This window comes from Dendrobates tinctorius, unplaced genomic scaffold, assembly GCF_039654945.1.
Source record: "Dendrobates tinctorius isolate UK_male_01 unplaced genomic scaffold, ASM3965494v1 ptg000314l, whole genome shotgun sequence".
Classification (NCBI taxonomy): Eukaryota; Metazoa; Chordata; class Amphibia; order Anura; family Dendrobatidae; genus Dendrobates; species Dendrobates tinctorius.
Window position 1 is genome coordinate 1,765,837 of NW_027361981.1, and position 576,716 is coordinate 2,342,552.

Here is a 576,716-nt window from a genome sequence, read left to right on the forward strand (position 1 = left end):
CAACGTGGGACTAGGAGCAGTACTGTCGCAGGTACAGAAAGGGAAAGAAAGAGTGATCTCCTACGCCAGCAGGAAGCTGCACCCGACTGAAAGGAACCCTGATAACTACACTTCTTTCAAGCTGGAGTTCCTTGCCATAGTCTGGGCTGTCACCGAAAGGTTCAAACATTACCTAGCCTCAGCCAAGTTCACTATCTTCACGGACAACAACCCGTTGACGCATTTGGACACTGCAAAACTAGGTGCACTGGAACAGCGACGGATGGCTCGGCTATCAAACTATGATTTTACCATCAAGTACGGGCAGGGCACAAGAATGCCAATGCTGACGCGCTATCCAGAATGCCTAACCTACCAGATGCCGGAGAAGACCCTGAGGCTCTTGAAGGGATAGAGCTACCTCCCTTCCACCGGCCACTTGCGGCCCAGCGTGCTCAAGGAGTGAGAAACAGACGGTCTGGCTTGAAGGAGGTCACCCTGAACCCATTGCCCCATCATGATTGGGCAGAAACGCAAGGTAGTGACCCTGCAGTCCGCCTGGTGAAGGAACTGCTGACACGAGCTGACTCACGTCCAGAGTCGGATGCTCCTGAAGAAACTCAGCAGTTGTGGAAGGAGAGAGGCCGGCTGTTCATTTATGAAGGGAAGCTGTGTCGGAGGAGTATCAATGCCCGCACTCATGAGCTGGTTTGGCAGGTGATAGTTCCAAAGAGAGAGGCATCAATGGTCCTGGAAGCATACCACAATGGAGCTGGACACTTCGGATGGAAGAAGTTGGAAGTATTGCTCCGAGAGAGGTTCTACTGGGCTGGTATGAGGAAAGCCACTGAGAGGTGGTGCCGGGAGTGTGGACAATGTAACCTGCACAGAAAGGATCGGGACAGCCAGAGAGCTCCGCTACAGCCAATCATCACCAAACAGCCCCTTGAGTTGGTAGCCTTGGACCATGTGAAGCTGGTTCCAAGCCGGTCAGGCTACATCTATGCTCTTACCATTGTTGACCACTACTCAAGATTCCTGGTAGTTGTGCCTGTCAAAGATCAGACTGCCAGGACAGCAGCCAGAGCATTCCAGCAGCACTTCTGTAGACCACATGGGTACCCGGAGAAAGTGCTTACAGATCAAGGTCCAGCTTTCGAGGCAGAGGTGTTCCACGAATTCTGTAACCTGTATGGTTGTAAGAAGATCCGGCAACGCCGTATCACCCACAGACCAATGGTATGTGCGAGAAGATGAACCAGGTAGTGATGGATCTCCTGAAGACTTTGCCCTTGGAGGAGAGGAATCTGTGGCCAGAGAAGTTGCCCGATCTGGTAGACCTCTACAACCATATTCCCGTGAACTCTACCAACTGTACCCCAGCCTATTTAATGAGAGCAAGACCTGGTAAGCTGCCTATTGACTTAGACATGGGAGTCCTGACACCTGAAGTGGCGTCCCCAGATGCTGATTGGGACACGGAGAGGCAGCAACAGTACAGAAGAGTTCAAGAATGTGTGGAGAAGAGTTTGGCTCAGGGAAGACAAAAGCAGGAGAAGCTTTACAATAAAAATGCACCTGCCGTTCCTTTGTCGCCGGGGGAGCAAGTCTTGAAAAGGAAGAGAAGATTGCACAAATTGGATGATGAATGGCAAGCTGAACCTTATACCGTTCTGCCCTCGAACTTTGATAATACTAAGGTATGCCTTGTTAGTAAAGATGGAGGAGAGACCTCAGCAGCGGTATCGAGAGATCATTTGAAGTTATGCCCTGACCAGTTAAAAGAAAGAAGAGAAGAACCAGATAACATCCAGCCCATAGTGGAAGAAGAGAAAGCCAGCACAGTGCTTGGGGAATTCCCTGTGAATTGGACTAAAGTGAACGATGCTATAGTGGTGCCAGTGTTGCTGTTTCCCCAATTGGTAGCACAGGAAGATGTGACTCAAGAGAATCAGGAAAATAGGGTAGCAGATGCCACACCAGCAGTGGAGCCAGAGAACCCTCGCCCTGCCAGTGGTGAATCTGTTGTGCCCCTGGTGAGTCTAAGAGTTCATAATCAGTCTAGTATCCCTGTGTTACATTACCCACTTCACCAGTCTTATGCAGGTCTACCCGCACCACACAAGGTATACCACCCCTTAGATATCGCTTATAGTAAAATAAATGTAAATGTTGAAATTGTGTATGTAAATATGTAACTGTTCTTAAGCTTTGTGCCTACAGGTAACCTGTAAGAGTTTCCTTTGAACTTTCCAGTTTTGTTTTATGGACACTGAACCACAGGACTTGTGTGTGGTCAAAAACTTTTACCATTTGCCCAGGAATGGACCATGGACATTGATGCTTGGACTTATCATCATAGGACCATTTTTGAAGCACTTGGTTTTTGTACATTGTTCATTTTTAAATCTTGTACAATTGGTATTATTGTAACTGTTTATATGTTCATGTTTTTGTTCAGCCCAGGAGTGCTGACTTGCACTGGGGGGGAATGTGGCGCCCCCAGGAGTATGGCCGCTACAGTGGCTTTGCCCTCCTCCAGGGGAGGGTAATGCCAGGCTTGGAGGCAATGATGGGTCTCTCTCGCAGTCAATCCATACATGCAACACAGTTCCACTCCAGGCCAGCAGGGGGAACTCTGAACCAGGATTAAGGGGAGGAGTGATCTCTGAGGGCCAAGAGGAAGGAGTGGTCAGTTAGTCTGTGGAGGGTGAAGTGTGGAGACGTGTAGAGAGAAGCCTTGGAGCATGGCTTGGAGCATGGGTCTAGTAGTTTGAGCAACCAGTACCGTATATACTCATGTATAAGCCAAGTTTTTCAGCACTTTTTTTGCTGAAAATTCCCCCCTTGGCTTATATACTTATATACATGCTTTTCTCATGGGGCCACGCATACAAGGATAGGGATGAGGAACCTTGTCTGCAAGGATAGGGATGAGGAGTCATGCATACAAGGATAGGGATGAGGAGTCATGCATACAAGGATAGGGATAAGGAGCCATGTATACAACAATGGAAATAAGGGGCCATGCACACAAGGATGGGAATATGGAGCCATGCAGACAAGGATGGGGATAAGGAGCCATGCAGGCAAGGATTGGAATAAGGAGCCATGTGTGGTGCCCCCAGGAGTATGGCCGCCACAGTGGCTTTGCCTTCCTCCAGGGGAGGGTAATGCCAGGCTTGGAGGTAATGATGGGTCTCTCTCGCAGTCAATCCATACATGCAACACAGTTCCACTCCAGGCCAGCAGGGGGAACTCTGAACCAGGATTAAGGGGAGGAGTGCTCTCTGAGGGCCAAGAGGAAGGAGTGGTCAGTTAGTCTGCGGAGGGTGAAGTGTGGAGACGTGTAGAGAGAAGCTGGAGGTTGAGCTAGGAAAGGAGAGCTCCCTCACAGTGAGTGCATGAACTGGAGCCTGGTCTCCACGGTTGTACGAATACTAACGGTCCTACAACAGATACCAGAGGAGTAGGAGGCTGTAAAAGCCCTACTCCCATGTAAGACTTGAGGCACAACAGCAGCTTGGATAGTGAGCCAGGACTCTAGAGCGAGGAGTCTGCCGTACAAGTAAGGTTCTTGGGAACATCTGACAGGAGGAACTTCAGTGTAACTCTGTACTTGGAGTACTTCATTCAAATAGGCGCTAGGAAGGAGACTGAATAGCCCGTCTGCTGAGAGAGAATCCCTGAGTGAGTTGCTTCCAGGCTAGCCTGCTCCGTTACCATCTGTAATCAGGACTCTGGACTGCAGATATCAAGTAAAGGTACAGAAATTGCACCCCGCTCTGTCTTGTCTGCTTCCTACCCTTACGGCACTGCTACATCCCCGTGCCAACCACTTCTACACTGCCCTGGGACTATAGCTTCACCTGTGGGGAGCTTTTACACCCTTGCTGCACCCTACCATCAGTCCCAGCGGATCTGCATGCAGCGTCGGCTTAACACCTCCCTTGCCGAGCACCACAGGTGGTGTCACGAACTATTCCATTCCATTAACTACATTCCCCCATTACTTGGGCACCCAGGGCCATGGACCTGGTCACCACTGCTGTGACACATTCCCCTGACACCGGCCTGGTACCGAGTACCCCACAGCCCTGGGGGGGCGACCCACATGCAGACAAGGATGGGAATAAGGAGCCATGCATACAAGGATGGGGATGAGGAACCACGCATACCAGGATAGTGATGATGGGACAATGCATACCTGGCTTATACTCAAGAAAGTTTTCACAGTTTTTCGTGGCAAAATTAGGTTCCTCGGCTTATACTCGAGTCGGCTTATATATGAATATATACGGTACTCTTTTTTGGCCAAGATGTATGTAACGTGGGGGTCACTGGAAAGGCAGCGGTATATAAAGTTTGACTAATCCTTTGATAAATTGTCGGTACCATTGTGGCATGAATTAGCCAATGAATGATTACTTCAGTGTTTTAAAAAGCCACATGATAGGCCCTGTTCCTTTGTCACAATAGTCACAATGGTGAAGACAAAGGAGCTGTCTGATTATATCATAACTGCTATTATTAGAAAACACAAGACTTCCAAAGGGTATAGGACATCTCCAAAGACTTTGGTATCTCATGTTTAAACAGTGTGCAATGCTATTAAGAAGTTTGCCAGCCATGGAACCGTCAAGAGCCTTCCTGGACTGGGGGAAAGAGGACAATTGACAAGATATGTCTTCGAAGGTTGGTGCAAATGGTGGAAAAAAACAACATTTCAATCATCCAAAGAACTGATGGCCAACCTGGAACAGTCTGGGGTCATGGTTTAAACAAGTACCATTCGCCGCACACTAAACCAATCAGTGCTTTATGAGCGAAGGCTAAGGGAGAAATCAATGCTGAGGAAAAGTTATAAAAAGGAACGACGGATCTTTGCCAAAGAGTACCTTGATAGACCACAATCCTTCTTGGAAATTTTCTGTAAACAGATGAAACAAAAATAGAGCTTTTTGGCAATGTAAATCAACAGTTTGTTTACAGATGGTGCAATAAAGCTTATAAGGAAAAGAACACCCAACTAACACTTAAGCATGGTGGAGGCCTTGACCATATCATAGGACTCATGAAATCAGAGAATTATCAAGAGATTTTAGAATGAATTGTCCTACCCAATATAAGAAAATTTGGTTTGAGTCAAAGATCATGGGTCCTCCCGCAAGACATTGAAACAAAGCACACATCCAAAAGTACACTGGAATGGTTGAAAAATAAATAATGGACTGCTTTAAAATGGCCATCAATGAGTCCTGACTAGTGTTGAGCATTCCGATACCGCAAATATTGGGTATCGGACGATATTCGCGGTATCGGAATTCCGATACTTTTTGCATATCGAATAATGGAATCGGAAGTTCCCATAATGCTATGAGCCAGTTTGATTTGATTCAGCCAATGAGGAATCCTCAGAAGTGTGGGCACATCCTGTTAGGCATGTAGGCATGCTAACTAATGGCATGGCTGTGGCTGTGATTGGCTGCTGAAATGATGTCATGATGCACTATAAAAGCCGCCGCCGCCATTTAGGGTTCACTCTGCTGTGAATTCAGTTAGGGACAGGCTACATTGTGCTTTACCCAGGCTACATTATCAATCACTGTAGCTTTCTTTTGCCTTGCAGCGCTGTTCACAGCTGTCTGCAAGGTCTGTGTGAGTGCAGCTCATGCTCTAGTGTGTCCTGTGCAGCCACCTCTGGTTGTAGGCCACTCAGTGTGCGTCACTGCCTCATACATATTTATTTTTGTTTTATTGCTGCTCATTTTTCATTAATTCTCCTATTAGTGTGCATCCATCCATATCCATCTACATTGGTTGCAAACACTATAGGAGTAGACAGCGGAGCCTTTCTGCAGCCTTTCAGTCCTAGTGCCCAGTTCTCTGCACTGTTCACGGCTGTCTGTGAGGTCTCTGTGTGTTAGTGCAGCTCACGTTGTAGTGTGTTCTGCAGCCACCTCTGGTTGTAGTCCGCTCAGCGTGCGTCACTGCCTCATACATAGTCCTTTTCTTGCTTTATTGCAGCTCATTTTTCCTGATTTTTTTCTCCTATTAGTGTGCTTCCATCCGTATCCATCTACATTGGTTGGTTGCAAACACTATATAGGAGTAGATAGAGGAACCTTTTCTCTGGCTTGTGCCCTGCAGCCGCAGCCAGATTAGTATTAGCCTATTTTTTTGGAGCCTCATCTATTGCATTGTAGGTTACCTTCCTGCATTGTAATAGCTGCAAAAAGTTTGTGATACTATCACTTTCACATCTTTGGTCACATCCTTTTTGTTTTTTTGAAAAAAAACATGTAAATAAAGTTCACCAAACACTCCACTTGACAGTTGTGTAGGCCACATTAGCTCATATCAAAGTGTAGTCCACACACTTTATAAAATTAGTGTTTCTTATACCTGTTAGCAGCTGTTCAGGAATAAGCACACTAAGCCCCCCCTTTGTACTTTTCTGCCTATCTTTATCAGTCTACCAAGATGAAGAAGGCAGGGAGTAAAGGGGGTTTTACACATAGCGATATCGCTAGCGATATCGCTATAACGTCACCGATTTTGTGACGTTATAGCAATATCGCTAGCGATATCGCTATGTGTGATACTTACTTCCGACCGGCTCTCCCGCTGTCCATCGCTTATCGCGCGAGAATTTCTCGTTGGGCGCTTCCTGCTGGCGCCATCGAGCGACGCGTGGAGGCGGACGGGAGGACGTCAGGATCGCTGTGTGTGAAAGGTGAGTATCGTGCGCTGCGTCGCTGCTGCATTGCTGTGAGGTCTGCCTGTGTGACAGCTCACTAGCGATCATTTAGCAATGCACCAGCGATCCTGACCGGGTCGGATCACTGGTTGGATCGCTGGTGCATCGCTAAATGTAAAGGGGCCTTAAGGCACGTGGTCGTGGGCGTGGAGTTTCAGCAGGGAAAGGATGTGGGGATTCTGTGCCTGCTGCGGGCACCAGTGACACAGCATCCTCCAGTTTTACCAGGCAACAGTCCTTTATGCGCAGCTTTGTAGGACCTCGCCGTACCCCACTGCTGTGGGACGAACAAATTGAAGCCGTTGTCAGATGGATGACAGTTAACGCATTGACTTCAATTACTTCCACATCCTCTCAGGGCCAGAGCACTGAAGAGCAACCATCTGTCTCTTCACCATCTGCCAAATTGCCCAGGCAGTCAGAGAGCCCTGTACAGGAGCCATCTCTACTTCTGTTTTCTGAATCTCTTGGCTTGGAAACAGGGGGTCAGCCAAGCAGCATTCTAGAATATGAAGAAGAGGGACTATGCAGTGATGCGCAACTGCTTTGTCCCTCTGAATCTGAAGAGGCGGGTGGGCCAGTGCCTATGGTCAGCACACCTCAGTACGCATCAGATGATGAGACTCAGGTGCCACTTTCTGGTGCGTTGTGTGCTGGCGAGACTACCCAGGAGAAGCAGGTGTTTGAAGAGGGGAGTGTAGATGATGAGGTCCTTGACCCATCATGGCGTGAGGAACAGGAAGGTGGTGGGAGCAGCTCTCAGGAAGAGATTCACCGAATGGCCAAAACAGGAGGGAGAGGGAGGGGGCAGACTTGGTTGCCTGTAGCCTCCACTTCGGCACCCGTTAGGAGCATTCCTCTAACAAAAGCCAAAACGGGCGCTCCCAGGACTTGCAGTGCGTGGTCCTTTTTTGACACAGTTGCAGATGACATTTGCTTTGTCAAATGCAAGCTGTGTAATCAAAGTCAAAAGAGGGAAAAGTGTCAGCAACCTGAATACCACAAATATGTGGAAACATGTGCGGACCAAGCACATGGTGGAGTTACAAAGACACACTGAAGACGTAGGCACCACCTACCATCTCTTCAGCTCGTGTTGTAGCCTCTTCCTCCAGCTCACACACAGCTGGTTCGGCTTCCTCACAGGATTGCCATGGAATAACCTCTGGTACTGTTGTCCAGAGACCCAGTGACATTCCACCCACAGCACCACGTTCCCTGTCATCCTCACACTCCCAGGCCACTCTACAGCCATCGGTAGCACAGGGAACTACTGGCCCTTGAAATGCTCTCATTCAGGCTGGTGGAGACTGACACCTTCCGTAACTTCATGGCATTGGCAGTCCCACAATACACCGTGCCCAGCCGCTTTTATTTCAGCAGGCAAGCCGTCCCTGCCCTGGAAAAGCATGTGGAGGGAAAAATTAAACATGCGCTACTAAACGCCGTCAGTAGCAAGGTCCACCTGACCACCGATGCGTGGACCAGTAACCATGGACAGGGACGATACCTTTCCCTCACTGCCCATTGGGTCAATGTTGTGGAGCCGGGTACAGATCTTGAGAGTGGCGCTGTACGTGTTCTGCCAACTCCAAGGATTGCAGGAATCCAGTCTGTACAGTATGTTGGAGCGGTTGTGTGAGCAGCAGGCAGCAGTAATGGAGTACCAGCTGCATCAGGTGCAAACAAGTCGCACTGTGCGCCGGTCACACTTCAGCACCACTGAGTGGGCCTCTATGAAGGACATCTGCCACGTTTTGCGTGCCTTCAATGATTCCACGCAGATGGCGAGTGCAGATGATGCACTAGTCAGCATGACTGTCCCTTCTTATCTGCCTGCTTCAAAAAACACTGCAAGCACTAAGGGTGGAGGTTTTGGAAGAGGTGGAGGAAGAGGAGTCACAAATGCCATCTGCTTCTGGACAGTATGCGCAACGTGGTTCCTCAAAAAGGCCTAGGCAGGGGACACTTTGTGAGGAGGATGAGGAGGAGTCAATGGAGGAGGAAGACATCTCTCCAGAGGAGGGAGGTACACAATGCTCTAGTAGTCAGTATGTAGAGCAAGGGTGGGGTGATGCAGAGCAGGCAGAGATGACGCCTCAAGCAGGGGACAGCGTTTCTTGGACAGTTGGAAGTCTGCAGCACATGGTTGATTTCATGCTGCAGTGCCTGAGAAACGACCACCGCATCGCCCACATTCTCAACACGGCTGATTATTGGGTGTACACCCTCCTAGATCCTCGCTACCGGGACAACTTACAAAGCCTCATAACACCGTTGAACCGGGAGCGTAAAATGCGGGAGTACCAAGACACACTGGTGCATTTCATCATGTTCTCCATTCCACCCGAGAGCAGTGCTGCTAGTGCTTTACAAAACAGCTCTGTGCGTCGAGGCAGTGGAGGAAGCTCTGCACAAAGAGGGAGCAGAGGCAGCGCCTCAGCACAAGGCAAGACCAGTATGGCCCAAATGTGGCAAAGTTTTGTGCACCCGCCACAAATGTCTACACCATCACAGACGACTCCAGTCAGCAGGAGGCAACGTTTCCGTCAGATGGTGACAGACTACATGTCTTGCCCTCTCAGTGTACTCCAAGACGGCTCTTCCCCCTTCAAGTTTTGGGTCTCCAAGCTGGATACATGGCCAGAGCTTAGCCAGTATGCATTGGAGGTGCTGGCTTGCCCTGCTGCTAATGTATTATCGGAACGTGTCTTTAGTGCCGCAGGTGGTGTACTAACAGACCGTCGCACGCGACTATCCTCCGATAACGTTGACCGGCTTACTTTTCTGAAAATGAACAAGGCCTGGATCTCGCTGGAATTTGCCAGTCCTCTTCCAGAATAAATAAATGGTTGGCAACAGTATCCAGGTCTCCTGTTGTGTTCATGTTTCTACCACCTGAACTGTAATCCCTTGGCTCCAACACCGCCAGTTGTTGCTCAGAAGTGCCGTCTGCACAGAGAAAAACACTAGCTCCTGTGTTAGTGGGGTTCAGTAACGCCAGCTGCTCCCCTGCTGTGTGTCCGGCAAAGTCTCCTGCTGCCTCCACATTCAAATTACATCAGATATAAAACTTGCTCCAATTAGGCCTCAGCCTAAACCTTGATTGAACCTGGGCTCCAACAATGCCAGTTGTTGCTCAGAAGTGCCGTCTGCACAGAGAAAAGCACATGCTCCAGTGTTAGTGGGGTTCAGTAACGCCAGCTGCTCCCCTGCTGTGTGTCCGGCAAAGTCTCCTGCTGCCTCCACATTCAAACTACATCAGATATAAAACTTGCTCCAATTAGGCCTCAGCCTAAACCTTGATTGAACCTGGGCTCCAACACCGCCAGTTGCTGCTCAGACGTGCCATCTGCACAGAGTAAAACACATGCTCCAGTGTTAGTGGGGTTCAGTAACGCCAGCTGCTCCCCTGCTGTGTGTCCGGCAAAGTCTCCTGCTGCCTCCACATTCAAACTACATCAGATATAAAACTTGCTCCAATTAGGCCTCAGCCTAAACCCTGATTGAACCTGGGCTCCAACACCGCCAGTTGCTGCTCAGAAGTGCCGTCTGCACAGTCGACATATGCTCCAGTGTTATTGGGGTTCAGAAATGTCATCTGATCCCCAGCTGTGTGTCCGGCAATTTCTCCTGCTCTGTCCACACTCACTCAACTACAGATTTTAAACTTGCTCCAATTAGGCCTCTGTCTCCAGTCTGTTTGCAGCACCGCCAGCTGTTTCCCGGCATTGTCTTTGGCACAGGTGCTCCCTCCTGCCCAGCCTGGTTCCAGCACGCCTGCTGTTTCCGGGTAGTATCAATGTCACTTTGCCACCAATACATTGTCCTGTCGTGTTGTGGTCGGGTTAGCCAAGTCTATGGTGCCTGCAGTTAATGGGCTTCCTATGTGGGCTACGGGATCTGGCAACAAAGGCTGGTTCCGTAGTGCCAATAGGACAAGCACCCCCTGTAGGACTGTGTGTTTCGGTAACTGCGGCCGGCTCGCGGCCTTGCAACTTTGTTTTTCATGGGTACCTTCTGCTACCCATCCGGGTTCCAGTACTGTCAGCTGGTTCTCGGCAATGCCTTTGGCTTAGGTGCCTCCTTCTCGGTATCCGAGTTCCAGCAACGTCTGCTGGTCCTTGGTAGTGCTTTCTAGCACAGGTACCTCCTGCTTAGTAACCGGGTTCCAGCACCGTCAGCTGGTCCTCGGTAGTGCCATTGGCTCTTGTTCCTTCTGCTGCTTCTCCGGGTTCCAGTACAGTCAGCTGGTTCTCGGCAGTGTCTTTGGCACGGGTACTCCCTCCTGCCCAGCCTGGTTCCAGCACGCCTGCTGTTTCCGGATAGTGTCAACGTCACTTTGCCAACAATACGTTGTCATGTCGTGTTGCGGTCGGGTTAGCCGAGTCTATGGTGCCTGCAGTTTATGGGCTTCCTATGTGGGCTGCGGGATCTGGCAGCAAAGGCTGGTTCCGTAGTGCCAATAGGACAAGCACCCCCTGTAGGACTGTGGGTTTCGGTAACTGCGGCCGGCTCGCGGCCTTGCAACTTTGTTTTTCATGGGTACCTTCTGTGTTGTGAGTTCATTTTCCCCTTCGTCACTGAGGTCTGGTGAACTCCCTATTCTGGTGAAGGAAGGTAATGAGCCTGATTATCAGGCACCTGAACCTGATGAGGATGACTGGCTGAGTGGAGTCACGGACTGGATATAAGGCTGCCGACGCCCTTCTGCCCTGCGGGTGATTTCTCTGTGGACTTCTAGGACACCAGTCTGATTCCTGCTCCTCTAAGCTAAGTTTTTCTGCTTTGCCTGTTTGCATTAGTGTTTTGTTTTTGTTTTCCTTGCTTTTCTGGATTCTGCCATTCCCTGCTGGGGTGAGCTGAATCTCCTTTTGCCTGTAGCTCTGTCTTCAGAATATTCCTGAGTACTGACATAGTTTTTTTGAAGCCTAGCGTCTTCAGGGCCTTTTTCACTGTCAGTCTGTTGGCTCTTATTTTCATAGGGTTTTTCACGGATTGCAGACAGCAGCCTTCCTGTCCTTTTCTATCTAGCTAGATTGGGCCCCGTCTTTGCTCAGTCTATCTTTCTGCCTGTGTTAGTGTTTTCATCTTGCTTCACCGTCATTATATGTTGGGGACTGCCTATTGCTTTGGGGTTTGCTCTGGGGCAGTTTAGTTTTCCCCTTTCTTTCTTTAGGCCTAGCTATTTCTCCGGCTGTGATCGAGGGGTCTAGGGCATCGTAGGAACCCCCCACGGCTACTGCTAGTTGTGTTGATAGGTTCAGGGGTCTGCAATCCGATAGCCACCAACTTCTCTGGTTTTCTGGACTTAGCTAGCATTTCTGTTTTTGCCTCCTACGGTGACTCAATCATAACACTTCTGCTACCCATCCAGATTCCAGCACCGTCAGCTGGTTCTCGGCAGTGCCTTTGGCTTAGGTGCCTCCTTCTCGGTATCCGAGTTCCAGCAACGTCTGCTGGTCCTTGGTAGTGCTTTCTAGCACAGGTACCTCCTGCTTAGTAACCGGGTTCCAGCACCATCAGCTGGTCCTCGGTAGTGCCATTGGCTCTTGTTCCTTCTGCTGCCCCTCCAGGTTCCAGCACCGTCAGCTGGTCCTCGCTAGTTCCATTGACTCTTGTAGCTTCTGCTACCCATCCGGGTTCCAGCACCATCAGCTGGTTCTCGGCAGTGCCTTTGGCTTAGGTGCCTCCTTCTCGGTATCCGAGTTCCAGCAACGTCTGCTGGTCCTTGGTAGTGCTTTCTAGCACAGGTACCTCCTGCTTAGTAAGCGGGTTCCAGCACCGTCAGCTGGTCCTCGGTAGTGCCATTGGCTCTTGTTCCTTCTGCTGCCCCTCCGGGTTCCAGCACCGTCAGCTGGTCCTCGCTAGTTCCATTGGCTCTTGCAGCTTCTGCTACCAATCCGGGTTCCAGCACCGTCAGCTGGTTCTCTGCAGTGCCTTTGGCTTAGGTGCCTTCTTCTTGGTATCCGAGTTCCAGCAATGACTGCTGGTCCTTGGTAGTGCTTTCTTGCACAGGTACCTCCTGCTTAGTAACCATGTTCCAGCACCATCAGCTGGTCCTCGGTAGTTCCATTGACTCTTGTAGCTTCTGCTGCCCCTCTGGGTTCCAGCACCGTCAGCTGGTCCTCGCTAGTTCCATTGACTTTTGTAGCTTCTGCTACCCATCTGGGTTCCAGCACCGTCAGCTGGACCTCGCTAGTTCCATTGACTCTTGCAGCTTCTGCTACCCATCCGGTTTCCAGCACTGTCAGCTGGTTCTCAGCAGTGCCTTTGGCTTAGGTGCCTTCTTCTTGGTATCCGAGTTCCAGCAACGTCTGCTGGTCCTTGGTAGTGCTTTCTAGCACAGGTACCTCCTGCTTAGTAACCGGGTTCCAGTACCATCAGTTGGTCCTCGGTAGTGCCATTGGCTCTTGTTCCTTCTGCTACCCATCCGGGTTCCAGTACCATCAGCTCGTTCTCGGCAGTGCCTTTGGCTTAGGTGCCTCCTTCTCGATATCCGAGTTCCAGCAACGTCTGCTGGTCTTTGGTAGTGCTTTCTAGCACAGGTACCTCCTGCTTAGTAACCATGTTCCAGCACCGTCAGCTGGTCCTCGGTAGTGCTATTGGCTCTTGTTCCTTCTGCTGCCCCTCCGGGTTCCAGCACAGTCAGCTAGTCCTCGCTAGTTCCATTGGCTCTTGCAGCTTCTGCTACCCATCCGAGTTCCAGCAACGTCAGCTGGTTCTTGGCAGTGCCTTTGGCTTAGGTGCCTCCTTCTCGGTATCCGAGTTCCAGCAACGTCTGCTGGTCCTTGGTAGTGCTTTCTAGCACAGGTACCTCCTGCTTAGTAACCGGGTTCCAGTACCACCAGCTGGTCCTCGGTAGTGCCATTGGCTCTTGTTCCTTCTGCTACCCATCCGGGTTCCAGTACCGTCAACTGGTTCTCGGCAGTTCCTCAGCCTTCTTGTACCTTCTGCTACATTTCCAAGTTCAAGCTTTTGGAAATGGTTTTTGGCTATCCCTCTGGATCTCCCTGATGACGACCCTTAAGACGACGACCCTGAAGACCACCCCGAAGAAGACGACGACCACGAAAACGATGACCCTGAAGATGACGACCCAGAAGACAACCCCGAAGAAGACCAAAAAGATGACCCTGAAGAAGATGACCAAGAGGACAAAGAACATGAAGACAACCACCAAGATACAGAACAACAAGAGACAGAAGACCATGAAGCAGAAGACCAAGAAGCAGAAGAACATTAAGCATAAGACTAAAAATCAGAGCAAAAGATTATCTAAATTATAAGCAGAAGAAGACTAAGCAGTGTATGGGGGTGAGTCCGTTCCTCCTCGTGGTGCCCCTGGAAAATGCCTGCTGCTGCAGGCCAACCTGAACGTGGACAAATCCTGTTGTAAGTCTTTTGTGACAGGCAGAACGGAAGGAGTAATCTTCAAACTTTTATAGATAACTACAGGAATGACTGTCACAAATAAGAATATGATGAAGAAGAAGAATAGGAAGAAGATGAAGAAGTAGAATATGAAGAAGAATAATAGTTGAATAAGAAGAATATGAAGAATGTAAAAAAAAAAAATAGGAAGAAGATGAAGAAGAAGAAGAAGATGAATAAGGTGAAGAAGAAGTTGATGAAAAAGATTCTGCTGCTGCTGCTGCTGAGGATCATGAAGGAGAAAGTGTGGGAGAAGTAAAAAAGAAGGTGAAGAGCATGGAAGTAGTGAAACACACATATCTGACAAAATATAGAAAAGGTTAACATAGTCAATATCTTTGTAACTCCGAACATCTTTAAAAAAAATTTTTATTCCTGCTATTCCATTTGATTGGGCTAAACCTCTATGCCTTTAATGTCTCCTCCACCTCCCCCAATACATTCTACATTATTATTAGTTGTTTTTCTTCATGTAGAATTAACCTACAAGGAAAGAAAGGGTTTATTTTAATGCCGATATTTCTGTCCCATTGACTTGCATTGGTTTCCGGTATCGGAATCGGCGATATCCGATATTTTTTGGGTATCGGTCCTATCCAGTCCGATCCGATATTTCCTGATATCGGATTGTATCGCTCAACACTAGTCCTGACCTCAATGCCATTGAAAATCTTTGGGGTGAGCTTAAATCTGCCATTGGGAAAAAGAACCCTGCAAATATTCAAGAGCTTGAACAAACTGCAAAGGAAGAGTGGGAGAAAATACCAGTTGAGAAGTGCAAGAAGCTGTTTTTCAACTTACATGTTGCAATTTCAATGTTTTTTGTTGCATTTTTTGGATCACTAATTAAAAAATCCTAAGGATATAACTATGGTACATTCCATTTATTTCTGGAGATATTGTACAGTCTGTGAAAAAATTGAAAGGGGACCAATAATGGTGACGAGCACTGTAAGTGGCTCAGTGAAAAAGATATTGACATTTTGGATCCATGGCCAGGAAACTCCCCAGATCTCAATCCAATTGTGGTCCTGTGATCAAATCTCAAAAGGAGGGTGGACAAACACAGAAGAAATTATGATGAACTCCAAACACTGATTAGACAAGAATGGATTTTCATCAGTCAGGATTTGGCCAAGAAGCTGATATCCAGACATTCAGAAAAATAAGGATTAACACTGTAGACATTGAGTTTTTCCATAAGCTTGATATCTTTATCAATAAAAGTTTGAAAACTTGAAAAATGCATATAATACTTCAGTATACAATATTCAAATAACCACATTAGGGATAAGAGGACTAGAACTCTAGCACCAAGTATTGCATACAGCAATCCTAAAAGTCAGCATTGACCCTTTAACGTAGCTCGCTACATGACTTAGGATAAAATACCAAACCAGACAATCCATTTGCAGACATGTCTTTCACCACGCTTGCCCCTCATCATTGCAAAGCAAAAGCTCTGATTTGTCTAAGTTAGAGGTCTCTGACAGGGCTTGAAAAATAACCTTTCTCCTTGTGATGATGAATAGCATTAGAGTTCGAGTCCATCTATTTTTCATTTACTGCCCCCGTATAAATGACTATTTTCTTCTTTAAATTACATTCCTTCGCTAAAAAAAATGGCTATTAGAACAATTAATTCAAATATAAACTCATGATAGAAATGCTGAGAATCACTGATATGGCTTGACTTTATATGAGAAAATTTAAGTTTTCAAACTCTGGAAATTATATGTCATAAGTCAATGTTAGGCAAAATCTCTATAGATCAGTATCTGGTCTTCCCAAATTAGGTTAACTGGCGGGTTAGGGTTATAGTTAAATTGTAACGTCCCCATAGTTCCTTGACTGAGAAGTGCAAAAAAGAACCAGGAATGAAGAGGGACTACCGTGTCGCTGCCCTGTGTCACCTGCAACAAAGGTGCAGCACCTTCTAGAGACCGAAGAGGAAAGAGAGGGGACAGCCATTGGCCCAGATGTTACAACCACAAACAAGCAGATCGGCAGTCGTTTAATCGCCTTTGTGAAGAATATTGGAGATATAATTTCATGCCAATCATTTGTATCCTATTTGGCCTAGGATTATAAAAGCCCCTTTCCTTTGTCCATAAGGGACTCATCAATAAGTCCTACAGTCTCCAAGCCTTAGGAGAAAGCTGACAGCTAGTTCAGCAGGGGGCTGAAGCCTCCAAAGGCTGTGAGTGACATATCTCACACCTTTAGTCAGCTCAGAGCAGGACAAAGGCTTGCTTGAAAAATAGAGTCATGGTGAAGCTGCCAAAGAATATTATAGAAACATAATTCTATAAGAAGTTATGGAGATATTATATGTCCTAGCCGTACATCGTGTATATTTCCGAGATCTCCAAAACATGGTCAACGCATTCCAGAAGCTTGATCTGTTCTAACACTCCAGGGAGGGGAGATATGTAGAATGGCTAAAAGAAACCAGATAGCCAAGATGTCTTTAGTCTCAATGCAGAGCTGGGGCCCAGCTTGATCTGAAGGTGCCAAAAAGCGTAGAACCGTCCATTAAAGAGTTATGACATCTTAGGTTTTGGAGTTTTAAGCTGTTAGATGCAAGGGGAGGTCACCACTGACTTCTACACTGACTTATTATTAGGTCACTATAAAATCTCTTGGAAGAAATAGATAATTCTTGAAAAAAATTTAAAAAAAGGTTTTTTTTTAGCGTAACACTTTCTGGGGAAAAAACAGAAGGAAGAAAACTGTCTCTCTCATAACACCTTGTGCCAAATCTCAGGCATATATGGTCAATCTTACCTTTTCATCCCAGACTGTCTTTGTGCTAATCCGGACTCTCATACGCCCATTTTTATAAAATAGGTTGTTTTTTGTATACTTTCATTATATACCATTAAAAGTAAATTTTTTAAAGGGGTTTCTTTTTCTTTTGATTTTTTTTTTGTCACAGTAAGACCCCACAAAATTGTCCTGTGAGTCAGTGTCTAACCCTAAAATAGCGTGGTAACACAATGGGTTATCAGCACCTATAGGTAGTGTGATGCAGTGACCCCTGTGACAACTAAGGAGCGCTGTATGGGTTGCCAAGGACATGCATGCAGGCGTTCCCTTTATTGTAATGGGGAAATGGTGAGTGGCAGCATTATAAATGGCCGATATGTATCACAGGGGCGGGTGCCCTGTGATGGAAGGCGGAATGTGCTTTGATCAGCAGATGTACTGCTGATGGTTTCTGCTGTTACATTGGGAAGGCTTCCAGGTGACTTGGTGAAATGGGTGGGACCAGTCACCTACAACCCCACCCAGAGGCATGTGTCTGAATGCCCAAAGTAAAACCTGTGTGTGTGGTTGTGTGGAATAGGACCTGTAGTGAGGTCATGACTATATGATCCACACCTCATCTGTGGGTGTGGTTACGGACCATATAATGTGACCATTAGAGTTGAGCGAAACAGGTCGAAAAAATTCAAAAGTCGCCGACTCGTTTCATGAAACCCGACCCTAGGATGAGGTCGGCCACGAGGTCGGCGACTTACACGCCAAAGTCGCGTTTCAAAAGTTTGTTTTGCGCTCTTTTTCAGCCAATCAGGATCCACGGACACTGTGGGCAACGTGATGACATAGGCACGGGTCACCACCATCTTTCAGAAGGGCATGCAAGTGATTGGCTTGCTTTGGTGGGCGTCACAGGGGGTATAAAAGGGCGTGCACGCCGACCGCCATCTTACTTCTGCCGATCTTAGTATAGGGAGAGGTTGCTGCTGATTCTGTAGGGAGAGCGTTAGGCAGGGAAGAAGACAAAAAAACTGCTTCTGCTGCTAGCGATTTGGCCTGCACAACACACCAGTCACTGTGTGTGCAGTGCAAGGGGAGGCTATATAGTGGTGTATCAGTGGTGTTGGTTGTTGGGCTGCCTTCTAAGGCTTCCTGACATTCCTGCATTGCTGTTTACCCACTGCTCCGCAAACTGCTTTTTTAAAAGCAATCCAATCTCCCTTATCCTCTAGTCACTTTTGTCACAGCTGTGCCATCGAGCCTGTCACATAGCGCTCAGATATTCATTGGGCCTCACACAATCCAAAAGTGTCCAGTGTCCAAAAGTGTGTGCAGAGATTCAAAATCTCTCTTATCCTCTAGTCACTTTGGTCACAGCTGTGCCATCGAGCCTGTCACAGAGCGCTCAGATATCAGTGGGCCTCACACAATCCAAAAGTGTCCATCCAGTGTCCAAAAGTGTGTGCAGAGATTCAAAATCTCCCTTATCCTCTAGTCACTTTGGTCACAGCTGTGCCATCGAGCCTGTCACATAGCGCTCAGATATCAGTGGGCCTCACACAATCCAAAAGTGTCCATCCAGTGTCCAAAAGTGTGTGCAGAGATTCAAAATCTCCCTTATCCTCTAGTCACTTTGGTCACAGCTGTGCCATCGAGCCTGTCACATAGCGCTCAGATATCAGTGGGCCTCACACAATCCAAAAGTGTCCATCCAGTGTCCAAAAGTGTGTGCAGAGATTCAAAATCTCCCTTATCCTCTAGTCACTTTGGTCACAGCTGTGCCATCGAGCCTGTCACATAGCGCTCAGATATCAGTGGGCCTCACACAATCCAAAAGTGTCCAGTGTCCAAAAGTGTGTGCAGAGATTCAAAATCTCCCTTATCCTCTAGTCACTTTGGTCACAGCTGTGCCATCGAGCCTGTCACATAGCGCTCAGATATCAGTGGGCCTCACACAATCCAAAAGTGTCCATCCAGTGTCCAAAAGTGTGTGCAGAGATTCAAAATCTCCCTTATCCTCTAGTCACTTTGGTCACAGCTGTGCCATCGAGCCTGTCACAGAGCGCTCAGATATCAGTGGGCCTCACACAATCCAAAAGTGTCCATCCAGTGTCCAAAAGTGTGTGCAGAGATTCAAAATCTCCCTTATCCTCTAGTCACTTTGGTCACAGCTGTGCCATCGAGCCTGTCACATAGCGCTCAGATATCAGTGGGCCTCACACAATCCAAAAGTGTCCATCCAGTGTCCAAAAGTGTGTGCAGAGATTCAAAATCTCCCTTATCCTCTAGTCACTTTGGTCACAGCTGTGCCATCGAGCCTGTCACATAGCGCTCAGATATCAGTGGGCCTCACACAATCCAAAAGTGTCCATCCAGTGTCCAAAAGTGTGTGCAGAGATTCAAAATCTCCCTTATCCTCTAGTCACTTTGGTCACAGCTGTGCCATCGAGCCTGTCACATAGCGCTCAGATATCAGTGGGCCTCACACAATCCAAAAGTGTCCAGTGTCCAAAAGTGTGTGCAGAGATTCAAAATCTCCCTTATCCTCTAGTCACTTTGGTCACAGCTGTGCCATCGAGCCTGTCACATAGCGCTCAGATATCAGTGGGCCTCACACAATCCAAAAGTGTCCAGTGTCCACAAGTGTCTGCAGAAATTCAAAATCTCCCCTGTCCTATAGACACCTTGTACCTTGTTTTACATTACTATATAGTTTGTTGGATTTTGTCTACATTTCTACCAAAAATGAGGAAGGCTGGTGGAAGAGGCCGTGGAATTGGGCGGGGGTTGGCAGCTGGTAATGATGGTGTTGGTGGTGGATCTGATGGTAGTGGCAAGAGCAAAATAGGACCGAATGCAGGAGGTGCTGACCCTGCGTCATCGTCTGGCTACATAAGGCCTCGAACGCTTAGTTTTCTAGGAGTTGGCAAACCGCTTTTAAAGCCAGAGCATCAGGAAAAAGTTTTGTCTTACATTGCTGACTCAGCCTCCAGCTCTATCGCCTCCTCTTCTTCAGTTGTAAAAAGTAAAAGCACTGAGTCGTCATTGGAGGCTCATGTTCATGAACCACACCTTTCCTTGTGTCCTTCACCCCAACCAAGATTGAAGGATGACGCAGGCCATACTACTGATTACTCCATGGAGCTGTTTTCACATACCATGCCTGGATTATCAAGTGAAATGGTGAATTACCCAGGCCAAGATGAATCTGACATGGAGTGCACTGATGCACAGCCGCTGATGGATGATTCTGCCTGTACATTCACTCAGAGCACTACATTGTCCTCGCAGTGTACAGAGCCAGATTCTGACCCTGATGAGACTCAGGTGCCCCTTCCCGCACACTATACCACCATACACGGTGACACAGAGGAAGGTGCACATGACATAGAAGAGGAGGTGATGGATGACCCAGTTGTTGACCCAGATTGGCATCCATTGGGGGAAGAGGGTGCTGCTTCCAATAGCTCAGATGAGGAGCATCCACAGCAGACATCGACATCGCAACAGCTGTTATCTGGCAGGCCCGGAGCACTCCAAAGACAGGTTCCAAACATCAAAAGAGTTGCTGGACAGCTTGTCCAGAGGGTCAAAAGATCACAGCGTGCTAGGCCGCAAAATGTCTGCCAAAGTAGGAAGAGTGCAGTGTGGCACTTTTTTGAACAAAATCCTCATGATCAGGCCAAGGTTATCTGTAAGAAGTGCGCAAAGACCTTTAGCCGAGGGAAAAATCTGAAAAATTTGAATACCAGTTGCATGCTTAGACATTTAACCAGCATGCACTTGCAAGCGTGGACACAACACCAAACCTCAAGTGCCACATGTGCAACTGATCACAACGAAGGTAGTCAGCAACGCTACATTGTTTCCCCCACTGTAAGCCCACCGGTTAGCACAGCAGCAAATGTTGAGGTGTCGTTGCAAGACCACAGCAGTCAGGGAATCCCACTGTTATATCTACGAAAGACTGATTCTAGGCCATCAGAAAGAACACCAACTCCATCACCATCATCAACCCTCTCTCAGTCCGCCCTGTCCACCGCTACTTCCACCATATGCAGCTCTCAAGTCCAGCTCACCCTCCCAGACACTATGAGTAGGTAAAGAAAGTACTCAGTCTCTCATCCGCGTACACTGGGTTTGAACGCCCACATTGCCAAACTAATCTCGTTTGAGATGATGCCCTTTCGGTTGGTGGAAAGCACAGCTTTCCGCGAACTCATGGCCTATGCAGTACCACGCTATGACCTACCCAGTCGCCACTTCTTCTCTCGCAAAGCCATCCCAGCCCTCCACCATCATGTGAAAGACCGCATTGTCCATGCACTCAAGCAGTCAGTGAGCGGAAAGGTGCACCTCACAACTGATGCATGGTCCAGTCGGCATGGCCAGGGCCGTTACGTGTCCATCACTGCGCACTGGGTTAATGTGGTGGATGCAGGGTCCACAGGGGACAGCGGTGGTGGGACAGTGCTGCCTAGCCCACGGTATAGGAAACAGTTGGCTGTAGGCGTTCGACCCTCCTCCTCCAGAAGCGAAAGCTCGTTCACAGAGCGCAGTTGTACGAGCACTCCATCTGCAGCTGCCACTGTTGCACACGATGTGTCCCCCTATCGAGCAGCTAGTGGAAAGCGTCGGCAGGCTGTGTTGCAGATGATGTGTTTGGGAGACAGACACACCGCCGAGGTGCTGGCCGAGTACTTGAAGCGACAAACTGAGTCATGGCTGGGCAGTGTACATCTTGAGGCAGGCAAGGTAGTTAGTGATAACGGCCGTAATTTTGTGGCAGCCATAGCCCTTTCAAAACTCAGCCACATACCTTGCTTGGCTCACACCTTGAACCTGGTGGTGCAGTGCTTCCTCAAAAATTATCCGGAGTTAACAGCCATGCTCCAGAAGGTGCGAAGACTGTGCGCGCACATCCGCCGGTCGCCTGTACACTCCGTTCGTATGCAGAAGCTGCAGCGATTGCTCCACCTTCCCAACCACCGCCTCATTATCGACATTGCAACAAGGTGGAACTCCACCCTGCACATGGTGGAGCGGCTGTGCGAGCAGAGGCAGGCCATAATGCATTTGTGGGAGGATACATGGCCAGGCACTTTGAGAGCAGACATGGAGTTGACAGGTGTGCAGTGGTCGAAGCTGAAAGACCTTTGTAAAGTCCTTCAGTGTTTTGAGGAATGCACACGGCTGGTAAGCGCAGACGACGCCATCCTAAGCATGAGCATCCCACTTATGCGTCTGCTCATGCAAACTTTGACGCACCTTAAGGAGCAGGCGTCTGCAGCCAATGTTGATGAGGAGGAAGAGGAGGAGGGAATCCTTGATGACATTCAGCCATTGTCTGCTCAGGGACCTCTCCTGGACGAGGTGGAGGAAGAAGAGGAGGAGGAGGATGATGATGGGGATGATTACTTAGGGGAGGAGGATGCATCTCGTGGGGCAAGTGAAAATGTTGGCGTGGCAAGGTCTGGTACAGGGTTTGTGCGTGACTGGAGGGATGTGGATTTGCCAGAAAGTGCTCCTCCACCCAGCACTCGCAGTGCATCATTGACACCGGGAACATTGGCCCACATGTCAGATTATGCCTTGCGGATCCTAAAAAGGGACCCCCGCATTGCCAAAATGATGAACGATGACGACTACTGGTTGGCCAGCATCCTGGATCCACGCTATAAAGGCAAATTACAAAACATCATGCCACAGGAGAACCTTGACCTAATATTGGCTAATAAACAAGCAACTCTGGTAAATCGGTTGCTTGAGGCATTCCCAGCACACAGCAGCGGTGATGGTTCTCACACGATCCGTACGGGCCTGGGGCAGCTTGGCAGAGGTGTTCGTGGTGCACACAGCAGAAGTGGCGTTGGAGACAGGGGTTTCATGACAATGTTGTGGACTGATTTTTCAAATACCGCTCACACAACTGGTAATACTGCATCGATGGAAAGTGACAGGAGACAGCAGTTGTCAACTATGGTTACAAACTACTTTTCCTCCCATATCGATGTTCTCCCACACAGGTCATTCCCCTTTGACTATTGGGCCGCTAAACTGGACACCTGGCCTGAATTGGCACAATATGCCTTACAGGAGCTCGCTTGCCCAGCTGCAAGTGTGCTATCGGAAAGAGTCTTCAGTGCAGCTGGATCAATCCTGACAGAAAAAAGGACCCGTCTGTCAACCCAAAATGTGGATGATCTAACCTTCATTAAAATGAACCACGCATGGGTTTCCAAGGATTTTGTCCCACCTTCCCCTGATGACACATAGGGTGACAGAAAAATGGCTTGCTTTGGTCCACCTCTTCCTGGTACTTCACCTATTTCGCCTTTTGCATCAGCTGAATGTCCAACATCAACATATGCCACTTTCTAAAACTCCCTAACTGTGCTGCCTCCCCCCCATGGCCGGGGTCACCACCTAGCGCACGACACCGTGCGAGTGCCGTTGCCCTGGACAGGTGGGTAGGCCGACTCTTGGGCGCGGGCACTGGCACAGGGTCCCTCATAGTGCAATCAAGTGTCTCTGACGGTGGTGGTGCACACCCGCCGTCAGACACACCGCTGTACTATGAGGGGCCCAGTGCCAGTACCGACCCCCACGAGTGGGCCCCCCTTGCTTGGGCAGGGCCCCAGCATTTGCAATCTTTTCCTCTCCCTGCTCCTACGCTGTGTAATCTGGGCCGTCAAATCCATACTGTGCCTGACACCGTCTGAGCCTGCCTCCTGATGTATAGACATATATTTTGAATGTGTACGCTATCCATACATGTTATCTGGGGATACGGTACCCTTTCTAACCTTTGTGCAATCACGTGCAATCCATACTGGGCCTAACACCGTCTGAGCCTGCCTCCTGAGACATATATTTTGAATGTGTACGCTATCCATACATGTTATCTGGGGATACGGTACCCTTTCTAACCTTTGTGCAATCACGTGCAATCCATACTGGGCCTAACACCGTCTGAGCCTGCCTCCTGAGACATATATTTTGAATGTGTACGCTATCCATACATGTCATCTGGGGATACGGTACCCTTTCTAACCTTTGTGCAATCACGTGCAATCCATACTGGGCCTAACACCGTCTGAGCCTGCCTCCTGAGACATATATTTTGAATGTGTACGCTATCCATACATGTTATCTGGGGATACGGTACCCTTTCTAACCTTTGTGCAATCACGTGCAATCCATACTGGGCCTAACACCGTCTGAGCCTGCCTCCTGAGACATATATTTTGAATGTGTACGCTATCCATACATGTTATCTAGGGATACGGTACCCTTTCTAACCTTTGTGCAATCACGTGCAATCCATACTGGGCCTAACACCGTCTGAGCCTGCCTCCTGAGACATATATTTTGAATGTGTACGCTATCCATACATGTTATCTGGGGATACGGTACCCTTTCTAACCTTTGTGCAATCACGTGCAATCCATACTGGGCCTAACACCGTCTGAGCCTGCCTCCTGAGACATATATTTTGAATGTGTACGCTATCCATACATGTTATCTGGGGATACGGTACCCTTTCTAACCTTTGTGCAATCACGTGCAATCCATACTGGGCCTAACACCGTCTGAGCCTGCCTCCTGAGACATATATTTTGAATGTGTACGCTATCCATACATGTTATCTGGGGATACGGTACCCTTTCTAACCTTTGTGCAATCACGTGCAATCCATACTGGGCCTGACACCGTCTGAGCCTGCCTCCTGAGACATATATTTTGAATGTGTACGCTATCCATACATGTTATCTGGGGATACGGTACCCTTTCTAACCTTTGTGCAATCACGTGCAATCCATACTGGGCCTGACACCGTCTGAGCCTGCCTCCTGAGACATATATTTTGAATGTGTACGCTATCCATACATGTTATCTGGGGATACGGTACCCTTTCTAACCTTTGTGCAATCACGTGCAATCCATACTGGGCCTGACACCGTCTGAGCCTGCCTCCTGAGACATATATTTTGAATGTGTATGCTATCCATACATGTTATCCGGGGATACGGTACCCTTTCTAACCTTTGTGCAATCACGTGTAATCCATACTGGGCGTGAGAACGGCTGGCGAGCTGTTAAGCAAGCTACAGCACCTGTGGTTTGCACACGTAAGTTTTTCATTTTTTCAGGAATGACGGTTAGGCCTAATTCCGGAACTGCGGTTGACCTGCACTTACTGGGAAATCATTGTTCGCGGGTAATAATTGTAATCAGTGATCCCCATCACTAACGTTGTTCAGCGGGTTATCTGCACCTGTAAGCGACAAACGCTGGCCTTTTCAGTGTAGCGCACATGCAGCCATGGACATGTAAGAGCATGACACACCAGTTATTGGCCAATCTCATGTGCCAGAGCCTCACGTGTCCCTCTAGTAAGCCAGACTCGGACCGCGGGGCATGACGGAGTCTCGTTCGTTAACGGAATTAAGCTTGCAATGTGTGCATCTGTTCTGTAGCTGGCATGGTTGAGGTTTCCCAGGTGGAGTCGAATTTAACCGTAGGCTCCACTCCTGGTGGTGCCCTTCTGGACATTCCTTTAAGGTTCAGCTTTGCAACCATACTGCCCACGTAAAACAAACACTTTGCCTTCATGAACGCTGTTTGGAGGGTCATGACTCGTGGGAATAACGCCACCCAATCAGTTAACCTGCTAGAGAGATCCTTCGTTGCTCCCAAGCATGACATCACACTCCCTAGGAAGAAGGTAATGCCACTGTGGCGACCGTACTCCTGGGGGCGACACAAGTGCACTGATGCCCAGCCACTGCTCGATGAATCTGCTGGTACATTGACCCAGACCACTACATTCCCCTCGCACGCTACGCGACCTGAATCTGACCCTGATGAAACTCAGGTTACCCTTCCCATATACAGTTCCATCTTACACGGTGACAAAGAGGAAGCTGCAGATGAAAGTGCAGGTTCGGCCCACCCGCCATCAGACACACCACCGTACTATCAGGGGCCCTGTGCCAGTGCCGTCGCCAACGAGTGGGCCCCCCCTGCTTGCCCAGGATCACAGCACTTGCAAAGTTGAAATACTGTGCAGTGAGATGGAAGATGGGGACGACGAGGAGTCCAGACAAGTACAGGGATTCCCTAGTGAGGAGACTTATTTGACTGTTTTCAATGTTGGGACAGCAATTTTTGGGGAGCACTATACTCTGGAGAATGATAGATGGGGCCCACCATACACTGGAACATTCCAAAGGTGAACATCAGACACTGGAGCAGCATTTACAGGGCCCATTATACACTAGAGCATTAGAAATGGGGCCCATTATGTTTGGAGCATTATTTGGGCCCAAAAGACAGTGGAGCTTCATCCATGGGGACCAACATATACTGTAGCATTATGTGGAGCTCATCATATACTGTTTCAAACATTATATGGGACCAATGATTCTGTATGGAGAAATAGATGGGCCTCGTCATGAGATGTAAAAAGTGAGGTATTTTTCATTGTACTATACCGCTATTTCTCTGCCGTATCGGAGCATGATGAGTTGTGGTATGTGTTAAAGGGGCGCTCTTTCGCCCAGGGCACATGAAAACCTGCAGCCAGCCCTCCCCCCCACAACTTTAGCCAAATAACCCCCATTTTTCAGTGCGTAACTTGTATTATGAAGTTAATTAAGGTTGACAAGCTTAAGTAAGAAGAATTGATGCTTTTGGCATTCAAATGGGCACTGTAGGTGTGTTTCCTGTCCTCCTCTCACTGCCGACTTTTATTCCCCATTGACTTACATTGGGTTTCGTGTTTCGGGACGACCCCGACTTTTCCCTATAATCGGACGATCTTGCTCGACCCGACTTTTGGAAGTCGGGTTTCACGAAACAAAACGCGACCCTAAAAAAACAAAAGTCGCTCAACTCTAGTGACCATGATGGGTCACATGGGCAGAGTGTGTGTACCTGAATGGTGCAGACTGCAAGGTCCTCTAAGGTCTGTGTTGGGAGATCCTGGGAGGAGGATCGGATCACTGGAGCACGTGGTGAGACTTTGGACCTGGTGAGGGCGGTGTGTTGGGAGACCCTGGGAATAGGGTCAGATCCCTGAATAGCACCCAGTGATGCCTGTGTGTGTTGGATGGTCCCAGGAGGGGACGGACGTCCTGAATAGCACCTGGACAGGCCACGTGTGTGAGCAGAGTCTGTGACAGCCTGCGTTTGGGGAAACTATTGCCCGGCTGTGGGTCTGGAACTGTAAGGTGGCCTAGTGAGTAAGGCATTGTGATCCCAGTGTAGCCGCTTCCCTGAGAGAGTACTGACAGGAGTCAGCATGCGGAGCAGGAGCTCCTAAGAGATAACCCCGAACGGGGGGGAAATAACTGTGAGGCAATAGAACCTGTCTGCTGGACATAGCACAGCCTGTGTGACCACAGGTCTGAGAGAGTGGAACCCTATTATGAACATTCATTTTGTCTGATGTAAGACTGTTACCTTTTCTTCATGCTTCCATGGTTTATGCTGTGTAAAAATAAACCATATGGACTGGTTATGTGAAAAAACCCGTGCCGGACCCTATTAATCCGCTGCCAAGTGAGTGTCCCCCAACACTAACAATAAGGGTGTGTGCACACGTTGCAGATTCTGCTGCGGAATTTTCCGCACAGATTTGTCTAAATCCGCAGTTAAATCCGCAGGTCAAAAGACCTGCGGTTTATCTGCGGATTTATTGCGGATTAGCCTGCGGTTTTCCCCTGCGGTTTGACACCTGTCATGGAGCAGGTGCCAAACCGCTGCGGAATCCGCACAAAGAATTGACATGGTGCAGATTTAAATCCGCAGCAAATTCGCGCAGAAAATTCCTCACCGTGGACACTGCGTTTTTCAATTTGCATTGACTTAAATGGTACTGTACACCGCTGCAGAAACTGCTGTGGATCCGCAGGGCCAAGTCCGCTGCGGATCCACAGCAGAATCCGCAATGTGTGCACACACCCTCAGTGCTATCTTACATATGGTGGAGAATGCTAAGGGCACCTTTGTAGCCCTGTTGCTAGGGGCAACAGACGAGGTCTACAAATTCGGTTGCTTGGGGCAATGGTCCAGGAAGCACATGTGAGGTGTTTTGCTGTGGATCAGTGGGTCCATGATTTTTTTTTTCTCTCTTTCTTCCAATCTTACTGTGGCTCAGTGGGGTCACAAAGTTTTGTTTCTTTTACTCAAATCGGCTTGCGGTGGCTCGGTGGGGTTACGAAGGTGACAAGCGGCTGGCTGTAACTCAGCGGGGTTACGAAGCTTGCTGTGGATCGGCGGGTCCACAAAGACGGCACAGCGGAAGCATGCACGGACTTGTGGCAGCGGGAGCTGCAGTTGCAAGTTGCAGCAAGAGGTTCTGCAGCAGGAGCTGCAGTGACACCAGCAGCTTCTTGTGAGCGGCAGCCGGAGGTGCTGGTGATTTGTGGCTACAGCAGGAGCCGTGGCAGTGCCAGCAGGAGCTGGTGTGGTGTCGTAAGAGGTTATCAGAATGTTAAACCTCTTAAAGGGCCAGTACAAGCCCGAAAGACATAAACTGGACTGTGTGAACTCGGTCCTGAGAGTGCCGTGGGGAAGTCCAGGGAGTGTACCCCTGAGAGGGGTGGGGTCCCAAAAGGGAGTAGTTGCCCAAAAAGGGGTGGAGTCCCATAAGGGGGCAGTATCCCAAAAGGGAGTAGTTGCCCAAAAAGGAGTGGAGTCCTGGGGAATGGGGGCAGAGCATCCCAAAGTTAAAGGGGTGGCGCAGACCGATGGTTGCCAGGGGCAAGGGTACTATGTGTGTCCAGTCTGCTATATAAACTACCCACCTGGCAAGAGGCTACGTGGGTTTGCCCTACAGATGAATGAGAAGGAAATGTGCTGACTGGTCGATTCTGGGAGCTCAGTGACTCTAGTGAGGGTGGCAGTGGCGGATCTTAATAGGGGCGGATGGGGCGGTCGCCCCGGGCCCAAGGTTTTTTGGGGGCCCAGGGGCAGGGGCGGGCTGGGCCGGGTGTCAGAAAGGCAAATGCCCCCCGGGCCGCTCCCCCAGCACCTGTACAGTGCCGGCCGTGCCCTGTGCTGTGACGCCGCCGGCAGCAGACAGCCGCCCGCGTCACATTCTATGAGGCCGGGGCCGGGAGCTGTGCACGGCCGTCACCTTGACGGCTGCTCAGCTCCGGCTCCCTCCGGCTGTACTTCCGGGTCAGATGTCGGGCGTGCGCGATGACGTCATCGTGCACGCGCCGACATGTCCCGGAGGATGCTGAAAGCAGAGGCGCTGCTGGGGAGCGAGCCGGCTGTGAGGTAAGTATGGGGAACTTTATTTATTTTTTTTTATTTATAAAATGAATTAAATGGGGGAGGGGGTGAGTGGGTGCTGTACACAATGAAGGGGGGGTGACTGGGGGCTGTATATGATGAAGGGGGTGAGTGGGGCTACACAGGATGAAGGGGGTTGAGTGGGGTTGTACAGGATGAAGGGGGGTAACTGGGGTTGTACAGGATGAAGGGGGGTGACTGGGGTTGTACAGGATGAAGGGGGGATGAGTGGGGGCTTCACAGGATGAAGGGGAGTGAGTGGGGCTACACAGGATGAAGGGGGTTGAGTGGGGTTGTACAGGATGAAGGGGGGTGACTGGGGTAGTACAGGATGAAGGGGGGTGACTGGGGTTGTACAGGATGAAGGGGGGATGAGTGGGGGCTTCACAGGATGAAGGGGGGATGAGTGGGGGCTTCACATGATGAAGGGCGGTGAGTGGGGCTGCACATGATGAAGGGGGGTGAGTGGGGCTGCATATGATGAAGGGGGGGTGAGTGGGGCTGAACATGATGAAGTGGGGGATAAGGGGGACTGCACATGATGAATTGGGGGTAAGGGGGACTGCACATGATGAATTGGGGGTAAGGGGGACTGCACATGATGAATTGGGGGTAAGGGGGACTGCACATGATGAATTGGGGGTAAGGGGCACTGCACATGATGAATTGGGGGTAAGGGGCACTGCACATGATGTGGGGGTAAAATTAACTGCACATGATGATGGGGAGTGGGGCTGCACATGAAGTTGGGGGGGAAGGGGACTGCACATGATGAAATGGAAGGGGGGATAAGGGGCTGCAAATGATGAAGCGGCACTGCAGATGAAGTGAGTGGGTGATAGGGGACTGCAATGGATGAAGTAAGGGGACTTCAAATTAAAGTGGGGACATTAAAGTGGATCCCCTATGGCCAGGATCACGTTGGGCGATTTTGTGCGTATTGGCCGTAGGCCTACAGCTTATGTGCAACGTCTTTTTAGGCCATGTCCACACGTGGTGGAATGGTGGCGGGTTTTCCGTATGGACCCGCAGCAAACCAAGTGCTGCGGTCCGTACGGCTGTCAATTCCCGCACGGGGACCGCAGCGCTCAGGTGGGAAGGGGGGTACAGGGGCCCAGGTTTTATGAACAGCCCCGGGCCCATAGTCCACTTAATCCGCCATTGGAGGGTGGCACCCCCGGGATTTGTAATACCCAATAGGAAGGTCGGGGTCACTTGCGTTCATGGGAGCACTAAGGACTATCCAGTGGCCAGGGTGGTCCTTGAGATGGTCTGGGACATTACGGGACAGGTTGTCGCTATAGTCCTGAATTTATCTTGTCTGGTAATCATAGGCCAGGACTCTAATGGTGGTGACTCCCATTCAGACAGTGACGACAGTTAAAAGGAGTGCAGTAAGGCTGACTCAGGTCTAAGTGGCAAGACTTTGTCCCGTCGCCGGAGGGGTAAAGGCCGGAAAGGGGCTGAACAAACTGCACCCTGTGAGAAGCTAGAGAAAAAGGAGATCTCCAATTTGACCACTATCACCTGACAACTAGAGGGTCAAATTGACAAACTGACCAAGGACATGTGCACGTGGAAAAAGCGAGCTGACAGTTTGTACCAGGTAGAAGTGCCCATATGAAACTTGGAGAGAGAGCGCGAAGAGATCTATCAACAGCTGGTGAAGGAGTGTTTGAAGGTGGCGAGTATGGAAGTCTCCAACTCCATGCAGTTGGAGTGGGTGCACCACCTGGAGTCCGAGTTTCCAGCAGTCAAAGCCCTGAGACTAACGGCTGAGCACAGAGTGGAGGAGCTGGAGGAGGAAGTCTCTGAGCTCAGAGGTCACCTGTCAACATGGCAAAATGTGAATAAGAAAAAACACAAAAATTGAGCCTGGTTTGAGTTGATACACATGCAGCATATAAATGCATGTTGACATTGGCCATAAAACATAAAACCTACAAAAGAAAGTGAGCAAAAACCCTGCTGTAACTAAATAAGTAAAAGCAAAAGTGCATCTAAATAATACAGAGTTTTTAGTAATACTGTTTTTGATCAAAAGTATGAGAAATGAAAGCCATCCCACCACGACACTGTAACTCTGTTCGGGATAGTCCTACACTGTCTAATATTAAAAACCTTGCCTTGTGTGCTTTTACTTATTTAGTTACAGCAGGGTTTTTGCTCACTTTGTCTTGAGGGAAGTATAAACCAAGAGCAATCTGTCCATGGAGAGAGTGAGGCTTCACTCTTCAAGTACGTGATGGAGGTACCCAAAGATGTGCAAGAAGCATGTGCCAGTGAGGATGTGCATGAGACCTTTAAAAAGGCAGTAAAAGCCTATAGTGTGAACTGGGCCCCTGAGAGTCAGCAGTTGGTCGTACTGTCAACCAGGGAAGACACAGCGAAGGCTGGGTGAGATTATTAAATAAAGGGGGCCAGGATGAGGGACTTTATTACTGTTTGGGGGCCAGAATGAGGAACATGCTATATTAGTTTATGGTGACAAGTGGGGAACATAATTTCTTTAGGGTCCAATTAGGGACATTATTACTACTGTAATATAATTTACTTTTTAGGAAATGATTTTCCATGGAGGGAACAAAAGGGGATCTTGTTACTGTGCAGGGCGTTACTACGTTGCTTTTCCTCTTCATCTGACATAGTGTAGAAGTCAGGGAAAAAGTAAGGAAAATGCTCTGGAAGCGATCAGCTATTGATGACTGTGTTATTTTTTGTAGAGACGAGTCCTGGCTGGAAGAAGTGACGGCGGTCTGTGCTGGTTGAAGAAAAGCAAAGATGAAGGACTTCAACTACAGACGTCACTGGTGAGTCAGTGTATTACATGGACACACATACACTATACACTATATACTGTGTACAGAGCTCCTTTGTATAATGTTACTGGTGATCACTGTATTACCTGCACACTATATGTTATATACAGAGGTACTGTGTATAATGTCACTGGTGATCCCTGTATTACCTGTACACTGACACTATATATAGAGTTCCTGTGTATAATGTCACCAGTGATTACTGTATTACCTGTACACTGACACTATATATAGCGAGCTCCTGTGTATAATGTCATTGGTGATCACTGTATTACCTGTACACTATATGCTATATACAGAGGTCCTGTGTATAATGTCACTGGTGATCACTGTATTACCTGTACACTGACACTATATACAGAGCTCCTGTGTGTAATGTGACTGGTATTACATGTACACTGACACTATATATAGAGTTCCTGTGTATAATGTCAGCAGTGATTACTGCACTACCTGTTCACTGACACTATATATAGAGCTCCTGTGTATAATGTCACTGGTGATCACTGTATTACCTGTACACTGACACTATATACAGATCTCCTGTGTATAATGTCACTGGTATTACCTGTACACTGACACTATGTAGAGAGTTCCTGTGTATAATGTCAGCAGTGATTACTGCATTACCTGTATACTGACACTATATACAGAGCTCCTGTGTAGAATGTCACTGGTGATCACTGTATTACCTGTACGCTGACACTTTATACAGAGGTACTGTGTATAATGTCACTGGTGGTAATAAGTGTTGTTAGTATTGTGGTTTGTATTCATAATCAGTATTGTAGTATTCGGTCACTATGTGGTGGTAATTTGTGGTCTGGTCACAGTGTGGCAGTATTTCTCCTTGTATGTGGTATTATTTGGTCCCTATATGTTGGTAATATGTCATATTATTCGGTCCCTATGTGGTGGTAATATGTTGTCTGGTCATGGTGTGGCGGTATTTGTCCCTTGTATGTAGTATTATTCGGTCTCCATGTGGTCTGATCATGGTGTTTTGGTATTTCTTCCTGTATGTGGTGGTATTGGTCTTGGTATAGTGGATTTGTTGTGTATGGCGGTCATTTGTTCTCTCTGATATTATTTAGGAGATTCTTTATTTCAACTAGATATTAAATACTGTGTACACAGCGGCAGAGATGCACTTAAGGTACTGTCACACTTAGCGATATGACGCAGTCAGGATTGCTGGTACATTGCTAAGTGGTCGCTAGTGAGCTGCCACACAGGCAGATCTCACCAGCGACATCGCTGGGGACGGGGGTCGCTACTTACCTGTCACACCAGGCGATCCTGCGTCCTCCCGCCCGTGTCCATGCGTCGCTCGTCGTCACAGCAGGAAGCGCCGCAGCAAGCTGACGACGAGAAACGGTCCTGAACGTTCTCGCGCGATCAGCGATAACCAGCGGGGGAGCCGGTCGGAGGTAAGTATCACACACAGCGATATCGCTAGCAATATCGCTATAACGTCACTAGTTATAGCGATATTGCTAGCGATATCGCTTAGTGTGACAGGCCCTTTACAGGGGGTTTCCTGTGGAAAAAAGTAATCATCTCTCCACAGGATAAATGATAACGTATTGATTGGTGGGGGTCTGACTACTTGGACCCATTCAGCAAAATGTGGAACTTTTTATCCCCATTAGACTGGAGTGGCATGTCCGACTTGACCACTGATCCATTCTTTCCCTCAGTGGCTCCACTTGTTTTTTTGTAGATGCTCCAAAGAGAATGAATGGAGCTTCAGTCAGATATCCCACCTGCCGCTGCATTTTAAAATGAGGATAAGTGTCCTATCAACGATAAAACTTTTTCATTCTTCCGATCGGTGCAGTTTCTAATGGTCGGACCTAAGCGATCACCTATCCTGTGGAACCCATGGATCGGTGATAACTTGTTCTAACCAAAGAACCCCATTAATGTAAACTACTGTAATTATACATCCTATTTGTGGTGGCGCACAGTAGGTGTACAGCAGTCGCCTGTATTTTACAGCCAATGCTCCACTATAATGGGGATAACGACTGACAGATATTTGTGTATAGCTGTAGGGTAGGCCCCTAGAGTCCATTCCCCTGGTGGGCCCCAGACACCCCAGTCCGACCCTGCTGACGGATATGCATCTTCAATGTCTCAGCGCAAAACAGATGATTATACTGAATAATGGGAAAGCTGCTCGACGTCTGGAGCTTGCGAGGGAAGCTAAAAATTGTCTGGGCTTGGTGGAAGACGTAATTCCGGTACCCAGACATCTGGTGGGGAAAGTCGCTGGAAGACTTGGAAAGGTGATGCAGGAGATATTGAATAGATCCGGTGTGAAGAGATTGAGGATCCCACCTGCTGGTGAAATCCAAGTAGCTGATGAAGATGACATGGTTCCAGTCATTGTTGTTGGCTCCGTGGAAAGCCTTAGGAAGATCCGAGTGCCACTGGAATATCGGGTAGCCTACCTGCAGGAGATAGAGCAGTTAAGGTTGGACCGACTGCAGTGCTGTCACAGCTCACCTGGATACCCCTCCCTTATGACATTTGCACACCCTCATTAGATGCTTCAATACAAAAGATAGTCAGGGTGTAACCAATGTAGCCATTTACATTTGTTATTTCCTGAAACAACTGGAAGTTAGAGTCTAAAAAAGTCCCTGTGACCAGAGGGAAGATTGCGAGATTTCCATTATTTTATTCAGATTGTGATATGTATAAAAATAATTCCTAATTAAAAAATATATACATATTTAACATAAAAACTTGATTTTAACAATACGTCATATTCTGATGACAAATTCTCTTTAAAAAATATATGTGAAGATCCCAGACCCTGAATGCAAGATCTATAACAGGACCCCCTAATCGATGCCATTTCCAATACCGGTATTGTTTTTTGTGGCTGAAGGCTGCCCTTAGTGACAAAGACATGGCAGGAGAACAAAGGATGTGGCTTCATGGCCACTGGGACATGGTAAGGTGCTGATTGCTCATCTCTGTAGTCTCTTTTTCCTTTCAGTACTTAGTAATGTACAGTATCTCAGACTTGAATTCAATGCACCGGTTGAAGACAAACAAGCAGCTATCAGATAACTACTGATTACATCAAATAAAGAGCAAACTAGGAGAAGATCACACAGATGAGACTTTGTAATGATAGCAAAAGAAATGCGCAAAGCTAGATTTGCATCATAAACAGCCCTGTGATATCATAAAAGTCACTTTTACCTATTTATATGGCTGTCACCGCAGAGCCAATAAAAATACCACAGCAGAAACCATAAAAAGGAGCCATAAACATGTCACAAATGTGCGCAATCACCTGTCATAAAGACAATGCAAAGCATTCAGGAACCGCAGCGAGGATCAGTCAGTGTGAGGCTATTGTAGGGTTAATAGGTAAAGTCTGGGCACATGATCAGGTCTCATGATCTGCAATGATATATTTTTTGCCATACTATATTTGATAACACTGTATATATTATAAATCATTTTTAAAAGTGATCAATTAGCCTCGTGGGTATAAATGACGGCATGACACAGAATATCTGGAAACCGGAAATGTTATCCTGAGCATTATCATTATGCAGGACCATATGGTTTCATGGCTCCAGATGTCCACAAGAGGAGCAGAAGCTCATAATAACAAAATGATGGAGCACTTCAAATCAAGCTGCCCGATCCTTACTGCATCCACCCAGGGAGAGTGGTGAGATCTCCATACTCATTTCTGGTCTGTAGCGTTTAACCAACTTCAATATATCATGTATATAGAGCTTTAGCCTTGAAAGCTCAGGGGTGCAGAGGTTTCAGCTGCAGGAGGGAGCCCAATATTAGGAAGGTAACAGTATCAGAAGACATACAGTGCCTACAAGTAGTGTTGAGCATTCCGATACCGCAAGTATCGGGTATCGGCCGATACTTGCTGTATCGGAATTCCGATACCGACATCCGATATTTTTTCAATATCGGGCATCGGCATCGGAAGTTCAAAGTTGATTGATTTGACAGCCGAAATGACGTCATCATGATGCGCGGTGTGTGCGCATCATGATGCGCCGTCATTTCGGGCCTTCCGGGGGTCTCTGCCGGCCTGCCGGGGGGCTGTGCCGGCCTGCCGGGGGGCTGTGTGGACTGCCCGGGGTCTGTACCGGCCTGCCGGGGGGCTGTGCCGATGTCCGGGGGTCTGGGCAAGCATCGTCCGATGGGACTACAAGTCCCATCTGGCGATGCCTGCTACCATGACAGTGATTGACACATTAGCCAATGATGGGACAGTAGTAGTCCCATCATCCGGCTAATGTGTTAAATGTTTAAAAAAAAAAAAAAATACTACATACATACATACTACATGCATGCTACATACATACTACATACATACTACATACATACTACATACATGCATGCTACATACATACTACATGCATGCTACATACATACTACATACATACATACTACATGCATGCTACATACATACTACATGCTACATATATACTACATACATACTACATACATACTACATGCATGCTACATACATACTACATGCATGCTACATGCATGCTACATACATGCATCATACATACTACATACATACTACATACATGCATCATACATACTACATGCTACATACATACTACATACATGCATCATACATACTACATGCTACATACATACTACATATATGCATCATACATACTACATGCTACATGCATGCTACATACATACTGCATGCTACATACATACTACATACATGCTACATACATACTACATGCATGCTACATACATACTACATACATACTACATGCATGCTACATACATACTACATGCATGCTACATACATACTACATGCATGCTACATACATACTACATGCATGCTACATGCATGCTACATACATACTACATATATACTACATGCATGCTACATACATACTACATACATACTACATGCATGCTACATACATACTACATACATACTACATGCATGCTACATATATACTACATACATACTATATATACTACATGCATGCTACATACATACTACATGCTACATACATACTACATACATACTACATATATACTACATACATACATACTACATGCATACTACATACATGCTACATACTACATACATACTACATGCTACATATACACTACATACATACTACATATATACTACATGCATGCTACATACATACTACATGCTACATACATACTACATACAATACATACATACTACATACAATACATACATAGACATACAGTACATATAACATAGAGTAACATACTTACCAATACTTGTCACATTGTTCCCCGAAGCCATTGTCGTCTACGGAATAAATATTAACATAACAAACCACAAAAATACTCACCCATGATCCGAAGCAGTCCACGAGTGTGTCCCACGACGATCTTGGGTAGAGAACTGCAGCATCAGCTGATGCTGCCGCTCTCTACGGGCTGCAGGAATCCAATGACGGAAGGTAGGTATCCTTCCGCACTGTATTCCTCCGCCACTTAAAAAAAAAAAAGTCCCTAGTCTCACTTTATGCCATTGCTGCGTGGGAATTTCCCACGCAGCAATGGCATAAAGTGAGACTAGGGACTTTTTTTTTTTTAAGTGGCGGAGGAATACAGAGCGGAAGGATACCTACCTTCCGTCATTGGATTCCTGCAGCCCGTAGAGAGCGGCAGCATCAGCTGATGCTGCAGTTCTCTACCCAAGATCGTCGTGGGACACACTCGTGGACTGCTTCGGATCATGGGTGAGTATTTTTGTGGTTTGTTATGTTAATATTTATTCCGTAGACGACAATGGCTTTGGGGAACAATGTGACAAGTATTGGTAAGTATTTTACTCTATGTTATATGTACTGTATGTCTATGTATGTATTGTATGTAGTATGTATGTAGCATGTAGTATGTATGTAGCATGCATGTAGTATATATGTAGTAAGTATGTAGTATATATGTAGCATGTAGTATGTATATAGCATGCATGTAGTATGTAGCATGTATGTAGTATGCATGTAGTATATATGTAGTATGTATGTAGTATATATGTAGCATGTAGTATGTATGTAGCATGCATGTAGTATGTAGCATGTATGTAGTATGCATGTAGTATATATGTAGTATGTATGTTGCATGCATGTAGTATATATGTAGTATGTAGTATGTATGTAGCATGTAGTATGTATGTAGCATGCATGTAGTATATATGTAGTATGTATGTAGTATATGTGTAGTATGTAGCATGTATGTAGTATGCATGTAGTATATATGTAGTATGTATGTTGCATGCATGTAGTATATATGTAGTATGTATGTTGCATGCATGTGTATATATGTAGTATGTATGTTGCATGCATGTAGTATATATGTAGTATGTATGTTGCATGCATGTAGTATATATGTAGTATGTATGTTGCATGCATGTAGTATGAATGTAGCATGTATGTAGCATGCATGTAGTATGCATTTTGCATGTAGTATATATGTAGTATGTATGTTACATGTAGTATATATGTAGTATGCATGTAGCATGTAATTTTTTTTTTTTTTTACATTCAACACATTAGCCGGATGATGGGACTACGACTGTCCCATCATTGGCTAATGTGTCAATCACTGTCATGGTAGCAGGCATCGCCCGATGGGACTTGTAGTCCCATCGGACGATGCCTGCACAGACCCCCGAAGCCTGCACAGACCACCGGCAGGCCGGCACAGCCCCCCGGCAGGCCGGCACAGCCCCCCGGAGCCTGCACAGACCACCGGCAGGCCGTCACAGCCCCCCGGCAGGCCGGCACAGACCACCGGAGCCTGCACAGACCCCCTGGCAGGCCGGCACAGCCCCCCGAAAGGCCCGTACAGACCCCAGAGAGGCTGTACAAGGCAAAAATAGGGTTTTTCTTATTCCGATACCGGAAGTCCCATAGACTTGAATGGGACTTCCGGTATCGGAATCGGCGATACCGATACTTTTTTTTTTTTTTTTTAAGATCGGCCGATCCATTCCGATCCGATACTTTGAAGTATCGGACGGTATCGCTCAACTCTACCTACAAGTAGTATTCAACCCCCTGCAGATTTAGCAGGTTTGATAAGATGCAAATAAGTTAGAGCCTTCAAACTTCACACAAGAGCAGGATTTAGTAACAGATGCATAAATCTTACAAACCAAAAAGTTATGTTGCTCAGTTAAATTTTAATACATTTTAAACATACAAGTGTGGGTCAATTATTATTCAACCCTTAGGTTTAATATTTTGTGGAATAACCCTTGTTTGCAATTACAGCTAATAATCGTCTTTTATAAGACCTGATCAGGCCGGCACAGGTCTCTGGAGTTATCTTGGCCCACTCCTCCATGCAGATCTTCTCCAAGTTATCTAGGTTCTTTGGGTGTCTCATGTGGACTTTAATCTTGAGCTCCTTCCACAAGTTTTCAATTGGGTTAAGGTCAGGAGACTGACTAGGCCACTCCAACACCTTGATTTTTTGCCTCTTGAACCAGGCCTTGGTTTTCTTGGCTGTGTGCTTTGGGTCGTTGTCTTGTTGAAAGATGAAATGATGACCAATCTTAAGATCCTTGATGGAGGAGCGGAAGTTCTTGGCCAAAATCTCCAGGTAGGCCGTGCTATCCATCTTCCCATGGATGCGGACCAGATGGCCAGTCCCCTTGGCTGAGAAACAGCCCCACAGCATGATGCTGCCACCACCATGCTTGACTGTAGGGATGGTATTCTTGGGGTCGTATGCAGTGCCATCCAGTCTCCAAACGTCACGTGTGTGGTTGGCACCAAAGATCTCGATCTTGGTCTCATCAGACCAGAGAACCTTGAACCAGTCTGTCTCAGAGTCCTCCAAGTGATCATGAGCAAACTGTAGATGAGCCTTGACATGACGCTTTGAAAGTAAAGGTACCTTACGGGCTCGTCTGGAACGGAGACCATTGCGGTGGAGTACGTTACTTATGGTATTGACTGAAACCAATGTCCCCACTGCCATGAGATCTTCCCGAAGCTCCTTCCTTGTTGTCCTTGGGTTAGCCTTGACTCTTCGGACAAGCCTGGCCTCGGCACGGGAGGAAACTTTCAAAGGCTGTCCAGGCCGTGGAAGGCTAACAGTAGTTCCATAAGCCTTCCACTTCCGGATGATGCTCCCAACAGTGGAGACAGGTAGGCCCAAGAATTAAAACCAGAAGGATGTATACAGACTGTGCCCTGCTACCTGCCACCATCGCACTCTAACAAGCATCTCTATTCTTCTGACAGGTATGTCCATCCACCCAGCTCTCCTGCTCTCCTGCTGTCTGTCTATGAAGGGCACACAGTGCATCACCCAGCTTTGCACATAGACTTGCCTCTGCACCTAGCATTCACATGGTATGTCCATCCACCCAGCTCTCCTGCTCTCCTGCTGTCTGTCTATGAAGGGCACACAGTGCATCACCCAGCTTTGCACATAGACTTGCCACTGCACCTAGCATTCACATGGTATGTCCATCCACCCAGCTCTCCTGATCTCCTGCTGTCTGTCTATGAAGGGCACACAGTGCATCACCCAGCTTTGCACATAGACTTGCCTCTGCACCTAGCATTCACATGGTATGTCCATCCACCCAGCTCTCCTGCTGTCTGTCTATGAAGGGCACACAGTGCATCACCCAGCTTTGCACATAGACTTGCCTCTGCACCTAGCATTCACATGGTATGTCCATCCACCCAGCTCTCCTGCTCTCCTGCTGTCTGTCTATGAAGGGCACACAGTGCATCACCCAGCTTTGCACATAGACTTGCCACTGCACCTAGCATTCACATGGTATGTCCATCCACCCAGCTCTCCTGCTCACCTGCTGTCTGTCTATGAAGGGCACACAGTGCATCACCCAGCTTTGCACATAGACTTGCCTCTGCACCTAGCATTCACATGGTATGCCATTCAGCTAACCCCAGCTTACCCCAGAGTTATTTATGACCTTGTTTACTCTGGCTTGATCATATACGTCTGGTCCACTCTTAATTGTCTGGCCAAGATGAGCAGAGACCACTCCTCTCTGCTTCACACCTGACTGCACTTAGTTGTACATATATTGCAGAGCACAAGTCTGCATAAAGACTTCAGTCTGCAGTGTGATTTCCTATAAGTGTGTTCTAGAAGTGTGAAGATTAATTTAAGAATTAAAACCAGAAGGATGTATACAGACTGTGCCCTGCTACCATCGCACTCTAACAAGCATCTCTATTCTTCCGACAGGTATGTCCATCCACCCAGCTCTCCTGCTGTCTGTCTATGAAGGGCACACAGTGCATCACCCAGCTTTGCACATAGACTTGCCTCTGCACCTAGCATTCACATGGTATGTCCATCCACCCAGCTCTCCTGCTCACCTGCTGTCTGTCTATGAAGGGCACACAGTGCATCACCCAGCTTTGCACATAGACTTGCCTCTGCACCTAGCATTCACATGGTATGCCATTCAGCTAACCCCAGCTTACCCCAGAGTTATTTATGACCTTGTTTACTCTGGCTTGATCATATACATCTGGTCCACTCTTAATTGTCTGGCCAAGATGAGCAGAGACCACTCCTCTCTGCTTCACACCTGACTGCACTTAGTTGTACATATATTGCAGAGCACAAGTCTGCATAAAGACTTCAGTCTGCAGTGTGATTTCCTATAAGTGTGTTCTAGAAGTGTGAAGATTAATTTAAGAATTAAAACCAGAATTGGAACTGAAGGTAACTGTACAGTCACTGTAAACAATGTTTCTGTTTGCTTTCATTTTCACCCCAATAATCCTTCACTTTCTGCTAATTCCCCTAATCCCTACTCCTAGTAAGGAACTGTTCATCTCTTCTTCAATCCTCCCCATCCACCTCACCTCCGCCTCAAAACTGTTCCTTAGCATACAATCCTCTGTCTCCAAACACAGACAGCCCCCTCATGCCCTCTCCTGCTCCCACCTGCTAACACTTTCTCTGCTCCTTCTCACTGCTGGTGATATCTCTCCAAATCCTGGTCCTCCTCACCACATTCCCACAGTCATTTCTACCTCCCATCCACGCTCTATCACAACCTTGCGTAACCTCTCCAACCTTATACCCTTTCACCCAGCCCCCGCTTTCCCAGTCCCACTAACAGGAGCTCTGTGGAACGCTCGCTCTGTCTGCAACAAGCTTTCCTACATCCATGATCTTTTTGTCACTACCAAACTTTCCTTCCTCGCCATCACCGAAACCTGGCTCACCCCTTCTGACACAGCCTCTCCTGCTGCACTTTCGTATGGCGGCTTCCACCTTTCTCACACCCCCCGCCCCAGCAGCAAACATGGCGGAGGAGTTGGTTTTCTCCTGTCAGATACCTGCTCCTTCACCCCAATCCCTCTGCCACCCTCTGTTACCCTCCCTTCCTTTGAGGTGCACTCTGTGCGCATCTACTCCCCCTCCAACTGGCTGTCATCTACCGCCCCCCAGGGCCAGCCACCACCTTCTTTGACCACTTCACCACCTGGTTACTTCATTTCCTTTCCGCGGACATCCCTACTATCATCATGGGCGACTTCAACATCCCCATTGACACTTCCCTCTCAGCTGCCACTAAACTAAAATCTCTCACTTCCTCCTTCGGCCTCACTCAATGGTCTTCTACCTCCACCCATAAAGATGGCCACACACTGGACCTCATCTTCACCCGCCTCTGCTCCCTATCTAATCTCTCTAACTCACCTCTCCCTCTCTCTGACCACAACCTGCTCACATTCTCTTCCCTCTTCACTCCATGTCTACAATCCCCACCCCACAAACTTTCACACCCTCGCAGGAATCTTAAACACCTTGACCTACACTCATTCTCTGAATCCCTCCTCCCTCTCACAGATATAAGTTCCTTACACAATGCAGATGACGCTGCTGCTCTATATAACACCACAATAGCTGTAGCTTTGGAATCCGCTGCCCCACTTACACATACCAAAACTCGCAAAATCAACAGACAGCCCTGGCACACCAGCCTGACCAAAGAGCTGAGGCGAGCTTCCAGGGCTGCTGAGCGCAGATGGAAAAGATCCCACTCCAACGAGCACTTCATTGCATTCAAACAGTCCCTCACTACTTTCAAGACCACACTCGCCACAGCTAAACAAACCTACTTCTCATCTCTCATATCCTCCCTGTCTCACAACCCTAAACAGTTATTCAACACCTTCAATTCTCTCCTCCGCCCCCCCAGCACCTCCTCCCTCCCCACTCATCTCAGCTGAAGACTTTGCCTCATTTTTCAAGCAGAAAATTGATAACATCAGGGACAGTTTTGGTCAACAACCCCCAGAGCCCTTCCTCCTGACTCCCCAGCCCTCCACCTTCAAAACCAACTTCTCCACCATTACAGAAGATCGACTCTCCACTCTACTCTCAAGATCACATCTCACCACCTGTGCACTCGACCCAATCCCATCCCACTTCATACCAAACCTCACCACAGTCTTCATCCCAACCCTAACCCATCTCTTCAACCTATCACTAACAACTGGTGTTTTCCCCTCAAGCTTTAAACATGCCTCCATCACACCTATCCTCAAAAAGCCCTCTCTTGACCCATCCTCTGTATCTAGCTATCGCCCTATATCACTTCTCCCCTACGCCTCCAAGCTACTGGAACAACACGTCTACCTTGAACTGTCCTCCCATCTCTCTTCTTGCTCCCTCTTCGACCGCTTACAATCTGGCTTCCGGTCACACCACTCCACTGAAACTGCCCTTACTTTGGTCACCAATGACCTCTTAACCGCCAAGAGCAAGCGACACTACTCTGTCCTCCTCCTCCTGGACCTGTCGGCTGCCTTTGACACAGTGGACCATTCCCTATTATCACAGACCCTCTCATCCCTCGGCATCACAGACTTGGCCCTATCCTGGATCTCATCATACCTAACAGACCGGACATTCAGCGTCTCACACACCACCTCCTCACCTCGCCCCCTATCTGTCGGAGTCCCACAAGGTTCAGTCCTTGGGCCCCTGCTGTTCTCTATTTACACCTTTGGCCTGGGACAGCTCATAGAATCTCATGGCTTTCAGTATCATCTTTACGCTGATGACACACAGATCTACATCTCTGGACCAGATATCACCTCCCTACTAACCAGAATCCCTCAATGTCTGTCCACTATTTCATCCTTCTTCTCCGCTAGATTTCTGAAACTCAACATGGACAAAACAGAATTCATCATCTTTCCCCCAGCTCACGTGACCCCCCCTACGAACCTATCAATTACAGTAAATGACTGCCCACTCTCCCCAGTCCCACAAGCTCGCTGCCTCGGAGTAATCCTTGACGCTGATCTCTCCTTCAAACCACATATCCAAGCCCTTTCCACTTCCTGCCGACTTCAACTCAAAAATATTTCACGAATCCATTCATTCCTCACCCAAGAATCTGCAAAAACCCTAGTCCATGCCCTCATCATCTCTCGCCTTGACTACTGCAACCTCATGCTCTGTGGCCTCCCCTCAAACACTCTCGCACCCCTCCAATCTATTCTAAACTCTGCTGCCCGACTAATCCACCTGTCCCCCCGCTATTCCCCAGCTTCTCCCCTCTGTCAATCCCTTCACTGGCTCCTAATTGCCCAGAGACTCCATTACAAAACCCTAACCATGACATACAAAGCCATCCACAACCTGTCTCCTCCATACATCTGTGACCTCGTCTCCCGGTACTTTCCCGCACGCAACCTCCGATCCTCACAAGATCTCCTTCTCTACTCCCCTCTTATCTCCTCTTCCCACAATCGCATACAAGATTTCTCTCGCGCATCACCCCTACTCTGGAACTCTCTACCACAACATATCAGACTCTCACCTACCATCGAAACCTTCAAAAAGAGCCTGAAGACCCACCTCTTCCGACAAGCCTACAACCTGCAGTAACCACCGGTCGACCAAACCGCTGCACGACCAGCTCTACCCTCGCCTACTGTATTATCACCCATCCCTTGAAGATTGTGAGCCCTCGCGGGCAGGGTCCTCTCTCCTCCTGTACCAGTTATGACTTGTATTGTTTATGATTATTGTACTTGTTTTTATGTATACTCCTCCTTACATGTAAAGCGCCATGGAATAAATGGCGCTATAACAATAAATAATAATAATAATAATAACTCCTTGGAAAGGGTTTTGTACCCCTTGCCAGCCTTGTGACCCTCCACGATCTTGTCTCTGATGGCCTTGGAATGCTCCTTTGTCTTTCCCATGTTGACCATGTATGAGTGCTGTTCACAAGTTTGGGGAGGGTCTTAAATAGTCAAAAAAGGCTGGAAAAAGAGAATTAATCCAAACATGTGAAGCTCATTGTTCTTTGTGCCTGAAATACTTCTTAATACTTTAGGGGAACCAAACAGAATTCTGGTGGTTTGAGGGGTTGAATAATAAATGACCCTCTGAATAAACTTTTCACAATTTAAAAAAAAATTAAACAAATAAATAACATTCTTTTTTGCTGCAGTGCATTTCACACTTCCAGGCTGATCTACAGTCCAAATGTCACAATGCCAAGTTAATTCAGAATGTGTAAACCTGCTAAATCTGCAGGGGGTTGAATACTACTTGTAGGCACTGTACATACAAGGTGGGAGCTTTATTACAGATTTTGCATCGGGGTCCATGAGTTTCCCATGTCTGATATCTCTTTTAGGACTTCAAGGATTGTGAGTGCATTGGTGACAGCGATGTGTATAACGCAAAAGCTTAACATGGATACAGTATGTTCTTTATAGCTCCCAGGTAGGCCCTAACAATCTTTCTGGGTTTTTGGGGAGCTCAGTGTGCCCTTGGGCTACACAATTACTCTCAATAATTCTATTGACTAAGGGTTGCCCCACACATTAGATAGCTGTTGGCCAAATAACTGTTTGGCTGACAATGTCCCCCGACTCTCCCATACACAGGAATCTCTGTTCTGCCGAGCTCCTGTATTCTCTATGATAGAGCCACTCGCAGACTCCTCTTGCAGCGGCCTATCTCTGCTCTGAACAAGAGGACTGGCCGTTTGGAATTCCAATGTGGAGATACTTCTGTCCCCCGACAAGGAGAATCAGGAGGCCCCCAGACACATTAGACTGTTGGCAGAACCTGACAATATTGGCAGATTTGCCCAACTTTAGTAGTTTAAAGTATACAGGAGCCTTAAGATTCTGCAAAATATTGCAGTAACCCCCCTAATTATATTTAAACCTAGACATACAGTATATATATAAAAAAAATTCTGAAATCTTGCAATTTTCATACTGGCCACTAGGTCTTATGCTGGACTCACACTTCCCTGATCTGTACAGATGTCTTTTCATCAGGCTCATTATCCCCACAGACAAGATTACAGTACAATGAAAATTAACACCACAGCAGTATTATCCACCATTTACAATTGGTGATTTCACAGTTCACTTTCTCAATGAACTTTGACCAGAATAAATCAAGCTCATAAGTGTTTTAGATGTGTTGTCTATTAAAAAGAAGCTTCTAATGTCTTATAAAAGCTTATAATGTCCATGTGTCCAACTGTAAGTAGGAGTATTACATTGCTTATGTGAAATTTGCACGTTTTTATTTTTTTAAGATCGTTTATGATATCAAAAATAAAAAAAAAACTCTTGAAGCACCACTCCAGCATTATTTTTAATTCAGAGCTGGACTGGTGTCACTGATCTAAGTTCTCTGTACCTAGAAACCTAGTAATATACTCCTCAGCCTCCATCTTTATTTATTCTTGGCACTGCTCTGGTTATCTTCTGCAGGTTGTGACTTGCCAGATTGCTACAGTGTTTTCTGCGTGTACTGGAGGTCACTACTTGGCGAACTGGAGGTCACTCTCATAGAATTACATTGACAGCTTGTGATCGTAACCTCTGACATCCAGTCAGTCAGAAGTTGTAGTCCCAAGATGGAGGATTGGGACAGAAGTGGTGCTGGGAAGAGAAGACAGCGGTTGTTAACTGTAATACTAGAGTCTGCTATGAATGGGCACCGAGGAGGATAGCAGGCCCAAGCTAAGCCACAGAAAACCAGAGAGGTTGGTAACTAAGCGGATGCAGACCCCTGATCCTAACCACACAACTAGCAGTAGCCGTGGAGCGTGCCTACGATGATCCTAGACACCTCAGCACAGCCGGAGAGCTAACCAAGCCTAAAGCAAGAAAGGGGAAATTTAAACTGCCCCGGAGCAGACCCCAAAGGAATAGATATCCCCCAAACATATATTGTCGGTGAGATAAGATGAAAACACAAACGCTGGCAGAAAAATAGACTGAGCAAACGATGGGGCCCACACTGCCTAGACAGGACAGGAAAGGAAAGACACTGTCTGCAATCACGCAAAAAAACATGCAAAAAGTCCAACACGTCTGATGCACAAAAACACTGCAGTCGCACGACTTCGTCCCCACTATATCAGCACTCTGGTATATTCTGAAAGCAAAGCAAAAAGAGACCAATATAACAGGGGACAAAACAAACTGGCACATGCAGTAACATATGGGCGGTGATTCAGCACAGCCCCAGCCGAAGCTGGCTGACCCACACAAAGCAGAGATAAACAAAACCAGATCACATGCAAACAGAATAACAAATGAACCACTTAGCTGAACATGCAGGGAAAGAGCAGGAGACATCAGACCTCAGCAGGAACAGGAAGAAAATCACCAGCAGGGAAAGAGGGAGTAAGCTGTCTTAAATCCCAATCAGAAACCCCAGATCTCCAATCGTCTTCCTCATTATCAGGTGGCAAGCCTCTGTCAATCAGATCAGCTCCACTACCTCCAGTAACCACCAGAGGGAGACCAGAAAGAGAACTCGCAACCCCTCTGTCAATCTGACCAGCTCCACTACCTTCAGTAATCACCAGAGGGAAGCCAGAGAGAGAATTCACAACAAGAGTTGGTGAACTTACATTAGTGGCATCACTCCAGCGCTGAAATAAATAAAACCAGCGGTGGCGGGGGGCTTTGGTCCAGCAGATACTTTTCATGGGTAAGCACTTGGGGCATATTTTGTGTGTTACTTCATTTATGCCAGCTCCATTTTGGATAAATGTGTACATATTTATAATGGCATGATATCTATCATTGTATCCCCATGATTGTATACATACTTTTTGGTACTCTAGCACTTTATATGAATTTATAGTAAGTGACCTCAGCCATCACTATCTGATCCTTTTGTTTATCTACCTTGTGTATTGTTTTCAATTTAGGTATATATGTTTAATAAATTTTATATTTTTTATACACTATCGACTACATACTCCTTTGTGATTTTACTGGTTTTCAGGCTATAGTTTGGAGTCTCCTTTAGGGAACCTTATATGACTGAATATGGCTGCTGGTCGAATTGGCATCCCTTATACTGTTTTGCCTTGGTTGGTCTGTATTTATACATCGGGGGCTTATCTACAGCATTACAGAATGCTGTAGATAAGCCCCTGATGGCAGTGGCTGCATCTTATAGTCGAAAAAAAAGGTGACAGATTCCCTTTAAAGGACTGTTTATCAATAATGCCCAGTCCTAATGCCTCAGCTTAGCGGGCATCAATCTCACTAATGGTCTCGTAATTGTGGTCTTTTCTTTAAGCGCCTCAAAATGTCACACTGGCCGTAATAGTCCACTAGGCCGCAAGTCCTGAATCGGTGAGTTACTCGGTACACAGTACACTCGTCACACTGACCATCTTCATTCCCTAAAGCACGGCTCCGGCCACACTCTGTACATTACATCCACGCTGCAAGTAATGGCTCACACAAATGTCACTCTCCACAGCCTGGTTGTACACAAATGTCCCTCTCCACAACCTGGTTGTCTCTGTTGGTCCTGCTTGGCTTACCTGATTCAGATCTCTCAGTTCTGGTCTCTTGTCAAATGGATTTCATCACTCGATCCTTTTCCTGAAGCTGGATACACGCTCCTCCACTCATGGCTGGTTACTCGCAATTGCGGCTGTAAGAGAACTCCACTGTGCTGCACGTCCATCCTGCTACAGGTTCAGGTGCCAACTCCTTCCCTTCCTTTCTTTCCCAGGATTTTTATAATTATTAACTGTGCGACGGCTGTCACTTGACCCTGTGTCTTTTCCAATCTCCTCCCTGAGGGAACATGCACTTCACTCTTGGGTTCCTACAAATACAACTTTTTTTGCTTACACTTTCTCTTTTGTCTTTGACCAGCAGATGGCGGTGTTCACTTACAGACACTCGGCTTAAGCACTATTATGTGTGCCTCTTCACATCATCATTCCCTTACACTGGCCAGGGGCTGTGTCACGTGATGTGCCCATCACCGCTCCTGTGAGGTAATCGCAGGACACTAATCAGTTGCCATGATGTCTGCTGTAGATCCCTGTGTTGTCTTGACGGTTCTCCTGCGAATACCTGCTTCTGGCTGATGTTCATAGGAGACCGTGATTTTTGCTATATACAGCAATACTGTGGTATTATTGTACTTAGCACAAACAATCAGATGATCACAAGTTCAAGTCCCCTGAAAGGACTAATACAGTGAAAAGTAAAAGTTTTTTAAAAAAATGTAAAAAAAGTTCGAAACATCCCCTTTTGCCCCATTGAGAATAAAGAAATAAAAAATAATGCACACATGTGGTATCATTACGTCCGTAAAAGTCTGATCTATAAAAATATAAAATGAATTAACCTGATCGATAAATGCATGGTAAAAACATGTGAAATAAAAAAACAAAAAAACTATTGTGGAATGGTGCTTTTTTTTTTTTTTTCGAAATTTTGCAGTGCTTGGAATTTTTTTCCCGCATTCCAGTGCATCACATGATAAAATGAATGGTCTCATTCAAAAGTACATCTCGTCCCGCAAACTACAAGCCCTCACGCCAAAGGAAAATTAAAAAAAAGTTATAGCACTTGGAAGAAGAATGAAATGCAAAAACGGAAAATAGCCATGTCGGGAAAGGGTTAAACAATATCTTTTTCTGAAAACACATTTCCCGCTAAAGAGGAACTAAATTGTCAATTACAGACTTGTGACTTATTAAAAAATATATTTTGCTCTTAGAAATATGCAACCATTCGAGACAGATTTGTGGAGCAGGTTTAGTGAGTAACGACATGAAATACTTGAATTTTCTTTCATAAAACAAATAGTTTATTGCTGTTTACAATACTAAAGTAGTTTCTAAGTGCAATTATCAATAGCCACAAGTAGAGGGCACTAGTCCCCACAGACATTCCGGCTGAGCAGACATTTATTTTTAGAGCACCATTGATCCCATAGTCCTGCATATATGAAGGAGTTACGTACAAAATGCATATATAAATTAAAGTGAACAAACTAACATTTCAGATGTAATATAGGGCAGAGGACCCTGCGCGCTGTCTTACAGTTTACAGGATAATGGGGAAAGAGACAGTAGGTTGGGAGGTTGTAGCAGCTCCAGTAGTAGTAAGCTCGCAGCAGGCTGTAAGCTTTTCTGAAGAGATGAGTTTTCAGGTTGCATCTGAAGGTTCTAGATGTGGAAGACGTGTTGAGGTACTAAATTCCAGAGGATTGAGGAAGCACATGGAAAATCTTGGAGTCAATTGGGTGAGGAAAGCATGAACAGGGAGGAGAAAAAGGGGTCTTTTGAGGATGTTAGGTGTTAGTAGTTTAAACTGTATTCACCGGGGAATTGGAAACCAGTGAAGAAATTGGCAAAGGGCAGAGGCGTAGGAGTAGTGAGGGGAGAGGTGGATTAATCAGACAGTGGAGTTAAGAACTGACTGGAGTGTTAGTATATAGGCCACAAAGGAAGATATTACAGTTGTCAAGGTGAGCGACTATGAGGGCATGCACTAACGTTTTAGTAGTCAGGGTTGAGGAAGTGAAAAATTCTCAAAATATTTTTGAGTCGGAGGCGGCATGAGGTTGTAAAAGCTTGGATGTGCGTTTTGAAGGACAGGGCAGAATCAAGGGTAAGGGTACCGTTACACTTAGCGATGCACCAGTGATCCCGACAACGATATGGATCGCTGGTGCATCGCTAAGTGGTCGCTAGTGAGCTGCCACACAGGCAGATCTCACCAGTGACATAGCAGGGGTCAGGGGTCGCTACTTACCTGTCAGGCGCGGCGACCCTGACGTCCTCCAGCCCGCGTCCACGCGTCGCTCGTCGGCGCCACAGGAAGCCCAGCAGGAAGCGCCCGACGAGAAATGGTCCAGGACGTTCTCGCGCGACCAGCGATGAGCAGCGGGGGAGCCGGTCGGAGGTAAGTATCACACATAGCGATATCGATAGCAATATCGCTGCTATGTCACAAAATCGGTGACGTTACAGCGATATCGCTATGTGTAAAGGGGGCTTTACTCTGAGGCAGCGGATTCAAGCTTTTAAGACAGGCGAAAGCCTGATGTCATTTACTTTGATGGATAAGTCTGATAGGGACCTTTAATGAGATGGAGGAAAGATGATGAGTTTGGTTTTGTCTATATAGAGTTTTAGAAAGCATGATGAGAAGAAGGTTGGTATGGTTCATAATCACTTTGGGATACTGCACAGCAGAGAGTTGACATATTGGCTATAAAGGTAGTTTGGTGTGTCATCAATATACAGGTAGTACTGGAAGTCATGAGACTCTGAGTTTTTCCAGGCCAAAAGAAATAAATCGAGAAAAGTAGCGGTCCTTGTTCAGAGCCTTGAGGGGCACCAACAGAGAGAGGGCAGGTGAGGAAGTAGTTTGGGAATGGGATGTGCTAAATGTGCGGGAAGTAAGGTATGAGGAGATCAAGGCAAGGAGAAGGCAAGGTCTATAATACCAAGGGAAGAGAGGATCTGTAGCAGGAGAAGGTGGTCAACTGTGTTGAAAGCAGAGGACAGGTCTAGAAGAAGTGCAGAGTATTGTCAGTTAGTTTTGGTGCTTAGTAAGTTGTTAATAATTTTGGTTAGGGAAGTTTCAGTGGAGTAGTGGGGACATAACTAGATTATAGGTTGTCAAAGAGTGAGTTGGATGAAAGGTGTGAGGAACACTCAATGTGGATGTGTTTGTTCAAGGAGATTTGAAACCAAAGGTAGAGATATGGTGCAAAAGCTGGAATTAGAGGTTGGGTCAATAGATGTTTTTTTTTCTTCAGAATAAACATGATTGTTGTGTGCTTGAAAGCAGAAGGGAAGAAACGAGAAGTGAAATGAAAGGTTAAAAAGATGGTTTAGGGCTGGTATAGGGTCAAGCGCACAAGTGGTGAAGTGTGGTTCGGAGAGAAGATGAGTACGATTTTCTTCAATGAATGTCAGAAAGGCATTGTTCTCTTATGCAGCGAGATTGTGGGGGTTGAACAATAAAGCTTTGTCTAATTTGGTCAATCCTCTTTTTGAAATGTGTGGCAAAGTCTTCTGTAGAAATGATTGGAGGTCAGAGGTGCTGTAAGGTGGTGGACAAGAGAGAAGATGTGTACAGTTGATGCCTAACTGAGTACTTGTAAGTGAACACTGCCATCTGCTGGTCAAAGGCGAAAGTGAATGTAAAGAAATAATTATAGTAGTAGAAATCCCAAGACTGGAAGTGCATGTTACCGAGGAAGAGATTGAAGACGACGCTGGGTCAGGTGACACCTATGTCACAGTTACCAATTATTAAAGGTCTGGCCAGGTCAAGAAGGCAGAAGTTGGTGCCAGAACCTGGACCAGGAGGTGGGCTTGCAGTCACTATCTCCACAGAATGGTCCAAGAGTGTTCAGATGCCGGAGAAGACCTGAGTTTTGAGGAATATCTGTGACCTGCGTAAGTTGAAGACCCTAAGCATTGCCAGCAGAAGACCATAAGCAACGCTAGTAGAAGTCCATGACCAGATCTGAACCAGGTCCGGGAGATAATCTGGCTGTAGCAGAGGACCATTCCTGTGGGCACGTACTTACAGCGTAAACGTACGGTACAGGGTGTTGGCTGGGGCTATGCTTCAGGGAACAGAGATGGCCAGTACGACGCGCACACTGTATACCCAGTGACTCGCATAACTGGGACTTGCCGCCGTTAATCTCTGCTAGGGCCAGTGAAAGGATCAGAGGTGCTTACGAAGACTATGACACAGGTGGGCCTAGTACTGAGAATGGCGCCTGTTAAGCTGATACATAAAGGCTAATCATTACTCATCGACCAACGTTTAATTTTCTAGAGCAAAAAGACAATGTGCATAAATAGGACGTTCAAAATCTAAGACAAAACAAAAAAATGGTGGCTCAATGGTTAGCACTGCAGCCTTGCAGTGCTGGGGTCCTGGGTTCAAATCCCACCAAGGACAACATCTGCAAGGAGTTTGTATGTTATCCCCGTGTCTGTGTGGATTTCCTCTGGGTACCTCCAGTTTCCTCCCACATTCCAAAGACATACTGATAGGGAATTTAGATTGTGAGCCCCATTGGGGACAGTGCCAATAATGTCTGTAAAGCACTTTGGAATTAATGGCGCTATATAAATGAGTAAAGTAAATAAACATATACCCTGCTGTAAGTAAAAGCAATAGTGCATATAAATAACATTGAGTACTTAGTAAACACCATTTTTTATTTAAAAAAAAAGTGTAAAAGCCATTCCATCATCGTCAAGGTGTGCTCAAATTTGGGATGGTCCTAACCTCTAGTATTAAAGCCTTATCGTGCGTCTCATAGTGTTGTGAATTAACACTGGGCCGGGCTGGGTCCCAAACATGGACACTCAGCAAATGGGAAGCTATTTAAATGTAATGTCCAGCTCAAAGGAAGGGAGACCACACCTTTGCCTGCACTAAATGCAGAAACTAAACCGAAAAAAATGAACCGGAGTACAAGTTGGTGTGCGTGCAAAATAGGAACATGTTCACATTGGCCATTAAACAGACAAAACCTAAGACAGACACAAAATGAACATATACCCTGCTGTAAGTAAATTAGTAAAAGCAATAGTGCATAAAAATAACATTGGGTGCTTAGGAAATAAGGGATGGAGTTGTGCCTCCCTTCCTTTGAGCTGGACATTACATGTATATACTGTAGCTTCCCATTTGCTCTGTTTCCCTGTTCGTGACCCGGTTCTGCTCAGTCCTTATTCACACACACATCACTATGACACATGGTAAGGTTTTAATACTAGAGCTTAGGACCATCCCTAATTTGAGCATACCTGGACACTAGTGGGATGGCATTTACGCTCTCTTTTTAAATAAAAAACGGTGTTTACTAAGTAACCTATTTACACCTCTAGCAAAAATTAAGAGACCACTGCACAGTTTTATAAAAATCAGCTTCTCTCCATGTCTGGCAGCCATTCCATTACAGTGTCAGTTGAATTCCAACCAGAGGACACCTCATTCTACTTCATGTGCTGCTGATTAGGTGATCTCACCTAAACCAAATCTTACATAGTTACATAGTAGTTTTGAAGGCTGAAGGAAGACCTTATGTCCATCTAGTTCAGCCTATTTTTAGTGCAGCTGTTCTGCATTGTTGATCCTGGGGAAGGCAAAAAACCCACAGAGTAGAAGCCAATTTTCTCCATAGGGAAAAAAGTTCCTTCCCCTAAGCTGGGTCAACCATCTACCTATAATATTAGTATAGAAGGTTGCGAATAACATGTTACTCACAAGAAAAGCATCCATTCCTTTCTTACATTCATTCAGTGAGTTGGCCATCACCACTTCCTCAGGAAGAGAATTCCAGAGCCTCACTGCTCTTACCGTGAAGAACCCTCTTCTATGCTGGTGCAGAAATGGTCTTTCCTCCAAAAGAACAGAATGCCCCCTTGTTCTTGTCACAGTCCTTGGTACAAACAGTTCATTGGAGAGATCTCTGTATTGCCCTCTGATATACTTGTACATATATATTAAGTCTCCCCTAAGTCTTCTCTTTTCTAGAGTAAATAGACCTAATTTTGATAACCTTTCTGGGTATTGTAGAGAACCAACTCCATTTATCATTTTAGTAGCCCGCCTTTGAACCCTTTCAAGTTCAGTAATGCCTTTCTTGAGCAGCGGCGTCCAAAATTGCACACAATACTCCAAGTGTGGTCTGACGAGTGATTTGTACAGAGGGAGAATTATGCCTTCATCTCGTGTCCCCAGACCTCTTCTAATGCATCCCATGACCCTATTTGCTTTGGTGGCAGCTGCCTGACACTGGGCACTCCAACTTAGCTTCTAATAAGATGCCTAAGTCTTTTTCCATGTCTGATTTCCCCAGCAGTTTCCCATTTAGTAAGTAATTGTAGCATCTGTTTCTCCTTCCCATGTGCATAACCTTACACTTATCTGTGTTAAACCTCATTTGCCATTTTTCAGCCCAATTCTCCAATTTACTCAAATCTGTCTGTAGTTGCAAACTGTCCTCCTTTGTGTTAACTACCTTACATAGTTTTGTATAATCTGCAAATACTGATATTTTACTGTGTAAGCCATCCACTAGATCATTAATAAATATATTAAATAGTAGGGGGCCCAATACAGAACCCTGTGATACCCCACTAGTAACCCTGGCCCAATCTGAGTATGCCCCATTAATAACCACTCTTTGTTTTCTATCACTAAGCCAGCTACCTACCCATCTACACACATTTTCCCCTAGCCCAAGCTTTCTCATCTTACTTACCAATCTTTTGTGTGGGACAGTGTCAAATGCTTTAGAGAAGTCGAGATAAATGACATCCAATGATTCTCCTTGGTCCATTTGAGAGCTTACATCCTCATAGAAGCTGATCAGGTTAGTTTGACAGGAGCGATCCTTCATAAATCCTTGTTGATATGGAGTTAAACATTTATTAACATTGAGATATTCCATAATGGTATCCCTTAGAAACCCTTCAAAAATTTTACCCACAACAGATGTTAAGCTTACCGGCCTATAGTCTCCTGGTTCCCTTTTACACCCCTTTTTGAATATTGGTACCACATTTGCTTGCCACCAATCAAAAGGAACAGACCCTGTTTCTATTGAGTCTTTAAATATAAGGAATAGAGGCCTGTCTATCACATTACTTAACTCCCTTAATACCCGAGGGTGAATGCCATCAGGGCCTGGTGATTTGTCAATTTTAATCTTACTAGGGCGGTTCTGCACTTCCTTATTTAACAAAGGAATGTATTAAAAAACCATGCTGTGGTGTTCACAATCCTTGTGAAATAAGACAAGCTGGATGGCAAAACAAGTGCTAGTAATATCCCAAAAGTAATAGGAATGAAAAATTAACTTTTATCCATGCCAAAGGAGTTGAAAGGAAAATTCTTGAGTGAGGAAAAGAAGGGCTCAATTCTGGCTTTACTAGCAGAGGGATACAATGAGCGTCATGTTGCCTCCATCCTTAATATTTCTAAGATGGTAGTCCATTACAACAAGGTCAAGCAGCAGACATTGGGGACAACAAAGCTACAGACTGGCAGAGGGCGAAAACGACTCCACTGACCAGGATGATGGTCATATTTTTCAAATGTCACTCAGCAACCACAGGATGACATCAAGTCACCTACAAAAGGAACGGCAAATGGCAGCTAGGGTGAAGTGCACAGCAAGAACAGTTCGTAACAGGCTCCAGAGGCAGGGCTCAAATCATACAAAACTAGAAAAAAGCTTTTCATTTATGAGAAGCAAAGGAGAGCCAGGCTGAAGTTTGCCGAAGACCATAAGGATTGGATCATAGAGGACTGCAGTAAGGTAATCTTCTCTGATGAGTCTAATTTTTAGCTTTGCACAACACCTGGTCATCTAAGGGTCCCATTACATTTAGCGATGCACCAGAGATCCCGACAATGATACGACCTGGTCAGGATTGCTGGTGCATCGCTAAATGGTCGCTAGTGAACTGCCAAACAGGCAAATCTCACCAGGACATTAGGAACATACAATGGCTGAGATGGTCGATTTCCCAATCAGAAACTCCACATAAAGTGCCGCATAGGAGAGACCGGTGGATAGAAATCTAAAATTAAAAATAAACAAAAATTCAGAAAAAACATCTACACGCATAACATTAACAGTGTAGTCCGTCATAAAAGTAAGCAACATAGCAAACTAAGAAAAAAATGGGAAAATCCAGCAACCGCAAAAGTCATAACACATCATCACATTTATTAGTAGATTTAAAACATGAAAAGGAAAAATGTAAAAAACAATGGTCGACGCGTTTCAAGCTACACAAGTTCTTAATCATGATTAATCACTGTAAGTAAAAGACGCTCCTCTGCCAAAATACAATTGCAAGACACTAGAATGTCCTTAAGACTAATTTTGGCACTTCAAACACAATAATACACATAGGGGTAAAAAGAATTCACTAATTATCCCCAAAAGAAGCGAACCAGCAAACCATATATATAAAAAATATTATTTTATTGAATATCAAAAATATAGCTTTTCTACCTTGTCATTTAATGTGTTACAGGTTTATTTTAGCCTATGTTGTATTGGCGCTTTATGACAGCGGGGTTAGATTATTTCTCCCCGACTATGTCGATATGACAGCTTTATATGGTACCGGCACTGTGTCTCATCTCTGTAATTATATAAGGTTTTTTTTACCCTGAATTTTTATACATAGAGTGAGACTTATGATTGTACACTATATGCCTTAGTGGCGCCTTATAACGGCAAGGTTAGATTGCTTCCTTTTTAGGATTGTTATAATATCCGTTTTTTGTCTTATTCCATTAATTGTGCAGGGATATTATGATTATTTATAGAAGGATTATTTGTCCGTGTTTATGGTCTGTGCATTTTTCCCCGTTGGGGTATGCTATGAGTAAGGTATTATGTAGTCTGCAATTTTTATAAAAATTGGAATATTTTTGATATTCAATAAAATAATATTTTTTATATATATGGTTTGCTGGTTCGCTTCTTTTGGGGATAATTAGTGAATTCTTTTTACCCCTATGTGTATCAAAATACAATTGCGCATGATTGTGTGCATAACTGCTAGCCCAGGCCTCACTGCCTCCAAAAGAAGGTAAAAAGTAGAGATTCTCACCCGACAGTAGTGATAAAACCTGTCTGGCTGTGTAGAGAACCATACAGTTGGTGGAAATGTCCTTTAGTGAGCGGTCGCCTCAAAAGCGGATGTACCCACATTCGTCTCCGCCTCCTTGGATCAAGAATTACTGGGTAAGGCTCCCCAAAACGTTGAGACAAGACCCAATGTAAAAGAACCCAGTCAATTGTCTTTAGCCTGTCACACATGTTTTTCACAAACCAGCAGTAGTAAGACACCAGCAGGGCCTCTATTTGAAAGACTGGAGGAGGGAACTTCTTGATTAGGCCTTCTTGATTAGGTTTTTATTCATTTCAGACCATTTAGGCAGTTAATTTAATGGGGCGGTACATAGGGAAAATCAGTTATAAATGTAAAGCCATACAGATGTCATACGGATAAATGGCTGAGAGAAAATTGCATCATCACATTGCAAATGCATTACACACGGATTACCATATGGAGAACACTCGTGCGACTCTCGACAGTGAGAATCGGAACGATTTTTGTCTGACTCCAGCCTTACTCTGACATACTGTTATACTGTTTATTAACTACTTTGAATGATTTTTTTCTAATAAATATTCTTGTTTTAATTTTATTAAATTTAATTTGGTTTCTGGTTACTCCAATTTTTCTTATGTGTATGCTATCTAGAGTACTCCACCGCTTGATGTTGCGGTATTACTATCTCATGGGGGGACATTAGTCTCTAGTCCTATACCTAAATGAGGATCATGTGCTTTTGGGATATATTTTCATTGCAAATGCAATTGAGTGCAGGGAGGGAGTGATGGCTGGGATGCAGGTGGGGTGAATGGTGTCAGTGACTGACACTGCTCCCCTGTGTGCCTATGTCCTGGCCGTCACTGTGCTGAAAGCCTGCAGCCTGAGGAAGGCGACAGGAGGCCTCAGGCATTTAGCATTGTCAGGACTTGTTTTACAAAGTGCGCCCCCCTTGGGAAGCCAGGAGGTAGCACTCTAGGCAGGTGCCTACCCCTCATCCCGGCCCTGCAAGTGAGATATTTCTTAAATTGCATTTGTTCAAAAATATGTTCTGGATTTTTTTAACCCCTTTCTGACCTTGGACGTACTAATCTGTCCATGTGCCCTGGGTCTTAAAATAACCATGGATGGAATAGTACGTCATACGCGATCAGCCGTGATCGCGGCCGGGTGTTGCCGATTCCCACAGCTGACACCCGGCACTAAGTGCCAGGAGCAGTCACGGACCATTCCCGGCATTTTAACCCCCAGCATATGGAGATCAAACATGATCGCAGCGTTCCGGGAGCTGGCAGAGGGATTGTCAGCTCTGACAGCCCCTCTGCCTTTGTATCGGAGACCCCGCGGCATGACGCGGGGTCTCGATCACTCCCATGGTAATCCGATGTCATGACATCTGGGTTACCAGAGCTCAGAGACTTCCTGTTATGCGCAGTGCATGCAAGGAAATCTCTGAGGTTAGTGAGAAATTACATGCAGCGCTGACAGCTTACTGTATATGGCATGCAGATCTGCATGCCATATAAGCGATCAGCCTGCACAAAATGAGTGTTCCATAGTGAGACTAAGTGTAAAACATAGAATGAAATTTAAAAAAACTTAAAATAATTGTACAAATATAAAAAAATAATAATAATAATAATAAAAATCAATATTTATTCTATCATTAAAACAATATTTGAATAAAAACAATCTAAACTATAAAAGTACACATATTTAGTATCGCCACGTCTGGAACGACCCGACCTATAAAACTGTCCCACTAGTTAACCCCTCTAGTGAACACACCATTAAAAAAACAAGGCAAAAAACAATGCTTTATCATCATACCGCCAAACAAAAAGTGGAATAACACACGATCAAAAAGACGGATAAAAATAAACATGGTACCGCTGAAAACGTCATCTTGTCCCGCAAAAAAACAAGCCACCATACAGCTCCATCACCACAAAAATAAAAAAGTTATAGCTCTCAGAATAAAGCGATGCAACAATAGTTATTTTTTCTATAAAATAGTTTTTATTGTACAAAAGTGCCAAAGCATAAAAAAGATATAAATGAGGTATCGCTGTCATCGTACTAACCCGAAGAATAAAACTGCTATATCAATTTTACCACACGCGCAACAGTATAAATGCCCAAACATGGTACCAATAAAAACATCAATTCTTCCCCTGCAAAAAGCAAGACCTCACATGACTATGTGGGCCAAAATATGGAAAAATTATAGTTCTCAAAATGTGGTGATACAGAAACTATTTTTTGCAATAAAAAGCATTTTTTAGTGTGTGACAGCTGCCAAACATAAAACCCACTATCAAAACCCGCTATAAATAGTAAATCAAACCCCCCTTTATCACCCCCTTATTTAGAGAAAAATAATAAAATAAAAAATGTATTTATTTCCATTTTCTCATTAGGGTTAGGGCTGGGGTTAGGGTTAGGGTTGGGGCTAAAGTTAGGGTTAGGTTTGGGGCTAAAGTTAGGGATAGGGTTGGGGATAATGTTAGGGTTAGGGTTGGGGCTAAAGTTAGATTTAGGGTTGGGGCTATAGGGTTAGGGTTGGGATTAGGGTTATGGTTGGGATTAGGGTTAGGGGTGTGTTAGGGTTATGGTTACTGTTGGGATTAGGGTTAGGGGTGTGTTGGGGTTAGGGCTGGAGTTAGAATTGGTTGGTTTCCACTGTTTAGGCACATCAGGGGCTCTCCAAACACAACTGATCTCAATTCCAGCCAATTCTGCATTGAAAAAGTCAAACAGTGCTCCTTCCCTTCTGAGCTCTGCCTTGCGCCAAAGACTGGTTTACCCCCACATATGGGGTATCAGCATACTCAGGACAAATTGCGCAACAACTTTTGGGGTCCAATTTCTCCTGTTACCCTTGGGAAAATAAAAAGTTGGGGACAAAAAGATCATTTTTGTGAGAAAAATAAGATTTTTTATTTTTACGGCTCTACATTATAAACTTCCGTGAAGTACTTGGGGGTTCAAAGTGCTCAAAACACATCTAGATAAGTTCCTTAGGGGGGTTTACTTTACCAAATGGTGTCACTTGTGGGGGGTTTCCACTGTTTAGGCACATCAGGGGCTCTCCAAACGTGACATGGTGTCCGATCTCAATTCCAGACAATTTTAAATTGAAAAGTCAAATGGTGCTCCTTCCCTGCCATGTGCTCAAACAGTGGTTTACCTGCATATATGGGGTATCAGCGTACTCAGGACAAATTGTACCAAAACTTTTGCGGTCCAATTTCTCCTGTTAGGCTAGTTTCACACTAACGTTTATTCGACGCAGCGCACGGCGCCGCTAAGCCCCGCTCCCTGCCAGCTCCCTACCCGCCCCATCCGGTCATCGCTGCCTACTATCGCACATGGACGCTTGCGATCTGCGAACCCTATCTTTAGCATAGGGTGCGCAGATCGTGCCCTGGCCGTGCGCTAGTAGGATTTTGGCGTGCGCTGGGCACTTTTGAAGGTGCGCCGTGCGCGCCGAAATGCAACATGCTGCGTTTGGCGTGCATGGGTGCACCTTCACAACTGTGCAGCGCACGCCAAAATCCTACTAGCGCACGGCCAGCGCACGATCTGCGCACCCTATGCTAAAGATAGGGTGCACAGATCGCAAGCGTCCATGTGCGATAGTAGGTGGCGATGACCGGATGAGGCGGGCAGGGAGCCGGCAGGAGGCGGGGCTTAGCGGCGCCATGCGCTGCGTCGAATAAACACTAGTGTGAAACTAGCCTTACCAGTGGAAAAGCAAAACTTCACATGCCACAAATGCAAGCTTGTGTCCCTGTTGGAGGAAAAGTTGCAAAATCTCGAAGAGAGGTTAGCTACGTTGAAGATCATTAAGGAAGGTGAAGAGTTCTTAGACAGAGCAGAATTATCTCTTCATGTTACAGAAAGAGAAGAAATTCGAAGTGCACCTGAAGAAACAGAGGAATGGAGACATGTGACCCAAGAAGCAGGAGGATCAGGAGGCAGTCAGCACCCATACTTCTCAGGAACCAGTACCAGGCTCTCACGCAGGAAAACGATGAAGAAATACATCAGGATAAGACTTTGCCCACAAACAGCAACCTTGTATGCCTTCAGAGTCCTCCTGGATGGAGAAAGAAAAATGTTGTGAAGAAGAAACGGAGAGTGGTGGTCATGGGGAATTCCCTGTTGAGAGGAACAGAGGCCGCTATCTGCAGACCGGATATAACTTCAAGAGAAATATGCTGTCTTCCAGGTGCAAAAATTAAAGATGTGTCTGACAGGATATCAGGACTCTTCAGACCTACAGATGACTACCCATTCCTGCTACTACATGTGGGGACAAATGACACCGCAAGAAACGACCTGGAAACCATCTGCAGAGACTTTGAAGACTTAAGCAAGAAAGTGAAAGAACTGGGAGCGCAGGTGGTCTTCTCTTCCATCTTCACAGTGGATGGCCATGGAACAAGGAGGTGGAATAAGATTCTGCAGGTGAACAACTGGCTACGTCGATGGTGCCGTCAGCAACAATTTGGATTTATGGATCACGGAGTGAATTACCTTTACGATGGACTACTTGCTAGAGATGGGGTGCACCTTACAAAGACTGGAAAACATGTATTTGGAAGTCGCCTTGCTACACTTGTAAGGAGAGCTTTAAACTAGAACAACATGGGAAGGCAAGCAAAAGACCAGAAAAAGCCATACACCTGACAAATGCTATTGAGAACTCTGCTATTAGAAGTGGAAAGGAAGAACAAAGACAAAAGAATCTAATTAATAAAAATATTGGAGAAAGAGAAACCAATCACAAACTAAAATGTTTCTATACTAATGCACAAAGCATGGGCAACAAACAAGGAGAATTGGAACTACTAACACAGGAAAAGAAATATGATGTCATTGGAATCACTGAAACTTGGTGGGACGATACACATGATTGGAATACAAGACTAGAAGGATACAACTTATTTGCAAGAAACAGACTTGATAAACGAGGAGGGGGTGTCGCATTGTATGTTAGAAACGCGTATATCTGCACAGAGATTGAAGCTTCAGAGACTGGGAGTTCTGTGGAAACTGTCTGGGTAAGAATACAAGGACAGAACAATGGAAAGGACACCATTCTAGGCATTTACTAATGGCCGCCTGTGCAAGCTGAAGATATGGATGAACTCTTTATGCATCAAATGGCCAAGTTCTCCAAAAAATATGACATAGTTGTCAAGGGAGATTTCAACTGTCCAGACATTTGTTGGGAATCTCTCTCAGGCAAAACTAACAGGTCAAGGAAATTCTTATCCTCTCTTGCTGACAACTTTATCTTCCAAAAGGTAGGGGAGAAAACAAGGGGAACTGCTACCTTGGATCTAATCCTTATAAACAGGGAGGAAATGGTTGAGGAGGTAAAAGTGGCTGGGACCCTAGGAGGTAGCGACCATGCTATTTTAGAATTTTGGATAACTAGAGGAGGAAGACCTGTGAAGACTCAGACGTCAAGGTTAGATTTCAGAAAGGCAGATTTTAAGGGATTCAGAAAGAGAATTGGAGGGATCCAATGGCTGGATATCTTTAAAGACAAAAATGTCCAGGAAGGATGGGAAATCTTGAAAAATGAAATTCTCAAAGCACAATTGTTAACAATTCCAAAAGAGGGAAGAATAGGAAGCATTTAAGGAAGCCAGGATGGATGAACACAGAACTTAAGCACATGCTAAAAAGGAAGAAAAAAAAATTATAAAATGGAAAGAGTGAGGCATATCTAAAGAAGAATATAATGCTGTCTGCAGAACCTGCAGGGCACAAATCAGATTATCTAAAGCTGACAATGAATTGAGGCTTGCAAGAGATGTCAAAAGCAATACAAAAGGATTTTGGGGATATGTGGATATGTCAAAAGTAAAAGAAAAGTCAAAGATGCTATAGGATTTTTACAGGATGAAAATGATGAAATGGTAAGTCAGGATGTTGAGAAGGCTGAACTTTTAAATTCCTATTTTGCATCTGTTTTCTCTCAGAAAGGAAATGTAACAACAACTGTTCTTCACTGTCTTATTAAGGGAATAGAAGAATCCAGGATATCTGTAAACAGAAAGATAGTGAGGCAACACTTAGCTAACCTAAATGAATTCAAGTCTCCAGGTCCAGATGAATTACACCCCAGAGTACTGAAGGAGATAGCAGAAGAAATTTTTGAACCCCTCTCCATAATCTTTCAAAATTCTTGGAGAACAGGAGAAGTCCCAGAAGACTGGAGAAGAGCAAATGTTGTTCCTATCTTCAAAAAGGGGAAGAAGGTGGAACCAGGCAACTATAGGCCGGTGAGTCTGACTTCTATACCAGGAAAGATCTTTGAACAAATTATTAAACAACATGTATGTCAGTACCTGGATAAGAATGAAGTGATTAAACAGAGTCAGCATGGGTTTGTAACTAATAAGTCATGTCAGACTAACTTAATTTCCTTCTATGACGTAATCACGGATTGGGTGGATCAAGGAAATGCTGTAGATATAGTATATCTTGACTTCAGCAAAGCATTTGACAAAGTATCTCATACAATCCTTATTGAAAAAATGACTAAGTATGGAATGGACAAGGCAACTGTTAGGTGGATTCATAACTGGCTTAGTGATCGGACCCAAAGAGTGGTCGTAAATGGTTGCACATCCAGTTGGAAGAATGTCTCAAGTGGGGTACCACAGGGCTCTGTCCTGGGCCCTGTATTGTTCAACATCTTTATCAACGATTTAGATTAAGGAATTGAGGGTAAACTGATTAAATTTGCTGATGACACAAAGCTAGGAGGGATAGCTAATACTAGAGAAGAGAGAGAGAGGATTCAAAAAGATATAAATAAACTGGAGAAGTGGGCAGCAACTAACAGAATGGTTTTTAACAGGGAAAAAAGCAAAGTACTACATCTGGGCAATAAAAATGAAAAAAGCATATACAGAATGGGAGGAATAGGGCTAAGCAACAGCACATGTGAAAAAGACTTGGGTATACTAATAGATCACAGACTGAATATGAGTCAACAGTGCGATGCAGCAGCAAAAAAAGGCAAATGCAATTCTAGGATGTATTAACAGAAGCATACAGTCTAGATCACGTGAAGTCATTATTTCCCTCTACTCCTCTTTGGTCAGACCTCATCTGGAATATTGTGTCCAGTTTTGGGCACCACATTTTAAAAAAGACATCAACAAACTGGAGCAAGTTCAGAAAAGAGCAACCAGAATGGTGAACGGTCTGCAAACCCTGTCTTATGAGGAAAGGTTGCAGGATTTGGGAATGTTTAGCTTGCAAAAGAGAAGACTGAGAGGAGACTTAATAGCTGTCTACAAATATCTAATGGGCTGTCACATTGTAGAAGGATCAACTTTATTCTCATTTGCACAAGGAAAGACTAGAAGCAATGGGATGAAACTGAAAGGGAGGAGACACAGATTAGATATTAGAAAAAACTTTTTGACAGAGTGATCAATGAGTGGAACAAGCTGCCATGAGAAGTGGGGAGTTCTCCTTCAATGGAAGTCTTCAAACAGAGGCTGGACAGACATCTGACTGGGATGATTTAGCGAATCCTGCTTTAAGCAGGGGGTTGGACCAGATGGCCCAGGAGGTCCCTTCCAACTCTACGATTCTATGATTCTATGATACCCATGGTAAAATAAAACAAATTGGATCTGAAGTAAATTTTTTGTGAAAAAAATTAAATGTTCAATTTTTTAAACATTCCTGTGAAGCACCTGAAGGGTTAATAAACTTCTTGAATGTGGTTTTGAGCACCTTCAGGGGTGCAGTTTTCAGAATGGTGTCGCTTCAAATGTGATGTGGTCCCTAAAAATAATGGTGTTGTAAAAATGAGAAATCGCTGGTCAACTTTTAACCCTTATAACTTCCTAACAAAAAAAAAATTTTGGTTCCAAAATTTTGCTGATGTAAAGTAGACATGTGGGAAATGTTATTTACTAACTACTTTGTGTGACATATTTCTCTGTTTTAAGGGCATGAAAATTCAAAGTTGGAAAATTGCGAAATTTTCAAAATTTTCGCCAAATTTCCATTTTTTCACAAAGAAACGCAAGTCATATAAAGAAATTTTACCACTATCATGAAGTACAATATGTCTCGAGAAAACATTGTCAGAATCACCGGAATCCATGGAAGCGTTCCAGAGTTATTACCTCATAAAGGGACAGTGGTCAGAATTGTAAAAATGGGCCTAGTCATTAACATGCAAACCACCTTTGGGGGTAAAGGGGTTAATCCATAAAGCAATGAAGACAATACTGACATATTTTGAAGCAATGTAAGTATATCGCAGAAGGCAACAGTCGAAACGATCTAGTCGGATGATGGCTGGGAGTAGGCATATTGCAGTGATCCCCGTTCCCAGCTCTTACACCTGAGAATCTTCACAGGGCGCAGTGCATGGGGTGTGAGGTTTCACAAGTCTGCTGTCACATACAGTTTTAGACCAGACAACCCTTTTAATAACTAATACACTGACAAAACACTAATGAGCAATAGCCCTCGTTTTTATGTATAATTAACCCCTTCACCCCCAAGGCTGGTTTGCATGTTCATGACTGGGCCAATTTTTACAATTCTGACCACTGTCCCTTTATGAGGTCATAACTCTGGAACGCTTCCATGGATCCCGGTGATTCTGACTTTGTTTTCTCATGACATATTGTACTTCATGATAGTGGTAAAATTTCATTCAAATAACTTGCGTTTATTTGTGAGAAAAATGGAAATTTGGTGAAAATTTTGAAAATTTCGCAATTTTCCAACTTTGAATTTTTATGCCCTTAAATCACAGAGATACGGCACACAAAAAACTTGATAACTAACATTTCCCACATGTTTACTTTACATCAGCACAATTTTGGAACCAAAATTTTTTTTGTTAGGAAGTTATAAGGGTTAAAAATTGACCAGCGATTTCTCATTTTTGCAACACCATTATATTTTTATGGACCACATCACATTTGAAGCCACTTTGAGGGATCTATATGATAGAAAATACCCAAAAGTGACACCATTCTAAAAACTGCACCCCTTAAGGTGCTCAAAACCACATTCAAGAAGTTTATTAACCCTTTAGGTGCGTCACAGGAATTTTTTTTGAATATTTAAAAAAAAATGAACATCTAACTTTTTTTCACAAAAAAATACTTCAGGTTCAATTTTTTGTATTTTACCAAGGGTAACAGGAGAAATTGGACTGCAAAAGTTATTGTGCAATTTTTCCTGAGTACGCTGATACCTGACATGTGTGGGGGAACCACTGTTTCGGCGCATGGCAGAGCTCAGAATGGAAGGAGCGCCGTTTGACTTTTTCAATGCAAAATTGGCTGGAATTCAGATCGGACGCTATGTCACGTTTGGAGAGTCCCTGATATACCTAAACAGTGGAAACCCCCAACAAGTGACCCCATTTCGGAAACTAGACCCCCCAAGGAAATTATCTAGATATGTGGTGAGAACTTTGAACCCACAAGGGCTTCACAGAAGTTTATACCGTACAGCGGTACAATTAAAAAATCATATTTTTTCCACAAAAATGATCTTTTCACCCCCAATTTTTATTTTCCCAAGGGTAACAGGACCCTAACAGTTATTGTGCAATTTGTCCTGAGTACGCTGATACCCCATATGTGGGGGTAAACCACTATTTGGGTGCATGGCAGAGCTCGGAAGGGAAGCAGCGCCATTTGACGTTTTTGGCTGGAATTGAGATCGGACACCATGTCGCGATTGGAAAACCCCTGATGTACCAAAACAGTGGAAACCCCCCACAAATGACACCATTTTGGAAACTAGATCCCCTAAGGAACTTATCTAGATGTGTGGTGAGAACTTTGAACCCCCAAGGGCTTCACAGAAGTTTATAACATACAGCCGTACAATTAAAAAATCATATTTTTTCCACAAACATGATCCTTTAGTCACCATTTTTTTTATTTTCCCAAGGGTATCAGGAGAAATTGGACCCCAAAAGTTGTTGTCCAATTTGTCCTGAGTATGCTGATACCACATGTGTGGGAGAAAACTACTGTATGGGCACACGTCGGGGCTCGGAAGGGAAGTAGTGACGTTTTGGAATGCAGACTTTGATGGAATGGTCTGCGGGTGTCATGTTGCCTTTGGAGAGCCCCTAATGTACCTAAACAGTGGAAACCCCCCCAAATGACCCCATTTTGGAAACTAGACCCCCTAAGGAACTTATCTAGATGTGCGGTGAGCACTTTGAACCCCCAAGGGCTTCACAGAAGTTTATAATGCCAGGGCATGAAAATAAAAAAAATCGCACTTTTTCCACAAACATGATCTATTGGTCCCCAATTTTTTCATTTTCCCAAGGGTAACAGGAGAAATTGGACCCCAAAAGTTGTTGTCCAATTTGTCCTGAGTACACTGATACCCCATATGTGGGAGAAAACTATTGTATGGGCACACGTCGGGGCTCGGAAGGGAAATAGTGACGTTTTGGAATGCAGACTTTGATGGAATGGTCTACGGGTGTCATGTGCGTTTGAAGAGCTCCTGATGTACCTAAACTATTGAAACTCCCCACAAATGACCCCATTTTGGACACTAGACCCCCCACAGAACTTATCTAGATGTGTGGTGAGCACTTTGAACCCCCAAGTGCTTCACAGAAGTTTATAACGCTCGGACGTGAAAATAAAAAAAATCATTTTTTTTCCACAAAAATGATATTTTTGCCCCCAATTTTTTATTTTCCTAAGGGTAAAAGGTGAAATTAGACCCCAAAAGTTGTTTTGCAATTTGTCCTGAGTAGGCTGATACCCTACATGTGGGGGTAAAACAATGTTTGGGCGCATGGCAGAGCTTGGAAGGGAAGGAGCACCATTTGACTTTTTCAACTCAGAATTGGCTGGAATTGAGATCAGACGCCATGTTGCATTTTGAGAGCCCCTGATGTGCCCAAACAGTGGAAACCCCCAATTCTAACTCCAACCCGAACCCCAACACACCCCTAACCCTAATCTCAGCCCTAACCCTAGCCCTAACCCTAACCCGGGACCTAACTCTAGCCCTAACCCTAATGGGAAAATGGAAATACATACATTTTTGTTATTTTATTATTTTTCCCTAACTAAGGGGGTGATAACGGGGGGGTTTGTTTTACTATTTTTGGCGGTTTTTATGTTTGGCAGCTGTCGCACGCTAAAAGATGCTTTTTATTGTAAAAAATAGTTTTTGCATCACCACATATTGAGAGCTATAATTTTTCCATATTTTGACCCACCGAGTCATGTGAGGTCTTATTTTTTGAGGGACGAGTTTTTATTGGTACCATTTTCAGGCACGTGACATTTTTTGATCACTTTTTATTCTGATTTTTGGGACGCAGAATGAACAAAAACCAGCGTTTCATGAATTTCTTTTGGGGGGGTGCGTTTACACTGTTCCGCGTGCGGTAAAATTGATAAAGTGGTTTTATTCTTCGGGTCATTACGGTTACAGCAATACCTCATTTAGGTCATTTTTTTATGTTTTGGTGGTTTTATGCAAAAATAATTATTTTTGCATCGCTTTATTCTGCGAGCTATAACTTTTTTATTTTTTCGCTGATGAGCTGCCATACAGCATTGATTTTTGCGGGACAAGATGACGCTTTCAGCGGTACCATGGATATTTATATGCGTCTTTTTGATCGCGCATTATTACACTTTTTGTTTGGCGGTATGATAATAAATCATTATTTTTTGCTTCGTTTTTTATTTTTTAAGGGGTTCGCTAAAGTGGTTAACTAATGGGACAGTTTTATAGGGCGGGTCGTTACGGACGCGGCGATACCTAATATGTGTACTTTTATTGTTTTGGGTTTTTTTTATTTCTAAAAAATGGATTTATTGGGGGAACATTTTTTTTTTTTCTAATTTATTTGGTGATTTTTAAAAAATTATTTTAACCCCTTACCTACAATTGACGTAATATTCCGTCCATGTGACCATGGACCTAATTACCATGGACGGAATATTACGTCATCGCGATCAGCGGCGCCCACGTGGTGAGCGCCGCTGATCACGGCCGAGTGTCAGCTAATTATCATAGCTGACACCCGGCACAATGTGTCAGGGGCGGTCACGGACCGCCCCCCGACACGTTAACCCCTTGCACACCGCGATCAAACACGATCGCGGTGTACCAGGGGTTAAAAGGAAGCATCGGCAGGGAGGGGGCTCCCTCCGTGCTTCCCTGAGCCCCCCACGGCAGCGCAATGTGCAGCGCTGCTGCGGGGGACTCTTTCCCTGCAGGTCCCCGGATCCAATATGGCGACGGGGACCTCCGGGGGCCTGCAGGAAGCTGGCTTCCTCAGTGCCTGCAAAGCGCAGGCATGAGGAAGCCTGTGCAGTGCCTGTGACAGATCGCTGATCTGTCACAGTGATCTGTGATGTGACAGATCAGCGATCTGTCACAGGACAGTTATATCCCCCCTGGGACATTGTAATAAAGTAAAAAAAAAATTAAAAAAAAGTGTAAAAATAATTAAAAAAAATCGCTAAATAAATTAAAAAAAAAAAAAAAAAATATTCCCCGAAAAATTCATTTTTTGCAAATAAAAAAAACAAAAAAACAATAAAAGTACACATATTTGGTATCACCGCGTCCGTAACGACCCTCCCTATAAAACTGTCCCAATAGTTAACCCCTTAAGCGAACCCCTTAAAAAATAAAAATAAAAAACGAAGCAAAAAATAATGATTTATTATCCTACCGCCGAACAAAAAGTGCAATAACGTGCGATAAAAAGACGCATATAAATATCCATGGTACCGCTGAAAACGCCATCTTGTCCCGCAAAAAATGAGCCACCATACAGCATCATCAGCGAAAAAATAAAAAAGTTATAGCTCGCAGAATAAAGTGATGCAAAAATAATTATTTTTTATATAAAATTGTTTTCATTGCATAAAAGCGCCAAAACATAAAAAAAACGACCTAAATGAGGTATCCCTGTAACCGTACTGACCCGAAGAATAAAACTGCCTTATAAATTTTACCGCACCCGGAACGGCGTAAACGCACCACCCAAAAGAAATTCATGAAACGCTGGTTTTTGTTCATTCTGCGTCCCAAAAAACGAAATAAAAAGCGATCAAAAAAGTCACATGCCCAAACATGATACCAATAAAAGCGTCAACTCGTCCCGCAAAAAATAAGACCTCACATGACTCGGTGGGTCAAAATATGGAAAAATTATAGCTCTCAATATGTGGCGATGCAAAAACTATTTTTACAATAAAAAGCGTCTTTTAGCGTGCGACAGCTGCCAAACATAAAAACCGCCATAAATAGTAAATCAAACCCCCTGTTATCACCCCCTTAGTTAGGGAAAAATAATAAAATTAAAAAAATGTATTTATTTCCATTTTCCCATTAGGGTTAGGGCTAGGCCTAGGGTTAGGCCTAGGGTTAGGGTTAGGGCTAGGGTTAGGGCTAGGGTTAGAATTGGGGGTTTCCACTATTTGCGCACATGAGGTGCTCTCCAAACGCAACATGGCGTCTGATCTCAATTCCAGCCAATTCTGCGTTGAAAAAGTCAAATGGTGCTCCTTCCCTTCCAAGCTCTGCCATGGACCCAAACAGTGTTTTACCCCCTCATATGGGGTATCAGCCTACTCAGGACAATTTGCAAAACTACTTTTGGGGTCCTATTTCTCCTGTTGCCCTTAGGAAAATAAAAATTTTGGGGCAAAAATATCATTTTTGTGGAAAAAAAATGTTTTGTTATTTTCACGCCCGGGCGTTATAAACTTCTGTGAAGCCCTTGTGGGTTCAAAGTTCTCACCACATATCTAGATAAGTTCCTTAGGAGGTCTAGTTTCAAAAATGGGGTCACTTGTGGGGGGTTTCCACTGTTTAGGTACATCAGGGGCTCTCCAAACGCGACATGGCCTCCGATCAGAACTCCAGCCAATTTTGCATTGAAAAAGTCAAACGGCGCTCCTTCCCTTCTGAGCTCTGCCATGCGCCGAAACAGTGGTTCCCCCCCACATATCAGGTATCAGCGTACTCAAGACAAATTGCACAATAATTTTTGCAGTCCAATTTCTCCTGTTACACTTGGTAAAATAAAAAAAATTGAACCTGAAGTAATTTTTTTTGTGAAAAAAAGTTAAATGTTAATTTTTTTTAAATATTCAAAAAATTCCTGTGACGCACCTGAAGGGTTAATAAACTCCTTGAATGTGGTTTTAAGCACCTTAAGGGGTGCAGTTTTTAGAATGGTGTCACTTTTGGGTATTTTCTATCATATAGACCCCTCAAAGTGGCTTCAAATGTGATGTGGTCCGTAAAAATAAAATGGTGTTGCAAAAATGAGAGATCGCTGGTCAACTTTTAACCCTTATATCTTACTAACAAATAAAAATTTTGGTTCCAAAATTGTGCTGATGTAAAGTAAACATGTGGCAAATGTTACTTATTAACTTTTTTGTGTGCCATATCTCTGTGGTTTAAGGGCATAAAAATTCAAAGTTGGAAAATTGCGGAATTTTCAAAATTTTCGCCAAATTTCCGTTTTTCTCACAAATAAACGCAAGTTATATGAATGAAATTTTACCACTAACATGAAGTACAATATGTCACGAGAAAACAATGTCAGAATCACCGGGATCCATGGAAGCGTTTCAGAGTTATTACCTCATAAAGGGACAGTGGTCAGAATTGTAAAAATTGGCCCGGTAGTTAACGTGCAAACCACCCTTGGTAGTGAAGGGGTTAACACTTTTTTTTATTTTTTTTTAACTTTATTACATAGTCCCAGGTGGGACATCACTGTCCTGTGACAGATCGCTGATCTGTCACATCACAGATCACTGTGACAGATCAGCGATCTGTCACAGGCACTACTGCAGACTTCCTCATGCCTGCGCTTTGCAGGCACTGAGGAAGCCAGCTCCCTGCAGGCCCCCGAAGCCCCCTGTCGCCATCTTTGATTCGGGGGCCTGTAGGGAAAGAGCCCCCCGCAGCAGCGCTGCACATTGCGCTGCTATGGGGGGCTCAGGGAAGCACGGAGGGAGCCCCCTCCCTGCCGATGCTTCCCTTTAACCCCCGGTACACCGCGATCATGTTTGAACAGAACATGTGCTGAGCTGTATAGTTTTACTAATACTACAGCTCTTCTGCTGAGCAGAGCTGTCACTCAAGAAGGAGTGCCCACCCTGCCAGAAACCAGAAAGTTAAGGAGACTGCAGATCTGTGCGTAGCTTAAGGCTATGTGCACACGGTGCGGATTCTGCTGTGGAATTTTCCGTGCAGATTTTGCTAAATCTGCAGGTAAAATGACCTATGTTTTACCTGCAGTTTTAGTGCAGTTTTTGTGCGGATTTCCCCTGCAGTTTTCACCTGCAGATTTCTATAATGGAGCAGGTGGAGAACTGCAGCAAAACCGCACAAAAGAAGCGACATGTTGCTATTCCGCACCAAATCTGCGCAGAAAAATCTGTAGCATGTGCCCAGCGTTTTTTGTTTTACATAGCCTTAAATGGTACTGTACATCAGTTCTGCAGGGCCAAATCTGCTGCAGATCTGCACAGAATCTGCACCGTGTGCACAGGGCCTTAGAGACAACTTGAGAACACCCCTTAGGCTATGTGCACACGGTGCGGATTCTGCTGTGGAATTTTCCGCGCAGATTTTGCTAAATCTGCAGGTAAAATGACCTATGTTTTACCTGCAGTTTTAGTGCAGATTTAGTGCAGATTTTTAGCGCAGATTAGTGCAGTTTTTGTGCGGATTTCCCCTGCAGTTTCCACCTGCAGATTTGTATAATGGAGCAGGTGGAAAACTGCAGCAAAACCGCACAAAAGAAGCGACATGCTGCTTCTTTTATTCTGCACCAAATCTGCGCAGAAAAATCTGCAGCATGTGCACAGCCTTTTTTGTTTTACATAGCCTTAAATGGTACTGTACATCACGTGCAGTTCTGCAGGGCCAAATCTGCTGCAGAACTGCACAGAATCTGCATCGTGTGCACAGGGCCTTAAACTGGTAAGCGCCATGACAAATGTATTCCAGTCTCAAGCATGTATGGCTGAAAAGGAAATTACCCTTGATGACACTACTTTAACATTTTTACTTTACTATTGACACAATTTGGGCACACTTTGTTGCATTTCAAGCCAAAACTATTTCCAAGAAAGCCATGCCCTTCTACCATTAGACACATCCCTAGCAACTGAGGTACACACATAATAAATGATACAAGGCACATAAGTTAGTTTTTTAATGCAATTGTACCAGAATTCTAGTACCTTTAGCTTAATAAAGCTCACCAAATTTTTCCAAGATGTGAGGGTAATAATGTTTTTTTTTTTCCACAGGGCTTGCTTACTTTTAGGTTGAGTTCACACGTGGTGGTTTTTTCGCGTTTCCGCGGCGGTTTTAACCGCGTGATTTTGCCGCGAAAACACGAAAAATAAGCATCCCATGCATTCCTATGGGATTCCACAATGCTGTGCTAATGCTGCGGTTTTTACCACGGCGGAATCGCTTCATGGTAAAAAACACAGCATGCTCATTAATTTTGTGGAATCGCGGCGATCCCGCACCCATAGGAATGCATTGTTCTGCTTGCTTTCCGCATGTGGCTGTGCACACCATGCGAAAAGTAAGCAGAACATTTGCGGATGGTACCCACTGTCTGGAGGAGAGGAGACTGTCCTCCGGGCTTTGGGTACCATATCCCTGTAAAAAATAGAATTTAAAATAAAAAAATATTGTTATTCTCACCTTCTGATGTCCCGCGCAGCCTTCTCGCCTCTCTCCACGCTCCCGGTCCCAGTAAGCCTTTGCGAGCGATGACGCCCATTCTCGCGGGTTCGCGAAGTCTCGCAGTCATTCGCGCGACGTCATCGCGAATTACGATCCCGTGAGTCGCAGTAATTGTTGCAAAGGATTACTGGGACCGGGAGCGTGGAGAGAGGCGGGAAGGCTGCGCGGGACGTCGGAAGGTGAGAATAACAATTTTTTTTTTATTATTATTATTTTTTACATTCTTTTACTATAGATGCCGCATAGGCAGCCTCAATAGTAAAAAGTTGGTCACACTCGTCAAACACTATGTTTGACGAGTGTGACCAACCTGTCAATCAGTTCTCCAAGCGATGCTACAGATCGCTTGGAAAACGCTAGCAATTCTGCAAGCTAATTACGCTTGCAAAATGCTAGTTTTTCAACGGGAAAATCGCGGGAATTTAAAATGCAATTTTCCCGCGGAATGGAATTCCAGAATTCTCGCGGTAATTTCCGCAAGAGTTCCGCTACGTGTGAACCCAGCCTTATGGATGAAATTTTGAATGTGTTCATATGATGGATATAGTTTATTTTTAATGCTCTGTTATATTTGGACATTGTGTCAGAACTGATAGGATGTTTGAGGAAATGTACCACACCTGTGTTTGTGCTTCTTTCACACAAAATTGTTAAATACTGCACCTGTTTAATCTCAAGGTAAAAAAAAACAACTGAAGATGGTGATGAAATATCTGGTAGTAGCCGTGTGCATAAATCAAGTAATAAAGATAAAAAAAGAATAAAATTGCTTTGATAAAAAAAAAAGCCTTTATTGATAAATTCACTGGTCAACAGCATTTTTGGTGCCAAAGATATTTCATCGAATTTAGGGTATTTTTGGGGTGCTGATTCTGAATATGTCATCAGTTTTGCCAGATTGGCTCAAGTTTTTGAGATTTTTGGTATCTTATTTATAGCACTTGTTGGTAAATGCGACGCATCATCTCATTAATTTCTTTGGATTAGTACTTGAACTGGGCAGTTCTCAATATAGTTTTGTGTTAATTAGTGTTCTAAAAGTTTGTTCATAGCTTGATTTTTGCACTAACTTTATGTTGTTGTCTGTTTTCCAGTGAAAAGCATGAACTCATCAAGAAGAAGTTGTCTTAACGATCCAGACTCATTCTGTTACATTTGTGGTGAATACACACTGCCAAAACATAGAAGAAACATAACAGACTTCGTAAAAAAAGTGTATTTTGCCTATTTTGGGGTTATGCTTGGGGACCAAGACAAGTTTTGGGCACCACACATAGTGTGCAAAGCATGTATCGAATTATTACGAAAATGGAGCAAAGGACAAAGAAAAAGCTTCAAATTTGGTGTTCCAATGGTGTGGAGAGAGCCAAAAAATCATCATGATGACTGTTATTTATGGTAAACACAGGTACAGGCACATCTTCACAATGAGGGACAGGCCTTCTTGCAGATTCCATGTTACTCCCATTTTCGTTTCTTATGCTTATTGAATCCTTGCACTTGCACTGCACAGAAATAACAGTCATCATGATGATTTTTTGGCTCTCTCCACACCATTGGAACACCAAATTTGAAGCTTTTTCTTTGTCCTTTGCTCCATTTTCGTAATAATTCGATACATGCTTTGCACACTATGTGTGGTGCCCAAAACTTGTCTTGGTCCCCAAGCATAACCCCAAAATAGGCAAAATACACTTTTTTTACGAAGTCTGTTATGTTTCTTCTATGTTTTGGCAGTGTATATTCACCACAAATGTAACAGAATGAGTCTGGATCGTTAAGACAACTTCTTCATGATGAGTTCATGCTTTTCACTGGAAAACAGACAACAACATAAAGTTAGTGCAAAAATCAAGCTATGAACAAACTTTTAGAACACTAATTAACACAAAACTATATTGAGAACTGCTCAGTTCAAGTACTAATCCAAAGAAATTAATGAGATGATGCGTCGCATTTACCAACAAGTGCTATAAATAAGATACCAAAAATCTCAAAAACTTGAGCCAATCTGGCAAAACTGATGACATATTCAGAATCAGCACCCCAAAAATACCCCAAATTCATTAAAATATTTTGGACACCAGAAAAAAAATTTTTTTTCGTTGACCTGTGTTATATTTGGCCAAACAACATACAATTATCTAATATATAAAGCTGAATGTGTGTGTGTGTATGTTTGTATGTATGTATGTGTGTTTGTCCGGGATTGGAATCTGCACCGTCTCAGCTACAGCCACAAAATTTTGCACAGTCACACGTCTGGACCCGAAGAGCGTCATAGGCTATGTTGTGAGGTGAAATTTTAACCCCTCGCGTTCCAATTCACCAAACAATTTTGCCCCTAGGTACATAATGGGGAAAAAGTGTATGTATGTGTGTATGTCCGGGACTGGCATCTGCACCGTCGCAGCTACAGCCACAAAATTTTGCACAGTCACACGTCTGGACCCCGAGAGCGTCATAGGCTATATTGTGAAGCGAAATTTTAACCCTGCGCGTTTCAAGTCACCAAACAATTTGGCCTATTATCATTTCTATGGTGTTATCGTCCTTCTGTAAGGCTGGAAATAACACAATTTATTACCGTGCCAACACAGACCACCCTCTGACACAGACTGCAGGGCGAGCCCAGTATCACACAGGATAGGATTAGATACACGGCTCATCAGTCAGTATCACATAGGGTAGGATTAGATACACGGCTCATCAGTCAGTATCACACAGGATAGGATTAGATACACAGCTCAGCAGTCAGTATCACACAGGAGAGGATTAGACACATGGCTCAGCAGTCAGTAACACACATGATAGGATTAGGTACATGGCTCAGCAGTCAGTATCACACAGGATAGGGTTAGATACACTGCTCAGCAGTCAGTATCACACAGGATAGGATTAGATACACGGCTCAGCAGTCAGTATCACACAAGATAGGATTAGATACACAGCTCAGTAGTCAGTATCACACAGGAGAGGATTACATACATGGCTCAGCAATCAGTATCACACAGGATAGGATTAGATACACAGCTCAGCAGTCAATATCACACAGGATAGGATTAGATGCACAGCTCAGCAGACAGTATCACACAGAATAGGATTAGATATACGGCTCTGCAGTCAGTATCACACAGGATAGGAATACACGGCTGAGCAGTCAGTATCACACAGGATAGGAGTAGATACATGGCTGAGCAGTCAGTAACACATGATAGGATTAGGTACACGGCTCAGCAGTCAGTATCACACAGGATAGGGTTAGATACACTGCTCAGCAGTCAGTATCACACAGGATAGGATTAGATACACGGCTGAGCAGTCAGTAACACACGATAGGATTAGATACACAGCTCAGCAGAAAGTATCGCACAGGAGAGGATTAGGTACACAGCTCAACAGACATTATCACACAGGATAGGGTTAGATACACAGCTCAGAAACAGGATGTGCCAAAGGAGAGGACATTTTCATTCAAAGAATTCCACTCATTCCATCTGATTTGTTTTTTTATTTTAAACGCCTCCAGTTTCCAGTTCGACTGCTATTTGCAATGTCCATTAACAATGCTCAGGGACAGTCCTTGAAAGTAGTAGGGATCGATTTGCAATCTCCATGCTTTTCTCATGGTCAACTTTACGGGGTCTGTACAAGAATTGGAACTGCCAAAAATCTGTTCATCTTTGCACCGAAAGGAAAAACCAAAAATCTTGAATGAGTTGAAAATAAATTAATATCAATACTTGGGTAATCGTTTAGTTAATTTGTGTTGCAAATCTGTAGTATTGAATATATGATGTGAAATGTTTTTATGTGCAATATAATCATTATAATTTGTTATAACTAATCACAGTTGGTTACTATGCGAAGGCAACGCCGGGCTCTTCAGCTAGTGAGTTATAAAATTAGTGCTAGAGGCGATAGACTGCTGTAATGTACAGAGTAAATATACCAATATATGGGATAAATCCAGACAATATATACTCAAATAATAATCATCTCTATACCACATAGACAGGTCGCTGATAAACTAAGCCCATGTTAAAGATCAATGTCATAGCAGCAAAAACAGATATAAAGTGCAAAAATAGTGCAAAATACTACCGCAACGAATAAAAACCGTTGTGATGATAAAAATGAATGGTGCAAAGAGTATGAATGAATTACAAAATATAAATTTGCAAAATTTGCAAACATTGCAAAAAAATGTGCAGATAAACACAATAGTGGTATTGGAGATGCACAAAATGTTTATCAATGGCAAAAATGCAAAATATGTACTAAGAGATACATTGAATGTGCAAACAAATACCACAATGGTAAAATGTGCACCGCTAAGAAAAATGCACTGAAAAATATATAAAATGTGTAAACATATATCACAATGGTGAAATGTGCTCTGCTAAGAGAACATGGGCCAATTAATAAAGCCACAAGACACAATAATGTAAAATCGGGCTGAATACCTGCAGATCTGAGACAAGTGGGAGAAGCGGTATGCCTGCTTAACGCGCCCCGATGCGCGTTTCGGAAAGCTCTTTCGTCAGGGGAGCTTTCCGAAACATGCGTTGGGGCGCGTTCAACAGGCAGTATTTTGCACTATTTTTGCACTTTATATCTGTTTTTGCTGCTATGACATTGATCTTTAACATGGGCTTAGTTTATCAGTGAGTGGCCTGTCTATGTGGTATAGAGATGATTATTATTTGAGTATATATTGTCTGGATTTATCCCATATATTGGTATATTTATTCAGTACATTACCAGTACATCTGTCTATGTGGTATAGAGATGATTATTATTTGAGTATATATTGTCTGGATTTATCCCATATATTGGTATATTTACTCAGTACATTACAGCGGTCAATTGCCCCTAGCACTAATTTTATAACTCATAATTGTATGTTGTTTGGCCAAATATAATTTATCAATAAAGGCTTTTTTTATCAAAGCAATTTTATTCTTTTTTTATCTTTATTACTTGATTTATCCACACAGCTATTACCAGGTATTTCATCGCCATCTTCAGTTGTTTTTTTCTACCTTGTACTGGACGGTCTGCCATCCATTTTCATTGGGAGGGGGCACATTGCTTTTTACGTGCTCATTACATTGATTTATTAAGTATATTTGACATCCTTTATTGTGTTTCCCCTTCCTTCCCCCCCCTCTGCTCAATCTCAAGTTCAGCAGAAACTATGATCCTACAATCTCAATTAGTTACCTGCCCCTGGTCCAGAGAGCTCTACAGTTATATAGGATGGCACTTACATATGGATCATGGAGACTTGGTTATTTAGACTTTATTTCTGCTGCTGTCCTTCATATGATTGTTGCGCCCCTGAGGGTTCAGTCGCAACAGAGGTACTGCACCTCCTCCTGAGGTGTGGTACCCCACTATTCAGGTAAGGTGGAGACACCTGACCACACTCCAACACTCGCATCCCACACGCACACCAGTAGTGTAGCAGAGCAACCTTGCTGGCTCCCTGCTTGGAACACGAGAGTGCTGGGATGAGGGTGGAGCTTAGACTGCACAAGAGAGGGGGAGAATATTGGGAAAAGGTCAGTCTGTGAGAGAAGATCCCCTGAGAGGGATGTAGTGAAGGAAGTGCTTCAGCAGACTCCTGTGACCTGGAGCTGCTGGCACAGGAAAGAGCCATAGAAAGCCTGATTCTTCAGAGGGAAGATAGTTTAGTACGGAACGTATGGCGAAGAGGAGAACTAAGGACTAGGGTCAGAGCAGAGCCCTTCCTCAAGTTTGATGCGCATGGCCAGGGTCCGGTCCCCGAGGTTGTATGGATACTGATGTTCCTGCAGCAGAAACCGGAGGAATAGAAGTCATCACCACTTTATTCCCATCTAAGACTCGGGGGCACAACAGCAACGTGGGTGAGCCGGGACATGATAGCAAGGAGTCCCCGAAGCAGGCTACAGCTATCTGCCGTACATGTAGAGTTCTAAGTAACATCAAGAAGGAGGAACTTGAGTTTAACACGCAAATACAAGTACTTCAGATTAGGTGCTAGTGTGGAGACGTTCAGAGAAGGCACATGTTGGAGGAGTGCTGGAAATGTGTACTTTACCTTGCCTGGGAGTTGGCTGAGCCCCTGACCTGGAGTACACGGCACCGAAGCAGGCATCTGTGTGCAGTGGCGTATCTAGGGGGGGCAGCCGGGGCAGTTGCCCCGGGCGCAGCCAGCAGGGGGGCGCAGTCGGGCCGCCTAATGCAGCGGTCCGCAGTGTCCTCCCTGGCGGCTGCGTTCTGCCGCACCCCGCCTGAGAGTCGGCGGTTCTCTGTGTCAGCTGTCAAGCTGACAGCCGGCGCAGAGAAGGAGGCCGTGCCGGCTCCCAGGGAGCAGTTGTACTGGCGTCTATACAGACGCCTGTACAATTGAAGCTCTGACCGCCGGGCCAGAGCGACGTCAGCAGCGTGATCATGTCATGTGATCACGCTGCTGACGTCACTCCCCGGCGCCCAAAGCAAACGCTGGTGGTAAGTGTGCTCCACTGTGGAGCTGAAGAACCACCGAAGATGGGAGATGAGGGGGAGTTAATGAGTGGAGATGATGGGGATTTGTAGAGGGGATGGCGGTTAATGTGTGGGGGTATTTAGAGTGGGGATGGGGGTTAATGAGTGGGGATGCCATGGGGTTAATGTGTGGGGGTATTTAGAGTGGGGATGGGGGTTAATGAGTGGGGATGCCATGGGGTTAATGTGTGGGGGTATTTAGAGTGGGGATGGGGGTTAATGTGTGGGGGGATTTGGAGTGGGGATGGGGGTTATTTAATGTGATGGGGGTTATTGAGTGGGGATTGGGTTAATGTGTGCGGGGGTTAATGAGTGGGGATTGGGTTAATGTGTGCGGGGGTTAATGAATGGGGATGGGGATTAATGTGTGGGGGCGTTAATGAGTGGGGATGGGGGTTAATGTGTGTGGGGGTTAATGAATCGGGATGGGGTTAATGTGTGGGGGTATTTGGAGTGCAGATGGTTATTTAATGTGTGGGGGGATTTGGAGTGGTGATGGGGTTAATGAGTGGGGATTGGGTTAATGTGTGCGGGGGTTAATGAATGGGGATGGGGGTTAATGTATGGGGGCGTTAATGAGTGGGGTTGGGGTTAATGTGTGGGGGTATTTGGAGTGCTGATGGGGGTTAATGAGTGGGGATTGAGTTAATGTGTGGGGGGATTTGGAATGGGGATGCGGGTACTTAATGTATGTGGGGGATTGGGGATGGGGGGATTTAATGTGTGGGGAGATTTGAGGACACAAAATAAAGAGTATGTATGAGGAAACAGTATGGGGGATTGGTGCAGACAGTATGGGGAGCGAATGGGTTAATGTAAGTGGACACAGTATGGGGAGTCGGGGATATGTGTGAGCAGACAGTATAGAGAGTGAGGGGGTAAATATATGAGGAGACAGTATGGTGAACAGGTGGGATGTTAGAGGAGACAGTATGAGGAGGGAGGGGAATAGTGTGAGGGGACAGTATATTGCAGACATTTTTATTTAGGAGCATTATAATGACACTTCTATCTTTAAGGGCGTCGTGTGGAGATTTGCTGCAGAAGACCGGAGAAGATGGAAGTCTACAGAGACGGCTGTGGATGAGAAAACTCATCATGGGGTCTAGAAGAAAAGGAGACTGACTGCAGAGACGACGTCATCTATAAGGTACTTGGATGTAAATGTTATTTGTGATACTGACTAATTCTCATGTTTTTATTTGTTAGGAACATTAAAGGGGTTGTCCAGGTTTGTATGGAGTCTGCAGTCATTCTATGTGACTGCAGACGTCTGAATTCTCACAGTGCTCACTGAACGCTGTTAGGATTCTCTCATGCCGGTAATTTACATACATACGGTCACATGCTGACTAGACATGTGTGGCCTCACTCAATGAAAGTGAACGGAGCGAGGCCGGGCACGTCTAGTCGGAATGTGGCCAGAAGTATATAAATCACATACTTGTGCTGACATGACTGTACATCGGCAAGGGAGAATCCTAAATGTGTGCAGGTGCATTCATTGTGAGAATTCAGAAGCTGCAATGTCAGGATTCAGCGCTGCAGGTTCCAGTAGTCATCACATGGACACTTCACTCATGTGCAATTTTCATACTTGACAACGAGCTTCTCTTCCTGCTTCTCTCAGTTTTTTACTGAACATTGAGAGCATTAGGAGGAGCAGCTCGTGGGTACATGGCTAAGTGTGCAAGTCGCATATGTACTTGGGGGGGGGGGGGGGCGCCGAACCGAATTCTTGCCCCGGGTGCCAGAGAGCCTAGATACGCCTCTGTCTGTGTGCACCAGACTGTGAATAAAGCCTTGGAACTACATGCCTTTGTGTCCTCCACTTATTCTTGCGCCTTACACCCGGCTCTGCTACATCTACTTCTTTACACCATCTCCCCATTTACCAACCTCATCTACTCTGCCCTGGGACTACAGCTCCACCTGTGGGGAGCTTCAACATCATTGCTGCACCACACCATCTGTCCCAGAGAAGCAACCCTGCAGCGCTGGTCAAACTGACCAGAAACCACAGGTGGCGTCACGAATCATCTCAACAACTTTATCCTCATCACTCTACCCCTTTTACATTGACCGCCTGAGGCCACGGACCGGGTCACTTCCACTGTGACATCTCCCATTGAAGTCAACGGGCCCGGCACTGAGTACCCCACGGCCTTTGGGGGTGAGTCATGAACATTTTGTGCTAATCTCTGTCCAGATCTGAGCTCTTTTCTGGTTCTGCTTCTGTGTCAGCCTTAAAGTTGGCCATCGATATTAGGCATACTTAGCAAAGAGCTACCTTTCACTAATCTCCCATACACAAAACGATCAGCTCAGCTGAGTTTCCGTATGTTCTCTACGAGTCATCTGACACTGGCTTATTGGATTGGTCCAGCATCTAAAATGCATTTTCGAAATACCAACTTTTGAAATTATCTTTATTACACAACACCCTACACTTCTTCCTGTCTAGCTAATTTCTAAATATGTATTTTTACTGCACTTACTGTGATGTTTCGTTTGAGAGGCGCTTCAAACATGATGTCGCAGGAAGCTGGTGCTGCACTCACTCCCCACAGCACCCATCGCCCCTCCTAGAACATAACATCAAAGGGGGCAGTGCTGCAGTTACCAGTTTCTTGCATCACCGCCCTATGAAGATGTCCTGTCAACCACCCCTATAACTCCACAATGATTAAGAGGATAGGGTGATTGAATTCTAAGCAACGTATTTATGTCAGGAAACAGAAAAGAGGTCCCAAAAGGGAGTCAAACACTGTCAGGACTTGTGTCTTTACTCTTCTCCATTATTAGTTATGTGATAAAACACTCCGGGATCGCCTTTGCTGGGGTCAAAGGTCACGTGCGTTCAGCATGAAACTCAGGCGCAGAGCTGGGATTCATGTATAACTGACCCTGGGTCAGGTTTATTAACGGTGAAAGCAATGCAAAAGGAAATAAAACATAAAACAAATCCTTGCCTGTCCGGCACTAACTAAACAATGGACAACCTAACTACCAACTGGCGGGCTTCTCCCGTCCAGCCAAACTACAGTTGCAGTGGGCACTGCTTCCACTCACGTGTGTCTCTCACACAGACAGGCTCTCTGTGTTCCCAGGCTGAGACCCTCACACAACCACCTGGCATCCTTTTATATCCACCTCCCATTATTCATTAGCAAGCAGGTGCGATACTGACCAGACTAGGCCACATAGGAAAGGAATCTGGGCGAGATATACCTGCCCTCATCCACTATTCCCACATGATTCTCACATATCCCCCCCCTCTGCTCAGACCTCTCCGGTCGAGCAATGACACCCGCCAAACAGTGCACTCGGGACAGGGCATCTGCATTTCCCATCTGTACCCCTGGGCGGTGCTCCACCGTAAAAGTGTAGGCCTGCAGTGCAAGGAACCACCGGGTCACCCGGCTATTCCGTTCCTTGTTCAAGTGCATCCACTTGAGAGGGGCATGGTCCGTGATCAGCCTGAACTTTCGGCCCACCAGGTAATATTTGAGGGCCTCTAGAGCCCACTTAATGGCGAGGCACTCTTTTTCTACGACTGCATACCTTTGCTCGTGTTTATTCAGCTTCCTGCTGAGATAGAGGACTGGGTGTTCCACTCCGTCCCTCACTTGTGAGAGTACTGCCCCGATACCGGTATCAGAGGCATCCGTTTGTACCACAAACTCGCTGCGGAAGTCTGGAGTCACCAGTACGGGTTGAGAGCAAAGTGCCCGTTTTAGGCTATGGAAGGCTTCTTCAGCCGCTAAACTCCATTTAATCATGACGGAGTCTTTCCCTTTTGTAAGATCTGTCAGGGGGGTAGCGATGGCTGCAAAATTGGGTATGAACCGGCGATAATAGCCGGCGATCCCCAGGAAGGCTTGCACCTGCTTCTTGTTGACAGGTTGTGGCCAGTCCTGAACCGCCTGAATCTTTTCAACCTGGGGTTTAACAACACCCCTCCCAATTACATACCCCAAATACCGGGCTTCTTCTAGCCCGATGTGACATTTCTTGGGGTTCGCGGTTAGACCTGCCTCCCACAGGTCGTCAATCACAGCTTGTACTTTCTGGAGATGAGTCTCCCAGTCCAAGCTGTAAATGACAATGTCGTCCAAATAGGCTGAAGCGTACTGCCTATGTGGCCTCAGGACTCAATCCATCAGTCTCTGGAAGGTCGCCGGTGCTCCGTGCAGTCCAAACGGCATATACACATACTGAAATAGACCTTCTGGGGTAGCAAATGCCGTCTTTTCTCTGGCAGCCTCCGCCAGAGGGATCTGACAATACCCCTTTGTTAGGTCTAGGGTCGTAATATACCGGTCTTTTCCTAACCGATCTATTAACTCGCCGACCCGGGGCATAGGGTAGGCATCAAATTTTGAGACCGCATTCAGTTTCCTGAAGTCATTGCAGAACCGGATGGTGCCGTCCGGTTTAGGAATTAGCACAATCGGCCTGGAAAAAGCACTATGCGATTCCTCAATGACACCTAACTCTAACATTGCCTTCACTTCTCGGGAAACGGCTTCACGGCGCGCTTCCGGGATTCGGTAGGGCTTTACGTGAACTGTGACACCAGGTTCTGTTACGATGTCATGTTTCATTAGCGTAGTCTGCCCTGGTTTTTCTGAGAAAAACTTTTGGTTGTGAAGTAGAAACTGCCTGACCTCAGTCTTTTGCCGCTCCGAGAGAGTCTCTGCAACCCGTACCTCCGGTACGGTATGCGAGCAGATGGGACGGGCCAGCTCGCTGACAAGGCAGACCGATCCTTCCAGGGCTTTATCAGATTTACATGATAAATCTGTTCAGGTTTCCGTTTACCTGCCTGGTATACTTTGTAGTTTACTTCACCAACTCTTTCCTTGACCTCAAAGGGGCCCTGCCACTTTGCCAGGAACTTACTGTCCACCGTGGGGACCAGGATCAACACCCTATCTCCGGGTGCAAACGTACGGATCTTGGCGCCCCTATCATAGATTCTTTTTTGGGCTCCTTGAGCCTGTATCATGTGTTCTTTGACGATAGGCATAACAGCCGCAATACGGTCCTGCATTTGTGTGACGTGATCTATCACTGTTTTAAACGGAGTGACCTGACCCTCCCAGGTTTCTTTTGCAACGTCTAACAGTCCGCGAGGACGTCGGGCGTACAATAACTCGAAAGGCGAGAATCCCGTGGAAGACTGGGGTACTTCCCTGATGGCAAAAAGCAAATACGGAAGTAAATAGTCCCAGTTCTTCCCATCCTTGTCTATCGCCTTTCTCAGCATCTGCTTCAGAGTTTTATTGAACCGTTCGACCAACCCGTCTGTTTGAGGGTGATACACGGATGTGCGTAACGGTTCAATTTGTAACAATCGGCAGAGCTCCTTCATTACCCTGGGCATAAAGGGGGTCCCCTGGTTGGTGAGTATCTGTTTTGGTATACCGACCCGACTAAACACATGCACCAGTTCCTTGGCAATCGTCTTGGTGGCCGTGTTACGCAAAGGGATGGCCTCCGGGTAACGAGTGGCATAATCCAAGATGACCAGGATATGTTGGTGTCCACGTGCAGACCGTGGAAGGGGCCCAACTAAATCCATCCCAATCCTCTCAAATGGGACTTCAATAATAGGTAGGGGTACCAAAGGGCTACAGAACCGGGGCTTAGGTGCAGAGGCTTGGCAGTCAGGACAAGACTCACAATATACACGGATATCGTGATGCATGCCTGGCCAAACAAAACAGTGTAATATCCTTTCGGTGGTTTTCTGGACTCCCAGGTGACCTCCCATCACATGTCCGTGGGCCAGGTCCAGCACCTGCCGCCGGTAGGGTTTTGGCACGACTAATAGTTGCACCGTATCTTCCCCCTTTTTCTCTATCTGATAGAGTAAATCATTCTCCAGAACCATGTAAGGATATGCCAGCCTAGAGCCAGGTTCTACGGGTACCCCATTTATCACTTTTACATTTGTCCTAGCCTGAGAAAGGGTAGGATCCTTTATTTGCTCGCTTTGGAAGTCAACTTTCTGAACTTCTAAATCCGGCAAACGGGGAGGTGGACGGCTGTCGGCCTCCTCCTCTTCCCCGGTCTCCTCCGTATCACCCGCCATGACTGAAAACGGGAACTGCAGGTCATTTCCCGCAGACTCTTCCCCCGAGTCTTCCGGGGAGACCTCTTCCAGGGGTTTGGGACCCCCACGCGCCCTGGGAGAAGAATCATGTACACGATTACCCAAGGGCATCAACTGATTCTCCCACAATTGCCAGAAGTGGGGAAAATCCCGGCCCAGGATAACATCATGACGAGTCCCACTTTATGTTGCACAGACCCATAGGAAGTAGTAATGCATATGACCGTGGTGAGGTACGAACAGGTGTCTCCATGCACACACGTTACAGAAAATTTGTCTGATGGTCCAGTCGGGGCTGACACCAGACTGGCCTTCACCAGAGTCACCACACTTCCCGAGTCTAACAATGCCACCACATTTTTGCCATCAACAGTTAAATCACACAAGTGTTTTTCCGCATCCTTTTGACCGGCATTCACACTCACTACCCGTGCAACCATAGACATGCGGTTTTTGGAGTCTGTGACGTCGCACTGCATGGGTTCAGTAGTGACCAGACAGTTCACAGCAATATGTCCCATCTCTTGGCAGCGGAAACACCTAACGGGCCCCTTGCTTAGACCATAGTTCGTTACTCTCGGCCTCACAGTGCGGGCAGTCCCGTTTTCCTCCCCCACTGTCTTAGGGATTTTTCCATCTCCCCTACTCCCTGGAACAGTCTTACTGGTTCCACGTGGAGATGATGAAGAACGAGGTGGGGTAGTGTCGTCTCGGAGTCCTTCCGCCACGGAGTAACGTTCAACCAGATCCACCAGTTGATCTGCCGTCGTAGGATTTCCATGGCTTACCCACTTCCTCAGGGCTGGCGGTAGAGCTCTCAGGTACTTGTCCATGACGACTCTCTGGATTATCTCTGGCGCTGTCAGCACCTCGGGTTGTAGCCACTTCTTCGTCACGTGGATCAGGTCGAACATCTGTGACTGCGGTGGTTTATCCGGCTGATAAGTCCATTGATGCACTCTCTGTGCACGGACAGCGGTCGTCACTCCCAGCCGGGCCAAGATCTCGGCTTTCAGTTTGTCAAAGTCCTGCGCAGCTTCAGGCTCTAAGTCATAATAAGCCTTTTGGGCCTCACCGGAAAGAAACGGGGCAATCAGGCCGGCCCATCTTGCCGTCGGCCATTTTTCTCGTACCGCCGTCCGTTCAAACGTGGTCAGGTATGCCTCGACGTCATCTTCGGTCGTCATCTTCTGCCAGTACCGACACGTGAATCACTCTCGACTCGGCTTCCAGGTTAACCTCATGTAGGCTTGCCAGGTGCTGCGCCACCTGCTGGAGGAGCGAACGATCGGTAGCTGTCATGTCCACCAACTCCTTCAGCTGGGCCATCATCACCCGATTAGCTTCTTGCTGGACGGCGGTGGACTGTACCAGCGCTTTCACCACGTCCTCCATGCTCATGCTTGCAACGAGATGCCCGCGTTCTCCACCACAATGTGATAAAACACTCCGGGATCGCCTTTGCTGGGGTCAAAGGTCACGTGTGTTCAGCATGAAACTCAGGCGCAGAGCTGGGATTCGTGTATAACTGACCCTGGGTCAGGTTTATTAACGGTGAAAGCAATGCAAAAGGAAATAAAACATAAAACAAATCCTTGCCTGTCCGGCACTAACTAAACAATGGACAACCTAACTACCAACTGGCGGGCTTCTCCCGTCCAGCCAAACCACAGTTGCAGTGGGCACTGCTTCCACTCACGTGTGTCTCTCACACAGACAGGCTCTCTGTGTTCCCAGGCTGAGACCCTCACACAACCACCTGGCATCCTTTTATATCCACCTCCCATTATTCATTAGCAAGCAGGTGCGATACTGACCAGACTAGGCCACATAGGAAAGGAATCTGGGCGAGATATACCTGCCCTCATCCACTATTCCCACATGATTCTCACAGTTATCTCTATTTAAAAACTGTATATACTCCTGGACTGGTGCTGCTCCTGCAATTTTGGCGCTATGATTCCCAGTGGTAGCGATATCACTTGACTGCCACAGCCACTAATCTGTTTTAGGCTGAGTGCAGACGGAGTTTTGAGCCCTGCCGATTTTTCCGTGCAGAATGGAAGAAAACCGCAGGTCAAATGACCTGCATTTTTCCTGCGGATTTCTTCCATTTTTCACGCGGTTTTCATGCGGTTTTTGTGCGGTTTTCCATTGCGGTCTTCCCCCTGCGGATTTGGTAACAGGGGAGATAGAAAACCGCACAAAAGAAGTAACATGCTGCGGATCTTGTACCGCAGGAAAACCGCGCGGAAAAATCCGCAGCGTCTGCACAGCGTTTTTTTTTTTCATTCATTTTAAAGGTACTGTACATCACAATGCGGATATGCAACGTTTCTGCGCGGTAAAATCCGCTGCGGAAACGCTGCAAATCTGCATCGTGTGCACATGGCCTTAGCCTTTCAATACGCAGTTAGAGTGGATTTCCGCTTTGGTGGAATATTTAAGAGAAATATTCAGAAAAGGGTCAAAAACAAGTTAGGTCTGCCTGGCATTTTTTTTAAACCCACAAAAAAGTGATTAAACCATTTCAATGAGCCAGTTTCCTTCTGCTTGTTCTCACCCACAAAGCTCTACCTAGTGCAGCACTCCCCTATATCTCCTTTCTGTTTATCGGCCTACCTGCTCGTTACGCTCTGCAAACGACTTTCGACTAACCTCTACACTAATCCGCACCTCCCACTCCTGGCTCCAAGACTTCTCCCACATTGCGCCAATCCTCTGGAATGCTCTACCCCAAGAAATTAGGACTATTCACAACTTTCAGAGTTTTAGGCGCTCCCTCAAAACATATCTGTTCAGAGGGGCCTATCGGCTTATCACATTCCCTAATCAAAGTCATTTTGTGCGTGTGTGTGTGTGTGTGTGTGTGTGTGTGTGTGTGTGTAGCCCATTCACTATCTGATAATAACCCTCCATCAAACTCCACCACTCAACACCACAAAAACTGGCTGGTGACTACCTTTTGCAGCCTTCACCTATCCCCCACTGCCTCAAGATGGCTGGACCATCATTGTAAATAAGCCCCTGTACTTTGTGTCTCCCCCACCTCATTGTAGATTGTAAGCTCTCATGAGCAGGGTCGTCTTATTTTGCTTTAATTATTATATTATCTTTAGCGTTGTTATTTATGACTGCTGTGTATGAACTGTTAAACTGTAAAGCGCTGCGGAATATGTTGGTTCTATGTAAATAAAATTTAAAGCAATAGGTGTAATATAAAATATAACCTTTAATCCATCAATTAAAAGTACTAATCATGTGTCACCCCTGTGAAAATAAAAAACAGCATACAGCTGCTTATCAAGCATATGGGCCTTCACTTAGAAAAAGAAAAAAGGCCAAACCTGAATAAGAGAATATAGATGGTCACCCAGAGGTTTGTTACATAGGTGAACAAAAACATCTAAAGGGTACAGCAATCAAGATCAGTTTACTCATAAATGCGATAACCCATTTGCACATATATTTAACAGTTGCCAAAAAGGTCTCTAAGGACCAAAAATAGACAGTCAGGTGAGAATAATAGTAAGAAGGAACAATCTCACCGGATAGACAGATGAGTCAGGAGTCCGGGAAGATCCTCAGTTCAATCCAACTGGAGGATACAATAAGGGAAGACAATGCCCTGTCACATGCCTAAAAACTGATATCAGTTAATCCCCCGACTCCTGCCCTAATAAGGGCAGTCCACAGCAGACCCTAGTAACACATGCCCTGCACTTTCCCTGAGGCGATGTCCCGACGCGTTTCATCCAAGTACAATCTTCCGGGGACTAAACTTGTAAAGTGCCATAGTGCTAATGATGAGAGGAAACCTTCCACTCTCTATGCTGTCCGCGGGTAGTGGAGGAAGGAGGGCATATTTATAGATGACCTCATGTGCAGTCACATCTAAATGGTAACACCTGTTACAACATTTGATTACCTCATATGTCGCATCCATAGATCCCTGACAAGCGCCATTAATGAAAGCGCGATGAAACGCGTCGGGACATCGCTTGTGTGAGGACTTGTTTTTTTGCAAAGTGAACTGTAGATTTTATTTTAGTTATTTTGCGTTAAATACTTTTGAGTGTTATTTATTGTATATTTTTTTTTTTAAGATGGGAGGTGACCAAAAATCAGCAATTCTAGAGATTTACATATGAGTCAAATAATTTCATATCTTAAAAGATTGGCTTTTATGGCTGATGGTATACCAGATTTGCTTATTTTTTAAATGGGCAAATGGGGATGATTTAGACTTATTTTCTTTTAACCATATCTAACATTATTAAGAATCTATAACTAGGCTGTGAGTGTGGGCTCTTTAGACACTATTTCTATGACTGTCTATATCAGCCAGTACTCACACGAAGTGATTTAATCAGGTAGCTTGACTCGACTGCAGGAGACATATGTGAAGATTCCAGGTTTATTTTCAAGCTGTATTCTTGAATTTATGTACAATTACAGTATGCCAAAAAGACTGTTCTGAACCAGAGGTTTATATTGTTAATCCTCACACAAATATGAATAACAAACACAAGCACAGGAGGAAGGAGGGAGGGGTTATGGACATCAGAACTGGGCTACAGCCTACAGGGAGGAAGAGAGGACAAACTTCTAAAAGGCAAACTGTTTGCCTAGCAATGTAACAACCACAATACAATGGTGATACAATACTGTGTGATTCCCAAGTTGTGGGACATGACAAACAAATTTTAAGTCCACCTAAGGAACCTGTAATTACTTGTACAATACAACTTTCCTTTTAGTAATTTTGAACATGTAAAAGATAAAAAGTATATATATTTTTGCCTAAAATACAAAGGAAATGTGTCATCTTTAACTTTAGGCCTTTTCGAGATCATTTCATATTCAACTTGCTTATCTTCACTATTACAGTAGTTTTGACCAGGGGTGCCCAAAGTTTTACATGCCACTATAATATATATCCGCATAGAAGAAAGGCCGCACTCTTCGAGATGAGAAGATTTTCACAGGTTTATTGACATATAAATTACATGTCAGGCCGGGGGAGTGACATATCAAATGCAGAAAAGGCTGACAATGGCAGTTTCACGCTATTCAAGCGCTTCAACGGGTCCTGTTGATGCACTTGAATAGCGCAAAACGGCCGTTGTCAGCCTTTTCTGCACTTGATATGTCACTCCCCCGGCCTGACATGTAATTTATATGTCAATAAACCTGTGAAAATCTTCTCATCTCGAAGAGTGCGGCCTTTCTTCTATGTGGATTCCTAAGATTATCTTTTTCCAGGTCCAGCACCCGGGATTCCCAGTGGTTGGTTCTCTGAATACCGCGCTACATAAGAAACCATACGGTAACAGCGATGCCGTCCACGTTTTTTTCTTGTTTATACTATAATATATATATTTGCAGCAACTTGAGGCAAGTATGAGCATTGTTGGGGAATAGTAGGCCTGCACTAATAGATCTTTCACATCAAATTAATTTCATAGCCTTAGAACGTGACCTACTACATTATACAGGATCTAACATTTTTCAAGAACTTTTCTTTAGTTTTAATGTTCCTTAAAAACCACATTGGAATCAAATGGGAACTCTAATATTCACATGTCAATCGCACATTTATAATAGTTCCTGTCTGTGCTGCCAAGTTCCGCTTCATGAGTCAACACAGCAAATATAATTTAATGTACAGCATGAAATAACAGATCGCTCAGTGAACGTTATCAGTGGTACTCAGTCTGCAATTGTGCACTATTACTCTTAAAATGGATTAGGTATAATTTATTTATAGATCACCACTGCAGCCTGTGGTGCTTTTCTATGTCCATATATCCAGGTCATGCCTATGGAACACAGGTCTTTGTATCCTACGAGATGGTGAATTTTGGATTTCCTCCCTAGATCACGTGTACCCGATTTGCATGTTTGTAGACATGCGCCAAACAGCCGCGTTCTCTCACTACTTCAATAGAATTGAATTAAGAGAAACATAATGAGTTTACTGAGCATTGGACTGCAATTGTGGAAATCACATGCATGCAGTCATGTGACCGCCCACTTGGATCGGGAATACTGGGGAATCATGACCGTGTGCGCACCATTCACTGTCAAGATTTGTCTGTGTGCAGTCAGAAAGAGGAACTGCAGACTTTTGTACATGCCCAGATGACCCTTTTAAACATTTAGCACATGGTACAATGTACATGTTTATCCTCACCTGGTGAGGTGTATCCTCTAAGCCTCAGGTCCAGGTGGGCAAGTGGCAAGTATGTTCCGAGCTTATAATATAGATGGTTAGAGCAGGAGGACCTAAGAATAGCTGTAAGGGATGTATATGAGTATGCACGGTATGGGCCAATCATGGCTACCTTGGCACGCCATTAGCTGTGGTAATGAACGCCCTCCCCTTAGTGAATACAAGGGGGGTTCGCATGATAACGCGGATCCCATAACTATTAATTTGATGGTGTTCAGATGGTTTGTTAAGCTCTGGTTTACAAAGAGTTAATGTTTCAGTAAGCTGTGATATTTCATGAGCAGGTTCCCTGTTGTCAAGCAGATTTTGCTTCCCGCTCTTTTTTTTAACCTGTTTTGGCTGACAGAGTATGAGCAGGAAGAACTTGTTATATAATCAGGTGTGTGAGACCGTTACCTCAGTTTACCTCAAGAAGATTTCAAGATAAGCAGAATGGACATGGATTCACTACTTCAGCAGTTACTTATGAGGGCAGAAGAAGAAGGCGGCATCCAGTGGTTAAGGAGCTGCCTAGAGTCAGGTCCCGCTACTGAACCGGCCCCCGTTCCGGTGGGTTTACTGGCTCCATTGTCAGGATCCTCAACTCCTCCACACTCTTTCGGAGCGGTTTCCATCCCGGTGTCGTCAGGTCGCAGCTCCGGGAGGAATCGGAGAGCCCGGGTTACATATTCCCCTCCGCCGCAGGCATCCAGGTCGGCTGACCGCGCACAGGATATGCGCGATATGAGTCAGGAGAAGTCACACAGAAACACGGGCAGCAAAACGCGAGAACTCCAGCGAAACCGGTCCACGTCATCAGACACAGCCGCTGGCACGTCAGTGAGGCGACGGGGAGGGGCACCCGGGGAAACAGCGGTGAATTTGAAGTTACCAGAGACATCTAGCTGCAGCAGCCATAAGAGCTGCAGCAGCCCAGGGAACCCCAGTACAAGCCAGGCATCGTTCAGCAGTGGTCTGTGCAAATGAAGACAGCGAGGCTGTTGCTGCTGCTTTATCATGGAGTACATATCATCCCCTGAGGAAGAAGTTTTTAACTTTGAAACGCGTAGGGAAATAAATGTATTAACCACACAGCTTGTGAGGAGTGATGGTCTGGTAGCGCACGTTTAATCCATAAAAATTCCCTGCTTGAATCTGAAGCTTTATCATGGAGAGCAGTCTCATCAGCAATGGATACCGAAGTATGCCAGGAATCATCTCCTCAGCAGCATTCGCCTGCCGTGACAGGCTTTAGTGCCGAAGCTTCCTTGGACCCGGTCGACACACAGGATAAAAGGGGTGAGATTTTTAATGTCCCTTTATCTACCCCATTGTATGCTAATTTGAAGTGTTTAGTTAAAGAAGTGTTGAGTGAATGTATGTCTACAGGAACAGCCCCAGTGTTACGCCCTCATGAGGTTGCAGCCAGCAGCAGAGTAGTTGTAAAACCAGAGCTGCCAGAAGTCCTGTTAAAAGAATCTTTGTCATGTGAGATGTCCCCACTTGGTTTCCATATTAATATGTCAGTAAAAGAACGGGGAATACATTGATATTTTCTCCCTTTTACCGTCAATTAAAGAGCAATATCACAGATATGAAAGAAAACATGAACTGGAAGAAAAGAAACGGGTGGTTATTCAGAGGTCATTTAATAATTGGCTTCAAGCATTTGCTATCTATGCTGCTGTAATGGGTGAAAAACACCCTTCGTTATGTTCGGGTCTGTTTCAGCATTTAGATTCAATTTTGGATGCACATCGGAACTTTGGGGGCATGTCATGGTTACAATATGACGAAGCATTTCGTCAAAAATTAGCCATGCACCCTAACCTATCATGGGGTAAAAAAGACCTGGGTTTATGGCTAACTTTGATGTTGCCCCAGAAGTTCCCATCATATAAGCAGAATATGGCTACACCTAGTAAAAAAGGGGTGTGTTTTGCATTCAACGAATCAAGCTGTAAATGGGCTGCAAACTGTCGTTTTCGCCATGAATGCTCGTTTTGCGGGGGTACACATGCAATGTTTAGATGCTTCAAACGTCAGTCACAAAATGGTCAACAAGGACCCAATAAAGATGCACTTTCAAAGAGCGCTGACTCCAGTGAAGTTACAAAATATGGTCCCATGGTTAGAAATGTACCCAAACACGGACTGCTGAAAAATGGTTTCTGTAACGGATTTTTTGTTCCAACATTTTCAGGTACTGGTTGCAAATAATGGAACAATTTGCGATCAGCGTTAGATTATCCAATGATAGTCGAGGAAAAAATATTAAAAGAGATTGAAGCAGGTAGAGTAGAGGGCCCATTTGACTCTGCTCCGTTTGTTAATTTCAGGGTCTCTCCATTGGGCTTAGTTCCTAAAAAAGAGGTAGGTTCGTTTAGACTGATTCATCACTTATCGTATCCCATAGGAAGTTCCCTAAACGATGAAGTGGATACGGAAATTTGTTCAGTGAAGTACACACTTCGTTTGATGTTGCAGTGGAGTTTCTGCAAAGTTTTGGTCACAAGTCATTGCTAGCAAAATCTGACATAAAAGCTGCGTTCAGGTTGTTACCAGTTGATCCGAGAGGTTTCAAGTCCCTTGGATTTTGTTTTAATGATACATTTTTTTTTTTGGATAAATGTCTCCCTATGGGGTTTTCATTATCTTGTTATTATTTTGAGATGTTTTCAACTTTTCTTCAATGGGTAGTGGAGTTCAAATCAAAAGGCGGCGGAGTAGTGCATTATCTTGATGATTTCTTGTTTATTGGTCCCAGAGATTCTGACGTTTGTTTTGCTTTGATGGATAAGTTTGTTAAAGTTTGTGAGCATTTTGGAATACCTATTGCAGAAGAAAAAACCGTGTCTCCTTGTACTTCTTTGGAATTTTTGGGTATTGTGATAGATTCTGAATCTATGACATGCTCTCTCGCTGCTGAAAAGATTGACAAAATTTGCTATATGATTAATCTGTTTTTGTCGAAGGAAAAAGTTTTATTCAAAAATTTGCAGTCGTTATTAGGTTCCTTGAACTTTGCCTTAAAAATCATACCCATGGGTAGGGTTTTTTCGAGAACGCTATACGATGCCACAGCAGGTAACCTTGCGCCTAATTCACACCTGAGATTAGGTAGTGAGCTTAAGGAGAATTTAAAAACTTGGTTGTCATTCCTATCTAAATTTAATGGCAAGACAATGTGGCAGACCCCGTTTGTATTTGCCAAAGATTTGGATTTGTATATTCTTACGGCGAATCAGAAGGTTTTGGTTTATCTTTTAAATTGCACTGGTCGGCAAACAGATGGCCTAGTTTTTGGTCTTACAGTAATATTATTAAGAAGGGAGCAATTTTAGACCTTTTCGCCATATATGTAGCCATTCTTTTGTGGGGACCTAGCCTTTGCAATAAGCGTATATTATTTTGTTCTAACAACCAGGGTTTGGTTTTTATATTAAATACATTTTCGGATAAAAACAGATGGGCTACCCAGATTCTTAGGCCGTTAGTTCTTGCCTGTATGGACTGTAATATCTGGTTAAAAGCGTCATTTTCAAATGAGTTAATTAATGATTGTGCTAAACTTATTTGTCACCGCCAGTGGTCAAAGTTTTTGGAGCATGTTCCCGGAGCCGACAAAGAAGGAACGATTTGCCCAGAGAATATATTGGACATAGTACAGGTCTAATTCAATATTTTATTGGAAAGTCCTTGGCTGAAAAAAACTTGGTCCGAGTATTCGGGCGCTTGGAATGTATGGATAAGATTTTGTACAGCAAACGGTTACTCATATAACGAAGCTAAGGAAGAAACAGCTCTGAAATTGCAGAGCATTTGGTTTTGAATGGTCTGTCTTATTCAGCTTTAGCAAAACACATTGCTGGGGTTTCATTTTTCCTTAAAACTTTGGGCAAGAAACCATAGAATGACAATTTTTTAATGAAACAATTTTTAAAAGGATTCAGAAGGGCTAATTTTAAACAGGATGATCGTCGTCCCATATCAGTTCGCTTGCTAAAAGACATTTGTTTGTCTCTCCCATCGGTTTGTGACAATTTTGAAGAAAGTTGTTTGTTTTCAGCAACATTTACATTAGCATTTTTTGCAGCTCTTCGTGTCAGGGAAATAGTTTCTCAGTCAAAAAATTCACCTTCTGGCCTGTTAATGGAGGATATAAAGGTATTTGAATCCTCTGTCGTCTTATTTATAAAAAGGTTAAAAACGGATCAGTTAGGAAGAGGAGCTTCAGTTAGTTTATCTGCAATCTCGGATTCAGTCATTTGTCCAGTCTCGAATGTGAAGAGATGGCTTAGCAGGAGACCAAGTTTAGAAGGTCCATTTTTCATTCACCGCAATAGTACACCGGTGACTTTTTCAATTTAATTTTATTTTAAAAAAATGTCTGGTCCAATTGGGTTTAAAAAATGTTAAAATCTCGTCGCACTCTTTTCGTATTGGAGCAGCAACGGAAGCGGCTAGGTTGGGTTTTCAAGACAATAATATAATGAAAATTGGAAAGTGGGAATCGAAAAGGTTCAAATTGTATGTTCGGCCAAATTTATATGAATGCTAACATCTTATTCATATTGTAGGTCCGCTAATTGTGTGGATCTTCGGACACTCGTATATTTATTGGGCCAAAAAAAGGGCGACGATGCGGTGCTATACAGAGAATCTCTCATTTAATACTTCTTCCCTCCACATTTTTTGGTTTAGCTGAAGAGGAAAGTTATGGAAGAATTTGGTTGGATTTATGCAACAGCTGTCAAAGAGTCATCCGTATCCTGATTTAATAATTTAGCATTTAGGGGGGTAACGTTTAAGGTAAAGTTAACACTCTCGATTTATTAGCCTTCATGAGGAAGGATTTGAGTTTACTAAAAATGGAATTTTTTAAATCATTTTTTGTATTTTCAGAAATTGTCCCTAGATTGTTATGGGCAGAACACAATATGTTGTTTTTTGAAAAAATAAGAAAAAGGGTTAACAGGAGTATGCAGAGGTTTATGGTTTTGATTGATGGATTTTCTTACAGGCACGTCGACTTGGAAGATCCCCGGGATGTACAGAAGGGACCTTGTGCACCTTTCTGATGTTGGCCTGGACATCTTTAACTTGGATTTCCAGGACATCATCGAAAAATGGCTGTGGCGTTTTGGGGGCCATGCATTAATATGCACGGCGTGTGGATAATCTCCCTGTTTTAGGGAGGATTAGGTCATGAGAGTAATAATTTTATTCAGTGATGGAGATATTTAATGGTTTTTAATGGTTATGATGAAATAAAATTGGTTGTTGAGTAACCTAAAATAAACGCCACGGCCATTTTATGTCAAACTTAGAACTCGGTGTCATGTGTCCTTTTTTCTTATATATGAGAGTGGGGCCTGTCTTATCATGAATGCCCTCCCCTTAGTGAATACAAGGGGGGGGGGTCGCATAATAAAGCAGATCCCATAACTATTAATTTGATGGTGTTCAGTTGGTTTGTTAAGCTCTGGATTACAAAGAGTTAATGTTTCAGTAAGATATTTCATGAGCAGGTTCCCTGTTGTCAGGCAGATTTGGCTTCCCGCTCTTTTTTTTAACCTGTTTTGATTGGCTGACAGAGTATGAGCAGGAAGAACTTGTTATATAATCAGCTGTGTGAGACAGTTACCTCAGTTTTACCTCAAGAAGATTTCAAGATCCCTCCCTCCCGCCCTGTTAAAAGTATTTCACTGTATTGTCGTGTCGTTTATTTGTGAGATAATCTCCCTGTTTTAGGGAGGATTGGGTCATAAGAGTAATAATTTTATTCAGTGATGGAGACATTTAATGGTTTTCAACCCCTTAAGCCCCAAGGGTGGTTTGCACGTTCATGACCGGGCCAATTTTTACAATTCTGACCACTGTCCCTTTATGAGGTAATAACTCTGGAACGCTTCCATGGATCCCGGTGATTCTGTGATCCCGGTGATTACATCGGCACAATTTTGGAACCAAATTTTTTTTTTGTTAGGAAGTTATAAGGGTTACAAATTGACCAGCGATTTCTCATTTTTGCAACACCATTTTATTTTTACGGACCACATCACATTTGAAGCCACTTTGCGGGGTCTATATGATAGAAAATACCCAAAAGTGACACCATTCTAAAAACTGCACCCCTTAAGGTGCTCAAAACCACATTCAAGAAGTTTATTAACCCTTTAGGTGCATCACAGGAATTTTTTGAATATTTAAAAAAAAAAATGAACATTTAAACTTTTTTCACAAAAAAAATACTTCAGGTTCAATTTTTTTTATTTTACCAAGGGTAACAGGAGAAATTGGACTGCAAAATTTATTGTGCAATTTGTCCTGAGTACGCTGATACCTGATATATGGGGGGGAACCACTGTTTCGGCGCATGGCTCAGCTCAGAAGGGAAGGAGCGCCGTTTGACTTTTTCAATGCAAAATTGGCTGGAATTCAGATTGGACGCCATGTCACGTTTGGAGAGCCCCTGATGTACCTAAATAGTGGAAATCCCCCACAAATGACACCATTTTGGAAACTAGACCCCCCAAGGAACTTATCTAGATATGTGGTGAGAACTTTGAACTCCCAGGGGCTTCACAGAAGTTTATAACATACAGCCGTACAATTAAAAAATCATATTTTTTCCACAAAAATGATATTTTCACCCTCAATTCTTATTTTTCCAAGGGTAACAGGACCCTAAAAGTTATCGTGCAATTTGTTCTGAGTACGCTGATACCCCATATGTGGGGGTAAACCACTATTTGGGCGCATGGCAGAGCTCGGAAGGGAAGCAGCGCCATTTGACGTTTTTTGGCTGGAATTGAGATCGGACATCATGTCGCGTTTGGAGAGCCCCTGGTGTACCAAAACAGTGGAAACCCCCCACAAATGACACTATTTTGGAAACTAGACCCCCCCAAGGAACTTATCTAGATGTGTGGTGAGCACTTTGACCCCTCCAGTGCTTCACAGAAGTTTATAACGCCCGGGCGTGAAAACAAAAAAATCGTATTTTTTCCACAAACATGATCTTTTAGTCACCGATTTTTTTATTTTCCCAAGGATAACAGGAGAAATTGGACCCCAAAAGTTGTCCAATTTGTCCTGAGTACGCTGATACCCCACATGTGGGAGAAAACTACTGTATGGGCACACGTCGGGTCTCGGAAGGGAAGTAGTGACGTTTTGGAATGCAGACTTTGATGGAATGGTCTGCGGGTGTCATGTTGCTTTTGGAGAGCCCCTGATGTACCTAAACAGTGGAAACCCCCACCGAGTCATGTGAGGTCTTATTTTTTGTGGGACTAGTTGACGTTTTTATTGGTACCATTTTCGGGCACGTGACATTTTTTGATCGCTTTTTATTCCGATTTTTGGGACGCAGAATGAACAAAAACCAGCATTTCATGAATTTCTTTTGGGGGGGGTGCGTTTACACTGTTCCGCGTGCGATAAAATTGATAAAACGGCTTTATTCTTCAGGTCAGTACGATTACAGCGATACCTCATTTATGTCTCTTTTTATGTTTTGTCGGTTTTATGCAATGAAAACTATTTTATATAAAAAATAATTATTTTTGCATCGCTTTATTCTGCGAGCTATAACTTTATTTTTTCGCTGATGATGCTGTATGGTGGCTCGTTTTTTGCGGGACAAGATGACGTTTTCAGCGGTACCATGGATATTTATATGCGTCTTTTTGATCGCGCGTTATTGCACTTTTTGTTCGGCGGTATGATATATCATTATTGTTTGCTTCGTTTTTTATTTTTATTTTTTAAGGGGTTCGCTAAAGGGGTTAACTAATGGAACAGTTTTATAGGGCATGTCGTTACGGACGCGGCGATACCAAATATGTGTACTTTTATTGTTTTTTTTTTATTTCCAAAAAAGGAATTTATTGGGGGAATATTTTTTTTTTTTCTAATTTATTTGGCGATTTTTTAAAAATTATTTTAACACTTTTTTTTTAAACTTTATTACATTGTCCCAGGTGGGACATCACTGTCCTGTGACAGATCGCTGATCTGTCACATCACAGATCACTGTGACAGATCAGCGATCTGTCACAGGCAGTGCAGCAGGCTTCCTCGTGCCTGCGCATTGCAGGCACTAAGGAAGCCGGCTCCCTGCAGGCCCCCGTCGCCATCTTGGATTCGGGGGCCTGCAGTGAAGGAGCCCCCTGCAGCAGCGCTGCACATTGCACTGCCGTGGGGGGCTCAGGGAAGCACGGAGGGAGCCCCCTCCTTGCCGATGCTTCCCTTTAACCCCCGGTACGCCGCGATCGTGTTTCATCGCGGTGTGCAAGGGGTTAACGTGTTGGGGGCGGTCAGTGACCGCCCCTGACACATTGTGCCGGGTGTCAGCTGTGATAATCAGCTGACACCCGGCCGCGATCAGCGGCGCTCACCATGTGGGTGCCGCTGATCGCTATGACATACTATCCCGTCCTTGGGAATTAAGTCCTAGGGTACATGGACGGGATAGTACGTCATATGGGATTAAGGGGTTAATGGTTATGATGAAATAAAATTGATTGAGTAACTCAAAATAAACGCCACGGCCATTTTATGCCAAGCTTAGAACTCGGTGTCCTTTTTTCTTATGTATGGGAGTGGGGACTGTGTTATCATGCCACTTCTAACTATTCTGATATTTTCGAAATGAGCACAGTCGTCACCTCTTTCAGCGTACAGGAGCATGTAGGCTTCTCCCAGCACTTACATCCACAATGATGGACCCTGGCATCGGTGCCCGCATTGTCATTACTAGACAAAATAGGGCGCACTAACTGTGCCAACAGAAATGTATAGGTAAGGGTTAATAGGTGCCGCAACAGTGGGATAAACTATCAGAAAAGAGAAAAAGACACTACTGCAACAAGCGCACACTAAACCAATTAGAAAGAAATATTTATTGATACAAAAGAGTTACATGTTAAAAACGTAATAAAAATATGGTGAGCAACCCACAATACATAGCAGTAGAATATGGCACATACAACATATGAAACCTGATATAATAACCCATGTGTAATCCATGTGCGATCCTACCCCACTGCACAATATCACAGCCACCACCCTATAGCTAGGCTCATGGAGACCAGGGCCCTAATCTTGCACAATAACCGCATAAAGATGCATGTAGCCCCACAATCTGCCCAGGTTAGGCATATAGGCCATAATAAGCCACACAGCAAAAGATGGCCAAAATAACCAACCCAATGCTCATATATGCCACATCAGACGGTCTCCAAAATGCTATGGGAAAATAAGGCTGCAATTAGAAGATATATGAAGTGGGTACTACACCCAGGACCATACCCCACGCGTATCGCCACAACCCGTGCGGCTTCGTCAGGGGAAGTAACTGACCAAGGTCCCAGCGCTTTAAATACCTTACCAAGGTCCCGGTGGATACGCACGTGCAACATAGCAAACACTTCCATCTGGCAATCCCAATCAGTGAAAGGAGAGACCGGCGTCCCGATCACATGAAAAAACATACTTTTTGGGACAACTGATTTGGTCTATTTTGCTCCATTGAGTATGGATATATTGTAACTTTGACAGCTGTTTGTGGGCTCTCCTTCCTTGCCGTTGTTCTGTGTTTTTGGGGGTTCTGTGGGGTATACTAATTCATCAGCATTACTGAATCATTAGGTTAACCTACATGTTCTGGGCTTATTGATCCCCATGGATCATTATGTCCCCTTGATTCATTGGGATCTGTGGGCCTGGTCGGCACATTTCATATCTGGGCTCATGGGGACCTTTGGGTAGGTTTTTGGTTTCTCCTTCGGTCCTGGATTGGATATTATGGGGTTATTGTAACCCTTGTGGTATAGGGTTGTAGATTTGTTTGATCGATTTAGTTATCTTGGCCTCTTCATGCATATATGCGCATATAATTATGTACATATATGTGTATATATATTTTTTTTTCTCACCATATACTCCTTCCTTCTTCTTATTCCTTGACATTTGTACATGTGCCTATGATTTTGGGCTCATGTCAGGATTAAAATATAAATAAAAATAAAAACATCTATATGGATACGATGCTATTGAGTGATGTATGATATGTTTTACTATCATCATTGATTTTTTGAGTCCCTTTAATTGGGGCAGATCCATTCCATTCAATAGATCGTTAATTAGTATATGCCAGCCAACTACCTAATCACCATATCATGAAGTGGTGTCCATGATTTATATATAAAAAGGCCTTTTCCTTCTATCCTTTAATAACCAGGAGATTAGGCTCTGGATATGGTTGGGCCGTTATTTTCTTTCCCTTTTTGGATTTATTGGTTTTGCATCTTGATGATTTTCACCATACCATTATACAGCTTATAATTCTCTATTTTGTCTTTTTATGTTTGTAGTCCTCTCCTTGTGTGTCTGTCTACGTGGTGTTGTTATGTCTGTCCTTTATGTATTGCGCTCCCGGGAGCATTGCGCGCTTTATATTATTATTGCCACACACCCTTGTAGGCGAGACTAAATGGGCTGATTGCCTTATGCGCCGTTGTGGATGGACATGGATAGTGCAGCATGCCAATGTGTGGCGGCTGCGCTCCATGAGAGAGCTCCATGCGTTCCACTGGACGCATGCGTGGTGGAGCTTTTTGCTTCGGGGACAGAGCTGTTTATACAGCACACAGCGCATGCGTGGCGGCCATGTTTTTTCATGTGACCGGGACGCCGGTCTCTCCTTTCACTGATTGGGATTGCCAGATGGAAGTGTTTGCTATGTTGCACGTGCGTATCCACCGGGACCTTGGTAAGGTATTTAAAGCGCTGGGACCTTGGTCAGTTACTTCCCCTGACGAAGCCGCACGGGTTGTGGCGATACGCGTGGGGTATGGTCCTGGGTATAGTACCCACTTCATATATCTTCTAATTGCAGCCTTATTTTCCCATAGCGTTTTGGAGACCGTCTGATGTGGCATATATGAGCATTGGGTTGGTTATTTTGGCCATCTTTTGCTGTGTGGCTTATTATGGCCTATATGCCTAACCTGGGCAGATTGTGGGGCTACATGCATCTTTATGCGGTTATTGTGCAAGATTAGGGCCCTGGTCTCCATGAGCCTAGCTATAGGGTGGTGGCTGTGATATTGTGCAGTGGGGTAGGATCGCACATGGATTACACATGGGTTATTATATCAGGTGTTGTATGTGCCATATTCTACTGCTATGTATTGTGGGTTGCTCACCATATTTTTATTATGTTTTTAACATGTAACTCTTGTATCAATAAATATTTCTTTCTAATTGGTTTAGTGTGCGCTTGTTGCAGTAGTGTCTTTTTCTCCTCTTTTCGCATTGTCATTACTGCACATCTCTTAATTAACCCAGTGCTCACCACCCCCCACAAATCGCTTGGCTTGGCTATGAATACCACAATGCTTTGTAAATTGTTTCACTTCTTTCCCTACCTTCATGTTATCTGCAAAGGTTTATGTTTTCCCACACAAGTGCAGAACAATCTTGTACTCCGCTCTATTACTGGAGTATTTGTCATGCTGCGGTGTAAATCTCTTCGCTTGTCACACAGGCTGGCGCAGAGTCCACAATACACATTTCTTCCTTCTTCAAAGGACTGGAAAATTACCAGACCTTTAAACACACTTTGTTTTTATAGAGCTACGAAATGAGCTGAAGTAGTTTCATGGCTTTCATTGTCAATTACTCCAAGGTGGACTACATTTTCAAATTAAAGCAATTAATTTAAGGAATATTAACACTTGACAGTTTTGTAAAAAAAAAAAAATTACCCAAATTTTTACCGCATGAAAAAACCTCAAACTTGGTTATGCTTCAGCATGCCATTCTATGTGTTGGGAGACTCCTCTGGGCATAATTGCTGAAATTTCACTGTTCTGAATGAGATAATATGTTGTAAATGGGTCCATTTGGGCGATGCTTGTAAACGTTACGTCCCCAATGCCATATTAAGTGGGGAAATAGTAGGGCACTCGAGTTGTGTTCATCAGACAGCAAACTGATTTAGAAATAACCAATATGCTTGTGCACAGTTACAATTTTTCCAAGTGGACAGGCGCGATGCTTTGAAGCACAGATTTTGATAGAATGATTTGCAGGTAAAACGTCGCATGTGCAGAGATGTTAAGGTGCCAAAACAGTATAAACCCCTGGAAACTGACCCACCTTTTTAAAACTATGCCCCTCAAGGTATTTATCTTCTGGTGTGGTGAGCAAGTTCAAAAGTTGAATTCACAGGTGCTTCACAGAATTTTATAACATTGAGCCATGAAAAGTAAAAAATTACATTTTTTCCACAAAAATGTTGCTTTAGTCCAAATTTTCTCAAGGGAAACAGGTGAAAATGTACCCCCAAATTTGTTGCACAATTTCTTCTGAGTACACTTATGCTCCATATGTGGTGGAAAACTACTGTATTGGCATACTTCAGAGCTCAAAAAGAAGAGAGCGATGGTCTGGAGGGCTGACATAATGGAATGGTTTGCAGGCCCCTTGTCTCATTTGCAAGCCTTTGAAGTGCCAAAACGGTACAAACTTTCCACAAATTACCTTGTTTGGGAATTTATATAGGGGTTATTCAGATATGATTTAATTGGGGATTTGCCTGGTATGTGAATTTTTAATGTGGTGCCAAATTGTGTAGAGTACATCAGGGTGGCATATGCAAGTTCTGTAGAGTACATTAAAGGGATTCTGTCACTCCAATTTAGCCCTATAAGATGCGGCCACCACCATCAGGGGCTTATCTACAGCTTTCTGTAATGGTGTAGATAAGCCCCTGATGAAACCTGAAAGATAAGAAAAACACGTTAGATTATACTCACCAGGGGGCGGAGTCGGGTGAGGTGGGTGTCGCGCTCCGGCGCCTCCCATCTTCATACGATGATGTCCTCCTCCTTGATTCTCCCTCAGCTCCTGCGCAGGTGTACTTTACATGTGAGTCACAAGTTTTGTCACAAAGACTCAAGAGAAGGTACTGTCATGACAGTAGACTCGCCTTAAAGGAAAAAAGTAGTTATCTGTATCCAAAGTAGGAAAAAACGCTAAAAATGTATAAAAATGATATTTTTGAGGGGCTAAAGTGGTTTGCTCTCAAGCAAAGTTGACAAGTTTGGGATCAAATCGATCATCTCGAAGAGACGAAGGTTTTGACATATTGGGCTTACAACAGGCAGCGACAGTTCAGGATTCTACATTTTTGGACAATTTGATGGAAAACGTGAGTTTTCTTGTAAATCAAAAACATGACATGTTATCGACACAAACTTTGTGACTTAGGGATTTGACAACCTACGGATTTGTATGATAAGTCAATGCTGTCGCAGAGTCGATTCCCGTGGATCTACGTTTTGAGATTTCACCATATTTGGGATCGAGAAATGGCCTTTTGGTGGCCGTACCTTGATGTGGGTGGACCATTGGTTTTGGAGAAAATCTGGTTGAAGCAAGATAGGAAAAGCCCATTCATTTTTTTAGGAATGTCGTAGATATTTACTAGTTTCTGCCCCTTCTTTGGGTTGTAAAAATCATCAGAATGTGACAATCTTGGTATCATTTTAAAGGTTTCAAAGAGTTCTACTTTAATCCATACAATCTTATTGTTTTTGGATGCTTAGTATTTTAGATACAATTTTTTTAGTTTAATAAAAATTGGCTGATAAGAGAAACTGACGAAACTTAAATCGCATTTTTGGAAAAACACCACATCTGAGTCAAGAGTTTTGTCACAAAGACTCAAGAGAAGGTGTACTGTCTTATGACAGTAGACTCGCCTTTAGGGAAAAAAGTCATTATTTGGGTCCCAAATAGGAAAATAGCTAAAAACGTGTAAAAAAAATGCTTTTTTTGAGGGGCTAAAGTGGTTTGCTCTCAAGCAAAGTTGACAAGTTTGGTATCAATTCGATCATCTCAAAGAGACGAACATTTTGACATATTGGGCTTACAACAGGCAGTGATGATTCAGGATTCAACATTTTTGGACAATTTGATGGAAAACGTGAGTTTTCTCAAATCAAAAACATGTTGTGTTATCGACACGAAAATTTTGTGATTTATCATGCAAATCAGTACGTTGTCAAAGGCTGACGTCAGTGTGGTTGCAGAGTTTATTCCCGTGGATTTACGCTTTGAAATTTCACCATATTTGGAACCGAGAAGTGGCCTTTTTGGTGGTAATACAGTGATCACCAATGACATTATACATAGGAGCTCTGTACATAGTGTCAGCATATAGGTAATACAGTGATTACCAGTGATATTATACACAAGAGCACTGTATATAGTATATTGTGCAAAGGTGATAGTGATTAACAGTGACATTATAAAGCAGTAGCATATTGTATAGAGTATATGGTATATAGAATGCCATATATAGATTCTAAGGACCTGTCCACTGACACTATATACAGAGCTCCTGTGTAAAATATCACTGATGATCACTGTATTAACTGTACACTATATACGCCTCCAGAGGAAGTGACCACATGAAACGTGCATTCATCAGTATTGTAGTATTTGGTCAATATGGGGTGGTGATATGTAGTCCGGTTACGGTGTGATAGCATTTCTCCCTTGTATGTGGTATTATTCTGTCACTATCTGGTGATAATGTGTTCTGGTCATGGTGTGGTGGTATTTGTTACTGGTGTGTGGTATTATTCTGTCACTATGTGGTGATAATATGTGGTCCAGTCATGGTGTGGTGATAATATGTGGTCCAGTCATGGTGTGGTGATAATATGTGGTCCAGTCATGGTGTGGTGATAATATGTGGTCCAGTCATGGTGTGGTGATAATATGTGGTCCAGTCATGGTGTGGTGATAATATGTGGTCCAGTCATGGTGTGGTGATAATATGTGGTCCAGTCATGGTGTGGTGGTATTTGTTCCTCGTGTGGTATTATTCTGTCCCTATGTGGTGATGTGTGGTCTGGCCACGGCGTGATGGTATTTGCTCCTTGTATGGGATATTATTGATCATTTAAAAAAAAAAAAAAAATGTATTAGACACATTCCCTTAAAGAAAAATAAATAAAAACATACCCAATACTCGAGTGTTTTAAAAAAATGTTTCATAGGTTAAGATAGAGTAGGGCCCTGCCAAAAAAAGTCTACCTTGTCTTGGTAGCGTGCTTCTTTTGAAACTTCAGTGGGATGTTTTTTTTCAAAAGCGCTTTTTTCTCAAGTAATTCTCTACAAAGTCTAGTTGGGCAGATTTCACTCTTAGGGCAGGTGCAGACATTTGTAGATTCAGCTGAGTGAATCAGGCAGATTATGCAAATGACCCTGATAACTTTATGCTGACATTTGGATCAGTGTTTGATCAGATTCTCTCGGATGAGAAAAAAAAAATCTGCATGCATTGTGTCAGTGCACGGAAATTGGACTGCACTCAAATGTCATCAAAGTACAGACTGATGTTTCCCACATACTCATTGACTTACATGGCCGAGTGCGATCTGAATATCGGATCATACTAGGGCATTCAGAGATTGCATGTCCCAATAGACTAATTGGTCCAAGTGCAATCCAATATTTTGTCCGATTGAACTCGGATCAAAAATACACTTGTCTGCACCTGCCTTTAAACTGGCCACACACACTAAAAGTCTGCTGGCTGACCGATGCATCAGCTGATCATCCTGCTGACAGCCATCTTACCTGTATACAGGGGCACTTGCTCGGCTGATGCGTTATGTGGCAGCTTTCTCGTGGAGAATACAGGAGCGTTGAGCCAATCAAGAGGTCCTGTATATGTCCTCCAGGACAACATCCGAAAATCAGACACGCATGATTAACATTCACGCCGACCATCAGCCTGCCTAATACATATTAGCTTGTCAGTTCAGCCGACATTAGTCTCATGTGTATAGGGGACCTTTTGGCTGTGTGGGAAAATGTGGATGGTCCATCAACCCTGACACCATGAATCAAGGACAAGAGCACTGACTTCAATCTGTGCTCATCACTTCCGGCAGACTATATACAAGTCTGATCATAAACCCCCCCCATTCATTGCAGCTGCCTTGACACGCGCACACACACTGAGCTGCGCCATGTTCTGTTGCAGCTAAAGCATGGGCAGCACGGCGGCTCAGTGGATAGCACTGCAGCCTTGCAGCACTGAGGTCCTGGGTTCAAATCCCACCAAGGACAACATCTGCAAGGAGTTTGTATGTTCTCCCCGTGTTTACGTGGGTTTCCTCCAGGCACTCCGGTTTCCAAAGACATACTGATAGGGAATTTAGATTGTGAGCCCCATCGGGGACAGCGATGATAATGTGCGCAAACTGTAAAGTGCTGCGGAACATGTTGTATATACATGTTGTATATATATTAAAAAAAAAAAAAAAAAAAAAGCAAGAACCACGTTCCAACGCAGTTTTAGGCAATGCTTTATTTTCTACACTCTTAAAATACAAAGCAAATATAGAAACACAAACTCACAAACGACGTAAGGGCTGTTTCACACACAAATACCAGTATCAGAGAGGGAGCGAGATAAAACTCCTAACAGTCAACTCTTTAGGAAGAAGAGTAAAGGCATGCCATGGGATTCCGCCCCATTTTATTTTTTGTGCATTTTGTTCAAGACTTAAGCTGGCTTCAAGTTTAGGCATAAAAATATATTTCTCTTCAGTAGTGTTCATGAAATGGTTTCAGGATAAACTAAATCTGTAACCAAACTCAGGCATCACAATCCTAGCGCTTACAGTGCACAGTATGGTCGCACGTTCAGTGGAGATCAATTGGGAAAAGAAAATAATGCCAGACTATAGTTTCCAAGGAGATCTTGATGTGTTCAACACCAGTCTAGAAGGTGTAATACATGGGTGACTATACCTATAAAGCAGAGTAAACCCTGTGCCTACAGGCGATGGGCACCTTTTAAAGGATAATCAAGATTTCAATATATTGAACAGTATACAAATCTAAATAGTGGGTATTTCTTTTACTTGGTGCGGTCTATTTGATGGGTGGCAGAAATCTGTGCCTGCTGGTAATGACAGTTCCAGCCTGCTTGCGGTGTGGTGTACTTACTTATGTTGGGCGAGCATGCTCAGGTGTCAACAATATCTTAGGCGTGCTCGAATACTATGTTCAAGTCCCCGCGCCTGCATGTATCGCGGCTGTTCAACAGCTGCAACACACGCAGGGATTTCCTGTTTGTTGGGCAATGCCTGCATGTGTTGCAGCTGTCAAACAGCCACGATACATGCAGGCGCGGGGGGGACTCAAGCATAGTAATCGAGCACCCTGAAGACACTATTAATACACAAGCATGCTCAGGTAACACCTTATCCCAGCACGCTAGCTCATTACCAGTAGTAATCTATCAAATGTTGTAGGATGCAAAAATGCAGTAAAAATATCAGAACATAAGTTGGACAGTTACTATCTCAGATTCTGGGGTTATGACGTATCCCTGTGTGTTATTGATAACCCTTGTACAAAACCAACTAAAACTTGCCTATTAACAGGCTCCATACAGATTTTCAGCATTATTTTTCTTTTAACTGAAGAGCATAGATTGACCTGCAATACTTAAAAATAAACCGCGCGCAAGAAAACATACTACGGCCTGGACAATGAGTGATTTGCCCTAATCCATCATAATAAAAACAACGTTATACTTTCTTCTCTCCATAAAAACTTAAATGTTGATATGTTATCCAGTGTTCACAAAACTACTGTTCCTGCTTTACTATGTAATGCCGTTACGAGAACTATTAAATATGCTCAAAGTCACTCAACCCTTGAGGGACCTAAAAACTACAAAGCGTTATGCCTCATTGACATGTTTTGGTTTTTTTCGTGTACAAGGACTGTTTTCCATCAGTGTGCTGGACAGTTTTTCATCCGTTTTTACCATAAAAGTATGGAATAAAAATTCAAGTTTCTCCAACCTTTTAAACAGTAAACAACTGACAGCACTCCGATGACACAGAGAAGGCAACCAAGTGCACTCCGTTTTTCTTCTTTCATGCTAATTTAGAAAGTTTAGTTCACAAACAAAAAACACACTTTTCCTATTTGTTTTGGAAACAGTCAATCTGACAGCAGCATAAAATAGGACAAGAGAGCCAGATTACAGGGATGTGTCATTTATTAGGCTGTGTGCCGTAATTTCAATACCATCAGTGTGTTATGAGGAGATTATCACTGCAGGACTAGGTCTCATGTGGACAGCAGTCCAGCTAAACTGTAACCCCGCCCCTACCACATTACTGGCTGCTTGCTGGCAATATACACAGAAAGCTGCCAATCGTGGGTGTAGGGGGGCTATGCACAGCTCCACATTCTGAGCACTGATACATCTACAACAGATAAAACAGGGATTCTATCAAAACTTCACCAAGCAACATAGTATGTGACACATCTCTGGAATCACATTCTTGCCCTATATTATGCTGCTCTCAGATTACATTGAAAAACCTGCTGACAGATTATCTTCAATGCTCGGCCAATAATAGTGTTCATATGCATAGGGGTGTCAACAGAAGTGGCAAACAAGCACTCAGCTCTCACAAGTGCAGGCCCCCTCTATCTAACCAGGATGTGTCATGGGGAAGCTAGTGCTCTATGACAATATAATTACCATATTACAGGTTATAAAACATGGGCCTGTGCAGCCGCGTGCCGCAGCAGCACAAACATTCAAAGAGCTAATTGTGGAGCATAAATAAATAAAAGGACCTTTAATATATTGTAAATTCAATGCAACATTATGGCACAGTTCTGATGGGTTACTATAAACACCACACAATAAAATGCTGCATTTAACTTAAATATTGTTCTAAAAGCCTTTAAACAGGCTGGAAACAAAAAAAACAAAAAAAACAACAACACTGAAACCATATATTCACTAGCACAAAGTCAAATGGTCCCGGTCCCACCCTCAATCCCCTCCCCCCTCAAAAAAAAAAAAAAAAAAAAAAAAAAGAAAGGAAAAAAAAATTCACCAATAACACACCCATAGAATACAAGCATGCACATAAGAAACATGATATAAAAACTAAATAATCCAGTTTCCAGAGTTCCCAGGACGTGACTGCTGGCAGCTCAGCAGCTAAAGGTTCAACTCTACAATTTATAAAAATGTATGCTGCACATAGAAACTATCGTATTTCGGTGAGCTGGCCACATACCTACAAATGTCAGCAATTCCTGAGTTGTATGCTTTATAGTAAATGCTGATAAATGTCTGGTACTGATAAAGTCATTCCATATGCAAAAATTTCAGATGGCACAATATTGCCTTAATCGAAAAAAAATCAATGCCTGTTGTATTCCCCTGCATTCAGTTACAGGTGCTATGTCAGCAGATGCCAGACCCATTTCTTCCAAATTCATGCCTTACAGTGAATTTCCATTTTTCACCAATATTTTTTTTTACATCCAACAGTTCTGTCCGGATTAATTTCTTCTTATATCGGTACTGTTGGGATAGACTACAGCGCTTCCTTTTTCTTCAAATATTTCACACAGAAATAGAGTACAGCTATGTGCCCATGTAGCGATTCTCATGCAGAATAAACCTGAGCGGAATCGCACACCCTGCTCCCGGGAAAACGCATGCGGTTTTTGACGCGCTTTAAGCGCTTGTCAAGCGTTTTGACGTGCGTTTTCCTAAGCGTTTTTGCCCATACAATTGATGGTACGCGGAATCGCGAGCGATTCTGCAAAATTAATGAACATGCTGCATTTTTTACCGCTAAGCGATTCCGCACATTGGCACAACATGTGCGTTTTCTATTAAAAAGTGCATGGAATGCTTTTTTTTTTTTTTTTTTTTTTGAGCGCTTCCGCGGCAGAATCGCACGTTTAAAAATGCCGCGGAAACGCTTAAAAAATGCTACATGGGCACACAGCCTTAAAATTAGGGATGAGCGAGTAGTGAAATACTCGGACTCGCTGTACTCGTAGCTCCTAATACTCGGGTACTCGTAACGAGTAGCGAGTCCAATGTAAGTCAATGGGAAATGCGAGTAATGGGCTGGGACTGTGCAGGAGCTGTGCGGGGGGGACTGTGCAGGAGGGACTGTGCGGGGGGGACTGTGCAGGAGGGACTGTGCGGGGGGGGACTGTGCAGGAGGGACTGTGCGGGGGGGGACTGTGCAGGAGGGACTGTGCGGGGGGGGACTGTGCAGGAGGGACTGTGCGGGGGGGACTGTGCGGGGGGGGGACTGTGCAGGAGGGACTGTGCGGGGGGGACTGTGCAGGAGGGACTGTGCGGGGGGGACTGTGCAGGAGGGACTGTGCGGGGGGGACTGTGCGGAGGGGACTGTGCAGGAGGGACTGTGCGGGGGGGACTGTGCAGGAGGGACTGTGCGGGGGGGACTGTGCAGGGGGAGCTGTGCGGGGGGAGCTGCGGGGGGGGGACTGTGCAGGAGCTGTGCGGGGGGGGACTGTGCAGGAGCTGTGCGGGGGGGGACTGTGCAGGAGCTGTGCGGGGGGGGACTGTGCAGGAGCTGTGCGGGGGGGGACTGTGCAGGAGCTGTGCGGGGGGGGACTGTGCAGGAGCTGTGCGGGGGGGGGACTGTGCAGGAGCTGTGCGGGGGGGGACTGTGCAGGAGCTGTGCGGGGGGGGACTGTGCAGGAGCTGTGCGGGGGGGGACTGTGCAGGAGCTGTGCGGGGGGGGACTGTGCAGGAGCTGTGCGGGGGGGGACTGTGCAGGAGCTGTGCGGGGGGGACTGTGCAGGAGCTGTGCGGGGGGGGACTGTGCAGGAGCTGTGCGGGGGGGGACTGTGCAGGAGCTGTGCGGGGGGGGACTGTGCAGGAGCTGTGCGGGGGGGGGACTGTGCAGGAGCTGTGCGGGGGGGGACTGTGCAGGAGCTGTGCGGGGGGGGACTGTGCAGGAGCTGTGCGGGGGGGACTGTGCAGGAGCTGTGCGGGGGGGGACTGTGCAGGAGCTGTGCGGGGGGGACTGTGCAGGAGCTGTGCGGGGGGGACTGTGCAGGAGCTGTGCGGGGGGACTGTGCAGGAGCTGTGCGGGGGGACTGTGCAGCAGCTGTGCGGGGGGACTGTGCAGCAGCTGTGCGGGGGGACTGTGCAGGAGCTGTGCGGGGGGACTGTGCAGGAGCTGTGCGGGGGGACTGTGCAGGAGCTGTGCGGGCTGTGCCAAATATTGCGAGGCGAGTAGTGAAATTTACTCGCCAGGAATCGAGCACCTCATCCCTAGTTAAAATATAAAATTATGTCTGCTACCCTCTGGGAATGCTTACATGGTTACTGCATACTCCTTTATTATTGAGCTTTATGCAGAACTAGTATGCTATAAACTCCCAAGCTCCCTCTAGTGGTCACAGCAAGCAGTCAAAAAATTATCAATTGCCATTATATTCTATAGCTTTTCTGGTACAAAGATGTATTAAGAAATCAATCACCAGTATTTTGGACCCATTTAGATAAAACATTGTGTTGAAGATAGAATTCATTTAAAAAAAACACCCGTTAGCTCTTTGGAAGATGGGAAATAAATTTCTGTATTTTAATTTAAAAAAGGACCTTATGAGTCTTGACCATTGGGTCGTATATTATAAAATTGATGAACACTGCAGGAATGTAGTAGAATAAATGCAACTTTGCCTATTGTGTGTTGAGTCTGCTTGACTTCAGTCTGACGATTAACTGTGGCTGCATATCAAGAGAGATGTAGTTCATCTGCTAAAATGCTCTTAGGGGCATACTGCCACCGATATCACATGGCTTTCACAGTACCCCGTGAGCATGTCCTTTTCTGCTCTCATTTGCAATGCTCACCACTTTAACTACAGAGGTGTCCATTTCTGAACCACTGCGAGCAATGCAGAACAGGACCGGAATCTTCGTATAAGCTCCTTAACAGCCAATATTGCATTTTTTGCACACAAGAAGAAATATTGTAAGGGGCCATGGGTTCCCCACTAGCCTAAAGCCCTAAGGCACTGCCCTGATGCCCAAATTACCAGTCTAACCTATAAGGAAATTATCCAACTTGTCTATGAAGCCCATAAAATGTCATTGGCACTAACATCTGCAATATTACAAGACCGCTCTTCTCAAACCCAAGAGGTGACTAGTTTACAAATTTCGGCGGATGCCATATATTCTTAGTTGGTCCCTAGAACGTCCAGTATATCTTTATAAATTAAGAACCTTCCAAATAGCTATATATTCTCTCTCTACATATATTTCTTAAATATGGAATATTTACTCTGTAGACTATAGCTGCTCATGTACTTTTACAGACAAACATCTGCATCAATATTATTTCATGTACTACATGATACAGACATACTTATATATTTATATCTCTAGTGCACAAAGGACTAAAATTATATATAAAAACAAAAACCTTCATACCAGATATGTTGCCTATGTATACACTGTTAAAAACCTAAGCAACCAAACCACATAATATAAAAACTATATGGTTAAAGCATTAAAAACTCAAGAAGAAATGTCTGAACGAATGCATCTTAAAAACAGACTTGCAGAAAAACAAAATTCACATATATAAAATATTCTTCTAGGGATATATTTTTCGCTTTTTTTTCTTCATAAATATTTTAGAGTTCCTTCAGTCCCCTGCCCGCCGCTTCCTTGAGATGACAGTTTTAGTAGGTCTGATAGAGGTCTTGTAATGGAACCTGAAAGGCTGCAGCAGGAAAAGCTTGAGGTATATAACCAGCATATCCCCCGTATACCGCTGCGGCGGCAGCGGCATTCTTTTGTAGTGTGGCTAATGTGGCTGTGGTGGGGGCTGCGATGGGGACGTAGCTTGCGCCATAAATGCCTGCAGCTGGAATCCTTTGCACGTTTGGAGCCATGGTATACACTGGAGTTATGGGACGGCCCTATAACAAAGATAACAGAAGAATGTATAAAACATTTCTAATATGTAAAAAAAAGGAAATAATACATTAAATTCTGATATCCTGCCCCCAAACCAGAGGCCCATGGCAATGGTAACCCAATTTGTGCCATCAGGAAAGATCTTTGATTATTTGCACCTCTTCATTTTTCTAGTTTTTATTACAGGTAATCTTTTGCCCCAGTGTCCTCAGGACAGGAATCAGTCTAGTCTTAAAGGGGTTGTTCGGCTTTAAAAAGGTACAAGTTTGCGAGCTCAGAGGTTTCACTAGTTCCAGCATAAGGAGTGGTGTGTGAGTGTCCGCAAATATGTGATTTGCATACATGAGGTCACGTGGCGACTAGATGGGCGCAGCCTCACTCAATACAAGTGCACTGAGCAAGGCTACAGAAGTCTAGTCGGAATGTGGCCGGGAGTATGCAAATTGTATAGTCGTGGCCACATGATCGCCCACTCCTGGTGCCGGTACCAGAGAATCCTCACAGCGTGCAGTGCTCACACTGAGCATTCACAAGTCTGAAGTCACACAGTGACAATTAAATGAATTAGGTACAGTTATGGCCAAAAGTATTGACACCCCTGCAATTCTGTCAGATACTCAGTTTCTTCCTGAGAATGATTGCAATCACAAATTCTTTGGTATTATTATCTTCATTTAATTTGTCTTAAATGAAAAAACACAAAAGAGAATGAAGCAAAACATTGATCATTTCACAAAAAACTCCGAAAATGGGCCAGACAAAAGTATTGGCACCCTCAGTCTAATACTTGGTTGCACAACCCTTAGCCAAAATAACTGCAACCAACCGCTTCCGGTAACCATCAATGAGTTTCTTACAATGCTCTGCTGGAATTTTAGACCATTCTTCTTTGGCAAACTGCTCCAGGTCCCTGATATTTGAAGGGTGCCTTCTCCAAACTGCCATTTTTAGATCTCTCCACAGGTGTTCTATGGGATTCAGGTCTGGACTCATTGCTGGCCACCTTAGAAATTTCCAGTGCTTTCTCTCAAACCATTTTCTAGTGCTTTTGAATTTTGGGTCATTGTCCTGCTGGAAAACCCATGACCTCTGAGGGAGACCCAGCTTTCTCACACTGGGCCCTACATTATGCTGCAAAATTTGTTGGTAGTCTTCAGACTTTATAATGCCATGCACACGGTCAAGCAGTCCAGTGCCAGAGGCAGCAAAGCAACCCCAAAACATCAGGGAACCTCCGTTATGTTTAACTGTAGGGACCGTGTTTTTTTCTTTGAATGCCTCTTTTTTTCTCCTGTAAACTCTATGTTGATGCCTTTGCCCAAAAAGCTCTACTTTTGTCTCATCTTACCAGAGAACATTCTTCCAAAACGTTTTAGGCTTTTTCAGGTAAGTTTTGGCAAACTCCAGCCTGGCTTTTTTATGTCTCGGGGTAAGAAGTTGGGTCTTCCTGGGTCTCCTACCATACAGTCCCTTTTCATTCAGACGCCGACGGATAGTACGGGTTGACACTGTTGTACCCTCGGACTGCAGGGCAGCGTGAACTTGTTTGGATGTTAGTCGAGGTTCTTTATCCAACATCCGCACAATCTTGCGTTGAAATCTCTTGTCAATTTTTCTTTTCCGTCCACATCTAGGGAGGTTAGCCACAGTGCCATGTGCTTTAAACTTCTTGATGACACTGCGCACGGTAGACACAGGAACATTCAGGTCATTGGAGATGGACTTGTAGCCTTGAGATTGCTCATGCTTCCTCACAATTTGGTTTCTCAAATCCTCAGACAGTTCTTTGGTCTTCTTTCTTTTCTCCATGCTCAATGTGGTACACACAAGGACACAGGACAGAGGTTGAGTCAACTTTAATCCATGTCAACTGGCTGCAAGTGTGATTTAGTTATTGCCAACACCTGTTAGGTGCCACAGGTAAGTTACAGGTGCTGTTAATTACACAAATTAGAGAAGCATCACATGATGTTTCGAACAGTGCCAATACTTTTGTCCACCCTCTTTTTTATGTTTGGTGTGGAATTATATCCAATTTGGCTTTAGGACAATTCTTTTTGTGTTTTTTCATTTAAGACAAATTAAATGAAGATAATAATACCAAAGAATTTGTGTTTGCAATCATTTTCAGGAAGAAACTGAGTATTATCTGACAGAATTGCAGGGGTGTCAATACTTTTGGCCACAACTGTACATCTTATTCTATCGCAATCTTCATCAAGAGACATGCACCCTTTAATGAACTGGGCACATTTTTCAGCCCTTGTGCACCACTGCAAGAAAGGTTCTCCTGTCAGAGACTAGTGTACACCTCTGTCATCATTTACAACCATTTTAGTGATGAAAATTATGCCGAATTTGTCAGCAGCACTTGCCCATGCCCCTCCTGGCAAAGCTACACCAATTTTTCAAAAAAAAAAAAAAATTAGCGTTGCTGGATGGGCCCGGCATTAAATACCAAAAGTTGCAACATTTTTATGCAACAAGTAGTTTTACGCCAAAATTCTTAAAAAAAAAAAAAAAGTGTGTGTGAATATTCATAGTAAAACTAAAGAAATGAACACTTGATTTGGATTCATCTCAGAGCAACTTATGGCATAGATATCACCCATCAATTGTCTGATAAGGTGTAATGTGGGGGGATGGGGCAGAGAACCTTTTCTTTTTATGATCCATCAGACTGGAATCCAAACCAATTTTATTACCCATCAGTGATGAAAGAGTGTGTTCGGATAAGGTGTTATCGGAGCATGTTCGGGTGCTAAGAGTATCTTCGACGTGTTCGAAAAATATGTTAAGAGTCTCCACGGCTGCATGTCTCATGGCTTTAGACAGCAGCAGCACATGCAGGGATGGTCTAACAGGCTATTGTCTAACAAAATACGCAAGCATATTTTTTGAGCACGCCAAAAACACTTGATTAGGACACGAGCATGCTTGGATAACACCAATTCCAAATCATATTTTCAGCTGGGGGACAGGACTTTTCTGCACAGTCCTTCACAAAGATGACCGGAATCTGACAAATCCCCTTGTTTAAGAGGCTCTCGGTTACAATATATCAGTCTTTTAATGTGAAAAATATGGTTAGCAAAAATATGAGGTGGAACTCAGCAGCCCCATCCATTGTGTGGTGGCTGCTACATCTCATTTCTCCAAAGCTAGATACACACATCTGTGGGAGTGTTGCCATCAGAGAGAAACGGATGGATTTTTTCTCAGATATTCTATTTGGATTATTTTTTTCTTCTTCTAGAAGAGACAGCAAAAAAAGAGTATACAGAGAACCGCGTGGGACTACAGCAGATTCAGTGAGGTTAAACATTGGTTTTAAAACTAGCAGGGAAATGTTTTACCCCACAGAAAGCAGCAGCTGTGATCCCATGCTGTGCTCTGGGTACTTTTTCTCCCTCCCTTCCAGGAGCTGTGGTATGATCAGACCATGTCCCTGTACGGTCAGACACAGCCATTACACAGTACGGGCACATTTATAAGATTATCTCAGCACAGGAACATTATTTATAAACACATCCAATTGTGGAAATCATTATTATTCCAAGGTCTATTGATTACAAAGTACTTTGTGGGAAAACCCTTTAATTGCCAAGTCTGATATACAAAACAAATGAGAAGAGGAAATGTTCTGAGCCGACATTTATCCATTTTTAAAACAGATGTCTGCATGACTCTTTGAAACGCTATTTGATAGGAAAAAAAAAAAAAAAAAACCCACCACCACTGACAGTACTAGGATGTGTCACATGGATATGTAAATGTGGGCTAACATGAATGGATAGCTTTGCAATGCCCATAATGTTCAACCATAGCTGTGCTCTTATAAGGCCACTCCACGCTTCTTCTATTTCCACTATGTTTATGTCAGTCTTCTCGCAAATATCAATCAGAAAAAGTTGGTTTATGGAAGTGGAAAGTTTGGTAGAGTATGACAGAGCTCGAGATGGGGAGTCCAGGAGTGTTGATATGTATGCCAAAAAGAGCACTTTATTATGATAAATTATAGATTAATTTGACAAGTGGAGGTCTGGTCACAAACATCAATTGAGGCCTCATTTATCAAAAAAGAAAACCTAATAGAAAAACTATTAAGGCTCATACTCACATGCGAGAAACTTGGACGAGTCTCGCACGTAAGTGCCCAGCACTTGGACAGAAGCGTTCAGCTGCAATGGAGCCGCACGCCCCTCTCCCGAGTGCTGGCGGCAGTGCCAGGAATTGACGTGCGAGACTCGTCCGAGTTTCTCACATGTGAGTATGAGCCCTAATGCAACAAGTCAAGTCTAGTTTTCAATTAGTGCGTTTTGATAAACTGTGCTTGGATATATTTTCGGGGCAACAATATGGATAACCCTTGGTCGAGTCTATACAGAATTTTTTTGTTTGTTTGTTTTTACACACAAAACAGAAATTTCATAAGATTACATTTTCCTATAAGCCTACAGAATAATTAGTAGTTACTAATTGTACATTTCCATATATTACATGTGTTACCAACCTGAAATGATGGAGGAGTGGACACTGCTGGCAGAACTGCAGCAGCGGCTGCAGCAACAGCGGAGGTGGGGTCTGTCTGCACCGTGATCGGATTCAGCATGTGCTCCATCCCATGGAGTTTGCCCTCTTCAATCAGCTTGGCAGCTGATGCAGCCTGAAATACGGAGTACTGGGTGCCAATGGTTGGAATGGCCACTGGAACATACATAAATCAGTGAGTAATGCAGTATTCTGTCTTTTTAGTCTGTCCAGTAAACACAGCAATTTTTATAAATGCAAAGAAAAGTGCTAAGAAAACTTTATATTAGCTGCATAGTGATCCTGATGATTTTATGATTTAAATTTGAGAATTTTAACTGGAAATGATCCATTTAGCACCAAATTAAAGCAAATTTTAAGGCTGCAAATTGTGGGAATACAGTATATTGTCCACATAAGAGCGTCAGCTGATGGATTTACAAGGTAGTCACAAACTTCCAACAGTTACGCCTCATGCAGAAAAATATACTAATGTAATATTAAAGGAATAGCTTAATTTTAATGCCAACTGGACCACCCTTAGTTCTACGGAAATAGACTTGGGGTTCCAATGAATTTTTCATTCATCTAGGTCCATTTGAGTACAAGCTTGGGGTGTCTGGATATTGATGCTAAAGTGCACCTGTAATGCCGAGCTGATAGGGAAGGGTCTGTCCGACTACTTACATTCCCCATCACTCTGTTCATCCTGCTCTGTCTAGACAGATATGTGACCTCTGCAGTCAATCACTGGCTGTAGCAGTTGTGTTGGGTCACTGCTGTAACAAGTGATTGGCTGCAGCTGTCACATGTCACCCAGGCAGGCGAAGTACAGGGGACCTGAGAAGAATTGTAGAGAGAGTGACAAGATATTGCTAAGGTTAATATTATGGGGAAAAGGGGGTTATTCATTTTGTTTTGTCTTTTTCCATTAATTTTAAGTGATCAGACAACCCAATTGAGGGGACGGTCTCATTGGTGATGCTAGGAAAAGAACAAAGCTGTTAATGCTGAAGGAAGCCATTTCTGGCCTAGTAGTGTTTAATGGCGGAATTCAGATTAATGGTAGCCCATGCAATTAATGGACATCTCAAGTCTACAAGAGTGGGGATCCATGGAAAGCAATTCACAAGATTACCCATTAACAAAGCAATCAGTTATTCTTTGCATTCACTGTAGTGTATGGTGTTCCTCCAATGTATATAATAGGTACACAATTCTAATCATTAAAGGGATGGCTTATCTTTTCCTACGAGGCTAAGAACTTACAGGCAGGTAGTTGCCTGTTCTGCCCAGCGATGATCTGTGGCTTAGAGCGGTCATGGGCCACCTCCTGCCAAGAATGCTCATGTTTCTGGTGGCGTCATAACAAAAGACAATTACCTGCCTGTAGGATTTTATCCCCAAAAGGAAAAAATAACCAAAGTCCCAGGTAAACCCTTTCATCATAAACTGTAAGATGCATTTTTTAAGCTGTACTGTATAAATAACTTCTTTAATGCACGTTTTATAATGGCAGAGAGAAGTAGTGTATGACTTGGAAAAAGCAACTCGCACCACAGCTACAGTATGTTAGTCTAGCAGGTAAGAAGGCATGAATGAGTGATTGGGAAATAGTGATCAAAGAACACAAAATGATTGATCAATTTCAGACATCAGGAACAGATCCTCGTAATGAAGGCTGATTCATTAGCAGAATATTCGTATTAGGAAGTATGGATTATGGAGTAATTCGTGACAAGCGCCTCTAATTGTGGCCAGTCCCTTTTACACTCCAATATTATATTATATATATATTGGGTTTACTCTATAAATTTTGAACGCTATGGACCATGATAAAGTGGTTGTATGAGATTCTAAAAAAAAAATAAATGGCTGCTGTCAGAAACAGTGCCACCCATGCCATATTAAAGAAAATGGGGCTAAGTGACCATACTAGAAACTTACTATGTACAACGGTGGAAGAATGTACCTCTATATTTTTCCAAACTCACACAACGCCTTAAAAAGGAACACTAAACCTAGAGTACAAAGCTTAGAAAAACAGATCACATGGGAAGTCCAAGAAAACCTCTGCCCCCACGATTAGCAATCCCATTGAAGAACACTACAGCCGGCCTCTCCCCGGCCCGATAAGGCCGCTTACAGTGACCACCACAGTGCACGCAATGGAAAAGTCGATCATTTAGACTTTAGGTTTAGTGTCTGTATGTGTAGTTGGTAATTTTATCTCCACTTTTGTAATCCTGGTTTTCCATGCTCGACTTTCATAAACACCATCCAAACCTCTCCACTGATGGAATGAATTGAATTATTAGGGATCAGTGTAAAATGTTAGGACTAACCTGCACCAGGTTTAAGCGCAACTGAGTTGACCGCTGGTAACTCCAGGTTGGGTACAAGTTCAAAGCCTTTTTCTTGCAGTTTACCCTTCCCTTCATGATATCTGCTATAAATGCCACGGCCAGCCGAATATCCCCCCAGGTACGTGCCCCGGGGACCAGGGGCTCTGTTGCCAGCTGCGCCTCGCCCTCTGCCTCTTATGCTGCCTGCTTGTAATACCAACATAACACAATCAGAAATCACAAGAGATCACAACTAAAGCCTCCATGAGCAAATGCAGAGCAATGGATGGGTGTTTCTATTTTGGGTGAATGACACGCATTGAGGAGCAAATACTAGACTTTCCACAGTCACTCTTTTGAGGCTACCCTGGCAAAACATTTCCTCCATTTTTTCTTAAGTAAAACTTGCCAAGGACATCTCTCTCAATTATTTAGGTTTCAACTCCTCCCAAGATTACAAATAGTCAGTAAAAGATCCTGGTGCAATGTCATCTTCAAAATGGAAACACAAGCAAAATGCAGTTTTGTGGAAAAAGAAGCAAAAATACAAGTAAACTTAAGTTACATGAATGGAACTGGAGCCAGACAGCTAAATAATGCTGCCCGAACTATGGGTAGTATGACAGTCCAGCTCCATCATTTCAGCCAGGTATGGTTTACTCTGAAATGCTGCAACATTTAAAAAAAAAAAAAAAAAAAAAAAAAAAATTAAAAGCCTGTTGGGGACCTTTCCGATTAGGTGACTAGTCTAAGGACTTGTTCACATATTCCCTTTTTTACATATTTTTTCCCCATGCTTTTTTGCCATGGAAAAAGACGGCATTTTACACTACCAGAAAAGTGAATGATATTTCTGAAATCTCATGCACACGCTGCTTATTTTTTACTTGCTGATTTGAATCTTCAAGTGTTTTTTCAAATCTGCAGTGTGTCAATTCCTTCACCTAATCAAATGAATGGGGGGAAAAAAATGCATCAAAAAAGAGCATTTTACACAGCATTTTTCTGATCAACACTCTGGTTCTTGCAGAAGAAAAATATACTACAAATACTAAATATGTGTACAGGCCCTTAGAGGCAGATTCCTGGTGACTTCTACTTGCACTACTCCCCATAAATGTGTACAGGGATAGACTTGTCACTTAAACCAAACCTGTCAGCAGGATTTAGCTAAGTCAACTACAGGCACTGTCAGGTTGGCAGTGTTATACTGATTAAAATGATACCTGGAGTGAAGAAATCTGTCTTGTGGTTCTTGTTTAATCTAGAAGTTCTCAGTTAATGGGACGCTCGCGCTCTGGGTGGGACTGTAGGCAGAGTCTTATCTTCCAGCTCTAAGCCAGAGAAACCAAGGAATGACCTGTCTACAGGCCGCCCCAAAGCACAGTCTCTCTCTCTATGATGAGGAACATGTTTGTGCTCTGAGGTGGCCTGTGGACAGGTCTTTCCTTGGTTTCTCTGGCCTAGAACAGAAAGATAAGACTCTGCCTAGTCCCGCCCCGGAGCACGGTCATATCATTAACTGAAAACTTCTAACACGGATTACACAAGAACCACAAGACTGATTTATTCACTCCAGGTATCATTTTAATCAGCATAACAGCACCAAGATGACAGTGTCTGCAGGTTACTTAGCAAAATCCTGCTGACAGGTTCGCTTTAAGGGTGATAGGGTGGGGAGTAGCAACTGGGGACTACCCTTTTGGAATAGCACTAGGATCCCCAGGCAGCTTTTAAATGTATGTTTTCTTTGCTTAGCTGCCATATTTCAGAATATAACATACCTGGCTGAAATAACAGAGCTGGACTCTGGATTTATGTTGTCCATGGTTCCTGGCAGCGTAAATCAGCTGTCAGGTTCCTTTTAAATATGTGCTTGTTCTTGACAGAATGCAAAACAGAGAATTTCATGTATTGAAACATTTTAGTATCAGTCGTATGTATTGCATCTATCATATATACCTATAAGGATATTAAGGCAGATGGCTCAATACAATGAAATCGGTCACCAATATGTCACTTTCATACAGTCCAATAATTGACTGAACAGAAGCACAGAAGGGACCAGCAAATTTGATCTCTTATTTGGTCAATTTCATCGAAATAGGGAATGTGATGCAAATGATAACCATGTTAGTGATCTTTTGTTCCTTTAGCGTTTGCATCTGCTTGCAAAATTCTTTAAAACGTATCAGAAAATAACCTAGTGTTTAATTGTGTTTATTACATATATTTTTTGTATTTTTTCTGTTCATTATATCGAGATTATACATTATACTGTATATACACCTAAACAAGATGGGAATGGTTGGTGATATCAACTTCTTGTTTGTGGCACATTAGTACATGAGAGGGGGAAAACTTTTCAAGATGGGTGGTGACCATGGTGGCCATTTTGAAGTCGGCCATTTTCGATCCAAAGGTAAAAGGGTCATGTGACACAACAAACTTATTGAGAATTTTACAAGAAAAACAAAGGTGTGCTTGGTTTTAACATAACTTTTCTTTCATGAGTTCTTTACAAGTTTCTCTTTGTGTACAGCCATTGACATGTCACAGAGGTTAACACGTGAGGAGCGGATAGAAATTGTGTTGATGTCTGGTGAACACAGTACCTGCGTCATTGCAGCAGATTTCAATACAAGACACCCTACGCAAGAAAACTGTCACCATTCCCATTTTATTTAGGTGTATCCATATAAATGGCTCTCCCAAAAAAGTTTGCCTCATCACTGAACATAATGTTCTGTGTAAACTGGAGGGTCCTGTTTCCAATTTTTGTTTTGCCCATTCTGCAAATTCAGCTAAGGCAGTATGTGTACAAGTTTGGTGATGTGATATTTCAGTATATTGAAAACTTTCTCCATTTTGCATTCTGACCAGAACGAGGCATTCCTCGTGTTTGCGTCGATGTAGCACGACACATGTAGACATTATGAAATCTTGTATTTTAGCGCAGAAAGGAATCGTAGCTTTAGCATAAAAGTGGGATGTAAAATACATGCCAGGCATCAGAAAACAAATCATGGTTGCTTATATCAGAGTAGAATGACCAGGTAATCAGGTGACAAACAAGGATTTACTGATAACGGAGAAATGTGGTGCACTATGACCAAGAGGGAGAAATAAAGTGTTCATGTGACCTTGGTAATGTTCCTTATCAGCCGGGCTCATACATTACAGGCACATTTATATAGGCTTCAGCGCCCTGAGGATTTTTAGCTTCATGTATAACAAAACAACAAATAGAACTATCTGACGGGCATGGGAAGCGCCAGACCTTCGAAGCCATAGTAAGGTCGTCAGATACATGCAGGTCATTTACCAACTGCCAGGTATGCGGAACGAAGAGAGTTTAACCTTTATTTAAAATCAAAAGGGGTTTTCTAGTTTTGGGGAAAAGCCCCGTGACAGAGTTTGTTTTAAGAAAAACAAACTGTTCTTTATCCACCCTAGCTGGGTTTAGTACACGTGTCCGCCACAGCTCTCATTGTCTGCAGTGCCGACGTTACATGGACGGCACTGCAGTCAACCACTCTACCGGAGTCGACACCGTGAGCTGCAGAGCTCAGGTATAGGCTGCAGCGCTGTCAACGCTACATCACCGCAGGCGGTAACACGCACCGGGAGCAGCAGCGAAGACTACGCGCTTGACCTAGGGATAGTAAGAAAAGCTTAGTATGATTGAATTATTAGAAAACACACTGCAGCTGGGGAGACAGGGGTCCATCCAAAACTGGAAAACCCCTTTAAAAGAGAATTTATATATTCTATTATTACAAAAAGGGCAGATGAATCCAATGCATGACTTGTATAGCATGCAACCATGAAAATAAGCATTTGGAGATGTGTGGAATTTATACTCACTAATGGCAGATCTAGAGAGACTAAGCCAGGCTGTTAAATGACCATCGATCGACATTATTGGTCAGTTTATACAGGCCAACGAGCCAGTGATGAGGACAGAACGATAGATAGCATGATCGTTCTGTCCCAAGACGGTAGCAAGTTATCGGCTCTACATCTGCCATCATGTCCCATGATTGATTTGTGAATCATACAGACAGTACTGCATTATCATTGTGTTATATTGTGCTGTTTCGGTGCTATGCAATAAGGTTTGCTCTCTTTAGAAGTTTGTCCTTACTCTCTCCCTGTCCATCTCAGATGTAGCTCTGATGTCAGTAATTGAGTTGAGCAAATATGCTCGGATTCGGTCGCTGAATATGAATTTGACATATTCAAATTTTTTTTTGATGATCAGTTCCGAACATATTTGGTCATTTCTACTCCCACCGATTCCAATTATGTTCGACGCATATTGCAAAAATAATATTTGCCGATCGTAATCAGAACCAAATTTTTAAAAATTCACTCAACTCTAGTCAGTAACCTCTCCTCTCTTCCTCATTCACCATCTATCAGTCATCTTAGAAGCTCATGTGTATGCAGTCCTGTTTCTGAAAAGTCTTTAGCTGCTTGTATGTATGCATATTTACAAGAATTCAGCTGGAAAATAAATCTTCCTCTGGAATCTTCATACGGGCCACCTACAGTTGAGTTAAAACTATCAGAGGACATCACTATGTGTGAGTCTGGAGAAAGACCGCATAGAAACTGTCTCACAGCGCGCTACGCTTGCAGCTTAGTCATGGAGTCAACATCTCTCCAGTTTACAGAGGGGCAATGTGCTGCTGGTACTGAGTATTTTTACTTTCAGCAAGTTCATTATAATCGCCCAACTATAGGTGCAGCGATTATTGGCTCGTCAGAATGGTCTATTACTGTATATGCCATACAGTATATCATGTTAGATCACCAGAAAACATACCCTTTCACTACCCTACATAATGAAAAATTTGTCATTGAAGGGGTTGTCTGCTTCTACTTTCAAACTTTTGCCAAAGGGCTGAAAACGTGTTAAAAACACCCCAAAAACAAAACACTCAACAACCACCAACAGGGGCGGGACTACTGCGGTCGCAGCTGCGACAGGGCCCGGAGTATAAGTTTATGTGTGGGGTGCCGTATATGTACGAAGTGTATGGAGAGGAGCTGTGTGTACGAGGTGAGCGGAGCAGTGTGTACGAGGTGTACAGAGCGGAGCAGTGTGTGTACAAGGTGTACGGAGTGGAGCCGTGTGTGTACGAGGTGAGCGGAGCAGAGCCGTGTGTGGAAGTGTATGGAGCGGAGCCGTGTGTACGAGGTGTACGGAGTGGAGTCGTGTGTGTACGAGGTGAGCGGAGCAGTGTGTGTACAAAGTGTATGGAGAGGAGCTGTGTGTACGAGGTGAGCGGAGCAGGGTGTGTACGAGGTGTACAGAGCGGAGCAGTGTGTGTACGAAGTGTATGGAGTGGAGCTGTGTGTACGAGGTGAGCGGAGCAGTGTGTGTACGAAGTGTATGGAGAGGAGCTGCGTGTACGAGGTGAGCGGAGCAGTGTGTGTACGAAGTGTATGGAGAGGAGCTGCGTGTACGAGGTGAGCGGAGCAGTGTGTGTACGAAGTGTATGGAGAGGAGCAGTGTGTGTACGAGGTGAGCGGAGCAGTGTGTGTACGAGGTGTACGGAGCGGAGCTGTGTGTGTACGAGGTGAGCGGAGCAGAGCCGTGTGTGGAAGTGTATGGAGCGGAGCCGTGTGTACGAGGTGTACGGAGTGGAGTCGTGTGTGTACAAGGTGAGCAGAGCGTGTACGAGGTGTACAGAGCGGAGCCGCGCGTGTACGAGGTGTACGGAGCGGAGATATTCGTGTATTTTGCCATGGGGGGGGGGGGCATTTGAACGTTTTCACCGGGGCCCATAACTTTGTAGTTACGCCACTGACCACCAAACAGTACTGTACTTACGATCTCTGGGTCCAGCTCATCATACCTGTCGGTCTTCATTTGGCTTCAGTAATGACACTGACACCACTGCAGCCATTCACTGCTGATGCCACCGATGGCATGAGCTGCTGACCTCAGTGGTGATATCACCTGAACAGTGCTGCAGCCAAACATTGAGCCGGGGGCAGCAGCAGAGACTCCCTCATTGGATGCAGGGAGGGTAAATAAAGCTCAGTTCCTCTCTTTATTTTTTTAAGCACCCAACAGATTGGTGAAGGCAGACAACCCTATTAATGCATAAGCCACACTAGAACAGACAGGTTTGAGGTCAGAAAATACTCTCTCATACCCAGAGGTACATAAAGTGATAGGACATGAATTATGGCGCTTTTTAAATAAATTGGGATCTAGTAAAATCACTAGAATATTTTGTCGTACTTTTTTTTACATTTTGAGTATAGTTGTCAAATATTTTCATCTTTACTTGTTGTTACCTTACTGGCTTCAATAAATGCCAAATCAGTCATTTTTTGATTGTTTTAAGCTTCCACTAGGTCACAGTGCACCACATAACTAAAGTCAGCAATCATGGAGACGACAGAACAATGAAACATCATGTCACGTAATAAAGTGCTTGCTAATGATATTCAAGACTATACAAACATTTCTGGAGAATTTTGCTCTTCATAACAATTTGAGATGATCTTTGCAAATTTGCAGAAAGAAAGACAGAGGGATTTGTTAGATAAAGGATAATACCGCGTGTAGCATGCCAACAAATAAATTACATCCCCCCCATCAATGCATGTTCACCCTTAAAAAAACGTAACACAGTGACAAGCTTCAAGAGTAAATAAACTTAATTTTTTCCCCCATCAAGGAAAGCTCTGAAACTTTACAAATCACTTTATTAGGATATTTTTCTTCATTCTTGTAAAAAATAATTTCCATGAAAAAAAAAAAAAAAAAAAACGCTTTTCAGTCTATTTACCTGCCATGATATCAGAACAGAGTCATTTGGAGTACAGATGATGGCAGTGATTGGTCAACATCCATCTCTTCTACTCAGTGTTCTGCTTATCAGAACAATCTCCTGCAGCAACTTATCCCCAGAGTTTGTGAGGCACAGATGCTGAGCTCTTCATTACTGCCATCATCTGTACTCCAAATGAACACATTTTTATATCAAGGTAAATAAAAGCAGACAAATTGACTGGGTGAAAAAAATTTAAATGAAACTTGAATGCAGTTTTTTTTTCAGGAATTATTATTATTAAAGAAATCTAAAACAGATTTTCAAAGTTTTATGACTTCCCATGCTGACCAAAATGATAAAAAAGGGAAACATAAAAAGATAAAAGTTTAGTTACTCTTTAAAATAGACCTGACCTTAGTAGTAAAATAATAAAAAAAAATGTCTGAAATATTTACATTAAAATTTTAACTATTAAAGGGTTCGGCAACAAAAATAATTGATTAGCTACATCCTATGGATAGGTGATAAGTGTAAGATTGCTGGGGTAGAGTAGAGGTCACATGTGTACCGACACTCCGTCCATATTGCTCAATTGTCTCCATCAGTCCTATAGATTTTCAATGGAGTGCTAGCACGAATGCACAACCACTGCCCAAGTCAAAAGAGGGACATTGGACCTCGTTCTTGTGATCGGTGAGGGATGCAGCATTAGGACCCTCAGCGATCATGCATTTATTACCTCCCCATTGGATAGGTGATTAGTATTGTTAATTTTTATCCTTAAAGCACAAGTCTGACTGCTGGGAGGAGAGACAACACCCGGGCAAAGGCCGCTTAGCCCTGATCACCTGAAATAAGGCAGACAGCATTTATTAAAACTTTTCCATTTAAAACTATAAAAACAAACTTTTGCTGCAAATTGTTGAACTATGAAGAGATATGCCGGCTGCCGGACCCCCCCGACGGGCACGTCCGCCTTCGAGACTCTTCCACAAATAACTTTCTCAAGTAGCGCCAGCTGTGACTTTAGTTAAATAACCAAATAGAACATTTACTTTTAAACAACATAGGTAACACACCAAAACATAGGGAGGGACGGACAATGTGCTTCCAGCTATCGAGGCTGAGGGGTTGGACTAATGGTTGTTAAATAGAGAGGAGATCAAATCATAAAAAGTACACTGCAGAGGACAACTAAGGATAAACCTAATAGTTTAAATTGGCTGGAAGGGGGTGAAGGAACGACTGCCTGAAACAAGCAATCCAAGTCCACCATCTTCTGGAGGGAGGAAAAAATTATACTCCACTCTCTTCCAACAACCACATAACCATTTAACAGAGTGTGACCACAGAAACAAAGATATTGAGCAAGCGACCAAAAACCAATATTAGTTGTAAAAGATCGCCCTAGCAGTCAGACAGCACCCTCCCCATTTGGTCAGGCACACTGACTGCTGGGAGGAATGAAAACAACCAGTAAAAAGGTCACCCACCACCAAATCCCCTGAAATAAGGCACGCAAAATAATACAAGCTATTCTTCTCCAACAATCAGGAACACATAACCATTTAACAGAAGGGATAAAGAGAAAGTGACCAAAAAAAAACCAAAACAAACATTTTAGTTGTTAAAGATCCCCCAGCAGTCAGACAGCACCCTTTCTATAAGGTCAGGTGGACATCATATATTGTTTCACAACCATGACACCTTTATTTGCTTTAATCTATAAATATCTGCAAGCGTTGGATACGGTTCACACATACAGTTAAAAACAAAAATAACTATACTACAAATAAAGTTTTAGCTTCTGTTCAGATAAGTGCATAGGGTTACCAACCTTTGACGAAGTAATCTCTGTTTGGACCAATCAAAGCATTATACGGGTATCCATAATAGGCTAGGGTGTAGGGATCACAAGGGTAAATATAATTAGGCTGAGCAACTTCAGTGGTGGTAGTTGTGGCCGGTGCGCCTCCTTTAGCAGCTTTCTGGTATCGTGTGTACTGTTCCTTATCGACAGGTTTGGCTAAAGTAACTTCTATACAAGATCCTTCCAGTTCTGTCCCATTGAGGTTTCTCATGGCCTGGACGGCATCATCTCGACTGGTAAAATGCACAAATGCATAATCACGAATTTTCTTGACGCGTTCAACACATCCTGGATTGTACTGGCCAAAAATCTTTTTAATTGCATCCTCGGATGTTTCGATCATCAGGTTCCTTACATAAAGAATTTTTACAGTCTCCATCACATCTTCATCAACATCAATCTCTGGTTCTGCCCAATCCACAGCAATCTGGTGACCCCATAGCTGGATTCTTCCAGGCATCAGTTTTCTTCTTGCCATAGCAGCAGCTCTGTGGCTTTCATATTCGACAAACGCAAAGCCTCGATTTTTCATTTTGTCAGCAGCACTAGCGTAGACGATGACATCTAAAACCCCTTCTGTAACTTTTGAGATTTCTTCCAAGATCTCCTCTCTCTTCTTCATCTTCGGAATGCCCCCAATAAAAAGCCGACAGTTATCTACACTACAACAAACGCCTAAGAGTCGTCCGGGCCTTATTTCATAGTTGTTAAGTTCTCTGACGGCCCTCTTGGCCTCATGCTTTTGAGTATACATGACAAAGGCATAACCTCTGTTTTTCCCATCAAAGTCCATCATCAGACGCATTTCATAGATTCTACCCACGCTTTCAAACACAGGAACAAGTTCATCCTCATATACATCACGGGGTATTTTTCCCACAAAAACTTCACAGCCACGTGGTGGATGAAGCCCTTCCCATCCTGGTGGTGGACCTCCATATTTCCTCTGTCCATTCTCTTGGACCATTGCATAACCTGTACGTTCCATGAGTGCAAAAAGAGCAGCTTCATTTGGGGCACCGGCAACTCCCTCTGTGATCTTTGATGTCATATTCGTAGAATCGTTACTCATCATAGCAAGAGAATCCTCTGCTGTCATTATGCCAAAGTCATGCAGTACTTGCTGAAATCTATGGAAGAATAGCAAAATGTTAATATCTGAGCCACCGATACAGAGGAAACTAAATAATGGCATCGAAAATAAATCATCTCTCTCCCTTTCTGCTTCCCAGAGTAAACTAATAAAAAGAAACAAAACTTGGCTAAAATAGAAGAAAAAAAAAGTAATATATGAAGAAACAGCAGCTACTCTAGAAATGAGAGACACTCCTTATCATGCAGCAACTTGCACAACAGAAGGCAGAAACCCTTCACCCAACAGTTAGGAAGTAAAAATACTGCTTGATTCATCGTTACTAATACACATTCCTAAATGGGAAAACCAAAAAATAGATTTATTATCTAAATCAAATATTTTATTTTAAGTCTTTAAAAAAAATATATATTTATTTCACTCGTTTTTATAGCACCATCATACTCCACAGAGCTTCACAGCTCCATTGGCGCTCACAATCTAAATTCCTTATCAGTATGTCTTTAGAGAGTGTGGGAGGAACGGAGAACCCGGAGAAAACCCACGCAGACATGGGGAGAAGATACAGACACCTTACAGATGTTGAGAAAATGGAAAACGGTCTTAGGAGTGCAGGAAAGACTCAGAAAAGAGATGGGTTTAAACCACAACGCGTTTCGGAGGATCCGTCTTCATCAGGTGGAAACATCCACCTGATAAAAACGGATCCTCCGTCGAAACGCGTTGTGGTTTAAACCGGAAACATCCACCTGATAAAGACGGATTCTCTCTCGAAACTCGTTGTGGTTTAAACCCATCTCCTGTCTGAGTCTCTTTCCTGCGCTCCTAAGACCGTTTTCCATTTTCTCATTGCTCCTATCCTCCACTGGAGGTTTTTGGCTGGAGCAGCGGTGGAGACCTGACATCCTTGTCTGCCCCTGGGTTGCTTTCTAAGCGCTCCTTTATGACCGCTTATCACTGACTCTTATCCTTACAGATGTTGTCCTTGGTGCTGTCTTATTGACACGGATTAAGGATTGTAATGTAGGTCATTATTATAAAGGAAGACACAGCTGGATATTCATGTAATTTCGTACAAGGCAGGAACGTTGAGAAAAAATAAATAGTATCCAAGCTTCCTCTATGTGTGAATAAGCGCATAGTTGGAGCTCCCCAACACGTAATAATGGTGTCTCATTATATATGCTGAATAGGCAAGGTCCATATGCAATACATTTTGCAATGATGAGTCATGAATAATTGGGGTAATAGGGTTGTTACAATAGTATGGAGAATATGTTTAATCTGCTCTATATATGTCACACAGTATTAATAATAATCAGTATCCATCAACTGCTATCTATCCAGCGTATAACCATGCCCGTCTTGTTCCTGGCTTCTAGCTGGGCTTTCAACCCAGTATCCACCTAAGGGCAGGTGCAGATGAGAATATTTGCTGTCCGAGTGCAATCCAACAAGATGTCCCTTGGACCAATGACAGTCTATGGGACTGTGCATGTCTGATTTTTTTCCTTTGACCTGTCCAAGCAAAAAAAAAAAATATATAAAAAGAAAAATTTGCTGTATGCCCATGTTCTCGCCCATGCAAGTTGATGAGTCTGTGGAAAACAGAGTGCAGTCCGATTTCCACACTCCAACAGAATGTTTGTTTTTTTTCCATCCGAGAGAATCGGATCACACTATGCGGACACTCTGATCTGAGTGTGATTTCCAGAATCGGCTCGATTACCTTGATTGAGAGAATCAACAGCCGTCTGCACCTGTCCTAAAGCGCAAGTTGAACTTTGGGCTCCCGCTGAAATGGGAGCTCCCTAGACCTCCAGGAAGAACATCCCACAAGGACACCGTGCCCTGAATAATTAAATATTCATAGTTTAGAAGGATTTTAGGCCGAGACTCAATTTAGTAAGCCCAATTTATGATCCTTCTGGGAGTTTCGGTTTTGGCCATTATGCTTCTGCATCCCAGGAATGTGCATTTCTTGGGGAATCTCTGCAATCTCCGTGATCTGGATTCCTACACAAGTGTACGTGGCTGATCTGGATCCTGAGAAGTTGGTTGACATACTGGTTCTACCAGCTTCAGGGCACAATTATACTTTTAATTTGTTTATTCGAATGACGTCATGGTGAATGCCACATCACCGAAGTGCCAAGGGAAAAACACATGAAGTTTGTGAACCCTAATTAGTGTCTGAAGTGAATTGCAGCCTTTATTGCTGAAATATATGGTACCAAAATAACCAATGACACCTGCCCAATAGAACAGCTTTAAGTTTGTCAAACTATTAAATGACCCAATTACCTGCATTTCACTACTTACAACAAATACTGGGCAGAGATTTTCTGGACTTCGGTAATAGAGCTACTGAAGAAAGCTACAGTCAGCCTCAGCCTACAGAGAAATGGCTACTTATGATGAAAAATGAATCGTATTCTCAACATATTAGTTTCCCAAGTCGATGGGAGATAGAAAAAAAATTCCTGGATTTTACTCTATATCCCAACTTTTGCTTATTTTAGGCTATTACATATATGACAACAGGAAAAGATAAATACTGTTGTGCTAACTTCCTCCTTCCCAAGATAAAAAGGAATAGCCTATGCAGAGAATGACTGTTAAAGTCAATGGGGGTGCCAGTAGAGAGACCAGTGGCAGAAGTAATATTGAATCATAGAAATCCAGTGAATGACACGGAAACAAAAAGCACTTCAACTTTTAGAACTACAGATATTTGTGACCACGCAAGGGTTCACATAATCGTTCCTTGACCACATGGTAAAAAGATTACAAATCTTGCTACACAGGGTACACAGCTGTTCCAAAATTACTGTAGATCAAGAAACTACTTAAAGGGAACCCGACTGCTCATACTTGCTTGAACCACGGGCAGCATGTATCAGACACTGAATGCATCATGGCAGCTTCGGGGCCGATGAGTGCGGAGGTCAGTAATGTGACTGGAGTTCATAGCTCAGCTTTCATCTTTTAAGCAGCTTGAGAAAGGATTGCCATATCCGAAACGTTGCCATGCCACTAGGCTGGAGAAGCGTGCACGGCTCTAAGGTATTTTGTGCTGTTCCTAGTTTTACACACACACATATAAATAGAGATAGATATATATATATATATATATATATATATATATATATATATATATATATATATATATATATATATATATATATATATATATATATATATATATACACACACAGATAAATATACACACGTACACATAGCTACACACACACATACACACATTTAGCTTTTTCTCCTAATTACACACACAATTTCATAATATATACAAGCACACATGTATATCCACACAGAGAACATATTACAGTCCAAAGTGGACAGTGTTTTTTGCCACAGTTGAGATTAGCAGCACACCATAAAGGTAATCGATTTATGGCTTTTTCTTGGCCATAAAATGACCTCATTTAGTTTTAAATTTAGAGTCCCACAATCATGTTCAGCATTAAGCCGCAAAATTTCTCAACCTCTACACCCCGAGGCAAAATGTACCAGGTCAGACTGGATTTTCCTAATTTACCCTGATCGAAATCTAGCAGTACGGTACCTTCTCATGGTAATGCACATTTTCTAATTAACAGACCACACTTTGGATTTTCCTGTTATGGCAACAGTTGAACCACAATAATATATTAAAAGAAGTTTTCCCCCCTAAGCACATGCACTCTTGGCTAGGTTGAGTGTCCATGTGTTTCGTATATACAATCTGCTTTTCACATGAGGGCATGTGCTGGTCACAATTTGTGTGTGCATAAAAGACACGATCAGTGGTAAATTAGCCTTTCCTGGATTGCAAAACACAATTGAGGCAGTGAGTTCAGCCTCACCATCATTCATAATTCTCTCTATCAATAAATGAAATATTTAGAGGGTTTGTCTGGTCTGCAGTCACTGAATGACTGCAGACTTGTGAATCCACCTAGGGCGCAGTGCACACTGATGATTCCCCAATGGTGGCGAGACTACCCCAGATTAAACATATTAGGGCCATACACATACAGGTATATACACACAAAAAATAACACCCAAGTGTCATATAATTATACATTGTTTTTATTTCATTTGGGGTCCTGAATGGATTAAGCTGTGGCTGTCGAGTAGTGGATCACCCTGTTTAGGGCCTGTGCACACGTTGCAGATTTGTCGAGTTTTTGTCGCTTTTATTTCTGCTCAGATGTCACAAAATCTAAAGGGTTTCCAGATGCCAGCAACGAGAATCCTGAAGTCTCATACAGATGTTGCTTCATTTTTGATTTGCAGATTTCACCCAAACAAAAAAAAAAAACTATCAAAAATGCATGTAAAAAACGCACCTATCTTACGCAGCATTTTTCCTGCCAAAAGATGCAGAAATTTCAGTACCAAGTCCGTGTGCACATGCCCCGAGTCGTAGCGTTTTCTTACCCCTAGCAGTAAATGCCCCCATAGCTGACCTTTCTGCCTATGTGTGGCTCTGCAGAATGCTCCGCTGCTTTTGAAGTTACTTATTAATCCCAGGTACCAATGACTGACTTGTACAAAGCGAGCATTTCACCGGCTGCTGATTTCAGGGTGGGGGGCTGGGGAGGCCCAATCTTCATATCTGTATTTCTGTCAGATCGGCAGAATGAGGCTGCAAAGTGCAGCAATTGGAAAGTGACCTCTGATCTGAAGTGTTTGTATAACCCTTTATAAGAATTGTGAAATATAGGTTTACAGTGATTGTTCAGGGTTACATGACCCGTCACCGACTGCTGCACAGGGTGAATGTCATAAAAATATTCAAATGTTTAACCAGGGTTTAGGGCGAAGAGGAGATCTTTGCACCTTGTATGATTTGGGTAAATTGATAACATGCAATCTTACGTGTTTAATAGCACAATAATGGCTAAGGTGACGGCAATGGGAAAGGTTCGACACTTCTGCAATAACAGCTATAGGCTTAATCATTCTCTTTCCTCCTGCAGGACGAGCCAAACTGCTGCTTGAGGTTTCTTAGGGTATGTGGATCCGCAGCAGATTCTCCTGCGGTGTACAGTACCATTCTATCCTATGTAAATTAAAAAACGCTTTGCACAAGCTGCGGAAAAATCCGCAGCAGATACGCTGCAGGTTCATTTCCGCAGCATGTCAATTCTTTGTGTGGAATCGGCAGCGTTTTACACCTGCTCCATTATAGGAGTCCGCAGGTGAAAAAACGCAGACGAAATCCGCACACAATCTGCAGGAAATCTGCACTAAATCCATAAGTAAAAATTAAGGTCATTTTACCTGCGGATTTAGCAAAATTCGGATGGAAAAATCCACAGCACAATCCGCAACGTGTGCACGTAGCCTTAAAAAAAATTTCCTTTTCTGGCTTGTAAAGGAAAAAACAAAAAAAGGCCATTTTTTTCATTTTTGAAATTATTTTCTTCAATCGTTGCTTTTTTTTTTTTTTTTTTTTTTTTTTTTTAATTTACCATCAGGACCAAGCTCCTACGTACACAAATGGCATTTTTTCCTTACAGGTTTCTGAAACCAAAATACGCAACAGCAACGTTGTCTGGTTTTTGCGCTTATTTGCTGCAGTTGACAAATCTTTTATGCATTTTTGGTGCAGATTTGAAGCTGCTTTTTTAGCACAGAAATTGGGATTCTGCATATGAAAATGCAACTTGGCTACTTACTACCACTAAGGCCTGTTTCACACATCCATATTTCAGCTCAGTCGAAATCCGCTAAAATGGCGGAAAACGGTTCCGTAGGCAGATTGAAAGAAACAGGTGGCACCGGAGCATTGTGTTGACGGATCCGTGTAAGGTTGAATTTTAAAGGAGAGACAGAGAGAGAGAGACAGACAGAATTTTTCAGCCGCCAGAACGGGATTTAGGGTTACATTTCCGGCAAAGGCACAAATGCGGATCCGGCCAGCAAAAAAACGTTTCAGTGTCCATCCAGTCATGTCAGCCGGACGCCAAAATTTTTACCGATCCGTGAAAAAACGGATCCTACGGATGACCATCCGTCAAGATCCGCCAATAATGCAAGTCAATGGGAAGAAAAACCGATCCGCCAAGAAAAATGGCGGATCCGTTTTTTTTGCAAAACGGCAGATTTTGACTGATGGTGACAGACGGATGTGTGAAAGAGGCCTAAGCTGTCACTGTATGAGAGGTCATAACCACGGATATTTAAATTACTATGATGCCCTATATTAGGTAAGTGACATAGCGAATGTGAAGAACTAGACTACATTTCTAATTGGAGGCATTTACTATTATTATTACTACACCTACTACATATCAGGATAGGATCTTGGAGATCGGAATTCTCCTTTCATTTAGCTCTCCAACCACATGGTCAGATCTGCTCTTTTGTGTGATGCCACTCATAAAAAGGACATCATCTGAAGACCTGCCCTTCCTAGCCATTTTCTTAACCTGGCGCTAACGCACCAAATGAGCGCACAGCCACGAGTCACACATGGTCCTGTGAGCCACATGTGGCTCCAGAACTACAGGTTGGGGATCTCTGGATGAGCAAGTGTTCAATTTCTGTACAGTGCCTCCAAAGGGGAAACACTGCATTACACAGTTCCTTTTTAGATTAATGAACTGTCGTACATACAATCATGTCAATGTTTTCATGGCCATAATCTAGTTTTTAGGAGCCCCATACACAATAGATAGCTGTGGCCCAAATTAGGTTTTCTTGGCAGCCATCTCTCCCAACTCCCCTCCATACAGAACGATTGCTTTGCCGACCGCTCGTGTTTTTTTGAGAATTATATAGCTCAGCATAAGCGAGTACACCCCAACAGATTTTTAGTTTCCTTTCAAAACTAACATTTTCTATGAGATACCATACTATAAAAAACTCCCACAAATGTGGATCATTGATTGTAAACATGATTCGTCATTTACACACCAAAAAGTGTAATTTTTTTAACAAATGCATTTGAGACCATGTTGCAAAAATTAGCATTTTCTAATAATAAAAAAAAAAAAGTCTTGGGTGCAAAGGTAATGGTTAGACCACAAAATTCTAGTTAACAAGAACTCAACCACAGGAAAGTCTAATTATTCAGTTATTGGGTGTCCAGCTTCAGACTAGCGTTTTTGCCCGCAGCGCACGGCACCGCTAAGCCCTGTACCCTCTGGTAATCTCCACCTAGTGTCGCACATCGCTGCATGAGATTTGCACACCCTATCTTTAGCATAGGGTGCGCAGACCGTGCGCCAGTAGGATTTTGCATGCGCTGCGCCCTTTTGACGGTGCGCCGAACGCACCAAAATGCAACATGGTGCGTTCAGCGCACCGTCAGAAGGGCGCAGCTCACGCAAAATCCTACAAGCGCACGGTCTGTGCACCCTATGCTAAAGATAGGGTGTGCAGATCGCATGCAGCGATGTGCGACACTAGGCGGAGATCACCGGAGGGGGCGGGGCTTAGTGGCGCCGTGGGCAAAAACGCTAGTCTGAAGCTAGCCTAAAGACAACTGTTGCGTTTTTCTGAAGAGCAGGGGGAAAGTGATTCAGTGGGCAGATATGTCTCCTGATCTGATCCCAAGCAAAACACACATGGGGAATTCTGATGAAAAGTTGAGCATCAGCATCACTCTCCATCCAGCATCCAGGCACTAAAAGAGGTCGTTCTTAAAAAATGAAAAAATAGCTGTTGTGATATGTCGCCAACTTCTTCATTCCATGCTTAGAAGACCGTGTGGTCCTTAAAAATCATGAACGTTACACAAAATACTGGATGCAGTTTTTGATGTGGGGTGTAGTAATTTTTGCATCAACTACTTGACAGCCCAAAATCTTGAGATGCTGGAACCTTCAGTCCAGCGTCATCTGTAGTGGGAAGTCGTAGACGATCGTGCAAGCCCACATAGCAGCAGACTTGGTTGATGTAAAAATAAAGTAAATTTTTGGTACTCAACTTGAGAATAAACACAGGATATTATTTGCAGTCAAAGGCAGTAAACGTTTCGGTCAATACATCTGACCTTCATCAATACGCAGACTGCTCTAGAGTGGTCCCATGAATATGGAGTAGCAAAATAACACTGAAACGGAGAGAATCAGACTCCTCTGGGGGTACATTACCCCTGCTGCAGAGGGTTATTCTGTTGTTTAGTAAGGTCCTGTGTAAACCAGAATGACAGCTATTTCCAAAGTGCTGTCCACGGACTAAATCTGTACGGTGGTGAATAGTGGTGCTGCCTGCCAATCGGTAACGTCTTGATTGATGTAAAGGCCCCCATACACATTACACTAAAAGGGCTGAACCGGCAGATATTGCTGGATTTGGCTGATGGTGTACCATATACAGAGGCGCCGGCAAAGGTGTTGCGGGGGATGTCGTTTGCGCATGTCTGTTTTTGAACTGCCGATCGCATTGTTCTTCCTGAGATAAGATGCCAGTTAATGGTGGCTTTTTATATAGAGAACACAGGAGAACTTGCAACAATTGAGCGCTCCTGTGTATGGGACAGTCGGCTGAGATGACTGAAGCATCATTCGGCCGACAACCATTCATTACGTATGGCCGTAGTCCAATGTACATGGGGAGTGGCGGGCTTTACTATTGTAGAACTGCAAAGCAGCCATGAAAACAAGTATCTACAACCTGCTGAGAGTCTTAAGTGGGAGAGACAGACAACAAACAGCTTACACAGTCTAAAATCAAAGAGTCAGGGGAGCCATATAATGGGATTAGACCCAGGACAATGCATACATTGTGCCCATTGACCCTCCAGTGCAAAGACAGGTAAAGAAACTCAGTGCAACACAGACCATTGTTTATCTTCTCAATTAATTCACATTAAAGAAAAGAAAAACTATTTACAACTGAATGGAGTTAGCAAAAATTAAGACAGAATTGAAACCAATTACTAGATTAGAAAGTTTACTCCACCTAAGATTAGCCTGCCTCCTATCAGTTAGGCTATCTTATCTGTAGTTAAGTGCTACACCATGTAAAAACAACGCCATAGACAAACACCTGTTTTTCCATGTAGCAGTCACTCCCCGAGAGCTGATGTGTGTTCAACGTCTTCAATAAAACTGCGCTATAATTTCATATCAGCCCGGTGTGCCTGAAAACAACTGTATGGAAGCGGTGGTCGGAATATAGACAGAGGTTTCCTGCATGTGTAGGCAGATGACAAGGATTTCCAAAGAAGTTTCATAAAAAGGTCAAGTTTACGACTTTAGCATTATTCACCCTATGGACTATGAAAATCACATGTTTAACACATTCATCTATTAAAACTCTAGATTACATCCAATAGCGGTGATCGTAGAGATGGTAAAATTTGGGCAGCATGGTGGCTCAGTAGATCGCACTTCAGCCTTGCAGCGCTGGGGTCCTGGGTTCGAATCCCACCAAGCACAACATCTGCAAGGAGTTTTGCGTGGGTTTCCTCCGGGATCTCCGGTTTCTTCCCACATTCCAAAGACATACTGATAGAGAATTTATTTAGATTGTGAGCCCCATCGGGGACAGTGATGATAATATGTGCAAACTGTAAAGTGCTGCGGAATATGTTAGCGCTATATAAAAATAAAGATTATTATTGGGCCCAAATGTAAACTATTCAAAACTATCAAAATCAGTCAGAAAAGTGTTTTTTTCTTTTTTTTTTTTAGGAAACACTTCCTAATCCAGTATTTTTTTTATCTTTGAACCAATTTAAATAAAAAAAAAAAAAAAAAAAAGTGTAAAATATAATATAATACATACATACACACAGATTCTTATTAGCCCACACAGTGTAATACATTTTGGCTCACATACATTAAAATTCTCCCCCTCTGTTTTTTATTTGGGGAGGTGGAGGGGGCGTTTTATGTAATTTTGGGAAATTCTTTGAAGATGTGCACCAACGTTCTACTAGTGTGGCTTTGGTTATTTAAAAAATTTTTTGAATATATATCCAAATGTGTCTTTAAACTTTTAATATTCATTTCCTTCCCATTGGTATCACCAGCAACTGAAGGATATAAAAAAAAAAAAAAAAAAAAAAAGAAATCAGCTGCAAATCTAATTCCTTTGGTATTTGCACATACAATTCAATGGAAAAACATGTAGGGATATATATATTTATTCATTAACCATAAACACTTCTCAAAGGAGTTAGAAGGTCGTTAAAAAGAAGAAAAACCCCTAAAGAGAGTGTAATCGACTTTAAAGGTCACACATGTGACTTCTTGAATATAATTTATCCTTTCCATACCTTATTAGCCAATACAGTTACTTAGAAATATGATCACATTAAATTAGCCGGTATTCTCATCAATTTCTATCTTTTCACAGTATACCACTAGGAAAATTACAAAATTTCCAAAGAAAAAACCCAAAAACGATAAATGAGATATACGAACATGTTAAAACTACACAGGGGTTATGAATTATTTACAGTCAATATTAAAACAAGCAAGCGCGAATGAGAGCCATAGAATTACCCGCCGCGACCGATCATGTTTTACACATTCCCTTTCTATTCAATACAAAATGAGATTTGTAATTTCAAAAGAAAAGAAACTTACAGTCTACGAGCTTTTCCATACCTCTGAAGCCTTGCTGACAGGTCGGTAGTACAGAACGCCTCTGCTGGAGGAGTCACTCTCAGTTACAGGATTTTTAGCTCATGCATATGTTTATTGGTCAGCAGCAAAGGACCATTTACATTCCATGGAAGGTATTTGCTCAAGGCACCTGAAATGAGTTTAGGTAGGTGTGGTTGGCTAGGAGAAGGCGTAACTTACATCTCCCAGATGCTGGACAGCCTGGAAGACAATGAATGTTCGGCTCCTACTGAATCGGTTTTGTTATTTTTGCCATAACAAGAAATCGAGACATGACCATAAAATTGCCCAAAGAGCTTGGAATTTAGTATAAATATACCCTTTCAAGGTATAATAACTGTCAGCACGAAACTGATTTAAGTACAAACAACTCTACCCTAGGACAAGGCGTTGTGCAAACAGCGTTACCTAGCAGATAAGATAACGTGGCCAATGAGTTGGCAGCACAGTGATCTTAGATACGTGCAGCTTTATATGGCGTTGACTGGTCAACAGGCACATGCCCAGCGGTCGAGACATGTACCTGGTCCATTCATAGTAACCCAGCCTTCATACTGCACTATAGGACTTGTCATGGTCAGATTTATTTAAACGTTGCAAAAAAATGCACTCATACCACCAAAACATACAGGTGCTTCTCACAAAATAAGAATATCATTGAAAAGTTATTTAATTTCAGTTCTTCAATATAAAAAGTCAAAATTATAGAGTCATTACAGAGTGATCCATTTCATGTGTTTATGTCTGTTAATGTTGATTAGGACTTCAGCCAATGAAAACCCAAAAGTCATTACCTCAGTAAATTAGGATAATTAACAAAAAACACCTGCAAAGGCTTCCTAAGCGAATAAAAAGGTCCCTTAAGGGCCCGTTACACATAGCGATATCGCTAGCAATATCGCTGTAACGTCACCGAATTTGTGACGCAGCAGCGATATCGCTACATGTGATACCTACCTCCGACCGGCTGCCCCGCTGATTGCGCGAGAACGTCCAGGACCATTTCTCGTCGGGCGCTTCCTGCTGGGCTTCCTGTGGCGCCGACGAGCGACACATGAACGCAGGCGGAGGACGTCAGGATCGCCGCGTCTGACAGGTAAGTAGCGACCCCCGACCGCTGCTATGTCGCTGGTGAGATCTGCCTGTGTGGCAGCTCACTAGCGACCACTTAGCGATGCACCAGCGATCCATATCGTTGTCGGGATCGCTGGTGCATCGCTAAGTGTAACGGTACCCTTAGTCTGTTTCAGTAGGCTCCACAATCATGAGGAAGACTGTTGGCTTGACAGATGTCCAGAAGGCATTCACTGAAACTCCACAAGGAGGGCAAGCCACAAAAGGTCATTGCTAAAGAAGCTGGCTGTTCACAGAGTGCTGTATCCAAGCATATTAATGGAAAGTTGAGTGGAAGGACAAAGTGTGCACAAGCAACCGGGATACCTCTATATAATATACGAGCTTCACTTTTTGGATTGAAGAACTGAAATAAAATTAACTTTTTGATGGCATTCTAATTTTGTGAGAAGCAGTACATACATGCCTTTTTTGCAAAAACAAAAAACAAAAAAAACGCAAGAGTGTGCGCTCTCTGTTCCGAAAGCACTAGAAAAAGTGACTAAAAGGTGCCACAAAAAAAGTGTACTGGGATGCTGTCAGTCTTAACCCTCTCCAACAGGAGAAAGGCCTCCAAAGATCATTGCCTGTCACTTGAAGCCAAATGGCCACAACAATGGTCAGGGACAAGTAGCCTCCCCTAGCCAAAGCCCAAGGAGACCCTAGCATCTGCCTGGGCTCCCGCCCATGAAGCCATCAATGGTCAGTTGCCCTCTTGAGAGACCAAAACGTTTTGTTTATGTTACCTAATCAGGCCCTCTTCAAATTGGTAGTGGGATTCTCTCATGGTTCTGCAGAGTAAACAAGAGGACTTCATGAAGGGCTGGTGTAAAAGTAGGTGAGCATATCCAAAATATTTACTCCAGCAGCCTGTCCTAGTAACAGGTATCCAAAATATCAACTCCACAGGCCTGCCGTGCTACATTGTCTTAGACAAGGTGTGCAACCAAAACACACTCATGACTTAACAGCAATAACAATTTCAGAGGTTTCGCTGCAGTGAGAATGCAGATAGGTCATATGCAAGTTGCACGGAGGGGCAAGTTGCACGGGAGGGGCAAAGTCACGCGTGTATCGCTACCCAAGGCCAAAAGTTCAACAGCGTTGGACTTGTAATGGTGGTGTTGCAGTCATAGTAGTTCACAGGCCCCAAAGCACCACGGCTGAATCATTAAATGTGATGTTGCAATGTGATTTTCATGGCGTGTGAACAGTTTCTCAGTGTAGCCTCAAGAAGTCTGTCCTGGCCACAGGTTCCCTATAAGCTTATTTGACTCTAGCTTTGTAAACAAAGTTCATTCATGGTAGGAAAGTTGTATGTTCTAAAAAGACAGGTACAGAGACAAGACAACTGGGAAGGTCTGAAGTTATATATAAACTTTATGTTCTAAATCTATAAATCTTCATTCCCACCTTTACAAGTCTAAGGACTTGTTCACAAGTTTTTTTCTGCAAAAAAACCCCCAAACATTTGCATTTTGAAAGTACAATAAAAAGTGAATGCTATTTCGGAAGTCTCACACATGCTGCTTATTTTTTCCCTTGGGGATTTGAACCATCAATGCATTGTCAGCATGTAATGTCTTTCAGTGTTTTTGTAGCGTTTTACATCCATTCAAATGGATGAGAAAAAAACGCAATTAAAAACGCATCAAAACAGAAAACCTTGTGTATTATCCACAGTGTTCTTCCTGCCTACACTCGAGTATTTGCATTAGGCCATGTTCACATGTTCAGTATTTGGTCAGAATTTGACATCAGTATTTATAAGCCAATACCAGGAGTGGGGTGATAAATACAGAAGTGGTGACGTGTTTCTGTTCTACTTTCCCTCTGATCGTTCCACTCCTGGTTTTGTCTTACAAATAATGTCAAATACTGACCGTGTGAACATGGCCTTAGATTTTTCTCCAGCAAAAAAAACAAACTTGTGCATATACCATAAGGGCTCCTTCACACTTCACGGTTCTTCTAATGCATGTTTTTCATTTGTCATAGTTTATCAGTTTTTCTTGGACAGAAAATAAAAAATGAAGGTTTCTTAAGCTATCAAAACAGTCCGTAAAAATTAAAGCACACGGACGGCATCCTATTTTTTCCCTGACCGATATACTTCTATTGGCAATTTTGACCCAAAAGTTGGATCAATATTGGACACATTTAGACCATTCGGTCCGATAATTTAAAGAAAGAAAAATAAAATAAGAATCAAACTTATGAATAGCCCCAAAGATCAAAGAAACAATTTTTATCAGAGAAAAAAAAACTGATGTGCACGGTCTTCCCAGAAAATGGACTACCTACTGGTAAAGTTATTGAATGGTTGTAGGACCTTGCTGTAGGGCAGGGGTCCCCCAACCTGTAGCTCGGGAGCCCCATGGATTGTGGCTTGCGACTGTGTGCCAGCTTGGTGCATTTGCTCCAGGTCTAGCAAACAGGTATGAAGAGCACATCTCAAAATGGTAAATTGTGCGAATAGCCCTGCACAGAAGAACAGATCTGGATGCACATATGCTGGTCTTAGGGGTTTAGAAATTATTTAGGTGTGGTACGCTGGAGGATGATACTACCCGTTAGAGGAGGTGCTCAAAGCTGGATGTGACAATGTGCTGGGAGTCCTTGATGGGTGAATACTGAATGGGGGGCATTGTGGGAACAACCCCTGGATCTGAGTGTACTGCTTTGGAGTGATTTCTGTGGAAAAGCTTTGGCTATCATTATACCTGTAATGGGGGCTTTGGTTGACACTACTTTGAAGGGGTGGGAGCTGGATGAGTCTCACAAACCTCTCTCGCTGCTGATTGTGGCTCGCAACCCTCTCTCAGTGCTCAAAGTGGTGCTCAAGTTCCGAAAGGTTGGGGACCACTGCTGTAGGGCTTACAGTATGTAGCGGTTCTCCTTGCCAAAGAATACAGTACGGTATTTAAAACATTTAACCCAACTATATAGCAACATCTAAGGATTCCTTTGTAAGCTGTTATTTGTTTCTGAACTGCATACTCCCCGATACTGAGGGAACACCATGATATTGAGTTCATTACTCTCTGGCATGGAGGGTTCTTCCATACTAAAAGCTAATTGGTACATAACCATAAAAGCCTATGAAGACAAAGTAAACAGCACATCTACTCAAAGCTAAACCACACAGAAATAAAGAAGTAAAAGAGCTGTAACTGAAATCTGCCTGTGAAAATACAATTTGTCTCTCCAGGGGACCCAGCAGCCAACTAGCAGGAGACATCTGCCCCATGATTAATAGCTGGGAGCCTCACGGAGCGCGCACACGAATAAGCATGGAAGACAGCAGGAATTAAACTGGCAGATAATGGGTGGGTGTGGGTATTGTTTTTAGTTCACCATTATGCTTATTGGTTGTTTGTTACTGTTCTTGTAGAAATCTTGACTAACCAGAGACGGCAATATTTGCACACAATACAAACTATAGTACGAGAACAATAGGGTATAGTCAAAATCCACAGACGTGTACTAGACGGTTTCCAGTGAGGATGAGTTGTTCATTAACATTGCAAAAAAAAAAAATAAAAAAATAAAAACAAATTGTATGGATAGTACAGGTGTAAAAAAAACAAAAAACAAAAACAAACGTGCTTTCCGGATTTTAATAGAAGAAAACAGTTTTTTAAGTTACTATCGATCGACTACAATACTAGACCCAGCCAAGGGACCGTTCACTAACATACTGTTTCGTAGTTTTAAGGTTGGAGGTAGACTCAAGTCCATCTAGTGCAACCTATATAGCCTAACACGTTGAGCCAGAGGAAGGGGAAAATCCCCACAGAGCAAGCAACAATAGCTCAATATTAGGGGAAAAATTCCTTCCAACTGTCAAACCTGCAAAATTTTTCTTCCTTTTTAGTTTCATTGTCTGAATACTATAGCCTACATTAGAGAAACAACACTCAGCATCACAACACTTGTATTGTCTATAGACTAAATTACATTTTTACATAATATACCGTAAATATGGGATATTAGCTCTTCTAATGCAGGGGTGCACAACTTTCTCTGATCAGAGGGTCAGACCATTAGATTGCAGGAGCCGCAATGAAACTCAAAAGGTACTCATGTCTAACTTTATACATGGACAGTATTTTCCATAAATAATTTTATATAATTCCCTAGGCTCCTGCTAATTGGTGAAAAATGGATTACCTGCTCCATTATTGCACACTTTAAAAGGAGCAATCTAGGAATTTAGGACAAAAAGCACAAGTCTACACTATGGATAATCCAGTGCCAGTTGTGCCTGGACTACTCCTATAAGTTTACTCCCTGATGAAGCGCAGGCGAAACGTGCGTTTGAGTGGTGTGTGCTGCGTCTCTCTAACCAGTATCACTCGTTAACCATCCTATGAGTTCATTGAAACTTCTCAGCTCACCATAATACTTTGACAATGTGCAATATTTAAATGTTGAATATACAATTTTCTTTGTTACTGGACATTATACTTTAGATGTTTATATTATTTACTTAAAGTGCACTGTGTGAAAATTAATATCTGGACTGATGATGTATTATACTGTTTTTCATCATGGCTTCCCCCTTCTTCCCTTTTGTGTTGTATTTTCCTAAAACAAAACGAAGATGAAGTTTTTGGCTAACGGGGTGCAAAGTGTGTAACAAAAGCCAATCTACACTATAAGGGCGCAATTATACATCCTAGGAAGGCTCGTTTCCCAATAATCCTCCAGTGCTAACAGGGTGCCCGATCACAAGACAGGCTAAAGTTTTACGGTGAATTTAGATTAGCTGAGCCGCGGCTTTAAACGACAGCTGATCATTTACATAGGAGTCGATTGACAGTCGTTTAACAGCCTGCTTAGACAGGCCGACCACACTTCCATGTGATCAGAACAATAGTTGACACAATTACCTATCGTTTCAAATCAGGTTTCTCGTTAAATGTACTTTAGGCTGTGTGCCCACGTAGCGTTTACGCGCTTCCGCGGCGTTTTTAAATGTGCAATTCTGCTGCGGAAACACAAAAAAAAAAAAAAAAAAAACATTCCATGCATTTGTAATAGAAAACGCACATGTTGTGCCAATGGTGCGTTTTATACCACTGCGGAATCGCTTAGCGGTAAAAAACGCAGCATGTTCATTAATTTTGCGGAATCGCCCACAATTCCGCATACCATCAATTATATGGGCAAAAACGCATGGGAAAACGCATGTCAAAACACTTGACAATCGCGTCAAAAAGCGTATGCGTTTCTGCTCAGGGGAAAAAAAAAAAAAAAAAAAAAAAAAAAAAAAAAATCGCTTGAAAAACTCGACGTGGGCACATAGCCTTAAATTTTTATTGATATCTGAAACTTTTTTTTACAATTTGTATCAAAAAATAAAATTGAACTTTTTAGACGGCAAAGGTCATGGTGAAGGGAGCGGGGTCAGATGTGACATCACCTACTGTGATTGATGAATCCTATGTTGTCGGCTGTATATGAAGGAGTTACCTGTTATAGTCCTGCTTATGATAATATGGAGCCTTTGTGTAAATGCCTTCCTGAAGGAGCAAGAAGTAGAGGTCTTTTGCCTCTGAAAATTGCAAGATTACCAATTGTGGCTTTTTTTGTTTTCTTTTTTTATAAAGATTGTAACATGGAAAAACTTGAAAATTAAAAAAAAAAAAAAAAATACATGCAACAGGAAAATTTTATTTGCAAACAGATCATTTTGTGATTTAAAGCTTCCTTTTAAAAAAATATTTCACCGGCGATTGAGCATTTTGCTTGTTAGGAGGGCAGCCTGTTTAGAGAGGCCGAATTGGAAAATGAGAATTCATAAGAACGCTCACTCCCGATAACTGGCTAGTGAAAACACACCCTGACGCTTACTTAGAAAAATCACTGTTCTCGTCACTAATCCCGCCCATGAGCACCTGTGTCACATGACCGCAGGACGCTGATGGGTTGGCATGATAACCCGGGGTCTGCAGCAGACCCCTGTGGTGTCATTGCAGGATTGCTATGAGCGCCACCCAGCTGTCGGCGCTCACAGTAAGTGAGCATTTCTGCTACACACAGGCGATCAGATTATCGCAGCTTCTAGTCTCCCACAGAGATTATTGAAGCAATTGAAAAAGTTTAAAAATGTTAAAAAAAACAGAAAAGTTCAAATTACCCCCCCCCCCCCCATTTGCCCCATTCAAAATAAATAAAATATATATATAAAAAAATATTTTGAATGGGGCAAATGGGGGGGGGGTAATTTGAACTTTTCTATTTTTTTAACTATATATATATATATATATATATATATATATATATATATATATATATATATATATATATATATATATATATATATATATATATATAGTGGGGGAAAAAAGTATTTAGTCAGTCAGCAATAGTGCAAGTTCCACCACTTAAAAAGATGAGAGGCGTCTATAATTTACATCATAGGTAGACCTCAACTATGGGAGACAAACTGAGAAAAAAAATCCAGAAAATCACATTGTCTGTTTTTTTTTCATTTTATTTGCATATTATGGTGGAAAATAAGTATTTGGTCAGAAACAAGCAATCAAGATTTCTGGCTCTCACAGACCTGTAACTTCTTCTTTAAGAGTCTCCTCTTTCCTCCACTCATTACCTGTAGTAATGGCACCTGTTTAAACTTGTTATCAGTATAAAAAGACACCTGTGCACACCCTCAAACAGTCTGACTCCAAACTCCACTATGGTGAAGACCAAAGAGCTGTCAAAGGACACCAGAAACAAAATTGTAGCCCTGCACCAGGCTGGGAAGACTGAATCTGCAATAGCCAACCAGCTTGGAGTGAAGAAATCAACTGTGGGAGCAATAATTAGAAAATGGAAGACATACAAGACCACTGATAATCTCCCTCGATCTGGTGCTCCACGCAAAATCCCACCCCATTGGGTCAGAATGATCACAAGAACGGTGAGCAAAAATCCCAGAACCACGCGGGGGGACCTAGTGAATGAACTGCAGAGAGCTGGGACCAGTGTAACAAGGCCTACCATAAGTAACACACTACGCCACCATGGACTCAGATCCTGCATTGCCAGACGTGTCCCACTGCTTAAGCCTGTACATGTCCGGGCCCGTCTGAAGTTTGCTAGAGAGCATTTGGATGATCCAGAGGAGTTTGGGGAGAATGTCCTATGGTCTGATGAAACCAAACTGGAACTGTTTGGTAGAAACACAACTTGTCGTGTTTGGAGGAAAAAGAATACTGAGTTGCATCCATCAAACACCATACCTACTGTAAAGCATGGTGGTGGAAACATCATGCTGTGGGGCTGTTTCTCTGCAAAGGGGCCAGGACGACTGATCCGGGTACATGAAAGAATGAATGGGGCCATGTATCGTGAGATTTTGAGTGCAAACCTCCTTCCATCAGCAAGGGCATTGAAGATGAAACGTGGCTGGGTCTTTCAACATGACAATGATCCAAAGCACACCGCCAGGGCAACGAAGGAGTGGCTTCGTAAGAAGCATTTCAAGGTCCTGGAGTGGCCTAGCCAGTCTCCAGATCTCAACCCTATAGAAAACCTTTGGAGGGAGTTGAAAGTCCGTGTTGCCAAGCGAAAAGCCAAAAACATCACTGCTCTAGAGGAGATCTGCATGGAGGAATGGGCCAACATACCAACAACAGTGTGTGGCAACCTTGTGAAGACTTACAGAAAACGTTTGACCTCTGTCATTGCCAACAAAGGATATATCACAAAGTATTGAGATGAAATTTTGTTTCTGACCAAATACTTATTTTCCACCATAATATGCAAATAAAATGAAAAAAACAGATAATGTGATTTTCTGGATTTTTTTTTCTCAGTTTGTCTCCCATAGTTGAGGTCTACCTATGATGTAAATTACAGACGCCTCTCATCTTTTTAAGTGGTGGAACTTGCACTATTGCTGACTGACTAAATACTTTTTTTCCCCACTATATATATATATATATATATATATATATATATATATATATATATATATATATATATATATATAATGTTGCAGCATTCATAATTTTCTGGTTTATAAAGATATAAAAAGGATTAATGAGATTAGTAGGCGGCATAGCAAAAAAAAAAAAAAAAAAAAGTAAAAACGCCAGAATTACCTTTTTTTAGGTCGCCGCAATATTGCACTAAAATGCAATAACGGACGATCAAAAGATCCTATCCACACCAAAATGGTATCAGTAAAAACGTCAGCTCGGCGTGCAAAAAAAATAAGCCCTCACCCAGCGCCAGATCGCAAAAAATGGAGACACTGTGTGTCTTGGAAATTACACAATTGTTTTTGTTTCTTTTTTTCACCACCTAAATAAAAAAGAAACCATACATGTTTGGTATCGACAAACTCAATGACCTGGAGAATCATAATGGCAGGTCAGTTTTAGTATTTGGTGAACCTGGTAAAAAAAAAAAAAAAAATCCAAAACACAGTTTCACCGCACTTGGAATTTTTTCCCTTTCTCCAGTACACGATAGGGTAAAACCAATTGTGTCGTTCAAAAGTACAACTCGTCAAAAATAAAAGCGTTATGACTCTGGGAAGGGGAGCGAAAAACAAATGCAAAAAAACAAAAAAGGGCTGCGGCATGAAGGGGTTAACGACTGCCATCGCATGTTGACACCCATGTTAAAGATGTTAAGGAAAGAGTCAGGAGAAGCATAGCTGCAAATGATATACACAGTATTTGATTGTATGCTATGATTAACGCCAATGGTTCCATGTAATTCATAAAGATTAGAATTGTTGGCATCTTTTCCGTTCACACTACGTTCGCTCATTGCAGTGAAGTGGCAACATGGAGAGAACGTCTCTCTAGAGGACCCCACCACTTATTCGAGCAGCCAATGACATGATCAGTGTTCACAGTTTAATAAAATTCTAAGACACATTAAAACATTAGTTTCAATTCATACGTAACGTTCAAACTGTAAGGTACTTTTCCATAATTACAACGGGCTTACAGCTTTGTGGTTTAGTACAATGATTATAATACGATGGTGAGATATGAAAACTATGATTCACAGACATTTGGAAGATATCCATTACCAGTCTGTCAATGTTCAGAGACCAAGATAGACATCGGATGACCACATTGACCCCGATAAGTAATGAGAAGAAAACCTATGTAATATGGCATTCATTGTAGCAAAGAAATCATGTATTCCCACAGATTCAAGAGCTCACGCTAGAAGGTCCAGCACAAATCCTAAAACCTAAAAAGTGATCGTTCGGCCGACAGTCATTTGGGCAAACATTTCGATACATGAGAAAGCCGCCAACAAAGTGAACTGCAGTCCAAACATATGTCAGATCGATATCTTCCCTAACAGTTGGCCAGAATCTCTGTATACAGTGTCATCCAAACACATAGTTATTGGCAGGTGCGGCTGACATTAGTGTAATGTTTATCGGGGGACATTAGTCTTTATACCTTCAGTTTAGGTTGACGGGCAACTGTTTGACCAAGAAATGTTTATCTGACTACAAACATGAGGCTTTACTGACGTTTAAGTTGATAGTTTCAGTTTAGTAGCGTATTTGACAACCATAGGAGGGCATAAGCTACAGATTTTGGTGGACCATCTAACGTATATGATGGCGTCCCAACGTTTCATATCAGGAGAGACCAAGCTGCTAAATTTAACAAGAGCCATCTTTTTTTCTTTTTTGTCAAGTCTTTATGAGCTGCTGCCTGCCACTGGCATCAGCTTAGCCAAACAAAGCATGCATGTGTATGAGCAAGCCAGAAGAAACAGCCTTCCACCCACTGAAGTCTGTCAACACCCATTCAAGGTTTATGGCCACCTTAAGTCTGTTATCTGACATTTAGCATCCACAAATGTTCAAGCTGCAAGAGAAAAGGGTGGAATTTTGGAATTAGGGTAATTCAACAGCTTAAAAAACGGACTCTCCAAAATATAAGTTATCCCCCATCCATGGGATAGAGGACTTATCAATGGGGGGAGGCAACTACTCTACCTCCTACCTTTGAGATGAGAGCTCTGCAGCCTAGTCCTGAGTGAAGTGGATTGGAGGTGTACATGCTTACAAGGCAGTCTCAAAGAAAATGAATGGAGAGGAGGACCTTCAGGATTGGGTTGCAGGAGTGAATAGCAAATTATCTCCAATCCTATGGATTATTCATTCACAAAAACCAATCTTAAATGTATACTTTCATTCCACAGGCAGATATATATCTATTGGGCTCTATTTACATGAAGGGTGGCATACTACAGTGTTAATTTTTCCTATCCTGCACATGGGCTCTCTCTGCATGTGTCCGTCAGTGCCCCCAGAGATCAGCAAGTTGTTCTCTATCTTAAGGATAAGGTCCAACTTGTCATTTGGAGAAAACCCCTTTAAGTCCCTGCAGCCAAGGATTTCAATCACCTTTATTATAAACTCTCAAACTTCCTGATTCCTGTGCAAGGGTGGAGGCGGCATAAGAATTTATATAATGAGAAATGCATGCGACGGCTATTTCAGTCCTCAAAGAAAAACACATTAGCGTTAATCTACTTAATCATATTTGTAATTTCAAGTTATAAATCATTTACATTCATAAATGGTTTCTGATCTAAGTGACCGAACATCTGCCCTTTGTCATAGACATTCATTACCAGGTAGAACACTCGTACATATTAATGTCCAGGTAATAAATAGATACACTTACCAGTTCTCCCCTCTACAACCTCTATCTCGCTCTCCAATTTTCAGTTGTCTCTAGATAGTGGGTGGTGACTCGCTTCCATGATGTCTCCCATACACAGCACACAGACATAGGGACGGAAGAGTAAGAATTCCCCATCTAACACATTTCAAAGCGTTAATGTTGAATAACACAAGTTCAACCTATAACCAATCATGGATGGAGATCCAAAAACTGAGTCAGAAATTCATTAACCCACATTTGGGGACTAATTCTGTTCCAGCTCCATACATGGCAACTATGTCCCCATCTCCAGAATTGTCTACCCTTATTCTGTTGCATTATATTTTTCAAGAAACCCACTTGAGCCCTCCTTGAACACGGTGTGGCACAGCTTTCCAAAAATTGCATTTATCGCATTTTCTCTAGATGTACAGAAGCAGCAGCATCATTGATGGCGTTTTACAACAGTACTGAACAATGCGGCTGTGAATACAGCTTAGTTGTGAGATAAAATACTTACTAGAAAGCAGCAAGGATTTAAGTGTTTACCTGTTCTCTCACTCTGCTCCCCACCTCCCTTTTTCATACATAGTGTTCCATAGGTAGCGGTAACCTGATCGCTCAGTGAGATGGCAGTGTCTTTTGTCTTGAGTAAATTTAAGCAGCATTTGTGAGTGAATGATACATTCAGGAGGCAGGGGGAGGAGAATGGTTTCATGAGTAGGAAGGAGCAGATTTCTCCAATAAAAAATAAAAATAAAGTTTCTTATATTTGCTTGTACTATTCATTTATGAAAAGTTTGTTGTAATGATGACGGGGACCATTTAAAGTGCTACTCTGATCTCACAAAGGGGGTTCTAAACCTGAACATGTCAGGAGGTTTTTTTTAGAATAGGTTTTCCTGGTTTCCAACAGAGGGTCTCTAAACTCACTCTTTCATAGGTATTTATATGTCAGTTTTAATCACGTCTTACCTATGAATTAGGTCTAGTGTCTGAAACACGTGGGGGTACATATGAACCTAATTTTTTAGGACTTTTTTAATGGGGTATCTTTACTAAATTAGATTTTTCCTTATTGAAGATTTTTTTCTCTGCTGGACCTCGTTTTTCCTCTTCCCCATTCCTTTGTTGCCTCTCATAGGTAGGCTTCAAGTTCCGGGTGTATGTTGCCTCCCGTGACTAATCGATATGTAATCACGGGTAATAAATCTCAATAATGGACAGAGGAACTAATACCAGTGCAAGCTTTAGTGGCACAACAGGTTCTCATACTCACCCAATGATAGAAAATCATTTTGGATGCCATTAAGTTGCGAATGCAGATGTCACCGTTACTGCCTTCAGCACGCTATGGCTACATGCCCATGAGGAGTATTTGGGGATTTTCTGCACCAATTACGGTAGCTAAATTGGGTAGTAACCCCTAAAAAAAACACAAGTGCTTTATTTGCATACAGTTTATGCATTGTTTTTTTGACGCTATGGTCTTTGTCTCGAGGTCAGCTTTTAAATCAAACTTTTTTTTTTTTTTAAATATTTCATGGTATTTGGCTTTGAGGGTATGTTTCCACAGTCAGTATCCGGCAGCGCTTCTCGTGTTCATTGAACCGTGCGGAATCACCACGTCCTCTACATTGTACAGGTGACTTTATCTTGCGGAGACCGAGTGTCTCCGCAAGATAAATAGACATGCTCCGGTCCGGAAAAACGCACCGCATGTCCGGTTACGCAGGGAAGCCGGAGGCGTCCCTGCACACATGGTGGAGATAGGATTTCATGAAATCCCATCCACTATGCTGTAACATCTGAATCCCATCCACTATGCTGTAACATCTGGCGGCTGCAGGTTGGATGCTGTGGCTGTACGCAGCATCCAACCCGCAGCGTTTACTGACCGTGGGAAAATACCCTGAAAAACATTTGACACAGTCATGTGGATGACATGTATTATTAGTGACTTTCCTCAGTAGAAACGCACTAAAACATATCTGCATTTTCCCCCCATCTGCTGATGTTCCACATCTAATACAAGTCCATGGCAAAAAAAACACACTGAAAACTGCGTACCCGCAAGATTAATTGGCATGTTGTGGATTTCAAAAACAACCACAGGTCAATGTCCGCACGGAAAAAAAAAAAAAGTACCGTGGGCATGAGATTTCTAGAAATCCAAACTACTTTATTGGAACTGTAAGATGTTGTATTTTTGCGCAGTGAAAATACATAGCAAAAGTACTGCAGAGCACAGAGCAAAGTACTGCAGTGCGCAGGCACTGAGAAAGGTCAGAGGCCCAGCACCTGCACACTGCAGTTCTTTGCTTTGCCCTCAACAGGGCAAATAAGTACACCTATGCAGGAGAGCGATGCCGGGGAGCGATGAAGCAAGCAGGAGGATGGCGTCGCAAGAGGACACGGACCCGGGCCTGCAACAACCATCGGACCAGACCGCCCCCCTGGGAGAGTATAAAAAAACCCTCATTTTTCTTATCTTGCAGGTCGGACAGGGGGCTTATCTACAGCATTATAGAATGCTGTAGATAAGCAGTGAAAGGCAGTGGCCGCATCTTATACTGTAGCGGCCAAAACAGGTGACAGGTTCCCTTTAAATATCCATAACGAATATGTGTTATGGAGCAAGTCAGGGTGTGTGGAGTGAGTTCAGCAGCCCTGTGTCACAGAGCAAACATCTGAACAACAGCAGCGACTGGAGCTAGTTCCAATTGATGAGGTTAACCTCTTATAAGTTTGATTATTCGCAATAGTAAGGAAAATCATGTTGCCAGGTCATTTTTACCACACAATTAACATTGCAAAAACTAAACTCAATAAACAATAACGTAATGGCATTTTATGGCAATTTCACCTCACTTGGAATTTTTACACCATATGGTAAAATTAATAGTGTGCAAAAAGCAAGTCCTCAAATGGCTATGTAAGTGTAAAAAAAAAAAAAAAAAAAAAAAAAAATGAAAAAAATGGCTGCATCCTTATAGACTCCCTCTAAAAATAAATTGAAAATAGGCAATTAAAATCCCAGAACTTCCCCACTCTTACAGAAATATTCACATAGGTAGTGGAGTGCAGTATGTGAAATCTCTGCTTTGCAGTTCAGTTGTGAATTTCTTCCTGCACTTTCACTACTAGATCAGCTGACAAGTTGTGATTGGCAGCATCTGGAAGGGAGGGGTGAAGGGATACATCCCCAGAGAAGACTCTGAAGAAACGCCCAGTTGGACTGAAATCAGATATTTCTGCGCTCCAAAAGCATTAAACGTGAATATCTCTGCAATGGAATTAAGCAGTGTGAAACAGAAAAAAGCTGAAGAATCAGTGAAGCCCAGGGATTTTTACAAGTTATTTATCTCATTGGTTTTGAGCAAGTGATATGTCCCATTTAAAGAATTAAATATTGTAGGTAATATTTCTGATAACAAACATCATTAAAAATGGTATTTCTTGTCACAACCAGTGTATAACATTAGTGTATACAGTCAGGGGCTGAACAGTTGTTGCAGAACTAGAATCAGGCCAAAGCCATACTGAAGGTTGTAGGTTATCTGCATATAACACACGAGAATCGGAATTAAACAGTGGACTAATGAAAAAAACCCTCAATACAGTGTATAACTCTTCATATAATGTGATTTCCTGTAACGCAATAAGAATTACTGTAATTATTAACAAAAGAATTCCAGTATAACAGAAAAGCAGACACAAACTTCACTGCTATGTGAAGAACGTAAAATCTTTTATTTCTTAGAGTTACTTCCATGTCCGTCACCAAATCATACACTAGTAGAACAGAAAAGTGACATTAAACAGCGATTATTCCGTAACTACTGATTATAAGACTTATTTGGTGCCAAAATAACACATGGCCGTACTTGGTGGCTACAGTGTGTTATAATAAGGTTACATGGCCGAATCAGCAACTGTCTGGCTCTGGGAACCAGAAGATCATCTAGTAAGTTCATCCAATTATGGACCACAAAAATACAAAGCATTTTTTTTAATTTTGTGAACAATTCATGCGCTATTTTTAAAGTATTTGGCACATTAAGCATCAATTAAAAAAAAAAATTAAAAGCAAAAATTTCACAATACAAGTTGCCTACATAAACAGACCTTTTAGACCTGATGAGGCTGATGTACTCACTTTGAAAATCCATGTATGAATGGCCTAAAGTTAAGAGGCTTATGATTTTATCTAGAGCTGGCTCATAATAATGTTCCAGTTTGATATCAGGTTGAAAAACTTTCAAAAAGATTATACAGCCATACAGATATGTAGCTTCAAAGTAAATACACCAGCCTCATCTGATCCGGCATATCAATTTAATAGTGTGTGCAGTATGTCCGCTTTATACTTATGTTGAAAATGATCTTTGGCAGGCAGCGATATCCCCAAAATGATTATTAGGCAGGAAGGAAAAGGTGACAGCAGACTGAGAAATGATTAACTTTGTTTAGCCATTAAAGTTCTTGACTAGATTAATGATTTGTTCTGTTTCTCCCGGTTGTGTTTAAGGAGATATTTTTGTATATTGACTTCCAACTCAACCACCATTGGCTGAACAATAGCTTTATCACAGCTATTTGTCAGGACAATTCAGCATGGTCGGAAACCCTATAACCATGCCCAATGACCATTTACTGTGGCCAATAACCACTGATGGGCATGAGTATAGGACATGCATATTTACAGCCACATTCAGACCAGTTGTGCACAACCTCGCTCAAATCACTTGCATTGAGTGAGGCTGCGCACGTCTAGTTGGAATGTGGCCAGGATTATGCATATCACACACTTGCAGTCACATGACCGTCCGCTCCTAACACTGGAGAATCCTGACAGCACGCACAGAGGATTCCCAAGTCTGCAGTCATAGTAACTGCAGACTTTCGTTCCAAATTTCAACAACCCCTGTAACATAATATTAGGGTTACAGATGCCTTATATGACTCCTTATGTGCACTTTGAACCAATTTGTGTATCCAAGAGAAGAAAAAAAAAAAATCTACTTTTTCACATTGCAAATAAATACAATGTCCTACCATTTTGTGTATACAGTTCTTATGCAAAACTATGTGACACATTTACCAAGATGGGAATTTTGAATTTCGGTACTAAACCACAGAGACTAAAATCTGCCAGGGCATTTAACAGAATCTACGCCTTAGACAGCCGTATTTAATGCATTTGTTAACATGTAGTCCTTGCACCCTCTAAATTTACAGTTTCTATACCTTTTGCCCAGTGTGGTCTAAACATTTACATGTTTGCACAGTTGTCACACATTTTTTGTTGCAGTCTATACCAAAAGCTTGGGAAAATGAAGTCAAGCAACAACGTTCCCCAAGATGTCTACATGGTTAGAAACGAAGACAAAAATCCTGTGTGCAGCCTTGTCCTGCTCTACCAACTTCCATCATACTGTCAGTAGCTAGGAGGGCTGAACGGGACGAAATTGATGACCTATCAATCGGTTACAAAAAGGTAAAGGACAAGGTAAAATACGGGCACGTCCATTCATAACATCAAAAACATTTATTTAGATATCCTTTAAAAAAAAAAAATGGAACCACATAGCTTAAAATAAGGGAGTTGTGTCGTGCCAGAAACGAGTCAAGTTTTTAGCGGCTATGAGGATCCATTCTCTTTTGGCCTTTTCCCTTACGTTGCAAACCGTGCTTCATCGGTTGGATTCGGCACCCTTTCATCACAAATTCTGTGCATCCTATATCTGTAACAAGCTTGGCGAACTAAAATTTTCCTTTTCCAGTTATCATTCATAAAAGATGGATGGGAGCCCGAAACCCGCCGTCCTGTTGTATCAGTGGAAATCTGCTCCGGAGATTAAGCTATACATCTACTATATACAGTAATCATCTAATTCTGTCTGACTGTCACGGAAATCCCGCGTCGCAGATTGGTCACGGCTGGCCGCAACCAATCAGCGACAGGCGCAGTCCATCCGCGAATTGGCGCGGCATTCGAACAACGCATGTCACCGCTACCGTTGGGAGATCTGTGGCACTAGCCGCTGATCTCCCGATGGCTGTCGTGGGTCATCTCCTGCCGCACGGAGGTCAGCGACGACGCAGCCGGGAGATGACCGGCGCAGCGCTCAATGTGCGGATAGTACACAGGGTCCGGAGTGTATATAGTGATATACACACCTTACGACGGCCCCCGGCATCTTCCGGTCCCAGTAATGCTTTGCGCCTAAGACCGCTGATGACGTCGCATTCTCCGGTCCTTCGCTCTAAAGCCTTTTTCACACTTCAGTTATTTGTTGTCAGTCAAAATCCGTCAGAGTGTGAAAAAAACAGAGCCGTTTCCGTTGTGGCACAAACGGACGGCAGCGGATCTGTTTCTTTGACGGATCCGCTTCAGCTGAAATTTAAAGCAACACGGAGAGGGAGAGAGAGGGCGAGGGAGAGAGAGATTTGTAGTATCGCCGCTTCCACAACGCTATTGAGGGTTAAAAAGCTTGTCAGACGACAATTAGTCAAAATCCGTCTCTATTGCAAGTCTATGGGGAGAAAAAACGGATCCGCCTCAAAAGGGGCGGATCCGTTTTTTTCAAAAAACTGGAGAATTTTGACTGACGTAAAAAATAAAACCTGAAATGTGAAACAGGCCTAAGCATTACTGGGACCGGAAGATGCCGGGAGCGTGGAGAGGAGATCGGGGCCGTCGGAAGGGGAGTATATCTCTCTGTTTGTAACGGAAATCCCGCGTGCAGAGCACTGTGCCCTCCCGATACGATAGCATCGGGCCTCCATCTAGTATCTTATATCTGACTATATATGTTCTCATTAATAGGAGGAGATCAGTTGGGATCCAACACCCACTGATCAGCTGAACTTGGCTCTTGCAGTTGCTGGATGTGATCAATGTATGGTGCGACAGACAGAAGAAGGACCCTGTGCAAGAACAGTATATGGGCCTTTAGCAGCCCAATAGCTTATCATAAAATGGACAATGCCACCTGTTTTGGAGATAAAAATGGGTTCCACACTTCTTGGGCCCCCAATGTGAGTAAATAAGCTGCACCAGTGATATGTCCAACCCTGGCATGGGACAACAGTCCAGGTCATTGTTGGTCGATGGCTGCTAACCGGTTCTGCTCCATAGGTCCTACGTTCCACCCTGTACCTTGCTTATATCCGGCGATCACCAAAGCAGATTATGATTAATCGGTGGGGGTATCAGGTTTCAGGCCCCCATGGCCTGCCCATCTCATATTGATAACCAATCCTGTTGATAGTTCATCAGTTCTTCAGACCTGCGCAACTTTTCTGTCAAGAAGTGGGGGATGCAAGTATGAAACACAGGATTTTACAGTCTTTAAAGACAAGTTGTCACTGGCAGTGGAGACATTTACCTGCATATATAGTAGTAATCTGCAGATAAATAGTGCAGCGGCTATATGGAGAGAGAAAAAAAACAAAAAGTTACTTTCTCCCTGCAGCTGCTCGCTTCCTGTCATCGGGGGTGGTCACTCACACAGTGAGAGCATTGTAATCACTGCCCAAGAACATTGATTTCAGGGTTGCCAACCATCCAGGAATTCCTGTACTGTCTAAAAAAAAAAATAAAAAAAATTAGGTGTCCATGATTATTTATTTATTTTTTTTAGGCTGAAGAAACTTAGATTTTTTTACTGTAGATATTTTACAGTTTACAGTAAATGCAGCTGATTCATTCATATCAGAATTATGGGGTGTAGACATCCATCACTTATGATTTATTATGGTTTTCCAATGTGTCCATTAATCTTGTCTGTCCATAAATTTGTATAATGTGTCAAGAAAACAAAAAAGTCAAGTTGGCAACTCTGATTGACAGCCTGCTCTGAACACACACAAGTTATATCAATGGGGGAAAACAAGGCCCAACAGGGCTGAAGGAAGGGGATCATGAATCAGGATGTTTGCTAGGCATGAGATGTGGGTGCTAGGGGGTTAATGGGATATGATGTGCACAAAGTGGGAAAATTAAGGGGAGGAAGATGGTGAAATCCAGGGGCATGGAGCTTACATGATTGGTGGGTGGGATGGTCCCCAGGAAGGCGGTATTTAAGGGCTTTCCTTTAGGGGACGACCATCATCCATGGTGGCCTTTGTACCCGGACCTTCCCGCCTGCCCCCTTTTTAGGTCAATTGCTTGAATAATTAGGGATTTTCATAATTTGTCACAGTGGTGGGTGCAAAAGGAGGGGGCTTTGAAGGAGGTTTGTTGCACTGAGGCACGGGGGAGCCCAGTGAAGGGATGGGTGACTCGCCGACTCCCATCGGTTTAAGGTCTTACAGAATTGTAAGCGGGTCCCTACTGGTCTAAAGGCCCCGTCACACATAGCGATATCGCTAGCGAGATCGCTGCCGAGTCACAAGTTTTGTGACGCAACAGCGATCCCACCAGCGATATCGCTGTGTGTGACACCTATCAGAGATCAGCCTCCCCTGCCGGGTATCGCTGATCATGCGCGAAAGGCCTGGACATTTTTTTGGTCACTCATGTCCCGCAGTGTAGCATGCATCGTCACGTTTGACACCTACCCAACGACCTCGTTAGCGACTCAGAAGCAAGGCAAAGGCGTGGATTTGCGTTCCCTTTTCCACGCCTCCCTCAGCTCCGACTGGTGGTCGCTACCGCGTCCTGATTGGCAGGCTTGCTTTGAAAAGAAGGTAACATAATAGCGCTTCAGTCCTTTGTTCCTGACCAGGTGCGTCCTAGTTCAGATCCTAGTTGCGGTTCAGCAAGCCAAGGACACACGCGGTCAGGAACAAAGAACTGAAGCGCTACTATGTCACCTTATTTTAAAGGCAAGGACGCCAATCAGGACGCGGTAGCACCCACCAATCAGAGCTGAGAGGGCGTGAAAAAGGGAACGCAATCCCCGCCTGTGTAAATACAGCGTCACACAGTACATCCCTCATCGAGGTGTGAATCGTCAGAGAACCTGCAATGTGACAGGGTCCCAACGACCGCCGGCATCATTACAAAGGTTGCTACGGCACGCTAGATCGTTGCTGCGGCGTCGTTGGGTACATCGGACTGTTTGACATCTCACCAGCAACCACATAGCGATGCAGCAACGATCCCTACCAAGTCGTATCGTTGTCGGGATCGTTGTAGCGTCGCTATATGTGACGGGGCCTTAAAGGTATGTGCACATGGTGCGGATTCTGGTGCGGATCCGCAGCTGTGTGTCCGCAGCAGATTTAGGCGTGTTGTACAGTACCATTGTTTTCAATGGTAAACTGGAAAACGCTGTGCACATGCTGCAGATTTTTCCACGCGGATTTGCTGCGGCTTACAATCTGCAGCATGTCAATTCTTTTGTGCAGAAACGCTGCGGTTTCACACCTCATCCATTATGGGGTGTAAAACCGCGGGCAAAACCGCAGATAAACCGCAGGACTTTAGTCCTGTGGATTTATCTGCGGTTTTTACTACAAAATCCGCAGAGCCAAAAAACTCCATGTGCACATACCCTTAGTCTCAGTGGACACGTGTAGGGGCAACTTTCAGCTGGGGCCTCCGAGCTGGTATGCATGGGGGCTGGTGTGGATTAGCTGTTTTGTTGTGGTTTTAAGACTGTTTTTAAACCTTCAATCCCCCCATTATTATTTTTTTTATATTTTTATAAAATAAAATGAGCCTGCTTTGGCGTTTCATTTATTGGTTAAGGGGTGGTAAACAGATCAGGGTTTGCTTATTGTGTTATCTAAGGGTGTGTGCACACGCTGCGGATTCTGCTGCGGATCCGCAGCAGTTTCTGCTGTGTTGTACAGTACCATTACTTCCTATACAAAATAAAAACCGCAGTGCATATGCCTTGGAATTTTCCCACACGGATTTGTTGCGGTTTCAAATCCGCAGAAAGAATTGACATGTCAATTCTTTCTGCGGATTCTGCTGCGGTTTGCCATCTGCTCCATTGTAGAGATCATAAACCGCAGGGCAATCCGCAGGCTAATCCGCCGGTCTTCTGACCTGCGGATTTTACTAAATCCGCGCGGAAAAATCCGCAGTGCATTCCGCAGCGTGTGCACACACCCTTATAGTCACATATTCCGAAGTCATGATAACGTTTCTGAAGGTGACCCGTTTCCTTTATCCATTAAGGCACAGTCTTGCCAAAAATACCCTTCTGTTTTGCGGCTGGAGCATGTATGCAGATCTAGTTGTAAATGTAATTTTTAATTTAGCTGCACTGGGGCAACAAAAAGGATGGAAAAGTGGACACAGCTAATATGCAAGGACTATGGAAACCTGATTGCAGCCTCAGATGCAGAACACACCTGTGTCAAGAAACGCAAAAATATAAATCTACCAATCACAGTTATTCACCGCTGACTTATTGTGAAGAGGTCTTTCCATTTCAGTGCGGTCTGGAAACAGAAAATGTTGTAGATCATTGCATCTGTTTAGATTACGCCACTTAGGCTGTATGCATATATCATGAAGCACAAAGGGGCCTTCTGTGTATCTGCTCCCTGGACAAACAGAATCAGTGCTCTGGAAAGTGCCAGGTGACAAGCAGGACGTCACTGCTGCGGGTGGTGAGCCTGAAGAGAGTGCACCGGGAACAGGAACATGGAGGAGAAAATCAGGAAGGAGCAGAATAATCAGAACTAAAACTATACATGTCAGTAGCTCTGATGTGCCAGCACAAAGGAAACTGGAGGCCACGTTCACACGTTCAGTGTTTTACCTCAGTATTTTTAAGCCAAAACCAAGAGTGGGTGAGAAATACACAAAGTGGTGACATGTTTCTATTACACTTTTCCTCTGAATGTTCCTGTCCTGGTTTTGGCTTACAAATATTGAGTTAAAATACAGACCAAATACTGAACGTGTGAAAGTGGCTTTAGAAAGTTTATATACACGGGCCTGCAAGAGCATTGGAGGAGGGCTGATGCACTAACCGTCTCGCCACAGGTGCAAGCTAAATTTGCAAAATCTGTCAAAGAGGGTTTTTTTTCTTTCGGTTGGTTAATGAATGTGTATTTCTATCACCTACATGATCAGGTATTCCGGTAACACCAAGCATCCTGATGTATCCCCTACAGGATGTGTCTTTATACCCAGCCATGGATAAGGAGGGTAGAGAAGCAACAGCTGAATCGTGGCTCTGGGTGGAACCAAAGTTCCCTCTGCCACATACGTTTTTCAAGGTACAGTGATAGTAATAAGATATTATTTTCAGACAGGAGTGATTGTAAAGATAAAACAGATCTTACATTGGCTTGATAAAGGGATTGCCTAAATGAGCGTTTACGCTGGCGACAGCATTCATTAAAAGACCGCCAATTGGCTACAAGCTAGCCAATCAGCAGTCACTTAATAGCCTGTTTAAAAATAGATTTTGCAAGATTTGGAATTAGTAAGAATGGTCAAATGGGAAAAAAAAGGTATATAGGTGGTATATATTTATATATTCATACATATAAATATACATCACTACTGAACGCTGCAGTGCGTGCAGTGAGGGATTACGTACTGACGCTGGCTGATTCCGTACGATGTGGGACTAATCAGCGCGCTCTGTGCTCCAGTCCCTCCTCTGATGCACATGCCCCAACCCCAGTGTATCCTATGTTCTGTATACTGCAGACCTGGTGATGACTAGAAATGAGCGAATTTGATTGGGTCAGGGCTTATTCGGCAAGCTATAGGGCAGTTCCATGCTGAGAAGGAATATTTTCAAAATTTTCCAATATTTTGGAAATAGTTAATTTTTTGTAAGTTGGTTCTTCATTACACATGGCATAAGGTGGCAACACTGTTTCTTTCAAAATTCCATATATTTCCAAGATGGCAGAGGGTTGCATGTGAACACCTACTGTTCTTACCGGAATCATACAGTAACAGGCTATATTGATAAGTGGATTACTATTAACCCCTTAACCCCCAAGGGTGGTTTGCACGTTCATGACCGGGCCAATTTTTACAATTCTGACCACTGTCCCTTTATGAGGTAATAACTCTGGAACGCTTCCATGGATCCCGGTGATTCTGACATTGTTTTCTCGTGACATATTGTACTTCATGATAGTGGTAAAATTTAATTGATATAACTTGCGTTTATTTGTGGAAAAAAAACGGAAATTTGGCAAAAATTTTGAAAATTTCGCAATTTTCCAACTTTGAATTTTTATGCCCTTAAATCACAGAGATACGGCACACAAAAAGCTTAATAAGTAACATTTCCACATGTTTACTTTACATCAGCACAATTTTGGAACCAAAATTTTTATTTGTTAGGAAGTTATAAGGGTTAAAAGTTGACCAGCGATTTCTCATTTTTGCAACACCATTTTGTTTTTACGAACCACATCACATTTGAAGTCACTTTGAGAGGTCTATATGATAGAAAATACCCAAAAGTGACACCATTCTAAAAACTGCACCCCTCAAAGTGCTCAAAACCACATTCAAGAACCCTTCAGGTGCTTCATAGGAATTTTTTGAATGTTTTTTTAAAAAAAAAAAAAATGAATATTTAACTTTTTTTTCACAAAAAAACTATTTCAGGTCCAATTTTTTTTATTTTACCAAGGGTGACAGGAGTAATTGGACTGCAAAAGTTATTGTCCAGTTTGTCCTGAGTACACTGATACCTGATATGTGGGGGGGAACCACTATTTCGGATGCGACGATACTAAATACATGTACTTATTGTTTTTTATTATTATTTCCAAAAAATGAATTAGGGAATTTTTTTTTGTTTTGTTTTTTTTAATTCATTTAGCGATTTTTTAGAAATTATTTTTACACTTTTTTTTTTTTTTTTTTTTTAACTTTATTACATTGTCCCAGGGGGGACATCACTGTAATATGTCAGATTGCTGATCTGACACATCACAGATCGCTGTGACAGATCAGTGATCTCACACAGGCACTGCACAAGGCTTCCTCATGCCTGCGCTGTGCAGGCAGTGAGGAAGCCGGCTCCCTGCTGGCCCCCAAAGGTCCCTGCCGCCATATTGGATTCCGGGGACCTGCAGGGAAGGAGGCCCCTGCAGCAGTGCTGCACATCACGCTGCTGTGGGGGTCTCAGGGAAGCACGGAGGGAGCCCCCTCCCTGCTGATGCTTCCCTAAATCCCTGGTACACTGCGATCGTGTTTGATCGCAGTGTGCCAGGGGTTAACGGGGCGGTCCGTGACCACCCCTGACACACAGCTGATTATCACAGCTGACGCCCGGCACTGACTCCCGGCCACAATCAACGGCGCTCCCCCCGTGGGCGCCGCTGATCACTATGACGTACTATCCCGTCCTTGGGAATTAAGTCCCAGGGCACATGGACGGGATAGTACATCATATGTCAGAAAGGGGTTAACTAGTAACATGCATAACTTAAGTTTAGTAAATATAAGAGTACTGTTAGGAAACCAAAATACTATAATATCTCTGGCTCTGTAAGATTGTTTACCAGACATTTTGCACATATCCATTGTAGACATTTTCTCTGTAACGTAAGTTACCAAAAAGATAAAACGTTTTTGTAGGATTGAGAACTAAGCATAAATTAAGTTATAACTTGTAGAGTTCTTATATTGCATAATGTATTAACTATTCACTAAGTTTCATGTTGCTGCTAAAAGTTTCACAGTTTCTGTATGAAGTAAACTTATTGTAACGCAAGTTACTTCAGCTTGGTGCATTAGCTCCAGGTCTATCAAACAGGTATGAAGAGTACATCACAAAATAGTGATTTACGCGAGTAGCCCTGCACAGAAGAGCAGATCTGGATGCACATTACTGGTGTTAGGGGTACAGAGATGTTTTAGGTGTGGTACGCTGGAGGATGGTACTACCTGTTAGAGGAGGTGTCAAAGCTGGATGTGACAGAGTGCTGGGAGTCCTTGATGGGAGAATACTGAATGGGGGTATTGTGGGAACCCCTAGATCTCAGTGTACTGCTTTGGAGTGATTTCTGTGGAAAAGCTTTGGTTATCATTATACCTGTAATGCGGGCTTTGGTTGACACTACTTTGAAGGGGGTGGGAGCTGGATATGGCTCACGACCCTCTCTCTAAGCTGAATGTGACTCGCGACCCTCTGTCTAAGCTGAATGTGGCTCTCAAGGTCAGAAAGGTTGGAGACCACTGTGCTATAGGGATGCTATCTAGGGGCCCATCATACAGAGTGGGGATTATAGTGACGGGACCATCATACAGTGTTGGAGCCATTAAATAGTTTGGGGATATTAAGGGGTGAGTATATATACAGTGAGGGGGCATTATACTGTGTATAATGGAGGTGTGCAGGGGGAGACTCGGGACATTACTAAATGTAGAGTGGGCACTTATTATAAGGGAACTTTTTGATTAGCCAGGAAGTTAAATGAGCAGTGAGCACAAATTGACATCCTTGTTGAAGTTCTTCATTAGCTGTGTCTGAATTCATTGGACTGGACCACATATGTAGACCTAGATTAAAATTTAGTCTACATTATGTAATTGATCAATGGTCATATTTTGTAATCAAAATTTCCACTCTGCAAAAATGTTGACAACTGAAGTATGAATATTGATTGATTACATTTTTACACTAAGGCTACGTGCACACGTTGCGGATTCACTGGGTTTTTCCGTGCGGAAACACAGGTAAAACCGCAGGTAAAGTGACCTGCGGTTTTCCTGCGGTTTCACACCTCTACTATGGTAAAGGTATGAAACCGCTGCGGAAACCGCCCAAACAATTGACATGCTGCGGTTTGTAAACCGCACCAAAACCGCGCGGAAAAAAACGCACCGTCAGCACAGAGTTTTTGGAACCCCATAGGGTTTCATTGTACTGTACATGGTCAGCGGAACTGCTGCGTTTCCGCAGGGCCAAAACCGCTGTGGAAACGCAGCAGAATCCGCACCGTGTGCACATAGCCTAAATTTTAGTCTACATATATAGTTCACACCAATGAATTCACATGCAGCCTATGTTTTGTCTAAATAAAGTCAGTTTGCCTTTTCAAATATGAACACTGACAAAATTGAACACATTGTTTGTGTTGTAACATAAGTTACTATATTGTGTTGTAATGCAAGTTACCTACATTTCTTGTAATAAAAACTGTTGCATTTAACTTGAGAGGTTAAAATAAATTTGTTGAAGTTGCTTGGACTATGGTTATAAAATATATACAATAAAAATATATCTTCTCCCCTGTTAACCAGAACAGAAAATTTGGCAGTCTCATGATATGAACAATTGCATTTCCTTTTTGTGTAACGTAAGTTGCCAAGTAATAACACTATTTTGTATTTAATTTATATAGTTGAAAAATCAAACTGTGTTGAAATCTATTGAGAATAGTGTAATGTACAATATACATTCACTCATTTGTGTGCCTGCCTTCAAAGAACAGTCTGTAGTCATTATTAAGTTTTTGGCTTGTGAATGTAACGTAAGTTACCATGGAATGCCCCTATAGTGCTTACCGAAGCAGCTGCAGCGGGAACCCGGATACATGGATCACTCCAGCTGATCAGCTGTCCAGCACTGCAGCTGCATGTGTCACTGTCATTGTGTTAGGCATTGAAGATGGGTCGTGGCTGGTTCTTCGAGCATGACAATGACCCAAAACACACAGCCAGGGCAACTAAGGCTCAGTTCACACAGCTTTTTTTACGTTTTCGTGGCGATTTTAAACGAGCGATTTTGCCGTGAAAACGCAAACAGCATCCCATGCAATCCTATGGCATTCCGCACATGCTGTGCTAATGCTGCGGATTTTTCTGCGGCGGAATTGCATCGCGGAAAAATACGAGGCATGCTCATTCTTTGTGCGGAATCGCGGGAATTCCGCACACATAGGAATGCATTGTTCTGCTTACTTTCCGCATGTGGCTGTGCCCACCATGTGAAAAGTAAGCAGAACATTTGCGGATGGTACCCACGATCTGGGGGAGAGGAGATTCTCCTCCAGGCTGTGGGTACCATGTCCCTGTAAAAATAGAATTAAAATAAAAAAAATAGTCATTCGCACCTTCCGATGTCGCTCGCAGCATCAGCAGGCCTCAGCGATGCTCCCGGCAGGTCCCGTTCCCAGTGATGCATTGCACCAATGACCTTTAATGACGTAGCGGTTTGGGAACGGGACCTGCCGGGAGCATCGCGATGATCAGGAACGCTGCGCGGGACGTCGGAAGGTAAGAAAAACACCAATTTTTTTTTTTTTTTATTATTTTTTAACATTAGATCTTTTTACTACTGATGCTGCATAGGCAGCCTCAATAGTAAAAAGTTGGTCACACTCGTCAAACACTATGTTTGACGAGTGTGACCAACCTGTCAATCACTTTTCCAAGCAATGCTACAGATCGCTTGGAAAACGCTAGCATTCTGCAAGCCAATTACGCTTGCAAATCGCTAGTTTTTCCAAGGCAAATAGGCAGGAATTAAAATGCGGTTTTCTCGCACATTTCCCGCGGAATGGAATTCTGGAATTCCCGTGGAAATTTCTGCGGCAATTCCGAAATTCGTGCACATAGCCTAAGGAGTGGCTCCTTAAGAAGCCTGTCAAGGTCCTGGAGTGGCCTAGCCAGTCTCCAGACCTGAACCCAATAGAAAATCATTGGAAAGAACTGAAAATAGAATTAGGCCGGAGTCACACTGGCGAGGAATACGGGTGCGTGAGAGGCGCAAAAAGCACGCATTAGACACGGACCAATGATTCTCTATGGGGTCACTCGCACCAGGCGTATATTTCTCCTCCGTATCCTACGCTCCGTGCCACTCGCAGCATGCTGCGATTGTCAGAGTACTACGCCCGTAGTACGCCAATGCAAGTCAATGGGTGCGCAAAAAATACGGAATACACACTGACCACACGTGTGACCTGCGAGCAATACGCAGGTATTTTGGCTGGTGAACAGGAAATGGGCCAATCCATCATCAGGAAGCGTAGACATGCAAATGAGCTCAAAAAGCGCTCCAGACATCCAGGAAGTACGCCTCCACGGAGTACAGCAGCAGCATGGCGTCCACTTACATAAATGTGGAGATGCTAATTGTGCTGGTGCAGGAGCGTCCAGAAATATGGGACCCACGCGACGCAAACTATGCGAACCGCACACGAAAGGAGGCGTCATGGAGGCGCATCTGTCGCCAGATGTACCATGACTTCGGTGACAGACCACGTGAGGAGCAGCAGAAAATTCGTAAGTGCAACCATAAAAATATAATTAACGTTAGCGCGCGCTATAAAATGACTCTACAATCAGCCCCCCCCCCCTTCCTGGGCATGTAATTTTAGCCTCATGAGGCCGTTACATTAGGATGTGACACGTGGCTTCACACAGCCATAATTAGAGGTTAGGCCACAAGCTCCTCATCCTCCTAGCCATAAAAATTATTTTCAGGGGAGCTAATGAGACCCTGGGTATCGGCCCAATTACATATGCCACTATGGGTAGAACGCACACCGCAGAAGGCCCCATGCCTAGACTACTGTTTGAAAATGTGACCACTCAAATATGTGATTTTGACAATCTTTCCTGTCACATTGCAGTGGAAGATGTGATGAAACGGTGGAGAAGCATCAGGGACCAATACCGCCGGGAACGCCAGCAGCGGTCCAGGAGTGGGGATGCTGGCCATGTCAAGCGGAAATATATCTACTATGACCGGCTGAACTTCCTCGCCCCAATTCTGGCTCTGAGACCGTAAGTACATACCTCACACCACATGACACAAAAACATTACACAAATACTTTACAGGGACAAAAATATTGATGTATTTTTGCCTCTGTTCTATTTCATAACAGAACTCAATCCAACCTTACGGATCGAGGAACGGCCTCAGAGGCAGAGCCCGTTATTGATCCTGTAGGGGATGAGGTGGCTGGCCCATCTTCTCCCCCTACAAGAAGGATGTCTGAAGAGGAGGCATCACAAGAGCACACAATGGCTGCCCGACACAACACACAACCAGGACGGTCTGCAGCTGCAACCTCACCCATCCTGGAAGAGATGGGCAACTTGAGCAGCAGCCCAACTGCCCAGATCAGGCCCTCCCCACAGGCTGCTCTAGCAACACGGTGAATAAGAAGAAGGCGCCAGGTCACCATTCAAGAGAGCAGGACCAATGTGGACACTGGGGTGCTGAATTACCTGTCCAGAGTCACTACAGATGATGGTGAGGAGGCCTATGCACGTAGCCTCACCCTTTATCTCCGTGCCCTTACCCGTGAGGTCAGGCTCCGTATTAGGGGGTGTATTCAGATCCTGCTTGATGCAAGCACCCCCCCCAATACCCCATATGAGGTGTTTGAATTTCTGGAGAGGTGGCAGCTCTCACCAAGAAATTTAATGCGCATGAGACCATCCACACAGATGCTTGCACAAGCAGGGTCTGAACAGCCCCTAATACGTGGGCCAACACCTCAACCCCTTCCTCCCCCTACCCATCCTTCTATTCCGCAGCCCCAAATGTCTTCAGCAAGCCAACCCCACCAATATGGCCACTTGTACCCACCCAGTGTTGGAGGCTGGTCCCAACCTGGTTGGGGACGATCTGGCTATCTTGGTGGGTAAGAGCCACGGGCCTACCATAGCCAACAAGAAGCCCCTCACCATCATCATTATTACTCTGGGCAGTATCACCAACAGGCCCAGGAGGCTGGACAACAACAGCATCATGGGCAACAGTATGGCCCCACACAGGGCGATGTTGGCCACAATGTCCAGCAGCACCCACAGGCTGTTCCTCCCCGTTCCCCTTCCCCTACATATGAGGATTTATGAATCCAAACTTTGGAGATGTCCAGTGACTGTAACTGGTGCTTCTAATCTAGAGAAAAAAACAGGTGTTCTCCTTCACCAACATTTAGAACATAATTTAACACTCACATTTGTAAACAATGTTTTCCAAACATATGAAACAATCCATCATGACAGGCAACGCTACCTCACGCCTTTCACACAGATATTACATGTGTGTATAAAAGAGAATATTTAAATGCGCTATACTGTTACCTGAAAGGATGAAAATACACTAATCACTTGCTAATGCATAGGAAAGGCGTGCTTGCCTTTAGTTAAGTAGTCAACTTTGTTATTAGCAATCTCTAGTAAACCAATTTGAGGCGAACAGCATTCACAATATCACGCTCTCTCTATGTCTTAACAAGTGAGTTTTGTATTTTCATCCTTTCCAGTATAGCATGCTTAAATATTGTCTGTTCTACAGACAGGTAATATCTGTGTGAAAGATGTGAGGTAGCCTTGCCTGTCATGGTGGAATCTTTCTATGTTTGGAAAACATTATGAGGAAATGTGAGTGTTATCTTATTGACTTTATTTTGGTGATGGAGCTCACCCTTTGTTGCCTAATCCAGGTTAATGTAGGCATGCAGCAATGTTGTTATTGCATAATGTTTGTTGCAGTTATTTTCTGTTATGTTAATGTTACATCAAGTTAACGAAGGCCCAAAGGGACATTTTGGCCATTGCCAAATTTGTGTTATGGCAAAATTATGTTTGCCTTTAAGCAAAACCCAAAAAACAAAAAGGCAAAACTAAAAATTTGTCTACTCTAGTTAACGTCTCTGTGTGATTTCTCACTATCCCTCACAACATACTAACAGACACCAACCAATGCAAAGAAACACTCATAGAATCATAAGGCTTGAGTAATATATATTTAGACACACTTTGAACCAAAAATAATTAGAACATAGACACAGCATTCTCTTGCCAAGAAGTAGCCCCCTCAGGTGAGATAAAGTAATTAGTGAATATATCACGCACTTTGAGGCCAGAGAGCGGTCTACGTTGAGGGATGATAGGTGGTCTCACCCTGCGCACATTGTCCGGCCTACGCACAACACCATCAGAGGAGGAGCAATCATGTATCCTGGTGAAGTTATGCAGAACAACACAGGCTTTCACAACTTCATTCACATTTTGCTCACTCAACTGAATGGCAGACTGGAGTACCCGCCATTTGGCACAAAGAATCCCAAAGGAACACTCCACCAGTCGCCTAGCACGTGATAGGCGCAAGTTCAAAATTCTGCGCCTGTGGTCAAGGTTGCGCCGGGGATATGGCCTCATGACATTACGTGATAACTGAAAGGCCTAATCTGCCACAAGGACATAAGGGACTGATTGTTCGGGGGAGCCTGGTAGCTGGCGTGGTGGTGGTAGATCCAACTGGTTGGTGCGTAGCCGCCGACCCATTATGGAAGTATTGAAGACTCTAGAGTCTCCCGTCCTTCCATAGGCCCCAATGTCCACAATTATAAACTTGTATTGAGGGTCTACCAGAGCCAACAATACAACAGAAAAGTATTGCTTATAATTGAAGAATTGGGACCCTGAGTTCGGCGGCTTACGCACCCCGATATGTTTGCCATCCAGGGCCCCAATACAATTTTGAAACTGGCAGTCCTCCTCAAAGTCCCTTGAAATCCTTAACCAGTCTTCCATCCTGGGCTCGGGTAGGACCACCTGATGGAGTCTTGTCCAGATTTGTGCACATGTAGACCTCACTATGCCTGAATTGGTGGACTTTCCAATGAGAAACTCATGGTGGAGGGCGGCATAAGACAGGCCAGTGGACAGGAAGCTGTAGAACAACAGAAATAGTCCAGGTTAGAATGGCTAAAGTAAAAAAAAAATCAGTTACATGCCGACCAAACTTGGTAGGAAATGAGAGAGAACAACACACACATATTTGGTGGCACAATGACTAAGTGATATGCAGTACATATTAGATGTAACATTGTGCTGTGTCAGGTGAAACATATTTTGAGTAAGATGAGGGTATTAAACATTGTCCAAGAAGGCCAAAAAACATAAATTAACACACACATTATGAACATAGAGAATGTGGTTGTGGAGTACATACCGTATTGTGAGTAGAAGTCGCTCCTCTGCAGATATGGCTTGGCGCATCCTAGTGTCCTGAAATGTGATCCCAGGGCGCACTGTCTCCAAGAGGCGATCAAATGTGGAAATGCTCATTCGACAGTACTGGTAAAATTTTTCCGGATGCTCCCGCAGAGACGAATAGAGGCGGTGAAAATGCCCTCTTGTGAGTCGTTGCCTCAAAAGTGGATGTACCCACATGCGTCTCCTTCTCCGCGGATCCACTTTCACAGGATATGGTTGGCCAAAGCGCAGTGACAAAAGCCAGGTAAAGAGAACCTGCTCGGTTGTATTGAATGTCAGACCCTCTGCCATGCTGCACAAAGAACACCAACACACCTCGTGAAAGCAAGGTGAGAAATGTACAGAATGTAGGCAGCCACCTATTTCTGAGTGTCTAAATAGGGTGCAGGCTAATGATTTAAATTGTTTGCAGGCCTCAAAACCGTTAAATGTCCATTTTGCAAGGCTGCGAGAAAATCTCGCCATACGGATTGCATACGGAGACACACATGCGCAAAATACGCGACCTCACCTTGCTTACGGATGACCTACGGACCACTATTTTGTAGTCATTGATCCGTATAAGGCCTGTTTCACACTTCCGTTTTTTCAAATCCGTCAAAATCCGTTGTTTTCCGTAAAAAAACGGATCCGCCATTTTTTGCAGGATCCGTTTTTTTTTGTCCCAAAGACTTCCATTACGGTTACCGCGGATCCGTCAAAAAAGCGGATCCGTTTTTTTAAAAACGGATCCGTTGGCATCCGTTTCCGTCAAAAAAACGGAAACGGATCCGTTTGGCGGACACAAAAACGGAAGTGTGAAACAGGCCTTACGCATGTAAAATACGGAGCGTATTTTGCGCAGGTTAGTGTGACTCCAGCCTTAGTCTAAGGCTGGAGTCACACTGGCGAATAAAACAGACGAATGCAATGCGATGACTCATTGCATTCGAACCCATGTTATTCTATGGGGCAGCTCCCATCATACGATTTTTTATCGCATCCGATCCTCTGACCGAGACAATCGCAGCATGCTGCGATTGTCACCGATTTTCGGATCGGATTCGACAATGTATGTCTATGGGGGGCGAGAAAAAATGGGATTGCAAACGGACCCGATGTGTGAGTTGCGATAAAAATCGCACCAAAAGCCGGCAATTTTTTTTCCTAAATACAGTAAAAACAGTGTCCAGTTAAATAAAGCAACAAATTAATAGATATAGACACATTTTTTATATATATATATATATATATATATATATATATATATATATATATATATATATATTTTATACATGTTATAGAGACACATTAATATATATATATATTTCTAGTTCATACAGTTCTTAATTGCAGAATAGCCGCTGACACATTAGCTGGCTTTTGTATAACATTCTCCTGCCCGACACGAAATGACACATGGTTTACATATAGTTAACCATTTCATTTTTTTTTTTTTTTTTTTTTTTTAGGTCTATCACTATTAATTATATGAGGGCTTGGGGGTTAAATTTTGGGCTTGTAGGGGTTCATTTAAGGGGTAAATTCGTTGTATTAAATTGCGGAGACTCCCGCTGACGTCACTGAGGCTGCAGGGAGTCCCCGTAATTTAATACAACGAATTAATTAAAATCGCATCAATGAAGATAAATCGCATCAAAAATGCATCTCTGGTTAAGATACCTTTGTGCGATTTCGGACCGTTAAAATGGGACCGATTTTTTATTCGTTCTGTGTGACTCAAGCCTAACCAGTAATTCGGTTTCTAGGAACCTTCCACGACAGCCATATCGGAGGATGTCTCCCCGCCCTAATGGGGGACAGGAAATGCACAAGAGGTTAAATAACCCTCCCCTTCCTGCTATCTCCAGTGTTTTTTCTGGACACACTAGCATGTATAGTTACTCTTACTGGATGATTCCTACACCGTGGTGGTATCAGATAGGGAAGGAAATTAGTGCTGTTGTGGAAGGTTCCTAGAAACCGAATTACCGGTAAGACTAATTCTATTTTCTCTAGTCACCTTCCACGACAGCCATATCGGAGAAATACCAACAACTAATTTCTTAGGGAGGGACAACAGCCTGCAGAACATACCTGCCAAACTTTAAATCCCTGTTGAAATTTAGTGTATAGTGTCTAGTAAATGTATGTACAGACGACCAGGTGGCAGCTCTGCATATCTGCTCAGAAGATGCATCCCCTCTTCCTGCCCATGATGTTGATACTGACGAGTAGAGTGGGCTTTCATAGATGTAGGAGGAGGAACGTTCTGTGACGAGTAGGTGAGGCTGATAGCTTGCATGATCCAATTCGCGATTGTAATTTTTGCCGCCTTTTGCCTTTATTCCGACAGGAAATTTCAATGAATAAAATCTGGTCAATCCACCAACTCTCCCAACTCTCCGTCTGCTGGAGGTAGAAGAGAACTGCTCTACAGACGTCGAGGGTGTGAAATGCCTCTTTCGTGTTGGAGGGGTTTGTACAGAAGGAAGGTAATACATTGTCCTGGAACCTATGAAAGTTTGAGATTACCTTAGGCATAAAGGAGGGATTTAACCTTAGGAAGATGCTATCCTCCGTGATGGTCAAGTATGGCTCCTGTATTGAAAGGGCCTGTAATTCTCCTATGCGCCTTGCGGTAGTAATTGCTACCAAAAACAGTTTTTAGTGTTAAGCTTTCCAGAGCCGTGGAAGACAGTGGCTCAAACGGTTTCCTGGTCAAGCCTTTGAGAACTAGGTTCAAGTCCCAAGGAGAAACTGACTAGGGAGTCTGGGACGGATTCTAGTTGCTGAGGTTATGAATGACTTGATCCATCGATGGCTTGCCAGCTCTTGATTGTAACATGAACTAAGAGCTGACACCTGTACCTTTAGTGTACTAGGGGTGAGCCCTAGAACTAAGCAGTCTTGAAGAAATTCTAAGATCTGTGTGATATTAGGATTGATGCGGTCCAGGGCACTTAGGGAACACCAAGATGAGAATATCTTCCAGATCTTCCCGTAAATGGCGTTAGTCATGCTCAGCCTAGAATGGCTGGTGGCCCTGTAGAGTTTGGATCACTTCTTCGGAAAGGCCTTTAGCTATTAGAATTCCGGCTTCAGTAGCCAGGCCGCAAGGTTCATTCTGTGCGGGTCTGGGTGCAGTAGAGGGTCTTAGTAAAGGAAACTGGCCCTCTAGGGGCAGAAGTATTGGGCCTTCCTGAGCCATGTTCCGTAGGGCTCCGCACCAGCTTTTCCCTGGCCACAAGGGAGCCACTAGGATTGTAGCGACTTGTTCTGCCCGTATCTTCTACAGTGTTCTTGCTATCATGGGAATCGGAGAGAAGGTGTAAGCCAGATGGAACTGCGATGGATGGGAGAAGGCATCTACTCCCCACGCTCCGTCGGTGGGACTGAGGGAAAAAAGTTTCCACCTTCGCGTTTTGACTGCTGGCAAAAAGGGTCCACATCGGGATTTCCCCACCTTGACACCAAAGGCAAAAATACTGTTTGGTCTAGGCTCCATTCCCCGGAATGAACATCCTTCCTGCTGAGGAAGTTCGCCTGCTGATATGGATGACAGACGTTTCTCTGCCTAAGAAAAAATTTTTGCAGCTACCAATTTTTTGGTTGAAGAATTTCGTGCCTCCTTGGTGTCGGATGTAGAACACTGTAGTCGCATTGTCTGGGCAGTCACATATATGATGATTTGGACAAGGGTTGATGCTGCTTTCAACGCTTCCTCCAGAGTTTTCGGTTCTCTCACATTTGAGGAGCTGGCTCAGACGTCTGGGGGCCATACCCCCTGGAAGTGTGATCTCTCCACTATAGCACCCCAGACTGACTGGCATCTGTGGTGACAATTTTCAGGGAGAGCTGATCCCAGCTGACGCCCCGCCGGAGGTTCTGGTAGTCCAGCCACCATAGGAGAGACGCCTTCACAAGACCAGGAAGAGGGGTTCTTTTGGTCAGAGTATTCCGATACTTCTTTGGCTTGAGCCAAGGAAAATTGGATTGGACGCACGCTGTAAGCGAACCTAGGATGGACACTGAGTCTCCGAACCTGGAGGACCTCTGAACAAGGTTGAGTTGTCGTTCCCTGGGTAAGAAAGATGTTCACCTTCCTGAGTCCAGGAGTATCCCTAAGAACTTCTTCCCTGTCGAAGGAAGGTCTGATTTCTCCAGATTGGGGATCCAACCCAAGGACTGTAAAATCTCCAGGGACTTTCCTATGTCCTGGTTCAGGAGAGACATGGATGGAGCTCTTAGTAGGTCGTCTAGGTATGGGACAATGCAAATCCCCTGCTGGCAAATGAAGATCATTGCCTCTGCCATTATCTTGGCAAACACTCGAGGGGCTGATGACACCCCAAACGGCAGGACATTGAACTGGTAGTGGTTGACTCGGGGACCCTGGGAAACCGCAAACCTGAGGACTTCCCTGTGGTCTGGATGAATCGGGACGTGATAGTAAGCGTCCCTCAGGTCTATTGTGGCCAACACCCAATTTTTCCTATGAGGGGGTTTGCCAACTTAACTGACTCCATCCTGAATTATCTGTACTTTACCACTTGGTTCAAGGGTTTTAAGTTTATTATAACCCTGCTTTCCTGAGGGTTTTACAATTACGAAGAGGCGAGAGTAGTGGCCTCTGCCTATCTCCTCCCCTGGCTGAGTTGGAGAGGTAAATGCATGACCCGTGACCTGTGATGCAGGCTGGTCTCCCATTCGGGTCCCGGCCCAGGCTCAAGCTGCTTAGCAGCCGCTAGAAGGGCTAGTTGGCACCGCAGATTTTGCTGCTACCTGGACGGACTTAGCAGAAGCATCCGCTAGGAACCCTGTCACTTTTGTAATAGGGAAAGAGAGTCAAGAGTTTCTTCCCTGGAGGAAGTGAGGCGATCCTCCGCAGCAGACAGGGACCCGGCTACACACGTAGAGGCTATATTGGCCTTAAGGAGGGTTGTGGGGGCATCCCAGGATTTCCTGAGCAAGCTTGCCATTGAGAGTTGCCCTTAAATGGAAGAGCCGCTCTCCTGCAAGTCCACTTTAGGGACTTCCCATAAGGAGCCATCTCCGTCCAAGGGAAAGACAGATTCCTCAATTCTGAGGTGACACCAAGTCTCTCTCTGGAGGGGCCCATTACCAGACGTGAATGGGAAACCCCTTTGGGGCTTTAGGCTTCAGCCCCTCCAAACATCTCATCCTATATAGAGAATTCCACTTCCTCCTTACCGTACTAACTAATCTGGTCTCTCATTCCGGTCCCGGTCCAGTCTCAAGCTGCTTAGCGGCCGTGACAAATGTAGTCACGCTCAGCCTAGAATGGCCAGAGGCACCTTCGGAAGAAAAATGGTATTCCCAGATCTGAGGGTGGAAGTGGAACCCTCATTTTCCCAAGCATCGTCTGAGTTAGAGGTATCAAATTGGAACTGGGGAGATCGCCTTGCAGAAGTGTCTATGTCTGACAGCAAGGATTTTTGGAGGTATGCCTGCAAGGATGTCACTCTTAGGCATTGAGGGGGAGGACTCTCGAACCTCAATCTCAGTCCATCGTGAAAGGTGCGAATAACCCATTGGTTTGAGGTTATGGATTACAACAATCTATGAAATTCAAGGATCGGCCCCCGACCAGAGAACCGTGAATTCTGGGAGGACTGGTCATGGGGAGGGAGACGAAAAAATAGTTTCCTAGGTTCCGGAAGAGACTTCTTTTTATCAGTGGCTTTCTCTAGGATATCATCCAGAGCTGGGCCACATAGTTTCCCTGAAAGGGAAACATATAGACGTTTGACATAAAGTCTCCTCCCCAAGCTTTCAGCCACAGAGTTCCGCCCGAGTCAGATTCCACAGGTGCCGATTAGCACCTAGCAGGAGGGGGCTGTGGCTGGGAAAATGTCATCATAGAAGATTGGACTTCTTGTCCGATGAGAGTTTTTATACTGTCCAGTAGGGAGGGCTGCTCTGCACATAATACATCGTCCGTGCAGGGCTGACAAAGCAGCTCCTATATGAAAAGGGAAGCCTGGAACCACAATTGGTTTATTCCTTTTAGGGTCAGAGGCCTTGTCTCCCTACAACCAAGAGAGAAGGCATACTAAGCCAGCTACGAGACTACTCTGGACAAAAAAGGGGGGACCCACCCCGCTTACAGTAGGAGGGTGACGCTGTGTTCCGCAGTAGCAGGCAGTAAGGGTTTGTCGCCGTTCATGGTCAGTCTGCCACAGTCACTGTACAGATAACGGCCTTACCCGGACGCACCCAGACCAGGATTAGAATAACCGAGGTCCATCCAGCGTGTTGTGTGCTCCTCCTCTCCTCGGTCCATGGGTGGGGGTCATTTCAGTCACCCCTCCCCACAGCTGAATTCTCCAGCTGCTCAGCGGCTGCCCCTGCACACTCAGCGGTGCTCCATTCTGGTCCCGGCCCGCCTCATGCTGCTTAGCGGCTGCATGATGAGAGCAGCCATGCTCAGCCCAGAAGGACCGTTGGCTGGGGCCCTGGACCACGCCCGCAGTCCGGTAACTGCAGGCCGCTCGTGCGTTCCTGCATGGCACGCAGGTGGAAGGCAAACCGGAAGTTCAGCGCCAGTCCCGACACCACTTCTGGTGTGCACGTGCGTGCAGCCCCGGATCGCATGCCGCATGGGGAGGACGACGCCGGGGAGCTCCAGGAGGACCCCGGCCGCACAGCAACGCCCTGCTTTACCTCACTGAGGAGGCGCAGGAGGGGCGGGCAAGGGTCCCGAGGACCACCAAAGTGGAGACGGGAGCAGCCTTCCTACGGAGGAAAGCAGAGCTCCCGACCGCTGACTGTCCGGCGTTACAGGTATCTGATGTTGTAGTGCCTCCGGTCGCCGGCCACGGCATCACTATCAGGACCTCTTCATGCCCCATAGGGGACAGGAAAAACACTGGAGATAGCAGGAATGGGAGGGTTATTTAACCTCTTGTGCATTTCCTGTCCCCCATTAGGGTGGGGAGACATCCTCCGATATGGCTGTCGTGGAAGGTGACTAGAGAAAATCAATGTTGCCCAGCAACAGCCCCCAAACTTGAAAGATCTGGAGAAGATCTGTATGGAGGAGTGGTCAAAAATCCCTGCAGCAGTGTGTGCAAACTTGGTCAAGAACTACAGGAAACGTCTGACCTCTGTAATTGTAAACAAAGGTTTCTGGACAAAATATTAAGATTTGTTTTTCTATTGTATCAAATACTTATTTCATGCAATAAAATGCTAATTAATTATGAATCATAGAATCGTAGAGTTGGAAGGGACCTCCTGGACCATCTAGTCCAACCCCCTGCTCAAGGCAGGATTCGCTAAATCATCCCAGACAGGCGTCTGTCCAGCCTCTGTTTGAAGACTTCTATTGAAGGAGAACTCACCACCTCTCGTGGCAGCCTGTTCCACTCATTGATCACTCTGTCAAAAAGTTTTTTCTAATATCTAATCTGTGTCTCCTCCCATTCAGTTTCATCCCATTGCTTCTAGTCTTTCCTTGTGCAAATGAGAATAAAGATGATCCTTCTACAATGTGACAGCCCTTGAGATATTTGTAGACAGCTATTAAGTCTCCTCTCAGTCTTCTCTTCTGCAAGCTAAACATTCCCAAATCCTGCAACCTTTCCTCATAAGACAGGGTTTGCAGACTGGTCACCATTCTGGTTGCTCTTTTCTGAACTTGCTCCAGTTTGTTGATGTCTTTTTTAAAATGTGGCACCCAAAACTGGACACAGTATTCCAGATGAGGTCTGGCCAAAGAGGAGGAGAGGGCAATAATGACTTCACGTGATCTAGACTCTATGCTTCTGTTAATACATCCTAGAATTGCATTTGCCTTTTTTGCTGCTGCATCACACTGTTGACTCATATTCAGTCTGTGATCTATTAGTATACCCAAGTCTTTTTCACATGTGCTGTTGCTTAGCCCTATTCCTCCCATTCTCTATAAGCTTTTTTTCATTTTTATTGCCCAGATGTAGGTCTTTGCATTTTTCCCTGTTAAAAACCATTGTTTGTTGCTGCTCACTGCTCCAGTTTATTTATATCTTTTTGAATCCTCTCTCTCTCTTCTCTAGTATTAACTATCCCTCCTAGCTTTATGTCATCAGCAAATTTAATCAGTTTACCCTCAATTCCTTCATCTAAATCACTGATAAAGATGTTGAACAATACAGGGCCCAGGACAGAGCCCTGTGGTACCCCACTTGAGACATTCTTTCAACTGGATGTGCAGCCATTTACGACCACTCTTTGGGTCTGATCACTAAGCCAGTTATGAATCCACCTAACAGTTGCCTTGTCCATTCCATACTTAGTCATTTTTTCAATAAGGATTGAAGGTGAAGTGATAAAATTACAGACCTCTCCATATTTTGTAGGTGGGAAAACGTGCAAAATTGGCAGTGTATGAAATACTTATTTTCCCCACTGTATATGGAGCTATTACACAGCCGTTTGGCTCACATGAAAAAGAGAAACTGCACAAATTGATAATTATAGTGTAATTAAGCACAGTTTATCATTACAATAAAACAAGATGATTTATTAGGGATCTATTATAAAGACATTGCACAAGCTAAATTATTGAAGTATTTTAGGCTGAACAAAAACAGTTCCAAGGGTCGGGTTCAAGTGCTCAGTGTGAGGTACAGAATAACCCGACACTTCATGTAGATGTAATCTCATTCTCCAAGAGAATAATGATAGAAGCCTACAAACACATAATGACAATACTTGCACTACAGTCACAGCTTTGTGACTCAGGTAATGACATTGCTGGGGATTTTCTGCTACTTTTTAAAGGATAAAAGCCACTGCACTTTACGGTGCTAACCAGGTGAATGATATTTCTGGAATCTCACACATGTTACTTAATTTTTCCTTGCAGATTTAAATCCTCAGAGCATTTTTTTCAAATCTTCAACATGTCAATTCTCTTTTTGTTGCAGGGTTTTTTTTTACCCAAAAGAAAGGGGGAAAAATACTTACCGTAATCATCAAAATACACATAAAACTGTCAAAAAATGCAACTGTTTTCCACAATGTTTTTACTATGAACACTCATTTTTGCTGCTCCCCTGAGTATTTTTATTGTAGATCCACCATACAGCTCTAGAGATCTACACCTTTTTATTTAGCACTAATTTTTATGGCCTTCACCAAAGAGGAAGTGCTCACAGGGTAATTTTTAGATCATCCAAAATATGAGCCCCCAGAGAATCCTGCGAACCACACCCCCTCGTAAAGATAATAAAAAGTAGCGCTAAATAAAAAAATCCATATCGCTGGAATCATTGTAGATTTAAAAGTCTCATCATAGGGTCAGTTCACACTTGGCGTTTTTCAGCGTTTTTTCAGCGTTTTTCAGCATCAAAACCTGATCTCTTGGCAGGAAAGATTCAGAAAAAAAGGCATGTTTTTCTTGTTTTTTTTCCTGCGGTTTTGGCATGCTAGATTTGCCTCTTGTGCATGCTGATAAAGTTTAGCACTAAAATAAATAAATAAGTCCTATACCATAGAATCAGGTTTTGGCACAAAAAAAAAAAAATGCAGTAAAACCTGATTGCTCCAAAGCACAAAAAAAAACAAAAAAAAAAAAAAAAAACACAACACACATGTGTGCATGAGATTTCTGAAATCTCAGATTTTTCTGATACTGTAAAACAGCTAGAATTAGCAAAAAAAAAAAAAAAATCCATACAAAAAACGCCTAGTGTGAACCTCGCCTTAGTAGAAAATCTGGCCACTTTTGATCTGATGACAGGACCTCTTAAAAGTTTTTTTTCAGGGCAATTTTTGTTTTGCCTTTCAGCCTTTATGACTTTTTTTTCCATTTCAAATGTAGTGCACGCTTTCTTTTTCTGGTGGCGCCGAGTGAATTTGGACCCTTTGCTACTTCTACACCCCCTCCATTAGTCACGTCCCTGATGCCCCAGTCATTCAACATCTGCCTATCGCCTATAGTTATATAGATGGACATCACACAACGTCGCAGATGCTATACTAAACCTTACCGCTTGAGCCATACTACATTACAATGCACCACCCTACAATAGTGGTAGCGTACAATCTGTAATTGGGTCCACACCTACCATGCAGCATTTATAATATGGGGGTCTTTATGTGGAAGGAGGGCTTTTTTGCCCCTTAATGCACCAGGGCTGGATGCTGCTGCTACCACTAAGGCCTCTTTCACACTTCAGTTATTTGCATCAGTTAAAATCCGCCAAAAAGGCAGACAAGCGGATCCGTTCTTAACTGATGTTAAGACGGATCCTGAAAATGAGGAAATTTAAAGGAACCGCTGGGAGAGAGAGAGAGGAGAGGAGAGAGAGATATGGCGGGTCTTGACTGATTGTCAAAAACGGAAGTGTGAAAGAGGCCTAAGCCCTTACATGTAAGCAGGCTCGGGCTGGCCCATAGGGTAACAGTCGAATCCCCCCCGGTGGGCCCTTGTGCAGATCTGGGCCTCCAACCCCACTGTGTGGGTAGTACAAGGCATAATTCACTTGATTCACTCTGTACAGAAAAAAAAGCAGCATCTCATCATTAATTTAACCAAACTGCCCAGGTTATCATCATTATTATTATATAGGGATATAGATAAATTTGTGAACAAGGGTAGTATAATATTTGTATGTAGGTGAAAAGTGGGCCCCCAAAGCCAATGTTACTGGTGGGCCCTTGACTCCCCAGTCCGACACTGCATGTACGATACATTGTGCAGTAGTCTCTTTAGAGGAACATCACGGGAACTGTTGGCTAGTGTTCTGTGTTCCAGGAAATGAGTATGTGTCAGGTGGCCGATCAGCTGATGAACGATTGCAACACAGAACCCAAAACCACTTCTCATGACCTCTAGAGTCAGTTGTAGAGAAGGCCGTCATTTGTAGCTGTCAGCAGAGCAGATTGTGCACTCTCGCGTTACATGACTGATTCCGGGAGCAAACCTTATATCCAGCAAATAACACTGTAGTTTTCTCAGGATGTTCCAGTTAATTTCAAAAATGAAAATAAGTGAGTGATAGATCCGGACGATGCTTGTTGTGCATTAATAGGAAATTGTTACACAAAATAAGCTTAAGTAACAATAACCATTGAGAAAACAAATCAGACACAAATTGTATCAATTGGGGGTCATGAGGATGTCTGTGCACGAATAACACGGACTGGCTGCAGGACTCTCAACGTAAGTGTGACATCACTATGTGGCTGTCACTCTTAGGCCTCTTTCACACATCCGGTGTCAGGGGTCCGGCGGCCTGCAGCGATGATACCGGATGTACATGCGGCCCCTGATGCGGCTTGAGGACATTTAAAGGAGCCGCAGCACCGGGGGTCGAGAGAGCAGCCAGAGAGACAGCGGGGGACGAGAGAGCCAGCCAAAGAAAGGTATGGAGGGAGGGGGAGAGGGAGAGGGAGAGGGAGAGGGAGAGGGAGAGGGAGAGGGAGAGGGAGAGGGAGAGGGAGAGGGAGAGGGAGAGGGAGAGGGAGAGGGAGAGGGAGAGGGAGAGGGAGAGGGAAGCGCGCCAGGCACTTGTGGGGTTAAAACTCACAGTGCCCAGGCATGCGCAGTTGAAAAAGCCGGTCCGGCGCTGCAAAAAAACGTTGCAGCCAACGTTTTTTGCAGACGCCGGACGGCGCATGTTTGCCGTATCCGGCAAAACCCGGAGGCGCCGCATGTCCATCCGGCATGATGCGGCGATCATTACATTCTATGTGAAAAAACCGGATCCAATTCCGGATCCGGTTTTCACAAATTTCGCCGCATCATGCCGGATTTAAAAAAACGGATGTGTGAAAGTAGCCTTAGGGCCAAAGACCTGCAGACATTCCGTACATTGCAGTCCGTGACCGGACAGTATTGCACGGATGTTTGCATGAGCTTTTGGTGCCACGCAGAAGCAGCTGGCCACATCTACGCTTCCATCACAGATTCAGTCAGTCACAGGAATTTCGGGGAAAAAAAAATACTGTGAAAACCCCACAGGATCCTATTATAATTCAACCAAGGCTACAGAGCTGGGAGTTGTGGAGTCGGTGTCCATTTTGGTGGAGTCGGAATCAAATGGACCAACTCACACTCCTAAAATATACAATACATTGGGTGCAGTAGTACAATGTAGGATGTGCTGTAAATTTGTTCATAAAAATTTGGGAAAGTTATGAAATGTCCTATAAATGTATGTTCTGTTCCTGATCCAAGGATCTCTGCTTTTAATTAAGATGAATCTGTGCTGCACTTTATGTACATGCTCAGTAGTGACCAGTGCTGTGGGATCGTAGATGAGATGAATCTGTGCTGCACTTTATGTACATGCTTAGTAGTGACCAGTGCTGTGGGGTCGTAGATGAGATGAATCTGTGCTGCACTTTATGTACATGCTCAGTAGTGACCAGTGCTGTGGGGTCGTAGATGAGATGAATCTGTGCTGCACTTTATGTACATGCTCAGTAGTGACCAGTGCTGTGGGGTCATAGTTGAGATGAATCAGTGCTGCACTTTATGTACATGCTCAGTAGTGACCAGTGCTGTGGGGTCATAGATGAGATGAATCAGTGCTGCACTTTATGTACATGCTTAGTAGTGACCAGTGCTGTGGGGTCATAGATGAGATGAATCAGTGCTGCACTTTATGTACATGCTCAGTAGTGACCAGTGCTGTGGGGTCATAGATGAGATGAATCTGTGCTGCACTTTATGCACATGCTTAGTAGTGACCAGTGCTGTGGAGTCATAGATGAGATGAATCAGTGCTGCACTTTATGTACATGCTCAGTAGTGACCAGTGCTGTGGGGTCATAGATGAGATGAATCTGTGCTGCACTTTATGTACATGCTCAGTAGTGACCAGTGCTGTGGGGTCATAGATGAGATGAATCAGTGCTGCACTTTATGTACATGCTCAGTAGTGACCAGTGCTGTGGGGTCGTAGTGGAGATGAATCTGTGCTGCACTTTATGTACGTACATGCTCAGTAGTGTTGTGGAGTTGGGGAAATCGAGGAGTCAGAGGTTTGGCTTAAGGGTACTTCACACATAGCGAGATAGTTAGCGAGATCGCTGAAACGTCACAGGTTTTATGACGCAACAGCGACCTCGGCAGCGATCTCGCTATGTGTGACACATAGCGGCAACCGGCCCCCACACTGCAATATCGCTTTTCGTGCTCGAATGTCCTAGGCCAATTTTTGATCGTTGGTGTCCCACTGGCCAGCATGCATCGCTGTGTTTGACGCCATAACAACGACGAGCGACCTCTTTGGCGACTCAGAACTCAGGGATGCAGGCGCGATTTTGCTTTGTCTTTTCAACGCCCCCTCAGCTCCAATTGGTGGTCTCAAATTAGGAGCGTTTCCTTTTATAGGTCAGCTGTCATATGTAATTATAACATTTAACATGTACAGTTATAATAATCACGTGTCGCCGTGTCAGTGACTGTGGATTCATGAATAAATAGCGCACTAGCGACTAAGACAGGGACGCTGAAGCAAACCGCAGAGGGGCATGGAAAAGGCAACGCTGAAGCACGCCTATCGAAGTCTGAGTCGTCAGAATCGCTGCTGTGTGACAAGGTCCCAACGACCGCCGAGGTCGTTATATGGATCGCCGTATCGTTGCTGCATCATTGATTAGATCTGCCTTTTTGGCAGCTTACTAGCGACCATGTAGCGACGTACCAGCGATCCTTACCAGGTCGTATCGTTGTCGGGATCGCTGGAGCGTCGCTATGTGTAATGGGACCCTTACCGACGCCACAGCCTTGAATTCAACAAGGATCGAAAAAACGTATTGATAACGTCTGGTTATATCAGTTTTGGTTTTCTGTTCCTACGATGGACAGAGAACCAGAAATGTTAAATGGACTGCAAGTACAGTCACTCTGTGCACCATGGCGGGGCCAATCATTTATGCCATCCCACCTGCTTGTTTTCCATCCATCTCTGCCCTTCTCTGGACCTATGAAGCCAGATCTCTCAAAGAAGGGGGGTTGAAATAGAGGGAAAAGAAGCAGGTGGGGAGGGTATTTAAAAGATTGAAGCTCTGAGCATTGGGACTATTTGAACAGTCATCTTGTGCTGACAGAGTCCCCTTAATGCTCACATCAACCCATTCTCTGAACCCTTGTTGGTTTCACCTCTCTCACCAATGCTGGAATCACACCTTTAGTTTTTGTAGATTAGCTTTTATATGCAGGTATTTCTTTTTGCACCAACCCTCTTTCCATTTACGCTTTTTTCCTTAACAGTTATGTGCTCATATGGTTTTTTTTTTTTTTAGTTAGCCATTTAGAATGCAACAGTAATTTTGCGCAATTCAACTTTTGCAAGTTTTTAAAAGTCTCTTTTTTTGTGCATAAGTTCAGCAATCTCCCCTTACAACATTTTTAAAAAGGATGCAACTTTTTGCTCCAAACTGATCATTTTGAAAATATCTGATAAGAAACTTTAAGTTAGGGTACTGTCACACTTAGCGATGTACCAGCGATCCCGACCAGCGATATGACGTGGTCAGGATCGCTGGTGCATCGCTAAGTGGTTGCTAGTGAGCTGCCACACAGGCAGATCTCACTAGCGACATCGCTGGGGACGGGGGTCGCTACTTACCTGTCAGACGAGGCAATCCTGCGTCCTCCCGCCCGGCTCCACGCGTCGCTCGTCGTCACAGCAGGAATCGCCGCAGGAAGCAGACGACGAGAAACAGTCCTGGAGGTTCTTGCGCGATCAGCGATAACCAGCGGGGGAGCGGGTCGGAGGCAAGTATCACACACAGCGATATCGCTAGCAATATCGCTATAACGTCACAAGTTATAGCGATATCTCTTAGTGTGACAGGCCCTTTATTTTGACATCATTAGCAATGCGTGAACGTGGTCGGATAACGGGTGTTATCTTGGGCGTGCTCAGATAATATGTTCGCGTTCCCACAGCTGCAAGTTTTGTGGCGATAGCCACAACATATGCGGGGATTGCCAAGTAGGAAATCCCTGCACATGTTGCAGCTGTCTACCGCCACAAAACATGCAGCTGCGGGAACGCGAACATATTATCCGAGCACGCCCAAGATAACACCCGAGCATGCTCAGACAACACGATATCCGAGCTCAATCACTCATTGCTAATTATTATTGATTTAGGAATGAAAAACTATAACGACAATTACTCTTTAAAGAGGTTGTCCACTACTCGGGACAACCTTTCTGAATCCCTAAGTTTCTCTCCAGTAAAATACCACTTCTAGTCACCTATGGTACCGGCGCCGTTCCAGCATTGTTGGCACTGGCTTTCATGGTGCTTGCCTGAGATTATTAAGTCACAAAATCCCTACAGCCAATCACCGCTGGCTTTATTCTCCTCTCCTATGGACGTAATTGAGATCTGGATGGAGTGAGGGCTCCCTCTAGAAGTCTCGATTTGGCCAGTCAGTAAAAAACACGGATCCTTTGCACAGGAAAAACGGGATGGCTGTTCGTGATGAGCAAACATGCTGGGATAAGCTGTTACCCGCGCATGCTAACCGGATTGTCTTCAGCATGCTCTAATATGTACCCGTGCCTGCATGTTTCATGGCTTTTTGACAGCCTTATCAGAGCACCTTATCCGTGCATGTTCACTCCTCACTAGTGTCTATTTAACAGATCTGGTTAGAATCACAAAATCAACTGTTTTGCCCTCTAGTGTGTAGATAATTTATGACCTTGTATGAGAATCCAGCCCTTCATGGGGATGAGCTTACTAGTAAGATCCCAGCTTGTCTCAGGCACACCCCATCATTTTAGATAACCTTTGATCATTGAAGGGATCAATTCCTTTAACTCAGGAATCAGGCTGCCTGAGATAAGAACTGAGGCTAGGTCAATTAAAGGGAAAAAAAAAAAAAAGTCACCCATCTATAGAATTAACTGTAGTAATAGTAGATCAGGCTAATTTGCTGTTTTTTTGGGAAGGGCGATTTTTAGCTATAGCATTTTTACAGCGCAGAGGCTGGGTACACGTTACCTTTACGCACTTACAGGACTTTACGTTGTAAAAGTGTGCACGGTAATGTCACATCTTTATGACATAAGCCACAAATATTAGTATACCAAAATAAACATTCACCGTATATAAAACAAACACTGAAGACAAGGTAGCACATAAGCCTGGTATTGTAAATTCTTAGGCAGACATCAAAAAGAATCGTACAAAATTAATTCATCTTCCAATAAGAAAAAAAAAAAAGCTCCATCATCACAGATGCAAGAATCAACTTCCTTGTTTTTAGATTCACTTCTATATAAAAAATAAACAGTTTCGCACATGTTCCTTTTTAGGGTTTACTCCAGTCTCCAAACTCAGAACAGTGTCTCTCAGAAACAGAAAATATTGGGATTGCAAATATGCCCCTAATCCTGCAGTACTGGGTCCCCCCAAAAAATAAACCTACCGCAAAATCAGCACCAAAACTGCATGCCCCATCCCACCTGTACTGTCTTTACATGAAGGAACGGATCCGGATACTGAGACTAGGGGTCCGGCTGTAGAGGTCAGTGATGAAAATTATAAATAACAGTTTTTCAGAAATAAAGCTTTGAAACCACATGCAAATTAATCTACAAGTGCATCAGAGGTTTGTGTGGATGCCCTCCAAGTGTGCATGGAAATGCCCTCAATGGACTCCCAGGCTACATAGGTTACAAATTAACTCAAAGATGCCCTGCCACCTCTCTCATAATAGGTCTCATAGGCTAGGTTCACATTGCGTTAGGGCAATCCGTTAAACGGATGCGCTAAAAAAAGAGCCCAAAATAGTCTTTGTGGTGTATTTTTGCCATCGCGTTAACGCATGTGTCTGCGTTAGGTCATTATGCGTGTGTCTGCGTTTGCAATAGAGTTCTATGGCAGAACGAATGCTTTCGTTCACTGTGCGTTCGCCGTACCGGATCCGAAAACATGTTAGTCCGCGTTGGAAGGTGCGTTGTAAACTAATGGACCACTGCAAGCGCATGCCGATTTTGACATGCGTTAGGATCCGTTACACCAATGGAAGTCTATGGGTGCGTTAACATGTCCGCTACATTGCGTTAGTGCTGCTTAAAAACGGATCTGTTACATGGATTGTCCTAACGCAAAGTGAACCTTGCCTTACTAAAATACGTAATTCACCATAAAATACCGTAATAATTCTGGAGCATTTTTTGTTAGGTGCGGACTACAGAGCAACAAGTGCTGGATCCAGGTGGGTGCCAGTATGAGTATTTTTTATTTTTATTTTTTTTTTTACACATTCCATCACCCGAGCAAAGTATTTTTGCTTGGGTAACCCATTTAATTGGACACAAAAAGTATAAATAGAAAAATGCAAAGAACATGATCAGCAGCACATCATAATGTTTGCAATTAAAGATATTTGGAAATGAATACAGTTTATGGTGCAAGTAATAAATAGCAAATCATACATACTGTACCCACTGCGTGTATATGCGCTCAGTGTCTCCATGTACGTGCTAAGTTCGCTCTGTATACGTGTATGTGTACTCCATTTCTGTGAAGGTGTGCTCGCTCAATGTCTATGTGCACACACTGTCTGTACATGCTGAGTGTGCATGTGTGTGCTCAAGGTCTGGATGCAAGTGTGCGCATGTGAACCCTGTGTGCATGGTCAATGTCTATGTTCATGCACAGTGTGCACTTATTTCCTCTGTTATTACAAAAATGGACACACACACTACCATTGGTGGAGAGAGTGAAGCAGTGTCACTTAGAGGGGCAAATGCTGAGCGACATAGAAAGTGTAACCGATAGCAAACAGTGCATTTCCCCAAGGAAAGGGAAAAGGCTCATACAGCTTGAAGATTGTGAGCCCTCGCGGGCAGGGTCCTCTCTCCTCCTGTACCAGTTATGACTTGTATTGTTTAAGATTATTGTACTTGTTTTTATGTATACCCCTCCTCACATGTAAAGCGCCATGGAATAAATGGCGCTATAACAATAAATAATAATAATAATAATAATAATAATAATAATACAGCAGACTGACATCTGGGGAGGTTACAGACTACCATACAGTGCGTCTTGGTAGAGCAACATGACCCCATAGGGAACTTTGCTCAATGAAAAAAAAACAAAACAACTTTCTATGATACTATAATATGTATAGTAAGCTACAACGTCCCATATAACCACGGAATAGGTATATAACAATAGAAGACTCCAGCCCACATTAGTCCCCATTAAAGCCACTTACACTACGCTGTAGTCCATGTCTGCCGAGTGTCTCACAGTCGTGCACATTAGATATGGAGCTCCATTCTTCTGAGTGCGACCACCAACAGCACCAAATGACTTATCATACCAGGTCCAGATAAGATCAGGGGGCTGTAACATCATCCCCCTATAGAGTAGGGTGTTACTGAACTTACCTGGGGAGGCTGTGCTTAGGTCTTCATTGTCCTCCTGTTTGCATGGAGGACAATGTGTCTGCAGTTGGAGAAAGGGGAAGCAGTCAGGGCTCTCTGCATTGTTTCCAAAATCAGGAATTGTGTTGAATTGAAACTAGCCCTGAGGCCAATAGGGCAAGTGTGTTTTGTAGATGGCCTTGAACAGAAGATTTTACTCAGTGGGAGACAGACAAAAAAAAAGTATCAAGCTGACTAGTTTCACAACATCACATCTTTAACCCTTCACATTTACAGTACGTACAATAAGAGGAATGCAGGAAAAAGTCAGCAAATAAGTGATGGACGATTCCACTGCGATGATTACATCCGCACATGAGCCGGCTGCAAAGATTAACACATCCGGTATACAATATGATTGTATCCTATTAGGCAAAATGGAAAGCTGGTCAACATGTGCCATTCAGCCACACAACACAAGCTGTATAGTCTGTCAGCAACATAGGAGGATCATTATCACCAGAAGATTAAGGGTGTTTGCACACGTAGCAGATGCTGCTGTGGATCCGCAGCGGATTTGGCCCTGTGGATCCGCAGCAGTTTCTGCTGCATTGTACAGTACCTTTATAGTCAATGGAAATTGAAAAACACAGTGCACATGCTGTGGATTTGCTGCGGTTTTAAATTTGCAGCATGTTAATTCTTTGTGCGGAATCCGCTGCGGTTTGACACCTGCTCCAAGACTAGGGGAAAACTGCAGGCTAATCCACAGGTAATTTGACCAGCAGATTTAGTCAAATCCACGCGTAAAAATCCGCAGCACAATCAGCAATGTGTGCACTCACCCTAAAAAAAAAGAAATTCTTAAAGAGGTTTTCCATGCAAATGATGTACTGCCCTACATTGGATAGGTAATAAATGTCTGATCAGCGGGCGGTCCACCACTCAGACACCCACGATGTTTAGAACAGGGGTCTTACTCCCCATTACAGTTGAGATTTAAGGAGTTTTCTGGCCTTTAGACACAACTCTGAAGCCACTATGACTGCAGACTTGTGAATCCTCACATAGCACGGACTGGTGACAGGAGTGAGCGTATGCGATTTGCAAACTCCCGGCCACATTTAGACTAGATGTGTCCGGCCTTGCCCCATACACTTGCGGAATCTGCTGCGGAATTTTCCACGCGGATTTATCTAAATCCGCAGGTCAAAAGACATGCGGTTTATCTGCGGATTAGCCTGCAGTTTACCTGCGGTTTTCCCCTGAGGTTTGACACCTGTCATGGAGCAGGTGCCAAACCACTGCAGAATCTGCACAAAGTAGTGACATGCCGCGGATTTAAAACCGCAGCAAATCCGCGCGGAAAATTCCGCACCGTGTGCACTGCGGTTTTCAATTTGCATTGCCTTAAATTGTGCTGTACACCGCAGCAGAAACTGCAGGGCCAAATCCGCTGCGGATCCGCAGCAGAATCCGCAATGTGTGCACGCACCCTAATGAGCACTTGGGCTCATCACTAGTATAGAGGAGTCAAATTTGGTGAAAGATTCCCTTTATGGTATGTGCACATGGTGCAGATTCTTCTGCAGTTCTGCAGCAGATTTGGCCCGGCAGAACTGCAGCAGAACTGCAAGTGATGTACAGTAACATTTAAGGCTATGTAAAACAAAGACCGCTGTTCACATGCTGCAGATTTTTCCACGCAGATTTGGTGCGGATTTAAAACTGCAGCATGTCACTTCTGTGCAGTTCTGCTGCAGTTTTACATCTGCTCCATTATAGAAATCCGCAGGTGTAAAACTGCAGGGGAAATCCGCACAAAAACTGCACTAAATCTGCAGGTAACACGCAGGTCATTTTACCTGCGGATTTAGCAAAATCTGCACAGAAAATTCCACAGCAGAATCTGCAACGTGTGCACTAGGGTGACCGGATCTCATATGGGGGGGGAAAAATGTCAGAATCTTGTTCGTCTGGACCCCACAAAACGATTCCCCTTTCCAGATATTGAGAGAGCCAAAATTTGAGCTCGATCAAACGACATTAACCCGTGCCGCTCGTCACTCAAAGTTTGAAAAAATCCAAATTGAGGTATTTTAAGATTTAGGTATTTTGCATAGTCTGTTAGACTATAAAGAATGTGACAACAACATTGCAGAAATAGCCCTGACCAAGTTTTCGAACCATTTGTGGTATTTGAATGCAGAGTTGGTGGGATTATCGTTTTTTGATCCCACCATTACAGACAATGAAAAGTTGTTAATGGCTAATAAATTGCTCAGTAGCACAGATGAACCATCAGAGCACGCTAACCTACATGAGTTGATAATTTTACATAGTTATCTAATCTATTCTAGAGCTTTTGTTAAAGTAGTTTTTGAAACGTCAGAATATAATGCTCGGCATTTGCTTACAACTTGCAGGACATATTGCTTTTGTTCTTCATCTTTTGTCAGAAGGTCGTTTAAAGTCGGTTACTTCCTACCTCTTTTAATTTTTCTTTCCTAACTTTTGGATTTACAACCCTAGCGTGCTCTGATGGTTCATCTGTGCTACTGAGCAATTTATTAGCCATTAACAACTTTTCATTGTCTGTAATGGTGGGATCAAAAAACGATAATCCCACCAACTCTGCATTCAAATACCACAAATGGTTCGAAAACTTGGTCAGGGCTATTTCTGCAATGTTGTTGTCATATTCTTTATAGTCTAACAGACTATGCAAAATACCTAAATCTTAAAATACCTCAATTTGGATTTTTTCAAACTTTGAGCGACGAGCGGCACGGGTTAACGTCGTTTGATCGAGCTCAAATTTTGGCTCTCTCAATATCTGGAAAGGGGAATCGTTTTGTGGGGTCCAGACGGACAAAATTCCGACATCGATTTTTTGCGGTCACCCTAGTGTGCACACACCCTAAGACTATGTGCACACACTGCGGATGCGCAGCAGTTCTGCAGACAGTGTACGGTACAATGTAAGTCTATGTGACTTACAATCCGCTGTGCACATGCTGCTTTTTTTCAACTTCGGAAAAGCTGCGGTTTTGAATCCGCAGAAAGAATTGACATGTCAATTCTTTCTGCGGATTCTGCTGCGGTTTGCCACCTATTCCATTGTCCAGGTAGCAAACCCCAGGGGGAAACCGCAGGCGATTTTACCTGCGGATCCGCAGATACAAATCCGCAGCGTGTGCGCACACGTTGCAGATTCTGCTGCGGATCTGCAGCGGATTTGGCCCTGTGGATCCGCAGCAGATTCTGCCGAGTTGTACAGTACCATTAAATGTACAGTACCATTATGAGAAATGAAAACCGCAGTGCACATGCTGTGGATTTTCTGTGGATTTTAATCTGCAGCATGTCAATTATTTTAGTATGTGCACACATTGTGGATTACCCTGCGGATTTTTCCGCCCAGATTTGGCTAAATCCGCAGGTCAAATGATCTGCGTTTAACCTGCAGATTTAGTGAAGATTTTGTGCAGATTTCCCCTGCATTTTTGACACCTGCGGATTCCTATAATGGAGCAGGTGTCAAAATGCTGCAAATCCGCACAAGGAATTGACATGCTGTGGATTTAAATCCGCAGAAAATCCACGTGGAAAAATCCTCAGCATGTGCACAGCGTTTTTCATTTCTCATAGACTTTAATGATACTGTACAACGCAGCAGAATCTGCTGTGGATCCGCAGGGCCAAATCCGCTGCGGATCCACAGCAGAATCCGCAACGTGTGCACATACCCTCTGTGCGGATCCGCAGCGTTTTGCACCTGCTCCATTATATCCGCACAAAATCATTTGACCTGCGGATTTAGCCAAGTCCGCGCTGAAAAATCTGCAGGGTAATCCGCACCGTGTGCACATACCCTTAAACTAAGTGGTACATTTGGTGCCCCCACCCCATTGTGTTTTTTTATTCAGTTTGCCCAGGGCACATGCGTGAGCAAAAAGCACTCTTATTTTCTAGTAAAATTGATTTAGGCTTCCATCACAGCGGGGTGGGTTTTACCCTGCTAATTTTTGTGACTAAAAAAAAAAATAAAATAAAATAATAATGAAAAAATGCCATGACTCACTTTTTTTTTTAACCAAGTGTTTTTAGGTCACAACATTTTAGTTTTTTTCCCCTATTGTAAACTACAAAAAAAGCCACACCCAGTGCAAATAATGATTACAAATGTTTGTTTTTTTTGTTTGCAAATTTAGAGAACAAAAACAGTTAATCAAGCCTAAAACTTCTGTCTACAGCATGTTGATAATATTGATAATCATTAAATCTCTGCTCTCTTTGGAGTTTTGGTGCATTTTTTCTTTGTAGACTTCTGAAAATTTTTTTTTATAAATATATAAAAACGTTGCATTTTTAAGAGCAGGATCAAAGATTGTCTGCACTACTGTACTAATAAAAAAAATGTTAAAAACGTGGCTTCATATCTGCCCAAGACTCACACCAAATAAGCAGGGAAATGCATAAAAGAAATGCAGCAAACACGCAATAAATCAGAGAAGATTGATACTGTGTCCGACTGGTGTGGACACCTGCAGAAAAAAAGCAGCAGAAAGAGCGCAGCATTTATGCTGCATGTGAACACTGCCTCAGCATTACAGTTTTATTACATTTTTTATGGCTTTAGTAGAGAAAAAAAAAAACAAATCATGCCATTGTTTCTATGTAATTTACCAATTCCCATAATAATATGATCGCTACGTTGTGTGGGTCATTACAATTACAGAAACACCAAATCTGTCCATGTTATGTGCTGATTTGTGAAATTATTTAAAAATGTTTTTCATTATTTTCTAGTAATTTTATAGACTTAAAAAAAAAAAAAAAATCTTATTCCCCCTCTAGAATACAAATACATCCATTATACTCAGCAGTGCATGTCTATCAGTATAATCTACCTGTAGTCGGAGCCTGCAGTACAGATAAAGTACACAAAATGCTGCCAGTGACATCACTAGAGCTTGTGGTTTAGCAGCTTAAAGCACCAGTGTCTGTAATGTTGTGGGTTCAAGACATGGGAGACTCACTGAAAAATTTTTTTAATACTTTTATAGGATAAAAAAAATAACCTTTTTCTTCACCTCAGTGCCTGCAAAATAGAGGTCAAGATAACCAAAATCACCCATCACTGGTAAAGCAAAAGCCTGCGGACACCGAGATGTGAGTTCAATTACTGGGAAGACCCGATCACAGGAGGGGAGAGAATAGCTTAGTTACTCACCGATAACAGTGTTTCTCGGAACCCATGACAGCACCACGGAGAGAGGGGATCCGCCCTTCAGGGACAGGAACCTACAGATAAAAGGGCGGTACCTCTCCTCCGCCTTCAGTTGGTTACAGAGCATCAGAGGGTCTCCAGGTTAGTTAGACAACAGAAATATATACACAACATTATAATACTGCTTACTTATCAAAGCACCGTGCCTAAACAGAAACACTCTACTATCAGTAAAACGTGCTCACCATACTCGTGAAGGGGAGGGGAATAAGCGGGTGCTGTCATGGGTTCCGAGAAACACCGTTATCGGTGAGTAACTAAGCTATTCTCTCTCACCCATGACAGCACCACGGAGAGAATTTCAGAGATTGGTAGCTTAGGGAGGGACCACCGCCTGAAGGACCCTTCTCCCGAAGGTCAGGTCAGACGTAGAGGCTAGATCTAGGCGGTAGTGCTTGAAAAAGGAAGAAGGTGTTGACCAGGTGGCCGCCTTACAGATTTGTTCTATTGATACCTCAGATCTTTCAGCCCATGAGGTCGCCATTGCCCTTGTGGAATGAGCTCTCAGCCCCTCTGGGATGGTATTCCCGCTGGATGAATATGCCAGGGCGATCGCATCCCTTATCCACCTTGCCAGGGTACTCTTGGATGCTTTGAGCCCCTTCCGAGGACCCTGGAAACACACAAAGAGACCCTTCCTTCCTACATTTTTTGGTGGCCTCTAAGTATTGTACTAGGCACCTTTTAACATCTAAAGTATGGAATTTTTCTTCCCCTTTATTTTTTGGATTTGGGCAGAAGGAAGGAAGGACTACCTCCTGGGACCTGTGGAAATGTGACGACACTTTAGGTAAATAGGCTGGGTCCGGTTTTAGGATGACTATCGTCTAAAATTTTTGTAAAAGGAGGCCCTGCTGACAACGCTTGAATATCGCTCACTCTTCGGGCTGATGTTAGTGCCACCAGAAGCACAGTTTTGAGTGATAGGATCTTTAGGGTTGCCGAGTGAATTGGTTCAAACGGAGGGCCTGTCAGTGTTGAAAGTACAAGATTCAGGTCCCATGAGGGTAATCTTTGACTGACTATTGGCTTAGATCTGGTTGCGGCTTTAATAAACCGTGCTACCCAGGGGTCACCTGCCACATCATGGTTATAGAGGGCGCCTAACGCCGCTATTTGTACTTTTAATGTGTTGACCGCAAGACCCTGTTCTAGGCCCTTTTGTAGGAATTCTAGGATTTTATCAATCTGAACCCCATCCTGAACCTTTTCCCTAGAAGTGGATAGGAATTTTTTCCATGTTCTGCCGTAAGCTCTCATCGTAACCGGTTTCCTACTTTTTTGTAGTGTAGTTATCAGGTTTTCTGAAAATCCCCCGTCCCTCATCAGTGCCCTCTCAAATTCCATGCTGTTAAATGGAGGTTCGGTGCCTGAGGATGTAGCACTGGGCCCTGCGATAGCAGGTCCGGGAGATCCGGTAGGATCCAAGGGTCGGTTACTGAGAGCATTCTTAGCCAGGAAAACCAGGTTCTTTTGGGCCAGAAGGGGGCTATCAGTATCATTCTTGTCCTGTCCTCCCTGACCTTCTTTAGGACCGCTGGGATGAGCATGATTGGGGGAAAGGCATATGTTAGACTCTGTGTCCATGGGAGGATAAATGCGTCCAGAGATAGAGGATTCCCCCTGGGATCTAGGGAGCAGAAGGTGTCTACTTTTTTGTTTTTGAAATCGGCAAACAGATCTATGTCTGGGGTCCCCCACATTTTTACAATCTGCCGAAAAATGGACTGCTTTAGTACCCATTCCCCCTGTCGTAACTGGGTGCGGCTCAGAAAGTCTGCCCTCTGATTCTCTGTACCGAGGAGGTGTATGGCTGTCAGAGATAGCAGGTTTGCCTCCGCCAGTTTGAGGATTTTGGCGGATGTGTCCATTAGGGCTTGGGACCTGGTTCCCCCCTGATGATTTATATAGGCTACTGTGACTCGATTGTCCGAAAGGATGCGGACATGGTGATTCCGGAGTAGGGGTAGGAAGTGTGTTAACGCATAGCCTACTGCTAGAAGCTCCTTTTGATTTGAGGAGGCTTTTAGTTCTTGATTTCCCCATACGCTCTGAGCCACCTCGTTGTTCATGTGTGCTCCCCATCCTGTGGGACTGGCATCTGTTGTCACTATGCGTGTTATCTTTGTTGTCCAGGGGATCCCTTTGGACAGATTCTCCTGGCTTTGCCACCAAGCTAGGGAATGAATAGTGCTTAAATTTAGGGTAATACGACCCTCTAGGTGTCCCCCTATTGATGCCTGGTTGGCCAATACGTCCCACTGGAGATCTCTTGTGTGTAACTGAGCCCATTGAACTGCTGGCAGGCAGGCGGATAGGGAACCCAACAGTGACATAGCCTTCCTTAATGTCATGGAGGGATTTTGGATTGCTCTTGCTGTAATTTGAGCGATCTTCTCTTTTTTGCGGTCTGGGAGGTGACACTCCTGAATGCTTGAGTCTAATGTTAGGCCCAAGAATTCCTGTACCCTGCTGGGCTCCAATCTTGATTTTTTTAGATTTAGAAGCCAGCCCAGGTCTTGTAGAGTGCTCATCACCCTGTCTCTCTGTTCCCTGCATTTTTGAGACGAGCTGTCCACTATTAGGAAATCGTCTAAATACGGGATTATTATTATTATATCTTGTTCTCTTATATGAGCCATCATTTCCGCTACTATTTTGGTGAATACTCGCGGAGCTATCGATATTCCGAACGGCAGGGCCCTGTACTGGAATTCATTTTGACTTTTATTGAGACGGCTAACCTTAGATATTTCCTGGAGTCTTGGTGGATAGGGACGTGATAATAAGCGTCTCTGAGGTCCAACACTGTCATGTAGCAGTTTGGGAACAGGACTTTGGTGGTAGATTTGATCGACTCCATTTTGAAGCTCTGATTCTTGACATATTTGTTTAGTTTTCTCAGATTTATAATAGTACGAAAGGTGCCGTCTGGTTTGGTCACTAGAAAGAGGGGGGAGTAGAACCCTCTGCCCATATCCTGCCGGGGAACCTCCTGGAGGACTCCTTTTTTCACTAGGCCTAGGACCTCGCTTTCTAGCGCTTCCTGTTCTCGCATACTGGATCTCAGCGGCGTTGTTACATATTTTTGAGGCGGGAGAGAGAGGAAGTCTATCCTTAGGCCCTCCTGGATTAGGTTTATTAACCATGGGTTTGTTGAAATTCTCCTCCAGGCTGGAAGGAAAAAGGATAACCTTCCCCCCACCCTGGGCGTACTGTCACTTGGAGGGCTTTTTGTCCCGGGGAGAGTTATTAAAAAAGAAGCCTCTATCTCTTCTTTTGTCATCCCACTTTTGTTCCCTTGGTGGTCTTCTCTGAAAAAACCTCTTATTTCGAAAGGGCCTCTTAAATGCCGCTGGCCCTAAATTTTGGAATCCTTTTTTCTTGTCCCCTGCTTTCTGGAGGATGTCGTCTAACGTTTCCCCAAAAAGGAATTTCCCTTCACAGGGGATTGAGCATAGTTTCATCTTGGTCTGTAGGTCCCCTGGCCAACTTTTAAGCCATAGTGTTCTTCGGGCCGCATTTGAAAGTGCTGCCGTTTTGGACGATAGCCTGACTGAATCGGCCGATGAGTCCGCTAGGAATGCAGCCGCTCCCCTTATTACTGGGATAGAATCTAAGATCTTATCTCTAGGTGTCCCTTCCCTCAGTTGTTTCTCAAGTTGGTCTACCCATACCATTAGGGCTCTTGAGGTACATATCGCCGCTATCGCTGGCCTGAGGTTACCCCCTGCCGACTCCCAAGCCCCCTTTAGAAAGGTATCTGCCTTTTTATCTAGGGGGTCCCTGAGGGTACCCATGTCCTCAAAGGGAAGGGCGAATTTCTTTGATGCCTTAGCGACTGCTACATCAAGTTTAGGGGCTTTATCCCAAGACGTAGATGCCTCCTCCTCAAAGGGATATTTTCTTTTAAGGGAAGGGACCGTAGTATTTTTTCTGTCTGGCTTATCCCATTCTTTTTTGATTAGACCCTTGACAATCTCGTTTAGCGGAAATACTCTCCGTTTTTTCTGGCTTAGTCCACCGAACATTATGTCCTGGACTGTTTTATCCGGCCTCGGGTCCAATACCCCCATGGTAGACCTTACAGCTTTCACTAGTTTGTCTACCTCTTCTAGGGGAAAACAATGGCGTCCTCCTGTTTCCTCGTCTGAGGATGAGGAGCCGAATTTTGAGAATTTAGACGAGATTTCTCCCGATGTGGAAGAATCTGACTGGGAGGTTTCTACCGCGTCTTTTTTCCTCGTTTTATCCTTATGTTTAAGGGATTCGAGGGCACTCTGGACCTCTGATTTAATTGCGGCCCTTAGGTCAGATGCGAAATCCGGAGTCTCCTGACAAACAATTTCTTTTGTACAGGACTCGCATAGTTTTTTCTCCCATGATACCGGTAGGGGTTTTGTGCAAGTGGGACATTCCCTGTTCTTTTTTGCCTTCTTTTTTCCCTAATAAGGGAGAGGGATTTGTATTACAACGGTGAACATTCACGAAGATCACTTACCCCAAAAAGGTGCGCGGCTGCAGGTACCGGTTCGGGAGACGGAGTCAGGTCCTGTATAGGCTGATCTCCTGGTGGCGTTTTGCTCCTCGCTGCTGACGTACTACGCCGCGTGGAGTGACTGCTGGAACGGCTCTCCATGCTTCGTTCCTTCTGTCGGTGGTGGTGTTGGAGGTGCTGCTGCTGCTTCAGCTGCTGCCTGGCATGCTGCTCCTGTTGCTGGTCGCTATCCTCCATTATCAGGATCGCTTCCAGCCAGGAGCTTCTGCGCCTCACCACTTTTAAATTTACCGCCCCGTGACGTCACCGCTCCACCTGCACGCGCTGGACGGGGATCGCACTCCTGCGCATGCGCCTGGTCCCGGGACCTGGAAGTCATCTTCTCTACTTCCGGGGCAGCGGCCATCTTGGTACTCTCCGTACCATGGCGCTGCCCCCCTTCCATCGGGCCCTGCAGAGCCCCGATCTCCTCTCCAGAGCGGCGACTCCGGCGTTTCCCCCCGCTCACCTGGCAGCCCGCATCGGCCCCGGCGGTGGCGGCTTCGGGTACCGCACCTGCCGCAACAGGGGCCTCCCCGCTGCCGATCCTCGGACAGGCCGGCCCCGGCTCCATTAACAGGTACGCCGTACTGTGGGTCCCTCCGTCAGGGACAGGAACCCAACTGAAGGCGGAGGAGAGGTACCGCCCTTTTATCTGTAGGTTCCTGTCCCTGAAGGGCGGATCCCCTCTCTCCGTGGTGCTGTCATGGGTGAGAGAGAAAGTAAATATTTAATTTATGCACTCAGCAGACAGAAGCAACCCCACACCATCAGGTGCCAGCGAGTCACTGCACAGAAGCAGGATGAAGACACTGCCCATAGAAGGATCCACAACAGCGTGTGTGCAAGGTACCACAACTGCACATCACTGGTATTATAATTAAGTCAGGAGGCAGAGATTTGTTCCGGGCATCACACACTCTGGAGCCTTTAAGAAATCATTAACCTAAAACAATAAAACCATTTCTTCACAACTAAGACAGCAGCTATGAGGCATACAGGTGAGACTATTTTAACCATTTTATTACCTGTATGCCCATAGTAATAGCTTGAAAGCATCCAGGGGGTGACAGAGTCCATTTAAACAAGGAAATTGAAGATGGGATCTAAGCGTGTATTTTTGAGAACCTACATAAATAATTAGCCCAGGAGCAAAAAGATGATTGGGCGTTTCATTTTAACGATGATGGGTTAGAAGTTAGATCACCTAATCCATTATTTTTCTTTGAAAGTCATACTTTTCTCTAAAGGCCCCGTCACACTAAACGAGGTCCCAGCGATCCCACCAACGATCCGACATGATGGGATCGCTGGGACATCGTTAGACAGCCCCAGCGATCAGGACCAGCGACGCTGGACGCTGGTTTCTAATGTAAACGTCGGGTATCCAGAAGCCGCGCGACTCCTGGATACCCGCTGTTTACCTTGGAAACCAGCGTGTACGCCGTTTCGACGTTTACATTAGCAACCAGCGTCGCTGGTCTCTCGCTGCCACATGCAGCGATGCGCGCTGGGCAGCGGGAGACCAGCGATCGAAAAACATCCCAGGCTGCTCGAGCACAATCAGCGATAACCGGCAGGGGGGCGGTCACTGATCCCAGTCACACACAGCGATCTCGCTAGCGAGATCGCTTAGGCCTCTTTCACACTTCCATTTTTTACAATCAGTCACAATCCGCCAGGTTTTGAAAAAAACGGATCCTCAATTTTTTTTGGAGTATCCGTTTTTCCCCATTGACTTGCATTACTGGCGGATTGTGACGGATTGCTGTCCGTTACATCCGTTTTTTTGTGAGGATCCGCCAAAAGTTGCTGTCCGTCACCATCCTCAAAGATTTAAAAACGGAGCTTGTAACGTTTTTTTCCTCTGGCGGATCCTCCAGACACTAATTTAACCCAAAATTCTTTCTGGGTGCCGGACAAAAAAAAAAAAAACTCTCTCTCTCTCTCTCTCTCTCTCCAACTGATGCAAAAAAACTGAAGTGTGAAAGAGGCCTTAGTGTGACGGGGCCTTAATGCACATGGAGACATTACAGACTTGATATGCCATCCAATAGTACAAACGGTGGGTATTTTTATTAGAATCTTATCAAAGCAAGTAAGTACTGTACAAATGGTAATTATATAATCTCTACTGTAAGGGTGATAGACTGTGCTATCCTACCCCTGAAGACACCAATCTCATTGTGTGTATTATGTTGTGCGTCTTTTGTATATAATGTGCAGTGTGAATATGGTTAGCTATATGGTGAAGTAATGTACAGTGTAGGATATGATAGTATAAGGCATAGTGTATGGATAGCTCACTGTAGCATAGGTAGTAATATTAGGGTAAGAGTTAATGTTTGGAACTAGCCCATAGGGGTGGCGATAGTCTTAGGGTAAGTGACTACTTCCAGATCAATAGTTCGAATTTGGAGTGCAAACTCAGTATTGTTACCTAAATGCCCTGTCACACTAAGCGATCGCACCAGCGATCACGACAACGACATGACCTGGCAGCGATCGTTTGACAGCTAACTAGCGACCATGTAGCGACGCACAAACAGGCAGATCTCATACGACACACCAGCGATCAGCGATCTGTATAACGACCTCGGCCTCGATAGGCGTGATTGAGCGCTACCTTTTCCACACCCCTCTGCACAGATTGGTGGTCACTGTAAGCTCTCGCTTTGTGATTGGATGACCGCGTCATAAAAGACGACGTGTTAGCGCTCCCTTCCATTGTTCGAGCGCTGTGGTTCAAAAAAAACAAAAAACAAAACAAAAAAGGATGTGTTAAGATACAGCATAAAAAGGAAAAAAAAAAAAAATTCACAAAAAACAAACAATATGTACCTTGCAAGGGAAAAATCAAAAATCCAGAAGTATAAATTCCAAGAAGCGCAGTAGCGACTGACAGGATCTCAGAAAAACCCAAACAAGATATAGTATCCTCGTAAAACGCACAAAGGACTAGCACCAGAATGCTGGAGTAATCCATAAAGCGCGCAGGAACAATGGATGGGGGGGGCGCAGTTTTACGTTTTCTTTTATGCCGAGGTGTTGTAGAGGCCACCAATCGGAGCTGAGGGGTGTTACAAAAGACGACCTAGTCCCACCTGCGCCGCTGAGATATGAGTCGCCAACAAGGTTGCTCGTCGTTCATAAAGGGTGTCAAACTCAGCGATTCAGGCTCGCCAGCGGGACACCAACGATCAAAAAACGGGCCAGGACGTTAGAGCACGATCAGCGACATAGTAGCGGGGGCCACATCGCAGCTACATGTCACACACAGCGATATCGCTGACAATGTCGCTGTTGCGTCATCAAATCGGTGTCGCTTAAGCGATCTTAGTGTGACAGGGCCTTAATGGGTGATCCAGCAAGAAGAGGCCAACGGCTAGGGATAGAGAGATTCTGAAGAGAAGTTACCGACGAGACAGTGTCCTTCAAGAAAAGGTCCTTGGAGAGGACGCAAAGTCACAGACATGAGAACTTATAACACGGATGGTAACGGGCCTAAACAGGACTGAGCACATGAGACCAGTGGGCATCCCAAGTGGTAGATCCAGTAGTGGAAGAAATCGGATGCAGAACTGCTCAACAAGTGAGGAGACTTGCTGATCAGGACACTAGCGTTAAGGCAAGGTACGGCAAAACAGTAAGCCTAGAAAGCCCCGGAGTAAACTATGGAGGAAGGATATTGAAAGTGTAAAATGCTATATAACGAAACTTCATAAGACTGTGTATCCCCTATCCCTTGTATATAACCTTTACCAAATTACCATTCAGTAAAGAATTTGTTTTGGAATGGAAGTCTCTCCCATTAAACTGTGAAACGCAAGGTCCTGGCTGGTCCACACCACCAGCTACATGCTGTCTGCATAGGCATAAGGCCCTCACAGTACAAGTCCACACACCCAGCCAGGACCCACACTTTAATGTAACATGCTGGGGCACCTCAAAAGAGTGCCTCACCCCGGGTTACCGCCTGCGCCACATTACACCACACACATCTGTCTAAATAAAGGAAAAATAGAAGCACAGTCCCAATGTTGTGGGTGTATTACTTCCACAGGCAACCAGTCAAAAAGCCTCCAAATGTAGAAAAAAAAAAAATAGATTGGAAGCAACACTAATGGACATAAGTGAAAAACTAAACTTTATTCACACAGCTACATGCAATGTTTCAGCTCCTCGTTTGAAGCCTTTCCAATGCTTGAGAAATTCTTCAAATGAGGAGCTAAAATGTCACATGAACCAGTGTGAATAAAGTCCATATTTTTTTACAGATTTCCATCGTACTACTGCTTCCATTCCAGCATATATTGCATAATATATCTATCCAGGGCCACATTTTCCACTAGGCACTGGAGGTCCAATGCCTAGTGTAACGGGTTGCAAGAAGTAGAAAAAAAATATATATATACTGAAAATTGTTCTGGTGATGTAGTCCTGTACTGACAGTGGGTCTGGTGATGTAGATGTAGTAATCTTTGACCTTATAATGATCTAGTATGAAGTCTAATAAATTAGTGTGTTGGACTCAAAATACAGTCATCTGAATGAAGCCATTTTTGTCTAATAATCAGGTGTTTAACTAAAGAACCATGCATTTTAGACAGCTGTCAAATCTCACCTGACTCGCATACACAGGAGCTGAGTGCTACTGTGTTCTCTAGGAGAGAACTTCTGCCAGACATCTCTAGTGATGGTTTATATGTTGAAGAACAGAATAATCACCAGTCCAAAATAAGACACATGAGATCCTTATCTTTCCCAAAAATCATAGATCAAAAGATATTCATCCACATTAGAATGTCAGACAAACTTGGCGATTTTGACTCGTTTGGCCAATTTTAAATTTATTGTGTATAGGTTCCTTTACTATGTATGTGCACTAGGGTGACCGCAAAAAATCGATGTCGGAATTTTGTCCGTCTGGACCCCACAAAACGATTCCCCTTTCCAGATATTGAGAGAGCCAAAATTTGAGCTCGATCAAACGACGTTAACCCGTGCCGCTCGTCGCTCAAAGTTTGAAAAAATCCAAATTGAGGTATTTTAAGATTTAGGTATTTTGCATAGTCTGTTAGACTATAAAGAATGTGACAACAACATTGCAGAAATAGCCCTGACCAAATTTTCGAACCATTTGTGGTATTTGAATGCAGAGTTGGTGGGATTATCGTTTTTTTGATCCCACCATTACAGACAATGAAAAGTTGTTAATGGCTAATAAATTGCTCATTAGCACAGATGAACCATCAGAGCACGCTAGGGTTGTAAATCCAAAAGTTAGGAAAGAAAAATTAAAAGAGGTAGGAAGTAACCGACTTTAAACGACCTTCTGACAAAAGATGAAGAACAAAAGCAATATGTCCTGCAAGTTGTAAGCAAATGCCGAGCATTATATTCTGACGTTTCAAAAACTACTTTAACAAAAGCTCTAGAATAGATTAGATAACTATGTAAAATTATCAACTCATGTAGGTTAGCGTGCTCTGATGGTTCATCTGTGCTACTGAGCAATTTATTAGCCATTAACAACTTTTCATTGTCTGTAATGGTGGGATCAAAAAACGATAATCCCACCAACTCTGCATTCAAATACCACAAATGGTTCGAAAATTTGGTCAGGGCTATTTCTGCAATGTTGTTGTCACATTCTTTATAGTCTAACAGACTATGCAAAATACCTAAATCTTAAAATACCTCAATTTGGATTTTTTCAAACTTTGAGTGACGAGCGGCACGGGTTAACGTCGTTTGATCGAGCTCAAATTTTGGCTCTCTCAATATCTGGAAAGGGGAATCGTTTTGTGGGGTCCAGACGAACAAGATTCTGACATTTTTTCCCCCCCCATATGAGATCCGGTCACCCTAATGTGCACATGATACTTTTAGACATCTACAAAGCCAATAAGTTATTCAAGCGGAAGACTCTTCAGAATACCCAGGTGACTTTTACTGCTTCTTTTGCCATTCCCCCCCCCCCCCCAACATCTTTTTTGCCAGTTAAGGCCTGTTTCACACTTCAGTTGTTTGACGTCAGTTGCAAACCGCCAAATTGTGAAAAAACGTCTACTTCAGCCGGCGGATGCTAAAATTCTAACGGATCCGTCAAAAAATGGATGCAACGGATGACTATCAACCAAAATCCACCGCTAATGCAAGTCTGTGGAGAAAAAACGGATCCGCCATTTTTTGGGCAAATCCGTTTTTTTCTAAAAATGGCAGATTTTGACTGACGTCAAATAACTGAAGTGTGAAACAGGCCTTATTTAAATTGTATACAATAACCTGAAGTATGTTTTATTCTGCTATAGGGTACTCTAAAGATGTGTCTGACAGGATATCAGGACTCTTCAGACCTACAGATGACTACCCATTCCTGCTACTACATGTGGGGACAAATGACACTGCAAGAAACGACCTGGAAACCATCTGCAGAGACTTTGAAGACTTAGGCAAGAAAGTGAAAGAACTGGGAGCGCAGGTGGTCTTCTCTTCCATCCTCCCAGTGGATGGCCATGGAACAAGGAGGTGGAATAAGATTCTGCAGGTGAACAACTGGCTACGTCGATGGTGCCTTCAGCAACGATTTGGATTTCTGGATCACGGAGTGAACTACTTATACGATGGACTACTTGCTAGAGATGGGGTGCACCTTACGAAGACTGGTAAGCATGTATTTGGAAGTCGCCTTGCTACACTTGTAAGGAGAGCTTTAAACTAGAACAACATGGGAAGGGAAGCAAAAGACCAGAAAAAGCCATACACCTGACAAATGCTATTGAGAACTCTGCTATTAGAAGTGGAAAGGAAGAACAAAGACGAAAGAATCTAATTAATAAAAATATTGGAGAAAGAGAAACCAATCACAAACTAAAATGTTTCTATACTAATGCACAAAGCATGGGCAACAAACAAGGAGAATTGGAACTACTAACACAGGAAAAGAAATATGATGTCATTGGAATCACTGAAACTTGGTGGGACAATACACATGATTGGAATACAAGACTAGAAGGATACAACTTATTTGCAAGAAACAGACTTGATAAACGAGGAGGGGGTGTCGCATTGTATGTTAGAAACGCGTATATCTGCACAGAGATTGAAGCTTCAGAGACTGGGAGTTCTGTGGAAACTGTTTGGGTAAGAATACAAGGACAGAACAATGGAAAGGACACCATTGTAGGCATTTACTACAGGCCGCCTGTGCAAGCTGAAGCTATGGATGAACTCTTTATGCATCAAATGGCCAAGTTCTCCAAAAAATATGACATAGTTGTCATGGGAGATTTCAACTATCCAGACATTTGTTGGGAATCTCTCTCAGGCAAAACTAACAGGTCAAGGAAATTCTTATCCTCTCTTGCTGACAACTTTATCTTCCAAAAGGTAAGGGAGAAAACAAGGGGAACTGCTACCTTGGATCTAATCCTTATAAACAGGGAGGAAATGGTTGAGGAGGTAAAAGTGGCTGGGACCCTAGGAAGTAGCGACCATGCTATTTTAGAATTTTGGATAACTAGAGGCGGAAGACCTGTGAAGACTCAGACGTCAAGGTTAGATTTCAGAAAGGCAGATTTTAAGGGATTCAGAAAGAGAATTGGAGGGATCCAATGGCTGGATATCCTTAAAGACAAAAATGTCCAGGAAGGATGGGAAATCTTGAAAAATGAAATTCTCAAAGCACAGTTGTTAACAATTCCGAAAAGAGGGAAGAATAGGAAGCAGTTAAGGAAACCAGGATGGATGAACACAGAACTTAAGCACATGCTAAAAAGGAAGAAAAAAATGTTTATAAAATGGAAAGAGGGAGGCATATCTAAAGAAGAATATAATGCTGTCTGCAGAACCTGCAGGGCACAAATCAGATTATCCAAAGCTGAAAATGAATTGAGGCTTGCAAGAGATGTCAAAAGCAATAATAAAGGATTTTGGGGATATGTCAAAAGTAAAAGAAAAGTCAAAGATGCTATAGGATTTTTACATGATGAAAATGATGAAATGGTAAGACAGGATGTTGAGAAGGCTGAACTTTTAAATTCCTATTTTGCATCTGTTTTCTCTCAGAAAGGAAATGTAACATCAACTGTTATTCACTGTCCTATTAAGGGAATAGAAGAATCCAGGATATCTATAAACAGAAAGATAGTGAGGAAACACTTAGCTAGCCTAAATGAATTCAAGTCTCCAGGTCCAGATGAATTACACCCCAGAGTACTGAAGGAGATAGCAGAAGAAATTTTTGAACCCCTCTCTATAATCTTTGAAAATTCTTGGAGAACAGGAGAAGTGCCAGAAGACTGGAGAAGAGCAAATGTTGTTCCTATCTTCAAAAAGGGGAAGAAGGTGGACCCAGGTAACTATAGACCGGTGAGTCTGACTTCTATACCAGGAAAGATCTTTGAACAAATTATTAAACAACATGTATGTCAGTACCTGGATAAGAATGAAGTGATTAAACAGAGTCAGCATGGGTTTGTAACTAATAAGTCATGTCAGACTAACTTAATTTCCTTCTATGACGGTATCACTGATTGGGTGGATCAAGGAAATGCTGTAGATATAGTATATCTTGACTTCAGCAAAGCATTTGACAAAGTCTCTCATACAATCCTTATTGAAAAAATGATTAAGTATGGAATGGACAAGGCAACTGTTAGGTGGATTCATAACTGGCTTAGTGATCGGACCCAAAGAGTGGTCGTAAATGGCTGCACATCCAGTTGGAAGAATGTCTCAAGTGGGGTACCACAGGGCTCTGTCCTGGGCCCTGTATTGTTCAACATCTTTATCAACGATTTAGATGAAGGAATTGAGGGTAAACTGATTAAATTTGCTGATGACACAAAGCTAGGAGGGATAGCTAATACTAGAGAAGAGAGAGAGAGGATTCAAAAAGATTTAAATAAACTGGAGAAGTGGGCAGCAACTAACAGAATGGTTTTTAACAGGGAGAAATGCAAAGTACTACATCTGGGCAATAAAAATGGAAAAAGCATATATAGAATGGGAGGAATAGGGCTAAGTGACAGCACATGTGAAAAAGACTTGGGTATACTAATAGATCACAGACTGAATATGAGTCAACAGTGTGATGCAGCAGCAAAAAAGGCAAATGCAATTCTAGGATGTATTAACAGAAGCATACAGTCTAGATCACGTGAAGTCATTATTTCCCTCTACTCCTCTTTGGTCAGACCTCATCTGGAATATTGTGTCCAGTTTTGGGCACCGCATTTTAAAAAAGACATCAACAAACTGGAGCAAGTTCAGAAAAGAGCGACCAGAATGGTGACCGGTCTGCAAACCCTGTCTTATGAGGAAAGGTTGCAGGATTTGGGAATGTTTAGTTTGCAAAAGAGAAGACTGAGAGGAGACTTAATAGCTGTCTACAAATATCTAAAGGGCTGTCACATTGTAGAAGGATCAACTTTATTCTCATTTGCACAAGGAAAGACTAGAAGCAATGGGATGAAACTGAATGGGAGGAGACACAGATTAGATATTAGAAAAAACTTTTTGACAGTTAGAGTGATCAATGAGTGGAACAGGCTGCCACGAGAAGTGGTGAGTTCTCCTTCAATGGAAGTCTTCAAACAGAGGCTGGACAGACATCTGACTGGGATGATTTAGCGAATCCTGCTTTGAGCAGGGGGTTGGACCAGATGGCCCAGGAGGTCCCTTCCAACTCTACGATTCTATGATTCTATGATTCTACTCAGTCTTTCCTGGAGTCTAAATTAATTTTTGGACTTTTGAGATTCAGGGGTATATTCATAGAATCGTAGAGTTGGAAGGGACCTCCTGGGCCATCTGGTCCAACCCCCTGCTTAAAGCAGGATTTGCTAAACCTTCCCAGACAGATGTCTGTCCAGCCTCTGTTTGAAGGCTTCTATTGAAGGAGAACTCACCACTTCTCGTGGCAGCCTGTTCCACTCATTGATCACTAACTATCAAAAAGTTTTTTCTTATACCTAATCTGTGTCTCCTCCCATTCAGTTTCATCCCATTGCTTCTAGTCTTTCCTTGTGCAAATGAGAATAAAGTTGATCCTTCTACAATGTGACAGCCCTTGAGATATTTGTAGACAGCTATTAAGTCTCCTCTCAGTCTTCTCTTTTGCAAGCTAAACATTCCCAAATCCTGCAACCTTTCCTTATAAGACAGGGTTTTTGAAGGTGTGGTGTTTATTAAGGGGTAGAGGGAACAACCACAAAAAATTTTGGACTCTCCATGAATTTTGCTCCAGTTTTCCAGAAAAATATAAAAGTGGGTTGGCAATGTGGGTCAAGAGATATCTGCTATGATTTAGGGACTGAGCATGAGTCAACGCCAAACTTTTTTTTTTATCATTGGTGTAAATCTGTGCAAAGTTAGTGGATCAGCAAGGTCATTGTCAGTTTTAGGCTGTGTGCGGAGATAAGGATTAAAGCTTTGGTGTAGGCTTTGTATATCACGGTCTTGTCAATGCAAGTAGGTCTACTCTTCTGATCAATATTGATGGTGGGCAATTGGAGAAATATTACCGCCATGTTCCTGTATAACAGCCATCATGCTATGCTATTGGAAATCTGTAAGCCATAACGACAGTGTCAGTGTTATAAGCTCTTGTGCCGCTCGGGTATTTAATAAAACATGTTGTACTAGCTACGTGTCTTTCTTGGACTTTCTGCCTTTTCTGCGTTATTTTCTAACACGGTTGTCCCTCTAACCCTGTTACTTCAGAGAACAAGCCTGGTAATGGAATGCCCTTCAAACTCACGGTCGATTGCTTCTAGTAAATGTTTCACCAGACACCAAACAACCCCTGTGTTCCACCCTCCGTGCAAACATCATACGAAGAATGAAAAATAATATTCAGGAACAGTCACACAGAACCTTGAAGGTGGTGGTAAAGATTCAGTCTGGGAGAAGAGCCCATGACATGTCCAAAAATACGAGAACAAATGCAATTGGAAAGTACATTCCAGTAAAGAGAAAGAACCAAAACCGTTTTATTTTTATGGAAATAAGAATTTAACAAGTGTGTAAAATAAGTTGTCATGACATACTATGGAGTGTGCCAGGCAGGCAACAATGTAAGAATGAAGAGGTCGTCTCTAGTTTGGGAAAAAACATTTTCATGTACATTATTAGTGCTGATTCAGACATCAGTATTTTCAAGTAAAACGGACCAAACTCGGATCATGATAACTGGTCCCAGGATCAGTTTTTTTTGACTGGAGAAAAATAAAAAAGAAAATTTATCCTCTTTCTCATCTGACAGTCTGAAAATTGTAGCGCACTCAGTGCAGTTCGATTTTTTTCATGGACCAATAGACTTACATCGCCGATCTTGATCCAACCCTCTGATCAAAATCAGACATTTTTAATACCTGCACAACCCCATAAAATATAAGCACGAATGCTACCCGTAAATAGAGATGAGCGAACATAGTCAGCTCCATCCTTATCCGGCAAGCTATAGCGCTTACCAAAGAAGCTGTACCGGGAACCGGATGCCTGGAGCGCTCCCAATAATCAACTGTTCAGCACCGCAGCTGCATGTGTCACGGCTGTGTGACAGGCACAACACACAGGCTCTCCATGCACGCACTGTGACTGTCACACAGCAGCGACAGCTGCAGCTGTGGCGGCAGACAGCTTATTATCGGGAGTGCTCCAGGTATCTGGGTTCCCGAGGCAGCTTCTTCAGTAAGCGCTATAGGAGGGAATAAGGAGAGAGCCGACGATGTTCACTCATCTCCATCTGTAAACACCATAAATAGCACTCATAGGAGAAAAAAGGAGCCCTTAGAGTATTTGGGGGGTCTATTTAGGATCCCCATCTTTTGGTCAGATCAGTGAGAAGCGAGAGTGTCCTCCCCGCTCTGAAGGACCTGTCCTATTTTACGTAGAGAAGCCATTGATTTTAGTGAGCATTGAACAGTGCCCAATTTTCCCTCTGGTGGCGTTGCAGGGAAATTAAACGCATCACATCGGCAGAGCTGCAGCCGATCACGGTGCTCAGTAGCTCTGAGAATATAGAGGGAATGAGCTCAGTGAATGACTGCAACACTGCAGTCATGAAATAAATCAGCTGTAAATCCAGACTAGCTCTGTGGTTACCTACATATTGATTTAAAAATGGGTTTTCTAAATAGCTGACCCATTTAACCAGTTTTGGCTTAATAAAGTTTTTTAGGGGACATATAATTTGGGAATTACAATTATAGATGGCAGATCACTAAATCCTAGGGGGATTGCCAAACCAAGGCAAGATTAGAAGGATTATAAAGAGAATGAATCTAAAGATGATAATAATCTTTATTTTTATATAGCCCTAACATAATCCGCAGCTCTTTACAGTTTTCACACATTATCATCACTGTCCCCGATGGGGGTCACAATCTAAATCCCCTATCAGTATGTCTTTTGGAGTGTGGGAGGAAATCGGAGAACCTGGAGGAAACCCATGCAAACACAGGGAGAACATACAAACTCCTTGCAGATCTTGTTCTTGATGAAATTTGAACCCAGAACCCCAGCGCTTCAAGGCTGCAGTGCTATCCACTGAGCCACCGTGCCGCCCAAAAGAGGGTAGACCTGTGGGGAGGAGGACCCCCATACAGTGATTAGGCTGGAACCAGGGGGACCGCCATCAGGGTTATTGAAGAAACCACATCAGGGGGATTACAAAGGGAGACATGCGATTGAAGTTGTCAGGGCAACAGGGGGCGGGGCGAGGGTAAAAGGAGCAGGGGACGCGCTGAGGTGGCAGTTGGAAGAGAGCCTGACAGGAGAGAGAGAGCCGTGTGGCAGGGGGAGGACTGTGGCAACTGACGGTGTGGGGAAGAGAGACAGGCAGGAGACTGTCAAAGGAAAATTTGAGACTGTCCAAAGAGCGGCGCATAAGAGACTCTTCCCGGGAGTCCCTCCCCGGATACATACAGATAAATTGACGCCCGCTGATTCCCTCCGTGCTGTGACAGGACCGGGATCTCAGGCAACCGCTGCGACGAGACAGCAATCTGGTATAGTGGCCAGGACACTGCCCCCTGTCTTCTCCCACAGCTGCGACCCAGTCATTACCGACCTCAGGGGACGCCACCTCGCTATAGATGGCCGCAGAGCCCCTGTCCCGCTTACTGAGGGGACACTGAGCAGAGATTGTTAAGATTTTATGTTTTTGGACTGCGTCATGACCTGGCTGGGGGACGAGCGCCTTTAAACGGACGCCTGGGAGATTTATCCCCCTGAACAGTTTCTTCAGGACCTGTTGTGCCCCACCGTCCCCATTTCTTCAGGGCCTATTGCGCCCCACCATTCCAGCTTCTTCAGGGCCCATTGCGCCCCACCGTTCAATTTCTTCAGGGCCGGTTGCGCCCCATCGTTCCGGTTTCTTCAGGGCCTGTTGCGCCCCATCGTACTGGTTTCTTCAGGGCCCGTTGCGCCCCACCGTCCAGTTTCTTCAGGGCCTGTTGCGCCCCAACGTTCCGGTTTCTTCAGGGCCCGTTGCGCCCCACCGTCCAGTCTCTTCAGGGCCTGCTGCGCCCCATCGTTCCGGTTCCTTCAGGGCCTGCTGCGCCCCACCGTTTTGGTTTCTTCAGGGCCGGACGAGCCCAAGTCCTTCCGTGAAATCGTGGATTACAAGGCAGCCACATCTGCAATCCCTGAGTGGTCGTGGACTCGAGCGACGCCCGGGAGGCTAAGTGCATTATAGAGTATAAGGACCCTTTTTGTTTTGAATGTTTGTTTTACGAGTCCCTGCGAGGACGAATAGGTGTTTCCCCTTTTGTTTCATCGAAGCAGTTTAGCCCTTGTGGCTTTAAACTTATAAAAGTATATTTCACCCCACATTCAGTCTCGTGTCTCGTCACTGCATCCTGTGAGCCTGCTCTTACCCTACACTTGGCGTAGTCGGCAGGATGCAGTCTCCGAGCGCGGACAGCGATGGCCCCGAACATGGGGGAGCTGTAAGCTCTGTAAATAATGAGGGTCCCCGTACCAGCATTTCATTGGGGGCCATGCTGAACAACCTGCCTAGATTCTCTGGCTCCAATACTATGCTATGGAGCTGGACAGAGCGGATGCGGGGGCTTTTTCGTATGCACCCAATGACCCCTGACCTGGAAGCTGAAGTGGCACTCATGGCCCTAGACGGGGAGGTGCAGAGGTCAGTGATGTTGAAACCTCCGGGGCACCGCAACACTTTTGAAAAGGTGTTGCAGATAGTGGAACAGACCCACGGGATCCCACTAATGTGGGAGAGTTAAGGACCCGTCTGTTTTGCCGGATGCAGGCAGAGGGGGAGACGATTACTCAGTATATGAATGTACTCCAAGAGTTGCATACGGCTATTGAAAGAAAAGACGGGGTAGGGGTAGGACCTGTTGACATTACCCTACGTGACCTACTGGTGACTGGACTGCGAGATCCACTGATAAAGCAGGCATTACGGGAACAGATCAGAATGAATCCCCAAATAGACTTTTCAGAAGTGGGAAGTCAGGCACGGGTTCGGGAGCAAGAGCAGGGGATGGCGGTCCCCGTGGGGAAGGTCCGAGGTGTGGAGGCCTCCTCGAACACAGTTGAGGAACCTCAATGGGTGGAGGAGATGAAGCGAGAGTTGAGAAATATTAAGAGTGAGTTGGCTGAAGTAAAGAGAAGAACCGAACCGGAGACTGGGCGACCCAGTGTTAATCCCGGTCCCTGGGGGTCACGCTCTTCGCGGGGTGGTCAATCTCTACCAGCCCGGTGTTATGAGTGTGGAGAACCAGGCCACTTCGCCCGAGAGTGTCCGCGGCGTGGGAAATACCCACCCCGGCGGCCATTAAACTAAAGGGCTCCGGGCTGGGGGGACGCCGCTCGGAGCCGAAAACCACAACTAGGGGTGGTGGAAGTCCCGAAGATTTGGTAGCAAAGTGTCCTGTAGTTTGGGCAGAAGTAGAAGGCCGGGCCGTCCGGTGTCTGGTGGACACGGGGTCACAAGTAACCACTATGCCCGCAGCGTACTTTCAACGAAACTTTCCGGAGTCAGCAAGGCCTCAGTGGGGGCCCATGATTAGACTAGTAGCCTCCAACCAACTGCCGGTCCCGGTTGCCGGGGTAGTGTGGGTGCTGGTGACGTTGTGCGGTAAACCCCTCGGCCGCAGAGGGGTGGTGCTGACTCAAGGAGAAGCTGATCAACGACACCCCGTCACCCTAGGCATGAATATTTTAAAAGAGTTTGGTAACCTGTTGCTTAATGATCCCACACAAATGACACTGAAGCAGTGGGGTTCTCGCACGGCTCAGGGACAGGTATTCCAGCAGCTGGTGCGAGGTGCGTGGGTGTATCGGCACTGCCAGGAGGGTGAGGCTCTGGGCAAGGTCATCGCGACAGCGGCACCCCTGCTTGTGCTGCCTCCTGGACAGACAGTGGTGGCCCTGCCAATTCGGGCCCCGATACCTTTGGAAGGCGTAGAGGTGCAGGTGGAGCCGTGTCCCTCAGAGCACTTATCTCCTGGCATACTGGTGGCCCGTTCCCTCGCTACGGTGCGAAAAGGAACCGTCCTGGTCCGCTGCGTTAACCTTGAAGACCGAGATACCATTCTGAAAGCACGGACTGTACTGGCCAAACTAGTAAAGCCTTTAGAAGAAGTGCTGCCCGCTCCTGCGGTTCAATTACGAGTACACCCCGAGGATCCTTGGGAGGTAACAATACGAACCTTACAGGCCCACGAAGTCTCGACACAAGAGAAGGGCCGAAATATTTTGGAGCAGATGCGGGCCGAGCTTTCTGGACTAACTGCGGCCCAACTTTCACAAGTAAAAGCATTGCTGGGACAGTACCATGAAGTATTTGCTAGTCATGAGGACGACTTTGGGTGTACCACCGCCATCACTCATGAGATCCCCACAGCAGGAGCGGCCCCTATCCGAGAACGATATCGACAGATTCCGCCACAACTCTATCAAGAGGTGAAAACTTTGCTGGCTCAGATGCTACAAAAAGGGGTGATACGGGAAAGTCAAAGCCCTTGGGCGGCCCCCATCATGTTGGTCCGGAAGAAAGATGGTACACTACGATTCTGTGTGGATTATCGTAAATTGAATGCTTGCACTATTAAAGACTCATACCCAATGCCCCGCATAGAAGAATCTCTGTCTGCATTGGGCAAAGCAACATATTTTTCGACCCTGGACTTGGCCAGTGGGTACTGGCAGGTGCCCATGTCAGAAGAGGACAGAGCTAAGACGGCGTTCATAATGCCCATGGGACTGTTTGAGTTTAATCGAATGCCATTCGGGCTGGCCAACGCCCCCGGGACATTTCAGCGATTGATGGAGCGATGTCTAGGGGATCTCAATTTTGAGGCCACGTTGATCTACCTGGACGACATCATTGTCTATGCTGCCTCCTTCGAGGACCACCTGAAGCGGTTGGGACAGGTACTCAGCCGGCTGCAAAAGTACGGGTTGAAGGTGAAGCCTCAGAAGTGCCACCTATTTCGCTCTCAGATTGAGTATCTGGGTCATGTCATTTCGGCAGAGGGTGTGAGGCCATCCCAGGAGAAGATTGCTGCTATCCAGGAATGGCCTACCCCCGAGACGGTGAAAGACGTGCGGGCTTTTCTGGGGTTAGCTGGATATTACCGTCGTTTCGTAAAGAATTTTGCATGTCGAGCTCGAGCCCTGCATGATCTGCTGAAGGGGGCTCCCGCTGGGGCCAATGGGCGAAAAATCCAGTGGCAACACCCTCAGGAAGCGGCCTTCCGAGATCTCAAGGCTGCACTCTCGGATGCCCCAGTGTTGACTTATGCGGACTTCTCTCAGCCGTTTATCCTGCACACTGACGGGAGTCTTCACGGGCTAGGGGCTGTGTTGTCACAGGTTCAGGATGGCCGGGAGAGGGTGATTGCATATGGAAGCCGTTCACTCCATGACTCCGAGCGTAACCCTGACAATTACAGCTCTTTCAAGCTCGAGCTCCTCGCAGTGGTGTGGGCTATGACGGAGAGATTCGCAGAGTACCTAGCGGGCTCCGAGGTGGTAGTGCGAACTGACAACAACCCACTGGCTCATTTGGAAAACGCCAAGTTGGGGGCTTTGGAGCAGCGATGGGTGGCCCGAATGGCGAAGTACAATTACAAGATTATTTACAAAAGAGGGGCCGAGAATGTTCATGCAGATGCTCTCTCTAGGATTCGACATACAACTCCCGGACAGAATCGAGACGAAGAATTAGAAGGAGAGGAAATACCGTTCGCTCTTACCGCTGCCGTGCTCACCAATGTTGATGCAAAAGTATCTTCCCCAGAGGCCCACAGGGGCATCCTGGAACAATCTCGTGATAAGTGGATACAACAGCAACAAGAAGATGAAGAAGTTGGACTACTCCGGACATGGGTCGCCGCTGGTCAATTACCCACTGATACTCAACGACAAGCTTTGACCCAAGACCTGTCGCTGATGCTGCGACAATGGGAGAGACTGATTATCCGAAAGGGACTACTGTACCGTAAAATCACTTCGCAAACAACCTCAACGACTGTTTGGCAGGTGGTTACGCCCGGAGCACAACTACACGAACTGGCTCGAGAGGCTCACGAAAAAGGGGCCCACTTTGGAGTCAAAAAGACTTTGCAATGGTTACAACAGAAAGTTTATCACCCACGCTTGTCGGTTGTTGTGGACGAAGTTTGCCGTACCTGCCGCTTATGTGAATTGGCCAAACCGCCTGCTCAGAGGGCCGCAACACAGATGATTGTGACTTCAGAACCCTTTGAGCTCCTGACGGTGGATTATCTGCACATTGGTCCCGCATTCCAGGGATACGAACACTGCCTCGTCATGGTGGATCATTTCACCAAATTCGCTGTGGTCACCCCTACTCGAGACCAGACCGCGGTGTCAGCCGCCTCCGCAATTTGCAGAAACTTTATACAAGTCTACGGCTGTCCTCAACGCATACATTCCGACCAGGGAGCATGTTTTTTGGGGAAAGTTATGGAAGAACTACATCATCTTTATGGGATTGATAAATCCCGGACCACACCATATCACCCGCAAGGGAATGGGGCTTGTGAGCGATTTAATCGGACATTGATTCAAATGCTACGCACTCTGGAGAGTGACAAGAAAGCTCGTTGGCCTGAATATGTTTCTGAATTAGTGTGGGTTTATAATAATCGGGTACATCGAGTAACGGGCTATACTCCTTACTTCCTGCTGTTCGGACGAGAGGGTAAAGGGATCACGGAGGTAGAGTTGGACCCCGAAGAGCCTCGGCCCTGGCCCGGAGTGTCGTCTTGGGTCCGAAATCATCGCCACAGGTTGCAAACTCTTCACCGAATTGTACATACCAAACTTCAAGACTGGGAACACCCAGGGAAGAATACAACCTCCCCATCTCCAAAACGGGGACCGTGTGCTTGTACTAGATCCACGCCCCCAGAATAAACTGGAGTCACGTTGGGAAGAGAGTCCTTATCGGGTACTACGCCGTATCCATTCAGAAGGACCTGTGTACGAAATACGGCCCGAGCAGGATGAAACACTGCCCACTCGCATTGTGCATCGTAATATGTTACGCCTGTGTATTTCTACCGACCCGAAACAACTGGAACCCGTCCCGAAGACATCCGAACCGGAGTCCATATGCTAGGACTCAGACGACGAGGATTTCCCTCCAGTTCCCAAGGGCCCTCCACCCAATAATGAGCCAGTTGACACAATTAACCCACCGGCAACTTGCAGCCCACAGACGTCCACCACCCCAGAAGATTCCACCCCAGTCGAACTTAGACTATCCGAGCGGACAACAGCCGGCAAACCCCCCGAACGGTATGAACAAGATCAGTTCGTATGGCAACAAATATTGACACCTTTACAGACCAATCTCAATAGACTAACACCCTCGCCCGAGGACTGGCGAGCTTACAGGGTGGGGGAATGTGGGGAGGAGGACCCCCATACAGTGATTGGGCTGGAACGAGGGGGACCGCCATCAGGGTTATTGAAGAAACCAAATCAGGGGGATTACAAAGGGAGACATGCGATTGAAGTTGTCAGGGCAACAGGGGGCGGGGCGAGGGTAAAAGGAGCAGGGGACGCGCTGAGGTGGCAGTTGGAAGAGGGCCTGACAGGAGAGAGAGAGCCGTGTGGCAGGGGGAGGACTGTGGCAACTGACGGTGTGGGGAAGAGAGACAGGCAGGAGACTGTCAAAGGAAAATTTGAGACTGTCCGAAGAGCGGCGCATAAGAGACTCTTCCCGGGAGTCCCTCCCCGGATACATACAGATAAATTGACGCCCGCTGATTCCCTCCGTGCTGTGACAGGACCGGGATCTCAGGCGACCGCTGCGACGAGACAGCAATCCGGTATAGTGGCCAGGATACTGCCCCCCTGTCTTCTCCCACAGCTGCGACCCCGTCATTACCGACCTCAGGGGACGCCACCTCGCTATAGGCGGCCGCAGAGCCCCTGTCCCGCTTACTGAGGGGACACTGAGCAGAGTTTGTTAAGATTTTATGTTTTTGGACTGCGTCATGACCTGGCTGGGGGACGAGCGCCTTTAAACGGACGCCTGGGAGATTTATCCCCCCGAACAGTTTCTTCAGGGCCTGTTGTGCCCCACCGTCCCCATTTCTTCAGGGCCTATTGCGCCGCACCATTCCAGCTTCTTCAGGGCCCATTGCGCCCCACCGTTCAGTTTCTTCAGGGCCGGTTGCGCCTTATCGTTCGGGTTTCTTCAGGGCCTGTTGCGCCCCATCGTACTGGTTTCTTCAGGGCCCGTTGCGCCCCACCGTCCAGTTTCTTCAGGGCCTGTTGCGCCCCAACGTTCCGGTTTCTTCAGGGCCCGTTGCGCCCCACCGTCCAGTCTCTTCAGGGCCTGCTGCACCCCATCGTTCCGGTTCCTTCAGGGCCTGCTGCGCCCCACCGTTTTGGTTTCTTCAGGGCCGGACGAGCCCAAGTCCTTCCGTGAAATCGTGGATTACAAGGCAGCCACATCTGCAATCCCTGAGTGGTCGTGGACTCGAGCGACGCCCGGGAGGCTAAGTGCATTATAGAGTATAAGGACCCTTTTTGTTTTGAATGTTTGTTTTACGAGTCCCTGCGAGGACAAATAGGTGTTTCCCCTTTTGTTTCATCGAAGCAGTTTAGCCCTTGCGGCTTTAAACTTATAAAAGTATATTTCACCCCACATTCAGTCTCGTGTCTCGTCACTGCATCCTGTGAGCCTGCTCTTACCCTACAGACCTATGCCACTTTAATTTGTAAGGTGCCAGTTACAACATCTCTTATTGTGCAGAAACAGACCTTGGAGCAGCCCACGCTGGATACACAGTGGTAACAGGAGATTATTATGGTCAATTTTGTTAAAATTCGATAATGTAAGCCCCCAAAAAACATTGTAGCACAGACTAACCCATAAGCAATTTTCTAAATGGATGCAGGGATGTAAAGGCTTCAACCCTATCTGATTTGCAGAATAAGGAACTACTAGTTTCAATTGTGCCAAACGGCACGTAGCTCGTGTGGCCATCGGTCATGCAGACTACTGCACATGGATACACCATCAGAATTTGGGGAGAATTAGTACATTAGTCAGAATGTAGCTCAAAGCCCCCAGCCAAATGGTCATTTGGTTAATTGTTTGGCCAGCAGCCATCGGTGCCATCTCCCATACACAGGAGCAGCTCACTCTGCTGAGGTCTCCTGTGATCTCTATAATAGAGCCACTGCCAGCCATCTCTGGCAGAGGCTTATCACAGTGGGATTAAAAGGATTAACAGTCCAAAATCAGATATGCCAGGTCCTTGACACCCAACAATCATTTGTCAGGGACCCCAATTTGCTTAAGGCCCCGTCTCACATAACGAGATAGTTAGCGAGATCGCTGAAACGTCACAGGTTTTGTGACCAACAGCGACCTCGCCAGCAATCTTGCTACGTGTGACACATAGCGGCGAACGGACCCCCCGCTGGATATCGCTGATCGTGCTTGAATGTCCTAGGCCATTTTTTGATCATTGGCGTCCCGCTGGCCAGCATGCATCGCTGTGTTTGATGCCGATGAGCGACCTCGTTGGCGACACAGAACTCCGGGACGCAGGCGTGAGTGGTCAGAATAGCTGCTGTGTGACAAGGTCCCAACAACCGCCGAGGTCGTTATACGGATCGCCGTATCTTTGCTGCATCGCTGAAGAGATCTGCCTGTTTGACAGCTTACTAGCAACCATGTAGCGACGCACCAGCAATCCTTACCAGGTCATATCATTGTCGGGATCGCTGGAGCGTCGCTATGTGAAACGGGACCCTTTGTTGGCTGAACCTGCCGATATCAACTGGTGTGGCCAACAGTCTAATGTGTATGGTGGCATAACTCAGGAATTCCTCTTTTGCATCATATTTACAGATTTTGCAGTGTGACATTAAAAATACTTAGTGTACTTAAGGAAAAATAAATACAAAATCTACTATATAACCGTCTAATTCTGACTGTAACGGAAATCCCACTTCCAGCGACAGGCGCAGTGCGGCCGCGAATTGGCACGAAATTCAAACAACGCATGCCACCGCCGGGAGATCTGCGGCGCTCGACAGTTGCCACGGGTTATCTCCTGCCGCACAGAGGTCAGCGGCGACGCAGTTGGGAGATGACCGGCGCAGCGCTCAATGTGCGGATGGTATCCAGGGTCCGGAGGAGGAGAGGAGACTCTCCTCCAGGCCCTGGGTACCATAAACCTGCAGAAAATAGAATTAAAATAAAAAAAATACAGATATACTCACGTTCCGACGGCCACCGGACTCTTTCCCTCCTCTCACCACGCGTCCGGCATCTTCCGGTCCCAGTAATGCTTTGTGCGAAAGACTGCTGATGACGTCACGCTCTCGCGAGAGTGACGTCATCTCCGGTCCTTCGCGTTAAGCATTACTGGGACCGGAAGATGCTGGGAGCTTGGAGAGGAGATCGGGGGCAGTCGGAAAGCGAGTATAACCCCCGCTGGCCATATTCTAGAATACCCGATGCGTTAGAATCAGGCCACCATCTAGTACCTTATAAAGGCCTAAGATATATCAGGGACTTGTCAGAAAATGCTATTGAGAGGAATTATTGAGCTCAGTGAACCTTATACTGGGGGCTACACTCGTTTATAAAGCAATGAACCTAGGGAATCTCTGGGAATTTTGTCCTATGACTTCCCCTTTGATATGGATTTCCCCTTTTATCATCAGCCATAAATGAAAAATAATAACTAAGTGGATCAATTTCCTGAATTATAAATCACTGTATACAATCTCCCATTTAAAAAAAAAGAGGAAAACAGTCATATAAAGTTATAAGTAGTGGTAGCGAATTGTAAACAATATGGCTTTTCTTGGTTAGTGTACGTGTTAAGGCTAGAGTAGTCTGATCATTATTTCCTTACACATCTACTACAGGAGATACATATACACACACAGTAATGATGGGTCGTTCACAAGCGGTACAAAGAGCCGGTTTCCTGATATGAACGATGGGAGCCGGCACCCCAGGGAGAGCCACTAAATTCTCTGAATGGCACTCATGGGGGCATACAATTCTATTGTTTGGCGGACGAAATTCCGCCCACCCAAAACCAAACTTTGCCCACTTAGTTAGCCAATTAAACTGAGTGGGCGGAGGTTCAGGCACATTAACGTCATCTTAAATACATGTTTACCTATTGTGAACCCATATTTAATAGAGATCCATTTAAATCCAAAAGAGCCGGTTATTTTTGGCGAGTGGAGCAAGGAGAGCCAGATCACCAAAAAGAACCACACTGCTCCTCACTAAGGCTAGTTTCACATTTGTGTATGTGGTTGCCTCCGCATGCGTTGTTTTGACGGTGCGGCGACCGCACCAAAATGCAACACGTTGCGTCCGCATACAGCGGCATGGCCTGCGTACCAATGCTAAAGATAGGGTACGAGCTTCAAGGAGGAGGCATGGCAGGGGGCGGAGCTACACGTCGGAAGTCCGCATCCATCCGCAGTTCCTCCATACGCAAATGTGAAACCAGCCTAATACACAGGAGAAAATCAACATAGTTGGTCTAGCTTAGGAAAAACAAAACAAAGTTTTCAAAAAGTTATACTATTTTGTTTAATTTTTTAATCAACTTTCAACTTTATACATTTAAAGTGGAATCTGTCAGCAGGATTTCATCCCCCAAACTATTTATGTGCACATATATCTTTTTCAAAGACAAGTCCAGTATACCTTTGCTTGGCCAGTCATCTCCTTTATTACTGAGAAATCAGTGTTTTAATTGATCTACAAATTAGGCTGAAGAGCCATTTGCAGATCTGAAGTCTGTCACTCCAGCTCTATTCCATGCCCAGCGCTGCTTCCTCCTGATCGACTGATGACTCCCTCTTGGCAGAAGATGCAAAGCATAGAGGTTGTCAGTCAAGCAGGAGGAGGTGGCACTGGGCAGGGTATAGAGCTGGAGTGACAGAGGTTTCAGTTCTTAAGTCTCATTTACGTATCAATTCAAATGCTTGCCATGTAAAGGTATTGCTGGACTTGCCTTTGAAAACGATTAAGGGGCATTTATACTGCAAGATAATCGTGAACGCACGCCATTAAAAGGTACTGTCACACTAAGATATTGCTAGCAATATCGCTATAACTAGTGACGTTATAGCGATATTGCTAGCGATATCGCTGTGTCTGATACTTACCTACGACCGGCTCCCCCGCTGGTTATCGCTGATCGCGCGAGAACGTACTGGACTGTTTCTCGTCGTCAGCTTCCTGTGGAGAGACAAGCGACGAGCGTGGAGCCGGGCGGGAGGACGCAGGATCGCCTAGTGTGACAGGTAAGTAGCGATCCCCGTCCCCAGCGATGTCGCTGGTGAGATATGCCTGTGTGGCAGCTCACTAGCGACCACTTAGCGATGTACCAGTGATCCTGACCTCGTCATATCGCTGGTCGGGATCGCTGGTACATCGCTAAGTGTGACAGTACCTTAAGAATGCTCAGTTCATGATTATCTTGCCATGTAAACAGACTTTATGTAGCACAAAAGATAATCGTTCTCGGCGGCACTACTGGAAACTGTTGGCAGCCCATGAACACAGATCTAGCATAGATCGCTCATCCCACATCATTTGCTTTGGTCTGGGTTCAAACGCTGCAGACAGGTAAAAGTTTACTGATTGGAAATCATATTGTGCCGCCGCCAGCTGGTCAGTCTAAACAGGATCTTACATGCACCCAAATTGTTTGGAGCATGAAATCCTGCAGACAGAATCCCTTCACAACCCTGCCTTTGATGCAGGCTCCGATGTGGAGCCTGCATGTTTCTCCACATGACAGCTGATCTGATATGAATCCATATGTAGCACGGGCGATTGGATGGTCACGGCTACAAGTCTCTTAAGGGGACTATTGAAGCCAGAAAAAAAAAAAAACCAAAGTTTAACACCCCCCCCCCCCCTTGCTCCATTGAAAATAAAATAAAAAAAATAAAAATTTAGTATTACTGCATTCAGAAATGTCCAATCGAAGTATAAATCAGATTGGTAAACAGCATAACGAGAAAAAAAAAAAAAACGAAACCCCAGAAATATGGTTTCTGGCAGTATTGCAATAAAATGCAATCAAAACCTCGTATCTACCCCAAGACTATATCAATAAAAATGTTATTTTGTGGCGCAAAAAGTAAGCTATCACTCAGCCCCAGACGGAAAATGGAGATTGAACAGGTTTCATAAAATGCTGACAAAAGCGAATTTGTTTTTCTAACAAATTTTTTTTTCATCACAAATAAAAAAAAAATGAACCTAGACATGTTTGGTATCTGTGTACTCGTACTGTCCTGGGGAGTCCTATTGCTAGGCTGGTTTTAGCATTTAGTGAAAATGGTAGGAAAAAAAAAAAAAAGGCAGAAAACAATTGTGGAATTGCTCTTTTCTTTAAATTTCATCGCACTTGGAACTTTTTCCTCCTATTTTCCATTATGCTATATGGTGAAATCAATGGTGTTATTCAAAAGTACTACTTTGACCACATAAAACGAGCCCTCATATGGCCATATTGATGGGGGGTGGGGGGAAGCTATGGCTCTGGAAAGAAGGGGGAGTGGGGTAAAAAAAAAAAAAAAAATTACAAGGCAGAGAAGGGGTTAATACATCAATCAAAAAGTAAGTCTAATCCTTTAGAATAAGAATTATTCTGATACACAAGACACAACACTGCATAATCAATTGTTGTAAATTCTTGTCCTTGCAATGATTTTTTTACTTTAGAAAAAGATATGGGACCAAAATAAAAGAACGGGGCGGATGAGTGACAATTTCAAGAAGCCGCTTTCGTGGAGTCTCTCTTTCACAGCTTTACGAGACTTGTAATTGGGCGCATCATCCTTCAAATACAAGACTCCATTGGAAAGTTTTTGATGAAGTTCCAATCCTCACCTGACAAGGTTAAACTTTTCTTAATTAGAATGTCAAATCTGACAGAACCTTTTCTCCTAAAATGCGGCACATGCACTCGTCAAAGTTAACACTTGTTTCCATAGCAATGGGATTTATTTTGTCTGCTCGAAATATTCAAGGCCGACCACTCATCAATACCTCCTCGGAGAGGAATTTTCAGAAAGAGATTAGTCACTTCGACCTTTGGTACTATTGTAAGGCGATAAAGAAAAGGTGTGTCTGGGAGGAAAGAAAACTAAAAGACCGGCCGATGAAGAAATGTCACATTTTATGGTAGAATGACAAGTCAGGGAAGTTTATACAACTACACGAGGACTCGCCACAAGGAAGTAACTCGAAGAGGCGGCTGCACCTCTCAAAATTCTTCGCTAAATCTATCGAAAGCTCAGGACACACATTCCAGGAAAAAAAAAATTAACAAAATCTAACCGATTACCAAAGCTGCAGCATCTAAAGGTTAAACCACTACTTCTCTGCGAGACACATATTGGTTAATCCACTAAAGACCTAACGCATTCATAGGGAGGGTAAATTGTTAATCCCTCTCTCTGGGGGGCCAGTTCATGAGTAATAAAAGGAAGCAAAGTTCAGGGGTCCAATGTGCCAAATTATCGAAATATTTCTGCATGGTCGGCATACCTGTTAGCTGGCGGAGGACGGGCGAGGGCAGCAGTGGGAACGATTTTCTCAAGTCTGCTGAGTTTCAGTGCTCAAACAGCTCAAGGGCATCAGAGGACTCCGCTGTTTACTTATTACTGGGCGAGGAGGTGCCGTTACCACTCCGCTCTACCTGACCGACCTTTGTACTGACTGTTCATCTGTGATACCTGGAAAACAAAAGAAAAAAAGACTTTACAATACAGTCACACAAGTCATGCTTGTCGTTTGTGTGACATGAAACAGAATTACTTGCTAATAGTGATGAGCGAACGTGCTGGGAAAACATGTTCGGCGTCCTTGAAAAATATGTTCTAGTCCCTGCTGCTGCATGTCTTGTTGGCTGTGCGACAGGGATTGCCTAACAAACAAGCAATCCATGCATGTGTTGCGGCTGTTGAACAGCCAGCAGACATGCACCCGCGGGGACTCGAACGTATTTTTTCGATCACACCGAAGTCATTCGGTTGGCGCACGAGCATGCACGTATAACACCTTATGCCAGCATGTTCACTCATCACTGCTTGCTAATAATCCCATTATGGGCCTCAATTTATCACATATACATAATACAAGGTGCACAAAGTTAGTGCCATATAGCCAAAATCAAAATGCGTTCACTTAAGGGCCTGTCACACTAAGCGATATCGCTAGCAATATCGCTATAACTTGTGACGTTATAGCGACATTGCTAGCGACATCGCTGTGTCTGATACTTACCTCCAACCGGCTCCCCCGCTGATTATCGCTGATCGCGCGAGAACGTCCTGGACTGTTTCTCGTCAGGCACTTCCTGCTGTGACGACGAGCGACGCGTGGAGCCGGGTGGGAGGACGCAGGATCGCCTAGTGTGACAGGTAAGTAGCGACCCCCGCCCCCAGCGATGTCGCTAATGAGATCTGCCTGTGTGGCAGCTCACTAGCAACCACTTAGCGATGTACCAGCGATCCTGACCGCGTCATATCGCTGGTCGGGATCGCTGGTACATCGCTAAGTGTGACAGTACCTTTATTGCGTTGGTAATTTTGACGTGGTAGAGACTGGTCGATGTTTGCATCTCCCTCCACTTTCTCTACGTGACTGTGGAGTAACCTTCTCACTCTGTTAGCAAACAATGAAAAATCCGTGCATGGGTCTGTAAAGCTTCTTACCAACCAGGAGAAAACAAAGTGATCAACCTGAGAAGGGGCCAATTATCGCCAAGTGCCCCATGCCAGCTACGGTATATGGCATCTCTTTTAAGCTATGCATTTCTGCTAAATTGGCAATATTCGAGAATAAAAGCCTTGAGCGTGCAATATTGTTTAATCTATATGTCTGATTTCTGTATCGAAATTCCCTGGAAGGGGCAAAGTAGCGGGTTGCCCTCCACAGACTCCCTGGCTGTCACCTCCACCCTCCTAAGAAAATGGCCACATTCTAATGTAATAGTGAATACAAAAAGCAAAAATTAATCAAGGGAATGCATAAAAAGAAAGACACCTTTGTTTATATTTTGATTAAAAGCATGTATTATGAGGTGAACAGCATTTCTGCATTATCTAAAAAAAAAACAAAAAAAAAACAAAAAACTAGATACCGCGGTTTCTACAGCCTCTATTTATCACAGTACATACGCTGCTCATAAAAATACAGGGAACACTTAACATAATGTAACGCCAAGTCAATCACACTTCTGTGAAATCAACCTGTCCAGTTATGAAGCAACACTGACAGTGAATCAATTTCTCCTGCTGTTGTGCAAATGGAAAGGTAGCTGTGTCTGTCAGCACAGTGTCCAGAGCATGGAGCAGATACAAGGAGGCAAGCCAGTACACCAGGAGATATGGTGGGGGCTGTAGGAGGGCAGCAACCCAGCAGCAGGACCGCCCTGTGCTCTTCATGGATGAGAGCAGGTTCACACTGAGCACATGTGACAGTCTGGTGACGCTGTGGAGAACATTCTACTGGCTGCAACATCCTCCAGCATGGCTGGTTTGGCAGTGGGTCAGTAATGGAGTGAGGGGAGGGGGGGGCATTTCTTTGGAGGTCCACACAGCCCTCCATGTGCTTGTCAGAGGTAACCTGACTGCCATTAGGTACCGGGATGAGATCCTCAGACCCATTATGAGACCATATGCAGGTGCACTGGTCCCTGGGTTCCTTCTGATGCATGACAATGCTATGGCACATGTGCCAGAAGTGTGTCAGCAGTTCCTGCATAATGAAGGCATTGATGCTATGGACTTGCCTGCTCATTCCCAAGACCTGAATCCAATTGTGCACATCTGGGGCATCATGTTTCGTTCCATCCAACAATGCCACATTGCACCACAGACTGTCGAGGAGTTGACTGATTGTTTAATCCAGGTCTAGGTGGAGATCCCTCAGGAGAACATCCGTTGCCTTATCAGGAGCATGCCCAGATGTTGTAGAGAGGTAAAAAAGGCACGTGGAGGCCACACACACTATTGAGCATCATTTGTCTTCAGACATTTCTACTGAACTTAGATCAGCCTGGAATTTGATTTTCCACTTTGGTTTTGAGTATCATCCCAAATCCAGACCTCCATGGGATATTAATTTTGATTTACATTGATCATTTTTGTTTTACTGTTCTCAACGCTTGCCACTATCTAATGAATAAATATTTGCAACTGGAATATTCCATTCAGTGATATCTAGGATGTGGTATTTTAGTGTTTCCTATCAGTCAGTAAGTTCATCTGATGGCAGAGTTTGTAACCTTCTCTCTTCACTCCTGAATTATTGTCCAAGTTGATTAAAGAAGCCCTTCCATGTATTTTTATTCATTAAATGTGTGTTTGTGTTTATTAAGTAATGTAGTGTGAGTGTGGTAATATACTCACCTACCACTGCTCTCTCCGGGCTCAAGCGCCTCCGTTCTGCACCACTTCTCAGTGACGTCCCTTTTCTTCAGACTCTCCATATCACCATGTGTGAGCTGGAAGTCCTTTTACAATAGAAGTCTATGGAGCCTTGTTCTGAAGCACCATGGCTTTACAGTACAAGAGCCACTTGCGGGTCACCCAGAACACAGTGTGACCCAGAGAGTCTGAATAGAGATTACATCACTGAGAAGAGGAGCAGAAAGCCACTTTCTATAAGATCCAGCAGCAGTAGGAGCATATATTAATACTCTCACACTACCATTACATGCACATATACACATTTAATGAATAAAAAAAAAAAAAAGTTAATGGGAGAATGTCTTTAAAGAATATCACTGTCATTGTTCTGGAATTGGAAGGACGCACGGAAACCATCACCTGTGCATGTAGATGGTAAATTCTGTTCTGCCTCCTGCTTTTTAAAGGAAATCTGTTAGCAGATTTCTTCTATTCAATCTGTAGGCAGCATAACATATGGCAACTGAGCCTGATTTCGGCGGTGTGTCATTTACTGAGATGTGTTTTGCTTCCAATAAAATCAGTGTTTTATCAGCAGGACATCATCACTACAGGACTAGTTGTCTGATGCCTCCTAGTCAACTGCTGTTTGTAACCCCACCCACACCACTAATTGTAAACAGATAGCTGCCAATCAGTGATAGGGGGGGGGGGGTTATACATGGCTCAGCATTCAGGAAACTGGTAGATCTGCAAGAATGGAAACAGTGATTGCATAAAAATGACAGCAAGCAGCCCAGTAAGTGACACATCGCTGGAATCAGGGCCTCTACCCCTACATCATGCTGCTCTCCGATTGCATAAAAACCTGCTGACAGATTCCTTTTAATAGATCTGCTACCTATCAGTATAATTCTGCCTGAGGGGATAATGAGAAGATTGAAGAAAAGCAATCTCCACAGAGCAGAACTGTCAGCTCTCTTTGGCTCAATGGTCAGATGAGAAAAAAACAAAACAAAAAAAAAAAAAAAAAAAAAACACAACACGGTTTTGGGTTTTTATTTTGTACATGAAAAATGTTTTTCTAAGAACACAACACATGCAGGGATTGTCTAGCAAACAGGCAATCCCTGTATATGATGCAGCTGTCGAACAGCCACAAGACATGCAGCCGCGGGGACTCGAACATAGTATTCCAGCACGCCAAAGACGCTATTAGCACCCGAGCACTCTCCGATAACACCTTATCCGAGAATGTTCGCTCATCACTAGTGATTAATAGATTTATGTTACAATAACGTATTTATGTGCAGTGTGTTAGGATTACTGCTTAAGGGCCTGTTACACATAGCGATATCGCTAGCAATATCGCTGTAACATCACTGGTTTTGTGACGCAGTAGCGATATCGCTACATGTCATGTGATACTTACCTCCGACCGGCTCCCCCGCTGATTATCGCTGATTGCGCGAGAACGTCCTGGACCGTTTCTCGCCGGGCGCTTCCTGCTGGGCTTCCTGTGGCGCCGACAAGCGACGCGTGGACGCGGGCAGGAGGATGTCAGGATCACCTCGTCTGACAGGTAAGTAGTGACCCCCGACCGCTGCTATGTCGCTGGTGAGATCTGCCTATGTGGCAGCTCACTAGCGACCACTTCGCGATGCACCAGCGATCCTGATCGCTTCATATCATGGTCGGGATCGCTGATGCATCGCTAAGTGTAACGGTACCCTTATTCCACGCCTGAGCATCTCAGATTGATAGACAAGTTTTATAAAAAGCAGAAAACAGGTCTATGGCCTTGAAAATGACTGAGTGCATGCTGTTGACCAGGTAGCCGATCTCTGGGTTTTGCTGATGATGCCATTGTCTCTAGTTGTTTATTTAATGTTAGGAAATCTTAACGGTAATATTTCATTGTCACATTGTTTGCCGCTATGAAGAACTCATGGATATGAGTTAGCTAAGGCCAGTGGGGTTTTTGGTAAAAATAGCTCTAGATAGTAAGTGTGCTGATTCTTCACTTTATTTTCCTGGCGTTTATCAGTAGAGGGTCATGCGGTTTCCTTTTGTTTATTACATTTTGTGAAGAATGAGGAACAATTGTGATCGTTCCATAATGATATTAAAGCCCCTAAAGAGTAAAGCAATTTATAAATGGTTAACTTTTTGTGATTCCCAGATCACCCCTCTTGGCCATAACACATGTTTTAGGCCCCTTTCACTCAGTTTTTTGCCGTCAGTCACAATCCGTTGGCTCAACGGATCTGTCGCAGATTGTGAAAAACTGATCCCCCTCCTGTGATAAGCAGCTCACTGGTCAATAGACCATGTACACAGAGAGCTATGTTGTGGGTAGGGTTAGGGTAAGTGCACATGTGGTTTTTAGGTGGTGCGGATTTTGTGGTAAAATCCGCAGGACTAAAGTCCTGCGGTTTATCTGCGGATTTGCCTGCGGTTTCACACCTCATAATGGATGAGGTGTGAAACCGCAGCGGTTCTGCACAAAAGAATTGACATGCTGCGGATTGTAAACCGCAGCAAAACCGTGCGGAAAAGTCTGCAGCATGTGCACAGCGTTTTCCAGTTTACCATTGAAAACAATGGTACTGTACAACGCACCTAATCTGCTGCGGACACACAGGGCCAAAACCGCTGCGGATCCGCAGCAGAAGCCTCACCGTGTGCACATACCCTTAGCTTTCGGAGCTGTGCCACAACTAAAAACGCTGGTTGTATTACAACTGGGGCATCCAGTAACCAAGAGTTACATCGCTGGAATCAGTCTCTTTTCCTACATCATGCTGCTCTCAGATAAGAGAGCAAAAACCTGGTGACAGATTCTCTTTAAAACGATTTCTCAAGCACTTATTTATGGGGATCGGCTTCCAAAAAAACGTTGGAGTCGAAACAGTGTTTAACATCAGTTTTCTGGCATAAAACACTTTGAAAAGTTGCACATTTTTTGCGCAATGTGATGTTGGGTAAAAACATTGTGACTTGACATTTTTAGGGGTACTTCACACTAAGCGAGATCGCTGATGCGTCACCGCATCGAGTGTGGCAGCGGGAGACCAACTGATCAGCGAGCTCCCAGCACTGTAAGCAGACGCTGGGAGCTGGTATCCAGGGTAAACAGCGGGTAACTAAGCGCTGCACGCACTTAGTTACCCACTGTTTACCCTGGATACCAGCATGCGCGCTGGTCCTGATGGCTGGTGAGTCTGCCTGTTTAACAGCTCACCAGCGATCATGTAGCGACGCACCAGCGATCCTGACCAGGTCGCATCGTTGTCGAGATCGCTGGTGCATCGCTAAGCGAGACGGGACCCTTACACTAGACCCAGACAGCTGCACAAAAATGGTCAGGGCTTGGATAGGACGCTGTCAGATATCTTACTCCAGTCCCTGATCTTGTAAGATAATATGCAGGACCACCAAGTAAATATTGGAGACAATGCATGAACATAGAGTTCCAAAATTGAAGAACTTTGCTCTGTAGCAGCACTGTTGGCAAACATCCCACCGTGAGCTACCTTTATTGTTGATAAGTTCCCTTGGTTGGGAGCACCCTGTTTGAATTTAATCTGATAAGTTACCATAATGTTGCATAACGATCGATCGTTGGACAATGGAGGACATTTATCATGGAGTTTGCACCACAAATATTGTACGAAAAGTGACATTTCATTGTTGTAAATTCTTAAGACAAAACTTATTTAGATTGTGAGCCCCGATGAGGACAGTGATGCCAATGTATGTAAAGCACGGCAAAATATAATGACACTATACAAGCAAAGCATAATAGATGTTGTACACTGTTAATATCAGTTTTTAGTACCTGTACCAAGTTAAAAAAAAAAAAAAAAAAAAAAAAAAAAAAATCACTAAAAAAGGAAGGGGGGGGGGGTATGTGGTTATTTTTTTTGCTGTGAAGTGTAGCATACTTATGATTGCTTTTCTATATAAAAGTGGCAAAAACATTGCATATTCCAGACACGTCAGCAGTCTTTAAAAAAATTAAATAAAAAATGCATGAAACAAACATTTTATTTTCGCAACCATTTTTGACGTGGATAAAAAGTCGCAATTTGTGCAAAAACTCAACACAGATAGGGTACGCAGGCCGCATGCCGACAGAGGCGGGGCTGAACGGAGGAGGCGCAGCAAGGGGCGGAGCTTCACGGAAGCTCCCTCCGCAGCTCCTCCATACGCTAGTGTGAAACTAGCCTAAGTAATGTAAAAGTAAAGTGAATGGGAGGGGAAATCACTGAACGCATTTTTCTCCATTAAGACATATTACAAAGTTGCTTATTTTCACATGTGCTCTTGATATAGAAAATAAAAAAAAAAGAACAGATACCATTAAAGTATGTCTTTTTAGGGCTTCCGAAAAGCGTGCAGTGTTTTTCATGGAACGTCTTTACTAATGTCTTTTGTGGCAGCGTTTTTTTTTTTTATTTGCTTTTTAGCAGTCGCTTCTGGCTTTTGAAGCCTAAAGCGTCCGAAAAGTAGTCACAAAAGACCAAAAAATATGCACAGCAAGTCATTTGGACATAGCTGTGGATATGCTCATTCTTTTTGGCTTTGTTTATTGCTCTTTGTCATGTGGAATATACCTGAAAAAGACATTGTGTGCTCATATCCTGATGGATCAGTTTTTAAAACCAATGTGAGGATGGATCAATGAAACTATTGGTCGGTGTTCCATTCAAAGAAGAGAGCAAGGATCCCTGGGTATAATGGTCGGCATTACAGATTCCTACAAGCCCTATCATACCTTGCGATTCTGATAAACTCTGCGACTAACTTATCTGACATTCTTTTCAGGTTAAAAAAAGGTTGTATAACGTCATGGCGGTAAGGATTTTTATCAGATAGTTAAACAAGCTTTTTACCCAGAGGGCCAAATTCATTGCAGAGAATAGAAGGCTGTAATTGCTTTCCAATAGAAAAAGAACTATTGCAAAGTTCAAAATAAGATGTACATCAGAAAATCTTTAGAACATGATGAAATCTGAGCATGAAATCTTTAGAACATGATCAATCATTTAAGCTAGGTGAAGTATTTGTGGCGCCCCTGAAGCTTCCGTCGCCACAGAGGTACTGCACCTTCTCCTAAGGTGTAGTGCCCCACCATCCAGGTAGGCTGGGAACTCCTTTCCGCATTCCACACCTGCACCCCACACACAGGATAGTTCAGCAGGGACCCATCCATGCTTTATGCTGCAAAGGTCATAGGGTGCCTTTTGTGGTCCCTGGCTTCCTAACATGAGTGGTGCTGGGGAGGGGGTTGGAGTTAGCTTTAAAAAAGAGGGAAGGTGTAGGATTTCAGGTCAGTCTGACAGAAGGTCAGTCTGGGGTGAGTCCCAGAGAGAGAGAGAGCAGGTTGACAGCAGGTCAGCCTGAGAGGAGCTCAAGGCGGAGGAAGGCAATCAGTCAGGAGAGGCTGAGGACTGGTCTTGGTGGAACGAGCTCCCTAGGGAAGGAAGAGAAGAAAGACGTAGACTGGAGACTACAGATTCCATAAGAGAGATAGAACAGATCGGAACGAAGGAGAATAGCAGGACGGTGGGAAGCAGGTTGAGAAAGAGAGAGAACCCTTCCTGTCCAGAGAGCGCAAAGGCCGGGGCCCGGTCTCCGAGGTTGATTGGATCTTTATGTCCGGCAACAGACACCGGAGGAGTAGTGAATCGCTAACGCCTTGCTCCCATCATAGACTTGGGACACAACAGCAACTGAATAGAGAGCCGGGACGCAGTGAGGAGTCCCCGAAGCAGGCTACAGCTGTCTGTCATACAAGTAAAGACTAGGAACACCTAGAGAGAGGCATTCCAGGGTAACTAAGTACTGGAGTGCTTCGCACCTAAAGGCGCATTGGAGGAGTCGTTCAGTAAGGTACATGTTGGCGGAGTGTGGAAGGGAGAATCCTATCCTGCCTGGAGGTTGGCTGGAACCCTGACCTGGAGAACACAGTACGGAGGCAGGCAGTTGTGTGAACAGCAAACAGTGAGTAAAGCTTTGGAACCGCATACTCTGGTGTCTTCCAGTTATTCCAGCACCGCCACATCTGGGTAACATCCATACCATTCTGTGCCTCTCCTCATCCATTGCACCTACACTGCCCTGGGATTACAGCTCCACCTGTGGGGAGCTATACCATCTCTGCTGCACCACACCATAAGTCCCAGCGGATCTGCATGCAGCGTTGGCTCAACACCTTACTTGCCAAACACCACGGGTGGCGTCACGAACTATTCTACCATTAACTACATCACCGCCATTGATATTGGGCGCCCAGGGCCACAGACCGGGTCACCGCTGCTGTGACACATTCCCGCCTGACACCGACCCGGTACAGAGTACCCCGCTGCCCTGGGTGTGCGAGGGCGACCCATATTCTTCTCCACAGGGTACACCGGTGCTACATAAAGAGGCTGAAGAGTAGCCATGCCGCCTCTTAAAGAAGCGAACCGTTGTTCCAAATTACCATTAAAGTCATTATATGGAAGGTCTCCAGCAGTGATAATATCTACAGGCAAACTATCAAGCTACAGGCAGCATGAAATGGCCACAGGCTTCCTGGTTACAAGCTATGCTTTCTTGGAAACTGGCAATAAGGAAACGGTCATTCCGACTAGAGATGAGCGACTTTGTTCGCATTCGGTTCCAAATTCGATTGGACTCGAATATTGTCTTTGCATTATTCGTCGAACACAGCCGAATGTCAGAGTCAATGGGAGAAGATATTACCGCATATGTTAGGAACCAATCATTAAACATACATTGTGCATGAATAGTGTTCGAATATGTAAAAATCAGATTCAAGGACAAAATTTGAACAAATTCGCTCATCTCTAATTCTGACGGATTCTCATGAGCTTGAGCACTCCAGAGCGTCAATGAAAAACAGGTCTATTTGTAGCCCAATTTGAGACATTTTGATTTACCTCGCAGCCTTTTTCTGGCACCTAGAATAGTGACCAAAGCACATAACCAGCATGTAGTGACTTCACAAGGGCAAGACGTTACTTCTGACATCAGTCTGCACCCACAGTGCATAATACATCTACTACATAATTGTCTTTCTGTCTTTCTGTCTGTCTGTAACCAAAATCCTGGCTGGTCGCAGCCGCCAGGCAGCCACCAATCAGTGACAGGCGCAGCTGTTTGTAACTGTAAGCTGCGCCTGCTGCTGATAGGTCATGGCCTAGATGGTGGTCGGCCGCGACCAATCAGCGACAGGTGGGATTTCCCTAACAAACAGAGAGAGACAGACAATTAGACGATTATATAGTAGATACACGTCTGTATGAGGAGAATAATGGTTGCCGCGGGTCATCTCCCGCTGCACGGATTTGCCGCAATCAGCGATATCAGCGCAGAATCTTCATAAATAAACTACATACATATTCTAGAATACCCGATGCGTTAGAATCGGGCCACCATCTAGTCCAATAATAAAACACAAGCATATAGAGACACGGACTCCATGCTTTCACAGTGTTTTGCTATTGGCTGTGTTAGGCTACTTTCACACATCCGGTGTGTTTGTTCTGGCGGCGTGCGGCCGAAAGCCGGACCGCCGAATCAGGCCTGCAGCGGTGACACCAGCCGTGTCTGTAAGCTGTGAAAAACAATGAGCAGGCTCGATCTTTTTTCACGGCCGCAAATACGGCCATACGGCACACCGTGGAATTTTTGCGGGCCAGCAAAAACATTTTAAATGTAAAAGAAGCCTTATTAGAAAGTTGCTAAGGATCAAAAGCTCCAGTTCTCATGGAAACAGCCAGTACATATTTTACATGGATGTCATGCATTGTTTCCACAGCAAACACAGGGTATCCCCTAGGCATTACCAAGCAACGTATTCCAACTTGGACAAGCCAGTCTCCGGATCGCTGTCTTTTCAAGATGATCTCGAGACACAATTTCTTTAAAAGGGTTGTGTATATTAGATGAAAATTTCCAGTAAATTCGTTAATCACTTGATACATCAAAAGGAAAATACCAGAACCCAAACATCTTTACTGTATGTTAAAGATGAAGAACACTTTTTCCACGAGCATATTTCTGAGTGCATCAATAATCATTGATTAAATGTAAAGCCCAGAAGATTTCAACTTTCCTTTTCTACCTTCCATATGCTAACACTTCCTTTCCTGTGGTTTTACAAAACATTGGAAGTAGATTGAAGTTCATGTGACAACTGACAGACATACCAATAAGTTCTTGTCCAACGAGAGCCGACCAGTGATCTAACAAGCTAGCATTCATTTGAAGGCATCTCACAAAGGTTAATACAGACTTACGAGGATAGAATTGATGCTGGAAGTCAACAGGAGAATAGCTATGGGCAAATCAACAATGAAGTCACTGGACAAGGTCTTCAAATCAAGGAACATTTCACTGATGACAGACACGGCTCGTATATAGTCTGGTCTTTTGTGTGTTAACATACAAATGCGAAACCTGGACGATGAAGAAAAAAAAAGAATAGATGCCTTTGAAATGTCATGAGGGAGAAGGATGTTATCAATATCAGGGATGGCAAGAACAAACAAATCAATTTTGGAACAAATCAAGCCAGACATGTCACTTGAAGCAAGGATCACCAAGCACTTGGCTACTTTGGACACATCACATGAAGAGAGTAACCACTGGAGACATCATGGTAAGAAAAGAAGGAACAAGGTGAAGAGAAAGACCAACATCATGATTATACAAGCCATCGGATTAACAGCAAAGAAGACCCTGGTGGCCCCATCTAGGCTTGTAGAAGAACGATTGTCCTATGGATCGTTCATCCATCCAAGCGTCCTGGCTCAAGATCGAGCAGAAGGCCATTAAAAAGAAAAAGTTTCATATGGTATGCCGATTGTCAGCTCATCGCCTATATAACAGATGTGCTGCCAAAAATGATAAAATTAGACTCACATAACTGATCAGTAACATCGTTTACATGGGCCAATGATTGGAAACTAGAGCATTCAGACGCTCAATTATTGGATGTGTGAAAGAGCCTATTGTCTTTCAGTTTTATTATCTCTTAATCACCATTTTGGATATTTTGTTCCATTTGTTAATATTGTACTTTTTTTTTTTTTTTTCCCCTAATAAAACCACACTCCAGGTTTTTTTTTTTAAAGATCAAAAGGAAAAACAATCCCCTAAACCATAGAATCGTAGCGTTGGAAGGGACCTCCTGGTCCATCTGGTCCAACCCCCTGCTCAAAGCAGGATTCGCTAAATCATCCCAGTCAGATGTCTGTCCAGCCTCTGTTTGAAGACTTCCATTGAAGGAGAACTCACCACTTCTCGTGGCAGCCTGTTCCACTCATTGATCACTCTGTCAAAAAGTTTTTTCTAATATCTAATCTGTCTCCTCCCATTCAGTTTCATCCCATTGCTTCTAGTCTTTCCTTGTGCAAATGAGAATAAAGTTGATCCTTCTACAATGTGACAGCCCTTTAGATATTTGTAGACAGCTATTAAGTCTCCTCTCAGTCTTCGCTTTTGCAAGCTAAACATTCCCAAATCCTGCAACCTTTCCTCATAAGACAGGGTTTGCAGACCGGTCACCATTCTGGTCGCTCTTTTCTGAACTTGCTCCAGTTTGTTGATGTCTTTAAAATGTGGTGCCCAAAACTGGACACAATATTCCAGATGAGGTCTGACTAAAGAGGAGTAGAGGGAAATAATGACTTCACGTGATCTAGACTGTATGCTTCTGTTAATACATCCTAGAATTGCATTTGCCTTTTTTGCTGCTGCATCACACTGTTGACTCATATTCAGTCTGTGATCTATTAGTATACCCAAGTCTTTTTCACATGTGCTGTCACTTAGCCCTATTCCTCCCATTCTGTATATGCTTTTTTCATTTTTATCGCCCAGATGTAATACTTTAGTTTTTAACAGGGAGAAATGCATTCTGTTAGTTGCTGCCCACTTCTCCAGTTTATTTATATCTTTTTGAATCCCCTCTCTCTCTTCTCTAGTATTAGCTATCCCTCCTAGCTTTGTGTCATCAGCAAATTTAATCAGTTTACCCTCAATTCCTTCATCTAAATCGTTGATAAAGATGTTGAACAATACAGGGCCCAGGACAGAGCCCTGTGGTACCCCACTTGAGACATTCTTCCAACTGGATGTGCAGCCATTTACGACCACTCTTTGGGTCCGATCACTAAGCCAGTTATGAATCCACCTAACAGTTGCCTTGTCCATTCCATACTTAGTCATTTTTTCAATAAGGATTGTATGAGATACTTTGTCAAATGCTTTGCTGAAGTCAAGATATACTATATCTACAGCATTTCCTTGATCCACCCAATCAGTGATTCCGTCATAGAAGGAAATTAAGTTAGTCTGACATGACTTATTAGTTACAAACCCATGCTGACTCTGTTTAATCACTTCATTCTTATCCAGGTACTGACATACATGTTTAATAATTTGTTCAAAGATCTTTCCTGGTATAGAAGTCAAACTCACCAGCCTATAGTTGCCTGGGTCCACCTTCTTCCCCTTTTTGAAGATAGGAACAACATTTGCTCTTCTCCAGTCTTCTGGCACTTCTCCTGTTCTCCAAGATTTATCAAAGATTATGGAGAGGGGTTCAAAAATTTCTTCTGCTATCTCCTTCAGTACTATGGGGTGTAATTCATCTGGACCTGGAGACTTGAATTCATTTAGGTTAGCTAAGTGTTTCCTCACTATCTTTCTGTTTATAGATATCCTGGATTCTTCTATTCCCTTAATAGGACAGTGAAGAACAGTTGATGTTACATTTCCTTTCTGAGAGAAAACAGATGCAAAATAGGAATTTAAAAGTTCAGCCTTCTCAACATCCTGTCTTACCATTTCATCATTTTCATCCTGTAAAAATCCTATAGCATCTTTGACTTTTCTTTTACTTTTGACATATCCCCAAAATCCTTTACTATTGCTTTTGACATCTCTTGCAAGCCTCAATTCATTTTCAGCTTTAGCTAGTCTGATTTGTGCCCTGCAGGTTCTGCAGACAGCATTATATTCTTCTTTAGATATGCCTCCCTCTTTCCATTTTATAAACATTTTTTTCTTCCTTTTTAGCATGTGCTTAAGTTCTGTGTTCATCCATCCTGGTTTCCTTAAATGCTTCCTATTCTTCCCTCTTTTCGGAATTGTTAACAATTGTGCTTTGAGAATTTAATTTTTCAAGATTTCCCATCCTTCCTGGACATTTTTGTCCTTAAGGATATCCAGCCATTGGATCCCTCCAATTCTCTTTCCGAATCCCTTAAAATCTGCCTTTCTGAAATCTAACCTTGACGTCTGAGTCTTCACAGGTCTTCCTCCTCTAGTTATCCAAAATTCTAAAATAGCATGGTCGCAACCTCCTAGGGTCCCAGCCACTTTTACCTCTTCAACCATTTCCTCCCTGTTTATAAGGATTAGATCCAAGGTAGCAGTTCCCCTTGTTTTCTCCCCTACCTTTTGGAAGATAAAGTTGTCAGCAAGAGAGGATAAGAATTTCCTTGACCTGTTAGTTTTGCCTGAGAGAGATTCCCAACAAATGTCTGGATAGTTGAAATCTCCCATGACAACTATGTCATATTTTTTGGAGAACTTGGCCATCTGATGCATAAAGAGTTCATCCATATCTTCAGCTTGCACAGGCGGCCTGTAGTAAATGCCTACAATGGTGTCCTTTCCATTGTTCTGTCCTTGTATTCTTACCCAAACAGTTTCCACAGAACTCCCAGTCTCTGAAGCTTCAATCTCTGTGCAGATATACGCGTTTCTAATATACAATGCGACACCTCCTCCTCGTTTATCAAGTCTGTTTCTTGCAAATAAGTTGTATCCTTCTAGTCTTGTATTCCAATTATGTGTATCGTCCCACCAAGTTTCAGTGATTCCAATGACATCATATTTCTTTCCCTGAGTTAGTAGTTCCAATTCTCCTTGTTTGTTGCCCATGCTTTGTGCATTAGTATAGAAACATTTTAATTTGTGATAGGTTTCTCTTTCTCCAATATTTTTATTATTTAGATTCTTTTGTCTTTGTTCTTCCTTTCCACTTCTAATAGCAGAGTTCTCAATAGCATTTGTCAGGTGTATGGCTTTTTCTGGCCTTTCGCTTCCCTACCCCATGTTGTTCTAGTTTAAAGCTCTCCTTACAAGTGTAGCAAGGAGACTTCCAAATACATGCTTTCCAGTCTTTGTAAGGTGCACCCCATCTCTAGCAAGTAGTCCATCGTATAAGTAATTCACTCCGTGATCCAGAAATCCAAATAGTTGCTGACGGCACCATCGACGTAGCCAGTTGTTCACCTGCAGAATCTTATTCCACCTCCTTGTTCCATGGCCATCCACTGGGAGGATGGAAGAGAAGACCACCTGCGCTCCCAGTTCTTTCACTTTCTTGCTTAAGTCTTCAAAGTCTCTGCAGATGGTTTCCAGGTCGTTTCTTGCGGTGTCATTTGTCCCCACATGTAGTAGCAGGAATGGGTAGTCATCTGTAGGTCTGAAGAGTCCTGATATCCTGTCAGACACATCTTTAATTTTTGCACCTGGAAGACAGCATATTTCTCTTGAAGTTATATCCGGTCTGCAGATAGCGGCCTCTGTTCCTCTCAACAGGGAATCCCCCATGACCACCACTCTCCGTTTCTTCACAACATTTTTCCTTTCTCCATCCAGGAGGACAAGGTTGCTGTTTGTTGGCAAAGTCTTATCCTGATGTATTTCTTCATCGTTTTCCTGCGTGAGAGCCTGGTACTGGTTCCTGAGTAGTATGGGTGCTGACTGCCTCCTGATCCTCCAGCTTCTCTGGGTCACATGTCTCCATTCCTCTGTTTCTTCAGGTGCACTTCGAATTTCTTCTCTTTCTGTAACATGAAGAGATAATTCTGCTCTGTCCAAGAACTCTTCACCTTCCTTAATGATCTTCAACGTAGCTAACCTCTCTTCGAGAGTTTGCAACTTTTCCTCCAACAGGGACACAAGCTTGCATTTGTGGCATGTGAAGTTTGGCTTTTCCACTGGTAAGTCTGTGAACATGTAGCAAGAAATGCAGCTCACCAAATGGCTCCTGGCCTCTTCCATATTGAGATTTCTTAAAAACGAATGATGAGCCAAAATTCGTGCGCACTTATCCCAGAAGGCACTGGGAATATGCAAATGACCTCCTCAAGACTCTTCCCCTGGTTTTTGTCACCTTGTGTGACTACAGTCAAAAGCTGATTTAAGTAGCACAATATTGCCCTCTGTAGCATTGACGTATCAACAGTGTAAACTCGCACACAAATCAGTAGATGATTTTATGATTATTATATGATTATATAGTTTGCTTAAATTTTTTTCATATATCAATACACATGGAAAGAGAAACTTTGTAATACATCTCAGAGAAAACTACTTTCTCCTCCTGGACTGATCGATCATTCTTAAAATTCTCAATTCACAGGTAAAATGGGTCTTCAGTGAATACAGATTTTCTCATTACTGAAATAGATGAAGACATTTGGTGCCCAAAGTTCTATGGAGAACTGTAATATTTCTAGAGAACGTCTGTCTCTAGCTCCTTCTTCATCCTCATAGAATCTTATCAGCACCAACTGTCATCTGCTATCTCGGTAATGGGAAAAATCTGCCTTCACTCAATACAGATTTTAATCATGAATTTAGAATGCAAGAAGAAATTTTCTCTGACAAGATATATTACAAAATTATTTAACGTGCACTATTGATTTATCATAAATTATATTGAGGATTACGCTTTGAGTTTCAATTCTAGACCTATTCAGAGGTTTAACAAGTAACTATAGGATCCCACAGTGGGACCCTACCCCATTGTGGCCACTTCTGCAGCATGAAGGTGGGATCCTGTTGGTTATAGGGTCCCAGACTGACCAATATTGACACAGAGTCCATAGAGGACTTTTTAGTTTAGGATCATGTAAGGTTCCTGCTATTCTGCCACCCTACTTGCTGGTGCTAAACTGTCTTCCGACTAGAAGCAGATTGTGCATAATATGGTTAAGTGAGATTTTTGAAGTCTTATTACATGTGACTGTATTAAATTCTTGCCCAAACAAACCATTGTTTGCAAATGCATAAAGTAGTAAGAGGATTACAGATCACAGCTTGCATAACCTGTTAGCTCCTACCGAGACATATGGAAAATTAAAAGGTTCAGTTCACAATTCATGGCCACGTTGGGGTGCCAGGTTGTTGGGGTAACAAACAATCTACTATTGTAACAACGAATCAACGTAAGGGCTCATTCAGACATCAGCGATTTTTCTCCTTGGTCAAAAATCGTAGTTACTTACCGTTAACGGTATTTCTCTGATCCCATGACGGCACCATGGAGAGAGGGGATCCGCCCCACGGGGACAGGAAACCTACCGATAAAATGGCGGTACCTCTCTCCCGCATCAGTTGTTTTACAGAGCATTAATGGAACTTCAGCCTAATACTAACACAACACTCTAAGAAAAAGGAATTTCTATAATCATTAAAACTGCGTAGAGGAGACACCACGTGACTTTTTGACTAAACTGTATTTACAATAAGTGCGCACCCCACGCGTGTAAGGAGGGAATATACGGGTGCTGTCATGGGATCAGAGAAAAACTGTTAACTGTAAGTACGATTTTCTCCTTCCCCCATGACGGCACCACGGAGAGAGTTGCAGAGACTATTAGGGGGGGGGGGGGAACCACTGCCTCCAGCACCCTTCTACCAAAGGTTAAATCTGAGGAGGTGGCTAGGTCCAGCCGATAGTGGTTGAAGAAAGTTGGAGGACCAAGTAGCGGCTCTACATATCTGCTCAATGGAGATGCCTGCTCTCTCTGCCCAGGAAGTTGACACAGCTCTTGTGGAATGGGCCGTTATTCTGCCTGGGATGTCTGCGCCTTCTGATGAGTATGAGAATGTGATGGCGTCCCTTATCCACCTCGCAAGCGTGCTCTTTGATGCCTTTAGCCCTTTCTTTGGCCCCTGGAAGCAGACAAAAAGAGACCTATCCTTCCTACACTCCCCGGTTGCCACTTAGTATTCCATTAGGCATCTCCTGACATCTAATGTGTGCAAGGTCTCTTCTCCCTTGTTTTTGGGATTGGGGCAAAAGGAGGGGAGGGAGATTTCCTGAGTTCTGTGGAGTCGGGACGCTACCTTCGGCAGACAGGCTGGGTCTGTCCTAAGTACCACCCGGTCCTCCAGAATCTGTGTAAATGGAGGGAAGGCTGACAGGGCCTGGATGTCACTAATTCTGCGGCCTGATGTGAGGGCTACCAAAAAGGGAGGTCTTGAGAGATATTAATTTTAGCGGTGCTTCCTGCATAGGCTCAAAGGGCGGCTTGGTCAGGGCTGAGAGTACCAAGTTTAGATCCCAGGGAGGGGCGTTTAGGGAAGACACGGGTCTGGATCTACTGACTGCCTTAATGAACCTGGACACGCACCGATTACTTGCCAAGTCACAGTTGTATAGGGCCCCCAGGGCTGCCACTTGAACCTTTAATGTGCTGGTAGCTAGGCCTTGCTCTAAGCCCCTTTGTAGGAACTCTAAGATCTTTGATATGGGTACCTTCCCCTTTGGACTAGCCCTTGATACTGAAAGGAACTTCCTCCAGACCCTCCCATACTGTTTAGTGGTTATCGGCTTCCTGCTTCGTAGTAGAGTGGATACGTTTTGGGAGAAGCCTCTGTTGGTTAATAGAGCCCTTTCAAATTCCAGGCTGTCATATGTAGGTTCTCCACCTGGGGGTGCAGTACTGGGCCCTGGGAGAGTAAGTTCAGGATATCCGGGAGGACCCAAGGATTGGAGATGGACATTCTCCTCAACCAAGAGAACCACGCCCTTCTCGGCCAGAAGGGGGCTATTAATATTACCTTTGCTTTGTCCTCCCGAATCTTCCTCAGAACTGATAGAATTAAGGCTATTGGTGGGAACGCATATGAAAGGGGAAAGTGCCAGGGGATCATAAGGGCGTCCAGGGCTATCGGGTCCCAGGATGGGTCTATGGAACAGAATGTTTTGACTTTCAGATTCGTCTTGTTGGCGAATAGGTTAGGTTTCCCCATAGCTTTGTGATCTGATTGAAAACTTCCTGGTTCAACTCCCATTCGCCCTGTCTTGGCTGTGTGTGACTTAGAAAGTCCGCCATCACATTGTCTGACCCTTTTATGTGTAATGCCATCAGTGAGCCTAGGTTCCCCTCTGCAAAGTGGAAAATTGACTGTCACCTCCATAAGGGTACGGGATCTCGTGCCCCCCTGATGATTTAAGCCACTACAGTGCTGTTGTCCGAGAACACTTATGTGGTGGCCTCTGGGGAGTTTAGAAAATACAGGAGGGCGCGCTTCACCGCTAATAGCTCCTTCATATTCGAGGAGGCTGTCTTTTCGTTCCCTGTCCAGGCTCCTTGTGCTACCTGGTTGTCCCAGTGAGCCCCCCACCCCCTGGGGCTTGCGTCTGTAGTAAGGATCTGAGAGACCGGTATCACCCAAGGAACCCCCCCTGGATAGGTTGGATGGTTTCATCCACCACTGTAGAGAGAGAGAGCTGTTATGGGTGAGATGTTTAACTGCCCTTCTAAATTCCCATCAAGAGAAATCTCTGCCTCTAGTATCTCCCACTGGAGATCTCTTGTATGAGCTTGGGCCCACTGGACAGCTGGTAGGCAGGCTGTCATTGAGCCGAGCAAGGACATGGCCTTCCTGAGTGTCATTAGTGTCCGTGTTATTGCTCCTGTTGCTAGCTGTTCTATGCGTAGCCTTTTACCTTCGGGGAGCCGGCACTCCTGCCTGATGGTATCTATGGTTATGCCCAAATATTCTTGCACTTGGCTCAGAATTAACTGAGATTTTGGTAGGTTCAGCAGCCAACCTAAGTTGGACAAAGATTTCATAGTCTGGTTCAACTGGTCTCTGCAATGACCGGGGAAGTTGCCTACTACTAGGAAGTCGTCCAAGTATGGGACTATTAGGGTGTATGCACATGCTGCGGATTCTGCTGCGGTTTGACATCTCCTCCATTGTGGAGATGAAAAACCGCAGAGCAATCCGCAGGTAATTTTCCGCAGGTAATTTTACAAAATCCACGCGGCCAAATCCGCACCCCAATCCGCAGTGTGTGCACGTACTCTTAAGACGTCCTGTTCTCTCAAGTGTGCCATGACCTCTGAAATGATTTTCGTGAATACTCTCGGGGCAATGGCCAGCCCGAATGGGAGGGCTTTGAATTGGTAATGCTTTATTTCTCCCCCTATCGTGACTGCTATTCTGAGAAACCGGCGGTAGTCCGTGTGTATGGGGACATGATAGTAAACGTCTTTCAAGTTGAGTACCGTCATGTAGCAAGCTGGAAACATCATCTTTACTGCAGATTTTATTGTTTCCATCTTGAATGGAGGAATCACTAAGCTTTTGTTTAATCTTTTTAGGTTCGCTATCGTCCTGAACGTCCCATCTGGTTTCTTCCGCAAGAAGATCGGGGAATAGAAGCCTTCTCCTTTTTCTTGGTGGGGAACCTCATGCAACACCGATTTCTCCACCAGGGTCTGAATATCCTGTTGTACTGCAACTTGCTCTTCTATCGACTGCCTCTGTGGGGTTACTACGAAAGAGGGTTAGGGTGAGCTGTGGAATTTTAATTTGAGACCTGTTTCTATGATGCTTAGGATCCAGGAACTGCTTGATATATCTTTTCCCAGGTCGGGAAGAAGAGGCTCAATCTTCCCCCTACCTGGGAGACACCTTCATTGAGGTTGCTTCTTGTCTGCCGGTTTCCTGAACATGAACCCCTTACCTTTGCCTCTTCTATCTTCCCACTTATCCTGGGAGTTTTTAGGTGGCTTCCTTTGGATAAATTTCCTGCTCCGAAAAAGTCTGAAGGGGAAATTGGATGGGTGGGAAAGACTTTTTATCCCCTGCTTTCTCAAGTATATCGTCTAGTGTAGGCCTGAAAAGGAATTCACCTTCACAGGGGATGGAGCACAACTTTGTTTTTGTTTGCAGGTCTCCCGTCCAGCACTTGAGCCATAGAGCCCTTCTAGCTGCATTCGAGAATGAGGCTACCCTGGCTGTCAACCTGATTGAATCCACGGATGCGTCCTCTAGAAATGCCGCTGCTCCTTTCATTAACTGAACGGAGTCCAGGATTGCTGCCCTTGGCATTTTGTTCCTTAGTTGGTCGTCCAGCCACACCATCAGGGCTCTGGCTGTGCAAGTGGCAGCTATAGCGGGTTTTAGTCCTCCGGTGGCTTCCCAGGCTCCTTTTAGGAATGTATCCGCTTTTTTGTCCATAGGGTCTTTCAGTGTCCCCATGTCCTCAAACGGCAGAGAAATTTTTTCGAGGCTTTTGCTATGGCTACATCCACTTTCGGTGCTTTGTTCCAAAACGAACAGCTTGGCTCCTCAAAGGGGTAATTCCTTTTTGATGCTAGGAGGCCCTTTTTCCCTGGGCCTTTTCCACTCCCTCTGTATGAGCGCCTGGATTTTATCGTTCATGGGAAAAGACCTCCTCCTCTTCTGCTCCAACCCACTAAACATGGCGTCCTGAATGGTTCTTTTAGGCCTGGTGTCTACTAGCCCCATAGTGTTTCTGATAGCCTTTATTAAGTTATCCGTCTCTTCTAAAGGTCGCAGCTGCTTCCCTACATCCGCAGAGGACAAGGAGCCGGATGACGGGCTATCTGTGTCCGATGACGACGATTTGCTCTCCCTATCACTAGGATCTGACTCTCAGGTTCCTTTCTTTTGGGTTTCATATGCTTTTTTGCTTTTTCCCTGAAGGTGTTCTCCACCTGGTGGGCAATTAGGGCTCTAAGGTCAGAAGCGAACCCTGGGGATTCCTTGCATATTGTATGTTCAATGCAGGACTGGCAGAGCCTTTTTCGCCATGCCATGGGGAGCTCCTCCTTACAAAGTGGGCAAATCTTGTGGTTGGCCTTCTGTATGCACTTCTTCCCCAATAAGAGGAGGACAGGCCCTAATTACAGCATATACGTTCACGTAGTCCACTTACCCGCCAGACCAAAGAAGGATACCGAATCAGACATGGGCCCCGGATCTGCACGCGGCTTGTCCTTTGGGACCCCTGCCCGATTTCTTGCTGCGTCGGGACTCCAAACGGCTGCTGCTGCCGTGTCGCTGTGACTGCTCCTTGGTCTCCTTCTTACGGTGCTGCTGCGGTGACTTTTGTGGCTGCTGCTGGTGTCCTGTGTCTGAGGACGCATCCAACAGCTGCTGCTCTTCTGGCTCGCTCATGGTGCCAGGTGACCAGCTGCGCTATGCCTCCTGTGCGCTTTTAAGCAAAGTGAGGGGCCAGTTTCAGAACAAAGTTTTTTTTTTTCTCTGTGCGCACCCGGCCCCCAGCTACTTTGCGACATGTGACGGCGCATGCGCACCACCACCGGCTCCCAGCGGTGCATTGCGCGGGCGGCAGCATCTCCCCCGGCTGCCGGCACGCATAGAGGATACCTGCGCCCGCTGGCGTTCTCCCACCCCGGTACCTGCTCCAGCCACCATCCTGAGGGAGGACGGATCTTCATGCTGCCACCTCTCCCTCCACACGCCCTGGAGGCCCGCTGACCCCAGCGGTGGCGCCTCGGGCAACCTCCCCAGCTGGGACAGGGGGCTCCCGCTGCCATCATCCAGACTGGTCGGCCCCGGCATCTGGTAAGTCTGTAGGTTCCCTATGGGGACAGGAAACCAACTGATGCGGGAGAGAGGTACCGCCTTTTTATCAGTAGGTTTCCTGTCCCCGTGGGGTGGATCCCCTCTCTCCGTGGTGCCGTCATGGGGGAAGGAGAAAACGACTAGATTTTAAATCAGTACTTATTTTTATCAGTGTTTCATCAGTTTTTCTCTGAGATAAAAAAAAACAAAAAAAAAAAAACTAAAAACAAAATGACAGAGTAGTCTCAAGCTTCTACTATCAAACAGTCCATGATGGCATTCAACTGCTGTCCGATTTTCTTCACTGACCCATAGACTAGAATTGGCGAATTTGATCTGATTTTATTCGAATCTCAGATAGGTCTCCTTCATTTTGTGCGAATTCTTCAGAAGTGTACGGACATGTGAAGAGCTCAGAACACAGATAGGAGAAAAACGGATGCCTGAATCAGCCCTTAGGGTATGTGCACACGCTGCGGATTCTGCCTCGGATCCGCAGCGGTTTTGGCCCTGCGGATCCGCAGCAGTTTCTGCTGCGTTGTACAGTACCATTAAAATCAATGAAAAACAAAAAACGCTGTGCACATGCTGCAGATTTTTCCGCGGTTTCAAATCCGCAGCATGTCAATTCTTTGTGCGGAATCTGCAGCGGTTTGGCACCCGCTCCATTGTAGAGGTGTCAAACCGCAGGGCAAAACTGCAGGCTAATCAGCAGATACACTGCAGGTCTTTTGACCTGCAGATTTACCTGCGGATTTTGCCAAATCCGCGTGGAAAAATCCGCAGCACAATCCGCAACGTGTGCACTTACCCTTACTGTGCCAGTAGACCAAGCTAAATGTGCACACTTAAGGCCCTTTTACATTTAGCGATGCACCAGCGATATGACCCGGTCAGGATCGCTGGTGCATCACTAAATGATCGCTAGTGAGCTTTCACACAGAAAGATCTCACAGCGATGCAGCAGCGACGCAGCGCACGATACTCACCTTTCACACACAGCGATCCTGATGTCCTCCCACCCGCGTCCACGCGTCGCTCGTCTCACAAAGCGGGAAGCCCAGCAGGAAGCGCCCGATGAGAAATGGAGTCGCCCGATCTCGCGGGATCAGCGATGGACAGCGGGGGAGCCGGTCGGAGGTAAGTATCACACATAGCGATATCGCTAGCAATATCGCTATAACGTCACAAAGCCAGTGACGTTTTAGCGATATCGCTATGTGTAAAACCCCCTTTAGTACTTAGCCTTGTAGATTTTCCTTCTTTTAAAAGATTAGGAAAAAGGGAGTTGGTTTACACAGTTAATGAGGCAGAAGTTTGGGTAATAATCTAATTGACTCCATAATAAGAGCTGAGGTGAAAGCTGTTCTCCCTTACAATCGAACCTCAATTAGGGCTGCACAATACTTAAAGAGGAGGTCTCATGCATTACATTTATTGCCTATCCACAGGATGGATGATGAAGGTATAACTGATTTGAGTCTAGCTGCGGAGACCTCCTCAAGCCTAAAAATGGAGGGAGGCCCAATAGTCATCCAAGTGAATGGACCAGTAATGAGCATGAGTGAATGGTGGTTGTCACAAGCCCACTATCAATCCACTCACATACCTGACATTGGACATCCTGTCTTCGGTTAGTTGGGGATTCCAGTGGTTGGACCACACGTGATCATACATGTGAATAGTTGATAAGTGTTTTAAAGAGCTTGTTCAACAAACACAGTGTTTAAAAAGGTTTTCCTATTTCTCAAAGTGATGACATATTGCTACGAGACCAAATCACTTTCTGGCACTGACTGCTGGCTCCAGACTCTTTTTTTCCTGTGAAAGAGGACATTCAGGGCCAGTTTTATAGCTAGAAACTAGCGACGAGCCAACGTGCAATAATATATTCGAGTCCCCGCATCTACATGTCTCATGGTTGTTCGACCGTTGCAACACATACGTGAATTACCTGTTTTTTTAGGCATTCCCTGCATGCGTTGCGGCTGTCGGACAGCTGCGAGATATGCAGCCGCAGGGACTCAAACAAATTATTCGAGCACGTCAAAATCAGTCTGTTAGCACCCGAGTATGGTCAGATCACGCCTTATCGGAGCATGCTCGCTCATCTCTGCTAGAAACACTCCTATCCTGCACAGCAGTGCCGCAGCTCTATATGCTGGATCTTGGGTACCAAGCTTGCACATAATGAACCCCAACATAGTTTGGATTTGGACAGAATCAAAATAAAACCTCTAGGATTCTACATCTGTGGCGGCCCTGAGGCTCAGTCGCCACAGAGGTACTGCACCTTCTCCTAAGGTGTAGTGCCCCACCACCTAGGTAAGTTGGGGACTCCTTTCCACACTCCAACACTCGCATCCCACACAACAGGGTAGTTCAGCATAATCACAGTGAGGGTTCTCTCTCCTCCTAGACATTAGGGGTGCCCTGGGGGTTCCCTGCTTGGAACACTGGATGTGCTGGGAGGTGGGTTGAGACATATAAAACGTTGGGAAGGTTTAGAATTACAGGTTAGTCCGACAGAAGGTCAGTCGGGTTGGAGTCTGGACAGTCAGTCAGGAGAGTCTGAGGACGGGTCCGAGAAGTGCTGCAGCTGCCTCAGTGATCCGAGCCAGCTGGCACGGGAGAGGAACAGAAGGAGAAAGACGTAGAACTGCAACCTAAGCTTCCATAGGAAAGAGTAAAGAGAACAGAGAGGAGTTGTGGGTCGGAAGAGGAACCCTGCCTATAGGTTCTCAGCAAAAGGCCGGGGCCCGGTCCCCGAGGTTGTATGGACACTTAAGGTTCTGCAGCAGACACCGGTGGAGAAGTTGGCTGTAAACGCACTACTCCCATCTAAGACTTGGGGCACAACAGCAACTGAATAGAGAGCCAGGACTCCGGAGAAGGGAGTCTCCGAGAGAGGCTACAGCTGTCTGCCATACAAGTAGAGTTGTTAGGAACATCTGACAGGAGGAACTCCAGAGTACTACGGTACTGGAGCTCTTCATACCTTAAGGCGCAATAGAGGAGTCGTTCAGGAGAGGTACATGTTGGCGGAGTGTTGGAGAGGAGAATCCTGACTTGCCCGGGAGGTTGATTGAGTCTCTGCCCCAGAGACACGGCACGGAGGCAGGCACCAGTGTGTACCACGGACTGTGAGTAAAGCTTTGGAACTGCAAGCCCTGATGTCTTCCATTCATTTGTGCGCTAACATCGTCACATCTGGGTACCAGGATTCCTCACACTGCCTGCGCCTATCCTCATCTATTGCCATTACACTGCCCTGGGGTTACAGCTTCACCTGTGGGGAGCTACACGATCAGCCCCAGAGGATCTGCACGCAGCGTTGGCTTAACATCTTGCTTGCCAAACACCACAGGTGGCGTCACGAACTATCACAAACTATATCACCAACCACCATTGATTTGGGCGCCCAGGGCCACGGACCGGGTCACCGCCGCTGTGACACCTTTCCCCCTGACACCGGCCCGGTACCAAGTACCCCACAGCCCTGGGAAGGAGACCCACATCCAATATTGTTTGCATTTTTATAATTTAATTCTTTTCTCTTTCTGGTGTTTTGGGTCCAGTGGGCAGTGCCATCAGTGACTGACAGCCATCTCTGTATGCACACTGATACAAAGGAGGCTGTCAGTCACTGATAGGACCTCCCACTGGACCCAAAAATCACAGAAAGAGCTAAGGATTACATAATCATCATTTTCATGGTGACCAGTTCCCTTCAAGTGTCGGTACATCGGAAACAATTATTTATAATCATTATGGAGTTTATTTAAAATGAAGGAACATGTGAATACCTTTCCAAATCTATGACTTGCAGAACTGGGCTGGGGTCATAATTCATTTCGGATTAGTAAACACTTTGTAATGAAACACACCTTTCATGATGCATGCTCTAAAATTTTTAAATACATTGAATAAAATAACATAACAATTAAGCAGCATTAACAAAAAAAAAAATACATTGAAGTTGTATGCAAATGTTATATGATTAATTCAAAATCCGTTCTATTTCTGGCAGGTAAAGGATGTCTTGCCTGACAGAGAATGTTGCAAATTCAACTCCATTCATTTTTTGGTTTTGAGATCAATCATATAATACTTTAATATCTCAATAAGAGGCATTATTTCATGGGAGCTGCATGAAATTAACATTTAATTAGTCCGTAATATACTTTGATCTTAATTTCTGATGGACACAAATAAAATAGGGCCAAGACAGATGGGTGTTTCGGGGCCAAGTCTAATTGTCTCATTTAGAGGAATCACTTGTTCCCGATGATCGGCCTTTTTAAACAGGCCAACAATCATATGACAAGTAAAATGGTAATACATCAGGTTTAGTTATTTTTAATGCTGCGTGGGTTGATCCGCTAACAACTGTCGATCCTGTTACATCAGTTTTGGCAATGAATACTAGTGCTATGTACCCACAGTGAAACATGGTGGAATATCCATAGTGTTGTGGGGCTGCTTTGCTGCCATCGAGACTGGACGCCTTGAACTTGTTACAGGAGGTATGAAATCAGAGGATTATCTGAGTATTTTTGAGTGAAATTGAGCATGCAAATGTAAAAAAAAACTAGGTTAGTGTCAACATTGAGAGTCATACAGCAGAATTATGACCTAAAGCAGGCAAGAAAAATACACATTATGGTTAGGGAGGAAAAAAAGAAATAAAGAAAAAAAAAAGACTTTCAGACTGAATTCACATAAGCGTATATTTTTAAATATCAGAAGTTATTAAAATTTACAAGATGAATAATTAAATAATTACACAGTATTTCAAAAAACGGATGCTATACAGAAGAGACTTGTACATGCTGTAAGTTTTCTTCGTTTCACACTGAAATTTTTGTTCATGTAAAAAAATGGTAATCTGAACAGCCCTACAGATGGGGGCGGGAGTAGGGCGTAGCTTTAGGAAAGCCCCCCATGACTGCAATTGACAGGGAGGTTTTCAAACCTGTGATGATGACGACTGAGGACGTGACTAGTTAAAGGGGGGGAGGGGGAGGAGTTTCAAGGGGTGCTGGCAGGGGTAGTGGGGGAAAGTGCAGGAAAACCGCCATTCCAGCCTGGGAGTCAAGACAGGAAGACCCACATCATCAGCAGCACATACCTCATGAAATCCGTGGATGCGCTTATGGCCCGGCTCCAAGACGTCGCTCGCTCCAGGAGGGGAGGATGGCTTGAAGCCCAGCTGTCCTCCCTGCTCGGGGCCTCAGAGGGATCCGGAACGAGCCAGCGGGGCAGGAGGACCAGGCCCTCAGACAGCCTTTCCCCGGGGGTGACAGCGCGCAGCAGGTGCAGGCTCCGGAGCCCCTCCAGGGACCCTGCGGACGGCGGGCGTGGCGGTGTGATGCCTTCCCACTTATCCTCAGTCTATGTTCACTTGTTTAGTATTTTACATAATTTATTTGTAAGCCAAAACCAGGAGAGGAACAATCAGAGGAAAAGTATAATAGAAACATCATCACTTCTGTATTTATCACCCACCCCTGGTTTTGAATTACAAATACTGATGTAAAATCCTGACCATGTGTCTTTGGGATAGGAGATTACTTGTTTTCACCAGAGTACCCCTGTAAGTGCATATGTAAGAAGGACCGGACCAGGGGTACCCGTTTTGCTCGGGGTCCAGAACTGTCGGGGTTGTCTCTGTTGTCCGGGGGAAAGCTTAGAGCACTGGACCAACCTTTGCACTTAGCAGCAGGGGGCGTGGCTAAGTCTCTGAGGCAACAGCGCACGCGGGAACAGAGACTTGGCGGGAAGGGACAGAACGCAGCAGACAGGGGTGAGCGCTACTTCCTTCGAGCACCGGCATGATGCAAGCCCGCCCCGGAGTTTCCCCACTGTTGCCAGCAGAACTTGTGAGAAAAGACAGCAGTGCACCTGCTGATCATGACTAAGCAAGAAGCTGAGCGCTTCAGGCCCCTGAGTACTGCGCGGGTGCCGCTTGAGAGAGACCAAGAGTCGAACTGCTATCAGCGCTCTACTTCCCCCAGTATACTTTTTTCGGACCAAGTTGGGCTCAGACATTACAGTGGCTTCCATCCTTACAGCCACACTGGTACATGGACTAGGGGCTCAGCGGAAGGTACCGAGACCAACCGCTGCCGCCAGAAGACGGAACACCGCTATTTCCAGGAGCTACGTGGACAAGCGTCACGTCATCCGTTGTTGGCACCATCACTGCTTCACAACAGCCACGCCTGAGGATCAGCGGATAGGATAAGTTAACCCCACAAGAACTGTCCCTACTGTCTTCACAGTTCTTTAACCCTACCCACAATTTCACCATTAAACTGTTTTAGTCCCTGTTTAACCCTTTACCTCCCCGCGTGGAGTATCCCACTGTTGATTAAAATCCAGTTAACCCTTGCTGTCTCCCGCCTGTCACTGCATCCCGCAACCTGCTCACACATTTGCTATTGTGTAACAAACACAGGACAGGAAGGGGTTAAACGTCCAAGTAATTAATCTCTAATGTAAATAAATATCTTCCCTTTATTGAAATCTAAGCGAACATGTGACCTCCATACATAACGCAATCCACTATACCAAGACTAATACCATATACAAGGTACAGACACTGCCACACCATGACCAGATCACGTTATCACCACATAGTGACCAAACAAAACCACATACAAGGTACAAATACTGCCACACCATGACCAGATCACATGTTATCACCACATAGTGACCAAACAAAACCACATACAAGGTACAAATACTGCTACACCATGACCAGACCACACATTACCACTACATAGTGACTAAATACTTCCACATCCAAGGAGACTTGGATTTAAAGCACCACTCCAGCGCTGTGTTCCCTGTGTTTTGTTGCTGCATTTCTTCGTCCCAACTAAGTGAAGAAGATTCCGGACGTCTCATGCACATGTTGCTTAGTTTTATCTTGCATATTTGAAGCAGTTTCTAATCTGTAGCATGTCAATTCTTTGTGTTTTTCACGCTATCCAATGCAATGGGGGAAAGAAAAGCAAGTAAAAAACACACAAAATTCAAGTAGAAAATTAGGGAAAGCCGTGTTTTATTTTGCATTTTTTCTGCCACAAGACACGTTTTTGGTACGGAGATGTCTGCAGTAAATACTTAATGTGTGCACATACCCATACACCGATTATTTCACCCACACAAACTCCGCTATATGCCTTATACTGTATATACACAAGAACTGCAATGCACACAGACACAAGCATGCAGTACACAGATGACACATATTATACACTGGGACGGTGCATATATGCTGCACGTGTACACTGTGTAGGGGACCGGGCAGCAGGCATCCTCAGTTCTGCAGCTCTGTGCACAGCAGACTGCTCCCCTCCCCTTCCTATTTGCCGACTACCTGCTGTGCAGGAAAGGCATGGAGAGGAGATATAAGAATTGCTGTGTGGTTGGTTAGAAGCAAAAGTTCTGAATAGGGGGCAAAGGGAATCGTATATCCCTCACCCTGTTGTAAGAACAAACCTGGCAGCAGAGACGAGGCTTCTTCATCCTGGAGGCAGCAGGTCTGCTCTGCAGGAAGCAGGGGAGTGGGCGGAGTCTGCACGGTCTGAGGCTGTGTGCCCACGATGCGTTTTGTTAAGCGTTTCCGCAGCGTTTGTGCCGGATCAGACGCTGCAGAAATGCATCAAATTAATTAGCATGCGTTTTTGGCTTTTTGTGCCAATGCATGCGTTTTTAACCGCTCAGGAATCACTTAGCAGCTAAAAACGCAGCATGCTCATTAATTCCCGCATTGCTCAGCGTTTTTAGCCATCCCCAATGTTCCCAGAAATCGCGTGTCAAAAACCGCGCAAGAAACACGCGGAAAAAGACGCGCGTTTTCTGGGAAAGGGGATCTATTTCCTGTGCGTTTAAAAACGCTAGCGTGGGCACATAGCCTGAAGATAGCAGCAGCCGGAGCAGAGCAGCAGCTCCTGGCTTTTGTGTAGCTGCTCTCCTGCATGGAGCACAGACACTTCCAAGAGAGGTCACATCTATGTGTTGTGCTCCCAGGTGCAGGAGATTAGGCAGGAAATGCAGTGCTGCAGTGTCAGGCTGCCCTAGAAGAAAGTGCCCTCAGGAGGTTCGGAGCATCACGCTTTTGATCCAGGGCTCAGGCCCCGAATGTAACTGCCTAGTGATGCCCCTACCCTGGGGCCCGGTGAGCAAAAGCAAAGTGGGATTCCTGGGCGAGACACGCGGCCGGCATATCTCACCCAGTCCGAGCCCTTTCTCTTTGCTTCTGCTCTCTAGGCCCTATACACCAGTAAGGGTAGTAATGCTCTGATGGCGGCCCTTGAACTCCCTGTCACTACTCTGAGCACTGCCAATTTGGTCAGACAGGAAGTTATCTATGAACCCTTTAATAGCATGGATCCCTTTCTCGTCTGAATTTCATCGAGTTGCACCTTTGAACCAGTCACAGAAATGACTAGGATTCCCTTTTCTCAACCCACAACCTGCACCAGTGATCCTATTCCCTCTCACCTAGTCAAGTCCCCTCTTTGACCACCACAACTATCTAACCTCTTTTCTTGCGGTATCTTCCCTCCTTTTTTTTTTTTTAAAACAGCCATCATAACCCCACACAAAAAACACCCCTTGACCAGAACTGCTTTGCTAACTTCAAACAAACGTAACAACTTGTAATGCTTGGCCTGCTCGTCTCTAATTTACTATCTTTTTGATAACTTTTACCCTTTCATATCAGACTTCTGCTCTTCATAATCTATAGAAACGGTCATTTCATAAGTCTAACAGTCTACTAGCAGCTAAACCTAATGGCAACTACTCTTCTGATTCTTCTGGATCTCTGCAGTGGACCACAACTCCTCACTATGCTCTGCTTTATCGGCCTTCACGATGCCACTCTCTTGGTCTTCCTACTAATCATCCAAGACTAATATTCTCTATAATTTAGACCTCCCAAGCATCTTCAAGAGTTTGGTTTTAGGCCGCCAAATAAAGGAGTGTGTGTAAAGGCCTCTGAATGCTTGTTACAACCATACCGCACCTGTAGGATTCTGTTTGGAAATTGTAAAGAAATCCAGACAAAGTTTTAATCACAAGTCCGGGGGTGAACACTGCACTTCCATCTGCTGCCTCTCTCCCTTTATCCTAGCCTACTTAGTTCCGGTTTATGACAGACAGGTCACTTTTGTCTCAATGACCTGTCACCATTACCCGAAATTCTGTACAGTCACAGTCATTGCCCAGGGTCATCTCAGATGGGGTAGCACAGATTAATGAGGATATTGTGAAAGACGGACTACTGATTTCCACATAAACATAGTAATAAATAATAATTTTATTTCTATAGCGCCGACATATTCCGCAGCACTTTACATTTCAGAGGGGACTTGTACAGACAATAGAGATTACAGCATAACAATAATCACATAGATCATAACAGATACCAAGAGGAATGAGGGCCCTGCTCGCAAGCTTACAATCTATGAGGAAAAAAGGGGAGACACGAAAGGTGGGTGGTAACAGTTGCCCTGACTGTATGGACCAGCCATAATGTTAAGTGTGTAACAGTACAGACACAGAGGGCTAATGGATGCATAAAGCATGTGGTAACATAGTAAGGCTGAAAAAGACATTAGTCCATCCAGTTCAGCATATATTCCGTCAGAATAAATCCCCAGATCTACGTCCTTCTAAAGAACCTAACAATAACTGTAAGATACAATACTGTTACGCTCCAAGAAGACATCCAGGCCTCTCTTGAACACCTCGACTGAGTTCGCCATCACCACCTCCTCAGGCAGGGAATTCCAGATTCTCACTGCCCTAAAGAAAAGAAAAAGTGAAGAATCCTCTTCTATGTTGGTGGAAAAACCTTCTCTCCTCCAGACGCAGAGAATGCCCTCTTGTTACCATCACCTTCCTTGGTATAAACAAATCCTCGGAGAGATATTTGTATTGTCCCCTTATATACTTATACATGGTTATTAGATCGCCCCTCAGTAGTCTTTTTTCTAGACTAAATAATCCTAACTTTGCTAATCTCTCTGTGTATTGTAGTTCCCCATCCCCTTTATTAGTTTTGTTGCCCTCCTTTGTACCCGCTCTAGTTCCATTATATCCTTCCTGAGCACCAGTGCCCAAAACTGTACCAAGGATTTGTACAGAGGCAGTGTAATGCTCTCATCATGTGAATCCAGACCTCTTTTAATGCACTCCATGATCCTGTTTGCCTTGGCAGCCGCTGCCTGGCACTGGCTGCTCCAGGTAAGTTTATCATTTAGGATCCCCAAGTCCTTCTCCATGTCAGATTTACCCAGTGGTTTCCCGTTCAGTGTGTAATGGTGATATTGATTCCTTCTTCCCAAGTGTATAACCTTACATTTATCATTGTTAAACCACATCTGCCACCTTTCGTCCCAAGTTTCCAACTTATCCAGATCCATCTGTAGCAGAATACTATTTTCTCTTGTAGTGACTGCTTTACATAGTTTTGTATCATCTGCAAATATTGATATTTTGCTGCGTAAGGCTATGTGCCCACGTAGCGTTTTCCTATGCGTTTTTGCAATTACAGGGTACGCATGCGGAATCGCATGCGATTCGGCACAATTAATGAACATGCTGCATTTTTTTCCGCTAAGCATTTCCGCAGCGGAGAAAACACACCATTAGCACAACATGTGCGTTTTCCATTATATTACATTGGATGCTTTTCTTAAGCGTTTCTGCAGCAGAAACGCTTGTCTAAAAGCGCTGCGGAAACGCTTAAAAAACACAACGTGGGCACACAACCTAAACGTTCTACCAGATCGTTAATAAATATGTGGAAGAGAATAGGTCCCAACCCCTGCGGTACCCCACTGGTCACAGCGACCCAGAGAGAGAATCTACCATTTATAACCACCCTCTGCTTTCTATCAATAAGAGGCTGACCTCACTGATGAGGAAGAGTAGGAGAAATTACCACGCCAGCGCAGAAGCTCAGGTAGGAGAGGTAGTTCACCCAGAATGGCTGCAGACTAAGAAATAAGGGGAGTTGGAAGTAGAGTGTCTGATCCGTGCTCTTGCGATTTATGCTTCAAGGCCAGATTTCTCTACAATTTCCAAATGAATACTACAAGCAAGATATGAATTTAATACACATGAAAAGGCTTTTAAACACATGTCTTTAGGTAGGGTCTAATAACCCAATGAACGGTTCCCTTTAAGGAGCAGGCAATTTGTATTTGAGCTTTTGTTTTTTTTCCCTTCCTTTCTTTAAAGATTCATAACTGATTTTTTTTCCATCGAAATAGTTTATAGAGCTGTATTTTTGCAGGACATTCACTATAGATATGAAACTTAATGACTATAATAAATTGTCATTTTCAGAAGCTTATTTTTTTATTTTTTTTAAATGTTTCCTCATGGCGACAACCCAGCAGCTACTGTACATGTACGACAAGTCGGGAGCAGGTGTATGGTGCAGGCTCTGGTGTAGAGCTGTATTATACAGCCAGCCCCTACCACTCACAGCAAGGGCTTGTGCAGACAATAGAAGTCGGATGAATGCTATCCGCGGTTTTGACAGATAAAAATCTAACATAAGTACGACTGCCTTCTCAGACCCAGTGGTCAAGAGAAAAAAAAAAAAAAATGGCAGCATGCATGATTTTCCTCCGAGAATCATATGCCACTCACTTATTCAGGTTTACGCGTCCGTGATAAATCAGACTGCACTCTGATGACATCTGAGCACAGTCCGATTTTGATAGCCTGACATAATAGAAAAAAAAAAAAAAATTTCCCTCTCTTTTCCTCTTACAAAATAATCAGACTGACTTTCTTAGTTGGACAGAAAAACTGTTGTGTGACCCCTAGCCTAAGCTCTGAGGCAACGTTCCCGCGATGAGCTCATGATGCATTTTGGATGCTGCGCATTCTCACTTTATCAAAAACGCAGCATCATACAGTTCCAGCAAAGTAGATGGGATTTATAGAAATCTCCCGCTTACTGCTTTTTAATACTTCGTAAACTCACCTGTGGGTATGCATCTTTTTTTATGTAAAATTTCCACAAAAGACTTACATTATGTGTGGAAACGTATAAAACAAGCATGCAATCCACAAAGAATATCAATAATGTTATCAACTGCAAATACAAGGAAGTATTATATAAAGCAGCTTTATATAAAGCATGACACTAACAAGAGACAAAAACTGCAGCGTCAATGACGCATGTTAAAAAACGGCACATAACTCAATAACAAAAACCACAAGTATCCTAATTTAAGCAAGAGGTGGAGAAATTCTGCAACATCGAAAAAAAAAAAAAAATTCATCGTGGAAATGTAGCCCAATTATTGCTGTTAAACACATTAAATGTCACTGTCAATCACTGAAATTTTAGTATCCTGATCCTCCTGGAATCAAGCATTTGTCCCACTGTTCCCTCCCACATGCAGGGCTAATTAGGTTGCCACAGCAGCCATTGACCTACTAAAGGTCACCATATTTGTGCCTCCATGAAGCTCAGCTTGTGGCCGGGCTTCTTAGAAGAATAGATTATTCCCAATAGTCTCAAATCTGAAGTATTGCACTATATGGGGCAAGTGATCAAAGATTCAAGTCCCTTTTATTGCACAGTCACGTCATCCATGGGAACAATTTATAGACCAAAAATGTTTAAAGTGTTAAAAGTTAAACTAACAAAGAAAAAAGTAAGAATATTCAATATCTCCAAGTCCACAAAGCCCAAAATGTCAACTCAACACATATGGTAAACACTATAAAAAAAAAAAAAAAAAAAAAAAAAAAAAGTGATTGTATCTGATCAGTATTTCACATCAGAATCTGTAAGCGAAAACCAGGAGTGGGCGACAAATACAGAAGTGGTGACGGGTTTCTATTATAACTTTTCCTCTGAATGTTTCACTCCTGGTTTTAGCTTACAAATACTGATGTAAAATACTGACCAAATACTGAACATGACCTCACATGGAGGGTAGAAAAATAAAGGTGCAAAAAAATGAAAATTGGCAGCAATAGGAAGGTGTTAGAAGACGGCTTCTTGTTAACACAAAGCTGCTACGGGTGAAATACTGCAAGTTCGTTTTAGCCATTGAAGCGAATTGGAGACATTGATGGGGCCCAATACACCAAAGTGGGAGTCACCTTTTGTAGTAAGTATTTAAAAAACAACATCTTACTTGCATAATATGGGAAAATCCATTTACACCAGCAGATGTCCTAACCATCCATTTGGAATACAAATACATCATATAGCGGTCACTTGAGCAATCGTTCTACTGATAGCACTCTCCAGACCAAATCACACACATGCACCGCATCTTCATCAGACTTAGCCAAATGTGAATAGCGGCCTATAAAATCCTTTTTTTCTAAACTTATGTGCCATTACAGGGAACCACAAAAAAATTAAAATAAAATAAAAATTGTAACTTTAGTGTTGAATTAATGTACAGGTGCACAAATACTCTGACCATAAACATACATGATGCACCAGCACACTGCAATTAAGGAATACGTGAACTCAAATATGGCGAATATTTCACAAAATCACAAGGTACTTAGCTTTTGATCAAAGAGTTCAAAAGCCTCCAACAATGTCAAGGTGAACCTAAATATGGCTGGACCCTATCATTAACGTCCTACCTCTCCATGTGCCAAACCAGCATAATCTGAAAGGGGAGTGAAAAGTGACCAGGCATAGCTCGCAATTAAAACCTTTGGGTGGGAAAGATGGGTGGATAAGGGTGATGAGACCAGGAAGGGGCCACACCCCCCAATATGTACTACAAAAAAAGAAAAATAAGGCTAGTTTCACACTAGCTTATCTACACGCAGCGCACGGCGCCGCTAAGCCCCGCCCCCTCCGGTCATCTCCTCCCTACTATCGCACAGCGCTGCATGCAATCTGCGCACCCTATCTTTAGCATAGGGTGCGCAGACCATGCGCTGGCCGTGCGCTAGCAGGATTTTGCCTGCACTGCGCCCTTTTGACGGTGCGCCGATGTGCGCCAAACGCACCATGTTGCATTTTGATGCGCTCAGCGCACCGTCAAAAGGGCACAGCGCACGGCCAGCGCACGGTCTGCGCACCCTATGCTAAGGATAGGGTGCGCACATCGCATGCAACGCTGTGCAATAGTAGGGAAGAGATGATTGGAGGGGGCGCGGCTTAGCGGCGCCGTGCGCTGCGTGTAGATATGCTAGTGTGAAACTAGCCTAAGGCCCCCACACCTTTAGGGTATGTGCACATGTTGCGGATTCGGCCCTGCGGATCCGCAGCAGTTTTCCAAGGGATGTATGGGTCGCCCTCCCAGGGCCGTGGGATACTCGGTACCGGGCTGGTGTCGGCGGGATGAGTCACAGCAGCGGTGACCCGGTCCATGGCCCTGGGCGCCCAATTAACAGGGGAAGATTGAATGGTGAAATGTAGTTAATGGAATAGTTTGTGACGCCACCTGTGGTGTTTGGCAAGTGAGATGTTAAGCCGACGATGCATGCAGATCCTCTGGGGCTGGTGGTGTGTTGCAGCCAAGATTGTGAAGCTCCCCAATGGTGAAGCGGTAGCCCCAGGGCAGTGTAGATGTAGGGGTAGAGGAGAGGCACAAGCGGTGTAGTAGCTGGTACCCAGATGTAGTAGTGCTGGGTGTGTTGACGCGAGAATCAATGGAGGACACCAGGGCTTGTAGTTCCAAAGCTTTAGGCCGGGGTCACACTGGCGAGGAATACGGCCGAGTGAGAGGCGCTAAAAGCACGCATTAGACACGGACCAATGATTCTCTATGGGGTCCCTCGCACCAGGCGTATATTTCTCATCCGTATTCTACGGTCCGTGCCAATCGCAGCATGCTGCGATTGTCAGCGTACTACGGCCGTAGTACGCCAATGCAAGTCTATGGGTGCGCAAAAAATACGGATTACACACGGACCACACATGTGACTTGCGAGCAATACGCACCAGGTGCATTCTATGTGTCTATATCTATTCTTTGGTTTCTGTTAGTCTTAGATGGGAGAATTATAGGTTCCCCCCTGCCTAAAATCCAGGATCTTTATGATAAGAGTATTCGATCCCACGCATTGAAAATTTCATCCGATCCCTCTCACCCGGGACACTCCTCATTCCAACTACTCCCTTCAGGACGTCGCTTCAGAGTCCCCAAATGCAGCACCAACCGCCATATGAACAGCTTCTATCCACTCTCTGTTCAACAATTAAATCGTCATGTGTAGACTATATACTGTATCTGTCTTGTTAGATGTTACTTGTTGTATCTGTTGTTATATATTATGTTGCCTCTTTGCCACAAAGAATTCCTTGTATATATGTAATATGTACTTGACGATAATAAATTTGATTGATTGATTGATTGTTAGAAACCCTGTCACAGGGCTCCATTATATGTCCATTTTGCAAGCCTGCGAGAAAATCTCGCCATATGGATGCCATACGGATGCTTACATGCGCAAAATACGCGACCACACCTTGATTACGGATGACATATGGAGGACTGTTTAGGGGCCATTCATCCGTATTACGCATGTAAAATACTGACCGTATTTTGCGTCGGTTAGTGTGACCCCGGCCTTACTCACAGTCTGTAGTGCACACAGGTGCCTGCCTCCGTACTGTGACCTCCGGGTCAAAGGCTCAATCAACCTCCAGGTCAGATGGAATGCTCCCTTCCAACGCTCCGCCAACATGTACCTTTTTGAACGTCTCCTCTTATAGCGCCTTTAAGTGTGAAGTTCTCCCAGTACCGAGTTACACTGGAGTTCCTCCTGACAGATGTTCCCAAGAACTCTACTTGTACGGCAGACAGCTGTAGCCTGCTTCAGGGACTCCTTACTCCTGAGTCCCGGCTCACTATCCAAGTTGCTGTTGTGCCCCCAAGTCTTAGATGGGAGTAGTGCATTTACAGCTCACTACTCCACCAGTGTCTGCTGTAGGGCCATTAGCATCCATACAACCTCAGGGACCGGGCCCCGGCCTTGCGCTTAGAACTTCTACGCAGGGTTCTTCCTCTAACCCACGTCCTCTGTTCCCTTTTACTCCTTCGTTCCGTACTAGCCTTTCCTTCTTATGGAAGATCAGGTTTCGGTTCAATGTCTTTATCCTTCTTTCCTTTCCCGTGCCAGCAGACCCAGGTCACTGAGATCTGCTGCAGCACTCCTTCCTCCATCCCTCTCCCAGGGATCTTCTGTTCTCACTCCTCTCTGAGTGACTCTCCGACTGACTCTGACCCTGATTACTAATCCTTCCCCCTCTTTTATGTATTCTAACTCCACCCGCCTCCCAGCACGTTTCGTGTTCCAAGCAAGGAGCCACCAAAGGTGCTCTGCTACACTCCAAGCAGGGAGCTGCAATGTGGCTTTGCTGAACTACTGTGTGGTGTGGGATGCAGTGTTGGAGCGTGGTTAGAAGCCCCCAACTCACCTGGATGGTGGGGTACCACACCTCAGGAGGAGGTGCAGTACCTCTGTGGCAACTGAACCCTCAGGGGCGCCACATGTACAATACCATGTTATCCTATGGAAAACAAAAACCGGTGTGCACATTGCTGTGGAAAATTCTGAGCGGAAACGCAGCTGTTTATTTTCCGCAGTATGTCAATACTTTGTGCGGATTCCGCAGCGTTTTTACACCAATTCCATTCTAGGAATCCGCAGGTGTAAAAACGCAGGCAAAATCAGCTGTAAATCCACAGGTAAAACGCAGGCATTTTGACCTGTGTATTCTGCACGGAAAAATCCGCAGACGAATCCGCAACGTGTGCACATATCCTTAGTATTAGATTAAAGTTGAAAACCCCTTTAAGGCCGGTTTCACACGTCCTGATATTTCCGGTACCGGAGATGTCCGTGTGTTCATTTGTCACATCCGTGTGCTATCCGTATGTCCCATTCGTGTGTGATCCATGAGCTGTCCGTGTGTTGAAACAATTTGTTTCAATGTTAACCCTATGACTTTTAAAACGCACATGGACGCACATGGAAGCCATCCATGGGCAGTACGTGTTTACACTTGTAAGGGTCTGTGTGATCCGTGCTGACGCTCAAAAACGGACATGTCAGTGTGTTTTGCACACGGACACACAGTTTGTGAAAACACGCTGACATGTACCTAGACTGGTCTACGTGTGTCAGTGTCTCGGGTACGTGAGAAAACTGTCACCAAATGTACTGGAGACACTGATGTGAGAAACCGGCCTAAGGCCTCATTCAGGAGCCCATGTTGCATCTGTTATTTCTCACGGATACAACATGTACCCATTATAATCTATAATGCTATTCTCATGTAGATTCTTTTCTTGGTCCGTGTGTTTGTACAAAGCTCACAGAGACATGTCCTTTTTTTCACGCACAGCCCACGGACGGCATCAGTGAGTTATCCCTGTGATTAATGTATTTAACATTGCAAAATGTAAGAGACGCGTCGTAATTTATTTATCCATCCGTGAAAATCAATTTATGGGATTTAGTCAGCTTACTATAAGGCCAGGGTCACACGTTTAGTATTAGGTCAGTTTTTTACCTCAATATTTGTAAGCCAAAACCAGGAGAGGAACAATCAGAGGAAAAGTATAATAGAAGCGCGTCCCCACTTCTGGATTTATCACCCACTCCTGGTTTTGGCTTATAAATACTGAGGTAAAAAACTGACCAGATGCTGATAGTGTGAACGTGGCCTAACGATTAGAATGCATGCAGTCAGACTGACAGATACAGTGCACGTATACCAACATATGGCGTCATATTTTCGTCAGTCAGCTTTATATGAAATAAGTTCTTTTATTTCTGTATTAGCACTAAACACGAAGGCGAGCTGTTCCGATGCAACGTGTCTTGTGAGTGCATGGATATTGTGCAATGTATAATACACTTGGCAAACACATAAACCTCACCAGCACTCGGAAAAACCTGTTTCTTTTGTAAGCATGTATTAATTTCCACTGAAAAACACTCCCTCCTTCCCGCTTTATACAAAAGCTTTCAACTTTGCACTGCTTCAGACTATGGACGCTGCATTCTCCTAACAGATAGTGACATAGATAGGGCGCGAACAAAAAAAATAACGAAACCAAAAATGTCCCATCTGTAATGCAGAACATCTAGCATAAAATCAAATAACCTCTCACCATAAGGGTGTGTGCACACGTTGCGGATTCTGCTGCGGAATTTTCTGCGCGGATTTGTCTAAATCCGCAGGTCAAAAGACCTGAGGATTAGCCTGCGGTTTAGCCTGCGGTTTTCCCCTGCGGTTTGACACCTGTCATGGATAAGGTGCCGAACCGCTGCGGAATCTGCACGAAGAAGTGACATGCTGCGGCTTTAAAACCACAGCAAATTCCGCACCATGGGCACTGCGTTTTTCACTTTGCATTGCCTTAAATGGTACTGTACACCGCAGCAGAAACTGCTGCGGATCCGCAGGGCCAAATCCGCTGTGAATCCGCAGCAGAATCCGCAGCGTGTGCACATGTAGGGAAGGTGACCTGACGGTCGGACTGACTGGTCAAATTTAAAAAGGGAAAACAGCTAGGAAAGTGTAGGTGACATGCAGTACCTTGAACTGACATTAGAGGGCAGGGAGGAGTGTGAGCATAGGACTTGACATCAGCTTAGGGCAAAGAAACCGTTGGTCATGGGGGGCGGAGTTATAGGGAACCGGGAAAGCTATAAATTTGACAGGAGGGTTCCAGAAAGTTCCAGTCCCCAGGGGGAGCTCAAGTGACGAGGAGACTGTGACAGTTGCTGCACTGTGAGGAAAACCCAACCAGGGGGACTGAGGAGAAAGGAAGTCAGGGGGGTGGTCCTGACACGAAGTACCGCAGTATAGACGAGACTTCGGGTGTGAGACACCATATTGGACCAACGCTTGACCAGTAACATTACTGTTGGTGTATAGGCCTAAGGCAGCCGCAGTGACGGAGCTGTCAGAGTGTCACTGAGTAAAAAGGGGACGGTATGTAAATATACATCCCTGGAGAAAGTGTGTCACCCTGTGTTCTGTAACCGGAGTATTGTGAAGGAAAGAGCGGTGTGCGGTGAGGCCGTCTGGCGGACGGCGAGGAAAAGAATAAACTTGGACCTGTTGCACCCGAAACTTGCCTCCAGCTTGTATCTGTACGTCTTTGCGCGGTATCCAGAGGGACCACCCCCCCAGCCCGGCCCACCGACCCTACACACACACCCTTAGGCTTGTTTCACAACCCCGTTTTTCAGATCAGTTGTAATCTGTGACAATGGCGGAAAACGGATCCGTCGGCGGATTGACAGCAACGAGAGAGAGAGAAATTTTTTTTTACGATCCCGGAACGGCATTACTGGGTTAAAAATGATCCCGGAGCAACGCTACCGGGCATACGCACATGAAAATAGCAGACCGTCAGGAAGAAAAAACGTTGCAGTGTCCGTCTGATCCGGCAGGGAGCCAGAAAAATTTTGGCAGATCAGTAAAAAAACGGAGGTGACGGACGACTGTCAGTCAAGATCCGCCAATAATGTAAGTGTATGGGAGGAAAAAACGGATCCGCCCCTTTTTTGGCGGATCCGTTTTTTTCAAAAATTGGTGGATTATGACTGACGCGAAAAAACTGAAGTGTGAAAGAAGCCTTAGGCAACGTTCTCAAGAATTTGCGTTTTTTTAACGCGTTTTTGACTCTGCGTTTTTTGTCTATTCGGTGTTTCATGCAGTAAATAAAGCTGCTTTACTTTTGATTTATATATATATACATATATATATACTTAGGTGGGGATGACGTGTTTTTGATGTGTTTCCGCTGCGGAACTGCACAAAAAACACATGAGGTTTTTACCTGCGGAATTTTTGCGCCTAATGCAAGTCTATGGGGAAATTCCGCACAGAAAACTCAGCGAAATTGATATGCTGCAGATTTGTAAAACGCTCTGCAAGTGAATATCTGCAGCATTAAAAAGAAGCTCAGCAGGCAGTTGATTTCTGATGATGCCATCCGCTTTGCTAGAACTGTAAAGGGCCTGTCACACTAAGCGATATCGCTGTGTCTGATACTTACCTCCGACCGCTCCCCCGCTGGTTATCGCTGATCGCGCGAGAACGTCCTGGACCGTTTCTTGTCGTCAGCTTCCTGCTGTGGAGACGAGCGACGCGTGTATGCGGGCGGGAGGACGCAGGATCGCCTAGTGTGACAGGTAAGTAGCGACCCCCGACCCCTGCGATGTCGCTGGTGAGATCTGCCTGTGTGGCAGCTCACTAGCGACCACTTAGCGATGTACCAGCGATACTGACCGCGTCATATCGCTGGTCAGGATCACTGGTGCATCGCTAAGTGTGACAGTACCTTAAGACGCTATGTTCCTGACGCAGCAAAACCACACAGCGTCAAAAACTCACCAAAAGCTCATCGTGGGAACGTAGCCTTAAGGCACCCATGTATGTTTGATTGCTACTCTGATAGTTGCTGAAAACTAATGAATCAGGTGATTCAGCTTAAACCGCCCGATCCTTCACTCCACAGACATCATCTGTCAGAAGATCCCCATACAGATCAACCCCTTCACGACTGTCAATGGTAAATAAACCAGCCAGCATCAGGGTCTAACAGGCGATCTGCCTGTGCAAGGGTTCACTCACACTGGTGATTAGCATTCGATGATTCTGTCATGCGAGAAAATCGGATGCGATGTGCAAGTAACCCTCGGCTCAAACTCTGCAAGCGTCCGCAGGATGTCATTTTACTGTGATCCGAATCTCGCATGCGAGAATTGGATCCCCGGTGTGGAGAAGATGAAGAAATTCATTTCTCCACCTTCTCCACTCTGTGAGTCGCCGTATATCGGACTGCAGTCTGATGACATCTGATTGCAGTCCGTTGTTCTGCACACACCCATAGACTTGTATGGGTGGCCGTCGTCCGACAAAAGCTTCCTATCGCAGCATGCAGTGATTTGTTTATCATGCCGACTCAGCATGAGAATATAAATGCTAGTCATCTAACAGATCATGCATTGCAGTACATCTGTTTTGCCATACATGAGACCAGTGATCAGAGAAATAAAGGTCGAAGTTCCATAGACGAACTAAGTAAAAAAGAAAAAGTAAAATAAATTTTGAAAACATTTAAAAGAAAATCACAAAATAAATGAAAACAAATATCATACCAATAAATAGGTCTATTCATGTAAAAACAACAAATAAGCAAAGTACACATATTTGGTTTCACCATGACCGATCTATAAAACTGTCCCACTAAATAACCCCTTCAGTGAATACTGTAAAAAAGTGGCAAAAAACTATGCTTTTTCATCATACCGCCGAACAAAAAGTGGTATAAATCGTGATCAAAAAGATGGATGTAAATAAAAATGGTACAGCTGAAATCGTCATCTTGTCCCACAAAAAAAAAGGCGCCATACGGCTTCATTTACCAAAAATAAATAAAAAGCTATAGTTCTCAGATTAAAACGATGCAAAAATAATTATTTTTCTATAAAACTGTCTTTGTTATGTAAAAGTGGCAAATTCTAAAAAAAAAATACATTACTGTGTTATAGCTGTAATCGTACTGACCCGAAGGATAAAGCTGCCTTATCACAATTCCTGAATTTCTGGTTTTGTTCATTCTGTCTCCCAAAAATTGGAATAAAAAGAGATCAAAATATTTCATGTGCCCAAAAATGTCACCAATAAAACGTTAACTTATCCCTAAAAAAACAAGCTGTCACGTGACTCTGTAGACCGAAATATGAGATGTCATTCGAGTGCAGCCCAATGTTTTCCACGTACTCATTGACTTGCATGGCCATGAGTCTGTGGAAAACATTGGGCTGAAATTCAGCCCTGGCATTTGAAATCACACAGGCCCATGCTGTCCCTGTCCCCAAGCACCAGATGGGATATATCACTAATATTACCCTGGATGGAGGAAAGCAAGATTTACTACAAGACCAATATTTCTAATGATACCCGTGGCCTGCTGGGGTAAGTGACGGAGTCAGCGACTCTGTGCTCCATCACAACTTTTAACATCGTAGCAGACAAGGCCGCCCACGACCAGACAGGCCCTTCTGGCATTTGCCAGAATTTCCAGATGGCCAGTCCGGCCCTGCATCCGAGCGCTGCTAGAGCTGTAATCAGCTATTAAACCCCACCGATCTGATATTGATGACTTATCCTAAGCTATACCATCAGTATGTAGGTCCTGAACAGTTTAGTAGCTTGAGCACAAAGGAAAAATACATTTCTTGGTATAGTCATAAAAGTGTTGGCTGCATTTTGTGGCTTATAGCAGCCTATCAAGCATTTACAACTATCATTTAACACTTCCCGTCACAGTCAGTTTTAATTTTTGCACTTTTGTTTGTTCCTCCACTTCTTACCAAAGAAGTAACTTTTTTATGTTTATATAAATCCGCAGCAAATCCGCAAACCATTTTATATCTGCATTTTTGCTTCAGATTTGAGTGACTCAATGGAAGTCAATGGGTGAAAAACGCTGCAGATCCGCAAAAAGAATGGACATGCTGCGGAAAATAAAACGCTGCAAAAAAGGATGGAAATTTCCACATCACGTGTACAATTCTGGATTCTCGTTGATTAACATTGCTTTAGGAATCCTTTGCGTTTTTGGTGCAATTCCACGCCGAAAAAAACGCTGCGGATCCTCAACAAATCCGCATCATGTGCTCATAGCCTAACGGTGTTCATTGTGCAGTAGAAATGGCAACATGATTTTCCAGGTCAGCACAGTTATGTCAATGCCAATTCTACAGCTTGGATATAAATTTGGCTTATGTTGCTATTTTCTGAGACCCATAAAGATTTTATTTTTCTGTCATTGGAGCTGTATGACAGCTTGTTTTTTGTGTGACGAGCTATTTGTGTTATGAACGTTGTTTGATTGCTCTTTATTGCATTTTATGAAATAGACGTGGTGACTGTATAGGGGAGTGAAGTGAGACGTACCCCTTTAATGTCACCTCCCTTTAAGAAGTGCTAATGTATATATGTAATTATTCCTGGTACTGCTACACTTATAGTATATTACCATTGTGTCATGATCCAGGTTGGATGATGACAGTTAAAAGTACATGTAACCTTTTTTTTTTCCTTAAGCTGTGTGCTTAAGTTAGGTTTTTGCCCCCGGTGGCCATTAGGGTTATTACACAGTGGTGTCTTTTGTTCTAGTTTGCCCCCGGTGGTGGTGAGCATTATTGCACATGATTATAAAGCAGGTGTGATTGCTCTCTCTTACCTATAAAAGAGTGTCAGGTGGTTGCAATCACTGTTGGTTACATTGCTCATTTCCAACCAAGTCTGGTGGAGGAAGGAACAACTGAGAGGAGTTCCTTGCAGCTCGGGCAGAGCTCTAGTGTAGTAGCTTCAGGTGGAAGTTGAATTCTGGTGGTGGACTCTGTTGCTTGGAGCAATAGCAACAGAGCTAAGCTAAGTGGTGTTACCCCTGTTTTGTGACTTTCCTTTTGTGTGTTTTCAGTGCAGTGGTGGGATTAGTTTCTGCACCGTCCATTTCACTAGTGAGGGATAGGTGCAGGACGAGCTAGGGTTCTTAGGTTCCAGCTTGGCGACAGGTGCGGAGACTGTATAGGGACTGTTAGGAGTGTAGAGACTGGCTCAGGAGAGTGCAGGAGGTCTCCACGTCCCGTTCCCTATCGCAGGGCCCACCATTGTTATTGTTTCCCTGGTGTTTCCCCTTATTATTTAAATTTGCCCTGCTGGAGGCGGTGTATCCAGTTTCACATGTAATTCTGAAATTCGCCTGCTGGAGGCGGTGTATCCAGCTGCACGTTTTATTATTTAAATTCGCCCTACTGGAGGCGGTGTATCCAGGGTCGCGTGTCATAAAAATTCGCCCTGCTGGAGGCGGTGTGTCCAATCACACGTGATCATCACATTATCACCAACCATAATATTTTTCTCTGGTGAGCCATGGGCCAAGTTCAGACTATTGAGCAGTTACTGCTGGCCCTCACTGAGATGAGTGAGGAGCTGCATGATGTGTTTCAGCAGCACCTGCAGCGGAATTATGGGTCTGAGGTCTATCCTCTGCCTCAACTAGAGGGTCCATATACGGCTTTGGTGAGGATGTGCCGTAGAGTCCCTGCTGGGGAGCAGGACTTGCTTATACAGGCGGACGTACCCAGGCAGGTGGGTGGAGTCGGTGTCCCCATGGTGCTGCCTGGTGTTCCCCAAGGTGAAGGGGTACATTCCTGTAGTGAGCAGACTAAAGATTTAGTCCTTGGCACTCACGCCGAAACTTCGGTTATATCAGAGAAGCCATGTCCCCCTGGTCGTGTGGAGAAAGACGACCTGGGAGTGTATATTTCCTCCTCGCCCTCAGAAGGTACTATGTCAGCAGAGGTGATGGTTGGCAAGGTACCTGAGGGCATACCGGTGCTTGTGAACAGTGGAGCTGAAGTCAGTCTGGTGGATGCTCAGTTTGTCCAGACTCATGGTCTGAGTGGTGAGACGCCGGACAAACCCATAAGCGTCCAGGCCATTAACTCTGTCCCACTGATCCGGGGGGGGGGTCAAAACAAGTCGTAGAAGACATTGTCCTGCATAGTGAACATCATGATGGGTCCCAGTCATACTACTTCTTGGAGGGAAATCCAGCACCTATCGTTGTGGACCCCCCTTGGTCTAAAAAATACAACCCGGTCTTAGATTGGTGGACTAGGGAAGTAGTCAGCTGGGAGCAGTCATGTGAGGGCTGCTGCCTAGGGGCTACTGTCCCTGCCGTCTCTCTACAATCGTCCCCTTCCTCTCCAGTGAGAGCAGTGGAGATGCTGCAGGAGAGTAGGGGCAAGGCTCAACCCTCGCCATTAGCCAACCCTGAGAGGCGCAGACCTCGTAGGGGTTGGAGGGTGGTGTTTCCCTTGGTGAATTGCGGGGGGTGTGAGTGTGGTGACACAGGGGGACCAGGTCCGGACCTGTGTGTGAACGAGCATATATGGGTGGCCACCAAAAACATCCAGTGGAAGTGTGTTGCGGGGGTCTGGAATTCTCAGGTAATCGGGCCGTATCCGGTGTCGGCTATCCAGGGCCAGGAGTCTTACCAGCTCGAGTTACTCCTAAACATGCACATACACAACTCGTTCCCCAGGTCGGCGCTTCGGAGATGTGTGGTGCCTCCAGAACATACATTGCTAATACTAGCGGTGCTCCTTTGTCATAAACCTGAAGTGCAGGTAGTTGCAGGTGTGAACTCTGGATCTGGGCGTCCCCGCTGTAGGTAGTTGCCTGATGAGGAGCGGTCTTGAGGGTCCAGAGGCCCCTCATTGAGGGAGGGTACTGTCATGATCCAGGTTGGATGATGACAGTTAAAAGCACATGTAACCTTTTTTTTTCCTTAAGCTGTGTGCTTAAGTTTGGTTTTGCCCCCGGTGGCCATTAGGGTTATTACACAGTGCTGTCTTTTGTTCTAGTTTGCCCCTGGTGGTGGTGAGCGTTATTGCACATGATTATAAAGCAGGTGTGATTGCTGGCTCTTACCTATAAAAGAGTGTCAGGTGGTTGCAATCACTGTTGGTGACATTGCTCATTTCCAACCAAGTCTGGTGGAGGAAGGAACAACTGAGAGGAGTTCCTTGCAGCTCGGGCAGAGCTCTGGTGTAGTAGCTTCAGGTGGAAGCTGAATTCTGGTGGTGGACTCTGTTGCTTGGAGCAATAGCAACAGAGCAAAGCTAAGTGGTGTTACCCCTGTTTTGTGACTTTACATTTTTCATTTCCATTGTTTACTTTATTGGTACTGCCACATCATATATGTGAAACCATGCTGTAAGATTGTCATATGTTGTGTTATATAATGTTCTACATATTGATGCATAGATTAGGGTAAGCTGGTGCATCCTTCGGGTTCATTAGTGGAGGGCACTGTTGCTAAATATCGATAAGTGTAGTTCTTTAGTGGGCCACTAGATGGGGGTATACTAGTGGGCCTTGTTAGGTATAGCTGATAGGAAGTTCATATAGGGTTAATTGTATGAGATGCTGCTATGGGTTAAGCAAGTGTAGGAGATAGCAATAGGTTAGAAGGGTGAGGACGCCCAAAGTGTCCACAAGGGCTCTAGGCCCAGGACAACATAGCAGCTATGAAACATTCTTTGGAAGAAAAATGCATGGGCACAGTCAGGCGGGTGCTGGATAAGACCCAAGCATCCCGGGAGTTAAAGTGTTCCACGGCAGCAAGGCAAGGAGAGAATTACGTGGTCCAAGAGTCGTGCAGGGCACAAAAGGTTCACAATGTGGTAGACCTTAAATAGGGCTGAGGCTTGTAAGTCCAGGGCGAAACGGATGAATGGTATCCCCTATGTCCTGAGGTCCTACAGAAGTGATGCTGCGGTACCACCTAGTGTGCTACTACCCCGTAATGTGCATGAGGACAAAGAAAGGGAAAGTGCAGGAGGAATGCTGTGTGAACTGTAATGTTACTCATGTGCCCGGGACTGTTGAAGAGAAAAGTAAAATTGTTTATTTGGCATCTGAACCGGTATCTGTGTCCGTTCTTTCAACCCTATGCACTGAAATCGAGTGTACAGTAGCTGTTCTGCATTGCAGTGGAATCCCTGACGGTGAACCATGTATGCCGGTAGAAGCTGACAATTTTTCTGTGGAAAGAGGCCTGGACACCAAGACCCTGGTGTTCTCGGTCACGACTACCGTCCTGGCCCCTTCTTACAATTGCATTTTTTTCTCCCTTGCTTTTCAATTTTATGTTTTGATTCTTGGATTTTTACAGATGTGTCAATACTAAACATGTTCAATTTTTACATTTTTTTAGTCTTTATTTTTGAAGAACAAACAAATGGGGATTCAAATTTGGACTCGAACCTGAGATAATCAGATTGCTGGTTTTAGTGCCATAGTGCAATAAAACTATTAAAACAACCAGGAAACAAATGCTTTAATAACACCATATGAGGTGACCAGGAATACTCAGGACTAATAGATCAAACCACAAAAAAAAACAAGAGTACAAAGACCTGTATAGAATATCATAAAAATGCCAAAATTTATTATTACATCACAGAAAATAAATTATTTGGACAACACATTATTCAATAATAAATAGGACATGAACAGTGACAAAATATGTGGTATCGATAGTTCATATAAGGACTGGGTACAAAAACATCCATGTTAAAAAGTAAAAATGTGTGTGTGTGTGTATATATATATATATATATATATATATATATATATATGTTGCACAAAAATGCGTCACGGTACATATATGGCCACTTAAAATGGGAGAATAGCCTATATAACTTAGTTCATTATCAATGATCACCTAAGAACAAAATTGTTACCTCCAAATTATTAAGGTGCCAAAATATGATCACAAAGGAGAGTTCTTACCCAATTGAGTCCACCGCACGCAAAGCAGCCCCAATGCGCGTTTTGCGTGGGCTTCCTCAGGTGTTGTCCAAATAATTTATTTTCTATGATGTAATATTAATAAATGTTGGCATTTTTATGATATTCTATAGAGGTCTTTGTACTCTTTTTGTGGTTTGATAAATAAAACTGTATTGCATTATAAAACTAAAATCACAATCACAGTCTGCAATGAAACCCAGTCTTTGGTTGTGTGTCCAGGGAGTGCCAACATTACAGAACTGAGGGCAGGGACATACATAGAGTTCATAGCAGATGTCCTACTTGGGCCCCCCTCCCCACAAATAATAACATTCAGTGGGGTCACATGAGAGCATATCTCACAACTTTCCAGGCCTTAAAAAGTAATGTTGCTCCTATTGAAGCCCCTTAGTGTTCCCACACACTAAAATACTCCTTTCACGGCCCCTATAAAGTATGATGCCAACAAAAGTGCTCCCCACCAAACACAGTATAATACCCCCAAAAATTTACCTCCAAAATGTCCTCCACAACAACCAACAGTATGACAACCCTACAGTACCCTCCCTATGCAAAGTATGATACCCCACAGTGACCCCTACACATTATGATGGCACCCACACCCAGTATGAAGGTCCCCACATCCATTAGGACGGCCCTGAAAAGTTCTACAAAGTATGAGGCTCCCCACAGCCTTCCACACAATATGGTGGCCCTCACACAGGCCTCCATACAGTATAATGGACCCCAAACCCCTCCAGACTATGACTATCCCCACCCAACCCTCCATACAGTATAATGGCCCCAAACGTAGCTCTCCAAACAATATAAAATTTCCCACATATCCCTCCAAATAGTATAACGGCCACCACATAGTCCTCCAAATAGTATAACGGCCACCACATAGACCTCCAAACAGTATAATGGCCCCAACAATGTACTAATTGATTAATAAACAAAACTCCCCTCTCCCTGTTCCCCACTGCTCTGGTCTCTGCAGCGTGCACATCCACTGCGATGCAGTGATTTCGTCGTGCCCGCTGCACTGATACGCCAGATGCTTAGGGAGAATGACGGAGGAAAGAGCAGATACAGTTAAAAGTGTAATGTCGGGTGGGGACCCCCGACTCTTGGGCTTCAGAGTGGCTGCTTGGTCTGCCACTATTAGCAGTACGACAGTGCCTGAGGGACCTCACCAGGCCCCAATCTGCCAGATCAACCCAACTGGCAGTCGGAGATTGCTTTGGATATGTTCCTGAAAAGGAGTGCCAATTTGATCCCTAGTTTTAAATGCTGCTATCAGAGATTGTTGGGAAGGGATTTGTGGAACTGTCTGTGATCTGCAATAAGGATCTTCTTTTTTATTTTAACCTAAAACAGTGTCACTGTAGGTGTACCTTACTGTGGTTGTATTAGGCAGAACGCCTCGCTAATGGAAGAAGCAAATAAATTATTTTCTCCAATCTGGGAGAATTTCTTTTAGTTTACAAAACCTGGTAGCCCTGTAAACTTTCCCTGCCCTCTATGAACAAATCATTCAATGACACCCATGGTATAGTGTAAGGATCTTTTATATTTGTTATGAAATACATGTATATATGTTTTATGATCATTTGTATTTTTAGTAAATTTGTAGTTTGCTAATTATAAAACGTCCCTTGCCCATCCCCAGCCTTTGTGCGTGCCTATAAAGTCAACGACTCGTGCAAATAATGGCGTCACACATAGTACATGCCTTGCAATATTCTATTTCTGTCCCTATGAAGATGTCTGATAGACTCTGAACAATGGAAATGCTTATATTTATAAGACAAGCGATGAGTTTTTTTTTATTTGTGGAGGAAAACAGAATTATATTACTTTATGACAGACAGGAAGAGATAGGAGAACAGGCGTAGGCAGGGAGGTATGCAACATAATGTTCTCTTATAGATATACAGCAGCTTTCTTACAACTGTTTCCATGTCTGTTGCCTCATTAAATTACAATTTTTATTTCTGTAGTTGACTTTTGGTCTTCTTCATGTGGCTTTCCATCCTTTGGTAAATTACTAAGTTCAGCATGGCCAGGCAACCATTGAAGAACACCAAAAAGGATGGAACGACACAATATCCTGTACATGCATTGCATATCATTTCATTGTAATATCCATATCAATCCTCCATTTCTAACTTTTTTTTGCTTCCTGGAGTAAAATGAGAAATCATCCCTTCCCCTCAAATTCTATGTGGATGGATGTAAGGTTTCACGTTTATAGCAGACGGTTGACGTGCAAGAGCAATATTTTGGCCCATCGTTCTCAAATATTTCATCACAAACATCTATTTATCCCTATAATAACCCAGTGGTAATTGAAAGTCATGAAATTCTTAGCACTGTCCCTTCTAGGAATGTACCAACATGTTTAGGAAGATGTTTCGAAGACATAGGTGCACTACACACATAAATGGTATGTCTGCATGGATGGACTGTAGAGTGGCCATTCCGTTGTCCCATTATCAGAGAAGGGTGCCCCCAAGGTGAAATGTTTATCCTGTCCGTGTCATGCCTTTGGTAGTCTTTTTGTAAAGGCTCATGCACAGGACCATAAAAATCGGATGAGTGCTATCCGTCATTTTGACGGCTAGAACTAGTCCCCAAGTTGATATATAGGGCCGTGCACCTGTCGATAAAAATCTCGCATGCACGCTTTGTCTCCGAGAATCGGATGGCACTCGTCCATTCAACTCTGTGGGTTGGTGGAAAAAATCGTTCCACACTCGTATGACGTGGGTCCGATTTTCACAGACTGACCATACAGAGAACGTGGGGAAAGGTTTCTATTTTTCTCCATCTCCAAGAAAATCTGAGCACACTGTGATCAAACTGTAATCAGAGTGTGATTAGCGTAATCAGACCCATTTTCTTGGATGCGAGAAAAACGGTCTTGTGGCTTAGTGGGCAGGGCTAGGGAAAGACGATGGCTTGGCGACCACCACTTGTCAAATTCTTAACAAGTGGTGGAATTCACTATACCACAAAATCTTACTACAGGAGTAGGATTTTTGGCAAGGAGCATACAGATTTGCGCACCACTCGTCCGGCGCTCCTGATTCATGAGGAGCCCATTGCTTCTTTGTGAATCAGTACACCTCCTCCTCAAGAGAATAACTTCAGTCTTGATGAATCGGGTCCTGAGAGCCCAATGTATTCGGTCTCCACCCACCTAGTCTGACTGACAGCTGAGGCTTGTACAGAGCAGTGTGAGATTTCAGTAGTCACAGAGAAGAGACACTGAGGAGTGTTCAATCAAGCCAGGTGGCCAAAGCTTAAAGGGGTCGTCTCCTTTCAGAAAATCTTAGCCCTGGGTGCAGTTTGGTATTAAAAAATAAACTGTGCTTTACTCACCGTCCCAGTCTCTGCCACTACTCCAGGTGTCCAGTATTGGCTGCAGCACCAATGTTACATCGACAGGAGCTCTGCCTGTATAGACTGACTCTCCCATTCAGAGCTGCTATGGTTAATGATCAGGTGCCATACTGTCGACGTGACATCAGTGCCGCAACCAATATCAACACTGGGAACAGCAGCAGAGACTCAGCCGGATCCAGGGACTGTGCGGTTTGTTTGTTTTTGTAACAAAATGCGATCAGGGATCAAGATTTTTCAAAAGGTGACAAGCTCTTTAAATTTAAACTTTTAAAAACATTTAAACTTTTAAAAAGTCTAAAAGATCTATTTAAAAATGTGTGCAGTTTATATTGTGAAATCTGGTGACAGATCGCCCTTAAAGAGGACCTGTCATCAGACAAAAGTGACCAATTTTTGCTCTTATTTTATTCTCACTGCTCCTAAGAATGCCATTTCTTTTTATCCTGCCATATGGTTCCATAGATACAGACCTTTTTATTTCGTGCTAATTTTTATAGTGCCCTGCCATTGACTGACAACCTGATCTGCAGTGCTGAGCAGGCTGTCAGTCACAGCCAGGGTGGGGTTATCGTCACAGCTAACTATGTACTGAGCAGTGACTGAAGTCGCACCAGACGTGCCTCCATGACTGACAGCCCAATCCTGCCGGGAGAAACAAAGCACATTTCCTCCCAGTAGCCAGACTTTCAGCGCGGTGGCCACACGACTTTAGAATGCCACTAACCTGCACATTAACCCCATATCTGCAGGATAATACCATTTTTTTAAATGACAAATTCGTTTTAAACAGGCTGAGCCTTTATGACATGGGCTATGATACATATTTCAAAATAGTTCACATTATAATCAAAGATTGAAGGCCTCAAAGAACAAAGCTAAGTGATATTAGCCTGTTCATGCCTCCTAGCAATGAAGGTATAAGACATGTCATGTCTTTTGTGTATCTACAGCCGAGTTCACATGATCAAGCTTCGTTGATTGGAGGTTAGTTTCCTTTCTAACAGAAGCCAAGAATTGTGCCAAGAGTCATATTGATATGAAGCAATGAAATAGCAAGCTGGATACAAGCCAACTATAAGAAGATAAATTGAAATAAGCATCATGTATGCTGTGACATACAGGTGCTTCTCACAAAATTAGAATATCATCAAAAAGTTAATTTATTTCAGTTCTTCTGCTACACCCGGTCCCCGTTCTGGCGCTGCGCCCAGGTCTGCCGTTGTTACACCTGGCCCCCGTCCTGGCGCTGCATCCAGGCCTGTCGCTGCTCTCCGCTCTGGGCACTCACCTCGAGCCTCTCATGCTGCTGCTCAGCGTTCTGTCCTCCCTCCTGCCTCCTCCTCCTGGCGTCCTATGAGGAGATCTGTAGCTAAGGCTATTAGGTCACGCCCGCTTTCTTGCCTTCTTAAAGGGGCGGCATGCATTATTCAAAAAATGCGATCAACCAATGGCAGCGCACTGGCTGCTATTTCTGGCCTCTCCTCCATAGGGAGAGTGCCGGAGCAACGAGTATCTATCATTGCCACATCCGGTTCTCATGCTAACCTGTCTGCGCTGCATCTGCAGTCTCTGTGCATTGTCTAATGCTCTCTGTTTCCACAGCATATCTGTATCCTGTGTTACCTGGTGATATCAGAAACCATCTGGGCCTAAGCCATCCTGTTCCGCCTACAGCCATCCGAGTCCAAGGACTGTGTGAAGGTCACTGGAACCGACTCTTTACCAACTAACCGGATCCAGGACCCAGCGCATTACGGACTCTGCTGTAACTTTTGTTATCCCTTTTGGTCCCGCTGGGACAGCTGCCACGTGTTCGGGGTCTAACTGGAGGTAGCACCTGAGTCCTCCGGGTATTCCATTCTGGCCCTGCCTGAGGGGCTTTACTACGGGTGCCTGGGGCTCACTAGTCACGCCCCCTTCGGAGCCCCCCGGACCGTGGTCCCGAGGTTCCATTTAAAAAATAAACACGAATGTGAACTTCACCATCTCTGCCTCCGCTTCCATTCGTCACATCTTCACTACAAAAAAAAGCAACCTGGGCTTCCACAACACCTCAGCAGTGCCACAGGCTGATCACCTCCATGCCACGCTGCATTGATGCAGTAATTGATGAAAAAGGAGCCCCGACCAAGTATTGAGTGCATTTACTGAACAAACATTTCAGTAGGCCAACATTTCGGATTTTAATATCATTTTTCAAGCTGGTGTTATAAAGTATTCTAATTTACTGAGATAGTAACTTTTGGGTTTTCATTGGCTGTAAGCCATAATCATCAACATTAACAGAAATAAACTCTTGAAATAGATCACTCTGTTTGTAATGACTATATATAATATAGAAGTTTCACTTATTTGATGATATTCTAATTTTGTGAGAAGCACCTGTATCTTAAGACTGGATGCATGCATGCAGATTTCTGACCAAATAGTACAGGTCGTGAACTCTTAATTGTCCTAAAATAAAACTATGTTCCCTCAATCGTCGCCTCATCTGAGAGAATTGGAGCACACTATGATCACACTATGCTGCATTCAGATCAAAGTTTGATCAGAGTATCATTAGCATAATCGGCCCCATGAGAGAATCTACGTCCGTCTGCACCTGCTTTAATAAATACAATCATTACCTATTCTCATAATCGCATTCAGTTTACTGCTCCATTAGACTCCCTTTCCATGATTTTTTTTTTTTTTTTTAATCTCATTATCTGCTACATATCAGTAGTGTAATTCCAGTACAGGACATGCATTAAAGTACTTACTGGTCTCTGCCTTGTGCAGTTTTCAGCGCAGCTCCAGTCCTTCTTCTGCATCATGTGACCTCAGCTCTTTCCTTGCCGGCTCAAACAGCTTAGTGTTAGTCCCTTTCTGAAAGTAAGTCTATAAGTACCTCGTTTTGAGTCTCATAGACTTTACATCGAGAAAGTGACTTCCAGTTCACACAGAACAGCAGGAGTCAGCTGACTAGTCACAACTGCAGTCACACGATGAAGAGGAATGAATCCGAGCTGAAAACGGCATAAAACGGCATATGTTAAGTATTTTAATGCATGCACTCTACATACATTAATGATAGCTAACGGATTATGAAATGGAGTGATACTTTAAGTGTAAAGACAGTTGTATATTTTTCTAACTGTTGTGCGAGTGGGACATCGGTCTATCTGTGACGTCACCCCGATTAATCGAGGCAAATTATATGGGCAGATATGTTATAGACATAGTAAAGACAAAATTCAGCTGCAGACCACCCAGGCAGCGAAAAAGTTAAGTCCCTAAACATTGCTTTCTAAAAATTCCTAAGTGTATTACTGCAAAGCACTAGGGTGGTGTGACAAGGATCAAAAGATTAAAAATTATTTCATTTAACTCTCTTTGTCAATCTATTTCTAAGAGAGTTCACTTTCTGTACCCGGGGTCCCGCTGCTACAATAAACCCTCATATAAAGTAACCAGTATTGCTTTTTCCACCTTTTTGTTATCCCCATGGGGTAGAGACACAAACCTGCCTTGCTTTCTGATTCTAATCAAGGTTTAGGTAAATAAGGAAAAAAATCCAGTGACATTTGTACAGTACTAATATAACATGATACAGAGTGTAGTGCCTATGGCTCTGCTGTATGGAGCCACAGCGACTCCATGCACCTCTGTAAAGGCAGTTATGTGCATTATACCTTAAAGAGAACCTGTCACAACCAGGAATGCTATTTATGTGCTGATATAGGGGTGTTCTGAAGGTAAATGATGTTCAAATTCTTCCTGCAGCCACCCGCTTCCAGTCCTCAGGCTGTTGCAGGGAGCAATTACAATCACTTCACGCTATACAGTGAGTGCAACTGTAGTCACTTCCCGTCACTTTGATAGACAGCGTGTGAGCAGCGTGTCTGTGCAGAGCTGGCTGTTAATCAAAGTGGCGAGCAATAATTACAGTGCACTCACTGTGTAGTAAATGGTGACTGTAACAGGTCCCTGCAGTGCCCTGATGACTGTCAGCGAGCGGCTGCAGGGAGAATAAAACTTTGTTTTCTCTCTATAGCCGCTGCTCCAGTTAGCTTGCTAAACAGTGTTTAATTGGTATTCACCTGCATATTATCCCTTTACTTTATCAGCAGGTGAATAACGTTTCTGGATGTGACAGACCGAGAAATAGGAGATGGTGAGCGGGAAGAAGATGGATCAATATAATTCCATCATAACCTCACTGAATCCTGCTATGATATTTTGGTCTCATTCATACAGTCACATCAAGGCTTCAAAGCCACCAACATGTACAGTGCTGTAATATGGTGTAACGTGGCATGGGGTGGGAGCTGTGGGCGAGGTACTCGTCTCTTACGCCCCAGCATGTTACATGAAGGTGGGGGTATTAGTTGTGTGTGGACTTGTGCTTTGGGGGCACTACTCCCTTGCAGGCTGCATGATGCTGGTTACTTCATCTGGCCAGGGTCAGGTGTAATGAAGTTCAATGAGGGAGACCACCAATCAACAATGAACAGTATGAGGGAGACCACCAATCAACAATGAACAGTCTTTTTCTATATGGGCCGCCCTCACACCCAGGGCAGCGGGGTACCTGGTACCGGGCCGGTGTCAGGGGGATGTGTCACAGCAGCAGTGACCCGGTCCGTAGCCCTGGGCACCCAATATTAATGGCGGTGATGTTAATAGTATAGTTTATATGGTTAGTTTGTGACGCCACCCGTGGTGTTTGGCAAGTAAGTTGAGCCAATGCTGCATGCAGATCCACTGGGACTGATGGTGTGGTGCAGCAAAGATGGTGTAGCTCCCCACAGGTGGAGCTGTGGTCCTAGGGCAGTGTAGGTGCAATGGACGAGGAGAGGCGCAGAATGGTATAGATGCTGTTACCCAGATGTAGCGGTGCTGGAGGTGCTAGCGACGAATGAATGGAGGACACCAGGGCTTGCAGTTTCAAAGCTTTACTCACAGTTCGTGGTACCCACTGGTGCCCGCCTCCGTGCCGTGTCCTCCGGGGTAGAGACTCAATCAACCTCCCGGGCAAGTCAGGGTTCTCCTCTCCAACACTCCGCCAACATGTGCCTTTCCTGAACGACTCCTCTATTGCGCCCTTTAGTGTGAAGAATTCCAGTACCGTGGTTACTCTGAAGTTCCTCCTGTCAGATGTTCCTAGAACCTTATTTGTATGACAGACAGCTGTAGCCTCATCAGGGACCTCCTGGATCCCGGCTCTCTATCCGTGTTGCTGTTGTGTCCCAAGTCTTAGATGGGAGTAGTGCATTTACAGTCAACTACTCCACCGGTGTCTGCTGCAGAACCATAAGTGTCCATACAACCTTGGGGACCGGGCCCCGGCCTTGCGCTGAGAACCTATAGGCAGGGTTCCTCTTCCAACCCACAACTCCTCTCTGTTCTCCTACTCCTTCGTTCCGCGCTGTTCCTTCTCTCTCTTATGGAAGCTTAGGTTGCAGTTCTACGTCTTTCTCCTTCTCTTCTTTTTCCCGTGCCAGCTGGCTCAGATCACTGAGGCAGCTGCAGCACTCTTTCTAAACTGAACTCAAACTGAACTCAAAACTAACTTCAGAACTGAACTCCTCTCGCCTGACCTCCCGTCAGACTGACCTGCAATTCTAAACCTTCCCACTCTTTTATATGGATCTCAACTCCACCAACCTCCCAGCACATCTCGTGTTACGAAGCAAGGAATCACCAGAGGTGCTCTGCTACCCTCTAAGCATGAGCCGCAATGTGATCAGTGCTGAACTATCCTGTGTGTGGGATGCAGGTGTTGGAGTGTGGAAAGGAGTTCCCAACTTACCTAGGTGGTGGGACACTACACCTTAGGAGAAGGTGCAGTACCTCTGTGGCGACTGAGCCTCAGGGACGCCACATATACAGCAACTTTGTTGGAACTATGTACAGTAGATAGTTGGGTCAATACTTCACAAACGTTTCCTTTAACACATGGAGCACCTTCACATACATTCTTCCTATCCTTCACTCAAGAACTCGGTTCTGCCTCACTCAATGCTAAACCTTCACCACTGCCCAGCACACTACTACAGTCCAGGGAGAGTATTATTCTTAACCTACAGGTCCGTGTCCTCTTTCCTCTTAACAGAACTACTTTGCCAATATAGCTGGTACTTATTTTTGATGCCTTGGAGCTCCTGCCCCGGGCACTCTCTTCATCTCCCGTCCTCATATCCGTCCTGACCCTTTACCTTTCTGAGTTATAAACTCTGGGCTGTACTGCTAAATATTCTGTCACAGAACCCCTCCCAGGTGCATCACTCTGTCCTTCTGTCACTTCTCCTTTCTCTAGTCTGGATCTCGTTATCCACTGCCTTGGTCTCCACTCACTTTGGGAACACCCAACTCTTGTGGCTCTGCTGAGTACTCAGACCAAAGGTCTGCTCTAGCAGTAAGCTAGGCCATGCCTGACTCACTAGCAGGAAGTCCTCTCTGATCTTGCTACATAGTCTTTTCCTCTCTGGGCTAGTCCCAACTATTAACTCTATCAATGCCTACTCACTACTTGTTGCTGGGCAGAACACAGCTTCATCACATGACAATGCAAAACATTAACCATTATAGACAAACATTATAATGCATCACATCACAACAACACACAAGTCTTCAAGATGGAATGTGGGCAGCATGTCCATCTCCTTACAACGGCACCCACAGAAATATAAGATGTCCTACTGTAATTCAGTCAATGATTTCCTACAGCGGCATATAGAACCTTTAGGTAATATACTCATGTCTATTTTATAGCTCTGTACAATCTCCAAGATCTATTATGACCTCTTTCAAATATCTGTTCTTACCATAAGTGTTCTCTCCATGTTTTTCATAGATAGAGAATACATACCCATTATTGTCTATGGTGCTATTCATGTATCCATGAATTTTTGCAGAGGGGTATGTACACAAAAAATAATGGAAATCTCCATTTTTGATCTGAGTCATGGATCAATATAACCTAGACAAGTCTATGGGTCCATGAAAATCATAGACAGCTCTCGTATAGCTGAAACACTGGTGATTTAAAAGGACATATGTACCAAACACTAAAGAAAATCTGATCCAAAACACTGATAAAAAAAGATTTCTCAATGAGACTTAAGGGGTAGTCAGAAACAAACTTTTAGTTTATTCCTAAATGTCTGCCCAATTAATGTCATAATCTAATATTTTCCTTAATATACTTTAATTAAAAAGTCCCTATCATTGACTCAATATGGTATCTAACTGCTTTGTTTTTGTTTACCTGTGCATGCTGGGATACTCAGACAAGTCATCATCAGGGGGCAAAGACTGTGGTCACTGCCACAGCCTCTACACCACCCTGAAACTAAGCATCATCAGTGACATTTGTCTCAGGGTATGGGCTAGTCCCTGCTCTATTGAGCACACATTGGTTGTCAACAATTCCGACATATGCTCAGTAGGATCTTGTCGCTGTGCAATATTCTTCAAAGTGTACAGTGACAGTGCACTCCCTCTCTGGCTCTAATGAGAAGGAACGAGAGGGCAAGAGAGTGCACTGTTAGTGTGCAAGGAGAAAACCCAGCAATCAGAGACCACTGCGACCTTTCCAAGTGACATCACTGCACTGACACATTGCATTTAAAAGAACATTGCACAGTGACAAGACCCTACTGACAACCGGCGCATGCTCAGTAAGCAGGGACTAGTCCAGCCTCTGAAGTGGATGTCACTGTTTCAGGGTAGGAACAAAGGATGCAGCAGGGATGCAACCTCAGTCTCCTGATGAAGACTCTTCTGAGTATCTCAGCATTCAAAGGGATTCTCAAATGAAGCATCACCAAATAGGAAGTTTGTAAAAAAAATTTAAGCAGAATTAGAGAGTAGTGAGGGATCGATAGGGACTTTTTACTTAAGGTATATTAGAAAAAAAGATTATATTATTACATTTTACAGACAGACATTTAGGATTAAAATAAATGTTAGTTTCGGACCAGCCCTTATTCTTCCTTAGAAATATTGTTTTTTAGGAGAAATATCTGTGAGATGCAATATGAAGACACTATATGGCCCTGCCTGACCAGTCTGACCGAAGAACTCAGGCGGGTTTCCAGGGCCGCTGAACAGAGATGGAAGAGAACCCGTTCTACTGAGCACTTCAGCGCATACAAGCAGTCCCTTGCAAGCTTTAAGTCCACGCTCTCTGCTGCTAAACAAACTTACTTCGCATCTCTCAATCCTCCCTGTCTCACCCTAAACAACTCTTCAACACTTCAATTCTCTACTCCGTCCCACAGCACTTCCTCCCCTCCTCTCATTTCTGCTGAAGACTTTGCCTCCTTCTTTAAGCAGAAGATCGACAAGATCAGACAAAACTTTGGCCCGCAGCCCCCAATGCCCCTCTTAGCCTCTCAGTCCTGTTCTGCAAAAGCCAGCTTCTCCACCATGACAGAAGATCAGCTCTCCACCCTTCTGTCAAGATCACACCTCACCACTTGTGCCCTCGACCCACTCCCATCTCACCTCATCCCTAACTTGGCCGCCCACAGTCTTCATCCCATCTCTAACACACCTCTTCAACCTTTCACTTACAAATCAAATGGTGTCTTTCCCTCATCCTTCAAACATGCCTCAATCACACCCATCCTCAAAAAGCCCTCCCTTGATCCATCCTCTGTGTCTAACTATCGCCCGATATCTCTTCTCCCTTACGCCTCAAAACTACTGGAACAGCATGTATATCTTGAACTGTCCTCCCACCTCTCCTCCTGTTCCCTCTTTGACCGGTTACAATCTGGCTTCCAACTGCATCACTCAACTGAAATTGCCCTAACTAAAGTCACTAACAACTTACTAACCGCCAAGAGCAAGCGACACTACTCTGTCCTCCTTCTCCTGGACCTGTCCTCTGCCTTCGACACCGTAGACCATTCCCTCCTGCTACAGACTCTCTCATCTCTTGGCATCACTGACTTGGCCCTGTCCTGGATCTCATCATACCTAACAGACAGAACATTTAGTGTCTCCCTCTCACACACCACCTCCTCACCTCGCCCCCTGACTGTTGGTGTTCCTCAAGGCTCTGTCCTAGGACCCCTACTATTCTCCATCTACACCTTTGGCTTGGGACAGCTCATAGAATCCTACGGTTTGCACTATCACCTCTATGCCGGTGACACGCAGATCTACCTATCTGGACCCAACCTCGCCTCCTTACTGACTGAAATCCCACAATGTCTGTCTGCTATCTCAGCCTTCTTGTCTGCTCGCTTTCTCAAACTGAACATGGACAAAACAGAAGTCATCATCTTTCCCCCATCTCACTCTACCCCTCCACCAGACCTATCCATCAATGTCAATGGATGCTTTCTTTCCCCAGTCCCGCACTCTCGGTGACTTGGGGTGGTCATCGACTCTGCGCTCTCATTCAAACCACAGATCCAAGCCGTTGCCTCCTCCTGCCGCCTCAAACTCAAAAATATTTCCCGGATCCACTCATTCCTCAACCACGAAACCACAAAAACACTAGTGCATGCTCTTATTATCTCCCGCCTCGACTACTGCAACCTCCTACTCTCTGGCCTCCCCTCTAGCACTCTGGCTCCGCTCCAGTCCATCCTACACTCTGCTGCCCGACTAATCCACCTGTCTCCCCGCTATTCCCCAGCCTCCCCCCTATGCCAGGCCCTTCACTGGCTTCCTATTGCCCAGAGGCTCCAATTCAAAACCCTAACCATGAGATACAAAGCCATCCATAACCTGTCTCCTCCATACATCTGTGACATGGTCTCTAGGTACCTACCCGCACGCAACCTTCGATCATCTCAAGATCTCCTTCTCTACTCCCCCTTATCTCTTCTTCCCACAACCGCATACAAGACTTCTCTCGTGCTTCCCCCATACTCTGGAACTCTCTGCCGCAGCACATCAGACTCTCACCATCAACGGAAACCTTCAAGAAGAACCTGAAGACCCACCTGTTCTGACAAGCCTACAGCCTGCAATGATCCTCGGTCTACTGAACCACCGCACAACCTGCTCTACCCTCTCCTACTGTATCCTCTTCCATCCCTGTAGACTGTGAGCCCTCGGGGGCAGGGTCCCCTCTCCTTATGTACTTGTGTGTCCCTTGTCTTACACATGTTTTTTATACTTGTCTATAGTTCCCCTTTTCACATGTAAAGCGCCATGGAATAAATGACGCTATATAAATGCATAATAATAATAATAATATGGTGGGAAATCGAGCACCTATGGCATCATTGTACACCAACCATGCGTATTATGCCTTACACAGACAGAATGATAGAGGAGAAGAATGTTATTTAACATGATTGGTATTTGACACCTGAAAAAAGGAGCTAGAAAAATATTTTAAATCCATTATAATCCCTAATACATCAACAAAAAATAGCATTAGATTAACTTTTGTGTGCAAATTCTCAAATCCACAGATTCTTATTGTGCGGGTAGGAGGGACTGTAAAGTGATAAGAGAACTAGAAATTTATCCTTTTCATTTATTTGTTTATTTTCTCACAGGGCATTATAATATAGATTTCATCATGACAAAAGGAACAATATAGAGAAAAGCCTGTATTTCACTCCTACAATGAAAAATCCCAAGAATAGGTGTGATCTTATAAGGAAGTGTGACAACACAACGCAAATTCTTTAAAGGGAATCTGTCCTGGAATTTGGTTTCTTGGGTAAGGCAGATTCATGTAAACCAATGTACTGGGGATTAGAAGTGTCGGATTTACTCTTTATTTTGCTTGTCATTTGTTGCATTTAGCTAAAAGTCTGATTCAAATCTGAAATTAGCAAAGATGAAAAAAATTAAAGCAAAGTTGTAGGTAACTGATCCTTGTCTTGTGCACGGTGCCCCAAAGTGACAATTTTTAAAATGGTAGAACTTTATATTTAAAAATTACATCTCCTTATATAAATCTGTTTTTTTCTCCTCCACAGGCTGTTGCCGCAAATTATACACAGTGGGGAAAAAAAGTATTTAGTCAGTCAGCAATAGTGCAAGTTCCACCACTTAAAAAGATGAGAGGCGTCTGTAATTTACATCATAGGTAGACCTCAACTATGGGAGACAAACTGAGAAAAAAAAATCCAGAAAATCACATAGTCTGTTTTTTTTTCATTTTATTTGCATATTATGGTGGAAAATAAGTATTTGGTCAGAAACACAATTTCATCTCAATACTTTGTGATATATCCTTTGTTGGCAATGACAGAGGTCAAACGTTTTCTGTAAGTCTTCACAAGGTTGCCACACACTGTTGTTGGTATGTTGGCCCATTCCTCCATGCAGATCTCCTCTAGAGCAGTGATGTTTTTGGCTTTTCGCTTGGCAACACGGATTTTCAACTCCCTCCAAAGGTTTTCTATAGGGTTGAGATCTGGAGACTGGCTAGGCCACTCCAGGACCTTGAAATGCTTCTTATGAAGCCACTCCTTCGTTGCCCTGGCGGTGTGCTTTGGATCATTGTCATGTTGAAAGACCCAGCCACGTTTCATCTTCAATGCCCTTGCTGATGGAAGGAGGTTTGCACTCAAAATCTCACGATACATGGCCCCATTCATTCTTTCATGTACCCGGATCAGTCGTCCTGGCCCCTTTGCAGAGAAACAGCCCCAAAGCATGATGTTTCCACCACCATGCTTTACAGTAGGTATGGTGTTTGATCGATGCAACTCAGTATTCTTTTTCCTCCAAACACGACAAGTTGTGTTTCTACCAAACAGTTCCAGTTTGGTTTCATCAGACCATAGGACATTCTCCCAAAACTCCTCTGGATCATCCAAATGCTCTCTAGCAAACTTCAGACGGGCCCGGACATGTACAGGCTTAAGCAGTGGGACACGTCTGGCACTGCAGGATCTGAGTCCATGGTGGCGTAGTGTGTTACTTATGGTAGGCCTTGTTACATTGGTCCCAGCTCTCTGCAGTTCATTCACTAGGTCCCCCCGCGTGGTTCTGGGATTTTTGCTCACCGTTCTTGTGATCATTCTGACCCCACGGGGTGGGATTTTGCGTGGAGCACCAGATCGAGGGAGATTATCAGTGGTCTTGTATGTCTTCCATTTTCTAATTATTGCTCTCACAGTTGATTTCTTCACTCCAATCTGGTTGGCTATTGCAGATTCAGTCTTCCCAGCCTGGTGCAGGGCTACAATTTTGTTTCTGGTGTCCTTTGACAGCTCTTTGGTCTTCACCATAGTGGAGTTTGGAGTCAGACTGTTTGAGGGTGTGCACAGGTGTCTTTTTATACTGATAACAAGTTTAAACAGGTGCCATTACTACAGGTAATGAGTGGAGGAAAGAGGAGACTCTTAAAGAAGAAGTTACAGGTCTGTGAGAGCCAGACATCTTGATTGCTTGTTTCTGACCAAATACTTATTTTCCACCATAATATGCAAATAAAATGAAAAAAAAACAGACAATGTGATTTTCTGGATTTTTTTTTCTCAGTTTGTCTCCCATAGTTGAGGTCTACCTATGATGTAAATTACAGACGCCTCTCATCTTTTTAAGTGGTGGAACTTGCACTATTGCTGACTGACTAAATACTTTTTTTCCCCACTGTATATGTAAACTCTTCTTCACACAGGCAAATCTGCTGCCAAAATTGTGTGGATTTCACCTATTTCAAGACACAAAGCGGAAATATTCCGTGAGGTGTGAAATGGCCTGAGGCTTAGTTGTTCAGAAAATGCATACGGTGTTAGCAACCATAGAGTTATCAGATTTAATTTACCAATACTATGTTGTTGTCTTTTTGCTGAACCTTAATGGCTCTGATATGTATGGACCCCATTTCTGTATAGACATTTAAGTCATTATGGTGGTCAGTCCAACCCTGTATCATACATAGTGCTCTATAAGGAAACCATTACCGGAGTCCAGTACAATAAACTATTAACAGCAACAAAGAAAAATCCAGCATCCACAGCAAATAGGTAAAAAGATTAAAACATGACCTTTATCTGCGACTTTTTAAAAGTAAAATTATAAGAATATACACATGACCAAAAAAGTGATAACAGGGAGGAGGGTGTGGGAGGACACAGGTCTTTATTTGTTGCTGTTAACACTGTCCAGGAGCCGGTTTGGAGTTTCCTTGCACCGCATACTGACTGAGGTAGTCTCTCCATACTTGGTGAGCCAATCTTCCCCTACCTCCAACCCTTTCTCTTCTACAATAAAGTACTGATACAAATAGAATTGAGTTCATCTTTAAGGGTGTTCAAACATTTTTAAAGGGAACCTGTCAGTAATGCCCTCATCACCTACTGCCTTGAATACTGCAATATCCTTTTCTGTCGCCTCTCTTCTAACACTCTCGCACCTCTCTACTCCATCATTAACTTTGCTGCCACGACTAATCCACCTCTCTCCTTGGTACTCCTTCACTTATCTTCTTTGGAAATCCCTTCATTGGATCCTAATTCCAAAATGTATCCAGTACAGACTACTGACATTGACCAACAAAACCTTCCATAATCTGTCTCCTCCATATATCTCCAAAGTAATATCCCAGTACCTTCCCACATGTACTCTCTGGTCCTCCCAAAACCTACTTCTCTTCTCCACACCCATACGTCCTTCACTCAATCACCTCCGAGACTTCTCCTAGGTATCCCCTATCTTCTGGTACTCTGTGCCCCAACACATCTGATTAACCACCACTTTCGGAACTTTCAGATGGAACTTGAAAAACATTCTCTTCAAGAAAGCTTAGAGCCTGCAATGACCCCCCTGTCACCTCACCACCACCAGAGCTGCTGCAACTTCCCTCCCCAACCTACTCTCCCTTTTCGAACTACAGCACCATTTCAATTTTCTGTGCCTAAGGGGTAAGGTTTCTCCTTGTGGAGAGTGACATGCCACGTCTGGCATGCCAGTATGAGGAGACTTAAACGCCTTGCATGCTCCTCTGGAAAATTTTATATGCAAATTGTCTCTTCAGAGAGGAAGAGGACTTGAACTCTAGTGCCATCTATTGGAAATAGCAATCCTACAATTTAATATCAACCCTTAAACAAGCCTTAGGATAAAATCCAAATCAGAATCTCAATTTGCAAACACAGTGTTATGGGGTACTGCTCCTTGACAGTACAAAGTATGAGATCTGATTTGGTTGGGTGAGCGGGTAAGTCTGGGATCTAAGGGTAAGGTTTCTCTTACAATCTTTGGCTTCTCACTGCTGGTGTGGACCCCAACTTCTTGAATGACAGTGCAGAACAGAGGTGACAAGATGCAGCTCTGTTTTTGCTGTCAATTGAAAATCATGAGGTTGGTGTAAGGGTACCGTTACACTTAGCGATGCACCAGCGATCCCGGCAACGATATGGATCGCTGGTGCATCACTAAGTGATCGCTAGTGAGCTGCAACACAGGCAGATCTCACCAGCGACATAGCAGGGGTTGGGGGTCACTACTTACCTGTCAGACGCAGCGATCCTGACGTCCTCCCGCCCACGTCCACGCGTCGCTCGTCGGCGCCACAGGAAGCCCAGCAGGAAATGGTCCAGGACGTTCTCGCGCGACCAGCGATGAGCAGCGGGGGAGCCGGTCGGAGGTAAGTATCACATGTAGCAATATTGCTAGCAATATCGCTGCTACGTCACAAAATCGGTGACTTTATAGTGATATTGCTAGCGATATCGCTATGTGTAACGAGGGCTTAAGAAGGGAAAAGGAAAGAGGCTGCAAGTGCACTGATGCAGCCACCAATGCAATTTCAAACCTTATTTGCATATCAATAAAGCTGAAATTCAGAGCAGCGGATGGTGTTATAAATATATATCGTAATATCAATAACATTATTATTATTATTATTGCTAGCTTTCATAGTGGTTCCATATTCCAGAGGCACTTCATCTTTGACCCTGATTTCACTAATTTACTTTCACGAAAGGGGATTTTTGTTGCTTTTGTAGTTGCTCCCATGACTTTAACTTGCAGTTGTTACAAACCCTAAGACCTGTCATTACTTCAGTCATTGTAATATTGTCTTAATGAAATATTGTAAAGCTACGACATGACGTTATGCCAATGCTCTCACAACTCATGAATTACTTCTACCTGCACATTCCTTAGAATTACTCTAAATGGGGTCAGTTGGGTGGTAGGAGATGAGAAGTGAAATGCATTTGCCAGCTTCTCGGAAATCATGCAAGTTTCAGGTGGAAGTGGAACAGTGAAGGGTTAAAAATGAGATCTTAGCGCTCCATTGACTTCTCTGTGTCACTGAACCCTCCTGTCTTAAGAACACAAAGCTCGCATTGTGTCGGGTAGGATACTGAGAAGATGCCCCTGATCTTGGCAAGGTCTAGGTGTACTCAGAAGCTAGCTATTAAAGAAATGGCAAAACAAAAAGATATTCATGCTGCCTGATAATTGTCAAGTGGGCTTTCCCACAGCAAACATTTCATCTCTGATTAGTCCATTTCTGGTCCAGCTCTCATTTAAAAGGACATTCTGCTTTGAAGATTAGATTTGATTTGTAGGAGGCATGAAGGACACAACAGTCTCCATTTTGAGTGTATTTTCTTAGAAGTTTTATACAGGGGTGTGAATCTCCTTTTGGGCCACATCAGCATTATGGTAACCCTCAAAGACTCCATTGTAATTGTAAGTCTTAACATAACCTTAGACTCCTTATCACACACCATCCTCATCCATTGATCCTGTTCTGAAAATATTAACATACACAAAACTAAATGCAAGCATTCAAATGTCTGGTGAAAATGTCCTTCAACTAGATTTCTTGGTTGATATACATATTATTGTATATTTTTAATTCACAGAATACATACCATTTTTTTTCTCCTTGAAGCACAAGCATACTATATATTTGCTTCTCCATTTTTCATTAAATCGCCTTCCTTCTGCATCAGACATTCTTTTGTTGGATATTTTGTTGCTAATTACCTGCTTGTTGTGCCCAGTGCCAATCTCTTCAAGCTCTGCGCGGTCACAGGCCACTCCTGCCAATGATTCTGTGGCTAACATCATGTCAACAGAGCAGCAGTTTCCTTTCTGCACTGCTCTGCTAACGGGTTGTGACTGCCAATGTCATGCTGAGTGACAGCTGGCTCGCTGCTGCTTAACTGATGGGAGTTGGCTGTCAATCAGCATGATGTCAGCAGTCACTCCCCGTCGACAGAGCAGTAGGGAAGAAGAAGAGCTGCTCTGTTGAAGTGGAGCAGCTAAATCGCTGGCAGGAGCAGATGGTGTCTGCTCTGAGCTGGCGTCAGATAGAACAGATGAGTATTTGCCTCTGTTAGCAACTACCTGGCTGTAGGCTTTTAGGTCCATAGTAAAAAATAAAATAGTCCTAGACAACCCCTTTAATGACTGTTGTGAAAATACTTAAATCTAGTGGCAGATTGCAGGATGATGTCACAGAAGTATTGATGGTGATTCATTGGATTGAATACAAAACTAAGGCACAAGGATTAGCTAGGAAGAAATTACACAAAGTGTATTGTGCACAAACTGAAAGGGTTCCAGCATGCTTTCTATGGTGTATGTGGCTTTTTTCTAGGCTGTTGATAAAGTAGTTGAAATTGTTTCACCAGAGATGCTATTGTGTGCCACTTGAACAATAAAAAGCCAAGATGTCCCTTAGGAACATTAGGCAATAGCGAGCCACTTCCACCTTTTTAGAGCCAAACTTCCTATTTTGAAGGATGGCTCGGTGCTTGGTTAGGACTGTCAAAGATGTGCCATTGTCTATGAGTTTAGCAGATGCGATGGGCACCAACCCAAGGTGGCAGGTACCATCTTCAAATCTGAGTTAGGGTATGCACCTCCACATTGCTCTGTTCATCAACTCACAGGTAGTGGATAAAGAAGGACCAGCTTTGTACTTTCCCAGTAACACCTTGCGGGTCACATAAAATGATATAACGGACTGTGGGCCATGGGTTTGACATACATGCTATAGGATTTCTATGCCTCTATGATTCTTATTCCATTAAGAGTTTAATGGATTGAAGTTCTCGTAAAAACAACGGTTGCTCTCAGAATGTTAATGGTGACGGCACTTGCATTCATATTTCATAGTTCATTGTATTGCGGCCAGAGAGAAGTATAGATCGCTGTAAAGTGATGCAGGATAGAGTACCACCAATATATATCATTACAAACAGAAGAAAAGTTTCATTTACACAGTGCATGTCTTTTGGGCAGTCATATACATGGCAATCTAGCTGTCAAGTATATAGAAACAGGACCACCATCAGGGCATTACTGCTCTTAGTGGTTTATGGAGCTCGGAAAGCAGAAGCAAAGAGGGGGGCTTAGTCTGGCCTCCCCCGTCTTTTGCTTCTACTCACCAGGCCCCAGGGTATAACAATGCAATGTGTGACGGCATGCCGCCATCAGCAGCGCACATTTCTGAGCTGAGATCTTTCCTGGAGCTCTACAGAACAGCAGCGCAGCTCCAGGGCATTGGTGAAGAATCACAGAAATAGGTGATGGCAACAGCATATACACGCGCCAGTCCAGAAGTGGAGCTGCAGAGGATCGTATGAGAGGCAAGTATGAAAAACTTTTCTTTTTTTTTTTTTAATAAAATGAATTAAATGAGTGTGAGGAGCAAATGATGATAAGTTGAAAGTGAGGACAGCAAATGATGATGATGAATTGAATGTGGGAGACGGGGACAGCAAATGATGATGAATTGAGGGTGGGGGACAGCAAATGATGATATATTGAGAGTGGGTGATGGGAGGGAGAAAATAATATATTGGGCTGGGGATGGGAGAGAGCAAATTAGGATGTTTTGAGGGTGGAGGATGGACAGCAAAAGATGATGAGTTGAGGGTGGGGGACAGCAAATTAAGATGTATTGAGGTGGGTAACAGCAAACTATTAATTAAGGGTGGGGGACGGGGACAGCAAATTATGTATTGAAGGTGGGGGTGGGGAACAGCAAATGATGATGACTTGAGCATGGGGAGAGCAAATAATGATGAAGTGAGGCTGGGCGAGTAAATTAGAATGTATTGAGACTGGGTATGGGGGACAGTAAATGATGATGAATTGAGAGTGGGGAGAGCAAATCATGATGAATTGGGGGTGAAGGGCATCAAATTGAGGGTGAGGAAGAACAAATGCTGCTGTATTGAGGGAGGAGGAGAGCAAATAATAATACATTGAAGGTTGAGGAGAGCAAATGATGAATTGAGAGTGGGTAGAGCATCTGATAATGAAGATGAGGTGGTAGTGGGAGAAAGAGAGAATATGACATAATGAATTGAGGCATGGGGCATGTAAATATATTGAATTAGGAAAGTGGGAGGTACAGAGTAGGGAGCATTGAGGATGCAGGAGTATGACTGCTATTGAATGGGGGAAAGTACAGCTGCTAATTAATTTATATATTTATTGGGTATGGAAAGTGGCTATCTATAGTTAGTGGGCATGTAGTGGTGGATTACAATTTATATTTGGAATGGTGGGTTGCATAATAACTAATTATGTATTAATCATGGGTGCAAGTCTGGATTCAACTGTGTAGTGTAGAAGGGAAAAAGTGAGGAATGTGCTCTGGAAGTGGGGCTCTAAATAATTGTTATTTTCTGCAGAGATGAGTCCTGGCTTTAAGAAGTGATGGCGGTCTTCACTGGATGAAGAAGAAAATCAAAGATGAAGGACTTCAGCTAGAGACATCACTGGTGAGTCAGTATGTTACTTGTACACTGACACTATACACTGTATACTATGTAAACATATAGATCCTACAGTGAATTAACCATATTCAGATCAAGAAGTGTCTCTCAACAACATTTTTAAAAAAACAAATAAATGTATTTAAACATCTAAGATATGACACAATATAAATAGAACACATTGGTACCTCAAACACACCACCAAAATGAAGCATCCGCAAAACGCGCGTCGGGGTCCTGAGGTACAGCTTGTCACTTGGCAGTAATTTTCTGGTGGACACGTGCTCAGGTATTATGCTGAGGATCGGGGATAATATTGTTTGAGATTATCTAGTCACATGAAGGGATGCTATGACAGCAGACGGCTATGGGATTTCCTATTGATGGCAAAACCATGCCTTTAATTTACTTGTGATCCATTGCTGTGTGTCTCTGCCCTGCATACTGTATATGTTGCACTTCAATTGTATATGGATATGTTTACAGATGCAAGACAAACAATAATTGAGGATATGTAATGATTTGTTGGTATATGTCTATTATATATTTATACTATTTGAAGTGTTATTAAATGATTTCTAATATGATATAGTGGACAGATCAACTATCTCTCTATACTTGGGTATTCTTGTGTCCTATTTCTAGCTGGCCTCTTTTTGCATGGTTTGAGGCACCAATGTGTTCTATTTATATTGTGTCATGTCTTAGATGTTTAAATAAATATATTTGTTTTTTAAAAAAATGTTGTTGAGGGACACTTCTTGATCTGAATATTGTTAATTCAATGTAGGATCTATATGTTTACATATGTTATGGAGTGTTGCCCATCCTCTTGAAGGATTAATAGGCATGGGTAGTATGTTTATTACACTGTACACTATGTACAGGGCTCCTGTGTATAAAGCCACTGGTGTTCACTGCATTACCTGTACACTGACAGTATATACAGAGCATTATGTCACTGGTGATCATTATATTACCTTAACACTATAAACTATATACAGAGCTCCTTTGTATAATGTCACTGGTGATCACTGTATTACCTGTACACTACACACTATATATAGAGTTGCTGTGTATACTGTCACTGGTGATAACGGTTTTATATGTACACTGACACTGTATTACAGTGCTCCTGTGTATAATGCCACTGGTGATCATTATATTACCTGTACACTGACACTTTATACAGCGTTCCTGTGTATAATGTCACTGGTGATCATTGTATTACCTGTGCACTGACACTATATACAGAGGTACTGTGTATAATTTCACCGGTGAACCATGTATTACCTGCACACTGACACTATAGGCAGAGTTCCTGTGTATAATGTCATTGGTGATCCCTGTGATATCTGTACCCTGTCACTATACACTGTATATACAGAGCTACTGTGTATAATGCCACCCGTGAACACTGTATTAACTGTACCCTGACATTACATTGACACTATGTACAGAGCTCCTGTATATAATTTCACTTTTGATCACTGTGTTACTTGTACACTGACACTATATACAGAGTTCCTGTGTATAATGTCACTGGTGATCATTGTATTACCTGTGCACTGACACTATGTACAGAGCTACTGGGTATGTCACCGGTGAGCCATGTGTTACCTGCACACTGACACTATAAATAAAGAGCTCCTATGTGTAATGTCACTGTTGATCCCTGTAATACCTGTACACTGACACAATATGCAGAGATCCTATGTATAATGTCACCAGTGAGCCATGTATTACCTTTACACTGACACTATATACAGAGCTCCTATGTATAATGTCACTGGTGATCACTGTATTACCTGTACACTGACACTATGTACAGCGCTCCTGTGTATAATGGCAGTTAGGATAATATTAGAATTGTGTTTTTCATTAATGATCAGTATTGTAGTATTCGGTGACTAGGTGGTGGTAATATGTAGTCTGGTTACAGTGGGGCCATATTTGATCCTTCTATGTAGTATTATTTGGTCACTATGTGGTGGTAATATGTGATCTGGCCATGATTGTGGTGGTATTTTTTTTTGTATTCGTTATTAGTCATTCACTATTTATATCTAAAGGGCTGTCACATTGTAGAACGATCATCGTTATTCTCATTTGCACAAGGAAAGACTAGAATCAATGGGATGAAACTGAATGGGAGGAGACACAGATTAGATATTAGAAAAAACTTTTTGACAGTTAGAGTGATCAATGAGTGGAACAGGCTGCCAAGAGAAGTGGTGAGTTCTCCTTCAATGGAAGTCTTCAAACAGAGGCTGGACAGACATCTGACTGGGATGATTTAGCGAATCCTGCTTTGAGCAGGGGGTTGGACCAGATGGCCCAGGAGGTCCCTTCCAACTCTATGATTCTATGATTCTATGATGGTAATGTGTGGCCTGCTTATGGTGTGGCAATATTTGTTTCCTCTATGTGGTATTATTCGGTCACACTATGGTGGTAATATGTGGTCCGTCCATAGTTTGACGCTATTTGTCTCTTTTATGTGGTATTATTTGTCAATTTAAAAAAATATATGACACATTCCCTTAAAGAAAAACAAATAAAAATATACCTGAAAAGAGTATTGGATAATTTAAGAAATGTTTAACAGGTTAGATAAGAGTAACCATGCAAAGAGAAAAGGTCGCACTCATCGAGATGGAAGTTTCACTGATTTATTGACATATCATGAACATGTCAAGTCGGGGGAGTGACATAAGGAGTGCAAGAAAGGCTGACAACGGCCGTTTCGCGCTGCTCGAGCGCTTCAACGGGTCACGGCCATTGTCAGCCTTTCTTGCACTCCTTATGTCACTCCCCCGACTTGACATGTTCATGATATGTCAATAAATCAGTGAAACTTCCATCTCGATGAGTGCGACCTTTTCTCTTTGCATGGATTCCCAGGATTGACTGTTTCCAGGTCTGGCACCCGAGATTCCCAGCTGCTGGGCTTCTGTATGCCGCACATCATTTGAAGTCACACGGTAACAGTGGTGCCGTCCGCTTTTTATCTTGAGTTTTTAGATAAGAGTAAGACCCGGCTAAAAGAGCCTACCTTGTTGTGATGGCGGCTTATAAAATCTTTTGCCAAACTAAAAGCTGATGGCTATGTACTGTATGTGATCTGGTGTTCAATGGGAACTGATGATGTGTTATTTGTGAAGATGTGGTGCAGAAGTGGATTTTTTCCAAGAGTGGGCGGTGGGACTGCGGAAGGTTCGAGGGGTAGAGGTGGAGTTGGAATGGAGCCTGGGCCGAGTCTCAAGGGGGACCGCAAATGTTGCCAGTATGCGGCCCTGAAATTTCTGGTGGCAGCCCTGTGTAGAAAAGCGCGAGCTTCGTTCATCGGTATTTACATTAATACGTGTCCATGATCACATACAATTTCCTAGGTTTATAACAGAAATCTATCTGTAAAAATCGGATGCCTCTCGGATGGTCCGTGTGTACCGTTTTTTTCACGCACCCATAGACTTGAATGTGTAACTCTCATTCGAGATTCAGATGAAAGTACTGCGTGCTGAAATTTGTTTCTCACCGACACTCAGACCAAAAAAAAAGGTAATTAATCTGAACAGCCCTATAGAATAACATGGGTCAGTGTGCTGTCTGATTTATAACTTGTCTGCACGAGCCCAGAGAAAGAGTTCGTTAGACTCCTGTAATTTGTACAATGTGAAAAAAATCCCCAGAAATGTAAAGTTCAACTTTTGCCGCTTATTATTATGTGTCTTTGTTGTGTCTTAAACACAGATAAAATCACAGCTGTGGGTCATAGTTGTGTTGTGATGAGCGAGTATACTCGTTACTCGAGATTTCCTGAGCATGCTCGGGTGACCTCCGAGTATTTTGGCGTGCTCGGAGATTTCGTTTCTGTTGCCGTATCTGCATGATTTGTGGCTGCTAGACAGCCTGAATACACATGCCAAACATGAAATAAAACATCTAAGGCCGTCTGGCCACTAACTAACATTAGCAGGCTAACTACAAAATAAACCTATATAACAGCAAACAAGTCCATGTAATCTTACTGTGTCAGCTCCCAGCTCAGCAGACGAGATAGACTGAGAGCTCCCAGCTCCTCCTGATTATATCAGCTGGACCAGTCAGGAAACCAAAACCTGGATTGAATAAGTGGAGGGGGACCTACCAGTCCTTTCCATGCTGATCACTAAGGAAACCAGGACTGGATTACAGTGAAATAAACTGGCTTCATCATCAGTACAGGGAGACATATGAAATGAAACGGGGAGAAATATACCTGTTTTCTAGTACCTCTCCCCTTGGCACCTCACAATGTATTCAGGCTGTCTAGCAGCCACAAATCATGCAGATACGGCAACAGAAACTAAATCTCCGAGCACGCCCAATATACTCGGAGATCACCCGAGCATGCTCAGGAAATCTCGAGTAACGAGTATACTCGCTCATCACTAGTTGTAATGCATATGGGGATACATTATACATTTTAGAAAATTAGTCTTTCGTCCAAACAAACCCCACTCTGATAATCTTCTGGCACATTAAAGTCAGAAAATCAATTTGGATGAATTTCCCCTTTAAGTTGTAACTACAGACCCCCAGTGCGCTGTGTAACATACATGTAGAGTGACATAATGTATCAAAAAAATAAAGAAAAATTGCCAACTTGAATTTTTAGAGTTTAGATTTGAGCTAATAAATAACCGACAGATATGAAATAAAACCTCCAACAATAACAAACACATTCTTCCATAATAAAATATCAATGTAATGTAAACCTGTACGGGGTCTCCCACGGCATTGGCACAGGGACTTCAATGGCTCAATGAGAGGACACTAATCTGTAGTTGTACTGTTTACTGCTGTTGGAGCCCAAGCAGTGCCTCGAGATCTTCCAAGAGAGATGTGAGAAGGTCACATTTGTGAGAACTTTGCCCATCAGAGTTCTCTATAAGGTTAAGTTCACATGAGGTAACCCTCCAGAAAAACGAACAATTGATCCTCCGTATTATAATTCGTATGACATCTGTTTTTATTCATCAACCGTTAGTCCCATTTTCACGTATTGACACAATGAAGAAGATGGAGACACTTTGTTCTTCATCTTCTCCTCAGTGTGCTCTGGTTCTCTCGTCCAAGACAATTGGATCACACTATGCTGACACTGATTAGAGTTTAATCAGCGTGTCATTAGCAAAATCGACCTGATTCTCTCAGATGAGAGAATCTATGGTCGTGTGATCCTGGCCTAAGCATGGTAAAGTGAAAATCAACACAGCTTGATTAATAGTATTTTCTATGAATGAATTTACAATTTCAGCTGAAGTTAAATGAACAGTCTGCCTCTGACCCCATAAATGGACACTGTGTATTTTTACAACACATACATCTTTTTGTAAGCTAAAAAAGTGGGACGGAGGACAAATGTTGCAAAACTAAATATTATAAACTGCACTGCCAGCACCATTGTGCCTCACAAAGTGACCTTGACACAGAGGCCTTAACTCCTCTACTGCCAACGGATACCGAAGAGTATTACAGAGCAGAGCAGTGTAGGAATACTACCCATGAAAACGAAAGAAATCTTATGCAATTTGTATCTGGATACAGGACATGAACCAACCGCAGAAGGTGGGGTTTGTCATAATGCATTTGGGTCACTCGGGCCGGTATCAGCGGGATGTGTCACAGCGGCGGTGACCCGGTCCGTGGCCCTGGGCGCCCAATTAATGGGGGAATTGAAATGGTGAAATGTAATTGTTTGAATGCATAGTTCGTGACGCCACCTATGGTGTTCGGCAAGTGAGATGTTAAGCCAACGCTGCATGCAGATCCTCTGGGGCTGGTGGTGTGTTGCAGCCAAGATGGTGATGCTCCCCACAGGTGGAGCTGTAGTCCCAGGGCAGTGTAGATGTACGGTTAGAGGCGAGGCGCAGGCAGTGTAAAAGCGGGTGCCCAGCTGTAGCGGTACAGGGTGTGTTGGCGCAGGAATTAATGGAGGACACCAGGGCTTGTAGCTCCAAAGCTTTACTCACAGTCTGTAGTACACACAGGTGCCTGCCTCCGTGCCGTGTCCTCCGGGTCAGGGACTCAGTCAACCTCCAGGTCAGATGGAATGCTCCCTTCCAACACTCCGCCAACATGTGCCTTTCTGAACATCTCCTCTTATAGCGCCTTTGGTGTGAAGTACTCCTAGTACTGAGTTACACTGGAGTTCCTCCTGACAGATGTTCACAAGAACTATACTTGTACGGCAGACAGCTGTAGCCTGCTTCGGGGACTCCTTACTCCTAAGTCCCGGCTCACTATCCAAGTTGCTGTTGTGCCCCCAAGTCTTAGATGGGAGTAGTGCATTTACAGCCCACTACTCCACCGGTGTCTGCTGTAGGACCCTTAGTATCCATACAACCTCGGGGACTGGGCCCCGGCCTTGCGCTTAAAACTTCTAGGAAGGGTTCTCTTCTCACCCACGTCCTCTGTTCTCTTTTACTCCTCACGTTCCGTGCTAATCCTTTCCGTCTGTGGAGAGTCAAGCTTTCAGTCTATGTTGCTCTCTCATTCTCTCTTTCCCGTGCCAGCAGACCCAGATCACTGGGATCTGCTGCAGCACTTCCATCCATCTATTCCTCTCTCTAGGGATCTTCTTCTCTCCAGCTGATCAATCAACTACTGACTAACCGATTTAAACTCTTACCGCTCCTTGAAATGTAATCTAACTCCACCCACCTCCAAGCACGTTTCATGTTCCAAGCAGGGAGCCACCAAAGGTGCTCTGCTACACTCCAAGCAGGGAGCCGCAATGTGGCATTGCTACACTACTTTGTGATGATGGGTGCAGGTGTTGGAATGTGGTCAGGAGCCTCCAACCTACCTGGATGGTGGGGCACCACACCTCAGGAGGAGGTGCAGTACCTCTGTGGCAACTGAACCCTCAGGGGCGCCACATGTTGTGAACTCATTTTCTGGTTTACCTCTGGCCTCTGGTGAGAGTGGTGGAGCTGGCTGTGTTGACAGAGGAGTCGTGAGTTCTCCATCCGGGCTCTCTCTAGTGGTGACAGTAGGTAATGAAGCTGATATAAATGGCAGAGACCTGCCACCTGAGGAGGAGGACTGTGAGTGCACATCAGGAGTCTCTGACTGGATTTAAGACAGCCGACTCCCTCATTTTCTGCTGGTGATTTTTCCTGCCCTGAGGTTCTGGTTTCCAGTTCTGTTCCTGCCTTCTCAAGCTAAGTGTGCTCTGCTATTTTTTCACATGAGATTTGGTCTGGTTTACTCAGTTTTTGTGGTCAGCCAGCCCCTGCTGGGGCTGTGCTGAATTTCCATTCTTATGTGTCGGTTTATGCCAGTTTGCTTTTTGTCCCTGATCAGATTGGTCTCTTTTTGCTCTGTCGTCAGAATATACCAGAGTGGTGATATAGGGAATTGAAGTCTAGTGACTTCAGGGATTTTGTTATCAGAAAGTGTTGGATATTTTTTGGCAGGGTTTTGTGCGTGATTGCAGACAGCATCTTTCCTTTCCTGTCCTTTCTAGTTAGTGTGGGCCCCATCGTTTGCTCAGCCTATTTTTCTATCTGTGTTTGTGTTTTCATCTTGTCTGACCGACAATATATGTTTGGGGGCTGTCTATTGCTTTGGGGTCTGCTCTGAGGCAGTTTAGATTTCCTCTTTTCTTGCTTTAGGCTTATTTAATTCTCTGGCTGTGACGAGGCGTCTAGGATCATCGTAGGTACGCTCCACGGCTACTGCTAGTTGTGTGGATAGGATCAGGGGTCTGCAGTCCACTTAGTTACCAACCTCTCTGGTTTTCTGTGGCTTAGCTTGTTTTTCCTCCTCGGTGACTCATTCATAACAGAATCACCAGCCATACTGCAGATTCTAGGGTACTCAAAAGCAAAATAAAAAAAAAAAGGTGTCAGAATTTTTTTTTTTTTTTATATGTATTTTTTCCTCTTTTTCTCTGGGGCCGTAGGAGGATTTTTTCCTTAATGGAGATTAAGCAATTGTCTGATCGTGTGGAGCAGCTCGCTGCTGAAGTGCGGGGAATTCCCGCCTATCTCGCTCAATCACAAGCTGTTGAACCAAAAATCCCTACTCCTGATGTGTTTTCTGGGGATCGGTCTAAATTTTAGAATTTTAAGAATAATTGTAAATTATTTCTTGCCTTGAAGCCTAACTCATCGGGGAGCTCTGCGCAGCAGGTTAAAATTGTCATCTCCTTGCTGCGCGGCGATCCCCAGAATTGGGCGTTTTCTTTGACACCTGAAAATCCTATTCTGACTAATGTGGATGCATTTTTTCAAGCCTTGTGGTTGTTGTATGATGAACCTAATGCTATTGATCAAGCTGAGAAAGCCCTGTTGGCATTGAACCAGGGTCAGGATTCTGCAGCATTATACTGTCAAAAAGTCCGAAAGTGGGCGGTCCTTACTACATGGAATGATGGTGCCTTGGCAGCTCTCTTTCGCAAGGGTTTATCAGAAACTGTAAAAGATATTATGGTGGGATTTCCTGTTCCCTCTAGTCTTGACGATTCTATGTCATTAGCCATTCAAGTTGATCTGCGTTTACGTGAACGTAAAACTACACGAGAGGTGTTGCCACCTTTTCAGCAAATGTCTGAACCTATGCAATGTGATAGAGTTTTGTCCAGGGTGCAACGTCAGGAGTATAGAAGGCGTAATAAGCTGTGTTTTTCTGTGGCGATGCCTCTCATATTATTTCTGTCTGCCTAAATGAGAGAAACGTTTTGCAGACACATTTGCTGTGGGTGGCGTGCAAACTGTTTCTTTTGGCAATTACTCTGATCTGCTCCTTATCCACATTTTCCGCCAAGGCTTTTGTGGATTCAGGAACGGCTTTGAATCTGATAGATTTGGATTTTGCTAAACGTTGTGGTTTTCCCATGATACCTCTGCGGACGCCTATTCCTTTGAGGGGTATTGATGCTACTCCTTTGGCGGAGAATAAACCTCAGTTTTGGACCCAGGTGATAATGCGGGTCGCCCCAGACCACCAAGAAAATTGTAGATTTTTGGTACTGCATAATTTGCATGATACCATTGTTCTGGGTTTTCCCTGGTTGCAAATCCATAATCCAGTTTTGGATTGGAAATCTGTGTCTGTGGTGAGTTGGGGCTGTCGGTGTGCTCTTGGTGACACTCCTGTTTTCTCCACCTCTCCCCTGTCTCATGATGTTCCTGACTATTTGGCTGATTTTTATGATGTATTTAGTGAGAGTAAGTCTGCGTCCCTGCCTCCTCATAGGAGTTATGACTGTGCAATTGAGTTGAGGCCTGAGTGTAAATTTCCCAAGGGTCGGCTTTTCAACTTATCTGTACCCGAACAGGAGGCTATGCGATCTTATATTAAGGAGTCGTTGGAGAAGGGTCATATTAGACCATCCTCTTCACCCTTAGGTGCTGGGGTTTTTTCGTGGCTAAGAAAGATGGTTCATTAAGGCCTTGTATTGACTATCGTTCCCTTAACAAGATTATGGTTAAATATCAGTATCCGTTACCCCTGATTTATTCTCCAGAGTTAAAGGTGCCTGCTGGTTTACTAAGCTTGACCTCAGGGGGGCGTATAATTTTATTCGCATCAAGCATGGGGATGAATGGAAGACGGCGTTTAATACTCCGGAGGGACATTTTGAGTACCTGGTGATGCCTTTTGGGCTCACTAATGCCCCTTCTGTCTTCCAATCCTTCATGAATGATATTTTCCGGGACTATGTGGATAAGTTTTTGATCATCTAATTGGATGATATTCTGATCTTTTCCAGTGATTGGGATTCTCATGTGGAACATGTTCGGACAGTGTTCCGGATTTTGAGGGAGAATTCCCTGTATGTTAAGCGATCGAAATTCCTTTTTGGTGTACAGAGGATTTCATTTTTGGGATTTATTTTGTCTCCGTCAACTATTGAAATGGACCCGGCCAAGGTACAGGCCATTTATGATTGGGTTCAGCTCACTTCTTTGAAGGCTCTCCAGAAGTTTTTGGGTTTTGCTAATTTTTATCGTAAATTTATAGCTAATTTTTCTGGTATTGCCAAACCACTGACTGATCTGACCAAGATGGGCGCTGATGTGCTGAATTGGTCTCCAGAGGCTGTTTTGGCATTTCAGGAGCTGAAGCGGAGGTTCACTTTTGCTCCGGTTTTACGGCAACCTGATGTCTCACTTCCATTTCAGGTAGAGGTACATGCTTCGGAGATTGGTGCAGGAGCTGTTTTGTCCCAAAAGATCCGGTGACTTCTAAAATGAATCCCTGTGCCTTCTTTTCCCAAAAGTTCTCCCAATCTGAACGCAACTATGATGTGGGGAATCGGGAATTTTTGGCCATGAAGTGGACATTCGAGGAGTGGAGACATTGGTTGGAGGGAGCTAGACATCAAGTTGTGCTCCTCACTGACCACAAGAATTTGATTTACCTGGAGTTGGCCAAACTCTTGAATACTAGCCCCATTGTGACTGGGCCAATTTTTTAAATTCTGACCAATGTCACTTTATGTGGTCATAACTCTGGAATGCTTCAACAAATCCCAGTGATTTTGATACTGTTTTTGTATTTGGCTGATTTTTATGATGTATTTAGTGAGAGTAAGTCTGCGTCCCTGCCTCCTCATAGGAGTTATGACTGTGCAATTGAGTTGAGGCCTGAGTGTAAATTTCCCAAGGGTCGGTTTTTCAACTTATCTGTACCCGAACAGGAGGCTATGCGATCTTATATTAAGGAGTCGTTGGAGAAGGGTCATATTAGACCATCCTCTTCACCCTTAGGTGCTGGGGTTTTTTCGTGGCTAAGAAAGATGGTTCATTAAGGCCTTGTATTGACTATCGTTCCCTTAACAAGATTACGGTTAAATATCAGTATCCGTTACCCCTGATTTATTCTCCAGATTTAAAGGTGCCTGCTGGTTTACTAAGCTTGACCTCAGGGGGCGTATAATTTTATTCGCATCAAGCATGGGGATGAATGGAAGACGGCGTTTAATACTCCGGAGGGACATTTTGAGTACCTGGTGATGCCTTTTGGGCTCACTAATGCCCCTTCTGTCTTCCACTCCTTCATGAATGATATTTTCTGGGACTTTGTGGATAAGTTTTTGATCATCTATTTGGATGATATTCTGATCTTTTCCAGTGATTGGGATTCTCATGTGGAACATGTTCGGACAGTGTTCCGGATTTTGAGGGAGAATTCCCTGTATGTTAAGCGATCGAAATTCCTTTTTGGTGTACAGAGGATTTCATTTTTGGGGTTTATTTTGTCTCCGTCAACTACTGAAATGGACCCGGCCAAGGTACAGGCCATTTATGATTGGGTTCAGCTCACTTCTTTGAAGGCTTTCAAGAAGTTTTTGGGTTTTGCTAATTTTTATCGTAAATTTATAGCTAATTTTTCTGGTATTGCCAAACCACTGACTGATCTGACCAAGATGGGCGCTGATGTGCTGAATTGGTCTCCAGAGGCTGTTTTGGCATTTCAGGAGCTGAAGCGGAGGTTCACTTCTGCTCCGGTTTTACGGCAACCTGATGTCTCACTTCCATTTCAGGTAGAGGTATATGCTTCGGAGATTGGTGCAGGAGCTGTTTTTTCCCAAAAGATCCGGTGACTTCTAAAATGAATCCCTGTGCCTTCTTTTCCCAAAAGTTCTCCCCATCTGAACGCAACTATGATGTGGGGGATCGGGAATTTTTGGCCATGAAGTGGACATTCGAGGAGTGAAGACATTGGTTGGAGGGAGCTAGACATCAAGTTGTGGTCCTCACTGACCACAAGAATATGATTTACCTGGAGTCGGCCAAACGCTTGAATCCTAGCCCCATTGTGACCGGGCCAATTTTTTAAATTCTGACCAATGTCACTTTATGTGGTCATAACTCTGGAATGCTTCAACAAATCCCAGTGATTTTGATACTGTTTTTTCGTGGCACATTATAATTTATGATAATAGTAAATTTAGATTGATATGTTTTGTGTTTATTTATAAAAATATCAGAAACTTGACAAAAATGTAAAAAAAAATTGCAGTTTTCAAACTTTGAATGATTATCCCTTTAATCCAGATAGTCAAACCACAGAAAAGCATGAATAAATAACATTTCCCACATGTCGGCTTTACATCAGCACCATTTTTAAAACTGTAATTTATTTTGCTAGCCTTTTAGGAGGTTTAAAAATGTAGCAGCAATTTTTCATTTTTTCAAGGAAATTTATCCAGGTTTGAAGTGACTTAGGGGTGCTATATATTGGAAACCGCAAACGTGATACCATTTTAAAAACAGCACACCCTGACATATTGAAAACTGCTTTAAGGTAGTTTATTAACCCTTCAGGTGATTTTTAGGAATTAATGCAAAGTGGTATAGCCGGAATGAAAAAGTGTTTGTTTACCACCTAAATGTCGCTAACTTCTGAACTGACCGCTATAGCCAGGAGACTCTAAGGCTATGTGCACACACTGCAGATTCACCTGCGGGTTTTTCCCGCGGAACCGCAGGTAAAGTGACCTGCGGTTTGGCCTGCGGTTTTGCCCTGCGGTTTCACACTTCTACTATGTTAAAGGTGTGAAACCGCAGCAGAATCCACAGAAATAATTGAGATGCTGCGGAAAAAAAACCGCAGCAAGACCGCGCGGAAAAAACCGCAGCGTGAGCACTGCGGTTTTGAAAACCCATAGGCTAACATGGTAAAGTACCATGTCTGCGGAACTGCTGCGGTTCCGCAGAGCCAAAACCGCAGCTGAACAGCAGCAAAAACTGCAGCGTGTGCACATAGCCTAAGGCCGCTATTTGGCCATGAACAGCTATGGCAAACATCAGGACCACACAATCATGATCTTGGTGTGTCAATTAGATTAAAGTGCAAGCCCCCACAATCTTTTAACCATTTATTTGATGTAGTCACTTTTGACAGCAGCAACTAAGGGGTTAAACAGATATGGACGGTGCCAACTCCGATCATTTGTGATACAGCAAGTTGTCAGATATAGTGGACAGCCGAAAGCTGCTGGATTGTCACCTTTATGGGGATGATATTCTCTTATATCTCAGGTCAGTATATATGCGCATTGGCGGTCTTGAAGGGGCTAGACAGGCTAGGTGGGCCTTGTTTTTCACGCATTTTGATTTTGTGGTCTCCTTTATTCCGGGCACTAAGAATGTTAAGGCAGACACCCTTTCTAGGAGTTTCTTTGCTGATTCTCCTATTGTGACCAAACCTACTACCATCCTAGGTGAGGGGGTAGTTCTTTCTGCCATCTCACCCGATTTGAGACGTGCCCTGGAAGAATTTCAGGAGGACAAACCTGAGCGTTGTCCTATGGGAAAATTGTATGTTCCTCACCAGTGGAGGAAGAGAGTAATGTCTGAAATTCATTGATCCATGTTGGCTGGTCATCCAGGTATTTTTGGTACCAGAGATTTGGTGAGTCGGTCTTTTTGGTGGCCTGCCTTATCTCGTGATGTCAGGAATTTCGTTCCCTGTTCTCGTTCTAGTGGGTTGTTGATGCCCCTGCCGATGCCCAAGAGGTCATGGACCCATATCTCAATGAATTTTATTTCTGATCTTCCTGTCTCTCAGAGAATGACTGTTATCTGGGTGATTTGTGATAAATTTTCTAAGATGGTCCATCTTGTACCACTCCCAAAGCTGCCATCTTCCTCAGAGTTGGTGCCCTTGTTTTTACAACAGGTGGTTCGGTTGCATGGGATTCCTGAGAACATTGTGTCGGACAGAGGAGTCCAGTTTGTCTCCAGATTTTGGAAAGCTTTTTGTTCCAAGCTGGGAATTCAGTTATCCTTCTCCTCTGCGTTTCACCCACAGACCAATGGGCAGACTGAGAGAACATACCAGACTTTGGAGTCCTATTTGAGATGTTTTATATCTGCTGATCAGGATGATTGGGTCCCATTTTTGCCCTTGGCCGAATTCGCCCTAAATAATAGAGCTAGTTCTGCCACATTAATGTCGCCCTTTTTCTGTAACTTTGGGTTTCATCCTCGATTTTCTTCAGGGCAAGTGGAATCTTCAGCCTGCCCAGGTGTTGACACTGTGGTAGAGAGAATGCAGCAGATTTGGGACCAAGTGGTGGATAAGTTGTCCCTCTCTCAAGAAAAGGCCCAGCGGTTTTCCAACTGGCATAGGACCATTGGTCCCCGGTTTAAAGTGGGTGATATGGTTTGGTTGTCGTCAAAAAATATCTCTATGAAGGTTGCGTCAAAGTTCAAGCCAAGATTTATAGGACCTTATAGGATTTTGGAGATTCTTAACCCGGTTTCTTTTCGATTGGCTCTTCCAGTTACGTTTAAGATCCATAACGTGCTTCATAAGTCTCTGTTGAAGAGGTTTGTTGAGCCAGTGGTTCCTATGGCGGCACCTCCTGACCCTGTGTTGGTTGAAGGTAATGTGGAATATGAGGTAGAGAAAATACTGGATTCTCGTCTGGCTAGATGGTGACTCCAGTATTTGGTCAAGTGGAAGGGTTATGGCCAGGAGGACAATTCTTCGGTCTCTGCCTCTGACATTCATGCCGATAGATTGGTTCGTGCTTTTCACTGGGCCCATCCTGATCAGCCTGGTGGCGTGGATGAGGGTTCGATGACCCCTCCTCAAGGGGGGGGGCACTGCTATGAACTCATTTTCTGGTTTACCTCTGGCTTCTGGTGAGGGTGGTGGAGCTGGCTGTGTTGACAGAGGAGTCGTGAGTTCTCCATCTGGGCTCCCTCTAGTGGTGACAGTAGGTAATGAAGCTGATCTAAATGGCAGAGACCTGCCACCTGAGGAGGAGGACTGTGAGTGGACATCAGGAGTCTCTGACTGGATTTAAGACAGCCGACTCCCTCATTTTGTGCTGGTGATATTCCTGCCCTGAGGTTCTGGTTTCCAGTTCTGTTCCTGCCTTCTCAAGCTAAGTGTGCTCTGCTATTTTTTCACATGAGATTTGGTCTGGTTTACTCGGTTTTTGTGGTCAGCCAGCCCCTGCTGAGGCTGTGCTGAATTTCCATTCTTATGTCTCGGTGTATGCCAGTTTGCTTTTTGTCCTTGATCAGATTGGTCTCTTTTTGCTCTGTCTTCAGAATATACCAGAGTGCTGGTATAGGGAATTGAAGTCTAGTGACTTCAGGGTTTTTGTTATCAGAAAGTGTTGGACATTTTTTGGCAGGGTTTTGTGCGTGATTGCAGACAGCATCTTTCCTTTCCTGTCCTTTTTAGTTAGTGTGGGCCCCATTGTTTGCACAGCCTATTTTTCTATCTGTGTTTGTGTTTTCATCTTGTCTGACCTACAATACATGTTTGGGGGCTGTCTATTGCTTTGGGGTCTGCTCTGAGGCAGTTTAGATTTCCCCTTTTCTTGCTTTAGGCTTATTTAGTTCTCCGGCTGTGACGAGGCGTCTAGGATCATCGTAGGTACGCTCCACGGCTACTGCTAGTTGTGTGGATAGGATCAGGGGTCTGCAATCCGCTTAGTTACCAACCTCTCTGGTTTTCTGTGGTTTAGCTTGTTTTTGTTTTTTCTCCTCAGTGACTCATTCATAACAGCCACATTTATTTCCTGATGCATATATTACTAACTCTATAGAACTGCACACTAATTGTATGTGAGAACATGAAACACATTCCAAATGCGTTGGACTTTTTTCCAAACTTTTTCTTTTCCTTGAGCCTGCAAGTTTTAATGCCACTATGATTGTCCTACTGTGCTACAACACAGTGAAGAAATATCTCTACACAGATTGTGTTCACTAATAACACTGTCTTACCTGGGCTTACAAAATAATATTCTTATCACATACATAGTACATTCATAGGCCAGTCCTTGAATCTTAGGACAGGTTTGATGCATGTGAGCTTGTGCAGTGAGAATCACCGCTGCTGTGACCTGAAGATACCATGTACTGTCCAACAGTCTCCAGGTCACAACAGCAGTGGTTCCTACTTCACATGCTCACAGGTACTGGTCCTATTAGCACTTTAGGACAGGTTTGATGCCTGTGAGCATGTGTAGTGAGAATCACCGCTGCTGTGACCTGGAAATTCCCTATACCATTTACTGTCCTTCTGCCTTTAGGTCACAGCAGTGGTGGTTCCGACTGCACATACTCACAGGCACAGGTCATATTAGCACCTTATATACCATTTACTGTCCAGCTATCTCCAGGTCACAGCAGTGGTGGTTCCTACTGCACATGCTCACAGGCACCGGTCCTATTAGCACTTTAGGACAGGATTGGTGCCTGTGAGCATGTGCAGTGAGAATCACCGCTGCTGTGACCAGAAGATTACCTATACCATGTACTGTCCAACTGTCTCCAAGTCACAGGTACAGTGAGAATCATCGCTGCTGTGACCTGTCGATACCATGTACTGTCAAACAGTCTCCAGGTCACAACAGCAGTGGTTACTACTGCACATGCTCACAGGCACCGGCCCTATTAGCACTTTAGGACAGGTTTGGTTCCTGTGAGCATGTGTAGTGAGAATCACCACTGCTGTGACCTGGAGATACCCTATACCAAGTACTGTCCTTCTGCCTTTAGGTCACAGCAGTGGTGGTTCCGACTACACATACTCACAGGCACAGGTCATATTAGCACCTTATAACAGGATTCTGTCCTTGACTTTAGCCATGTATTTCACTCTGAAACGTTGCAGAGAATCATACTTGAAAAGCCACCGTGGACTGAGCCGCACAGCTAGCTAATCGAAAAGATAGGTTCCTGGCAGCTTCTCCCTGCCCGCTGCCAATAACTGACAAGTCTCACCCTACGCAAACAGGGGAAAACCCATCACTCAAGGGGAGTGGGAGGGGAAAAGACGCTAAGGATCCACCCTTTTGACTAGTCACCTGTGCGGTTTGGTCCCTGGATGGCATTTCTCTGGAACACTGCAGCGTTTCACAGTCAAACTTACATGGCTGAAATCAAGAAGCCAGTGTGTACATGTCGCCCGTAGCAAGAATCAGCTGTCAGGTTCCCTTCATTTAGAAATGTATTCATTAAATTTTCTTTCTTTATTTTTTTCTATTCCAGGAGTACCCCTGGACTTCTTTAGTTTTTGAATCTAACTATGAATTTTACTATTGTTATTTAATAACTTTAATCATTTCACTAATCTGTTAAAGAAAGTGCACTTCAAACCTAAAAAATCTTGTCCAGGTTTTTGGATTTCCTAGGGTTTGCACAGGTGTTATAATTTTGGCAGGGCCTCTGGAATTGCAACAGGTGTCCTTTTTATGTGATATCTGTAAATGATGAGCTGTTGGGGGTGCTCCAGGCCGGGATTAAAGTTAAAGAACATTGTGCTAAGAAGCTAGAGATAAAGGCTTCTATATACTGTATTGTTCTTGCAACACCATTGCTAAGAAAGCACAATACAGTGAGGCATCGCAGATCATCACACCATGTAAGCAAAGGATATAGGGACATATAATAAGTATCTCTGAGCTTTATGTCATTTCAGATGGCCATAGACATAAGATAACTGTTCGGCCAGCTGTTATCCTGTCTGATTCCTTCAAAACCATGAACATATGGATCAATCATGCAGAAACCTGCCTTTGTATTCAATAGTGTCAGTAGCCAATGTAGCTGCCAGTCACATACTGTAATGCATAACTCATTGAGGAACTCGGGCTTGGACTGACCCACAGGAGAACAGGAAAATCATCCGGTGGGCCCCTGTGCAAAAGTGTGTCATCAACCTCTTATATAAGCAGTACTTGGCACTATACACTTGAATCACTATATACAGACAAAGGTCTTATTAATTTAACAATCTACCCAGTTCACTGTTATACAGTATATATTTGTGATTGAGGATGAAGTCACATTTGTATGTAGTTGAAATGTGGGGTCATGAAGTTGGTTACTGGTGGGCCCTTGGCACATCAGTCCGACAATGGAGGAACGATAGACCTCAGCCCAACACTGGAGGAACAATAGACCTCAGTCCAACACAGGAGGAACGACAGACCTCAGCCCAACACTGGAGAAACGATAGAAGTCAGTCCAACACTGGAGGAATGATAGACCTCTGTCCAACACTGGAGGAAGACAGACCTCAGTCCAACACTGGAGGAACGATAGACCTCAGTCCGACACTGAAGGAACGATAGACCTCAGTCTGACACTGGAGGAACGATAGACCTCAGTCTGACACTGGAGGAACGATAGAACTCAGCCCAACACTGGCGGAACGATAGACCTCTGTCCAACACTGGAGGAACAATAGACCTCAGTCCAACACTGGAGGAATGATAGACCTCAGTCCAACACTGAAGGAACGATAGACCTTAGTCCGACACTGGAGGAACGATAAACCTCAGTCCGACACTGGAGGAACGATAGACCTCAGTCCGACACTGGAGGAATGATAGACCTCAGTCCGACACTGGAGGAACGATAGGCCTCAGTCTGACACTGGAAGAATGATAGACCTCAGTCTGACACTGGAGGAACGATAGACTTCAATCTGATACTGGAAGAACGATAGACCTCAGTCTGACACTGGAGGAACGATAGACCTATCTTTTGCACCACTGGGGGATTTACATGGACACGAGATTTGATCTGATCTTTCTTTTGGACCATTGACACTATGTACATGACTTTACTGGGTGATTCCACAAATGTAAAAATAGTCTTGTCCACAGACATCTTTACAGTGAGCACAAATATTGGACCCTAACGCTATTAGCTAACCTTGCTGCCAAGGTGCAATAGTTTGATAATCCTGATACATGTTGAATGCCATATTTTGCGGCATATCAAGCACTTTTTTCTTGCAGTTGGATAGATGTCAAGAGAAGTGTTAAGTGAAAGAAAACAAAACCTCAAAAATGTCACTACACCTATCTTCGCACAATGACTGTCTACAGTATGAATAGAATTTGACAGATCTGTTATGAAGAAACGTGAAATTGGTATTAACAGAACTAGATGCAGCTTTTTAGCTATGTGTCCTGACATTTGATGAATGTACACATTTTGTGTGACCTCTGGGCATTCTGCATATTACATATTTGAGAGTGAAAAGAACATATCTAAAAATATCATGGAAATCCCAAAGTATGAGGGCAGCCACTCCTCCAGAACAGACATGGTTTTCACACTGATCTTTTTCTTACATTGTAATGTTGCCTTGCATCCTATTAGTTTTGCGTCAATATTCAGGGGCTGATACTTGGCAGACTTCATACCTGGTGGAAGGAGAAGTTATCGTGGTTCACAAGGCAGATGTCAATTGTTGTGCTGAAAACAATTGGTTTCCATATATCACTTATGTCCAGCCAATTGTTTTCTACCCGGACGCAACTGGCGATAAGATATGCACTTTGTTCACCAATCCAGCATCCATAATAGAATAGAAAAGACTGGAAGAGAAACTTTACTTCCAAGTAAATTTTTAGATTTAGCAGTTGCATGTGTACTTGAGAAAAACTCTATCTCTTACCATTATATATCTTGTATATTGCCTTTTCACCAGTTTTCCCCTCTGCAAGCTCTCTTTCTCAATTTGCAATTGACTCTGAGCTGGTGGGAGGTGATTAACTTCTAGGAGGTTTCCTATAAACAGCACACATAGGAGGATTGCTTCTCTTCATTTCTTAGTTAACACATAGGGAGAAGCAACAGGAGCATCATGTAGAAAAGTATGTATGGGCTAAGGTAAAATATTTGTTAGGAAGTGCAGCATGATCTTTCTGTGTCTCCCACTGCCTGTTGTTTCAATCTATTCCTCACTCTTCCTACCTCTTGTATTTGCATTTACTATTGATTTATGCATTTTGTTGAAAATACAGTTTCCTTAGAATGTAATGTTTTTTGTTCCTGTTCTAGGACCAGTTTTGCTGAACTGTTAATGTCCTTTTCGTGTGAAAACAATGAAAACAGTTCTGGCATCAGTTTACTTCCAGGTCTCAATCAGTTTCACTATAATGCTCAAGTAAAACAGCTACGGATTCCTCTACATATAGAAAGAAGCTTTACATGAACATTTGGCTCTGCCGAACATGCATGTTATGTTTATGTGAGTAAAACTGTATATCTGGTGAAGTGGATTCTCTAAACTGCAGGTCAGGGTGAGCTGCATGGGCTACAAGATGGCAGGTGGAACAGCAAAGACAGTAGGATATGCAGGACAGCGAACGGCAAGCAAACATCTAAGCACCAGACCCAGCAGAGTTATGGCAGAGTACAGCATTAGTATTTCTAGAGATTAATTCTTTGTTATCAGGCACCTGTACCAACAGAGTTATATGTGTAAACAGCACCAGTATCAGCAGAGATGAGTTCTTTATAGGATGCCTGTGGCAGCAGAGTTTTAGGTGTGAACAGCACAAGAATTAGTAGAGAGGAGTCCAGGTACTGGTTGCAGCAGAGTTGTAGGTGTGAACAGCACATCAAAGGGAATCTGTCAGCAAGTTTTTGGATGTAATCTGTGGACAGCATGAGGTAGGGGCGGAGCCTGATGTGTCAATTATTAGGCTGTGATCTGTTGTTTCCAAACAATGAATGTTTTATGTCAAGTAGATTATCACTGTCCAGACTAGTTCTCTCATGCCAAGTGGTTTGACCACACCTCCTCCTCTGATAAGCAACTCACTGTCAATAGACAATGTATAAAGAAAGCTGTAGTGGGGGAAGTGGCAGATTTTGGAGATTTGCTACATCTAAAAATTCTAATTGGATCACGACTGCTGCACCCAGTAAACTAAGGGCCCCGTCACACATAGCTATCTCGCTAGCGAGATCGCTGCTGAGTCACAAGTTTTGTGACACAACCGCGATCTCACCAGCGAGATCGCTGTGTGTGACAGCAATCAGCGACCGGCCCCCTTCCGGTATCGCTGATCGCTGCAAGAAACCTCTGGACAATTTTTTCGTCGCTGATCTCCCGCTGGCCAGCACGCATCGATGCGTGTGACAGGCGGGAGACCAGCGATCAGCTGGTAACTAACGTAAACATCGGATATCCAAGGGACGTGCGTCCCTTGGATACCCGATGTGTACGTTAGTTACCAGCGAGTTACAGGTGCCGCCGTCTCACACTGGGGACCAGGAGCCCGCGGAGTGTGTACCTTAATTGCCGCCGCCGTTGTACGCTGGGGACCAGGAGGCAGCAGGACGCGGCCAGGAGAGGCCGGGGATGCAGGCGCGCCCTCTGCTGGTGGAGGACTGGAACAGCAGGCACACTTGTCCGCTGCTCCCGGGCTCGCTCCTCACCTTTGCGTCGGCGTGCTGATCGCTGGTGAAGCTGTCTGTGTGACAGCTCACCAGCAATCACATAGCGACTTACCAGCGACCCTGACACGTTGATATCATTGTCGGGATCGCTGGTAAGTCGCTATGTGTGACTCCAGCTTAAGTTGGAATCAGGGTCTCTTTTCCTACATCAAGCTGTTCTCAGATGAGGTAGCAAAAACCTGGTGACAGATTCCCTTTCATGCTGAGATGCAGATGGAACTTGAAGCTTGACAATGTTAAAAAGATAGCAGAGAACAATAGCAAGAGGACTCACTGCTCTGAGCTTGGAAGTAGTAGCAGGCTGTGAGAAAACGGACAGAAGGCACTAAGAAAATAAGTAGCAACATGACTTTAACGAAGTCTAGTAAAAGCTGAAACAACTCCTCTAAAGCCTATGGAAAAACGGTGCTATGTTTCCTGAATACTCAGACAGCACATGACTACCTGAGCCAGCCTTAAAAGGCCTTGAATGATGGTGTCAGTGGTGTTTGCCAGGATACTACTGCAACCTGGCCATGGACTATCACAGAGGGAGACAGCTATAAGGGAAGGAAACAAAGACCTTAGCAGGCACAGGTGGGCAGCAGATATGTTCATGCAGTGTACATCAAAGGTATAAACTCCCCACATACACCGCCTACACAATCCTCTGATGTATGTAATATAAAGCCTGAACTGAACTTATTTATATGTAGGTTTGTGGACAAATATTCAGCAAGAAATGTGGTTTATTTACTGAAATATCTGCATATTCTGGATTTAGAAGTCAAGGGATTGGTCTTACTCAGTGATTGAAGGTTATCTCTGTATATAGAGTAGGCTGTCAATCACAGGTTAGGACCACCCCATTGATTATCAAGCCCAGAATGAGCAGAATTTCTAATGAGACTGTACAGTCAACACTCTTTACATAAATCAATAACGCAAATATAATAACTTTTGCAATGTATCACATCAGAGAAATTTTCTTCCTGATTCACTTATCAGACATCACTGTTCCCCCTGACTCCTGAACTTTTCATTCTCTCTGAAGAAACAGCTCATATCTGTCTTGCTCAGGCTTGATGGACTTCCAGCTCATTCTGATGTCATGTGACACAGCCCATTTATACTGTATTGAGAGGGAAGAGGGATGGAGAAATGAGGAGCACAGTGAAGAAACTAGTGGAGAGAGACACAGAAAGATCATGCTGACCTCATGAATCTTTTAACTCACGCCAGAGTGGGATTCATATGTACAATGATGACTAAAACTGCATAATATCTTCCATACTGTTGCTACTTTGCACTGTGTGTGAAAAAAGGAATGAAGAGCAAGAATCCATCCATGTGCTGTGCATGGGGGATATAACAGCAGACTGTTTCCACTCACCAGCTCAGAGTGGATTTCAAATTGGAGATAGAGGCTGCAGAGGGGAAAACTGGTAAAGATTCCGGATACGAGTCAGATAATGGTCATAAATAATGTTACTCAGTTTAGTCTGTGAAGTTACTTGAAAGTATGGTTACCCTTTTAGTAACTAAAATAATCTTTTGTCAATCTGTTCTGCTTCTCCTATTGTTATGATAGGGTAGAACTCACTCGGGAAAATCGGTAACACATTATAAACTGCAACTGACCCTGTCCATTCCTGTACAGACTAGAGATCCTTGGTCCCTAGTGGATACTACATGAGATGAGATAGACCTAACCACAGACTAGAAAACTTGGACTATGAAGCCTGAAAGGCCGTTGAGCGCTTCATGTTCCTCCTAAAGAACCAGAAAGCAGAGCATAGTGTAAATTACGTACAGAAAGGAAAGTGTGCTGAAATAGAAAGAGATTTCAGAGTGAGAAAAGCAAACCACGAAATACAAAATAAAGTATTAAGTACGTATTAGAAAATATGTTGCCTACTTCCTAAAAAGAAATAGAAGATAGGTGCAGGGTAAAGAACTTAAACACCAAAGTGATAAACCATAGCTGGTCTTTCACTGACTGGATTAAACAACAGCAGTACGGCTTGCCATCCAAATGAGACTATCACCAGCAGCATATAGCAGCTGGGGGAAAGTAAATAAAGTCGCACAGAAAGGTAATAGGGCAGACAAATGAGTAAAAGAAAACACCTTTTACCCTAAAAAGACTGGAGCTAGGATAACAGAAGCTAAACATCCGGAGAAAACTTGTATCTGCTTTGGCTCGGTGAACAGAGAAACCAAACACAAAGCACAGGCTCAAGTTCAAACCCAGACGCATGACATCTATAACATTGCTTGCTTTTTTCTTCACCAATTAACTTAAGACAACTGTACTGTGATGGCCTACAACAGTGTCACACTATTTGTAAACATATAAAACCATGTGTGAATACAAATGCGATGATAATGTGGTTATCACATGTCAAAAATTAGCAAGCATTTCTGATGTGTTGTAGTGATATTAGTGCATTGTAGCTGGGAAGCAACAGGTATAATCACAAGGTAATCCTTTATAATAAATCATAAAAGTGAGGGTACACAATATTACATATATAATAAAAAGGATGCCCAATTTTTTACTTTTTGTCATATTACTATTTGTACTTGTGACCTGAAATTCATCCGGATGTCAGCTGGTCACAGCTTTTCATAGTGATAGTGGCTGATCATTAGGAGTTTCTAAATCCAGGAAAAGAAGCGATGTACCAACTTCAATTGCATAGCGCAATAATTGTAAACATGGTAGTCTCTTCTGCAATTAATGGGGTTGTCCACTACTAAGAAACCCCTTCTCAATCTCAATGTTTGCCCTTGCTAAAATGAAAACACATATACTCACCTCCATTGCCGGCGCCATTCCAACGGTGTCAGCACTGACTTTCCCAGGGCTTACGTGAGATTGTCATAATATGTGAGCCCTCGGATAGAGACTGGGTTGTCCTAGTAGTGGATAACCCCTTTAACATTATCCTGACATTGAAAGACACCTACAAAAAATTAAGTCATATACATAGAAAGTGAGAGGTGTTATGATTTGGTCACCGAGGAGGATTACCGGGGAATTAGCTAAGCAACCAGGAAACCAGAAAGATTGGTAACTGAGCGGATTGCAGATCCCTAAACCTAACAACACAACTAGCATTAGCCGTGGGACGTGTCTAAGATGCCCTAGACGCCTCGGCACAGCCAAAGAGTTAACTAAGCCAAAAGCAAGAAATGGGAAAGCTATTCTGCCCCGGAGTAGAACACCAAAGGAATAGATAGCCCCCAAACATATATTGTCGGTGACACAAGATGAGGCACAAACGCAGGCACAAAATAGAGTGAGCAAATGATGGGACCCAAACTGTCTAGATATGACAGGACAGAAAAAATACTGTCTGCAATCATGCAAAAACCCTAAAAAATCCAACACATCTTATATACAAAAACACTGAGGCCACATGACCTCTCCCCCACTAGATCAGCATTCTGGTGTGAACTGGAAGCAAAGCAAAAGATACTAATATAACAGGGAATTAGCAATACTGAACAGAATGACATAAGCTGTGACATATGAGCGGGGTCCAGCACAAATCTCAGCAGGAAATAATGCTGAACCCACACAGCAAAAGCAGAGAAAGGCAAAAACTATATCAAATGTAAAACACTACAGCAAACAAATAACTTATCTGAATGATGCAAGACCAAGGAGGGGAAAAAGCAGACTTCACAATGCACGGGAAGATAAATCAAATCACCAGCAGCAACTGAAGGAAGTATGCTAACTTAAATCCTCCCAGTCTGTAACCCCTGACTTCCAATCATCGTCTTCAGGTGATAGACTTCTGTCAACACGACCAGCTCCACTACCCACAGCAGCCACCAGAGGGAGCCCCAACTCAGAAGTCAGATTAAGAGAGTTCACAACAGAGAGGATATTGAGCTATAATAACTTATAAAATGATAAATAGCCACTCAAAGAATATATTCAACTTCAATTTTAATAAACCATTGAATATACAAAAAAAGCTTAACATTAAAAAATGTGGGGAGGATCTTACAGAAGAAAGTTATGGAAAACGTATCATAAAAAGGGATAAAGAAGATGCTCCTTGTGAAAGCTAAAGATGAAAGGTAGGGTGGAGTTCTTGGTCACTCACTTCTGGTCAGTTCCTCTTCATATACATGGCATACAACCTACTGTAATATGTTATACAGTAACTTCCTTCTTTATGATCCACCCCACATTTTTAATGTTAACCTTTTTTAGCGACATATTTTTGTATATTCAATAGTTTAATGAAATTGAAATTCCATTTATTCTTTGAGTGTCTATTCATCATTTTTAGGTCATCATTCTGCTGGCATTGCCAACCCTAGGTGTAGTGTAATTGACAGAAAAATGGGACCACAACACCCTTTGTACCAATTATACAAACTTGACTATTGCATTACAAAATCATAATGCTTAACGAGAAAAATAGATGTTATGATGTACTAAAAAAAGAGAATAACTAGAAGCTCAGGGTCCTGCTGCAAAACTATACTTAAGCCCCTCATACCATACACCCACCCATTCCTTCTTCATAACAAGCTGTGAAATTACAAGCAGTCAATATGCAGCGGCCTCATTAACATTACACATAGCAGACCCACACACAAACTGATACCATAAAAGGCACATAAATGCACACACAGATACATGAAACAAACATAAATATACATAGATATAAAAGGACAGAATTTAAGCACTCTCATAAACATATAGTGCAAGTTCCACCACTTAAAAAGATGAGAGGCGTCTGTAATTTACATCATAGGTAGACCTCAACTATGGGAGACAAACTGAGAAAAAAAATCCAGAAAATCACATTGTCTGTTTTTTTTTCATTTTATTTGCATATTATGGTGGAAAATAAGTATTTGGTCAGAAACAAAATTTCATCTCAATACTTTGTGATATATCCTTTGTTGGCAATGACAGAGGTCAAACGTTTTCTGTAAGTCTTCACAAGGTTGCCACACACTGTTGTTGGTATGTTGGCCCATTCCTCCATGCAGATCTCCTCTAGAGCAGTGATGTTTTTGGCTTTTCGCTTGGCAACACGGACTTTCAACTCCCTCCAAAGGTTTTCTATAGGGTTGAGATCTGGAGACTCGCTAGGCCACTCCAGGACCTTGAAATGCTTCTTACGAAGCCACTCCTTCGTTGCCCTGGCGGTGTGCTTTGGATCATTGTCATGTTGAAAGACCCAGCCACGTTTCATCTTCAATGCCCTTGCTGATGGAAGGAGGTTTGCACTCAAAATCTCACGATACATGGCCCCATTCATTCTTTCATGTACCCGGATCAGTCGTCCTGGCCCCTTTGCAGAGAAACAGCCCCAAAGCATGATGTTTCCACCACCATGCTTTACAGTAGGTATGGTGTTTGATGGATGCAACTCAGTATTCTTTTTCCTCCAAACACGACAAGTTGTGTTTCTACCAAACAGTTCCAGTTTGGTTTCATCAGACCATAGAACATTCTCCCAAAACTCCTCTGGATCATCCAAATGCTCTCTAGCAAACTTCAGACGGGCCCGGACATGTACAGGCTTAAGCAGTGGGACACGTCTGGCACTGCAGGATCTGAGTCCATGGTGGCGTAGTGTGTTACTTATGGTAGGCCTTGTTACATTGGTCCCAGCTCTCAGCAGTTCATTCACTAGGTCCCCCCGCGTGGTTCTGGGATTTTTGCTCACCGTTCTTGTGATCATTCTGACCCCACGGGGTGGGATTTTGCGTGGAGCACCAGATCGAGGGAGATTATCAGTGGTCTTGTATGTCTTCCATTTTCTAATTATTGCTCCCACAGTTGATTTCTTCACTCCAAGCTGGTTGGCTATTGCAGATTCAGTCTTCCCAGCCTGGTGCAGGGCTACAATTTTGTTTCTGGTGTCCTTTGACAGCTCTTTGGTCTTCACCATAGTGGAGTTTGGAGTCAGACTGTTTGAGGGTGTGCACAGGGGTCTTTTTATACTGATAACAAGTTTAAACAGGTGCCATTACTACAGGTAATGAGTGGAGGAAAGAGGAGACTCTTAAAGAAGAAGTTACAGGTCTGTGAGAGCCAGAAATCTTGATTGCTTGTTTCTGACCAAATACTTATTTTCCACCATAATATGCAAATAAAATGAAAAAAACAGACAATGTGATTGCCTGGATTTTTTTTTCTCAGTTTGTCTCCCATAGTTGAGGTCTACCTATGATGTAAATTACAGACGCCTCACATCTTTTTAAGTGGTGGAACTTGCACTATTGCTGACTGACTAAATACTTTTTTTCCCCACTGTACATATATATATATATATATATATATACTGTATATATGCACACACATGACTGGTAGTTAAAAAAACTTTCTTAAAGAGAACCTGTCAGTTTTAGCGGCATGAATTGTAGCCTGACTGCAACCAGGTATATAAATATTCTTAGTAGATCCGCCCAGGGAGTGTAGAAAGAGCAGAGACCAGTTCGGCGCGGCCCCTGACCGGCTTCTATGAGCACCACAGCAGGTGATTGACAGATCTCTTCCTCGCGTGTGCATAGGGTGAGACCTGTCAATCACCCGCAGCAGCTCTTGGAAAAATCTGCCCCGGGCATATGGTTTCCACTTATAGTCCCCCAGCCAGATCATCAAAGTATATTTTCTCAAAAACGCCAGATCATTTCAGAGAACAAGATATTCATGGTGCTCATGTTTTGGTCAGCATGAATCGCCCGACAGGCTCTCTTTAATGGTTGGATTGCCATTTCCATTATTGCCCTGTATATAATAAGTGTGGTTGGCCTGGCTCTGCAGCCCAACCTCAATTACCTTGGGACTTGGGATCATACATTGGTAAACAATATATGTAATACAGCACTTAACACCTTTTTTCAACTGCTCATTAATATTAAAGTCTCGGAAAACACCTTTAAAGGACCTGTTGCACTTGCATTACATTATTAATTTTAAAGGGGTTGAGAAATAATAATAATAATAATAATAATAATAATAAAAAGCTTCAGCTATACTCATTTCCCCAGAGTACTGTGTCCTCTGCCGGTCTCTTAGCACCTTGGCATCACCATCATGACCAATAAAGCCAATCAGCAGCTTCTAATCGGCTGCAGCCTTGACAATGTCTTTTGATGGCTATAGTCCGTCAGCATTTGCTGCTGCAGCAGTCATTTGATGCCCCCTTGCCATATGTTTATGCCAAGAGATCACTGGGGCATACTGTACCAATTATGGAGGAGTGATGCTGATTTGGAAAGTGGCCAGATACAGATATTGTTTTATTCCTTAAAGGGGTATTCCCAACTCCAAGATCCTATCCCAATGTATAGCAGGTGTAATAATAATATTAATAAATACCTCCAATTAGAAGTGTAGTATAGTTCTTCTGATTCTTGTGATAGGATCTTAGAGATGGAAATATCCCTTTAAGTTTTACATAACCCCTTTAATGGTAGTGTTTACTAACAGAATACAAATAAATGTCAAGTAAACCTATGCATTTCTGCAGTTTGCAATGCTCACAATGATCACATTGCTTTATTTGTGTCGTAAAACAACACGTCTGACCAATGTTTTTCCTTTATTTTTGGATATCATCCACAATAAGACCTTATCTGTCATGTCTGCGCAACACAGCTTTTACATTTTTCCCTCTCATACCAGGCTCTGCTTGATACCAACAATGATTTTACATGAATTTCCCTTTTTCAAATCCTAAAATATTTACATATAAGAATAGATCTAAACCTGAATAATACAACAGTGAAAATGAAAAAATATGTGGAATAATAGTATTCATCAAAGTTATAGTAAAGTGGGTCCAACCACTGTATGATCAGAATAAATAAGGTTTGTACATAATCTGTAGCAATGGACACACATTGGTGCTGTATACACTAAATGGTTGTGTATTCTCGCTCATTGGGTATTTGTTCCTTGGGGGTTTTGGTGGCTGATTGTCAGGTACGAGCGTCACTACAAAGGATCGTTTTTTGGCCTATCTAAATGGGCCTTAAGACCTACCTTAAGACCTGGGCCTTAAGAAATGGGCCTTAAGACATTCTTTCTCTCCATTTGGAGAGAAAGAACCGCTGTCCATTAGCAACTCTCAGGTCTGACTCATTAGAGAGCGGTCAGGACAACGCTCCATGAAAATCATAAGGGACATACAGTTGTGGCAAAAAGCATTGACACCCCTGAAATTTTGTCAGATAATGCTCAGTTTCTTCCTGAAAATTATTGCAAACACAAATTCTTGATTTGCCGGGATTTATTGCACCACAGTAGTTAACAAGCAAGACGTTCCCAACCATACTGTAACCTAAAGTGTAGTAAAATAAACACATATACCAGTGTACTGGTGTTGAATGTAAGAATGTTTTAAATTAGTCATATTGATTTAAGACTATTGGTAACAACTATAATTCTCCATTAAACGGGTAGTCTAAGACTGAACAATGGATCCATTGGATAGGTCATCAACATGAGATAGGTGGAGGTTCAACACCCAACACCCACTCTGGTCAATACTGGTGCTGGGTGTTGGATCCCCCACAATCTTGTGGATAGGTTCTGACATCCCCACCATCATCATGGGGGACTTCAACATCCCCTTTGACACCCACCAGCCAGCAGCCTCAGAACTCCTGTCACTTACCTCATCCTTTGGACTTACTCAGTGGTCCTCCACAGCCACCCACACAGATGGATATACATTAGACCCGATCTTCACCCGCCTATGTTCTCTATCTAATCTCACAACCTCTCCATTCCCCCTATCTGACCACCATCTACTCACCTTCTCATCCTTGTCCTTCTCACCTGCCCCCCATGTCCAGCCACTAGCACATCCTTGCAGAAACCTCGCACACCTAGACATCCACAGACTCTCAGACTCTCTTCTACCTCTGTCCTCCATATCTTCACTCCACAACACAGACAGTGCCACCGCTTTCTACAATGCCACCCTCACATCAGCCATAGACTCAGTCGCTCCTCTCATGCATGCCAAGTGCGACAAACCAATAGGCAACCCTGGCACAACAACCTCACCAAAAAACTTCGACAAGCATCCAGGGTCGCGGAGTGGCGTTGGAAAAAAACACGCCTGCCAGATAACTTCACTGCTTTCAAACAAGCTACACTTGCCTTTAAATCAGCCCTCACCTCTGCTAAACAGACCTATTTCACAAACCTTGTATCTTCATTATCCCACAACCCAAAACAACTGTTCAGCACATTCAACTCTCTCCTCTGCCCACCACTGCCACCTCCAATTCCCCTCATGTCTGCTGAGGACTTTGCCACCTACTTCAAAAACAAGATTGACCAAACAAGGCAAACCTTTACAGTTCTAACACCCCAACTGCTTCACATACCAGACCTCTGCCCTTCCCTAATAACCTCCCTCGCCAACATCACTGAAGGAGAGCTTACTCATCTCCTTTACAAATCACGCCTCACCACTTGTGCACTTGACCCCATCCATTCCCACCTGCTCCCCAACCTCACTAACATGATCATTCCAGCCCTAACCCTTCAACCTATCCCTAACTTCTGGTACCTTCCCCTCTGCCTTCAAACATGCCACCATAACACCCATCCTCAAAAAAATCAAACCTTGACCCAACTGCTATGCCCAGCTATCGCCCCATATCACTGCTCCCGTTTGCTTCCAAACTCCTTGAACAGCATGTCCATGCTCAACTTTCCTCCCACCTTTCATCTAACTCCCTCCTTGACATCCTGCAATCTGGCTTCCGCCCCCACCACTCCACTGCAACTCCCCTGACCAAAATTACTAATGACTTACTCACAGCCAAAGCTAATAGACAGTTCTCCATCCTCCTCCTTCTTGACCTGTCCTCTGCCTTTGACACAGTTGACCTTTGCCTACTGCTACAGATTCTTTCTTCCCTTGGAATCAAAGACCTTGCCCTGTCCTGGATTTCCTCATACCCTTCTGACCGCACATTCAGCGTTTCCCACTCCCACACTACATCCTCATCCCACCCCCTCTCTGTTGGAGTCCCCCAAGGCTCTGTCCTGGTGCCCCTACTTTTTTCCATCTATACTCTTGGCCTAGGACAACTCATAAAGTCCCATGGCTTCCAGTACCACCTGTATGCAGATGACACTCAGATCTACATCTCTGGCCCAGATGTCACCTTTCTGCTGTCCAGAATCCCGGAGTATCTATCAGCCATAGCCTCATTTTTCACCTCTCGCTTCCTAAAACTCAACGTAGATAAAACTGAACTCATTATCTTTCCTCCATCTCACTTATCTTCCCCACCCCATCTATCTATTATGGTAAACGGCATCACGCTCTCTCCAGCACTTGAAATCCGCTGCCTCGGAGTAACTCTCGACTCTGCCCTGTCCTTCAAACCACACGTCCAATCTCTTGTCACCTCCTGTCGCCTCCAACTCAAAAATATTTCCAAAATCAGTCCCTTCCTCAGTCCTCAATCTACTAAAACTCTTGTACATGCCCGCATCATCTCCTGCCTTGACTACTGCAACACTCTCCTCTGTGGCCTCATTGCTAACTCTCTTGCACCACTCCAGTCTGTCCTCAATTCTGCTGCCCGACTAATCCTCCTCTCTCCTCGCTACTCCCTGGTCTACCCCCTCTGCAAATCCCTCCATTGGCTCCCAATTCCCCAACGAATCCAGTTCAAACTACTAACACTGACCTTCAAAGCCATCCACAACCTTTCCCCTCCCTATATCTCTGATCTAATCTCCCAATATCTTCCCTCACGTAATCTTCAATCCAACCAAGACCTCCTACTCTCCTCCAAACTTATTCGTTCCTCACACAACCGCCTCCAAGATTTCTCCCGAATATCCCCTATCCTCTGGAATGCCATGCCTCAACATGTCCGATTATCCACCACCCTCGGATCGTTCAAACGGAACCTGAAAACCCATCTTTTCAGGAAAGCCTACAGCCTGCAATGACCATTCTGCCGCCTCATCACCACCAGAGCTGCTGCACCCCCAGCCTTCTGTCTCTTCCCCACTATCCCGTAGAATGTAAGTCCACAAGGACAGGGTCTCCTCCCCTCTGTACCAGTCTGTCATTGTAAATTTGTTTACTGTTAACGATATCTATAACTTTGTATGTAACCCCCCATCTCATGTACAGCACCATGGAATTAATGGCGCTATATAAATAATAATAATAATAGGTTATCAGTTGCTCAGTCCTGGACAACCTCCTTAAGCAAAATCTCTATCCACATATACATGTTTATTAGAAACCATGACTGAAAGGATGATATATATAGAAATGCCTGCTGTGATCACATAATCACCCAGCTTCTAAATAAACCTTACCTCTCCAATAAAGGCCCTTTTACATTTAGCGATGCACCAGCGATCCGACCAGCGATCCGACCCGGTCAGGATCGCTGGTGCATCGCTAAATGATCGCTAGTGAGCTTTCATACAGAAAGATCTCACAGCGATTCAGCAGCGACTCAGCGCACGATACTTACCATTCACACACAGCGATCCTGAAGTCCTCCCGCCCGCCTCCACGCGTCGCTCGTCGTCACAGCAGGAAGTCTCAGCAGGAAGCGCCCGACGAGAAATGGAGCTGGACATTCTCGCGCGATCAGCGATGGACAGCAGGGGAGCCGGTCGTTGGTAAGTATCACACATAGCGATATCGCTAGCAATATCGCTATAACGTCACAAAACCAGTGACGTTTTAGCGATATTGCTAGCGATATCGCTTAGTGTAAAACCCCCTTAAGTGAGACTTATTGTGGAAGGAAATGCCACAGCGGCCTGATAAATTGTTACAAAACTGATAAATATTTTACATTTATTATAAGAAATAACATAAAAGCATCATCCAAGCAATCATGGTATCTAGGCATGAACCTCAACCTATCGTGACAGGAAGGGTCCTAAGAACCACACTACAGCAACTCTGCGCTCCACTATACTCTCCCATGCTCTTTCATTGAACTATGGGCACAGAAAATGTCATCCAAACTTGATCATACAAAATTCCACCAGGAGCCCAAATCTTGCTCCATAGCTCCAAGCACGAAAACTAGTATTTCAGGTCACTCTGCTTTTTTAACATTATTAACCTCTGATAACCCTTTATCTGATCTCTTCAGTACTTTACCACCAACCCTCAACACAACTCTATCCAATTAAAGGTGACCATCCACCTGAGTTAGTGCTATCTCCTCCGTCTGCTCCATACTTATGGTCACCAAGCTCAACCAAGCATTCATGCATTTTCAATGGCTAGTTTTGATAAAGATGCTGTCAGACACTTCTGGTGGTGACTTATGTTCTCGGAACAACAGGATAAAAACATACAAACTACTCCCCAATCCTTTTGTCTCCTGACATCATCTATCAATGAAGAGTCATAAGGTACCAGTACTCATCAGATTTTCTGTCAGTCCCACAGAGTTGGCCAACTTTAATCTAATGTTTATGAGGGCCTCAAAGGAAGGTTGAGTGGGAAGTTCTTTCCTTCTTAAAAATGAAAAAAAGGTCTTTCTAATTTGGTTCTCTCTTATGAAGTTATAATCTCGTTCATTTGGTGCCCTCTATCCCCTAATGTCTCTCCGACCACTAGCTGTAGCCACTCTCTAAGTTTTTAATCCCCATAATTAACTAAATCCTCAACAGAACATCACTTTCCTGAGACTCACATTTCCCACTAGTCTTACTAAGCTCTATGTGGCTCTAAATTAGCCATCTAGATATTATAACAATCTACTTTTTTTCACCAAAAGATGGAAATGTGTTAGATGGGACAGTACGAGTAATGGAGATCCTTTTTTTTCATGGCTATAAATAACACATAATTTTTAGCTAGCAGTGAGAGATATGTGCAAAAAAACAAAAGTATTTGTAGCAGTTGGAAGAATTTTCTCATTAGAAAAATAATTTTCAGTTTTTCAAATGTATTTGAATGTGAGAATGAAAGTATAAGACTTTTTGGAGATGAAGGTAAATCAGCATCAATGCTGTAACATTAGACTTCATGTATACACCTGTATTATGACCCAGTACTAGTTGTCAAGAGCCATAATCCAGCACCAAGAGGAATTTATGGGGTCATGCTTTCATACATATCCAGATTTCAATCCAATATTATATTACTGCGGAAGTCTCCTCTAGAAGAAATACCTCTGCAGTTCTCTGCCATGTACAGGCCCATACATTGGCACGCAGTCCGCCTACAGCTAGTCGCTGGGCAGAGAGTTCGGTCACGGCCAAGGGCCTTTATTCACGTTCTGAAGAATGGAATTTTCAGAAGTTAAGAATGAAAATCTGTACCCGTCCCACCAATATTGTATCACGTACATCATACATGACACAATACATGTGTACATACTTATAGACAATACAACTGTATTGCAAGAGACATTGATTTCATAATTTAATCACTCCCATAAAAGTGCTCAAAAGTATTTCACAATTTCACATTTTTGCAGCATTAATTTTCAGTAAATTAACGCCTTACGGCATTATAAGTGCACCACTGACTTTAATGAGCGTATTGTTCTCATTATACACGTGCCGTTCTTCATATTTGTCATAGGAATCTTTAGCTAATACTAGGGGATTTATATCAATAAGCAATCTCTATACAGTCAAAATGTACTAAATGGGCATTTAAGAAAAATTCATTTTACAGCAGGGAAACCTTAAAGTTGTCTCTTGTAGGTAGCTTCCTTTTTTGTTGCCTGAAACTGATGTTCGATGCCAGGTCATGGCTGGTCTACAAAACCGAGTGATAGGCACAATATAGGGGAGTCCCTAGAATTAGATACTGCACATTTTATGCATTCAGACAAGCATATGCTGCAACAATTGGGAACGTAACTCCAAATTTTTCACCCTTATGATACTGTTGGAAAGCAGACATGGAAATAGGGACAATTATGTCTATGATTTTCTTCCAAAATGTTTGCTTACATGGGAAAATATATATTGGAGTGCACAGAAAGACATGTTTTGACTACTAAATATTGTATAAAATGTATGCAACTGTGCCACATCAAGTAAAAAAAATTCCAAAGAATCAACCAAATATTCTGAATTCTTTAGAATCGTAATGCAAAATGTGTAACAGGGTCTGCCACCTACCCAGGGGTGAACATATCATTGGGGCAACCAAAGCAAACGCACAGGTGCCCAGGGGCCGCTAGACTGTAGAGACTAAAAAAAAAACTAAAGCCCAATATATATATATATATATATATATATATATATATATATATATATATATATATATATATATTGGGAGTTAGTTATATACATATGAAATTAAGCAAAAAAACACCAAGATGGGCGGAAGTCGGTCACAGATTTACTCTCAGAGGGAGGATGGGAGATGCAACCAGATCTCAAGGTATTGGGGGAAGAGAGATGGACCATACAGAATAACATGGGAAGGCAGCAAGATGCTATTGGCTACGGGGAAGACGAGGAAAGGAACAACCCCTCTTTGAATTAGGGAAAGCCAATCAAGGAGTATGGGGCAGAACTTGACAGCTAGGACACAGATTTTAACCCTTTCAGTGTCCACCAACGCCTCCAAAGTAGGTGGCAATGTGCATTGTGATGAGCTATTGGACTGAAAAGAGCGCATATACTGTTCTTGCACCAGGACCCTTTTCTGCCTGTGTCCGCCAGTGCATCTATCATGTGTCCTATGTGATAGAAGGGATCTGAGAGTGGCCGCTATCTTTGCACCCCTATAGATACACCCCTGCTATCAATACTTTCCTAGATGTGTTGCAATAAACCAGCCTAGTATCATACATTATGCAAGAAGAGGGCACTGTAGAAGTGAGATTTCTATATAAATCCCTCTCGTAGCTCTCGAAATAATCTCTGTTCAGGAAAGGAGGCCGATTTTACAAGTAATCTTGTATACTTCCATTGACAATGTTATTTTTTTTTCTTTCAAACCAGTACCAGTCTGGTAAATCTAGTTTTAGACCTGTGAGCTCCCGTCTGATTAGATTCACTCATAACATGCCAAATCCTTTCCCTTTCAGCGGGTACAATAAGATGATGATGTGGCATACAAGTCATTTACATGTAAAGTACAGGAAGTATGGCTAAGACAGGGCAGAAGAAGCAGATGGAAAATTCCCTTTAATTCAGTTACACCTGCCGGCTGAGCTTCTCATACCTCTCCCATGGAAACAGGTGAACCGTGTGAATTTTTTCCGGAGTGACCTCAGACAACTTAGATGTCGGCATGTAAAAGATTGTTGTTTATTTTTTCTTTTTTTTTAATTAACAGAGTAATATAAGAAGTGAAAAACGTGTATTGGTTATAAGGGCGAATCTGGACAACTTTAAGGGTATGTCCAGTAAATGTGAGCTCAGTAAGGGCAGTGAAGGTTGTAGGAACGTAATTATGAATACCTAAATACAATTCAGCAAGTCCTCTAAAAACATCACTATTGTATATCAGTAGGCAGGTGTGAAAAGATTCTGACATGGAAAACAACACAAAGCATTACAGACGGGCACTAATTGTGTGCCGCCTTGAAGTGTGCCCACTGAAGACTAATATACAAATGAAGGGCACAAAATAATCGTAAGGGCTTGTGCACACAATCATATTTTCGTTCCGAGCGCCATCCGTTAAAAAACAGCGCTCGGACCAAAGGTATTCAATGGGACAGAGCAGATGAGCGATTTTGTTGTACTGACTCTGGGAGAAAAATAAATTGCGCCATGCAAGATGTTCCACCGGAAATTGGATGAGACTCACCCATTCAAATCTATATGTGCGAGAAAAAAATCGGATGCCATAATGAGCCAAAGTACAACATCCGTTTTTTACAGATACATTGCAATTCTGTAACATAGGAAACTGTAAAAAGTCTTGTAAATTGCTAATAGCTGCTAAAACGGATTGTATACGGATAACGTGATAAAAAATTGTCCCACTTTTCTACATGAAACTTTTTTATACGGCGGTGTGAACCTTCCTTCTGTGTTAACTACAGATTTACAGTCCTCTAAAAGAACAAGTGTCACTCTGCAAACTTTGCTTTAGACTATTCATCACATATAGGCAATCTGTGTAACGTGGCTGCTCCAATCCTATATAAAGTAATTGGAAATGTGCACCATTTCTATCATAACGACGAGGTGCACCACTCCGGTCTGGGCTACGATTGCTACATTTGTTATTTGCTTGGACAGTTTTTTGGGTACTGAAAATGGAACCCTGCATTTCACATCTGTGAATCACGCTCGTGACATATTGAAAACTGACAGTCATGATGCAAAGTTATGCCCCGTCCTGAGCACCAGTTATACCGTCTGCGTCTGAAAATGTATTGGAAGCACCATGCCATATTAATCCTTCTCTAAAGGGTTTCTGGTTTTCTGAATTTTTTTGTCCAAAAATAATAGGTCTAAAAATTGTACAAGAACATTAAAGATCCAAATGTGAAAAGATGATCTGCTGCCAGTTGTCACCATAGTACCCTTTAAACATATGGTAGATAGTGTTCACCTGCTACATACTGACGGAAGAAATGGAGAAGGGGTGATCCAAGTAGAATAATATTACTGATAAACCTTTTACAAAACATCCTCTTTTTTTTCTGTGCTGTATTGTGCATAAATATGTGACGCTTCAGATTTTGTATTAGTCAATGCCTGATGAAGAGACCTGAGTAGTCTCGAAAGCTTGCAATGTGTTACCATCTTTTCAGTTAGCCATTAAAAGGTATCAACCACTGAGGACTCTCAATTCTGAATATTTTTCTTTTTTAACCATTCACAAATCAATAGTCAAAAGTAATATATAACTTTCTGAACCCAGTGCGGAGGGGCAAGCACTGCACGCTAATGGTTATGTCCACCCATGGTCCGTAATAAACACGTTTACTGAAGTTTAACACTTACCTGCTTTTTATGTGATTCTGGAGGCCAAGCGGCTTCTCTTTTACTGTGCTGTAAACCTGCGCTCTGGAGACGTCTCTGTGTGACTCAAAACCAATTGCATCTCCTGCTTTCCTTTACACTGGCAGGAGAAGGATCTGCGAGCACCTCCTGTTGTTGATAGCAACCAAACCCTCCAGCCTGAACGCTCACTTTCAGTCTCTTCACCCCTCTCTGTAATTTTTCTTTCCCCTTTCGAGAACTGGAAAGATGCACAGAACAAAAAAAAAAAAATTTTCAATTAGCAGGTTCCTACTATTCTCAAATCCTTGCTGCACATTCCAATAATATAAAAAGGGTCTCAGAAGGTTATTTTAATTAAAAAAAAGAAGCCTGACTAGATAGACATCATTAGGCGTATGTGGCATACCGAAAGCCCACTTTGCTTTAGAGGAAAAGTGGATAAAGTAGTATTCGGAGTCAAGCACTAGAGGTTTGGCAGGGGCAGTCTTATCAGTTTCACTCTGTGAAAAGCCTGTCTCTTGCTGGTATACTCCCTGCCCTTAAACTTGCCAAACCAGAATCTAACTCCTAACTAACACAAGCAACTTCCAAACTGAAATTTTATCCTGCTCAGTGAGCCCTTACTGGCCATGGGCCAGTGCCACATTCCTCTCCAGATACCTTTACTACAAAGGCAAAAGTTCTCGAATTATGTTCATTCGGGTTCTTCTTAGTTACTGACACAGAGAGGGAGTTCCACATTTCGATATCTGGGAGAAGTTATGTCTACGCTTCATACAGTTTTCTTCAGCTTTGCATTTTTTTCTTTTTTTTTTTTTTGTCAAGGCACCTGATTCATTTCTCCTTTCTTAGCATTTGTCAAAACTTCCACAAACTGGAAATGACGCAGCTAGAATAATCACTCTATCATGCTTACACAGCAAATGCTCAAGCCATGTGGATGATGCTAACACTGACAATACCATGGAGGTGGGCGTAACGCCCTATCACCCACTCAGTTCTGTGCCCTCTCTGGTATTATTTATAGACCATATACAAAATGGATACAAGGAAAAGAAAATAGGAGGCCAAACCTGTTCTACTACTGCCAAGCCTAGTTTTAACCATGCCCAGATCTAACTAGTGAAACACTGTTTTTACTTCCCCTAACAGAATAAGGGCATGCAGATATCTTTCAAGGGTTAAACAAGTGACAAATCTCATTGCATGCTAGGCTAAAACACACAGACAAGGTTTATAGTAAACACAGGCAGCTAACAGTAAGGGAACAGATAAGAGCACAAAAAAACAAACTCACTAGAAGAAAAAGAACAAAATTCTGATTACGGGGTATGTCTGAGCCTACCCTAGCCTTAGATCACTTCCACGGTCTGTTTTAATTCACAGAATGATAAACGAGGCCGATATAGACATAATAAAGAAATCATGAGAGCATAAAATAATAGATAAATGGCCTTAAAGTCAAGGAAAATTCCAGCACATAGTCTCATCACTTGCCAGCAAGAGTAGAATTGTTGTGAATTGTAATATCGTAATCCAGTTTTAAGTTACGTTCTAAAAAATATAATGGTCTCGCATGTGCATGGTGCGCAAGCTGTAAGGGGGCAGTGTATGCACTTACCGTATTTATTATTAAAGATGATCAAAAAGATTTGCAGGGTATTGGTCTAGCAGCCATGTTGGTAGTCTGTGGACAACCCACTAAAGAACCTCCTTGCGAGCCTTCACTAACCTGCCAAAGTAGTTCCAGGCGCCTCTTCCAATTATTAGGCTCAGCGTGACGTCATTTGAAGGTCAAGCCAAAACAATGAGGTCATACTGGGGTTACAAATCAGAAGAGAAAGCAAAGATTCTATCAGATAACAGGAGATTTGCAGGGCTCTGCTCTGGTGGCCACAGAACACAAACCAGGCTGCTGGACTAGGCTCCTTCTAAGCTTTTTAAGCGTTTTTTCAAAGCTCTCAGTTTATTTGCTTGTTTATATAGCGTTACCATATTCCACAGCACTTTACATACGATGTCATCAATCACTGTCCCCATTAGGACTTACAATCTAATTTCCCTATTAGTACGTCTTTTTGGAGTGTGGGAGTAAAGGTACTGTCACACTTGGCGATGCACCAGTGATCCCGACCAGCGATATGACGCGGTCAGGATCGCTGGTACATCGCTAAGTGGTCGCTAGTGAGCTGCCACACAGGCAGATCTCACCAGCGACATAGCAGGGGTCGGGGGTCGCTACTTACCTGTCAGACGCGGCGATCCTGATGTCCTCCCGCCCGCGTCCACGCGTCGCTCGTCGGTGCCACAGGAAGCTGACGACGAAAAACGGTCCAGGACATTCTCGCGCGATCAGCGATAACTAGCGGGGGAGCGGGTCGGAGGTAAGTATCAGCCATAGCGATATCGCTAGCAATATCGCTGCTACGTCACAAAAACCAGTGACGTTATAGTGATATTGCTAGCGATATCGCTTAGTGTGACAGGCCCTTAAGTCAGTGTATATGGAGGAAAAAGACAGCTGTTTGGGGGTTCTTGCCACTCATGAGTGCAATGTAAGATACTGCTTGGCTTTGGAGAGGCCTTTCGACAGCGGGTCTAAAGTGTAAAATGTCTCCTTAAGGATAGCGCCAAAATGATATAGGGTGACTTATAAGCCAAGCATTACTTCATTGGGAAATAAAATATGGAAAATATCTGCTCACAGATTAAGAGAATTGGGTCTCTTGTGCCACTTCTAGGAAGCAGCTCCTAAAAGTCAATATCATGACTTTAAAGAGGCTTGCACTGATGCAGGGAAAACACCCTGAAACAGCTGTTTGCAGTTGGAGGTCTTTTGATTTTGGATTGACTTTACATCCTAAATCATGTGACAAAGCTCTAAGTCATTTGATGGGCTGGAGCATTCACGTGACCTGAGCAGTACATTATCAAAAAAAACATCCAAAGACTTGCTGCTCTTGTCATCTGATTGTTGCAGTCAATCACAAGCTGCAGTGATCCTGCTGCTGGTGAAACAGTGACATCTTCTCTTCCTGTGTCAGTGTAGTAGACCATGAGTGTTCTCTGCTGGATCCAAGTAGGAAGCTGTAGATGAAAATCATTATATTTTTCAACTCCTTTTTAAACATAAAATAAGTACTGTATATGCATTACTTTTAACTCCTTTCAAATCAGCATTTAGTTTGCAGTTTTACAGTTTAAGACTGTCCAGAATGTAAGGAGGTGGCGGGGAACCTTATGTGCCTCCTCTCTGTTCACACAGTCACCTGTGGCACCTCATTGTTTGTGAATGTTCATACACTGTAATGTCATGTGCTGTAATGTGAATGTAAAGCTTAGATAGTGTATCTGTCATGTACTGTTTATAGGCTTAGGGATAGAATATGAGCTTAGGTAGTATAAGACCATAGTGGGGTAGAACAGAGGGGGGCATTGTAGAGTCGAGGACTAGAGATAGAGAGTATCATAGAATAGGTTAGGAAATAGGCAGTACAGGGGTTAACTAGATGGGAGGGGTAGCAAAGAGCAGAGGAGTTTAGTCAGGATACTTCCTGGTTGTGTCAGACGCCTGGGCAGCCTGCCCAAGGGCAGGACGTATGAGTAGTGAGAGAGCAGAGGACTATAGGCTGTGGGGATAAAGCTGTTGTAGCAGTAAGGGGCCCCAGGCTGAGAATAGTATTGACGGGCACCACCTGGACAAGATCATCCCTAAGCAGTAGCCAGAGTCTAAGACCGGGGCTGGAGTAGCCGAGATGGCTTTCTCGGAACCTTTCCTTATTGGAACTGGACAAGGGGCAGATGAGGAGCTGGTGACGGGAGAGAACAGATGGGACATGGACTGTCCAAAAGATACAGTGGAGGTTTCCAGGCAGAGGAAGCTTCTAGTGAGAACAGGGCCTGTTCGGATGAAATGGAAAGAGAGGAAGACGACTCTGTATATGAAATGTGCTGCCTATAAGAAGAAAATGCTGCTACCCAGTAAAGTTGTGTTGTTTGAAAAATCTTGAGACTTTGAGATATTTTGTGAAGCTGGAGTGACAGGATCTGAGAAGAACCTGGCAGTGACCGTAAGTGTTTTGTTACACACACCTTAGAGAAGGCATTTTGTTTCATCTGTGAGGCACCAGGGGGTGGGAAGCCCATTGCCACGACTACCACCCTGGCCGTCTTACAGAATTGGCGTAGTCGGCAGGATGCCGATACCTTTTGTGTAAAGAGCGGAGAAACCCTAGAAATAGCAGCTGTGAGAAAGTTAAAGATCACAACTGATAGTGGCTTAAAGATGCACTGACAAGAAGAAGACGGTCAGTGGCGCAAAACTGAGGGCAGTGCCGCCCTTCGTGGGCGTCCTGAGAGGAAAAGGGCGCCAAGATGGAAAAAGCAATGGTTTGAGCTGAGGCAATGTCCCATTGTGACTGGTGTCCGCTTGAGATGGGCGTGGCAGAAGAAGAGACCCCGACCCCTGCAGAAGAATCTGAAGGAACGGGTGGAGCCGAAGTGATAGTGGAGAGCCCTCCTCCAATGGGTCTTTGGACCACACATACATTGTTGTTCAGGGCCCACATGCGGCCCATTATGCCACCTAGCAGCCCTGCATTGATTAATGAGGCCCTAACCAAGGAAGTTGTGCAGGTTGCACCGAAGAAAAAGTGTGAAGAGCCTGTTCTGCGTCTCTGGGAGGGCCGGAGGTCCTGGACGACAACAGGATGGAGTGTCACTGGCGACCTGATCGGTCACAAGTAAAGAACTTTTGTTTTTGTTATTTCCCTTCCTCATCCAAGTTTCATTTACGCTCATTTTGCGCATCCCCTGCTGGATTACGGGACTGAAACCCAATGGACACAATGACCCTGGAGGTCGCTTCCAGCTCTAAAATTCTATGACTCTATGATTCTGCTGAGGCCCTGCTGCAAGCCATCACACACAGGTGACATCAGCGGTGCAATGACATTCCTGCATGAAATCACCAGCATCCACTGAGAGATGGGACAAAAGAGGAGACAGACGCTGCGGAGGACGAGGTTCAAGTATTAGGTGAGTATAATGATTTTTTTTATTTTTGGGAGCTGTGGGAGACCATCATAGCATATGGGGACTGTTTGGAGGGACCATCATATTATATAGGGGCTGTTTGGGGAGGACCATCATACTATATAGGGGTCTGAAGGGGATCTTTTTTGTGTGTGGGGGCTTTGGAGGACATCATACTATGTGGATATCTATGGGGTACAATATACTATGTAGGGGCTTTGGTTACCTTCTTATAGTGTGGGGTGATTTAGGGGGACATCAAGAGGTTATGGAGGAAATAATATTTTATATAGGGGTAAGGCACCTCATACTGTATTTTAGGGGCTGTGATGAATACTCTAATGTAGGAATATAGGGGGGCTGTGGTGTTCATCTTAATATTTGGGGTCCTGTGGGCCATCATAATTTGTATAGTGTTTGTTGGGTCATCATATCATGTGGGGGCATAATAATACTCTATGGGGGTCATGAAAGAGGTATCATAGTGGGTATATGCACTCCTTTGACTGATGTGATAGGACTTTTTCTATGGGCCCTATTATTTCTATGTACACTGAAGGTCATTATTATAAGGAGACCCAATGGGGGGTCATTATCATTATAGGGAAGAAGCGAGGCATTATTATAACAAAAAAGCACAGGAGGAGTTAGAATTATTATAAGGAGGTACAGGGTCATTATTATAAGGGGTACAGCGCCCGGTACAGCGTTGCTACATACTTTTCATTAAATTGATCGTGGGCAACTCTCTTGCTGAAGATCTCACTATCACAGGAAGACTTCCACACCAAACAGAAGAGAAATTCCTGCCTCCACTATACAGGTACCCTTTTAAAGAGACTCCTCTTGCTTGTTATGCCTATGAATTGTCCACATTAACATTTGATTGCATTTGATCCCTATTACCTACCACCTTAGGACTTTTATCTAGAATTACTTCCACTGAGTGACATTCTTGTTCTGTGAGATATTCTGTACCCTAGGTTGGTTTTTGGTGTTCTAGATTTTTGATTGAAGATTAGGACCTAAAGTCTCTTGTACAATTATTTTTATATTTTCATCTTTTTGATTTATTTGTTATTTGGAATTTCCCCAATTATCTTATAGGGTTTTCTAAGGCCTTCCTTATATACTGAGATTTTTGGAGCGAAAAATGTTGCATTTTATTGAAACATTTGGTTATGGTTTGTTGGTATTTCTCTGTTATATTGGAGCATTGTTATTATTATTCAATTTTATATAGTGGTATTATAGACATTTTTAGAAATATTGTAAATTTATATTTCCTCCAGGCATGGTAATATTATAGATATCCCCATCTTGCTGCTTTGGGCGAGGACAGCGTGGCCTGTGTGCTTTAAAATGCCAGCGCTGAATGTCAGTCCCAGTTCATCCCTGATCTCACGTATGTGTCACCTGCCTTTTCTGGACATCTCCAGTGTGATATGTAAGTACACCCTACTTTGCTTTGACTGCAGAGCCATTGCAAATGTGGCGCCCCTGAGGGTTCAGTCGCCACAGGGGTACTGCACCTCCTCCTGAGGTGTAGTATCCCACTCCCCAGGTAAGATGGTAACACCTGACCAGACTCCAGCACCTACATCCAGCACAGACACCTTAGAACAGCAGAGCACCCTTTATGGCAGCTGCTTTGGTTCATGAAGTATGCTGGATGGTGGGTGGAGCTTAGATTACAATAGAGGGGAAAGCTGACAGGACGTTAGGTCAGTTCCCCACAGGGGGAAGCAGAGAGAGGACCTCTCTGCAGTCAGAATCCCAATAGAGGGGGAGGAAGACAGTTCCCCTCTGGGGGGAAAGGAGGAGAAAGGACGTAGATGCAGCAGCCTCCTGTGAGCTGGAGCTGCTAGCAAGCAGGGAGGAAGAAAGAAGGATCAGTTGTTCAGAATGAAGATGGATAAGAACAGAACGTGAGGAGGAGAGAGACTGGGGATTAGGGCTAGAGCGGAGCCCTTTTCCTAAGTTTAATGCGCCAAGGCCGGGCGCCGGTATCCGAGGCTGTGTGTGATACTAATGATCCTTCAGCAAAACCGGAGGAAAAGAAGTTGTGACCACTTTATTCCCATCTAAGACTCAAAGACACAGCAGCAATGTGTGTGAGCCGGGATATGGTTGTATGGAGTCCCCAATGCAGGCACAGCTGCCTGTCATGCAAGTGGAGTTATAAGTAACATCGAGAAGGAGGAACTTGAGTGTAATTCAGAACTACAAGTACTTCAGATTAGAAAGGAGACATTCAGAAAAGACACACGAAAGGGAGTGCTGGAAGGGTGTATTCCATCTGCCTGAGAGTTGGCTGAGTCCCTGACCAGGAGAGCAAGGCACTGAAGCGGGCATCTGTTTATGCCAGAAATGTGACTAAAGTTTCGGAACTGCATTCAGCTGCGTCATTGCCTTCTTCCTGCGCCAACCCACTCAGCACTGCTACATCTCTGTGCCTAACACTACATCATCTATCTCAACATCTACTACCGCTGCCCCGGGACTACTGCTCTGCCTGTGGAGAGCTATTACATCTTTGCTGCGCCACACCATCTGTCCCAGAGGCTCTGTACTGCAGCGCTGGTCATCTCTGACTGGATACCACAGGTGGCGTCACAAACTAGAAAAAAGGAGGAATTTAGCTCCAGTTGCATTGACAAAGACCATGTAGGTCGAAACGCGTAGCCCCATCTCGTCCTGCTTTGGTGTGGTTATTTGGAGAGTTCAATGATGTGTCAATTTTAACTCTATTGAATAAAGAAGAATTTCTATGCAGCTGGAGCTAAATTCCTCCTCATTTCTGATTTCCTGACGTTGGTCTGTATGGAGCTCCGTGATTCTGCTTACTGGTGAGCTGGCTTCCTTTTTCACTTATTAATGGCGTCACAAACTACCTACATATAAACTTTATCCAATTCCACCTATTTTGCATGGACACCCAGGGCCACGGACCGGGTCACCGCCACCGCGACACTTCCCTTTAAGACACCGGCCTGGTACCGAGTAATCCCCACACCTGCCCTGGGGGTGATCCACAAATTGCAGTGAGCGCAACATTATAGGCGAGGGTGCCAGTTGTCGGACCCACACCGATGTGATCAAAAACATAGGTCAACAACATAACATACCTGGAGAACCCCTCTAACTGTACAAGGGGGTCTTATTTGACTAAAATATTTTATGGTCACATGTGTCTCAAATTACTAGGGAAAGTGTGAATGAGTCGTTCTGATCTGTCAAAATCGACACAAAATCTTCAGAAAGCGAACCATTTCTAGACCTTTCTATCAAGCTTACATAACAGGTTTCACTAGAACAGACAACTAGGCTGATTTATGACTAATTCAGTCAAAAAACAGCTTAACTTCTAGTAGCCAGTCAGTTTACAGATGAGATAAGAAAATTAAAGTTTGCAGATGCTTTTAATGGGTAAGACATTCTCATTGAAATGATGGCATGCATAAAACTTTAATCTCCAATATTTCTAATTCCAGCATCAATACCGTGCTTGAATGAGTAACAAAAATTCTACCGAACCAAAGCAGAATCAAAACGACAAAAACAACATTATTCTCATTTTCCCTAAATGTGCCCCGACCAGTTCATCAGGTTCTTAGAAGACCTGTTCTCAAACTCAAGGGGGTTAACAAAGAGAAAGAAGACCTGTATGAAAAGAACCATCTGGTTACTACTGATCAAATTCTCCATCAGACAATACATGATGTGTTGTCTGTTAAAATGGGAAATGCAAGTTAAAAAAAAATGTATTCTTGTGTGGAAAAATGGTGTCCCTGCATGACTGTATTGTCAGGTGGCTTCAACATCAGTTTTGCTAAATTTCCACCACGTATTGTGTGCATGCGTGTTCTTTCCCTGCTTTAATCCTAAGTCACATGTTCCTGATGCAAAATCTTTAGCGGCATTATTCACAGCTTAAAAAGCCAATTAATTATGAAGTGGCTGCTTGTCCATACAGCAAGAGGACTTGAGAAGAAATAGTGATCAGGACCCACAGGGAATTGTTCATGTTTTTTATACCAAAATTTTTACTTTTTTAAACTAGGGATTCTTTGTCTATAAGACAATATGGACATGGGTATGGCATTATTCCAGAAGTATATGCACAATTTATTTCCACATTGTATAGCACTATTAACGATTCTGTCTTCACAGTCAATGAAGCAAATGAGGGCAGCACCAGGTGGGGAGAAAAGCCATTGACTGCCAGTGCTCCAATACCTATGTCCACTAGTTCACTTAGATTTCCATATGTATACAAAGACAAATTTAGCTGCAACAGAGCAATGGATCTCGAATACACGGATACCACTGAAATTAATGAACACTAAGCTATCCTACACTACCTTTGGTTGGCTGGTAAAATTGTTGCTGTCAAGTAGCCTTAGTAGCCTTAGAGGAAATCTGTCAGCAGGATAAGGGCTTCTAAGCGGTCTATATTGGCATGAAAATCGTAGAGAGCTGAATAAAATGATAGCTTCATATCTGTGATCCTATGTCTTATTGCAGAGAAATGCATGCATTACTTATATGTAAATAAGCTGTTAAGATCTATGGGCCGGACACTGATCTCCCCGAAAATCTGCCTCCAGAGCTTATTGTAAATGAAAGGAGGCACTTTTCTCTCATAATCACACACAGTTCTGCAGTGAGATCAAAACTAACCCAGTAAAACTGAAGTGAACTTTGTCTCATTACAAACATTTGCGTCTGCACTTGCCCTTCTATACTGCTGTCAACTCTGCTGCAGAGCTGTGGCCTGATTACAACCAACACAGTATAGCAGAGTTGAACCTTGTCTCCGCAGAAACACAACAAGCACATTTGCAGTTGTCTTCTCATAGATGTGAGCAGTTTGCGGGATGCAGTGACAGATGGCAGACCGATCAAGGGTTAACGTATTTACTTGAACAGGGATATACTCCACACAGAGAGTTAAGCAGTTTTGCAGGGTTATCACTGTGATGGGGGAAAACAACAATGAAATTAAGTGAACAAAGCAACACCAGTGATAGGTGGAAATGAGTTCACAAAAGATAACTTATTTGGTCAGTCAACTTCCAGGTGCTGGATTCAACGATGCGGAGCGGTGCCGCCGACAGCAGTCAGTGAAGCCTTGTTCCGGTAGAGTTCTGGTTTAAGCAAGAATCCGGTGGAGTCTTGATGGCGACAGTTTGTCTCTGTTACCCTACGCAGGGTTCCTGGACCGGGGATTGTAGTCACGGGTAAAGTGTGGGCCGCAACACAGCTCAGTCCCACTATACCCCGACAGATATGGATCGGGAAGTCGGGGCACAGTTCACGGTCACGTACTTGGCCTCTTTGACGCGGTACGAGCGCTGCAAAAGCAGGCCCACAGTGTTCGATACCCTGGTTTGGGAGAGCCAGCAGAGGCACTCTAAATCTCTGTCCACAGTCGCTGTGGGTGCCTGAGGAGATTCTTAGGCACGGGCCTGTGCTGCTCTGGTGCTGCAGAGATGGAGCTCTCACTTCTCCCTGTCGTGCGCTGTCTGTTCCCACCAAGACTGATCACTTTTGCTCACACTTCACTCTCCCTGAGCTAACTACGCCCCCCACTACTGAGTGTAAAGGTCAGTCTGGGTGCTTAAGCTTTCCCCTGGACAACAGAGGAGACAGCCCCGGACAGTTCCGGACCCGGCGCAAGAAAGGTACCCCCAGCCTGGTCTTTCTGCTTATGTAGGAGGGTGGATTAATACGTGGACCAGTCTGAGTGTAAAGGGACAAATGTATATGTGCTATGTAACATGTTTTGCTGTAACATATATATGTGTACGTGTAGGACGAAGAAGGGATTACAGAGCTTGGCCACTAGAGGGAAAGGGGGGTGGCCCCGGAAGACAGGAAGACAGCAGAAGGGACAGAGAGCCTAGGGTACCGAACTGCTGGAGAGCTGAGCACTGAAGCGAAGTAGGTGTAGCAACGGGTGGACAGGCCGAGTAGGTGATCGCTGTGGCCATGGGCCTAAGGCAGCCACAGTGAGAGAGTCTGAAACAACGTCACATCGGGGAAGCAGAGGAGGGAAGGAAGAGGCGTGTTTATGGGTATGGTGTACAGAAGCTGTCTGAAATTGCTGTTACTGAAGAAAGGAACCGAATAAAGAAAAACCTGTTGATACAGCTACAGACTACGGACTTTTGTCTTTGGTAATGACATAAGCGTTATGTAGGGACCACCCCCCCCAGTCGGCTCACGATCCTACACTTACACGGGCGAGAGTTCTTGTAGCAACCGTTGACATACTTCCATTTCCTAAATGATCCTATGCCAAATAAATTGGTCTTGATTGTATCTGTTGGGGGGGTCTTCCAGCTGTTGTCCGTTCGGTGTGGTGTAAGACAGATTACGAAGCAGGGTCAGGTTGAGTAGTAGAGTCAGGTGGAATGGGTGAGGATGGGTACACGTCCAGATCCAGTGGAACAGCCATCTCCGAAGCTTCAAGAACCTGTTCCTTTTCTGGGCTTGCATGGGGCAAGTCGAGGAATTATTCTCCATCAGTTTAAACAGATGCAGGAGGAAGTGTTTCAGGGGTACTTTGTGTTTCTTCCCTTTGATTAGGGTCCTATGAGAGGCAAGAACATAACAAGTGGGAGCGTCTTCCTCACCTTCATGTTAAACATCGTAGATGGGACCTTCGAAGCTGTTCCTTCGCTTTACCCGATACAGGTTTTTTTTCCACTGATACTCCAATTTGCCACTCGGATGTTTGTCTCGGATTAGCACACGATCTCCGACCTTGAGAGCTGTCCCTCGTAGAGGAGCTGTCTCTGGGTGTTCAAGTTCCCGAAACTTGGTCTGCACCAGCTGGTGGAGCGTTTGCAAATGGTGACGATGTTCTCGCACCCAGTTGGACACCCCCTTCTGTGGGTAGTTCTCCTCTAGATCCAACTCCAGCTCGGTGATCTCTCGTCCCGGTCGGCCAAAGAGCAAGGTGTAAGGCATGTATCCAGTGGTGCGATGTACTCGATTATTGTACACCCAAACTAACTCAGCCACAAATTAAAGCCAGCGCACTTTCCTGCCTTCCTCTACCGTCCTCAGCATCTGAATCAAGACCCGATTGAACCATTTACAGGCCCCATTACCTTGAGGGTGGTAAGGTGTTGTCAGAGATTTCTCTATCTGATTCAGGAGATGCAGTTTTTCCATCACCCGCCCCTGGAAACAGGCTCCTTGTGAGGGAGAGGACAATGAGGAGGGTGGAGGATTCAGATGGGAATGAGGAGGATTTATGGACTTATGAACAGGGGGAGGAGGAAGAGAACCTTAGATATGGATGTAAAATGAATTGAGTGGTGGAGAGGGTACTAAGTTCCTGATAGCGTCCTCCCCATCTCACAATTCATTATGACTCTCTCAGGGACTTAATATGTATTGGGCAAAGGATGGAGTAAGGTGCATTTTATAATGAAGTGAAAGGTGGTAGAAAACACCATCAGGGACTTGTAATGAATTGGAAGTAGGCAGGGTATGTTAAGCACCTAATAATGTTTTTTCCCACAGACAAATTCATTATGATGTTATCAAGTACTTATAATAAATGGGAAGACATAGGCTATGTGCACTCTTCAGGATTTGCACAATAAAATTCTGCGTGCATATCCTAATGTGTTGACAGGAAGAACGCTGCATAAAATACATTTTTTGACATGCTTCTGTTGCATATTTTCCCTCTACTCATTAGTATGGGTGAAATACTCTGCTGAATTGACATTATGCAGATTTTAATCTGCTACAAATCTGCAAGGAAAAATAATCAACGCATTCATTTTGCTTGTACTGTAAAAACATTGCATACTTTCCGTTGTGCACATAGCCTTACAGTTAATTGGGGAGAGTCACAGACTGAATAGTTTATATTATTGGGTGGCAGAGATTATAATTAATGGGGGGCACAATGCTGCTAATCACTTTATATTTTGATTAGTGTGTGGCTAATAGTATATTAATGGTGGAGTACATATCTGTAGTGAGGGGCGCAGTGCAGGGGTGTTAGGAGTGGCGGAAGGCGCTAAATAAAAATATAATTAAAGTGCCTTCGCCACCCGGGGTCCACCATGCGGAAGCTGGAAAAACCGCAGCTAAGTGAAGGCAGTGCAATCTGGCGGTAGTGTGCGAAGGGTTAAACTGCACCCAATAGCACTGAACAAGCTCTGTTGAAATCACAGAGCTGTACACCAAAACAAAACACAGAAACGCTGAGTCTGTTTAAGGTCACAGAAACTCAGCGGTGCACACGCGGTATTTATGGTCACAGGAGTAGCCTTAGACAGCAGGACTACTCCGTCTAGACCTACCGTGGAAAATGTGTGCGTGGCGTCGCAACTGCGAACTCCAGGCAAGACTACAAACGCAGTGCGGCGATAACAGAGCCGCAGGCATGACGCCGCTATCACGCTGGCGCAATGCAGACGCTATGCTGCTGAGTTAGATGGAGCAAATGCGCGCTGGCGCTAGCGCTGCTACTGGCAGAACTCAAACACTCACACAGTCGTAGTATCATAGAATCATAGAATCGTAGAGTTGGAAGGGACCTCCTGGGCCATCTGGTCCAACCCCCTGCTCAAAGCAGGATTCGCTAAATCATCCCAGTCAGATGTCTGTCCAGCCTCTGTTTGAAGACTTCCATTGAAGGAGAACTCACCACTTCTCGTGGCAGCCTGTTCCACTCATTGATCACTCTAACTGTCAAAAAAAATTTTCTAATATCTAATCTGTGTCTCCTCCCATTCAGTTTCATCCCATTGCTTCTAGTCTTTCCTTGTGCAAATGAGAATAAAGTTGATCCTTCTACAATGTGACAGCCCTTTAGATATTTGTAGACAGCTATTAAGTCTCCTCTCAGTCTTCTCTTTTGCAAACTAAACATTCCCAAATCCTGCAACCTTTCCTCATAAGACAGGGTTTGCAGACCGGTCACCATTCTGGTCGCTCTTTTCTGAACTTGCTCCAGTTTGTTGATGTCTTTTTTAAAATGTGGTGCCCAAAACTGGACACAATATTCCAGATGAGGTCTGGAAGGGGTTTCAAATGAGTCATTCACCAGTCCAAGCATCCATCAACAAACATACAGCAGCAAGTATGAATATACTAGCGCGTGTCGGAACAGCCATGCGCGCTTTTTATAGCGAACGGGACCTTCCGGAAATCTCCAAGGCCCCAGGAGGAGCCAATGGGATTCGACACAGGACCTGAGCACCTGACCCCCGAACTCCAATGGGAGCTCATCCCATGAGCATGCTCAGATGAGGGAACAAAGGACTTAGCCTCTGGGGAGAGTTGCCACAGGGCAATCTACTCTGCAATCTCCTCTGCAGCAGGAAAAGCGCAGGAGACTGCAGAATGTGAGGGTCTAGATTTCGGCAAAGGAGAGGCAGAAATCCGATTCCTAACATTACCCCCCCTCCTAGGGCCCCCCTCCCTGAGCCTTCCGGACCATCAACCTGTGCCCTGTGGTGGCATAGGGCACAAACTCGCGGGCTTAAAGGTTAACCGGGACACCTGGACGGCATCAGTGGAGGCAAGGTCACCAGGTTTCAGAAGAGACACCTGGGAAATGGCGGGAGCAGCCGATGCAACAGAGCGTCGCCGTGAGTCGTCGACCATCGCCACCCTCTGCCTAGGAAGGCTAACCTGAGCACATGAGGTGCATGCCTGAATAAATCTTTTGATGTCCCGATCCCTGTGCGGCCACCAATACGCACCGGCTAATAGCTTTGTGGTTTGCATATAGCCCCGGTGGTTGTGCGCATTGGACGCATGTGCGCAGGCGAGAACCTGAGCCCTGAGGTGAGGAGGGACAAAGGTCTCGTCGACCGGTTCAGATTCCGAGCCTTGCTGGAAGCTGGCCTCTTGAGAAGCAGCACACACATGTGTTATGAATGAGTCACCGGAGGAGGAAAAAACAAAAATACAAGCTAAGTCCAGAAAATCGGAGAGGTTGGTAGCTAGCGGATTGCAGACCCCTGATCCTATTCACCACAACTAACAGTAGCCATGGGGGGTTCCTACGGTGCCCTAGACCCCTCGTCACAGCCGGAGAGCTAAATAAGCCTAAAGAAAGAAAGAGGAAATCTAAATTGCCCCAGAGCAAACCCCAAAGCAATAGACAGCCCCCAACATGTATTGTCGGTGAAAAACAGATGAAAACACAAACACAGACAGAAAGACAGGCTGAGCAAACGATGGGGCCCAACTAACTAGATAGGAAAGGACAGAAAAGATGCTGGCTGCAATCACGCAAAAAACCCTGCCAAAAATATTGTCCAACACATCTGATAGAAAAGGCCCTGAAGTCACTAGACTTCAAAATCACTATATCAGCACTCAGGTATATTCTGAAGACAGAGCAAAGAGATCAACTGATCAGAGACAAAAATGGAGTTCAGCCCGTCCCAACCAGGGCAGGCTAAACACAAACACTAAGTAAACAGACAAAATCTCATGGAAAAATAGCAGAGCAAAAACTTAGCTTTTAGTAGACAGGAGCTAAACTGGATGCCAGAGCTCAGAGCAGAAAGGATCACCAGCAACCCAGCAGGGCGTTGACTGCCTTATATCCACTCAGAAATTCCGGATGTCCAATCACACTCCACCTGTTCAGATGACAGGTTCTTCCCATCCAGATCAATTTCACTACCTCCTTTCACCAGCAGAGGGAGTTCATCAGACATCAGAGGTGAAGGAGAAAATGAACTCATAACAGTACCTCCCCCTTGAGGAGGGGTCACCGAACCCTCATCCACGCCACCAGGGCAATCAGGATGGGCCCGATGAAAAGCACGAACCAATCGTTCGGCATGAATATCGGATGCAGAGACCCAAGAATTATTCTCCTGGCCATAACCCTTCCATTTAACCAATTACTGGAGTCTCCGTCTAGCCAGACGAGAGTCCAGTATCTTCTCAACCTCATATTCCACATTAACTTCAACCAATACAGGGTCAGGAGGTGCCACCACAGGAACTACTGGCTCAGCAAACCTCTTTAACAGAGACTTATGAAACACGTTATGGATCTTGAATGTAATAGGAAGAGCCAATCGAAACGAGACTGGATTAAGAATCTCCAAAATCTTGTAAGGTCCAATAAATCTAGGTTTAACCTTTGGAGAAGCCACCTTCATAGAGATATTCTTTGATGATAACCAAACCTTATCACCCACCTTAAACCGGGGACCAATGGTCCTATGCCGGTTGGAAAATCGCTGGGCCTTTTCCTGGGAGAGAGACAACTTATCCACCACTTGGTCCCTGATCTGGTGCATTCTCTCCACCACAGTGTCAACACCTGGGCAAGCAGAAGACTCCACCTGCCCTGAAGAGAATCGAGGATGAAACCCAAAGTTGCAAAAAAAGGTGACATCAAAGTGGCAGAACTAGCTCTATTATTTAAAGCAAATTCAGCCAAGGGCAAAAATGAAACCCAATCATCCTGATCAGCAGAAATAAAACATCTCAAATACGACTCCAAAGTCTGGTTTGTTCTCTCCGTCTGCCCATTGGTCTGAGGATGATGGCAAGTTCGGGAGTGGTACAAGATGGACCATCTTAGAGAATCTATGACAAATCACCCAAATAACAGTCATTCTCTGAGAGACAGGCATATCAGAGATAAAATCCATTGAAATATGGGTCCATGGCCTCCTGGGCACCGACAAAGGCATCAACAACCCACTAGAGCGAGAACAAGGTTTAGTCCCACAGGACTGCACAAAATTCCTGACATCACGAGACAAGGCGGGCCACCAAAAAGACCGACTCACCAAATCTCTAGTACCAAAAATACCTGGATGACCAGCCAATGCGGAGCAATGAACTTCAGACATTACTCTCTTCCTCCACTGGTCAGGAACATACAATTTTCCAATGGGACAACGCTCAGTTTGTCCTCCTGAAACTCTTCCAGAGCACGTCTCAAATCGGGCGAGATGGCAGAAAGAACTACCCGCTCACCTAAGATGGTAGCAGGCTTGGTCACAATAAGAGAATCAGCAAAGAAACTCCTAGAGAGGGCGTCTGCCTTGACATTCTTAGTGCCCGGAAGAAAAGAGACCACAAAATCAAAACGTGTGAAAAACAAGGCCCACCTAGCCTGTCTAGGATTCAAGCGTTTGGCCGACCCCAGGTAAATCAAATTCTTGTGGTCAGTAAGGACCACGACTTGATGCTTAGCTCCCTCCAACCAATGTCTCCACTCCTCAAATGCCCATTTCATGGCTAACAGTTCCCAATTCCCCACATCATAGTTACGTTCGGATGGGGAGAACTTTCGGGAAAAGAAAGCACAGGGATTCATTTTAGATGTTACAGGATCTTTTGGGGACAAAACAGCTCCTGCACCAATCTCAGAAGCGTCCACCTCTACCTGAAACGGGAGTGAGACATGAGGTTGCCGCAAGACCGGAGCAGAAGTGAACCTTCGCTTCAGCTCCTGAAAGGAAGAAACAGCCTCCAGGGACCAATTCAGCACATCAGCACCCTTCTTAGTCAAATCAGTCAATGGTTTGGCAATACCAGAAAAATTAGCTATGAATTTACGATAAAAATTAGCAAAACCCAAAAACTTCTGGAGGGCCTTCAAAGAAGTGGGCTGAACCCAATCATAAATGGCCTGTACCTTGCCCGGGTCCATTTCAATAGTTGACGGAGACAAAATAAATCCCAAAAATGAAATCCTCTGTACCCCAAAAAGGCATTTCGATCCCTTGACATACAGGGAATTCTCCCTCAAAATCCGGAACACAGTCCGAACATGTTCCACATGAGAGTCCCAATCCCTGGAAAAGATCAAAATATCATCCAGATAGATGATCAAAAATTTATCCACAAAGTCTCGGAAAATATCATTCATGAAGCACTGGAAGACAGAAGGGGCATTAGTGAGCCCAAAAGGCATCACCAGGTACTCAAAATGTCCCTCCGGAGTATTAAACGCCGTCTTCCATTCATCCCCATGCTTAATGCAAATAAGATTATACGCGCCCCTGAGGTCAAGCTTGGTAAACCAGCAAGCACCTTTAACTCTGGAGAATAGATCAGAAATCAGGGGTAACGGATACTGATATTTAACAGTAATTTTGTTGAGGGAACGATAGTCAATACAAGGCCTTAATGAACCATCTTTCTTGGCCACGAAAAAAACCCCAGCACCTAAGGGTGAAGAGGATGGTCTAATATTACCCTTCTCCAACGACTCCTTAATATAGGATCGCATAGCCTCGTGCTCGGGTACAGATAAATTGAAAAGTCGACCCTTGGGAAATTTACACCCAGGGCTCATCTCAATTGCACAGTCATAACTCCTATGAGGAGGCAAAGACGCAGACTCATTCTCACTAAATACATCATAAAAATCAGCCAAATAGTCAGGAACATCATGCGACTGGGGAGAGGTGGAGAAAACAGGAGCGTCACTAAGGGCACACCGACAACCCCAGCTCACCACAGACAAAGATTTCCAATCCAAAACTGGATTATGGATTTGTAACCAAGGAAACCCCAGAACAATGGTATCATGCAAATTATGCAACACCAAAAATCTGCAATTTTCTTGATGGTCTGGGGCGACCCGCATTACCACCTGGGTCCAAAACTGATGTTTATTCTTCGCCAAAGGAGTAGCATCAATACCCCTCAAAGGGATAGGCGTCCGCAGAGGTGTCATAGGAAACCCACAACGTTTAGCAAAATCCAAGTCCATCAGGTTCAGACCTGCTCCCGAATCCACAAAAGCCTTAGCGGAAAATGTGGACAGGGAGCAGATCAGAGTAATTGCCAGAAGAAACTTAGGTTGAACACCACCCACAGCAAATGTGTGTGCAAAATGTTTCTCTCGTTTAGGGCAGACAGAAATAATATGAGAGGCATCTCCACAAAAAAAACACAGCTTATTACGCCTTCTGAACTCCTGACGTTGCGCCCTAGACAAAACTCTATCACAATGCATAGGTTCAGACATTTGTTCAACAGGTGGCAACACCTCTTGTGCAGTTTTGCATTCACGCAAACGCCGATCAACCTGAATGGCTAATGACATAGAATCGTCAAGACCAGAGGGAACAGGAAATCCCACCATAGTATCTTTTACGGTTTCTGACAAACCCTTCCGAAAGAGAGCTGCCAAGGCACCATCATTCCAGGTAGTAAGGACCGCCCACTTTTGGAATTTTTGACAGTACAACTCTGCTGTATCCTGACCCTGGCTCAATGCCAACAGGGCCATTTCAGCGTGATCAATCGCATTAGGCTCATCATACAACAACCCCAAGGCTTGAAAAAATGCGTCCACATTAGTTAGAATAGGATCATCAGGTGTCAAAGAAAACACCCAATCCTGGGGATCGCCGCGCAACAAAGAGATGACAATTTTAACCTGCTGCGCGAAGCTCCCCGATGAGTTAGGCTTCAAGGCAAAAAATAATTTACAATTATTTTTAAAATTCAAAAATTTAGACCGATCCCCAAAAAACACATCAGGAGTAGGGATCTTTGGTTCAGCAGCATGTGAATGAGCAAGATAGGCGGAAATTCCCCGCACTTCAGCAGTGAGCTGCTCCACATGATCAGACAATTGCTTAATCTCCATTGAGAAAAAATTCCCCCTACGGCCTCAGAGAAATAGAGGAAAAAATATACACAAAAAAAAAATTCTGACACTTTTTTTTTCTTTTTTTACAATTCTTTCCTGCTATTGAGTACCCTAGAATCTGCGGTATGGCTGGTGATTCTGTTATGAATGAGTCACCGGAGGAGGAAAAAACAAAAACACAAGCTAAGTCCAGAAAACCGGAGCGGTTGGTAGCTAGCGGATTGCAGACCCCTGATCCTATTCACCACAACTAACAGTAGCTGTGAGGGGTTCCTACGGTGCCCTAGACTCCTCGTCACAGCTGGAGAGCTAAATAAGCCTAAAGAAAGAAAGGGGAAATCTAAACTGCCCCAGAGCAGACCCCAAAGCAGTAGACAGCCCCCAACATGTATTGTCGGTGAAAAACAGATGAAAACACAAACACAGACAGAAAGACAGGCTGAGCAAATGATGGGGCCCAACTAACTAGATAGGAAAGGACAGAAAAGATGCTGTCTGCAATCACGCAAAAAACCCTGCCAAAAATAATGTCCAACACGTCTGATAGAAAAGGCCCTGAAGTCACTAGACTTCAAAATCACTATATCAGCACTCAGGTACAGTGGGGCAAAAAAGTATTTAGTCAGTCAGCAATAGTGCAAGTTCCACCACTTAAAAAGATGAGAGGCGTCTGTAATTTACATCATAGGTAGACCTCAACTATGGGAGACAAACTGAGAAAAAAAAATCCAAAAAATCACATTGTCTGTTTTTTTTTTCATTTTATTTGCATATTATGGTGGAAAATAAGTATTTGGTCAGAAACAAGCAATCAAGATTTCTGGCTCTCACAGACCTGTAACTTCTTCTTTAAGAGTCTCCTCTTTCTTCCACTCATTACCTGTAGTAATGGCACCTGTTTAAACTTGTTATCAGTATAAAAAGACACCTGTGCACACCCTCAAACAGTCTGACTCCAAACTCCACTATGGTGAAGACCAAAGAGCTGTCAAAGGACACCAGAAACAAAATTGTAGCCCTGCACCAGGCTGGGAAGACTGAATCTGAAATAGCCAACCAGCTTGGAGTGAAGAAATCAACTGTGGGAGCAATAATTAGAAAATGGAAGACATACAAGACCACTGATAATCTCCCTCGATCTGGTGCTCCACGCAAAATCCCACCCCGTGGGGTCAGAATGATCACAAGAACGGTGAGCAAAAATCCCAGAACCACGCGGGGGGACCTAGTGAATGAACTGCTGAGAGCTGGGACCAATGTAACAAGGCCTACCATAAGTAACACACTACGCCACCATGGACTCAGATCCTGCAGTGCCAGACGTGTCCCACTGCTCAAGCCTGTACATGTCCGGGCCCGTCTGAAGTTTGCTAGAGAGCATTTGGATGATCCAGAGGAGTTTTGGGAGAATGTCCTATGGTCTGATGAAACCAAACTGGAACTGTTTGGTAGAAACACAACTTGTCGTGTTTGGAGGAAAAAGAATACTGAGTTGCATCCATCAAACACCACACCTACTGTAAAGCATGGTGGTGGAAACATCATGCTTTGGGGCTGTTTCTCTGCAAAGGGGCCAGGATGACTGATCCGGGTACATGAAAGAATGAATGGGGCCATGTATCGTGAGATTTTGAGTGCAAACCTCCTTCCATCAGCAAGGGCATAGAAGATGAAACGTGGCTGGGTCTTTCAACATGACAATGATCCAAAGCACACCGCCAGGGCAACGAAGGAGTGGCTTCGTAAGAAGCATTTCAAGGTCCTGGAGTGGCCTAGCCAGTCTCCAGATCTCAACCCTATAGAAAACCTTTGGAGGGAGTTGAAAGTCCGTGTTGCCAAGCGAAAAGCCAAAAACATCACTGCTCTAGAGGAGATCTGCATGGAGGAATGGGCCAACATACCAACAACAGTGTGTGGCAACCTTGTGAAGACTTACAGAAAACGTTTGACCTCTGTCATTGCCAACAAAGGATATATCACAAAGTATTGAGATGAAATTTTGTTTCTGACCAAATACTTATTTTCCGCCATAATATGCAAATAAAATGAAAAAAAAACAGACAATGTGATTTTCTGGATTTTTTTTTCTCAGTTTGTCTCCCATAGTTGAGGTCTACCTATGATGTAAATTACAGACGCCTCTCATCTTTTTAAGTGGTGGAACTTGCACTATTGCTGACTGACTAAATACTTTTTTGCCCCACTGTATATTCTGAAGACAGAGCAAAGAGATCAACTGATCAGAGACAAAAATGGAGTTCAGCCCGTCCCAACCAGGGCAGGCTGAACACAAACACTAAGTAAACAGACAAAATCTCATGGAAAATAGCAGAGCAAAAACTTAGCTTTTAGTAGACAGGAACTAAACTGGATGCCAGAGCTCAGAGCAGAAAGGATCACCAGCAACCCTGCAGGGCGTCGACTGCCTTATATCCACTCAGAAATTCCGGATGTCCAATCACACTCCACCTGTTCAGATGACAGGTTCTTCCCATCCAGATCAATTTCACTACCTCCTTTCACCAGCAGAGGGCGTTCATCAGACATCAGAGGTGAAGGAGAAAATGAACTCATAACACACATGGCAACAACCGCAACCGGACTCTAGGGTCGAATCTGTATCAAAACCGGTGCAAGACACCTCCATGGGCTCTGGGGGTAGGACCTCTGGCTCGGGCCGCTCTAGAGGCACGAAAAAATTGGGAGCCGGAGTAACCCTCCGTTTGGAGTGAGCACGCTCCATACCGCGCTCTGAAAAATGGAGGTCAATACGCGAGGAGACAGAAATCAACTCCTCCAGGCTGGTGGGGATCTCTCTAGTGGAGAGAGCATCCTTGACATGCTCCGCTAGCCCATGCCAAAAAACGGGGATAAGAGTCCTGTCGGACCATTCCAGCTCGGACGCCAGTGTCCGAAAATGGACGGCATACTGGCTAACCAAGAGTGACCCCTGCATCAGTGCAAGTAACTGCAAAGACGTGTCATGCGTGACCCGTGGACCAAGGAAAACCTGCTTGATGGCCATTAACAGTTGCCCTGCGGTCCGTATATCAGGGTCACTGCGCTCCCACAAAGGCGTAGCCCATTCCAGAGCCTTGCCCGACAGTAGGGAAATAACAAATGCCACCTTGGCCCGTTCTGTGGGGAATTGCGCAGCCAGCAGCTCCAGGTAGATTGAGCACTGGCTGATGAAACCCCTACAGGAGGCGCCATCCCCGGAGAACTTATCGGGTAACGGGAGGCGGGTGACTGTCGGTGCAAGGGTGGACACGGACATACGGCCTACAGCATCAGTTAGAGCCTGTACAGCAGCATCAGTAGCTTGTGCAGCGGCGAGAGCCTTCTCGAGAGTGACTAACCGGTTCTCAAGCTGCCGTATGCACTGCATAAGTTGCTGCTGATCTGCCATCACTAGCCAGACCCTGGCGCTAGTATAATGTTAGGAGTGGCGGAAGGCACTAAATAAAAATATAATTAAAGTGCCTTCGCCACTCGGGGTCCACCGTGCGGAAGCTGGAAAAGCCGCAGCTAAGTGAAGGCAGAGCAATCTGGCGGTAGTGTGCGAAGGGTTAAACTGCACCCAATAGCACTGAACAAGCTCTGTTGAAATCACAGAGCTGTACACCAAAACAAAACACAGAAACGCTGAGTCTGTTTAAGGTCACAGAAACTCAGCGGTGCACACGCGGTATTTATGGTCACAGGAGTAGCCTTAGACAGCAGGACTACTCCGTCTAGACCTACCGTGGAAAACGTGTGCGTGGCGTCGCAACTGCGAACGCCCGGCAAGACTGCAAACGCATTGCGGCGATAACTGAGCCGCAGGCAAGACGCCGCTATCACGCTGGCGCAATGCAGATGCTAAGCTGCTGAGTTAGATGGAGCAAATGCGCGCTGGCGCTAGCGCTGCTACTGGCAGTACTCAAACACTCACACAGTCGTAGTATCAGAGGGATGGGGGTTTCAAATGAGTCATTCACCAGTCCAAGCATCCATCAACAAACATACAGCAGCAAGTATGAATATACTAGCGCGCGGCGGAACAGCCATGCGTGCTTTTTATAGCGAACGGGACCTTCCGGAAATCTCCAAGGCCCCAGGAGGAGCCAATGGGATTCGACACAGGACCTGAGCACCTGACCCCCGAACTCCAATGGGAGCTCGTCCCATGAGCATGCTCAGATGAGGGAACAAAGGACTTAGCCTCTGAGGAGAGGTGCCGCAGGGCAATCTCCTCTGCAATCTCCTCTGCAGCAGGAAAAGTGCAGGAGACTGCAGAATGTGAGGGTCTAGATTTCGGCAAAGGAGAGGCAGAAGTCCGACTCCTAACAAAGGCAGACACATGTATGTATACAATGTATGTGACCTTGTTATTTTCAAGGCTGCGTTGATCATCGTGACAAGACGACTCATGACTGGAAGATGTTGACATGAAGGTCTGACCAGATGGAGAAGAAACAACAGAAAATGGCTCTAATCAGATGAGACGTCAGCAGTAAGTTCTTGGATGTAAATATTATTCTGTATCTGCACTGTGTGACTTGGAGTGATAATATTATCTGTAAAATACCTGCTGCCAGATTTTTTTAATGGACGGCACATGGACTCTGAGAATGTCCGATTTTGAAGATCAGAATAGGACATGCTCAATGCGTCTGGAAAAGCGTGCAATGACCTTTTGTGGCTTACCCTCCTTGTGGAGTGTGTCAATGACTGCCTTCTGGACATCTGTCAAGTCAGCAGTCTTCCCCATGATTGTGAAGCTTACTGAAACAGACTAAGGGATATTTTGAAATGATTATGAAGCCTTTGCCGGTGTTTTTTGTTAATCATTCTATTTTACTGAGATAATGACTTTTGGGCTTTCATTGGCTGTAAGCCATAATCATCAACATTAACAGAAATAAACACTTGAAATAGATCACTCTGTTTGTAATGACTCTATATAATATATGAGTTTCACTTTTTGCATTGAAGAACGGAAAAAAATTAACTTTTTGATGATATTCTAATTTAGTGAGAAGCACCTGTATATATGTGTTTGTGTCTCTATATATGTATCGGTAGCTTTGTCGCCATAAAAGGAGGAGGTCCCAGACACACTTCTTGCACAGTGGCCCCAAGCTGTCATTGTCTGCCCCTGGTGCAGCCTCATGTAGCCACAGCCATTGAACATTTTGCTTAAAACCATGCTAGCTGTATTATGGCTAGGTTTACTGTATGGGCAGTATTATCTGGTTCTGTTTTAGGGACTCCGTGAATACAATGGTTTCAAACTGCTGCTTATGAAATCAGGGACGTGACTTTGGCAGAAATAGAGCCTAGAATAATTACATCTCCGTCTGTTATAACCCAGGCCGGGACCAAGTAACAGAGGAGGTCATTGTTTTGTCTCTTCCTGGAGTTGCACTTTGTTGCATAATTACATGATGTAGTAATGTTACAATCAACAAGGATGTCTGATTCTGAAACCCATTTGTATTTAAAAACGGCCGACTTCCTTGTAGGTGGGTAGGCGGACGCTCATCCTTGAGTGACAGGTCAGGCCAGTAGCATCATAGCATCGCTGGCTTAAACATGTGTGCTCCAAACGCTGCAGTACAAGTTGCCATATTGACTTTTTATTTCTTTCTGGACAACTTACCAAAAAATTATAGACAGACAATAATTTTTACCGATACATTGGAAAACCATATTAAACCATTGTGATTATAAGTGATACATGTCTACAGCCCATAATTCTGATATGAAGACATCAGCTTCATTCACTGTAACTTGTAAAATGATGTTAATTACAGTAAAAATAATCTGCATAAGTTTTTTTAGCTTAAAAAAAAAAAAAATCAAGTAGACCTCAAATTTTTTTACGGACAGTCCAAAAGAGCACCCTATTCTTATCGACTGTCCAGGAATTTATTGACAGTTGGCAACCCAGAGAATAAGGCGGCCGTTCCAGCTTGTGCAGCAAGCAACAGATTACTGGGATTGTGATAATTATCCTACTAACACCTCATGTTGCCAATCAGCACTACATGGGATGCCAGGAGAGATGGGGCATAAAGATGAGCAAACTTTTCAAACTTTGGTTCTGTTCGCCGATCGTCCCGATGTTTGCCGAACATGTTTGTCGAACATACCCGAACGCCATTAAATTCAATGGGAGGCAAAAGCAAACGCATAGACAACACCTTAAGCTTCCCAAACACTGCAAATTAGGGGAAGTCACCAGGAAAAGTGGCATCAACTGACGCAGAGTACAAATAGTATAATTGCACTGCATGGATGCATGAGACAGGGTCTGGGACAGTGCTTGGACCAACATTTCTAGCTGAAACATTGATCAGTAACAGGTGGATTAGTGACAAGTGAAGGTCTGGTGCTCTGAGGGGCCTGCAAATTCAGGCAACACACATAAAGGAGACCCAACTTGGAGTCCTAACATTTCCAAAAATTAGGGGCAGACAACATGCAAAGGGGCATCAACTGACCTACAGTAGAAACTTGATAATGACACATCAGTTATCAGCCATGGGCCATGCATGAGGTATAAGGGTCTGCTCCAAAGATTCACAGACTAAAGAGGAGGAAAGCTTCTGCACCGATGCCCAAAACTTTTTTCAGTTGTATCCGTGGTCAGATAAAGTAGGGTCCAAGCAGAATCCAGACCCTCCACCAGACGTTAATCCCAGGGAGTGGAGGTGATCCAGATGAGATTCAGATACCTGAGGTGCACATGGACTGTACTGTGTTGTCAGAACAGGAACAGGAGGAGACTGACTCTCAGGCAAGGAGTGGGAGAACAGGGAGGATGATGATGAGGTTGTAGATCCCACTTGGCCAGCAGCAGTCACGGGTCTGCAGTTTGCATGGGCAGCAAGGGTTGCCTAGTCTGGGCCCTTTTTGAGACCTAAAAGGATGCCCAAGTTACGTTGTCTACCAACTGTATAAAAAAAACTCAGTAGAGGCAAAAATTGCAATAATTTGACTATTACATGCATGAACCGGCACATGTGCGATCAACATGCATTAGTCTGAGACTCTCACTGCACTAAAATGCGGCCTAGAAGACCTCGCCAACCAGCGGGCACCCCATCAGCTGTATCTGCTGCTCTTCCTCCTCCTTCACCCCATGGCAAGTGGTCTCAAACAGATCTCCAGCCACAGAACCTCCACTTGTTTACCCTCTACAGTCAGGGTGAGTGAGAGCCTGTCAGCTGTTATGGAAGAGGACATGCCTGCTGTTTTTGACAGATCTCAGACACCAAGCAGATTACATCTTTCTCTATCTAACATCTCGGCCTGCACCTCATTCACAGTCAAGCAGTTTGTTGTTTTCACCCTACTCCAACCTCTCTCAGCACAGTAGCCAGTCCTAGGTCCCAAAAATAGGAAACATTATTAAGAGTCCAATTATTCAAAAGAATATAAACTTTATTAATCAACTACATGGGCATGCAGGGAACATGCAACAAGAACGAGGAAGTGCACATGAAATATTAACAGCAGTAAATGGATAAATGAGCTAATATAAAGATGGTATGTAATAAACCGAGTGCCATGGCCTGTATTCTACTGTAGTAGGACCTAACAGAGGTAAGTAATGAATGTAGGAGGTCTAGACCAGAGTGGCAGCAGAGACTCTCTAGAGATGCACCCTCCCCAACAAACGTTTCGGCATTGTCTTCGTCAAGGAGTTGTCAGAGAGTGGTGAGGTATCTGCTCCTTAGGCACATACACACTCTTGTGTAGCCAGGGCCGGTTTTAGAGAAAGTGGGGCCCTGGGCAAAAGTTTAACCCCTTTACCCTCAAGGGTGGTATGCTTGTTAATGACCAGGCCAATTATTACAATTCTGACCGCTGTCCCTTTATGAGGTAATAACTCTGGAAAGCTTCCATGGATCCTGGTGATTCTGACGATCATTTCTCGTGACATATTGTACTTCATGATAGTGGTAAAATTTCTTTGATACGACTTGCGTTTATTTGTGAAAAAAACGGAAATTTGGCAAAAACTTTGAAAATTTCGCAATTTTCCAACTTTGGATTTTCATGCCCTTAAATTACAGAGATATGTCACATAAAATACTTAATAAATAACATTTCCCACATGTTTACTTTACAAAAGCACAATTTTAGAACCAATTTTTATTTGGTAGGAAGCTTAAAAGTTAAACAGCAATTTCTAATTTTTACACCATTTTTTTTAAGGGACCACATCACATTTTAAGTCACTTTGAGGGGTCTATATAATAGAAAATACCCAAAAGTGACACCATTCTAAAAACTGCACCCCTGAAGGTGCTCAAAACCACATTCAAGAAGTTTATTAACCCTTCTGGTGCTTCACAGGAATTGTTGGAATGTTTTAAAAAAAATAAACATTAAACTTTTTTTCGCAACAAATTGACTTCAGATCCAATTTTTTTTTTCATTTTACCAAGGGTAACATGAGAAATTGGGCCCAAAAGTTGTTGTGCAATTTGTCCTGAGTACGCTGATACCCCATATGTGCAGGTAAACCACTGTTTGGGTGCATGGCAGAGCTCGGAAGGGAAGGAGCGCCGTTTGACTTTTCAATGCAAAATTGGCTGGAATTGAGATTGGACGCCATGTCGCATTTGGAGAGCCGCTGATGTGCCTAAACAGTGGAAACCCCCCCAAGTGACCCCATTTCGCAAACTACACCCCCTAAAGAACTTATCTAGATGTGTGGTGAGCACTTTTAACCCAAAAGTGCTTCACAGAAGTTTATAAAAATAAAAAATCATATTTTTTCACAAAAATGAAATTTTTGACCCCAATTTTTTATTTTCCCAAGGGTAAAAGGAGAAATTGGATGCTAAAAGTTGTGCAATTTGTCCTGAGTATGCTGATACCCCATATGTGGGGGTAAACCACTGTTTGGGCACATGACAGAGTTCAGAAGGGAAGGTCCGTCATTTTACTTTTTCAACGCAAAATTGGCTAGAATTAAGATCGGACACCATGTCGCGTTTGGAGAGCCCCTAATGTACTTAAACAGTAAAAACTCCCACAAATGACACCATTTTAGAAACTAAATCCCCTAAGGAACTTACAGTATCTAGATGTGTGGTGAGCAGTTTGAACCCCCAAGTGCTTCACAGAAGTTTGTAACGTAGAGCCGTAAAAATAAAAAATCATTTTTTTCACAAAAATGATCTTTTCGCCCCCAGGTTTTTATTTTCCCAATGGTAACAGGGAAAATGAATGCCAAAAGTTATTGTGCAATTTGTCCTGAGTACGCTGATACCCCATATGTGGGGGGTAAACCATTGTTTGGGTGCATGGCAGAGCTTTTTGCGTAAGATCGGAAGCCATATCGCGTTTGGAGAGCCACTGATGTGCCTAAACAGTGGAAACCCCCACAAGTGACACCATTTTGGAACCTAGACCCCTAACGAACTTATCTAGATATGTGATGGCAGAGCTCATAAGGGAAGGAGTGCCAGATTTTACTGTTATGGTTTGCAGGTACCATGACCCACTGGGAGAGCCCATGAGGTGCCAAAACAGCATAACCCCCCATTAGTGACTCCATTTTATGAACTACACCTCTCAATGAATTCATCTAGGGGTGCAGTGATCATATTAACACCATGTGTGTGTGACAGAATTTTATACCATTTGGCAGTGAGGACACAATAACTAAAGTTGTGGCCAAAAGTATTGACACCCCTGCAATTCTGTCAGATAATACTCAGTTTCTTCCTGAAAATCATTGCAAACACAAATTCTTTGTTGTTATTATTATCTTCATTTAATTTGTCTTAAATGAAAAAACACAAAAAGAATTGTCCAAAAGCCAAATTGGATATAATTCCACACCAAACATAAAAAAGAGGGTGGACAAAAGTATTGGCACTGTTCGAAAAATCATGTGATGCTTCTCTAATTTGTGTAATTAACAGCACCTGTAACTTACCTGTGGCACCTAACAGGTGTTGGCAATAACTAAATCACACTTGCAGCCAGTTGACATGGATTAAAGTTGACTCAACCTCTGTCCTGTGTCCTTGTGTGTACCAACCAAATTGTGAGGAAGCATGAGCAATCTCAAGGCTACAAGTCCATCTCCAAAGACCTGAAAGTTCCTGTGTCTACCGTGCGCAGTGTCATCAAGAAGTTTAAAGCCCATGGCACTGTGGCTAACCTCCCTAGATGTGGACGGGAAAGAAAAATTGACAAGAGATTTCAACGCAAGATTGTGCGGATGTTGGATAAAGAACCTCGACTAACATCCAAACAAGTTCAAGCTGCCCTGCAGTCCGAGGGTACAACAGTGTCAACCCATACTATCTGTCGGCGTCTGAATGAAAAGGGACTGTATGGTAGGAGACCCAGGAAGACCCCACTTCTTACCCCAAGACATAAAAAAGCCAGGCTGGAGTTTGCCAAAACTTACCTGAAAAAGCCTAAAACATTTTGGAAGAATGTTCTCTGGTCAGATGAGACAAAAGTAGAGCTTTTTGGGCAAAGGCATCAACATAGAGTTTACAGGAGAAAAAAAAGGCATTTAAAGAAAAAAACACGGTCCCTACAGTCAAACATGGTGGAGGTTCCCTGATGTTTTGGGGTTGCTTTGCTGCCTCTGGCACAGGACTGCTTGACCGTGTGCATGGCATTATGAAGTCTGAAGACTACCAACAAATTTTGCAGCATAATGTAGGGCCCAATGTGAGAAAGCTGGGTCTCCCTCAGAGGTCATGGGTCTTCCAGCAGGACAATGACCCAAAACACACTTCAAAAAGCACTAGAAAATGGTTTGAGAGAAAGCACTGGAGACTTCTAAGGTGGCCAGCAATGAGTCCAGACCTGAATCCCATAGAACACCTGTGGAGAGATCTAAAAATGGCAGTTTGGAGAAGGCACCCTTCAAATATCAGGGACCTGGAGCAGTTTGCCAAAGAAGAATGGTCTAAAATTCCAGCAGAGCATTGTAAGAAACTCATTGATGGTTACCGGAAGCGGTTGGTCGCAGTTATTTTGGCTAAAGGTTGTGCAACCAAGTATTAGGCTAAGGGTGCCAATACTTTTGTCTGGCCCATTTTTGGAGTTTTGTATGAAATGATCAATGTTTTGCTTTTTGCTTCATTTTCTTTTGGGTTTTTTCATTTAAGACAAATTAAATGAAGATAATAATAGCAAAGAATTTGTGATTGCAATAATTTTCAGGAAGAAAAGAGTATTATCTGACAGAACTGCAGGGGTGTCAATACTTTTGGCCACAACTGTACATGTTTACACCAAAATTTTGTTTTAGCCAAACATTTTACATTTTCACACAAGAAGTGGGGAAAATGGCAACAAAATTTGTCCCATAATTTCTACTGAACGTTCCAATACCCCATATGTGGCTGTACAGTGCTATTTAGCCATGCAGAGAGCCTATTCAAGCAAATGGGTCTATGCACATGTCAGTGTGTTTCCACGGACCGTGTGTCCGTGGGTAAAACACACTGACATGTCCATTTTTTAATGTCAGCGCGGGCCATAAAACGTCCCGCACACGTGCATACACAACACAAATTGATGTCATCCATGTGACACGCATCGGCCCAGGGGAAGAAGCGTTACAGTAAGCGCTGTTCCCTGGCATCGGGTGCTGAACACGGTGATCGGTGTGAGCAGGGGAGAATAATGAGAGTTACATTTAAGTGATTAAAGAGACAGCAGGCGGAGGCTGATGTGACTATTACTCCCATCAGCCTACCCCTGCTGCTGCTAATAACAGTGCTAGCAGGAGCAGCGGATGGAAGAATATTTTTTTTTATTATTTATTTAAATAATTAAAAACAGCGTGGGTGTGGGGAAGGTGACTTGACAGACATACTTGACTGGAAATAGGAGGGGATGATGTGTGCACTATGGACGGAGATTGACAAGGACAGCAGGGTGATAGCCGGGAAAGACAGACAAGAGAGTGCAGTACCTAGAAATGACCACAAGATGGCAGGGGGGAGTAGTTCAGGACTCAACAGCAGCTTAGGGCTTGAGAAACGCTTAGTCATCGGGGGCGGGGAGATAGGAATCCAGGAGGGGAATTACCAGTGAGAGAGGGGATAAATAGGACTGGTTGGGGTTCCAGGCAGGTTAGTCCCGGGAGGAGCTCGGCAGAAGACGGAGAACAGCAAAGAGCTCGGCGAGGGGACTGACAGGAAAGAGACTGTCAGGGGGGTGGCCCTGACCCAACGGACCGCAGGACAGACGAGGCACCGGGGGTACCAATTGGACGACGACCTCGGGCAGGTGAAGCGCTGGCGGTAGATTGGTCTAGGACAGCCCCAGCGAAAAATCCATGAGGGACATTACTTTGACTGGAGGAAAGGTGCAGGTACCCGGGCCTGGAGACGGAGAACTGTGAAGAACTGCGGTGCGTGGTTGTGGTCGTCAGGAGGATGACAAATAAAATCCGGAGCTGTTACAACTGAACTCTGCCTCTGTCTTGTCCTTGCTTCGCCTGGTGCCTGTGTCGTCCGGACGTGGTAAGCAGTGGACCACCCCCCAATCCGGCGTCCTACCACATTTGGCGTAGTCGGCAGGATCGCCGCCGCTAATACGGCATCTTCCGCGGCAGGCCTGCGCCAGGAGGACTCCAAAAGAACTGTTCACTTGTGGATTACAGATACCTGTGGATTACAAGACTGCTCACCTGTGGATTATAATTTGGAGACTTTGTTCCGGATCATCGCTTGTCATCAGAGGATCCGGGGAGGTACCAGAAGCCGACCAACATGGCTGTGGCATTCCACCGCCAGTAAGAGGCCCTGGCGTTTGCAGTTATTTTGAACGGCCTGGGGCCATCTCCATCTTACCCTTGGGGGAGCGGTGTATTTCAGGAGACTGCCGCCCCCTCATACTGGGCCCAGGAAGATGGGTGGAAAAGCCGACCATCGCCCCACCCAGGAGCGGGAGTAGCACAGGTGGGAAGGCCGACTGCGGCTGCTTGGTGCCATTCGACTGCTGTACACCGGACGGGATGCGACGCTGCAGCTCCCATGGCCTCGGACGCCTGAAATGGCGGTGGCGTCAAGAGGTCGAGTCTCGCTGGGAGACCTGCTTTCTGGAGCCATTGACAGCCCCCCGGACAACGAGCGGAGAGGAGGAGCGACGACGGGCCCTGCGGGAGCAGTCGCTGAAGCCATCATCTGGGAGCCTCTCGCGGGACCCACGAGCCAGGAGGCTAGCCCTGCCGGAAGGCGGGGTGAAGATCGGAGGTTGCGGGAGGAGTCGCGGGGAGGCCTATCGGAGGCCACAGCGCCGGGGAAGGTGACAGTTCCCCGGCTCCGCAAGCGGCCTCCTGCACTCCTGTAAACCCAGCTGCGGAGGGCTCTGCGACCTCCGCTGGGCTGAGCGATGCCTCTGCCCCCGTCCCCGAGTCACCCCACCCGGCGGTGCCACGTCCGGTGTCGCCGCTGCCAAACCAGCCCGCGGCCGACGCTGCTGCGTTCCACCTGCAAGCAGCGGCCTATCCCCTGAAGCCGGCTGACACTCCGGCCCCGTCCACGACTCCGTTGGCGGCCTGCCCCGCGGCCGCATCTGCGTCACCCCCGGAGTCGGCCGCGGCCTGCTTGTCGGGCCCTGCGGCCTATCCACCGGGACCCGGGGCTGCCCCTGCCCGCTGCCCGGCCCCAGCGGCTGCTGGGTTGCCGAAATCTGCGGCCGCCACTGCCCCGCTCTCAACCCTGGCCATGCCCCGCCCACCGGACTGGCCATGCCCCGGACTCCCGGTGTGCGCCGAACGCAGCATGCTGCATTTTGGCGCGCACAGCGCACCTTCAAAAGTGCGCAGCGCACACTAAAATCCTACTAGCGCACGGCCAGCGCACGATCTGCGCACCCTATGCTAAAGATAGGGTGCGCAGATCGCATGCAGCCATGTGCGATAGTAGGCGGCGATGACTGGATGGGGCGGGCAGGGAGCCGGCAGGGGCGTGGCTTAGCGGCACTGTGCGCTGCAGGAAATAAACGCTAGTGTGAAACTATCCTAAGATACCCGATGTGTACATTAGTTACCAGCTGATCGCTGGTCTCCCGCCTGTCACACGCAGCGATGCGTGAGGGCCAGCGGGAGACCAGCGATCAAAGAAATGTCCAGGGCTTTCCAAGAGCGATCAGCGATACCGGCAGGGGGGCCGGTCGCTGATCGCTTTCACACACAGCGATCTCGCTGGTGAGATCGCTGTTGTGTCACAAAATAATCAAATCTTTATGGAGAATACCAAATTAGCAATCTCAGCATCATTGCAAAATACGTGTTGTTGACTAAGAAGATTTTGAGGAAGTGATGAGCCTGGCTTAGTCTGGGGTCTAAACTTTGGTTTAACGCCTGTGACATTATAGGAAGTGAAAATGATTAATGCAGAGAAAAAAAAATGCAAAATGAATTCCACAAAGGAAGCGATTATTAAAGGAAAAAACATCACAAAGGAAGCGATTATTAAAGGAAAAAACATTATTTGCTCAGACTCTGAATTATTTTTTTGCAGGAAGAATTAAAATATTAATATAATTAAAATATTAATATAAATTAAAGAATACTTCTGCCACAAATGAAAATATATCCATTTGTTAATAAATCAGAAGCTATAGCCCTAGGTAATGTTCTATATGGTTGTTTTACAGTACCTACAGGGATTGTGATTTTTTTTTTAATTAAGGACATTTTGCAAAAATAACAAGAAAAAGTGTGGCCATGTTGGTTGTCACTTTTTAATTATTTTCTCTGTGACTAAAGGCCCCGTCACACTAAGCAATATCGCTATACCATCACTGGTTTTGTGACGCAGCAGCTATTTACCTCTGACCGGCTCCCCCGCTGTCTGTCGCTGATCGCGTGAGAACGGCCTGGGCCGTTTCTCGTCGTCAGATTCCTGCTGGGCTTCCTGCTGTGGAGACGAGCGACGCGTGGACGCGGGCGGGAGGAGGTCTTCATCGCTGCGTCTGACAGGTAAGTAACGACCGCCGACCGCTGCTATGTCGCTGGTGAGATCTGCCTGTGTGGCAGCTCACTAGCGACCACTTAGCGATGCACCAGCGATCCTGACCGCGTCATATCACTTGTCGGGATCGCTGGTGCATCGCTAAGTGTGACAGTACCTTAAGAGCAGGGTAACATGAACAGATATGATTTAGATTTTTCACCTGGGTCTGTGGGGGGGTCATATCATCACAGTAGTTGTAAAATGTATAAGATTTTATTACACCTCACCTAAACAAAATAAATCACTGTAGAAATTGGCATGCAGTGGAGTTTTAGATCTGCATCATGACAATTTATGTTGTGGATCACTTGAAAATTTGCCTTACTGAGTTGATGCGGATTACTAGTAAATTTGCTGAAAAAAAATGCAATTGCTAGAAAAAAAAATCACAAAGCTTAAAAACAAACAAGCAAGAAACATTCTACTCACCTCCCTGATGCTTCAGAGGTTTACCTGGTCCCCGTCAGTCGCTGTAAAACCCAGCCTATGATAATATCTGTCAGACTACAGAGGTCATCACAGCAGGGCATGTTATATAGGAACTGGCAGAGGAAGGGAGCCATGGAAGCACCACAGGAGATGAGTATAGTGGGGTTTTTTTTAAGTTTTTCCTGTTCAAATCAGCAGAGAAATCTGCACTGAAATCATCAAGGTTGTTCTGAGCACCCAGTGCCTGTGAATAGCAGTCACTTTACTGCTATTCACAGTCGCCGGAGACATTATGGAACATGGTCTACAGCAGAGCTTTGTGGGAACATTTTGGGTAATAAATTGATGAACAAGGGAGTGTCTATTGTTTTTATTTCTGTCTGTTCATATTTTTCAGGTATCCTTTTCTGGATTACTTCAGATTCTGTGGATTACTGCAGACCTGCATGGGATTTTTCAACATTTTTTTTTCAAAAAAAATTGGTGAAAGAGTGATAGTGTGGGGTAGTCTTTATTCAATAAAGTGTTTTTTTCTCTGTGTGTGATTTTATTTTTTATTACCCGGTTCATAATGAGGGTGTCTGATAGACACTTCTGCATTACTAACCACAGGGGTTGATGACAGCTGTGATTTTTGACAAATCACAGCTACCATCAACCCCAACACCATTACCCCAATTGCCACCGCTCCAGAGCAATCGGGAAGAGCAGGGCAAAGCATCTGAATTGGCGCATCTCATGTGATGCGCAACTTCTGGGGTGGCTGCAGGTTTTCTTTTAAGCTGGGAAGGGCCCAATAACTAGGGACCTTCCCAGCCTCATAATTTAAGCCCACAACTGTCTGCTTTACCTTGGCTGGTTATCAAAAAATAGGAGAGAACCCACATAATTTTTTAAATGATTTATTTACTTAATAGCTTTGATAAGCCAAAACACACCCTTTGGTACCACATGAAAGGAACTAAAGGGTGCTACTTTATTATTTGTGGGGGGCTTGTGACATAAAATAACTACAGGACATCCATCTATAGACATTCTGTCTATCTATTCTATCTGTCTATTCTGAAAGTTCCAGCTGTGAGTTTACCGTACTTGGCTGACAAAATGTCTGGTTTCCTTTATGATGTGTGCATAAAAATCAGGGGTCACATGCATGGTCAGTATGCTGTCCGATTTTTTTTCTCGCACACATTGATTTCTCAGTTCAATTACAGCTAAGGAAAAACTAGCCGATGAGCACTGTCTCATTGAGTAACATTGGTCAGGGTGCAAAGCGATGTTTTCTCACATTGCACTGGTCCGATTTATACGCTCATGTTCGCAAGCCCTTATTCTTAGTCAATGGAACTGACGGAGAAAGCCGAGCACTGTATTTTGCATTCTCTACTCACAATGAGTTGAACTGAGGCTGAATATGCGCACCCCTGCTCCATTCAAAATGGAGCTGCAAAGCTTTATTCTTGGGGACCCAGAGCCCTGATCTTGGGATCCAAATGATAGGGGATGAGGCTAGTTTCACACTAGCGTTTTTTAGCGCTGCGCTTTGTGCGCAATTGAATCGCATACAAAAAAAGCATTATGCGTTTTGTATCCATTTGCTTTTTTTAGGCGCATACGTTTTAACCAGTTTCTAGCCATGTTAACTCTTAAAACACATGCGATGTTAAACTCAGGCGTGCAATGCCATGTTAAAGATAAGGGCGTAGGACACATGCGCATGGACGCACACGAAGCGCAGCGCTAAAAAACGCTAGTGTGAAACCAGCCTAACATTGTTTTAGGGAATAACCCTTTAAATGCGCTTAATAAAATATAACACAAATTTATCAAGAGATATAAAAAAAAAATCAAAAATCAGTCAATATGGTTGCACTTGCTGTTGTTGCCTTTCCAAAAAAAAGGCTGAACAAAAATTGACCCAATTTCTTTTAGAAATTAGTAGTGACAAGAGTTTGGTAATCATTTTGTCTTACTTGAAGAGATATTGTCATAGATAACTCAAGCCATCCTGAGAATGGTGCCCTGGAACCCCTAGAAGAGGACTCCGAATGGATCAGGGGTGTATTGTTTGACCAACGCTTCATTCATTGTCAATGGGACTGAATCGGCTTTCTCCAGCAGTCCCATAGATAAATGAATGGAGCAGATTCAAGCAATAAAAATTGTTCTGCACTGCCCTAATCTTGGGGATTCTGAACCCTAAACTCTGATTCACTGGGAGTTTCAGTGGTCAGAATCCCAGCAGTCAACAAGCTATCCCCTTTCCAACTGATACGAAATAACTTGTTTTTCAGGGAATAACCCTTTAAAAATGATAAATAATGAAATATAATTGCACTTCCTGTTATGACTTTTGCAAAAAATGGCCACTAAAGCTAAACAAAAAATGATCATTATCATTGCAAGTAAAACAAGCCAATTACCAAACTATGGCTACTAATAATTTCTGATTTATTTGTTGATCATTGTTTTAAAGCTCTCTGTTAGTCAAATTTTATGTCTGGGATGTGTACAGTATAAGGACCAACACATACCATGTTTTTTCCTCTTTGTTTCCCCCTTGCAGGATGTTCCATAGATTATATTTCTAAACATTCTAAAACACATACAAATCAAGTGCTATTCTACATAGTGATAATTGGAGCTCGCCAAAGAACGTTGCTTTTTAATGCTTCCAGATCTCTTAGGAATTTGCTGCTTAATTACAGACTGGGAAGTAAGTCCGTCTCGTAATCACATGAAGTTTCCAACAAAACCATGCTTCAGCCTTCGAATCAGCCGTGGTCACTGAAATGCTGAGAGGAGGACGGGACGCTTCCCACTTTCCACATCATGTGAAGAACTTATTGGTATGGTAGGAGCTGATACGAGAGTCACATGATATGATAAAGAGTCACAGAGGAGACTGTATGGACAAACACAACAGCGATCTATCACCCACTCGCTTTCACATGTAGGACATGTGGTTTATGTTCACAATACAGCATGTGATATAGGCTCAGAAACACGTAGAGAAGTGTACATACATCAATATTTAATAGGATAAAATCAACAGCAGTCACACAACTAGCCTAAGTATATATACTTATATATGCATTAAGCAGGATGTTGGACCAGATCAGGGCTGGCTCCAGGTTTTCGTGTGCCCCGGGCGAAAGAGTCTCAATGGGCCTCTTAAACACATACCATGATTCATGATGCACAGATACGGCAGAGAAATATAGGTATAGTACAATGCCCAAGAATTCACTTCTAACACTACATGAGTGATTTCGATTGTAAATTCTACAATAGCTCAATGCCCCATATAATGCTCCATACATAAAAAAATAATCAAATACTCGCCTCTCCTCTTTCTTTGCTGGCTGCGGCACGCCGGTCTCCTCAGCATCTTCTGACCTCTACACTCAGGGGCTGACAGGCAAATTATAGCCTGGGGGCAAGCACACAGCAGTGGCCCATGAGTAAGCGGCCTATTCTTAAGCTACAGGTCTACAGTCACTATGTGTGAATCCTCACATCGTGCGCACTGTGCGCTATGAGGATTCTCTGGTGGCGGCACAAGGAACCGGTGGTCTTGTGACCGCAAGCATGTGATATATATATTCCCAGCCACATACCAACTAGACTGTTTCTGGCTTTGCTCAATACAGTTGCATTATGCCGTGCAAGTCTAGTTGGCATGTGACCGCATGTATGCAAATCACAAATGGCAGCCACACACCCACCGAATAACCACAACACTGTGAGCAATGTGAGGATTCACAGGTCTGCAGTCACATAGAATGACACAGAGTGAATGCACCAATGACACACACACGCAGAGTCCCACTGTATAATGACAGACACACGCACCTTCCCAGTGTATAATGACACACACACGCACAGCCCCACTGTATAATGACCCACAGCCCCACTGTATAATGATAGACACACGCACCGTCCCACTGTATAATGAAACTCACACACACAGCCCCACTGTATAATGAATAATGTATAATTTTTTTCATATTTTTAAATCTTTTTTTCACTTTTTACTGTACTTGTTAGCCCCCTTACGGGACTTGAATCTGCAATCAACTGATAGGTTGCGCTATAGACAGTAATACCACAGTATGGCTGTGTATAACTAAAATCACAGTCTCCTACGAATGCTAGCTGCCTTTCACAAAAGTACTGTCATGACAAGCATGGACGTCTTCAGCAGACCCCCGGCTGTCATGACAACCCATTGGTGCCCCACGATCACATTATGAGCACGTTACTGCACCCCCCTAAAATTGCGCATTAAATGGCACTGTCAGAGGCAGATGTTGGCTGAATAATTCAGCCATCATCTGCCAGAAAAGATGTGAACTTGTCTTGCAAGCCAACATCAAAGTAAGTAAAACGGGAAATGATATATGTGATCTAAGGGAGACTCCAGGGGTGAACCCGCTGGACCGCGACGACAAACCTCCTTTGGGAGAGCTGGCCAGGTGGACCACCCCCTATAGAGGGAGCGTTAGAATCATAGAATCATAGAATCATAGAATCGTAGAGTTGGAAGGGACCTCCTGGGCCATCTGGTCCAACCCGCTGCTCAAAGCAGGATTCGCTAAATCATCCCAGACAGATATCTGTCCAGCCTCTGTTTGAAGACTAGGGTTAGGGGCAGGCCCAGGGGAGACTATCGCCGCGGAAGCTGATACCAGGGGACAGCTGGAGGGAGATACAGACGGGTAGAAAATCCGGCTACATCAGGGGAGACTGCTGCAGGTACGGAATCGGGCAGATGAAGAGAAGGGGCTGACGACACAGGAGGAGGCAGGCACAGGCGGCGAAGGGTGGGCACCAGAAAGGAACACAAGAGGTCACAAGGGGAAAACAATAAGAGGTACGGCAGTGCAAGAACAGAACTCACGGCAGGAGAGACGCAGGGGAGCGTGGGCCCGAATCAAACGTGAAACACAAATGATAGTCAGGCACAGAGCAGGGGGCGAGGCTACCTGATATATGGCGCATGCTGCAGGACTTCTGGGTCAAGGTCCTCCAGGATCATAGAGGAAAAGGATGGAGCGGTTGAAGTTCAGCCAGGAGGAAGTGTGCCGCAGAGTCTGTGGTGCGAGGTGCACATGCGCACCCGACGAGAAACAGAGGCTGGCCGCCGGACCGGAAGTGAGCGAGCTGGGTGACGCATGCTCACTCCGGGAGCACGCCGGGAGAGGTGATCACGCCGGGCAAGGAGGGTGGCGCGGTGGAGGCGGCCGCAGGCACGATAGCTGGGGCAGAGGCAGCGGCAGCGGGGGCGGAGACAGCAGCGGCAGAGGCAGCGGCTGCAGCAGCAGGCGTGACAATATAACTGTACATCATATTTTGGAAGGGGTTAAAGAGACCAGTTCAGTATTGAGTCTTAAAACTAATGCTCTATATGAAAAAAGAAAGACAATTAGCTCTCTCAGGCAATAAAAGAAACCACCTTGCAAATCTTCTTGTATCTTGAATATACTATCAGGCAGAGGGGTTGAAGTCCCACCAGGGCCCTGAATGTCAGGGTGACCAAAATGTTCCTTTAGCCCATCTGAGAATACTAATACAATAAAGATCTGTTGTACTTGGGAGCGTTTTTGGAGACTGTGCATTGGGCCCATTAGCTTCAAGTTACAGCATCAATCAAGTCAATGTCCGATCCCTTAATTAGCCTTACAACATACAGTGAAGTAAATTATTATTTCATCCCTTGCTGATTTTGTAAGTTTGCCCACTGAAAAAGACATGAATAGTCTATAATTTTAGGTTAATTTTAACATTGAGAGATAGAATATCAAAATAAAATCCAGAAAATCACATTGTATAAATTATATGCATTTTGCAGTGAGAAATAAGTAATTGATCCTCTACCAATCATTAAGAGTTCTGGCTCCTACAGACCAGTTAGGCTATGTGCACACGCTGCAGTTTTTGCTGCGGTTCCGGCCGCAGCAGAACTGCAGCAGTTTTGCAGACAGTGTACAGTAGCATGTAAGTCTATGGGATTTACATTCTGCTGTGCACATGCTGCAGATTTTTAACTGCGGAAAAGCTGCAGTTTTGAATCCGCAGAAAGAATTGACATGTCAATTCTTTTCTGCGGATTCTGCTGCGGTTTACCATCTCCTCCATTGTAGAGATGATAAACCGCAGGGAAAACCGCAGGCCAATCCGCAGGTAAAACCGCAGGTCATTTTACCTGCGGTTCCGCAGATAAAAAAATCCGCTGACCAATCCGCAGCCTGTGCACTTAGCCATAAGGTACTGTCACACTTAGCGATGCACCAGCGATCCCGACAAACGATATGACGTGGTCAGGATCGCTGGTGCATCGCTAAGTGGTCGCTAGTGAGCTGCCACACAGGCAGATCTCACTAGCGACATAGCAGCGGTTGGGGGTCGCTACTTACCTGTCAGGCAAGGTGATCCTGACGTCCTCCCGCCCGCGTCCACGCGTCACTCGTCAGCGCCACAGGAAGCCCAGCAGGGAGCTGACGACGAGAAACGGCCCAGTCTGTTCTTGTGCGATCAGCGATAACCAGCGGGGGAGCCGGTCGGAGGTAAGTATCAGACATAGCGATATCGCTAGCGATATCGCTGCTGCGTTACAAAACCAGAGATGTTATAGCGATATTGCTAGCGATATCGTTTAGTGTGACAGGCCCTTTAGACGTTCCTAATCAACTTGTTATCTGCATTAAAGACAGCTGTCTTACATAGTCACCTTTATAAAAGACTCCTGTCCACAGACTCAATCAGAGTCTAACCTCTACAACATGGGCAAGAGGATGTCAGGGACAAGATCATAAGCCCCCGTCACACTAAGCGAGATCGCTGCTGAGTCACAAGTTTTGTGACAAAACAGCGATCTCACCATCGATCTCGCAGTGTCTGACACGTATCAGTGACCAGCCCCCCCCCGCCGGGTATCGCTGATCGTACTCTAATGTCCTGGGCCATATTTTGACCGTTGGTCTCCCGCTGGCCAGCACACATCACTGCGTGTGGCAGCGGGAGACCATCGATCAGCGAGCTCCCAGCGCTGTAAGCGATATGACCTGGTCAGTATTGCTGGTGTGTCGCTACATGATCGCTGGCGAGCTGTCAAACAGGCAGATCTCACCAGCGATCAGGACCAGCGACGACGCGGGTAACAAGCATGCGCGTCGCTTAGTTACCCGCTGTGTACCCTGGATACCAGCGTGCATGCGCTGGGAACTGGTATCCAAGGTAAACAGCAGGTAACTAAGCGCTGCACATGCTTAGTTACCCGCTGTATACCTTGGATACCAGCTCCCAGTGTGAGCACGCTCTTATCCAGGGTACACAGCGGGTAACTAAGCGACGCGCGCGCTTGTTACCCGCGTCGTCGCTGGTGAGATCTGCCTGTTTGACAGCTCACCAGCGATCATGTAGCAACACACCAGCAATCCTGACCAGGTCATATCGTTATCGGGATCGCTGGTGCGTCGCTTAGTGTGACAGGGGCTATAGACCTGCACAAGGCTGGAATGGGCTAAAAAACTATACATAAGACGCTGTGTGTGGAGACAACTGTTGGTGCAATAGTAAGAAAATAGTAAGAAAATGGAAGAAATGCAAAATGACTATCAATTGATATCGATCTGGGGCACCATGCAAAATCTCACCTCATGGGGTATCCTTGAACATCAGGAAGGTGAGAGATGAGCCTAAAACAACAAGAGGAGAACTTGTTAATGATCTCAAGGCAGCTGGGACTACCGTCACCAAGAAAACCATTGCTAACACATTACGCTTTAAAATCCTACAGTGCCCGCAAGGTCCCCCTGCTCAAGAAGGCACATGTGCAGGCCCGTCTGAGGTATGCCAATGAACACCAATGAACACCTGGATGATTCTGTGAGTGATTGGGAGAAGGGGCTGTGGTCAGATGAGTCAAAAACCACCATGGTTACTTACCGGTAGCCGTTTTTTCCAGAACCCATGACAGCACCACCTGAGAGAGGGATCCGCCCCACCAGGACAGGAACCTACTGAAATATAAGGGGCGGCACCTCTCCCCCGCTTCAGTTGGTTACAGAGCATTGAGAGGATTTCCCGGTTAGTTACATGTTTATCCAACACCACATCACACAAATACACCCTGTTAATGTGCACACCCATACGGTGAAAAAGGGGGGGGGAATATACGGGTGCTGTCATGGGTTCTGGAAAAACCAGCTACCGGTAAGTAACCATGGTGGTTTTTCCCTTCACCCATGACAGTACCACCTGAGAGATTTTTGGAGACTTCGAAATACCTTAGGGAGGGACCACCGCTTACAGCACCCTTCTACCAAAGGTTAAGTCAGCAGAGGAGGATAGATTTAATCTATAGTGTTTAAAAAAGGTTGAGGGTGAGGCCCAGGTAGCCGCCTTACAAATTTCCTCAATTGATACCTCTGCTTTTTCAGCCCAGGAGGTCGCCACGGCTCTGGTGGAATGAGCCTTGATGCCGTCAGGAATCGGAACACCACTAGCTGAGTAGGCTACACTAATGGCCTCCCTAATCCATCTGGCAATAGTCCCTTTCGATACTCCGTAACCCTTCCTGGCACCCTGGAAGGCTACAAATAGGGACTGGGACCTCCTCCACTGGCTTGTTACTGATATATACTCTAAGAGGGCTCTTTTAATATCTAGATTATGTAATTTCTCCTCTCCTGGGTTTTATGGATTCTCACAGAAGGAGGGGAGGACAATTTCCTGGCTTCGGTGAAAATCTGATACAACTTTCGGTAGATAAGCAGGGTCTGTTTTTAGGACAACCCTGTCCTGGTACACCTGGGTATAAGGTGGGTTAACCGAGAGGGCCTGCAAGTCACTCACTCTACGTGCCGATGTAAGGGCCACTAAAATAATGGTTTTTAGGGAAAGATATTTTACTGGTAGTTGTTGGACTGGTTCAAATGGCTCCTTCGTGAGAGCTTCTAACACAAGGTTTAAATCCCAGGGAGCTATTTTTGGCAAAGGAATTGGTCTAGACCTCTGGCAGGATTTAATGAACCTGGCTACCCATCTGTTTGCTGCTATATTGCAATTATATAGAGCGACTAGAGCCTGAAACTTGTACTTTGAGTGTATTTACCGCTAGGCCTAGCTGTAGTCCTGCCTGTAAGAACTCTAAGATGGCCTTGATCGGGGGTTCTTGGTCTAACGGTCTTCCTAGGAACTGCAGAAACTTATTCCATGTCCTACTGTATATATTAGTTGTTACTGGCTTTCTGCTTTTCATCAGTGTAGCCACCAACCCAGGGGAGAACCCTCTATTTTTTAAAAGTGACCTCTCAAATTCCACGCCGTCAGATGGAACCCCTTGACTTGCGTGTGGAATACCGGACCCTGAGCTATCAGGTCTGGAATCTCTTGTAGCACCCATGGATCTGAGAGGGACATCATCTGTAGTAGTGAGAACCAGGGCCTTTTTGGCCAGAACGAGGTTATTAAGATCACTCTGGCCTGATCTTCTCTTATTTTCTTCACCACTGCTGGGATTAAAGCTACCGGAGGAAAGGCGTAACCCAGTTTGAAATTCCACGGAATTTGCAATGCGTCCACTGCCCATGGGTGTTCTTTTGGGTTCAATGAACAGAATCTTTTTACCTGCCTGTTGCTTTTGTTCGCAAAGCGGTCTATTACTGGTTCTCCCCAGAGTTGTACTATTTTCTGGAACACTACGTGATTTATTGCCCATTCTCCCTGCCTCAATGTGTTGCGGCTTAGGAAATTGGCTTGTATGTTCTTCACCCCTCTGATGTGTAAAGGTACTGTCACACTTAGCGATGTAACAGCGATCCCGACCAGCGATATGACGCAGTCAGGATCGCTGGTACATTGCTAAGTGGTCGCTAGTGAGCTGCCACACAGGCAGATCTCACCAGCGATATCGCTGGGGACGGGGGTTGCTACTTACCTGTCACACTAGGCGATCCTGCGTCCTCCCGCCCGGCTCCACGCTCGTCCCTCGTCTCTCCACATGAAGCGACGCAGGAAGCTGACGATGAGAAACAGTCCAGGACGTTCTCGTGCGATCAGCGATTACCAGCGGGGGAGCGGATCGTAGGTAAGTATCACACACAGCGATATCGCTAGCAATATCGCTAAAACATCACAAGTTATAGCGATATTGCTAGCAATATCGCTTAGTGTGACAGTACATTAAGGCCGTTAGAGCGTGTCGGTGTCGTTCTGCTCTGGTAAAGATTTCGTTTGTTCCGCTCATTAGGGAGTGTGACCTTGTCCCTCCCTGGTGGTTGATATATGCCACTGTCACTGTTGTCCGACATGATCCGGACATTGCGGCCTTCTAGACTGGGGATAAATATCCTTAGGGGTTTGTTTACTGCCCTTAATTCTCTTAGGTTGGAGGATGCATTTGGTTCTTGGTGCACCCAGGGCGCCTGGGCTGCCCGTCCCCTCAGGTGTGCTCCCCCCCCCCCCGAGGAACTTGCGTCTGTCAGAATCACATGGGATACTGGCCTGTGCCATAATGTCCCGGCTACTAGGTTTGTTCTGTCTAGCCACCATCTGAGGGAGTCTTTGACTTTTAAGGAAAGTTCCAGCCTTCCTTCTAAACGCCCTTTTAGCAATTTCTGTGCTGATAGGATTCTCTGCTTGCAGTTGACGGGTATGAAATTGTGCCCATCTGACCGCTGGAATACAGGCTGTCAGAGTGCCTAGTAAGGACATCGCCCCTCTCAGGGTCGTGTGAGGTTGGTCTATTGCTGCCAGGGTCATATTCCTCACCTTTTCCACCTTGGCCTCTGGTAAAAGACACGTTTGCTGTTCCGAGTCCAAGATGAATCATAAAAACATTTGCCTTTTTAGGGGTTGTAGCCTTGACTGTTTGACATTCCAGGGTCTGTAGGGTATCTGTTACCCTTTCCACTTGTTCTGTGCAGTGTTGTTCCGAGTTGCCCACAATTAGAAAATCGTCTAAGTAGGGTATTATAATTGTGTTGTGGATTCGGAGGAAGGCTGTCATCTCCGCTACTACCTTCGTGAACACCCTCGGGGCTATGGATATGCCGATCGGAAGGGCTCTGAACTGAAAATGTCTGAGGTTGCCCTGGATGTAGAGAGCTACCCTTAAGTATTTTTGGTACTCTGGATGGATCGGGATGTAGTAGTAGGCATCCTTTAAGTCGACTACGGCCATAAAACAATTGTGATGTAACAGCTTTGTGGCCGAAGTCACTGACTCCATTTTGAAGGTCTGGTTTTCTATCCATCGGTTGAGGCATCTGAGATTTATAATCGTCCTGAATGAATGATCCAGTTTTTTTATTAGGAAGAGGGGTGAGTAGAAACCCCTTCTTTCCTCTTTGTTTGGAACCTCGATCAGCACGTGTTTGTCCAGCAGACTTAGGATCTCTGCTTTTAGGGCCAACTGTTCTTCTAACCCTTTCCTGACGGGGGTCACCACAAACGATGCTCTCGGCCATTGGAAAAAAAGGAAATTTTAGGCCTTTTTTTTTAATGATGTTTAAAATCCAAGTGTTGGAAGATATATTTTCCCAGGCCTGATAAAAGAACATCAGTCTCCCCCCTACAGGGATACCGGCGTCATTGTGGGGGCTTCTTTGCGGATGAAGCGGCTCCCACAAACATGAATCCAGACTCTTTTTTCCTTTTGTCCTCCCATCTTTTCCGATCCCCCGGAGGACGGCCCCTATTGAATTTTCCCCTCCGAAAGGGTGGTCTTCTTTGATCTCCCGTGAATCTGGGGAAGCCCTTTTTCCTGTCTCCTGCTTTTTCCAGGATGTCGTCTAAATTTTTCCCAAAAAGAAATTGTCCATCACATGGAAGAGAGCATAATTTAGCTTTTTATTGTAGGTCTCCCGGACAGCCTTTAAGGCACAATGCACGCCTTGCGGTGTTTGATAACCCCGCTGCGCTCGCCGTTAGTCTCATGGAATCGGCGGAAGTGTCAGCCAAAAAGGCGGCTGCTCCATGTAGAAGATACATATCTCCCAAGATTTTTTCCCTTGACTCCTTGGATGCGAGTTTTTCTTCTAGCTGCTGTAACCAGATCATTAAGGAGCGCGCTGTACAGGTGCCGGCTATTGTTGGTTTCAGTCCCCCTGCTGCTGCTTCCCATGCATGTCTTAGGTAGGAGTCTGCTTTTTTATCTAGCGGATCTCTCAGCACTCCGGAATCTTCTAGGGGCAGGGCCCACCTTTTGGATGATCTGAATACGGCCGCATCAATTTTTGGGACCTTGTTCCATATTTCCGTATCTTTAGGCTCAAAGGAATATCTCCTTTTTGAGGAGGAACGAAGGCTACCTGATCTTTCAGGCTTCTTCCACTTTTTTTCAATGAGCGCCTGAATTTTCTCGTTAACCGGAAAGGTGCGCTTTTTCCTTTCCTGTAACCCCCCCAAACATTACGTCTTCTAGGTACTTAGTTGCTTTCTCCTCCTGTAGGCCCATGGTTTTCCTAATGGCCTTAAGGAGGGCGTCTGTATCCTCTACTGGAAAACACGGCCTGCCTTCCCCGTATCACTATCTGAGGAGGAGGAGGAGGACCTGTGTTCGACCTGATATTCAGACGAGGAAGAGACTGACGAAGAAGTTGGGGAGTCTCTCCTACTTTTTTTCTTTTTCTTTAATAATATTTTAAGTGAGCCTTCTACCTCGGACCTTATGACTGATCTGAGGTTAGTTGCCAGGCTCGGCACCTCCTCTGCCATAGTCCGTTGGATACAGCTGACAAAGGTCCTTTTGCCAATCTTTTGCTAGGGGGCTCTGGCATATAGCACACTCTCTATTATTTGCTCCATGCTTTTTTGCCTTTTCCCTAAGGAAAAAATAACACACAAAAAGGACCCTATTAATATTGGTCTAACATTTTCGAAGATCACTCACCACCCACAAAGTCGGGTACCAGACTCGGAGGCTGTGTTGGAGCATGCGGTCTGTGCTCTCTCGACCTCGAGGAATCCCTTGATCTGTGGCTCGGCCGGCTGCTGCTCTTGCTGCTTGAACGGCTGCCATGCATACGTGCAGAGGTCTGCGACGGGGGCAGAGACAGTGGAGACGGTGAACGTTCCTGCTGTGACCCCATTGTAACACCTGGCCGTCCTGCTCCTTGCCCTCCTTTTGTAGGTGTATCCAGTGAGTGGTCGGTACCCCTCCCCCCTGCGACCGCCGGCCGCTCTTCTAACTGCGGCCGGTGCCACACTGGGTGCCATGTTGCCATCGCGTCTGTGACGTCAGACGCCGGAAGCCGCCCCACCTTCCCCTGTCGTCCCAGGGAGAAGGATCGGGTGTGTGCAGGGGGAGGGAGGCACGGAGGAGAGCCCCGCTGCTGAGGCCGCCATACCGCACCCTCACGAACCCGGGGCCTGCAGGTGGAACCCCGGGGACTGCGCTTCCAGGCCACCGATGGCCGGCGCTGCAGGTAAGCTGACCTGCTCTTCCCGTGCCGGGATGGCCCTGGGTCCATTTTCCCTGACAGGCACCGCCGCTTGTCAGACTGGGATCCCGTTCCAGGACAGGCACCCAACTGAAGCGGGGGAGAGGTGCCGCCCCTTATATTTCAGTAGATTCCTGTCCTGGCGGGGCAGATCCCTCTCTCAGGTGGTGCTGTCATGGGTGAAGAGAAAATTGAGCTCTTTGGCATTAACTCAACTCGCCGAGTTTGGAGGAAAAGAAATGCTGCCTATGACTCAAAGAACACCTTCCCCACTGTCAAGCATGGAAACATTATGTATTGGGAGTGTTTCAGTTAGGCGTTTGGTTTCTGCATCTGCTCTGCAGGAATCCAGAGCCTCACATTCTGCGGTCTCCTGCTGCCCATCCACTGCAGAGATTACTTTGCAGCAGACCGCTCCAGAGACTAAGTTCCTCTGTGTTCCTTCTGAGCATGCTCATGAGACGATCTCCCATTGGAGTTCGGGAGTCATGTGCTCAGGTCCTGCTCCAGATCTCATTGGTCCATCTCGGAGATCTGGAAGCTTCCGGAAGGTCCCGGCTACTATAAAAAGCACGCATGGCGGTTCTGCCATGCGCTAGTATAGACTATACTTGCTATGTGTGAATGGTGACGGATGCATGATTCTGGTGACTGACTCATTTGAAACGCCTTCCCTTTGATAATACGCATGTGGATAGGGAATTAGTTTAGCAGTCAGCGCCAGTCAGTGGCAAGCCTTAAGCCACTGTGCTCACCGCACCGCTACGCTAGCGTCCGACATCGCGCTTGCTTTCTGGCTTTGTCGTCAAGCGGCAGTGTCCTACGCCGTGATGCAGTTGCAGCCCTCCTTGGCTTCCGCAGAAGCGACGCCGCACACATGGTAGGTCTAGAGGGACTCAGCTCCTCTGTCTTGGGTCCTGCTCCTGTGACCAGATACCATGTGTGCATCTACCTGAAGCCTGTGTCTCTAACACGTTCAGCGTTTTGTATGTTTTTTGTTGCGGCACCTCTGTGTGTGAACAGAGACCGCTCTGCGCACTCCGGGTGAAGTTGAACCCATGTGCATCATACTGCCATATTGCTTGTCTGCCATCACTTAGCAGCAGTTATACCACCTACTGCATGGTGAACCCCGAGCGGCGAACGCACTTTATTATTATTTTTATTTAGTGCGTTCCTAACATTATACTAGCGCCAGGGTCTGGCTAGTGATGGCAGATCAGCAGCAACTCCTTCAGTGCATTCGCCAGCTAGAGGGCCGATTGGCTACTCTTGAGAGTGTTATCGCAGCGGCGAAGTCTTCAGAGGCTGCTGTACAGGCAATCGCCGAGGCGGTTTCCCCTATGTCCATGTCCTCCCATGCGCCGACAGTTACCCGCCTCCCATTGCCCGATAAATTTTCTGGCGATGGCGCCTCCTGTAGGGGTTTCATCAGCCAGTGCTCTATCCAGCTGGAGTTACTGGCTGCGCGATTCCCTACGGAACGGGCCAAGGTGGGGTTTATTGTTTCCCTTCTGTCGGGCAAGGCGTTGGAGTGGGCTACGCCATTATGGGAGTGTGGTGACCCAGAGGTTCGGACCGCTGCTCACTTTCTAACAGCTATTAAGCAGGTCTTCCTAGGACCACAGGTCACACACGATACCTCTCTGCAGCTACTTGCTTTGACTCAGGGATCCCTCTCGGTTAGTCAGTATGCCGTTCGTTTCCGGACACTGGCTTCCAAGCTGGAGTGGTCTGACAAAGCCTTCATCCCTGTGTTCTGGAGAGGTTTGGCGGAGCATGTTAAGGATGCTCTCTGTGCCAGAGAGGTTCCTGCAAGTTTGGAAGAGCTGATTGCTATTTCCACCCGCATTGATCTCCGTTTTTCGGAGCGAGGCCTGGAGCGTGCTCAATCCAAACGGAAGGTTACCTCGGCTCCCAACTTTTTTGAGCCTCTGGAACCACCCCAGCCAGAGACTTCACTCCCAGAGCCCATGGAGGTGTCTCGCGCCGTTCTCGAGGCGCGTCCGGCACAAAACTCCATCTGCGGTTGTCATTGTCAACACTCTGTCCCCCAGGATAACCGGGTCCTACAATGGCCAAACTCTGTGCCGCCGGGCAAGACCTTTGTCCCCCCTCACCTTTGGCTGAAGGCTCTTGCGTGGGCGCACGCGTCCAGGGCGGGTGGTCACTGTGGCTACATGCAGACCACAAAGCTCCTGGCAGGGTCGCATTGGTGGCCGCACAGGGCTCGGGACATTAAAAAGTATATTCGGGCATGCGCCTCATGTGCTCGGGATAGCCTCCTTAAACAGAGAGTGGAAACGTCCGCCGATACACCGCGGCGTTCCTCTTCAACCTATGCTCCAGCCGGTTTTGCCGCTCCTGTTGTCTTCCACGTGTCCCTTCTTAAACCTTGAGATCTTGCCGACTCTGATACCTTCCACATGTCCCGGTTTTCCGTGTCATCTCCCGAGATCTATGCCTCTGATGGGCACAAGGTGGTGGATTGGAAGGCTCAGAGGGGAGGGGGCCCTAGGAGGGGGGGGTAATGTTAGGCGTCTGGTTTCTGCATCTGCTCTGCAGGAATCCAGAGCCTCATATTCTGCGGTCTCCTGCTGCCCATCTACTGCAGAGATTACTTTGCAGCAGACCGCTCCAGAGACTAAGTTCCTCTGTGCTCCTTCTGAGCATGCTCATGAGACGATCTCCCATTGGAGTTCGGGAGTCATGTGCTCAGGTCCTGCTCCAGATCTCATTGGTCAATCTCGGAGATCTGGAAGCTTCCGGAAGGTCCCGGCTACTATAAAAAGCATGCATGGCCGTTACGCCATGACTATACTTGCTATGTGTGAATGGTGATGGATGCATGATTCTGGTGACTGACTCATTTGAAACCCCTTCCCTTTGATAATACGCATGTGGATAGGGAATTAGTTTAGCAGTCAGCGCCAGTCAGTGGCAAGCCTTAAGCCATTGTGCTCACCACACCACTACGCTAGTGTCCGACATTGCACTTGCGTTCTGGCTTTGTCGTCGAGCGGCAGTGTCCTACGCTGCGCTGCAGTTGCAGCCCTCCTTGGCATCCGCAGAAGCGACGCCGCACACACGGTAGGTCTAGAGGGACGCAGCTCCTCTGTCTTGGGTCCTGCTCCTGTGACCAGATACCGTGTGTGCATCTACCTGAAGCCTGTGTCTCTAACAGGTGTGGTAGGGGGCCAGATTGGGGGGTGGACCACTGCTTACCATGTCCGGATGACACAGACACCAGGCGATGCAAGGACGAGACGGAGACAGATTCCACTTGTAACAGTTCCGGATTTTATTCATCGTCATTCTGACGACCACAACCACGCACCGCAGCTTGTTTACAGCATTCTATCTCCAGGCCCGGGTACCTGCACCTTTGCTCCAGTTGAAGTAACGTCCCTCGCGGATCTTTCACTGGGGCTGTCCTAGACCAATCTACCCCCAGCGCTTCACCTGCCCGAGGTCGGCGTCCAATCGGTACCCCCGGGGCCTCGTCTGTCCTGCGGTCCATCGGGTCAGGGCCACCCCCTGACTGTCTCTTCTCTGTCAGTCCCCTGGTCGAGCTCTTCCACTGTTTCCGGTCTTCTGTCCTGAGTCTTCCTTTCCTGAGCTCCTCCCGGGACTGGCCTGTCTGGAACCCCAACCAGTTCTATTTATCCCCTCTCTCACTGGGGAATTCCCCTCTTGGGTTCCTATCTCCCCGCCCCCATGACTAAGCGTTTTCTTGAGCCATAAGCTGATGTTCAGTCCTCAACTACTCTCCCTTGCCATCTTGTTGTCATTTCTCGGTACTACACCCTCCTATCTACTTTTCCCAGCTGTCACCCTTCTATCCTTTCAATCTCTGTCTCTGGTGCACAAACCGTCCCCTCCTACTGCCAGTCACGTCTGTCCGTCAAGTCACCTTCCCCACACAGGTTCAGCGTTTTGTATGTTTTTTGTAGCGGCACCTCTGTGTGTGAACAGAGGCCGCTCTGCGCACTCCGGGGGAAGTTGAACCCGTGTGCATCATACCGCCATATTGCTTGTCTGCCACCACTTAGCAGCAGTTATACCACCTACTGCACGGTGGACCCCGAGCAGTGAACGCACTTTATTATTATTTTTATTTAGTGCGTTCCGCCGTTCCTAACAGTTTCTTTGCTAATTGTACAGGACTACTTTGCTACATTAATGGAAGAATGGATGGAGCCATGTATTGTAAAATCCTGAGTGACAACCTCCTTCCCTCCGCCAGGACCTTAAAAATAGAAAAATGGGTCGTGGCTGGGTCTTCCAGCAAGACAATGACCCAAAACATACAGCCAAGGCAACAAAGGAGTTGCTCAAAAAGAAGCATATTAAGGTCATGGAGTGGCCTAACCAGTCTCCAGACCTTAATCCCATAGAAAACTTATGGAGGGAGTTGAAGCTCCGAGTTGCCAAGTGACAGCCTCAAAATTGTCACGTCCCCTGAAGAAGGAACCTTGCGAAATGGCGCTCGTCAGGTGAGGGAATTCTAAGCAACTGCTGGTCTTCCTGCATAATCCCACAGTACCAGTCTCTAAACGGATATTTAACCGCATGAACACTGTGGGACACTATACATACCTGCTTTTGAGTGTATTCTGTTGGTATATGTGAGGAAATAAGTATATGTAGGGAAGTGGACTGACCTATGGACCTGTCTGCAGCAGGAAGGTGAATGCAAGATGTGCCGTAAAAGTACTTGACGTGACCTGGTGTAGATGTATGTAGGGAGGCAGCTAGAGACAGTGAAAGATGGTAAAGTACTGTGCTTTGACCACTAGGGGGAGACCAAGAACAGCAGGAAAGGGAGACAGTGCAGTACTAAAGTTTGGCCACAAGATGGAGACAGAGCAGTGAGGAATGGGCTTAACAGCAGCTTAAGGCTTGGAAACCGCATAGTCATAGTGGGTGGAGTTATGGGGACTCGAGAAGGGGAATTCCCGGGGAGGGGAATAGATAGGCAGAGAGAGTGCCAGAAGCCAGCTAATCCAGGAGGAGGAGTTCAGCAGAGCAAGAGACTGAAGAGGAAGAGACAGAGAGGAAGAATTCCGGGAGGGACTGGAAGGAGAAACAGTCAGGGGGTGGCCCTGACAGGAGAGCCGCATGACAGAGGAGGCCCAGGGGTACAAGACGGATGGACTTGGACAGGTGAAGCGTTGTGGTGGTAGGCCTAAGGCAGCCACAGTGAAAGAGCTGCGAGGGACGTCACTGTAAAGGAAACAGAAGAAGGTGAGAGGTACCCGGGCCTGTGCATAGAAGCTGTTGTGCTGCTGTTGTGTTGCTGTGGTCGTCAGGAGGACAGCCAATAAAGAGGACCTGTTGAACGCACATCGGTTTCTGTCCCCAGTCTGTTCCACCATTTGGAGGCCTATTTTCCTGCACTGTCTTTTTAAACTTGGTAAATATATATTGTCGAAGTGTTCTTTGCCTCAATAATTAGGACTATGGGATTAAATACTTTTCTCCCATGAGGCATTGCCTGTAAGCTGGTCTCTATGAGGAGAACCAGTGTGTCCCGCACATTGCCTCAAGGGCATTGCACTCAGCAAGCCAGACTTTGCTCCTTGAGGAAGCATTGGCGAAACATGCGTTGGAGGGTGAGGTGGAGGACGAGTAGCACATATTGGCAATATGGATCTGTATAGTCCTTTATTGTGTAATAAAGAAGCCGTGATATCTCTGAAAAATTCTTGCAGGATGTGCCATTAATAAGGAGAGACTGCCATCTGCGGAAATCATGCGGAACCAAATTGTGCTGGAATATTTGAGCAACCTTGTGTGCTTGACTGGATCAAGTGACCCACAAGAAGGACTTCTCTGATATAAAAGCCCTGCACGTCAGACCACAAGGAGATTTTGCACCAGGGAAGAGAACGGAGCAGGTGTGCTCCGGAGAAACCGCTGAGACCAGTGTGACAGGCCTCAGTGGGAAGTCTGCACCACCCAGGTGCCGACTGCCGCCTGGCCAGGTACAGAGACCTCCATGTACCGTCTACGCTGGTCAGAGCCAGGATCTGTGCCGTGCACTGGTCAAGCCTCCATGGCTCCAGTCACCTTTCAAAAGCCTAGGCCTAGTCCTCTCCACTAGTGATGAGCGAGTATACTCGTTGCTCGGGTTTTTCCGAGCATGCTCGGGTGATCGCCGAGTATTTTGGTGTGCTTGGAGCTTTAGTTTCTGCCGATGCAGCTGCATGATTTGCGGCTGCTGGACAGGCTGAATACTTGTGAGGAATGCCTGTTTGTTAGGGAATCTCCACATGTACTGTATTCAGGCTGTCCAGCAGCTGCAAATCATGCAGCTGAGGCGACGAAAACAAATCTCTGAGCACGCCAAAATACTCAGGACACCCGAGCATGCTCAGGAAAACCCGAGCAACGAGTATACTCGCTCATCACTACTCTCCACCTCAAGCATAAGAGACTTCCGCCAATGGTCAAGCTGAGAAAATCCATGACTTCGACAGACCGTCACTTCCAGCTGTCATCTATGGTACTGGGGTAGGCTTGGATTAGGATTACAGGTAGGAAAGAGCCATTGGGTGCGTGGGAGGCTCAATGGGCTTTGATAGACTACGTAAGGCCGGAGTCACTCTAGTGTTGAATACGGATGAGTGCTATGCGATAAAACATTGTATAGCACTCGGACCACTGTTCATCTATGGGGCAGCTCCCATCACCATTTTTTTCTCTCGCACGTAGAAGACGCCCGAGAAAATCGCAGCAGGCAGCCATTGTATGCGTATGTCTGCCAAGTCTTGCCAATGCAAGTCTATGGGTGAAATACGCAAGCATTTTCCAGGTGACAGGAAATTGCCTTATCCATTATCAGGAAGCTTTGGCATGCAAATTTCACTGGAAACCTCTAGAAAAATTCCGGAACACGCCTCCACGGAGGTCCAACAGCATGGCCAGACACATGTGGAGCTGCTTATAGTTCTGGTTCAGGAGAGGCCAGAAATATAGGACCAGTGTGATGCACATTATTCTGACCACGCACAAAAGGATGCTGAATGGAAGCGAATCTGCACCCAAATGTTCACCAATTATGAGGAAAGTCCTCGTGAGGTGCAGCACGAAATTAGTAACTACAATCATAAAAAATTTTAAAAAAAAAGTACAAATGAAACAACAAATGAACATATCATCATACGTGATATTTTTTGTAATATGTGGCCTATTTCACCCTTTACACTTGGCAAGTAGCATGCCACACTACACTATAACCTACATTTGGCAAGGCAAACACTGATTGAAAGCTAAAACATTTATTGTATAACTTTGCAGTGTCTGATGTCACTAGACGGTGGTGCAGCTGCCATGACCAGTTACGCCAAGAATGCCAGAAGTGGACCAGGAGTGCTGCTGAGAGAACCAAAAAAAAGAGAAATACATTTATTATGACCATTTAAATTTTCTGGCTCCTGTTCTGGATCTACATCCGTAAGTGCATCCATGACCCCACATTTTACACATGGCCTTAGGGGCAAATCTTGATATTTTTTTTGTTTCAACTTTGTGCTGAAAAGCAGAACTGACTCGAACCTTACCAAGCGGGAAACTGCTTCGGACTCTGAGGTCAACATCGACCATGTTGGTGAAGCAGAAGAAGTGGCTGGCCCATCTTCTGCAGCATCATCAACCACCCAACCACAAGTGCCTTCTGCACGACAGGAGGGCAATCCAGAAGAGGACCGGGGCCACAGTAGTAGCTGTGAGGAGGGAGCTTTCCACCACTGGTAACATACGACAAGTGGACACTGGGGTTTTGGACTACCTTTCACGCACTGTGAACGATGACGGTGAGGAAGCATATGCACGCAGTCTTGCACGCTATCTGCGTACAATTCCCCGTGAGGTGAGGCTGCGGGCCAGAGGGGAATCCAAATTTTAACTGACGCATGCACCCCACCAAATAATCCAAATCCAGTATTTTTATACCTAGAAAGGTGGCAAATGTCCAGCAACAACCAACTCCAAATGCTTGGAATCCAGGATGATCAGGCATTATCAGTTGCTGAACCACCTCCCTCACGGATGCCATCACCACAGCAAGCCCCAAACCAACAATGGCCACGACATGTTAAATTTTTGGCTCTAGCTGCGCCTGCCCAATATGGCCACTTGAGCAGACACACTGTTGGAGTGGTCATAACATGGGTATGCTCGACATGGCCATTCTGGGGGGGTATGAACAAATGGGCCACGCCAATACACAGGATTACCTACATCCTTACTAAACTGCACAGTCATAGAATCATAGAGTTGGAAGGGACCTCCTGGGCCATCTGGTCCAACCCCCTGCTCAAAGCAGGATTCGCTAAATCATCCCAGTCAGATGTCTGTCCAGCCTCTTTTTGAAGACTTCCATTGAAGGAGAACTCACAACTTCTCTTGGCAGCCTGTTCCACTCATTGATCACTCTAACTGTCAAAAAGTTTTTTCTAATATCTAATCTGTGTCTCCTCCCATTCAGTTTCATCCCATTGCTTCTAGTCTTTCCTTGTGCAAATGAGAATAAAGTTGATCCTTCTACAATGTGACAGCCCTTTAGATATTTGTAGACAGCTATTAAGTCTCCTCTCAGTCTTCTCTTTTGCAAACTAAACATTCCCAAATCCTGCAACCTTTCCTCATAAGACAGGGTTTGCAGACCGGTCACCATTCTGGTTGCTCTTTTCTGAACTTGCTCCAGTTTGTTGATGTCTTTTTTAAAATGTGGTGCCCAAAACTGGACACAATATTCAGATGAGGTCTGACCAAAGAGGAGTAGAGGGCAATAATGACTTCACGTGATCTAGACTGTATGCTTCTGTTAATACATCCTAGAATTGCATTTGCTTTTTTTTGCTGCTGCATCACACTGTTGACTCATATTCAGTCTGTGATCTATTAGTATACCCAAGTCTTTTTCACATGTGCTGTTGCTTAGCCCTATTCCTCCCATTCTGTATATGCTTTTTTCATTTTTATTGCCCAGATGTAGTACTTTGCATTTTTCCCTGTTAAAAACCATTCTGTTAGTTGCTGCCCACTGCTCCAGTTTATTTATATCTTTTTGATATAACCATGCTCCACAGCAGGTCCCTTCCTGGGTCCATAATCCTGGCTCATCATCCACCTCTCGGGGTCACACTTAGGTTGCCACACGAAGTAGCCAAACCTCTCATGGTGTAATGCCACCATCACTTCCACCAACATACCATAATTTGTAATGCAAAGTGTCATCACGAGAAAACTTTTGGTTTTGTTAGCAAGTTTTTGTAGGCCCACTTACACTGGCCCCATATGCTTAACATTTTTTTTAACAAAACTAAGCATATTTTTTGATTAATACAAGTTAAATCAATTTGCATACTTGGTGCTGTAACAGCTAGATAGATGATATGTTTAATATCAGTTTTAGATCATTATTAGGCCAACACATCACACACTTCAAACATTAACATAACTTTATTTTACCAAAAAAAAAAAAAAAAATACACCCACACATCACAACATAGACACTGCATTGTCATGCCATGGAGTATATCCCTCTGGTGAAACAAAATAAAGTGCGGGATGTGTTTACAAATTAAGGCCAGAGGGCTGACGACATGGATGATGTACATGTGTAGTAGCCCTGCCATTATTTCCATCCGCCACTTCATCACCATCATTTGATGTACAGTCATGGATTCTGGTGAAGTATCACACAGGCTTTAAATAACCTCATTCACTTTTCCTTCACTAAGTTGAATGGCTGAAGGCAGGACACGCCATTTTGCACAGAGAATACCAAAGGCACACTCCACCAGTCGCCGTGTGCGGGATAGGAGGAAATTAAAGACTCTGCGCCGGTGATCCAGGCCTCTACGTGGATATGGTCTCATGACACTGCGGTTTAATTGAAAGGCCTCCTCAGCAACGATCACATAAGGCACCGCTTCCATAGTAGACCCTGGTAGCTGACGTGGGGGTGGTAGGTCCAATTCATTATTGCGCAGCCGCCGATCCATTATAGAAGAATTGAAGACTCTGAAGTCTCCAGTTCTTCCATATGCCCCAATATCTACAATTATAAACCTGTATGTGCTGTTGACCAGGGCCAACAGCACTGCAAAAAAATACTGTTTATAATTATAATATTGGAACCCTGAGTTTGGCGGCTTACGCACATGGATGTGCTTCCCATCCAGGGATCATATGCAGTTTGGAAATTGGCACGTTTCCTCAAAGCCACAGGCTATCTGGAGCCAGTCTTCTTTTTTGGGCTCAGGCATTACCGATTGATGCAGTCGGGACCATATTTCTGAGCACAGAACGAACAGTGCCCGAGATGGTGGATTTCCCAATTAAAAGCTCAAGATAAGGAGCCGCATAGGAGAGCCCAGTGGAAAGGAATCTATAAGGGAAATTAAAAAAAAAAAAAAAAAAAAGGGAACAAACCATTACAACAAAAATAAGGGGACAGTGTATTTAGCAAAAACCCAATTAAAATACGTAAGCAACACAGAGGATGAATACATACAGTAAAGTTGATTTTATCTATTTATCTATGCTCACCCCCTCTTCCTTCAACATGCAGTCACATGGCGAAGATATATAGATGACATCTTCTGCCTTTGGAACGGACCCGTGGAAACTTTACTGCAGTTCGATCAGCACATTTACAATATCTGGCCAGAACTGAAATTCACTTTACAACATAGCTCCGTTCAAATCAATTTCCTGGACACCCTGATCTGTAAGGACCAACATGGTTTCCTCACTATTAATCTATTCACTAAGCCTACAGATAGAAAAAGGTTTGTTGCACTTCAATAGTTGCCATCCACCAGCTATAAAAAATTCCATTCACAAATCCCAATTCAATAGGGTTAATATTATAGTGTCGGACAATACCACTAAGAATTTGAGAATGTCTGAAATGGAGGACAAATTCTATCATAGGGGCTATTCCAAGGAGGTTTTATCCAAAGCCAAACCAACATCACATCATCCAGGAGAATTGACACCACTAAACACGTACCATTTGTCCGTACATATCATCCTTTCACATATGGCACAATCCTCCATCAGGCATCATTGGAGCCTCCTGACTCAGAGCTATCCAGATATTCCAAAATTCCAGGTTCCCTATCTTTCCTGTTTTTGCCATGCTAAAAATATTAAGGATAAATTGGTTAAAGCTGACTTGGGATCTAGAACAATACTGCCTAAAAAGGACTATACAGGCCTTGGATGCCTTCAATGCAACAATATTCAAAAAGGCCCTAAGGTTTTTCATCCACATACTGGGCAGGGGATACCCATTAAAGGTTTCTTTACTTGCGAATCTGCTTATGTGATATATGTCATTAAATTCCCTTGTGGTTTGGCATATGTGGGAGAGACCACCCAATCCGTCAGAGATAGGATTTCACAACATAAGTCCAACATTAGGTGTTAAAAAAAAAAAAAAAACAAACCACACACTCATCTGCCCTTACCATACCACTTTCAAAATAAAAACCACAATATATCACAGCTAAGGTTCCAGGTCCTTGAACAGGTTGAGGTCAGCAGGAGAGGCCTAAATAGGGTCAAAATCCTAAAAAAAGAGGGAAGCATACTGGATATTCACCATGCAGACGCTGGAACCCAGGGGCCTCAATAGGGACTATGATGTTGCTGCTTTTTTAGAATATTACGAATTTTATTTTGTGAATTGTATAAGGTCTTGCAATGTACTGCATTTTAGGGTTCACTAACTTTTTTCTTGTTCCATAGAACCGTTAGTCACTTCTTCACAAAGCACTGGGCATGGCCAGCCTTGTTGATGGTACAAGTATGCACCTATCACTTTATCTTTACTGTACTAGCAAAACATAGTTCCATTTTGCCAACGTTTTATAACGCATACCCTTCATTTCAATGATTCCCCTTTTTTATATAAAAAAAAAATCCCCTTCCCCCCCCCCCCCCTCTAATTTTTTTCCCCTAATTTTTTTTTGCATCATGGTTTAACCATATTGCTCTGTCCTCACTGAATGAAGCAGACTTATACAGACAGCTAAACCGCTATATCGGGGTCCAATAAGGAGACTGTAGGTTGAGTCTGTGATTTTATTGAACGTGATGATATATTGGAGCCGTGAAACTATAATGCAAGCAATATATATATATTTTATATACACATACATACACACACACACACAATAAGTCAGTACAGGGTAGCAGAGATTCATAATGTATGCTATGTATAAATGTATCAACATTTGCACACTAATGGCTGACCAGAGGCAAGACTAATTAAACTAGGCTAGTATAGGACAGGAATTAGCTACAGAAAATATGAATACGTACCGGCGATGCAATCGCAAGGGGAGAGGAAATGAGATGCTTCTTATATGCAGGCTAAAGGAAAATAGAGGAGTGTAAGGGAGATGGAGCTGAGCTAACCAGAATGCATGGCAAAAGCTACCAGAATGCACTGCAAAGCTTACCATAATGCACTGCAAAAGGAGGGAAAGATTCAGGCAACGTGAAAGTAAAACAATATAAGACTGCGGTTATGACTCTGGTCACTAGAGGGAGACAAAAACACTGAAAACAATACAGTCTATGTACATTTAGATTTCTCCATATTCTCACTAGTAATCACTGTAAATATTATCAAACAAATAATCAGAGATTAGAAATTAGATGTCAGAGACAGAACACTCCCCGTCTGGCATCAGATGTCACTAGCCTTTTTCTCTGAAGACAATAGGACTAGTTCAGTTACCTGTCTGAAGAATCTCTTAAGTTCATTCCCTTTGGCCATCCTCAGTTCAACTTTGCAGATGTTGCCATCCTTACTCGGGAATGTGGCGGTCACTAGACCAAGTGGCCATTGGTTCCGGTGGACTTGGCAGTCTTTCACAAGGACGAGGTCACCAATCCTCAGATTAGGTCTAGTAGATTGCCACTTCTTCCAAGGGTAGACAAATATTGTTTGCGCCACCTGTCCCAGAAAGTATTTGCAAGACTTTGTACCTGTCTCCATTGGCGCTTGTAGATTTCCTTAGCATCAAATCCTCCTGGAGGGGCACTGGATAATCCTATTTTCTCGGTAAGGAGAGTAGCTGGAGTCAATAACAAGGGTTCCTCGGGGTCATTAGGGACTGGAACCAAGGGTCTTGTGTTGATTATAGCTGCGGCTTCTGCAATGAAGGTGGTTAGACTTTCGTGGGTAAGCCTCGCTGCTCCTTCTTGAAGAAGCTGACCTTGTAAGGAACCACCCCCCTATACAGGGAGTGTTAGGGGCAAGACCAAGGTGGTGCGTAACCATGACTGCAGGAACCAGATGGCCGGCTCAAGGAAGACAAGTGCGAGTGTCTGGAAACAGGGAACGTGCAGGATACAAGACATAAAGCGTGGTCACAAGGTTTCTTCAACAAAGCGTGGTCTCAGGGTTTAATCAGGTTCAAGATAACAAGGACAAAGTGATACATAGCAAGGTGCATGCGTGGGCACACCAAGGTCCAAGGCATGATACGTGCTAGGTGGCACGCCAGGGTTCTGGCAAGGGCTAGATGGCATCGGACTCCGGATATCTGGCAACGATCAACAGGCTATGGACATCAGGCCACAGTCATCAGGCTCCGGACCTCTGGCAGCAATCGGCAGGCTCCGGGCATCCGGCAGGCAAGCCAGGGTTCAGGCAAGGAGGCACGCCAATGTTCAAGACATGGTGCCAGGCAGGATGCACGCTAGGAGACACCAGGGTCCAGGGCAGGGTTCAAGGCAAGGTGCGTGCTAGGGGCACACCAGGGTCCAAGGCAGGGTGCGTGCAAGGTGGCACACCAGGGTCCAAGGCAGGGCGAGTGCTAGGAGACACGCCAGGGTTCAGGCTAGGGCCTGTGCATGCTAGGAGGCACGCCAGGGTTCAGGCTAGGGCCTGTCCATGCTCAAGGGCACGCCAGGGTACAGGCTAGGGCCTGTGCGTGCTAGGAGGCACACCAGGATTCCTGCACGTACTTTAGAGAAGCATGGGGAGGTATGCCAAAGAGCAGGCTAGGGCTTGCGCATGCCAAGAGGGCACGCAAAGCCCAGTGCAGCGTGAGTGCAAGGAAGCACAGAGGGCACTGGCTAGCTGGTCGGGCTGAGGCTCAGACAGGCGGGCAAGACTGAGGCGAGCACAGCTGAGGCACAACAGGTGGACACAGCTAAGTCACTGGCCAACGAGCACGGCTGAGGCACAAGCAGGCAGGCACAGCTAAGGCAGGCACGGCTGAGGCACAAACAGGCGAACGAGGCAAGGCCGGGGGCTTGCAAAGGGCACGCGGGGAAACAAGGCAGGGCAAAGTACAGAACAAGGAGCGGAATGTAGGCTGAAGCACAGAGCCGGGTACAAGAAAGAGAAGCGGAGCGTATGCTAGAGCCCAGAGCCGGGTCAGAGACAGAGCAGAGTACAGACAGGTAGCGGAACGTATGCTGAGGCACAGAGCCGGGTACCAGGGAAAAGCGGAGCATATGCCAGAGCTCAGAGTACAAAACAGGGCTTGTGTTAAAGCAGCGCAGGAAGGCAGAATACAAAGATAAGGCTTAAAGCACAGTACATGGCCAAAGCGCATACAGACCGCACGGCGAGGCACAGTACAGAAACAGGCTTGTACAAGAGAGCACGATAGGACAGAGTGTAGGAGAGAAGCAGAGCTTGTGCTAAGGGAGCATAATAAGACATAGTACAGGGAAGGCACCCAAGGATAGATACAGGACACCAGACGAAGACAGGACACCAGACGAAGTACAGGACAAAAGACAAACACATGATACCAGACGAAGTACAAGCACAATATTATCAGACAGATTAGAAATTAGCTGTCGGAGACAGAACACATATTATTGCCCTGTAAACATTTTCTTCTAATGACCCATACAGCTAAGTATACTTATAAACATCATACAAATAACAGCGGCCCAGTATTGGCCTCTTTAAGTATGCATGCGCTCCCTCCCACGATTCACGCTATCACAGGACACACAATGTTGCTTTCAGCTTTACTGTGCACCCATATGGATGCCACTGCACAAGCACATGCGCGGTATGCTTCCTTGTTTACATGTCACATGACCGCGGTGACGCGGCAGTGTCGGATCCTTCTTCTACATAGCATTATACATAGACTTAAAAAAAAAAAAAAAAAAATAATATATGAAATTGTGGTTGGTGCCCGTTTATTCTATATCTTGTCATGCATAGACTTAACCACGCATGCGCTCCCCCATCTCTTGTCCCGATTACATGACCGCAAAGCTGCGGCGGTGATTGGACCTTCCCCTCTTCTTATACCCGGAAGCAAAACACGGGCGTGCAGCGTCTTTATTCAGACAGCACATTTCTCCCTGGACCCGACATAAGGTAAACAAACAGGAGACGAGGCAGTCCTGCCGTACTCCTTCCTCTTGTTCGATTAGGCTCCCATCCAATTCCTCCCTTTTTTTCCCCTTACAGCACTGTTCCCATGCAACACAGATGTAATTCATACAAGCGCAGTCTAAAAATCGGTAATCCAGGTGATCCAGTAAGGCTTATTTCCACATATATATTCTTTCACAGGTAATATAATAATCTACCTAAACTAACCAGCCTTTCCCACTTATTCATTATTTACTTAGTATCTACCATTAATTCCTATAATCATTATACAGTGCCTATTCACTGCCAGGGGCCACTAGCTGCCAGATGCTCTGCCAATCTGACTTCCAATCCTGTCACATCCAGGTACTATATGGTTACTCTGCCATAATTCTTCTGGCAATTTTTCTTCACATCAACAATTGACAATATATTGTGTACTTTTTAAAAGGATTTATTCAATTATACCCACCTTTTTCTTTCAGCACTATAGGATATTCATTCCTGATACCCAGCCCACCAGCGTAGGGGCTCTTTACACAGTTCCTTCCTTTAGGTACTGTATCTATTTAGACAGACACTCATGTCACCATCTGGTTGTTGCTGCTCTTCGCGTGATTCTGTAGAGCTTCATCTACCACTATAGATTTATTATATCCTTGAGTATCCTGATAACGGAATCTGGTAACCACAATATGATATTCTACAATGTACACAGTACTATTGCTTTTTTTTCCCTTAACTACCATCTCAGCACAGACTTTATTTCGCTGCCCATGGAATCTCTTGACCCTCACTGGACACACTTGGACCAAATTTCCGGATATGCTATTCGACATGTATTCCACCATCGACTTCTTTTTCAAATGCCACGAATTCTACCTAGCACAACGTTGCATCTTGTGACAGCAGTTTATATATGTACTTTATTCTAACGTACTGTTTTTTGTTTCTGTATATATTTTCTAGTTTCTATCTTTGAAAGTAATGTTCTGATGAAGGTCCAGTGTAGGACCGAAACCGTTCAAGTTATTTGTTGTCTGGATGCGCAAAAATATAGGAACTGTCAAGTTGCTTCTTGAATTGAGTGCCAAGTTGATTTAATTTAGTAAAGTAAGTAAAAGGTGCTCCTTGGCAGAAATAGACTTGCACACCTTGGTGTCCTTGAAGGTGATACCAGGGTGCACAGTCTCATGAAGAATGTCAAGTGTTGGCACGCTCATCCGACAATACTTGTAGAACTTGTCAGGATTGCTGTGTAGAGAATCATACAGATGGTGGCAATGCCCTTTAGTCAGCCGTTGCCTCAAAAGCGGTTGTACCTACATTTGTCTCCACCTCCTCGGATCCACAATCACTGGGTAAGGCTCCCCAAAACATTGGGACAAAACCTAGTGGAAAAGAACCCGCTCAGTTGTGTTGAAGGTCAGCCTATATGACATGTTGGACACAAAGCAGAAATTCCAAAATACAAGCAAGGACTGTAATGCAAAGCTTGGAGAAGTTAACTTGTTGTTTAGCCAATTAACAGGGTTGATGATTAGGATTTAATTCATTTCAGGCCATGGACCCATTATATGTTCATTTTGCAAGTCTGCGATAAAATCCCACCATACGGATGTCACACAGATACTTAGATGCGAGGAAATCGCATCATCGCATTGCAAACGGATAACACAGCAATCCCCCTTTGAGAACATTGGTGCGATTCTTGGCCGAGAGAATCGGTCCGATTTTTAATACGGCAAGTGTGACTCCGGCCTTAGAAAGAGACTTGTGGCCTAGCAGGAAACCCCGGTGTTCCCCGCTAGGGCCAGAGTTTGAGAGAACTTACCTAGTGACTCCCAAGACTGGGTGTACCACCTTTTGTTAAAACAACATTAACATTCAAGTGTTAGAGACTTTCTTGGTTATTCTAAATGTTTTGTTATTCATTCTATTGTTGATTTGCATAGTTACTAACATTAATTGTTTAACCCCTTAACTCCCAGAGTTATTTTCGTTTTTCTCTCCCCTCCTTCCCAGAGCCAAAACGTTTTATTTTTCCTTCAATATGGCCACGTGAGGGCTTGTTTTTTGCGGGACAAGTTGTACTTTTGAACAACACGATTGTTTTTACCATGTCGTGTACTAGAAAACAGGGAAAAAATTCAAAGTGCGGTGAAATTGCAAAAGAAAAAAAAAAAAAAAAAAAGTGCAATTACACAGTTGTTTTTTGGATTATTTTTACCAACCATGTTCACTAAATGCTAAAACTAACCTGCCATTATGATTCTCCAGGTCATTAAGAGTTCATAGACCCCAAAAATTTCTAGGTTCTTTTTTTATCCAAGTGGTGAAAAAAATTCCAAACTTTGTTAGGCTGGGTTCACATTGCGTTAGATAGCGCTGTTAATGCCATCTAACGGATCCGTTAGCGCAGCCATTGACTGCAACGTTAATAACGCATGACGAAATCGGCAGGCGTTTGCAAGTATGCATTATTACCTAACGCACCCTCGAACGCTGCTTGCAGAGTTTTTGGGTGCGTTGACATTAACGCACAGCGAACGGACCCGTTCGCTGTGCATAGGAATGTATGGGCTAACGCATGGTAGTGCTAGGTACCGGAGCGCTACCATGCGTTAACACATACCGTTAGCGCTATGGCACTAAAGATTCTAAAAATGACTTTAGCGTTAGCGCATCCGTTTAATGGATCCGTTAAACGGATGCCGTAACGCAATGTGAATCTAGCCTTACAATTGCTCTCCTATTCATGTGACCTATAGATCTAAAGTTTTTTGGTGCACACTTCTAGCTTACTTATCCTTGTTAGGCTACTTTCACACTTGCGTTTTTTGCTGCGCACACAAATGCATGAAAAAAAACGCATCATGCATTTGTGTGCGTTTTTTGGTGCATTTTTTTTTTTTAAAAAAAAGAAGTTTTTTTGCGCATTACAATGCGCACCCATAGACTTTAATGGGTGTTTTGCTGTAAAAAAAAAAAACCCATTGCGTGCGCATGTGTTTTTTTGGAGCAAGTCGGACGCACAAAAAATGCAACAGGATGCATTTTGTGTGCCCGAGCGCACACTGCAAAAAATGCATGCGCATACAAACGCGTACGTGTGCATATGTATGCGCACCCATGTCAAAGTATAGGGGGTAAAAAGCAGCGCAAAAAAACGCAAGTGTGAAACCGATGCAAGTCATTTCTTTCATTATAAATTAATACCTATATTATTTATTTTGCACTTGCACTTTACACATCTACTATATAATTGTCTTATTCTGTCTGTAACCGAAATCCTGCGTTGTTGATTTGTCGCGGCCGCCAGGCACAGCTGTTTGTAACTAAGTTGTGCCTGCCGCTTATTGGTCGCGGCTGGCCACCATCTAGGCTGTGACCAGTCAGCGACAAGCAGGATTTCCGTTACAAACAGAGACAGACAGAATTAGACGATTATATAGTAGATACAAGTCTGTGTGAGGAGAAAATATATATATATATATACACACACATACACACACACACACACACATATACACACACACATCTGTATCAGGAGAAATATATACACATGTCTGTATGAGGAGAACATCCTGCTGCACCTGCTGTTTGCCATTAAAGATGCAGCACAAACTGATGGTAATTTTTTTGCACCTACTCATCGCTTTCTATGGGAGAAAAACACAGTAAAAACAATGAAAGCACTGACATGCTGTAGAAAAAAAAAAAAAAAAAAAAAAAAAAAAATTCAGTCAAGAAAAGAATCATGTGCATGACATTTCTGAAATCACATTGCTTTTGCTTGTAAAACGCAGCTTTTAAACTGCATTAAAAAATGCAGCAAAAATGTAATGTGTGAACATAGCCTTAGTGTTGAATTCACTGTAAGACTAGGGTCTCATGACCGTATATTTTCCATCAAGAAAATCGGTCCGATAATGCTGATCAGACTTGGATCAGAGTATGTTCAGAATGAATTCCATTTTTCTCTGATGTGAAGTATTAAAAAAGTTTCTTCATCCTGTCAGTACGTGAAAATCGTACCAAACTCACCTTTCATCCAAGTGCAGTCCGATCTTTTCACTGTCCCATTGATAATTATTTGGCACTTGCCTATTCGTATCTGAGGCAAATGGTGCAAGCTGTGATTTTTTCCCCTCGGACCACTAGGCATGTGCATGGTCACATACAATAGAAATCATAGAATCACAGAATGTTAAGAGTTGGAAGGAACCCCCAGGGTAATCACGGCCAACCCCCATTAATATAATGACATTAATCTGAGTGCGATACAAGGGTTTCACTATTGAGGACAATGTACATGTGTTATTTCTTGAAACAGGACGTTAAACTCTAAAAGTGCTGCAGTGGCCAAATTGCAAGATTTTTTACTTTTAATACAGAGTATGAAAAAAAAAAAAAAAAAAAAAAAACCCCACGAAAAAATTAACACAAAAACATGATTTAATCCATAAATCATTTCCTGATAATAGTTTTAATCAATCTTTATCTAATAATGAAAGAGGTAGAGAAATAAAACATAAGGGGGGGGGGATTTTTTCATTGATGAACTTTCTTATCTCACAAGGAGAGGCATATTTACCTGAGAACGTGACGCTGTGTCTCTTTGTGTGAACCTGAAGAAAGTCATTGTTCCTCCTGTGGTATTGTGTTACATTGGCACGGATACATGAAGTCACTGTTATGATAATGTGGGGACATTATGTTCATTAGAATGATTATTGTGCTGCAGTATGAAGACAAATGAGCTCTTACTGTCGGTGGAACAAGGAACTTAGTGGAAAAAAATTTGCAGATTTCCTGAAAATGGCTGGTTACACATACCAAGTATTTATTACAGATTTCACCTATTGCAATACCATTTATTAAATCTGCATTAAAGCCTACATGCAGCTCAGCAGGATGCCGATAGAGGTTTCGGTGCAGATTTTCAGACTTTACATGTTGTCAGTTAACTAAACTTTCAGGTCCATTTACATTACTGTAATCTAGCACACCTAGAAACGCTCATTTCACAATAATCGTGTGTTATAAACATGCTGCCCATCACCCGATGAACGAGCGCTTTGCACAAAAGATCATCATTCTGGGCATGAGGGTGGAGAAGGGGGAAGTAGCTCTGCAATATATCTGCCATATTGAGTCTTCTTAAAGAGGTTTTCCAGGACTATTAAAATTTGTTACAATGGGCCTAAGAACTAGCAGGCAGGTAGTTGCTAACCAAGACAACTGCTACCAGAATGTTGTACCTAGCACCGAATCAGAGCCGTCAAAAACGGCTCCTGCCAGCGGCTTCCACTGACGTTACATCAACTGAGCAGCAGGTTCTCTTCCGCTCTGCTCCGATGCCTGTGTGTGGTTGCCGAAGTCCTGCTGATTGACAGCCGACTCCCCACTGCCTAAGGCCTCCTACACATGTCCTGATGATTCCTGTACAAGAAAAACCAGTGCTGGTGAGATATGTGGTCTGTGCGCCATCCGTATATACGTATGCGACATCCATGTATCTGCTTGCTGTCCGTGTGTCACATCTGTGCCATCTGTTTCACCATGTGACACATAACCCTACGTCATTTTATTCTGGGGTCCCCTGTAAATTCACCAGTAAAGGCTAAGCAAGCAGCTGTGAGCTATTATTAATAGTCCGGGAACCTTTTGGGATATTACCCTTTTTCCCAGATTAACATCAGTCCGCAGTGGTGGGCTTTCCCTCTGCCAGTTATGAAAATTACACCGGAGCACACACCATTTTTTAAATTTAATTCTTAATTTTACACTGGAGGGACACAGCAGGTGCTGAATACAACTCCCATCATTGTCGACTGGTTGCGCTGATATCAGGCAGACAAGCGACAATGAAGAGAGCTGCCTTCAGCAGCCAGCATCTGGGAACAGCGTGAACTGTACTGCCCTTTCCCCACGTGCCGTTAAGTGTCACGCTGATGACACACAGATGTGTGCACTTGTCTGGTGCGCATTTTGTTTGCGCTGCTAAAAAACTGACATGAGTGTTTTTCACAAGGACACACGGTCTGACGTGTGCAACACTATGGAATACAATGGGTGCGTGTGTCCGTATTTGTGGTCCTTAAAAAATAGATTACATACGGACACAAAAAACAGACGTATGCATGGAGAAGACGACTCCCTAACTACGAGAAGAGGACTGTCAATCAGCATGACTTTGCTGTGCCTTGTCGAAAAGCAGCCTGGAAGAAGAAGACCTGCTCTGTTGACAAGGAGCAGCTGAATCGCTGGCAGGAGCTAGCAGCGACGACTCTTAGCGCCGGGTACAACAGGCAGGCAGTAGTTGTCTCAGTTGGCAACTGCCTGCTAGTATTTAGGCCCATATTAAAAATATAGTCCTTGACAGCTACTTTAACTGCTTTTTAACTGATTTTTCCTTTTCACACTAGACTCAACCAGGCTTCGACAACAGAAAATAAGAATTACATAATTAAAATCTCCCTGTTGACCTAAAGTAGAGAAGGGTTCGATGTCACTAACACTTGTGGCATAGGATACAGAGAGGTTAATGCTTAACAGTCAGCTGATGTCGTCATCTTCTGACCTGCGGAACAAACTCCTCTTATGCATATACAAGAGTTGTCCTGTTACATTTGGCTATGAGTGTAAACCTGTCCAGTCATGTGATTCTTCTGTAGTCTTACTTTACTTGTTTTTCTATACCATTTTTGTTTTGCTACAAATTATTTTGGATACTTTTTTTTTTTTTTTATATACAGACTGACAGTCACTGGCATAGTATGTGAAGGGAGATACAATGGGAGAAATAAGTACTTGATCCCTTGCTGATTTTGTAAGTTTTCCCACTGTCAAAGACATGAACAGTCTATAATTTTAAGGGTATGTTAATTTTAACATTGAGATAGAATATCAAAACTAAAATCCAGAAAGTCACATTGCATAAAAAATGCGTAGAGCAAGACAGGGAGGGGTTGAACAAGCCCCGCCCAGTGGACCGGACAGCGGAAGTTTACATACATCTGAACCGATATAAAAAAAGGTATTTATGCATGAAAGGTGCGGGGTCAGGGGGAAGCAAAAGTACTAAGAGAATCCTTATGTGACACAATTGAATGATATCATTATATGATCTCAAAAAAGGGGTGACAGATTCCCTTTAATACTTGGTGGCAAAACCCTTGTTGGCAAGTATAGCAGTCAGACTTTTTTTTGTAGTTGATGAGGTTTCTGCACATGTCAGGAGGAATTTTGGTCCACTCCTCTTTGCAGATCATCTCTAAATCATTAAGATTATAAGGCTGTCACTTGGCAACTCGGAGCTTCAACTCCCTCCAAGATTTCTATGGGATTAAGGTCTGGAGACTGGCTAGGCCACTCCATGACCTTAATGTGCTTCCTTTAGAACTACTCCTTTGTTGCCTTGGCTGTATGTTGTGGGACATCTGTAATGGGGCCAGAGAGGTAGATTTATGCCTCAGCAAACAGGTGGTGGCATAACCATGGAACTTTTTTAAGTTGTTCCAGACCAAAAGGTGGAGCAGTGTAAAGGTCCCAGAACAGGGCCATGAGGAGCACCAACAAGGAGAGGATGAGATGAGGAGGTAGAATTGGTATGATAGATGTTAAATGTGCAGCTACTGAGGTATGAAGAGATCCTGGAAAGGGTCAGGTTTGTGATGCTAAGTAGTCATCCGTGTCGAAGGTGGAGGACAGGTCTCGGAGATGGAGTACAGAGTACTGTCTTTACTGACTTTGGCAGTTAGCAGGTTGTCTCAGACTTTGTTCAAGGCCTTGTTAGTGAAGTGGTGGTGACAAAGTCAGCTTGTAGTTGGTTATAGAGTGTATTGGATGAGAGGTGGGAGAAGAGTTCAGTGTGGACATGCTGTTCAACTAGTTTTGAGACAAATGGGAGTAGTCATATGGGTTAATCGTTGGATGGAGAGGGCAGGCCAAGAGATGGACTCTTCATGAGCAGCATCAAATTTTTTGATGTTGTACTTTGTGACATATAGTCAATAAAGGTGAGATATTCACTTGTGCAGTGAGATAGCATTTTGTAAATTTAAAATTTACATAGTTAGCAAGGCCGAAAAAAAAAAACGACGTTTGTCCATCCAGTTCAGCCTAGATTCCGTCAAAATAAATCCCCAGATCCAAGTCCTTCTAAAGAACCTAATAACTGTAAGATACAATATTGTTATGCTCCAGGAAGACATCCAGGCCCCTCTTGAACCTCTCGACTGAGTTCATCACCACCTCCTCAGGTAAGGAATTTCATATTCTCACTGCCCTAACAGTAAAGAATCCTCTTCTATTTTGGTGAAAAAACCTTCTCTCCTCCAGACGCGGAGAATGCCCCTTGTGACCTTCACATTCCTTGGTTTAAACAGATCCTCGGAGAGATATTGTATTGTCCCCTTATATACTTATAAATGGTTATTAGATCGCCCCTCAGTCGTCTTTTTTCTAGACTAAATAATCCTAATTTTGCTAATTTCTCTGGGTATTGTAGTTCCCCCATACTCTAATTTTGTTGCCCTACTTCGTACTCGCTCTAGTTCTATTATACCATTCCTGAGTAATCCATGTGCGGTCTAATCAGTGATTTGTACAGAGGCAGTATAATGCTCTCATCATGTGTATCCAGACCTCTTTTAATGCATCCCATGATCCTGTTTGCCTTGGCAGCCGCTGCCTGCTTCAAGTAAGTTAATCATTAACTAGGATCTCCATGTCAGATTTACCCAGTGGTTTCCCGTTCAGTGTGTAATGGTGATATTGATTCCTTCTTCCCAGGTGTATAGCCTTAGATTTATTATTGTTAAACCGCATCTGCCACCTTTCAGCCCAAGTTTCCAACTTATGCAGATCCATCTGTAGCAGAATACTATCTTCTCTTGTATTGACTGCTTTGCATAGTTTTGCATCATCTGCAAATATCGATATTTTACTGTGTAAACCTTCTACCAGATGGTTAATCAATATGTTGAAGAGAATAGGTCTCAACACCGACCCCTGCGGTACTCCACTGGTCACAGCGACCCAGTTAGAGAATATACCACTTATAACCACCCTCTGCTTTCTATCACTAAGGTCTCTTTCACACATCAGGTTTTCGCCGTCAGGCGCGATCCGGCGCTTTTGACAGAAACCGGATCCGGCGAAATGCAATGCCGGATCCGGTTTCCCCCCCATTGACTTGCATTTGCGCCGGATGGCCATGCGTTTCATCCGGTTTTCGCCGGATCCGGCAATGTGTCGCGATCCGGCGTCTGGAAAAAACGGCTACTGTAACGTTTTTGTCTCCGGCGAAAAAGCCGGACACGCCGGATCCGGCGCGTCCGTCTTTTTCACACAATGAAAGCCTATGAGCGCCGCAATGCGCTTGATCCGGCGAAAACCGGATCCGGTTTTTTTGGTCTGAGCATGCTCAGTAGCTCTGCCCACAAGACATATATAAAAGCAAGACAGTGGGACCCACAGCCACACCCAACATGCCACCCAAGAAAGCAACCAAGCGCAGCAGGAGAAAGCAGGAGACCACTGCAGCACCATCAGCACCACCACCACCCCAAATGGAGCAGCAAATGGAACATGCTGAGGAGGGGAGGCCAGCAGCAGATGAGAGACGGTAATTATCAAATCCCCCATTCCTCCAAACTAGGGCTATTGAATATCAAGATATTCATTGGCCCTTTGTTTCTCTTTATTCAACAGCCGCCCAATAGATGCAGCAGCAGCAGCAATGGCAGCAGCTGGAACACCACCCACAGGCATGGAGTGTGGCCACCAGGAAGACAGCACATCATCTTCTGGGAGCCCTCCCTCGCATCGTCAGCGTTTGACGGTAAGTTTTTATTTCCAAAATCCATCATCTCTGTAATATATGTCTATTCATTGCCTTTTATTTCAAAACAGGATTCACAAGATGAAGAGGAGCTCCCAGAAGAAGGAAGGGGTGGACAGACACCTGGAGTGGGCTCACAATTGGTAAGTTTTTTGCATCAAACACAGAAACACAACATCACACTACACACAACACATAGAAAACAATGTTCTGCAGACCACACACAGCAAACAAATGCCTACATCCAAAGACATAACATTTTTTGTTTTCTTCTCTAGTCTTCCCAATCTGGTGCTCGGCCAAGAGGTCCTCGCAGTGCCTCCCAGGGTCGTCGGCGACAGCAACGCGGCGGTCACCAGCGTGTAAGTATAAATATTTTTGCTTTTTTGCACTTTTTATTTCATTTCTTTTGTGGAGGCTAATTATGTTATTTTTGTCTTTTTCTTTAACAGCCTTCACAGCGTGCTCCCGACTCTGACGGTGAGGATGGAGGACTCGATGTGGACCACCTCATCGATCTCATCAGAGAAAGGGAGCCGCTCTGGAATATGGCTGACCGCCGCCACGCTGACCTTATCGTTACCCGACGACTCTGGGAGGAAATCTGTTCGCTCCTTGTGGGCCGCTGGGAGGACCTCGATGTTCGGGCCCAGATTAAAGAGCGTAAGTATATACAGTACCGGTTGCTTGATGTAAACCAGTGTTTCCCGAACTCCAGTCCTCGTGGTCCCCACGGATCATGTGTTCAGGATTTCTATTTACTATGGAAATCCTGAAAACATGACCCCTGGGGACCATGAGGACTGGAGTTTGTGAAACACTGATGTTGTATACTAACCACTCGTTTCAGGGAACAGAATTGTGAATCGGTGGCGGTCTGTGAGGGATCGTTTCAAGAAGGAGTTCAATAAAGAGATGCGGGCCCCCGAGTGGATCTGGAGGACGCAGAAGCAAGTACAAGTACGCACAAGCCCTGTCGTTCCTCCGGGAAACAATGGTCACTAGAAGGTAAATATTACACACCACATGTGAAAAAAAATGTTAGATGTAAATTTTTTTTCTCAGCCAGGGCCATACCATGTCAGTATTTTAATTGTTTTTTTTTCCTCTTTATTCCACAGCACGGTGAGCAGCACTCGGGAGCCTGCACGATTGGACCCTTCTGAGGCGATCCCTGAGACCGGCACTTCGACCGCCCCGGTACATCTGCACCTTCCCACACATTCGACCCATCTGTCCCATCCACCAGCACAGGAGCATCGTGGCCGCCTACATTACATGAAGCTGCTGGTGAGGAGATCGCTTTCCCTTTACCCCACCCTTCTGCCCCTGCCACCTCTAGTACACCTGCGGGTACTGGGCGGCAGCGGCAGAGGGGTCAGGAAAAGAGTTATGCGCCACAGTTCTTGCATCTGAATGCATCTTTCCAGAACTGTCTAAAAGTCTTGTCAGAGCAAATCTCCGCAGGCTTTCAGCAGATCAACTCCAGCATTCTGGAGGTGAAGACACTTCTGCAAACCATGCATTCAGAAGCAAGATCTTCGCCAAACCACACCTTTTTCAGGTCTGTTGTGGAGCGCATGGCAACACTATCTCCTACCCAGCAGATGCATGTAATGCATTCGTGCCACGGTGCTCTACAGCAGGTTACCTCCCAACCTCCACCTCCCACCACTGTAGTTCCTCCACCCCCTCCAGCCACTTTCCATCCTCCCCCTCCTATTACATCTGCACCCCCTCCAGCCACTTTCCATCCTCCCCCTCCTATTACATCTGCACCCCCTCCAGCCACTTTCCATCCTCCCCCTCCTATTACATACCAGCAACCTCACCAGTACCAGCAACCTTCCCAGTACCAGCAACCTCCCCACTTCCAGCAACCTGCCCCGTACCAAACTCCTTCCCCATACAACATCATCTGCTCCTACAGTCCCTGCCCAACCCTCCACCGCCCACCACCTCTTCTGCCTCCCACATGTCCACCCATTCTGTAGCTTTTTCCACACCATCACCTCTAACTGTTCCTTCCCCACCACGATCCCAGTCCTCTCTCCACACTCCCATTGTCGAAGTGTCCCGCAGCCCCTCTAGCAGTATTTCCACCCCACACTACACCGAGTTATAATTTTTTTTTGTAATAAAAATGCCCATTTGGTTGGTTTCAAACCTTTATTAAAAGTTTTTTTAACTTTAAAAACAGTTTACACAAAAAATTTTTTTAAATAAAAGTTAAATTATTGTTTACACTGGTTGTCTGTCATTTCTTTCTGCGGCGAAATATGTTTAAAAAAAAGGTTAAATACAGGGTATTTAAAAGGTAAAAAAGGTATTCAAAACCAGGTATATAACTGTGGGTAAATTTTAGCTTTTTGCCACAGTTGTGTTCCTGGTTGTGTTTGAAGCAAAGTATTTCACCTAAAAAGTTGTGTTTATTGTTGGTGATTTCCTAACAATGTACACAACTTTTGTTAAAAGGTGAAATACTTTGCATAAAACACAACCAGGTACACACCTGTGGCCTAAAGCTAAAAATAGAGACCATGACAAGATAGCCAACTTTGGTTGGCAAAGGTATATACTGTTGGTCCAGAAGGTACACAAGTTTGGTTAGGGCACAAATCTTTCACACTCTGTCATCCTGCCAGTGTACTCTGCCTTGAGGTGACATAAAGTATAGTGCAAAATTGTCCCTCTTTACTGAAACCGTCACAGAACTTCTAGTGGTAATATTTCCAATTACAACATCCATCTTCGCCAGTAACTTGCTCTTCTCTCCAACCTGCACTTTCTCCTCTACAACCTGTCAAAGAAGGGCTGTAGGAACATGCTATATATATAGTTTTCCAGTAGCCAATCCCGTTCGGAAGGCCACAAGGGTCAATTTTAAAAACCAGATCCGGCGTAATCCGTCAAAAACGGATAGAAAAACGGATGAACCGGATTAGACGGATCCGGTTTTGTCTGTCAAGAACAAGATGGATCCGGCAGAAAACCGGATCCGGCACATCAGGTTTTACAAAACATTTGCCGGATCCGGCGATCGCGCCTGACGCCGAAAACCTGATGTGTGAAAGTAGCCTAAACCAGTTACTTACCCATTTACACACTTTCCCCCAGACCCAGCATTCTCATTTTGTGTACTAACCTCTTGTGTGGCACGGTATTAAATGCTTTGGAAAAAAAAAAAAAAAAACCAAGATATACCACATCCAATGACTCACCTTGGTCCAGTCTATAGCTTACCTCATCATAAAAACTGATTAGATTGTTTGACAGGAGCGATTCCTCATAAACCCATGCTGATATGGTGTTAAACAGTTATTCTCATTGAGATAATCCAGAACATCCCTCAGAAACCCTTGACATATCTCACCAACAATAGAGGTTAGACTTACTGGCCTATAGTTTCCAGGTTCACTTTTAGAGCCCTTTTTGAATATTGGTACCACATTTGCTATGCGCCAGTCCTGTGGAACAGAGCCTGTTGCTATAGAGTCCCTAAATATAAGAAATAATTGTTTGTCTATTACTTACCGCATATACTCAAGTATAAGACGACCCGAGTATAAGCCGACCCCCCTAATTTTGCCACAAAAAAAAACTGGGAAAACGTATTGACTCGAGTATAATCCTAGGGTGGGAAATGCTCCATAGATTATTCCCCCATATGCTGACCCCATAAGAAGCTCCTTAGATTATGCCCCCATATGCTGCCGCATGTAAGAATAAAAAAAAAAAAAAAAAAAAAAAAAAAAAAAAAAAAAACACTAACCTCTCCGTCGCTGGGTGTCAGATACTCACCTGTCCTGCGTCCATGGCTGCTCACCGCTATCTGCCACGTCATCGGTCAGTGACGTTCAGACTGCAGGGGGCGCGGCGCGCACTAATCACGTCACCGCGCCCTCTACTGTCTGAAGTCACTGACCGATGACAGACAACAGCAAGCAGCCATGGACGCAGGACAGGTGAGTATCGCCATACATACCCGCCCTGACGCTGTCTCTTGAGCCCCCAGCTTCTCCGCACTCTCTCTTCCTGCGTTCAGCGGTCATGTGATACCGCTCATTAAAACTCATGAATATGCGCATATTCATGAGTTTTAATGAGCGGTACCATGTGACCTCTGAAGGCAGGAAGAGAGAGCGTGGAGAAGCTGGGGGCTCAAGAGACAGCGTCAGGGCGGGTAAGTATGACCTGACACCCCCGCCCCCCTGGTGTATATGACTGGAATATAAGCCGAGAGGGGGACTTTCAGCCCCCCCAAAAAAATGGGCTGTAATTCTCGGCTTATATTCGAGTATATACACGGTAGTTCACCTAGTACTCATGGGTGTATGACATCAGGACCCAAAGATTTATCTATTTTAATTTTATTTAGCCGGTTTTGCACCTCTTCTTGGGTTAGATTGGTGACCCTTAATATAGGGTTTTCTTTGTTTCTTGGCATTTCACCTAGCATTTCATTTTCCACTGTGAATACCGTGGATAAGAAGGTGCTTAATATATTAGCTTTTTCCTCATCTATAACCATTCTTTCCTCAGAATTTTTTTTTTTTTTTTTTTTTTAATGGGCCTACACTTTCACTTTTGATTCTTTTACTATTGATATAGTTGAAGAACAGTTTGGGATTAGTTTTACTCTCCTTAGCAATGTGCGTCTCGGTTTCCTTTTTTGGCAGCTTTAATTAGTTTTTTTTAGATAAAGTATTTTTCTCCCTATAGTTTTTTAGAGCTTCAACGGTGCCATCCTGCTTTAGTAGTTTAAATGCCTTTTTGCTGTTAATAACCCCTTTTACTTCTTTGCTAAGCCACATTGGGTTTTTCCCTATTTCTTGTCCTTTATTTATTTATCATAAACTGTTTGACAGTTCAGTATTGTGTATATTACTGCTGTCCTATCATCCGGCAGAAGGGTCTATGGGCTCCAGACATCAGGGCTCATGTGTGACTATAACATTTACAATCCTATACAGAAGTGTTGTGAATGTATATGATTTTTGCATTGATAAACCATTTGGTTACATTCATTATAGATGGCATGATGTAAGTAAAAGTCATGTTTTTATCTGGTATGAGGCAATAATTATTTATTTTTTTATGAAGCAAAAAATATTTCTGCAAAGAAATTAAATTTTTCTTAATTTTTTTGCATGCAACTAATGAGGTTTGTGTTTAGCCCCGTTGAATGACTGCCTCTTGCTGTTAGAATGTTAATCTGTCTAAACCCATTCATCTCAAGTTGCCAGCAAGTCAATTACCCAAAGTTATATTTCAAAGCAAGACCAGCTGATGTGCACAAAGGAGCGGGTCTGCACCATCTAATATGATGAAATGAAGAAATAACTGCCTTGCTGCTGAGACTGAAATGCAAACGAAGAAAGAACAGAAGTTATTGGCAAATGCTGGAGTTAAACATAGATGAGACAACTTGGCGACACTTGTTACTAGCGCTAATGTACGGTAACTTTTTATATAGTACAGTAGAAACTGAAAAATAAGACAAGCATCTGTAGTTCATAGCTTTAGAAACCTTTAGGATTAGCAGTCAAGCTTCTTGGGTGCTTCGGTCCCTGTAAGCCCACAGCAGGCCCTACCCACTAGTTATTAGAATTGGCTGACGTGTTATTATGGACAACCCACAGTTTTCCTCAACTCAAATACATAAAAAGTGGCTAATGCTCAAAAATGCATCCAGGAACAATATAAATATATATATATATACACATACATACACACACACACACACAGCGGATGAAATAAGTTTTGAATAGGTCACTAATTTTTTTAGGTAGATATATTTCTAAAGGTGCTATTGACATGCATTTATCACCAAATGTTGGTAAGAACCAATCCAAAGAAATCAAACCATAGTGGTCTATAAATGAAGGTGCGGTATGTTTAATGATGAGAAATGACACCCGAACCGTATAGTTCCGCATCCGTACCGAACACCTACTGTTCGGGCACAGACACCAAACACGGACTTCACCAGAAAGTCCGTGTTACTGTTTGGGTTTCGCCCCCCCGAACACCTGGTGTTTGTCACGCTGTCATTAGTGGCAGCAGGTGTTGGCTGATGGATCAGTAGTCTCATCAACCTTTGCCAGTGACCGGAAGTAAACTTTTCACCTTCTGTCACAGCTGCGGGCTCACGCTGTCATCTAACAGCGTTTGAACAGCGGCTGTCCAGTGGTAATAATTTTACCGCCGATCAGAAGCAGTGTTTGCAGCGCTGTCATGCGCATAACAGAGTGGCAAACACTGGATGTTCGGGCCCCCTATTCAAATGAATAGGGTCCAGGTACTGTTCTGGTATCCAAACTTTTTTTTTTTTTTTTTTTTATTATTAAATAAACTATTCAGTCGAACCCGAACATCCAAGGGTACACCCATCTCTACTCATGGACAACTCTTATAATAATTATTTTCACTCCTCTGTCTGTCACAATTTTTCTGATAGACAGAGGACTGAAATTAAGATCTTCCTGGGTTCACCAAGTCATGGCTAGATTACGGTGAAATTATGTTCTACTTCCAGATTATGGCTCCAACAGTGCTCATTGGAACCTTCAGTACTTTGGTTAGAATTTCTAATGTCAACAGTATGTTTTGCAACAATAAGGTTTCAAAGGTCTTGAGACAACTCACTGGTTTTACCCATGAGATGTTTTTGTGTTAGATACCTTGGTAATAAGACACCTTTTTATAGGACATCAGTTGAACCGGATGATATTACTTTTCACTAAGTGACAGGATTACTTACTAATATCTCATATTTCAGCTGGTGTCATGACTTTCCATACTTTTTCTCTGTATCGTTTCTTATTATTACACATTTAACTTAAGGACATATACAGTATGGTTTGACTTCTTTGCCTGTGTGAATTTAATGGGTTGTTACTTTTTACTGATATCTAGTGAGAATTTTATGTCAATAACACCTTTAGAAATATATTTACTTAGAATATGTGTGACATGTTCAAAGCGTATTTATATATATAGCCTCGAACACTCACACTCAAAACTCCACTATGGTGAAGACCAAAGAGCTGTCGAAGGCTGGGAAGACTGAATCTGCAATAGGCAAGAAGCTTGGTGTGATGTAATCAACCATAGGGGGAGTTCGGAGTGTGACTGATCGAGGTTGTGGACAGGTGTCTTTTATACAGATGCCATTACTGCAGGTAATGAGTGGAGGACAGAGGAAGCTCTTAAAAGAAGTTACAGGTCTGTGAGAGCCAGAAATCTTGCACAATTTTTAGCTGGCCAAATACTTATTTTCCACCATAATTTGAAAAAAAAAAAAAATCTTGCCAAATCAGACAAGGTGATTTTCTGGGTTTGTTTTCTCATTTTGACTCTCATAGTTGTGGTCCACTTATGATGTCAATTACAGGCATCTCATCTTTTTAAGTGAGAGAACTTGCACAATTGGTGGCTGACTAAATACGTTTTTTCCAGCACTGTATGTGTGTATATATTTTTTTTTTTTTTTAAGCCTTTGCGTGCATTGGAACACAAAAAAAAAAAAAAAAAAAAAGGAGAAGTTGGCTCAATCTTTCCATTGTGTGTCTGTGTGTGCCACACTAAGTATGAAGAACAGAAAGAGAAGAGGATCACTGTCTGAGGACTTGAAAACCAAAATTGGTGAACAATATCAATAATCTCACGGTTACATGACCATCTCCAGAGAGCTTGATGTTCCTGTGTCCACGGTGTGCAATATAATTAAGAAGTTTACAACCCATAGCACTGTAGCTAATCTCCTTGGATATGATTGGCAGAGAATAATTGATGAATGGTTGCAACGGAGGATAGTCTAGATGGTGGAAACACAGCCCCAATCAAGTAAGAAATTAAAGCTGTCCTGCAAGCTCAAGGTGCTTCAGTGTCTCCACAAACTATATGTCCATATTTGAATGAAATGATGCGTTATAACAGGAGACCCAGGAGGACCCGACTGTTGACTCCGAGACATAAAAATGCTAGATGGCAGATTGCCAAAATCCTTCTGTGAAAGCGTCTTGTGGACAGATGAGGCCAAGATAGAGCTGTTTGGTACAGCAAATCATTCTACTGTATACCGAAAACAGAATGAGGCCTACAAAGAAAAGAACACAGTACCTACAGTCAAATATGGTGAAGGATAAATGAGGTTTTGGGTTTGTTCGCTTCCTCTGGCACTGGGTTGACTATGTGCAAAATATTATGAAATCTGAAGATCACTAAAGGATTTTGGGTTGCAATGTAGTGCCTAGTGTCAGAAAGCCATGTTTGTCCCAGGAGAACAATGCCACCAAAGATACTACAAGAAGCACCCAGAAATGGATGGAAACAGCGCTGGAGAGCTCTGAAGTGGCCAGCAATGCGTTTGGATCTAAATTCTATTGAACACCTGTGAAGAAATTGCTGTAAGGAGAAGGCACCTTTCTAATATAAGAGCCCTGAAGCAGTTTGCAAAAGAGGAGTTGTCAAAAATCCCAGTTGAGAGGTGTTAGAAGCTTGTTGATCGTTATAGAAAGCGATTGGCTGAAGCTATTTTGTTCCAAAGGGTGTGCAAACCAAATATTAAATATAGGGTGCCAACAAATTTGTGCCAAATTGTGCTCAATTATTCATTTTCCCTCCCTGGTGTCATGTGACTCATTAGTTTACAAGGTCTCCGGTGTGAATGGGGAGCAGGTGTGTAAAATTTTGTGTCATTGCTCTCATTATCTCTCCCTCTGGTCACTGAAAGTTCAACATGGCGCCTCATGACAAAGAACTCTCTTAGGATCTGAAAAAAGATGGTCTAGGCTATAAGAAGATTGCCAACACACTGAACCTGAGCTGCAGCACAGTGGCCAAGAACACACAGCGGTACAATAAGACAGGTTCCACTCAGAACAGGTCTCGCCATGGTAGACCAAAGGAGTTGAGTGCACGTGCTAAAGATAATGCACAATTTGCTAAAGACATGCAGACTAAGGACATGGATTACTGGAACCATGTCCAGTGGTCTGATGAGACCAAGACAAACTAATTTAGTTCAGATGGTGTCAAGTGTGTGTGGCAGCAACCAGATGAAGAGTACAAAGACAAGTGTGCCTTGCCTACAGTCAAGCATGGTGGTGAGAATGTCATGGTTTGGGGCTGCTGGCTGTGGGGAGTTACAGTTCAATGAGAGAACCATGAATGCCAACTTGTACTGAAGCAGAGCATGATCCCTTCCCTCTGGAAACTGATTAGCAGGGCAGTACTCCAGCATGATAATGATCCCAAACACACCTTCAACACAAGTACTGCCTTGCTAAAGAAACAGAGGGTAAAGGCAGGCCAGTTCCTGGTTTTTGTGAGCCCCAATCGAAAGTCTCAGTGGGTCTCTTTAACACAAAGCAATTCATGATGTACAGATATGGCCGAGAAATATAATGCCAAATATTTCACTTCTTACATTGCATGAGTGATATCTAATGAAAATTCTACAATAGGTTAGAAACCGGACAGTATAATCCTCCATACAGTATTATGGGCACCACATAGTGCTCCATACAAAGTAATAAGCTCCATATATTGCTCCATACAGTGTTTTGGGCACGGCATAATCCTCCATATATTTGCTCCATAAAGAATAATGAACCACATATATTGCTCCATACAAAATAGGCCCAATATATATATTGCTCCATACAGTATATAATAGGCCCCATATATTACTCAATACAGTATAATGAGCTCCATACATTACTCCATGCAGTATACTAAGCCCCATACATAATGGTATTGCTCCATACATAATGGGTCGGGTCCCATATAATATTCCACACAGTATATGATAGTCCCCATATAGACCGTGGCCCATATATAATGGGCCCTATATAATGCTCCATACAATATAGGATGGGACCCCATATATTTCTCCATACAGTATCATGAGTCCCATATAATGCTCCATACAATATATGATGGGCCTCATTTAATGCTCCATACACAATGGGCCCCATATAACTCTCCTTACAGAATAGGCCCCATATAATGCTCCATATGTAATGGGCCCCAAATAATGCTCCAATATATGATCAGCCCCATATATGATGCTCCAGTGTATGAAGAGTCCCATATAATGCTCCATGTATAATGGGCTCCATATATGATGCTCCAGTGTGTGATAGGCCCATATATAATGGACCCCATATGATGCGCCAGTGTATGATGCGCCCCATATATTGCTCCCAACATAGAAAAAAAATTTAATACCTCTTCTCGCTGGTTACTGCTCTGGTCTAGACTCCTCAGCGTCAGCGTCTTCCGGCTCTCTGCACTGTGACTGCACAGGCAGAGAGCTCACAGACGTGATGCCCTCAGACATGAACGTCACAGTCAGGAGATGCAGAAGATGCCACAGTGGTGGTGTTGGGAGAAGTAAGTATCACAAATGCTGGAGCCCTGAGCAAGTGGGGGAGCCCACTCGCGGGCGCCAGGCACGCATAGCACGCTGGTGTCCAGTGCAACCTGTGAAGCTCTAGTGAATGTCGTGTCCAAGAGAGTTAAGACTGTGCTTGAAAATAATGGAGACCACACAAAATATTGACACTTTTAGCACAATGTGGCCATTTTCACATAGGGGTGTACTCACTTGAGTTATTTAGATGGCACACCAATTTTAAACTTTACATTGTATCAAAGTGTAATATTTTCAGTGCTGTCCAAAGAAAATATTTAATAAAATATCTACAAAACAGCGAGAGCTGTACTCACTTTTGTGAGATGCTGTATATATCCTATACATATCCTAAGAACGTTCTTTGCCATGAGGAGCCATGTTGAACTTTCAGTGACCAGTATAAGAGAGAGTGATAGCAATGACACCAAGTTATACACACACCTGCTCCCCATTCACACCGGAGACCTTGTAAACTGTATATTTATATTATACTAAGGGCCTGGACGCCGTGCTTGAAAAATATATTACAGGTTATGGTTACTAAACTCTAGTCTGGTTTCCATATGTGAAGTTGGGAAGGCTTTTTTCTCCTAATATTGGGCAATTAGCATTTGCTCCATGATGTTTTTCCCCTTTGTCTGAATCAACATGTCAGGTTACAGGTTGAACTCAATATACTTGTTTCTTTTTCAAACTTTAAGGTAACTTGTCATCTGAACTATGCTACCCAACCATGTCCGCAGGTGTTAAACGTGGTTCGTGGATCCACTATGCCACTGAATGGACTTACACAGGAGGGGCATAACTAAGCATCTACCTTGGTGTTCACTGGTGAGGTCAAGCTTGTGCAGCAGGTGGCTACCAGGTGCCACTCCAGGGCAGCATCTGATAGGAGCAGCTGACCCCAGGGGTCAGAGATGTTAATTCATATAAAGAGTTCTAGACAAGACAAGGCAGAACATCCACTTAGGGCCCCGTCACACATAGCGATCTCACTAGCGAGACAGCAATCAGCGACCAGCCCCCCTGCCGGTATCGCTGATCGCTGCAAGAAACCTCTGGACATTTTTTTCGCCGCTGATCTCCCGCTGGCCAGCACGCATCGCTGCGTGTGACAGGCAGGAGACCAGCGATCAGCTGGTAACTACCGTACACATCGGGTATCCAAGGGACGCGCGTCCCTTGGTTACCCGATGTGTACGTTAGTTACCAGCGAGTTATAGGTGCCGCCCTCTCACACTGGGGACCAGGAGCCCGCAGAGTGTTACCTTAATTGCCACCGCATGCTGGGGACCAGGAGGCAGCAGGACGCCGCCAGGAGAGGCCGGGGATGCAGGCGCGCCCTCTGCTGGTGGAGGACTGGAACAGCAGGCACACTTGGCCGCTGCTCCCGGGCTCGCTCCTGACCTCGGCGTGCTGATTGCTGGTGAAGCTGTCTGTGTGAGTGCTGGGAGGTGGGCGGAGCATAGCTTAGAGCGGGAGCAGGATAGAAAGTGAGATCAGATTCCCTCTAAGGGAGGGAAAGAGAAGGAGTGTCGGCAGCAGCTCTACAGATTAGAGGCTGTTGGACGGATTGGATTACAAAGGAAGGTCCCTAGGAAAGAAGGTTCCTCTGGGACACGGCTGGAGCGAACTCCCCGTGGGTCCCTTATCCACGCTGACTACAGGTCAGGTGGAGACTGGTCACAAAGGGAATGGCCCCTAGCCCAGATCGCATTCTTCAGGGTGCCACTAGCAAGCCAACAGCTTTGGTTACTTTATGGACCATCGCCCCTACCACGGTTAGTCCGACTGGAAAGACGCTATATAGAAACACAGAAATGGCGAGGCGTTGTCTGAACAGGATTCGCAGCTGCTGGACCAGAATGATAACTGAAGTGCTGGAGTGGAAGCAAAGAATTTAAGCAGCAAATTGTTTGGCAACGGCCAGGAAAGGCACACACTGACAGGGAAAGCTGGGAAAGGTGCACTTCATCTTATCTGGAAGTTGGCTGGACCCCTCACCTGGAGAACTCAGCATTGAAGCGGGTATCAGTGTGCACCAGAACTGTGAGTAAAGCCCATTGAACTACATGCAATTGTGTCTTCCACGTTCTTTCCACGCCTCGCACCCAGCTCTGCTACATTCTCCATTCCTCACCATCTACGAACTCACTTCACCTGCCCTGGGACTACAGCTCTATCTGTGGAGAGCTTCTACATCTCAGCCGCACCACAACATCCGTCCCCGAGAAGCAACATTGCAGCGCTGGTCAATCTGACCAGAAACCACAGGTGGCATCACGAGTCACTTCATAAACTTTATCCCCATTCTATTCCACCCCTTTTACATGACTGCCTGAGGCCACGGACCGGGTCACTGCCACTGTGACATTTCCCATTGAAGTTAACGGGCCTGGTGCAAAGTATCCCATGGCCTCTGGGGCGCGTCAGATACATCTGCATGGCCTGCGTACCCAATTTTAAAAATAGGGTGCGCAGGATGCATGCTGATGTAGGTGAAGCTGAAGGAAGAGGTGCGGCAGTGGGCGGGGCTTAACAGAAGCAGAAAGAAGTAGGCTGCCATCCTCAGCCCTGCTGAATGCTAATGTGAAACTAGCCTTAGGAGTGTGTCGAGTCGACACAGCGAATCGGGCTGCCCGTTGTAAACTGTGTTTGGGCAGTGCTGCAAGGCTCTGTAGGGTTGGAACACTCACCACTGAGGAAAAAGACATTTCCCTCTTCATCGCTTCATCTTCTGGACCCAAGACCTGCATCAGGATCCCAAGGAGTCGCCACCATCGTCAGGACAACGCCATTGTCAGGATATATTATACCAGCTTCCTCAGGACTGTGTCAGACCTTCACTGCGACACTTCCTAAGCGGCTCCAGTCACGGTTAGGAGTTTAAGCCCTTAACGTCTATGGACGTGCGCAGTCCGTCATGGCTGGGTGTAATTTACCGCACCATGACGGACTGTGCACATCATGCATATGAACTGTCACTGCGTGTAAACACACAGTGACAGTTCAGTGTTGACAGCTGTCTATGACAGCTGACAGACACGGCAAGGGGTGCAGGGACCCTTGCAGTCGGTCCCTGCATCCAGAGCGCTGTGATTAGTCAGTCAATCTGACTGACCAAACACAGTGCGATCGGGCAGGAGATGCTGAAATTTCAGCATCTCCTGCCCTGTAAGTGCAGGAGCTCAACACTGCCAGTGGCTGAGCTTCCTGCACTTACAGCCAGGAGTGGCATCCGCGCCACCCCTGGCTGTTAACCCCCTGACTGCTGCAATCAAACGCGATCACAGCGTTCGGGGGCGAGGCAGAGGGTCGGGGGCTCCCTCTACCTCAGATAGGCATCCCCGTGATGTAGTTGTGGGGCCCGATCTGTGCCATGATGGCTCGGGGGTTGTCATGAAAACTTCCGGGTCATCCAGCTATGGAAAGCCGCTGAGACCATGCTCACAGCATGGTCTCAGCAGCTTTCAGCATAGGTACTGTATAATACATTGCAATGCTGGAGCATTGCAATGTAATATACCTGCAACAAAAGTGAAAGTCCCATAAAGGGACTAGGTAAAAAAAAAAAAAAAAATGATTAAAAAATCCCCTAAAATACACATTTTTATGTAATCTGAGGTAGCGCTGCCATTCAAGGTTGGGGGACACTCGCTTGGCAGCAAATAAATCACATCCGGTACAAGTTTTCCATAAAACCATATCAGTCCATGAGGTTTATTATTCAGCATAAACCAAAGGAAGCACCACAAAGTTCATATCAGCATAGCGTCCATTATATAGGCTATTCAGCCTCATCATTAGCTCACCTGTCAGGGTTCCTTATGCGGCTTCACCATCGCAAACGTTAGTTCCCTCCAGGGAGCTCTCAGGCACACATCGCCGCTCCACAGGCTGTTAGTGAGGAGATCCTTCTGCTCACGGGACCTTCCACACTGGACCAATCAGGTCCCAGCATTCACCCCTTGTGACCTACCCTGGCCACCTTATATGGTCCGTAGCCACGCCCACTGGGTCACATGGCTATGACCTCATCACAGGTCCTTCACACACTTACAAAGCCTTTTACTATAGGCGTTTTCAGACACACCCCTGGGTGGATTTGTAGGTAACCAGAATCCGCCCATCTCTTTAGTTACCTGAAGACTTCTCCCTTACACTTAGAAACAACACCTCAGCAATGATATTGCTGATCACACATACACAAGTCTCATAACTATCCTTCAGGATTCTGCCACTCATCCGTTCTCTTGGGACATCCACACAGCGCCCCCCTAGTGGACACAGTGGTCATTACACCACAGTAAAAAAAAAATAAAACAAACAAAAAATATGTTTGGTATCACCGCTTCTGTAAAAATCCCATCTATAAAAGTGTCACCCTAGTTAACCCCTTCAGTGAACGCCGTTAAAAAAATGCAAAAAAGTAGCAAATTATACTACTAGTGCACTAACATGCGATCAAAAAGACGGATATAAATAACCATGGTACCGCTGAAAATGTCATCTTGTCCCACAAAAAACAAGCTGCCATACAGCTCCATCAACGGAAAAATAAAAAAGTTATCGCTCCCAGAATAAAGTGATGCAAAAATAATTATTTTTTCTATAAGAGTTTTTAGTGTGTAAAAAACACCAAATCATAGAAAAAGGTATAAATGAGGTATCGCTATAATCATAGTTACCCGAAGAAAAAAACTGCCTTACCAATTTTACCACACGTGGAATGGAGGAAAAAAAAAACCAATTGCTTGTTTTTGTTCATTCTGCCTCCACAAAAATCGGAATAGAAAGCGATCAAAAAACGTTATGTGCGAAAATGGTACCAATAAAAACGTCAACTCATCCTGCAAAAAACAAGCCCGCACATGACTCTGTCAGCCGAAATATAGAAAAATCATAGCTCTCAAAATAAGGTGACGCAAAAATTTCTTCCTAAAAATTCTTCGAAAAAAAGCGTCTTTTAGTGTGTGACAAAAGCTAAACATGAAAAAAGGATATAAATCTGGTATCGCTTTAATCGCACTGACGCGAAGAATAAAGTCGCCTAATCAATAATACCGCACGAGGAATGGCGTAAAAAATAAAACCAATTCTTCACTTTTTGTGGATTTGTGCATTCTGCCTCCCAAAGTTCGCAGTAAGGCAATCACAGTGGTTTACCCCCACATATGGGGCATCAGCACACTCTGGACAAATTGAACAACAACTTTAGGGTCTAATTTCTCCTGTTACCCTTGTAAAAATAAAAATTTGAGGGCAAAAAGTTCATTTATTTGGAAAAAAATGTTTTTTTTATTTTCACGGCTCTACGTTATAAACTTCTGTGAAGCACTTGGGGGTTCAAAGTGCTCACCACACATCTAGATAAGCTCCTTGGGGGTCTATTTTCAAAAAGGGGATCACTTGTGGGGGTTTCCACTGTTTAGGCACATCAGGCACTCTCCAAATGTTACATGGCGTCCGATCTCATTTCCAGCCAATTTTGCGTTGAAAAAGTCAAACGGCGCTCCTTCCCTTCCAAGCTCTGCCATGCACCCACACAGTGGTTTACCCCCACATATGGGGTATCAGCGTGCTCAGGACAAATTGCACAATAACTTTTGGGTCCTGTTACCCCTGGGAAAATAAAAATTGGGATGAAAAGATCATTTTTGTGGAAAAAATATGATTTTTTTTAATTTTACAGCTGTATGTTATAAACTTTTGTGAAGCCCTTGAGGGTTCAGAGCTCACCACACATCTCGATAAATTCCCTACATATGGGGTATCAGCATACTCAGGACAAATTGCACAATAACTATTGGGGTCCTGTTACCGTTGGGAAAATAAAAATTGGGGGTAAAAAGATCATTTTTTTGGAAAAAAGTATGATTTTTTAATTTTACGACTCTACGTCATAACCTTCTGTGAAGCCCTTGGGGGTTCAAAGTGCTCACCACACATTTAGATAAGTTCTTTGGGGGGTCTAGTTTCCAAAATTGGGTGACTTATGGGGGGTTCCACTGTTTAGGTACATCAGGGGCTCGCCAAACGCTACATGGCGTCCGCTCTCGATTCCAGACAATTTGACATTCAAAATGTCAAATGATGCTCCTTCCCTTCTGAGCACTGCCGTGCGCCTAAACATTGGTCTTCCTCCACACATGGGGTATCGGTGTACTCAGGTGTACTATTATTTTTTTTTAGAGTACCATTGCTGTACATGAGGAGAGGTTACATCTAAAACACAAATAGAAATTACAATGAACAAACTAATAGTGACAGACAGGTACAGAGGGGAGAGGACCCTACCCTTACTGCCTTACATTCTACAGGATAATGGGGAAGGAGATAGTAGATTAGGGGGCTGCAGCAGCTCTGGTGTTGGTGAGGTGGCAGTGGGGTCATTACAGGTTGTAAGCTGTTCTGAAGTCATGGGTTTTCAAGTTCTGCTTGAAAGTTCTGAATGTTAGGAATAATCGAATGTGTTGGGCGACAGAATTCTACAGCATGGGGGATACTCGGGAGAAGTCTTGCAGGTGATTGCATAAAGAATGTACAATTGCGGAGGAGAGAATGAAGTCTTGGGAGTGTAGGGAGATGGACCGGGCTGGGGAAGCTTCTTGTGTGTCTGGGCTGGAACCATCGAGGCTGTCACCATTGTTGCAAGGGGAAGTACTTTCTGACTGGAGCAGACCTTTGCTCCTGACTGCAGGGGGCGGGTCAGGGATAAAAGGGGCTGAGCGTGCAAAAGGGGGACTTCTGGCTGCAAGACAGAGAACACGCAAGGAGAAGGTTTACTTCATCTCCACTGTTCCTCACCAATCAGCAGGTCGACGCTGTGGCTTACCAGCCTCTACGCGCACAGCCTGCGTCCAAAACAGAGCCGTGCTCCCAACAGACTTCCACACCTGAGAGCTCTGATTGGACAGCACCCCTCGCAGTGCCAGTCGTTATCAAACGGACCACGCGCAACACGAAGACTACGAGGGCCTCTCTTCAGCCTTCTCCCTGGAACTTTGTGGCCCACATGTTCTTCCATCTTCTACCCCCCATGCAATCCCGTATACCAGGACAGGAACCCCACATCAGGAAAAGTCAGGAACTGCCATTTCGTTCAAGTGACTTTGCTTCAACGTCATCCGGAATCGCTTCTGAGACTTCTCCTGTCACCTGCGTCAACACCGTGGAATCGTGTAAAGGGCCTGTCACACTAAGCGATATCGCTAGCAATATCGCTATAACTTGTGACGTTATAGCGATATTGCTAGCGATATTTCTGTGTGTGATACTTACCTACGACCCGCTTCCCCGCTGGTTATTGCTGATCACGCGAGAACGTCCTGGACCATTTCTCATCGTCAGCCTCCTTCGGTGCTTCCTGTGGAGAGACGAGCGACGAGCGTGGAGCCGGGAGGGAGGACGTCAGGATCGCCTAGTGTGACAGGTAAGTAGCGACCCCCGACCCCTGCTATGTCACTGGTGAGATCTGCCTGTGTGGCAGCTCACTAGCGACCACTTAGCGATGCACCAGCGATCCTGACCGCGTCATATCGCTGGTCGGGATCGCTGGTGCATCGCTAAGTGTGACAGTACCTTTACTGGCCAGGAGCTACAGACTGATAAGTTTTGATCCATTCCTTTACGATGGTTGTTAGCGTTAAATCTACACTGTTCAACTTTCCTGTATTTGCATTATTTTGCTTTTGTGTTCTCCCTGCATGGAGTACTGACTGCCGATTGATCTCTGCATAAAATACCCGTTAACTCTTGTTCTGCCTCCTGCTCGTCACTGCATCCCGCTTTCCTGCTATTACCTTACAGGAGGACCAGAGATTACATGGCGGGAGACATCGAGAGATTAGATCAGAGATACATGGGGGAGACAGATTATAGATGGCTTTGTAGGTCAGTGTTATTAGCTTGAAATGGATACGTTGTGGAATTGGGAGACAATGAGAGTATTTTCAGATGGGAGTAGCAGAGGTGTATTGAGGACAGAAGTGGATTAGTATTGCAGCAGAGTAATGGACAAATTGAAGATGATGTGATAGGAGATGATGAGGTCCTAGACCCCACATGGAGTCAGGGCCATCTGTGTGACGTGGGCAGTTCGGAGGAAGAGGTGATGGTCATACTACCCCAGCTGTACAGCAAACGAGGGAGCAGTGTGCAAAAATGCTGAGGCCAGCCTCTAGCCCTTAAGTTGGCTGCAAGTGAGCACCACAGCCGGTCCCTAGCATTTTTTCTGTCTGAGTGGGCTTCCATACGGTAGGTATGTACCGTGTTGCGCGGCTACAAGTACTCCACGAACATGGCCAGTGCTGATTACACCATCATCAGCTTTACTATGCCACTTCTATGCTTTCTTTAAAAAAACACTTCAGGCGATGATGGATCAGTTGGTGGCACAGGTTGAATAGGAGGAGGAGGAGAAAGATTACTTCTGAGATACATGGTGAAACAAATTATGGATGGCTTTGTAGGTCAGTGTTAGTAGCTTGAAGTGGATACTTTGTGGAATTAGTAGACAATGAAGGGATTTACAGAGGGGAGAAACGCCGATGAACGAAGCACACTAAAGCCAGCTAAAAGGAGCTCCCTGATAAGATCTGGGTGGTTTGCACGCTGTATCGTCAGAGACTGAAGCGAGGCATAAATATTCTTAACCTGAGCACCACCTGCATGACGAGGCATCTGAATGCAAAGCACGAGCTGAATTGGAGTATAAACCTGAAAAACCGGGAAAGATCTGAGCCTTCTCCTGCTCCCTATTCTGCTGTACTCTCGGTCTTTTCTTCTGCCTCCAGAGCAACAGGGCCTACTGGCTCCCCTAATAGAGAGGATGTGATAGCACTACCATCCAGCAGTGTCTTCGAGCATCTCCACATCATCCCATCTGAACATTCCCAAAACACTGGATCCTATATTCTCCATGTGGCCACACCAGTGATTTCTAAAAGGTTAACAATACGTTGGGATCACAGGAACGAACATGTTACGTACAAAATCAGGTGTGCATTTCGCAACGCCATCAGTGTAAAGGTCCACATGACCACCAACACATGGACCATTAAGCACAGGCAGGGACGTTATATCACTCTAAATGCCCACTGGTTAAATGTTGTGGCAGCTGGTCCGAAAGCATTTTGGTGCATGTCCAACCATCGCAGAGGATATAGCTAAATGTTTTTGGGATATTTCCCTGTCCATGTTGCCTCCTCCTCCTCCTCCACTTCCTCTAATGCTTCATCATCCGGTGAGTGTAACATCTGCACCACCAACTTCATCACAGCAAGGAGTAAACTACAGTAGGCTATTCTGAAACTCATCTGGTTCTGGGTAAAATCCCACACTGTGCAGGAGCAAACAGCACCAGTGTATTTGGTGCTGGTGGTGTGTGACCACAGGTGAAATCTCATAGCAGCTCTGGGCCTAGCCTGCTTGACGCACATCCCTTTCCTGGCACAGGTGCTGAATTTAGTGGCATGGAGCTTCCTTCAAAATTGCGCAGATATGTCAGAGCTGCTGCTGAAACTGCAGGCCATCTGTATGCGCTTTCTGCGTTCTCACTCTGATGCTGCTCGCCAGGGCTGCCTCTTGGAATTTTTGGGGCTCCATACTGGCAAAATTTTCAGGGCCCCCTTGAGACTCCAGCCAGCCTCCATCCCAGCCCTGTCTCCACCCATCGAACTGTCCACAGTCCCACTGCTCTTGGAAAAACTCAACTTCTCACCAATCACACATTAACAGTTCCCATCACCAGATCACACAAATAGCAGCTTTAGTTTTGGCCCAAAAGATTTTTTTAAGCTGTCACCACAACAAGGTAGACTCTTTTGCCCGGGCCCTACTCTACTCTAACCTACTAAACATTTGTTAAAATATCCAATACAATTTAGGTATATTTTTATTTATTTTTTTGAATTTTTAAAATGACCAATAATATCACATACAAGAGACAAATACCACCGGACCATTACCAGACACCATATTACCACCACATAGTAACCTATAATACCACATACAAGGAACAAATACCACCACACCATGTCCAGACCACATAATACCACCACAGTGTCTGAATAATAGCACGTACAAGGACCAATTATTGCCACACCATGGCCGGACAACATATTACAACCACATACAGTCATATGTAAAAGTTTGGGCACCCCTATTAATGTTATCCTTTTTTCTTTATAACAATTTTGGTTTTTGCAACAGGTATTTCAGTTTCACATATCTAATAACTGATGGACTCAGTTATATTTCTGGATTCAAATGAGGTTTATTGTGCTAACAGAAAATGTGCAATCTGCATTTAAACAAAATTTGACCGGTGCAAAAGTATGGGCACCCTTATCATTTTCTTGATTTGAACACTCCTAACTACTTTTTTCTGACTTCCTGAAGAACTAAATTGGTTTTGTAACCTCATTGAGCTTTGAACTTCATAGCCAGGTGTATCAAATCATGAGAAAAGGTATTTAAAGTGGCCACTTGCAAGTAGTTCTCCTATTTGATTCTCCTATGAAGAGTGGCATCATGGGCTCCTCAAAACAACTCCCAAATGATCTGAAAACAAAGATTATTCAACATAGCTTTTCAGGGGAAGGATACAAAAAGTTGTCTCAGAGATTTAACCTGTCAGTTTCCACTGTGAGGAACATAGTAAGGAAATGGAAGAACACAGGTACAGTTCTTGTTAAGCCCAGAAGTGACAGGCCAAGAAAAATATCAGAAAGGCAGAGAAGAAGAATGGTGAGAACAGTCAAGGACAATCCACAGACCACCTCCAAAGACCTGCAGCATCATCTTGCTGCAGATGGTGTCACTGTGCATCGGTCAACAATACAGCACATGCATAATGCCTTTTTGTATGACCAAACAACTCAATCTTTGTTTCATCAGTCCACAGGACCTTCTTCCAAAATGTAACTGGCTTGTCCCAATGTGCTTTTGCATACCTCAGGCGACTCTGTTTGTGGCGTGCTTGCAGAAACGGCTTCTTTCGCATCACTCTCCCATACAGCTTCTCCTTGTGCAAAGTGCGCTGTATTGTTGACCGATGCACAGTGACACCATCTGCAGCAAGATGATGCTGCAGGTCTTTGGAGGTGGTCTGTGGATTGTCCTTGACTGTTCTCACCATTCTTCTTCTCTGCCTTTCTGATATTTTTCTTGGCCTGCCACTTCTGGGCTTAACAAGAACTGTACCTGTGTTCTTCCATTTCCTTACTATGTTCCTCACAGTGGAAACTGACAGGTTAAATCTCTGAGACAACTTTTTGTATCCTTCCCCTGAAAAGCTATGCTGAATAATTTTTGTTTTCAGATCATTTGAGAGTTGTTTTGAGGAGCCCATGATGCCACTCTTCATAGGAGAACTACTTGCAAGTGGCCACCTTAAATACCTTTTCTCATGATTTGATACACCTGGCTATGAAGTTCAAAGCTCAATGAGGTTACAAAACCAATTTAGTGCTTCAGGAAGTCAGTAAAAAGTAGTTAGGAGTGATCAAATCAAGAAAATGATAAGGGTGCCCATACTTTTGCACCGGTCAAATTTTGTTTAAATGCAGATTGCACATTTTCTGTTAGTACAATAAACCTCATTTGAATCCAGAAATATAACTGAGTCCATCAGTTATTAGATATATGAAACTGAAATAGCTGTTGCAAAAAACAAAATTGTTATAAAGAAAAAAGGTTAACATTAATAGGGGTGCCCAAACTTTTACATATGACTGTAGTTACTGAATACTACAATACTGATCATTAATAAAAAAACACAATAATAATATCACCATAAGTGCCCAAATACACAGGAGATCTGTACTTAGTATGCAGTGTCTGTGTACAGGCAATACAGTGATCAGTGCCATTATACACACGAGTGCTGTATATATTGTACAGGTTATAGGCTGAGTTCACACGTGGCGTTTTTTCGCGTTTCCGCGGCGGTTTTAACCGCGCGATTTTGCCACGAAAACGTTAAAAAAAAAAGCATCCCATGCATTCCTATGGGATTCCGCAATGCTGTGCTAATGCTGCAGTTTTTACCGTGGCAGAATCGCTTCGCGGTAAAAAACGCAGCATGCTCATTAATTTTGCGGAATCGCGGCGATCCCGCACCCATAGGAATGCATTGTTCTGCTTACTTTCCGCATGTGGCTGTGCACACCATGCGAAAAGTAAGCAGAACAATTGCAGATGGTACCCACGGTCCGGAGGAGAGGAGACTATCCTCCGGGCTTTGGGTACCATATCCCTGTAAAAAATAGAATTTAAAATAAAAAATATTGCTATTCTCACCTTCCGACGTCCCACGCAGCCTTCCCGCCTCTCTCCACGCTCCCGATCCCAGTAAGCCTTTGTGAAAATGCCCGCGATGGCGTCCGTTCTCGCGGGATCGCGAAGTCTCGCGGTCATTCGCGTGACGTCATCGCGAATTAGCGCAAGACGTCGCGATCCCGCGAGAACGTACGTCATCACGGGCATTTTCGCAAAGGATTACTGGGAACGGGAGCGTGGAGAGAGGCGGGAAGGCTGCGCGGGACGTTGGAAGGTAAGAATAACACCATTTTTTATTTTTTTTAATTATTTTTTACATTTTATCTTTTACTACTGATGCCGCATAGGCGGCCTCAGTAGTAAAAAGTTGGTCACACTTGTCAAACACTATGTTTAACGAGTGTGACCAACCTGTCAATCAGTTCTCCAAGCGATGCTACAGATCGCTTGGAAAACGCTAGCATTTTGTAAGCTAAATACGCTTGCAAAATGCTTGTTTTCCGCGGGAAAATCGCGGGAATTTAAAATGCGTTTTTCCTGCGGAATGGAATTCCAGAACTCTCGCGGTAATTTCCACGAGAGTTCCGCTACGTGTGAACCCAGCCATACAGTGATCAATGACATCATACACAGGAGATCTGTATATAGTGCCAGTGAAAATATAATACAGTGATCACTGGTGACATTGTACACAGGACCGTTGTATATAGTATGCAGTGTATAGTGTCAGTGTACAGGTAACTCACTGATTCACCATCTTCACTTTTCATCTTTATCCAGCACATACTGCCATCAATTCTTCCAGCCAGGGCTCATCTCTGCATTAAATAACAGTTATCTAGAACACCACTTGCAGAACACATTACTTAATTTTTCCCAAATTCTAAACTACACCAGATGAAGAAAAAAAGGTGACATAGTGTCACTCTGCATAGTTGTAAGGGGGTACGGGAGCTAGTTTATGCCTTGCACACGTCCCTATGCCTCTGTATAATTGATATACCTCATATGCTTTAAAGTGTATATCATTATATTGTGTAATGCCCTGTGTATATATATATATATATATATATATATATATGTAATCTTGTACTGTATAAATGTAGGGAAAGTGTAGGATATAGATTTAGCCCACTAGGGGGGCACAATAAAGTAAGATAGGAGTAGGTTAGGCCAATAGGGTTTAGTTAGGAGGGGACAAATGGGAGTAAGTTAGGGAGCTTCCTGGAGTTAGTAAGGGCTGGGAGCCAGAACAGGACCGTTGTGTCCCATAATGTTCAAGCCGGGAGCCCAGCCACTCAGAGACTATGGGCTGACAGGCACACAGTGGTGGAGGAATACAGGGCAGCATCAACATGGTAGCGGCTAACTTCGTGGTAACAACCCTAAACGTCCGGGGCGAAACGGACAGGGAACTCCTGAAGCAGATTATACTGACCAGTCAGAAAGCTGCAGTACCGAAGATGATGATACGATCCTGCAACTTTCCTGGAGAAGTGAGGGACAGTACAGGGAACAGAATGATGATATTCTGTGAAGAACCTTGTGCTATTTCTGTACCTAAACTGGACGAGCTGAGTAAACTTGTTTTGTTGAAACTGGATTTGGACTCTGCCTGTCATTACATGATACTTAAAGAAAAGATGCCCCAGCAGAATGAGGTGGACTCTGATGTACAAGTAAGTGGACCACCAAGTGAGCCACGGAAGGGACAAAGTGTTCATGTGACGGAGGGCCAGGATGTGCCAGTATTGTCACCCTCAGCCACGACTACCCCCCTGGTCCCCATTACATAGTAACAGGACCCCCTCCCCCAGTATCATCAAAAATAAAATAAATACATCACTGCAGTAATAATATCCCTTAATTAGCCCCTATGGTAATAATATCCCCCATCCTGGCTCCAGTGTGTCTCATTACTGGCTCCAGTCATATGTTCTCCCATCCTGGCCCCATATATTCTCCCATCCTGCGCTTATGATTATCCATTCTGCCCCCATGTGATATCCCATCCGGCCCCATATGATCTCCCCATCCTGCTCCATCTGTCCCATGATCCTGCCCCGTCTGTCCCATGATCCTGCCCCATCTGTCCCATGATCCTATCCCATCTGTCCCATGATCCTGCCCTATCTGCCACATGATCCTGCCCTATCTGTCTCCATTCTATCCATCTTGCCCCATGATCCTGCACCATGTGTCTCCATCCTTCCCCATCTGTCTCCATCCTATGCACCAGCTCGGAGGCAAATAGTAATCAACCCAGCCAAATTCAACCACTTAACAAGCCCCTTAATCATCCCAATCCACGGGATTAATTGCCCCATCCACTTAAAATCACACAGGGGGAGTCCAGGACCCTTTGAGACCCCCCTCCAATCCGCCATTCCCCAATTCCACCAACTTCGAGGACCTCCCCCCACGCCACTAACATAAATGTTCTGACCCCCTTAAATATTTATGTCCCTCCAGACTTGTTTCGATACCCTCTTGTATGGCCAGGGACCACATGTCGGTGCCGACAGCATTCAAATGAACACCATCAGTTCTCCAAAATTCTCCCACTCCAGATTCCAAATTCCAATGGCGTACCACCACCGCACCATTTCTCGCCATAAATCGCGACACCACCCTATTTACCTTAATTCCCTCTCTATTCACCTCTTCAATAGAACAGGCCCCCCGCCAAACCTTCCTAGGGATATTGTCCGACCAAACAACCAAAAGCTTCAGAAACATCACCCACAGCCTCAGCAAATCGAACTTCATGTCCTTGATTAACTCCCTGCAAGGCCTTTTGCCCAAATCATTCCCACCTAGATGTAAAACAACAACATCTGGCACCCTGTCCAAACGCACAAATCGGTGAAACTTAGGCAAACATTGACTCCAGACCATCCCATGTTTACCGATCCAATGCAGAATCGCCATCTCCCGCAGGATACCCAACTGACGTCCGTCCGGACGAACCGCAGCCAGTATCACAGCCCAGAAAACGAAAGAATGTCCCATTATCCAAATAAGCCGTTGACTGCCGTCTGAAACAAAATTGACAAGACATTCTGTAAACCACAGGAATAACCAGAGACCGCATCCTTAAACTAAATTCGGGCGGATATATGACCTAAACCTGGCTGATTCCTACTGCCCAATCCTCTTCACCATCTCCTCCCCCAAACCTCTCCTGGCCGCCTCCATGGCAGCGCCAATCCTAAAAGAGTGTCCACTGTAATCCTTCCCCGAGATGCCCCCCAATTCCGAACAACGTTTAAATACCGCTACAAACTGAAAACGTGATAAGAATGAACCATCCTCATGTATCAAAAATGGGTTATACAACAAGCCACCCCACCTCATAACGTCACCGACACAAACTACCGGACACAAAGGTGAACCAATAACCCTAAACAACACCACTTTACAACCCTTTCCCTCCACATCTGTTTTGGATGACCGAATAAACACCACAACCCTATCACTATAAACATCCAAATCTTCCCTCAACAAGCCCCCTTTTTAAAACTTGGACGGGCTAACCAGCTCCCCCAAGCGAAAGGCTCTGAAAAAGGCCAATGCAAAAGCCGCCTTAAATAAATCTACCTCCCACTGCGACGAACACACTACTGGCAACTGACTACCCAGAACTAATAATACCTCATACGAAACTGGACGTCTCTTATACACCACTCTCCATCCCTTCATCCTTTCAGCGCTTGAAGAACCAAAAAGGACTTAGTCACATCTCTAAGACCTCTGACCTTGAAACCAAAAGCAAGACCCGCTAACAACTTATTCAGTTTTGGTACTGACCAACCCGATTCTTTGCAATGTCCTATCAACAACAACAATCTGCCTTCATCCTCCATTCCCTCACCTAAAGAAACCCTCCAACCGTCCCAAATACTCCAACCTGACAGTATTGCCTCCACTATCTGTTTGACAAGGACTTTGAAAACAAATGCCCTACTGCACGCAAGGAAGATTCCACAACTTCGCTGGACATTCCATTCCCGATGAATCCGCTAGAGGTGCCAGCTCCCGAAAGCGTTCCCACTGTAAGTGAGAAAGAGCATGAATGAATGACCTCCGCCACAACCCTTAGGTTAAAATTTAACCCCAACATGACCAAACGTTGTAACACGACCGCCGGGGATGCCGATGATAATGAATTGACCGCTGTCACCACACCTTCCAGCACACAAGGAAAACAAATCTTCCTATTTCTCACCCTTCCACCCCACAATGACAGTGCCACCACAGTGGGAAACAAGTGCATCAAAACCTGATTGGACAACAGACCCTGCTCCCTCCAAGAAGAAGGCTGTGTGCAACATTCCACCACCAACCAACTGAAAAAACAAGCCAAAGCCACGACCCTCCACCATCCTCATGAAAAAGCCCAAAGTATCAACGTTCACTACCGTCTGAATCCAAATAGATTTACCATTTATAGAGCTCCAAAAAATTTGCCCATACCGTCAGGTCCTCCCGCAACTCTTTCTTCAATCTGATGAAATGTGTCGGGGATCTCACTCCCACTGTCGCCAGCGATAATCTTCGACAAAATGCTCGACCCATCAGCATAATTCTGCAAGCGAAATTTAGCTTGCCCAACAACGATTGCAAGTCACGTAAAGATATTTTCTTTGAACTTCTTGCTCTCTGCACCTTCTCCCGCCACACGAACACCTTATCGTCAGGTAACCTACACTCCATTGCCAAAGTATCGATCTCGATTCCTAAGAAACTCAACACATTCACCGGCCCAACCATTTTTTCAGCCGCTAGTGGTACCCCAAACTTCTTCGCCAAACTTTCCATCGTGTGTAGTAACAACGAGCAATCAAAACCCTGTGCCGGACCAACAAACAGAAAGTCATCGAGGTAGTAGATACACGAACACAGTCCGGACGCCTCTTTCACAGCCCACTCCAAAAATGTGCTGAATGTCTCAAAATAAGCGCAAGAAAGTGAACAGCCCATAGGGAGACAACGATCGACAAAAAATCCTCCGTCCCAAAAACATCCCAACAAGTGCAGGCTATCAGGGTCTACTGACAATAGCCGAAATGCTGCTTCTATATCAGTCTTAGCAAACCATGCTCCTTTTCCACATAACCGCACCCAATCCATGGCACATTAAAAGACGTATATAGCACCGAACATAACTGTGGATCAATGCCATCATTCACCGAAGACCCTTTAGGAAAGGATAAGTGATGGATCAGCCTGAACTTGTTGGGCTCCTTCTTCCGGACCACCCCCCAGTGGGGAAACCCTCAAATTACTGAGGGGAGCCTGTGCAAAAGGACCGGACATCCTACCTAGGGCAACCTCTTTAACTTATCGGTTAGAACATCAGGAAACTGCAATGCTGATTTTAAATTTCTTGTGGAAAAATTAACGGCCATCTCAACTGACGGAATCTTGAAGCCCTCTCTAAAGCCCTCCTGTAATAGAGCAGCTGCTGCTGTATCAGGGTACCTGCTTATAAATCCCTCTATCGCGTCCAGTCGAACTGGCGTCACTCCTTTTTCCAGTGCCTTCACCTCCTTTTTGACTGCCCCCTCTAAAACATTTTGCAGCTCCATGTGTGCCGAACATTCGTGCTTGAACTTGCATTTTGCCCCAAATTTGCATGACCCCTCATTGAACGCGAAGCACAGTCCTCTCTGCATAGCCACCGAGTGTTCTGACTGTCCCAGACCCCAGTGCCCCCTGGAAAAGGCTGACTACCTTGACCCATCCTAGACGGAACCATAACCCTCATCAAAAGAGCTATGTCCTTGTGATCCCAACGAATGCTAGGCCGAACTGCCTTCTGCGGCCGAAATTTACCAGCCCTGACCACCAGAAACCCGATATGCCTCACCGATTGCGTCCATATGACAGAAAAGTCCAGAACAATTTTCAGGGGCCTTCTCACCAATTACACTTGCTAAAATAGCTAATGATTGCAACCAATTAAAGAAGGTTCTGGGAATTAACCGATACCTCCTCTTCTCCTCATCTTCCTTCTTAGAATCCTCCCTCCGCAACCTATCTAAATTAAAGCATTCTAAGGGTAATAAAGAAAATATTTCAATATAATCCCCTTTCCATATCTTCTCCCTAACCTCTTGCTTCAAATGTGCACCCAGTGGTCCCTCAAAACCAACATAGACCTCTCCCTTCGCTGAATCGTCCAGGCGCACCGTATCTTCCTTCTCTTTTTCGCCACCCCCCGCCTCACTCGACATCGCTAGATCAACCGATGGTGTATTACCCACAGGCAACCCAGTGACTCCTCTGCTGGCACCTTGTCCTGAGGGATAATGCTACTAGCTCCTCCAACCCCTCCTGATAAAGACCCAACTCCTAAAGTCTCCCTAAAATTTCCCATCCAGGCGGCAGACTGTAACAGCCCTTCCTGCCAACCTCCGGGCCCCCACAACATGTCTCTGAGCCCGTGCATAATTAACCCCAAACCCCCGCTAACTCCCCCATAAAAACACATTCTGACTCCTATTCCCTTGTGAAGCTAACAAAGGGTTACAATAAATTAGTTGCTCACTCTCACCTAGCTGCCCAGGCGCTGTGAAGATCCTGGATCCTGTAGTTGGTGTCCTTGATCCGAACCGTCTCTGCTCCGCTCCTCCATTGCTTCAGTAGCTCCCACGTCTCCCTGCCCCACAGACAGCTGACCGGTACTACGAGTTGTGCCAGCTATCTGTGCTGGGACCCCGGGCGCCGTCGCTGCTGTTGTCGGTGCTCCATGTCTAGGGCCAGCGTCCTGCTACCAGCGGTGAGAGGCAGCATGCAAGCCTTGTAGTAAGCTGTCTGCGCCACCATCAGAAGCGCCAGACGGCCCCCCCTGAACTGCAGACATCCCCTGCAGCACTGCGGTGAATGATCCCGCCGTTTCCTGCTCTGCCCCGGGCAGAGCACTCCCAACTAGGCCGGCCGACTGCCGCTCGCCGTACTTCCGACTCTGAGGGGCCTGATCAGGACCACTAGCAGCCGCTGTACCTACCGCTCCGGCTCCCGACACCTTGGGCGATGACTCAGACGAGGGGGAGGCCGACACCTCCCCCTGTTGCAGGCCCCACCATGCAGCCGGATTCCTCACAGCTCTGTCATGCTTCAGCGCCGTCCTGTTTCCCGCGCCTCCGACCGGAGGGTCCCTGTAGGGGCTCCTATTGCAGCGCTGGGCCCAGGTGTGACCTCAGGGCTTAAGCACGCCGGAGGCCTGGACCTCCACGGCTGGCACCTGTCAGTAGGAATCTGGGCAGCATCCGTCACCATCCCTTGAAGTAGGCTGCTCACCGATTGTTGCAGCCACTGCATTGTGTGCCCTGAGTGCCCGCCGCATCCTGCAGTCTCTGCAGCAAGGCTTCTACATCCATGACAAAAGGTAACTTGAAGCTTAACGCCACAAGGGATCCATGTGGAATGGCTGCCCTTACAATATGGCTGATCCCTAGGGCAGCACAGTGGCTCAGTGGATAGCACTGCAGCCTTGCAGCGCTGGGGTCCTGGGTTCAAATCCCACCAAGGACAAAATCTGTAAGGAGTTTGTATGTTCTCCCCGTGTTTGCGTGTGTTTCCTCCAGGTACTCTGGTTTCCTCCGGGTACTCTGGTTTCCTCCGGGTACTCCAGTTTCCTCCCACATTCCAAAGACATACTGATAGGGAATTTAGATTGTGAGCCCCATCGGGGACAGCGATGATAATGGTACACAAACTGTAAAGAGCTGCGGAATATGTTAGCGCTATATAAAAAAATAAAGAAGATCCCTTGTGTAGTGTAGTGCTGCTATGCCCCACCTCTGAACCCTATTACTCCCATGAGCTAACACCCTTACATCACCCATGCCCTTATGTTAACCCTGAACGCCTAAACTAACATTAATTAACCCCATCATGACAACCTCCCTTGAAGTGGGGTTCAGACTGGATGACTGATTTGCTTAGGGGTGAGGTGGAAGCCGGATAACCATGGTCCTCAGGTGCCAACTGTGCACTTGCTGCAGTGGACCAGGTGGAAGATAATGCAAAGGAACTGGTGACTCTCTCAGCCATCCAATCTAACACCTCTTCAACATCTTGTGGCCTCGCCATTCAAAGCAGCGGTATTCGGACCTACGAAGGAATGCATAACGTCCTATCTCCTTTATGCAACAGTGGAAGGTGATGTATTTGCGCACGTAGCATGTCCTCTCCCTGCATCAGCTACACCACCATCAGCATTTATACCACCACGGCCACGTCCACATCCCTTATTTGATGCTCTCCTCATTTTTGAAAGTGGTTTATCTAAACACTACTTGCAAAAAGAAGGCGGAAGAGTAGATTATTTATTGGCAACAGTACTAGAAAACACACAGCAGTCCTGAAAAATTATTTCTTTGGCCTAGAAATTCCAACTAGATGACGGAGGCCAATTATTTATTTCCCAAACTACTAAAAAACACACGAGTCCTGAAAAATTGTTTCTTTGGCCTAGAAATGGCAACTATACGATGGATGCCAATTATTTATTTCCCAAACTACTAAAAAATACGCGAGTCCTGAAAAATTGTTTTTTGGGCCTAGACATGGCAACACGATGGCTGATATGACATATTTATTTGCTAAACTACTAGTAAACACACACCAGTCCAGAAAAATTATTGTTTTTTTGGCCTACTAATGGCAATGAAACGGCTGATGCCAATTATTTATTTCTCAGATTACTAGATAACACACAGCAGCTTAAAGTAACAGTATTCCCACAGGCGGGGGTGCAGAGTACCGACTTTTAGCACAATACTCTCACAGACGGGTTTGTATAGTACAGACAGCAGCTTTTAGCACAGTACTACTACAGATATGGTTTGCAGAGTACACACAGCATCTTTTTTGCAGTGTACGCAGTCACTATCTGTCCCTCACTCCAGCTACATCCTATCCCTACACTAATATGAGCAGAATGGTGACGGCACTCGTGATCCGGTCTTTATATAGCAATGCCAATACTTGGGAAAGGCTATGATGGCCCCGGAGGTGCTAACAGTCTAAAAGCATGTTGATTGGCTGTGCTGCAGCCTTACAACAAGCTTTATTAGACTGGCAAACTCACAGGAATCCAGACATGCAGTAAAAAGTCCATGTTCAGGGTTTGGTACCAGACACTAGGTGTCTGGTACAGACCCCTAACTTTCCCGTTTGAGTTCACTCATCCCCAATAATAAGTTATTACTTTTCTAGTGGACAGGGGATATATTGTTTTCACAGTCTTGCTGATACATAAACTTGTAGTACTACGCACTGCTGACTATCTGCAACAGTTAGGAGGCAGATGAATAAAAATATAAGTCTGAGCTATAGGCACTGGTCGTAAACCCTTTGAGCAGAACATTATGTATGAAAAGGTGTGTGCTCTCCCCAGCTACGTACGATTGCACCTTTAAGGGTGTAAACAGAGGATGTTTGCGGAGTAGCAGGAACTAAAGCCGTGTGACGTGTCAGAAGCCATCTCTCACAGGGAACTGTGAATGGAGAGGCTTGCACAATCATCTCTTGCTTCACATGATCTGCATTTTAGCATTCATTTCATGAACTAAATGCATAAACATTTGATATATTAAAAATATCTAAATGATACCTTAAAGGAGTAGAATGCTTTACAAAAAAAAACGATTTCATGTATGCTATTGGGAATTCTTTGTTAAAGTAAATCTTTCAGTAGAATCCACTCTCCTAAGCTGTCTACATGGGTATGGAGGTCAGCAGAATAAAATTATGCCTTGATATCGCACCTCCACAGCGTGTTTTAAATAAATGAGGACATTGCCAGTGTGATATATAATGGCCACTCTCTGCTCTCCTGATCTCACTGTAGAGCTGTGTTTGATTATACCTGACCCATCTGCAGGATCCTCTCAGTGCTGCAGCTTCCACCTAACAAGCAGCCAGTGTTACAATATGGCAGAGCTGTGGGAGCTTCAGCTGCTAACGTGTTTGTAAGGAGTGTGGGGCAGCGACCGATGTCATATGCAAGGGTCGCTATGTGTCCCCTAGGAAGCGCACAGTAGCATATTGAGATCGCGGGAGTGCACTGCAGTCACCGGCATAGCTGTGCTTGCAATGCAAAATAAAAGAGTGTTCATCTTGGGCAAGCTATTTGTCCAAGGCAGATTTAAGAAAACCTGCTCCGGGCTTTTATTTTTTAAATGGACTACAGGATGGTAGTGGGGCAGTCCGTTTCCTCCCCAGGTCGTGTTTTCCATCTGGCCTACGGACACAGCAGCAAAGGGTTGGGTATGTCAGTTTGGTTTTGCAAGCGAGCAGAGCAGAAGGATCTGCAGAGCTCAACCTGTGTGAGGCAACACAGAGCGAAGCGTAGCAAAAAACTCCTGGCACCCCTCAGAGTACACGGCGGTGCAGTCGCCATTGGCAACAGATCTCGGATGTGGACTGTCTTGTTTCCCGGCTGCGATCCGGAGCATACCGTTTGCTGTTTATTTTCTGTGAGTTTGAACATTAAACATGTTTTTGTTTTTGAACTTTTCCTGGGTCACTGCCTCATCACTGCACAGTGTGGACACCGCTGCACTACAGGAGATAAAGTTCTGCTCTACCATATCTCCATACTTTTCTAAAAGAGGAAGAGGGACAAATCAGGTGGCAAATTTTGACCATGCCCCTAGCCTCATACAAGCCACACCCATTTACAATTTCTCTCTATCCTGGAAGGAGGAGATGTCAGAGGGAGAGTGGCAGTGAGGGACATTCAGCAAACCCAAATTCTGGACTGCCCTGATGTATTCGGGATAGTAAGGACTAGAGATGAGAGGATCGATTCACGGGACTCAGGCTGGTTTCACACTAGCGTTTTTTTGCGCTGCGTTTTTGCGCATACATGCGCATGCGTCCTTTTCCCCTATCTTTAACATGAGTGCGCATGGTCTAGCGTTTGCATGCGTTCGTATGCATTTTACGTGCGCATGCGGTTTTTTGAAGTGTGCGCCCAAGCTGTCTCAAAAAAAAACATGTGCATGGAATGCACAAAAAAACACATTACAGTCTACGGGAACGCAGATGTGCGCATGGATATGCGCACGTCTGCGTTTAAAAATGCATGCGTTTTAAGAGTAAAAATGGCTAAAAAATGGTTAAAACACATGCGCAAAAAAGAAGCAAACACATACAAAACGCATGATGCGTTTTTTTGTATGCATTTGCACTGCGCAAAAACACAGCGCAAAAAAACGCTAGTGTGAAACTAGCCTCAGGACAGTAGTTCCTTGTAAGAGGACGGGAGTCCTGCAAATCTCTTAACTTCTGGTATCATTTGGGACAGTAGTTCCTTGTAAGAGAATGGGAGTCCTGCAAATCTCTTAACTTCTAGTATCATTTGTGCACCATACTGATCTCTAATTGGGCCCTATGGATTCATTTTTTGTTCATTGATTCATAGTCGTAGCAGACAGAACTGGCTGTTTGGTGCCTGAAATGGCATGTTCACACATTACATAAATACTGCGGTTTTTTGTTTTCAACAGGTGTCTGCAAGGTTTTTCGTGGGCCCTGGGCGAAAGACTCTCAGTGGGCCCCTTTAACACCTACCACAATTCACAGATACGGTAGAGAAATATAGTACAATGTCAAAGATTTCACAGACATCTTACATTACATAAGTGATATCTATTGTAAATTCTATAATAGCTCAGAAACTGGACACTTTAGTCCTCCTTACAGTATTATTGGCAGTGACACCACATAGTGCTCCATACAGTATTATTGGCACTACATAGTGGTCCGTAAAGATTAATGAGCCCCATATTGCTTTTAATATGCAGTAATAAAAGTGCCTTAAACATTCTCTCTCTCTCTCATTATTCTGGCAATTGTCAAATATTAATAATCACGGTAATGCTAATTTACCTAAAACGTGAAAAGTTTATTCTAATTTCATGTCAGATATTAAGAAAAACATGCATATGTGTCTTTTTATATAGTGTATATAAACTTGTGATTTCAACTGTATTGCTTCATACAGAATAATGAGCCACATATATTGCTCCATACAGAATAATGGACCAAATATAATGCTCCATATAGTATAATGAGCCACATACATTACTCTATACAGTATAATGAGCACCATATATTGCTCCATACAGTATAATGAGCCCCATATATTGCTCCATACAATATAATGAGTCCCATATAATGCACCATACAGTTTAGGGTGGACCCCATATATTGCTCCATACAGAATGGGCCTCAAATAATGCTCCATACAAAATAGGCTCCATATAATGTTCTATACAGTTTATGATGGGCCCCATATATTGCTCCATGCTGTATATGATGGGCCCCATATAATACTCCAGTATATGATGGGTCCCATAAGATGCTTCATACATAGTGGGCCCCCTAACATGCTGCATATATAATAGACCCCATATGATGCTCCAGTATTTGATAGACTCCATATGATGCTCCATATATAATGGGTCCCATAAGATGCTTCATATAAAATGATGGGTCCCATATGATGCTCCATATATAATGGGCCCCATACGATGCTTCATATATAATGATGGGTCCCATATGATGCTCCATATATAGTGGCCCCCATATAGTGCTCCATATATGATGGGCCCCATATGATGCTCCATTTATAATGGGCCCCATAAGATGCTTCATATATAATGATGGGTCCCATATGATGCTCCATATATAATGGACCACATAAGATGCTTCAAATATAATGATGGGTCCCATAAGATGCTCATATATAATGGCCCCCATATAATGCTCCATATATGATGGGCCCCATAAGATGCTTCATATATAAGGATGGGTCCCATATGATGCTCCATATATAGTGGACCCCATAAGATGCTTCATATATAATGATGGGTCCCATATGATGCTCCATATATAATGCCCCCCATATAATGCTCCATATATGATGGGCCCCATATGATGCTCCATATATAATGGGCCCCATATAATGCTCCATATATGATGGGGCCCCATATATTTCTCCAAACAACAGCAAAAAAATGAAATACTCGCCTATCTTCACTGGCCGCTGCTCTGCTTCAGACTCCTCAGCGTCTGCGTTTTCTGGCTATCTGCACTGTGACTGTTCACGCACACTTATCACATCATTGCGCCCTCTGACCTGAAACATCACAGTCAGAGGACGCGGAAGATACTGCAGTGGAGGAACATGGAGAGGTAAGTATTGCAAGCACCGGGGTCCTGAGCAAGTGGGGGGAGACCCATTCATGAGCGCCAGCACTAGCACAGGTACCGAGCCCCCTTAGAGCATCAGTGTCCCTGCCGGCGAGTGGGCTCCCCCACCTGCTCAGGCCCCCGACACTTTCCCAGGTGCGCTGGGTGCTGACTCCGGCCCTGGGTGTCTGCACCAAACTACGCAATAACCATCTTTGGTTATTGCATTTTGCTTCATTTTGTATGTGTTTTCCTTTATTTGATGCGGTTTTGGTGCAAATGTAAAGAAGCATTTTTATGTGTTTTTCATAGTACAAAAAATCATTGATTCTGCACTTTAAAAGTAACTGCTGCTTTTTCCATGTTTTTTTAGACTCCACATAGAAGCCTCAAGAGAAAAAAAGCACCAAATTTGCACAGTTCAGCAGCATCGTCAGATGCTCAAAGGATGCAGTTTTCATGAGCTCACATCCAATTTGCTTGGACAATTAAAGACAGTAGAATTTCTGTGCAAAAAAGCAATAGAAAAAAGCAACATTTACACTACAAGCAAACAAGACCTAAATGTCCAAGCAAAGTGGGTGCAATTTCATGAAAATTCCGCCCTCAATGCGTCTAAGGACGCTGCTGTACAAGGCAGTTTTGGTACATTTTTTCTCTATAGACTTCTATGTGGAGCCTGAAAAAAATGCATGTAAAAAAAATATATTCTTGCATTTTTAAGTGCATATTTAAAGCTTTACTGTACTATTAAAAAACGTGGTTCCACTTCTTCCCCAAAATACATAAAATACGGGGGAAAAAAAGCATAAAAGAAACACAGAAAACATGCAATAATCCGAGAAGATTGTTATTGCATTGTGTGGTGTGGACACCTGCAGAAAAAATCAGTACAAGAAGTACAGCATTTACGTTACATGTGAACACGGCCTCAGCGTTACATTTTTATTACATTTTTTTGGGGGGGGGTTATGGAGAAGAAAAATCAATTACACCACCATTTACCGGTCACAATAAATAATCTGATCACTGTGTTGTGTAGGTTCTTACAATTACGGGAGACTAAATATGTCCCTGTTGTTTTCTGATTTGTGATGTTTATCATTTTTTTATTGAACGCATTAAAAATGACATTTTTGTATTTGTTTTTCCTTATTTTTTAGTAATTTCATTGGAACAAAAAATCTTGCTTTTATTTTCTCTCTAAAGTACACGGACATAGACTAGTAGTAAACTGCTATATACAGATGTATCTCTATGTATCAGTATAATCTGATTGTGGGTTGAGAGCCTGCAATGCAGATTCAATTATAGAAAATTCTCCCATTCTGGTTAGTGTAAGCTGCTTGCAAAGATACAGGTTGTGGGAAATCAGATCTGAAAAAAAGAGAAGATGACATTTCTGTAATTGTTTTTCATTATTTTTTAGTACTCTTACAGGAAGAATTTTTTTTTAGGCCGGGGTCACACTTGCAAGTTTGATGCGAGAAACTTGCGCATCAATACCCGGCACTGCCGCAGGCACTCAGGACCGGAGTGTGCGGCTGCATAGAAATATATGTTTCTCGCATCACACTAGCAAGTGTGACCCCGGCCTAAACTTTTATTCTCCCTCTAGAAAACATAAGGGGGCAAGGGCTTTGCCCTGCAAATATTGACATTGTTGTATATTCTGTGTGCAGTATGCATGTTGTGTGTGTGTTTGTGTCCACACAACATTAGTTAGATAAGTCAGGTGTAGTATTAGAAAAAGGCCACTAGATGGGGGCACTGAGCTCAACTAGTGAGAAGACATTAAGGCCATGTGCACATGATGCAGATGTCCCGCGGATCCGCAGCAGATTTTACCGCGCAGAAACGCTGCATATCCGCATTGTGATGTACAGTAGCATGTTAGTCAATTGGAAAAAAAAACCGCTGTGCAGACGCTGCGGATTTTTCCGCGCAGGTTTCTTGTGGTTCAAAATATGCAGCATGTCACTTCTTTTGTGCGGTTTTCCACCTGCTCCATTCTCCAAATCTGCAGGGGGAAATCCGCAGGGGAAAACCACAAGAAAACCACAAGAAAAAAGGAAGAAATCCGCAGGAAAAATGCAGGTCATTTGACCTGCGGACTTCTTCAATTCTGCAGGGCAAAAAAGTACGTGTGCACTTAGCCTAAAAGGTTTAACTTAGAGGAGCCGCTAGACAGGGGGAAAGGAGATAGATTTCCCTCCAAGAGTTAGTTGAGCTGGGGGTAGCGAACAGGACAGGACAAGAGTGAAGAACAGCGGAGTGCCTACAGCAGTAGCCAGCACGTAGTGGTGCTGGAGGCCTTGCAGTCAGGGACTGGGAATTGTAAGGCTAGTGAGACAGAAGGTGGAATCTCGTCGGTCAAGTCAGCTAGCAAGGAAGAGCTGAAGTGACAACCCAAGCCAGTCCATTGAGTCCAGCCTGTGTCTGGAGAATTGCAAGCCAGGGAGGTCCGTGGAAGAGTCCCTGTGGGAGTAGCAGCTGGAGTACGGACGCTTTGTGGAGAGTTTAGTGAGCTGTGAATCTAGGACACGAACAGGAGCAACAGTGCCTTAAGGGGGTGAGCTTTAACGGAAAAGTTGGGTACCTTCGTGGACTGAAGTCGGGGTCTGGAAGAAGGGAAGTGTTCCATGTTCATTGTGCTCCGTTTGACATGTCAGCTTGCCTGTGTGGTGCATATGTGTGAAGTGAAGGAAGAAGTGACGTACTGCTGTAGATGAAGATGTATTGCTGTTACCAAGTAAAGAGTCCTGTTTTTGTATTGGACGTGCTGTGCCCTGAAGAGAATAAAGCTGAGTTGTTAAAGTTGTTTCCAGCCTCTGTCTGCAGTCAATTGGGTCCCCAAAGTGAACAGCATATGGGTGATGAAACAGACTCCAGCACAGCGAGTACTGGAGCGGCCGCATGAGCTACCCCCCGGCGGCCATGGTATTACGTTTGGCGTAGTCGGCAGGATTTCCCTGCCCAAAATGGCGGCGAGACCGCAGCCGAGGTGAAGAAAGGAGACAGTCTGACAGTGACTGCAGCGCTCTATAAGATGCAAATTGAAGAGAGCATTGATGGGCAAATGAAGATGATTGAAATACCAATTGTGACTGGAAAAATGCTGAAAAATGAGATCAAGAGACTGATTGTGACCCAAGAAGAAGATCTGTAAAGTGACTCTGTGGACCCCAAGATGGCGGCTACCAAGATGGAGAATTCTGGTGCCAAAATGGACTGTCCTTGTCAGCAAGGAGCACTTCGTGGGCATGACAGCGTCTGGATTGCGCCAAATGTGAGCTGTCAGCAATGTCGGGTCCGCCCCTGGAAGGAGTGGTATGTGCAGCACCCTCTTCCCCTGAATGCTGAGAAGTGGGTGGAGAGGCCGGACAGAGCACCAACCTGGAAAGAGTGGTCCTGCAGAAAGTGCTGAGTGCAGCTGTCTGGCCTCAGTAGGACATCAGGCGCATACCTGTAACAAAGATCCACAGCAGGAGCCTGACATAACATACATAGTTTTGAACATATGAACGTCAGTCCGGAGTTGCATCTGCCCACAGCACAGGCCGCGTTGGAGACACCGCAAGACGAAACACCCGTTACTCACCCGAAGGAACCTAGGAGGTCACCGGGATCTGGACCGCAATCAAGAAGATGTGCCATGCCGGAGTCACAGGGAGGAGTGTCGTTCCAGCAGCATCAGGAGTCTGTGCAGGACCTACGGCGGGAGGCGGAACCTTTGTCTCCTGAGCCAGTTCCACAGCAGCGGGGACCGGAAGAACAGGCCGCGCCGGAACCAATGTACTCGGAATCTGTTCCCGTCGGACCGCTGAAGATGCGACACCAGTGCATACTAGGAACAAGTGCCGGAAGTGACCGTGAACTGACAGAGCCGCCGACACCTGGCCCTGCTGCATCGGAAAGACGCCCGCACTCACCGCAGGCCGCGACATCGGAAATCTCACGAGGAGCGAGGCCCGCTCCTCACCCCAGGGAACCTAAGGACGTGGAGGCTGTTTTCACAGGATGGCAGGAAGAGGAAGGACCCTGGTACACCGCGGAGGACCAGTCTGGCAGCGACATCTAGATTCTAGATAGAGGAGGTCACAGAGCCGGAGGAGATCCCGGCCTCCCGCATGCAGGAGTACCTGGAGGAGCTGAGGGCCAGACGGAGCGGAGTTGTGCAAATAAAGGAGGTGAGTGCTACTCAGCCTCAACCGGTGGTGGACCATGCTGCCCCAATGCTGTCCCACTGCAGGGACTTGTGGCCTAAGGTCTGCGACACCGTGCATCCGCGCTCCCGCTAGGCGTCCCCCAAAGCCCCTGAGCAGCAGAGCTTCAGCCAGGTGTCCCCTGAAACCACTGTATCCCTTGAGCTGATGTGGATCCACGTGCAGAGGCAACTGAGGGCCCCTCTGCCCTTGAGTTTTTTCCCCTCAGTATGGAGATTCTGCGGCTGCAGAGTCCTTTTTAGCCCGCGCCAGGGGCCGGGCAATAAGTAGAAAAATTGCGCAGAATGCGCACTGCTGAACTTACTGTGTTTATCCCTTTAAGTGCCTTTTGCACCATTTGGGACTGTTCTGCGTCCCCTCAGGGTAAGGGAACCCTGCAACGCTCTTATGGAGAGCCTATGACGGTCTACGGGACCTTTGTTGTAAAAATGTTTTTTTTCTCTTTGTCTTGAGTTTTTCTTAGAAGCACTGATGCGCTCTCACGTTTGGAGGCAGTACGGCCTATAGTGAACATTATTTTGTATATAATTTGTAGTGATGGCCCTTCTAACAAATTTTGGGACTTCCCTTGCGTGGGGCCATAGGTCCATGGACATTTGGACCAAGTGCGGCTGCAGCAACAGACTGCGTTTTACTACCAGGCAGCCCGCATATGCAGCACTGGACTGTATCATTCACCAGGAAGGAGGTGTACCCCTTTGAGAACTGCTAAAATGTAGATATTTTGTAAAGATGGACTGACGGTGTGCTTAGGAGGACTGTTTCAGCACACCAGCGTGTGATAAGAAAATAAGCAGTGCTCCCCTCACAGAAAGGGGGGGAAAGGACACTTGTGTTTTTCTCTGAAGAAGTTTTATATTGTCACGGTCACGTGTGGCTGGACACAGCGCCTCCAGCAGGGCGGATTTAGATGACACGCATGTATACACCGCTTCCAGTTGGGCGAATTTAAATAATAAAACGTGCAGCTGGATACGCCGCCTCCAACAGGCGAATTTCGGAAATACACGTAAGTCTGGAAACCCCGCCTCCAGTAAGGCGAATTTAAACAATAAAGGGGAAACCTGGGTAACAATAACAATGGTGGCCCTGCAATAGGGAAACGGGGAAATGGAGACCTCCTGCACTCCCCTGAGTCAGTGTCTCTACACTCCTAACGTTCCCTAGGCCGGTTCCGCACCGGGCGCTGCTCAGGATACCTTTAAACCCTAGCTCGCCCTCCACCTAACCCTTTCTAGTGAATTGGCCAGTGCGGAAACTAATCCCACCACTGCACTAAACACACACAAGGAAAAGAGACAAAACAGGGAAACACCACTTAGCTTTGCTCTGTTGCCTACGCTCCCAGCAACAGAGCCCAACACCTGCGTGCATCTTTTCCTCCGACCGGGTCCAACACCATAGTGCAGCCTTGGAGCAAACAGAATCCACCACCTGTGTGCAACTGTCCAGAAAACAGAGTCCAGCATATGAGTCCAGCTTTCCCGCACAAGAGTCCAGCATGTTGAGTCCAGCTTTCCAGCAACCGAATCCAGTATCATGAGTGCAGCTCTATACCATAGCTGCCACTCCACCAAACCATGCAAGAACTCCTTGCTGACACCATAGCTGCAACTCCACCAAGCCATGCCAGCCCTCCTCGCAGACACCATAGCTGCTACTCCAGGACTCTTACTGAGCTGACCGGGACTCTCCTTCAGCTCCATCCTTCACCCAGGCCTGCTTGTAACTGAGGACTAATCACCAACAGTGATCGACACACCTGACACTCTCTTATAGAGCAATCACGCCTGTTACATAATTGCGTGCACGAACTAAATTAACCAAGTGTAATGACGCTCACCACCACCGGGGGGCAAATTTAGAACAAAAGACACCACAGTGCAATAATCCTAATGGCCCGGGGGCAAAAACCAAACCTTGGCACACAGCCAAAGGAAAAAAAAAAAGGTAACTTTGTGCATTTATCTGTCAGATCCAACCTGGATCATGACATATACAGTTGTGGCCAAAAGTATTGACACCCCTGCAATTTTGTCAGATAATACTCAGTTTCTTCCTGAAAATGATTGCAAACACAAATTCTTTGGTATTATTACCTTCATTTAATTTGTCTTAAATGAAAAAACACAAAAGAGAATGAAGCAAAAAGCAAAACATTGATCATTTCACACAAAACTCCAAAAATGGGCCAGACAAAAGTATTGGCACCCTCAGCCTAATACTTGGTTGCACAACCTTTATCCAAAATAACTACGACCAACCGCTTCCGGTAACCATCAATGAGTTTCTTGCAATGCTCTGCTGGAATTTTAGACCATTCTTCTTTGGCAAACTGCTCCAGGTCCCTGATATTAGAAGGGTGCCTTCTCCAAACTGCCATTTTTAGATCTCTCCACAGGTGTTCTATGGGATTCAGGTCTGGACTCATTGCTGGCCACCTTAGAAGTCTCCAGTGTTTTCTCTCAAACCATTTTCTAGTGCTTTTTGAAGTGTGTTTTCGGTCATTGTCTTGCTGGAAGACCCATGACCTCTGAGGGAGACCCAGCTTTCTCACACTGGGCCCTACATTATGGTGCAAAATTTGTTGGTAGTCTTCAGACTTCATAATGCCATGCACACGGTCAAGCAGTCCAGTGCCAGTGGAAGCAAAGCAACCCCAAAACATCAGGGAACCTCCACCATGTTTGACTGTAGGGACCGTGTTTTTTTCTTTGAATGCCTCTTTTTTTCTCCTGTAAACTCTATGTTGATGCCTTTGCCCAAAAAGCTTTACTTTTGTCTCATCTGACCAGAGGACATTCTTCCAAAACGTTTTAGGCTTTTTCAGGTAAGTTTTGGCAAACTCCATCCTGGCTTTTTTATGTCTCGGGGTAAGAAGTGGGGTCTTCCTGGGTCTCCTACCATACAGTCCCTTTTCATTCAGACGCCGACGGATAGTATGGGTTGACACTGTTGTACCCTCGGACTGCAGGGCAGCTTGAACTTGTTTGGATGTTAGTCGAGGTTCTTTATCTAACATCCACACAATCTTGCGTTGAAATCTCTTGTCAATTTTTCTTTTCCGTCCACATCTAGGGAGGTTAGCCACAGTGCCATGGGCTTTAAACTTCTTGATGACACTGCGCACGGTAGACGCAGGAACATTCAGGTCTTTGGAGATGGACTTGTAGGCTTGAGATTGCTCATGCTTCCTCACAATTTGGTTTCTCAAGTCCTCAGACAGTTCTTCGGTCTTCTTTCTTTTCTCCATGCTCAATGTGGTACACACAAGGACACAGGACAGAGGTTGAGTCAACTTTAATCCATGTCAATTGGCTGCAAGTGTGATTTAGTTATTGCCAACACCTGTTAGGTGCCACAGGTAAGTTACAGATGCTGTTAATTACACAAATTAGAGAAGCATCACATGATTTTTCGAACAGTGCCAATACTTTTGTCCACCCTCTTTTTTATGTTTGGTGTGGAATTATATCCAATTTGGCTTTAGGACAATTCTTTTTGTGTTTTTTCATTTAAGACAAATTAAATGAAGATAATAATACCAAAGAATTTGTGTTTGCAATCATTTTCAGGAAGAAACTGAGTATTATCTGACAAAATTGCAGGGGTGTCAATACTTTTGGCCACAACTGTATATGGACATGACATTGCTTTTCTCGTGTGACCTAATTTTGTAAAAGTAATAAGAATTTAGATGTGAAGAATGTACAGAATAACTGTGTTTATAGGGTTACAAAGATTGCTATATTTATAGAAAGGAAACTGAAAAAAAAATGTTTTTGATATATAGATATATTTAATGGATATATTTAATGTACAGTATCTACAGGTTTTACTAAGTAAGAATTTTATATGTTTGAAGAAAAGAAAATTCTGAAAATTTTTGAAATTTTTTTTAAAAAAAGGAATTTTTCTTCGGAAAAGGTATAGAACTGTATATAATGCATAGTTTAAAATGTGTGATTTGTTTTGGTACAACCCAGCATTGCCGAGGACGGCAATGGTTTCAGGAAGGGGGAATGTAAGGGGGGCAAGGGCTTTGCCCTGCAAATGTTGATATTTTTGTATATTCTGTGTGCAGTATGCATTTTGTGTGTGTGTGTGTGTTTGTGTCCACACAACATTAGTTAGATAAGTCAGGTGTTGTATTAGAAAAGGGCCACTAGATGGGGGCACTGAGCTCAACTAGTGAGAAGACGTTAAAAAGTTTAACTTACGGGAGTGGCTACACAGGAGAAAAGGAGATAGATTTCCCTCCAAGAGTTAGTTGAGCTGGGGGTAGCGAACAGGACAGGACAAGAGTGAAGAACAGTGGAGTGCCTACAGCAGTAGCCAGCACATACTGGTGCTGGAGGCCTTGCAGTCAGGGACTGTAAGGCTAGCGAGACAGAAGAAGGAGTCTCATCAGTCAAGTCAGCTAGCAAGGAAGAGCTGAAGTGACAACCCAAGCCAGTCCATTGAGTCCAGCCTGTGTCTGGAGAATTGCAAGCCAGGGAGGTCCATGGAAGAGTCCCTGTGGGAGTAGCAGCTGGAGTACAGAAGCTTTGTGGAGAGTTTAGTGAGCTGTGAATCTAGGACACGAACAGGAGCAACAGTGCCTTAAGGGGGTGAGCTTTAACGGAAAAGTCGTGTACCTTCGTGGGCTGATGTCGGGCTCTGGAAGAAGGGAAGTGTTCCGTGTTCATCGTGCTCCGTGTGACGGGTCAGCTTGCCTGTGTGGTGCATATGTATGAAGTGAAGGAAGAAGTGACGTACTGCTGTAGATGAAGATGTATTGCTGTTATCAAGTAAAGAGTCCTTTTGCTGTATTGGACGTGCTGTGCCCTGAAGAGAATAAAGCTGAGTTGTTAAAGTTGTTTCCAGCCTCTGTCTGCAGTCAATTGGGTCCCCAAAGTGAACAGCATACGGGTACGGGTGATGAAACAGCCTCCAGCACAGCGAGTACTGGAGCGGCAAGCGACCCCCCCGGCGGCCATGGTATTACAAATACAGGGACATAGAAACTCCCTGTTTGTACACATGTATCTCTAGGTATCAGTTTAATTTACCTGTGGGTTCAGATCCTGAAATGCAGCTTCAAGTACAGAAAATCCTCTATTTTTTTTTATCAGTGCAGACTTTGGCTCATATCTTTTGCTGCTGCCTGCAATGATACAGGTTGTGGGTTCAATTCCTGGAGAGACCAGATCTCAAGAAGGGAATTGTTCATTTAATTAATGTAAGTGTGCAGAGATGCTGACCTCGCCCCAAGGAGGAGTTACAGAGCGATAAAGACATTGCACTGAGAGTTAAGTGGAAGTCAGAACAATGCCCTGACCTGTCATGACAGCGGGATTGCTCAGTCAAATTCAGTCAGTCCTACTGAATCCGGGGTTGATTGGGAGTTTATAATTTCTTTCAAGATGCTGCTGCAGAAAAATCTAAAACTTACCGCTGGCTGTCCCCAGAGATTACACATGATCTCCAACATTCACAGCAATGACCCTTTATGATTAGATAATTGTCAAAGTACCCTTCTAAAGCTGAAGTCACACTTAACGTTTAAAAATATGGTCCTTTTTCTATGGACGAGAATCGCAGAAATGTTCCCTGAACAGTGAGCCGTATGTCATCCGTTTCCAATGTGAGGATGCGATTTTCTCGCATATAAGCATCCGTGTGACATCTGTACAGCCAGATTTTCTCGCCGGCTTGCAAAATGGACATATAATGGATCCATGACCTCAAATATTCGTGAAAATATATATATACAGTCTATATATATATATATATATGTCAGTGAGACACATATATATATTTATATTTCATACAGAGGTAGATAGCAGAATAGCAGATTTATTTCAATTATCGGCTTCTGTAAAATCATTACAGAACCCAATAGGATATGAGACATGGTTTACATACAGTAAACCATTGCATATCCGTTATATTTATATATATCCCTCACTAATAATGTTAGTAGTGTATGTGTGTTAAATTTTGGAGCTGTAGGTGTTATATTAAAGGATTAATTCATGGAAAAAACTTGCGTGGGCTCCCGCGCAATTTTCTCCGCCAGAGAGGGCAAGCCAGTGACTCAGGGCAGATATTATTAGCCTAGAGAAGGACCATTGTTTTTGGGCCCCCCCGGCTAATTAAAAATCTGCCCCAAGCCACCCCAGAAAAGGCGCATCTTACAGATGCGCCAATTCTGCCACTTACCCTCTCTCTTCCCATTGCCCTGTAGTGGCTGGTATAAGGGGTTATAAGGGGTTAATGTTACCTTGCTATTGTAAGGTGACATTAAGCCTGGTTAATAATGTCGAGGTGTCAATAAGACACCTATCCATTATTAATCCACTTGTCTGAAAGGGTTAAAAAAAAGCACACACATATTAATAATAAAGACTTTTAATGAAATAATCACACATTTTTTTTACATCTTTATTACATGCCCAATCCAATGAAAGCCATCGTTCTCCTGTAAAAAATCCAAAATAAAAAAGCAACAATATCCCATACCTGTCTGCCGTACAGTCAAGTCCCACGCTGCAATCTATCTGAAGGGGTTAAATAGTTTACAACCGGGAGTGGCTCTAATGCGACCGGCCCAGCTGTAAACCACGGAGGAATGTAAGAAAAGCTGCCTGCGCAGCCTCCCCGCCTGACCGGAGATTAACTGATTGGCGTGGGAAAATTTCCGAACACTTTCCCACACTGTCAGTTCACTGCGGGTCGGTGGGGAGTCTGCGCAGCCTCAGTGACTACTGCTGATGTCACTTAGGCTGCGTTGACTCCCCTCCTGACCTGGTGTCTTATTAATGATTAAGATTATTGACACCTCTCCATTATTAACCAGGCTTAATGTCACCTTACAACAGGAAGTTGATGTTAACACCTTATTACCCCATACGCCACCCGCAACAGGGCAATGGGAAGAGAGAGAGTAAGTGCAGGAATAAGCGCATCTTACAGATTCGCCTTTTCTGGGGTGGCTGGGGTCAGATCTTTTTAGCCAGGTGGAACCCAAAAGCAATGGTCCCTCTATAGGCTATAAATATCTGCCATCAGTCACTGGCTTGCCCTCTTTGGCGGAGAAAATTGTGCGGGAGCCCACGCAAGTTTTTTTCCGTGAATTAATCCTATAATTTAACACCTACAGCTCCAAAATTTAACACACATTACTAACATTATTAGTGAGGGACATATAAAAATCAAACGGATATGCAATGGTTTACTGTCTGTATGTAAACCATGTCTCATATCCTGTCGGATCCTGTAATGATTTTACAAATGCCGACAATCGAATTTTCACCTATTCTGTTAACTGTCTATGAAATATAGATATTTATATATATATATACAGTATATATATATGTATATATATGTGTGTGTGTCAATGACATATACTGTATATATATATATATATATATATATATATATACACACACACACTAGCTATTAACCCGTTCTATGCCCGGGTGGCGGGCTGTTGTGAATTCACTTTCTGGTCTACCTCTGGTTACTAGTGAAGGTAGTGGAGCTGGTTATATTGACAGAGGGGTCGCGAGTTCTCTTTCCGAGCTCCCTCTGGTGGTTACAGGAGGTAATGGAGCTGATCTAATTAACAGAGGTCTGCCACCTGATAATGAGGAGGACGATTGGACATCTGGAGTTTCTGATTGGATTTAAGACAGCCGACTCCCTCTATCCCTGCTGGTGATTTTTTCCTGCCTCCTGAGGTCTTAGCTTCCAGCTCAGTCCCTGCATGCTCAAACTAAGTGTTCTTTTGCTATTGTTCACATTTGATTTGGTTTTGTCTATTTCAGTTTTGTGGGGTCAGCCAGCCCAGGCTGGGGCTGTGCTGAATTTCCATCCTTATGTTACTGTTTGTGCCAGTTTGTTTTTGTCCTTTATTAGATTGGCCTCTCTTTGTTCTGCTTTCAGAATATACTAGAGTGCTGATATAGTGGGCGAAGTCTAGTGACTTCAGTGTTTTTTCTATCAGACTTGTTGGGCATTTTTTGCAGGGTTTTTTGTGTGATTGCAGACAGTGTCTTTCCTTTCCTGTCCTGTCTAGTTAGTTTGGGCCCCATCGTTTGCTCAGCCTATTTTTCTACCTGCGTTTGTGTTTTCTTCTTGTCTCACCAACAATATTTGTTTGGGGGCTATCTATTCCTTTGGGGTCTGCTCTGGGGCAGTTTAGATTTCCCCTTTCTTGCTTTAGGCTTATTTAGTTCTCTGGCTGTGTCGAGGCGTCTAGAATCATCGTAGGTACGCTCCACGGCTACTGCTAGTTGTGTGGATAGGATCAGGGGTCTGCAATCCGCTTAGTTACCAACCTCTCTGGTTTTCTGTGGCTTAGCTTGGTCTTGCTTTCCTCCTTGGTGACCCAATCATAACAGCGGGCATTTTTATTGGTATATGGTCTCCCATCCTGGTATGTGCTGCCCCCTCCTATCCTGGTAAGCATGGCACCCTATTCCTCATCGTGGTATGCATGGTCCACTCATCCCCCCTATCCTGATATGCATGGCCCCCTCACCTCCAATCCTCGTATGCATGGTCCCCTCACCCCCCAATCCTAATATGCATGGTCCCCTCAGCCCCTTTCGTGGTATGCATGGTCCTCTCACCCCCCCTATCCTGGTATGCATGGTCCTCTCGCCCCCCAATCCTGGTATGCATGGTCCCCTCGCCCCCCAATCCTGGTGTACATGGTCCCCTCAACCCCCTTTTCGTGGTATGCATGGTCCCCTCACCCCCCTTTCATGGTATGCATAGTCCCCTCACCCCCCCTATCCTGGTATGCATGGCCGCCTCACCCCCCAATCCTGGTATGCATGGTCCTCTCACCCCCCTATCCTGGTATGCATGGTTCCCTCACCCCCACTATCCTGTTATGCATGGTCCTCTCACCCCTCCCTATCCTGGCATGCATGGTCCTCTCACCCCCTATCCTGCTATGCATGGTCCCCTCACCCCCCTTTTGTGGTATGCATGGTTCTCTTACCCCCCTTTTGTGGTATGTGTGGTCCCCTCACCCCCCTATCCTGGTATGCATGGTCCCCTCACCCTCCTTTTGTGGTATGCGTGGTCCCCTCACCCTCCTTTCGTGGTATGCGTGGTCTCCTCACCCCCTATCCTGGTATGCATGGTCCCCTCACCCCCTTATCCTGATATGTATGGTCCCCTCACCCCTATTAAACTACACACATACAAAAAAAATAAATAAATACTCACCCTTCTTCCCTGTGCTCCAGCGCTGCCTGTCACGTTCTGCTGGAGGCCGGGGGAGGAGTCTGGAGCCGAAGTACGCGCATGCCCATAGCGCTGTCCGGCGCCATATTGCTGAAGACACACTGCAAATGTGTCTTCAGTAAAATGGCGCTGGATCACGCTATGCACATGCGCGATTCCGGCCGCACTCCTGCCACGGTCTCCGGCCGAAAAGAAGCGCCGCGGCAACGCTCCTCCCGGTCAGGTAAGTATGTAAGTATGGCGCTGGACATAGCAGTATGCAGTGTGTATGTGTACCGCCATCTCCGACGCCATACACACTCCTCACCGCGCTGCCTCATTCTGTCTGGAGCCAGACTGCGCAGGCGCTTGCGCAGTCTATAAAGGCTTCAGACAGAGTGACACTTAGCCGGTTATATTATAGATATATATATATACACCTATACTATGTTTATACATGTATTCTATCTATTCTATTTTAACCTGTCAGTATGATTTTACAGTATAGCGCACTGCCGGCTTTTCTAAAGGACACCGATGCATATTTCTCGCAAATCACACGCATGGTCCATGTGTAATCTGTTTTTTTCTCGCCCCCATAGTCTTGCATTGGCGAGTCTCGGCCGTAATACGGTGACAATTGCAGCATGCTGCGATTTCCTCCGCACGTATAATACAGGCAATAAAAAAACGCATGATGGGAGCTGCCCCATAGATTAACATTGGTCCGAGTGCTATGCGATTTTTTTATCGCATAGCACTCGTCCATATTTCTCTCTAGTGTGACTCCAGCCTAAAGGGTATGTCACACTAAGAGATATCGCTAGCAATATCACTATAACTAGTGACGTAGCAGCGATATTGCTAGCGATATCTCTGTGTGTGATGCTTACCTACGACCGGCTCCCCCGCTGGTTATCGCTGATCACGCGAGAACGTTCAGAACTGTTTCTCGTCGTCAGCTTCCTGCGGCGCTTCCTGCTGTGACGACGAGCGACTCGTGGAGCCGGGCGGGAGGACGCAGGATCGCCTGGTGTGACAGGTAAGTAGCGACCCCCGTCCCCAGCGATGTCGCTGGTGAGATCTGCCTGTGTGGCAGCTCACTAGCGACCACTTAGCGATGTACCAGCGATCCTGACCGCGTCATATCGCTGGTCGGGATCGCTGGTACATCGCTAAGTGTGACAGTACCTTAAGTCACATCAATCTGGTGCTGCATTGAAAGGTTTATTCCCCCAAAACCAAGTTATTTCCTATTGGCAGGTAAAGAGCAATATAGTATTTGTTCACATGATAGGGGTAACTTGCTGATCGCGGGGGGTACGATTGCTGAAACCCATAGCCATCTTCTGGTCGGGGCTTTGAAACTCCAGAATGGGGTTTGCAGACCAGCCCTGAATGGAGGGGAGGTGCACATACTCAACCTTGGCTCCATTCATAATGGGACTCACATAAATAATGAAGTGAGCACTTGGCTTTCTCCTGCAGTCTGAATTAATTTACCTTTGCTCTATTCCTCATAGGATCCAGAGCCATGAATCGGCAAGCATCAACCAATCTTACGGATTAGAGAGTACTTGTTTGTTTTTGTTTTTTTATGCTTTTTGGGATATAAACTTTTAACTTAATTCCTGAATAAAAGCTGGTGTAGCAACTGATCCCATTGTTTGCAGTGGGATTGTTCCTACCTGTCTGGCACAATAATTGCTCTCTTGGACAGGTGTGGATGCCAGTTCGAATGACGGGTTGCAACATATGGTGAAACATTTGCCTCTGAACAGGACCTGGGACTAAATGGTAAAAATCATGAGAAAAAGTGCTGAATTTCAGGAAGTGTCTTGCCATTAGGGTTCGCTCACATGAGCGTATAAATTGGACGAGTACAATGAAAACATCGCATTGCACTCTGACCAATGTTATTAAATGAGGCCTTGCTCATCTGCAAGTTTTTCCTCAGCTCTTATAGGACTGATGAATAAAGTCATAGTATGCTGAGAGTGGATGTGAGAATCTGATCGCACTCACCGATGCAAGTCAATGGATCCATGTGTGTGTCACCCGATTTCTACGCACACTTCTCAAAGGAAACCCGAAATTTCATCAGCCGAGTACAGTAAATTCAGAACCTGACCCGTCAGAGTAGAGAGATAGCATAGATAGATTTCCTGTAGCTATTTAATGTTACAAGCCCCCTACATATAAGGAAATAATGCGATTTGTTGCCTTTCATGTGGCACTAGAGGGTGTTTAACCTTAATTAACCTATATAATAAATTATTAAAAAAATTATGTGGGTCCCTCTCCCCTATTTTTGATAACCAGCCAAGGTAAAGCAGACCGCTATGAGGTGATGTTATCAGGCTGGGAAGGTCCCTGGTTATTGGACCCATCCCAAACTAAAAATACATTAATCAGAACATGAGGACAACGATCAGCAGCCAGGAGAAAGGATAGACGCCTCAGCAAGGATGCCAATAGGACCGGACAAGCAGGATTAACATAGGGAGAGGCAGAATTTCAAAAGGTCTTTGGAAGGTATACAGTGGGTGTCAGGGGGTTATATACCCCTTTATGGAATAAAGTACAGGTGCTGATTAAGGTGTCTAGTCTTGGTTCAGACATAAAAAAATGGTGACAGGTTCCCTTTCAAAATTGTCTTTTTTTTCTTTCTAGAACTGCTTTTGTGCAAAATGGAGTGAAATTTGTGCCAAAATACTAGTGTGTCAAAAATACACAATGGGAAGGGGAAGAATGGAGTATAGTTGGGCCAGACTTTGAGACTTTTTAAAATTGATGAATCAAGTAAAAACATCTGTAACTGCTAAACTCCACCCACAAAGTGGAAAAAATAAACAGGCGGGCACATACGAAATTTGTCTTAAATAAGGCACAAATAGAATAAGAAATTGGGTGCAAACAAAAAAGGCACAAAACACACAAAGCTAGACAAAGAACAGGTGCAAAAGCACTGATGATCGAGACTTATGGGTCCAATTCATCCATTTTTGCCAGTAGCTGCACAGAATTTTGTGACTGTTCAAGCAGTTTTAGAAATGGCCAGCTCCGACAACTTCTTGAAAAGCTTTTGGGTTTTGGTGGCAATTTTCTATTCTACATCATTATATACATGCATTTTTTTATCCTCTTTTAAGTCTTATAAAGAAGCATATGAGAAAAGCATCAGGCACTTTTATTCCTCGTACAAAAAAACTATAAAAAAAATACAGTATGTACAGTGTAAATGCCCATCACAGGGCAATATCACAACTCTATAATAATAGCGCTGCCATAAAGGAATGAAATGTTAACACTAAAGTAGCAAAGTAGTAAAAAAAACAATTAAAGCTATGTAGTGAAATTCCATTTTTTTTTAAGTAAATTACAGTCTAGTACCTGTGCAGATAATATTTTTTACTTTCATTTAGTTTAGTGCCACTTGGCTTGTGATCATTTATATGAATAGTAAAATGTTACAGCAACACTGCCATCTAGTGTCTCATTTGTAAAGTAGTTGTACCTTGGTTTTAATTTTAGGGTACTGTGAGATATCAAATGTGGAAGGACTTTGAGCTGACATAGACATAGAGGTAACCACACTGATAGTAGTGTAAGATTTTTTTTTTATTTATCCCATATAGAAAGGACTCAAGTATAACATACATGCATTGCCAGCATCAGTCAGTAACTGCAGCGACCGGAGTATGCTCTAATCACTGCAGTTTGACCATTTAAATGACACTGTCAGAATCTGGCATGTGAGGAGGATGTCAATCATTCCCAGGGGATGAGATTACAGCAGGGAAGACCAAACTGTTCTGGATGAATATACGCCCTGCCAGACAAGCGATACAGGATGTTTTGGCGGTCATACTAACAATTATCCTGATCATCAAGGACTTACTTAAAATTCAGGAATAAACCTCTATATTATAATAGTGGGACACTTTTGAGATCTGAAAAGTTCCCTGTAATCTAATATGTAAAGCTCAACGTGGGTATGTATGTATGTATGTGTGTGTGTGTGTGTGTATGTATGTGTGTGTGTATGTCCGGGATTGGCATCCGCATCGTCGCAGCTACGGCCACAAAATTTTGCACAGTCACACGTCTGGACCCCGAGAGCGTCATAGGCTATGTTGTGAGGCGAAATTTTAACCCCACGCATTCCAATTCACAAAACAATTTTGCTCCTATCTACATACTGGGAAAAAGTGAAAGGAAAAGTGTTGGAGGCAAATTGACACCTGCCAGATGTGAACAAGGGGGACTTAAAGAATGAGAGCGATGGCGCCAAAGAGTATATACCGTACAGTTGCTAAGGTGGGGCCCTGCCATGGGATACTCACCACACACGGGGATATGAACACACACAAAATGCGCCACACACTACCATCTGCTTCACCACATCTACCACCCTCAGCACACATTTCACCACACATACACCAACCTCGCCACATAAAAGTCCAAACACAAAAGTCGCCACTCAAAACTCGCCACGCTGTCCCAGAGCTGTTGTTATCGTCCTTCTGTAAAGCTGGAAATAACACAATTTATTACCGTGCCAACACAGACCACCCTCTGACACAGACTGCAGGGGGAGCCCAGTATCACACAGGATAGGATTAGATACATGGCTCAGCAGTCTGTATCACACAGAATAGGATTAGATACACGGCTCAGCAGTCAGTATCACACAGGAGAGGATTAGATACACAGCTCAGCAGACAGTATCACACAGAATAGGATTAGATACACGGCTCAGCAGTCAGTATCACACAGGAGAGGATTAGATACACAGCTCAGCAGACAGTATCACACAGGATATTATTAGATACACGGCTGAGCAGTCAGTATCACACAGGATAGGATTAGATACACGGCTGAGCAGTCAGTATCACACAGGATAGGCTTAGATACACAGATACACATGTTGTTTATCAAAAGACTCTTGAATGAGTTGAAAATAAAATACTATCAATACTTGGGTAATAGTTTAGTTAATTTGTGTTGCAAATCTGTAGTGTTGAATATATGATGTGACATGTTTTTATGTGCAATATAATCATTATAGTTTGTTATAACTAACCACAGTTGGTTACTATGCCCAGGTAACGCCGGGCTCTTCAGCTAGTATTATCTATAAATCTCATGGCCTCCTCCTGGGTACCCCCCACACCAGGAGGAGGTCATCAATATAACGACAATACCAAATAATGTCTTTACTGAATTCATGGTCCTCATTGAACAAAAAAAGTTCCTCCCACCGCAACATGACTATGTTAGCCAACGATGGGGAGAATTTGGCCCCCATACTCACACCACTTTTTGTAAAAAGAACCTATCACCAAAGCAGAAATAATTATGTTTTAATAGAAAATCCACAGCTGACAAAAGAAAATCCTTGGTCTCTGTAATGTATAAACTATATGTGTCTAGATTGTATGAAAGACTATCAATAGCCACATCATGAGGAATAGAAGGGTATAACCTTATGATGTCACAAGAAAGCCATTTATAATTTGTTTGACATTCAAATTCAAAGATTTATCTATCAGAGCTGTGGAGTCGAAGTTGGAGTCGGTGTCATGGAAATTGAAGTGTCGGAGTTGGAGTCGGAGGTTTGCTTACCGACTCCACAGCCCTAGTATGAGGGAGTCGGAGTCGGTGTCATGGAAATTGAGGAGTCAGAGTTGGGGGGAGCCCAGTATCACACAGGATAGGATTAGATACACGGCTCAGCAGACAGTATCACACAGGATAGGATTAGATACACGGCTCAGCAGACAGTATCACACAGGAGAGGATTAGATACACGGCTCAGCAGTCAGTATCAAACAGGAGAGGATTAGATACACAGCTCAGCAGTCAGTATCACACAGGAGAGGATTAGACACACAGCTCAGCAGACAGTATCACACAGGAGAGGATTAGACACACAGCTCAGCAGTCAGTATCACACAGGAGAGGATTAGATACACAGCTCAGCAGTCAGTATCACACAGGATAGGAATAGATACACGGCTCAGCAGTCAGTATCACACAGAATAGGATTAGATACACGGCTCAGCAGTCAGTATCACACAGGATACACAGGATACACAGCTCAGCAGTCAGTATCACACAGGAGAGGATTAGATACACGGCTCAGCAGTCAGTATCACACAGGACAGGATTAGATACACAGCTCAGCAGTCAGTATCACACAGGATAGGATTAGGTACACAGCTCAGCAGTCAGTATCATACAGGATAGGATTAGATACATGGCTCAGCAGTCAGTATCACACAGGATAGGATTAGATACACGGCTCAGCAGTTAGTATCACACAGGATAGGATTAGATACACGGCTCAGCAGTCAGTATCATACAGGATAGGATTAGATACATGGCTCAGCAGTCAGTATCACACAGGATAGGATTAGATACACGGCTCAGCAGTCAGTATCACACAGGATAGGATTAGATACACGGCTCAGCAGTCAGTATCACACAGGATAGGATTAGATGCACGGTTTTTATGTGCAATATAATCATTATAATTTGTTATAACTAACCACAGTTGGTTACTATGCCCAGGCAATGCCGGGCTCTTCAACTAGTTAATTGATAATTATCTAAATTAATAATATAATAATAATCTTTATTTATATAGCGCCAACATATTCCGCGGCGCTTTACAGTTTAACAGTTTCAAAGTCATAAGTAACAACGTTAACAATACAGTAATTAAAGTAAAATAAGATGACCCTGCTCGTGAGAGCTTACAATCTACAATGAGGTTGGGGAGATACAAAGTACAGGTGTGTATTTACAATGATGTATTTACAATGATGGTCCAGCCATCTTGAGAAGGAGGGGGACAGAGATAGTGAATGGGCTACATACTCACACTTGCACATAAATTGACTGATTAGTGAACGTGATAGGCTGCTCTGAATAGATGTGTTTTGAGAGAGCACCTAAAACTGTGCAAAGTGTGGATAGTCCTAATTTCTTGAGGTAGAGCATTCCAGAGGATTAGCGCAGCGCGGGAGAAGTCTTGGAGTCGGGAGTGGGAGGTGTGGATTAGTGCAGAGGTTAGTCGAAAGTCTTTTGCAGAGCGCAGCGGTCGGCTAGACCGATAGACAGAAATGAAGGAGGAGATGTAGGGGGGTGCTGCACTGTGGAGAGCTTTGTGGGTGAGAACAAGTACTTTGAATTGGACCCTATAATGAATGGGCAGCCAATGTAAGGACTGGCGAAGAGCGGACGCGTCCGAGTACCGATTAGCCAGGTAGATGACCCTGGCTGCTGCATTAAGTATGGACTGGAGAGGGGAAAGTCGAGTAGCGGGGAGGCCAATTAATAGAGCGTTGCAGTAATCCAGGCGGGAGTGGATCAATGCTACAGTGAGGGTTTTTGTTGTTTCCATGGTGAGAAAAGGGCGAATTCTGGAGATGTTCTTTAGGTGTAGGCGGCAAGAGCGGGTAAGACATTGTATATGGGATGTGAAGGAGAGGTTGGTGTCAAACATAACACCCAGACAGCGTGCCTGCTGCCGGGGTGTTATTATGGTGCCACCCACGGAGAGGGAAATGTCAGATTTAAAGAGGTTAGTAGACGGCGGGAGCAGAAGAAGTTCAGTTTTCTGATCTAAATTCTGGTTTACATGTTGCAGCCACAATGTCCATTGGGTCTGCTTAAAGGGGTTGTCCAGGCAAATAGAAAATTTACCCATAAGTTTAGAGCTGTAAAAAATTAACTAGGTGATACACACTGTAGTGTGACTAATGGCCGCATAATTAATGGGAGGTATGTGTCACAGGGATGGCTGCTCCCTGTGATGTAACCCGGAGTATTTTTTTCTTTAGTGCACGGAAGCCCTAAGTGGTTGTTATTCACACTTGCGTCCTGGTTACGGGTAGTTCTGAGAGATGGGAGGGTCAGGCTACCCATATACCTCACAACGAGGTGAGGGTACTCACTGTAACCCTTTTTCCCTGTAGAAGCCTGTGTGGTTGGGTGCTTGAGGACCTGCGGTGATGTCATGATCACGTGACTAGCTATGTGATAGGTACCTGGGTGTGGTGATAGTAATGGTAATGTGTTTGGCACATTGAAGTGAGTGTTTGGGCGTCTGTCAGTATGGACAGATTTCCATGTGTCCAGGCTGGACACTACAGAGTGGACTGTCTGACAACCGTGAGTGATACTGACCGGGGTCGGAGAGGATTGTTTATTGGATACCTCTGAGGAGAAGAGGCATCCGGGAACCTGTGTGGCCAACACCAACAGATAACAGACAGGAACCCGTGTTATGCTGACCGGGGTCAGTGAGAGACTGTGTTTTCCTATAGAGCTGAACGTTTCATGGACAGTTTACTGGCTGCATACTACTTGGTTCCTGAGGAGCGATTTATGCTGTTTACTAATAAACCGAATGGACTTTTTTTTTAACCCTGAGTGTCCTGGCGTATGAATCAGCGACCAGCAAAGCGAGTAATCCCCATCTACAGATAGTGTGGGATGTTACAATTGGTGCTAGACTGCAGGCAACGGTCCAGGAAGCACGTGTGCAGGTGTTTGCTGTGGATCGACGGGTCCATGAATTTTGTTTTTTCTTCAAGTCAGCTTGCTGTGGCTCGGCGGGGCCACGAAGACTGAAAGCCTTTGCTGATAACTCGGCGGGGTTACGAAGCTGGTCAACATCTTCAACGCAGAGTCGTCTGGAAGTTTGCAGAGCCGTGCAGAGCAGTTGCGGCTGCAGTTGCAGCAAGAGGTTCTGCAACAGCAGGAGCTGCAGTAGCATCCGCAGGAGCCTCGATGAGAGGAACTGTTGGGGCAGAGATTGCCATGCACAGGCAGTGAGGGGCCTGTAAAGGGACATGGGGAGTTCACGGCGTGCACCTCAAGGAGGGATGGTGGCCCAAAAAGGGGTAAAGTCCCAAAAGGGGGTGGTCACCCAAAAAGGGGTGGAGTCCCAAAGGGTGGCGGAGTCCCAAAAGGGGATAGTGGCCCAAAAAGGGGCAGAGCTTTCAAAAGGGGTGGCACCGGTTGCCTCAGTGGACATGCCTGGGGAACAGCGGTGTTTGTGTTCTACTTATTCCGAGTGCGGCATAGACTTCCCATATGATGACAGGCCACAGGTGTGTACCGTGATGTTACATCATGAAGGCGTCTCTGGACGGCTAGACTCAAAGAGTCAGGTAACTGATGGGTCGTATGGAAGCCCCACTACAGCAGCAGGCTGTGGAGGTTCCTGTTAATGGGATGAATAAAGAGGAGGAAGTAGCACCACCTAAGGTTGATAGTCCAGAGTTCCGGGTGACCGGAAGAAAGTGTGGGTCTGACCAACTCGAGGACCTAGCTGGGGTGACCAAACGTGTGACCGTGGGAAACGGGGTAGCTCCAAGAAAGGGGTCTGACAACTGTTTAAGTGGGGACTTGCTGTTCCAGGATGACAGGGTGAGTGGGGGTGACTCCAATTCAGACTGTGACTCAAACACATGAGAAAGAGAGTGCAGTAAGGTGGAGCCAAGTAAAAATGGCAGATCTTTCTCTCGTTGCAGGGGCCGCGGAAAGGTGGGACAGGCTACACACTCTCAGAAGAGGGATGAGGAATAGACAGGGTCAGGTGCAGATCAGGTTATTGTCCTTGATAAGGAGGTCACTTTATCTCTGACAAACCCCAGCACAGAGGTAGTTGGTGACGGGCTGGAATTAAAACAGACCTGTTGTGAATTCCCTTGCTCCGAGTTCTGAGCCGAAGCTCCCTTTGCTCCCTCAGGGGGTTACTGAGAGTAGTGGAGCTGGCCAGATTGATGGAAGTTCCCCACCTGACGACGATAATTGGGAACCTGGGATTACTGGCTGGGAGCATATATTTGAGCTGGCTGCTCTTGGAGGTTGCTGGTGATTTCCTCCTTGTGCATTTGGAGTTCTTTTGTCCCCTGCATGATCTGCATGGTTCAGTTAAGTGATTCTTTTGCTAATCCTTTGCATCTAATCTGGTTGTGCCTTTTTTTTGCTTTCTGCTTTGTTGCTAGGGTTCAGCATGCTCCCTGCTGGGGGCAGCGCTGGGCCCTGCTTCATATGTTACAGCTTGTTCAGTCCCCTGTTATGTTAGTATCTTTTTGCTTTGCTTCCAGTTTATACCAGAGTGCTGATCTAGCGGGGGTGAGGTCGTGTGGCCTCAGGATTTTTGTATATCAGAAGTGTTGGACTTTTTTAAGGACTTGTGCGTGATTGCAGACAGTATCTTTTCTGTCCTGTCCTGTCTAAACAGCTTGGGCGCCACCGTTTGCTCAGTCTGTTCTCTGCCTGTGTTTGTGTCTCATCTTGTCTCACCGACAATATATGTTTGGGGATCTGCTCCGGGGCAGTTTAGATTTCACCTTTCTGTCTTTAGGTTTAGTTAGTTCTCCGGCTGTGATGAATCGTCTAGGGCATCGTAGGAACGCTCCACAGCTACTGCTAGTTGTGTTGATAGGATCAGGGGTCTGCAATCCGCTTAGTTACCAACCTCTCTGGTCTTCTGGTGGCTTAGCCTGTTCCTGCCATCCTCCTCGGTGACCCATTCATAACACAGACCTGTAGTAGACCCACATCTGCGAAGCCAGGAAAGGGTGAAATGGCTCAGTATGGTGAAGGCTCCAGAGTACCTGATGCTGAAGAGCTGGAGTTCTCTGAAGTTACCAAGAGTCGAGAGATACCTAAGAGTGAACGGGCAGAGAGCCCCGCAGAGTCCATAGAGCTGCTTAAAGAGACAGTCGAACGCAAAAGGGTCCTGAGACAAGTGGTTGGGCACAGAGTGGATGAGCTGGAGAAGAAAGTCTTTGAGCTCAGAGGTCATCTGTCAGCATGTCAAACCATGAATAAGGCTATATTGAAAGATATGGAGGTGCTCAGAGAGGCTCAAGAGAAGCACCAGCAGGAGCTTCTCAGGAGAGAGGGTGAGCATCACTGCCTAGCAGAGGAGCGGGATAAAGTTCTCCAAGAGCTCAAGATAGAGAAGGAGGCTAATGACCAGGTCCAGAAACACATGGATTACCGGGAAATCGAACTGTCGCACTCTCCCGATCTGATCGCAATGACGGAGAGTGAGAAGGAGAGGCTGGCAAAGAAGGAGCCTCCACGGAGGAAGTAATCCAGCAGGGGAAGTACCACGCAGTTGGTCACACAATGGAGGTCGATGTCTTCGAAAGCTGCACTGACACTCAGGGCGAGGAGGTCCAACAGTATGTCCAAGAAGGTGAGACTTCGTTTTTTAAGTGTGTAATAGAGGTACCGAAAGACATGCGAGAAGCGTGTGCCAGGGAGGATGTGCACGAGGCCTTTAGAAAGGCAATAGAAGTGTGTATTATGTACTGGGCCCCAGAGACTCAGCAGTTGGTCATACTGTCGACCAGGGAAGTCACAGTGAAGTGGGTGGATATCTTGAGGGATATGCACCTAGAATGCCTCCACACGAAACAGAGGATCTTCTTGAGGAATAAGGAAGCCGCTCGACGTCTGGAGTGTGCGAGGACAGCTCAAAGTCAGCTGGGCATTGTCCAACCCCGGGCAAAAATTATGGAATCACCAGCCTTGGAGCATGTTCATTCAGCTGTTTAATTTTGTAGAAAAAAAGCAGATCACAGACATGGCACAAAACTAAAGTAATTTCAAATGGCAACTTTCTGGCTTTAAGAAACACTAAAAGAAATCAAGAACAAAAAATGTGGTAGTCAGTAATGGTTACTTTTTTAGACCAAGCAGAGGGGAAAAATTATGGAATCACTCAATTCTGTGGGATAAAATTATGGAATCACCCTCTAAATTTTCATTCCCAAAATTAACACCTGCATCAAATTAGATCTGCTTGTTAGTCTGCATCTAAAAAAAGAGTGATCACACCTTGGAGAGCTGTTGCACTAAGCGGACTGACATGAATCATGGCTCCAACACGAGAGATGTCAATTGAAACAAAGGAGAGGATTATCAAACTCTTAAAAGAGGGTAAATTATCACGCAATGTTGCAAAAAATGTTGGTTGTTCACAGTCAGCTGTGTCTAAAATCTGGCCAAATACAAACAACATGGGAAGGTTGTTAAAGGCAAACATACTGGTAGACCAAGGAAGACATCAAAGCGTCAAGACCGAAAGCTTAAAGTAATATGACTCCAAAGCAGAAAATGCACAACAAAACAAATGAGGATCGAATGGGAGGAAACTGAAGTCAACGTCTGTGACTGATCTGTAAGATTCCATAATTATTCCCCTCTGCTTGGTCTAAAAAAGTAACCATTACTAACTACTACATTTTTTGTTCTTGATTTCTTTTAGCGTTTCTTAAAGCCTGAAAGTTGCCATTTGAAATTACTTTAGTTTTGTGCCATGTCTGTGATCTGCTTTTTTTCTACAAAATTAAACAACTGAATATACATCTTCCGAGGCCGGTGAATCCATAATTTTTGCCAGGGGTTGTAGAAGACAAGAGGTCTGGTGAGGAAGATCATCTGAAGACTTGGACAAGTGATGCAGGAGATTGTGAATAGATCCAGTGTGGTGAGAGAGAGGATTCCGACTGATGACGAAGCCCATGGGTGAAGATGGGATGGTTCCATTCCTTGTTGTCGGATCCATGGAGAGCCTTGGGAATATCCAGATGCTCCTAGAGTATCTCGTGGCATACCTGCAAAAGATAGAGCAGCTAAGACTTGAGAAGGAGCAGATCAATAGAGAGCTGGAGGAAATGGGAAGAAGATGGCTGCCACCTTCAACTTGCGGTATAGAGAGGCGAAGAGGTTTGCTAAAGACTTGAAGTCCTCAAGCTGAAGCTAACATAAGGCATAGAGACAAATGGAAGGACTGCTCTCCGGGCAATAAAGACCATAGGAGAAATGGGCAGCAGATAGATAACAGAAAGTGGTCTGATGGAAGAGGTAGAAGTAGTGACGCCTCAGTTAGCTCAGGGCTGAGTGATCAAAGCGGGAGACCCTGTAGTGGACGACAAGATTAATTTCTAAATTCATATACCTCAGAGCAAAATGCTGCAATTGATGAGTTCATTATGAGTTACAAGGGCCGTCTGTTATTCCGCCAATTCATACCCTCCAAGCGAGACAAATACAGCGTCAAACTGTACAAAATGTGTGAGAGCACATCAGGGTACACATCCAACTTCCTAATATATGAAGGTAGGGACCGCAAATTAACCCCCCAAACTGCCCCCCAGACAATTGGAATCCCAGGTAAAATTGTTTGTGAGCTAATGGTGCCATTTTTACATCAAGGCGTGTGTACACAGACAACTACTACACAAATACAGGGGCCTGTGGGTCAGTCAGGAAACACCGAGTAGGTCGTTGCAAGTGAACAACTTCTTGCAGTGAAGTGGAATGACAGGAAGGATGTGTACATGCCTACCATGTTGCATGAGGACATCACTGTGATGGTCACAGACAAGGGCGCCATCAGGGACAAACAGAAACAAAATCTGCGTTACAGATTACAATAAATTCATGGGTGGAGTTGACCTGTAAGATTAGGTGCTTCCACCATGCCTGGTGAAGCATAAGACTAGGGCCTGGCACAAAAAGGTAGCAATGTACCTAATCCAAATTGCTACAGTACATATAACAGTTTTGTCCTGTACAAAAAATCCCAAGGAACGCTCGCTTTCCTCCAGTTCCAGGAAAAAATTGTAGCATGTCCATATTTCTTCACTAATAAAGGTTTGCAGTGCACCCTTTAAAGGGAACCTGTCACCCCCCCCAGGGCGTTTTTCAGTTAAAGAGCGACCTTCAGCAGTACTAAGGCTGCATTCTGTGAAGGTGGCTCTTCTTTTTCTGACCCCTAGTAACGCTGAAATATCAACTTTTATAAATAGCTCCTCATACCTGTAATGTGTCCCATAGGTATGGTGTGTCCCCCTGTATCAGCCGCCTATCATCCGTCCATCATGCCTGTCCAGTGTCTCGGCACCGCCCACTATCCGTCCATCATGATGCCCCTGTGCGTTGCTGCCTTCTCCTGTTTTGAATGTCGGCGCCTGCGCTGTGACAAGAGCTCTCGGGCATGCGCAGTGCGCGCTGCCCGAGAACCGACATCAGGCTATTGCCCCTGCATGTTGTGGAGGCCCCAGATCCCGCCCCGCAGTATGTTATGATGTATTCACACTGTGGGGCGGGGCCTCCGCAACATGCAGGTGCAATAGCCTGATGTCGGTTGTCAGGCATCGCGCACTGCGCATGCCCTAGAACTCTTGTCACAGTGCAGGTGTCGGCATTCAAAACAGGAGGAGGCAGCGACGCACAGGGGCATCTTGATGGACGGTTGGTGGGCGGTGCCGAGACATCGGACAGGCATGATGGACGGATGGTAGGCGGCTAATATAGGGGGACACACCATACCTATGGAACACATTACAGGTATGAGGAGCTATTTATAAAAGTCGATATTTCAGCGTTACTAGGGGTCAGAAAAAAAAAAGCCACCTTAACAGAGTGCAGCCTTAGTGCTGCTGAAGGTGGCTCTTTAACTGAAGAACGCCCTGGGGGGTTACAGGTTCCCTTTAAATACCATTGCCTTCCTTCATCTCTCCCATAGCGCTCCTCAAAGACCGCGTTTTTCTTCTTTCTCCTCTACACATCCTTCATTGACGGTGCGCTGCTGGAGCTGCTTTAGACGTGATGCCTCACTGACACCAGCCTCAGGACCTATGGTCACGTGTCTTCAGAACCTGCAGTCACGTGGTGTCCGGCTTGCATTGCGCAGCAAGCACCGCGGCTCTCCAGGTGCCACCAGGACTCAAAAGGTGTTGTCACCACTATCCTCACTCAACACCGGGGTTATGCAGGGGTGCATAACCCTTGAAGGTTAGTGGTCTCTTGGCTGTGTAATTCTTACATCCCGTATTGTTATACTGGTCCTGCTCCTTTGCGCTCCCTTCTTTTGTATTTTTGCATATTTGATTCAATGGCACAGGAGAAAGCCTTCGAGTCTGAGGATGTCTGGAGACTTGCAGAATGCCATTTTCTTTGCCCCGTCCCTGCCACTCCCACCCAAAAGTATGCTGAAAAAAGATGCTGGGTTTGTAGGAAGCACAGTAGCAGTAATTCCCGGTACTATTGTCCCATGTGCCCAGGGCCGGTTTTAGGCAAAGTGGGGCCCTAGGCAAAAGTTTAAAATGGGGCCCCAAATGCTAACATATTGCACATCACACAAAAGTATTTCTGTTATATTTACGTGTGCTGTGTTCAGTAAATAAGTGTGATCGACAATATTGAAGTCATTCAACGCTTGTTTCCTGGCCTCTTTACACCAACTGAGACAGAATAAAGGGATCCGAACAATCACTATTAGATCAATCTGTCCCCATACAATATCATGTTATCAGCAGCACATCTACAGTTTACACCGGAGATGTGCTGCTGAGAACAATGATTTTTTTTCCGGCATAAACAATCCAATAACTTGATGAATATGCAGCATTTTGCTTGTTTAGTATAATACACCCCATAGTCCTCCATATATTATAATGTGCACCACAATCCTCGATATTGAATCTCCTGTTTGAATATCCAGTTTTGGGAACCACATTTTAAAAAAGTCATCAACAAACTGGAGCAAGTTCAGAAAAGAGTGACCAGAATGGTGACCGGTCTGCAAACCCTGTCTTATGAGGAAAGGTTGCAGGATTTGGGAATGTTTAGTTTGCAAAAGAGAAGACTGAGAGGAGACTTAATAGCTGTCTACAAATATCTAAAGGGCTGTCACATTGTAGAAGGATCATCTTTATTCTCATTTGCACAAGGAAAGACTAGAAGCAATGGGATGAAACTGAATGGGAGGAGACACAGATTAGATATTAGAAAAAACTTTTTGACAGTTAGAGTGATCAATGAGTGGAACAGGCTGCCTCGAGAAGTGGTGAGTTCTCCTTCAATGGAAGTCTTCAAACAGAGGCTGGACAGACATCTGACTGGGATGATTTAGCGAATCCTGCTTTGAGCAGGGGGTTGGACCAGATGGCCCAGGAGGTCCCTTCCAAGTCTACGATTCTATGATTCTATATTGTAAAATACACACCCAATAGTCCTCCATATAATATAATGTGCCACATAGTCCTCCATATAGTATAATACACTCCCCATAGTCATCCATATGGTATAATATACTCCCTATAGTCCTCCATATAGTATTATACACATAGTCCTCCATATATTAAAATACACTCCTCAGTTCTCCATATAGTATAATACACTTCTCATAGTACTCCATATAGTATAATACACTCCTCATAGTCCTCCATATATTAAAATACACTGCTCAGTCCTCCATATAATACACCACTCATAGTCCTCCATATAGTATAATACACTCCTCAGTCCTCCATATAGTATAATACACTCCTCAGTCCTCCATATAGCATAATACACTCCTCATAGTCCTCCATATATTAAAATACACTGCTCAGTCCTCCATATAGTATAATACACTCCTCATAATGCTCCATATAGTATAATGCACCACCATAGTCATCAATGTAGTACAATTCACTTCCCATAGTATAATGCAGCCCATAGTTCTTCATATAGTATAATGTATTCCCCATAGTCCTCGATACAGTATAATGCAGCCCACATATAGTATAATGCAGCCACCCCACAGAGTATAATGCAATCACCCCACAGAGTATAATGCAGCCCCGCCATACAAAATAATGTAACCCCCATAGAATATAATGCAGCCCCTCCATAGAATATATGGTAGCCCTCCACAGAATATAATGCAAACCCCTTATATAGTATAATGTAGCCCCTCCATAGAATACAATGTAGTCCTCCTCATATAGTATAATGCAGCCTCCCATAGAATATAATGTAGCCCCCTCATAGAGTATAAAAATGCCCCCATGCAGTATAATCTAGCCCCTCATAGAATATAATGCAGCCCCCCATAGAATACAATGAAGCCCCCTCATATAGTATAATGTAGCCCCCTCATAGAGTATGATGCAATGAGCCCATAGAATATAATAAATATAATACAGCCCCCATAGAATATAATGTAACCCCCATAGAATATAATACAGCCCACCTCCCCATAGAATATAATGTAACAGCCCACCTCCCCATAGAATATAATGTAGCCCCCCACAGAATATAATACAGTCCACTTCCCCAAAGAATACCTTTAGTGGGACAACCTCAACAAATGATAAGAAAAAAAAATAATTCACAACCAAGTGACATTATATTAGCACAGGAGATGGTGCAAACATGACACCATTTTAAGATGAAGGGCTACACAGGCACAGGGGCAGTGAGAAATATAGGGGCAAACGATGACTAGGAGGGCAGGGGAGAAGGACACAAGGGGGCTTGGTGAGACAGGCACAAGAGTGACACAGGGGGCTAGGGAGCAAGGGAGACAGGCACAAGGGGGCACATGGGGGCTAGGAGGCAGGGGAGACTGACACAAGGGGACACATGGGGACTAGTGGGCAAGGGAGACTGACACAAGGGGACACATGGGGACTAGTGGGCAAAGGAGACTGACAAGGGGACATATGGGGACTAGTGGGCAAAGGAGACTGACACAAGGGGACACACAGGGGCTAGTGGGCAAGGGAGACTGACACAAGGGGACTCTGAGGGCAGAGTTGATAGGGACGCAGGGGAGATGGGGCTGCAAGTGGACAGGGGAAGACGGGGGTGACTTGGGAACAGGGAAGAAGGGAGCACAGGGATTATGGGGACACATGGTGAGAAAGCGTCACAGGGAGACAAGAGAGACAGGGGGAACATGGGGATGCAGGGAGACTTGAGAGCAGGGCAAATGGGTCACACGGGGACAAGGGGCAGGGAATGCATGGGGGTGCAGGAGGACTCAGGGCATGAGAGATGGGGAGCATTGGAGGACCAGGGGGGAGGGACAAGGCACACACGGGGGCCCAGGGAAAGACCTGACTAGTCATTGCTTGCGTTGAGAAACATGTGATGGTGTCTCCGCGGCTTGTGTTTTGCATGTTTTTGCATATTTCCCATAAGGGATGGGGGCATTGCTCTAGATTCACTGCATTGAGAAACATGTGATGGTGTCTCCGCAGTGTTGGATGATGATCTCCATGAGTTCATTCATCCTCATTTTTCACAGTCTGTTACTAGGCATTGCTCCTACTAGCCAGTTTCCTACTCCACACTGATGAGGGGCAATACCCCGAAACAGCTGTCTGTGGAAAGATAACATGTTTTGGCATAGGTGGTTTCCTTAATTGGAGACTGCCCTTCCCGTGGTTGTTCCTTCCCGGGGAAAGACCTGGCTAGTCATTGCTTGCGTTGAGAAACATGTGATGGTGTCTCTGCGGCTTGTGTTTTGCATGTTTTTGCATATTTCCCATTAGGGATGGGGGCATTGCTCTAGAATCACTGTGTTGAGAAACATATGATGGTGTCTCCGCAGTGTTGGATGTTGATCTCCATGAGTTCATTCATCATTTTTCACAGAGGAACACAATGACCTGGGGTCCTACGAGCACATGGGGCACGGGAGAGCAGGGAGCAAGGGCAGAGCATGGAAGAAACGGGGCTGGTGTCACAGGGGGCCAGGGACATGGGGAGCTGAGAACAGCGACACAAGGACAGCAGACACACCTCACTGCCACCGGTCCAGTACATCTTCATTTTCATCCCCAGATCCTCCAGAGGGCTGAGCCGCTGTGGCATCCCCCTCCCATTTGGCTCGGTCTATGCACCCCTGCCAGCTTCTAAAGGGGGATCAGAGAGGCGAGAATACCCCTGTCCAGAGCCACCTGATGCCGGTCCCTGCTGCCGCCACAGGCTCTGCCAATATGGTGGCCACCGTCACCTGTGCAGATGCTGCACAGCGGGTGCGCGATGAAGTGACGTCATCGCACACCCGCAATGTCAGAAGCAGAGGGGAATGATGGGAGAGGGAGCGTCATCTGACACTCTCTCCTCTATCATTGCTTTGAACTGTACCGGTGTCATAATGGCGTCAGCAGGGAGAGTCGGTGCTGGCGGCAGGCGGGCCCCCTGATCGACGGGCCCCATAGTGGCTGCGTGATGTGCCGCTATCAGCTGCACTGGCTGGAGACCTCTGGGGGAGCGGGGGCCCTAGGCAGCTGCCTGGTCTGCTTGCAGCTAACGCCGGCCCTGCATGTGCCCACCACAACCAGGTCTTTGAATCTCCCCTATTCTGAAACCTACGACTCATCTTACAATTATTAGGGGTTTTTGTTTTTTTGAAATAATTTACATTTACTGTATATTTTCTGCTTAGTGGGCCTCAGTGCAGAAAATTTTATGGAACAAGTAATGAAGAAAATATTTTTCACAATTTATTCCAGGACTTGATCACTCACATACCAAACTATTATTCAGACAAATTCTCGTCCACATGCCATATCTGTATACTCCAGGTTGTGGACCCCACAAATGTTCTTGAAAATACCTGTCATCTGATAAATAATTTCAGGACTTGATTACTAACATTAGCAATTTTGACCTTTCTTCTTAGTTTGACTGTTTTTATGACTATATCTAGAGACACAAATTTTTTTTTTCATTTATATTAGTTATATATTTATGTTGGTGATACGGGCATGATAATTTTATTGGAGGATCTCTAATAATGAGGATGTTCCGTACTTATACACTATGGGCTTTACTGCATGGCTCTTGCCGAACCTCCTGTAACAGACAATACCTTCAAGGATTCTGCAGGGAATTGGTTGTTTTGTGCATATGGTGGTTCCTACCTTGGCTGGAAGGAGCTTGCTATGGTGTATCATGTCTATGGGCACATTCGTCCCTCATATAGGGATTGATGGAGCTTAATAGACGTTGAACGACCAGTCTCTGAAAGTCTCTGTCATTCTAGTCCTGCGGGAGTTCTTTCATTTTTGGACAAACTCAGCTTTGCCACATACAGTAGTTGGCTGCATTTTTCTCCATATTTTGCCCTTAGTTCCAGCACAGTTTATTCTTCTTGCTTCAGTAAGCGCAAGTGTGAGAATAATAATAATAATCTCTATTTTTATATAGCGTTAACATATTCCGCAGCGCTTTACAGTTTGCACACATTATCATCACTGTCCCCAGATGGGGCTCACAATCTAAATTCTCTATCAGTATGTCTTTGGAATGTGGGAGAAAACCAGAGTACCCGGAGGAAACCCACGCAAACATAGGGAGAACATACAAACTCCTTGCAGATATTGTCCTTGGTGGGATTTGAAACCAGGCCTCCAGCACTGCAAGGCTGCAGTGCTATCCACTGAGCCACTGTGCTGCCCTGAAACTTCTGTTTTGTTAGCAAGACAAATTTTTATAATTAGCAAATGTGTTATAGGTAGGGATGAGCGAGTAGTGAAGTATTCGGACTCGCTGTACTTGTTACGAGTACCTCCTAATACTCGGGTACTCGTAACGAGTAGCGAGTCCAATGTAAGTCTATGGGAAATGCGAGTAATGGGCTGTGGGTGTGTGTTGGGCTGGGCGGGGACTGTGTGAGGACTATGCCGGGCTGTGCGGGACAGTGCTGGTCTGTGCGAAGACTGCGCCGGGCAGTGCGGGACTGTGCCGGGCTGTGCGGGACTGTGCTGGCCTGTGAGAAGACTGTGCCGGGCTGTGCAGGACTGTGCTGGCCTGTGAGAAGACCGTGTTGGGCTGTGCGGGACTGTGCTGGCCTATGAGAAGACTGTGCCGGGCTGTGCTGGCCTATGAGAAGACTGTGCTGGGCTGTGCGGGACTGTGCTGGCCTGTGCAAAGACTGTGCCGGGCTGTGCGGGACTGTGCTGGCCTGTACAAAGACTGTGCCGGGCTGTGCGGGACTGTGCTGGGCTTTGCAGGTACTGTGCGGGACTATGCCAGACTGTGTGGGACTGTGCTGGACTGGGCAGGGACTGTGCTGGGCTGTGCGGGGACTGTGCCAGGTTGTGCGGGACTGTGCTGGGCTGTGCGTAGACTGTGCGGGGACTGTGCTGGGCTGTGCGGGGACTGTGCGGGCTGTGCCGAACATTTCAAGGCGAGTAGTGAAATATTCGCCAGGATTCGAGTACCTCGAGTACCGCATTACTCGCCGAGTACCGAATCCTAACGAGTATACTCGCTCATCCCTAGTTATAGGGGGCATGCCTCCCTCTGTGAGTAATAATTCCTAGAAGGATTTTTTTGTTCAGTAGCTTAAAGTCTCTGTAAGCTTTGAATGTGTGGCGCCCCTGAGGGTCCAGTCACAACAGAGGTACTGCACCTCAACCAGAGGTGTAGTATCCCACCTTTCAGGTAAGATGGAGACACGTGACCTGACTCTGACACTACACTACATCCACCATACACTAGGGCAGCAGCTGCTCCTCAATCCCTGCTGGCTAGGAAAGGGTGTTAGAAGGTGGGTGTAGTCGGAGAGTTACAGCGGGAGAATAGAGGGAAGTTAGGGAGTCTTCCTTTAGGGGAAGAAGGGGAGACGTGCATAGGCAACCCTCCCATAGGGGAAGGAGGAAAGAGATAGAATTGTGCAGCAGACCCCTGGTCTGGAGGGGCTGCTGATACGGACTGAAGAACTGAAGGAAGCTCCCTGAAGAGGAAAGGGATTCCCAGAGGCACAGGCTGAGCAAGTCTTACCCGTGGGGCTAATTCCACGCTGACAGACGTCAGGTGGGGGAAATCCAGGTCGCAGAAGGGTCTCGGCCCCTAGCCTAGTGGAGTGGACAACAGGACTCAGCTAGCAAGCCAACAGCTGTGGCTACTTTAGGGGCCACAGCCTACCACCACAGTTATCTTCTCCAGAAAGGAAGCCAGAAAGGAGCAAGGAAACGCATTGGGCACATTATCCAACAGGGTCTATGGCTGCTGGCCTGGGACACTGACTGTGAGGTGCTGGGAAGGAAGAGGAGTGGAAATCAGCACAGTGAGACGGCCAGGGAAGGCATTTACTGACAGGTAGTTCTGGAAAGGTGTTCTCTATCTGCCTGGAAGTTGGCTGAATCCCTCACCTGGAGGACGTAGCACCAAGCGGGCATCTGTGTGCACCACAACTGTGAGTAAAGCTTTGGAACTGCATTCAGCTGTGTCTCCTGCATTCTTCCTGCATCACCTACTCAGCACTGCTAAATCCCTTGTTTCACACTACATCACCATCTTCCCCAACGTCTTTCATCTGCCCTGGGTCTAAAGCTCTGCCTGTGGAGAGCTATTCCAACTTTGCTGCCTCACACCATCAGTCCCAGAGGATCTGCACTGCAGTGTTGGTCACTTCTGATCAGAAACCACAGGTGGCATCACAAACACTTTACAAAACTCTTTATTTTTTCATCCCTTGTAAATATACCCTTTTTATTGGACGCCCAGGGCCACGGACCGGGTCACCGCCGCTGTGACACTGCCCCTTTAAGAAGTGGCCTGGTACCGAGTATCCCCACTGCCCTGGCGGGCACTTCAAATGTGTCATGTAATTCAGTCAGTTTTACCCTAAAGACCAAATGGTGCACCATCTCCTATTATAGGCACAGCCATGTGTCCAGTACTCACATTGGCGCCATATTGGTTGTATTTCTGAACACTGAAAAACTAGTGCAATAAACCACACAGGCTCTGCAAATATGACAATCTATTTCAAATAAAGCCAAATTTGTATTTCAAAAATCAAATAATTCTCCTTCCGTTATGGGCCCTGCCATTAATCCAAACAGAACTTCTTGACTACATGTGGCATATTGCCATGCTCGAAAAAAGTGGGTAACAAACTGTGGGGTCCAATTTTTGGTGCTACCTCTTGCAAAAGTGAAAAATTTGAGGCTAAAGCAAGATTTTTATGAAAAAAATGATCTTCTTCATTATGACGACTTAATGTTTTCAAACTCTGTGTCGTACCTATGGTTTCAAAATGCTCACTATACCTCTGGATAAAATCCTTGAGCGGTGTAGTTTCCAAAATGGGGTCAGTTGTGGGGGGTTTATGCTGTTTAGGCATCTTAGGGTCTCTGCAAATGCGAATGGTGCCCACCATCTCTTTCAGCCAAATTTGTGTTCCAAAATTCAAATATTGCTCCTTCCGCTTCGGGTCCTTCCATTTGTCCAAACAGAACTTTTTCATTACATGTTAGGTATCGCTGCGCTTGCAAGAAATTTGTGTCTAATGCAAGATTTTAGGTAAATTAGGTAAATTTTACATTTATTTTTTTTTTCATTCCATTTTGTATTAATTCCGGGTGTAGCAACTGACGGGTTAATAAACTTCTTGAATGTGATTTTGCTGACTTTGAGGGGTGCCATTTTTAGAATGGTGTCACTCTTGCATATTTTCTGTCATAAAGACCCCTCAAAGTCACTTCAAATGTGATGTGATCCCTAAAAAAATGGTTTTGTAAATGTTGGAAAAATGAGAAATCGCTGGTCAACTCGTAATCCTTCTAACTTAGCAAAAAAATGTATGTTTCAAAAATTGTGCTGATGTAAAGTAAAAATGTGGGAAATGTTATTTATTATCTATTTTTTGTGGCGTTACTTTCTGGTTTAGGGGCATAAAAATTACAAGTTTGAAAATTGCGGAATTTTCAAAATTTTTGCCAAATTTCCATTTTCTTCACAAATAAACGCAAGTCAAAGCGAAGGAATTTTACCACTACTATTAAGTACAATATGTCACGAAAAAAACAATGTCAGAATTGGTGGGATCCATTGAAGCGTTCCAGAGTTATTACCTCATAAAGTGACAGTGGTCAGATTTTAAAAAATGTGGCCTGGTCATTAAGGTCAAAATTGACTCAGTCACTAAAGGGTTCATGTAGTTGTATGAAAACGGATCGCACATGGATGTCACATGGATATAAAAAAATGGATACATGGATGAAAATAAGGAAAAAAATCATTAGTTTTTTTTCTGAATGAAACGCAGATGATTTTTTTCAAAGCTTCTCTGCCGGCAGCCTTAGATTGAGTGCCCACAATGAGTTTTTGACGCTGAATATTTTCCTCCAACACAAACACACAGCATCTATGGCCACGTTCGCATGTTAAGTATTTGGTCAGAATTTTACATCAGTATTTATAAGCCAAAACCAGGTGTGGGTGATAAATGCAGAAGTGGTGTCGGGTTTCTATTATACTTTTCCTCTTAGGGCTCATACTCACTTGTGAGTGTCTCGAACGATTCTCGTGCGAGTCTTTCGCATGAAAATCTGGCACTGCCACCGGCACTCGGACTGGAGCGTGCGGCTGCATATATTTCTATGCTGCCGCACGCCCAAGTTCGAGTGCCGGCGTCAGTGCCAGTTTTTCATGCGATTCTCGTGCGAGTCTCTTGCAAGTGAGTATGAGCCTTTATTGTTCCTCTCCTGGTTTTGGCTTACAAATACTGAGGTTAAAAACTCACCATATACTGAACGTGTGCACGTGGCCTCACAGTTCCAGTAAAGTGGATGAGATTTATAGAAATTTCGTGCCCACTGTACTTATTTTTTGCTCAGTGTAAACTGACCTGTGGTGCATGTTTCAAATCCACAACATGTCAGTTTTTCTTGCGTTACATTGAGTTTTTCCCCATAGACGTGCGTTACATGCTGAAAATCCGCAGGTAAAAGACACACATTCATTTTTCGTGCGTTTCTACAGCTGAAATGCATAAAAACCCCATGTGATCCACACATGACTATATCAATAAAGTTTCGTCAAAGCCAATTACCAGGAAGTATCAAAAGCAAAGCAGCTTTATTTAAAAGATGACATAGCAACAGCAAGATACAAAGCACACAGTCAAAAACACAATAAAAATGTAAGTTAAAAAAATGCACTCAAAAATGCAATTAATCTAATTTACCTAAGGCTGGAGTCACACACGACGTATAAAAAAATCGGTCCATTTTTCACGGACGAGAATCGCACAAATATTTCATGAACAGTGATCCGTATATCATCCGTGTGCTATGCGAGGATGCGATTTCCTCGCATCTAAGCATCCGTGTGACTTCCGTATGGCATCCGTACGGTGATATTTTCTTGCAGGCTTGCAAAATGGACAAATAATGGGCCCATAGCCTCAAATATTTCTGAAAACATATATACAGTGTGTGTATATATATATATATATATATATATATATATATATATATATATATATATATATCAGTGAGACACACACATATATATATATTTAGATTGTGAGCCCTATCGGGGACAGTGATGATAATGTGTGCAAACTGTAAAGCGCTGCAGAATATGTTAGCGCTATATAAACATAAAGATTATTATTATATATATATATATATATATATATATATATATATATATATATATATACATACACTCACTGGCCACTTTATTAGGTACACCATGCTAGTAAGGGGTTGGACCCCCTTTTGCCTTCAGAACTGCCTCAATTCTTCGTGGCAGAGATTCAACAAGGTGCTGGAAGCATTCCTCAGAGATTTTGGACCATATTGACATGATGGCATCACACAGTTGGCGCAGATTTGTCGGCTGCACATCCCTGATGCAAATCTCCCGTTCCACCACATCCCAAAGATGCTCTATTGGATTGAGATCTGGTGACTGAGGAGGCCATTTGAGTACAGTAAACTCATTGTCATGTTCAAGAAACCAATCTGAGATGATTCGAGCTTTATGACATGGCGCATTATCCTGCTGAAAGTAGCCATCAGATGTTGGGTACATTGTGGTCATAAAGGGATGGACATGGTCAGCAACAATACTCAGGTAGGCTGTGGCGTTGCAACGATGCTCAATTGGTACCAAGGGGCCCAAAGAGTGCCCAGAAAAAATTCCCCACACCATGACACCACCACCACCAGCCTGAACCGTTGATACAAGGCAGGATGGATCCATGCTTTCATGTTGTTTACGCCAAATTCTGACCCTACCATCCGAATGTCGCAGCAGAAATCGAGACTCATCAGACCAGGCAACGTTTTTCCAATCTTCTACTGTCCAATTTCGATGAGCTTGTGCAAATTGTAGCCTCAGTTTCCTGTTCTTAGCTGAGAGGAGTGGTACCCAGTGTGGTCTTCTGCTGCTGTAGCCCATCTGCCTCAAAGTTCGACGCACTGTGCGTTCAGAGATGCTCTTCTGCCTACCTTGGTTGTAACGGGTGGCAATTTGAGTCACTGTTGCCTTTCTATCAGCTCGAACCAGTCTGCCCATTCTCCTCTGACCTCTGGCATCAACATGGCATTTCCGGCCACAGAACTGCCGCTCACTGGATTTTTTTTCTTTTTCGGACCATTCTCTGTAAACCCTAGAGATGGTTGTGCGTGAAAATCCCAGTAGATCAGCAGTTTCTGAAATTCTCAGACCAGCCCTTCTGGCACCAACAATCATGCCACGTTCAAAGGCACTCAAATCACCTTTCTTCCCCATACTGATGCTCGGTTTGAACTGCAGGAGATTGTCTTGACCATGTCTACATGCCTAAATGCACTGAGTTGCCGCCATGTGATTGGCTGATTAGAAATTAAGTCTTAACACACAGTTGGACAGGTGTACCTAATAAAGTGGCCAGTGAGTGTATATAGTTATATTTATATTTCATAGAGATCCAGATAACAGAATAGGTGAAAAATCAATTGTCGTCATCTGTAAAATCATTACAGAACCCGACAGGATATGAGACATGATTTACATATAAAAATCATCATGAACTGTATCATGAGGATCAGGGAAGTGAAAACAGAGGAAAAATAATTTTTCTTTAAGAAAGTACAAATTTTATTAATGGTCAGTTTTAAAACAATAGTAAAATTATGTTAAAAAGACAAGATGGGGGGTCTCCAACATAAGAGGGTAGAACTAACCAGCAAAAAAGGGATCAATAATTCTCCATAAGGTGCTAAATGAATATATTGAAAAAAGCCACATTGGATAATGTTATAATACATCTAGAGTCCATAATTTCTATAAACCCCCATCAAATCCTATGGCCTATATTCCACCATCAATTGCAACAAATATTGCTACAGTTTGCCAAAGTAAGGTGCAGCCGCCCTACGGTAATATACAGTATATGGCCTATTTTTAGGAGGTCGAGGGAGGGGGAGGGTGGGGGGGAGGAAAAGGCTATAGAGAAAAACACCAAGGGAGATATAAATCATTAATTTAAATCCTCAGTCCTGATTATGTATACTTGTTTTTATATTTATTTCCCAAATGAAAAGGAAAAGATTTTTGGCACAGCAGAATATGCTATAAAGCGTTCATAGTAGAAGATTAAATTCAAATTTTTTTTACCTGCTGCTGGCCACTGATAAACAGGACAAAAGTAGTGAGGCTAGATGCTGGTAGGCTCTCCCCATCGCCCGACAGCGCCGTTTCACAATAGTTGCTTCTTCCAGGGGCGTTTGGCAGGAAATGGTGTTCGCTGAGTATTTGTAGTTGCCCGCGGTTCATGAATGCGGTCATGTGACCGGAATTGTATGTAGGACCTGCCAGTGATTTCTACATGTTGGAGACCCCCCATCTTGTCTTTTTAACATAAATTTCCTATTGTTTTAAAACTGACCATTAATAAAATTTGTACTTTCTTAAAGAAAAATTATTTTTCCTCTGTTTTCACTTCCCTGATCCTCATGATACATTTCATGATGATTTTTGTTTTGAAATGCTTATTGAAGTGACCATTGCCGTATTAATTTAGGATTATGGGTATAATGGTTTACATATAGTAAACCATTGCATATCCGTAATTTTTTTTATATGTCCTGAGCTGTAGGTGTTAAATTAAAGGATTAATTCACGGAAAAAACTGGCGTGGGCTTCCGCCCAATAATATCATGCCAGTGACTGAGTACAGATATTAATAGCCAAGAGAGGGACCATTGTTTTTGTGCCCCCCCAGGCTAAAACAATCTGCCCCCAGCCACCCCAGAAAAGGCGCATCTCTAAGATGCACCAATTACGGCACTTACCCGCTCTCTTCCCATTGCCCTGTAGCGGGTGGCATATGGGGTAATAAGTGCTTAATGTCACCTTGTTATTGTACGGTGACATTAAGCCTGGATAATAATGGATAGGTGTCAATAAGACACCTATCCATTATTAATCCACTAGTCTGAAAAGGGTTAAAAACACACACACACAAATTAAGAAAAAAGAATTTTAATGAAATAAATAAACACACATTTTTTTCCATCTTTATTACACTCCCAATGCATTCAAAGCCATTGTTCTCCTGAAAAAAAAAAAAAAAAAATATAAAAGCAACAATATCCCATACCTATCCGCCGTACAGTCAAGTCCCATGCTGCAATCCATCTGAAGGGGTTAAAAAGTTTACAACCGGGACCAGTGCTAATGCGACCTGCCTGGCTGTAAACCACAGAGGAATGACTGAGCAGCTTTTCCTTCAGTCCTCCGTGGTTTACAGCCAGGTTGATCGCATTAGACCGGTCCCAGTTGTAAACTATTTAACCCCTTCAGATGGATTACGGCATGGGACTTGCCTGTACGGTGGACAGGTATGGGATATTGTTGCTTTTTTATTTTGGATTTTTTTACAGGAGAACGATGGCTTCGAATGGAATGGGAGTGAAATAAAGATGGAAAAAATGAGTGTTATTGACACCTCTCCATTATTAACCAGGCTTAATGTCACCGTACAAAAACAAGATGACATTAACCCCTTATAACCCATATGCCACCCGCTACAGGGCAATGGGAAGAGAGCGGGTAAGTGCCGGAATTGGTGTATCTTACAGATGCGCCTTTTCTGGGGTGGCTGGGGGCAGACTTTATAGCAAGGGGGGGGCCCCAAAACAATGGTCCCTGTCTTGGCTGTTAATTTCTGCCCTCAGTAACTGGCTTGCCTTCTCTGGTGAAGAAAATTGCGCATGAGCCCATGCCAGTTTTCTCTGTGAATTAATCCTTTAATTTAATACCTACAACTCCAAAATTTAACACACATACTCTACTAACATTATTAGTGAGGGACATATAAAAAATAACGGATATGCAATGGTTTACTATATGTAAACCATGTCTCATATCCTCTATATCTCTATGAAATATAAATATTTATATATGTGTCTCACTGACATATATATATATATATATATATATTCTATGTGTATACATGTATTCTATCTATTCTGTTTTAACCTGTCATTGTGATTTTACAGTATAACGCACTGAATTGCCGGCTTTTCTAAAGGACACCGGTGTGTATTTCTCGCAAGTCACACGCATGGTCCATGTGTAATCCGTTTTTTTCTCGCCCCCATAGCCTTGCATTGGCGAGTCTTGGCCAAGATATGGTGGAAATCGTAGCATTCTGCGATTTCTCTCGCTCATATAATACGGGCAAGAAAAAAACGGATAATGGGAGCTGCCCCATATATTAACATTGGTCCGAGTGCTATACGATTTTTTTCTCGCATAGCACTCGTCCGTATTTCTCGCTAGTGTGACTCCGGCCTAAACAAACAATCTGCAACATCAAAAACTCACTAAATCATTAACATCTTTTTAACTTGTTTTTTATTTTCCCAGCACCTCACTTTTGTTATGTTACATCCTGGATTTTGCTGAGATGTGATACTAATTATTTCTCAATCTATCAAATCAGAACAATAGTAAATACACTGGTGCCGAACCACACAGAAGCATGATCGCAATTCCCCTTGTGTTCTGTAGTCAGGTAACCAGTCATCATAAACACTCAGGTAGCATTGTACAAACACAATTAGCTCCTGCTGATGGTCGATGACTTCATGCGAGGAATACACATAGCATAATCCTTGCCAGGTATTTCATACTTTGTTTATTGCGTCGTTGAAACATTGTGAAATGTCTGTAATTTCTCTGATTGTGTCCCTGCGGCATGAATGATGTATTGATGGACAAATGTAGTGAGTGTAGTAGCGACTGTTAAAGAGTAAATTTTTGTCCCTTTTCTGTCTTCTCATGTACGGTAAATCAGTGCCATGATACATCTATTTGCCCTGTCCTGGAAAAAAAAATAATTATATTGCATTGGATTTTTAATAATTTAAAATAACCGTCCATAAAAACCATAAATATTATACCAACCAAAATTACCAACACCAGGAAAAATGAACCAATCCACCCAGCAAGGACTGGGCGATTATCCCACTAAGGCTGGGGTCACACTTGCGAGTGCGATGCAAGAAACTCACGTGAGTCTCCAGCATCAATACCCAACACTGCCGCCGGCACTCGGGATCGGAGTGTGCGGCTAGATATATTTCTATGCAGCTGAACGTTCTGGTCCGAACCGCCGGCGGCAGTGTCGGGTATTGAAGCGAGAGACTTGTGCGAGTTTCTCGCATTGCACTCGCAAGTGTGACCCCGGCCTAATAAATGTGATGTTATAATGACAAGGGTATTACAGAATATTGGGAGGTTGGGCGCGTGCTTCGCTCTTTTGCACAGGTTTAAGTGAAGCTGATCCAAAGTCTCCAATTTTTTATATCTTTTCTCTTTCCCCTTTTTTTTAAAAATATTGTATTGATAATCAATACAATATTGATATTGGATGATACAAGCTTTACTTTGGCTGGTAAACATATAGCAGCGCTCACAGACATCTGAACCTTTATAATAGGATGTCAATTTGTGACTATTGTATAGCTAAATTTGACACAAGCAGATATTGTTTATCTGATATCTCCTATGTGGCCATATAATTCCGTGACCCACTACACAATTAATATGGATGTTATTTACCTGACCATTAATTAATAAGGAATAATGGTCAGGGATCCTATTATTTATACTCATAATATCTCTACACTCTAGCACCATATTTGGGACCTCAGTGGGTCACAGCGGTGATACTCACACAACTTATTTAGTAGTGACCCAATATACATCCTTATTTGGGTGTATGTAGATTCAATTATTTTCCATTAATTATTATTTAATTAAAGTTATATTTTATTCACATACCTCTTTCCTCCTTCCCTTTTCCCACTTTTCTATTTTCCTCGCAGCCTTGCTCCGCCATTGTGCTAGCTGCGGTTTCTCCATCAGCGCATGGTGGTCCCCAGGTTGCAAACGCACCTTATTAGAATTCCTTATTTAGTGTGTTCCGCCAATCCTAACACTATACTAGCGCCAGGGCCTGGCTAGCAATGGCGAACGATCAGCGTCTTCAGTACAACAAGCAGCTTGAGAGCAGGTTGACCACTCTCGAGCGGGCGTCTACAGCTGTGGATCTTGCCACATTGGTAGCACAAGCAGCCACCGAAGCCGCTATTAAGGTTACTGCTGCGGTTCCTGTTTCCTGTGTGCCACGTTTTTTTCGCTGCCCAAAAATTTTTCTGAGAACAGCAAGGCTTGTAGAGGGTTTGTGAATCAGTTGAGCCAGTGGAGGTGCTGGCTTCACGGCTTTCAACAGAGCGTACCAAGGTGGGATTTATTATTTCCCTTTTGTCAATCAGGGTGTTGGAGTGAGCTATGACCTTATGGGAACGAGATGATCACCTGATCCTTAGCTCCTCTCGTTTTCTAGGTGCCCTGAAAGAGGTTTTTTGGGGGCCACAAGTAACTATAATGATACCGCACTCCAACTCCTGGCTTTAGCTCAGGGTTCATCCTTGGTTAGCCAGTTTGCCATTCAGTTTCGTACCCTGGCTACCAAGCTAGAATGGCCCAATAAGATCCTAATACCAATATTCTGGGGATTAGCAGATGATGTCAGGGATGCTTTGGCCACTAGGGAGATTTCAACTACCCTGAAGGAATTAATATCAGTGGCCATCCGCATCGATCTGCGACATGTTGATCGCAGTTTGGAGCAAGCCCATACTTAACCCCGGGTTCATTTGGCTCCAAGTTTCGCCAATCCCACGTGTCCTCCAACTCAGGTTGACGGCCCTGTAGAGCCCATGGACGTCTCTCTAGCGGAGTCAATCTCCCGCTCTGTGCACCCGCAGCCAACTTGTTTTGCCTGTGGGCAAGTCGATCACTTTACCAATAAATGTACCAAGCGTCAGAAAGAGTCACAGCCTCAAGTGACCTTGGGGAGAGGTTCACTAGTTCCTGTTGAGGTGTCACCCAAGTTAGCTTTTGGGGTTTCTCTCACTTTTGGGTCGGCTACTCTTACAGCGCAGGCTTGCGTGGACTCCGGGGATGAGGGCAATTTCATGTCCGCTACCCTCGCCCAGCGGCACGCTATCCCATTAGTTATGCTACCTAAGCCGATGTCTCAGGGGATAATCTCCTTTTCAGTCATCTCTGATGGCATGGATGAGGTACTTCTGGGGTTACCCTGGCTGCATCTTCACTCCTGCCAGATTGATTGGGCAACGAGGAGCATACAAAATTGGGGTAGCTTTTGTGAGAACAAAACCTATATAGAAAAGAATTCCCAAAAGGAAGAGTCAATATTTATTAATGTGAATACAATAAATGTACAAACCAACCCAAGAAAGAAAAAAGTATTCACAGAAGATATATAAAATGAAGCTTTATTCAATATCAATTAAAACCATGATTGAAACAACCAAAATAATATAAAAATAACCATGAAAGACATGATTATGAAACAACATGATAAAATAAACAATAAAAAAATAAAAACACAATAAATGTGATAGGTGAGGGAGCAGAGTATGTCACCCAGGCAAAGATTAATACATAAATAAACTAAATATGTCCAATGATAATCAATGATCTGGCACTTCCAAGACATATATGATCAAAACCTTTTTCCAGACCAATGTAATAACATGGCCGAAAAAGCATGAAGAGATCCAGAGAAATTTATAAAAATAACATGTTTATTAATATACACATAAAAAGACACAAAAAAACTGAAATTGCCCAATAGGAGGTACACGGATGTCCTAACAAACATAAATAAGTGCAGGTAAAGTATAATAAAATGTATATATCATAAGGCTACATATAGCAATGGGCTAATAGCATGATATCATATGTACATAACTACATGCAGCGGCAACATGACACAAAGGTCTAAGTCCCTACATGAATATAGAAAAATCAACAGCTACAGGGTAAGCCAAATGACTAATAGCAAAGGATTATGAAGCTTGTTGCGAAACGCGCGTTGGGGTAGTGGAGGCTGCGGCGCCCATCCACTTATTTGCACATAGTGTTCAGGTATTTGTATATCCTTTGGCTTACTGGGTACTGTATTGGCTCTGGTTATGTGGTGACTTAGACTTCAGTGTCATGTTACCGCTACATGTAGCCATATACATTTATTCATAATCCTTTGCTATTAGTCATTTGGCTTACCCTGTAGCTGTTGATTTTTCTATATTCATGTAGGGACTTAGACCTTTGTGTCATGTTGCCGCTGCATGTAGTTATGTACATATGATATCATGCTATTAGCCCATTGCTATATGTAGCCTTATGATATATACATTTTATTATACTTTACCTGCACTTAATGTTTGTTAGGACATCCGTGTACCTCCTATTGGGCAATTTCGCTTTTTTTGTGTCTTTTTATGTTTATATTAATAAACATGTTATTTTTATAAATTTCTCTGGATCTCTTCATGCTTTTTCGGCCATGTTATTACATTGGTCTGGAAAAAGGGTTTTGATCATAAAGATTAATACATTCATTATAACAATATCAAATGCTATGGGAGGCCAATAAACATGCCAAAATAGGATATAAGTGATTATTAATAATTAAAAAAAATCAAACCAAAAATAAATATAAATATATTAAATAATAAAGATGAATCTATTAGTGCCAATAAATAGATACATAATAAAGTGTCAAGTGCATAGTGCAAAAAAATATATACCGTATTTTTCGCTTTATAAAACGCTCCGGATTATAAAAAATTATAAGTTAAACCGCACCTCATATACCCAGGGTCCTACAGGACACTAATCAAGACGCACGTCACATCCAGGGAGTTCATCCCGGAAAAAAGTCCATACCAAATAGTAGAAAAGACAGCGCCTCAAACGTCGGTGAAAAATAAATCAAATTTTATTCTGCCTCCTGTGGCAACGTTTCGATCCAAAGATCTTTCTCAAGCACAATCTCCCGAGATTTCAGTGCCGAGATCTCCATCTGCGCATGCGCGGTGGCCATTTTCCCGGAAGGAATCCACCACACAGGCAAGCATGGATGGAACGGCATAGCCCCCCACGCAGCACGGGACAGAGCGCGTCAGCAAGCACCAGGGTACAGAGCGTGGCGGTAGCACCCAGCAGCATCGGGGACAGAGCGCGGCAGCGGCAAGCACCGGGGGACAGAGCTCGGCGGCAAGCACCGGACACCCGTAAAAATACGGTATATATCTACCAGCTGACACCAGCATGAAAAATGATGCCCACAGCAATGACAGATAAAGTACAACAAAAAATAAAAATGTATTAAGCCATAATGATGGTGATACCAACCACAGGGACACATGCTGCCTCACACCACTCCAACCCTCGTTTCACTCCCTGTATTTATTGGCACTAATATATTGATCTTTATTATTTAATATATTTATAGTATATATATTTTTTACTCAAAAATAATATATATATGTGTGTTTTTGTCACTGACATCTATATAACTATCTATTCTACATGTATATATCTATTCTTTCTATTCTATTCTAGAAACGGTAAAGAAAAGGGCACATGGGGACACAAGGCCCATTAGCTGTCCCCAAAAAAGAACATCTTGGTATATATAAATAACGACACAGGACACTTCTTAATGGTAAAAACAATGGCTGAGGTGCTTTATTGTGAGATTACATAAATAATAAATTTAATTAAAATAATAAACCATGAATAAATTAATTTAATAAGAATAAGTTAATATTTTCTTAACCTCAAGAAACAATCGACCCAACCTAAAGGGGCGATTTTACCCAAGGAGACTTTACTCCAACAAGAACAATCCACCTACCATCAGGCGACTATTCTCTGTCATGATCTGAATTTGATCTGACAGTTTTAAAAGCACAGAGTGAACTTTTTTTCCTTTTGGCAAGTTGCCAAAGTGACTTGACTGTCCCCGGTGGTGGTTAGTGGTATCGCACTTTAGGTTTAATGCGCACATAATTATAAATCAGGTGTGGGGCTCTATAAATGAGTCTCAGGGTGTGTAATCACGGCTGGTGATATTCATTCATTGATTCTGAGTTGGTGAGAGCCTGGTGGAAGGATGGAGCTGAGGAGGAGTCCTGCGCAGCTTAGCCAGGGGGGACGTGTGTCAGCTATGGTGTCTGGACGAAGGGCTGGCATGGCGTGGTGGGGTCGCAGTGATGGTGTCAGCAGGAAGTGTCTGCATGGAATGGTGGAGTGGCGACTATGGAGAGTGGCACTCACCATGTGGGACTTGGCTGCTGAGCTGGACTCAAGCATGCTTGCCTTCGTGGCAGAAGCTGAACTCATCTTTGGGACTCTGTTACTAAGCAGCAGCAACTGGTGGTGGACTCTGCTCCAAGGCTGCACTATGGTGAAGGACCCTGTTATGGTGATGGATCCGGGTGGAGGAGAAGACGCACGCAGGTGGAGGGCTCTGTTGCAGGAGCATAAGCACAGAGCATAAAGCTAAGTGGTGTCCCCCTGTATTGTCTCTTTCCCTCATGTGTTATTAGTGCAGTGGTGGGATTAGTTTCCGCACCGGCCTACTCCCTAGTGAGGGTTTAGGTTCAGGGCGAGCAAGGGTTTAAGGTTCGCGTGCGGCGACAGGTGCGGAGCCTGTATAGGGAACGTAAGGAGTGCAGGGACACTGGCTCAGGGGAGCTCAGGAGGTCTCCACTTCCCTATTCCCTATCGCAGGGCCCACCATTGTTAATGTTTCCCAGGTTCCCCCTTATTGTTTAAATTTGCCGTACTGGAGGCGGGGTTTCCAGAATTTATATTAACGTGTAATACCTAAATTCGCCAGGTGGAGGCGGTGTATCCATCTGCACGTTTTATTATTTAAATTTGCCCCACTGGAGGCGCTGTATCCAGGGTCACGTGTGTTATGGGTTCGCCTTGCGGAAACATCTGCGTCCAGACACTCGTGACCATGACATTCTCACTAATTTTGCACCTCGACGAATCCGTGAAGATCAATGACATCAACAGGGAGGGAGGGCGGGTGTTAGCTTCTCCACAGCTGGAATCATAATGAGGCAGCTAACTGAAACAGCTGTTTATATAGTTCACTTTCCCGCCCTTTTTCAACTGACCAATCACCAATGGTCACACAGAGTGGAAGAAACCATTCACAACCATTATCCTTGTTCCTGAAATACATTACTCGGACAAACACAAATATAAAGTTATTAACAGTCCTCAAAATTATAATAACACCCTCTTTATGTTAATAACATACCCCAAAACCCCCTAATTAGATATATATGTTTAACAAAATTTATTACAAGAACAACAAATTAAATGAGGGAAGGAAAGACCTGTGCCCCCATGTCCACCCCCTGCTAGCGCTAATGGGGTTTCTCAATAGCGCAGTTACCAAATTAACAATTAGTTTACTGTAAGGTAAAATTCTCACCTTTACACATTGTGAGAATGCACAACACATATAGTAAGTATGATAGGAGAGCTGCAGATGGCACAGGACCCACAAAGGATCTTCAAGAAATTCTGGATAAGATTTTCAAGATGCTGACAATTCCACCCTCCTCCAAAATCAGGCAAGGGAATCACAGAGCTCAGAAGAGTTGCATACTTTATTCAGGGCTTTAAAACTACGCATTTCGTGGACGTCCTGTCCACTTCCTCAGGTACATAGCCAAGGTGCCATAGCCACTTCCTCAGGTGCATAGCCTGATTTTGGAGGAGGGCGGAATAGTCAGCATCTTGAATATCCTATCTATTCTGTCACTCTGTGATTTTACTGTACGCGGCACATGAATTGCCATCTTTTTTTCTATCTATCTATCTATCTGTCTGTCTATCTATCGCCTTTGAAAACGATGTGTAAATGACATGGAGAATTGCTGTATGTAAAAGCTCATGTTAACCCCTTTCTGACATCAGACGTACTATTCCGTCCCCGGTACCTGGGCCCATATGACCGTGGACGGGATAGTACGTCTAGGCGATCAGCGGTGCTCCTGGGGGGGCGCTGCTGATCGTGGCCGGGTGTCAGCAGGTTATCACATCTGACACACGGCTGTTGTGAGTTCATTTTCTGGTCCACCAGTTGTGAGTTCTCCTGCCAGGCTCCCTCTGGTGGTAACAGGAGGTAGTGAGGCTGATTTACTCAGTAGAGATCTGCCACCTGATAAGCAGGATGACGATTGGACCTCAGGAATCTCAGACTGGATTTAAGACAGCCGACTCCCTATTCTGGTGCTGGGGATTCTTTCTGGCTTGTCAGGTCTTGGTTTTCAGCTCTGTTCCAGTCATCTAAAGCTAAGTTTTTCTGCTAATGTTCACACTTGATTTTGTTGGTCTATTCAGTTTTTTGTGTGGTCAGCCAGCCCCGGCTGGGGCTGTGCTGAATGTCCACTCTTATTTACCTGTATTTGCCAATTTGCTTTTTGTCCCTTATTAGATTGGCCTTTTTTTGCTCTGTCTCAGAATATTTCAGAGTGCTGATATAGTGGGAGAAGTCTAGTGACTTCAGGGTTAATTTTGCTCTCAGAGGTGTTGGACATTATTTTTGTAGGGTTTTTTGCAGATTGCAGACAGTGTCTTTCCTTTCCTATCCTTTCTAGCTAGTTTAGGCCCCATCGTTTGCTCAGCTTATTTTCCTGCCTGTGTTTGTGCTTTCATCTTGTTTCACTGTCAATACATGTGTAGGGGCTGTCTTTCCTTTGGGGTCTGCTCTGGGGCAGTTTTCCTCTTTTCTTGCTTCAGGCTTATGTAGTTCTCCGGCTGTGACGAAGCGTCTAGGATCATCGTAGGTACGCTCCACGGCTGCTGCTAGTTGTGTGGTTAGGATCAGGGATCTGCAATCTGCATAGTTACCAACCTCTCTGGTTTTCTGTGACTTAGCTTGTTTTGTTTTTTTTCTCCTCGGTGACCCATTCATAACACACGGCACTATGTATCAGGGGCAGTCACGGACCGCCCCCGGCACGTTAACCTCTGGCATACTGCGATCAAACATGAACGCAGTGTACCAGGGAGTGTCACGTCACCGTCAGACTCAGGGCCTGCTGTCCTGGCCTCGGCCATTAGGAGGCGCCGGACTGTCACATCACCGTCAGACTCGGGGCCTGCTGTCCCGGCCTCGACCACTAGGAGGCGCCAGACTGTCCTATCACCGTCTGACCAGTGGCCTGCGGTCCCGGCCTCGTTCTCTGGGAGGCGCTGTGCTTCAACCCTGAGTGATGGCGGCGATAGTTATGAGGCTCCTGCGCAGGCGTCCCCTGGACGCAGGCTTCGCTCCTCGGTCAGTCATGAAGGGGGCGGTCCGGATGACATCATCAGCCCAGGAGCCTGTGAGGGATGACCTGATCCCTCAAATACCTTGGGACTGCTCTTGCAGGCCGCCGGATATATTCTTGGTTCCCCTGCGTGTTACTGTGTGAATTACTGTTTGACTGACTCTGACTTTTGCCTGGACTTCTGACCCTGCTTCTGCCTAACGATTCTGTACCTCTGCGACTCTCCTGGTTTATGACTCTGGCTTCGGCCTGGAATCTGACTTTGCTACTGTCTACTGTTTTTATACCATTTCTGTCTGACTGGTTTAGTCTCGGATATCATTGCCTCTGTGTCCTGCATTGGAACACCTTTCTGGCGACCGTCCTGCTCTGGTCATTGCTCCTATTCAGACCGCGCCTCCTGGGCTCTGCTATAAATCCAGATCCCTGTACAGGGGTAAAGGGTATCAGTGTTTCTCGGGGTGTTGTCTGGCTGCAGCCCAGACCGCAGGCAGACGCCACATTATATCCGGCCCAAAAAATAAAACTGCTTTTTGTGTCTATACTTAACACATATAAAAGCAGTTTTCCTTACCTTTTTTTTTTTTCCTCTTCCTCCTGACTGAGCTGATTCTTGGCCCAAACACCTGTTACATTGCACAGCCTGGAAGGTCACTCTCAGGCTCAAGCATGCTGCAGCCTGGAAGCTTCAAGGAAAATGCTGGCTGTTGGAAATCCACATTCCTGGATCATCACCCCCTGGACAGCTCTGGGGGTCAGGTATTGCCCACAAATGCGGCCAGACTGTTGTTACCAGTTTCCCTTTCTTTTGCTAAGAAACGTCTGTGTGTGAAGGCTTTTGTGGATTGTGGTGCTGCCGGCAACCTTATGGATTTTTTATTTGCTAGGAGCCTTGGTGTACCTCTGTCAAGGCTTAAAGCGCCTATTCAGACTACTGCGATTAATGATACATCTATATTCCATGGAGGCGTGGAATTTGTTACTGCCAAAATTTCTATGTCAGTGGGGACATTACATAACGAACAAAAGTCATTTTTTGTTATATACAATTTATCAGATCCAGTTGTGTTAGGCATGCCATGGTTGCACCAACATAATCCGGTTATTGACTGGCGCATAGGTGACGTTGTGCTCTGGAGTCCACGGTGTCAGAGTAACTATGTCTTTTTCAGTAAACCAGATTAAAATTAAAACACCTTCTATTCCATATGCGTTTAGGGATTATGAAGATGTTTTCTCTATAGTGGAGTCGGAGAAACTACCTCCTCACAGAGAATACAATTGTCCTATTGACTTGGTCCCTGGTGCCTGTCTCCCTAAGGGGAGAATATTCAACCTCTCTGGTCCTGAGCGTGTAGCCATGAATGACTACATAGCAGACAGCCTATGAGAAGGCTTCATTAGACCTTCCACCTCACCTGTAGGAGCTGGGTTTTTCTTTGTAGAGAAAAAAGATGGTGGACTCAGACCATGCATTGATTATCGTGAGCTGAACGCCATTACTGTAAAAAATCAGTACCCGCTGCCACTCAGTCCTGATCTTTTTAATCAGTTACTGGGAGCCCGCTGGTTTACTAAACTTGACCTCCGGGGGGCATATAACCTGGTCCGCATAAGAGATGGGGACGAATGGAAAACGGCCTTTAATACACCCCTTGGCCATTTTGAGTACCTGGTAATGCCATTCGGACTCAGTAACGCTCCTGCAGTATTTCAGCACTTCGTCAACGATATTTTCAGAGACATTTGTGGGGTGTATGTCGTCGTATATCTGGACGACATTTTGATTTATTCTGCTGACCCTGTGACACATGCTCAACACGTCCGTTCAGTACTGCAAAGACTGCGCGAAAACTCTTTGTTTGCGAAATTTGAAAAATGTGTTTTTTTGCCGAAGAGGTGCAGTTTTTAGGATACATGGTCTCAGGCAAGGGGTTCCGCATGGATCCTGCCAAGATTCAACCTATTAAGGATTGGGTACAACCCAAATCGCTGAAAGCACTGCAGCGATTTTTGGGATTTGCGAATTATTATCGCAAATTCATCAGGGGATTCTCAGAGATTGCCAAGCCACTCACGGACCTTACCCGGAAAGGGGCGGACGTGACCAATTGGAATCCTGAGGCAACTCGGGCTTTTTCTACACTAAAAGAGTGCTTCGTGGCCAACCCGGTGTTGATTCAACCAAACTTGGACCACCCGTTTATTGTAGAAGTAGATGCCTCCGAAGTCGGAGTGGGAGCAGTGCTCTTGCAAGGCACTGCATCCCTCACTCAGCTTCGCCCATGTGCCATTTTCTCCCGCAAATTCTCTGCCACGGAGAGAAACTATGACATCGGCAATCGGGAATTATTGGCAATCAAGTGGGCCTTCGAGGAATGGCGCCACTTCCTCGAAGGTGCCAAACCCAAGGTTACTGTTATTACCGACCACAAAAACCTAACCTACCTAGAGTCGGCTAAAAGACTAAATCCTAGGCAGGCCAGGTGGGCCTTGTTTTTCTCCAGGTTTGATTTCTTTAATCACCTTTCGCCCCGGAACTAAAAATGTGAGGGCAGATGCCCTCTCCCGCAGCTTTTGCCCCACACAAACCGAGGACTATGAACCAGTTCCAATATTGGCTAATGGCATTGTCGTGTCTGCAGTATCTCTGGACCTTCTGGAGGAGATCCGTAGGTCATCAGAACGAGCTCCTGACACTACACCCCCCAAAAAATTATTCGTTCCAGCTACCTTTCGCTTACAAGTGTTAAAAGAATCACACGACTCCGTCCTGGCAGGCCATCCTGGTCTCAATAATACCACTAGGCTGGTAACCAGGAACTTTTGGTGGCCAAGGACTGTAAGGACTACGTCTCAGCGTGTGAAGTCTGTGCCCGCGCCAAGTCCCCCCATAATCGCCCTACCGGCTGGCTTCAGTCCTTGCCCACCCCTGAGAGTCCATGGACCCACATCGCCATGGACTTCATTACAGGCCTGCCACCCTCCGATGGGAAAACTTGTATCTGGGTGGTGGTGGACAGGTTCAGTAAGCAGTGTCACTTTGTTCCCCTGTCTGGCTTGCCTAACTCTGAAACTTTAAGTAAGTTGTTTGTTCTTCACGTTGTACGTTTGCACGGCGTTCCGGCAAATATTGTGTCCGACAGGGGTACCCAGTTTGTCTCGAAGTTCTGGAAGGCGTTCTGTAAACGTATTGGTGTTGAGTTGTCCTTCTCCTCGGCATACCATCCCGAAACCAATGGTCAAACTGAGCGTGCCAACCAAGCGCTGGAGCAATACATCCGCTGCTATGTCTCAGCACATCAGTCAGATTGGGTGGAACATTTGCCATTGGCGGAGTTCGCTCTCAATAATAGATACCAAGACTCCATCAAAACTACCCCCTTTTTCTGTAACCTTGGACTACATCCGCGCTTTGGATCATTTTCGGCCAAGATGTCGGAACTCCCAAGAGTTGAGCAAAATATACATCATCTGAAGACAATTTGGTCCGAAGTAAACTCTAATTTGAAGGGGGCTCAGATTAGACAGGCTTCGGTGGCTAATAGACGACGATCCCAGGGGCCGCACCTGGGAGTTGGTGACAAGGTTTGTCTCTCTACAAGAAACATCAAACTTAAGGTACCGTCTGCCAAACTGGGTCCCAGGTTCATCGGCCCATATGAAATATTAGAGGTAATTAACCCGGTAGCGTTTCGGTTAAAGCTCCCGCAGTCGTTTAAAATTCCTAATGTTTTCCATAAGTCCCTCCTCAAGGTGTACCGCTCCCCAATTCGTCCCGTCCCCTCCTCCTCCAGTTTTGGTCAAGGGCGCCTTGGAGTACGAAGTCCAGGGCATCTTTGATTCCCGTCTAGTGAGAAACTCTGTGCAATATTTAGTGCATTGGAAGGGCTACGGCCCAGAGGAGAGGTGCAGGGTCCCCGCTAGTGACATTCGTGCAAAGCGGTTGATTAGAAGGTTTCACCTCCTCCACCCTGACAAACCGGGTTTTGAGGGTCCGGAGTCCCCTCTTAGAGGGGGGGTACTGTCACGTCACTGTCAGACTCAGGGCCTGCTGTCCCGGCCTCGGCCATTAGGAGGCGCCGGACTGTCACATCACCATCAGACTCAGGGCCTGCTGTTCCGGCCTCGACCACTAGGAGGCGCCGAACTGTCCTATCACCGTCTGACCCGTGGCCTACGGTCCCGGCCTCGGTCTCTGGGAGGCGCTGTGCTTCAACCCCGAGTGATGGCGACGATAGTTATGAGGCTCCTGCGCAGGCGTCCGCTGGACGCAGGCTTCGCTCCTCGGTCAGTCATGAAGGGGCTGGTGCATCACCATCCAGCCTGGTCCTGGGGGCGGTCCGGATGACATCATCAGTCCAGGAGCCTGTGAGGGATGACGTGATCCCTCAAATGCCTTGGGACCAGGGCTGTGGAGTCGGAGTCGTGGAGTCGGAGTCAGTGCTCATTTTGGTGGTCGGAGTTGGAGTCGGTATAAAATGGACCGACTCCGACTCCTAAAATATATAATAAATTGGGTACAGTAATTCAATGCAGGATGTGCTGAATATTTTTTCATAGGAGTTTGGGAAAGTTATGAAATGTCCTATAAATGGCTGTTATATTCCTGATCTAAGGCTACATTCACACACAGCGTTTTTCCTGTGTTTTTTGAGGATACGTTTTTCAGCTGCAAAAGCAGATCATCTTTTTAAAAAACTGCATCACCTGAAAGGTTTTTGAGCTCATAGATAATGTTTTCAATAGCAAAAGCAGATTAGAAATCTGCTCTATCTATCCATTTATCCATATCTGTCATCCATATCGTAGCTGTACCAAAAAGAATGAAAACCGGGTAGTACACCAATATATATTCTGTTCTATCTAAATATCTTGATTATTGGATCATAAAAATGATTAAATGTCTGAGGTTCACATTGTACTACAATAAATTTTTCACATAAATATAAGCAATATGTGTGGGAGTCGGAGTCGTGGAGTCGGAGTCGGAGTTGTAGTCGGAGTCGGTGTAAGGGAAATTGAAGAGTCGGAATCGGAGTCGCAGGTTTGGCTTACCGACTCCACAGCCCTGCTTGGGACTGCTCTTGCAGGCCGCCGGATATATTCTTGGTTCCCCTGCGTGTTACTGTGTGAATTACTGTTTGACTGACTCTGACTTTTGCCTGGACTTCTGACCCTGCTACTGCCTAACGATTCTGTACCTCTGCGACTCTCCTGGTTTATGACTCTGACTTCGGCCTGGATTCTGACTCTGCTTCTGCTTAACGATTCTGTACCTCTGCGACTCTCCTGGTTTATTTAGAAAATTAGGAAGGGGAAAGGGAAATTTGTGCTCACCAAAATAGTCCTATAAGCCGGTCGTGCCTAGGGATCAAATGGCTGACCACCATGTGTTGCAAACATAAAGAGAGAAGGAAGATCCGGCACTGGAGACTTGATAAAATCCACGAAAAGTTTTATTCACATAATTTCATGATAAAACCATAAAGGGGAAAACAGACCCCCACGCCTGACGCGTTTCGAACCTTAAACCAGGTTCTTCCTCAGAGACATGAAACAAAACAGTTCACAAAATGATTATAAACATTCCTAATCAGCAGAGGGACTCCACACATGTGTATAATCAAAGAGGCAGACAACTAAGCCCTCAAATCACTGGTGGAGTCACTCCCTTGCAAGAAGAAAGAAAAAAAAAAAAAGGAAAAGACCTAAACAGCAATGGACAAGACATAAAATATACAAAAACATGTGTAATACACACGTATAAATGCATAACTACATAGCAACTTTCAAATGACATAAAAAAAAAAAAAAAAAAAAGTTGCTATGTATTTATGCATTTATACGTGTGTAGTACACATGTTTTTGTATATTTTAAGTCTTGTCCATTGCTGTTTAGGTCTTTTCTTTTTTTTTTTTTTCTTTCTTTCTTCTTGCAAGGGAGTGACTCCACCAGTGATTTGAGGGCTTAGTTGTCTGCCTCTTTGATTATACACATGTGTGGAGTCCCTCTGCTGATTAGGAATGTTTATAATCATTTTGTGAACTGTTTTGTTTCATGTCTCTGAGGAAGAACCTGGTTTAAGGTTCGAAACGCGTCAGGCGTGGGGGTGTTTTCCCCTTTATGGTTTTATCATGAAATTATGTGAATAAAACTTTTCGTGGATTTTATCAAGTCTCCAGTGCCGGATCTTCCTTCTCTCTCCTGGTTTATGACTGACTTCGGCCTGGATTCTGACTCTGCTTCTGCCTAACGATTCTGTACCTCTGCGACTCTCCTGGTTTATGACTCTGGCTTCGGCCTGGAATCTGACTTTGCTACTGTCTACTGTTTTTATACCATTTCTGCCTGACTGGTTTAGTCTCGGATATCATTGCCTCTGTGTCCTGTATTGGAACACCTTTCTGGCGACCGTCCTGCTCTGGTCATTGCTCCTATTCAGACCGCACCTCCTGGGCTCTGCTATAAATCCAGATCCCTGTATAGGGGTAAAGGGTATCAGTGTTTCTCGGGGTGTTGTCTGGCTGCAGCCCAGACCGCAGGCAGACGCCACAGGGAGATTAGGGAAGCATTGGCAGGGAGGGGGCTCCCTGCGTGCTTCCCTGAGACCCCCGGAACAGTGCGATGTGCTGCGCTGTCCGAGGGTCTCCTTCCCTGCAGGGAGGGGGCTTCCTGACTGCCTGCAGAGAGCAGGCACGGAGGAAGCCTGTGCAGCGCCTGTCAGATCACTGATCTGACAGAGTGCTGTACAAACTGTCAGATCAGCGATCTGACACATTACAGTTATGTCCCCCCCAGGACAGTAAAAAAAAAAGTGTAAAAATTATTTATAAAAAATCCCTATATAAATTTAAAAAAAAAAATTCCCTAATAAATTCATTTTTTGGAAAAAAAAAAAAATAAAAGTACACATATTTAGTATCACCACGTCCGTAACGACCCGCCCTATAAAACTGTCCCACTAGTTAACCCCTTTAGTGAACCCCTTAAAAAATAAAAATAAACAACAAAGCAAAAAACAATGCTTTATCATCATACCGCCGAATAAAAAGTGCAATAACACGCAATCAAAAAGATGGATATAAATAACCATGGTACCGCTGAAATCTTGTCCCGCAAAAAATGAGCCGCCACACAGCGTCATCAGCGAAAAAATAAAAAAGTTATAGCTCGCCGAATAAAGCGATGCAAAAATAATTATTTTTTATATAAAATTGTTTTCATTGCATAAAAGTGCCAAAACATAAAAAAAAGACATAAATGAGGTATCACTGTAATCGCACTGACCCAAAGAATAAAACCGCTTTATCAATTTTACTGCCGCGGAACGGTGTAAACGCACCCCCCAAAAGAAATTCATGAAATGCTGCTTTTTGTTCATTCTGCGTCCCAAAAATCGGAATAAAAAGCCATCAAAAAATGTCATGTGCCCGAAAATGGTACCAATAAAAGCGTCAACTCGTCCCGCAAATAATAAGACCTCACATGACTCTGTGGGTCAAAATAGAGAAAAATTAGAGCTCTCAAAATGTGGTGATGCAAAAACTATTGTTACAATAAAAAGCATCTTTTAGCGTGTGACAGCTGCCAAACATAAAAACCTGCTATAAATAGTAAATCAAACCACCTTTATCACCCCCTTAGTGAAAAATAATAAAATGTAAAAAAATGTATTTATTTCCATTTTACCATTAGGGCTAGGGTTTGTCACGTGGACCCATCCTGTGTGATGCGACCAGCAGGCCGGTAACTGAAACAACAAGACACGGCACGTGAAACTGTCCTGTGTGACACGGCCCACAGGCCGGTAACTAAAACAACAAGACACGGGGAAAGGGGGAACAGCTACAACGGTGCGCCCTGCAATTGGGAACGGGGACGTGGAGACCTCCTGCACTCCCCTGAGTCAATGTCCCTCACACTCCTAATGTTCCCTAGGCTGGTTCCGCACCGGTCGCACAGTTGTAACTGTTTCCCCTTTCCCCGTGTCTTGTTGTTTTAGTTACCGGCCTGCGGGCCGTGTCACACAGGACAGTTTCACGTGCCGTGTCTTGTTGCTTCAGTTACCGGCCTGCTGGTCGCGTCACACAGGACGGGTCCACGTGACAGGGTTAGGGCTAGAGTTAGGGCTGAGATTAGGGTTAGGGGTGTGTTGGGGTTAGGGTTGGAGCTAGAATTGGGGGGTTTCCACTGTTTGGGCACATCAGGTGCTCACCAAATGCCACATGGCGTCGGATCTCAATTCCAGCCAATTCTGCGTTGAAAAAGTCAATCGGTGCTCCTTCCCTTCCAAGCTCTGCCATGCGCTCAAACAGTGGTTTACCCCCACATATGGGGTATCAGCCTACTCAGGACAAATTGCAAAACAACTTTTGGGGTCCAATTTCTCCTGTTGCCCTTGGGAAAATAAAAAATTGGGGGCAAAAATATCAATTTGTGTGGAAAAAAATATGATTTCTTTTATGGCTCCACGTTATAAACTTCTGTGAAGCACTTGGGGGTTCAAAGTTCTCACCACACATCTAGATAAGTTCCTTGGGGGATCTAGTTTCCAAAATGGGGTCACTTGTGGGGAGTTTCAACAGTTTATGCACATCAGAGGCTCTCCAAACGCGACATGATGCCCGCAGACCATTCCATCAAAGTCTGCATTCATAAATGTCACTACTTCCCTTCCAAGCCCCGACGTGTGCCCATACAGTGGTTTTCTCCCACATATGGGGTATCAGCGCACTCAGGACAAATTGAACAAATTTTGGAGTCCAATTTCTCCTGATACCCTTTGGAAAATAAGAAAAATTGGGGGCTAAAAGATCATGTAATTTCCCCTTTTCACATGTAAAGCGCCATGGAATAAATGGCATTATATAAATGTATAATAATAATGTTTGTGGAAAAAATATGATTTTTTTATTTTCACGCCCGGGTGTTATAAACTTCTGTGAAGTCCATGGGGGTTTAAAGTGCTCACCACTTTAGGTTCCTAAATGGTGTCATTTGTGGGGGGTTTGCACTGTTTAGAAACATCAGGGGCTTTCCAAACGCGACATGGCGTCCGATCTCAATTCCAGCCAATAAAGTCAAATGGCGTTGCTTCCCTTCCGAGCTCTGCCATGCACCCAAATAGTCACTTATCACCACATATGGGATATCAGCGAACTTAGAATAAATTGCACAATAACTTTTGGGGTCCTCTTACCCTTGGGAAAATAAAAATTGGGGGTGAAAAGATAATTTTTTTTTTTTAAAAATATGATTTTTTAATTGTACGTCTGTACGTTACAAACTTCTGTGAAGCCCTTGGGGGTTCAAAGTTCTCACCACAAGTCTAGATAAGTTCCTGGGGGGGTTTAGATTCCAAAATGGGGTAGTCACTTGTGGAAGGTTTCCACTGCTTAGGCACATCAGGGGCTCTTCAAACGTGACATGGCATCTGATCTGAATTCCTGCTAATTTTGCGTTGAAAAAGTCAAACGGCGTTCCTTCACTTCTGAGCTCTGCCATGCGCTGAAACAGTGGTTCCCCACGACATATCAGGTATCAGCGTACTCAGGACAAATTGCACAATAACTTTTGCAGTCCAATTTCTCCTGTTACCCTTGGTAAAATAAAAAAAATTGGACCTGAATTTTTTTGTGAAAAAAAGTTAAATGTTCATTTTTTTTAAACATTCAAAAAATTCCTGTGAAGCACCTGAAGGGTTAATAAACTTCTTGAATGTGGTTTTGAGCACCTTAAGTGGTGCAGTTTTTAGAATGGTGTCACGTTTTGGTATTTTCTATCATATAGACCCCTCAAAGTGACTTCAAATGTGATGTGGTCCCTAAAAAAAAATGGTGTTGTAAAAATGAGAAATCGCTGGTCAAATTTTAACCCTTATAACTTCCAAACAAAAAAAAATTTTTGTTCCCAAATTGTGGTGATGTAAAGGAATCATGTGGGAAATGTTATTTATTAAGTTTTTTGTGTGCTATATCTCTGTGATTTAAGGGCATAAAAATTCACAATTGGAAAATTGCAAAATTTTCTAAATTTTCACCAAAGTTCCTTTTTTTTTCACAAATAAACGCAAGTTATATCAATGAAATTTTACCACTGACATGAAGTACAATATGTCACGAGAAAACATTACCAGAATCACTGGGATCCATGGAAGCGTTCCAGAGTTATTACCTCATAAAGGGACAGTGGTCAGAATTGTAAAAATTGGCCCGGTCATGAACGTGCAAACCACCCTTGGTGGTAAAGGGGTTAAAATCACATTGCAATCGGATAGCAATCACACTGCATTCAGATGTAAATCGGATGCTAGGTGTGAAAAATCGGATTGTAATCGTATGACACTCTCATTACACTGGTTCGACTCTCGGCATGGACACTCGGACCGATTTTTCACATGTTTAGTGTGACTCTGGCATTATGGAAACAGTGGAGATCAGCTGAGCTATGCCGTTTCTGTACCTCCTATACAAATGAATGGGAGTTATGAAAAAAGTGGGGCGCATCCTGCTTATGCTCATGTAGAACTCCATTGTTTATGTGACTCCAAAAAATAGCTGAGCAATGTTCTTGGCATTCTCTGACAGTATGTTACACCGCTCCGCCATACTCACCCGGCCTCCGCTCCCACGCCGCAGTCGCCCTCCGCTCCCACGCCGCAGCCTCTCTCCACCCGACGGCCGCGGCGGTCACCTGAGACAGGCCCGCGACCGATGCCTTCCCTGCATGCTATGCGCATGCGCCATAGGCCGCGGCCGCGCCTCCTTCCTGCTTCTTATGCTCCGGCTGTGCCCTGACCCGGAAGCACCTTTGGACCAATGGCTGACCAGACGGGGCCATATCAGGCCGCTTCCCCCTGAGGGAGGCGCCTGATTGTTGTGTTTCCTGACACTCTGGCCTCGCTCCATCGTGCACACTCTGCTCCTGCAGTTCCTGTCTCGGCTGTTCCTCACAGCAGCTTCTCAGTCCTGCTACCCGTGTTCCTGGTTACCTACTCCAGTCCTGCCTTCAGTGTTCCTGTCGTCCTACTCCAGTCCTGCCTTGTGTTCCTGCCGTCCTACTCCAGTCCTGCCTTCAGTGTTCCTGCCGTCCTACTCCAGTCCTGCCTTGTGTTCCTGCCGTCCTACTCCTGTCCTGCCTTCAGTGTTCCTGCCGTCCTACTCCAGTCCTGTCTTCAGTGCTCCTGCCGTCCTACTCCAGTCTCAGTCTTACTCTGGTCCATCCTGAGCCGCCCCTCTCGGTACCGGCTACCGTGGTACTCGAACCCCTGGGCCTGCTCCTAACGGTCCCTGTATAGGGGTCGGTTCCACCTGGCAGCTCGCCCGGGGTCCCTCGGTGCCACGGTCCAGAGGGTCCACTCTCGGAGCTCCCGCTCCTGACCACCCACGCTAACAGTACGATCAGGCCATGGACTCTGCCGGTACTACGGCTGCTACCCAGAAAGAGTTGCTATTCCTACGGGAGAATCAGGGGCGCATTATGTCAATCATGAAGTCGATGGACACCCGTTTGTCGGCCTTACAGGTGGCCGATCCTGGAAATGCCACTCAGCTGGCCAGTCTCCAACAGGAGCTGGGTCAGCAGCAAGATACTCAGACCCACATTTTGTCCTACATGGCCTCCTTTGATAGTCGCTTGTCGGCCCTCCAGGCTGCCGCTGCAGTGCCGACTCCTCCCCCTGCGTCTGCTGCTCCTCCGACGCCCCGCCTCGCCAAGCCGCCTCGTTTCACCGGGGATCCCAAGCTCTGTAGGGGGTTCTTAAATCAGTGTAGTCTCCACTTTGAATGGCTGCCGCAGCAATATCCCTCGGACCGGGCTAAAGTGGCCTTCATCATGTCCCATCTGGAGGGAGAGGCCCTTTCTTGGGTAAACCCGCTCTGGGAACGTGACGACCCGGTCGTTTCGAGTCTCCCGGTTTTCCTGGATACTTTTCGTAAGGTTTTCGATGAGCCGGGCCGGTTAGCCTCTCTCACTGAGTCACTCTTTAACTTACACCAGGGCTCTCTCACGGTCGGACAGTACGCTATTCGCTTTCGCACTATTTCCTCTGAGCTCGGCTGGAATAACGCAGCTTTGGTGGGGGCATTCTGGCGCGGTCTTTCTAGTAAAATAAAGGATGAACTCGCTGGTCGAGATACCCCGTCCACCTTAGAGGACCTTATCTCGCTGGCTACCCGCATTGACCTGCGCTTCCTGGAGCGCGCTCGGGAGTCAGTGAGAGACAGGCGCTCCTCCAGGTCAGTTTCTCCTTTCACTCAGTCGGCCAGCTCACGTTCAGTCGGATCTTCTTCCCTTTCTTCGGGTGAGCCCATGCAGATAGATCATCTCAGGTTGGCCGAGTTACGTCAGAGAGAGAGACGGGCACAAGGTCTGTGCCTCTATTGCGGTCATTCGTCACACTATATCCGCACCTGTCCTAAGAGACAGGGAAACGACTCCACCTAGGTCAGGTAAGAGAGGCCTTCCTAGGTGATGATGATGATTCCTCTCAACCCCTTACAATTTCTGTGCTTTTGGTTTCAGGAGGGAGGCGTGGTTCCGAGGTGGCCTACGTGGATTCGGGCTCAGCGGGTAACTTCATTCGGCCGGAAGAGGTAGACAAATACCAAATTCCTGTAGTCACTCTATCTAACCCAATTCAGATTGCCACCGTGGATGGCAAACCGCTACAGGTGACCGTCACCTTGGTCACTGAAGAGGTGGAATTGCAAATCGGAGCCTTACATCGAGAGAAGATAGCCTTTTACGTTTTACCTAAGCTCTCTCACACCATTCTACTCGGTCTTCCATGGTTAAGAACTCATCAGCCTGTTCTCGACTGGTCTTCTGGGGAGATACTCCGCTGGGGGCACCCGTGCCAAGCTCGCTGTCTGACTCCTGTCCGCCTGGCGGCCGCTCCACGGTCACCTCCAGACCTCCCGGGTCTTCCTCCAGCTTACAGCTCCTACGCCGATGTTTTTGATAAGAAGGAAGCGGAGGTCCTCCCTCCACACCGGCCGTTTGACTGCCCAATTGAACTTGTTTCTGGTTCAACCCCCCCAAGGGGCAGAATCTACCCTCTGTCTCCCGCGGAGACCACCGCCATGTCCGAGTACGTCCGAGAGAACCTCGCCAAAGGCTTTATACGGAAATCCTCTTCGCCCGCGGGAGCCGGGTTCTTCTTCGTCAAAAAGAAGGACGGGACTCTACGACCATGCATTGACTATAGGGGCTTGAATGAGATTACCATCAAGAACAGGTACCCTCTTCCACTCATTCCGGAACTGTTTGACCGTCTCAGAGGGGCTCGGGTCTTTACCAAGCTGGACCTCAGAGGAGCCTACAATCTGGTCCGTATCCGTGCAGGTGACGAGTGGAAGACCGCTTTCAACACTCGAGATGGCCATTACGAGTACCTGGTCATGCCCTTCGGTCTTTGCAATGCTCCTGCAGTCTTTCAAGAGTTTGTCAACGAGATCTTCCGGGATCTCTTGTACTCCTGTGTGGTCGTGTACTTAGACGACATCCTCGTCTTCTCGCCGGACCTCTCGTCCCACAGAAAGAGTGTCCGCCTGGTGCTTCAGCGTCTTCGGGAGAACCGTCTGTATGCAAAGATCGAGAAATGTCTCTTCGAACAGACCTCTCTGCCATTTCTGGGATACATTATCTCCGACGCTGGTCTAAGGATGGATCCCGAGAAGTTGTCTGCCATCCTCAAATGGCCTCGCCCCGTCGGATTAAAGGCGATACAACGATTCCTCGGGTTCGCCAACTATTACCGGCAATTTGTCTCCCACTTCTCCGCGATCACAAGACCCATTTCTGTGCTCACCCGTAAAGGGTCTACTTCCAAGGATTGGTCTCCTGAGGCAGAGGAGGCCTTTCTGTCCCTAAAACGGGCTTTCTCCACGGCTCCGGTCCTGCATCGCCCTGAGAGCGATCGACCTTTTGTACTCGAGGTGGACGCTTCCTCGACTGGTGCCGGGGCGGTGCTGTCCCAGAGAACCGCCTCCGGTCGCCTGCACCCTTGTGGCTTCTTCTCAAAGGCCTTTTCTCCATCCGAGTGTAACTACTCGATCGGTGACCGGGAACTTTTGGCCATCAAGTTGGCCTTGGAGGAATGGCGCCACCTCCTGGAAGGAGCTGTCCATCCTTTTGTCATCTTCTCGGACCACAAGAATCTGGCCTATCTCCAGTCTGCCCAGAGACTAAACCCTCGCCAGGCCAGATGGTCTTTATTTTTTGCCCGATTTGATTTCGAGCTCCGATTCCGTCCCGGCAACAAGAATTCCAAAGCCGACGCCCTGTCCAGGGTCTTCCAACCACACGAATCCACGGAGGAACCGTCACATATCATTGATCCCACTAGGATCATCACCGTGGCTCCAGTGAACTGGCTTACTCCTCCGCCTGGCAAGACGCTTGTGCCAGAGAATCTCAAGCAAAAGGTTCTTCTATGGGGGCACTCCTCCAAACTGGCCGGCCATGCCGGAACTAAGAAGACCCTTGACCTTATCAAACGTCACTACTGGTGGCCCTCATTTCGCCAAGATGTACTCGACTTTGTGGCTTCTTGTCCATCCTGTGCAAAGAACAAGGTGCCACGGAGATCTCCGTCTGGCTTGTTGCTTCCGTTGCCTGTCCCTACGGTTCCTTGGGAGAACATCGCCATGGATTTCATCACCGACCTACCCTGCTCTGCGGGCTGCTCAGTCATTCTGGTGGTGGTGGATCGTTTTTCCAAGATGGCTCACTTCATCCCTCTGCCCGGTCTTCCCTAAGCGCCAGAGCTGGCCGAGATCTTCATTCATCAAGTCTTCAGGCTTCATGGACTACCTCGACGCATTGTGTCTGACCGAGGGGTTCAGTTTACCTCCAAGTTCTGGCGTTCGCTTTGTAAGCTTATGAACGTTTCCCTCGACTTCTCCTCGGCCTACCATCCACAGTCCAACGGACAAGTAGAGCGTACCAACCAGACGCTTACGGGATACTTACGCCACTTCTCTAACGCCCACCAGAACGATTGGGTCAACTTACTCCCCTGGGCAGAGTTCGCTTATAACAACCATGCTGGTGAGTCTTCGGCCAAGTCTCCGCTTTTCATTGTTTTTGGCAGACATCCTGGTATCCCTCTTCCGATAACCCCTGCCTCTGAGGTACCCGCGGCCAATGCCTTGTCCTCGGAATTTTCTAAGATTTGGGCTGAGACCAACACATCACTCAAGAGATCCGCTGATCAGATGAAGAACTATGCAGACAAAAAAAGGTTGGATTCTCCTCCGTATCGTGTTGGCGACAAGGTCTGGCTCTCCTCCAAATTCGTCCGACTAAAACTGCCCTCCTACAAGTTGGGTCCACGCTACATCGGTCCGTTTGAAATTCTGGGACGTATTAACGAAGTTGCCTACAAATTGAGGTTGCCTGCTTCGCTCCGGATCCCGAACACCTTTCACGTCTCTCTCCTGAAGCCTGTGGTGCTGAATCGTTTCCATTCCTCGCTTGATCTTGGTCCTCAGCCGGTGGGTGCCGACAACGTTTTTGAAGTGCAGAACATCCTCGCTGTGAAAAGGGTTAGAGGTAGGACTTTCTTTCTCGTTGATTGGAAGGGCTTTGGTCCTGAGGAGAGATCCTGGGAGCCTCGGGAGAATATTAATGCTCCCCGTATCCTCAAGAGGTTTCTTGTTAATCTCCGGGGGGGCGGCTTAGGGGAGGGGGTACTGTTACACCGCTCCGCCATACTCACCCGGCCTCCGCTCCCACGCCGCATTCGCCCTCCGCTCCCACGCCGCAGCCTCTCTCCACCCGACGGCCGCGGTGGTCACCTGAGACAGGCCCGCGACCGATGCCTTCCCTGCATGCTATGCGCATGCGCCATAGGCCGCGGCCGCGCCTCCTTCCTGCTTCTTATGCTCCGGCTGTGCCCTGACCCGGAAGCACCTTTGGACCAATGGCTGACCAGATGGGGCCATATCAGGCCGCTTCCCCCTGAGGGAGGCGCCTGATCGTTGTGTTTCCTGACACTCTGGCCTCGCTCCATCGTGCACACTCTGCTCCTGCAGTTCCTGTCTCGGCTGTTCCTCACAGCAGCTTCTCAGTCCTGCTACCCGTGTTCCTGGTTACCTACTCCAGTCCTGCCTTCAGTGTTCCTGTCGTCCTACTCCAGTCCTGCCTTGTGTTCCTGCCGTCCTACTCCAGTCCTGCCTTCAGTGTTCCTGCCGTCCTACTCCAGTCCTGCCTTGTGTTCCTGCCGTCCTACTCCTGTCCCGCCTTCAGTGCTCCTGCCGTCCTACTCCAGTCTCAGTCTTACTCCGGTCCATCCTGAGCCGCCCCTCTCGGTACCGGCTACCGTGGTACTCGAACCCCTGGGCCTGCTCCTAACGGTCCCTGTATAGGGGTCGGTTCCACCTGGCAGCTCGCCCGGGGTCCCTCGGTGCCACGGTCCAGAGGGTCCACTCTCGGAGCTCCCGCTCCTGACCACCCACGCTAACACAGTAACATAAAAAATGAATGGGACAGAGGTCAAGTGTTATGAATGAGTCACCGTAGGAGGCAAAAACAGAAATACAAGCTAAGTCCAGAAAACCAGAGAAGTTGGCAACTATCAGATTGCAGACCCCTGAACCTATCAACACAACTAGCAGTAGCCGTGGGGGGTTCCTACGATGCCCTAGACCCCTCGATCACAGCCGGAGAATTAAATAGGCCTAAAGAAAGAAAGGGGAAATCTAAACTGCCCCAGAGCAGACCCCAAAGCAATAGGCAGCCCCCAACATATAATGACGGTGAAGCAAGATGAAAACACTAACACAGACAGAAAGATAGACTGAGCAAAGCCGGGGCCCAAAACTACCTAGATAGGAAAGGACAGGAAGGCTGCTGTCTGCAATCTGCCAAAACCCTATCAAAGACATAAGCCAACAAGCTGATATGAAAAAGACCCTGAAGCAGCTAGGCTTCAAAAACTAAATCAGCACTCAGGTATTTTCAGAAGACAGAGCTAAAGGAATTCAGCACACCCCAGCAGGGAATGGCAGAAATCCAGAAAAACAAAGCAAAACAAAGTCAAAGCACAAATGCAAAAAGCCGAGCAGCAAACTTAGCTTTAGAGGAGCAGGAATTCAGACTGGTCTCCAAGGATCCCACAGAGAAATCACCCGCAGGGCAGAAGGGCGTCGGCAGCCTTATATCCAGTCAGTAACTCCACTCAGCCAGTCATCATCATCAGCCTCAGGTGTATGATTATCAGGCTCACTACCTTTCTTTACCAGAAGAGGGAGTTCCTCGGGCCTCAGTAGTGAAGGGGAAAATTAACTCACAACAGTACCTCCCCCTTGAGGAGGGGTCACCGAACCCTCAACCACGCCACCAGGGCGATCAGGGTGAGCCCGATGAAAGGCACGCACCAATCTTTTGGCATGAATATCAGAGGCAGAGACCCAGGAATTATCCTCCTGACCATAACCCTTCCACTTAACCAAATACTGGAGTCTCCGTCTAGCCAGACGGGAATCCAGTACTTTCTCTACCTCATATTCCATGCTACCTTCAACCAATACAGGGTCTGGAGGTGCCACCCCCGGAACAACAGGTTCAACAAACCTCTTCAACAAAGATTTATGGAACACATTATGGATTTTAAATGTGACAGGAAGAGCCAAACGAAAAGAAACCGGATTAATAATCTCCACAATCTTGTAAGGTCCAATAAATCTAGGCTTAAATTTAGGAGAAGCCACCTTTATAGCAATATTTTTTGATGATAACCACACCATATCACCAACCTTAAACTGGGGACCAATGGTCCTATGTCGGTTGGAAAACCGCTGGGCCTTTTCCTGGGAGAGAGATAACTTATCCACCACATGGTCCCAGATCTGGTGCATTCTCTCCACCACAGTGTCAACACCTGGGCAGGCAGAGGGCTCCACCTGCCCCGAAGAAAATCGAGGATGAAACCCAAAGTTACAAAAAAAAGGTGACATCAAAGTGGCAGAACTAGCTCTATTATTTAAAGCAAATTCGGCCAAGGGCAAAAATGAAACCCAATCATCCTGATCAGCAGAAATAAAACATCTCAAATATGACTCCAAGGTCTGGTTTGTTCTCTCTGTCTGCCCATTGGTCTGAGGGTGAAAAGCAGAGGAGAAGGACAACTGAATTCCCAGCCTGGAACAGAAAGTTCTCCAAAATCTAGACACAAACTGGACTCCTCTGTCAGATACAATGTTCTCAGGAATCCCGTGCAAACGAACCACCTGTTGTAAAAACAGGGGCACCAACTCAGAGGAAGACGGCAACTTAGGGAGTGGTACAAGATGAACCATCTTAGAGAACCTATCACAAATCACCCAAATAACAGTCACCCTTTGAGAGACAGGCATATCAGAGATGAAATCCATTGAAATATGGGTCCATGGCCTCTTGGGGACAGGCAAAGGCATCAACAACCCACTAGAGCGAGAACACGATTTAGACCGGGAGCACGTCCCACAGGACTGCACAAAATTCCTGACATCACGAGACAAGGAGGGCCACCCAAAAAAAACGACTCACCAGATCTCTAGTACCAAAAATACCTGGATGACCAGCCAAAGCAGAGCAATGAACTTCAGACATCACTCTCTTCTTCCACTGGTCAGGAACATACAACTTTCCACTGGGACAACGCTCAGGTTTGTCCTCCTGGAACTCTTCCAGAGCACGTCTCAAATCGGGCGAGATGGCAGAAAGAACTACCCCTTCGCCTAAGATGGTAGCAGGCTTGGTCACCACAGGAGAATCAGCAAAGAAGCTCCTAGAGAGGGCGTCTGCCTTGACATTCTTCGTTCCAGGAAGAAAAGAAACCACACAATCAAAACGTGTAAAAAACAAGGCCCACCTAGCCTGTCTAGGGTTCAAGCGCTTAGCCGACTCTAGGTAAATCAAATTCTTGTGGTCAGTGAGGACCACGACTTGATGCTTAGCTCCCTCCAACCAATGTCTCCACTCCTCAAATGCCCATTTCATGGCCAACAGTTCCCTATTCCCCACATCATAGTTACGTTCAGATGGAGAGAACTTTCGGGAAAAGAAAGCACAGGGATTCATTTTAGATGTTACAGGATCCTTTTGGGACAAAACAGCTCCTGCACCAATCTCAGAAGCATCCACCTCTACCTGGAATGGAAGTGAGACATCAGGTTGCCGCAAAACCGGGGCGGAGGTGAATCTTTGCTTCAGCTCCTGAAAGGAAGAAACAGCCTCCGGAGACCGATTTAACACATCAGCACCCTTCTTAGTCAAATCAGTCAATGGCTTGGCAATACTAGAAAATTTTGCTATACATTTCCGATAAAAATTAGCAAAACCCAAAAACTTCTGGAGGGCCTTCAAAGAAGTGGGCTGAACCCAATCGTAAATGGCCTGTACCTTGGCCGGGTCCATTTCAATAGTTGACGGGGACAAAATAAATCCCAAAAAAGAAATCCTCTGTACTCCAAAAAGGCATTTAGATCCTTTGACATACAGGGAATTCTCCCTCAAGATCCGGAACACAGTCCGAATATGTTCCACATGAGAATCCCAATCCGTGGAGAAGATCAAAATATCATCCAGATAGATAATCAAAAATTTATCGACAAAATCTCGGAAAATATCGTTCATGAAGCACTGGAAGACAGAAGGGGCATTAGTGAGCCCAAAAGGCATCACCAGGTACTCAAAATGTCCCTCCGGAGTATTAAACGCCGTCTTCCATTCATCCCCATGCTTAATGCGAATAAGATTATACGCCCCCCTGAGGTCAAGCTTGGTAAACCAGCAAGCACCTTTAACTCTGGAGAATAGATCAGAAATCAGGGGTAACGGATACTGATATTTAACAGTAATTTTGTTGAGGGCACGATAATCAATACAAGGTCTTAATGATCCATCCTTTTTGGCTACAAAAAAAAAAAAACGGCACCTAAGGGTGACGAGGATGGTCTAATATGACCCTTCTCCAACGCCTCCTTAATATAGGGTCGCATAGCCTCGTGCTCGGGTACAGATAAATTGAAGAGCCGACCCTTGGGAAATTTACACCCCGGGCTCAGTTCAATTGCATAGTCATAACTCCTATGAGGAGGCAGAGACGCAGACTCATTCTCACTAAATACATCATAAAAGTCCGCCAAATAATCAGGAACATCATGCGACTGAGGAGAGGTGGAAAACACCGGAGCCTCACTAAAGGCACACCGACAACCCCAACTCACCACAGACACAGATTTCCAATCCAAAACTGGATTATGAATTTGTAACCAGGGAAACCCCAGAACAATAGTATCATGCAGATTATGCAACACCAAAAATCTGCAATTTTCTTGATGGTCTGGGGTGACCCGCATTACCACCTGGGTCCAAAACTGAGGTTTATTTTTAGCCAAAGGAGTAGCATCAATCCCCCTCAAAGGGATAGGCGTCTGCAGAGGTGTCAACGGAAATCCACAACGTTTAGCAAAATCCAAGTCCATTAGGTTTAGGGCTGCTCCCGAATCCACAAAAGCCTTGGCGGAAAATGTGGACAGGGAGCAGATCAGAGTAATAGCCAGAAGAAACTTAGGTTGAACACCCCCAACAGAAAACGTGTGTGCAAAGCGTTTCTCTCGTTTAGGACAGACAGAAATAATATGCGAGGCATCTCCGCAGAAAAAACACAACTTATTACGCCTTCTGAACTCCTGACGCTGCTCTCTGGAAAAAACTCTATCACATTGCATAGGTTCAGACATTTGTTCAACAGGTGGCAACACCTCTCGTGCAGCTTTGCGTTCGCGCAAACGCCGATCAACCTGAATGGCTAATGACATAGAATCGTCAAGACCAGAGGGAACAGGAAATCCCACCATAGTATCTTTTACGGCTTCTGACAACCCCTTCCGAAAGAGAGCAGCCAAGGCATTATCATTCCAGGTAGTAAGTACTGCCCACTTTCGGAATTTTTGACAGTACAATTCTGCAGAATCACGACCCTGGTTCAATGCCAGCAGGGTCTTTTCAGCCTGATCAATGGCATTAGGTTCGTCATACAACAACCCCAAGGCCTGAAAAAATGCGTTCACATTAGTCAGAATAGGATCATCTGGTTTCAAAGAAAACGCCCAATCCTGGGGATCGCCACGCAGCAAAGAGATGACAATTTTAACCTGCTGCGCGGAGCTCCCTGACGAGTTAGGCTTCAACGCAAAAAATAATTTACAATTATTTTTGAAATTCAAAAATTTAGACGATCCCCAAAAAATACATCAGGTGTAGGAATCTTTGGTTCAGCAGCATGTGAATGAGCAAGGTAGGCGGAAATTCCCCGCACTTCCGCAGCGAGCTGCTCCACATGATCAGACAATTGCTTTATCTCCATTGAGTGAAAAAAAAAATTCCCCCTACGGCCTCAGAGATATAGAGGAAAAAATATACACACTTTTTTTTTTTTTTTTACAATTCTTTCCTGCTATTGAGTACCCTAGGATCTGCGGTATGGCGGGTGATTCTGTTATGAATGAGTCACCGTAGGAGGCAAAAACAGAAATACAAGCTAAGTCCAGAAAACCAGAGAAGTTGGCAACTATCAGATTGCAGACCCCTGAACCTATCAACACAACTAGCAGTAGCCGTGGGGGGTTCCTACGATGCCCTAGACCCCTCGATCACAGCCGGAGAATTAAATAGGCCTAAAGAAAGAAAGGGGAAATCTAAACTGCCCCAGAGCAGACCCCAAAGCAATAGGCAGCCCCCAACATATAATGACGGTGAAGCAAGATGAAAACACTAACACAGACAGAAAGATAGACTGAGCAAAGCCGGGGCCCAAAACTACCTAGATAGGAAAGGACAGGAAGGCTGCTGTCTGTAATCTGCCAAAACCCTATCAAAGACATAAGCCAACAAGCTGATATGAAAAAGACCCTGAAGCAGCTAGGCTTCAAAAACTAAATCAGCACTCAGGTATTTTCAGAAGACAGAGCTAAAAGGAATTCAGCACACCCCAGCAGGGAATGGCAGAAATCCAGAAAAACAAAGCAAAACAAAGTCAAAGCACAAATGCAAAAAGCCGAGCAGCAAACTTAGCTTTAGAGGAGCAGGAATTCAGACTGGTCTACAAGGATCCCACAGAGAAATCACCCGCAGGGCAGAAGGGCGTCGGCAGCCTTATATCCAGTCAGTAACTCCACTCAGCCAGTCATCATCAGCCTCAGGTGTATGATTATCAGGCTCACTACCTTTCTTTACCAGAAGAGGGAGTTCCTCGGGCCTCAGTAGTGAAGGGGAAAATGAACTCACAACAGTCAAGCATGTGGACTTCAACATTTGAGTTGGTGCCAGACCTTACCAAGAGCTCTGTTTTAGGGATCTTAATGATTGGTCCTCCTGCAATCAAGCAATATGTCTCCTATCCTCAGGATAAGGGATAATTTTCACATTTGGGAATAACGCTTTAAGCCATTTAAATTACCAATAGCCCTTATGAGCCCTTCCATCAGACTATATTTTCATGGCAAAGAACAACTTTGCAACTCACCTGATGACTCTTCATAACAATCTACAAATTGACCCTTTAAATACTGAAACAGAAAACTTTGTTACAACAAAAAAAATTGTGTCAGCCTCAAAATGTTTGACCATGGCAGTCTTGAGGTTTACATGGGATAATTGTATGAAATGAAATGCATATAGTACATTATGTTAAAAGGGCAGATACATAGAACATAGTATTGCGAGTCTTCATCAAAACTGGCCTGACTAAGCACATCCTGAAACCTGTGACATCTAGATTGTTCTATGTGACTTGTGTGCAGGAGATCACCTTATTCACACAGGTAAAGTACTGTATCTATATACACGACAAGCAAACAATAAAATACAGAAATTATTACGCAACCAGCAGTAAAGTAAGTAACCAGATCCCCCAGATCAGTTTACACTGCAATCTAATTATTACACCTAATAATCATAAATAAGCATTAATCTTATCATCGCTGCACATTCCTGCACGCAAACCAACGACAAGGCCTAATAATGCACTGCTGTATATTGTGATGAATTGTGAGCGATCTACATTGTGTAGTTTTGCCTTGTATACACAAGGTGTGCAGAATTATTGGGCAAGTGAGTATTTTGACCATATCATCATTTTTATGCAGATTTTCTAACTCCAGGCTGTATAACATTGAATGCTTATTGGATTAAATAGATAAGGTGATGTGTATTTGTGTAATGAGGGAGGGTGAGCCCTAAAGGTACTGTCACACTTAGCGATGTACCAGCGATATGATGCGGTCAGGATAGCTGGTACATCGCTAAGTGGTCACTAGTGAGCTGCCACACGGGCAGATCTCACCAGCGACATCGCAGGGGTCGGGGGTCGCTACTTACCTGTCAGACGAGGTGATCCTGACGTCCTCCCGCCCGCGTCCACGCGTCGCTTGTCGTCACAGCAGGAAGCGCCGCAGGAAGCCGACGACGAGAAACGGTCCGGGACGTTCTCGCGCGATCAGCGATAACCAGCGGGGAGCGGTCGGAGGTAAGTATCACACATAGCGATAAAAAAAACTGTGACGTTATAGCGATACAATTCCCTTTATCAAGGTGTGCAGAATTATTAGGCAGATTGTTTTCCTCGGGCAAAATGGGACAAAATAAAGATTTAACGGACTCCGAAAAGTAAAAAAAAATTGTTACAAGTCGTACAGAGGGATGCAGCACTATTGAAATTTCTAAGATATTGGGACAATCACAGAACTCTCACAAGGTTTGTTGCAAATATTCAACACAGTCACAAAAACGTTTTGAGACAAAAAGATGCACATTAACTGCCAAAGATTTGAGAAGAATCAAAAGAAGATTTGTGACCAGGAAGCCATTATCCTCCAGTGCTGTCATATCCCAGAAATGTAACCAGGGAAGAGATCTGAAGAGACCTGAGTAGTCTTGAAAGCTTGAAATGTGTTACCATCTTTTCAGTTAGCCATTAAAAGGTATCAACCACTGAGGACTCTCAATTCTGAATATTTTTCTATCTACTGGCTAACACGGTGCATATACATCTTTCCTGTATAAAAATGTAGTGGTTTATTGGATTGTCCACCAAAAAGAATCATTACAGCAAATCATAAAATGGATGAAGTAGTTACAAAGAGAGTGTTCTTTTTGCCATAATTAGTTCATTAGATTAATTGAAGTCTGTTAGCCATCTTTCCTAGATTCTGAATGGAAAGTTGCATAGGTCCATGTCAATATAATAGGTAAAGATGTTATAGAAAATAGGTATTAGACCTACCGGTAATGATGTTTCCAGGAGTCCATCCTGACAGCACCATGGAGGACGTCCTCCTCCTCTTTACAGGGACAGGAAAAGCACACGAGAGGTTAAAAGGTCATGTCCCACCCCCTTTCCCTCAGTGATTTAACAAGTACCACAAGGTGGATGATGCTAGTAACAGTTTAATGAAACAATCATATTTACAGCATATGACATATCGTAATATAACATAGTATAACATAACAGGGAGGAAACTACCCGTGCTGTCAGGATGGACTCCTGGAAACATCATTACCGGTAGGTCTAATACCTATTTTCCAGGACGTCCACCTGACAGCACCATGGAGAGTACCAAAGCACCTCCTCAGGGTGGGATTACCGCCTGGAGAACTTTCCTCCCAAATGCGGTCTGTTGACCAGATAGCACATCAAGCTTGTAGTGCTTGCAGAATGTATTAAGGTTGGCCCAGGTTGCTGCTCTACAGATTTGATCAACCGAGGCCCCCGCCCGTTCCGCCCATGAGGCCGATACCGCCCTCATAGAGTGGGCCTTTATGGAATCTGGCGCCTTCGGCTTGGTAGGCGTCAGAGATTACTGAGGTAATCCAGGGTGCGATGGACGCCTTAGAGGCCCTTTTCCCTTTATTTTTACCCCAAAAAAGGATGAACAGGTTTGGGTCGATGCACCAGCTATTGGTGGCCTCTAGATAGTCTAGAACTGCACGCCTCACGTCCAGCGAGTGAAGACACTGTTCCTTTTTATTACGGGGATTGTCACAGAACGATGGTAACACTACCTCTTGGTTTAGATTCTTTGCGGAGGCTACCTTTGGGGTAAATGCTGGATCTAACCTTAGGATTATACGGTCATCTCTTATCTGAAGATATGGGTCCTTAGTGGACAGGGCCTGGATCTCCCCTATTCTTTTGGCCGTGGTAATGGCTACTAGGAAGGCCGTTTTACGAGTGAGAGCAGGGATGGTTATTTTCTCGCTGAGGGCGTAGGGTTCTGTACAGAGGAACCTGAGTACCAGGCCCAGGTCCCAAGGCGGGGTGAGCTGCCTAATCGTGGGGCGCAGGCGCTGCGTGGCTCTTATAAATCTGATTACCCAGGGATGTGAAGCTAGCTGGTAGTCGAAGAAGGTGCTCAAGGCTGAAATCTGGACTTTCAGAGTGCTGGGCTTAAGGCCTTTATTAAAACCTGCCTGCAGGAAATTTAGTATACTAGGGAGGTTGGGGGTGCCCGCCCCGAGATCGGACCTGCCACCTTCCAGACAGAATCTTTTCCATATCTTTTGGTAGATTGCGGATGTCACCGGCTTTCTACTGGCCTGTAGGGTGGATATGACCTGATCCGACAATCCCTTTGCCTTTAGGATGTCCCTCTCAGGATCCAGGCCAATAGGTGGAGTCTTGCTGGGTTTGGGTGGTAGATCGGGCCCTGGTGGATGATGTCCTTCCGCAGGGGTAGCTCGACTGGGTTTCCTACTGCCATGGCTCCTAGAAGGGGAAACCAGCTTCTCTTTGGCCAGTATGGAACGATCAGCATCACTCTGGCGTGGTCTTCGCGTATCTTCCTGAGCACTGCCGGTATGAGAGCTAGTGGTGGGAATGCATAAGCGAGGGATTCTCCCCAAGTCTGGCTCAGAGCATCTACGCCTTCCGGGTGGTCCGTCGGATTCAGGGAATAGAATCTGGGGACCTTCGAGTTTTTTCGGCTTGCGAAAAGATCTATACTGGGGGTCCCCCAACGCTGACAGAGATGGTCGAAGATCTCTTCGTTCAGTTCCAACTCTGTCGGGTGGATCCGTTGTCTGCTCAAGTAGTCTGCAACTTCGTTCTGAGAGCCTTCTAGGTGTACTGCGGTCACAGATCGGACTGATTGCTCCGCCCACGCGAATATCCTTCCTGCTAGGGCCTGTAGTGGTTGATGTCTGGGTCCTCCCTGGTGCTTCAGGAATGCCACTGTCGTCATATTGTCGGATAGTATGCGGACGTGACGATTCTTTAGTACCGACTGGTTTCTCCGCAACGCTTCCCAGACCGCGAAGAGCTCTCTGAAGTTGGAGGATCTGGACCTGATGTCTACTGGCCATCTCCCCTGGAAGATCTTCCCTTCTATGTGGGCTCCCCAGCCCCACGCGCTGGCGTCTGTGGTGACTACCACATATGGAGAGGTTGTCCAAAGTACGCCCATCTGAAGGTTTCTGGACTGTGTCCACCACCGAAGGGACTCCCTTACACGTTCTGGCAGCCTTAGGGGTCTGTCTAGCGATGCCTGACTTCTGTCCCACCTCGCGAGGATCTCCTTCTGTAATGCTCTCGAGTGGAATTGGACCCATCGGACACACTGAATGCAGGCCGTCATGAGGCCCAAGACCTCCATTGCCTCTCTTATGGAGCATTGACGTCTCAACAGGTCTCTGGTTCTGGCTTGAATGGTCCTCTGCTTCTGCTCGGGTAGCCAGGATATTCTGTCGGCTGAGTCTAGAAGGACTCCAAGAAATACTTTTCTGGTCTCTGGTCTGAGGTCCGACTTCTCCCAATTGATCACCCAGCCAAGGAACTCCATTACAGTAATTGCTCGGTTTGTGTCGCGAATGAGCTTTTCTTTGGATCTTGCCACCAGTAGGAAGTCGTCCAGATATGGGATGATCACGATACCCTGATCTCTCAGGTAGGCCACCACTTCTATCACCAGCTTTGTAAAGATTCTGGGAGCTGAGGCCAACCCAAATGGAAGACACTGGAACTGGAAGTGGCAGGTCCGGGCCGGTAAACTCACCGCGAACCTTAGTAACCTCTGGGATGAGGGATGGATAGGGACCTGGTAGTAAGCCTAGGTCTAGGGTACACATGACGGCGTCCCTGTCTATTAGGGGGATTGCGGATCGGATCGATTCCATCCGGAATCTTTTGTACCTGACCCAGGCATTTAGCGGTTTCAGGTTTATGATGGTACGAGCCTCGCCCGATGGCTTTGTGATTGAAAACAGGGAAGAGTAGTGCCCTCTTCCTCTTTCTGTGGGGGGAACTGGTACTATGACCTTTGAGTCTACCATGTCCTGTAGATCCGTCCACATTGCGGAGTCCTCCAGGACAACGGTGGGGGTAATATATCTCTCTGGGGGAGGAGAATAAAGTTCTATGCTGTAGCCTTCCGCGATGGTTCTGAGGACCCATTGATTGTGGGTGACTCGGGACCAGTTTGTTGCGAAGTGGCGAAAGTCTTCCCCCAATACCTATGGCGTCATTGCCTCCTCGATCTTGATGTTGACGTGAATGGGTGACTCTTGTTCCTCCCACCTTGGCTGAAGGAGCTCCTATAGGAGCTTCTATTGGACCTTGCCCGACCCCTGAATTCGGTCTGTCTCCTAGAAAAGGAGCCTCTCCGAAAGGGCTGGGGCCGCCTGGGTTTTTCCTCTGGGAAACCTTTATTTTTATCGGACACCAGCTCTAGAATGTTATCTAAGGCTGGCCCGAATACTCTCAGGCCCGAGAAAGGGATGGAGCATAGCTTAGTTTTAGAAGCATTGTCCCCCGACCAGGATTTTAGCCAGACTGCTCTTCGGGCCGCATTAGAGAGGGAGCTGTTTCTGGCTGCAAACCTTACTGATTCGGCCGACGTATCCGATAGGAACGCCGTGGCCGATTTCATGAGAGGAAGAGAAGCTAGGATCTCTGATCTAGGGGTCCTGTTGGTTAGGCCTTCCTCCAACTGTCCCATCCACAAAAACATAGACCTGGCCACCGAGTTGGCTGCTATGTTGGCTCTAATAAGAGCCGCTGACGTCTCCCATGCTCTCTTTAACAAGACGTCCGCTTTCCTATCCATCGGGTCTCGGAGACCTGATGAGTCTTCAAATGGGATGGCCGTTTTTTTGGTAACCTTAGCGACCGGGACATCTATTTTAGGGACTTCTTCCCATGCCCGGGTTTCCTCGGGATCAAAAGGCAGTCTATTTTTAAAGTCTCGGGAGAGTATCAACCGACGCTCTGCCTCCTTCCACTCCTCCTGGACCATCGTTTTGATGTGTTCACTTACGGGGAACACTACCTGTTTCCTGGCCACTAGTCCTCCAAACATTATGTCCTGTCTGGACTGCGGTTTAGGGACTTCTTCTATTTGCATAGTGTTCCTGACTGCCTGGACCAACTCGTCCGTGTCCTCCAGTCTGAACAGGTACTTTCTGCTCTGATCCTGTCTATCCCCCAGGATCTCGCCTTCTTCCTCCTGATCTGAGTCCCGGAAGTCAGACTCCTCACTAGGGCTTGCTTCCGACTCTGGGTCTGCCTCCACCTTGGACGTTTGTGACTCGGCCCTGGGCTGGGGGTCTGACGACGAGCGCAGCTGGCTGTAGAGGCCCGGACTTCCTCCCTTATCAGCAATCTCATTTCGGCAAGGAGGGATGGCTGTTCCTCGCCCATGACCCTTGAGGTACAGGGTCCGCACAGGGTCTTGTTATAGGTGTCTGGCAGCTTTACCCTGCATACGGGGCATCGGACTGATTTGGAGGTGGCTTTGGCCAGTTCCTTCACCCCCGAGGGGGATTCTGCCGGGGTTCCCTTCTCCTAATAATACAGAAGGGGCTCTACTTAGATCTGGGTTGTGGGGATGGATGGGGGAGGGTGGTCTGCGCTATGCGCACTTACCCCTCCACCTGCTGGAGCATTTCCTTCCATCCTGGCGCGGTTCTATAGAGCGCTGTGGGCCTGCGAAGCGTGCACTGTGGGCCTCTGAAGCGTGCGCTGTGCTGTAGCGCGCTCTGTGGACCTCCGTAGCATGCTCTGTGGACTTCGGCGGCGCACGCTGAGATTCAAGGCCGGCTTGTGACGTCACCGGATGTGACGCGCGACCTCTCGCGATAGGCCGCCTTCCCACTTCCTGTCGGTGCCCCCCCGGCCTGTCGCTGCGGGGAGCCGACCTCCGCCTGCTGTGGCGGTCTGCTGCTCCTGCCACGGGGCCCCGCCGTCGCTCGATATGGCGGCCTGCTGGAGGCCTCTCTCCTGCCTCCCGGCCTCCATTCTTTCGTCGGTGTCCGTTCGGCCAGCCGCCTACGGGGAACCGACCATCGCCTGTATGACGGTCCGTGCTGGAGCCGAGAGCCTCCCCTAGGGAGGAACAGCTCCCTCCAGGAGCGTCGTCCTGCTCCTGGCCTTTGGGGCAGAGGGACTCCCCTCGGAGAGTTTCGGCCCCGGGACCTCTTGACAGGGGAAGGCTTGGACTGGCCGCACGATCCCCTGAGCCCCTCCGGTAAGTCTCTCGTGTGTCCCTCCATGCAGGGACAGGAAAAACACTGAGGGAAAGGGGGTGGGACATGACCTTTTAACCTCTCGTGTGCTTTTCCTGTCCCTGTAAGGAGGAGGAGGACGTCCTCCATGGTGCTGTCAGGTGGACGTCCTGGAAATAAAGAAAAAAAAATATATAGTCAGCTCACTACTGTGATGACTCCTCACCGCCAGCTAACGCCCAGCACGATTTCAATTGAGCAAACATAAGAAAAAAAAAGCAGGAGGGAAGGATCCAGCGGAGTAAGTGGCAGTTAAAAATTAACTTTTATTCCATTTAGATAAAACCTGGAAAGGACCACATCAGATCGGGAGTATAACACATAGGTTAGATCAACGCGTTTTGACTGAAAGTCTTTGGCAAGATCTAATCTCACACCATAGTGGTCACGATTATACAATATCTACAAGAAGATCATTGGATAGACAGTTAATAGATCTTCCTTTTGGAAGTGCATTGAGCAGCAAGGTGGTGTACTGGTAAAAGGGAAAAAAAAAAAATCTTTTAAATCTTTTGCCTGAGCGAGTGTGAACGAGCTGAGTGTGAGCTGAGTGTAAGTGCGAACTGTGGTAAGTGTGTGACTTGAGATTCAGTGACTTTGGATTCAGGGAGTTTCCAAGGGAGGTATTACTGAATTGCTGTTATATTTTATTAATACTCTTTATTTATTTTGCTTATCTTATTGTCTGGTGCAATCCCCATTAGGATGTGCTCCACTATTGCCAATGCCATCCAGTGCACGTCTTGCCGCATGTATGAAATCCTTGAACAGCCGGTTGAGGGTGCATAATGCTGTGCGAGATGTGAGCACGTTGTGCATTTGGAATCCCAGATACTGGACCTAAATATGCAGCTGGCAACACTGAGATCCATAGACAATATGGAAAGGAGTCTTCCAGACGCTCAATGGGATAGATGAGGGGGGATGCTTGGTTGGAGCTGCAGGACTATGAAGCAGCTAGCTGGGTGACAGTTAGAAGGCGGGGTAGAGGGAAGAGCTCCAGGGAGGCTAGTCCTAATCTAGCAGACCCCAATAAGTTTGCTAAGTTGGCAGATGAGGGGAGTGTTAGTGCAGGAGTATCACTGCTGCAGCAAGGCATGTCCTCTGAAAGCCGGAGGAGTGTCTGCTCCAGTAAGAGGGGAAATAGGAGAGCAGGGCAGGCCAGACAGGTTCTGGTAGTAGGGGACTCAATTATTAGGGGAACAGATAGGGCAATCTGTCACAAAGACAGGGATCATCGAACGGTGTGCTGCCTACCTGGCGCTCGAGTCCGACACATCGCTGATCGGGTTGACAGATTACTGGGAGGGGCTGGTGAGAATCCAGCAGTCATGGTGCACAATGGCACAAATGACAAAGTTAGAGGTAGGTGGAAGGTCCTTAAAGATGATTTCAGGGAATTAGGCTGTAAGCTTAAAGCAAGGACCTCCAAGGTGGTATTTTCGGAAATACTTCCCGTGCCACGCCAGAGAGGCAACGGGAGATTAGGGAGGTTAATAAGTGGCTCAGGATTTGGTGTAGGAAAGAGGGGTTTGGGTTCCTGCAGAACTGGGCCGACTTCTCAGTTGGCTACAGGTTCTACGCTAGGGATGGGCTGCACCTCAATGGGGAGGGTGCAGCTGTGCTGGGGGAGAAAATGGCTAGAAGGTTGGAGGAGTGTTTAAACTAGGGACGGGGGGAGGGTATTCCTTTTATAGGAGGGGAAGACAGTGCAGATAGAGACCTGGGCGAAAATAATGAAATTGGGGGTGGGGGTGGCATGGGGGGTGGGGTTAGAACAGTTAATAATTTAAGAAAGAATAGAGGTACAGAGAGATACATAAAGTGCATGTATACTAATGCCAGAAGCGTCGCCAACAAAATGGAAGAATTGGAGTTAATGTTGTTGGAGCATAATTATGACATGGTGGGGATATCTGAGACATGGCTGGACGAGAGCCATGACTGGGCGGTTAATTTACAGGGCTATAGTCTGTTCAGAAATGACCGTACAAATAAGCGAGGGGGAGGCGTGTGTTTATATGTAAAATCATCCTTAAAACCCATCCTTCGTGATAATATATATGAATCTAATAAAAATGTAGAGTCCCTGTGGGTAGAGATAAGGGGAGGGGGGAAAAATAATAAATTACTGATAGGGATTTGTTATAAGTCTCCAAAAATAATGGAAGCAACAGAGAATATCCTCATAAAGCAAATAGATGAAGCAGCGACTCAAGGAGAAGTCATTATTATGGGGGACTTCAACTACCCTGAAATACATTGGGGAACCGAAACCTGCAGTTCCAGCAAAAGTAATAGGTTTCTGACAACTATGAGAGATAATTACCTTTCACAACTGGTTCAGGACCCAACAAGAGGGGGGCACTGCTAGACCTAATATTAACCAACAGGCCAGACCGCATATCAAATGTAAGGGTTGGGGGTCACTTGGGTAATAGTGATCACAAATTAATAAGTTTTCATGTATCCTTTAAAAAGATGTGTAGTAGAGGGGTTACAAGGACACTAAACTTCAGGATAGCAAATTTCCAACGGATGATAGATGATCTTGGTGCAATTAACTGGGACGATATCCTGAGACATAAAAATACACAAAGAAAATGGGAGACGTTTATTAGTATCCTGAATAGGACCTGTGCACAATATATACCGTATGGGAATAAACATGCGAGAAATAGGAAGAAACCACTGTGGCTAAATAGAGCTGTAAGGAGTGCAATAAGAGATAAAAATAAAGCATTTAGAGAATTAAAGCAAGTAGGTAGTGATGAGGCATTAATAAATACAGAAGATTAAATAAATTCTGTAAAAAGCAAATCAAGACAGCAAAGATTGAGACAGAGAGACTCCTTGCCAGATAAAGTAAAAATAGTCCCAAAATGTTCTTTAACTACATAAATAGTAAGAAACTAAAAAATGATAGTGTTGGTACCCTTAAAAATAGTCTGGGTGAAATGGTGGATGAGGATGAGGAAAAAGCCAATATACTAAATGACTTTTTTTCAACAGTATTTACACAAGAAAATCCCATGACGGATAACATGATTAGGGATAAAAATTCTCCATTAAATGTCACCTGCTTAACCCAGCAGGAAGTACGGCGGCGTCTAAAAATCACTAAAATTTACAAATCCCTGGGCCCGAATGGGATACCCCCCGAGTACTGCAGGAATTAAGCACAGTCATAGATAGACCATTATTTTTAATCTTTAAAGATTCCATAATAACAGGGTCTGTACCACAGGACTGGCGTATAGCAAATGTGGTGCCAATATTCAAAAAGGGGACAAAAACTGAACTCGGAAATTATAGGCCAGTAAGTTTAACTTCAACAGTGGGTAAAATCCTGGAAGGTTTTCTAAGAGATACTATACTGGAGTATCTGAAGAAGAATAACCTCATGACCCAATATCAACATGGGTTTACAAGGGACCGTTCCTGTCAGACTAAACTGATAAGCTTTTATGAAGAGGTAAGGTCCGGACTGGACCAAGGGAATGCAGTGGATGTGGTGTACATGGACTTTTCAAAAGCTTTTGACACAGTGCCACACAAAAGGTTGATACATAAAATGAGAACAATGGGGATAGGGGAAAATATGTGTAGGTGGGTTAAGAGCTGGGATAGGAAACAAAGGATGGTTATTAATGGAGCACACTTGGACTGGATCACGGTTAGCAGTGGGGTACCACAGGGGTCAGTTTTGGGCCCGCTTCTTTTTAACATATTATTGACCTTGTAGGGGGCATAGAGAGTAGAATTTCAATATTTGCAGATGACACTAAACTCTGCAGGGTAATCAATACAGAGGAGGACAATTTTATATTACAGGAGGATTTATGTAAGCTAGAAGCTTGGGCTGATAAATGGCAAATGAGCTTTAATGGGGATAAATGTAAGGTCATGCACTTGGGTAAAACAAATAAGATGCATAATTATGTGCTTAATTGTAAAACACTGGGCAAAACTGTCACTGAAAAAGACCTGGGTGTATGGGTGGACGACGAACTCACATTTAGTGGCCAGTGTCAGACAGCTGCTGCAAAGGCAAATAAAATAATGGGATGCATTAAAAGAGGCATAGATGCTCATGAGGAGAACATAATTTTACCTCTATATAAGTCATTAGTGTGACCACACTTCGAATTACTGTGTACAGTTCTGGTCTCCGGTGTATAAGACATAGCTGAACTGGAGCGGGAGCAGAGAAGAGCGACCAAGGTTATTAGGGAACTAGGGGGTCTGCAATACCAAGACAGGTTATTACACTTGGGGTTATTTAGTTTGGAGAATCGAAGGCTTAGGGGTGATCTTATTACAATGTATAAATATATGCGGGGACAGTAGAAAGACCTTTCTAATGATCTTTTTACTCTTAGACCTGTGACGGGCATCCTCTACGTCTGGAGGAAAGAAGGCTTAAGCATACTCATAGACGCGGATTCTTTACTGTAAGAGCAGTGAGACTATGGAACTCTCTGCCATATGATGTTGTAATGAGTGATTCCCTACTAAAATTTAAGAAGGGACTGGATGCCTTTCTTGAAAAGTATAATATTACAGTGTATATACACTAGTCTCCTTAATATTGCGTTGATCCAGGGAGCTAGTCTGATTGCCGTATGTGGAGTCGGGAAGGAATTTTTTTCCCCAATGTGAAGCTTACTGTTTGCCACATGGGTTTTTTTTGCCTTCCTCTGGATCAACATGTTAGGGCAAGTTAGGATAGGATATGGGTTGAACTAGATGGACGTAAAGTCTCCCTTCAACCTTAATAACTATGTTACTATGTAAATATGCTAATGTGAAGGTAGAAACAGTTAAAAAAAAACAAATAAAGGAAAAGATGAAAAAAATATATACACAGAATTTAGTATTATGACTTGATTTAAACTAATGTTAGTATTTAACAAGTCTCATGTATTAATGATAATAATTAATAAGATCCTGTCTGGCATTTAAACCCAAAGGTATTCTCGTATTCAATGTGAAAATCCAGTATGATTCTCTGCTGAGTAATTTGCGCTTGTGATCCCCACCTCGATAGGTTTTATACACCTTCTCTATAGCATTAAATTTGAAAGAATTAACACTACCATTGCAGAGGGAGAGAGCACATTTGGATTTGCCACGTCCGTCAAATGTCTTCTGATGCCAACTTTAAGAGGACATGTCGTGCATCCAATGTACTGTAGTTTACAAGTGGTGCATTCAATCTGATAGATTGCATATGATGTATTACAATTGATGTAATCTTTAATGTGAAAAACAGTGGAACCCTGCATAGAGTAAAATGTATCTGTTTTGCGTGCATAATTGCATGCTTTGCATTTTTTAGCTCCACACTTGAAAAAGCCTTTTAAATTGAGCCAATTCTTTTGAGATGGGCTAGGGTTACTCCTAAAGAGACTGGGAGACAACATGGAGCCTAAGGTCGATGCTCGCATTGCCACAAAACGCACCAAGTTTTTCAGAATCTCTTTAAGTTTCCTGTCCTGATCCAGCATCGGTAAATACTTCTTAGGCTGGTTTCACATTTGCGTCAGTGCGCGCAGCGTTTGATCCGCATAGATCCGCATGCGTCAAGTGTACATACAGGGGTTGGGCAAAATAATGGAAACACCAGGAAACATCAACAAAAGTTAGTTTAATATGGTGTAGGTCCACCTTTTGCGGCGATTACAGCCTCAGTTCTCCGAGGTATGGATTCATACAAGGTGTGAATTGTTTCCAAAGGAATTTTAGCCCATTCTTATGTTAAAACACACTCCAGTTCTCTGAGCGACGATGGCGGCGGAAAACTACGTCTAACTTGAATCTCTAAAATCGGCCATAAATGCTCAATAATGTTGAGGTCTGGGGATTGTGGGGGCCAGATGAGATGCTCAACTTCATTAGAATGTTCTTCGTGCCATGCTTTAAGGATTCTAGCTGTATGAAATGGTGCATTATCATCCTGAAAGATGGCGTTCCCCTCCGGGAACAGTGCTTGAACCATAGGATGCACTTGGTCGCCCAAAATGCCTAAATAATCTCAGCTGTTAATTCTTCCATGAAGGGATATCATTGGCCCGGTGGATCTCCACGAAATAGCACCCCAGATCATCACAGAACCTCCGCCATGTTTTACGGTTGGGAGAAGGCAGTCTGGATGGAATGCTTCTTTCGGCTGTCTCCAAACGTACACTTGGCCAGAAGTCGGAAATAGGGTAAACGATGATTCGTCTGAGAATATCACATGTTTCCACAGCTCGAGGGACCAATTCTGGAGGTTTCGACATCACTCTAAACGCTTGGAAACATTTGTCATTAAGAGCAGCGGTTTTCGAATTGCAGCTCTTCCATGGAATCCAGATTTGTGCAGCTCCCGACGAACAGTTTTCGTGGAAACTGGGTTCTGTAGGTATTCATTGAGCTCAGCAGTGATTTTCGGAGCCGTGATCTTGCGATCCTCTCTCACAATTTGCTTTAGAGTCCGACGGTCTCTCTCAGTCAACTTCGACTTTCGGCCGGACCTGTGCTTTGCTGCGGACGTTTTTCCTTCTCTTTCAAACGCAGTCATTACTTTGGAGACAGTACCTCTTGACACGCCAAGCATTCGGGCACTTTCTGTAAAACTAGCGCCTGCCATACGACCACCAACAATTTGGCCTCTTTGAAAATCCAAGAGGTCTGCCATTGGTATCAGGTTCTCATTAATGTTCTTACAATTCTGCACAACAAACAGTTAATTTACATACACATATCACATAACACAAATAATAAACTACAAAAAATTACCAAATGTCACGGTTTGCATGTTTATAACATGTTCGAAGATTATGATGCCAAAACGTTAGGTGTTTCCATTATTTTGTCCAACCCCTGTATATTTAACATGGTGTACGTAGGGGCATGCGTTTGCATGTGTTCTCTTGCGGATGCGTAGGCATGCGCCGTTTCGCGGTTTGCGGCGGTGTCCAGCAAATGCAACATGTTGCATTTTTTGAGGCATTAAAAATCCGTCAAATATGCACAGGCATGCACATGTGGATGATTGCATAAAAAAAAACGCATTACTGTCTATGAGAAGGCATGTGAACACAAGGACATGCGTTCTTCAATAGAAATCCCATGAGACACACCCATTTTTGTCTGATGTCATATCGAACGAAACGCATGCAAAAACGCATACAAACGTAGCATTTTTTTCCGTCATGCGTAAGATGATGCGCATAAAATCCACTGCGTAAACATGCGGATGATACGCTAATGTGAACCTAGCCTTAATGATGGAAACTATTTGATTATAGTGTAGACTGTAATTTGTGGTAAAAGTGACTCCAGGATTAAACTGATTTTTATGTGAACATAAATTGTGTTTGTTAATAAATCATTACATTTTACTTTGGAGATTGTTTTTACCGCTCTATCCAAATTTTCTCTAGAGTAACCCCGTTGTACTAGACTAGAACAAGTTTTATTGCATTCCTCTGTGAATTTCTTTGGATTATTGCAGTTACGTTTTAATCTAGTTAATTCTCCATATGGGATGTTTTTTAATACATGTGTGAGGTGACAAGAACTTTCCATCAATATAGAGTTGCTCGCAGTTGGTTTTTTATAAGGCGAAATCTCTACTAGATGGTTAGAGTGATCACCAGAAAGAGTTAAGTCCAAAATATTAATTGATGATTTGTTATAGCAATACATGAATTTTAAATTGTACTGATTATGATTAATCTAATATATAAAGCTCAATGTGGGTGTGTGTGTAATGTATGTATGCATGTATGTCCGGGATTGGCATCCGCACCGTCGCAGCTACAGCCACAAAATTTTGCAGTCACGCGTCTGGACCCCGAGAGCGTCCTAGGCTATGTTGTGAGGTGAAATTTTAACCCCGCGCGTTCCAATTCACCAAACAATTTTGCACCTATCTACATAATGGGGAAAAAGTGAAAGGAAAAGTGTTGGAGGTAAATTGACAGCTGCCAGATGTGAACAAGGGGGACTTAAAGAATGAGAGCGATGGCGCCAAAGAGTATATACTGTACAGTTGCTAAGGTGGGGCCCTGACATGGGATACTCACCACACACGGGGATATGAACACACACACAAAATGCGCCACACACTACCACGTGCTTCAACACATATACCACCCTCAGCACACATTTCACCACACATACACCAACCTCGCCACATAAAAGTCCAAACACAAAAGTCGCCACTCAAAACTCGCCACGCTGTCCCAGAGCTGTTTATAAGGTGAAAAATGAGCTGTGATTGGTTGCTATCAGCAACAGTTTTCTTTGTAGACAGTTGTGGTAACTGAGGCCTATTATTCTTATCATTTCTATGGTGTTATCGCCCTTCTGTAAAGCTGGAAATAACACAATTTATTACCGTGACAACACAGACCACCCTCTGACACAGACTGCAGGGGGAGCCCAGTATCACACAGGATAGGATTAGATACACGGCTCAGCAGTCAGTATCACACAGGATAGGATTAGATACACGGCTCAGCAGTCAGTATCACACAGGAGAGGATTAGATACACAGCTCAGCACAGTATCACACAGGATAGGATTAGATACACAGCTCAGCACACAGTATCACACAGGATAGGATTAGATACACAGCTCAGCAGGCAGTATCACACAGGATAGGATTAGATACACGGCTGAGTAGTCAGTAACATACATGATAGGATTAGGTACACAGCTCAGCAGTCAGTATCACACAGATTAGGATTAGATACATGGCTCTGCAGTCAGTATCACACAGGATAGGATTAGATACACGGCTGAGCAGTCAGTATCACACAGGATAGGGTTAGATACACAGATACACATGTTGTTTATCAAAACAGTTGGTTACTATGCCCAGGCAACGCCAGGCTCTTCAGCTAGTATTATCTATAAATCTCATGGCCTCCTCCCGGGTACCCCCCACACCAGGAGGAGATCATCAATATAACGACAATACCAAATAATGTCTTTACTGAATTCATTGTCCTCATTGAACAAAAAAAGTTCCTCCCACCGCAACATGACTATGTTAGCCAACGATGGGGAGAATTTGGCCCCCATACTCACGCCACTTTTTTGTAAAAAGAACCTATCACCAAAGCAGAAATAATTATGTTTTAATAGAAAATCCACAGCTGACAAAAGAAAATCCTTGGTCTCTCTAATGTATAAACTATATGTGTCTAGATTGTATGAAAGACTATCAATAGCCACATTATGAGGAATAGAAGGGTATAACCTTATGATGTTACAAGAAAGCCATTTATAATTTGTTTGACATTCAAATTCATAGATTTATCTAGCAGAGCTGTGGAGTTGGAGTTGGAGTCGGTGTCATGGAAATTGAGGAGTCGGAGTTGGAGTCGGAGGTTTGCTTACCAACTCCACAGCCCTGATATGATGGAGTCGGAGTCGTGGAGTCGGTGTCATGGAAATTAAGGAGTCAGAGTTGGAGTCGGTGGTTTGCTTACCGACTCCACAGCCCTAGTATGAGGGAGTCAGAGTCGGTGTCATGGAAATTGAGGAGTCGGAGGTTTGGCTTACTGACTACACAGCCCTGTTATCTATACACAGATAGATAAATCTATAGATGGATAGATATGGGATAGATACACTAGGTCTACAGAGAGATAGATCTATAGATAGATGGATAGATATATTCATAGATATATCTATCCATCTATCTATCTTTAGATAGATATATCTATAGATAGATGGATAGATAGATGTATAGATGGATAGATAGATCTATAGATAAATGGATATATAGATCTATAAATAGATAAATGGATAGATGTATCTATAGATACATGGAGAGATATATCTATATATAGATCTATCTATCCCATATCTATCTATTTATCTATCTATCCCATATCTATCTATTTATCTATCTATAAATCTATCCTATATCTATGTATCTATCTATTCACTAAGGGTTCAACTTTTCAACATCATGAAACCTCTAAAATCTATAAAATAAATCAATTTCTAACATGTAACTCTGATCATGTAATTTACCTCTTGGAATGCCCCTGTAAACTGTGGTATGTTGGGGAAACCACATGGGATTTTAAGACCAGAATAAACCAACATCGGTATACTATTAGAAAGAAAAAACTTGATTTGCCGGTCCCGAAACAGTTTGCTGAGTGTAACCATACTGAGAGGGACTTGAGATTTAGAATAATTGATGTGGTCCCTATGCAGAGAAGAGGTGGGGATAGAGAACTCATAGTTAAGAAAAAGGAACTGAAGTGGATCTATGAGCTGAATACATTAAAACCAAAATGGTTAAATGCTGAATTTAAAATACATACTGTTATGTGAAATAGTTCCTCTGTATGTGCTGTATTGAAGGCCTGTGGATATTTAGAAAAATATTCAGGATTGAGAGTCCTCAGTAGTTGATACCTTTTAATGGCTAACTGAAAAGATGGTAACACATTGCAAGCTTTCGAGACTACTCAGGTCTCTTCATCAGGCTAGACTAATACAAAATCTGAAGTCACATATTTATGCACAATACAGCCTAGAAAAAATGCAATAGATAAGACAAGTGACGTGAAGCAGAACTATCAATAAGGGAGAGGGAGAAACATAAATATAAACATTGGACCAGTAAATAGATAAGGAGTCCGGATGTTTTATGGTCCTCTGATTGGGGTCTAGTTCTGTGTTGTGATGCCCCCACAAGGGTTTAAAAGGAAATTCCTTAATTGATGTAAAAAGACATAAATCCTTGAGACACATTCATTCCAGCACTGAGAGTGTCAAAGGTCGTCATAAATTTGTACTCCCAAACTCGTCTCTCTCTCTGAGAATTGAAGTTACCTTTCAATACCAGTAATTTCATATCCACGTTGCTGTGATCAGGGATACAGAAATGTTTTGCCACAGGTAGATCCATTCTTTTTTCTCTTATTGTGTGACGATGAGCATTCATCCTTGTTCTAAGCTTTTGCCCTGTCTCCCCCACATACAGACCCCAAATTTAAGAAGCATCATTGTCCTCTCCAACAGTTGCAGGAACCTTTCCTTGCAACCAGAAAAAATGTAAAACCTGTCCATTTATAATGACCACGGACAAGATAAAGATCCCCAACTCACATCAGGACTACAAGATCCCAGGTACTTTCACCTGCATTACATCTAATGTGGTGTACTTAATCATTTGTACTAAATGTCCAACTGGGGGTCTGTATGTGGAGGAGACAGGGCAAAAGCTTAGAACAAGGATGAATGCTCATCGTCACACAATAAGAGAAAAAAGAATGGATCTACCTGTGGCAAAACATTTATGTATCCCTGATCACAGCAGCGTGGATATGAAATTACTGGTATTGAAAGGCAACTTCAATTCTCAGAGAGAGAGACGAGTTTGGGAGTACAAATTTACTCCCAAAATGGGTGAACACAGAACTTAAGCACATGCTAAAAAGGAAGAAAAAAATGTTTATAAAATGGAAAGAGGGAGGCATATCTAAAGAAGAATATAATGCTGTCTGCAGAACCTGCAGGGCACAAATCAGATTATCTAAAGCTGACAATGAATTGAGGCTTGCAAGAGATGTCAAAAGCAATAATAAAGGATTTTGGGGATATGTCAAAAGTAAAAGAAAAGTCAAAGATGCTATAGGATTTTTACAGGATGAAAATGATGAAATGGTAAGACAGGATGTTGAGAAGGCTGAACTTTTAAATTCCTATTTTGCATCTGTTTTCTCTCAGAAAGGAAATGTAACACCAACTGTTATTCACTGTCCTATTAACGGAATAGAAGAATCCAGGATATCTATAAACAGAAAGATAGTGAGGAAACACTTAGCTAACCTAAATGAATTCAAGTCTCCAGGTCCAGATGAATTACACCCCAGAGTACTGAAGGAGATAGCAGAAGAAATTTTTGAACCCCTCTCCATAATCTTTGAAAATTCTTGGAGAACAGGAGAAGTGCCAGAAGACTGGAGAAGAGCAAATGTTGTTCCTATCTTCAAAAAGGGGAAGAAGGTGGACCCAGGCAACTATAGGCCGGTGAGTCTGACTTCTATACCAGGAAAGATCTTTGAACAAATTATTAAACAACATGTATGTCAATACCTGGATAAGAATGAAGTGATTAAACAGAGTCAGCATGGGTTTGTAACTAATAAGTCATGTCAGACTAACTTAATTTCCTTCTATGACGGTATCACTGATTGGGTGGATCAAGGAAATGCTGTAGATATAGTATATCTTGACTTCAGCAAAGCATTTGACAAAGTCTCTCATACAATCCTTATTGAAAAAATGACTAAGTATGGAATGGACAAGGCAACTGTTAGGTGGATTCATAACTGGCTTAGTGATCGGACCCAAAGAGTGGTCGTAAATGGCTGCACATCCAGTTGGAAGAATGTCTCAAGTGGGGTACCACAGGGCTCTGTCCTGGGCCCTGTATTGTTCAACATCTTTATCAACGATTTAGATGAAGGAATTGAGGGTAAACTGATTAAATTTGCTGATGACACAAAGCTAGGAGGGATAGCTAATACTAGAGAAGAGAGAGAGAGGATTCAAAAAGATTTAAATAAACTGGAGAAGTGGGCAGCAACTAACAGAATGGTTTTTAACAGGGAGAAATGCAAAGTACTACATCTGGGCAATAAAAATGAAAAAAGCATATATAGAATGGGAGGAATAGGGCTAAGTGACAGCACATGTGAAAAAGACTTGGGTATACTAATAGATCACAGACTGAATATGAGTCAACAGTGTGATGCAGCAGCAAAAAAGGCAAATGCAATTCTAGGATGTATTAACAGAAGCATACAGTCTAGATCACGTGAAGTCATTATTTCCCTCTACTCCTCTTTGGTCAGACCTCATCTGGAATATTGTGTCCAGTTTTGGGCACCACATTTTAAAAAAGACATCAACAAACTGGAGCAAGTTCAGAAAAGAGCGACCAGAATGGTGACCGGTCTGCAAACCCTGTCTTATGAGGAAAGGTTGCAGGATTTGGGAATGTTTAGTTTGCAAAAGAGAAGACTGAGAGGAGACTTAATAGCTGTCTACAAATATCTAAAGGGCTGTCACATTGTAGAAGGATCAACTTTATTCTCATTTGCACAAGGAAAGACTAGAAGCAATGGGATGAAACTGAATGGGAGGAGACACAGATTAGATATTAGAAAAAACTTTTTGACAGTTAGAGTGATCAATGAGTGGAACAGGCTGCCACGAGAAGTTGTGAGTTCTCCTTCAATGGAAGTCTTCAAACAGAGGCTGGACAGACATCTGACTGGGATGATTTAGCGAATCCTGCTTTGAGCAGGGGGTTGGACCAGATGGCCCAGGAGGTCCCTTCCAACTCTACGATTCTATGATTCTATGATGACCTTTGACACTCTCAGTGCTGGAATGAATGTGTTGCATGGATTTATGTCTTTTTACATCAATTAAGGAATTTCCTTTTAAAACCTTGTGGGGGCATCACAACACAGAACTAGACCCCAATCAGAGGACCATAAAACATCCGGACTCCTTATCTATGAACTGGTCCAATGTTTATATTTATGTTTCTCCCTCTCCCATATTGATAGTTCTGCTTCACGTCACTTGTCTTATCTATTGCATTTTTTCTAGGCTGTATTGTGCATAAATATGTGACTTCAGATTTTGTATTAGTCTAGCCTGATGAAGAGACCGGAGTAGTCTCGAAAGCTTGCAATGTGTTACCATCTTTTCAGTTAGCTATTAAAAGGTATCAACTACTGAGGACTCTCAATCCTGAATATTTTTCTATCTACTGGCTAACACGGTACAAAGATATATACATCTTTCCTGTATGAATATTTAGGGAATAATATTGTTTGTAATTATTCCTGGTTTTAATTCTCCTTTTTTTATTCCTTTTTTAGTTTTATCACTATTTGTAACAGTGTTTTAAATTACCCTGGTGAATATTAAGAGCATTGAGGACGAATAATTTTTTGTATAGAAAATAATTTCTGTGAAGTGACTTTTTTTACTAAAAGGTTTTCTATGCATAGTTTTTTATAAGGGTTCTGTCATGTGGCCAATCAATACTATGCCAATTTGATGAGTGGATTTCAATGGCTGCAGGGATAACTGATAGGGTTGCCCTTTAGATACTGGGCTGGATCAGGTGGCCTGATGAAGGTCATGTGGTGCACGTGAGTGGCTATCTGGATAAACTGGAGGCAACCTGATGAGGGTGTTGTCCGGGGCTCCAGGGCAATTAATAATATAATTTAAATCCCTGTATATCAAGTAAAGGATATTAGCAGCTGTATAGATTTCCTTACATACATCATACATATAAAAAAATCTTTGGGAAATAACAGCTTTTTTTGTAGCGATACAGATGGTGACATAAGATTAATATAAGAATAGTTCTACATGATTTAAATAAAAACGCTGGATTTAAAATATAAAATTGATGTGGATGATAGCTTAGTAAAGTTATTTGACCTTCTGCCACACACAATATGGCATCTATGAGGTGATGAATACACCCAGGCGCCTGTGCAGAGATAGAAAATGCCACACACGCTCTTCTATTGGCTGGCTGAACATGACAGAGCTGATGACTCGTAGCACATGTGCAGTAGAGCTACAGGAACGCCAGATACAGCGCTTTCAGCGTTCATGGCGTCCTCCATGTGGTGGTATGTAAACCAAAGGGACTATGAGACACTGTAGTACTGTATGACTAATGTGCAATCACAAGAACACTATTAAGATGAAGTCTACTATAAAGCTTAAGAATTGTAATAAGCACAAAGCACCTTTTGCACTATTTTGCACATATGGAGTCTATTGACTATAATGAAAGAAACTGTAGGCACTTAAATGTATTTTTGTAATGTAAAATGATTGACAATTGAGAGATTGTTATATGGTCTATAAAAAGACACTTTTTGTACCACCCACTGCTTGAGAAAGGCTCAGTTGAGCCGAAACGTTGCCTTGATCTGTGTGCTGAATAAAACTCACTACCACTTGAAAACAATTACCATGGAGTGCTGCCTTTATTTGGAATGAATATTGAAATTGTGGCTGAAACCGGGACTTCCTGCCAGGGGCCAGGCACCTGAAGTTAAGTGCTGTGCTGTTTCCTTTTTTTCCATATATCTATCTATGTGTAATTATTCTTCAATGGAGTATGTAAGAGATTGGACAAGGAAATGACATCACAATCCTTTTTTGTTGTTGTTAATAATAGTTCTTTATTTAGCTTAAAAAAATGCATACAAATCCGCATGACCAACCCCTATACAGGGATCGTTAGAGAGCAAGCTCAGAGGCCTCTAGTCCCACGGATGCCAGGGCCACGGGTCAGCTCTCGGGTAGCGTACTAACACAGACAGGACTGGGAAGCAGGAAGAGGGAAAGAGTGGTGCAGGAAGGAAGCAGGAAATACACAGAGGGAGGTAACCCACAAGATGAAGAGGGTACAGGGAAGAGGGAAGCCTAGGTAGAGACTAAATGAAGGCTTGAGCAAAGACAGGAAAGGAAATGTAGCAGGCACCAGGAGGACGCAGGACAGAGTGGACTCTGAAAGAGAAGGGAGACAAGGAGAAATTATGTCAGCGATGCAGGGCACAGCAAAAAGACGGCCTGGATGGAGGAGATTAAATCAGCAATCAGGCGCCTCCCCTAGGGGAGGGCGGCCTGAAATACCTAATGCCAGCTCCTTATTGGCCAGGCAATACTGCCGGGTGAGGTCACATTGCAGGATAAGGTAGTCGAGTGAGTGCGCGCTTGGCCCCTAAGAAACACAGAAGTGACAGGGGGCGTGGCCAGCAGCAGCGAGGGAGCGCGCCGACATACCCACCTGGAGGCTGTCCAGGATGAACCCGGCTGCAGCATGGAAGCGGCAGTGAGTGAGGCACCGGCGGCGGCAGTAGTAACAGTACCCCCTCCTCTTCCCTTGGACAAAAACCTCTTGAGAATACGGGTCGCATTAATGTTTTCCCGAGGTTCCCAGAATCTCTCCTCAGGACCAAGCCCCTTCCAATCAATTAAAAAGAAGGTTTTGCCTCTGACTCTCTTAGAGACTAGAATATCCTTCACTTCAAAAACGATAACGTGGGGGACAGGAGCCGAGTACAGGATGAAAACGATTCAGAATGACCGGCTTTACGAGAGAGACATGGAAGACGTTGGGAATGAGGAGCGAGGCAAGCAACTTCAGCTTGTAGGCGACATTGTTAATGCGCCGGAGGACTTCAAAAGGACCGATGTAACGAGGTCCCAGCATGTAGGAAGGCATCTTCAATCTAATATATTTAGACGAAAGCCAAACTTTCTGACCAGGCAGATAAATTGGAGCATCCAAGCGCCTCTTGTCAGCATGTCTCTTCATGAGCTCTCCGCGCCTCTTTAGTCTCTTGCCAGATTCTGGAGAATTCCATGACTAAGGAGTCAGCTGCAGGTACCCCAGAGGTTGCAGAAACCGGCAAAGGAATGCCGGGATGCAGGCCAAAAACTACAAAGAATGGAGACTTGGCTGAAGACTCGTTGGGATGGTTATTATAGGCGAACTCAGCCCACGGAAGAAGACTGGACAAGTCATCCTGATGAGAGTTGGAAAAAAGACGTAGATAGGATGCCAATACTTGATTTACACGCTCCACTTGGCCGTTGGTCTGCGGGTGGTATGCAGAAGAAAAATCCAACTTCATCTCCAACAGACTACATAGAGCCCTCCAAAAACGAGACCTGAATTGGACTCCGCGATCATATACAACATGTTGTGGAAATCCATGAAGTTGGAAGACGTGCTGGACAAAGACTTTTGCCAATTCAGGGGCGGAGAGTAGCCCGGGAAGCGGTACAAAGAGCGCCATCTTAGAGAACCAGTCTACTACCACCAGAATGGTGGTGTAACCGGAGGAGCGAGGCAGGCCCGTAATGAAGTCCAAGGCAATTTGTTGCCACGGAAAGGATGGTACAGGTAACAGAAGCAGGAGCCCCGAAGGTAATTGCCAGGAGATTTTGACTTTGGCACAGGAGGGGCACGAGGCAGTGAAGTCAGCCACATCTTGGCGGAGGGAAGGCCACCAGTAGAACTAGGAGATGAGGTCCAGAATCTTCTTAACCCTGACATGACCAGAGATCTTGGAGGAATGTCCTCAACGCAAGACCACTCTCCTATCAGCCTTGGGCACGAAGGTTTTACCTGGAGGCGGGGTGATCAGCTTCACGGGAGCCACTGTGAAGATCTTGAACGGGCCAATAATGTGAGAGGGCTCCTCTTCCAGGTCTGGAGGCTGGCGAGACCAAGGCAATGCGTCAGCCTTGACATTCTTCTGACCAGGATGGAAATGCAACTCGAAGTCGAAACAGACAAAGAACAAGGACCACCTGGGGTTTAGCCTTTGGGCTGACTGAAGGTAGGCCAAGTTCTTATTGTCAGTGAAGGTGGTAAAAAGGATGGACTGCTCCCTCCAGTAGGTAGCGCCACTCCTCCAGGGCCATCTTTATGGCCCTCAGTTCTCGATCCCTGATGGAATAGTTGCACTCTGCAGGAGAGAAGGCTTTAGAAAAGAACCCACAGGTGACCAATCGACAAGAAGAAGACCTCTGAGACAGCCTTGCACCGGACCAATGTGTCCACTTCCATGACAAACGGTTTGTTCTCCTTGGGCCGATGTAATACAGGTGCAGCCGCAAAGGCTTGCTTTAAGTTTAGAAAAGCATCTTCGGCTTCCAGAGACCAGGTTGCGGAGCTGACTCCTTTCTGAGTGAAGCACGAGATTGGCTTGGTTACGGATGAAAAGTGCGGGATAAACTGACGGTAGTAGTTGGCAAAACCGAGGAAGTGTTGGATAGCCTTAACTCCTACCGGGCGTGGCAACTGGAGGATCGCAGACAATTTTTCAGGGTCCATTTCCAGTCCAGACTCAAACGATATACCCCAAAAAGGTTAAGGAAGACTGCTCGAAGATGCACTTCTCCATCTTAGCGTATAGACGGTTCTCTCGTAGGCACTGCAGCACAAGACGGACGCTCTTTCGGTGAGAGGATAAATCCGGGGAGAGGATGAGGATATCGTCTAGGTAGACCACAACACAGGAGTATAGCAGGTCCAGGAAGATGTCATTGACAAATTCCTGAAATACCGTGGGAGCGTTACACAGACCGAAAGGCATGACGAGGTACTAGTAGTGACCGTTCCGGGTGTTAAACGTTGTCTTCCACTCGTCTCCAGGGCGGATTCAAATGAGGTTGTAGGCTCCACATAGGTCTAATTTAGAGAACACCCGGGACCCTCTCAGGTGATCGAAGAGCTCAGGGATGAGCGGCAGAGGGTACTTATTTTTTTATTGTGATGTTATTCAGACCTCTGTAATCGATGCACGGCCGAAGAGAACCATCCTTCTTTTTTACAAAGAAGAAGCTGGCACCAGCGGGCGAGGAGGATTTTCGTATAACCCCTTGGCTAGGTTCTCACAGATATACTCGGACATGGCAGATGTCTCGGCCGGAGAGAGTGCATAGATTTGGCCTCTTGGCGGGGTGGTTCCTGGACGTAATTCTATTAGGCAATCATAGGGCCGATGAGGTGGTAAAATCTCAGCCTCCTTTTTATCAAAAATGTCCGAAAAAGACCAGTAGGCAGAAGGCAGTCCCACAGGACCAGAAGAGGGTTGAGGGGGGGTGGACGGACGGACAGACCCTAAGCATCTTTCTTGGCATTGATGCCCCCACCGAAGGACCTCTCCAGAACGCCAATCCAGAACGGGCTCGTGTGTCCAAAGCCAAGTAAGGCCGAGAAGCAGCGCATGAGACAGGTTGGGCAGAACATAGAAGGCGATCCTTTCTTGATGTAAGGCCCCAATTTGCAGAACAACTTCTTCAGTAACCATGGAGACCGATTGTTGCAGGAGTTTACCATCTACGGAGGCAATCATACGAGGGTGCTTTAAGGAGATCACGGGGATCCGATATTTCTTCACCTCCTTAACCTGAATAAAGTTGCCCGCCGCGCCCGAATCCACATACGCCACTTCCGACCCACGTCTCTGACCCTGGACAATCAAAACAGAAAGAGTAAGGGGTGGAGAGGAATCTAACACACCTAGGGAGGCCTATCTTACCTGTCCTAGGTGGAGGCGTTTCCCAGCCTCTCTGGACATGAGCGCAGGAAATGAGATGTTCCACTGCAGTATAACCCTGTGCCAACCTCTCTCTCCGACGTTGTTCTGCCAACTTAACCTGGACAACCTGCATAGACTATGGTGCAGAACTGCCAGAGGAACCCGAAGGCCGAGGACTGGGTGGTCTATGAGCAGAAGAAGAAGAAGTCCTAAAGGGTCTCCTCTCCTTGGCAGCCTCTCGAGAGCGCTTCTGAAAGTGCAAATCAATGCGCGTAACTAAAGAAATAAGATCCTCCAAGGTGGTCGGAGTATCTTGTCCAGCGAGCTCATCTTTGATCTTGCTAGACAACCCTCTCCAAAAGGCCCCTACCAAGGCCTTGTTGTTCCACCGCAGCTCTGAGGACAATGTGCGGAAGTGGATCGCGTACTGTCCTACCGAGAGCGTGCCCTGCTGGAGATTAAAAAGGGACTCCGTAGCAGAAGCAAGACCCTCCAGAAGGTGTCAATACTAGACACGATGGGGTCATCACATTCCCAAAGAGGATTCACCCAGGAAAGGGCTTCACCCTCCAAATGGGACATGATAAAAGTCACTTTAGCGTGGTCAGTGGGGTACTGCTGAGGCAACAGCACAAAGTGCAGGCGACATTGATTAAAAAAACCCCAGCACAGCTTGGGGTCTCCTCCATATCGAGGTGGTTTAGTGAGACGGGGGGAAGGTTCTGACATGGGATGAGAGGCGCGGGATAATGCCTGAGAGGAAGCAGACTGCAAGGAGAATAAGAGGTCATCCACGGAGGCCATATGGGATAAAATGTGAGCCTGGATATCACGCTGCTGGACCAGTTCTTGCTGGAGGCTGGCTAACTGAGAGGCATTACCGGGATCTGTGGCCTGTAGAGCAGACATGCGAGAATCCAATGTCTTCATAGAATCATAGAATCATAGAATCGTAGAGTTGGAAGGGACCTCCTGGGTCATCTGGTCCAACCCCCTGCTCAAAGCAGGATTCGCTAAATCATCCCAGTCAGATGTCTGTCCAGCCTCTGTTTGAAGGCTTCCATTGAAGGAGAACTCACCACTTCTCGTGGCAGCCTGTTCCACTCATTGATCACTCTAACTGTCAAAAAGTTTTTTCTAATATCTAATCTGTGTCTCCTCCCATTCAGTTTCATCCCATTGCTTCTAGTCTTTCCTTGTGCAAATGAGAATAAAGTTGATCCTTCTACAATGTGACAGCCCTTTAGATATTTGTAGACAGCTATTAAGTCTCCTCTCAGTCTTCTCTTTTGCAAACTAAACATTCCCAAATCCTGCAACCTTTCCTCATAAGACAGGGTTTGCAGACCGGTCACCATTCTGGTCGCTCTTTTCTGAACTTGCTCCAGTTTGTTGATGTCTTTTTTAAAATGTGGTGCCCAAAACTGGACACAATATTCCAGATGAGGTCTGACCAAAGAGGAGTAGAGGGAAATAATGACTTCACGTGATCTAGACTGTATGCTTCTGTTAATACATCCTAGAATTGCATTTGCCTTTTTTGCTGCTGCATCACACTGTTGACTCATATTCAGTCTGTGATCTATTAGTATACCCAAGTCTTTTTCACATGTGCTGTCACTTAGCCCTATTCCTCCCATTCTATATATGCTTTTTTCATTTTTATTGCCCAGATGTAGTACTTTGCATTTCTCCCTGTTAAAAACCATTCTGTTAGTTGCTGCCCACTTCTCCAGTTTATTTAAATCTTTTTGAATCCTCTCTCTCTCTTCTCTAGTATTAGCTATCCCTCCTAGCTTTGTGTCATCAGCAAATTTAATCAGTTTACCCTCAATTCCTTCATCTAAATCGTTGATAAAGATGCTGAACAATACAGGGCCCAGGACAGAGCCCTGTGGTACCCCACTTGAGACATTCTTCCAACTGGATGTGCAGCCATTTACGACCACTCTTTGGGTCCGATCACTAAGCCAGTTATGAATCCACCTAACAGTTGCCTTGTCCATTCCATACTTAGTCATTTTTTCAATAAGGATTGTATGAGAGACTTTGTCAAATGCTTTGCTGAAGTCAAGATATACTATATCTACAGCATTTCCTTGATCCACCCAATCAGTGATACCGTCATAGAAGGAAAGACATGATACGAGTTTGGTTCTCTCGCATCAAACCAGCCAGGCACCGGAGCGCCGCTTGAATTTCGCTCACACTAAGGTCCAAAACTGGCCAGGTATCTCTGCACTGCAACTACCGCCATTATAAGTCCCACATCCTCCAGGGACTATATGCCTATTTTTCCACTTGAATCTCTCTACAATTTGAATGGACTAAAGCGACAAATATGATTAAGGCTCTGGTGGAGCCGAAACGTCATTATTCTGTTTAGTCGCCGTCCACCATCTTAATTTGCTCCCTCTATTTGTCAATAAATTACCAATTTGCATGAGAAATTCCTCTGAGTGTGCGGTAAAAATTATTCAGCACTATAATTTGGATCTCTTGGTCCGTTGTACAGCACCTCAAACTAATTGTCAGTGTGCGCACCTTATCAATCCACTAGGGGAGGGCGGCCTGAAATACCTAATGCCAGCTCCCTATTGGCCCGGCTATACTGCCGGGTCAGGTCACATTGCGGGATAAGGGAGCTGAGTGAGCACGCGCTCGGCCCCTAAGAAACACAGGAGAAGTAACAGAGGGCGTGACCAGCAGCGAGGGAGGGCACCGACGTGCCCAAGCAGGCGCGCGCCTGGAGACTGTCCAGGAGGAACCCGGCTGCAGCGTGGAAGCGTGGAAGCGGCGGCAAGTGAGGCGCCGGCAGGGTCAGACCCGGGACTGGCGGCGGCAGTAGTAACACAACCGCAGCAAAACCACAGATGTAAAAAAAGATCTGCAGTTTTGCGGATGTGGGTGTGAGAAACGCTGTGGACTGGGAGGAGGAAAGTGTGTGCGCGGAGAATGTGTGCGTGTCTGTGTGCAGGGTCTGGTCTGTGTGTATGTGTGTGCGGGGGTCTGCGAGTCTGTGTGTGTGGGTCGGCGGGGGTCTGCGGCGCTGTGTGTGTGTGTCAGTATGCATGCAGGCATTGTCCGATGGGACTACTAGTCCCATTCGGCTATGCCTGCTACAGTGACACCATTAGACAATAATGGGACAGTAGTAGTCCCATCATCCGGCTAATGTGTTGAATGTAAAAAAAAAAAAAACACATATACACATATATAGTCCATACTTACCATATACTAGTAATCCCCGAAGCCCTCGCTCACCTGAAAAATAATTAAAAAAAATAAACAAACAATATATTTCCTGTGTTCGACGTAGTCCATATAATAATCTCCCATGGAGAGCTGTCACATCAGCAGATGTAACCGCTCTTCAGGGGCTCCGGTGATACAGTGATGGAGATAATCCTCCGCATTGTATCACTGCACCGCCGACAGGTCATCGGAGTTCATACTGTCACTTTGCGTCACTACAGCGTGAGAATGTTCTCAAGCTGTAGTGCCGTAAAGCGTGAGGCTTAACTCCGATGACACACTGAAGGAGGGTTATCTCTGGTGAGTGTCATCGGAGGCCTATAGAGCGGTCACATCTGCTGATGTGACAGCTCTGTAGGGGAGATCGTCGTGGGACAATCATTGTTAAAGAGGGACTGCATTGGATCAGGGAGTATACTGTTGGTTTTTTTTATTATTTTTTTTGCGGGTGATTGATGGCTTCAAATGGATTTAGGCGTGCAATAAAAATTATGAAAAACTGTTGTGTTTTATTCCATTAAAATACTTTATTCTTAATGTGTGTGGGTTCTTTTAACCCTTTATTGCTATAAGATTAATAATGGAGAGGCGTCTTATTAAGGTGACATTAACCCCTTATTACCCCATATGCCACCGCTACACGGCAGTGGGAAGAGAGGGGCTAAGTGCCAGAATTGGCATATAATACAGATGTGCCATTTCTGGGGCGGCTGTGGGATGGTGTTTGTAGCCAGGGGGGGCCAATATCCATGGCCCATTCCTAGGCTATGAATATCAGCCCGCAGCTGTCTGCATAGCCTTTCTGGCTATAAAATATAGAGGGACCCCACTTCATTTTCTTGGGTGGGTCCCACCATTTTAATAACCAGTAAAGGCTATGCAGATAGCTGTGGGCTGATATTCATAGCCTGGGAAGATCCATGTGTATTAGCCCCTTGCCAGGCTAAACGTATTGGCCCCCGGCCGTCGGCTTTCCCTCGCTGGTGCAGAAAATTGCGCGGGAGCTCACGCAAATTTTTTTTTCCATTTTTTTTTTTAAATCAAACAGGTATTGCGTTTAAGGCCGGGGTCACACTTTATGAGAAACTTGCACGAGTCTCGCACCTCAATACCCAACACTGTCGCCGGTACTCGGGACCAGAGTGTGCGGCTGCATGTATTTCTATGAGGTGCAGATTCTGTGCGGAAAATTCTGCAGGCAAATACGTAACGTGTGCACATACCCTAAGTAACAGTATACCATCAGAACCAAGTATAACCAACTGTATACCATCCATACTATATGTAACTGTGTATATATAATGATCTTGGTTTTGATGCTGTATTTGTATTATGGGTTTAGTTCTGGTACATACGCTTGCTTCATTTAGATTCTATAATAAAATGGGTCTGCACATTAACAAAAGTTGTGTATGTCATGTAATTAAAAAAATTAATACATTGAAAATACCAATAATGGTCCCATTCTGTAGGTAAACTGTTCTTACTTTTTCTTTCATGCAGTCCTTTTACTTTGGAATCCTCCTGATGGAATGCGTAACGGACTGTTCAGTAAGCTGTTAAACCGACCTCTTACTATTGAATTCCCATAGCCTCTGGTTCCTGATGTGCCAGTCAGCTAATCTGTATGATAGATAAGAGTTATGGTGTTGGTGTAATGTGGTCTCTCTACAAGTCACTAGTGCGGCCCCACTGGTAATACTGTGTACAATTTTGAGCTCCAGTGTATAAGAAGGATATAGCTGCACTACAGTGGGTGCAGAGAAGAGCGACCAAGGTTTTTAAGAGAATGGGTGGACTTCTGAACCAAGACAGGTTATTAAACTTGGGGTTATTTGGTTTGGAAATATGAAGGCTTAGGGGCCATCTTTTCACAATGTACAAATATATAAATGGAAAGTAAAGAGAACTGTATAATGTATTTTTCACACCTAGGTCTATGTGTATACTTTTTTGCCCAAAAAATATTGTAAGAGCACAATAATCACAAAGGAATATCTTCCAAATCTAGAAGAAAGAAGATTTCACCATCATCACCAAAGGAGATTCTTTACTGTAAGAGCACTGAGACCATGGAACTCTCTGCCAAAAGATATGATGGTTATTTCATTGGACAAATTCAAGGAAGGTTTGGATATCTTTCTTGAAAAAACATATTATTCCAGATTTTGGATACTACTTTTAGAGATGGGATCTTTGTCCAGGAATTTATTCTAGTGGCCATATTTGGAATCAAAAAGAAACTTCTTTCCCTCACATGGGGCAACTAACATCTGCCTCATGGGATTTTCTCCTCCTTAGAATTGACTTGATGGACCTGGTTGCTGGATCATGGTCTTGTGAATCAATTCGCTCATCTCTACATATCACCTAAACCAATAGATGAAAAAACTTTAGCATCCTTTTCTTTACAGCATAGCACAGACACGCGCTCAGCAGAGGGCAGTCATAGACCACAGTGGAGACTATACATGGCTGTAAACTATCATTCACTTGCTGCAATGATTGTGCAGTATGCTAATAATAATGATCAAGCACACTTTCCAAAAAATGTCATTAGTGTAAAACTCTAAGGTCTCATGCAGATGACCGTATTTTTGGTGAAAGTGCAATCCAACAGAACAGTACATCGGACCACTGTTATTCTATGGGATCGTTCACATCTCTGATTTTTTCCTCTGACCGAGTCTGAGGGAAAAAAAAAAAATCGCAGTGTATACAATTGGCATTCATAAATCAGATCACATTCGGATGACATCTGAGTGCAGTCCGATTTCCATGGACTGACATAATGGAGAAGAAGGAGACTTTTTTTTCCACCTTCTCCACATCTGATAAAATGGGATCACACTTTGATCAAACTCTGATTAGAGTGTGATTCGCATAATCGGCACAATTCGCTCAGATGAGAGAAAATACGGTCGTGTGACCCTGGCCTAAACCTGTTTGGTTAGGATGTAGCCATGGCCGACTGGCCCACCGGAGAACCCGAAGATTCTCCAGTGGGCCCAGGCACTGACACCTGCTGGCATACTGGCCAGCAGCTGCCTAGGGCCCCCACTGCTCCAGGAGCCCCCAGCCAGTGGCGTATCGCTAATAGCAGCACACCCAGCTGTTATGGATCCCCTGAGTCAGGGGGCCCTCCAAGTGCCAGCAGAGCAGCAGCTGGAGACAAGAGCCTGTCCCTGCTGCTAAAGAGAAATGAATATTCATGCATCCCCACACACCCATGGGCGTGGAGAGGAGTGAATACCATTTCACTTTAATAGCGGGTAGTGTTAGCCGCAGGCTGAGGCTAACTCTGTTTGCATGTAAAGCTGGTGTGGCTGCATCGGGGCCCTGGAGGTGGGCCCCTGCAGGGCAGCTAACTCTGAGGGCAATTTGATGGGCAGGGAGCGATCCCTGCAGCTTGGCAGCAGAGCGGAGCTGCAGGGATCCAATGCCATCCTGCTTCCTGCCCTGCACTTCTTGTCTGACACAGCGCAGCTGGATGACGTCATTATTCAGCGTGGCTGTTTCAGAGAGTAAGCTGCCGGCGACGAAGATGCTGCCGGGAGGTGCTGTGGGGAACGTGCGGAGAGGTGAGTGGTGCTGTGTGAGTCAGTCTGCCTGCGTGCATGTGTGTAATTAGGCTGGTTTCACATTAGCGCTTTTTAAGCGCACGCACGGCCGGGGGTAGCTCCGCCCCCGAGCCGGCTCTCTGCCCGGCGTGCCCGCCCCTTGCTTGTAGCGCCGCCTCCTAGCGGACAGTGGCGCCTGCGATCGGCGCACCCTATCCTTAGCATAGGGTGCGCAGATCGTGCGCAGGCCGTGCGCTAGTTGCGCTTTGACCTGCACTGCGCACTTTTGACGAAAAGTTCGATTTTGGCGCGCACGGCGCACCGTCAAAAGTGCGCAGCGCAGGTCAAAGCGCAACTAGCGCACGGCCTGCGCACGATCTGCGCACCCTATGCTATAGATAGGGTGCGCCGATCGCAGGCGCCGCTGTCCGCTAGGAGGCGGCGCTACAAGCAAGGGGCGGGCACGCCGGGCAGAGAGCCGGCTCGGGGGCGGAGCTACCCCCGGCCGTGCGTGCGCTTAAAAAGCGCTAATGTGAAACCAGCCTTAGTGGGGTGCTTTGTGGGTGTGTGTGTGTTTGTGTGAGAGAGAGTGGTGCGGTGCTGTGTGTGAGAGTGGTGCTGAGTGTGTGTATTGGAGATTGGCAATGATGTGGGTGATGGAGAGAGCAGTAATGGGGGTGGTGGGGGAGAAGTCAATGTTGGTGGTGGTGGAAAGGACAATGGGGGTGGTGGCGGAAGAAGCAATGATGCAGATGGTGGAATGGGCAGTGATGGGGTGGTGGGGGAGAAGGCAATGATGGTTGTGGTGAAAAAGGACAATGGTGGTGATGGTGGGGGGAGGCAATGATGGAGGTGTTGAAATGGGCAATGATGGGGTTGGTAGGGGAGAAAGCAATGATGGTTGAGGTGGAAAAGACAATGATGGTAGTGGTGGAAAGGGCAATGGTGGTGGGGGAGGAGGCAATGATGGAGGTGGAGGGGGGGCTGCATTATTCCCCTTGAGGGGGGCTGCATTATACCCTATGAGGTGGCTGCATTATATTCTGGGGGGCTACATCAGGGCTGCCATTAGGAATTTCAGGGCCCCATACTGTAAAAATGTTTGGACCCCCTTGAGACTCCGTCCAGGCTCCACCCTAGCCCTGCCTCCACCCCTCAAATCTTCCAGAGTCCCACTACCCACTCTTGGAAAAACTCCACTTCTGCACCACGTCCTCACCAATCACACATTAACATTTCCCAGATCATACATATAGCCAGCAGCTTTTGTTCTGGCCAAAAGAATTTTAAGCCGCCACCACAACAAGGTAGACTCTTTTGGATGAGCTCTACTGTACTGTAACTTATTAATCATTTGTTAAAATACCCAATACTCTGTTTAGGTATATTTTTCTTTTTCTTTAACCCCTTCACTACCAAGGGTGGTTTGCACGTTAACTACCGGGCCAATTTTTACAATTCTGACCACTGTCCCTTTATGAGGTAATAACTCTGAAACGCTTCCATGGATCCCGGTGATTCTGACATTGTTTTCTCGTGACATATTGTACTTCATGTTAGTGGTAAAATTTCATTCATATAACTTGCGTTTATTTGTGAGAAAAACGGAAATTTGGCGAAAATTTTGAAAATTCCGCAATTTTCCAACTTTGAATTTTTATGCCCTTAAACCACAGAGATATGGCACACAAAAAACTTAATAAGTAACATTTGCCACATGTTTACTTTACATCAGCACAATTTTGGAACCAAAATTTTTATTTGTTAGTAAGATATAAGGGTTAAAAGTTGACCAGCGATCTCTCATTTTTGCAACACCATTTTATTTTTACGGACCACATCACATTTGAAGCCACTTTGAGGGGTCTATATGATAGAAAATACCCAAAAGTGACAACATTCTAAAAACTGCACCCCTTAAGGTGCTTAAAACCACATTCAAGGAGTTTATTAACCCTTTAGGTGCGTCACAGGAATTTTTTGAATATTTAAAAATAATTAACATTTAACTTTTTTTCACAAAAAAAATTACTTCAGGTTCAATTTTTTTTATTTTACCAAGGGTAACAGGAGAAATTGGACTGCAAAAATTATTGTGCAATTTGTCCTGAGTACGCTGATACCTGATATGTGGGGGGGAACCACTGTTTCGGCGCATGGCAGAGCTCAGAAGGGAAGGAGCGCCGTTTGACTTTTTCAATGCAAATTGGCTGGAATTCTGATCGGACGCCATGTCGCGTTTGGAGAGCCCCTGATGTACCTAAACAGTGGAAACCCCCCACAAGTGACCCCATTTTTGAAACTAGACCCCCCAAAGAACTTATCTAGATGTGTGGTGAGAACTTTGAACCCACAAGGGCTTCACAGAAGTTTATAACGCCCAGGCTTGAAAATAACAAAACATTTTTTTTCCACAAAAATGATATTTTTGCCCCAAAATTTTTATTTTCCTAAGGGCAACAGGAGAAATAGGACCCCAAAAGTAGTTTTGCAAATTGTCCTGAGTAGGCTGATACCCCATATGAGGGGGTAAAACACTGTTTGGGTGCATGGCAGAGCTTGGAAGGGAAGGAGCACCATTTGACTTTTTCAACGCAGAATTGGCTGGAATTGAGATCAGACGCCATGTTGCGTTTGGAGAGCACCTCATGTACGCAAATAGTGGAAACCCCCAATTCTAACCCTAGCCCTAACCCTAGCCCTAACCCTATCCCTAACCCTAGCCCTAACCCTAGCCCTAACCCTAGCCCTAGCCCTAACCCTAATGGGAAAATGGAAATAAATACATTTTTTTAATTTTATTATTTTTCCCTAACTAAGGGGGTGATAACGGGGGGTTTGATTTACTATTTATGGCGGTTTTTATGTTTGGCAGCTGTCGCACGCTAAGACGCTTTTTATTGTAAAAATAGTTTTTGCATCACCACATATTGAGAGCTATAATTTTTCCATATTTTGACCCACCGAGTCATGTGAGGTCTTATTTTTTGCGGGACGAGTTGACGCTTTTATTGGTATCATGTTCGGGCATGTGACATTTTTTGATCGCTTTTTATTTCGTTTTTTGGGACGCAGAATTTACAAAAACCAGCGTTTCATGAATTTCTTTTGGGTGGTGCGTTTATGCCGTTCCGGGTGCGGTAAAATTTATAAGGCAGTTTTATTCTTCGGGTCAGTACGGTTACAGCGATACCTCATTTAGGTCGTTTTTTTATGTTTTGGCGCTTTTATGCAATGAAAACAATTTTATATAAAAAATAATTATTTTTGCATCACTTTATTCTGCGAGCTATAACTTTTTTATTTTTTCGCTGATAATGCTGTATGGTGGCTTGTTTTTTGCGGGACAAGATGACGTTTTCAGCGGTACCATGGATATTTATATGCGTCTTTTTGATCACGCGTTATTGCACTTTTTGTTCGGCGGTAGGATAATAAATCATTATTTTTTGCTTCGTTTTTTATTTTTATTTTTTAAGGGGTTCACTTAAGGGGTTAACTATTGGGAGAGTTTTATAGGGCGGGTCGTTACGGACGCGGCGATACCAAATATGTGTACTTTCATTGTTTTTGGGTTTTTTTATTTGCAAAAAATGAATTTTTTGGGGAATATTTTTTTTCTTTTTTTAATTTATTTAGCGATTTTTTTTTAATTATTTTTACACTTTTTTTAATTTTTTTTTTACTTTATTACAATGTCCCAGGGGGGACATAACTGTCCTGTGACAGATCGCTGATCTGTCAGATCACTGTGACAGATCAGCGATCTGTCACAGGCACTGCACAGGCTTCCTCATGCCTGCGCTTTGCAGGCACTGAGGAAGCCAGCTTCCTGCAGGCCCCCGGAGGTCCCCGTCACCATATTGGATCCGGGGACCTGCAGGGAAAGAGCCCCCCGCAGCAGCGCTGCACATTGCGCTGCCGTGGGGGGCTCAGGGAAGCACGGAGGGAGCCCCCTCCCTGCCGATGCTTCCTTTTAACCCCCGGTACACCGCGATCGTGTTTGATCGTGGTGTGCAAGGGGTTAACGTGTCGGGGGCGGTCCGTGACCGCCCCTGACACATTGTGCCGGGTGTCAGCTATGATAATTAGCTGACCCTCGGCCGCGATCAGCGGCGCTCACCACGTGGGCGCCGCTGATCGCGATGACGTAATATTCCGTCCATGGTAATTAGGTCCAGGGTCACATGGACGGAATATTACGTCAATTGTAGGTAAGGGGTTAAGGAAATGAGTCACATACTTTTTTAAAAAATAATTGAAACCAGATTGTGATTTTTTTTATAATCTGTATTTCTGATTGTAGATTATTGTATTGTTTTCTGTACATGTATGAAGCTGTCGGTGGATATCGATCTGCGCTCGGACCGCAGTACATGGACGGGCCGCCGGTCTCCTGACTAGAACTCAGCAGCCTCACAGCATGTATGAGGATGCAGGCCAGGAGATCGGCGCCCAGTCCATGCACCGCAGTGCGAGCGCAGAACAATCTAATATAGAAAGCTCAAAGTGTGTGTGCATGTCCGGGATAGGCATCTGCACCGTCGCAGCTACAGCCACAAAATGTCACACGTCACACGTCTGGACCCGAGAGTGTCCTAGGCTATGTTGTGAGGCAAAATTTTAACCCCGTGCGTTCCAATTCACCAATTTTGCCCCTATCTACATAATGAGGAAAAAGTGTGTGCGCGTCAAGCCCCGCCCCTCATTGTGATGTTATAATGCCCCTATTTGCATACTGGGGAACCAGTGTGTGCGCATCAAGCCCCGCCCCTCATTATGATGTCACTATGGTTGACTATGGGATGGAGGATGTGTGATGGGTATATGGGCACCGGACTATGGGATGGAGGATATGTATGATGGGTATATGATGGGTATATGGGCATGGGACTATGGGATGGAGGATATGTATGATGGGTATATGGGCATGGGACTATGGGATGGAGGATATGTATGATGGGTATATGGGCATGGGACTATGGGATGGAGGATATGTATGATGGGTATATGGGCACGGGACTATGGGATGGCGGATAATTATAATTTGCTATAACTAACCACAGTTAGTTACTATGCCCGGGCAGCGCCGGGCTCTTCAGCTAGTTTCCCAAATAAAGATGTTTCCCAGTCATATATACCCACTTTTTATTTTTCCATCAATATGGCCGTGTGAGGGCTTGTTTTTTGCAGGACGAGTTGTACTTTTGAATGACATGATTGGCTTTATCAAATAGCGTACTCGAAAATGGGAAAAAAATTCAAAGTGCGTTGAAATTGAAAAAAGTGGAATTCTAGAATTTTTTTGGACGTCTCAGCAGCCTCCAATCTCCACACGTCAGCAGCCTCCCATCTCCTCACCTCAGCAGCCTCCCATCTCCTCAGCAGCCTCCCATCTCCTCAGCAGCCTCCCATCTCCACACCTCAGCAGCCTCCCATCTCCACACCTCAGCAGCCTCCCATCTCCACACCTCAGCAGCCTCCCATCTCCACACCTCAGCAGCCTCCCATCTCCTCACCTCAGCAGCCTCCCATCTCCACACCTCAGCAGCCTCCCATCTCCTCACCTCAGCAGCCTCCCATCTCCTCACCTCAGCAGCCTCCCATCTCCTCACCTCAGCAGCCTCCCATCTCCTCTCCTCAGCAGCCTCCCATCTCCACACCTCAGCAGCCTCCCATCTCCACACCTCAGCAGCCTCCCATCTCCACACCTCAGCAGCCTCCCATCTCCACACCTCAGCAGCCTCCATCTCCTCTCCTCAGCAGCCTCCCATCTCCTCAGCAGCCTCCCATCTCCTCTCCTCAGCAGCCTCCCATCTCCACACCTCAGCAGCCTCCCATCTCCTCTCCTCAGCAGCCTCCCATCTCCACACCTCAGCAGCCTCCCATCTCCACACCTCAGCAGCCTCCCATCTCCACACCTCAGCAGCCTCCCATCTCCACACCTCAGCAGCCTCCCATCTCCTCACCTCAGCAGCCTCGCATCTCCTCACCTCAGCAGCCTCCCATCTCCTCTCCTCAGCAGCCTCCCATCTCCACACCTCAGCAGCCTCCCATCTCCACACCTCAGCAGCCTCCCATCTCCACACCTCAGCAGCCTCCCATCTCCACACCTCAGCAGCCTCCCATCTCCTCACCTCAGCAGCCTCCCATCTCCTCACCTCAGCAGCCTCCCATCTCCTCACCTCAGCAGCCTCCCATCTCCTCACCTCAGCAGCCTCCCATCTCCACACCTCAGCAGCCTCCCATCTCCACACCTCAGCAGCCTCCCATCTCCACACCTCAGCAGCCTCCCATCTCCACACCTCAGCAGCCTCCCATCTCCACACCTCAGCAGCCTCCCATCTCCACACCTCAGCAGCCTCCCATCTCCTCACCTCAGCAGCCTCCCATCTCCTCACCTCAGCAGCCTCCCATCTCCACACCTCAGCAGCCTCCCATCTCCACACCTCAGCAGCCTCCCATCTCCACACCTCAGCAGCCTCCCATCTCCACACCTCAGCAGCCTCCCATCTCCACACCTCAGCAGCCTCCCATCTCCACACCTCAGCAGCCTCCCATCTCCACACCTCAGCAGCCTCCCATCTCCTCACCTCAGCAGCCTCCCATCTCCTCACCTCAGCAGCCTCCCATCTCCTCACCTCAGCAGCCTCCCATCTCCACACCTCAGCAGCCTCCCATCTCCACACCTCAGCAGCCTCACATCTCCACACCTCAGCAGCCTCCCATCTCCACACCTCAGCAGCCTCCCATCTCCTCACCTCAGCAACCTCCCATCTCCTCAGCAGATTGCCATCTCCTCACCTCACTCCCCTCTGCAACTTCCTGCAAGTCCTGGCACACTGCCCGCCTCCTCTGCCTCTGCCGATTTCAGCATCTTCTGTCTCCCAGAAACATGACATGTTGCTGCTCTGCTGGAGAATGAAGAAGAGCGCGCAGTGTGTCACATGACCTGCGTCAGGACCATGATGCACTTGGTCCTGCTGCTGCTTTAAAGGTACAGCACTGAATTCTGGCCGCCGCATTCACTAACAACACTGTAGGTGTATCTTTAAATCACCGCGGTGTTGTTAGGTATCTGGCTTGCAGCGGCCATGACCTATTGCACCTGTAGCCCAAACAGCAGTATCAAGAGAGGAGGGCCCGGCCTGCCAGCGCTTCCGGGCCCCTCCTTTTGCTACTGTTCATGGGGCCCCATACAGTAGTAAGGGCAGTAATGCCCTGATGGCGGCCCTGGGCTACATAATACTATATGAGGGGGGGCTGCATTATGCCCTATGAGAGGGCTACAGTATATTCTATGGGGGGCTGCATTATACCTTATGAGGGGGGTTGCATTATACTATGAGGGAGCTACATTATATTGTGTTGAGGGGCTGCATTATACTATATGAGGGGATCTGCATTATACCCTAGGAGGATGCTACATTATATTCAAAGGGGGGCTGCATTATACCTTATGAGGGGGTAGCATTATATTTTGTGGTGTGCTGAATTATACCCTAAGAGGGGGGCTGCATTATATTCCATGAAGGAGTTTGCATTATATTCCATGAGGGAGGCTACATTATATTCTATGAGGAGACTACTTTATATTCTATGAGGGGGCTACCCCAACAGCTGCTACATAATTAAGACATGTACTAACTTATATTATATCCTGATATTAGCGTGTTTTAGCTACAAAGTGGGCCCCAAGAATGATTTTCTCTGGTGGGCCCAAGGTGCTCCAGTCCGACACTGGATGTAGCCCCAACTTAAAACAATGTAATGGGGCTTTGTTTCAATACTAGACATAGCTCATGGAAAAGAGTAGCACTGATTCTGGAGAAGGGCAGTCATGCTTTACTAAACCCATATACCCCTTTACAATGCATTAATTGCTGTGTGACTAATATTGATGCCAATTTTAATTATACAAAAATTGCCAAGGGTGACGGAATTACCCTGTGCTGCTGAATAAATGACAAGCTACAATGAAGAATGAATGGTTGGTTTATTGCCAATCCGTTTCAGAGTCACTCTGACTCCTTCTTCAAGACTACGACAAAGTGAAACCTTCTTTTGGATTCTGTCTATATGTACAGATCAGATGGTCAGTTAGGCCACGTTCACACATTCAGTATTTTACATCAGTATTTGTAAGCCAAAGTCAGGAGTATAAAGGTACTGTCACACTTAGCGATGTACCAGCGATCCCGACCAGCGATATGACGCGGTCAGGATTGCTGGTGCATCGCTAGGTGGTCGCTAGTGAGCTGCCACACAGGCAGATCTCACCAGCGACATAGCGGTGGTCGGGGGGTCGCTACTTACCTGTCACACTAGGCGATCCTGCGTCCTCCCGCCAGGCTCCACGCTCGTCTCTCCACAGGAAGCTGACGAAGAGAAACAGTCCTGGACGTTCTCGCGCAATCAGCGATAACCAGCGGGGGAGCGGGTCGTAGGTAAGTATCAGACACAACAATGTCGCTAGCACTATCGCTATAACGTCACAAGTTATAGCGATATTGCTAGCGATATCGCTTAGTGTGACAGGCCCTTAAGAATCAGAGGAAAAATGTAATATAAACACCACTTCTGCATTTTTCATCAACTCCTGGTGTAAAAGGGAACCTGTCAGCAGGATTGTGCACAGTAACTTACAGACAGTGTCAGGCTTGTGCTGTTATACTGATTAAAATGATACCTTGGTGGATGAAATCCTTCTTGTGGTTGTTGTTTAATCTTTATTTCCAGTTTTGAGTTAATGATATGCTCATGCTCCAGGGCGGCCTGTGGGCGGGGCTTAATGTGGTGCTCTGATTAGGTATTCATACTGAAGACTGCTGATCCCTCAGTGACCTGCCCCCTAGTTTACATAATACATGAATATTATATATACATATTGAAAAAAAGCTCTTCTACAGGTGCGAGCCGTGGCACCTGCGCTGCAGCATAATTGCTTATGTACTGGGTATATAATTGATATGTTTGAGGTTCTCCTGATATCCCCCCCAAAAAAAAAATCCATTTGAAAAAGGCTCCCGTCACGCCTGCGCAGTAGCAAATATCGGCGATCGCCAATAGCTGCTATTGCGCAGGCGCCAGCGGCGTCATATTGGAGGAGAAATTTTTTTTTCTTCTGTAGCAAGATGGCGCCGCCGGAGCTGCTGCGCAGTAGCTGCTATTGGATCACCGATCTGACAAAACGCTAGCAGCAGGACAGGCCAGCACCTCCAAGGCATAGAGGGACAGTTCATGCCACGTGTTCAGCTTGGACACCCAATAGCTAGTACAATCGGCTTGGTACTCCTGCACCATCTTCAGTAACTTTTCCCTCCTTGTCAGAGCACTCCGCAAATCATGGCCTGGGCTCTGGGAGGGTCTAATGAAACTGTCCCATACATTTCATAATGTTCCCCTGCCTCCATTTGACCTGTGGTGTATCTACCTTCCTCTCTACTTCTTGGTTGTCCAAAGGACTCTGACATCATCTGCCAGTGTTGTCAATGTGATGTTTGCAGGTACGCAGGATGCAGCGTCGAGTCACGAGACAACTACGGTGCTTTTAAAGATTCGTTTATGGGACTTGAGGGGTCTTCCCTCAGTCACGGCTTGATCACCGAAACAGGGGTAACACAGGCTGCCCACGCAGGGGCTCTAAACAAGCAAACACGGTAATGTAGAACACGACTACTCCCGGCAACGGCCGGTCACTATAGGGCCGTGGTGTGGCCGACTACGGGTCCTTAAGTCTAGAGTCTACATAGCTGTCCCGACGTCCCTCGCCGTTCTGGCTGAAGGCCTTTCGACAGAAGAGTTGCTGGGCCCAGTTGTTGAGGCGCTGTTGGAGTCTTCGCGCTCGCTGGCGCGCTGAGGCCTTTGGAACCCCACGGGCCCCGGCGGAGTCCTGGGACGAGTAGGCCACAGCCCCCGGAGCCTGGCAGGCGGCAGGGGTGTACGGTGGTGAGTGACAGGCCACCTGCGCAGCTAACGGCTGCGATGGGGAGTCTGCGGTCAGGAGTTGCCCAGCCCCTGATGCAGCCCGGAGTGGGACAGTGGTGGCCGCCGACGGCGCGGTGCTGGTCGCGGCCACTGGTGTGCGCAGGGTGGCTGCAGGTGACTGGGCACGGGCTGCGGATCCGAGCTCAGGGGAAGCGGCCGCCACAGCCGCGGGGAGAGGGGAGATAACAGCGGCTGCGAGCTGTGCTGGGGCCGCAGTGGCCGCGGGCTGTGGAGAGGCAGAAAGTCTGGGACGATTTGCTGGATACCATCCCCCTGGAGTCCTCAGTCGGAGTCCTCCCTGGCGCTGGTCAGTCACTATGGTTGGCAGTCGCTCCCACGCTCTCCTATTCTCTCTGTCTCGGTCTGCTGACTCATCGTCTGGGGAATTCCCCGCCCCCTTTATACTGGTCCCTCCCCTAGCTCTCCTGTCTGTCACAAGGGTGCGTCGCTGAATACTGTCCCCCGGGGACAGTTTCCCCCGGAACCTGGATGATGGCCCCCTTGGTTCTGGCCCGGGTATCTGACAGGGGAGGCCGCTCCTCCCACATCAGATGAGAATTTTTTTTACCAATTCTTCTATTAACGCCTCCTGATATTGCACCATTTTATTAGCCCTCTCTGCCAACGGAAGGAAAAATAGAAAGTTATCGTTGTAGTGGGTATCGAAAAGGGTAAACAAGTATAGGTGGTGCCCAAAATGTATATAACAAAAAGGTTACTTGAAAGGCAGCAGGACATAAAGTCTGCCATGTGTGACAGACTCCCATCAGTCAACAGTTCACTGTCCCCACCTGCAGGACGACTCGCCATCTGCTCTTCTTCAGGCCATCCATGCCAAACAGACAAGAAGCTGGTGTTGTTAACACCCTCTCGCACAGGTAACTATCTCCTGTTCCTCCCCCTCCTCATTATCACATAATCCATGTTGAGAAGATGAGATGAGGTGGGGCTGGGTAGTTTCACCTTGTTTACTTTCTGTCTCCATTGCTACCTGGTCTGCATGCAAAGCTTCATCTTTCATTGTAAGTAGTGAGCGTTTGAGTAAACACAGAAGCGCAATGGTCACACTAATTATATTGTCATCCCCACTCACTACCTTGGTTGATTCCTCAAAGTTTTGGAGTACTGCACAGATGTCAGACATCCACGGCCACTCGTCAGTTGTGTGTGGAAGCTGAAAGGAATGCCAATGGGCATGTTGGAGCTGGTATGCTCCCAAAGCCTTGCTTACATATGCAATGTCAAGTTCTAGTACGTGTGGAGTCAGTGAGGTGGCAGTTGCAAGTGCTGCTGCAGTACTGTCAGACCGGAGGCAGCTGTATCTGACTAGCAGAACTGGGCGCACCCGCAGCGATCCTTGACAAGTAGTTCAGGCAAACCGGAGTAGGATTTTAGAAAGCCATGAACCACCAAGTTGAGCACATGGGCCAGGCATGATACATGTGTGAGGTTGCCAGGCTTCAGAGCAGCCACCAATTTACATGCCTGGTTGTAGGTTCAACAGCGAGAGCCACCGATCTGTCTAGTCCGTTAGACCTTTCAACAACTCTGCGGTGGTGTGCTGTTTGTCACCTAAACATATGAGTTTAAGCAGAGGCTATTGCCGCTTTGCCGAGACAGTGCTACAGTTTTTCCAACTTGCAACTGATATGGATGATAAATCTGAACTGGAGGACAAGAAGGAGGAGGTGAGTGTGCAAGAACTGGCTTATGGGAAGAGGGAAACCCTGATAGAGCTTGGGCCCGCAATTCTAGATGTTGGAAGCACGTGTGTAGTTGCAGGGTCTGACTTGGTCCCGGCCTTCAGCAGGTTCACCCAGTGTGCCATTAAGGAAATGTAGCATCCCTGGCCACAAGTATTTGTCCACATGTCAGTTGTTAAGTGGACCTACCCAGGAATTGCATTTGTCAGGGCACTGGTTATTTATGGGAGACGTGCTGGTGTAAGGCGGGCATGGCTTTCCAAAAGAAATAGTGTTGGCTAACGTCACAAGTTATAGCGATATTGCTAGCAATATCGCTTAGTGTGACAGTACCTTTAGTGTCTACAAACTTGAACAGCAACATTTCCAGGGCAAACAGTCTGGAAATGTGTCAGTTAAGTGTTTGAGCCTATGTGTGGATGGCTGCGTATTTCTGCTTGCTGTCCAAGGACTGTGGTAGGGACAGCTGAACGCTGCACTTGGACCAATAAGTGGATATGGTTGCTGAAGGTGGTTGCGTACATGCAACGAAATGTGAAGGGTGGGAGGCATCCGCACCTGCATCCTGGATAGGGGATTGACAACCACAAAGCACAAGGGAAGAGGCTGTGGTGTCACATGCAGACACTGATTGTAGACCCAGGTGTTCCATTCACCTTTGCAGCTGCTTGGATGACGTGTTTGAGCATGCTAGTGATGGTTAGACTGGCAGTAATCTGGCCCCTGCTGATCTTGTTTGCAGGTTGAAAATGACAGTTTTCTTATCTTCCACACTTTTTGCAACAAACCACCAGACTGGGGAACACCAGACCCTTGGTCTACAATCTGGCCATGTAGGGGTGCTCTGGTGAACAATTGAATGCCTTCTCACTTTGTCAGCCCCACTGCCTCTTCCTGTTGCCGCACTTTTGATCCCTGCCCATCTGCCTTGCTGTACTCCCTCTGCATGCCTCCTTTCCAGGTTAGGTAAGTGACTTCATCATCCACCACCTAGTCTTCCACTTCCTCACTCTGGTCCTCCTCTTGACTTAATCTAGTTACATGACTTGTTGGCAATTGTGCCTTATCATCATCCACCTCTTGAGACTGTAATTGCTGTTACCACTGTCAGCGTCTTCTAATCGTGGCTGTTCATATATTTGGGCATCAGCGCACACAATTGTAGGTAATAGCAGGTATGCAGGATGCAGTGACGAGACGCGAGACTGAGTTGTACTTTGGGGAGAAACTTTTATAAATTTAAGCCGCTAGGGCTATACTAAGCAACCAAAACAAAGTAACAGCTATTGTCCTCGCAGGGACTCAGCACAAACAAACACTTTTAAAGAGAACATGACTAACCCGGCAAAGGCCGGTTACTATAGGGCCACGATATGGCCGACTACGGGTCCTTATTTCCTATAGTGTCACTTATCCGTCCTGACGTCCCTCGGCATCTCTGATGAAGCTGCTTTGGCGTCGCAGTCGCTGGGCCCAGCTGCTGAAGATCTGTCATAGTCTTCGGGCGCCCCAGCGCCCAGGAAGAGTTGGGGTACAACAGGCCCGGAGGGAGTCCTTTGATGACGTAACCCCCTGTAGAAACAGCGGGGTTCTGCTAGTTAGCGAGTTCAATCAGACTCCAGTCCCCAAGCAGGGTTGTGTTGCAGTTACCAGGAGTGGCAGTTGGCAGGACACATGCACGGCCTGGGCATGGGCAAAGAGTTTTTCCATAGGCAAGGAGTAGGCCCCAACTGCCGACTGCAGCGGGGTGATGTCAGCTGTGGGCGATGATGAACAGCTGCAGCCGCAGTCGCGGGCAGGCCGCAGCCGCGGGCTGGAGTGAAGCGGCAACAGCCGCGAGAGGCGGCGGACAGGCCGCAACGGGCTGGAGCACAGCGGCAACGGCTGCGGACGACCGCGGGCAGGTCGTGACCCCGGATTGGAGTAAAGCGGCAGTCTCTTGTCAGTAAGTTCGGCGCATCCTCTCCGCAGGCCATTGTAAATCTTTCCTCTGCCGCTGGTCTCCTCTCTGGTCACCGTCTGTCACTCTGGCCCTCTCAAACTCCCACAGTCTCTTGCTTCGTGTCTGCCGTTCCGCCAACTGCCTCCCCTGCGCGCTCCCTGTCCCTTTTATACTCGCCCCTCCCCTTGCTGTCCTGTCACTCCCAGCCGTCCACTCTCCTCCTCCGTTCCTCGGGTACAGTTCCCTTAGGAACCTAGATGGCGGTCCCCTTGGTTCCGGCCCGGACACTCTGGGGGGGTCCGCCTCCCTACACTCCCCCATCCTGTATGCTCGCCAGTCCTCGGGCAAGGCCCTCAGTATACTTGGGTTGGTCTGCGGAGATGTCAGTTTTTGTTGCCATATGAACTGGTCCTGTTCGTATCGTTCGGGGGGGTTGCCGGCTGTTGACAGCTCGGAGCATCTTAGTTCCACTAGGGTGGAGTCTTCTGGGGTGGTGGACAGTGGAGAGCTAGCTGGTTCGGGCAGGCTAATTGTGTCAGTTGGGTTGTCATTGAGTGGAGAGCCCCTGGATAATGTGGGGAAGTCTTCTTTGTCGTCCGGGTCCCAGAACACTGGCAAGGGTTCAGAGACCTGAGGAGTAGGTTCAGGTTGTACCGGGTCGGTGGAAGTACATGGGCGTAACATATTACGGTGCACAATGCGAGTGGGCAGCGTTCCGTCTTTCTCGGGTCGTATTTCGTACACAGGTCCGTCAGGGTTTATACGGCGTAGGACTCGATAGGGACTCTCTTCCCAGTGTGGCTCTAATTTGTTTTGGGGGCGTTGGTCTAGTACGAGTACTTGGTCTCCGATTTGGAGGTTGGGAGGTGGGGATAGATTCTTTTCTGGGTGTTCTAAGTCTTGGAGTTTGGTATGTACAATTCGATGGAGAGTTTGCAGCCAGTGCCAGTGATTTCGCACCCATGATGATACCCCGGTCCAGGGCTGGGGTTCTTCTGGGTCCAACTCTACCTCCGTGATCCCTTTGCCTTCTCGTCCGAATAGCAGGGAGTAGGGCGTATAGCCGGTAACTCGGTGCACCCGGTTGTTATAAACCCATACTAGTTCAGGGACATATTCGGGTCAACGGGCCTTCTTGTCACTCTCCAGAGTACGCAACATTTGGATTAATGTCCGATTAAATCGTTTGCAGGCCCCGTTTCCCTGCGGGTGGTATGGCGTGGTCCGGGATTTGTCAATACCGTAGAGACGGTGTAGTTCCTCCATAATTTTTCCCAAAAAACATGCTCCTTGGTACAGAATGTATACATTGAGGGTAGCCGTATACTTGTGTGAAGTTTCTACAAATTGCGGGGGCGGCCGACTCCGCGGTCTGGTCTCGAGTGGGAGTGACCACAACAAACTTAGTGAAATGGTCTACCATGACGAGGCAGTGTTCGTACCCCTGGAATGCGGGACCAATAGTCAGGTAATCCACCGTCAGAAGCTTGAGGGGTGCTGAGGTCACTATTGTTTGTACTGAGGCTCGCTGTGCGGGCGGTTTGGCTAATTCGCATAGGCGGCAAGCCCGGCAAGTCTCGTCCACAACAGCATGCAAGCGCGGATGGTAAATTATCTGTTGCAACCATGGCAAGGTTTTTTGAGCTCCGAAATGAGCCCCCTTTTCCTGGGCTTCTCGAGCCAGTTCGTTAAGTTGGGCTCTGGGCACAACTACCTGCCAATTCGTCATGGATGTTTGTCCTTGATGTCATTTGACGATACAATGGTCCCTTTCTGATAACCAGCCTCTCCCATTGTCGTAACATCAGCGACATGTCCTGAGTCAAAGTCTGTCTTTGGGAGTCAGTGGGCAGTTTGCCAGCAGCTACCTATTTCCCGAGAAGCCCAATTTCTTCGTCTTCTTGCTGCTGTTGGATCCATTTATCACGGGATTGCTCCAGCATGCCCCTTAGGGTCTCCGAGAGGAGTACTTTCTGGGTGGCAGCTGTGAGCACGGCAGGGGTGAGGGCGAACTGTATCTCTTCCCCTTCCAGTTCGTCGTCTCGACTCTTCCCTGGGGTTGTATGTTGGATCCTGGAGAGGGCGGCAGCGTGTACATTCTCGACCCCTCTTTTATAGATGATCTTATAGTTGAATTTCGCCATCCGGGCCACCCACCTTTGTTCCAGAGCCCCCAGTTTGGCGTTCTCCAAATGAGCTAGCGGGTTATGGTCGGTCCGCACCACTACTTCGGCTCCCGCCAGGTACTCTGCGAACCGCTCTGTCATGGCCCACACTACTGCGAGGAGCTTGAGCTGAAAGGAGCTGTAATTGTCAGGGTTGCGCTCAGAATCATGAAGTGAGCGGCTTCCATAAGCGAACACTCTCTCCCGGCCGTGTTGAACTTGTGACAACACAGCCCCTAGAAGACTCCTGTCAGTGTGCAGGATGAACGGTTGCGAGAAATCCGCATAAGTTAACACCGGGGCACCCGAGAGTGAAGCCTTAAGGTCTTGGAAGGCCTCTTCTTGGGGTTGTAGCCACTGGATTTTCCGTCCATTTGCCCCAGCGGGAGCCCTTTTCAGCAGGTCGTGCAGGGCTCGAGCTCGACATGCAAAATTCTGTACGAAACGACGGTAGTAGCCGGCCAACCCCAGGAAGGTGGGAACGTCTTTTATCGTCTCGTGGGTAGGACATCCCTGGATGGCAGAAACCTTTTCCTGGGACGGCCTTACACCCTCCGCCGAGATGATGTGGCCCAGATATTCGATCAGGGTGCGGAATAGGTGGCATTTTTGGGGTTTTACCTCCAACCTGTACTTTTGCAGCCGGCCGAGTACCTGCCCCAACCGCCTCAGATTGGATTGCACTCTCAATTGAACTGCAGGGGCCGGCAGCACTTCTTCCAAAGGTCTTAATGGCTTGGCCAGTTCAGTCCGGAGCTTCAGGACGACGTCTTGGTCTTCAAGGTTGACGCAGCGTACCAGGACGGTCCCCTTTTGCACTGTGGTCAGGGAGCGGGCCACCAGTATACCAGGAGGCAAGCGCTCCGAGTAGCATGGCTCCACCTGCATCTCGAATTGGCAGGGCCATCACCGTCTGCCCAGGGGGCAGTACAAGCAGGGGAGCCGCTGGCGCGATGACTTTGCCCAGAGCCTCGCCCTCCCAGCAGTCCTGATGTACTCGCGCTTCCCGCACCAACTGCTCGAATACCTGTCCTTGGGCCGTGCGGGAACCCCACTGCTTCAGGATCTCGTGTGTGGTATCATTGAGGAGCAGATTGACGAACTCCCGTAGTATGTTCATGCCCAGAATGATTGGATGCTGCTTATCGGTTTCCCCTTGGGTCAGAACCACTCCTCTGCAGCCGAGGGATTTACCGCACAGCGTCACCTGTACCCATACCACCCCGGCAACAGGGACCTGTAGTTGATTGGTGGCTACCAGTCTGATCATGGGTCCCCACTGGGGTCTCGCTGCCTCGGGGAAATTCTGCCGAAAATAAGTTGCAGGCATAGTTGTCACTTGTGACCCCGTGTCCACTAGGCACCGGACGGCACGGCCCTCTACTTCTGCCCATACCACCGAACATTTTGTGACCTAATCTTTGGGACTTCCACCACCCCTAATCATGGTTTCTGGCTCCGAGCAGCGTCCCCCCAGCCCAGAGCCCTCTAGTTTAATGGCCGCCGCGGTGGGTATCTCCCATGCCGCTGACACTCTCGGGCGAAGTGGCCCAACTCCCTGCACTCATAGCACTGGGACTGCGAAGACCAACCGCGCCGGGTGGAGCGGGGCCCCCAGGGGCCAGGATTGGAACTAGGCCGTCCAGTCCCGGACTCAGTCCTTCTTTTCACTTCGGCCAACTCGCCCTTGATGTTCTTCAATTCTTGTTTCACCTCATCCACCCATTGAGGCTCCTCAACTGCATTCACGGAAGCCTCCACACTCCGGACCTTCCCCACAGGGACCGCCATCCCCTTCTCCTGCTCTCGAGCGCGTGCTTGACTTCCCACCTATGAAAAGTCCATACGTGGATTCATTCTGACCTGTTCCCGTAATGCCAGCTTTATTAACGGGTCCCGCAGTCCAGTCACCAACAGGTCGCGTAGTGTAATGTCAATAGGTCCTACCCCTATGCCGTCCTTCCTTTCAATGGCCGTGTGCAACTCTTGGAGGACATTCATATTCTGGGTGATGGTCTCCCCCTCCCCCTGCATCCGACTGAACAAGGGGACCTTAACTCCCCCACATTGGTTGGGTCCCCATGGGCCTGTTCTAAAACCTGTAAAACTTTATCAAAGGTGTTGCGGTGTCCCGGGGGCCTCAACATAACTGAATTCCGAGCCTCCCTGTCCAATGCCATGAGAGCTACTTCGGCTTCCAGGTCAGGAGTCATCGGGTGCATCCGAAAGAGCCCCCGCATCCATTCTGTCCAGCTCCATAGCATGGTATTAAAGCCGAAAAACCTAGGTAGGTTGCTCAGCACAGCCTCCAACGAAATGCTGGAACAGAGGCCCTCGTTATCTGTCAAGTTCACGGCCCTGCCCTGGTCTGGGGCGTCGTTGTCCGTGCTCGGAGACTGCATCCTACCGACTACGCCAAAATGTAGGTAATAGCAGGTACGCAGGATGCAGTGACGAGACGCGAGACTGAGTTGTACTTTGGGGAGAAACTTTTATAAATTTAAGCCGCTAGGGCTATACTAAGCAACCAAAACAAAGTAACAGCTATTGTCCTCGCAGGGACTCAGCACAAACAAACACTTTTAAAGAGAACACGACTAACCCGGCAAAGGCCGGTTACTATAGGGCCACGATATGGCCGACTACGGGTCCTTATTTCTTATAGTGTCACTTATCCGTCCTGACGTCCCTCGGCGTCTCTGATGAAGCTGCTTTGGCGTCGCAGCCGCTGGGCCCAGCTGCTGAAGATCTGTTGTAGTCTTCGGGTTCCCCAGCGCCCAGGGAGGAGTTGGGGCACAACAGGCCCGGAAGGAGTCCTTTGATGAGGTAACCCCCTGTAGAAACAGCGGGGTTCCGCTAGTTAGCGAGTTCAATCAGACTCCAGTCCCCAAGCAGGGTTGTGTCGCAGTTACCAGGAGTGGCAGTTGGCAGGCCACATGCACGGCCTGGGCGTGGGCAAAGAGTTTCTCCATAGGCAAGGAGTAGGCCCCAACTGCCGACTGCAGCGGGGTGATGTCAGCTGCGGGCGATGATGAACAGGCCGCAGCGGCGGGCTGAAGCGGGGCGGCAGCGGGCAGGACGCAGCCGCGGGCAGGAGTGAAGCGGCAGCAGCAGCCGCAAGAGGCGGCGGACAGGCCACAA

At 45.0% G+C, this 576,716-nt stretch overlaps 1 protein-coding gene across 10 annotated transcripts; it reads right to left on the reverse strand.

Moving 5' to 3' along the window:
- Positions 1-115,170: 115,170 nt before the first annotated feature.
- RBM47 (RNA binding motif protein 47) lies at positions 115,171-341,412 on the reverse strand. 10 transcript variants are annotated; one of them, XM_073561121.1, is made up of 8 exons: positions 266,915-267,064; positions 230,721-230,908; positions 163,069-163,144; positions 162,947-162,987; positions 132,058-133,220; positions 123,424-123,630; positions 121,062-121,255; positions 115,171-116,550 (listed from the first exon to the last, which is right to left on the reverse strand). In XM_073561121.1, the coding sequence occupies exons 5-8, from the start codon at positions 133,187-133,189 to the stop codon at positions 116,311-116,313; spliced, it is 1,773 nt and encodes a 590-aa protein (XP_073417222.1). In that variant the 5' UTR covers positions 133,190-133,220; positions 162,947-162,987; positions 163,069-163,144; positions 230,721-230,908; positions 266,915-267,064; the 3' UTR covers positions 115,171-116,310. The 10 variants fall into 10 exon arrangements, with proteins under 10 accessions (XP_073417222.1, XP_073417219.1, XP_073417221.1 ...); XM_073561118.1 differs by lacking the exons at positions 162,947-162,987; positions 163,069-163,144; positions 266,915-267,064 and adding exons at positions 340,856-341,093; positions 341,262-341,412; XM_073561120.1 differs by lacking the exons at positions 162,947-162,987; positions 163,069-163,144 and adding an exon at positions 156,832-156,978.
- Between the last annotated feature and the right edge of the window lie 235,304 nt (positions 341,413-576,716).

Excerpts from the sequence above, each read along its gene's own strand:
- RBM47 (XM_073561118.1), bottom strand. The coding sequence starts at position 133,189 with ATGACAGCAGAGGATTCTCTTGCTATGATGAGTAACGATTCTACGAAT. Across the intron at positions 123,631-132,057 it reads CAGAGATTACTTCGTCAAAG|CAGGCAGCATAAGAGGCAGA; the intron begins GTTGGTAACCCT and ends TGGTATTACAAG. Across the intron at positions 116,551-121,061 it reads CCACTCCTCCATCATTTCAG|GGCCGTCCCATAACTCCAGT; the intron begins GTTGGTAACACA and ends TCTTTGTTATAG.